The sequence below is a fragment of the Aythya marila genome (assembly GCF_965140915.1).
Source record: "Aythya marila genome assembly, chromosome: 5".
In the NCBI taxonomy this organism is placed as follows: Eukaryota; Metazoa; Chordata; class Aves; order Anseriformes; family Anatidae; genus Aythya; species Aythya marila.
Window position 1 is genome coordinate 6,575,661 of NC_139046.1, and position 473,561 is coordinate 7,049,221.

Here is a 473,561-nt window from a genome sequence, read left to right on the forward strand (position 1 = left end):
GGGGGGTTGTTGCTTTTTTGGTTTATTTCTCCTTGCAGTGTTGAGTATCTGTGAAATGAAGAAGGCTTTGCAGCAGCTCCCCTTTATACCAGAGCTCCCGTAATTCTTCCTATTGACAGTTCGAATTAGTCATTGCTAATATTGATACAGGCTGGCCTTGTGCTCCCGGTCTTTCTCATGTAAATACCACTGCCCTTTCAGTCACTGTCTTAAACCCTTGTTACTTTTAGAAGGGGCTGAGAAGACTGAATTTCCAGAAGTACTTCCATTCCTTGGGAATCTGGCCATGCACTTAGCTCTCCATTGGCGTTGGACCTGGAGCCCAGTGCTCTGCCAGCCTCCATCCACATGGATGCTGACGGCCATTCTCTGCTTCTGTGGGGCTCCTGGAGAGGAGGGAGGCCATGGGGCGATCAGAGGCTGACCTGGTTTCTGGGAGTGCTTGGGCACTTGCACATCCTCCCTGTGCAAGTTTCCTGACACATTTTCTAAGGTAATCCATCTCCTTTTGATTCTCTTGTCTGGAATCCCCTAAGAGCTCGTTTGAATTTTCTTCTCTTGGGGAGTGGTGGAAAAAAAAAGCTCCCAAACCCACAAAACCATTGTGTGGGAAGGAGCTAACAGCACTGGCATAAGCCCAGAGCGCTGTGGGCAAGTGCTCTGGGTACATCTCTATACCTCCAGCAGCATCATTTGGCTAGCTGCAGTCTGCTCCCTCCTTGGTCTCTCTCCAGCCAGCACGCCCCTGTCCTGCTCGGCACTCTGCTGTTATTTTACATTTTGTTTTGTTTTTAATGTGTATCGACAGCAGAGCAGAGTGATCTCACCGCGTTTGTATTCTCTGCAGTAATGCTGACTTTCAACTGATGCCCGCAGAAATGAGAACCTCTTTTAGCCCGCGGCGCTGCAGCGACAACTAACTGAAGTGCCCCTTTGTAAAGCCTTCCTCTGGGCTGTCTGCTGGGCCGTCTGATGAGCCTGGGTTTCCTTTCTGCCGCTGTCTTTAATTACTTGGGCCCTGCTGTGTCCTGCTCGCTCCGGCTTGCCTGCGTTTCCCTCGCGGGGTGGCGCGGGGTGCGCGGTTCCTGGGGCGCGCGGACAATGCCTGCGGGTATTTTTAGCGGCTGCAGATCCCGAGGAGTTGCCGGGTGCTTTACATAATCGACTGATCTTCAATTGTGAACGTCTTCAGATGTTCTTGGACTCGCAGAGCCAGGGGCTGCCAGCTGCTATTGATCATTTCTCCAGCACAAAGCCGACGGCGGCAGCCTGGCAGAGGAGCAGGCGCTTCCTCTGGTGGTGGTTCGCTTTCTCCTTCGGCTGGCGCTGACCTTGCAGCTAGCATGCCTGCAGAGCTTTCCTTCCACTCCCAAATTTATCATCGTCTTTAATCTGTGTGATCGCTGCATTTCATCTCTCGGCTGCCTCCTGCCCTCTGCCACAAAGGTGGACGTGGAGGCCAAGCAAAGCCTACGGCCTGCCGCGGGGCATGGCGGCGGGGCGAGCAGCTGCCTGAGGGACCATGCTGGAGGTAGGCCGCTGGTGTCCGGCTGGTCTTCTTCAGCAATAAACACACCCAGATGCTGGCAGGTCTTAGAGCCTGGAGTTCAGTGTGGCTGATTTAAGTGTTTATTTGGGATCTGGTGCGGATTTAGCAGGCACGACGTGGAAGAAGTTGTGCAAGAAGTGAAAACCCCCAGCAGTGGCCAGGACAGGGGGAGGGAAGGCTGGGTGCTTGCGCTGCTGCAGACCTGTGGGTTTGGTATTTCTCACCACAACCCCTTAGCCCCAGAGCTGCTGAAGGCATACACAAGGCATACAGCTTTTTTTTTTTTTCCCCTCCTCCTCCTGCCCAGAGTGAGCGCGTGTCTTCCCGCAGCCTGCGCTGTGGGCCTTAAGAAATGAAAGTGTAAATATTTTGTCTCTCACAGCAGCCCAAGGTCATCTTTCTGGAACAGCAAACAGGCACCGAATCCAAAGAAGATCAGTCCGTCATGTGAGTAAGGTTAGCATCTGCACTTACAAATGACAAAGGCTATTAATCCTCATGCTGTAATCCCCAAGCTGTTTGCCAGCTGGCAGCAGGAAGATGTTCCTGCTCAACCCACGCAGCTATCCGTGTTTTTTCACCTTTATGAAGCAGATATAGGTCAATACTGGATAGCCTGGATAACAAACTTGGTAGCTACCATTCATCTCTTCTAGTGTTAAAATTCATCTCCTCTAGCGTTACAATCCCTCTCTTCTCCACGCAAACCACCCCTACGGAAGAGGGTGCAGCAGGAGAGCTGCAGGCTGTGCATCCTCTGCTCCCCAAATCAGATGGCTGAAGGCCAGGTTGCTTCCCTCTGCTCCCCCAATTCTCAAGGGAAGGAAAATCAGGGAAAACAGCATCTGGATACGGCAGGTAAAAGGCCACTTGAGATGTGTTCGATCATCATTTGGGCCTGGGCCCAGTTGAGGGGACGCAGATGGGGCCAGAGGGAGCGATGCAGGTGGTTGTGGTGCTCAGTGCTGTCTTGCACAGCACACAGCCACGTGTCCCCCCCATCACCAGCACGGAGCAGTGGGCAGCTGAGACTGGAAAAAGTTCAAGAGGAGACCCAAGAGCCAGATGGGAACCATGGAGATCCAATGATGCTCATCTCTTCAGAAAATTTGAGAGCAGAGTCTTGGGCCGTGCTCATCAAAAGTATGGTTTAACAGGAATCTCAGCTCCCAGGGGAGCTGCAGGTGTGAGGAGGTGAGGACGTGGTGACCTCCCAGCCCCTGCTGACTGTGGCAGACCAGCACCACGGGGGTACCAAATGCTCTGGAGGAGCCCCTGTAACTTTGTACACATTGTGGGTGGATCTGAACTAGAGGAGTGAGACCAAAAGCTGTTCTGGCCATGGGTGAAGAACGAGAAGGAATCAGACACAAACTGAATTCTTTGCTGAGTCCCACGACCATTAATTACCCTTCACCTCCAGGGAAGGCATCTTACCGTGCCAAATGATTCCCTCTCCCTTCATTTCTCAGACTTGCGAGAACATTGCAAACTTCTCTTCTCATTAACAGCTGGGAAAAATCATATAATTTTGCCAGTTTTCCTCATCCCTGTTGTGTCTTGTTAACACTTTCCAGGTGCTTTCCTTCACACCACCTCCACCGTGCCATCTCCCAGCCTTTCATTAATATCAGTAGAGATTTGCTCCAAGTCAGGGCCGTGCCTGGCAGCAATATTTTACATTCATGGTGCTCAGGATAAAACCTGTTCTCCGATCTCCTGCTGTCACTATGTGGCATCTCAAGCACAAGGTTTCCAATTAATCCAGTCCCACATCCCTCCTGTTGGCCTCTGCTGGCGCGGCTGTGTTTTTTGTCTTGCTGGGCTCTATTCCCTGTTGTAACTCCATCGACTCTTTCCCAGCAGAGAGTTTTGCCTCCTGCTTGTCATGAAGAGTAAGTGGAGTAATCATTTGGTAGACTTAGCATTTAAATATTGCGTGGCATTTATACATGTGTATATAAAAACGTTCTTTATGGTAGAGTGCCCCCGGGCATTTGCATGAAGCACATTTCAATGTACGTTCGACTGTTGATTTAAGCACACTGTACATAATAAGTCATTTTTAGTGCATATTGGCTTCTTTCTCTATTGGAACAATGCACTTTTCTGGCAGGGATGGGTCTTCGTAGCCCCTTGGCTGCATTTACTGCTGGCCTTGGTGGATTCTCTGGCCAAGGTGTGCATGGCCTCTCTTGTACATGCCCTGGGATGTGATAGTGTTTCATCTCCAGCTGCTTGGCAGGTGGATGCCAGAGCTTTTGGGGTGCCTTGGCATCAGGCAGCACAGCGAGCTCAGTCCCTGCACCTCCCTCTGGTGCTTGGAATAATCCCCTGGGTGATTTTCCTTCCTTCTCTGCCGTCATGTCCTTGGGCTGGTTGGTACACCAAGAAATGCGGAGTGACCTGTGGCTGAGTGTGCGTCAGGAGTTACACAGGTCTTAGCTCTCCTTTCCCAGGAAACACGATGTATCCTCTATAAATCGATCACTTAACATCACATCAATATGGACAAATTAATACAAATGCCAGCTCTCTAACTCCTGTCTCTATAAAAGCAGGTCTTGTAGAGCTTGGATTTATTGCCGATTTATAAATATGTCTATAAAAGGAGAACTGCTCTGCTCTGAAGGTTACACGGAACAAATTCATGTACCCTTTTAGTTTTCATAAAGTTCAAAGATTGCACTGAAAATTGTACCTCCTTTCTAGCTAGTGGATGACTGGTGCTGACTGGTGAGGCCACGGGAATGGTATGAGCATCGTTTCACTTGCTACGTGTGGGACTGGAAGAGATAAGCTGAAGTGCAAAACTGTGATAAAAAAAAAAAAAAAGAAAGATGAAAAATACGATGAAAAGATGTTTGGATATTCAACAGGAAGAGTGATATGGGTTTATTCTTAGCTTTTCATGTACTTGACAATGAAACATTTTTATTCTACTTAAGTGTTAACGTGCATGATCATACAATATATTGCCTCTCGCTAATTATATGCTGTGTTAGGAATACTAATGTCTAGATGATATCTGACTGGGGAGAAAGAAAAAAAAAAAAAAGCATTAAACTCAGTTTCTGCAGAATTCTGGGCTGAAATTACCCCCACACACACACAACCATCCACACCTCACCAGCACTCCTGTTTTGTTTCGGTGAGCAATGCCGCTCCAGGTTTTTATCAATAAACTGGAGGCAGATGGCTCATGTAGACATGCAAGAACCAGCGCGGCGTTCTTGTTGTGGCAGATCCGAGTGAATATGCATCTAGGAGAGGCGCACGCATTGTGTTCAGAACAAAGATGCAGGTGGCCGGTGCATAATGCATGGCTGGGGGGAATGGGAATGTGCCCCCTCTGTCCCCCTGTCTGTCTGCACGGATGGACAGGGGGATAGGGGGGGCTCTGGGTGCCCCCTGTGGCCGGGGTGGCCAAGGGGAGGATGTGTTTTGCTTTGGAAATGGAGCCAGGAGCTTGAAAGTTGTCTTTCCCATGAGAGCTGCTCCTGGTTAGCCGTGTCTTCTGCATTTGCTCGGTCCCTTGTTCTGGACCATGGTGGTTGGGCTGACACGAGGCCGGGCACAGCACTGTGGTGGTGGGAGACCTGTCCCTGTCTGGTGGCCATATGGCCTGCAAATACCCTCAATCATGCTTTGCTTGCTTGCAGTATGCTTCTGTCAGGTAGCAGATGTAATCCACGGCCGTGTTAAGCTAGGAAAAGACGAAAGTTAAATAATAATTCAGAATCAATGATTCTGAACTGGGGGTGATTTTGAAGGAGAGCACCAAGAGCGGTGGTTTATTAGGAGGAACCAGGACTTCTGAATCCCTGCTGGCACCTGTGGGGCTGGCTCTCCAGGGCCGGCCCAGAAATAGCTCCTTCTCCTGGTGGCTTCTCCCTCCAGATGCCCCAGCAGTGGCTGCACGAGCCCAGCCAGGGCGTGCGGCAAACCCAGCCCAAAAAAACCCACCCTGCTGGTGCAAATCTGGGCTGGCTGACAGCACACCGTTTCCCCATGCATTTTTCTGCAACGCATTTACAATTCATGCTGCCCGTCTCCCACCCTTGATTCCCTGCAAACGCCAGGCTCTGTTTTGTTTTGTTGTGTTCCCATTATTCTGCTCTTCCTCCAGCTGCATGTTAATCCACCGCTCGGAGCTGCTTCGTTCCTTGGCAAAGCACCAAGTGCTGTTTTGCCAAGATAGCCCTGATGTCATCCCCATTCTGGCCAGGTGGAGAAGTCACATTTTTAATGTCGGGAAGCCGAGTCTTGAATTTCAACGAAAGAGTGATATCATTTTGCATGAGAGGGCGAAAGCATTCCCACGTCTCCATCAGCTCGGTTTGGGCTGGGGAAGCTGAGCTGTCTGCCATCTGTCTCCTCGCCAGTCTCTCCCCCATCGTCACCGTTTCTGAACGGTTTGGCCAATTTCAAGCACAGCTGAGGGAAGGGTGAACGTCTTGAAGCCAATTACGTGTCTATGACTTGCGTTACCTGGCAGAGGCCATGGGGTGCAGCCCCGGCCCCGCTCCGTGTGCTGCCCCTGGTGGGGCTGGAGGTGGCCGAGGGGCTGCGGTGGGATTTGGGGAAAGAGTGGAAACGTGTATAAGAAAGGTGTTCATTTGCTCTGTTGCTCCCCAGCTGGCTTCTGTTGTCTCACTATTGATTTTTTAAATGTAAACAGGGCGACGAAACAAAACAGCCCCCAGCAGATCCCAAAATACCAACAGAAAAGGGTAGAAAGGCAGAGTTCTAAGGCTGGAAAAGCCAAAAGGACCTGGCCTTGCAGGCTGCGGGCAGGGCTGGGCCCAGGCTGCTCAGACCCTCCGTGGTGGGCCAGCAGCTGCAGGGCTCTGGCAGCTGGATCTGCACGTCCCGATGTGCTGGGACGAGGGGAAGATTTGGGGGATTTTGTGGGCTGGGGCAGCCGAACGGGCCAGGCCAGGGGGAGAAACCGGAGCAAGGCACACCAGGTACACTGCTGGTGGACACTGCTCGGCGTGTCGGGTGTGGACGTCAAGCGTTTCAGGTACATTTTATCATTTTAAAACACTTTCTGCATGCCTAAAGCTTTGTGCCAGCGGAGCTCGGGCTGTGTTCAGACACACGGCGTGTCTGCAGGTGCCCGGCGCCTGGCAGGGCTGCTGCTCCTGCACCCGTCCTTTGGGTGCGTGGTGCTTCAGGTCAGACAGCACATTCATTTCGTGCACTGGCCCTCAACAGCTGGCTGGAGGAGATGTAACTCTTTGGAGATGAAGAAACCAATCTTCTCTAATTCTGTGAGGCAGTTGGAGTAAAGTAAATGCTAATGGTTTTGTTTGTTTTTCATTTTTCTTTCTTTTTATGTTCCCAATTGCCCTAAACCATTTTAAAATATGTTTATTATTTTATTACAGCGCTGACTGTGCTAGGCAATCTTGCTTTCCAAAGAATTAAAAAAAAAAAAAAAAAAAAAAAAAGCTACTCTTCTATTGTCTGCTTGCCCGGGTTTTATCTCGTGCAGTGCGCATTTGAAGTCTTATCTTTTCAAATAATATCACTGTCAATAGAGACTTTGGTCCCAGTTCACGGGTCTGTTTAATTTCCACTGCACGAAAACAACGTGCGCTTCAGCTGGGCAGTGACTCCTGAGCGGGCATCCCTGGCAGGGGGGGAAAGCTCCTTCCCCTGGGAGAGGGGGGCTGCTCACATCCCATGGCAATGCAGGGGATGGGATGGGGTGGGGTGGGGTGGGGTGGGATGGGATGGGATGGGATGGGATGGGATGGGATGGGATGGGATGGGATGGGATGGGATGGGATGGGATGGGATGGGATGGGATGGAGCAGCTGCTGTGCATCTCCCTTCAGGTCGTGTGACCACTGCTTTGTCTTAGCAGGGACTCTGTTTCCCTGTGCTCTCTGCCCCCTCAGAAAGGGGTCAAAGAACAGCAGCGAGGTTTGGATTTTGGAAGAATTTGCTCTGGGCTTCTCAGGGGATGGCAACTCTTCTTGGAGCCAGCTGGGGGAAGATGAGCTGACCTCTCGGCTGCGAGTTACTGCCAGCTAGTAAGTCCCACTTGTTTGCTGACAGGAGAGGGGAAGACGTGCCTTTGCAGCAGAAATTGTGTTGAATGTTAAAAAAAAATCACAGTCAGTTTCGGGAACACTGGAGTAACGCACTCTGTCATTCGCTTGGCTCCTAGATGCAGAGTAGGTGCTGCCGTGTCTTCCTTTTCTATCTCCGTATCCAGAAGTGATATTACTGAATTAATTATGACATCTTTGTGAAGAGCTGAAGCATCGCTCAAGTCCTCTATTCAGCAGCAGAGAAATGTCAAATTCATCTCACAGTAAATTTAAAATTACACCAACCTGAACTATCGCTACTGGCAGCATAATAATAAGGCAGGTAATCAAAATCAATTAAATTCCAGTGCCTTCCTATTGTCCTGGAAAATTCAAATTTGAAATTAGTTTGAGTTCGTTTGACTTTTCAATAAAAGGAGCAGAACTTGAGAGATAATTGAAGTAAGTATGTGGCCGTGACTGATCTTTTCTCAAGCTGCAAGGACCAGAGATGTGTGCACGCACCGCGTATCGGTGCAACCAGATGCCCAAAGATGAGGGAGTGGCTGGTTTGAGGCTGCTCTTAACTGGGACTTGAGCCTGCCACGAAGACAGGGCTGCTCTTCATGGCACCCTTCCCAAGGAGCACCCTTCTCCTCGGGAAGGGTGCTGACCAGATCCCAGGGTGCTGGGCTGATCTAAGAGGCGGTTTGGGCTGTCTTTCTGTGTGGTGTCTGCTCATGCAGCAGCCCATATTCCTGCCCATGGCATTTCAGGGTGCTGTGGGGGAGCTCTTTTTGGGGTCACTAGTGTGTGTGTCAAAGCAGGGTGCCGTGATGGGGCATCCCAAAGGCCAGTGTGCCCAGAGGGGATGGTGGGCATGGGGGAGGAGGAAAGAGGAGTGTGACCCAGAAGGACAGCAGCAGAGCTCGGCTCCCAGCTCATACTGCTAGCAGCCCCAAATTGGAACCTCCACTTCCTCAGCTCCTTCCAGCTTACTTTTCTCCCCATTTTTCCCTCTCCCCATCCTGGGGCAGACACCCAGCACCCTTTTCCTTTTCCCCTGCAGCTGCCTCTCTGCTCCATACATCCTCCATCCTGCCCAGACGGGACACTTTCTGCCTTTCCACCCCTGAAGCCTGGAGCAGAGCTGTCCCCTCCTAGCTCTGGCATTTCTCATCCCCATCCTCTGCTCTGCCACGATGTCCCGGGCAGCTCCTCACCCCTTTTTCCAGCTCTGAGTTGTGGCATCCCACCCCATCCCATAGAATAGAATCATAGAATATCCCAAGTTGGAAGGGACCCACAAGGATCATCCAGTCCAACTCCTGGCACCACACAGGTCTACCCAAAAATTCAGACCGTATGACCAAGAGCACAGTCCAAAGGCTTCTTCAACTCCAACAGGCCAGGTGCCATGACTCCGTCACTGCGGAGCCTGTTCCAGTGTGCGGCCACCCTCTTGGTGAAGAACCTCTTCCTGATGTCCAGCCACAGCTTGACTCCATTCCCTTGGGTCCTATTGCAGGTCACTAAAACGAATAGATCAGTGCTTACCCCATTCCACCCTGTTCCATCCCATCCCCATGTCCCATCCCATCCCATCCCATCCCATCCCATCCCATCCCATCCTCTTCCATCCCATCCCCAAGTCCTGTCCCATCCCATCCCATCCCCATGTCCCATCTCATCCCACCTCGTTCCACCCCATCCCCTCGTCCCATCCCACCCCATCCACTCTCCATGTCCCATCCCTTCCCATCCCATCCCCATGTCCCATCCCATCCCATCCCATCCTGTTCCATCCCATTCCCATGTCCCATCCCATCCCATCCCATGTGCCATCCCATCCCATCCTCTTCCATCCCATCCCCATGTCCTGTCCCATCCCACCCCATCCCATCCCACCTTGTTCCACCCCATCCCCACGTCCCATCCCACCCCATCTGCTTCCCATATCCCATCTCATCCCATCCTGTTCCATCCCATCCCCATATTCCATCCCTTCCCATCCCATCTCCATGTCCCATCCTATCCCATCCCATCCCATCCCCATGTCCCGTCCCATCCCATCCCTATGTCCCGTTCCATCCCATCCCATCCCATCCCCATGTTCTGTCCCGTCCCGTCCCGTCCCGTCCCGTCCCGTCCCGTCCCGTCCCGTCCCATTCCATCCCATCCCATCTTGTTCCACCCCATCCCATCCCCATCCCCATGTCCCGTCCCACCCCGTCCCACCCCATCCCATCCCATCCCATCCCATCCCATCCCCATGTCCTGTCCCATCCCATTCCATTTTGTCCCATCCCATCCCATCCTGTACCCTCCCATCCCACCACGTTCCACCCCATCCCATCCCATCCTATCCCCATGTCCTGTCCCATCCCATCCCCATCCCATCCCCGCACCCCCGCGCCCCGCCAGTGATGGGCAGAGCGTCACGGTCTCCTAGCAACGCCCCTAGCAACGCCCCTAGCAACGCCCCTAGCAACGCCCCTAGCGACGGCCCCGCACCTGCTCCCGCTGGACCAATCGGCGCGGGGCGCAGCTGGGCCCCGTCTCGGCGCTGCGGCCGGGGGTGATGCTGGGCTCAGTGCTGCGGGGACCCGGGAGCTGCCAGCACCGCCAGCACCGCCAGCACCGCCAGCAGGAGCAGCCGGCGGCTCGCAGGGGCCAGGGGAGGACGGGGAGCAGCCCTCCTGCTGCAGCCGGGCGGGTGAGTGGCCGTGGAGGAGCGTGTGGTGGAGGGGAGGAGCGGGGTTTTGCTGGTTCTGCTTCCCCGGTGGGGTGTCGGCACGGAGGAGGTTTGTGGGGTGAGAGCTGGGATCTGCTGAGCCTCGGCAAGGGGTGAGGAGCCCAGCGGGAGGCTCGGCTGGTCGTCCTGCAGAGGTGTCTGCGGCTCGGCCGGGCTGCGTGGGGCTCTGGGGAAGGTGGCTGGCATCCGAGGCACCTCGGCGTAGCCAAAGCAGGACTCTGGGAAGTGTCCGTGGCTGCTCGTTTGGTGCCTGTTAGCTGAGTGTCATCTCCTGGGATGAGGCAACCATCCAAATTTAGACGTCTTGCAGCTGCGAGACAGGCACGCACGCACACGCTCCGCTTTTCTCTCTCTCTTTCGCAGGGGTTCGAGCTGTTTGTTTTTCATTCACACACCTAAAAGTGTGAGTGGCTGCACACGCACGTGAGCGTGCAGAGCTGGGGACGCACGCACAGAGCTGTTTATGCTCCCCACCCGGAGCAGGAGGTGCTCTCACTGCCCCTTGCTAAATGCTCCCCCCAGGAGGAGAGGCATCGGCTGGGTGCTGCTGCGTCTCCTTGCAGCCCAGGAACTGGCCGGTGCACAAGGCAAACACTGAAACGTGCGCGCTGCAATCGCTCTGTTGAATAAAGCTGGTAATCTGCCTTCCCCCGAGCCGTGCGACTCTGCAGGAGTGTGGGTGTGCGCGCGTATGGGATAGGAAATCAGCGCTACTACTCGAAACGATGCTGTGGTTTTAATAGCCTCCCTTCAGCTCTCCTCCCAGGCTGACAAGAGCTGAGTGAGGAAATAACGCGCAGTTTTAAAGGGCAGGGATCAAGGCAGCGATCGCGCTCTAGCTGAGGAAACTTCCGGATATTCAGGGAGCAAGCTGTATTTTTGCAGCGTTTGTTCTGGGAGGATTGCAGCCATACCACCGAGAGACCGAAGCAAATTTCCTTAATGTTTGATTTCACTTTCCTGACGCTCGAGAGGGTGTCTAGGCAGCGAGGTCAGAGTCAGAGCGCTGGATGTGACACCAGAGCTCTGCTTGCCCTGCTAGCGAGCCCCGCGGGGCTCCTGAGATAGCGCTCCCCTCTCTTGCAGCCCAGCTTCGTGCCGCGTACGTCCCGGCTTTGCCACCTGAGCCATTTGTGTTTCTCCTTGCTCCCCCGTGGCAGGTACCGTTCAGCAGTGCCGTGCTGCCAGAAATGCTCGCTGAGCCCGTGCGAGGAGGAAATCTCACCGGAGCTGCTGGCGTTACCCCAGAAAGACCCTCTGCAGACTGACTCCACGGCCTCAGGTAACCACCAAGTTTGCAGACTCCAGCCGGTCGGGCTTGCCTTCGGGGTGAGGGGAATGGTTTGGATGAATGCTCACAGGAGATCGAGCTGGGGATGGGGTTTTATTCTTTGCTGCATGTGGCCTGAGCTTTAGCCAGCCCCTTAGTCAGAGGGGTGCAGGCAGCGGGACTGCAAGGACAGGGAGAGGAGAAGTCCCCCGGTTTTCCTGCACTCGTCAGAGCTATTCGGATGCTTGTGCCTTGCCCAGAAATGAGTTAGGGAGCTCTGCAAAGCAATCAGCAAACTAAAAGGAAGGCAGGTTTAACGTGCAAAGCCAGCAGCTCCCGCCAGCAGACAGCAGCAAGGCTTTTACCTGCCCACAGGTGAATTAAAGGGGCTTTCTCTGCCTGAGCAAGGAGTAGGAAATCTGTCCCTGTTTGGAAGAGCTGCAATCGATCGGCAGTCTGTGTGAAATCCTGGGGCTGGCATGTGTTTTCGATCCACATGTTCGCCTGCCTGTGGCTTGGTAGCTTTGAGTTATCAACCGGAAAGCCCCCGGTGGGACCAGCTGCTTGTCCTGCCAGTGGCGGAGGAGAAACGCAGCGGCATGGCACGCGAAATCAGAGCAGGGTTTCAGCCGAGCTCTCCTTAATTGCGAGCGCTGCTAAGGTTAGAGACGGGGGAATTTATCACTGCAGTTTGACGGCGGTTGCAAGGACGTTACGGTATTTCCAGCCATGTCAAAGTCACAGCTCCTGCTGGTAATAAATGCCCGGTTCTGCGTGCTCAGAAGCCTCCCTCGGGTTTTCTATTTGTGCGTGCGAGAGATGCTCAGAAACGGTTTCCACCTCGCACATTGATCATCTTCTCCCGTGTTAGGAAACCCCGCAGGGCACGGGCACATTTTACCAACCACCTTCCACGTGCAGTGTCGGCAGCTCTGGCTCGGCCAGCGAGCCCCTCTACTTGCCCCCTGCAGACATCTGCATCGACGTGCTGATAGTAGCAGCTCCTACAGCCCTGACACTGCAGCACCATGAGGCAGGGATGGGTTTTCCTCCAAGGAAAGGAGGAGATACTGTGTAGAAGCTCTCCCCAGCTCTCGCATACAATGTCTGGGGCAGAGCTGGGTTTGACAGGTCCCTCTCCCTTGCCCCAGGTGGGGAGGCACGAGCTTTGCCTTCTCCTGGCTGTTTGTTTTCATTCATTAAGCCCCACTTTGCCCCCTCTCCCGTTTGACTTGCAGCCCTCTCGAAATCACCCAGCACTAATTCATACCGCAGAGGGGCTCCAGTCGCTGGGTGATGGGGGAGCCCGGGGCCAGATGAAGACAATTTCTTGCAATTTGCAGCTAGACCACGAAGTTGCCGTGTTATAAATCGATTTCCATTTCAATTTAGATAAGATAGCCCTCTGCCCAAACACGCCTAATAACTCTGCGGGTCCACGCAGCGCTGTAATTATTCCCAGAGAAATGAATAGGAACGGGCAGATTTTTGCTCTTTTTTTTTTTTTTTTTTTGAAAGCGCAATTAAAGGCCTCGCGAAGCTGCGCTGGAGTGATGCAGGCTGGAGAGACGGAGGCGTCTATTCCCTCGCTGCCGCGCGTGGGATTTATGCTCCGAACTTCCATTAGTGCTAATGGCAGCCGGAGCCGCCGCGCTCCTGTGTGCCGCGCATGCCGAGCAGGCGGCGGTGGCGGGCGGGTGGCGGGGGGCTCAACGCGCTTCCCGAGGTCTGTTCCAGGCTGGGAGGACAAATATCAGGCTCAGGACCCACCGGTTAGCCCCTGGAGGGGGAAACTTGGCTCTGTGCCGTTGTGGTGTGGCGCTGAAGAAATGTAATGTGATTAAGATGTATCTGTCTCCGAGCTTGAGTGAGGCGGAGGCAGTGACTCATACCACCTTGCTGTAACTGTCAAAACACTTGGCTGGCGAGAATAGCCTTCTACACAAAAAGCACTGATTCAATATGTTTATATTTAAACAAAACGCTGAGGGGCTGATTCACTGCGGCATTACTACCGCCGTGCGTGCCTGCAGCTCCGGCCAAGCAGCCCCGAGGCACGCACAGAGGCCGTCCGCTCTGACTTTCAGAGAAGGATTAGAGCAAGGCTGGCAGCTCGCGAGCCTCCTGCCCTGGAGTTTCTGGGCTTTGCCAGCAGCGAGCATCGCGGTGAGCAGCTTGTGTCTGCTTTGCTCTCTGTGTCTTTTGAGTGGCTTTGCGCTTTCAAGTGGGAACGCGTCCTCTTAACATCAGCCTCGCAGCCCAGAGGTGCGTTTGGTGTTCAGCTGCTGGTTGCTGCCCTTCCTTGCTCCTAAAGCAAGTGCTGGGGGTTGTGATAGCTCCACTGCTTTGCCTGATGTTGTGAGGTCTTTGGAAACTGACTGCGGTTCACACCCGAGGGCTACGTCCTGAGCTGGTGCTGTCCGTACCCTGCAGACTTGGCAGGCAGAGGGCTGGTGCCAGCTGGATGCTCGCCCAACCCACTGCCAGGACGGTGATTTGCATCCCTCTCAGGACACAATCCTCTCCCTCTGAGAGCAGCCCGGGGACCAGTGGGGACAGGGCAGCGTGGTGGGGACAGCTGCAGGCTCTCCTGCACCGTGGCTCACCCTCATGCAAGACAATTATGTCTGGAAGGGGCCTGGGTCCCAGGAAACTGCATCTGCCACAGCCACTCCAAGCTGTTTGCCAGTTTTTCTTCAGGACCACGCATGCGAGGGGCAATGACTGTCCCACTGTCACCCTCCATCTCTGGGGGAAGAGACATTCCTGCTGCCAGTGACAGCAAAGGAGAGGTTTGCATGGAGCTGAAGGAGACCGAGGGCTCTGCACAGAGCAGCAGCGATGCTCTGCATGCTGTGCTTGTCTATCCTGCCTCTGCTCATTTTGTGCTTGCAGAGCACACAGGCAGAGCTGGGTCTGTGCTTCTGCCTTTTCGCTGAAAACCACCAGGGAGCGAGTTTTAGCATTTAGAAGCCCGGTTTGAAGGAGAACAACGAGCCCCTGGTTGGCTCATCAGCCTGTACGCTGAGTTTGGCTCCTTTCCCATCCCTGATGGCCCGGGTGGCCATGGGAACGCCACTTCGTCTTTCATACCTCTGTCCTCAGAGTAGTCTGAGGAAAAACGTAATGTTCTCCTACCCCACAGCGCAGGGAGGGTAAATGCTTTGGGACTGCACTCAGAAAACACAGAGAGGGGCTTTAACCTAGGAGAATCTACTACCAGAGTAGTTAAGTGCTCAGGGTGCCCGGTCTCCAGCGTAATTCAAATACTAGGATAAAACCTGCCAGCACCGAAGGCTGCTGCACGTGTGTTTGAATGAGTGTTTGTGGCTGCCCAGAGATTACTGCAGCTGTGTCCTGGTGCAGGGAGCATCTCTGGTGTGTGCAGTGGGTCCAGTGTGACTAAAACACGGCGTTGTCCTGTTGCAAGGGTGGCAGACCCCTTCTGATACGTCTGTGGTGGGAACGGTGCTGCTTTGTGGGATCCACGTCAGGCCAGTCCCAGGGCTGGGGGACTTGGCTCCAAATCAGGTGCTAAGCCATCAGTCAAGGGTTTTCTGCCCCGGTTTGTAATGTTCTTTTACAGCAAACATCCATCCTTGCTGACTTGAAATTCAGGGAGAAAACACAAGAAGAACCTCCTGTGGGGGGGTCTGTCCTCTGTGGCCACCTCTGTGGGGTTTTGGTGCAGAGGGAGGATGGCGGAGCACATCGCCTCCTCCCCTGCAAGACCTGCACCAATATCCTTTCCCTCCCACCTGCAGCGAGGACTCCAGGAGCTCCCCAAGCCCACCCTGTACGATGAGGTCTGGTTTGGCTGCCATGCTATGCGGTAGAGATGCGGCCCAGAACCAAACCCTTTATTGCCTCAGAAAGCCGGGTTTTACATGCCCCTGTAAAGGATCTCAGCGTGGGAAAGAAATGTATGCCCTAAGACCTGAGTGCCTCCAGATCCTAACTTTTGGGGACTGCCTTTAAAATCCACCACAGCAAGATCTCAAAAATGTGCCCATTTAAACGCAAACCACGGCAATCAGAGCGGGTTTTGGTGCCCCACAGGCACACGCCTCCCGGGATCGCGTCACGAACCGGGCACCACAACCGGGCCCTGGTTCTCCCGGGGGTCCTGAGCTGCCCAGCACCAGATTTATGGTCTCGACGAGGTGCTTTAACCCCACATCTCCCCCCCGGAGGAGCACAGCTGGGAGCAGGGCGAGCAGAAAGCCCCGACCCCAAAGGGGGGGCACCGAGCCCAGGCCCCCGAACCCCCCACACTGCGGTAACCGCCGCAGCTCCACCGGCCGGGCCCGGCGGCTCCTCCGGGCCAACACCACCCCCTAGCGGGGCCGTGCCGTGACAGGGGGGCCTCAGGAGCTGCCTGGGTAATGGTGACCCCCAGCCGGCCTCTCCCCTCCCCAGAGACCCCCCTCTGTAACGAGGGGACCCTTCTGCAGCCCCCCGAGCCCCCCAGCTACGCCCCATTAGCCCGCGGGGGCAGCGCTGCCAGGGCAGGGTCTGCGGGGCTGGAGGGCTGCAGGCTTGGAGACCCCCCCTCAGGTTTTGCCTTTGGGGTGTGGAGAGGGGGCTGTGGGGTCGGGGGGAGCGCGGTGCCGTCTCTGGACCCCCTGTGCTGCCACAGGCATGGCGGCAGCGTGACCGAGCCTCTTCTCCTTCTTGTTTTGCGCAGAGCTGATCTCATCGGGGCCTACCAAACACATTAACGACGTCGAAAGTAGCCTACTTTAAGAGGAAATATGCAGAAGAAGAACATTTACATCAAGATTGCCATGAGTATTGTCCAAAAGTGAGTAGCTTTCTCCTTCCAGCTCCCGTCCTCCCTCGGTGTCATTCCTCCGTACTAAAGACCCCTTTGATGCTCTTTGCTCCCCAGCACCTGATACTACCCGAGGACCGGACTTGTATTCTAAAACTTTCTCTCCAGAAACTCCGATTCCTGGAAGACCCTGAAGCCTACCTCCGTAGGTCTGTATTAATTAACAATCTGTTGAGGAAGATTCACCTAGAGACAGAGAGGGAGAGCTATGAATACTTTAAGGAGGCTCCGTGTTATAGGACTGCTTACTCTGACGCACGAAAACGGCTGAAGTTTATGGTACACGAGTGCTGTTCCCAGTCGCTCTATTATGAAGAGCTGCATTCGTATCGTATCGTGCCTTATTCTGCAGAGAACGCCGTTTACGGAATGGGCTACACAAGCAGCCACTTGGAGCAAAATTCTCAACTGCTTATTTATAAAATGAATTAAAGTAGCTGTTAGACCCACCTATGTTTGTTTCTGAATGCTTGAACTGCTTATTGAGGTGTTGAGATGAGGCAGTAATTGCAGAGATACTTAATGATCAAGCCGGGTGCGGTAGGAGCTGAGCGGGTGGCACTTTGAAACCCACTCGGCAGCCCCGGTGTTAACCCCGTGGCTATGAAGTACCTTGGCACACACACAGAGCTGGTGCAATACACAGGTCCTTACCCGCCGAGGCTGTGTGCAGCGTGTTGTGTAGAAGCAAAGCCGCATTTGAGTTCTCTGTGTGTAGATACAGACATTGAAAATCACTTTGCAGTTAAATTCTGCCATCCCTGGCGGAAGGGGAGCCCCCAAAGTATCAGAATAGTCTAACAGTGAGGAGTAAAAAGCAAGTTATTTACATAAAGGCATAGATAGAAAGTTTCTTTGAGGAAATGTTTGGAATATGAAGGAGTCAGTGCCAAAGGAAACAGCCTTTTGCTTAGGATTTTCAGAGACTAACTCGCCTGCTACTTACAAGACACTCTATACTGAGATCTACAAGGTTTTTTTTTTTTTTTTAGAATAATTGCATTCACCTTTTTACATATTATTATCTCTTAGCTGGTATCTATTTTGCTATTTTAATGCAGAACAGAATGACTCACAGGAAAAATTGTTTCTTCAGCCCGCCATCAGTGTTTCCTTAGCTTCATTTGATTCTTCCCCTAGTTGTTTCCCTGATACTTTTCTGCATGCTAATTTGCTGTTTGGCCGGAGGTTCACATTGGTGCTAGGGAATAGACAGTCATTTATTTTTACGTGGAATAAACAAGGCAGAAAAACAACCATAACTCCTATCGATAGAGAATGAATGTACGTGACAGATGCTAGTAAAGCCTCAGAGATTCTCCTGATGAAGCTACTCAGCATTCGTAATAGTGTTTCAGGTCAAGTGAAATGTCTAATTTCAATCTGGGAATTAACCTTAGGATGTGTAAATATATATTTCGCAAGCTATGAAATGACATGAGAGGCGTTCAGCAAATCGATGACTACAAGTGGAAAGTTTTATAGCTGCCAAAGCTATATCATGAAAATACCAAAGAGTAATATAAGGGAAAAGATGATGCTCCAGCAATGGGGTCAAAAGCAAAGATTGCACTATAACCTGTGGAAATGTGATTGATGAGTCTGTAAATTATCAGTTACTGATACACCTGCTGTTCACCGGAGGGTGGCTCGCAACCCAGAATCACTGAACAAATACGCAAAATGGGCCAAAGCCTGTCCTAGAGGGCTGTTGGTTTCCAGTGAAGAAATTGGCTTTGCCTGGCTGGCTATCACCCCCGCAGCTTTAAAGCAAAGTAGGTAACAGCACACACTCAGCTGGAGGCAGATATGTATCTAAGAACCTGATTTTTTTTATTTTTATTATTATTTTGAAAGGCTTGTCTCATGCAGGTCTGGCCGATGCTATTTCTGAGGCATTATGGAGTACGAACAAATACCATTGCTCGACAGGGATGTGTTTAGTGTAGGATTCCTCCTGTAACCCTGCCCGGAGCATCTTAGTTGTGTGTGTTGCACATATCATCACAGCTGTCAGGCACGTGTTCATAGCGCAGGAAAGAAGGATAGGAAGGCAAGAGCAGAAGGTGTGAAGAGCAAAGTCAACTCCTACATCAGCAATTGGAAGCAGGACAGGTTTAGGGGATAGAAAGGAGCAGTTAAACACAACTTTTTAATGAGAAAAAAATGCAACAGCTTATTTCAAAACGAGGATAACCAGCAAACTGGGGAACACGAACAGCACAGGTATTGCAGTGAGGCTGGAAAAACAGGGCAGTGCTGGTTTTGGGAGGTTGTTACGAATGTTCAGGCTGTGAGAAGCAGCTTTTGTTTTTGTGTTGAGGCAGGGTGTATTTCTTTGCCTCTTCCAAAAGGTGTCGTCAGCCCCTTGCTGTGCAGCACAGGGGGCTATGCCTCCCTCCCAAAAAACTCATGCTGGGCCCTGTTCAGGGAGTCTCCAGCTACGAGGGTCTGTGTCCAGCTCGACAGGGGCCAGCTGAGAGAGGCTGGATAATTGCTAATTGCCAGCTGGGTGCAGCAGCCCTGGTACCACAAGCAGAAGCTGGAAGCCAACCCCATGCTGCACAGGAGGGGGCTGGTGGGTGCCATGAGAGGTGCTGTGAGTCTCTGGGGAGCTCCTGGCCCCTGGGATCCTCCTGGGGACACAGAGGCCAGGCCTGCTGGGTGTTACAGGGCAACTATTCCTCTTGTCTGGTGTTTCAAAATACGTAACTTGCTGCTCTGAAGTGATGCAACTTATACACTTCCTTGTTCTTTGTGTGCTTCTGCCTGAACTCATAATGATCTAGCTACTACGTGAAATGCTAAAATGCTTTTGTTTTACCTCTGACTTAATTTATTATATTCATACGATAGTCCTGGCCTGAAAAACAAACTTTTTACATAAAAATTGTTGCAATGGAGTAAAAAAGCTCAGTAGGGTTAAAGCCTTTAAACCTCACCTGAAAAAAAACAGCAGTGCCCCTGTCAGATTCAGCTCTGAATGCTGATTTCCTTGCCCACTGAAAGGGGCAGGTACTTTCTTGCCTAGGGAAAGCTTCTCTGATAACGTGCTGTCTACTGAACAGGTACAACAGATGCAGATCTGGATCAGATAACAAAACTGCTTGGGCTACCCATGAAAGAGGGTAATGTTTTACTCGTGTTTCTCTCACGTGTTGTTTTCTTGAACAAAATACATTGTCTGATTTTTAATTTTATTTATTTCTACTTGCTCTAGGAGCTGTTAAAAGAGATAATTTATTTCTAGAAAACTCTGGTTGACTTTTTGATATGAAATTGAGTTAAAGGTCCACAATTCTAACTTATTTTGAGTCTACACAAGTTTTTGTTGCCTTCTGCTTCACCCGGTGATTTGTGCTGTTGAAAAGTGGTTCTGAAACATTCAACTTCAGTGCTTAAGAAACATAATTTTCGGAGTGATAAAGAAGTAGAAAGGTGCAGTAACATTGCAAGTTGCTCCCGAAATATTTAATTTGACACTTTTTTGAATTATGTGCTGATTTTATCATTTAGTTGCCAAGCTACCAGGTACCGGCGTTTTTAATACAGCTTCCTACAGTGATTTTCCTGTTCTGGGGTTTGTAGCTGCAATTCAGCTCTTCTAGCTTCTGATGTGTGAATCTGTCTGTAGGTGGTCAAATTTCGGTGATAGATATATTTATATATTCTACTATGACTGCGGTAGGAGCTCCCACACACGGGCTATGTTTGCACTGGATGTAAAGAAAAGTCCTTCCTTCCCTTCGACTCAGTTGCCTTGGAGATAGCGCGTTCATCAGAGACGATGCGGGGCGACGCAGACAGAGCTGGTAACAGAGAGCTGGTAACTTTGCCAAGGACTGGCTTAGGACAACCCCTTGTCATCTCGGAACAGCAGCACACCTGGCTGTAAGTAGCGTTTCAAAGAGTTTCAAAGAGCTTTCTCTGTGCCGCTTTCCCCAACCTGGCTGGGAATGCCGGACCCGAGCAGCGCCGGTGCCGCCCGGAGCAGCAGCAGCTGTGGCAGGAGGCAGCCTGGCCCAGCAGGAAATCAGCTTTGGTGCAGACATCCCAGGATATTAGGCCCTTGATCCTGCAAACACTTCGGGTCTTGCCCGAGTGTCTCGGCGCGCATCCTCTGGCTGCAGCCAGGGAGGCTCCTCGTGTGCTCAACGCTCAGCATGTGTACGGGCGAGCGGGGCTGGGGCTGCCCTGCACCACAGACGTGCTCCTCAGTTGCCTAATTATCAGTGAAAAGTGATTATAGAGCTGCCGCTTGAGTTCTTGGATACGTTTATATTGCACTGTAAATGGAACTTTTGTTTTCGATGAATGTGTTGAGTATACATACGGACTATCGTGCCTTAAAGTCCCATCCTCATACGAGCCTTTGTACATGTCCTGTAAAAACCGCAGCCCGTGTTTAGCTGATAACTCTGTGCACTCCATGCAGATCTGGCTCCATACTCAGCAGGGCCTTGGGAAGCACGACCCTGACCCCAAAGTTTGCCATGAACACAGAGGGCGTTTGGCAATTCCCTCTTCTCGTCTTTTTTTTTTTTTTTAGACTGCATTCCTCCTCGTGGTTCACGAATTTTCTCCTTTTCCAGTTTCTGCCATAACCGGGTTCTGCGTTACCTGCAATGCCAGCGCCCCTCCCGCGAACTCAAAAAGTTGTAAAAAAAAAAAAAAAAAAAAAAAAAAAGTTGTCTCCAGCTTTTCAATGCCATCTGTACAGCGCTCTCTCAGCAGGGAATCAGAAATGCAGATAATGATGTTGTCAAGTATATCGTCGTATATTTGACATGGTTAACAAAGCAGGAAAGGGAACACCTATTTCTGCTAGAATGCATGAGCCTGCATTATGGTAAATACATGGTGATTATACACCACTTAATTGGAATAATACCGACTGGTTCTATGATTAAAAATGGCTTTTTAATGTTTAAAATTACTTGGGACCTGACTAAAGGTTTTTATGAAATTGTTTTCTAAAGTGAATAGTAGAAAAATGTAAATGTATTTTAAATATACATATAATGTGCATGTTATTAATAAAGATCTATTTCTATTGAATCAGATGGGCTCTCATTGAATATATGCTCTTTGGTTTACAGGAAAACATGCAGAATTACTAAAGAACTAACACCATTCTAACACCGTCAACACCCTGAAAGTTTTTAAACCTACATATGCCTTGAGGGACCTGCATGCCAGCTTGCCCATGGGCTGGAGAGACCCTTCTCATTATCTTTATTTACTTTATTTAAAAATGTGCAAGGACCCATTTTTCTAATAACATTCTACAGGATGCTGACTGCTGCTGAAGAAGGGTCAAAGATAAGATAGGCAGCTATTGGAGCAGTTCAGGAATAAGGGCTTTTTTAACTAAAAATCCTGATTATAAAGGAAAGATCCCCTCTCCCTCGTCCTCCCAGATTTTCTTTGGGATTTTCTTTTCCCCTGAAGAAGCTGAAACAAAATTCTGGAACTATTTTAGTGTTACTGATAAGGAGAAATGTTTATAAAAGGATGAACTTTCCTCCTGTGCAGGATGGGAGCCTGCGAGGAGCCCCTCGAAGCAGCTGCAGGGCTGGGTGCTTCAGCCAGGGCTTGGGTACCGTTGGGGGCTGGCATTTTTTTGGGACCTGAGCATTGCAACCACTGGCCTTAGGCACAGCTGTAAATCATCCTCCTGCTCCAGCTGTGCTGCCTGAGGAGCCAGCAGCTACAGCTGCGTGTTGTCAGCCTGGTGACTGCCCTGAAACCACCTGTGCCGAGCCCCCTGCACTTGTTTGAGCTGGATGCTACCAGAGGGAAGCAGCAACCACCCAGAACATGGGGTTTTCTTTATCATCGTTACATCCAGGGCTCTGTGCATTTCAGGGCTTAATTAATTCAGGCCCTAAGATCAGCAGCTCCATTCCTCAGGCTAGGTGATGCTTTGAGCTCTTGGCTGGGGCCTGCTCCAGAGCATCCTCCTGGTTTTTGGGGCACAGCGGGCCAGTCCTCACTGCCTACAGGCTGCTGTGCTGCTGATGGCTGATTATCCCCAGCTGGGCTGAGTGGTGCCAAATCGCAGCTCTTAGCAGGGCAGGGAGACCGTGCCGAAACAAACTGCTTGGTGGAAATCGTTGCCATTTCGCAGCAAGAAGGGCTGCGTGTAACATCTGCTGGTGGGGAAGAGGAGGGAGGAGAAGACCCTGTAAGGTTCCAGTGTCCCCAGCAGGACAGCTGCTTTCCCCCTCCCTCACTCTCATCTTTTTGTGATGCTGATGGGAGCTATGGGGTTTTTTGGCATGTCCCCAGATGCTGCTGGGGTCACCGGTACTGTACCAGAGAGCATTCCCAAAGGAGGCTGCGCCCTGCCCCACGTGGATGGGGTTTATCCCAAATTCAGCAGCACAGAGAGGGGCTGCAGTCCCCTGTTGATAATAGGGCCAGAGTGGTCTCAGCTCCACAACCTTCCCCCAGAGCCTCTGTGTGATCCAGGCACAGGTGGAAAAATGTGTAATTTCAGAGGAAAGCCATATCATGATCATGTCAATGCTGAGACCGCCAAGGGGGATGCAGTCAGGACAGGGACATCAGCTCCTGCCCGGGCAGAGGTGAGGGAAATGCCCGGCCCTGGGTTTGGGGGCGAGCACAACCCCCGTGAGCGCCACGATGACTTAGGTGTCCTGCATGGCACGGTGTGCGTCACTGCAAGTCCTGCGTGGCCAGGTCCAGAGAGCAATACCATTTGCATTAAAAACAAAACAAAACAAAACAAAACAAAACAACAAAAAAAAACAACTTTTAATTTCAGGCTTTTTGCCTGAAGATGGCACTGCTGCTTTGAAGGATGGCAGGAAAGTTGCTGTAATCTCCCTGTGCCAAGCTAGAGCCAGCCTGCTGGCTCCTGCCCCGGTTTGGGGGCAGCCACGGGGGCTGTCAGCCTTGGCTTGAAGGACCCCCAAATCCATGGACAGACAGCCCCAAACCCAGACTGCTTTTGGAGCAAGCTCTTTCTGTTTCCCTAGCTTTTGGACCCAGTGCCCAAACTTTGTTATTTCTTTCCAAGCTCTTTCTCCTTGATTTCTTATGGAGGTATGTTGAATAGGTGATGCTGAACACTGTAACAAAACGCAAGGAGCTGCTCCAATTTATCTACACCTTCATGTGCTAGCAGTAAAAGGCTGGATGGGAACATGCCCCAGGTACATTTTGATGCTCTGCCCAGGCGTTCACATGGTTTAAAACAGGGTGGCCAGAGCCACAGGGACTGAATGAAGATGACTGTCCTGTGCCCTGTCCCCCCACCCTCCTCCTCCTCTCTCTTCTTGAAGGACCTGAAGTAGCAGCAAATAATCCCTGTGCTGTGCAGAAAGGAATTGGTCTATTCTGGGGTAAAAAGCCCCTCGCTGGCCAAAATGTCGTAGGTCTGTTTGAGCATCATTGCTGGCTCCTCTTCAGTGCAGGGGCGATGGGAGAACAACTGCAAGCACAGCACGTGAAATGGTGGGGACGGGGACTGAGCAGGGACATGCAAAAGGAAAAAAAAGGAAAAAAAAAAAAAAAAAGGAAAAAAAAAAGGAAAAAAAAAAAAAGGAAAAAGCAAGGGAAAAAAAAAAAAAAGAGGAAAAAAAAGCATAGCTGCTTGTGTATATTTTCACCACTGGAGGGCTGCATCTACCTACAGACTTTAAGTAGGTTACATCAAACCCAGGGCACCTGTCACCTCCTGAACTGTGTTGTACAAATGTAACTGGGGAGGGCTAAAAAGCAGGACCCGTTTTCTTCGGGGAGCAGCCTGGTTGTGACCTTTGTCATGTTGTGGTGAAAGAGGTCCTCTCCCTGCTGGAAGCTTTGGGGTTAGCTTTCAGAAAGGCGGTGGGTTGGGAGGGAAGGAGAGAAATTGTTTCAGGATAGTGGGGCTGTGAAAATTAGGAGCTTTAGAGTATTTGGGGCTGTGCTCCCTCGGTCATACATAATCCTGGGCCCATCAGAGGCAGAGTCCCGGCTCTCCTGAGACAGACACATATTTATGTGCTGTGCCCATGCGAGCAGCTCTGGGTTGGCAAAGGAAATGTCATATCTGCAGATGCTTTAAGGTATGCTAAACAGCTGGGCCTCCCCGGGGTCCCTGCTCAGGTTGCTTTGTTTTTTTATTTCAGCCTCACACATCCTTTGCAGATTTCTATTTCAGCCCTCAGTTCCTCAGGCTGACTAACGAGAGCTCTGCTTGGACTGCAGAGGGCAGCAAGTTGCTCTGAACGAAGCAGCCTTCATCCCGAGCTGGTTTTAGCAGGTGCAGGGGTGCTGGGGAGGTGTGCTGGGAGCAGGCACAGCTCTGCAGGGCAAGGAGCGAGCAGCAGGCAGAGCTGCGGGCAAGCTGGGGCTGGCAGGCTGATTTTCATCCTCGGTAAAGCCTCCAGCAGTGGGTTGCAAGTGCCTGCAAGCCCTCTGCACCTGCATGTTCGATGTTCCTGCCTAGGTGTTGGGTAGGAAGCCGTGCAACTGTTTCCATAAAAGCTTTTGGGGACTTCTTAAAGGAATCTTTCATAGAACTTCACATTTTGGAAAAGGCCATTTTAGATCAGAGCTTTTTGTGCTGTGCACTTCGTCTCTCTCTCCCTCCCCTCCCAAATGACCGTGTTGCCTTTAAGCTCCTTTGAAAATTGCAGCTTTGATAAATAAATCAGACAGCACCGCACTTCAGCATCACTAATGGGACCTGCTGCAGGTCAGCGAACACAGCGCTTCCTTTGAAACCTTGGCAGAAAGGGAACCAGTTATGTTATGTGCCTCGCGTCTTGGTGGCATTTATATTTTTGAATAAACTTCTTTTTTTATTTTTTTTTTTTCTCTTTCTGGGAATTCATGGAATTATTTTCTTCTGCATACGCAGAAGCTGGGTGTGTATGTGCTAGGAGAAGCAGCCTTGCAGCTCTGTTGGTTTCTCCTAAACCTCTTCTGGATCTTCTAGAGCTTCTCCAGTCCTGTTACTGGTGGTAGCGTCTCTCTGTGTACCAAGTAATGACTGACACTGGTAGGAAGGAGGCCAGTAGCGCTTGCTGTTTAACACAGGTTCACTGCACAAACTACTGAAGCCCAGGTAGACTTGGACTGGAATAGCAGAGCAGCGTGATTGCCAGGAAAGTTTATTTCATCCTTTTTATGTGATTATTCTGGGGGCTTAACTAAGCTCAGCAGGAGCTGCTGGGTGAGATGTTTTGGTAAATTCCTGATGGGTTTCCCTCGTTGGCACCATGTCAGGGGGGAATGCAGGACACCTTCCAGAAAGCATCCAGTCTTGGTGTGGAGGCTCTGCCCTTTCCAAGTCTGTCCCAGTGGCCACCACCACTGGTATGGGTGCTTTTTTTTTTTTTTTTCTTTTCTTTAAATCTCTTTAAGTGTCTCGTTTCTAATTGGAACTGGTCTGGACTCAGCTTCTAGCCACAGGCATTTTGTTAAACCTTTCTTCTAGATTAAGAATCCCTTTTAAGTGCCTGTTATCTCCCCCATGTGAAGACAGTGTAATCAAGTTGCCTCCCAGTCTCTGCCTTTTGAGACTAAACAGATTGAGCTCCCCGTCTGTGGCTAAAAGGCCTTTTCTAAACCTTCCATCAGAGCTTCACTTGGGCATCTGGGGCTGAAATGGGACTGTAATCACTAAGTGAGTCTTAGGCTAAAGTGATTTTCTAAAGCATGACACGAAGCATTAAGGATTTCATGGCCAATACAGAGTGAAGTCTCCTTTATCCAGTTTCTTTACTCTTGTCTTTTTATGTTTGCCTCAGTGTTTTAGACGCTAAGATGCAAAATTGGTTCTGGATCCATCACCCTACAACACCAGGCGACAGGTGTGTTGGCTGGGGCTCTGGATCCCTTCGTCAAGACCAGAATATTAAATGTTCTCACAAATTTCAGGCCACACTGGAGAAAAGAGATGAAGACAGATATGCCTGCTGGTAGGGGTGGGGAGGCAGCAAGTTCAGCTTTGAACTCAGGAAAGCCTAGTGCTCAGCCTGGCTGCTGCAAGCCAGAGTGATTGCTACAGGGCAGAAGGTATTAGACAGAAGGTTATATCGGTTCCCTACTGGGGATAACAGTGCCTTTCTCATTGCCTTACCTCCGCGAAGAAAACAGTATCCTGTACTCTGACATGAAATTCTCCATTGGCAAGATATGTTTTTTTTTTTTTTTTCCCTATCCCAAGGGTATAGAAAAATACTGCATATTTACAACAACAACAACAAAGCATCCAACCTTTTAAAGAAAATTGAGAGGAGAAATATCCCACCTTGTGAGCTGCTCAAGCCATTGCATGTAAGCCACCCCTGTGTATTGAGAGCTCTGGAGCTCTGTGGATTGTGCCAACTCGTGGTGCCTCAGTTCTTGCAGCCTGTGCAGGGCTCTTCCAGGCAGCAATGGTGTTGGGCACCAGCATTAATCAGGAAATCCTAAACCTGGGATATTGTACCCTGCCCCTGTAATCTGAACTTCAGAAACTCTGAACCCTTCTGTCATCAATGTCAGAAGCTGCCACTGCAGAGCAAGAACAGGAGAAATAGTTAAATCAAGACTAGATTAATATTTGTAGTGCTGTAACTGACGAGGAGGTGATCTGCCTTCACACTGATACTGAAAACCCATCCTGATCCCTGTCACAGAGGCTGGATCTGCTCCCCTGCAACACCCTGCTTTACAACAACACTGTCCAGAACACACCTTCACTACAAAATTCCCATGTTGTAAAACTCCTGCACGTAAAATTCAGATGACTTCAAGTGGTCACTAAGGCGTGTTGGATCCTTCTTTTGAAGCAAACTTCTGCTGGCTCAGTGCAGGCTTAAAAGTTTGTGCAATGTGATGGGGATTGGGAAGGGAGGAGTAAATTAAGACCAGGAATGTTGGAGTGGTGACTTGTCACACAAGTGAGTTTGTGCAGGTGGCATTGCTACTGGCTGACTCGTTCCTGGGGATGAAGGAGAAATGCAGAGAGGAAGTAAAAGCAAAATATTGCCCCGTGAAATAAGAATTACAGTGGTATTACTGTATGTCTAGTTATGCTCTCAACAGCATCTAAGTGTGCAAAGAAGCATATCTCATATCCTCCTATTACCAGTAGCTCCTTTCCCATCCTGGTTAGTTGCTGGCTTATATTCCTGTGTATCTTTTATCAAACATGGTAAGAATAAATCTCCAAGATCATTAATTACTGTATCAAGAATATAACAGGCAAATTCTCTTTTTACCTAGTAGCTCCCCTGCCTTCCTTTCCCTGCCTTGGGAAAAACAAAACCAAACAAACAAAAAAAATATACAAGCTCTCAAGCTTTCCTTGTTTGTGAGTTAAAAAACATCCAACTCTCTGTTGTTGCCAAATTATTTTTCTAGCTCCAAATTAAAGAGAGGCCTAGGACTGAAGAACAAGACCCAGAAATATGATGACTGTAAACGAAGCCAAAGGTAAAGCTTTGGGTCTGGCTTTTTGAGGGGGAAGGAAGAATATATGCTCACCAATTTAGAAGAATAAAGTCAGGCATACTTCACCTCTCTGACAGGGTCAATGAAATAGAGAGTTTTCTTTCTGGAGACCATTAAAGTGATGCAAATTATGAAACAGAAGAGAGCACTTCAGAAATACACGTGTAAATATCACTGTCTACAATTCTAACTCATTGTCTGTTTTGGTGAGTTATATTAATTAGCAAGCTTTGATTTCCTAGCGATAGCTCTTCTAATGAGAATACCTTGCAGCTTCCTGGTGGGCAACTGCAGTCAAACATTTATAACAAGCAAATGTGTTGGCCATTGCATGTCACAGTTAGCATGTGGCCATGACTGTTTTGCAAAACAAAATGTCCCTTAACGACTCATTAAGTATTATTTTCTACTTTCTGTCTGATTCTCATTAATTTGTCAGCTTGAGACTTTTCTCTTTCCACTTTGTGTTCTTGCTCTCTCTGAGAATCTTCTTCCTACCTGTCTAATCTCAGCCAGCAGAAAAACCTTTGCCAGAAAGCTGTGAGCCTTGAAATCCTCCCGTGACAGTGAAAGGATGAGCTGGTTACTCATATCCCAGCTGGAATCATCACCGGAGGCAAATTTCCAGGTGTGAAAATTTGCTTCACCCTGATGATGCTGAACACTCCCGGTATGTTCTGCTCCCAGACACGACTGTGGCAGTGACTGTGCTGTGGAGCTGCTGGGTGACTGTCCAAGAGCCAACAGGGCCCAGGACACAACGTAAAAACTGCCTGACCTAAAGGTGAAACCTTCAGCCTCTTTGGAGTAGGCTGGGGAAAACACAGATGGATTGCATTTGGGAAAAATTGGCTCCTGCCATTCATGGGAATAAAATCTTCTCCAGGGTGTCTGGTGTGTGACGGTGAGCAGGGTGACCCTTGTCTTACTAAGCAATATTACAAGCTGGATTTTTTAATTTTAATTGATTTAGTGTTCGCCTATTTTTGGAGCACTTTACAGCTATGCATTTCTGTTTCAATTCTTCTGCCTAATCTGAGGAACCACCGTGGTAATAAATTCACAGATAACTTCAGCTTGAGGCCGAGCGAACTTTTTGGGAAGAATGAAACAAAACAGAGAATTAAGTGGTAGAAACCTACAGGGTCTGTTTATTATATTTTTGGTGAAGGAACTAAGTGCATAAAAGTGCTCCTTGCTTTGGGTTGTGTCTCCAGTGCTGTGTTATACACAGGAGCCCTACAACTGCAATATGTCATTCGTCTGTAGTTTGTGCATGGTCCGATTTTAATCCTCCTTGTCCTGCAGCCTGCGATGTGTTCCTGTTGGGTCCAGCTCCAGATAGGAACAACCCCAGGGTCTCCCAGTGAGCTTCTGTGCAAAGGAGCTGTGTGCAGAACCTGCATTTGGGCAGGAGAAGCCACTTCTGGGAGCTAACCTGAGGGTTACTGATGAAGATTTGATGGTGGAATAAAGCAATTATACAGCCATCTGTGCTTAAATGGGGGTGTCAGGAGTGATGTTCATTACCTCAAGCCATGCTCTGGCTGGGTTCAGGGCACTGTGCTGCTCCAGCATCCCAGTGCCAGCCTGGGTCAGCCCTGCCCCTCTGACGGACCCCTGATCCCTCTGTCATGGGGACCGATGCTTCCCCTGGCTGGTGGCAGGGTGCAGACCTTGGAAGGGATGTCCCTGTGAGCACCAGCGATACAAGGATAGACGCCACCACTCTGAAACAACAGTGTGCAGGAGCACATGCAAAACGTGCTGCTTTCCGCTAAGGGAGAGGAACAACTTCCACAAAATGAGAGTGGAACAGCGCTGAACTCGAGCAAAGAGCTGAATTAATCCCAGCTCCATCAGGGCGCTGGGAGGATTGAGCAGACGAAGGAAAATGAACTCCTGCTGTGAGCTGAGCCAGCACCCGGCTGAGGAGGTGCTCTCCTCTCTTCCGAGAGACTGGCAAAAGGATTTTTCTCCCCCTTGGAAGTAAGGTGGCTTTTCAAACGCGAGGAGGAAGATGACAGTAAACATATGTTCTGCTCTCTGCTAGCTGCTGTCTGAGGTTTCGCTCCTCCTGTGTGCGACTGCTTCTTGATTTGTTTCCACACTTCTCTTGCTGTGCCCAAAAGCAGGAACAAAAGGGCAGAGGAACAGAAAAGATGTGAAGACCAAGAACTGCATTCACCACCCACAGGCCTTCCTTTTTTTTTGTTTTATTTTTTTGCTAATATTTTTATGCTGGGCAGGGCTGCATGTGATGAGAGGATTTATTGATCTAACTCCTTGTTCCTACTTAGTCACCATATCCTTTGGTTTCCTGCTTCTCCAAAAAGTATCTCACAGGCTCATTTCAGCCATCACCTGGAACCCTTCAGTCTCCAGGTTGGAGCTGCTTCTGCCCATGCTACATTTGTTAGTAAAAAGATAGATTTCTGGACCAGACACCTTGTTGCTTTCAGAGCTTTTGGCTTTCCATGCAACTGGCCCACAAAGGGAGTAGGTAGTAATTTAGGCAACCCCTGTGTAATCAGAGACGTTTTGAACTCCTTGCTGCAGTACATCCTACAGAAGAATTATCTCTTGGCTGGCAAAGGAGATGCCAAGGAGTTTGCAGAAAGGCTGATGCAATGCTATTCTTCTCTGAAATGTAGCTGCTCCAGTGAAGTCTAAGAGGTTTCAAAATCCATGTGAGTTCTGGATCCTTCGTGGGCAGACTTGGGCTTAGGGATCAGGTTTTAAATTGTGCCTCTGGGAGGTACAAGGGAAGAGAAAGAAGAGAGCTTGTTTTACAATCCTCTGTCTTTGTAGGGCTCAGAATCTCTTTGGTCTTGGTCAATCTTCCTGAGCCCTTAGTACAGCTTAGAGGTAGGAGCAGTCCCAAATGGATATAAAAACACTTCTGCAGGATAGTAAACACTGCTGAAATGTGGCTCTGGACTGTTATGAAATACAGCTCTTGGGAACGGTATGTGGGACTCTACACATCTAATCTAATCTAATCCCTTATCTTGGGCTCAACAGCATTTGACTCATTGTTCATGCAGAAGGTGGAGGCTCCACTGCGTTCTCCAGGTGGTGTATCCCAGTGCCTTCATTTTCCTGAGCACATGAAAGCTGTCCCTAGGGAGGCCTGCATTAGGCCTTAATGCACTTTAAGCCTATTAGTCTATTCCCAGTAGATAGAAGAGTTTTACAATCTTCATTTTCCTATTATCTTTCACATGTTGGAAAGCTCTTCCCTCCCCCTCTTTCCATCTTTGTTATTCTCTCCAGACTGCAGAAGCCGGAGCTGTAAATCTGTTTCTCAGCAGGCAGGCCTCAGACCTTGGAAAGGTCTCCTTCACTCCCTCTGGCTCTTACAGAACCCCTGCTCAGGGGAAATTCAGCCTAAATGGAGTTTACCTACGCTTAATTGAACTGAATTACCACTTGCACTGGAGGAGCTCCAGCACTACTCGTTGGCACCTCAGCAGTGTTGAAGCTCTGGCCGTCCCTGCTCTGGTGGCACTGGCAGGATGCACACAGGGTGGGCACACTGCCTGCTTTTTGAGAGGCTGTGCTTTACCTCCAAGGCTCTCTGAGGCCTGGAGGGGCCAAACCACCCTGGAGCAGTTCCTTGTAGCCTGCAGGTAGAGGCCCAACCCCCTGAGTATTTTCCCTGCATCTCCCATCACAGACTCCTGTGGCTCCCCAAGGGAGAAGGACACGTGTCCTGCAAAACAGTGTCAGAACACATTTGGATTCGTTTCCCTCACTCCCCTGTGTTATAAAACCATAATGTAGAGAAAATCCTGTAAACTTGGGTCACCTGAAGTCTTTACCATGTCACAGCCTGGGCTGTGATATCAGTGATACGACGTCCCTCTTGTCTCCTCAAGGACAAGGGGAGGCAGACTCAGGGCAGCATTTGTTCAGTTTCTGCCTGCTCCTCAATCACATGCATCTGCCTGAATATTTTATTTGGTGGATACTAAGGCTGTTTCTACCCCAAGCTGAGTTAAAATGTGTCACGATGTGTCACGTCTGTGAGCAGCAGCAGGACCCAAGTTCTCTTCAGCAGAAATGTCACCTTCTTTCTCCCAGCTTACTCTTGCAAAACCACCCAGTTTGCCTCTTTGTCTGATGCTTTAACTTTTTTGGACTGCTTCTCCAACTCATCACGTGCTCCTCCATGGTCCCTGTACCAGAGCTGCAGGGCTGCCATATATAGCAGTATTGGTGTGCTGGAGCAGGACTAAACACGAGAGCAGTCAGATTTATTTATTTCCTCTGACTGTAGCATTTGCCTTCTGGGCAAGCACTGGAGACCTGCCGTGTAAGCAGTTACCAGTTGAGCTCGAGAGCCAAAGTTCTGCAGTTGGAGATATAAACAGCCTCTTATCTCTGCGCTGGACACAGGGAGTGACCTATTTAACACGTTTACCACCCTGTTTTAAAATAGTTTTAAAAATTGCAAGTGCATGATGTAAAGATGTGCAGAGACAGTTCAAACAAATTTGGCTTCTACAGCTTCTGCTAAAATCAGTCTTTTTTTTTTTTTCTTTTTTTTTTTTTTTTTTCCCCTCCCAAAAATGGTCGTCTTGGCTTGTTACTTGCCTGAAGGGTTAGTGCCAGATGGAATTTAATAGCAGGTACATAATATCCTGCTGTTTAAGGGTTTTTAATTTTTCCCTTTTTTTTTTTTTTTTAACAAAAATCCAAAAACACCTCTTCTCCCTGTTCTTACTTTTTAGAAGGGTCACATCTATGAATAGTTGGGAGCTCAAATTGTGCCATATTCTGCTAATTTGTGGTGGTTAAAAATGGCCCTACCCTTTTCTCAGATGCTGTATTTTTTTTTGCTTGAGTTTCACTTCTCTTTGCAACAAGAAAAGTGAAAGTCCCAAGTCCTCCCAAGAATTTTACAGTTATCTTCCTACCATTACAGCTAAGTTAGTGGTGTTGCAAGTATAATGACCAAAAATCACCCAGTACTGAAGAAGAGCTACATTTGCTCTGCCCAGCAAGAATACAACTGCAGTATACACCTAATGTGTTAACTCCCTCAAATGAGTCACTAAAATCCTGACTCCCAGCATAAATTCTCTAATCCTAACCATCTTTTTTTTGTATGTAACTTAATGTTGATTTGGCATTTACAGATTGTGCATGTTTGTTGAGGGAATAAGAGACAGAGAGAGATTTTAGGAAGTATTTTAGGATACAAAGGAAAAGTGGCCCAGTCTCCTGTCCCTGATGAAGTTATCGGTTAGTCAAGGGCTGGGGTAGACAGAGGGGCATGTACATGTATATATATATATATGTAAACTAAGACTTCAGGAAAGCTTCTTTCTGCTACCTACAGGACCATCTTATGGAAAAACAGAATATGGCCTGGACAATTCTTCCTTTAGGTGAGGAATTGCTCTTAGATGTGATAGGAATGCACAGAAACTCAGCATCTTGCAAACAAACAAACGAATAAAACTAGTTTTGTGCTCATCTTCCTCCTCTGCCACTCCAGATCAGAGAATAATTGTGTTAGGGACAGCTGAATCACCAACGTGTTTGCCTGTAAAGCTGTTTTTGCACAGACGTGCAGGTCAGCCTATTTAAGTGGTGCAGTGATCAAAGGCACAATGCACAGATTCAGTGTTGCTGCGTGCTGCATAGAAAGGCTGTGAGTAATTTGGGTCAACTAAAGTTAGAAACCGTCCCCCAGCTCACGAGACAGATGTGAGCTTTGAAGCCAGGGAGACTATCAGCAAGACAATCCAATAGAGCCAGCTTCCCCCAAATCCAATTTCTAATTTGCTGACTTGCTCCTGTTACTGGATGAGAAGGGTGGTCTGCGCAGTGCTGTGATCTGCCATCAACAGAGGCCAAAAACCAATACCAGAAGATGTAAAACACTTGAGTGAGTGATGTTGCAGTGTATTTCTGGGAACCTGTCCTTCCTGACTGAAGGAGTTTATGTTCAATTTAGAAGATCAAAGAAATGTAGGGCCCTTATATTTGCCTGCTCCATCTGATGTGGACTGTATGTATAACCATAGCTCTGTAGGGACTGGCCTCTTCTGTTTAATAAGTAGACTATACTTTGGCTTGTGACACCTTTTGGGACTGGTGGCAGGATTTTTTTTTTCAATACAGCCATCCCATACAGCTCAAGGAGTCCTTTTCATGGAATAAATTGTCTTCTACATGAAGACGTTTATCTCTGCCTTGCACCGCAGATGGATGATGCTTTGTTTGTGAACACTGCTCTGTCCCCTGGATGTCCCCCTCACCTCCCTTAGCTCTTCAGAGGTGGTGGCAGTGGTTAAAGAGCACAGAAGAGGCCTGAGGAAATCCAGATCCCCGGGAAACTGGAAGGCACGGCTTTAATGAAGCTGCAGTTTTGAACCTGTGCATGCACATTAACTCTGTGTCACTTTTTTTCCTGCCTGGGAGAAGATATTCAGCTCGGCTCCTTTGTGCTGTTTTGATGAGTAATCCTATTATTGGGGAAATCCCTGACGTATAGGTCTGGCTTTTCAGACTACTCCCTTCTGCAGACTCATAACTTCTAAGTGATAAGACAACTGCACCGCAGTCTGTAATCCACGTTATCAGTGAAACAGCCTCTGTGCTACAGATATTATCTTACCTTTCCGAATAGTCTCGTGGCAACACTCGCTTACAAGTCTCAGCCTAATGGATCACACTAGCAGCTTGGGCTCTTCTCTCTTTGCAAGTATTTTGTGCACCGACATGGACACAAGCCAAGCACAGCCTGAAACAGAATCACCAGGCAGTGTGGATCCATATTCTGCCATGCCCAAATTTCTGTTACAGTCCAGCAAATGCCTTGCTCCTGCTCCTGGAGTATTGATTCGGGCAAGTCAAGAAGTGAAACTCCTTCAGAGTGTCTAATTTGGGCTCGTACTGTGGTTTCTGGACCTGGAGGCTAACCCATGCAGAGGAGGCTTACTGCTGTGGATCATCTCCTGATATTCATGCCTTCCACATCCATGTGGCAGGAGGTGGCATTGACCTGATGGGTTGCCTTGGCCTGCACAGACAACACTTCATTCCTGCCATGCTGTGCCAGCAGGACAGCACTTACGTGAGGCATGGGTACTGATACAAGCATGAAACATCTGCTTGTGTCTTCTTCACTATTCTTCCACAGGTGAAAGGGGATAGCAACTGACAAAATAAGGCAAGAGAGGTTGGAAGAAGGAACTGTGAGGCACTTTTTCCCTTCACTTCTATGTCACTTTGCATTGAAAGAGGAGGAGGTGCTTCCTCTTCCTCCAGCATGCACAGGTCCAGCAGGGAGTTGCCAGGAGGTCTACCCAAGAACAGGTCATTGGGATATTGTAGCAGATGAAATGCCCAAAATCACAAATGTGGATCTTCACGTAGTGATGCAAAGAACACACTTATGGAGAAAGATGGCTGCTTTCTAGTTGCTGACATCCCCCAGCATGGGTGTGCTAGAGGTCTTCAAATAAAAGCTTAATCCTACACAAACACACCTCAGATCTGGCACCAAAGACCAAGCCAATATCATTGCAGTTTTTGTTTTATTTTATTTTATTTTATTTTATTTTATTTTATTTTATTTTATTTTATTTTATTTTATTTTATTTTATTTTATTCTCACCCCATGAAAGCCACTAACATGCCTGACTTTAAATGCTCTCCAAAGATGCCTCCTGAAGTAGCCATGTAAATACTTAGCACAAACACTCAACGTTAAACTGTATAATAGAAAGTGTTAGGCATGCTTAATACCAAGCAGTGTTGTAAATCAGGTCTATAATCTGAGCAGATCTGGTATATAATTAATCTCTGGGGACGCTCTGGGTAGCAACTTGCCGGTTGTTAGTCAGTGAACTCCCACAGGTCTCCATGGCTTGGGGATTAAGCTTTGTGTGTGAATAATCACCTAATTAATCACCTCAGGCAGGGGATTTAGAGACCTTGAGTCCTTGCTCTTGGAGCAGGTGCCAGGTGTGAACAGGATATGCCAAGGTTTCATTATATAGCTCAGTGCTTTCCAGGCTCTCTCTTTTGGAGGCCAGCTCCAGGTGGGTGTGCTCAGACTGTGTTTTGTTAGCACTGGGGAAATGCAAAACTGATTACCAACAAGGGAGTGCTTTCTGTGTGCTTTGTGCTGCTGTCCTGTGCAGAAAGGGTGGCAGTGCTGGGAGGAATAAATCCTGGTTTCTTGTCATGGGTATGGTCCTAAAGCAACAAGCTAACAGGGGTCAGGAGGAGTGCAGAGACAAGAAGGGTTTCATCTCAGGTGATGCAGGAGGATTTGGAATTCTCGTTTATTACAGAAGCAAGTCCTTGTCAGCCATGAAAGGAGCCCAGACATCCCTGTCTCTTGAGAACGATAAAACAACAGAGCCTTCTTCTAGCTTAATTTACAGGAAACTCTAAGGCAAAGGCCATGGCCCTGCAGCCTTACAGATACCTGAAGCTCTTTCTGACACAAGTTATCTGTATCTGAGAAATACTCTGCTAGAATTGATGTTGCCTTTTCAGGTCAAAGCATGGTTGTGAGATAAATGTGCTTCAGCCCCCTTTTTGGGCAATTTCACCTCTTGCCAAGGAGATGCAGCCTATGTATTAAGTGCATTAAGGCCAGAAGTGTTTTTTCATTGGAGTTTTCTCCTGAATGCAAGGTGAGAGATGTCTCCTGGAGCTGAGGCACATCTCAATGGGTTTTCCTCCCTCACCTGTGTGAGCAGAGAGAATGCTCCTGACACCCTGATGAGGGCAATGCTCAGCCCTGTAACCATAGTCTGTAATTGCTGCTCATGGCAAAGTCAAGACTTAGCATAATTTGGAAAAGTTTCACCTCCTTCACCAGAGAAGGCTCTCTGGTAACAACGTCCACCTGGAGTACAGCTCAGACTCAGACATGGCTGCATGCAAGTGCTTATGGAAGCCTCTGTTTTCTTGGTAAACAATCTGTGGAGAGCTGTTCTGTCTTCTGTAACTTTGGCTGTTGTCTTAAATTAGAAAAAAAATAGTGATGGAATCCCTTAAATACAAGATTTCAGACAAAGAAACTACAGTGTCTTTGAAACTTTTCAGTAGATAAACTTTAGAAGAAGTGTTTTCTAAAAATCACTCCCTGGAAGGGAACCATTGGCCAGTTTCTGCTCGTTCACTCTGCTGCAGCTTACTAAGTATTTTTAATGCACTTACAATGATGTAAGAAAGAAAAAATATATTAAAAAATATATGTATATAATGGAAGCAAGTATCTGTTTCAATGGTACTTTTTACCATGATAAGGCCATGGATTTCATAGGCTTTTATTGTATTATCAATACAATGCTACAGCATTGATCCACAGCTATGGACAACAAACCAATTACTGTTCAACTGACTCAAAGCAATTAGTTGGCTTAGGCTAAGAGGTAATAAGACCAGCTGAAAATGTTCAACAATCAGGCTTGTAGAGAGCTGAAATTCACCTTTTCTTTCTGTTTGACTTTTTAGATGACTCAAAGGTATCATCCTATCTAATGAATTAGAATAAAGCAGCAACTCAAAATCTGGTGAAAACTTCAGAAGTCTTTTGAAGTCTGCGACCAAGGTAATGATAGTTTGTAAATGATGGCAGATTATTTTGGAGATGTACAGACTCAAATTCCTCTCTGTATTTTATCTTCCTTTAGTTGGAACTAAATTGCTAAAACACATTCAGACTGGTCTTCAGACTTTGATGCTTATTTTCACTATTAAATTCTTGAAAAAAATTAAAAGCAATTATGAACATTTATTGTCAGATCTGAGGTATAAGGAACTAAGTGTTTGATGAAGTGATGGTGGATTTGGCTGTAAATTTGGGATCTTTTGGGGTTGGCTAAGCAAAAACTTCTTTAATTGAAGCTTTTCCTGTAAATTTTGTACACTTGTGTTGAGGTTGCTAATGTTTTAAAGATTTTCTTTAAGCCATTTTTTTGAAGTGCAACTGCATTCTAGTGATTATGTTGCCTGCGTTAGGTAAAAGATGAAAGGATTCCTACTACAACATTACAGTGAAGTATCCTGTGCTCTTCCTTGTAGTTTAATGATCTTTTGAAGGCAGAATTATTACAACCAAAGCATTAAAGACCAGTAGGCTTACTTTTAGTAAGCCTTTACTTTTAGTTAGCTGGAAGAGTAGTTGATACATAACTGGTCTGACTTTTCTTTTGGGAGTGTTATGCTACTTTTGACCTCACTTGGGATTATTGCTGTTCAGACTAATGTCATGCAGCATCCAAATGATCTTGTTTTTAGCTGAAAGAATTGGAAGGGAAGGGGGCTTAATATTTTTGCGGACAGTTGCCTACAAAACTTGAATAAAAGAATTTCTACCTGAAGATGATATGCTAATGTATACTTTCTGTTAACCTGCTTCAGTATCCTAAAATAATTGACTGAATGGTGTACTCGAGTTTTGTGATGGAGAACAGCAAATGTGTTGCTACTACATAAGAGCTGAAAAAAAATGTGGTTTGAATAGTTAAACTCTGGAGATCCTAAGATGACACAGGTGTTCTTCAGACTTGGCCTGCTGAAAGTCTCTGGGACTTGATTCTATTATGTTGAGAAAAGTCAGAAGATAATTTGATTGGTTTCAAAGGCTTTCACGTAATCTGGGTTAGAGCAATACAGGCCCAGGAGAGGTTGTAGTGTTACATAGATGTGATTCCTTCCATACTCTAGTAATGGAAATACTGCCCTTAGGCCAACAACTTTTGAACTCAGCTCATCACTTGGCAAGGAGATTATATCACAGCACCCTCAAGGACGTGGCCACAAGCTGAAACTGCTCTGACCTATAAACTTCGGTTGGAAATGAAGGGGTGGATTTCTCTGAATTAAGTCAAAATGTAGAAATAATGTGCATGCTGGGGTTTCTTGAAGGTTGAAATAAAATTGGGTCATGGCAGTTCTTTTGGAATTCACACTTTTGCCTGTCTTTGAGATGTTGTCTGGAGCATGTACTGCTGACGGTTCTTGAGATAGACAGGAACCTCATCTGGAACTGCTTTTTGTGCAACTCATTCAACTCTTTAAAGGTAGCTCAGGTGTCTACCGAAGTGAGAGTGTCCAGGTAAAGGAGAGTGTTTTTTTTGTTTTTGTTTTTTTTTTTGTTTGTTTTGTTTTGTTTTGGTCTAATTAACAGATTGAAGGCACTGATGTGCAGGGGAAGAGCTTGGGCTAACTGGCTAACTTCCAAACTAAGGTATTGCTCTGTAGTGTTAGTGCTAAAAAAAAAAAAAAAAAAAAGCTTAATAAACCCTTATCCTACACCTTCACACCAAAATGGATTTATGGGATGGAGAAGGTGGAAAATGGAACAGAAGAGACCTCGAGGTGTCTCCCCCAGGATATCCCACTACAACATCAGATGTTATGCATTACAGCATCACCATAGCTGGGTCTGGCTGTGGTGTTCTACTGAAGGGAGAAAACGTCATTATCCTTGGAAATTCTGAAGTGAATGCAGTCTTTAAGTGTGAAAAAAGGCTTTTTCTTGCTTTTTAGGTTATCTTCAGACTTCTTCTGAGTTCAGCACATTTGGGTTCATGCATTCCAAGAAATTTAGCTCTATAGTTGTAGGAAACTGTTGTAATGCTAGGTTAGAAATATTTGGAGAAGACATTAAAATAGCATTCTAGAGGGTTTACGACACACTGTGCCATTATGTAGTGCTGTATGAAAGTTGAATAAGAAATCAGTTGAATGAGCTGCACTATTCACTTACAGCTAGCTAATGTATGAATAATGTGATCACCCCAGACACAAGCATTGCAAAGGTTTTATAAGTATTGTTAGGATATTTTATCTGTATTTGCATGGCTTAAAAGGAAGAAAAAAAATTACTAAGGTTGAAGAGTCAGCCTTTCAGAGCTAAAGAATTTGGCTCTGGGTCCTGAAATTCTTTTTTTGTGTGTGTGTTTGGATTCATGTGGTATAAAATGGTGAGTTTTCCTTTAGGAGAGACCAAAGAAATAGGTAAAAATCTTTGATTTCACCTTTTCCCTGGGTGAGTCTTCCTATGTTGCATGGAGCCATTAAACACCTGCAGTGTGTGAGCACCATGAAAGGAATCTGTCAATTTCTCAATGCAGTGCCCACCTGCCCAGCCACCTCTCTCCTTTCCAGTTATGAGGTGTGTTTCTCAATGTCTTTCTTTCAGAAGAGCTTTCACAGAGCAGGTGCCAGGGCAGCAAGCAGCATGGCTTGTGGGGACCCAAACAACAGGTTCTTTGCAGGACATCCATCAACATTGACTTTTTGACGATGCTTTACCTGCTGTGCTTGTGAATGGCTGTGGTTACTCGATTCTATTTGATGCAACTTCCATTTTGACAGCATCTTTCCAATCCACTGTGCAATGGCATTTAATAGGTAAAAGCATATTCCCTCCCCAGCAGAGAGTACCTAATTTTTCTATGGTAGCAAAACTGACTTGGCCCTGTTGCTGGTCAGTTTGTTCCCCTGCTAGCACAGCTGGGGTTGGAGGAAGCTGGGCTCTGACCAGATCTCTGAGCTGAAGAAGACTGCACAGTGAATGCTTCAGCCATATTTCAGCACAGTTGAGGGAATTAGGAACTTTGGGATGTGGATAGGGCTGTGAATCCACATGTAAGTGAAAGGACAGACTTTCTGTCCATTCATCTTAGAAGAGATGATAGGAGCTACTACTTTGTGTTAAAATTATTTTTTATTGACTTTGCCAGTAGTCTCTGCTCAGGTGGAATTTGTACAATTCCTTTCCTGTGATCTTCTGCAGGGTTGTCTGGAGTCAGGCAAAAGGGTTTGGCAAGAAGAGTTATGTGGACTGTCTGAAGTCCTCTCCTTCTGTCCTTTGATCTCCACCTTTTAGATAAGGCACTGCATGATACAATGAGCTTAGGCAATGTAGCACTCAGTTAAATGAGTGGAAAGAAGCAGGAGCATGGATCATTGATGTGTAGAGTATGTTACTCAGCCTCTGGACAAAACCGCTGCTGCTTATTCACCTCTGTGATTGATCACTACTGTATTACGTTCTTTTATTTTGTGAGTCACTTACCAGATAGGACAGCCCTTCTCTGTCTACCAAACATTGCACAAAGGTTGCTAATAGAGTGACTCACTGCAGTGTATCATTTTTAATGTCAGCACTTCTTTCTAATTTATCCAAGTCTCACTTCGGATGGGGTTACCAATGCTGTGGAACACCTAAGCATTTGATTACAGTGGAAAATCTTAAAGTTATGATTCACAAAGCTGGTCTAGTAACCAAAGCACAGGCATTTCTAACGTGAGAAAGCCCCTTCTGTTTATCCTGAGAGCTATGTTGTTTCCTATCAGATTGCTTCCTGCTTTGTTTTATCTGTTAAATTATGAAATAACTTGGTGTGTGTTTGTGTTGTGCAGATTGCCAAGCTGGGCAGAACTGGGGAGCCCTGGAAGGCACCGGAGTCAGTCCAATCCTGCTGTCCAACAGGTCACTCACATATCTCATGTCCCGGGGGTTCTGGTGCTCATGTGCACGGAGCTGTGAGAAGGTGGTGCTGAGAAAAGAGGCAGCAAACATTACCATGGCTAGGTTGTTGGATGTGGTCCAGCTACTCTTTTCTGGGGGGGAAAAAAAAAAGATAACTTTTTCTTCTTCAGTGGCTGTGGTTCTGCTTTATGATCTTATACTTGAAAACTGCTTTATGACCATTATTTGGTGCAACATGGTGTGCAGAGCCTGGGGATTCAGAGACAGGTGGTACATCTATGCTGCAGAGCACAGAGCTAGGCGAGTAAACGGCAGGGGTCCTGGAGGCAGAAAATTGTCTGTTAGGCATTTATTTGCTGCTGTTCATATAATAGTGCTGGTGTGTCTACATGTTGTTCTGGAACTGGTCCTGTTCATCTCACATCCTAGAGATTGGGCAGGCCCTTGTCTGAGGGATTACTCTGCAAACTTACTAAGTGCTTTTTCTTCCTCCTTGCCTCATCCCAGTCTCATAAATGTGAGTCATTAAAGATGCTCAAGCCTTGAATGCTATGGGGAGAAAAGTCTAGAGCTGTATGGAAATGGATTGTGAGGACACGGAAATAATCTCCTTCACAGCATCTCTGCTGTCACCACATCTCTTGGGGATTCCCTTTCCCATCCGTGGTTCACTGAGTGTATGCCATCTGCTAGGGGATGTTCTGGGGAAGCTCCTGGTGCCCAAGGTTGTGCTGTGCTCCTGCAACACGGTGGGAGTTAGTATTTTTAGTTGTGTTTCTTGGTTGAGAAATCGCTGATGGGAAGAACATGCACTGGTTACAAGCAATACATGCTGAAAAGTAAGGATTATGAAGGATCTCAAATTGCTTAAAACTGTTCGTGTGTGTGTGTGTATATATATATATATATATTTCAGATACATGCTTCATGATGTCCCTGGATTCCTGGTCAGTGTCTCTGAGATAATTGTCTGGTCTTTGCTACCCCTGTTTTAGCATGACATCAGGCAGCGAAATAGAGCAGTTGGAGACCTTTCTCTGTTGCCTGACAGTTTGACACCTGGACACACTGAGCTCCTGGAAGAGTTCTGTGCTTGGAGACTGGGTCTGAGCAAAGAGACCTCTCTGATCTTTCTTAAGATGAAGAGACCTTGTATATGTGCATGAAATGGGAAGTACACAAAGCTCAGAATTGTGTCAATTATTTTTAATGAATTCCAGTTAATGCACGTGCAATTGGGTCTAAACCTGGAATATAGGCATGAGCCTATATGTGTGTGTTCAAGCATGGTGGCATTGGTCAAAACTCTGTGGTTCCTGACTACCAGGCTTAGTTGTAGCCAGCTGAGCTCCAGCCCAGCTCCAGTTGCACATAGCCTGCATTTCTGAGCACAGGAAATCCAAAGATGGAACAAGACCTTTACATTGAAGTCCTCCAGCACCTGTGGGAGTAAATGGAGAAGGCTGTCTCCTAGCACAGTCCAGATGCATTGCAAGCCACGAAATAGTCCTGTCTCTTGAAATTTCCAGCCTGATCTGGAGACTGGTGCCTCCCTGATGTAATGGTAGTGACAGTCACCAGCAGCTGTATGCTTGGATGTCCACTCGCATCAAATGCTACACCTAGATTGCATTCTGGCAGGCAGTCTTTAACAGCACTGAGATGGGCTGTGATAACAAGGCTTTAACAGATTTGTAAAACTGCTGCCCTATTCATAACTGCCATACAGTCTTAGAATGCCAGGTATTTCTTCTTGTAAGGTACTGTTTTCCCAGTCCTCATATGTGCCCTTGTACAGATGTGTGGCCTATCTGAATACACTACTTCAGGACTAATCGTTATTGGTGTGTGTGTGTGTTCTCTCTTTGTTTTCTATCACAGGGCCTTCAAGGCATCCCTTTGATCTAATAGGTAATCTTTTTGTAAAGGGGAGAGGACAGCTGTGGCCAGAGGACACTGCTTCACATCCGTTCAGGTTCACCTGTAGGTTGCCCACAGAGGGTATTTCTTATTGTATGCAAGCAGTGTACCTGCACTATTCTCTACAGACCCAAGTGAGTTCTATTCATCTCAGATGATTTCCAGAAGGCTGGTTGTGCTTATCTGGACTTCTGATGTCAGGAAAGGAGAAAACAAAGTTAAGCCTTTAAACAGGAGCAAAACAAATTTATGACTCCTCTGAAACTCTGTAAGAAAGAGGAGATGAGGGGAAGGAACAATGATTAAAGTAAATTTGCAGTCTCATTTAATAAGTTATTACTGGGTTGGGGAAAAGCTGACAGAATAACATTTCTGAAGCCTTTAAAACAATTCCAGCTTGATGGGAAAACCTCTGAGCCTTCCAGGAATAAATCCTGTGCTAACAAGGATGCTATATTTTATTTCCTTCTGGTAATATCTATGGACAAATCAAGAACAGAGCCCCAGTGTGCTGTGTGCTGTACAGACTCGAGGTGGCTCAGAAGAGTCCCCCAGGGAAGGAGACAGTGAAGGGGTGAGATGAGATAAGCAGAAAGCATGTAGGAGACAAGGAGGAAAATGAGTAGCATCGGTAACTCTGTAAAGAAAGCTAAAGTAACCCAAAAGTTGGCTTTGCAAGTTCCCACTGTCTGCCATGTCAATATGTTCTGCCTTTGCAAGTTCCCACTGTCTGCCATGTCAATATGTTCTGCCTTTATAAATGCTCTATTAAAAATGATCTATTTCAGATGGTATTAATCCCCTCATCTTCTGTAATTTGACAGCTTTGAAAGTTTATCAGCTTCTTATGGCCAAAGATCCTTGGACAAGAGAGTTGTCATCTTAGGACAATCATATGCTATTGCTAAATACATATCTATATTCTTACATCGCTCTCTTTGACAATGACCTCTTCCCAAAGAGTACTTCATCCTGTCTAACAACAAACTGGCATTTAGAGGAGTAAGGCAGTTTGCCTGTGTGATGAGTCAGGTTCTCTCCATTGCCTGGTTCCTGAAATGTACGTCTTTATAAAAGGAAGGATAGCAGGATGGGTTGTAATTTCTATCAAGGAAGCCTACTTTACATTTGATGAAAGAGAATCTATCTCAGCATGTAACTGATATTTCGTTGCTGAAGGAACCTGTAGCACAAAGCCAAATATAAGAAATAGAAATATTTTAAATGGGGGGAGAGCAAATCTTTTGCTTTCCTTATTTTTTTTTCCAATTAATTAGGGATATAGGGGAAAAGAGTGTTCTATGACTGCTTCCTTGTGTTATTGCCTTGGAAATGCATTGGGTTTGGCTAGCTGGGGTGTGTGTGTAAGAGGTACTGGTGCAATGACCACAGCTCTTGGGGGCTAAAATTGTTTTGCTCTGACCATTATACCTCACTGCATACCTAAGCATGCAAAAAATCTGGCAGTGTACTGCCTGTCATGTCTTATTGCTTAATGATGTAGCCAGAGGCAGAGCTGACATTAAGGACATTCTTTCCTCCCAGTTGGTAGCACATCTTTAATCCCATCAGAGCAGACACATTTAGAAACTGCAAAGGGAGCTTGCTCAAAACTGTCACTTTGTTACCTTAATGAGCCCATTCTTCAATCAAGGTACCAAGGTAGTTTATTCTCTGGGAGCTCGATGCCAGCATTAGAATACTGGGTATTTATAGTGGCAGTCGCAGGCTCTTAACAGGATAATGGCTGATGGCACACATCTCTGCTGCTTAAGCTGGGGAAGGGGAGAGGTGGGTAGGATGGAGGGGATCAGCTGAGCTTTGCAATTTAGCCTGTCTCAAAAAAAAAAAAAAAAAAAAAAAAACTGAAAAGATGAAACCTCATTAATTCTCCTTCTGGGCAGGACACTGCTTTACAAATCAGGCCAGGTGATGAGGGGGGAAGGAAAAAGGAAAAATTAGTGCAAGCCTAGCACTTACTCTTAGAACACAGACTGAAGCACAGCATTGCGCTGACAGTGCTGGGATTCACCTGCCTCTGTCAGCACTGCTGCCAGCTCTGTTTGCTTTGCTTGGCTTGGCTTTGCTTGGCTTGGCTTCTCTGGACTGCTCCTTTACAGTAATGGGACTTGGCTGTGCAGAAGTGCTGGATGGGTGGCATGTGGTGTTTGAGGAAAATCTCTTCTATGGCCGTATATTTTTTTTCCCTTCTTCTCTAATCCTCCTATTACTTAGACTTCCCAGTTTCCAGGAATTAGTCATTACCAGATGAACTAGTAATTGGATGTGTGCTTATACTACATATTGAGCCCAGACTGGAGTTGTTGTGTCAAGGCTTTGTGTGTTTCTGTCAATACTGTTAGGATCTGAAGTGGTACAGTAGGCCCCCAGACCCAGGCCTTGCCACTCACAGATTTCTCTTAGGTCAGCACGGAGAGAAGAGGTTATTAGTATTTTTTAATGTCTTTAAGCCATTGAAAACACACTTGTCCTGGCCCCTGGGTTTCCAGAGCTCCCTTCCAAGGTTGCTCAGGCTGCTTGATCTTGCCAGGAGAGCATGGCCAGCAGCATCTCTGTAACACTTGGCTCTCAGCCCAACTTTCTCAGTCACCCGCTATTTCACAAGTTGTAAAATGCCTGCCTGTGTACTAGGAAAAGACTGCTGTACATCTTTTAGATAAAATATTAATGGGTGGCTGAAAATGATCTGTTAGTCTGACCACAGCTATGCAAAGAGGAGAGTCAGAGCTTTACCAATGCTCAGCCTTTCTAACCAGGGAAAAGCTCTGCCAGTTGCCCTTCCTGCCACCAGCAGCACTATGAAATCAGGGAGCAGCTGTTAACATGGCTGTTGGTTGGAAAGCAGGCAGCGAGGCTGGCAAAATACCAGCGGTGCTTATTAAGTGATCTTGTGGATATTGCTAATCCCCTCTTGTCATGGAGCAGACTTGTGCTTTTCTCCTTTGGTATGCTAGCTGCAAATACAACGTGGGTGCGAAAGCTGCTTGCCATTCTTGTAATTGTCACATCTCACATGGCTGAAGTCCCTTTGTGTTATAACCAAAAGGGAAATCCTGTACCTTTTTTGTGTGCTGGTTGGTGAATGTCCAAAACTGCAGCTTTCCATGCAGGCAGAGCTCCTTCTTACATGTTTTGGAGAAAGGACTTGAGGCTCAGAAGTTTGTTCCTCCACCCCTCAGCTGTCAGTTGATCTACAAACGGAGTCTGACTGTTCAGCCTTGCACAGCAGGTAGCTTGGAGGAGCCTGCCCTCTTCTCAGTGAAATCATCGCATGGTCACAATGCAGGTAACTTTGGGTGTTTTTGGAGGAAGGTCATTGGCTCAGTAACAGTTTCCCCTGGGATATTCATGGGCAAGTGCATGAGGAAAATGTGTTGTGCATGTTCTTGCTTTGTGTGCTTATTGCTTCTTTCATGCAGGTATATGGGCACTTTTAAAAAATACACTTCCATAGACCTTCTTTTCTCAAGAAAGGCTTAACACTCCAGAATTGTTTGACAAAGCATCATAGCAAAATTTTGTTGCTGCGACAGGCTCATGCTTCAGTTGCTTTCCTCTCCCTGGTTTGAGAGATTTGCTGTTGCTCATGCTATTTTCATGAAGACCCTCAAATATATGACTCATAGGGGAAAATATAGCTAAACCTAAACAATATTTTTTTCCTAAATGAAACAAGACTGTATGGAAGCTTTGAATCACCACTGATATTGCAAATGAACCTTATAATAAACAAATAACCTGTTGATGTTTCTGTGCCAATGAAGGAAACATTCAGGAGGACAGCATAAAGTAAGCACCACCTGTGTCTATTCCTACATTGGAGGAATTACTTTAGAGTCTCAGTGTCTTGTTTGCAGTGGTTGGAGCCCTGAATTTCCTTCCTCAAAGTGTTTGTACAAAGGTATCCTGCCCTCTTTGAGTCAGATGGTGGCACATCTTCCCCCATAGCTTTCTGACAGGGATAAGAAGCATGTAAATGCTGGGGAAATTAAAACAGTTTTCTTTGCCAGATACCTGAACTAACTTTGCTTTCTGTGTTTGGTGGCTCTTGATAAATACAGCACAGAGTGGTTCCTTCTCTGCATCACAGAGGCAGACACAAAACCTACAATACACATTCTCTGCACAGTGTTTTTCCTCAAGAAGTTCTGGGTAGGAGGTAACGCTGCCTCAAAGAGACTGACCTTTCCATGCACGAATTTGTGTAAGTGGCTGCCTGGAGCTGCTTCATCTGGTATCTGCTATTATGTTAGAAAAGATGGGAAACAATTACTCACTGGTTGGCACAGAGGAGATAGTCCTGAAATTTGAGTAGAAATTGTCTCTGAGCACACATTCCCCACAGCCTGTGTATTTTGGGGTTTCCAGTGCCAGATGCCTTAAGCAAAAGGTCAGACTAAATCTAGTCCCTAAGAAGTTAATGGTTGTGTCCTATGAAAGACCACACCATTTCAAGGCCCAGCAAGTGAGTTGCCCCTTGCTAATTAGAATCAAGGGAGGAGAAACTATCACATCAAAAGGTTAAGTCCAAGTCTTTATGCATTTATTTACTATTGTTCTGCTAGCTCTTAAACCATTTGCTAGTACTCATCCCAAATTCATGAAGTACTATAAATACTCACTGAAAAATTTCATTATTTTTTCATAAAGGACAAGAAATGTAGTTGGGGAAATTCAGTTTAGTATTCATGCTTCCAAAAAACTGAGGGCTCACTGGGTTCCCATTAAAAGCTTGTCAGATGGTGCCTATGCTTTGAGAGCTGGGTGGGCTATTCCAACTGCAAAATGGAAAAGTTAAACATTTCTAAGTAGACGTATTCCCATATGTGACACAATCACCCTCTGATGATGTATTTCATAAATTCTCTAAAGACTATGGGGAATGCTTTCTGACTATTACCACCTGCCAAGCTGTATGCTTGATTTTTTTTATTTTTTCCCCCAGATGTTCTTTTAGGTCTCTTTATGCTGCCAAATGAAATGGTTTTGGTACAAGTAGGAACTCAACTCTGCCCATTTGCTAATCATAGGAAATGGCTGCTTAAGGTCCTTATCTCCCATGATTAGCAAATAGCTATCAAGCGCATCCTCCTGCCCCAAGACATAAGCAATGCTACTTTTGCCATCCCTGACATGTTGATTCCCTGATGCTGTGCTTGAACTCCTTTCACAAGGGGATCCCCAAAACTTCCTCCCTATCCCATCTGTTGCTTATCTGTTCTGAGCCTTAGAAATGTTAAAGCCACTCCAATCTGCATTTTCCCCTGCTACAACTTATGCTTACTCCTCCTTGCCCTCCACATCCAGGATGTGGAGAAAGGCTTATTTCCACTCTCCTTTCAGCTGCCCTCATATACGTGAAGATAACTTCTCTCTTTTCAAGGCTAAGCTGTTTCTGTGTTTCTTCAGACATTTTCTAGACGTTTGCATCTACACGCTGTGGTATCTTCTAGCCCCTTGTCATCCAGGTGACATCCTGAATGTATTATAGTGCTACAGATGGAAAAATGCTGCCTGGGCTTTGTCACTGGTGAATGGTTTGGGAAGTGTCAGTGAGGTGCAACTGATCTCCATTTCTTTTATAGCTGGAAATGGAGTCTTCTACACTAAAGTAATTTGTGTTGACTCTTCCACCTCCTCCTCCCAAGTGGTGCAGGGGGATGGGGGAATGGGGGTTATGGTCAGTCTATAGCGCTTCTTCTCTGCCTCTCCTTCTCGGTCACTCCCGTCCACTGTGCTGTGGGGTCCCTCCCACAGGATGCAGTCCTTGATGAACTGATCCGGCATGGGCTTCCCACAGGCAGCAGCTCTTCCAGAGCTGCTCCAGATATGGGTCTGTACCACGGGGTCCATCCCTCAGGAGAAAACTGCTCCAACCTGGCTCCCCCACGGGCAGCAGCTCCTGCCAGGTCACCTGCTCCTGCGTGGGCTCCTCTCCACGGGCTACAGGTCTGGCCTGGAATCTGCTCCGGCAGGGGTCTTCCACAGGCGGCAGCCTCCGTCGGTGCAGGGCCACCTGCTCCACCGTGGTCTCCTCCACGGGCTGCAGCGAGGAACCCTGCTCCACTGTGGTACTCCATGGGCTGCAGGGGGACAGCCTGCTTCACCATGGGCCTCACCACAGGCCGCAGGGGACTTCTGCTCCGGCGCCTGGAGCACCTCTCCCCCTCCTTCTTCACTGACCTTGGCACCTGCAAGGCTGTTCCTCACTCCTCTCACTCTCCCACCTGCTGTGTGGTGCAGCATTTTTTTCCCTGTCTTAAATATGCTCTCACAGAGGCGCAAAACAACATCGCTTATTGGCTTGGCTCTGAAAGAACCTATCTTTGTGAGGCAATCAGCACCCCTGCCCCTGTTCCGTTGGCCTGTTTTGTTGACCTGCCCCTGTTCGGGTGCCATTTGTGGCGAAATGACCACACAGACACCAAGGTAAGTTCAGGGTTCAATAACATCCTCAACCTTATTGAGGACAGGCTCCCTTATACCATTAGCTCTACAGGCGGTACTTTCCCACTAGCTATTCATTGGTTACCAACAACTGGCCCAGCACCAGCAAACACCCAGCAACTTCCATCTCTTAACGGTTGGAGAACAAGCGGTTGGAGACAGCAAAGCATCTCGTGGATCACCACTTTTGTTCCTTCTAACTAGTTTACATTTGTCATAGCTTCATTATCAGTCTGATGTTATCACCAACCAGTTGGCTTGTTGATCCCCATGGCATTAATCCCACAAGAAACAGGTGCTTTTTGTTTTTTTTTTCTTCATGGTGACATGGTGGAAGACCTGTTGCAGTGATGGGGGAAACTGCTGTTGTCCTTAGTAGACTTTTACCTCAGACATAATCTACCTCAATTTTTCAACTGCCATTTTTTTGTTACTGTACTTATATCCTCCTTAAATGGTGTTCTAAACTTTTCTGAGTCATGCAGTAGATTTTCTTCCCTCCCACCCATTTGTAATATTTTCTAGATATTCACTCCTCATTAATTTATGTTCCAAAATTAATAATCTCCTGATAAAATACTCCAGTTTAAATTACTCTTTAGGATGAAAATAAATGTTACGTGTGAGTCATAATATATTCCTACCACTTTCAGAGGAATACTGTTCATAATGTCGCATCCAGAAGCATTAAATTACCTGCTGACTATTTAGACACGAGTGTATATTTGGTAACTAGAAAGAATAGATATAAGTGAGTGTCCTGAAAAGCTATTATTGTAGAGATACTTGTTAGAAAGGTGTTTTTAGTTGCTGGCTGCAATGTAGTAGTTTAAAATGATCTGAATTATTTTCAAAAGTCAAATGAATAATACACACTTACAGCAATGCTTGTAAACATTTTCTAAATTAATTTTCTGGCGTGCTGGAAAAACACGGATATATCCCTCAGTCCTCTCTTATACAGCTTGGCCTGTACTAAGCTTGGCTTCAGTACTAAGCAGCTTGGGATAGAAATAAATGTGCTTCTCAGTCACTATCCTACTAGCAGTTCTCAGGATAAGTCTCAAAATGTATTGGCTTGTCTAGGCAGTCTTTATTCCAAACTGTTGTATGTCCTTTATTTCTTTATCAGGTTTAATGTTTAGTCTGTGCAGTGCTGGGTATCAGCTCTGGGTTACAGAGCAGGCTCTGTATTTTGTGCACCCTGTTTTCATGCATCCCTGGACTTAGAGGTGAGGGGACTTGTACAACATAATCTGATCACCCTCAGAAAAGCACAAGATGTGGGCAGAGTGAAACACTTAGTAATAAAGTTGTTTAGGTTGAACTTCTATAAAGTCAATTAAAAAACCCTAAATACGAACAAACATGCCAGGCTTGGTTTTATTAGCTGGTGTAGTGAAGCAACAGACTGGAATGCATCTATAAGGCTATGGTGTAATCTTAATGCTGTTTCCCTATGTTACCAGTAAACGTATGCTGACAAACATCTCTGTTTTTTAGCTTTTGTGGTCAGTCTGTTACATTTCCTCTTGGGAGGAGCAGAAGCAAGAGATTGCTGGCCCGTGCCCGAATCCTGAAAAGAGGCACCTTTAGTGCCCTGCTCACTCAGCACACATCCCACAGGCACAGAGAGGGAAAGACAGTGCTGGATTGTGGCCAGTTGATCCTACAATCAAACTGACATGTTAGTTTCTGCTTGTGCAAAACTCCATCTGCAGGTTTATAGGCTGCAATATCTGAATACAGATTGGCACCGAAAGTCAAGTGGTGCCCCTGCCAAAGAGCTGACAGTTGGAGAGTGTTAGCAGCATCCCCCAAATGTGCCAATGTCTTGAAATTAAAACCAGTTTTACCTAAAGCTGCAATCCAGAGCCTGAAGTGTTCATGTCTCCTTCTGGGGATGTCACCCTTCCAAGTTGGCACTGGGACCAAGAGGGTGGTGAACTTGGCTTGTAACTCTCAGTTAATGTGTAAAAGACTCTCAGTGCTAGAGGTGCTCGAGTGTGGATCATAAAAGAACACACCAGAACTGTCAGGATCAGTGAAGTGTGTTGGCATGGTGGGAAACATGCAAGTGTTAACAGGGTGCTGATGCCCCGTGGGGCACATCATCAGGGCAACAGCAGAATAGGATTTAACGCAAAAGACCTTGTCTTCTTGGGATGAACGAATGAGACTGTTGGATACCTGAAGCCTTTCCACTCCACTTGGCCTCCTCTGGGAGTCCTGGGTGTGGGCACTGACCTTCAAGAGGGATGTGGTTGGTGAGAGACGGCCTCGGTGGGAAGTGTGGTGCTGAGCATGGAGCTGGAAAATGGACTTGTTACGTGGGAAGATAGCAGGAGTGGTGTCTCCTGAAAAGAGAAGGCTAAAGAAGGAAAACTCTCCTCAGTGTTAGGGGTGTAAGTGGCTTAAAAGAGCAGTGGAATAATCTGTTCAAGTACATGGTGGGTAGAGTCAGTAATAATGAATTTAAATTAAAACAAGGGAGGTTTAAATTAGCATAAGAATTTTGACTCTAAGAATAGCAAAAAACTGGAATAGAAGGTGGAGCCTCTGTTATTCAACCTGTCCTTAAATAATTTAAGCAGAAATCAGTTGAGGATGGCTTAGGCAGAGTAACTTTTTCTCCCCAACCTTATTTTTTGCTGGGGGCTTGTAGGACAGAAGCAAGCTATTTTTATCTGTTTTTTTTTTTTTTTTTTTTCTTTCCTTTTGAAGAGTGAGATTCGGTTTTGCTACCTTGTACATGCTCAAATCATCTCTAATTTAGGTGGGGTTGTGCTCTGAAATGACAGCCTTCGATGGAAAAAAAGGGTTATTTATTTAGGGAGAAACTGTAAATTTAGGGTCTTCCTTTCATTTTGGCAGCCAGTATTTAAAACTTCCTTATAATAAATGGGAAAAAAAAAAAAAAAGATTACCTTATATTTAATGAACACATGAAACTAGTTCTTGATTCTGCTGCAGGCTTCCTATGTTATCTTGAGTAACTCTAATATGCATTAAAACATGAAGGTAAGGACAGTAAACCTTACCCTTTAGAGAAAAGAGCAGAAGGGAGCCTGTGAAGTTGTACTTTCATAGTGGCAAGGGCTATTTCTTCTCTGTACAACCCCTAATACTCACAGTCATGCTTGACAACTTGGTGCTGGTGCAACAGGCAGCAATATTCCTTTTTCAAGACCTGGGATCGCCAATGTCATTCAAATACCAAAGGCTCCCAGACAGCACTTCCCAGATGAAATACAGTAATAATGGTAATAATGTGGTTAAAGAGCTCGGAAAAAAATGAACAGAGCAAACTGAACTAACAGAAATAAGGCACAGAGGTGCACTCACGTGAGCCCAAGGTTTTGTGCCACCTAGGTGCTTGCTGAGGAGAGCTTGTTAGGCGTAGGCATACAGCAGGCTGTACAGTGTGTTTGCCTTCCAGTGCAGTGTTTTTGAGCTGTTAGCAGCTGAGTGACTTTGTTTTGGGAAGTGCTGTCCCCTGAATGGGGCATGGCATCACTGCAGGGATCTCTGTGCTGGAGCAAACCTGCACTCCTCTGACAGACACACCTTCCTCTGCTGGTGTTTATGATGGCATCAGTCATCACAGACTCTGCAGGTAGGACATCCATGGCAATGACGTGCTAGGTGTGCAGATGCCTCATGAGCTAGGCAGGCTGTCTGATGGGGGGGATGTATTGCTCTTTAGAATGGCAGATACCTGACCTTGCTTGATTTCTATCTTTGGGTGTGTCCTTAGTTATTTTTTTCCTTCTCACGTGGTGTTTTTTTGTCCTTGAGTTACTGTTACCATCTCAACAAAATCACTTCTGTCCTGTCCCTTCCTCTTCCCCCCCCCCCCCCCCCACCCCTTCCCTTGCATGATATTAGCTTACAAACTACTGCAGCTCATCAACAGTTTTCTAGGGAAAGAGTCAATTATTTTTTGCACAGCTGTACTGTGCAAAATGAGCACAGGGCAGGCAGCTGAACCCTGGGCTGGAATTATTCCCCAATGTAGCTTATGCATAGACCAATACAGCCAGTCTTGTTAATCTGTGTTAAAGATGCTCACAGTAATTTTTTACAGTAAAACAGTAGTTTATACTTGAATTTCTGGCATTCTATTCATTTCCACCTGATAGTCCGTAGAATCCCCTGTCAGGGACTGAAAGCTCCAAGCAATGCTCTGTTATTATTACTACCCTTTTTAGCCCAGTACCACTGCTGAGCAAAAGTACAGACCCAGGGACATGCTGTGTCAAGAGCTTTCAGACCCTGAAGTACTGAAGTAGAAGGTACCTCTTAAAAACACACACACACGTTATCCTTGATTCAGAATTCTACCTAGGGACATGTGGGTTATCTTGGAAAGTAGCAATAGGAAGAGCTGTCTAGCCTGGAGAAGTGTTGGTCTGATCCTGAATTTGTAATGTCAGTCTGTTTGTGGTATTAGCATCTATTTTCCCTGGCACTGAAGCTTTGAGCAATGATGAAGCTGAGATGTGGAGTGCACACAAAGCTGGATGGGCTGAGCCCCTACAAACAAGTGCTGAAGTATTTCCTTTCTTAGTTGGTCTGTCATTGTGCAAATCCATGAATTCCCATGACATTTCTATAAGCTTAGGTACAGTTTTTTTTTTCTTTTCAGAATATGACGACACCCTGTGACTCCTTTGTTTCAGTCTATTCCCCATCAACAAGAAAATCCTCAGAACCTTTCTCAAGGCACTTTTAGAGGACAACAATTCTGACTTTACCTTTTTAAAGCCGAACACTAGAATGAAAACTACTGCTACAGGGAAAAAACTTGGCACTAACAGAGAAGTGAGATTCTGTATGGAGGGCAGGCAGCAGTCAGGGGAGATACCATCCTGAGGAAATACAACATCCTTAGGACCTCCTGACTCCTGGGATCAGTCGACGGGCTGAGCCTCTCTTCCCCCTGCATTGGATGCCTTTGGGTGAGATCTGAATACTTGCTTATAAATCTCTCTAGAATCTTTGATCCTTTTAATGCGTTTGTTTCTAGGCTGCACACCTGCAACACCTGTAACACCTGTGTATTTCATGCATGCTAGCTTGCTTTTGCAGACAGTCACTATCGTCAGCAATCCAAAGAACCTGGTTATCTGTTGCTGTAATAAACCATACTTGACTGCATTGTTATAGCTCTCATTAAGTGCAACTAGGGTAAGGGTGGTTATCCGTGACCATGATAGTTCAGTGTTCTGAATCCAACCAGACCCCAGATGGTTAATGTGTTATTGGTGAATCTGACTGGACCCCAGACGGTTAATACATTATTGGTGAATATCCGATCGGACCCCCAGACGGATAATCTGTTACTGGTGAATGTCCGACTGGACCCCTAGACGGTTAATGCATTATTGGTGAATCTGACTGGACCCCAGACGATTAATGCGTTATTGGTGAAATCTGTGATTGTGACTGGACCCCAGACGGTTAATCCGTTACTGGTGAATTTCTGCCCGGACCCCAGACGGTTAAACGCATTATTGGTGTATCCGACTGGTTCAGTACCCTGAATCCGACCAGTCCCATAATGGTTAATCAGCTACACCCCTTAACGCGACAGATCACCTGCTGTCAGTTGAGTGCCCCGTATGTGCATGAAAACCTCTTTTACTGTCCATAGATCATCAGTCTTGTAAGCCGATAGCGCAGCTCCTGGAGCTCTTCCAGCATGCGGGTGTAAGCATATGTGTCCTCCTCCAGGTATTCAAAAAGGTTGACTGGGCCAGAAAATTGGAAGGCTGGTGGCAGGACAATCACGTTGGGTATCATCTCATTGCCAAAGAAGAAGTGGTTAAGGCGTTTCTCTTCCAGGCAGCATTGCAGGTACTGAACGATATCATCCAGCCGCAGAAGAAAATCATCCCTGTGCCACATTTCTAAGGGGATGATGGTCAGGAGGTGCATGATAGCAGTCTTGATGAAATAAGTGGAAATGCTTGTGCCCACCAGCATACGGGCAAAGACCTGCATGCACTTGAGGTGTAAGCTGTGGAACCAGGCTTCGATGGTTATGTGCTGGATGAACTTCATTTCTGCAACAGCACAGGTCTGTGGCCATGTTGTGCTGGGGGTCAAGATGGCCTCCGTCCTCTGGCTGCTCAAGAAGATGTCTGAATCGCCTTGCTGAACCCCAAATATTATCTCAATGGTGATGTTTCTCTTGGTAGTGCTTGTCATCTGGAACTTGCAGGAGCGGGTGGAAGGTAGCACTTTTACATTGTAAAACTGCGACCGAGGCATAAGCACCCAGGCTGTTTTCACGAAGTTCTGGAACCACTTTGCAGTCTTCTCTGCATCTAGGTAGGAGCCAGTGCAGAGGGTGTCTAGGAGGCTCGGCTCCTGCTTTTCCAGTTCCTCTTCAGAATGATGGAGGAAGCACATCATGTCCTCAGAGGCCTGCTTCATCCCACACGTGCACTCCAGCTCGACACGGATAGAGGAGTTCCTCGCCAGCAGATCACCTTCATTGCCCAGCTCTATGTGGAAGGAGTGCCCAGGGGGGGCTGTCATGGGAATAAGTAAGCAGTAGACAATGTTTTCCTCATGGGGACTCCAACCTTCAAAGGCACTGCCCACCCCGATGGCTGACTGCAGCTCCGGAAAGAAAGTCTTTCGAAAGATCGAGCCATAAATATTCAGGAGGCCTTCTACCACCTCTAACACCTGATGGCGTATGATGGTTGGGTTTGGAAGTGGCCAGTAGATGCGCTGAGCTACATAATCAGCCAGACTGTTTGCATCATTGGGGTCTGGTAGTGCTCTTCCTTGGTTGTCATCATCACTACTGGAGCTGTCACTGCTAGAGCTTTCCTCATCACTACTGCTGTCAGGCTCTTGGATGCTTTTAAGAACCCGCCACAGGTACCAAAAGAAAAAGACAAGAATGCCAATGCAGAACCAGAACTGCCAGCGCAGCAACACAGATAAGAGCACAGTTTGTATGCTGCTGTGCCAGGGGCGCTCCTGGTCCCTCTTCTCAATTTCCAACAGGAACGGCGTCATGCGCTCCTGCAGCATCTCCACACGCTGCCGCGTGCGCTCCTTTGTATCTGCATCTAATTTGACCTTCTGCAGGCCAAAACCCAGGAACGTCAGGACGAAAAGAAGTGCCAAAGCCATAGTCTGAAAGAGGTGAGAGAGAAACAGGTCAGCGGGGCTGGATGGGAGCTACAGCAGGAGCCACAGACCCCTAGGGTCTGGTAGGAAAGGGGCGAAGGAGCTGGGAGGAGGCAGCAGGGGCTGTGGGCAGTGCTGATGGCGACAGCCGTGAGCCCTGCCCTGAGCAGCTGGGCCCTGGCTGCAGGCTTAGCAAGCCCTCGTGGGGCCAGCTTTTGTGCCCCAGCCCTGGCCCAGCCCAGTCTTCCCCCCTGGGTACTGCACTCACCGATGGCTGAGGCCAAAGTGAAGCAGCACTGCCCGCAGCTGCTGTTAAAGCCTCCCCCATATTGTGACGCGTCCTCTGATGTCACCATGATGACATGTCACAGGACCCCCGCCCTGCCCTCAGTCCCCACTGTGGCACAGTGACTCCCAGCTGTCCTGGGCAGCCCAGGCCCTGGTGTCACCTGAATGCAGAGGTACGTAGCTGGAAAGTGTTCAATGGGCTCTTTTTGCACAGCTCATGGGAGCCCTCAGGGCCACCTGCAGAAAGAAATTTGGGTGATGTAGCCCATGGAGGCTGTGCTCCTCATGTGCCATTCCACGTTAAATTCTGGAAAAGTAACCCATAGACAATCACTGGAACAGGAGGGCTTGGAGTGGGAGGCAAGGAGAGACGGGTCCTCTGCTCCCACTGGGTCAGATCTCAAAGTTTGTTCTTGTAGCTCGTCAAAGTTATACTGGTCCCCCAAGGCTGTGTGATTTATTGTAGTGGCTGAAGTTTGGACCCATCAGGGAATTAGCCTGGCCCAGAGAAGAGCGGGGCAAAGACCAGGCTGTCATGGGTCCTGCCAAATGCCTGGGCAGCAGCTCTTGCATTGAGCCAGGCAGGAATTCATTCACGTGTTGAAATACATGTAATTACATGAAATAATAAAAAAAAATATATATATAAAAAAATGTATGTTTATAGCTCCATTATTTCCCACAGCACTCTCCTCAAGAAACTGGCTGCTCTTCACTTGGACTGGTGTACGCTTCGTTGGGTTAGAAACTGTCTGGGTAGCCAGGCCCAAAGAGTTGTGGTGGAGTCAAATCCAGTTGGAGGCCGGTCACTACTGGAGTCTAACAGGGCTCAGTACTGGGGCCAGTCCTCTTTAATATCTTTATAGATGATCTGGATGAGGGGATTGAATGCACCCTCAGTAAGCTTGCAGATGACACCAAGTTAGGTGCGTGTGTCGATCGCTCGAGGGCAGGAAGGCTCTGCAGGAGGATCTGGATAGGCTGCACCGATGGGCTGAGGCCAACTGCATGAAGTTCAACAAGGCCAAGTGCCGGGTCCTGCACCTGGGGCGCAATAACCCCAAGCAGAGCTACAGGCTGGGAGATGAGTGGTTGGAAAGCTGCCTGGCGGAGAAGGACCTGGGAGTGATGGTTGATAGTTGGCTTAATATGAGCCAGCAGTGTGCTCAGGTGGCCAAGAAGGCCAACAGCATCCTGGCTTGTATAAGAAGCAGTGTGGCCAACAGGGTTAGGGAAGTGATCGTCCCCCTGTACTCAGCTCTGGTGAGGCCGCACCTCGAGTACTGTGTTCAGTTTTGGGTCCCTCCCTACAAGAAGGACATGGAGGTGCTTGAGCGGGTCCAGAGAAGGGCGACGAAGCTGGTGAGGGGCCTGGAGAACAAGTCCTATGAGGAGCGGCTGAGGGAGCTGGGGTTGTTCAGCCTGGAGAAGAGGAGGCTCACCTTGCATTGGTGTGCTTGCTCTGGTCTTCCATCTCAGGGAATGGCACAGTGTGCATCCTGTAGCCTGAGGGCTGGTTGGTTGTGTGAGCTGCCTGATGCTCCATCTGGATGGCTGTGTCGGTCTGACTGGGTGTGCTGGAGGAACAGCAGTGTGTACTGGGTCTGGCTGGAATGTTAACTTTCCTGGCAGCAGCCCATACAGTGCCGTACTCTGTACTTGTAGCTGGAACAGCAGTGTTATCACACCAGTGTTGTGTCTACTGCTGAGCAGCAGTGGCACAGCATCGGGCCTTTCTCTAACCCTCCTAGGGGGTGGGCAAAAAGTGAGGAGAGAAACATCACTAGGGCAGCTGACCTAAACCAATCAAAGGGATATTCCATACCATGTGGTGTCACACTCAGCAATAAAAGGTGGAAACAGGAAGAAGAGGGGAGGGGTGGGCTCTCGTTGAGAAGACGTCGGCCCTCCTCTCGAACACCAGCTGCGTGCGTTGAGGCCTTGCTTCAAGGACATGGTCAATCATCGCTCATTTGTGGGAAGTAGAGAGTAATTTCTTTCCTCTGCACTTCCATATAGCTTTCATTTATTTTGTTTGTTTGTTTTCCTCCCTTCTTTTTATTTTTTTCCTTTTTCCCCTCCCTTTTTCCCCTTTCCCTTTTATTTCCCCTTAGTTAAATTGTTTAGTTCATGGTAGTCTTTATTTAATTATTATAATTATTTCCCTTTAATTAAATTATCCTTATCTCAACCCATGAGTTGTTCTTTGCTTTACTTCTCCCCCTCCTCATCTAAAGGAGGGGGAGTGAGAGAGCAGTTGTGGGGTTTAGCTGCTCAGCACGGTAAAACCACCACACAGTGGAGGGGATGGCTTTCTGACGAACGGTTCCCAAGCCTGTGCCTTCTTGCTTCCACACACTTGACGGAATGCACGTTGCCGTTGGGGCTGTGGCCTAAGCCTGTTGGTGAGCCAGAACAGTCCAGGCCACCCACTGACGGCCCCTCTCGTGCTGTGGGTGTGTGCTGGTTGCGCCTCCCCCTGCACCCACTCCCTGCTTGCACTCCCGCTCCCTCAGGCACGTTTCTGTGGCCTCCTGCTGCTCAAGCTGGCCACATGCTCAGTCCACATCACCTTGTGGTGTCCCAGCCCCAGCCCCCCTTGGTTGCACACTGGAGCAGGCTCCTCAGGGACGTAGTCACCGCACCAAGCCTGTCTGAATTTAAAAAGATCAGAGGTTGGAGTAGATGATCATGGAGGTCTCTTCCAACCTAGATAATTCTGTGATCCTGTGAAAGGATAAACTGCAATTCCCAAACCTGATATTGAAATAATGTTGAGAATGAGCATGGTGTTGCAGGAAGAAAAATAACCGTGAAACTACACCAGGTAAAGATGAAGGGACAAATGCTGTTTCAAAAGGAAAATCTTATGGTATCTAACCTGTTGTTTTTTTTTTTTTTTTTTTTTTTTTAAACATAAGATATAAAGCCTCCAGAAGAAAAGTTATCAGTTACACACAAAGTGCTTTGTAGTGCTGAAATGCTATGTGAAAAGTTAGATCTCAAGTCCAGTTCTATTCATGTCAGTTTCTCAGCATCTGATATCAAGCTGCTTTTTGCTGATGGCTCTGTCTCTGTCAGCCTCTGGTGTTCTTAAGGTGCACTCTCCCGAAGGCTCTCTGGATAGAGCTAAGCTGGAAGCATTGTGCCTGAAAATGAAGATTATGATGCTTGAGATCTCTCAGTTTGGAATGGGAGGTGCAAGGACACAGAAGTTGACAGAAGGATATGAAAGTCTTACTAAATACCAGTGAATATTCCAGAATCTGAATCAAAATGTAATCTCTTGCTGAAGTGAATCTTTCTGCAACACATTTTGAAAATTTAGATAAAGATTTTTCTTTGGAGAAAAAAAGTCTGAAACCAAGAAGGAAAACACTAGCTCCTGAAATGTGTGGGTGACAAGGAATTTACAGTTAAAATACTTAGATAACTAAATCATGAAAAACAAAACTTATAATTTCATGCTGTAGTAAGAAAACTGTCAGAAAGTGACTTTGATTCCGATGTGGAATCAGAAAGTTCCTAGTGAAAAAAAGTCATTTTTTACTAATGAAAATAAAATTCAAAAAAAGGTATTAAATATCCCAAAGGAGAGGCTTCAACTTAAATGAGGAGCCCTAAACTAGTGCTCATTTGTGGAAGGAAGAAAAGTAAAATTGGAAAGTCTTCAGATGAAGATTAAAATGCTTAAATTCCAGAAGCCAACGTTTGGAATCTCTCTGATGCTGAAGTCTGGAGAAGCCTCAGGTAGGCAATCCTTTTTGCCAAAACAGAAACTGGAAAAATATTCCTGAATACACCTTTCCATTGCCATATGCAGCCACTGAAATTTCTGAAATTTCACTTTCACTGAAATTCAAAATGGAGGGGTTCCAAAGTTAGGAGAATGTGTGAAGAGTTCTGACATGAGCTTGCCAAATTTAGGAGGAGATATTTTATTATCTGTGGAGAGAACGGGGAGTAGAGTGAATTTTCCCAGACATGAAACCTGTGTAGACTTAAACATGTTGCTAAAGGATAAAAATGCATATTTCAGAATATATAGAGTCTTCAGCATCATTGCCTAAAACAGAAATAAGTGCTTTAAAAACTACCAAACAGCTCACCAAATAAGGCCCCTGCACTTGCTTGGACTCCTCAAGAGCACAAAGTCAAATCATAGGATACAGATGTCTGCAAAGTAGAAAGCACCACTGAGTTAGAGACTTCAGGAGTAGTTTAAACCATCATCAAATGAGAATACTGGGTGTGGAAAGCATTAAAAAATAGATGTTAGTCTTCCAAAGAAAGGCATACACATTCAAAGTAAAGAGCCAGCAACTAAACCAGGAAAGATTACAGGTGGGTTGAAAATTATGGAAGAAGATGGGCAAGGATGCCAATTCAAAAGATCTAGTTGTGAATGATCATAGAATCATAGAACGGCTTAGGTTGGAAGGGACCTTAGAGATCAACTAGTTCCAACCCCCCTGCCTTAAGCAGGGATTCCACCCGTTAGATCAGGTTGCCCAAGGCCCCATCCAGCTTGAACACCTCCAGGGATGGGGCATCCATCACTTTTCTGGGCAGCTTGTTCCAGTGCCTCACTACCCTTACAGTGAAGAATTCCTTCCTAATGTCTAATTTAATCTCTCATCTCTTAGTTTAAGACCATTCCCCCTTGTCTTATCGTTTACCCAAGTAAAGAGTCTTTCTCTGTTCTTTTTCTAAGACCAAGTATTGAAAGGCTGCAATGAAGTCTTCCTGGAGCCTTCTCTTCTCCAGGCTGAACATCCCCAGATCTCTCAGCCTTTCTTCACAGCAGAGGTTCTCCAGCCTTCTGATCTGTACCAGGGATTAGAAAACGATGCCTCTGCAGCTAAGCTGAAAGATCCAAAGGTAGAAATTTCAGGACTGAAAATGGATGTGAAAAGTGCTAGAGCAGCTCCCAAAATAGAATTTCAAGTGGAAAGTGTTGAAAAGGACATGTCTGCAGGAGTCGAAGTGTGTATAGAAGAGAGAGCACAATAAATCTTATTACCTAAAGAAAAAACAAAGTGAAAAGTTTGAGGTTGATGAGGCCTTGTCTGATGTTCCAGTTAATTAAACTTTCATTATGTTCTCAGCAAGAACTGAACTAATCTTGTTGGAGGAAGAGAAAGGTAGTTAATCAAGTATTCCTGGAGATACAGCCAAATGAGTATTTTCCCAGTCTCCAGTGAAAGTAAAATAATAACATATCAATGCAGAAATAAAAAGTCTGTGTTCTTAATTTTCCAAGAACTGATAATGAAACAAAACTGGAACCTGATATCTAGGAAAACACTTTGTTGAAAACACTTTGTTGGTATGGAATTTACCTAATAGCTATATTGATTAGTTCATATCTGCCCAAAAGGAAACAAGCCAATACTACTATCTGGTGAAAAGTCCACCTAATGACAGCACAGCTTCTAGATATGGTGGTAAAGCTTAGAAAGAGAACCGAGACTTTTGACCTACTTCAAACTTGAATTTTTTGTGTGTGCACGTGCAGTCATACTGCCTTATTGTAATTTTGCATCCTTTTTGTTCTTAACACAGGGAAGGTAGATAATGCAAAACACTGAGAAATTGGTTTGTAAAAGACGTGTATTTGATTATCACACCATCTTTAATTTAATATGTTGTAGTGGGTTTAGGTGGCAAGGTTTTGGTAGCAGGGGGCCATAGGGGTGGTTTCTGTGAGAAGGATCTAGAAGCTGCTCCATGTTTGGTAAGGGCCCCACTGCTGACCAGAGCCGAGCCAATAAGCTATGTTGTTTTGCGTCTCTGTGAGAGCATATTTAAGACAGGGAAAAAACGCTGTGATATACACAGCAGCTGGGAGAGTGAGAGGAGTGAGGAACAGCCTTGCAGGCGCCAAGGTCAGTGAAGAAGGAGGGGGAGAGGTGCTCCAGGAGCCGGAGCAGAAGTCCCCTGCGGCCTGTGGTGAGGCCCATGGTGAAGCAGGCTGTCCCCCTGCAGCCCATGGAGTACCATGGTGGAGCAGGGTTCCTTGCTGCAGCCCGTGGAGGAGACCACGGTGGAGCAGGTGGCCCTGCACCGACGGAGGCTGCCGCCTGTGGAAGACCCCTGCCGGAGCAGATCCCGGGCTGGACCTGTAGCCCGTGGAGAGGAGCCCACGCAGGAGCAGGTGACCTGGCAGGAGCTGCTGCCCGTGGGGGAGCCAGGTTGGAGCAGTACCTCACTTGGAGCGAATACAAATTTAAAGTGTGCATTAAGATACCTGAATGGAAGAAGTAGAAAAACAGTTTGTTTCTGAGGTCAGGTTTGTAAGAGAGGTGAGTCGTTTTCTCAGCTGATGGTGTGACATCATCCCCGATGGATTTAAGGAATAGTTACTACTGTCAGGTTGATGTTAGTGTGTCTTCAAATGCAAAGCTTCTTCTAGAAATTGAATTTTCCTCTGAAACCTCTGAGTAGCACAAGTTGGACCAATCATAGTTATGTTGAAAAATGCCTACAGATGCCTGAAAACCTTACTGGAGATGATTTATGGTCTTGGAAAAGAACGATATATGGGGAAAAAAGAAAAAAATATTGAGTGGTCCCTTCTCTGTTCAGGAGCAATACTTTAAAAAAGGAAGATCTTAATAGGCAAGAGAAAAAATGTTAATTAGATGAGGTGACACTATGCTTATTTTTGATGCTTCAGTGAAAATATACTAAATAAACCATGTATTCTGAACCTGTGCTACTGAGCATTGTACATTCACTCTCCTAAAGGCTACTGAATGCCATGTGAAATCCAGAAGTAATGAGGCTGACAGGAGTCCGTGTCCCTTTCTGGATGACTTCCCTTCATTAAGCCACACCAGAACTGGCACTCTTACCATGAAAGCAATAGTTGCACATCTGAGAGTCTGTATCAAGAAGGAAGAAATGGGGGTTGCTTTGGCTTGCAGATTAACCCTGTCTTTATCTGGAGACGGAAGGGGAGTAAAAGCACTGGAGCAGTTACTGTCTTTGGCCTTGCTGGCATCTTTTAGTTGTTTTGCTTTTGCTTATGTGCAAACAGAGATTCTCATAAATGGGAGGGAACTGGACTGGAAGGGGCTGGGCTTACCCTGCCCTAAGGCAGGTTCAGGTATGTGTTTCTCAGCCTGACAGGACTGGCACACGTGTGCTTTGGGAAACACAACTGATAATAATGATCTACATCACTGCCAGCAGTACTTGCTGTGGCTGTTCTCTTGCTGGTTTGTATTATGTTTTTTCCACACTGACGTCAGTCCCAGCTCTTCAGAGAGTGGGGGCCTGACCATGCTGTTGCCATGAGCCCAGGGTACAATGACCAAAATGAAGCATGACCAGAGTCATGCTTAAATGCCATGTCCCCAGATGGTTTCTGCCATTGTCTATCTCAGTGGGGACTGGAAAGCTTTACAAAGCCTGCCCCGTTCCTCCAGCTCTCCTGCTTGCTTGAAAAGATATTTCAAGTTGAAAGGGAAGAGTGATTTCTATCCCCTGCTTCCATGCAGTTACACAGCTTAAGCCACAATTTGCCTGTCTTTCAAAATTCAGTTTGTAGAGATTAATATTAGAATACTTAACATCAACATGAGTGAGGACCTGTCTGTGTCCTGTTCTAATTTCCACTCCCCATCACCTACAACATCGCTGATAAAAGTCTTTTCCCCTGGAAATAATGGCAAGATCTGTGTGGGGTCTGGCTCAATGTGGGGAAGAAAAGCCCCAATTCCCATTTAATGTCAGTGGAAGTTGTTAGAGGTCATAGTAGTCACCATTGTTATGTTGAATATGAGCGTTACTACCTCTCTTGCAGCAATAAATATTAATGTTTGTAATACCACAGGTTGTGTCATTCGTGAATTTTAATGTACCCAGCAGAGCTCCCTAAAGGTGAATTACTCTGCAGAATCCATAACAGTCTAAAGCCTTTTCTCTCTGATAGTTTAGAAGAATAATCTTGTGCTGCTGCTGAAGCTGTTGGTTTTCAAGGCTTTCATTACCTACAGAGAAATCATGTTTGACACAATACCATAGTTATTGAGAACATTGGCTGTATTACACAGCACACCTAATATATCAAACTCCGTATATTCCTGGATGCAGACAAGATAATGTCTTAATCTTTTTCTGAGTCATGCTGGACAGCTACATCATTTGTAGAGACCACCAGAATTACAGTGGATAGGGCAAAAATATAACAGAACTTGTTTATATATCAAGTCTTCCTTTCTTTCTCTGGTTATTCTAAGACTTCAGCACTGTTGCATTGACTGTTGAACCAGCTGGTACTTGCCATTAGTAGCAACAGGATGCTGGAAGAAATAATCCTCTAGTTTTGGTCCGGTTTTCTCTTATTCCTAAAAATATTCTTCTTGGAAATAAACATATGCTGCATTGTGGCTGTTACTGTCACATGTGGACCTTTGTAGTGGCAGCTCTGCTCTTTAGGGGACAAGCATACTTTAAGTGGAAGTGTGCAAGAAGACAAGCATGAGGACTGTTATTAATGGTGACTTAATTCACACTACCGCGGCCATGCTCCTAATTGCTCCGACTCTCATTCCTACCTTTTAGGAGATAGGGCAATAATTTGTTACTTATTAAAGGTTCCTTGCCCATGAGAAAATCGTTTGCATCAAAATGGTAGATTTTACCAAAGAAGGCTGCTGCTGGAGTGAAGCAAACTCTGTTACCTGTTCGCCAGGCTAAACTTCATGTGGGAATTTGTTGGGATGAGGGTGGCCTTGGGTGGGGGATGGTTCATGGTCTGAATGAGGCTTAAGGAGAATAGGACTGCTGTGTTTTTTTTTTGTTTTTTTTTTTTTTTTCCTTTTTTTTCTTTCCTTAGGAGACTGAGTTCCTCACCAAGAAATACAGTGTGTATCTAATAAGTTAAAGATTTATTAAGAATCCCCCTAAGAATATTCAGAATGTGATGAAAATTAATTAATTATTCATTAGTAAAACTGTTTAGATTTGGGAAGTGTTTGTGGTTGGGATTAATGGGCAAAGTTATTGAAATAGCACTCTTGGTTAAGCAATCTGCTAAACTGCTGCAGTAAGGAGATCGTCATCTGCCTGCGTGCAGTTTTCTCCTGTTATTTGGAGGTAATTGCACCCCAGCTGTTCTGAGTTCTTTGCTGATATCTTATGTTTTAAGCAGTCTGTATGGTATTTTTCCTCAAAGAACAATGTCTCCTTTCTGCTTTACCAGTTTGCTCGCACAAAGCAAACACATGTGATAGTGGTTAACATTTGAGAGTGATGACTTTGTTTTCGTTGGAGTTCATAAGTGCACAAGGCAACTCCTTGCTGAGACTTTTATGCTGTGTAAGGCACCTCCCATGGTGCTTGAAGCATCTGATGCCTGGTGTAAATGCTATCCTTCATAACATCCCTGTATGCAGCCTTATGCCTAGGACCATTCCCTGTCCCTGGTCCCCACTTCCACTGTGGTTTGTATCTCACTGAACTAGTATTGTCTACTTGTTGAAGTTATACTGGTCTAAGCTTGCTGAGATATATTCCTTGGTTTTGAAGCCCTCTTTCTGGGGCTTATATTATCATCACTTGGGAATTTTGCTCCTATAGATTCAGGGTCTTCTTTTTTCCCTTTCCTGAGTGAAATGCTTCCAACGTTTCACCATTTCTGGACAAAAAGGCTTCAGTTTTCAGGAAACCTTGGAAATCCCCAGCATCCTTACTCCAACCCTCATGATTTGACAGTGGAGAGAGATTATTTTAACCCAACACTTGCTCATTCGGATTTCCAGTGCCTGTATTTCCCAGAATTTGTCATTGCCTCAGTGCTATTGTTTTGGTCTCTCCTGGTTTCCTGACTTTCTCTCAGGGTTTAATAAAACTTAGAGCTTAATATTTTCTCAACTCCTTGGATGCCCTTAACAATGCATTTTAAGGCATAAAGATACACTAATCATTTTCAATTCTATTTTGTTCCTTTTATATCCTTCAAGCAGAAAATGGATATGGTCTTTTAAGAATGTTTATATGGAATTGGAAAGTTTATTGAAATGTATTTCAACTCAAAACTAAAATATCCTTTGCTGGATATGCATCTCCCAGGCTATGCGAGTACTTGCTCTCTCTTATGCCTAAATTCTGCAAGCATTTATGCATGTGTTTAATTTTACTAATTGATTTCACTGGGACAATCCCTGCATAAGCATTTGAGGAGTCAAAGTGTTAATCAGATTTCTGATGTTGTGTCCTTCCTTTTATGCAATTTCTTTCTACTACAAGGTCTAGTAAAGTCTTTGTGGAGAGCAGTGCAGCCCTTGCAGCTGTTTAAAGTGTGCTACAGAACAGGCATCTGAAAAGACTCTCTCTTGAGGTCTCTGAGGAGCAGAGGTGGGCCTTTTGGCTTTCTAGGTGGCCACATGGGAATGTGAGACTTTGTGACATGTTTGTGACATGTGGGACTTTGTGATGTGTCTCCTCCAAGGAGGAGACCCCACAGCCTCTCTGGGCAACCTGTGCCAGTGCTCTGTCACACACACAGTAAGGACCTGCTTTCTGATGGCTAGATGGACCCTCTTGTGTTCCAGTTTGTGCCCATTGCCTCTTGTCCTGGCACTGGGCACCACTGATAAAAGCACAGCTTTTTGTACCCTCCTTTCAGACGTGGATAAGATCCCCCCAAGCCTCCTCTTCTCCAGGCTGACCAGTCCTAGATGTCTCAGCCTTTCCCCATAGGAAAGGTGTTCAACTCCATTCAGTATCTTGTGGTCCTCCGTTGGACACTTTCTAATAATTCAAGAGGAAAGAGGTCTGAGCAGGCTGTGGTTACATGTTCTCCTGTTTGTTCTAGCCCAAAGAGACACTAGTGTGCAATGCTCTTGCTCAGGAGAGCTGAAAGTTATTTATTTCCTTATTTTACACATAGAAGGAGATATCAGTTGCTTTCTGTTTTACTATATGAGTGACAACCTAGTTCCTTGATCACCTGGACAGAGTTAAGCTCTCCATCCTTGAGAAAGAGCAATGAGTGAAGAATCTGGCCCACATGTCTCTGTCATCTTCTGGCCTCAAGATGACTATATAGGTCTGCTTTTTTTTTTTCCCCTCTTTATTTTTATTATTATTTTTCCAAAGGGAAATGCATGAGTGCATGATAAAACAGGAGAAAGAAAATATTAGTGCTTTCCAAACACAAACCTCCAAACATAGGCTTGGAACAAGTTAAGTGGTACTTGTATAGTAAAAATAGCGCTTGGATTTCTCCTCGTTCCTTTGCAAGCTGTGTCTGTGTACACATGCACGGCTATTGCAAGCCTAGTGCTAAAGTGGATCACTTTAAAGACGAAAAGATTCTTTTCTGAATTAAATCAATCATAAAAATATGGCATCTTCTGGGGATGCTTTCAGCCATCCCTCAGCATCAAAATCCTGAATTCAGCAAGTTTTTTCAAGTGTGCAAGTAATTCCGTTTCTTTTTTGGAAGCTGTTTAAAGTGGGTGCTTAACTTCTGCAGCATGGGAGTAGTCTTGTCTCATTAATTTTTAGCCCACTTCTACTTCACACACACACAAAAAGGGGTTATAGAAAAGTGATGAATAGCTTGCTTTCTCAGAATACATCCCTTGAGTTTATGGAGCTGTTCATTTCTGTACCAGTGATAGATCTTGAGTTCTTGCTTTCTGTGTTATAAGTAGAATTATTAATATGGGAAAATGACAGTAACTGATGAATGGGTAACTTTATCAAGATTGTTTTCATCATGCCTCTATGAAGAGTAATCTGTAATTAGAGAGCTGTGTTGAAGGCTTTAGTCTGGAATCATTCCACATCTTCTTTGACAGGCAGGCTTGTTAATATCTTAATTTTAGCTTTGTGATTGCCCCTTGCTAAATCCATGCCTTACAGTGCAGTTGTGAGTCTGATCATTTTCTTTTTCTGTTCTCCTTGTCAATTAGGAGATGACCAAAGATAAGCGCGTGAGTTCAATAAACTTCAGAATCCTGAAAAGGTTAAAATCTTTAATCTCAATATAGATACATTTTGGAAATCCTTTGGAAAATAAGAAATAAGAGTGTTTGTTTCCCCCCCCCCCCCCCAGAAATACTTGAAATTTGACAAGTGCTGTAAAAAAAAAAAAAAAAAAAAAAAAAAAAGCTGGCTACAGTTTATTGGCTATTGCAGGTTTATTGGCTATTTCATCAGCAGCAGTGAAAGATCTAAATGGATTTTAGCAGCTAAAATGTCACTATCAGCTTTTCCCCTTTATAGACTTCAAATTTACTTAGGCAATTATTTGAGGCTGTTTGCAAGATTAGAAAAGCGATGCTTTTTTCTTGGCTTGCATGAAAATTAGTTTTCTAAATTTTTCCTTTTTTTAAAATGACATCTAAAAACTGTTTTTTCCTAGATAGGTCCTGGAGTAGAGCTCCACTGAAGGCCACAGCAGTGCTGAGAAGCAAAGTGGTACCTGGCACTTGCTCCTCCACGTGTTTGAGATGGGCTCCTGGCAGTCCTGCTGGGTGGCAGATTCTTCTTCTGTTGCATTGCTTCCTTGTGCTCTCTTTCCACTCTCCAACAGTAGATGGGGATGCTCCATTGGCAGAACAGATCGTCTCTACTGTCTCAAAATACCACGAAGAAGTAATTCTACTGTTATTTAATTCAGACTTTGGACACAAATGTAAGCCCCCATCCCAAAGAATCTGATGCTTATCAAGTATTGTCCCAACTTATATGAAGCTCTGCTGTGTGTGCTTTGAGACAGAAACAAGGCAATTTAGAAATCACAGCCCAGAGTAGCACTTTTTTTTTCCCCTTTCCCCTTTCCCCTTTCCCCTTTTGTTCATCCATCCATCCATCCATCCATCTATCTATCTATCTATATCTATCTATCTATCTATCCATCCATCCATCTATCTATCTATCCTCTATTCTGAGTGAAGGAATTGTGTGATGGGTGGTGGCTGCTGCAGCTGGCTGTGGGTGTCAGGAAGCTGCACTTCTCCCAAGGAGTGTCACCATACTTTCTTCAATACCACCCTTCACATTTGCCACAGTGGTGGCTGTCTCATTGCTGAATATCCTGGAGGACAGAGCGATTGACATCACACACCAAGTCCTTTTCCCAAATTAGACATAAAAAACTCATGTTGGGGGTGACAGGCAGTGCTAGGGTTGTGCTTACTTACTTTAAATGGTCAGATGTGGTAGGGAGTGAGGGTTTACGTCTTGGAGATGTTTCTGGTGAAGTCGATGCTGATGGGAACGTGTGGCCGTGAGACCACTTCTAGTGAAAAATGGACTAGCTTTGCAACAGCCAGCCTGGTCATCAAGAAGAACTCGGTTTGGTAGGCTTGAGTTTGCCATCTGTGCTGGGGTTTGCCCCAGCCCCTCCAGCCCTGTGTTACTTGATTGCTTTGCACCTACACTGAAGCCTGAGGCTCTGCACCAGAACAGCAGCGTGTTTGGTCTTTGCTGATACTGAAAGTCATTTATCTTCTTGCGCCTTGCTGTGCAGAGCAATAAGGGTTTCAAGCAGGCAGGGCTCCTGGTTTCTGGAAAATAAGCTAACAAACTCCACTTTGGAAGATTACCATTTCCTCTTACTATTTTTGGAAGTGTTTATTTTATAGCCATGAAATTAATCTCAGGAATGCCAAGCAACACTTTAAAGGAGAAGGGGTGATGGGGCCTGGGGAGGAGGGAACTAGAGAAGAGCTTATGTCACGGTGTTTTCTTCATGTAATTTTTTTTTTCTTTAATCACAGTAAAAAACAAATAGACAGTCATCTGGATCTGAAATAACTGCCATTGCAGCGCACCCTCCTCTCTTCTGATTTCTGCCATTTTTGGCAAATAGTGCATACAGTCCAAAGGCCCTTGCAGAGTTATTAATCACGTTTGGCAGCCAGGCTGCACTAATCTATTGTCTGGAAGTAAGGAAAAGTACTATCTTCGTCTGTTTTAAGATGTAGTGATTAAAGCTCTTGATAACCTTTCTTGCTGCAATGAGAAGTGCAGGAAAAAATGGAAAAAGCAGAACTCCTCAGCTCTTCCCCCATCCCCTCCCCTAGTGAATACTGTGCTCGACCGTAGATGGGGCCAAATTTGCCCTGGTTTTCAGGGTATAGCTGGCAGCAAAGCATTGGGGAGGTAGAGGAGGTAGTAGCTGTGTCAATGTAATGCACTTCTGCATACCGCATGGCTGAGAAGGACACTTTCAATACCTTGCCTAAGGGTATTAATGATTTAAGAACAGGGAAGGATTCAAAACAGTGGAAGAAGACTTGTTGGTGAAGGGATTAAAGCCCCTTTCTTTCCGTCTGGGCCAGTGGCAACACAATTCATGCCTTTATCTGCAATGCATGGAAAAGTGATGTCAGTAAGTCAGAACTTGTAGCTAGCAAAAAGTGGCTGCATGTGTGCACGTTCTTCCATCAATCAGATCTTCACAAATGCCAGGCTAAGAGTTCACTTCCAAATAAAGTCATTGCTTTGGATCTGAACACCTTCAAGCTTCGGGTATACCTGAAGTTCAAACGCAGACGTACATTAACCCTTCTGTGTTTGACCGATTGTTCCTTTATAGGAAGGAGAAGCTGACTGCCAGCTCTGAAAAGACTTGAAAACCCACAGCATCTCAAATCTGGCTGCAGATTTTTGGTGTAATTACGTGGTACAGCATGCTGGGAATAGAAGCCAGATCTGTGATTACAAAAGATCAGATTGCTTGTGGTGGAAGGACCTGTAGTGATTTTTCACTTCATTGATGGCCAGCACATAAATGCTGTGTCGGGTACGTGGAGCACTACAGTGGTACAGTATGCTCTTGGACAGGCATTGTATGATCTATCCACCAGCTCTGTTAATTTCAGTTACTCCTTTTTTAGGGACACTGTATGTATACAGTGCTGAAGGTCTCCTGCCAGGAACTTCCTCAGCAAGTGCATTTTAGAGGAAGTTTTCAATTTGCCAAATAATTGAAATGAAAGCTAATGGTTTGTATCACTTCTCGTTTAGTGGAAAAAGTGGTCTGGGTAAAGGTACTTCTAACTGAGAGTGTTTGGCTTTTTACCAAAGGTAAACAGTTTCTTAAAGTGTTTGCAGTGTGTTCAAGGTCTCCCTAATCTGCTTCCAAGAGAGTTAATGCACTTTTTTTTTTTTTTTAATTATTTTTTGAATTCAATACTTACTATGAAAGCAATAAGTCAATATGAGCCTCTTATTTTACATCACATAGAGAAACTGAGAGTTTTGGAAGAAAACAGTAAGATATGAATACGTCTTGTCCCAGCAGAAATATTGTTCTTTCTCCTGGATGAAAATTTGTGGATGCTAAGGTTCAGATTCCTATGGTTAAAGAAGGCCAGCACCACTAACACTCCAAGATTACATTGCCTTTCTGTAGTATGTAGTGACAAGGGCAATTACCATTACAGGAGGAGCTTGGTTCTGCAGTACTCCTGGACACCAAATACATAAGAGGTTTTGTGAAAGAGAAGTCCAATAGGGGTTAGGAAGGATTTCAGTGATCTGTGACCAAATCCCGCATGGATGAATCTCAGGTAGAGATAGCAAGTGATGAGTGTCCTGTGCTAAGATCTCTTACTCTTAATCTGTCAAGAAAAACAAAACAAAACAATAAAAAACAACGTAATTGTATTGGCTTAAGATGGGATTAGGGACTTGTTGAAATTACAAAGAGTACCCGAACCATCCAGCCTCATCATTCTGTGGCCCTGTGGTTCTGTAACATCAGCAGAAGTGACTTACACAGTATATTAAACCATCTGTTTGATCATAAACATGGAAATGCCACTGAAAACTCAGAAGCTAAGCATGCAACTACGGCTTAAAGAAATCTGATGTTTTCTTTTTCTTCTTCTTCTTTTTTTTTTTTTTCCTTTCTCCAGTCTTAGCTGTTTTTCCATACAGTTGCCTTTTGAGATTTTTCCAATACAGTAAGAAATGACATAGGCAACTGACATGTTTTCTTGGACTTCATATATAATGACTTTAAATTGCATTAATTCAGTGCCACGAAAACCTAACAGAGAAGTAATGACTTAGTGATCTGCAGTGGAAATCGAAAGAGATTAATTTCCCCTTTGTTGCTGTACAGAATGACATTGCTTGTTGCATCATGCAACACAGAAATAGGTCTAAGATTCTGCTTGAATTTGGCGTTATACACTAGAGAGAGACAGAGAAGTCCAGTCTTACTCTGAAGAGCTGACAAGCCTCCTTGGGAACAGCCGAACTTTTAAATAACAAAACATTTTTCAGTGAGAACTTTTTTCTTGAGAAACAGAGCCTTTCCTTCAAGTTTAATGGGATAGGAGGAAAAAAAAAAAAACAAAACAAAATGTAGAGAACAGAAAATGGCAGCATAAGACAGAGACTACAAGAAACCTAGAATAAAATATAAACCAATCCCAGAAAAATCTCATAAATATCACTTAAATAGGTGGCAAATCTTATCAGGAATTGTGAGGAGGAAAATGAAAACCAGAATAATTTATGAAATCACATAGTCCATCAATATATGGGGTGAACTGTCTCCAGACAGCCTTGCCAACTTGCTCTGAATTTTAAGATGAAATTGTGGAGTCATCTCTAAACATTGAAGTATGTGTTTGTGAGTATTTTGTCGAAGAAAATGTGAGTGTTCATTAAGTCCATTATCATGAAATGCAAGAGATGAGAGGGCCTAAAGTGTTTTAAATGCCCTGTGCTTCGTCCTTTCTGGTAGCAAACTGCAGGCCTTTCACAAAGTTCAGGAAGAAAAATGTGGTTTGGTTCCCTAGAAAACTGTGTTTTTGACTGGTGGGGTGATTATGTTTGGGGGTGGGTGAGAGAGGGAAACAAGTTGTTCAGAAAGTCCTCAGTTAAAAGTCTGACCAAGTGAACCTCTTGGAGTTAAAGGTGTGAGGGCCTTGTAACCACAGTGCAAAATTAAATTTTGTCTCTGCTTCCTGAATCGAACAAACCAGATTAATTCCAGAAGATGAGCAGGAAGCATAGGTGATACAGAAATTTCTCACTCTAACGAGGGGGTGATTTTCATGCTAAATCCCATTTTTTGCTGTCCTGAGTCTCTGGTATTCATTTAGTATTTTGTACAGCTGCTGTACTTTTATGACAGCATTTCTTAAACTACAGTCATGTGCTGTTAAATTCTTTTAGCCAACATACGTGTATATTTCATATTACAGACTTTATTTTAACATGCTGAAGTAGTAATAACTGTTAATTCACCGTTAACTTCACTGTTCTGAAGCTTCTGAGCTCAAGAAGATAAAGCTCATAGTTGGGATTCCCTCATGAGGAGTCTGCTTTGAAAAAAGGCAAAGTGACTGGAAAGATTCTTCTCAGTTTGGATAAATCTGAGTCTTTACACAATGATATATACTGAGCTGTTTGGTGTGGAGTTCCATGTGGAAAGAGAAAGTCTTCTGGCTAAAATAATTTCAGAATGATAATTTATAGATGTGTTTGCCCTGCTGAGGTTCCCTAGAGAGGGAAGATGGTGCAGATGGGTAACTGGGATGATTTTACTTAATTTGTGGTTGAAACAATTCCGGTGCCACTGTACACAGGAAGAGTGTGGATCTGGGGGTGTTGTGTTCAGTTAGTGTTGAATTTTGATATGTATCTTAATGTCCCTCCCAGCCAGCTTGTTTGTTGAAATAACAGAAGCATTTACAATTGCTTTTGAAGTCTACTAATATCTTTGGTCCTATGTCTTTATCTACAAGCATTAGCTTTCACATGCAAATCAGATCATTGCCTGAGCAAATAATGACTAAGATTCCTAATTCTCTTGTTTGCACAAATATCACTTGGCATGTCAAAAATTTGGAGCTGTATAATGTACACCAAGCCTTGTCTCCCCAGGCACTCTGCTGGCAGAAGTCAGTTTCTGTGAGGCACCATCATGTAGAAAGTGATTTTTAGTTTCCAGTGTGACTCACTCTAATATCCTCCATGAAGATCTTTCTTGTCTGCTAAATTAACATATGGGTGATGAGCATTAAGTCATGGAATCTCAAATATTCTGCATCTGTCTTTCAAGGGAAACTAATTTTAGCCTAGACACTTGTGAACACTGGCCTTTAGGGTCATCAGACCTTTCCTGCTTCCTTTCTGAAGAAAACCAAAATTTGTCTTGGAAGAAGTTAGAATTTCCCTTTGCCTCTGTTCTCTCTCTCTCTCTCTCTTTTTTTTTTTTTTTTTTTTTTTTTTTTTAGCACATTGAGTATATCTTTATCATAACACAATCACAGAAGAGAGCTGGAAAGTACATTTTCAAGGTGTTGCATTTAATTGTCAGTTTATTTTGCATGTAAATTCCAGTACTCCAAGGAGTGCAATTAAATATTCTGACTATCATTTAAAATATTTACAATTCTGTTAGTCAGATAAGACACAATATTTTTAGTTGAAGATATTCCCTAGACATCTGCTTTTTTCCAGCCCATATGGTAGAATGTGTGCCACATCTCATCTGCACATTATGCCATATAATTACTGCCAAAAAGGATTCTAAGTTACTATCTAAAGCGGAGCAATTCAGTAATCTGGCAAAAATCCTTCCCAGAACTCTCTTGTTTTTAGCATTCTCTGAGCATGTGAACATCAGCATCATATTCCTCCGTTTGTTTTGAAATAGGTCCTATGGAAACTAAGGAGATCCAGCATATATGTTTAAATACAGAATCTAGTTTCCTAAGTATTGTTCAGCTGGTTGGAAGTATCTGTCTCTATTGTGAAAGTATAACGTGTCACCATGGTGCCCTGCACCCAAAAGTTCTTAGGGTGTTTATTATTAATCAGCATCGCTCAGTGAAGTGTCTGTTGAGCCATAGCTTCAGCCAGATACTTCCTCGACACTACACTCCCTGACACAGTCCCTCCCCAGCTGTCCTTTAGGCCCTGGCAGGCCGCTGTAAGGTCTCCCCGGAGCCTTCCCTTCTCCAGGCTGAACACCCCCAGCTCCCTCAGCCTGTCCCCACAGCAGAGGGGCTCCAGCCTCTGGACATCCTCGTGGCCTCCTCTGGACTGGCTCCAGCAGGTCCCTGCCCTTGTGCTGGGGCCCCAGAGCTGGGTGCAGGGCTCCAGGTGGGGTCTCAGGAGAGCAGAGCAGAGGGGGACAATCCCCTCCCTCGCCCTGCTGCCCACGTTGCTGCTGGTGCAGCTCAGGACACGGGTGGCTTTCTGGGCTGCAGGCACACATTGCCAGCTCATGTCAAGCATCTCATCTACCTCCACCCCCAGGCCCTTCTCCTCAGGGCTGCTCTTAATCCATTCTCTGCCCAGTCTGTGGGTTTGGGATTGCCCCGGCCCAGGTGCAGCACCTTGCACTTGGCCTTGTTGAGCCTCATGAGGTTCGCACAGGTCCAGCTCTCAGGCCTGCCCAGGCCCCTCTGGATGGCAGCCCTGCCCACAGCTTGGTGTCACCAGCAAATGGGCTGAGGGTGCATTTGATCCCACTCATACTTAGGCCCAGTGAGTAATACAAGAAAAACGTGAACAGAAAGCAAATTCTTTTACTTTGGGAAGTAAAAGAATCATTAGTGATGTACTAGTTTAGCCCATGGGTTTTTTAAACAGGAGCAGCGGAGTTACTCAGAACTGCAGCTGACCTATAATTTTTCTGCTGAGGCCCCATAACTTTTGGCTTTTTTATCCCTGTTTTTCTCATCAGTGTAATCCAAAAGTTGCAGTGAATATCTCTGGGTAACTAACTGGAGATTGTCTAACAGCAGAAATATGTGCTGCTGCTTTGTTGCAAACTTCGTTCTAGATTTAAAATTGCTCTGCAATATTTGGGGCCAAGTTGTATTGGCTTAGGCTATTCTTCAATTAAACCATGAGCTATAAATTGTGTTCTGTTATTTCAAGAAGACTAAAATGCTGGAGCTCGTCGTGTATAGGTTTGTCAGCAAGGAATTAGGCAATTTATTCAGAAATTTGATTAGAGCAATTTGACATCCCAGGTTCATATTCTAAGGGTTGATTTCCTTTTGCTCACACCTGAGGTATGGGAATGAACGCACCTTTCAATGACAGCTTCAATAGCTCAAGGCGTTGTGCTTTAGAACTACTGGAGTATATGGTCTGCTCTGCAACACCAGGAGTCCCTGAAACACTTACAGTGGCTGTGTTACCTCTCCTTGCTCTCTGAAATGTCTTGAGCAGCTATATACTGTTCACATCAATTAAGGTGGTTCTACATTTATACCAATATATATTATTCATTAATTAAACCTGGTGTATGCATATGGTTGGGTTTGAAGTAACTGCTGAAATGTTCTGTACCTAGTTCGGAGGATATCTTCTTATAAATATCTTCCTTTCTGATTGATGCTGGCTTCCTCACTATCCCTGTGCAGCCAGCTGCACTTACTGGACAATTCATGTAGAAAGACATGTGTAGGATATCAGTTCACTAAAACTATTCTTGCTGTGTTGCTTATTGGCTAGGGTCTACTTAGTTTCGTGCATTTATGCTGTAGGCAAAAGATGTTAGCATGCAATCCTCTTACTCTATGATATTTTCCTGTTCTCGTGCCTAGCTCTAACATGGTATCTGCTGCGGAAATATTGCAGGGAGGATGTATTATGCTCATTAACAGGGTGAGGAATATAGGGGATTCTCTCTGTTTTCTTGTCCTGATCTTGAAAGAAGTGAAATATAAATACCACCAACCTGCTAAAAATCCATCCCAGTTTTTGCCCAGCTTAACCCTTTCCAGCTATTTGTCAGGAGCTGCCTGTCCATTTCCTATGGCTGAGGGAGAGGTGTGAAATGCCCCTGGACTTTGCCTGAGTCCTGCAATTAAATGCTGTTGCTGTATCCTCTTAGTTCAGTTGTTCAGTGTTGGAGGACCTTACAGAGAATTTCTCAGTTGCTGTCCCTGTTACCCATCTGTGACATTTACTTTCTCTTGCTTGTGATTTTTGTCCCTTCCCACCCTCAGCAGAGGTGGGTGGTGGGGAATAATTGCACCCCTTCTTACTTAGATTTTGGTTCTTTTCACTAGAACTTTTATAGGCCTCTTGATCTGCTGTGAGGACCTGTCTGCCTTTCCCAAGTGTATAATTATTATTGTTATCTTTAATTAATACGTGCACCTAGGTATGCCGAATTACTTAATTTTCTTTCCTTCCCTTATTACAGCTTTTCAGTAGGGGCAGTTCTGTTATTCTTTCTCAGATGAGGTTCCTGGGAGTACTTGTATAGCCTTTACTGCATGAAGACTATAAACATAACCTTAATGCTGACTTTTCTTATTGGTGCATCAAGAAATAAGGTGGTTTAGGAACAGCACAACATATATTTTACATTCATCCTACTACCTGTTTTCCCATTGGCACGGAATGGAGTGGGTTCATTCACAGAATAATTGAGGTTGGAAAAGACCTCCAAGATCATCTGGTCCAACCATCAAATATATTTGGGGCCTCTCTATTCTTGCTTGAGAAAGAGATGAAAATAACCTGGACATTAATCAAATACACAGCTTGTGCTGTGATGTGGGTTTGCTACTTTTGGTAGTGCCATCATCCCTACTCAAGCATGGTCAGGTGGTAGTTTGCAATGGGTCATGGATATTCTGAAAGCTTACTAAGATAATGAAGTGAAATAGTGTAGTTTCAACTTTTTCTTTCTTATGTTTGACAATGTTAGTTAACTACACTTACATGTGTTCATCAGTCTGACCTATAATTAAAGTGCAATATGCGAAGACCTCTAGTGTTGGACAAAGCATGTATGACAAAACATATATTTATATGTATGTGTGTGTATATATATATGTATATGTATGTATTAATGCCCCAGCTTTTGAGAGGCATTTGTGGTGCTAAGCTTTAAGGAGCAGTACAAAGGGTATGTTGAACTGGGGTGTACCGAGCGTGGTCAAATGTGACAATAAAATGTAGAAGTCAGGGCTTACTAACAATTAAAATAATGAGGACTTCAGGAATGCATGTGTTCTTTTTTTTTTTTTTTTTTTTTTTTGGTGAGGGGCTTCTTGGCAGACACAGGAGCTGGATTACAAAATTTTGCTGTTTCAAAATATTTTATATATTTTATATATATATACATTGTATTTTTTATTATATATTTTTCCCCTTTAAATTTCTCCACAGGGTGTCAGGAAAGCCGCTGGTGCCAGAGCTCAAAGTGCCATTGTTGCTGGGCTAGGGGGTCCTCCTTTCCTTTTCCTAACCTGCAGAGATGCAGCCAGCAGTTGCCTGTGGGCAAAGGGACTGACCAGAAGGGAGCAAACCCAGCTTGGCTAACGAGCACCAATTAAAAACCTGACCTGGAATAACCTAGCACAGGGAGGAATGGTAGAAACTACGGGTGAGGAGCAAAAGGAGGAAGGCTTTTGAAGTAGCCTCTTATGCAAACAATGCAAAAAGCCTTTTACTTGCCTATATTAATCTTGAGAAATTAGCATTTAATTTCTGTAATTAGCCTTTCATGTGCTCCAAGGAAACAAGTGTACACTTATACACTCGTTCTCATTTCTTTTAAATCTTGGAGGCTTGTTGTTCGGTTGCCAAGGGGAAGAAAAGATTTTAGTTGGAGATGAAGAAAGCAGAACTTGCTCCCAGGTGTTGGTGAATCATTGGGGAATGGAGCATTTTTTATAGTGTCTGGAGTTGGGGGGGGGGGGAAGGGGAGAAGTACAGGGGTGCAAATTCAGTTTTCCTGAAAGGTGCTGAGCCTGACAGCCCAGGGACTGCAATCCAGTGAGTACAGAGGACTGTTGGGGACAAGGCTGGCTGCTGCCTACCTGTCCTATCCCATTCCTGAGCCATTTCCAGGGCAGGATGGTTCTGAGGGTCACACCAGCATCCTGGCTGCTCATTTGGGAAACTGCCAGCACAGCTTGTAACGTAGATGCTTATCCACAGGCAGATGGACTAAAACAGCTAATGTGATGCTCGTTAATGAGATGCTGTGCCCTTTGGAAATATGGCCCAGTGCAAAGGACCAACCAAGGCAAATGAGTGCTGGGCAATGAGTGTGTCTTACAGGCAAAGCAGCTTCCCATGGAGGAGGTGGCCTGGAGGGAGGCTGTTTAGCACTGAGAAGAGAGAGTGTTTTAAGAAAGAAGAACAGCGCAAGAAGACATGAAGTCGTAAATCATAAGAAAATTGACCAAGTTTACCTATTTCCTTAATTTCTAAAAAAGGGAGATGGTAGGTGGAGCAGAAAGCTAATGAATAAAAATTAAAAAAAATGAGAACTAGAATGAATTCTCTCATGTAAGTTACTGATCTTTAATAACTGAGTCCAAGGAGTAGACCCAGGGACTTTTATGCCACAATTTTCAAAAGTTATTACTGTTTCTTAAATGTTTACTGCACTTTTTCAATATTTGCACCATAAATCTGATCTTGAGAGTTGCAATTTTAGTCCTAGGGCTAAAATTGCCCTGCCAGCAATTGATGCAGATCAAATTTTTGAACTTCAGATTATGTGCAGCACTCCACAGATCAAAGATTATGCATGGGAATCTTCACAAACACACCCAGAATAAAATGAAATATATATATATATATATTCTGCTTGTAGGTAGCTTGCAAAGAAGAAAAGCAGAGGGATGGAGAATGACTCAAACAGTTTACTACGAAGGATCCACTGGGATGTAGTGTGTTGTCTGTGGCTGAACATTATGAAAGACTGCTGCAGCTATGCCTATAAAATACAGATAGCCAAGAATGAATTGCCACCCAGCTGGAGCTTTATCAAAAATTGGATATAATTATTTAGAGTCCTTAGTCTTTGGGCCTTGATCGTGTCAACAAAGACATCCCACGGTTATTAGGTGCTGACTGATCTGTGCTGCCTCTCTGTAAGTGGTTCACACTTGTCTGGTGTTCTCTTAGCAGCTTCTGCCATGAGACTGAGACGTGTTGGATCCTTTTCTTCCAGACTGGGCTGGTTTGACTTGAACTGTTGATGGGCATTGGATAAGCCTTGTAGGCTGTGTTCAGCCAGCATTGCAGCCTCTTGCTTGATGCCTGGGAATGGTCAATTAGCATAACCTGACCTCAGGTGTTGCTCAAAGTCAACTTGTCAAGATAAAGTGCTATGAGCAACTGAGGAACTTTTAGGTCTGTCCTCTCCTTCTCAACCCGCTAAGGAAAAAAATGTTGATAGCCTGAACTCTGTTTGCCTGTGCCAGACCATCACTAGGAGATGGACATGGTGTCCTTTTGTCTAGTAGGAACTAAAAGAATTAAACACTCCAGTAGCCAAATGTCAGCTTCGTTAGTCAATAAGATTTCTTCTGACTCTCCCGATGCTCAAATACTGCAGAACTTTGCTGAGGAGATTATTTTCTGCCCCTGTTTGTTTGGAGATTTTAGAGTCCTGTTCTTTCACTTGCACGCAGTGAATGACCTTGTCTTTGTCCTTCTGTTCTGTAGTGGATAAACTTCACAGTTTTTAATACCTCTTAGGGTTTTAGTGTGGAGTGCAGGCTTTCCTCTTGTGGTATGGCTGCTATAAAAACTGTCTCCCATTTTGAAATATTCTGTAAGATAGAGATTTTAAAGCCAGAAATTCACATCCCTTGTTTGTTTGTGTTTGATAGTGTTTTTGTTGTTGTTGTTGTGTTTTTTTTTTTAAAGTATAATTTCCAAAACCCACCCCTCCTCTTGTGTCCACCTAATCCAGACTACACTAAACGTTACCAGCATTTCATCTTGGTTCTGTGAGGATCACTACTAGATGGTATGTATGCTCCAGAAGGTTGTTGACTGTTTTTTTTGCTGTCCTGAAGCTCATCAATGCACTGCCTCACTTGGAGCTGGAACTGGAGCCATTCTCAGGCTGACAAAAACTTCAGGGGGGGTTGGAGCAGAATTGCTCCTCCACCTCTTAGTATCTGAGCTGAGGAGCAGCTTGTGTTGCTTGCTCCCACGCCTAATGGTCTTGCATAGCTAGAGACAGTAAGCAATTTAGGACTAGAAATGTCACCTGTTAATTCCATCGGGAATCAATGAGGGAGATTAAAACAGTATAGTTCGGAAACAGTGGAAACACAAGGAAAGCACTGCAAAGTTACTGGTGCTTGATGTTTTTATTATTCCCTGCAAATAAACACAAAACCTGATAATTCAGTTTGTCTACGTTTTCAGAGAAATATATTGGAGATCAGAGAGTGAAAACAGCATTACTGTGCTGTGCAAAGCCCACAGAAGGCTCACACACCTACTGGGGCACCTAAGCAGGTGAAACCTAAGCAAAAGCTCAAACACATTAGATGAATTTCATTTGTTCAAAACCAAAACAAGTGAATTCAATAATAGATTTTAATGATAAACTCCTCAATAAAAAAAAGGAGTTTATAACCAGTCATTTTATTCACATTAGTTTGTAACTTGTCCTCTAATCTCTTCTCAATAGAGAAAGTGCCTGGTATATTGCTTGTTTCTTTCTTCTTTTGCCTTTTAAAAGAAGAGCATGTGGGAGTGCGAGAAGAATACCTTCCAGCTTCTGAAGCATTATTTCCCATAAGATTATTATGACAATACCTTGGCAGTGTTTTTATGTATGTATATAAGCACCTTGAAACAAAAATCCCAATAAAAACAACAGTCAGGAACTAAGACTGGAATCTGAAAATCTGGGCAATTGTTAGACTTGAGCTCAATTCGCTGAAGGCTGGTGCTGGTGAGGGCCATAGCAAAGCCCTTCCCGGAGGGGAGGGGAGGGGAGGGGAGGCAGTGCAGCCACTTCCAGCAGTTGTTCCCAACCCAGCAGGGCTGAGGAATGGGTCTGAAACAGGAGTCCAGAGCACACTGAGCTATTTGCTCTCTGGCAGGAAGGGGCAGGATGAGGTTTGAATTAGAGGAGACTGCAGCCTTGCTTGGCTCTTTTGTTGTTGTTTAGCAAAAAGGAAGTAGACTATTTCTGAGCACATATGCGATATATGAATGAGAAGCTCAGGGAATTTTGACTATTTATCTTCAGGACCCAGCTCTGAGACAGATCAAGGTTTTTGCTTGGATGATTGACCTTGTGCTTTATGGCTAGCCCCTGACTGTGAACATGGAAAATCTTCTTCAAAGGCATCCCCAGGCAGAAGAGCTCCATAAGTAGAAGCATAAAGATCCACCACCTGCCGGCAATGTGTGCTCTTGTTGCAGCCTGTAGCAGTCATGGGGCCTCACAGCAATAATGTGGGTGAATTTATTGTCTTGGATTACTTCTCAAGGGAGTTGGCTGCCTTACTTAATTCTGTGTAAGTTAGAGAAGGCTTCTCGCAGTGTTGCTCTAAGAAGGCAATATGGGTTGCCTAATGCATTGCTGCTGAATGAAAATACTAAGTAGATAGCTATGACTTGCTAAAAGCCCTCTCTTCAGACTTGGATGCTTAGATATGCCAGCAAAAGGCCTTCTTGGATCTTTTCCTGCCAAAATGGTATATGTGTGAAGACAGCTAATTTAATTAGAATCTAAGCCATGTAAACTTTCATATCAGGTGTTAGTGTACAGGTTCATGTAGAAAAAAAAAGAACTGATTCTCATCTTGTTCTGAAATTCAGATCAGCCAAAATTAAGTGCTGGTCACATTCTTCTAATTTTTTTTTTTTATTTTTTTTTTTTTACTTTTTTTTTTTTTCTCCCCTAGCTACAACTGAGCAAAAATAGCAATTGTCTATGCTGTATTCTCCAACATTTGAAGTAGAACTATTGGGACTGTAATTTTTTCTGAATGTTGTGTGTTAAATAAAAGCCTGATGGTTATCATATGAGTGATTGGATGAACTTCTATGGGGTGTCATCCAGGTGGCTAAGCTGAAGGGTCGGTCTTTGCTTTATCTGGATGGAGCTCTATCCAAGGTCTAATTAGAACCAATTTCTCATTCTCTCTCTCTGCTCTAAGTCAGCAGTGGTTTTGTAAATCTGCAAGGCTAGAAAGCACAATTACTGGCCATCTATTCTGACTTGCTCTTTAATTAAGTCCATAATGCTTCCCAATCTGCGTACATGAAATAAAGGAAACCATTATTTAAAACAACAATAACAATACTACAGTCTTGAGTTAAGAATTACTTAAAATGGTGAATCCAGCAATTTTGTTTATAGGTAGGGCTTGGAAGATAAGTAGGCAGTTCCAAATTTTAACAACCTTGGGATTAAACAGGATTTTTGAAGTTACCTCATACAAGCCTACTTTAAGGTTTGATAGAAAAAACCTGCAACTCCCACCATGAAGTTCTGCTAGACTTACTATCTACTTTCAGTCTTCAAAGCACGTGTGGGTGGTGATTGATGTAGATGTATTGCAGACTGAATATAAATGCCAAAAAATATTAAAGCTCTTCAAGTTTTGTATTTCTATAGAAAAATGTATCCATTCCCTTTCTTTGCCATAAAATGCTGAGGTTGGTATTCAAATGTGTTGTTCCTGGAGGCTAAGAATCAATGCATGGTATTTTGTTTGGTTTGGGTTTGATCCCTGCATTAAACACCTTGTAATTCATCCAGAATTTGAATATAGTGCTCCTCATTGGAAGCAAATGTATATTCACAGTTTGTTCATATCTATAATGTGATGTATATGTGCATTTCTTACACACCATTTGTATTTGTATTTTTAATGTAATAACTGTAATATGTAATAACTTTAGGGATATGGTTTAGTGGGGACTGTTAGCATTAGGTCAGAGGTCGGACTCGATGATCTTGAGGTCTCTTCCAACCTAGAAATTCTGTGATTCTGTGATAACTGCTTTATATTTAAAATATACTGTTACTACTAATTCTCCATGAGAAAACTTTATGCTTTTTTTTTTTTTTTTTAATGGGACTTTAAATGATCGCCATGATTTTCCCTTATAGTAAGTTCTTATACTCTACAAAACATCAGTATCTGACACTTCATTTGAGATGCTGTACCATCTTGTCACCCACTGTTCTGGATACTAAGGCTTAGAGCCTTGTTTTTGGTAGGTGCTGCACAGACACCTCCCAGGGCTGTGGTCTCTGCCCTGATACAAGACAGAACCAGTGCAGAGTGAGGCTGCTTCTCTCCAGTCATGGAGGAGATCGAGAACAGAGCTAGGAACAGGAGGTGGGTATCCTGCCAGTCCAGGTCAGGCTGTGTTTCTTCTTGTGCTGTTTGTCTGAGACTCTCCAGCCGGCTGGAGAGTATTCTACTACCAACAGAGCTTTGCTGGCAAAGCAATAAAGCAGGTGGTCTCCAAGGGTGGCAGCTAATAAACCATGTTACAATAATTAATTACTCTTCCAAGTGCAAGAAGGAATCTTTAAATAACATTGCTGTGACTGTTTAAATGCTGACCTTTCAGCAATGACTCTGGTAGTTCAGAGTCTGAAGGTAGAACAAGGTCCATTATCTGGAGAGTTGGCTGGCTGATCAGTGGTGATTATTTCTCTTGCAAATGTGTGCATACATATGTGAAAGAGAGAATATTGCTTGCAGAAAATTGGGAAAAACATATTGTCTGATTTCTCTCTATATTATAGGAAACGTTGCAAATCATGTAACTTCTGCCAAAGCATTAGACTCATCCCTGCTTCTTTTTCACAAACTTGTGTGGGGAGTTAACAATTAGAATAAGGATGGGCTCCACCTGTGGTTAATTCTGCAGCTTATTTCCCTGAAGGGAGGCTGATGAGCTTGGAAGAGCAGCATCATTTTGGTGTCCTTTATTTTGACCAAAATGAGAGTATGTAACTAATCAGTTTATTATTATAAAGTCACAGATAGAAAGCAAATCCCTTATCATGAAATACATCCTTTTTAAGCAAGGTAAAAAATTCATGCTTTACTTGAAGCAGGCAGGAAGCAGTATACAAATTTAGAGAACTAATAAGTACCTTGCCCTATCGGGTTATAATTGGCTAGAAAATGGAAGATTTCAATAAACTAGGGATACTAGAATTCAGATGAAAGTTGCAAAAGAAAAAACTAGATAGGCAATGCTAGAGATGGCAGGTTCTGGAGAAAAGAAGTAGTAAGGACCATAGACTTTGGGGAACAGAAATTGCTTAAATGTTAGATTTGACCTTGTATATTAAGCTGTAGAGGTGAAGGAAAGAGCTAGACTTCTGAATTTAAAAGACACATTTTCCACAGAATGAAGGAAAAGATGGGCATAGATAATTGGATGCTGTTACTGTGGGGTCATGGTGGAGGCAGGAAGGTTAGCATGAAGGTAAGACTGCAACTAATAATGGCTCAGCAGAACCTGTTCTTTCTGGAAATAAATATTTAAAGGGGCTGAAATGACTGTGCCTCGTAAATAAATTATGCATGCAAATTATGAAGGAAAACAGGGTTTATAATGGGTTTGGGAGGGCTACTAAATATGAAGATAGACTGCAGTCACAAAAAAAGTGACTTAAAAGAGTGAGGAAAAAAGAAAGTTTTGTATACAATCTGTAAAATCCTTTTTAGAATCTTTCTGATAGCATTCTGAAAAACTGGTGTAAAGTGATGCTTTGTAGATTGGTTACTGAATATTTATATGTAGGTCAAAATACGTTGGCTACAATACTTACTAGAGGGTTCTTTGAAACAGAGAGATAGGGAAGTCATGAATTTTTCTTTTGCTTGCTTGCAAGGACCCCAGCAAAATGATTATATATTCGCATCACAACATCTTAGAGGTGTGTGGAAGATACCGTGCTGAAGATACACCAGCTTACTATAAGGGTCTTATGTCGTGTCTTCAACAGAGTTCCCACAAACAAGGTAAGGTTACGCTTTGTGGCTTCTTTGAAGCGTCTTCTCTCTTTCTCCACTTTTGATTTGACCATTTTTTAATGATTCTTCTTGGACTTTGGTGTTTGCCACAATATAGTTTTGTTAAGAGTGCTTCAATTTCATTTTTGTTCGCTATACAGTAACAGACTCTCATAAAGTGTCATTGGAATTGTGTGTTCTCACTAAGTGTCACAGTCTGTTAAACCTGTTTTTTGTTATGTTCTTGAGCCAAATATGTATTTTATTTTATTTTTTTTTGGGGGGGTGGAGAGTTGTAGGGATAGACTTTGAAAGAACCTTAAATCATGTTTTAATGACTGTTGAAACTTGTAGAGCCCTGTCTACATGGTCCTTTCACTTCTGTATATCTCCAAGGATGGAGACTTCAGCTAGAGCAGCTCATTTCAGACTATAGCATTGGTCTATGTATGTGTTTATTTAAAAAAGAATAAAGCAAATATAGCATGTGTGGGGAAAATTGGCCTTTCAAATGCATTGGTGAATGTACCTAAGTGGGAAGCAATTTTCCTTCACCTTTATTGAGATATCAAGTTATTTTACCTATTTTAAATTGGGTCAGTCTTAGTTTTGCAAAATAACCTAGTATTTTCTAGACTTAAATCATTCCAATTTCAAGTCAATAACTTTGAAAGGCCTATTTAAAGTTCCTTTGAGAAAAAAAGTGACTATATAGTATCTGCTATATGTTGGCATACGATTTCAATGCACTTGTAGCGTAGGTTGTTAATTATGCTAATGTAGTGTTCATAACTACATAATTTAGATGTACCAAGCCCTAAGTGTAGATATGAACTTATTTAAATTATATTTTAATTTACAATTAACGCCCTGAAAAACTTGAAGGATATGGTGTTTTTTTTCTTTCCTTAAAATCACTTTCTCCTCCCCTTCCACTCATTTGAAGCTTGATAAAAGTAGGGTATTTGCAGCCAGCTTCTGAGAGAAGATGCAGGACATGAGATACATGTTTGGAAAAATCCCAAGAGAGATTACAGGTGAAGAATTACCTACAGGGAGGTGTTAGAGGGAGCATAAGGCAGGGAAATAGCAGCTTTGTGGGAAATTGTGTGTACTTGGATGCATTCACGGTGGAACTGACTGCGGAGATAAATTGAGGAGGTCACTCTGGTAAGTGGTACTGATGACTGCAATTTGAGAAAGTGTTATGTTGTGTATCTGGAGTACTTTGAGTTAAGCAAGCAATTATCTGGTGTTAATAGATTATTATTCGTTTTTTTTTTTTTTTTTTTTTTTTTTTTTTTTTTTTTTTTTTTAAACAAAACAAACCAAAGTATTCGTTCATATCTCAAAAAGGAGAAAACAAACAATTCATTCTTAGCTCTAGCAAATCTAGAGGCAAAAGATGTGGGAGGAAACATACTTTGGCTTTTGAACAATGACCTTGCTGGAATTGCTTTCCATGCAAAAACACCAATTCAATGAAATCTCAATGGTTTGGGGAACAGGGATGCAGTTGCTAAGAGAGGACTCATGGGTGAAGCCTCCCAGCCGCTTAGCATCCATAGGTGTTTCTGGAAGTAAAACAAGTCTCCATCTGAGTGAGTAAATTAGATCTGCTCTTTCAAAATCTTTGAAATTTTTTACCCCTTCTTTCTGAAGTTGCTGAAGCAACAGCGCTAATAGCAAAGCCCCGTCCTCCTTTAATTTGTTCTGCTTTTGTTCTTGAATAGAAACAAGGGAGATGAAACTACAAATACCCCATTGTGGCAGCTGAAGTATGAGATAGATATCAAGAAAATCAGGCAAGAGAGTGTCAGTTCTGTTCAGTTCCAACCTGTACAGATGGTTTTTACTACTTGTGCCCTCTTTTTCTTTGCACAGTAACATGACAGAATACTGTGGTGGTGTTACTGATTTGCAGTCTTAACGTTCAACCTCACAGCTTTAGTGTGGTTAGGCCTTTCCCTCGGTGCTCTCTAAACGTGATCTTGAAGCTGAATTTATTAAGGAGTTCAGTATATTGCAACTGGCTGGGAAAATCTACCTGAGATGAGCTATGTTTAGATTCACGTCCTTGGTGGTTGAAGCTGTGCTAATCACAAGATGAGGGGACCTGGGACGATCCAAAGTTGCTTGAACTTGTACTAAGTTAAAAACTTTGGTGTCAATAATTTGATTTGTAGCCCTTTTTGAGCAGACTCTTGTAAGCTGATTGTCAACAAATTTTTTCTTAAAGTCTGCTGTGGTGAACGACCCCTTTGTGACAGGAATCTTCTGATTTCTGAAATGTTTCCTTTTCCCTTGGGGAGAGGGAAGCTATGCCTCAAAGAAAACAGACATCATCAAGCCTTTAAAAGTGGTGCTCTTGCAAGTTCCTCTTCAGGCTGTCCCAGTGAAAGAATTGTATTGAGCCTGAGCTATTCACATCATTATAAGCACTTAATGATGAACAACACAATTGGCTACAACCTGACAAGGCTTAATTCAGCGAAGCTGCTTTGTGAAACAACATTGCACCAGCTGAGGATGTAATCAAGTCATTTCATACTTTAACCTAGAAGCCTCCTTGTTAGTACAGCAGCAAATGTACTCATTGTAATTAAAATTACTTCTCTTTCTCAGGTAAACATATGCTGAGCTTTGTAGTTTATCACTTTGAGATAGGATTTCCCCAACTTTGCTAATTAGCAATGTTGCCCGAATGGAAGGAAACATATGGCTTGTGCCATGCTGACTTGAAATCTTTAGAGTCCCACTGGAGAATAATTAAAGTGATTTTGACTTACTGGTATGATGAAGTACAAGCCATTCTCACTTGGCCTTATGTCTAGAAGCTCTGAGACAGTAAGGTACCTTAGCAGGATAGCTGTAATAATTACCATTAGCCAGATCGTTGTTATTCAGATAGCTTTATTGCTGTTAACAATCACTTGTAGTTATAAAGTGACTTTATATAATCCATGCAAGATCTGAATTTTACCTCTGGAACTGCATTGTTAGTTGGGCTAAGTGAAGACTGAACAGTTAAGAGATTCCAGGATTTCAGTTCCTTTAGAAACCACATAGGCTATTATAATGAAAAAAAATCCCTCCTGTCAAATAGAACTTTTTTTTTTTTTTTTTACTGATAATATCAAGGAACATGCTGTCCGGTGCAATTTTTCAGAGGCAGATATTTATCTTTGTTTTTCCCTTTTGGAAACAGTTGATGAAAACATATGCATTGAAAGTGCAGATTTCTTCTTCAAACAAATCGAAAACTTTTTAAAATGAAAGCATCAAAGTTTTGACTAAAATATACAATGACAGCTCAACATTTTCTCTGGAAAACAGACAATAATAAGTGTTCATAAGAGTGAAAACTCTGCTTCCTACTAGGAAAAAGTTTAGGCAGAATTGTTACCCAGCATGGATAATTCACTCTGCTCTCCTGATGCTCATCATGAACTGGAAATAACAGAGCCTGTTTGTACATCACTGTAGATTTTACTCCACACATGGGTGTTTAACAAAGGCATGCATTGTCTCCTGCAGGTTACTGAATGTAAACATGAATGCTGCTGAATAAATGGAAATTACACTCTGTAATGGAGGCAGTAGATGTCATAAATACACACTGCTTAGAAAATGCAGAATAAATAACCAATGTAAAAACCTCTGCTTAAAGGGAAACTGTACAAAGGGCTTTACTTCTTGATTAAGAGTCCTGACAGCTAATTTTCAAAACAGGATTCTCTGCCTTCTATATAGGATTCTCTGTCTTCTGTTTTAAGTATGCTTTTAATGTTTCTCCAAGGTAACAGTACTTGTATCTGCATAAGTTTAAAGCCAAACCAGGTTTGGTTAGAGAGAGGTTGAAAACTTAAGTGCTTGCGATGCTCTGGATCAAGCTCAGAAAGGGGACAGGATGCCTGGGATATCAGTCATACCCATGAGCTATTGATTGGTTACAGTCTTGTGGGAATGGCTCCTTTAAACTTTTCTTTTTAGTGAATAGTGGAAGCTTACTGGACTTCAGATAGCAAAACTTTTAACTTGGTGTGCAAATCTTGCCTTAAGCAGAAATTGATGTTGGCACTGTAAATTACTGAATATTCAATTCAGGAAATAGTTGGAAAAGTGCACTTTGTGAGTTTTCCTTTTTCCTTTAAAAACAAAACAAAAGAAAAAAAAAAAAAAACTTATGTTGCTCGTGTTTTGCTTGTTTTGCATTACCAGGGTCCAACTGTGTGTTGCAAGGTGGTCCTTATGCTTTGCTTGGTCCATTTACTATGGACCAGGTCATAGACCTCAGGACAATAATTTCTTTCCTCTTCATGCTGGAAGCTTCAGGAGACAGGTTTCTTAAACGCAAGACAAACAAAACAGGGTTTTATTGGTGTGTGATTTTTTTTCTTGCATATTTGAGGAGACATTGCACAGCATCTGTGCCTAAATAATCAAGTAGCCTTATTTTATATTGAATTCACCATGCATCTCTCTCTACTAGTGGAGGTTACCGTATGCATTGGTGCATAATTAAACTATTTAGAATTAGTCTAAAACTGTTTTATTTCATTACTAATATATGGCTAGTCAAACTGCAAAACTGGACTGAGTTCTATCCTAAATGTGAATCTCTGCCTCTCTCAAAAAACACATCTCTCTTTCAAAAGTGTAACGCTGCCTGTGACGCAGGAGTTGCCATGGAAAAATACATTGAGCCAATCATTCATGATTTATTTATAGCAATTAGAATGCACATCTTAAGATCCAATAGTAACTTTGATTTAGGGAAAAAAAAAAAAAATCAGACAAAGGATTGATGCAGATAAATCTTTGAGAACATCTGAGGGTCTGTATGGTCAATATATTATTTAAATAAATGACTATGTATGTTTCTGGACAGATACTTGAAGTATCAATGCTGATGGTATTTGCTTCCATATTTCTGCTGCAGATAATGTTATTACTGCCACTGTATACTTACCATCTGTTCAGTGACTATAGCAGACATAGTAAATATCAATTGAAAGTGAGATTTTTCTTTTAATCATCTTTTTTTTTTTTCAAAACTGTGCAAAAGTGAATGCTTTGAAGAAATCTGTACACCTGCATCTTTCTGGGAATGCGGTGTCTAGGGTGTTTAGTGCTGGGTGCACTTGCCTGTGGAGCTTAAACTACATCAGGCAGGGGGTGAGTTTCTTCAGTTTTATGGCATTAAATTTCATTCAGGCAGAAATCCTTTATTTACTTTGATTAACATTAACTGTACTTCAGTTGTTGATCTCTTGTAGGTAACTGCTGAAGCAACAGAACCTTTGTTCCGTATCCCATGTGCCCTTCATCTTTGGGCAATAATGAAAATCAAGCAAGCAAATATACAGGTCTTCAGTTTAAATATTTATATTTATTGGTTTAATGGGTGGGTAACATGTGGGATTTGTTCTCTTCTCCAGGGAGGTGCCTTATGAAAACGTCAACTCTGTTAGAGGCTAACTAACTCCTCTGGAGTTTATTGTCCTTGTCCTTCCATCATTACGTGGCTTGCTGAGTTTCATTTCAATTTGGCAGTGAGTTGGGAGTGTCAGCTTTCTTTGATGTATAGATCCCTCAGAGGTTAAATCAATAGTGTTTTAAGCATATCACTTTCTTTCAATGAGACCATTGCTGGGGGAATTCTTGCAGTTTTTCAGCTTTCATATTTTGCATTGGAAATGTAGTGTTAAGGAACAAAATCACGTAACAAAAATCCAAAAGCAACTGTTGCATAGTTGATTTTAATTACCTGGTATTGATATGTGAGCTAAAAAAAAATATGTCTGATTGCATTGAAGCTGGGTTTGTAAGAGATTTTTTGGAATACAGCTTGAACCTTATCCCACTCTCTGGTGGTTCATGGAATAGCTGGAGACCTTTCCATGGGCTGGTTTTGTATTCATCTCTTGAGACCTGTTGATTTTCTGAAGTCTTTGTGTGGGGCAGGAGGGAAAAATAGGCTTTACCTGATTGTGAGCATGTGTGGTGACCATTCAGCAGACCACCTCCTATTTCTAAGGGGGCTGTAGGGCTCCATTGAAAGTGTGTAAGGGGAGGGGTATGGTAGGGAATGAGAGGGGCTCTGAGAATTATGCTGGCCAAGAGGCATGAGACAGTGTCTTCAAGGCTTGTGTGTCCTAAAGCATCCACTCTGAGCACTGCTGTTCTAGACCACATGATGCATTTGGCCAGATGAGGATGTCATCCCTCAACTGTCTCTCACATCCTTGCTTGATTTGGTAGCAGACTAATAGAAGCTGCCCCTTGTTGGGTTTTACTGTGTTGGTCATGCCTGCAATAGAAAGTTTCTCACTTGTGTAGGGTTTTCTTTGGAGCATGTAATAATTTTGCCACCCTAGAGGACTTAAAGTAATCATAGTGTTCTTCTAGAAGCAGCAGCAAATACTTATTTTTTTTTAAACAAAAGCAGAACAACAGTGCTGAGGCTGAGCAAACGTCCATCTTACCGTATGTCTTGTCTGCAAAACCACAACTCTTAAGCTTCACAAGGAAACAAGCCACCAACTGTGAGATTGCTTTACCTGCTTTGTTACTAGAAATTACAACTGCTATTGACCGGAAGCTTCCTTTGTCTGTAAGTGAAACAAATACCTCATCTCTCCCAGTTTGATTAATACAGCTTTTACCACCAGTACTGTAGAAGAGTGCCTGGGGCTGGGGTGACATTCTGAGCTGGGATTCATCTTCTTCAATGAGTAGACATCTGCACTGCAAGCGGCCCATCTGACATCTTGTCTGGGCTCTCTTCAAAGTTGATGGAGAGAAATGGCTTTTCTTAAGATGTGATTTATTTCATGCCATGACAGCTCTCCAAAATCAGTCAGATGTACTGAAACTTAGAAGTCTCTGTTTCTTCATCGGTTAGAAATGAACCCAGGCAGCTAACTTGGTTTGTCTGCTTATATTTTGTCTGCTAGAATTCCAACTCTGGGATCCCAAGTTTGTATTCTCTGTTTTCTAAGCAATATTTTGGTTCAAAGGATGTTAACACCTGGCAGTAGGGTCACCACTCTCCCTCATCACTATTGGCACAAAACTGGCTGTGGATTCTTGCTCTGAAACAGTTGCCCTTTATTTTTCTGGTTCTACAGGCACATGGTCTTGCCTGTGAATACTTGCATAGGTCAGCTGGGCTCCTGAAAGCCCCTTTGAGATTGCTATGAGAATTAAGTGTCCAAACGCTTTAAGAAACTTTGGAAAATCTCAGCCATGGCAAGTTTTAGTGTTTTGCACCAAACAGTGTGCTTTTCTTACCAAATAACTCAGAGAAGACAAAGATATAGCTCACTTCTCAAACCTTTTGCTTCCCTCAGAAACTCTGAGATACTGGATTGCCTCTAGCCCCAGGAGGGTGGGTGGGTGGGTGGGCTGCCTGGGCTGGCACTGTCTGCAGGAGGGCCCTGGGTAGCTGGAACTGATGACAAAGCTACCTGCCAAAAGACGAGTGGCATCAATGTTTTGCTGTGCAACACTCTTGATCCTTCTGTAGGAGTGCTTTTTCTGGCAAATCTCTTCCATCCAAAAATCTCCGGCCACTTCTGGCAGATAGTGAGAGATCCCACATACTAATGAGTTGTGCGTGAACTGAATTGTGCTTGCTGAGCTCTCTGGAGAACGTTCTACATGCTCATTGCATTAAAGAGGGTGAATGTGCAGAGGGAAAACATCCTACACATCTGCCAAGATGGATAATTGAGCTTTACATCCTTCAGTCAGTTTCTCTTGTATTTCTGATCTCAGTTTGGCTCTTTGTTCAAGCACCTTGTGTTTCTCCATCTCCAGTGCCCAGGGTGCTACACAGAATTGTATTGAATAGCCACCTGCAGACCAGAGATGTGTTGTGTGGGTGGTGGGAACTCCTAGCTGATATCTGCAGCTTTGTCAACTACTTATGGGTGGTGGTGTAAGGGGGGAGTGTTAAGGTCCGTTTAATTGAATGTATCACTAGCTGATAATTTAGCAGTATTTTAGATAAACATTAGCATGCCTGTGAAAAATCAATGACTCATTCTCTATTAAATGCCTGCCTTGAAGCCTTAGAGCACCCAAAGGACAGGGCAAGTAGGAGAAATGAGTAGTCTCTGCTCTCAGCGACTTGTGGGAAGACAAAACAGGGTGCTGTTTTGTGTTTTTTTTTTTGGTTGTTTTTTTTTTTTTTTTCTTCTCCATCCTTTAGTGAGGCTTATTGCAAGCGAAACCTTGAAAAATTAGGAGGTTTCCCTCAACTATGAGTGAGAATAGGAACTTTATTCTAAAGTCTCAATTCAATCCTGCCTTTAGGACTCTTCTTTGGAGCATGGGATGCTGTGGTGCTTTGCTCTTGCTGCTTTGTGCAGCAAACCAAAAAAAAAAAGTGCCCTCCCCACCACCTTTGATAAGGTGGGCAAGCTTTTTTCATGCCTCAATATGAGCCCTGGTATTTGGACACCACAGTGTTTTTTTATTGGTCTCTTGTTTCCATGTGGTGCTAACATCATTACAATTCTTAGTCTTTAGTTTTATTTCAGCCAGTTTTACAGTGCTTGCTATGCTTGAAATAGGAAAGTACTCCTCCTAATGTTTTACTCTCCTTGAATGGATCTCTTATACCTCCAGGACCTTTATTGAAGCTATGCTTAGAAATAGCTGTGAGAAGCTAGATGTCTTGTGGCAGGCACTTCTTTCAGCAGAAATCGATTATATGACTCAGTTACAACCCTGAGATGGATTATCTTAGTACTTATATACAGGCATGGTATCTTTGGATTTTCAGCTTGCTGACATTAACAGCCAGGTAAAACCTGGCTGGCGGCTCAAAGAAATATTTAGAAGTGATCTTTAATATTAAATGTATTTAGATTGGTTTTTAATGGTGGTGAATAGAAATACCATTCTTCTGCCAAACAAGTATACAGATGGAGGATGCTTATGGAAGTTGAATACAGTTTTTCTAGTCTGGCTCTTCCTGGGAGGACTGAAGTTGCTGGAAATAATTTTGCTCTAAAAATCAGGTGAAAACTATCACTGCAGGCTCTTAGGATGTTGGCTGTGAGGATGGAGACAACTTAAGACCTTCTTGTCTCTCTCTTGTGTAGCTTTTTCCCATTCCATTAGCTCCAAAAGACCATACTGGCATGACTATGCTGTATTACAGAAATGATCCAGGTAAAAATATCTTTCTAGAAAGGGAAAGACAGAGTTATTTTTAATCTGACTTAACCTTCAGCATTATTTTTTGTACAAAATGTGGATATTTCTTAGAAATTAGCCACTGAGGAAATAAAAAACTACAAGAATCTTCTTCACAAAGTGAAGTGTGCATGGGAGAGGACACTTTGCCGTAAGTCTTGGACTTGAAGGATTGAAAGCTGCAGATGTGATCTGTATTGGAGCAAACACCAAGACAACACTGCTGTAAATGTGAATGTAGAAGGTTACAGGCAAGAGGTTAATTATGCTACCCTTAGAGCTTGTTTAAAAAAAAAAATCCATTAAAAAGGATTTTGACAGCAAATGAGTTTTTATTAAATGGAGGTTATTCTGCAGAATGCTGCCCCTTCCCCTTCATTATTTTAATAAAATGGGGGAAAGAAGGGCTGGGGAGAGGGAGATGGGGAAGACCACCACACATTCAACTTCTTGCCCAGAGACTCTGATCCGGCACTTGCAGAAATATCAATCAGTTATAAGAAGAGTTGGGGCAGAAGAGGCTGTAGTTCATGTATTTTGAGTGTAGCTGAAGAGTCCAGTCCATGTAGGAACGTGAATCAGAGGGTTATGAAGGATCCAAAATGCACTTCCCATGAGACACAGAGGGAAAGAGCTGGACTGCAGTTTCCTAGACAAAAGCTGTCAGGCTTTTGTGCAATTATTCTGTCCTGGAGTCTAGTTTTCCAAGGTAGAGCTGTCAGTTCTCTGCTACAGCTGAAGAGGCAGGAAATGTGTTGACCCAACCATAGCACAGGCCTCACCTGCATGCCCAAAGGCTGTCTCCACATCAGCTCTAAGGGTAAGTGGGCTCCCATCTCTTTTTTTGTTTGTTTAAGCTCTGTTTGCTTCATGTGTCTTTCCAGTCATACTTATGCTCAGGGCTAAAACTAGTAAATACGAATATAAGCCAATAGCTGGGGTGCGTGTTCCCATGTGAGGGAATGTGCTCCTGCTCTGAATATCTGTGACACTGGCAGCATTCACGTGCTGCTTGCTTGCCATGGGGAGAGCAAAATGTGTAGGGTGTGCCCAGAGCAGCAGAGAGCTGCAGCCAGCACCTCGGAGGTGGTTGTGTTTCTCTGCTGCTAGGCATGGGCAAAAGAACAAAAGCACATCATTTTAGGTTGCATTTATGGTGACAAAAGACAGCTCAGATGTTTGGTCTGGTGTAATTTCCAACTCAGTTTGGCCTGCAGCCACATACAGCTGAGAGAGATGTGATGGAGAGGGACTGTTTATTTCCTGGCAGGATTAGCAAAATGCTGCTCAGCACTAGAGATGTGCCTATCCCAAGGTATGTATTAGTGTCCATTGAATGATTGCTGAGGATGCCTTTATCCCTCTGCAAGGCTCAGCTGACAGCAGTCAGGCTTACATCCTCTGAATCTTCCCTTTATTCATTTGCTCCCTCTCTCCAAGACCAGCTCTCCTTGACAAGGGAAGACTGGAGCCTTCCTGTCTGTCCCAAATCAGTTTGTACTGATGGGATCTGGAACATGAAAAGAGTTTCTATATTGCAAATGATGCAAAGTGTGTGCTCATTAGTAACGTTCCCTTTTTTTCCCCCCAAATGTGTTGCTTGGAAAGATGCTGGGATGTGAATGGTGAAAGCACTTTTACTTTGCATGGGAGGACTGTGCATGCAGTAAGCAAGCACTTGAATATTTCATGAAGGGTTCATCTCCTAATGGCAGGAGTGTTTCCAAACCTGAGGCTATCACGGGGTGGCAGTGTTGGTGAGAACTAGCAGAATTATAACCCTCCCTACCACCTCTCCCTTCTTCCACCCCCCTGCTCACTGCCAAACAGGGAATCATCAGAAATGAAGGCAGGAGTCTCACAAAAGCTGATGTGGGAGGCAGAAATAAAGCTGCTTCAGGAACACAGCTCACACAACTTTGTGTCTGCTGTGAGCTCTCTCCTGGTGGGCTGTGGTTAAACAGTAATAGACCTATGCCAACCTCACATCTTCCAGGGAATGTGCCATATAACAGTCTTTCGTTGGCATTCAGATCAAGAATTTACATTTAACCAAAAACGTGATTTCATATGTGATTCTGCTGTTCCCATATCTGTTAGAAGATAGTTATTATGGAACTTGGTTGATATGGATTTAGAAGTGTTATTGAGCCTGATATTTGCATCTCTATGTGTGGGTTGAATGATCTGTGCCCTTGTGTTGAGAAGGGCTACTGACTGCATGCCGGGGCTGTCTGACATCTGTCCTGCCTGTGCCAGCCCCCAGAGAGTGTGGTTCAGATCCTTCAAGTAGGGAGATGTGATTAGGCCATAATTCTTGGGTACTGGAGTTTCTATTCAATACTGGGGTGACTTGTGTTCTACTTACTGATTTGTACTCCTTTCCTGGTTACCAGTTTTTAAGATTTGGAGACAGACTGTGAGAGGGTTCCTTTCTGCTTTTTGTTGCTTCTCACTGCTTGAAGCCATCCCAGGTCCTTCCTGGTGGCTGTTTGTGAGCACTTCTCTATCAGCCTGGGTCTGCTTCCTCTTCTTCCTGCAGCTGGAGGCATCTAATTTCACCTCTTTCCTCCAGCAGCATTGTGGTAGTGGAAGAGCAGTGATGAATGCTGCTCTTGCTATGTGCAGGGAACTCTTCTGGTGACCAGAAAGAGAGTAAGCGAACTGCTCCAGGGAAACAGCTGTTTGGCATGGCATGGATGTTCTCCAGAATCACGCAGCAGAGAGATGTAATGCTTCATTTGATGGTCTCTCAGATGGACTTGCAATTTTCAAGTAGTTCAAGCATTTCAGGATGGGGGGAGCCAAAGCCTTGATTGCCTAAATTAAGATATCAAATAACTCATCTAGCTCTTGTATGTTTACCTGGATCCAGGAGATGTGAGGAAAAAGCTGGAAGTCCAACCCAGAGGTCTACTTTGTTTATAGAGTAGCAGCTCGTGGATCTTGTTTTGTGACTCAACTTTGTTTTATTCTAGACAAATCCCCAAGTCTCTGCTTCTCTTCTTTTCAGCCACATAAGCCATGTGTAATACTTTTGAGATAAAAGACGCACCAGGAAAAAAACACCTCACTACATGCTAGGTCACCCTGAAATCCATCCCAATCCTGCATGGGAAAGCTATGTGAGCTTTTCTCTTCTACACCATAAAGTTCAACAAACTAGGTGCTAGGCTTGGAAAATGTGTGGGGGGCGAAGTTAGAGCAGGTGTTAGGGGCCACTTTTTATTTGGTGAGTGAGGCAGCACTTTCTCCTTAGGAACCCAATATCAACTCACCTGAATGTGGATGTGCACCTTGGGATTTCCCAAATGCCAGAACTTTTGTCAAGTTTATAACATAAGTAGTATAAATTGCAAGCTAGTGCACAGCTGTCTGCTGGAGCAGTAACTTTTAGTCTGAGATGCTTTTGAAACATTTTTTGGGACAGACAGGCTGAGTCATCAGTTGATGTATCGAGAAAACTTGTGCAAAGCATATGTATGTTCTCTTGCTAAACATGCTGCAAATTACAGAAAATGCTTTTGTCTGCAAGTATAAACTTCGTATATGTTGCTTTACTGCGTAGTGAGGGGGTGAAAAAAGCTCATTACCAGACTTGGGTAAGCACCAAACAACAGCACGGCTCACTCTTTACTATGACATGGAGAAAAAAGAACATTCCTTCCTCAAAATCTCTGCGAACTGAGCTGAGACACTGAATGGGTACAGACAGACAAGGCTGTAGGTGCTTGTTGCAGTCTTCTGTGACCCTGTCTAGGTGATGGAGCATGGAGAAAGAGCAATTCTTTGGCACACACATAGCTTTGGTGGTGTGGGAGGGAGCATGGTGGAGGACTTAAGGTTTAGTGAGACACAGAAGAGCTGGTGATCTCGTTCTAAACTTACCCCTTTACATTTTTGCTCTTAAAATTGATATGATGATCCTTTTCTCTTGCCCATCTTTTACCTGCCTTTATTTTAAATGTTTAATGTCAAAAAGACCTCATATATTAATTTCCACTTAGCATAATGGAGCATGCATCACAGTTGCATTTCTCATTGGTGCTGGAAATTCCAGGAGTGTATTGCTTGTGGAGCCTTTTTTGATTCTATATCATTATAGAAAAAATCAATGAAGCAATAATTAAGACCTTAAAAGAAATGTAGGCTAGTACCTTAATCTTATATCAATTTGCTTTTATTTCATAATAGCATAAAAATTTATCTGTCAAGAGCATTATTAGCTAGTTCAGATTTTGGCCATCTAGATATAATATTTAAGAAAGAGTGCAATGCAATTATTTATTTCACATTCAGCCTGAAACAAGCTTTATTAAGGGAGAGGACTTGAAGACACGGTTTGTATTAAATGAGGGAAAAAAAGGCCCTAGCTACAAAAGAAATCTGCTTCTAAAGTTCTCTTGCCACTGTGGAAATCTAAAGAACATGTACTATTGGTATGCATTTTTGCTCAGGAATGTTATAAATATTTGAGCAAGATCAAACAGAACAGCAAAGGAGCACTGTTTTAGATGTGGAACTTTTTAGAAAAAGAAAACAGATCCATATCCAGCGAATATGGACTGGCGTCAAGCACAGCTCAGTGCTGGTGGTATTTAGTCTGGGATGTTCTGTTAAGCTGCATTATGAAAACATGCTTTTGAATACAGAAATCCATTAGGTAACTTCTTCCCTGTAGATGACCCCCCATATCCTGTCTTCTGGTTTGGGGAGGCATGGGCATTCACGAGGAATGGAAGCCAGAGGACAGGGCTTCTCATAAGCAGCACAGCCCTTATCCAAGGCTGTTCAGTCAAGTGATCTGACAGGAAAACTTCTGAGAGCTGAGCTTGGTAGTGTGGAGGAGAGGCGGTAGTTTGCCAAGTGAATTTTACTGTCTGGATCTAACTGACACTCAATACCTGGAATCACAAGACATTCATTTGTCTTTTTTTCTTAGTTAGGCTTTGTCTTAGCAGAGCAATTATCACTGAGAGGGGGAGGCTGCTTATTGAAAGGCCAGGAGGCTATCGTAGAGAAAGCAAGGCCGTGCCTCATGCTGACACAGGAACAGTGAGCATCTCAGGGTCCTATTGGCTCACGTTAACACAGTTTGGCCCTACAAAGTAAGCACCTTGCATCCTGTCAAAACTTGGACATGAGTCAACAGGGACATCTGTGGGGACTCTGCTGCATGCATGGCCATGTCAGTACATCAAACCTAAGCTGGAATAGCGTTATAGCAGAGCACCCTCCAGGAATTGGCACCTTCCAGTGAACATTTTGGCCATGTCTTGGTGTTTGTGCTGCCATTAGTTGGGTACGGCTGCAGTGTTGCACCAGGCCCTGCCAGTGACGATAGCTGCAGCCAGGCTGCCTGCCCCTCTCTGTCCTGGCAGTTTCTGTGGTCTTTTGTTGCTTTGTCAAGACAAACTTTCTGCCTTTTCCTGCTCCTTCCTGCCTGTTTTAGCTTTGCAAACTTCATGTTAAAGCTTTGACGTTTTCTTTCACTGACTTATGGCCAGAGTAGCAATTAATCCAGTGGGAGATAGGAGCAATGCTATTTTTTATTCAGGCTGCTGATGGAATAGCGCAGAGCAGGTTATGAGCCTAGATGGACTGAAAATACCATTCTTTGACAGAAGGCACCACCCAGCTGCTTGCTTACATCAGAGGAGCTCACTGTGGTTTGTGAAGATTACTAACACATAGCAAAATCAGCGGTCAGGACTGACGTGTGGAAAGGTATTTGGGCACTTCATTTCTGCTGATTGCTTGTAGGGGGCCACCTTTAAAACCCAGGCCTAAATTCCCCGTCAGGGCTCGAGGCCCTGGCTGTGATGGCTAACTTTTGGATGTCCTGTTGCCTAGCAACATCAGCAGCTGAGGCAGGTACCTGAGCTCTTATTCCCATTTACTCCATACCCAGTTTAGGAAAAGAATCAGAAAATTAACAGTGAAGGCCAGGAAAAGAACAGAAGAGTGGCTGTGCTGGACCAAAGTCACATCATGCTGCCTCTGGCAGCAAGTGCTCAGGAGAAAGGGCCCCTGTGTGCTTGCTGGCCCTTAGCCATCAGTGATGTCTTCATCTTTAACAGCCCAGGATGGATTTCCCTCCCGTGAAACTGTCTAGTGGCTTTTTGAACTCTGCATCTTTCTGATGTCTGCAGCTCCAGGGGCAGGGCATTATGCAGCTTAATTTTAAGCTGTGTTGAGAACTGCTTCTGTCTGTTTGCCTCTGAGCCTAATGCTGGTGAGGTCCCTTTGATGCCCTTCGGCTCTGAGATTGGGAGTGGTGGTGAGCAGTGCTTGCCTTCTGTGCTCCTTGTTGTTGGGCAGAGCGTGTGGTCTGAAGCAAAGCACATCGCCCTTCTTAGTGCTTCCTGCCACTTCACTGCCCTTGGGAAGGCCAGGGCTTTACTCTAGGTTGCAAAGAAACACCAGTCTCTCTTCAGAAGTCAACAAGTCAAATGTGGAGTGAGGGTCAGTAAGAACAAAAGCACTTTTCTTCTGGATGTGTGGATGCGTTGATAGAAGCAGTCCTACCTCTTCAAATAGGCCTGGGTTTGGAACGTGTCCAGGAGGTGCTCACCTTTGCTTTCTTTACGTCTCTTGCTGAAGACAAGTTTAGACCTGGTTCTTCAAAGTATCATGAAGGTAATGGGCCTTTTAAAATTAGTTTTCTTACTGGCTTCTAGTGAATTTATCCCCATCTGTGCAGAATTACCTTTCAATTGTCCAAGTCCTACATTACCTGTGGTCTCAGGGAGGTCTGGGCACCAGCGTTTTATTTTGCTTAGGTTACTGTGCCTGCACACCTGGGTGGTATCAGAATGGAGAAAACATCAGAGGTTCACAACAGACAGACAAACAATCGTCTCTTCATTTAGGTTATGATTTAACAGTGGAGAAGCTCTGGACTTTAGGACTGCCATTTGGCAAGACTGAACCCAGCTGGTCAAACCACAGATAGTGATGATTGTATTGATGTTTTCCAGAAGCTGAACTTTCACCTGTGTTGATCTTTGCATACCTGTTTGATTCATCAGTGTATTTAGTGACTTTTGTCAGAGTTGATGAATTTCTGGTGTGGATAAAGTATTACAGGAAAAGAGCCACAATAGTAAGGAAAGAAAGGGATTGACTTCCAGTGGACAGTTATCTGGCTCCCTCCTCATCCCCTGTGGCTATACCTTAATGCCTGCTGTCTTATGGGGATTGCTTTGGTGGCTAACAGTGTGAAAAGCAAGTGAAATGTTTCATATGTTAGGAAACATTCCTGATATTCCCTGAACTCAGAGGGTCTCTGTCAGTTCTCTGGTGTCTAATAAGAAGGCGGTACTATTTTGGGGTCTTTCTTCTATATTCAGCCATGTCATGATTGAAACTGTAGGTGTCTTAGTGCCTTTTTTTGAGACCTCTTAATCCTGTGACAAGTTGGCCAAGGGGCTCAAAGCTTTTTTGAGATTTATGTATGTATTCATGCTGCCAGGTGGCATCTGCTGTGTAAGTTTAATTCTGATTGGAAGGCAAAAATGGCAGTGGAGGCTGAGAAAAAGATTGAATGATAGGGCTTAAATTTGAAATATGAAAATCAAAATCACTGCTGGGGTGCAGAAGACTTTGCTGTCAAAAGCATATGCTTTGGGACCATGTCAAGAGAAAAAATGGCACTTTTGTGAATCCCTGCCTCGTGTTAACTAATCCAGTCTCATAGGTGAATTGAACTTCTTTACAGGCTATGCTTTAGGAATAACAAAAACTCTGAGACTGGAGAAGGAATGGCACAGGACCCTAGCTTGTTCACAGCCAGAAAGTTCAGGTGTGTCCCCCTCCACTGTGTGCCATCTGGCATATTTACTAATATTTGCTAATTTACTAACATTTACTAATAACCTTCATTGCTATGTTGTCAGTGTCACACTGTTGGAAAAGCAGAGGATTAGAAAAATCAGCTGTGCTGTTGCCTGGTTCTGCATTTCTTTATTACAACCAATATGCTACAGTCTCTATAAGTAATAGAAAGCTTCCTGTTAGCTTCAAAAGGCAGAGGATTGCATTTAGTGATTAATACAATACTCTACACATAGATCCCTTCCGGGAGCTGGGGGTGGTGTAGGGGGGAGAGATGTATTAATTCACCTGTTATCTTGCCTGAGCATGGGAGGATCTGAGCTTAAATTCGGTTTTCAAAAGCTAAGAATATTGTTTTCCCAAAAATCTGCTCAGCATCTGACCTGAGCTTCCAACCATAGCTTAGGGCTGGAGTTGTGTAACACTCTGGGGACTGCTCTATATGGTTCATGTAATACCACAGCCATGTAAAGCTTCCTCCTGGAATCTGCCAGACAAAAATGCCATGCTTTTTCGTAGTAACTTCCTGTGGTATAAATGATGGTTTGTGTATTTGAAAAGTAGTTTTAGAAGGCTGCTGTCTCCAGCTCAGCTTCGGGGTGCTGGGATCAGAGTTGTTTTTAAAATTTATAGTCCACTTTGACTTCACTACGCTTCTGGAATGGCCTTTCTGGCATCACTCTACATGGGAATGACAGAAATTAAACATCCTTTTGTTTCCCCCCACAGATTTCAAATGCTTTAGAACTACTGACTGCAGCACAGCCCGAACAGCAGGCATTTCTTCTGCGTGTTGCTCTTATGCAAGGCTTAGATTAAAGGCACAAAGAGAAGAGAGCAGCGCACACAGGTACAACGAGCAGAAGTTTACACATGCTTCTCTGCTAAGGTGGCAGGCAGTTTTGTGTCTTTAACTGGTTCCTGGTAGCAGAACCTGGTATAGAACCAACAGGGAAATATGTATATTTCATTAAATGAAAAAAAAAAAATCTCTAATTTGGATGTTTGCATTTGATTGCTATCTTGGTTAGCTCCAAACTCTTCATGTTCCTGGAATGTACGTGGAATCATCTTACTGCTAAAGCATGAAGGAAAAAGTCTCATTTCCTGTACTGTTGTTCTGCTCAGAGTCTCCTGAGAAAGTCAGTACTGGTGGTACCAAGGGCATGTCAGGTGTGACTTGAAGGAGCAGCAGCTCCTGGAGCAGGCCAAAGCACTGGCAGTGGGAGTGTAGGTGGATTCAAGGGAGGGGAAGGGAGAGATTTCTGGAGTACCCAGGAGACCTGACAGGCCACAGATCTACTCTTGGGTCTTCTGGATCCTCTTTGTTCACCTGTGCTAGCTCTGAGTCATGTGGATTCATGGTCTGGCACTGCAGGCCTTGAATCCACATGACTTTTGGCAATTGCATGCAATTACCATCCCCTGGGGCTATGTGATCTGGGTTATCACTCAGGGCTGTCTGTATGGCTTGAGAAGCAGGGAAGGGTGATGTTACTGGCAGAAGTACGTGAAGGATGGGACCTCTGGGTGAAGAGAAACAGCAGAGAGATTTCTTCTGTGAGATGCCCCAGTCCTGTCATCTCCTGTGTGTTGGACTCCTGTCTTCTCTTTGTGCATATTGCTTGCCCAAGCTGGCAGACAGGACCACAGCTCCATTTGCTGTGATGTGCTTGTTCAGTAGTTTTCTTCAGCCACCTGAAAAGCCCTTCAGCAAACCTTGGGGGTATGTGCTGCTGTCTGAAGAGGCTGCCCTATTTCTATAAGCCCTACATAGAAAGTGGGTTGCTGAAGGACATTTCTTGCTCTCAGTTATCTACGCAAGACTAATCCAGAAAAGGATGGTTTTGTTGAGACTCTAGTATTTCTGAGGGAAGGGGTACATATTCATGTGTGAGGAGTAAAAAAAGAAACATTATCACGTTCTGATGGAGTCACGTCCCCATTTAACATAATGACAGACACCCACTGACTTCACAGGGGTCAAGCTTTCAGTACCCTGTATGCGGGGGATCTGTCAGTAACGTTATCCTTGTTATAGCAATAGCTGAACTCCTGTTAACATAACAAGCTACGGGGATCTGCCAGTTAGCAGCTCTGTCACTTGTTCTCTCTAATTTGGATGTTTGCATTTGATTGCTATCTTGGTTAGCTCCAAACTCTTCATGTTCCTGGAATGTACATTGAATCATCTTACTGCTAAAGCATGAAGGAAGACTTTTCTCAGGCTGGTCAACTGAAGTCCAATGTCCTTGTCTTGGGTCTCATCTCACAGGAAGATGATTTTGTGTCTGCTGCCTTAACTCTCCCCAAGATCCTACATGTACAGAGCCACCTCTGAGTCTACTTTTGCACTCCAATGCTTCCTGAGCTTGGCTTTGTTTTACAGGTAAACCTCCTGGCCTCTAGTCTATTAAAGAGAAGTAAAGACAGGCAGATGAATTAATAGCATGACCCTTGGGGAAGAATGATTGTGATGGCAATGGCAGTGTAACACTGACTTCATTCCTGAAGAATCAAAACTCTAGAGTTGGAAAGACCTGCTGGACAACAAACCTTGGTCAAACCATTCTCTGCAGAAGTCTGTCCAACCTCTTCAGGCAAACCCTCTAATGGGGAAGATGTCACCTGTGCACAGGTGCTGTATTAACGTGAAGCTCTTTGGAGCTTGGCTGGTTCAGTCCTTCTGGGACCTTCTTTGTGCTTGGTCTCATGCTGACAAAAAGCTTCTCTCTGGGTTTTCAGTAGGAACTAATTCATCCTTCAAATAACTAGATAGTAAAGTGTGCTTGAGGCATTGCATACACTGTAGAAATGTTAATTCCTTCAGCAGTGGCTGTCTGCATCTGGATGTGTTTGGCTGAAGGTTCAGTGTCAGCACTGGAAACAATAAAATCTTTTATGTTTGTGTTCTCAGATACCTGATTGTTGCATTTCTTTCCCAATCTATTTGCAACATGACAGCTGATTCCCTGGGACAATTTGCATCTGTCTTCTATTTGTCTCACTTGCTGGTCCATGTCTTGATAAATTTCCAGCTGATGCAATGCATTTTGATGCATTTTGAGATGCAAAGCTTTTTTTTTTTTTTTTTTTTTTTAACTTCTTCCCTGCTTGTAGGGAATCTCTTGACTAAATATTTCTGGCACCACAAGCTTGAAGGGGACTGGATCTTCATATTCTCTGTCCTTCTCCAACTTCTGACATTGGTAAAATTCTCCTCATTGTACAACTTCAGAGAATTGCCAATGAAAAAGTAGTGATCTGAGCCTGAAATAACATTTTGGAAAGTGGTGTTTTTCTTCAGTTACTAATATACATATTAGTTGTTTATGTTGTAACTGCTGTTCTACTCTACAAATCCTTTTAAACCTGGAAAAATTGGAAGCTTTTCAGACAGTGCTTTTAGGATCTTGTACAGGGCAAGTTTTTTGTCTCTTATTTTCTTACTTCTGCATTTTCCATAATGCTATTTTAATTGACTTTGTATGCATGGCAATACCCCATTGCCATCTCCAGCTTTGCCAAACGTGTTATGCAAGTGTTGCAAAGGTTTCTCACCTTTTGTTGAAGTTTCAGGTTTGTTGTCTGCAGAACATGCAGACATGACTAGATACAAAAAACAGGGAGTGACTTTAATTGAAACATGACCTGTCTAAGCCCGGGGGGCTGATTTTACACTCTCCACTCTAAAATCGAAAACAGACATAGGCGCCTTGCTTCCAGAGAGCAATCCAGATATTTTTACACTCTGGAGATACCTTCACGGTATTGTCATCTGTGCGTGTGTAATATTGGGGTTTCTTTTTTTGTTTGCCTGGTTTTCTTTCTGCTTATCCTTTGTGTTGTTTCCATGAGTACAAATTATAAATACTGGGGAAAATCACATAGCAGTATTTTAGGCAGAATAGAACTGAAATTTGGGAGCATCTGGATTTTTCTCTTATCGAGAGGAAATCAAAGGCTGAGCTTATAGTTGTAGCTTCAGGTTGATGTGTGGGTAATGCATGAAGAAGGGATTGTTTATGAAAATTTCAGAAGGCTAGCCTTCCCCACTGGAGGCTGAGAAATCTAATTTAAAAATGGAAAATCGTTTGAGTTGTAAGTATTTCTTATAGCTTACGGGTGAGAAATAGGAAGTTAGCCATGGATTACTGGCTTTAACCCCCCAATCTTTAAAGTCTAAAGCAAAGCAGAGACCTAATGTTGGTGTGACATAGAATACATGGGAAAAGGATGTTACCATTGACATGGCTAATGTTTGTTAATATATGTCTGAGTTATTAATTAGGGAATAGAAGAAAAGAGACTATGAAGTGATAAGTCTGGAATGCAGATAAATTTTACAATGGACAAGTGTTTTTAAACTAGTCCATTTTAATAGATAAAGGACCGTGGTAATGTACACACTATTGTGAAATGTTTTTATTGTAGAATATTGCCATAATTCATCAAATATAATGCAATGCTATTGTGATGCTAACTAGTGCACTTATCTTTACCAATTAACTATTCAATATTTGTCAGATTATATGCATAATACATAGTTAATAAGAATACACAAAAATGAAAAAGGGCTTTTGGGACTGTTTGTAAAGATGATGTGGCATCTTGCCTGCTACTAATCTTGTTTCTAACACACTGTGGATTAGGTTGAACCTAGTTTAAACAAAATTCTTGTGGCGGTGATTAGCTCAGTCTGTTTGGTTTTATGTTAACACACTTCTCTATTACAGCTTTGGTCCCTCCTAACAGTCAAAGGGTTATCAGTCTGAGAAATAAGCTAATAAACTGAAGAAATAATTAGAAGTTACTAATCAGATAGATGACAGGATCATGTCCTTTGATACTAAGGATGCCAAAGAGCTTGTCTATTTCTTCCAGTTAGATTGTTTAGTCTAATAATAAACAAAACAAAACCCTGTGAGCCTTGTTCTTTCATCCATAGACAGTCTTTGCTATAGCAACACTTGTGTCATGATGTAAAGCTTGACTAAGGAGATACTAAACACAAGCCCAACAGAATAATAGTGGGTTATTAAAAATTATATGTATAAACCATATATTTTTTTTTTCTGGGTCGTGACAACTCCCTTCAAAAACTAAGCCATTGAAGGTCATCATTCTTAGAACACAGGTCTGGTATTGGGTGGCAAGGAAGAGAATATAGAGTGATTGAGTAAATGTGAGCTGCTAGAATAACAGCTAAATACATTTGCATTTGTACTGGATGTGAGTACGCCAAGGTCATATGGAGACATGAGTTGGAGGGTGCTATAGGAAACTTCAGAAACAGCACAACCATCAGAGGAGATGATGTGAAGATTCATGGTCTCTTTTACTGTAAGGAGAGATTCAAGTGCAAAATGGGTGGGAAAGCTCTAAACAGTGCCAAAGAAGTAATGCCTTTTTTTTTTTCCTTTGGTAAATGGAGGTACTATATTGGTCTTTGAAATGGGATGTTGGACACTTGCTTGTATTCAGGTTGCAAGTCCTTGCCAGCAAGGCAATGGCCAGAAGAAGGGCTAGTGTGGAAAAAGCATTCACCAATGGAGGAATGAGGCACTATTGCTTTTTGGATGTCTGCTGAAGGAGAGGTGACATGGTGCTGAGAGTTGTCTTTGCTTTGATAGTAGACTATAAGCTAGACCAACGTGGCAGGGGATGGGGTGGAAGGAACCACAAGCAACCACCACCGTCCCCCCTCCACAACTGTGGGACAAGAGTCCAAAAACATTGTTTGCAGAATTAGAGGATAGAACAATAACACCTAGCTACCAAATCCCCCAGAGTAATCTTGGTCTTTAGGTGCAGTTCAGAGGAGGGGAGTGTAAGTCAGCCATTAAGAAAAGAACATAAGAACATTTAGTCCTTCACAACTGCCATTAAAATATAAGGAGTTATGTTCCACGTGAGTTTGGAAAGCTTCAAGTGCTGATAGATGTACAGTCATATGATGATAGATATTTACATACCGAACTCTGCCTGCTTACAGTCTTTAAGTTGTGCTTTGCTCTCTGTGTAGTGGGAAATCCCTCATTACAGAACCACTTTTCAAAACCTTCCATCGTTAAAGTAATTCCCTGCTCACTTCTGAAGTGTTCTATAATGGTTGTAAAGAAGAGAAAATATTTTAAGAAAGATTTTTTTCTTACTAACTCAAAAGACTTTGAGTTGAGTATTGTGATTCCTGCTTTGGCTTAATTTTGCTAATCCTGTTTCAGACTGGGTATAATGGGCTTGCTTTATGCCTTATCTGTGTAGATTCAGGAAGCAATCTGGCTCAAGACTCAGTCTTTTGTTTTACAAGAAGTTCAGTTATTGGATTTCATAAGTCTCACGGTCTACTTATAAAGTATGGGAAATGGAATTTCTAATTTTTTTGATCACTACTGCTTTATGGAAAATGATTATATGTCAATGGATTTCATACAGTTCATCACAATGTCTCACTATACCAGGTTTTCAAATAATAGTGAAGATAATAACAGATATTTCAGATATCTTCAGGTATCCGAAGATACCAGGTTTTCAAATAACAGTGAAGATCCTAAAATGCTACAGCAGGTTCAGAGCAATGTATCTTCTCTTTTGGGGATGGTGACCTCTAGTCATCATTAAGAGTTGATGGAGAGAGACAGGATCCTCTGAGGCTAAATAAGAACACCTGAATAAAGTTTCTAGACTGAATCTTCCTCTCTAGGAGAAACTATTTCTTTTTACTGACTACGCAGGAATCTTGGGACACTTGTCTCCCTTTGTTAACATGAGCCTTTAAATAACTGCTGAAGACGTTATAACCTTTTTCTCTTAATGAGTTGCATTAGTGTAATTTAAATCTCATTAAGTTAATTGTACTCTGTTACAGACTTCACACCTCTGAAAATATGTTTAGAAAACATGAGGGATGTTTAACGCAGTAATGTGCTATACAAAGTTCTCAGTTAACATTTGGGTAAATTTTCCTCACAGTTGTGCTTCTACCTGGAATAGCTAGGCAAACTGAAAGGATATTCCACATAAAGTATCAGTAATTATTATGAAGCAATTGTCTTTTTCTATTTAATATATCAGTATACTTCCTAAATATCCAATGCTTTAAGCGATGGATCTATGAGCATTTGATCTTTCCATACCCTGAATTAAAATATATGTTTGAGCTTTGCCATCTATACCTGCCATTTAAAGTAGAAGACAAAGTACTCTTGTTTCTGGGATCCCTCCCAGGTGTGTTGGGATAAATGCTGTTGCCTTTCTGCAAAGGAGTGCCTACCATATCCTCTTAAGGTTTCATTTATTTGAGAGGTCTTCCAAAAGGGAGGCAAAACAACCCCCCTGCCCAACCTCGGGAAAATCTTGGCTACTGTTTGAGGCTATAAGACAGAAATAGCAGCATCTGCTCTCCTGTGTTAGCTTGCTGACACACTTGTGTTACTGCAAAAGCTTCTCAAAGTTTTGTTTCCCCAAAGAAACGTCAGGTTCCAGCCTTGAGTGAATGTCTGCTTGCAAAGATAGGCTTTGCTTGCTGCAGGTGCTTAGAACAGACACAGGACCTATTTCTGATGCTGGGGAAGAAAGGCTCACAAAGTTGTGGGGCCCTTTGGAGACTCTTGCCAGCAACATGTTGTTCTGGCAAGGCAAACCCAACCAGCTCTGCTGTGCTTTGGGGGGAGAAAAAGCAGTCTCTCGGATCCTATTTCTTGGAGGTTTTGGTAGGACAAGAACTTATTTCTGGACCCTTTCAAAAGGTGTGGTTCTGAATGGGGAAGTACTGGAAGGTTGCCAGGCACAGACTACCCAGTGAGTGAGTAGGAGTCCTCCTTCACCTTTGATTTCCAGCACCTATCTGTGGCCTGGTCCACGGGCACCACCACATAAAGTAGCACAGTCTCAGCTTGGCAGTGGGTAGATTTCAGGCTAAGGAGAAGCAAAAATAAGAATGTATCTTTAGATCCTGATTATTAACAGGAAGCCTTAATTTTTTTTTTTCTTTTTTCTTTTTTTTTTTTCTGCCTAAGCTATCACTTTGCCACATTCCAGCTATCTCCCACATTGCTATTAAAACCTCCATGAGCGTTCATGGGGATCTCAAATATTAACAAAAGAAGATGCATCTTCCTTTCTTTCCTCTGTGAACTGTAGTTGCTCAGCTTCCCAGACTTGATTCTTGGTCAACTTCACAAATCTTCCTTGGGCCTGTACCCTACAGGGTTGGTGAAGTCTGTGATGGATGGAAGTGATGAGTTACGGTGAAAGCTTTGTTATGCAAGAGAGAACTGTGAGAAGCCTGTACTAAGTAGTAAAACTTGTGATAAAAATAAGTAAGGGATGGAAAAGGAGAGGAAAAAAAGGTTGCTGCAGCAACAACAGCTGTGCAGGTGTTAAACATACTGATTATAATTTTGAACTCCCTGGAGAAAGGATTTGGTAATGGCTTTTTGCTGACAAAGTGTTTTAGAAGGACAGCTGAAGCATTGCATGTTTGGGTATGCAGTAGTATTACTTGTCTTTTCAAAGTTGCTTTCAAAGGAAAGCTGCTGTCAGTCATAATGCAGCCAACACTACTTTCATCTTTAAGGTTCCCTCTATTCCAAAAAGAAGGATTTGTTGTTGTTCTTCTCTAAAATAAGATATTTCTTGAATTATGGTGGGAGGAAGAGGAGAAAATAAGCTATCAACAGTGTTAGTTAGCTTACTTGGTGTAATACCAGAAAGCATCAACAATGAACTCCAACAAAGGAAAAAGCAAAGAGGAGAATCACCATCAGTAGAACTCCCCAACTGGAGTGCAGGTCTGAGGAGAAACACCCTAAAAAGAGAGGAGAAACATCAAAGCAGTCCTGAGCTGGGAAAACTGCAGGCAAATAGCAAACAGGAAATTTGCACAGAACATTAAGAACTTGCCAGGAGGTGAGGCAAGCAACGCATTGAGGGGCTTGTGGTGTGTGTTTGTTTGTTTGTTTTTCTTCTCTTGGTGTTTTGTCAAAGAGATCTTCAAACAGGAGAAAAATGGCATTGGTCAATTCAGGGGAGAACAGACTCACAAAAGAACATTCTTTGTGAACTCTGAGAAAACGCTGAAGGTAAAAAAAAAAAAAAAAAAAAAAAAGGCATTGAAATGTTTCTTACGATTCAGTCTGGCATATCTTTGAGGAGCTGTAACATTTCCCCCAAGGAGGTAGAACTTGGTATGCAGATTCCTGTTATCTTTTGACTCCCTGGTATCTACCGAACAACAACTGAGCCATTTGTCTCTTTGCTGTTCTTCTAACCTTACAACTCACAGGTTCTTGGCTGCAGGAGGACTTTGGTATTTAACCTGCATACTGTTGTACAGAAGTCAGAAATCAGAATGGACATGCAAGCCACTAAGTTCAGAAGGCTTCAGCCTCAATTTTGATTTCCCTTATGCTTTCTTCTGCAATCCCAGAACACAGACCTATGTCCAAGAGGGTGGCAGTTTGAGACATGTCCTGTTGACTTCTGAGTGTCACTTATTCAGCATACTGAAGTGTGAATTCTTGTGCAATGTGTAACAAAGTAGTGCGATTTTTACTCTTTGAACAAAATGTCTAGTTTTCACATGCTGGAGACCTTGATATAATGCCTGTGTCCTTTTGGGTTCTGGCCTCAAAATGCTAGGACTCTGCAATGTTTGAGTTCAGCTAGGATGTTTAAGGCTTTTGAAATTGTGACTAGGATTCACTCTGAAAAAATCCTCTGCATTTTTCTCCCAGAGAAAAGTTCTAAAGATAAATGTATCTTTTAGAAAAGATACCTGATCTTGACTGAACTATTTCAAAAGAATAGAGGGTAGCACCTGGCACACTTCATCGTGGGCTATGATTTAACATGCCTCACACTTTGCTCTTTTCTCTTTCCCTGAATATATTTGAACATCAGCTTCCAGTCTCTGACTCTTGTTATGCTGCTTTGTTCCAGTCCTGAACTAAACTGTATCTGAAATCTTGTCCCCAGTTATGTTGCGACAGGTAAGGGGTGCCAGTCTTCTAAAGCAGACGCTACGTAATGTGGTAAAATACAATGAGCAGCCATTATTAAAAAGAGATGTACGTATGCATCCCACTGTCTGACTTGAACATCCAGATGATAAAAGGAAGCAGCACAATGAGGATGCCATTTTGTTCATCCATTCCCGTACTTCAATAATCTGCGAACTTGAAAGGCATAAATATGCGATGAAATCTTTATTTTTTTTTCAGTTCTTTTTATATCACAATGCATGATAAGAAAAGAGACTCTAGATGAGGTATTTTAATATTGGCCCTTTTTCAATTGTTGACAACTGAAAAACATACAGCAACAATAAGCTGTACAACCTGACCATGAGGCAGCTTCTAAATAATTACTAGGCACAAGCTTGTCAATGCTTTAATAAAACGTTATTAAAGGTAGGGGAATAAAATCAAAAAGAGCTGTTTATCAGCTTGCTTTTGTATCTGGAACAAGTTGGAGCAGACGGGTAAGAGGTTTCTACAGAATGTGAGGAAAATGCTACAGCTAATTCATTGGGTGGATTGACCTTTGGTACTATTGTTTCAGCAGCATTTTGCAAATTTTTCCCTTCTTCAGTGTGTCTCCTTTACCCAATTACAAAGGCAAAAAGGGGGAGGCTTGCATAAAAAATAACTGGAAGTTGCTTTCTGGTGGGACTTAAACCTCAAAACTTCGAAATAACAGCTTTTTGCAAATGTAACTCCTCACATCTTCCCCCCAAAAATAAGGAAAAAAATATAGGCTAGACCTTTGACTACAAGAGCCCAAGTTAAATGTATATGGAAACAAAGAAAGTTCACCAGGAGGGCCAGGAAATATTAAGGCAAAATTCAGTGGTGTTTTGAAAATATCTTATTTGTTTTGAAAGATCTTATTCAGGTTTGGAAATCCAAAGCACATTTAATATATCTGAACATATAATTCAAGCAATTCAAAATTGAAGTAAAGGAAAAAGTAGGCAGCATGTCTTGTATGAGGGGAATTTGAGAGGTGAGACTTAGTCTGGAGAAGAGAAGGCTCAAAAGGAACTTATCAATGTATATGAATGCTTTATAGGGTGGTGTAGAGAAGATGGAGCTACACTCTTCTCATGGGTGGCAAAAGGCTATGGGCACAAATGGGCAGAAAATTCCACTTAAACAAGTGAAAATACTTTATTTTATTATCTAATTTTACCATGAAAGCGGTCAAAGAGTGAAACAGGTTTCCCACAGAGGTTGTAAAGTCTCCATACTTGGAGCTGCTCAAAACCCAGCTGGCCACAGTCCTGAACAACCTGCTCTCACTGCCCTTGCTGTGAGCAGACATTGGACATGGCCATCTCCAGCTGTGCCTTCCAGCCTCAGCCATTCTGCTGTCAGAAGCCTTCCCAGCCCAGGCAGGGCCAGTCCACTGTGTGTGACCGGTACCAGCCAGGTGGAGTGGCATGAGCCTGAGCACGCACAGATAACTGCCATAGATATGATGTTAAGCATCATTTTCTGCCAGACTTTTGGATCTGCTCTTTAACCAGCACATCTGGGCCCCACCTCCCAGCACACCAGTATGTTCCATCTAGTGCTTTATGAAGGTCTTATCTAAAACCAGCAAAAGTCAATGTGTTACTTCCCACTGACTTTTGCAGACAGGGCTTCAGTTCCTAATCTAGCTTTGTTCTCTGCTGGTGGCAAAGGTGGATCATTAAAGAGAAGGCATTTTCCTGGCTAGTGGCAAAGGATGTAATGCTGCCACCTGGGCTACCCTAGAGCAGGATTGGGTGCGAACTGCTGTAGGACCTAAATCTCCCCAGTACTGGGGTAGCTGGTGGTGTTGCTTGGGGTGCACATTAATCCCCATCCAGAGTGGCTTGTCTGCAAAAACTACTGCTGTGCTGTCATGGAAAGCTTCCCCACTGCATGTGCATGCATGCACGCACATTCCTGCCAGCCCATCATCTCTGACTGGCAGCTATTTTTAAAAAGCTGCCTTCTGTTTTGTCTCCTGCTTTCCTGCTCATGTGAATCTCTTGCTGATGCCATCTCTCCCTTTCATACTTTCATAGTCAGGAAGATTTTCCCCCCCCTATAAAACTGCTTTGCGTTTAATCCCACTCCACCATCCTCACCATCACGGGCAGCTCTTTGCCCTTCCATTTCAAAGACAGACTTCCAGTTTATGTTGTCACCAGCCAATTTCTTTAATACATAACCAAGCGCAACATGCTGTTCCTTTCCAACAGCGATTTGTTTTGCAGCAGCCTTTGTCTTGCAGACACCTGCAAACTCCTTATTGATTTGTCCTGTTGGCTCTCCCTGCTCGGTATCTGCACTGTCAGGGGCTCTGGCTGTTCACTTCCTGCAGCTTTTCTCTTCTTGTAAAGGTGCAGGTGGATGCACCTGCGAGGCCTCTATTGTCAGCAAAAATGGTGGGCAAAGGCAGAGTTTTGTAATTTTATTAGGGAATGGCCACCCCCACTTAAAATACAGTGGACTTCCAGTGGGGCCAGAAGAATAAATAACTTCCATGCAGTCTCATCCAAACTTATATATTTAAACAAAGCCCTTTTATCTGTCTCTGCACCCATAGAAAGTGCAAAAGGCTCCACTACAGTGCTTTCTGTGGCTTTATAAATACTTTTCTTTTCCTTTCCCTGCTTTCTTGTTGCAGCTGAATGAATACAGTCCAGGGTAGCGAGTGCCCCCACATCCCAGTAGACTTGGCATTAAAAAGAAAACAAAGAAGAAGGGGTTTGATGTAAAATGACCATTTGCTTCAAAAGAGCATTGATTGAATAATAGATCAAGCTCCACTTTGGTGCGGTGTTTTTAATGAAAGATGGGCCTTCGCCTGCATGCTTCTGCACAGTATTAACTTGAGAGACTGAAATGTATTGAGTATTCTCTCTAATTTAATAAAACAGTGGTTAATTCTCCTCTGGCTGCTTCTGGTTGCGTTCATTGGCCTCTAAAAATACAAAGGTGAGATTTAAATCGAGCTCAGCCTTCTAAAGCTTTGATCAGCAGACTATATTGGTTTTATGTAGCATGAACTAATAGGCATTGGGGTTTGGATTCCCAGCTAGAGTGAAACAGAAGGCTCCTGTGGTGCCTGGAGCAAGGCTGGCTTGCTCTGATGGAGAGCTGATCCTGCTGGTTGGGGGTAGGGCTGATTCAGTCCCACTGAATTATAACACCCAGAATGGCTCATGCTGTCTAGAGGGTTTGCCAGTGGTTTAATATAGAGAATTTGGGATTGTACATCTTGACCCCAGTCTCATTTCACCACAGGAGAAGTATCCTTCTCCGGTCCACCTTGTAGTTCAGTGCTGTTCCTCCTGTCAATCTGCACAGTACTGCTTTTCTTTATCTCCTGCTTGACAAGACTCCTGTTCAGAATTCTTCCTTCCACCCTCTGCACAAGTCTTCCTGAAATGCCCACATGTGCTTCTCATCGCCATCTCCTCTGTCTGCCACTGCAGCCACAAAAAAAAAAAAAAAAAAAAGGCCAAGTTTACTACTTCTCCCAGTTGCTGTCTATGGAAATCTTGCCATTTACATGAATGGCCATAAAACCAGGGCATAATTATTACCATAAGCAGAACTTGCAGCGTTGCTTTAGCCCAAATTCTAATCACTTGCTGTTATCATGAGCAGTAAGCTGGCTTTGATAAATTCCTTTCTCAATGTTATTTTATTATAATTATTTGCTGTTCTGCTTTGAATCTGCAAATTATCTCATACAGTTATATTTACATATGCAATAAAAACTGGGTACATAATCTATTGTCTTGCCAACAGAAAAATAAATAATTTATGAAAGATTATTCCTGAATTTTGGCACAGCTGTAAAAAATAAAAAGTAAATCAACTCTGCAGATGATGGGTTCTTAAAAGGTGTAAGTATGAAACAAGTTTGAAGCACAACTCAACACATTCACTGCTGTAGAAGTTTTGTCTGAAGGCTAATTCTAAAGCCACATTCGGATTAGAAATGAGATTGTAATAGATTTTTCATTTTAAACCATGTGCTAACAGAATATCTCCCTGTAAAAAAAACCTCAGTCTTTGAATTTGAGCATTTGTAGTTTAGTCTATAAACCTGTCTAAATGAAACAGTGAATAGCAGTACATCAATCACATTTTATGATTATGATAGCAACATGGCAAAAATGTAATGTACCAAATAAGTGTTAAAATTGATGGCTGTACCCTTTATAGGTTATAAAAAATAAAGGCTTTTGAGGTGTATGTATTTTGCAGTATTGTTGGAAAATTACTTTCATATTTTGGATTCAAATACAACAAAATCAGATGTAGAATTATTGCCATCCATTTTTATTTCTAAGCATATATACAATTGCTGATTGACAAGGACTACCAATCACATCTACAGTAGAAACCCACATAAAGGAATATTTCAGCGAATGTGTCTTGGAGCTTGCTCCTGTCGTTTTTACAAACCTTGTAATTAATTTTCTATATTTACTGATAAACCAGACCTTTTGGTTAAGAACAAAGTAGCTAACTATCTGAAAGTCTCATGTGGAAGTTTTTAGGTAAAAGATCATGCAATGAATTTGACTTGCCTTTCGTTTTGTAATTGACCCATGAACCTCCGCATCACCACCTAGATTTGGTGACAAATCAGCACGCTATGTACTGAACAGTAAATAATTCATGAGCAGCCTTCACCCTGACAGAAGTTGAGAAAGACTGTTGTAGAACTGTAAAAGAAAAAGTGATTTGTGAAATAGAAATGGGTCAAAATAAACAAATTAAATATTTCTTCTGAATGACTCACCCAGCTTTAATACTTATAGTGGAGTACAGTCTGAAGCAAAGAATTGGAACAACTGTTTTTCTCCCTCCATCAAGCTGAAATACAAACTATCCAAAGTACTGCTAGGACAGAAGTGGTATGACTTAATGTCTCTCCAAAATTTGTCCAGATTCTCTTCAGTTCCACCACACTGAGTGGTTTTCAGGTTAGCAACACCTTTGCTATTTCTTCATGTTCTCAGTTTTCCATACCCAAGCAGAATTGAACTTGCACCCTGGGAGCCTTGGGTGAAAAACTGTGGTTAACCCAGAAAGCTCTGTTGAAACAGGTAATGCATCTCCTCACTGAGTTACTGCTCTAGGAACGGCATCCCTGTGGTCAGCATGTTCCTGAAGATGTCAAGGACCAAAGGAGGTGGCAAACCCATAACCATAAAAATGTTGCTCTACATGCTTCTAGATGTTGTCTCAGGCAGTCTGAAGGTGACCCAGTTTGGTTAACACATCTTGCTGATTCCATCAGATGCAGCCAGTCACACCACACCGTGGTAGCTGGCAGGACCTTATTCATCTGCTCAGAGATCACGGAGCTGAGTTTGTGGGACTCCTACCTGCATTAGGAAGCCCAGCTATGATGCATGACTTATTAGTGCTGTTGTAGTGATTTGCTACCGTCTTTAGACTACTTCCATCCTGGAGCTGCATTGCAGCTCAGTGGGTGAGGGGATCTTGCCTATGATGGACCGTGCTTTGCTGTCTAAGTATGCCTTCATTTTTCTCAGTACATTTCTTCCAAGTCTTCAGTTTGATGTAAAACTCCTCACTTTCTGTTAAATTCATACAGTGCTGTGTATGCCCTGCAGGCGTCGGTGTTTCAACATGAGTGAGCAATTCTTGGGTACCTAAAATACTTGTTGGGTGTGCATTTTCTTCTGTTTTCTGTTCTGCTAACCATCTTTTGATCTTTCAGGATAGGAAGCCTTATTCTGTAGTAAGTCAAGGTTTGTTTATCATGCTGAAGAAACATTAAAGACAACAAGGAGTTCTTGGCTTGAGGAAGAAAGGACTAGCCGTGACCCTGGCCTACTATATATGCAATGACTGATCAGTTAGTCTGTCAGGAATCTACACAGGCTTATTGCGCTTGCATACAGAAGTGAGAGAAACAGGGCTGAATTATTGAACACAGCAAAACCCAAAGTTGTTTATCAGGTGGATCAATTCAAGGGGGAGCTGCAGCTCTCAGTTCCATGTTTTGTTTTGTTTTAAGTCTATCCTTGTGTGCAGATGGCTGCACTTCACTGTCTTCTTCTTAACCTGCAATACTTAAAAATTAATTTAGATTTCTTGTAAATCATCACTCATAACAGCCACTGAGGTACTCTGCTGGTCTCTGTACATGGTATTGAAAGTAATCAACTCCATGTAGAAGTAATATACATGGAATTCAATGTTCCTTTGGGGAGTAATTCATCTTCACATGCTGTCTTGCCCATGCCCTTCAGGTATATTTTCTTTAGCTGTGATTGCTTTGCAAATAAGGATATTGGCTTTCATATTGCTGCATAAATGCTGCTGTGTATTATGTGCCTGGGGTGGCAGCTCTTCCAGGTTTTGGTCTGAAAGAATGTTTCATTGCTAAAGCAATCTATTGGAATAAGTCCTCCTGTCCTTTACCTGTACTCAAGAATATGGAAAAAGATTGGAGAGTATGACCTGTTTGCACAGGATGCTGTTTTACTTTACCTTGTACATGAGGTGTGCAGGGATGTCTCTCTTAATTTAGAAATGCATTTGCTACTGTGAAGAGCTCCTTGTGCCCAGGCTTGCACATGTACTTCTGAAAGACATCCTTGATTATCATATCTTTCCATAAATACCTAGAGACCTTTTCAGAAACAAGAATGGGCAGGGGCAAACTGCACTGTGTGTACTCAAATGCTCTTGCTAGCTCTTCATAGGAGTTGAGAGGTCCATCTGTCTAGAGGCTTCTTTGGCCCTCATTTGCCTGGTAGCACCTTGCACGCTTCTGTGGAGTTCAGCTTTGCAATGTCCTGCAAGGAAGAGAAGTGGAGTGATTGCCTTCAATTCCAATCAGGGAAGCCAAGATCCCAGTCGGATCCAGACAATTTCTGTGAGTTTGTGCAGCCCATCCACAGCTGAACTGTGATTTGAACTAGACCTCCAAAAGTGTTTGGTTCTCTTGACACCAGTGAAGTCTTTCATAGTTCAAGAATCTTTTATAATGCAGAGAACAGCTACCATGCTGAAAGCTGTTGTCCTGGACTGGACACATCTGTTTCCAGGTTTATATGATCTTCACTTGCCAGAATACAGAGCACTTTCCACCTGCCACCTCTGTGCTCTAGACCTTTCTCCAACTGAAATTCAGGCTGTGGAAGTTCAGACGAAGCACAACTTTTACCTGTGCCAAACAGCATAGCATCACTGCATGATCTTGAGCTGACCTTTTTCATGCTCCCCTGTCTGCTCTGCATGGCACTCCTCCTTTCCTGTTTTGTTAGGTGCTCATTCTCCTACTGAGTCATGGCCTCATCAGGGCTGCTTGCTTGCTCTCCCAGCCTTTGAATGGGTGAGCCTTGAGCAGTGACAGGTGAAGTCTTGGCTGCCATTGCTCAATGTGATAATTTGCGATGCTCTGCACATCAACAGGGCGTGAAATCTGGAGTGAGGTAATGACTCCAAGGTTCAATGTGTTTTCTGCCACGTTTCTGAAGGGACAGAACCTGAGGGTGTTTCTTACATGAGGCTTGTTAATGCATAACAGCATATCCCAGAGCTGCTACTCTGTCCAACCTTTAATAAAACGTCCTGGAGTCTAACTGTATAGAATAACATGGGTGACTTGATAGCTGTTTCACTCTGCAAAGCTGAAGCATGAGTTAATCTGTGAATATGAGTAATAGTACTCATAAAAAGGCAGGGGAAGTAAATTTCAGTCTCTGCACTGAAGAACCAATAGTAGGGCTGAGTAATGGCAATTAATTATGTCCTGGAGTCTTGCATCAGAACCCCTTACAATTATTTTTCATTTTTTTTATACTGTGGCAAAGAATGTATCGTGCTTTCAGTGTACTGTGCACTTTGAATGAATTCAGGGGAGATTGGCTCAGATTTCAAGGTAAAGAAATATGGGTTCTGCTTTTTAGATTAAGTCCCAATGGATTTGAAAATCTTTCCTTGGTTTAAAAGGTTTTATCTTTCTAGTTCCTCAGTATCTTGCCTGCACACAAGACATTCAAACCTTCCTGTGAGGATACCCAAATTCCACTGGCATGCTTGGACATTCCCTTTTTCTAGGCAAGTTTCACAATGCATAAACAAACTAAAAGCACCTGGAAATGTAAAGTGTGAGCTGTGAAAATGGACAAATGGACTCAGTAGCAGCTCATCTGGAAAATGCACCCACTCCCAAAAGCCATTTAAATGCTGTCTGTCAGATGCTGGAAAGGCACCAAAATGCTAATTCAGCAGGGATGGGATATCTGTAACCAAAATGTTGAGTCAAAGGCTTTACAAACTGGAAATCTAGGCTTCTTAGTAATATAGACAGCCTTCTAGGACCTCTCTTGCCTTGAAAATGTTTATAGGTTTTCAGGGAAATGGCTTTATTTCTCCACGATAGGGAAAATCAACTTAGGATTTTCCCTAATGTCTGGATGTGGAATGAAGCAGTGCTGAATACAGACACCAAGGAGTCAGGGCAGTAGAGGCAGGAGATTTCAGCATGGAAACTGTGCATCTTTTGTCACCTAAATAGCAGAAGCTATTCATTAAGCAGAAATACCATAGCAGACTACTGCTATAACTTCCAGCAACTCGCAAGCTTATTAAAGCAATGCACAGGTGTTCTGGCCTCTGTGCACACACTGCGTGTTTGTTGTGGTTTTATTGTGCATCTCCTGAATTATAATAAAGGTTGATTGAGTTGCACTACCCTCTCTTGGAAGTCATCTGATTCAGTGTACTATAAAACTAATATAACTCTGTAAACCTATTTAACTTTCCCATTTGGGAACACATTTCATTGGATATAGCAGCTTGATGTTCATTAAAATTAAAGACAGAAAATAGCATTAGGTAATGCAGTGCTTCCCCCCTGGCAATGGAGGGCTGGCACCTCCTTTGTGTACCAGTGTGACCCTCTATGCTGTTATGCAAAGCAGTAATTTGTTTTCACATGCTATTGGGATGTTTTCTCCGATAGCTCCCTGTGATTCTTGTACACAGTCGTCACTCAGCATCTCTTTCCTCATTCCTTTGGGAGCATGGATTACCTACATAAATAGTTTTATACCTATTGATCTTCCACCTAGCATATAACAATAGTCAATTCAGAGTATTGGACTCAATTATTTAACTCCATATACTAAGCCAAAGAAAGGAGAGGTAGCTGTCAAGGTACAAATAGATATTTCTTACATGGTAAACATCGCTGTGGCTGTTTAAGTCTAAAATAATGTCAGTGACACTCATTTTGTAAAAACCATGTCTGTGAAAGCTGCAGAAGTCTGTTTCCAGTATTGTGCATAGGGACTGGCTGGATCAGTAACTACATTTTTTTTCAACCCAGCACAAGTCTGATGTACCTGAGGTTCTGAACTGCGCTGATTTCAGTTGAAAAGGAAGAACTGGAAATCAGTAGCGGTCTTAGAAAAGTTGAATGTGGAAAATAGTGTTTATGAAGCTGTAGCCCCAGGGCTAGAACAGGCACAGATGCAGAGAGGCAGTACTTAAATACTGACATGTAGAGACTTTACAGAACATCAGGATTAACATGGACCAAACGCGCCCTGGGTGTTAAGCTGGCTGATGCTGGGGTTGCACCAGAGATGCATCTGATGCATAACATGAAAGAGAAAAAATGCATTTTTTTTTCCTCTTTCTTTCTGGAGATTTGTTGCTAAGCAATTGAGGAAACAGTGAGGCAAAAGATATGAGAGCATAATTCACTTTGTAAACAATGAAAATCTTTACAATTTTGGAAACTGCAGCAATAATACATAACATCAGAAAGGAGAAACTCTACAGAACATCAATAGAACATTACGCAGGCTTTTTTTTTTTTTTTTTTTTTTTTTTTTTTTTTTTTTTTTTTTAAAAGAGCACCAAAAGACTGACGACTATGCAGATGCAGAATTGAGTTACCATCACTGGTATCAATCATTTCCCCACCATGGCATGCAGGACCTATAACCAGAATAAAGTGAGAGAGGTGAACGCATGCACTCTCACAGCACAGATTTATTTCATCTGTGTAAGTTTATCACATCAAAACTGGTGATAAGGTCTTACAATTTGCAGGGGGGATATTTCTCTTAATTTAGTTTCTATGAAGTTAGTTCTTTGCAGGATGGCTTTTTTTCTTTTTTTCTTTTCTTTTCTTTTTTTTTTTTTTTTTAAAGAGTGCTGATAAACATGTATGTTGTGGTGGGTTCTGCCTTTGAATTAGCATAGCCAGTACTGTTTTTTCAAGGACAGCAGAAAATTAGTTACTGCTTGTCCCTACAGACGAATAGATCTGAGAGAAGAAAATAGTCACAGCTATTCTTTCCCAAGCATAGCAATAGCAATTTCTTGTTTATGACTTTTCCAAATGGTGTTGACACCCCGCTGGGGCAATTCCAGCTAAGCACCTACCTAGGGGACCTGCAGCATTCTGCTCGGTACCAATCTTTGTCCGATTAGAGTGACATTGCTCTTTTGAAATCAATGAAATGAAGGCATTTTACACTGCCTGAGGAATGGTCCTAATGCAGAAATACTTCCTGTGCCATCAGCTCTGCAAGTTTCAGTGGGGTTTTCATCTAGCTTGGAGCTGCGCCTGAAGACTGTAGTAAACTTATGTCTTTTACATCGACTAACAGTACATAAAGAAAGGGTGTCAGAATGTGTTCTATTATCTTTACAAATATGATCTAATCCTTTCCTTTGAAACTTACAATGTTGGGAGTTCAGATGTTCTCACTGCTGCTGTGTACTTTCAGGCAGGTTGCTCAGGGAAGACCATTCATGTTTCATACCCGGAGATATGGGAAGAACACACCTGGATATATGAAAATGGTTGCACAGAAACTTCTTTCTACTTATGCTTGTGTTCAACTGTATTTCACCATGAACTGTTCTTCTTAAGTAGATAAGTGTATTTAAAAAGTATATAAGTAGATATAAAAAAGTATAAGGGAGAAAACCCTAACCCCTCTCTTTAAGTGTAGACTGCGGCACAAGAAAGAGCTATTTTATTTTAGATCAAAAACTTCTCTTGCTCACTTTTTCACAGCCAGGTCCTTTGGCCAATTTAGAAAACCTTTTCAGCAAACTGTATTAAGCCTTTTTAGCTGCCAAGAGAGTGGAAAGTTTTTGAGTTAACATTTTATCCTGCTTGCCAGCATCTCTCATTTGCACTTAGCTGGGGGGGGGGGGAACACATCCCAAAGCCACTCTCTAATCCTCCTGTGACACCTCTGGATTGCTGCCAGCTGATGCTGGCAAGTGCAGTGTACCACAGCTTATCAGGTCTGTTGTCCATGTTATGAAAGCAAACAGCTTGTGCTCAGCACGCAGTGCCTCACCTGAGCAAGCCCACTTTGCTGCAGCTTTTTTCCTTTGCTCTGTTTCTGCATCAGCTTGCTCCAACCATCTGCCGCACCTCGGTGGGGTGGGATGTTAGAGCTTGCTGATCTGGGCTGTCCTGGCATCTTCAGGAGATCTTTTGCCTTCACAACAGCAGAAAGGAGAAGTGCAAACATGGTTGTAAATCCTTAGGCGAGCTGCAGCTTTCAGCGTCTGCCTTGAGCAATGGGACCTCTGGTACTAAGCCCCTAATTAAAGGTCTGAAATGAAAATTTAACAAGTTGCCAAGAAGCCTTGTGATCCTTTGAAATCAGTGGCCTGAATCTTGTTGATTGCAGTGGATCTGGGCTTTGACCTAAGGTCCTTTTGCTTCATTTGCGTTCTCAGAAATGCTAAGGACTCCACGGTGTTCTGTCCTCTGGTTTAAAAGCACTGCAAGTTCACAGGGACATGCCTAAAAACATAGTGGGCATTTGACCTTCTGCAGAAAATATGAATGTTTGTTTATTTATTTATTTATTTATTTATTACAGTTTTGCTTTGGGTTTTTTATTTTCATTAAACTGCAGCAATTTGGATTTTATTTCCCGTGCAAGTCTGGTAATATAAAGAGCCTGCTTGATACGTAGGTGAACTCGTCCATGACAAATTACATGGAAACTATGGAAACACTCTGCTTAATGGAGAGCAAGGTCAGGCTGTCTAATGCTAAAAAATTAATAATTCCTCTGCTTTTTTTGCATAGGGTTTCTTGGGAGATGAGGGAAAGAGATCCAGATTAGTAGGACTCTGGAAGACTAAATAATGGAATTGTTTGGAGTTAGTTGAATTAATCATTGAGAGCAAATTACCTGACAAATTTAATCTTTTCTTTTTTAATTGCTTCCCCTTATGCAAGAGGAAGTGTTCATTTCTGTACGTGTTGATCAAATGATTTACCCAAACTGAAACATACTGTTTTTTACTACGCTACAAGCATTAAGCTGGGGTTACTTCTTTCTGTTCTGATGCTGGTGTATACCAGCAGCCCCAGTTGTTCTTTCCAAATCTGCATGCTTCAGATACCAGCCCTGAAAATGCATTTACCTTACTGGATTACTGCAGGAGAGGTCAGATTCTGTTCAACAGCCAGAAAGGTGTATAGATATACTGACAGGATCTGGACCTATTAAATTAAAATGTACATAGTGGGTGCTTGGATTTATTCTTACAATGAAATTTTGTGTTTGCCTTCATGACAGCAATTAGCTTGTCTTCTCCAGGTAGACCTGCTCACACCATCCAACATGTCTATATCCAGCTGGTGTCCTGGAATCATTGTTAGTTCTCAGTGGAACAAAGATAGTTTTTGGCAGATCTTACCTTTGGGGATTTGATGAGACTTCTAGTTATTCCCTCTCTCCCCTTCCCATAGTACATTTCAGATTCTGATAAAAGTAAAAGGACGTTCACTATTTTAAAACTGAGATAATCCAAATGTTTGTTATATAACCTAGCATAATAACATACATTTGAACTCATATCATATGAAAATTATGTCTACCTTCTCTGTCATTCTTGCTTGGTCTTTTTCTTGAGCAAAATGTGAAAAGTCATATCTGTTTAAAAGCATGAATCCTGAATGCTGAATGGGGAAGTGTTTTACAGATTTCAGAAAGAGGAGAAATGAGTTGCCACACGTATAAGCTTGTCACCCTTAGTCTAATTTTATTTAATGCAAATACTTAAGGTATTTCATGCAACAGTGTAGGCTGTACTGAGTAGTTTGACCTCAATAGGATTTCAGCATCTACTTGAACGTTATGCTGATTTGAAGTTCACAAATAGAGTTAATTTTGAACATTTTGATTAAATGGTATGTCTTCATAACTACAGCATACCATGGAGGTGAGTTATTTATAATGATATTTTCTTCTGAGAGGCAGAAAGGGAAGGAAGGACTAAGACTCCACAAAGAGTAGTTGGGACTCTGGCTGGGCTGGAAGGGACCAGGTCTGTGCTCTATCTGAATCAGAGATCTCTGATGGGAGAAGCTTGGCTGAGAACCAGGTGGACTCAGAGTGTTGAACCTCGGTATTTTTTCATCCTTGATTGAGAAGGATAAATAAGCAAACCTGTATTTCTGTGGCTACACTTGCATTCGGAAAAATTCCCCCATGGGTCTGTCTTTATAATTGTCTTTTATCCATGAAGATGAGTGACACAGCTTCCAGCACAGGCCCAGGTGCCACCTTAGTGGCTCCGTGAAGTGCCAGGACAGAAGATGTGTTCATAACTATTTCATGGCTCATTGAAGTTTCTGTATGGGTAGAAGCAGAGCTCAACTTGAAACAAGAATTGCTCTGTTCCTAAACATGCAAGGAGCAGAGTCTGATGGAATGGGGTTTGGTCTGTGTATTATGTCTCTCTGAATTGTCAGCTTGGTTGCCATCTGGAGGGAGGCAATAAATAAATAAAACTTTTCATTTTTTTGCTTTCCCTTTTTCACCATGTAGGAAAGATTGTGGCAGGCCCACCTGAGGCTTCTGTCACAACACTGCTAAGTTCTTGTCTGGGAATTGTCATTTTTTTATAATGCTGAATGTCCTGCAGCTCCACAATGGTTCATTGTTGTTGTTTTTGTTATCGTTGATGTTTTTCTGACACTAATATATTAGTTTTGTATTAGAACACTAATATTCCATTGAATATTTTGGACAGTCATTGGAAACATCACTTTCTCCATCGGTTGCTTCTGTGAATTTGGCTTCCTCTTCACCCTGCTCTTGTTTCTGCATGGTCTGTAATTGTGCATTCCTCAAGCTTATGTTATATTTGGTATTCTCTGAGTGCTGACTGTCTGGAGGCTATTGCTGTAAGGCCAGAAAATTTACAAAGATGTGATTCTTACTAGCCTTCCCCTTTTGGGTTATAGATGCAAGGGTGTTTGATGCTATTCTCTCTGACACTGCTTATACTGGGATGAATGATGCATACAGGGAAGGAATAACTTCAACCTGGGAATGAATCTTTGGTTGCAATTCAGATTCCTACAATTAGACCCTCTGGCAGGAATACCTAGAAAGAGCATGAGTCATCTACTTTAGGCTTTTTGTAGCTGAAATTCACTTCCCTGCAGCTTTATTCAATATTTCCATAGCCTTGTGAGGCAAGGCAAACGCTAACTTCCTGAGAGTGAGTTTACCCACCTTTTGTTCAATGAAAGCAAGCTCATATTGAGTGGCATTAATAACTTCCCTCTGCTGGATGAGAAGTGGGTCCACACTCACCCTACTCTCAAACTAAACCAAAAGTCTTTCTGCAATACACCACAAACTTGTTCTCCTTCTGCCACCTCCTTTACCTCCATCTCAGCAACCTCCTTCTCCAGGCAGATGGTTGCCACCCCCTCTCAGCTCCCCTTGACACCCTGCCAACACCATGCCCAATCACCCTTGTCATCCGTCTCTAGTCTCTAACCCAGTTCCCCAAGATATGACAGACTACGGTCTCCTCCTTTTCCCTAAAAAGAAACACTGAACCAGTATGCCAGTACCCAGCAAATCTGGTCAAACAAATATGGTCAGGGATCAGAGAGGGGGCGGAAGGGTTCCCTATGGAAGATTTTTGACTTTTCAGACAATAACACTAGAAACTGTCAATTCTGGGGCTATTTTTTTAAATTTCTGTCCAAAAAAAGCAACCACACCCTGCACACTTTCTTCCCAACTCCCCCAGTCTGGTGAGAAATGCTGCTGAGCCACAATGTGGGAGCTCTAGTTCAATGCCTTGTGCATCATCCCCCCTCTTTCCAAAGTCCCCCTCCCCGAGCCTCCCTAATCCTGCCTCCGTACTTCCCATAGGAAATATGGCCCAAAGAAATGGAGAGAGCATGTGGCATTTTAACACCTTGCCAGTCACATGTCATTTTTTTGGCTGAAATCTTAGAACTTTTCAGAATACTAGTGCTTTGGTTTTCTATTTTCTCCAAAAAGTGGAAATTTTTCAAGGAAAGCAGATCATCTCTTTTTAAGACATCCTCTCTCCCTAGATTTCTGCTGAAAAAGGTTTTGATCAGCTTCAGTAAAAAGCTGTCTGCTGTAGTGTGTAAGGTAGCCGTGAAAAGCAATTTTTCTTAAGACATCTCTCTAAGAGCTGCTCACTCCAAACTCAGCAGATGTTTTATCTTTGGTGAAACTGAAGTCATCTGATCATAGTACTCTGGTCAGGTTTTCTTTGCGTATTAAAGAACATTGTGTTCTCATCTCCCAACGTTAGGTTTGCACATAAACCTTTGTAAATTGGCCCCAGAAGAGTCTGGAGAATTTATAATGGGGATCATACCATATCTTCAGTAAAGCATCTTCAGATAAGATTTCACGTGTGAATGAAGTTAGACACGTGACTTTCTGATGTGGGGATCAAAATGGGATCATATCAGCTCTCAAGCTATTTGGCAACACCTTGTCCTTTCTCTGTGCTGATGCCTTGTTTAATGTATTTTGCATTTCTTGCCACTATAGTAATGTTGTTTCTAGGCTGTGTTTGGGTAAATGATTCTGGAGGTGACATATTTAAGAAAAACTTCTGATTTTACTTACATTTTTAACATCTCATTTTATATATGGAACTTCTGTCAATAAGATAGGGATAGTATTACTAAAGAAGCACTTCAGAAACCGTTGGAGATTTCTCTGATCTTAGTTATCATATATATACGGCACAGCTCCAGATAAGGGAACATAAGAAATCAAGGCAAAGAATGCTATAACACGTCAGCATGGATGTATGTTTTATGTGAATAAATACCTGTATCTTGAACTCATGACAGTGAATTTGGATGTAGAGCACTGCATGGGGATGCTGACTTCATAAGTCAGAGTTTATTAGTTTAGGCACACCACTACAGTCAGTATGGGCTTGTTGCTGCCTGGGGCTTTTATGTGGCCAAGTAGAGCATGAGCAGAGAAGCTGTGGTGTGCTTGTACCTGAGTGCCACCAAACCATTTGCCCTAGCTCATCTGAGGATTCACAGAAACCAGAATCTAGGTCTCTTGGAAGACATATAAGTACTTGTTGGATATTTTCTTGCATGTAAGACAAACTGAGAAAATAATCTCAGGCATTTTTGCTTTCCTTTTTGGTTTTAATGTTTCAGAGAGACAAGGCCTGAAAAAGGATGCTAAAACTAGAAGCTACTGCTGCAGACAGCCAAGTCAATGTGGCAAAACAGTCTGAAATGGTGGCATCTTTGTGCAGTGATGCTTGGGTTGATGTAGTTGTGGGGTGACAGTTGGTGTGGAGGGCAATAGAAAGCTTCCTGCTTCTGCACAAATGTGTCTCATTTATGTGTTACAAAACAAAGCTAGTGGAAAGTTGCATCTTCCCACTATTTGATTCTAACTGCACTTCTCCACTTGTATTCTTGCCATACTCCTCAGTGTTATGGTGTCTGTGGTGATGGCTGTTCTCTGAGTTTTCATTTTGCTTGACTTTTATATAATTTGCACAGAGCTTTCAATGAGAAACACTTTTAGTGATGAGTCTGTGGTAACTTTTGAAAACTTCACTAATTCCATTTAAAAGCTTAACAGAGGTCTTAGAAGTGGTCATGCAAACTGAGCGAGTTGCTTTCTTCTGAGACAACAAGCTGTTATCAAAGAGTCTGTATGGCTAGAAATCCCTTTGTGTAACAACACCAACATGTACTGTATGACTTTTGAAAGCAGCTTGGTGTCCTGGATGACAGCTGACACATTGAAAATTAGTGCGACTTTTGCTCTTAGGTCATTTAGGTAAAAACTTCCCTCCTGTATTTCATTTGACGATAAAACTATGATAAGCAAGATCATGAATGTGAGAAGTGAGTCATGAAGACAGTACTGTTGCTGCCATGAAGCTGAAGCAATGATCAGCTAGGCTGGGTTCCCACTTTCTCTAGAACCACTGAAGGTCTGGAGGAGAGCACTTCATGAAAGGTCTTAAAACATTTGCCTTTTTCTAATTCATCCAGGAAGACTTTCAAAATGTTTCTGTCTTCTGATGATTTTTACCACTAATTTTGGTTTTGCATTTGTTTCAGCCTGGATAATGGAAATTTCATTGATCTGTTTCTAGCAATAGAAGATTTTTGGTTATCAGGATGCAGCCTAGCAATACCAGTGGGAATTCAGAAGAAATTTTTAATTTACAGGACTTGATAAATCTGAGTAAACAGAACTGCTTGTGTTTCATATTTCAGTTGCCTGAAGGAGCACAAATCTGTCCTCCTTAGCTTTAACAAAAAATGTGTTAAGCATATTTCTTTCTTAACATAGGTGTAAAATCCAGAAAAAAAAAAGAAAAAAGAGAGAGAGAAGAAAAAGAAAATGGTATCTGTGGTCAGGGTCTTTATCTTCCCTGAACCTCTTTTCTGAAGAGTTAAGTATATAATGCTATTATAAAACAGGTGAATAAATAAGCACTATCTTTCAGCAGCAGCTTCTTCTGGGATGCAATCTAACCAGCTTTGTTTAGAAAGTTTCAGGCTCCGTGATGTAATTTTAGTGACATTTAAATTAAGCATTCATATTGCAGAACAAAGAGAGTTGCCCCTGTGCAGCAAGGTTTCCTGTCTCCATGCAGGGGTGAAGTCAATAAGCATTCTGCTCATGGCACCAAGGATCGTGCCAGGAAGACAGTCGTGACTGGAAGTGAAAACAAGTCCCTGCTCACCACCCTGTCATTAAATAAATATTTGGCTAATTAAAAAGTGCTCATTATTTTAAGCAGTTAGGTTAGAATAAAAATAGGAGAATAGAAATCAATTTGTGCTTGCTGGGAAAGCAAACCCGATGACCTCCCGAGTGCAATAAACAGCAAGGGCTGAAGAGGGAACACACATTCACACTCATCCTCAAAGAGTGCAAGTGTCCCTGAACCCATGTGGATAAAATATTCATTATTGTTCCACTGAGGACCCAGGGGGGCAAGAATTCAATGGGGATCAAGATTTAGATAGTCTGTGGAGCTGGGGCCTGGTAAAGGGGTGACAGAGTGGCCTGAGGGCAGGGGAACAGGCACCTGGGGCCTGTGGAGATGTGCTCCAGAGAGGTGGCTGTGGAGTTGCAGGCCACCATGGTGACTCTGACCCTTGGTATCGGTGGCATTAGTGAGATTGTCACTGCAATGTTCAGTTCTGGTGGCTGTCCTAAAAACAAGATAGGAAAACTTGGAAAAGAGCTGCAGAAAAGGGCCTAGGCCTGGGAAATGTGCTCTAGAGAGACCGAACTTGAAGGAGGCTTCAGTGTAGCAGCTCTGTAAATGGGTCATCTCTGAAATTGAGGGGATGGTCTTCAAATTAGCAGAGACAAAATGTGATCAAATGGGTGGAATGGGGAAATTCAGCCAAGGCTGTGCTAGAAAAAAGAGCATGATTTTAGCAGTGAGGATAATTCCCTACTGAAACCTCTTATGAGGAGATATATGAGATCTTATGAGATTTTCTCTGCCCTAGACTTAATGAAACAGCCTTCTAAAACAGGCACAAGAATTCCAAAAAACTGGGTTTGGTGTTGGCATTGGGGTGTAGGACCGCTGCTCCACAAGCTGTAAGATGGTACAAGGCTGTGAACAATTCTGTGCCCTTCCTTAGAAGGGGGACTTTGGCCACAATATTTTTTCTTTATTTTTACTTTTTTTTTTCCTCTTTATCTTGAACTGAATAAAATTTTAATCTTCATGTTATGCTGTTTTTCATTTAAGATTGCAACGTTTGAGAGTTTTTCTTTTCTCCTTAGAAACTTCTTCCCTTTCTCTGTTTTTATGGCCTGGAGGTTTTTTCTCTATTTTTTATTTATCATCTCATATTACTGTGGTTTGAAGATATATAGCAATGACGCAGGCTGCTGTTGAGTTTTGGTTCTTTGACTGTTTTCTATTTTTAGATTGTTCTTAGTTGAACTGAAAACAAGGAGCAGCAACTGTATTGGCCCCAATATACAACACGTGTTTTGTGTTGATTTTTTTTTTTTTTTTTGTCAGGAGATACAATGTGAATAAAATAACTTGCCCTATATTTGGGGACTATGCAGAACATGAGCCTTTTAAGGAACATACTCTACCTGTATAAGTAATAGGTCTTGCTGTGACTGCCCAGATCTTCCCTGGATGATTGAAATCAGACTAAATAACCTTGTCTCAGTGTCCTCAGCAAGATACGGTGCTGTGGCCAGCTGCAGCATGAGCACCCTACAGAGGGTGGTGAACTATAGCTCTTCTGCTGTTTGGCCATGAAACACTTAAAAGGGGCTGGAGCACAAATGTCCCATTTCGCAGGTAGATGCCCTACCCAGCCCAGGGGATCAGTCTCCTTGTCTCTTCTGCCCAAAGTTTGCTTGAAAAGTGGAACGTCTCCTCCAAGACAGACATGAATAGTCTGGCACTTAGATCTTCAAAGAAATCAGAGGTGACAAGAACCAGGGTAACTGCTTCAGTCTGAGTTGGCAGAGCAGTGCTTGTCACTCAGCCCCCTCCCACCCCTCCCACCCCGAGCACAGCTGAGCATCCCTTGTGCAATTAATTGCAGTCTCTCTTCTTTGCCATAGGGAAAAACGTTGAACATGAATTTTCTCCCAGGATATGTTGGCAACACTCAATAGATCCCAAAATTTCCATAGGTCAGAATTAAATAAAAATAAATCCTTATTACAACTTTTTATCAATGTTTGTACTTTAAAGGAATCAGGAATTCCAAGTTCTACCCTTTCATGCAGCCAACTCATCTACCTCAAACTCTATATAGAAAAAAAACTCCATTTAGAACAAATAAAAGGAAGTATTTTTGTTTGCAGTTTCTTGTAAGAATAGTCTGTGAAAGACTTGTTAAAGTTTATTTTTATGATATGTGATTTGCTTTTTTTTAGCTTGAGTTTCCTCTGAGGTATTGTCTCTCTAATTTTGCCTGGATTACATGAAGTATGAAAGTTTTAGCTGAGCTGCTTTTGAAGAAGGAACACTGCTATTCACAAAGAAAGAGTCTGTGCGAGATTGTCATTTCTACCATTAAAAAATATTACTCAATTTTGCATTATAAAATCTTAACTGTGGTGTGCTGTTCAACTAGATTAGAAAAGATGCCTTTTCCCAGTTAGTGTGAAAGCATTAATCATGCCTAGCATTCAATACTAAGGCACAATCCATTAACTATATAAAATTGCTTCAGGTAGGGTAAAACTCTTGTACAGGCTACGTTTTTTTTCTCTTATTTTCATTTGATTCCTTTTCCCAGATGTGTTCCCCGATCTTGCCTTTATAATGTGGATATTTTGACCAGTGAGTCCCACTGAGCAGACCCAGCTTTATTCACACCACATGGAAAAATCAGATACAGTCCAGGCAGTGAACTTGAGTGTCTGTCGCTAGCAGGTATCTTGATAACTGTCTGGTTTAAGTCAAACCTACTTAAATCTGGCAAGATCCAACTATGAGCTTAGCATTTTCGTAGAGCGTGGCTCCTGATATGTTTTATCCCACTTAACATGCTGGTTTTATCACTCTTTCGCCATCACAGACCAAGCCAACGGGCAGATATATGCAAGGCAGAACCTTACTGTCTTATTTTCCATCTCAAATCAGGTCTTGTGAATATTTGCTTTGTGATTATTCTCAAGTATTTCTGTCTAGCATCTGATTTAAAAATATCTTAGTCAAAGTCAAGCTTCGTGTAAGATCATCTGTTCAAGGCAACACCTAAGCTGAACTGTAACTGTACACCCAGTACTCCTGCGTGGTTCTGAGGAGGAGTGTGTCTGATCCAGGAATGGAAGGATTTCTGCACCTTCCATATCCATTGCTCTACACTTTTAGCTTAGGATGTTTTCTTGACTTATCCTTGGAAAAACACGAGCCCTCTTTAATTCTCCACCCGTTTGCAGTTTTCTTTATTAATTGCTCCTTTTTGTTGCCCATCTTGAAATCAAAACACTAAAGGTTGTGGTTTTGAAGCCCATGCTTTGGTGAGCCCCAAGAAGAAATTCTAAGTACCTGGAATTTCATGGAGAATCACATCAGTCTGCATCAGCTTGAATTGTTCATTTGATTTTTTTTTTTTTCTTTTTTCCTCATATGCTTTCACATGCGTCACTAGTAGATGAACTTGATCCTGAAGTCAAGGACATGTTTTACTCTCTCCTGCCTGTGACCCCATTCCATAAAGTTTTGAAGCTCCAGGGGAATCATCTGTTACCTGGAACAGGCACCATATGGGGTTAGGTATAGTAGTACCTTGGTAATCATTGAATAGTTTGGGTTGAAGGGGACCTCTGGAGGTCTTCTGTTCTGAAAATGGACCCAGCACAGTCTTACAGATGCTGAATACAGGGGAAGGGTGATTTTCTTTAGCTTGTTGGCTATACTTAGCTGGTCTTTGCTGCAGGGAAAAACTGATGATAAGCTATGGCCAAATGCGATAAGAGGCTTACAAATAGCCCGAAAGGGTGAGGCAAACTGATGCAAATGGTACTGAGACCTAAGTGTTTGCATTGCTCATGCACCCACTGCCCCCGTGGATCTGAGCAGTCTGTGCATCCTGTGGTTCCCACAGAGACAACTGCATCCTCTCAGGCAGAGCTTGTGGGATTTACTGCACTGTTACAGAGAAATTCCCAAGCAGATGTTAAAAGCACAGATGAGAGTGGGAAGTACTTGTATACTGACGATGTACCAGACTGCAAATGAGTGCACAGCACAGAGTTTCTTCCCAGCAAAGGCAAGACGTGCCTTCTTAGCATGTCCTCATATAAGCATACCTCCTTTTTCTTGGCGTGTCATGTGAATCTCCCTTTCTTCTTTCCTAAGAAGCTTTTTTTGTTTGACCTTGCACTATGCAGGTACTCAAGGTCTGCTTGTATCACCCCTTATTTTGTCTTAGACCTGGGTTTAGTGCCTACCTTCTGTGTTGGTCACGTCAGCTTCTGAGACGTGAAGGTTTGGGGCAGACACCCCAAGGGAGTGTGAGTGTGCAAAGAAAAGCATCAGCATTTCTTCCTTCTCCAGTGCTTGCACTGTTGTGCAGAGCCACAAATGGCCAGGATGGGGTGTGAATGCAACCATGCTGAAGTAGTTTATTTAATGCTTCCCCAGCCATAGGCTGGAGCTGTGGATCCAACAGAACACCCCAGAACGGGGTAAAAGGTCAAAGCCTGTTCATCCTCCCCGGAGGCCACATCCCTTGAGTCCTCCCATGCTCAGGGAGACGAGGTTTGCACTGCCCTGCACAGGAAGGCAGTGGACCAGAAAGCCATAATTTAAGTCCAGAAGAGGCTGTTTATAATACTCCATTCTCAGCTCCTGACTAACACGGGCCAGAGAGTTCTTCCCAGTAATTCCTGCTTTGTGTGCTGCATCCCAGCCTGTGTTTGAGCTAGAACAGATCTCTCAGATATGGGCATTTAGTCTTGTTTTAACAACACTGAGATGCAGTATTTGCTGCTTTCCTTGGTAATCTTTTTAGTCTAACCATGCCCTTGAGTGGGAGAATAGGCCTCAGTCTGCTCCCTAATAAACTAGGAGTTTAAATCCTTTTATAAATTTTCCTGATTTTTTTTTTTTAATAGATTTTCTAACTACTAGGAGCTCAATCTTACAATTCTTCATCTGGATTTTTATTATTATTATTTTTTTTTAACTTCAGAAGCAGACCTGGCAGGCACTGTAAGTCCATTTCATTTCAGCTTTTTCCTCTGGATAGCGAAGGAATACTATTACTTATTACTGCACTATATTAACATTATTCTTGCAGCCATTAGCTTTTCCAGTAATGCAAATATGTGACTGGTGTTGATGCTGTTAATTAATCATATTTATTATTTTTATCTTCTTCGGTAACATAGAGTCCAGCTGCTTATGCAGATGCCAGTCAGTCAGGCAATAAACCCCCTGGCCCCACAAGACAAATTGATGATGGATGGCTCTGTCTCGCTGCGCTTATTGCGTATGCATTTGCTGATAAATCCACTGCTTTTTCTGCATCGTTGACCAGCAGCTTGAGACTCCTGTTCTTTTTCATCAGTAGCTTGTAAAATGCCATTTCGACATTGCTTCTTCAACGTGGCCTGTGAGCTGGGTGAGGCTTTGGCTGTCCGGGCAAAATAAATGACTGCCCTGAAATTTGGGAGCAGTTATAGAAGGGAGTTGAAATGCTGATAATGTCTTCCTGGGCCTGTCTGCCCAGCCACAGGATACTCTTCAGGGCTGTGTGAGGTATGAACACGTTCAGCCCCAGCCACATCAACCAGCTCCCATTTTGGGTCCAAGAATTTCTCTTCTTGGCTCCCCTGAGAGCAAGGTCTGGACAGGTCAGGGGATCTCTGAATGAGTGAATGTGGCTATCAGGTCCTGTTGGTTATCAGGGTAACCTTGGTAAGCTCTGAACCTTGGGGATAATGTGCTGAAATTCCCTCTGCCTTCAAGAGAAGCAGTATGGGGTTGAGGAGGTAGTAATTCATCAGTCCCAAGCAGCAGCAGCAATTACAAATATCCTGGTGAAGGAGTTTCCTGAGAAGCTGTTGAGCTGAGGGGACAGGGTTAAGTCTGTTAGAAGGATTTTGTGAGCCTTGCCCAAATTTAGAGATCCTTTACTGGTCCAGACGTACAGTAAATGTGATGATGCTGTTCTGTGTGTGTAGAGTTCAGCTGCATGGCGTGTGAATGCTGGCCTCGGGGTGCTCCTGTGATTTATCTGTGCACCCACGGAAATCAATCTCTGATCTCTTCCTATCTGAGGGCCAAAGGTCTGAGGTCTGACTGTGGCACAGAGCAGCACTGAGCCGGGCACAAGAACTCAGCAGTGCTTGAACTGCATAAGCAAGCAGAAGGCAAGGGGTGGGAGGAAATTTTTGCACCCACATATTGCCCAGAGCCAGAGAAACCAGGGTTACTGCTCTTTTGTAGAGCTTATTAAGTCCTCTGTAGTGTTTCAATCCCATGGCTGGTTTTTCATCGTAAACTCTGCTACATGCTGGCTCAAAGCTGTTTTCTGTGAGCAGAGGGCTGGCTGCATCACCCCCACCATTGCACTGGGGAGCATGATGTGCACACCTACAAGAGTCTTTCCACTTGAGCTAACTGTATCACTGTAAACTTCTGACCTCACATCTGGGAATTGCTCACGCCAAATTAAGATGTGGCTTGCAAGACTGTTGATGAGATCACAGCTGAAAAGCAGTGAATGTTCGCTTCTGGGGATAAGAGTGGGATCTGAGATGATACCAGGATCTCTGCAGTATCTATTTCCTAGTGTAAACTATGATGGTGATAGCAATTGCATCTCTGAGCAATTATTTTTTCCACCTATTTTTAGAAACACAAATTTTTAGTATTTTTTCCAGCACAGCCAAGCCGTGTACCTGCTTACAGAGTATACCCTTGAATTACGATACCTGAAGTATTTACAAGCAATGCCACAAGTGTTTCCCAGAGCCTCTGTCACTCCTGTAAGCCTGCATATCTCTCCAGCTTTTTTACAGTAAAATAACCCTCCCCAGGAACACTTCTTAAAAACACATGCAGTGAATTTAGGGGGAAGCAGTTTAATCAAGTAACGTTTATACCTGACCTCCCCTTCCCAGTGACTTGTTCTGGGAGCTGCCGGATGGTCCCATGGCTGTTTCTGGTGCAAGGCCATGTCTGGTGCCACACGTCCTGCACGTCTGCCTGGGAAGGGGGAAGACGAAAGTTCCAGCTCAGAAATCACTTCTGCAGGGTCTAACTTGTTTTGCGGCAGTAGCATGCTGTGCAAGTCTTAGAGCAACCTCTAAACTTCATTGTGAGTCTGGTTCAGAGCAAACCCTCCAAAATTTTTATACCTGCTCATCTGTTAACCCAGAAGTGACATTCCACTCCCAGCACCAAATTCACTCAAGATGAGTCCCATGCTCTCCAGTATGCAAAACTGATCCAGCAAAGAGCATTTCCCATCAACAGGTAGTATACATATCCTGACAACGCATATATCCTGCTGTGACATCTCACTGAGTTTAAGCCATTGTAATTATCTGCTTTGGTGGTCTTCACAGAGAAGCTTATCCTTCTTGGAGCCAGATACTTTATGATTGAAATAGAGTATACATTTTCATAAAACATATAATCTTCACTTACAAAGGTCAGATAGATAATGGTACACCGTATTACCCTCTCCTTCACATTCTGCTCCAATGCTTAGTTATTTTTACCATTCAAAATATCTTATTCTATATTTGGACTTTGTGGACTTAAGCATCCAAGCATTGGAAATTATCTTTGTTGGTTTAGAGGGTCTTTTGCACAGGGTGTGTTTTCACTCTTCCTGTCTCTTGCTTTCATTTAAATCACATTTTAAGTTTCCCTTGGATGAAGGAAATAGCACAAATGGAAATCAGAATTGCTGTTCCATAAAAGATAATGGATTGTGACATTTATTTTAATTGGGTCAGAGAACATCCTCAATTAAACTGTATTGCAAAATGCAGGTAACATGTTGGAGTCACCTCAGAATGGAAAGTAATGATATGAGTCAAATACTTAAGTCTGTGTGTTTTTGAGAGAAGTTTCATTTAAAGTGACAATTCTGTGTTGAAAGCTTTCTTTATTATGGAAGGATAGTTTTGGATTTTGGATGATGCTCTTCTCTCAGTCTCTTTTCTTTCAAGATATGTCTGTAAGACATGCAGTTGGCCAATACCTTTTCAGAATCATCATCGTTGCCTCGGAAAGTTCATTATTCCACAAGCAGAGGAGACATAAACAGAGTGTATGAGACCTCTTTATAAATATGTATAAGGATATTTTAGGAGTTTTTATCTTAATGTTTTTCTTCTGTTACTTTACTTTCTTGCTCCACCTTCCTTTTCAATAGTTTCCCTTATTATTTTGGTCAGTTACACAAACAATTTGTTAAGAAGAAAGACATTTACTCTCTCCTCATGTCATTGCTGTGCATAGCTGGTCTTGATTAGCTGTGCCATGCTACTTTTCTTTGAATCTTTCTTCCAAATGCAACAGTAATCTACTTTTAATAAATGCAGTTTAGTGGTCTTATTGTTGTCAATTTTATTAGATGATAAATCACCTCACAACTAGTTGTTGCCTTCAACTTCCTAATATGATCCACTTGGGAACCAAATTACTACTTCTTAATAAACTCTTATTTCTTTTACAAAACATAGACATCTGTATTTTCTGTATACTAGTATACATCCACAAAGATCAGACCATTCACTCAGCATGGAGCTGCTGAGAACTTTGTCCCAGATAAGTTCTCCCCTAAACTTTGTACACTTCCATTTCTACTTTTCTGGCTTTAACAATGATTCCCTCCTGAAAATGTTCAGGAAAAATTTATTTTCTTGCTAACTCGCTGTTAAGCCTCCCTGTGGATGGAAATCTGCAGGGGATGATTCCAGTAGGAATTATCAGACATGGATGTCAGGAAAGATGAGGTCTGTGCAGACCAGGGAGTATTGAAGTGTTCTTTGCCCACCAATCTCATACGTAGACTTTGGGAAGCTGAGGTGCATGCCACATCATCGTGGTCTTCTTGTCGTGTCCCTCTGTTCTTGCGGTGGTTCTGCTGCCATGAGAGGCCCTAGAGCCAAATATGCCCTGTAAATAGGTGTTACTGTGGCATCTTTTGTAGGAAAACCTTGAAATTCCATTTGATAGTCATGTTTGCCTTTATTATTGTATTTATGACCCAGGGGCAGAGGCTAAGGGCTAAGACTGTTCCACCCTACTGGGGCTGTGATCCTTGTTCTCTGCTGTTTTACATTCCAGATAAGATTCATGTGTACCTCGTGGATAAAAACAAACAAACAAACAAAAAATACCTCAGTTCCTTGGGAAATCAAAATGTTTTGATTTGCAATTGCAGATGATAACTGTGAAGTGCCCAATCAGAAGGGAAAAGGACTCGGGATACTCAGGATAAAGCCATGACTATGAGACAACATTCAGACCAAGAGCTTTTCCTGCTCCAGAGTGTATTTCTCTCTCTAGATTTATTCCTCAGTTGAATTTATTCAATTTCTAAATGACAAATGTCTACATCTGGGTGGTTATTAGTTTCTTTTACATCCTTGCTCTTTCAGTGACATATAAACTTCAGTTTATAGCAGAGTAAACTATTCCTTGTTCTTAGAGGTGAGTGCCCTCCCTAAATGTCAGTCTGTAGAACTGCTGCCTTCCCCACTGCTCTTCATTTACAATGCAGAAGGGAAGAGCTTCAGCAGAAGTTATGTAGAAAAGAGATGGACTGTCGCAGTGACCCCAGTACTGGATTGTACGGGTATCTGCCTAGATTGTGGGACATCTGGGTTGAAAATCTTTACCAGTATTTAATACACCTGTAACCGGCATAGTCCTGTTTGGGAATACTGCTCTTATTAACAGCCCCTTTCCTATTTGGCTTGGGTGAAACACTGTGTCCCTTTTGAGTCATTAGTTCTGTTCTGATTTTTATAAATGTTGTCTGACCAAGGTTGCCATCAAAATGTGTATGTGTCCCTGAAAGGGTTTGCTTTCATTGAATCAGCAGTTTTTGATGGTCACATAAACTATTTTGTTCCCTTCTCCCACCCCCGAAAAAAAACAAACAAAAAACCCACACTTTTTTAATAGCTTTTTTTTTGAAAGCTATTTGAAATCTATTTCAAAAAAGAGGCAAGCATACTAATTATAAGTTCAGCAAAAAATTAGAAATATGGTTAAATATGCAATAATAGCAGACAAGCTCAGAAACTCTGAAAGCTCCTCTGTTCACCCAAGTATCAGGATGTATAGACAGGGGTATTGTATATGTTCATAGGTTCTTGGTTCCAGAGAGCCTAAAATAGATAGAAACATATCAAAAACTATATGTTAGCAAAATCGTCTCCAAGCATATTTCAGAATTTTCCAACAGGGGATCTTTGACCTAAGCTCGGAAAATATATTCTGCTTTTCATTATGTTTCTTAGTCACAGAATGACACTTCAGGTTCGTTTCAGCAGCCAATGCCATCAGACTGAGGCGTGAGTTCTCCTGTGACAGCATTAGATCAATCATGTTTTAAAGAATGCAAGTAATTGCTCCTACTCCTTTTTCCTAGACACTCCAAAACTGACACTTTGGGTTCATGGCAACCTGAGTTGCTAACACGGGTTGAAAGGTGAGAGAAAAGTATCTCAAACTTGCTTTTCGATATTCTTTTTTAAAACAAGTTGTTTTCAAATAAAAAAAAAAAATAATATTTTGAAAAATGTTACAAAGCTTGGGGACTTGATTGAACTCAGAGCACGGTTGGTCCTTATTGAACATACACCGAGGTTACAATTTGAACAGGTAGGTCATGTTATATGAAGTTCAGATGTCTGTAATAACCTCTGTGAGCCAGGTCTGTTAAGGGACCTTTCCTACACTGATAGACCTAAATAAGCAGTAGAAAATGCCATGTAGGTGTGCCACCTTGGTAAATTCCTCATGAAGGGCCAGTATGCGTACTCTGTGAAAGAAATGGGTTACAAACCCAGTGAATGAGCTTTTTTACATGCTGTAGGTGTTCCTGAAGGCAATCATGCTAAACTTTGCTAAACTTGCACTTCCTCTTCATAATCTTGTACACAGGCACTGGAAATTCAAGCCAAGCTAAATCCAGACTAGAAACAGTCTGTGTGTTTTTCATAGTGATGGCAAGTAATCACCGGAGCAAATGTGAGGAGTTCTTGTCAGCTGTCTGTTGCTGGCATCTCTTAAACTGAGATTAGACATTTTTTTTTTCTAAAACAGAACTGCAGTTGAAATGGGGTGAAGTCCCAGGAAGTCCTAGGTTCTGCATTACACAGAAAGTCACACTAGATAATAGCAATGTTTCCTCCTGACCCTGTAGCCTCAAGATATATTATTGACCACATGGTAAAGCTGCACCACCAGAGAAGAAAGGCTGTGGGACAGTGGGAATTAAGACATTTTGTGCTATCAGTATGCACTCAGAGAGCATCCTCTCTAGCTTTACTGCTGCTGTCCTGCTAAGAGGAATGTCCTACACATTTCTTCTTCTCCTCCAGTGTTCCTCAAGAAGCCCTGATGAATGAGAAGGCCCTCTGAGGGCATCCTGTGGTGGCACCTCCTGAAGGCTTAGCTGAATGCTCATGTAGGTGAAGGGGGATAGGAGATGATAGGACAGCCGTTCCTTTCCTCTCCTTTACCTCGTGCCCAGATGAAGTTTATTGCTGACATTTTGTTCAGGTGGCAGGAAGGTGGACATTGAAAGCAGTAGGGATTAAATCTTCTCCCTTCTTTGGATTTCTTGCAGGTAGCAAGTCAGGATGGGCCAGCACAAATCCCACCAGACAGAGATAGACACACAAAAGGTGAGGGAGTGGTACAAGCACTGAACTTTCTCCCTCCCACTTGAAAATGCTCCAACTAGCCCATCGCAGGCTTCATCCACAGGTAAAGACTGGTAATTGGTAGTCACTGTGTGTGATTAGCTCATGAGTGTAAGGTTTGCTACAAGGCTGGAGGTAAGGAAGATGTACCAGGACAGTTCTGTCTCTTTTCTGTGCCTGAAACCCTGCAGTGCTCTATAGAGAAATGAGAAGCGAAAGGTTATATTGATAAACTTAATCATCTGAATCTGTTTTTCATGTGCCCTTGATACTGTAAAATCAAAGCACCGCACCCCTGCCAGGCATTAAAATGCCAGATTTGAGGGTCATTAAAAGCAGCAGCATGCTTAATCAGGAGCCCTTACAGAGCAGCACAAAGCTGCTCCTCCCTTTCTATACATGATTTATTTTTTAATAAGGGCGACCAAGATGGCAGCCCGTGCAATGCTCTGTGCTGCACAAGCTGCTCGGCAGCAGGTTGTGATGATTTGCAAACTCTCTTTGCAGCATTAGTGTCTATGTGAACAACTTGGAGGAAGCAGTGCCTTCTTATTGCTTTAAATGCTTCCTCCTATTATATGGGACTTTTGCATTCTCGGTTAAGAAGGGAGTTGCAGGACTCATTATGTGGATATGAATTTTTAAATGTTATATGATTATTACCTTCTGGTTTCCTCCACAGACTCCCAAGTACCCAAGGTACAAAAGCTCATTCCCTTGGTCTTTGCATTGCTGTCTGGCCATCATCAGTGGGTGCTAGCTGTCCATTATGGTAGGTCTGAATTATTAGCTTCATTCTTGATTGTCAATGAGATTGGGTGTGAAGATAAATCTTCAGCTGAGTTCTTAGGAAAAAAATGCAATTCGTTGGAGGCAGCAGAAAGTTGAGCTGTTGTCCCAGCTCAGTGTAGCACCAGGAGTCCCCTAGGGTGGAATTCAGCTCTCAGGTAAAGTCTGGAGCCTTCTGGACAGGTGCTCTGGACCTCACAGTGTCAGTGTATTCAGAGAGATTTAACAGTTAGCCCCACACACCAGCCATTCACATGTTTTATACGGGAAAAGATGGCTTAACGTGTTCCCACCTGAAAAAAGAAAAAAAAAAAAAAAAAAAAGAAAGAAAGAAAGAAAAAAAAAAGCCAAGCAACCAACCTACCTTGTGTGACTTGGTAGTGGCCCTTCATCCTTTCAGACAAGACTCACCATTCCCATCCTCACCACCACAGTCTACTTGCTTAGTGACTCTCTCCTCCCCAGTTCTGCTAGCTCCATGTAGAGCATTCAGCATTCAGCTGGGGCTGCAGCCAGCAGAGCCCCAGTGGAGGGGGACCAGTGGTTGGCAGCACACAGCCCTCATAAGGGTGTACACCAAAACTATTTCTTCCTGCAGCAGAAAATTTGCATTTAGACCAAGCAGCTCAGGGCATAGACCTGTCACAGGTCAGGCTGGGATATGGCTGTGTACCGGAGGACTGCAGGTCTTCTGTCCTCCCACTTCTTCTCCTTTGGGATACAAGGCTATTATGCTAACCTTTAAGGAAAGGTGAGGTTTTAAAGTAGGAGAGGACAACCACAGGGAAGGCAGGCAACAATGTGTGAACAACACACGAGCGAGGAAGGCACCTGCTGTCTTGAAGCATTTTCAAATGTTAAGAAAATATAATTGGGGGCACAAGTTGAAAGAGTGCACAGGGAGCTTTTAAAGTGGAGGGCTGGTGCTTACATGGAGGATTGCCTTTTTGTCTCTCTGATCTTGGCAGCCTCCAGGAGCTGTCGTATTCAAATGGCTGAAGGATTAGGAAAAGAAGTTCCATGCGGTGGACAAAATAAGGATCACATTTACCCTTTCCTTTCAAGTCGTCATCTGTCATTCCGAGTCTTTGCTAAATAAACAAATCCTCACAATGTGAGCTACCATTTATTTGTCTGCGTTTCAGACATAAACCTGCCTCTTTAATGCTCTATTTTGTGAGCTAGGGAGACCATTCTGAAACCCTGGGGAAATGCAATTGTGCATCTAATTTCCAACGTGGAGAAGGCAAAGGTTTTCAAACAGATCTGATGACTGTGGGCAACTACTTTGTGAGAAACATAAAGGGAACCTGCAACTCAGAAAATGCTGAGCCCTTTGAAAGCTGTCTGCTTAGACAGAACTTGATGGAGGGGAAAAAAATAAAGGTTTGCTTGTTTTTTCCTTTTTTAAGCTCGCAGATGGAGCCCAGCTCTTATGAGAGCAAGGGATGAGTAGCGTGGATATGAGCCAGACGTAGGACTGGTAGGCTGTGTTGCGACTGCCCCAGATAGATGTGTTGATCCCTTGGCGTGAAGCATCCTCTGCTGTTCCCATCCCAAGCAGCTCCTCATCACGGGCTTGCGGTGGAGCTGTGGTGTTGATTATCCTAACACACAGGGAAGGTTATAAAGGAGCCTGGTTTTCATCAAAGATTGAACTGGGAGAGTTCATTTCCCAGTAGTCAAGCCAAAGTTTTCAGACCAGTTGGGTGTGTTTTCCTGATGCCCTTTTACAAACTCACCCCACTTGTGTGGCCTTAAGATTGAAATATTTGAAGCTTGCCCTGTGTTTTGCTAAGAGTGCATGAGCTGGTTCAAGGAGCAATGAAGACAGAAGCCTCAGATTCCTCTGTTTCTTGTGCTGAAGGATTGAAAGGCATTTCCCAAGTTATAAATGCACTCCACCACTGAAATGCTACCATTTTTAGGATGCTACATGAATGTCCCGAGGGATGGAAAAAGCTAGGAATGAGATGTATTGCGTAGCTTTGGGTACTGAGGTAAGTAGCCTAAGGTACATGTTCTTATGACAAGATGTTCTATGAACACCTGAATGACCATGTGGCATAAGCAGCATTTAGCTCTCATCTGAGGGACCGAAGTATTCCTTCTCTGTGTTTAGTAATACTGAAAGGCTCAACAGACCCTGCAAGGGTTTGAACTGTTGCCTAGAAGACACTGATAAATTTCAAATGTGAAGTTTTACAAGATACAAGGTATTTTGCTGTATGTGACCTTGTGTAGTTAGAAAACAAATTTCATGTTTCTATCACTGTGGTAGTTCTTTCCCTGCTTCATCTCCTTTTTTTTAATTTATTTATTTATTTATTTATTTATTTATTTATTTATTTATTTATTTATTTTTAAATAAACCAATCTTGTTCCAAAATCAAGCCCAACAGACAGCACTGGCCATAGCATATGAAAAGCCTACAAGGGAAATATTTTGAAAGTGTTGCAATTTGTTATCAAAAAAAAAAAACTAAAAGAAGAAAAAGAAAAAAAGAATATTCACTGTGCTTCAGCCAAGACTGGCTTGGCTTGGCTGTACTTCTCCTTTGTATGCTGATCCAAAGCTCAGAAAGGAAATTGAGACCCGACAACCCAAGCCAGCAGTTCCCCATGCTCCCAGACATCACCTGGCCCACCGCAGGGACAATCTGGGGACAAGGAGGCTGATGGCATAGAGGGTCAGGAATGAGAGTCCTTTTCTGGTCCCATCACCAGCTTACCACAATACTTTTGGCATGCAGCTCTACTGGCATATTGCACTACTAATGCAATGCAGGCAATAACCTGCAGGTTGCTTGTGAAGTGCTCTGAGCTCGGTTTATCTCATTATGAATGTGGTAAATGTGATTGTTTTCTCCCATGGAAAAGATGAAGCTCAAGGTTCATCTCAAGGCAGTGACATTACAAGGGGTGGTGTAGCAGATACAAGCTGTGTCTTGCTTTGATAGCCTCTCCTTGAGGAACACATGAAGAGGGCAGCCACTTTTTTTATCTGTTGAGAGAGTTTTTTTGGAAGGCTTGAGGGTGCTTTCTTCTCCTTCTCTCTGAGACCATTAATTTCTCTGTTTTTTCTAAATTCTGTATTGTCTGGCATCATTTATATTACAAACCTGTTTGAGTGTGCGTTTTATAGCATAAGAAAAAAAGGGCAGATTGATAATGTTGAGTAAAATAATTCAAATGCTTTCAAAAGGATTTTTGACTGTGGTGAAGGTGGAAAATTTTAATTTTGTTTGGAATGATCTTTGCATTTCATTAACTTATTCTGGACCTTCCCTTTATTGGCAATGCAAACATAAGCCAAAGAACATGGATACAACTACAGAAGAGTTTTTCTTTGAATTAGTGCTGTTGCATGGCCTGAAACAGCACCAGCTTTATGCTTAAGACACAAAGCACCAGTGGGGATACAAACAGAACTCAGTTTGCTCTAATGGACACAGAGGATATGCATATTCCCTGGAAGAAAATCTCCCAGCAAGGTCTGGCTCTGTATAACATGTTCTGACTGTTCAAATAGCTTTTCATTATTTCCCAGATTTTTTTTTTCCCCTTACAATATTGCTGTTTCTTAAAGAGCCTTCTGTTGTGCTGCTGAGACCCTCCCAAATATGTACACATTGGCGCTAGCTGGCCCGTTTGATGTATATTCACAATTAATGAATATGCCATCATTTGTATTCACTCAGCTGTCCGCTAGTATGGTGGCACCCGAGTGGGTACAGAGGTTTTAAATGTGAAGGGCTGATTAAGAAGAGAAGGGAAGGCAAATTTCACACTTGGGTTAGTGCTTCCGAGTCAGTCCCTCTGCTGCAGATTGCCTAACACAATCAGCTGCTCCCTACAGCTGCTGTGAACACGAGAAGCAATCCAGCTTGCCCCGAAGTCTCTGGTTAACAGCAAAGGTCATGGGAAAGCAATATTGTGGTATTTGACAAGTTAACACTGCAATTAAAGAGAGGCTAGGAAATAAAATCCTGCTGATGGTTGGCTTATAAACACTGGATCTCTGCATTCTGGGTGATATTCAGGACAGATGCCTATGAAAAGCAAATGAAATCCATCCCTCTTGCCCAGCCTGCAGAAGGAGTGAGTTTTCACACCAGGAAGGGCCAAGACAGGATCCAGCACTGTTCAGCTGCTTGCCTCCAAAGTGGCACTTGGACATTTGTTCTTTTCCTCCATCTCCAGGTTCACCCTTTTGGCCTCTTTCAGACCATCCAACTTCACGTCTCCCATTTCCTACCAGCGTCAGCTCAGTTGTAACTCATCAAGGAGACGGAAAGCACAGGAGGTTTTGCTGCCAGTGGCAGGGTCTGCAGAGGGACAGGTTGCTCCTTGCTGCATGGAAGTGTGCAGGGTACGGAGACTACCGATCCAAGATTATTTTCTTATGGTGCTCAGTAGCTGGAATGGAACAACAGATCCTGGTGCTGCCCCAGTGCAGAGCTATGCATCAGGGCCTCTGCATGTGCATGCCTCCTTCTCCCCCTTCTCTTAGGAAAATGTCCTTGAAAAAAATTTCAAGCAGTGTGTGATGCTCATCCCTGGAACCCTCTGTGTTATTCCCTGCTGAAAGTCCACACTCCTGAGATGTGACATTTATCAGGAAAAGGAAAAAAATAAAAAGAAAAAATAAAAGAAAAAAGAAAGAGACGTTTGAATGTCCTCAGATTGTGCAAGCCTTCGAGCATGTTGGAGAGAAGCAATTCCTCAGATAAAGCCCTCTGTGGAAATACCCCAGGGTGCTTCATCTGTCTTGCTCCCACCACCCAGGTGAGGGTGGAAAGCTTGTGCAGGCCAGAAGGGACTACAGAAATACCTGGTCTGGTCTGATCTCTGCAGAAAAATGCTTTCAAATTGCCTTCCCATAGGGACCAGGAGCATAATGCTGAGCCTCTGAGAAAAGCAGCATCTGCTTAGGGAAGAAATGTGCACTGAGTAGGTGGGTGAAGGGGGTGCCTCTACACACAGACTAAAATTCCAAGGGGTGTCTCTTACCTCTCCTGCTCAGACACAAATCACTTTTTTTCCCTCTTTTTCTTTCTTTTTTTTTTTTTTTTTCCTCCTCTCTTTTTGTCTTTCATTTTGAATTAGTGGAAGGTATGAGACGAAGTTACTTAAGTTACCAAGCACGGGGACTAAACATCCGTGACCCATTCTGTCTCTGCAAATTTTGCGTGAGACCCACTGAAGCCTGCAGTGGGTAAATGGATTCCCATAACTCTATTTCCTCTCCCTTTCTTCCCTTCTGCTGCTCTCTGAAATAGCTTTCCTTTCCTTTGGTTTATTAGATTTGCCCGAACCTGGCTTTGTAACATTTTGAAGTGGCCAAGACCTCTCCTGACCATTATTGCGGGCTGATGTGCTGTGTGCAGCTCACTGCTGCTGCCCACAAAATACTCCTGAGTGCTTGCAGTGTGGTTTTTGTAAGGAAAAAGGCCAGGAGAAAACTGGAGCAGTGCCCCATAGAGGTCTGTGACAATAGGTCCATTGTACTCCTTCATATTAGATTTCAAATGCTATTATTGAAGATGGCTGGTCAGAAAATGGAATTTTCATTCTGTGGAAAAATCACAATTTTAGTTTTCAACCTGGCTCAAGAAGTCAAAATTAAATACTAGCTGAAGTTGAGAAATTTTTTGTTCCTGAAAAATTGAAATAGCTTTCTTGAAATGCTTTGTAATAGTGATTTAGAACATTCTGCTCTTATTTCTACTGTCATAATAGTAGCTAAAATTATTCTATTGAAACAAAATGATTTGAATGTATCACAATGAAATGTAATTTCCCAGTGAAAGCACTGATGGAATTTGATACTTTCCTGGAAAACTTCCCAATTTTGTCAAGAAAACCACCACTTACTCTTGTAAAACCAAATAAGCATCCTTTTCGGACTTGTTTTTATTCCATTGTCATTTGAGATATTTTGTATAAAAACAGCAAAAAATCAAAGCCAAAGAACAGAAAGTCAGATTTGGATGTTTTTACTACAGATAACTAATGTGGAGAAAAGGGATCATAGTTGGTTTTTGGTCTGGGTTGCCTCTGACTTTTTGATCAGGTGCCCTAACAATTTAGTCACACTCAGTTTTCTTGCTCCTTAGAGGTACTTGTCTAATCATGGAGACATCAGTCCAGCACCTGATGACAAGAAAATCCATTAAAACTTTACGATGACCATCTTCTTTCTCTTTTTCCTTCTTGAATGGAAGATGCTGCCTTAGTGCAGCACCAGGCTGTGGTACCAAACCTGAGAAGTCATCCTCCCTTGGTCTCTGTTGGACAGACAGCCACATGTGCTGCACGCAGAGCAGTTGGCAGTGCCTCACATCTGCATCTGCACAGGACTCCTCCAGTCCCTCTCTGCAACATGCTTAGTGTATGCTGGATGCTCTCTGGTACAAGCTGTGACTTTATTTAATTTTGGAGCAGAGCTCGAAGGCTGTGATGGCTAGACAGGGATGTGTGTGGGGTGCATGAGATGATCAGTATTAGATGTTGTCTCCCAAACTGCTTCTCTTTCCGGATAAACACCTTCCCATCTGTGTTTTTTGAAGGCCAGTCATCCTTTGCACCACTTAGGGACTATAAATGACAGTCTTTTGCATCATGTATGCAGAGGGGCACTGTTAATGCTTACAGGGTTTCTTGGGTGGGAAGATCCCACCCACACCGAGTAATTCACGGCACGGCAGCTCTCTGTAACACCAATGCTCCCATTGCTTCTAACATATCAGCTTTTAGGCAGGGGCATAAAGCCCACATTATTAGCATCCAAGACACATTTCTATTAATAGCTGTTCACTGGTTCTAAATTAGATCAGCATATATTAAAGCTATGTAGCTGAATTAAACTAGACTGAATATAGACCTACTGTCAGAATTTCCACATTTTTAACTGGATTTTTCGTTGTCTTCTTGTCTTTATAACTACAACAAAATTTTCCTTAGGATGCTGCCTTGACAAAATACCGGGCTCTTACAGAGAGATAATAAATAACCTGGCATACATTTCCCCCCCACACCCCACTCCCTGCTGCATGATTGAATTTTTCAGCACCTAATAACAGTTCTTGCCAGCACAGCAATATCATTTCTAAATCTCAACACACAGGAAAAAAAAAAAAAAAAAAAAAAAAAAAAAGGTAGGTTTAGACAATATTGAAGTGAAGGAACTAAAAGTTGGAATTGAATTCTTGGCACCGAGTGTGAAGTCTGCCATTTATTCAACTTCTAAAACAGCCCAGGCTCCATTTCAGAACAGGCTATTGTGGATATTTTAATTCAACGTCTGAGGACTTTGTGACTTCATTCCAGGCTTTTAAAAAGTCTATTAAATGTTCCAGTTGCTTTTGCAGAAATCACAATTGTCCTCTATGACTGACTGCTTTTTTGTTATTGGGTGTGTGTGTTTTTATTCTCCAGCCTCAATAATTCAGACCTGACTATAATAATTCAGCTGACTATTTTTTTTTCAGTGTCTTGAAGACGTAACACCAGCACTGAAATTTCAGCCAGGTTCTGTAGCTAACCCTTCCTCACTATGAAAATTCATAGGATTTCCAAAAGACCCATCTTGTTCCCACTCACAATGCAGCTGTGCCAACTGATTCTAACACTTTTGACAAAGATACGGTGATTGGTGAAGGCAGGCGAGGGAGAATAATGTATCACCAGAGTATAGGATCAGTCAGCTTTAGCAGCAACAATGAAATCCAGCAAAGCTGTCCTCAAACTGAAATAGAAAGTAATGTTTTCAGAAGTAGCCACTCACTCCTCCAGTGGGAGTCACTTGCTCAGGACATCATGCGCTCGCAGGTCCATGTACCTGATAGGGTTATCACAATATAACCTATATAGCCAACAGGTGCTTCTATAGCACCCACTGCTATCTATAGTACCCACAGCCCTCTATAACACCCATGGCCCTCTGTAGCACTATCTGCTGCTGGAAAATCCTGCAGAAATATCTGCATGGCCATCAGTTCTACTTGGGCCAAGAGATTTTATTTGCTTTTCTTACTCACACTGGTTATTGAATTCACCTGAATGTGCCAAATCGGAAATACTGAAGAAAGTTTTCTTCTTGTCTCTTTGAGAGGTGCCCGCACTGAGCTGGGGATGGGAGGTTAGTGAGGAGGTTTGATGTGTCATTTACGTTAACGAGAGGAAATGAATAATGAAGTGACTCGATGCCTGTGCTGTTAAAGTTAAATGCTGTGACCAGAAATGGAGAGTGTTGGAAGTGAAAACACAGTTCAGGAAATGGTCAAATACATGAAAAGAAAACTTGTCATTTGTTTGGAGGTATTGATTTTGGAAAAGGTTGGGTAGGTGGAGGTATGGTAGCCATTCTAGTGACAGATCATTAGACACGTAAAAGCAGTTCACCTAGTACCAAGTATTTTAGTCATCTTCAATTAAATGCGCTACTATTCCTCTTGCATATCCTTAATAATAAGGTTATTTGGATTTCACAGTGCTGAATAGAGGACTGTCCTTGTGCAGCTAGCAAATGGAAGAGAGAGATGGGGCTTGTATTGTTCAGCAGCCCAGCAGCAGACCTGAAACTAGACAGCAGATCTGCTGTTTCCCTAACCACAACAAACTGGTGCTTTTTTTTTTTTTTTTTTTTTAATTTTTGCTATTTTATGAGATTTACAACCTAAAACACTAAGAAATTATGCCATAATAAATGTACAAGTTGGTTTATTATATGATAATACACAATGAATATTTTAAGACAACAATGTTGATCATAAATAACTTAATATTATGAAGAAGCTCAATTGCTCATGGACTCTCAGTTGTTTTAGTGCCAATCTGGGTTAATTAACCATATGAGAGGTTTTGTCTCAAATTTATTGTGATGTAATTAAGCTTGATTGTTGTCCATTAATGCTGAATTCTTGCCTGAGTCTGCAGTGTTTGAAATACAGACTTTTACTCTGAAGTGGACCACTGTATGCTACTCTTGGTACAGCTCTAGCAATGTACCAAAAATCAGGGTAAGTCTAGCTGGTATGTGTTACTTTCTGAACAAGAAGGTACAAAACTTGGAGCTGTGGTCTTGGTTGTTAGTTGTGAATTTGTTCCTAGCCTGGTGAAAAGAAAATAGCTGGGGTTGGCTGCCCACTCAGTCTCTCTTTGTGGACAGCTAACAAATGCTGTTCTCCTTCAGCACATGTTCTTCAAACTTGGAGGGAATGTGCAGTAGTGGAAAAGAGCATCTATAATTACAGTCCCAATTTCTTTTCTTCAGCAAGTGCATGGCCCAGTAGAACACCCTTGTCTAATGGGATCCTATCGGCTTGAGAGCATTTTGGTTTTCTTTGAGAAGGATCTGAATCTGAATATTACTCAGCATTGTACGTAACAGTGATGTGGGTGTAGTGAGTGCTCATTCAGACACATTGAGGGTGGGATTTTTTTTTTATTTTTATTTTTTTAAATCCTAATGAATATGTGCCTGTTTAAATTGGGATCAGTTCAAGAAAAATTTGATACTGGTCTATGCAAGGACTCAAACGTTTGGATGTATAACATGATGTATTAGCCTCTCAGCTTTAAGCCCTTTAGATCCTGGGAATTCATAGCAAAGCATTGCGATACATGGAGAAGAACTAGATGTTTGCTAGAGTAATCCATACAGTACTGAGGCTACCACTGATTTTCTGCTTGTAGTAAAATAAAAGGTTCTGCAGGTGTAATTTTACTGGGATGAGCAACAAGCTCACCCCAACAAGCAACCTGCTCGGAGGATAGAAGGCTGCTGGTGAGGATTGCTGAAGTTTCTTAATTTCTTCTCTCCTGGTCTTTGATTAACAGACTGTCAAGGCTGTTCTTCATTTACAGCACTGCAGCAGTGGCAGGTATAAGCAAGACAAATGTTGCTTTGATTGAACTTGACTGGGACAATGCAGTCAATCGTGACCCCAAGAACTTATTGGATGTGTCATTGTCAACGTGTTTTCTCAGAGCATGAGCACTTCAATCCATCAGGGTGGTAACCCAGATCTAATGGAGGCAGAAGACCAAGTAGTGCCTTGCTACAGGATATTTTCAAAGACTGGAGCCCAAATGTTTTTAGGTTCTGTTCATTCTGGCTTGTGACTAATAGCCCTTGAAAACACACGTGCAGAAAACAAACCCCTTGCTGACCACAAGGTCAGCTGGTTGAACCATTTTCTGGAGTGTTTCTCAGCCCTTCAGCTGGCATCTTTAGTCATTTTTTAAATGAACAATTAATGAACTGTGGTCAGACTGGACTGTCTGCTCCCAGGGCAGCCCTGGCACAGCCAGTGGTCCACAGAGGACGAGCAATAGCACACACTGTTGGGACTGGTTTTTGGTTGTGTCGTTTGGTTTGTCATTTCCACAGAGCTCAGTACTGTAGGTGGGAAAGGCAAGGGCTGAGCAAGGCAAAGAAAGGCAGAGCTCTGCTAGATGCAGTCCCTGGAGAATGCCCAAGCACAAGAATATACACCTGATTCAAGGCCTTTATTTTGTGACTGAAGGATGTAAGTCACATCTTTGATACTACTTAAGTTGTATGGCATATATTTAATGGAGATGACATATATCCTGCCACTAATATTCCAATATTATAACTACGTACTTTTCATGGATATTTATGTTTCCAGAGCATTAATATTTTATTTTCTACAGAGTTCAGACATTTGGAAAGATTCAGATACTTGCTGGATTGTGTATAATTCAGCACCCTGTAACTATTCCCAATGCCTATTAACAAATCAATCCACCATGTTGGAGAATAGCTTCAAAATCAATTACTACAATATCTCAAGTCATCAAGGACATTTTCTTTAAAAACTTTCAGCTAAAATATAGTGATATAGTTAAGGAATTATTTAAAAGAAAATGTGTTAGTGTCCTATGTGTGTGCATGTAAGAAAGTTTGTTCTACTATCTATGACATTACTTTATCGTTAATTAGCAGTTCTAGGAAGATTCCAGTTATGGATCAATGGATCATAGATGATTCTCCTAGGCACTGGAGAAAGCATAGCAGAAAAGAGTTTTAGAAGATGGTTGTTACCATGATGAGCTACTCAGTATATGTGTATTGGAGTGTCACTACACCCACACACTGACCTTGTAGATGCAGTATGTATCCATACATGAAAGAGAAGCAAATGGAAATGTATCAGACTAGAAAGCCAACACTCTCACTGCACCGTTTTTAAGTGCAAAATAAGCGAGATATTTTTCCATGCAATAGTTGTTCTTGTTTTCGGTGGCTGAAACTGAATTGCCTATAAAGCGCATTATGTAAACTGGCATTGCAACATTAGCCATTGCTCTAGAGAATCTGCAAGGTAGGAGGTGGTAATCAGGAAGAGTGGGAAATAGTCCTCACCGTTGCTCCTAAAAGTGGCTCTTTAGCCACATGGTTTAAATGCTGCATGAAATTGCTCTTATACTAGGGGAAGCCTGATGCTGCTAGCATGTCCTGAGACAAATGGTATCTGGACATTGTTAGCTAAGGTTTTGTCCTCCTCCTCTCTCAACCCCCTGAGAATTCATGGGTTCACGGCACTGTCAGAAGAGAATGATCACAGGAAAAGCCTAGATATTACAGAGCATTTTTGTAATGCACAGGGCACAGTTTTTAAGCAGGCTCACTTGATGTTCTAGAATAGAAAGGTTCATGTATAGCTTCAGACTGATAATTGAGCTGTGAATATTTTTTTTGCATTTAATGAAGGATGAATGAAATAAAATCTTTGTCTTGGGAGTGGTCATCCAAGGCATTGAATGCATACATTTGCAAGAGCAGGATATCTAGCAGTAGGCAGCTGGCTGAGAAAAGCCCACAGAACAGCTACTGTTCACACCTACAAGTACTATAACATGTCCCATTTATGATCAATGTAAGACCTGAAGTAAATGAACATATGCCACAAGCGTATGACAAAAAGAGGGCAGAAGATGTTGAGGGAATCACCAACATCATACATCCCTGTGATGCCAGAACAATAAGTAAACAGATTTCCCTGAAGACTGTGGAAAAGAGAGAAGGTGAGTGATAGAGACAAGCCAGCAAAGCCTCAAAATTTCCTGCCGGTCTGGCCTGGATGGAAAATTCCCTCCTAGCCCCAAACCTGGCAGTTGAGTGCAAGCACTGCACACTTCAGAGAGCAGAATGTCATTATGAGTGTCAGAAAAGCAGTCTCCCTCATGTGTTCAAATTCAGTTGAAAAAAAAAAAATCAACCAGATAGAAATATTCTGCATTGAAGGAAGGAAGAAATATGAAATCCTTGCTGTCCATAGCGTGCAAGCAGCAGCAGCCCTGAAATATGAGATTTGTGTCATGTGGCTAAAAAAGAAGTCACCAGTCATCCTCTCTCCTTATGAACCTGCTCAGATGTATTAACAAATCAGACAAAATGCTTTATGCTCAGGGACATTCCAGGATGATGAAAACAGAGCACAAGGTAGTGCCTTAAGGAGGTATAAGGCAGAGACGTTCTGGTTACTGTTTCAAGAATGGTTCTGCAAAACGTTGCTGGTTCTGCTTTTTGTTAAGACAATCAAGTAATTGTCGTAATTACTTTTAATTTTATCAAGACTAACTTTCTCAGTGTAACTGTAATTAAGTAGTTGTTCTGCTACCTGATTAGGACTGCTGTTCTGTATTTTCCCCCTTTAATGGGGAATGTTATGGGCCGTGCTGCAAGTCCAAGAAATTTGCCTGCTGGAGCTACTCCTTCCAAAAATAATTAATGGAAGATTGGTTACAGTCAGCCATAGCTTCTGAAAAAAATCCCCTCAAATTGAATAGGAGCCTTCACATTTCTGCTTAGAGGTTTTAATCCCAGCATAAGGTTTTGAACCTGCATTTGTGACTTCAACCACCAAATACTGCAAAAGTCCAGTCAGACTCCCTGGGGCTGAGGTCTGCTTTCAGCTGCACTACAAGAAGCACTTTTTCTCCTTGCCTTTTACAAATAAGAGTGAGATTCAATGTGGAAAACAGCGTTGCAGTATACGTCCTCTGGAAATACAATTTTCCTTTCATACTTGAATAATAAAACTGCAACAGGGCTTCTTTCCAAGACAGGTTGTCCCACTCCTCCGGCAACCACACTGCAGACAACAGCTTCATTTTCTCACAGCTGTCATCTTTTAACCTCCTTGGTAATAAGGTCTGTACCAAGCACCTGCTCCGTTAGCAGCTCCTGTCAGTGGGCTTCAGGCAGAGCCAGGGGTACATCTGCCTGCCTTCCAAATTTGCAGATAAATTGGCAGCAACTGTATCAGCTGGTCCTTGGATTTTGGGATAGATACCAATAACCCTGGCTTTCTTCTGATCTTCCCATTTGTAACAGACCTGCTTGAAGCCATGTTTGATATGGTCAGCTGTTTTTCTTTTGGGTAACTGAAATCCCTAATGCTTCCTTTGGGCAGCACAGGGCAAGAAGTGATTGACTATATTACATCGTTTAGAGCCAAGGCACTTGGCAGGTGCTTGTGTCTTCAGTACCTTCACTCTTTTGGTGGTCTGTGTTGGATAACTTCAGGCTCTCAGCAGCCCCATAGTTGATTTATCAGGGGAGCTTCCTCAGCACCCAGCTCCTTGTTTTCCTGCAGGGGCTATGTGGGGATACCAATGAAGAATGGCATTGCTTCTGCCATCTTTGCCTGAAAGAAATTAGCTAAAATGGGGCAAGATCATGCCATTGGGGTGACTGCAGAAGTGGTGTGGCCTTTGCTCTACCCATGTCAGAGTTGGCAGATGGGAGGCTGAGGGCCACTCCTGGGAGAGCAGCTATTGGACTCAGAGAGGCTTCAAACAAACGTCAGAGGTGTTCAGTGCCCTCTTGCCCAACACCCATCCACTGTGTGGGCTGCACAGTTACTTCACCTAGCAAGGTAAAGCTGTTAGGCTTGTCCTCAGACATCCAGCTCAATAAAGGCTGGGTTGGAACCTGGAGGAGTCTTCAGTTTAGGACATAGCCCAAGCAAACCCTGCCTTCCATGGCAAGTGTTTGATAGCCCCAAGGGGCAAGATTTTAGTGTAACTTAGTTTTAGCCACAGCTGTGAACTATGGCAAAAGTACAGGAGAGTGAGTAATGCTCAAGGTGAAACAAGACTGAGTGGCTGAAGCAGCAGGGCATGGCACAAGCTGATGCACTGAATGGTGAACTTTCCAAACCTCGATTGAAAAATCTGAAAAATTTAATATATAAAACTTAGCCCTAGGATTTTTTATTTTTTTTTTCTTCTGGTCTAGGATTAATCCCTGTTAAAATAGCCTTCTCATTTGAAAATGAAAAATACACTTGCTGGTGTCACCTTATAAAAATTGCATTGGAAAAGGCATAGATCCAATTTAGAGGCCTCTGGCTGAATTCATCAGTACCCAGCCTGACTGTATGGCCAATACAGGCAGGGAGCCAAAGCAATATAAGATGTCTATCCTCTTTGTTTGTCCTGGACTTGGAAGGGGCATGCAAAAAGACATTGAATCCGGGACCCTCAAACTACTTTCATATGAGCAGATTTGGCCTTTTGGTGGTGCTCCTACATGTATTTCACTTCCTTTCCCTCTTTCTCCCCCTACCTCCATGCCCTTTGCTGTGAAATCTCACCTCCTCCTGCTGTCTCACTGGTGTCATAACATACTCTCATTATTTAGGCTGAGCATCCAAAAGTGGCTGCTAAGTGGCTGCAGGATCACAAGCTTGCTTTCAAGGTGGATCTCTGAAAGAGAAGACAGTAGCTGAATGGTAGAGGAACTGGCCCCATCTCCCCCTCACTGAGAAATGGATTTTCTTTAATGAAAATCTGACTCCTTTGTGCTAAGAATTTTAAATATGTTTTCCATTTACATAACCAATAGGCTAAATCTGAAAAGTTAACGATTTTTCTAAAAGGGAGAAGAATCAGCAGCTAAAGTTTGGAAACCAAGCCAGACAGCTTGGTTATGGGGAGAGGGATGACTGGTAAATGATTAGGAGGAAAGTGAGGCATCAGGACTTGGAAGTTCAACACCCAGATCTGATTCAGTTGGTAATGTGTGAAAAGTCGCTTAACCTCTTTATGCTTAGGTTACCATAATGGTACACCATAGTACTTAGTTATCTTCTGGGCATTTGAAAGATTTATGAATATGAGGCTTGAAAAGTACATTGCCATCAGAAGATGAGGAATATCACTATCTACAGATGCCAAGAAGTACTTGTAGTCTCAGCACTTCTGTTAAAAGCTGAACAGGGGAAGTGTTCAAAAATAACAACAGCAGAAAAAGGAAGCTGTTAGACTTCCCCAAATCTCCAGCAACACGTGGTGCTCATCCTTGTAGAATTTGTTTTACTGCTGCTGGAGAACAACCATGTATTATTATCTCTTGTTATATGCCATGTACAGTGCAGTCGCTGTGCACAGAAATGCAGCACGTGGTGAGGTGCCGTGCAAATCCCATCGGAGCCCCTGGAACAAGAGATGGGGGAGCAGCACTACTTGCCTCACAAGACAAGCTTGACCCTCAGCAACCTGAGCTAAAGAATTACAGGCTCGAGTCTAAAAGTCTTTAAATGAAAAACCATCCCTTTAAAGCTTAGAATTTTAGGCTCTAATTTTAGGTTTGACTGACTGTAGTCAGTACAATGCTCCAATTTTAGGTACTGCAGATATTGTAAGTCCTATACTCTTCTAACACCCTGTTGCTAGGAAAAGCTGCATTTGATTTCTTTTCAGACAGTTCAGATAGCAGTGAACAAAGTCAAGCAAGGACCAAATGCTTACAAAGCAGAACTTAACTGAGAAACGTTTCCTGAGTCGAACTTGTGCTCTCTGTCCTTTTTTGACTCACAGAAGTGGGGAACAAGCCCAGCTCGGGCTGCAATGGGAGAGTGAAGTAACAAAGAGCAACGTGTGGCTTTGATTACTGCTGGCTGAACAGTACGGATGTTCAGGCCTGACTGTCTGCGCAGCAGCAGGCTGATACTGCAATACGAACAGTTTCTCCTCCAAAGCGAGCAGGTGGAGAAACACACAGACCTGCAGGCAGGCAGGTGTGCAAGAACAGACCCACTGCTGTAATGGTCCTGCAGCTGTAGGCTACCAAACAAGCTCAGGAAGGCAGGACTGCCTCCCAGTTCCCATGGAGGGATTTCTCTGGATGCAGGTAGGCAGCCCAGGTGGTGGAGCAGACCACAGCCTGGCACGCAGAATTCGTGCTGTACGAGCTAAGTGAGCATGGTGGAAATTCTGCTGATGTTAACAATGTAATGCAGTATTAAGGGAAGCTTTTGGCATACTCCTCCCCATAGGTAGACACCAGAGACATAGAAATAAAAACACACGGAAAAGTCAGAAATTGCTTGTTGCTTTAGACTTATTTTAATTTATTTCTTGGTAAGGGATGTAACAGCCTTCCATTTTTCTGGTGTAACTAAAATTATTAGTTCCTCAGCTTTGTGTTTTTGTTGTTGTTGTTGTTTGTTTGTTTGTTGTCTGTTTTTTAGTTGTTGTTTGTTTGTTTGTGTGGTGGCTCTGGGGCTGAGGAACTTAAAATAATGAATGTGCCATCTGTTAGCAAGTTTAGCTACTATTATTTAGATTATAAACAGGAGTGCATGTGACAAAATGAAATAGTCTTCCTAAAAAGGAAGGGGTAGAAGGGGTGGAAAAGTTGAGCAGTGCAACAAAAAGAAATAGGACACAGAGGTTGCAGATCCTCTGAGCAAGGGGAGATGCTAAAGCTTTTAAACAAAGATGAGTGTTTGCTTCCTGCATTTACCATGGTGCAAGGCATGTGTCCCAGCAGGCTGCTTGTGAAGGGATTTTTTCCATCACACAAACTTACGTGGAGCCTGCATGTCCATCATGTAAGTTGATACTCATCGTGCACCAGAAGACAGTCTTCTCCTTTCCCTCCCTTGGGACAAGTCAGCCTCAGAGCCCACTAATCCTCTCTTACCCCATACTGAGAAAACAAATAGAATGAGAGGGGGGAGAGAGGGATAATCTTAAGTCTTGCTTCAGAAATCCAGGAACAGATACCGTGTTATGAAGAATGTGTTTGTGAACAGGCACGTCACCAAATCCCTATACATGCCACTTATCAGATCTCAGTTTTTCTCCCTATTTCAACCTGTCAGCTCCACCATTCCCAGAGGTGAACTCTCACCGTGCTGTGTCAGACAGTGATCCAGTAGTCACCCAGCAGCTCTGGCTTTTGGTCCTCTGGAAATGCTAGACAAATGTTCACGGTGTGCACACAGCAGAAATCCTACAAGCAAGGGAAGGTTGGTGCTTTGGGCTCTCTTCTCATGGCACAAAGCCAACCTGTGCAGAGCAGCAAGTGGGGCTAAACCAGCAGCATCTGCAGAGGTGGTCAGCAGCACAAATGCCAGCAAATCTGGCATTCCTCATGGCCAACGTGCTACTTACAAGCTTCTCCAGTAGCATCAACTGGCTAAATCAATTAGTGTCCAGCTAAATCAACATCTTCTAGTGCTTCTCTTTTCAGTTTGTGCAGTGAAAATCACAGTCTGTATTTCTTCTTCATATCCTTAGACAGCAAATTGCTTTATGCGTTGTAATTGCAGAGCACCTCTGGCTGAGTAGCAGAATATTGAGGGTGATTTGCTACAGAGCTGGGGCTGTCAGTTCAGGCTTTACACCAGACTGGGTGGTCATTCTAGGTAGGAAGCCAAAAGTGGTTTGGTTATCATGCAACCTATTCCCCTCTCTCATGTCCCATCAGCTTCAGGACACAAGAGACATAACTGCACTATTATGATGGACTGGTTCAAAGTGATCTTGGTGGGTCATTCAGAAGAAAAAAAAAAGAAAAGAAAAAAAAAAAAAAGGTGGGGGAAGCTGGGGAAGCAGGGGCTTGATGAGCTGGTATCCAGATCAGTAACTGATAGTTTGGGACCACAATCCCATCTGTTTTTTCCACCAGGCCAAAGAGCTTGGTCAACATGTTTGCAATGGGGAAAGGTGACTTGACTTTGATGCAGTGCCATTTCTCTGATGTTGTTTTACCTTCTGTAATTCTGGAGAGTGAAACATCTCATCTGGGTGCTGTGCCCCACACTTAAACGTCTCCCTGAGAGACCTCATTCCTCAGATTCAGGAACGTGTGTCTGGAATCAGAAACAAGACAAACCCAAGGGCTAGTTTGGGCCTCTGGCTTGCTGGAAACCAGGCCCAGGCTTGTCATCTCTGCTGCATATCTTCTTGATTTGTAGAAGGAAAGATCAGCCTTAGGTGCACGCTTGTCTGTTTATTCCTTGACAAAGCCTTTCTCAAGTGCCCATACGTTTTGTATTTGGTGTGTTTGTGCATTTCCAGCACACTCTCCCTGGCTTCTCTTGTCTGGAACAGGGTTTTCAAATTCCTCTTCTCCTGCAGTCATCTTTTAGAGTAAACACGAGTTTTGTGTTAATGTCATGCACTAGGCAAATAGTGCACAACTTACATGCTCCCTTCCTGCCTCTGGTGGTGGACATCTCTTCATGGGCTCCTTTCCTATACTACTGGGGGCCACAAGCACCCAGCCTGCTTCCCAAGAAGGTACTACAGCTGGAAGCGGTTTAACCACATCAGGATGATGCTTCAAGGACTGGGACTTGTTGGCTGGGAACTGATGATGTGCCAGTGCAGCTCCTAGCTGACACCCATGCAGTGCTGCCCCGTGACTGTGGCATTGCAAGTCCCCTGTGCTACTCTGCCTGGTGACTGCACTGGCTCTTCGCACAGTGGGGTCTCACCCTGGGCAGCAGACCACAGTGCTGCTGACTCTCTCCAGGCCTAGATAATGAACACATTTTCAGAGCAACTTTGGCTTCAGACAGTGTCTACCATCTACAGGTGTAACAAAGCCTCTGGGCTAGGTGTCCTCACTCTGTCCATCCCTGCATCACGTCAGCTCCCACAAATCTCCTTCCCTCCCCATCCTATTATGTCTCTCAGAACATCCTCAGTCCTGCAAGGGTATTGAAGCACATTAGGAATACTGGAGCTGAAAAAACACCAGGGATTGGAAAAAGAGCATAAGGTATCTTATTTGTATCTCATTATTGATTTATGCTGTCAATTCGACAGAGACTTTTTTTTTCTTTCACTGATCCACTTATTTTAGTGGTGCTGGGAAGCCATAAAATAAAATTAATTCAGTTTAATGTATTTGATGCATTTGTTAGAAAACCCGTCACTGAGTTTTTGAATAATTAGAAATAATTCATTTTATCACCTCTTTCAGGTCTTGACTCTATTGATATGAGTCGATTATAGAAATCTAAAGGTAAAGTTTAAGCCAGTATTGGGCTATATTCTTGTTGGAGCCAAAGCTTGGTGATAAATTGTTCATAAACTGCATCACAGAAGACTGCTTATTATGTCTTTTAGTTACATCACTGTCTCCCTAATTGGCTTTGATATTGCTGTGCTTATTTTAGGACACTTCTGATGAGTGAAGAATATTCTTTCTTCCACTTTGATACAAATGTTCTATCCAAAGATCTTTTTGCACTCTGTTCAAATTTTATTCTGATGCTGCATAGGACATTAAACCAATTTCATTGCATTAATTTTTGCCTGTTGGATTGCTGCCCCATTTATGTGGGCATGAGGCAAAGAGTCAAGAGTAAACTGAATAAATTTAACTTACGTGTTAAAACATTTGCTGAAAATAAACATCAGGATTGTACAGCTATTTTGCCCTCATCTGGTTCAGTGGACTCAGCTCCCCTGGATAGTGAGGTTTGGCCTGGCACCAGCTGAAGATGTGGTTCAGCTGTCAGCTCTGACACAAAGCCCTCATGGACTGGGTTAAACGCAGCCAGGAGAAGATTTGACTTGATTGTTTCCAGACCACACACATCCGAGTGCCTGCACTGGGAAGTTGCAGGCTCTTTCCCTCCAAGGTACTCCTTGGCTGCTCTGTCATTCCTCTGCTCCTGGCTACAGAATGTCCCAGGAAGGGCACCCAAGTGTCCCCACAAACTCACCCCACTCAGTGACCCCATCCCACGGTAGCCAGGTGGCTCTGGGGCTCTTTACAGGCAGCTGAGAAGGACTGAAAGCCCTTCAAGCAAAGACCTACGCTTGAGGTTATTTCAGGTAAAGTCCTCTGGCTGTTAGGCTGTTATGTTATAAAGGAAGTGACAACTGTCCTACTGTGAGTGTGTCTTTCACTGAGCATAAAAGTCTGAACCCCTGCAAGCCCAGACATGATGGTTTAGCCAAGAAAGTGTTGCCTTTTCCTGTGGAAGCCCAAGGAACTCTCTGGTCACCTCAGAAGACACCAATTTAAGGACTGAGCAGTGCTGGAGAGCAGACAAACTACATCAGTACTGGGACCTGAGCCTGGCTGTCACCTGGAGGATCTGATTAAGGAGATAAAAGAAGTGGCTCCCCATCCATCTCCATCTCTTCCAGGAGCAAATGCCTTCCACTGGGTCATGGGAGGCGACGACTGAAGTCTCACTCTACTTCAGAGTATTTGGGGATTGAGTCATCGCATGGCAAAGAGATAAAATGTTCAAAACTGAACATAGTGAGTCCTAAGAAACATAAAATAATATTGAAACTACTGCAGCCAACAAGACAGCTGCAGCCAACAACTCCTTAAAAGTTATGGGAAAGTAAGAAAATCCTTCTTGTGTCTGGCTGAAAGTGAGGATGTCCTGGAGAGAACTCAGCCTGCTGAGCTTTAGCAAACAGCAGAGACCAAGGAGGGAGCAAGGAGGCAGGAAACCCATGGGTGCCTGAGTTCAATAAGAATCTCCTCTGTCCTGTTGCTTTTGTCATTGTTTTCTATGGTTGATGGAGAGCGTGGCTGCCTAAGCCTTTAGTCTGTAGTGCCCCCTGTCCTCACTCTTTCACCTGCTGATTCACTGCAGGGTTTTACATTTGCTTTACATCTTTTAAGGCAATTTGAATTCCTAAATATTGAAAGCAGTCCTATTCTCCTGAGCCTATTTGGCTCAAATGGTTTGGACAGCCTGGTCTGATGGAAGGTGTCCCTGACCACAGGAGGTGGGTTGGAGTTAGGTGATCTAAGGAGTTAGGTCTCTTCCAACCCAAACCATTCTGTGATTCTGTGGTTCTATGTGATGCTTTGTGAAAGGACAGGAGCAGGCTCCTGCACTGTTTCCAGCTACTGTTAATGTCCCTGCACTGCAGATGCTGCAGCCTATGAAGGACTGAAGAGATGCTAAGTCCAGTAGTCCACCAAAGGGACAAATGTGGCCATACCTTGCATCAAGCAAGGTCAATGAAACATGAGCAGTTTTTAGAGTCCAAAAAAGAGTGGTCACTTGGGTAAGTCAGAAGCAAAGCGGGGCAAAAGATAATTCTCCAGAGGGCCAGGAATAATATTTCTCTTGGCTCTCTAGAAGAGTAGCATGTCTCTTATGTTCATAGTGCTTTTCTTCATTAAACTGGTATCCTGGCTTCCAAACACCCTCTGTAAATTGAATCTGTGCTGATGTGTGCCCTAGGAAAGCACTTGGGATAATAAATAGGTGGTTTTCAGTGCATTCTTCCTTGTAAATACGGACATCCTGCATTTTCCTTCTGAAAATGATATAGAGTTCAATAGTTCAAATGAATCACAGTGACACTCGCAAATTATTTCTTTCAGCGATGTGAGATGAGCTTGACACAAGATATTAATTACTGAGATCTATCTTTATGTCAAACACATAATCAACAAAGAAATCTGACAAGGGAAAAATGGAAACCATTTCTGGACTGCCTCTCCTCAAGCTACCTCCCATGGTGGTTTATGGATGTCGTTTCCAGCCTGCATTTCTCACAGCCTCCAAAACTTTCTGGTCAAAAATTCTTGATTATAAGGAGAGTTTAGTTAGGGACAATCCCAACCCATCACCCTTTTTGGGGAGTGGTGTCTCAGTGAGGATGTAAGACACTTTGGGATACAGAAGTGTGTTGAGAGCCATGGCCATTTCAGGGAGGATCTCAGCCTTCTCTCTGCATTTTAAGATGTACAGAACATTGCAGCAATGCCTGTGTCATCCACTCTTTCATAAATGTAACATACGACTACTTATTGCAGGAGTTATTCCATGAAGATGTTGTACAGGTCACCTCTTGAGCTACAGAGACGGGAAGAAGAATGAGAGAAGCTGGTTTCATTATGCTCAGGCTTCTAGCTTTGAGGGAGCACTTCAGTAAGCTATTTATTTTAGTTTTCTTTTTCGCACTGCCATGTCACTAGAGAGACAGCCAACAGACCCTTAGATTAGCTCCTGGTGAAGTTTGTGTTACAGCTGAGAGCTGTTAGCTTGTGGCACGCTGGAGGTCTGCTCTGTGTCATCGCAGAGTGATTAACGCACCTCTTGGGCACCTCCTGTTCTGAAATTCTGGTGGAGATTTGCTTGGAGAGGGGGAATCTCACGGACCAAAATGTGGTTACTTTTGATCAATGCCAGGTAGGACTCTGGATGGCATTTCCTGCTCTCTGTCTCCAATAATTGGCTATGCATGCTGAAAGGAAGTTTTAGCAAGGATTTTGATGTGAGAAGTTATAACATAAACGTTTGCAGGGGAGTTGTCACACATCCTGGACTCTAATGAAATACCTGTGTGCCTTCCTGATGCCTCTGGGTGGAAAACTGGAGCGTATCGAGTAAATAAATTACTTTCCACAATTGCCTTCAAGTCTGTCTCCTTTAAATGAGCATGGACAAGAAACACAGCTGTGAACCTATGCCACAATATTTTCTTTTTAATTTGTGATATAATCCAAAGCAATAGTCTTCTGGAAGCTGACTTCATCACTGTTCAAAGGTGTTCAATGGAACATTAGCTCTTGCTAGTGTAACTTGTCAGGTTTTCAGCTTGCTGGGAGAGCTGCCTGTTGCTGTTTTGCATTCAGGGCTGCTCAGGCTCATTCCACTTCCTCCAAGATTCATATTTAAGTGGGATGATCTCTCAGGAGGAATGTGAAGTTGACTTGCTGAAAAAAGCAAAGAGATTTCTTTTGTTAGAATGAATTGCAAGTCTCCTTCTATCTCAGCTGTTACACCAGGTGGACACCTGATTTACGACTCACTGAGATCAGATTTAGCCCAAAGACTTTCTTGAGTTAAAGCAAGTGGAAACAGCTAAAAAAAAGACAGTGGAAAGGGAAGTGCAGTGGAAGGTTGCTAATGAGAGGAGTAATTGAGGGTAACTGTCAATTCAGGACACGACATGAATGAAGTAAAACATTGACATTTAGGTTTGCTAGGAGGTGCACAAAGGTACAGCAAAGAGAGAGGGGATGTACCCACCTCCAGGTGTGTGCTGTGTTGTCTGCTACAAGCTGAGATCCATGAAAACAGGTTGTCCTTTTGTAGTGTCATGAAAAATTTGACAGTCAAGTACAAACACACCTCCCTTCGTGTTGGTAACCTGGTGAGAGAAAGGGAAATTCCATAGTTCCGAAGTTGGGCAATTCTTGCCTTTCTTTGTTGCTTAAGATTACAGTGAATTGGCCCTAAAACCATGAGGATGGGATTCTCAGATTAAGCAAATACATACACTTAAAACACTTTTTTGTCAAATTTTACTTAACAAAGTCTTCTGCAAATATGTTTTTCTATGAGAACAGATGGTTTCATCTTTCCTGCTTCTGCAAAATGTTTTGTTTTAGTAAGATATAGTCATTATCTTAGTTGTTTGTGTTTTTTTTTGTTGTTGTTGTTGTTGTTGTTGTTGTTTTTTTTTCTTTTAAGCTTTTGCTTTATGTCTGTTTTCACCATTACCAAATCTCTGGGTGCATTAGAACCCAGCTTTGTAACTGCAATAAGGAGAAAGCAGCTTTACCAATTATTTTCATAATTTCTTAAAGTAATTGTTTTTCCTTCCAATTTGGAAAAAATATCACAATTTTCTGTCCCTAGAACTTCTAGTCAACTTTAATTTTAAATTGAGAGGGCAAGGGACACAGTTTAAAGTGCTAGATGAATAACATGTATGTACTGCATGCACTGAAAGAAGCTGGATTTCATGTAGTTCCCTTTCTTACCTTTCTCTTGTAGACCATCTTGTTTGATGGACAGCCAAGCAAAGGCTGAAATGTGTTATGATAGGCTTCAACAGCTTTTTTTTTTTCTTTTTTTTTTTTTTTCCCCTCCTTCCTGACCAGTGGGATTTAACTTGCAATGTTTAGCATGGAACTATACAGTCTGGTGCAAATTCAACAGCACAATAATTACAGAAATAAATCACCAATATCTGCTCAGTGCTTGTAGAAATTAAGATTATAAAGCACTAGAGAGCTCTAAGTACTAGCTGCTGGAGAAGACAGTGCTGGAAAGTAGTTTGTCTCTAAAGTTACCTCCCTAAGGAAGAAAGTTAATTATCTTAATAATATTCCTATTCTTTGGGAACCAGAACCTAGGGAATGTGTCTGAACTGAGGTATAGGTAGAGAAATCAAGATATGTGCCCAAATATCAAAACTGCAGTATTCAAGGCATTGCCTTCCAAAGAGAAGAAGAGATACTCTTCCAACATATCTCAGTCACCTTTGAATCTTGTTCTTCAAAAAAAATTCCAGCTTTTGGCTTTTATGGAAAGCATCTTGGCTCTATGGTAAGCTTATTATGGAAAGTTTCTGTATCTTGCGGGATGCAGAAACCTGCAAGTGTGACCAAGAAGTCTTCAATGCTGTCAGTCCTCAATGCTGGAAATGTCTGAGCACAGTTCTTTGACCCGCTTGCCTGTCCTTTTCTTTTGCAAGGGTGCGATGACATCCCTCCACCCATGGGCTTTCTGGTCTAGTTGAACATTCTGCCCTTTGGGACTGCCTGGCTGCTCCCACCACCTGTGAAGAGTAAGATCCACAATAAGATCCTGTGTCAGGCAGAGTCTCCAGAGATTAGCAAAAACCAAACCTACCTTGCTCTGCTTCTTCAAGCGCTGAGGCTATGGCAAGACACAGAGTTAAATACGTCCTTGTCCTCTTCCCAACCCTCTTTATCTTGTCCCAGATATAGGCATGGCAATACTCAATATTGCAGCAACACACATTTGTGTACACTGTCCCCCATGTTGCGGCTCCATACTGTGCATAAACAAAGAGCTTTGCAAAAAAAGACTTTCTAATGTGTACACAGACACTGAAGCATTGGTTAGTTTGTTTGGTTGTTTTTTTGTTTGTTTGTTTTTGTTTGGTTGTTTTTTGGCTCAACATGAACTAAAGCAAGCAGGAGCCCATCTATTGAAGAGAGGCAAGTTTGTTACAGACGGTTGTTGAGTTCAAGTGCATCACTTCATCAAGCTTGAAGGCTTTTGGAACAGATCCACATTTCCCCACCATTTCTTGGAAGAGTCCTCCCAAAAGGATGAACCACAGATCCTGCCAGCCCCTGTATGTGGACTGACCTCAGTGCTGACCAAGAACTGAGGGTCAGGGGAGGAAGAGTGATAGCTGATAAGGCACAATCAGAAATGAGATACCTGGGGAGTTTTTAAGCAGTTCTTGAGAGTAAGAATTAAGTTTCTGCAGCGTTCAGCTGACTTACACCATATGAGTAGTGCAAATGTCTTATTGATATTGATTTAGATTATTTTGCTAAGGAAAAGCTTCTTACCTAGGTGGAAGCCTATATTCTGCAAGTAAAACATTTCATAAGTGAGAGCAACTATCTAACATTTATATTACCAGGCTGGCTGCTTTTTTCTGTGCTAAATGCCAACGTTGAAAAGAAACGAGAAGCAGAGTCCTTTCCATTCTTCACAATTTTGCGTAATAGGGATTCCAAACCATTTAAATTTGGAACCAGTGAAATGCTAAAAAAAAAAAAAAAAAAAAAAAGAAACCACCCATGATCAAAAACAATACAAAATACTTTATAAATATCCTTCAACACCACTCATTCATTTTGCTTTGATTAAAGCAAGAACAAATCATTTCTGACATTTTCAAAACAAAATGGGACAACCTGAATAAGTCATTTATATTTTTTTTTTCTATCTAATAATAGTTTGAAAAAGGTATCCAGAGAAACATTTCACATTCAGTGAAACTTCAAGGAAGTTATCTTCTGGCTAAAACAGTTCCATCTGCTCTGGGATTTAGAATATCCTGGGTTAACATTTATTTTACAGACAGATCTATTTCCTGGCAAGACCACCTGGATGGTGATTACCAGAGACTAAAACCAACATACACAAGTCTCAGGATAAAGGTTTCTGTCACAAATAAATCAGTGTCCCAGCAGTACATAAGCGGAAAGTAGGAGAGGAGAGACTGTAAGGCTGTGATCATGTGAATTTATTAGAATTCAGGTCATACTGATGTATGAAAAATGCTGTCAGGGAACAGTAATTCACTTTACTTTGGACTAGATAGATTTGGAAATGTGGCATCTTGCCTTCATTTTCAGAGCTGGTAACTCATATGCATGGGAAATGTGAAATTCACTATTGGTGAGGAATGAATCTGTAGTGGAGAGAAAATCTGAGGCTTAGCCAAAACTTTCAAAGTGACTAATGACACCAGATTACTTAATGGAGTCTTATTTTTGGAACAGTAATCTGGAAACATCTGTATCTGTTTGATGTCTCTTCAAACCTGGACTGAGAAACACAAGCTAATTTAATAAATCTTGGTCTTAGTGATTAATTTTAGACTCTCTCTGGAAAAGAGAACTGGTACCAATATTTCTGTGGACAAAAAGAATTGTGTATTTGTAAGTAATTTAACAGTTGTCAACACTGGTTTACAAGAATTGTAGACAAACCTCAAAAAATTAAATATGATCTTTTCATAGGACATTTTAGCATCTTGGTTTCCCATTTTCAGTCACCTTATTTTAAGAACATTTGTTTATTGCCCAGAAGTGGGCTTGATGAAGTTTATTAGTATGGTGTCAAGTGACATCAAGTGGTCATTTGAAGAAATCATTTGTATCTTTCCATCAGAGCAGTGGCCATAAAGAGTTCTGCAAACCCCAAAGGGCTGAGGTGCACAGACCTGTAGTAAGAGCTCAATATTGGTCCATGCTGCTGTATGAAAAACATCAATAAATGTGTCATTGTCATCTCTGAGCAATCACCTTATGCAATCCATGAAAGACTAATATCTTCCCATGATGCTACTGAATCAAATATTTGAGAAACTAAAGCTTGAAAACTACTTTTTCAATCAGCTGTATCTGCTGGTATCAGCCAATGCATTCCTTAAATGTACTGAAACAGAGCTAGTTTCAATAAATGTTGTATTTGAACCTTAACAAATGCATGGTCCTTACCATCAATGTTCATCTCATAAGCATCAGAGAACTCTTATAAAATGCAGGTGGGCCATGTTCTGGGAGAATGGATGAGTGGAGAGCAGTAGGTATCTCTCATTGCATTAGGAGACACACCTGGAGCAGATCAAAGCAGGTAGGTGATCCTTACCCTCTGCTCAGGACTGGTGAGACACGTCTGGAGTTCTGGCTCCAGCTCAGTGCACACCAACACGACAGAAACATGGATGTACTGGTGCAAGTCCAATGAAGGACTACAAAAATATTAAAGGACTGGTGCATCTGTAATGTGAGGAAAGGCTGGGACTCAGCCTGCAGAAGAGAAGGCTCACTGGGATCTTACCAATGTTTCTAAATACACCGTGAGTAGGAGTAAAGATGGAGCCATTTTTTTTCTCTGGTTCTCAGTAAAGAGACAAGAAGCAATGGGTACAAACTGAAACACAGGAAGTCCCATTAAAACATAAGATGGATTTATTTGTTTATTACTGCAAATGTTGTCAAACACTGGAACAGGCTGGCTGGAGTTCTTGTGGAGTCTCCGTCTTAGGGGATATTCAAAACCCAATTGGAAATGGCCCTGAGTAACCTGCTGTAGTGGACTCTGCTTTAGCATGAGCAAGGACCAGATGGGTAGGACCGGATGATCTCCAGGGGTCCCTTCCAGCCTCATCCATTCTGTAAGCCTGCAACTCTCTTTGATTGCACCAATATTGAAATACTTGGTTTGAAAACACTTTCGTCTGTTGTTTTGTTTTAGTTTGGTTTGTGTTGTTTGTTTGTTTTCCCTCAGTTTGAAGGAGAAGAAGTCCCAGTCTTCTAGGATGTCATTTTCTAGTCCAAAGCCAATCTTTCACAAAACTTTCAATTGGCTGTAGTTCCCAGAGTTGCTGTGTGGAAAAAATAAAAAAAATCCAAATCCATAATTATCAGCTTGGCTTTGGGGGCAGAAACACCAGTATTTTAAACCTTTTAGTCTAGACTTGTTCTAGATTCCTACCAGGTCTGATGTATTGCTAATAGATGCACAGATTATGTACAACACAAGTGCTATAAATTCAGCTCAGTTATTATTTATGCAGGTTGCTGCAGCCTCGAAGTCTCAGAGTTCTGTTGATATTTAACTACAGAAACTTTAAAATTTTCATCATCCACTTCTCTGGCTAGCCATGTGATGTTCTACTGGAATTACGCAGCTTCAATCTTTTCTGTTGCTAAGGCTGTATTGATAAATATTGTTCACAGAAGTGAACAATGTACTAAATGTATTTTAAAGAAGTTATAAATCAAGATCACTTATAGTACCTGTTGTATGCCTGATCTGTTCAAAGTGATTTGTTTTTCCTCAGCATTTCAGTTAAGTGTACTGAAATCTTTTTAGTTATAGCTATTAGACAAGAAACATCTCTCTCCCTTTAGGGGTATTTGCATACAGAGAAAGAGAGAAAAATCTGTTTTCCTAAGCAGGAATATTGACACATTCAGACAGCATTTGTTACTTCATAATGTCCATTTTTATGTGCTTCATAATTTAAAAGAAATTAAGGCAGAAATTTCCCCCAAATTTGGAAAAAAAATGTGACAGGGTTTAGTGCTCTGTGATGATGGGATGGCATTAGTTCCATCATAAAAAAGCATTTCTAACTTTCTATTGGACCTTGCTTCCAGACCCTGTGAGAGGGACTCACAAGTGTGAGAGGCTAGAGACAAGTCATAATGCTTTTATAATTGCCCATGATTCTGTTTCCACTGTGTAGCCATTAGTCTCTTTCCATCGTACCAATGTATTCCTCAATGGTACTATCCTATACTGATGATCAAGATCATCAGGGGAAGAAAGGGGAAGAAAGAGCTTAATTCCCTCCTTGTAGCAGTTAGCTATGGCAACTCCCCAGTTACTGTCTTGTTCCAGAAAGGAAAAAAAAAAAAAAAAAAAAAAAAAGGGAGAAAGAGAAGGAGAAGGAGAAGGAGAAAGAAGCCCTGAAAAATGAGATTGCTTTTTTAAAAGAAAGAAAAAAAAAAGGCCAGAGAATGGCTTGGGTTGGAAGGCACATTAAAGATTGTCTTGTTCCAGCCCCCCTGCCATAGACAGGGATGCCACCCACTAGATCAGGTTGCTCAGGGCCTCATCTAACCTGGCTTTGAGCACCTCCAGGGATGGGGCATCCACAACCTCTCTGGGCAACCACCCAGTGAAGAAGCCACACCTGGAAGTGTGCTCTGAACACAGCAAATCTTTCTGGAGAAAGTCACTACACCCACCTAATTTCAAGATACCTCAGTCTTTGGTAGGATTGAGAAGTCCAGTAGTGGGAAGAGTAGTTTTGGTACTGGGCAGAAGAAGTGTCAGAAGGTACCTGGAAGAAGTTGACAGCATGGGGTTGCTGCTGAGCAGAATTTTTCTGACTTCTAATTTTCACTTTGGTGCAGCTTTGAATTTATCTCCTGCTCTGTTCACCGTCTTTAAAGGCTACCTGAAAATTAGCAAACTTACTCGAGAAAAATCCTTCTTTTATACCATGCAGATTCAGACTGTGGGAATCTTTGGGTCTGTCCCAATGCTAAAGTATGTTTTCATACATGTATATCAGTACTTTTATTGCATCTCATCCCGTTTCAATGTGGGTAACCAGCTACTGAATCAAAACTCCATAATGTTCCAGCAGTCCTTCCTGTCCTGGTGTACACATATTTTCCTGTAAAATTATATTTGTATCAGCCATTGAAAACCCAAAGTATCATTGTCATTTAACATTTTAACGTGTTTTCTCTCCTGTGTATTTTCCCTTCCCATCTTGCTCAGACATTAATTCAATGAATTCTTTAGAGGTGTGAAAGGTTCCAGACCTTTCAATCTCTTTAAAACCTTTGTTTTTACAGGAGTGGTAGTGCTTTTCCCTACAGGTAAAACTATTGCTATTCTTAGAATGTATTTGCCAAGGAGTTAATAACTACATCCTAAAAGTCAAACGACCTAGAGCTTTCTGAAAAGCAATGGAAACTTCTTCATCAGTGACAATGTGTCAGTATTTTGATTAAATGCAAAATAATATTCATTACATCTAACAATGCAAGTAGAAGAGGTTTACATTTTATCCAAATAAATGAGCAAACAGACCAAGCTCTGAAAGCAACAGAATGAAATGGAATTAAGCTGCCTGCAAAGGTTTCTCCCCTAAAATAATCATTCCTGGCTACTGTATCACAGGTGCTTCCGTTTTTCAATTTATTTCTTAATTACATTTTCCTATCAGAATTTTCTTTCTCACTTCAAGTGCCATAATTCATCTATCTCTTTTCCTTCCTTTCTAAAAGTTACCTTCGATTCAGTCAGAAATGAAAATGGAGGAGCAAACTGGAACACTGATTGAAATGGAAAATAACATCATTTTACTAAGGTCCAGAATAACAAATGAAAAAGTTTCCAAAAGGTAAAGAAAAACAAAGCTAAAACCCATCCATGTAAAAAAAAAAAAAAAAAAAAAAAAAAAAAAAAAAAGCCATCCAAATACCCATGGTTGAGAAAATTTTGTCCTATACTTTAAAATATTTCTACAGAAGGGTCACCAAAAGGGCTGGCACATGAAGGGGGGCTGACATGCTTTCAAAGCACAAGGGGATGGATGACAAAGCGCTGCTGCATGGGACTGGTGAGCTGCCAGTGTCTGACCATGGTCATAGAGCAGCTCCAGGGACTGCTGTGGACACCACTGGTGGGCTGGCTGTGCATGTGTTTGTAGGAAAGTGATCACAAGGTTTCTCTACATCAGCAACAGACTTCTGCAAGTTGGTTGTGTTTGGGCCAGTTGGAGGAAAGCAGAGTTTCCGAGCAGTCCGTCATAATGTGTTAGTGCCCCTGCTGTCTTGTTGGCATCCCATAGGCGCTGTGCTCTATTAAGCTGTGTTTTTGCTAACAAATTCTGAAAGCCTATTAGGAGTGAGTTTTGTGTCTTTATCAGCAAAAATGCAGATTTAATCTGATATGAAAACTACTAATCCACCAGGACTTGGACATTTCATTAGCATGGAGAGAAGCTTTTATTGCCTGCTCAAGCTCATAAACTTGTCTCTAAATGGAAGGGAATGGCATGTATTCTGAAATCCCAGAGTTGGGTAGTACTTGTACTGAGGTGCCAAGTCAATCTTGCTTGCCCCAGGGGATGCTTGCAGCAGTTAAAGTCTATGCTTAAAGGTTGCATGAGGAGAGGCTGCTGCTCATCATGTGGCTCTGCAGGCAGTAGCTTTGCCTCTGCAGTCACTGTGCTGGGAGCTGAGAGGTTTCTTGGTAAAGTGCTGCTTGAATAGGGATAGTCATTAAGCTACTGGCCAGCTAGCCAAGTTATCCCTGTGAACATCTGACAGAGCAAAGCAAGGAAAGGAAAACTCATTTATCGAGAGTCATGGGTGAGGACTTGTATGGGATTTCCACTCAACAGCATCAGTTCCTGACTTAGATTAAATAGTGAATGACTCACTGGAAGATGTTCTGCATCCTTTCTTCCCAGTGTCACTCTGTAGTATTTCACCATGCAATTCCTATGCTCATGGTCCCTTTGGCCCCATATTATAGCTCTATCAGAGCTCTATCTCTCTGTCTTCTCCTTTCCCCTTCTCTCTCTGCCTCTGTATATACCTAACTGGACTTTCCTACTCCACTGCTCTTCTTACATGGTTCAGCTAGGCTGGTCCTCCCTTTCCTTTTTCCCAGGCTTAGGAAGAGTCCTTCAGTGCTAGCTCTTCTTCAAAAGCTGTCAACAGCATAGATTTGAGCCTTGAATGATGGCATCTCTTCAAAATACTCCTGGAGGGGACAAGAACATTTCAGGATGACTCTAGTCCTGAAAACAAAAGTTCAGTCTTCTGTTTTCTTCCCCTGAACCTGAAATTTCACTCAACATTAGAAAAGACTGTACACAGGCTATTACAGTCAAGAACATGGTGTAGATCTGCTGCAGGAAAAATGTTGCATAGTATAGGTATAAAGTAGCAAGAAGCGATCATTTCTGCATCTTCTTCTACTATTACTCATGTGATGGAACTGCATTTACAGGCTGGCAGAGGAAATTTTATGAATATTGCTGCAAACCCACCCCATCAAAATCTAAATATTTATACTCTAAGAGCCCCGAGGATGAAAGGTTATTCTGAGCACCATGCATTGAGACCCTAGATTTGAAGTCCTGTCCCTTGTATTGCCAGTATCCCTGTACTTCCAATGAAGAGACATTGCCTCCCCTTGAGAGAAATCCACGGAGCTGATGTTACCCCTATAGACCTGCCAACCCCACTTACTGCCAGAATGCAAAGTGAGAGTTGTCTGTTGTCTCTCAGCCTCGTAATTGCCTGCCTCATAAATTGAACTTTTAACTTATCTGCCGAACAATCTGATAGCTGAAATATGTCACTGAAATAAAACTCGGTAACCTGATACAGCAAAAAGCGGTCCTGGTCCACAGTATATGATTCATTAGAAGAAAAGCAAAATAATCGGTGTGTTTATCTGACCACTTCAGCTGTTACACAATAGCTGTTTGCAAATCCAGGGTTATGTCTCACAGCTGGCACAGCCTGGCTTAGATAAATATAAAACTTGCTGTAAGGGAATAGCTCGTAATTGGGTTATGCACAATGTTTTAATTAGATTTACGTAAATGCATACAATGCATTGCAGAAATCAATAGCTTGAAGAGCTTCTTTGCTTTTATTGTTTCATTCAGCAACATCAAGTCAGCTGAATTTAATAGTGTGTTTACACTTACCCCAACCCTCCAAAATCTGCACTCCTGGTATGACTGATAGTATGCTTGAAATGCTCAGTGCTGTCCTCACAATCAGCTCCATGGAACAGGTCCATTGCACGGTGCCTTTTTTTTTCTTTTTTAACCAGTCTGGGCACTTGCAGGCAGTACCTCTCCAGTACAAAGGGAGGAGGTAGGAAATGCTTTAAATCTAGGAGGAATTTATGAATTAAATAAAAACTGTGTCATGTAAAACAGTACAGGTTAGCAGTAATTCATCTGACTGGTTTGCCTGACATGGGCTTGCCAGGTATTGAAGCCATGAGCATCTCTGCAAACGGTAGCAGTGGTGGAGAATGAAGCCAGGCTTTTTGTTGTGACTAGAAGAGTCTGTGAGCTACATACGTGTCATGCTCCATGCCAGTTATATGTAAGAGGGATCACACACCTCAGAGATAGTGCATTCTTCTGACACTGAAGCTGCAGCCTTCAACAAAGTCAGAAAAATCCACTAAATTGGGTATTATAACTTGGTGGATATCACAGCAACAGGAAATGGCAGAGAAGAGGTCACCCCTTCATTGAACTCTAATATGCTTGTAGTTTCTACGAAGACTAAGCAAAAAAAAACAAAACTCAAAGGGTTGCCAATATTACTTTAAGACAGCAAAGGAAAATATGTTTCCTGTACTCTTTTATCCTTGTTTAGGAGTTATAAACCTTGTTCCCAAATGGTTTTGACCAAAAAAAAAAAAAAAAGAGAGAGAGAGAAAGAAAAGATGAAGCAGCCTAGGCAATCCCTGCCTCATATGAATTCTCAGAATGGAAAAATTTAGTTATAGTGTGGCAAAGCTATAAACAATTGAAAATATGTTCTTTTAAAGGAAGTGTTGTTTATCAGGTCTTGGGTGCCTGCACACACGTATCCTAAATGACTCTGAGAGTATCTTGCTTTCAGTAAGTAAGCAATGGAACTTCATGTTGATAAATGTATACTGTTAACTGAATTCAAAAAACAAAACCATGTGTATCCTGAACAATTTTGGGTGCTAACACTGGTTTGTACCATCATAAACATTAACTTAGAAATTGGTGTAAGGATAGAAACCGTCATTATCGAGGGCTAAAGCTTTCGTTCTGTCAGGAGTGTATTTAGAGGGACAGCAGTGGCACATCTATCCTTACACAGCCTGACAAATGGACTATAAAAGGTCTGTGAAAGAAGCACTTGTCAATAGAAATAAAACCTTTTGACCAGCTAATTTGTGAGTTTTCATGCTTTCTGTTTATTTCAGTTCATTTTTTTTTGTTGTTCTTTTACCTTCATTTCCCTTGTCCTTCATCTGGTAGTGCTATCCACAGCAGCACTGTAGTTCCAGAAAAAAATGGAGTGGTCTGACAGATCTGGTGTGACCTGTCTTCATGTGAAACTTGGGTAAGAGGACCAACACCAGAGCCAAAAGGATCCAAGTAAATACTGTTTTCAGATAAAAAAATCCCATTATAAAAACAGTAATAGAGTTCTGTCCTTGAGCATCTTCATCAGCCATACCCTGAAAATTATCTTGGTTGTTTCCATGGATTAAGAACTGGTGGCCAAAAGCTGTTTTCCAGCAAGGAAGGTTTAAGGTGCCATTTATACCATTGCACAATCCTGTGCTAACAAAAAAAACCTACAGTCACTAGGGCTGTGTAGATCACACTTTAAACCTTTTTCAATTAATCAGATTTAAATCAAGGGAGGCATAATTAAAATGCATGCAGTCACTTTGGCTCTATAGTGAGGACTTGGATCATGACCTGGCCATAGATGGAGAATTTGCATATAACAAGAAACACGCATAAATGCTAATAAAATATTTAAAATGAAATCGAAAACCACTAGGATTTAAAATAATAATAATTCAGTCTCTGAACTGTAATGCCCAAAATAAACTGGTTCGATATTTGCCAGACAGGGAATGAGGAAGAAAAGCTGAATCTTCAATAAAAGCATTGCTTGTATTCACAAGAGTGATACAAGCCAGAGTAAGGTAGTTTGAAACTTCACAAAGGAACAAACAGGAAGATGAAGCAAAAGACAGTCAAAACCACAAGACATGATAAATAAGGGTCACTGCTGTGTGGACTTGACAGATCCCTTGAACAAACAAAAAAAGAAAAAAAAATTGGTTCTGCAGGGCAACTAGGAGCCAGTGAATGGTAAGGACAAGAGACTGCAGAAAAGGTCAGAATAAAGAAGGTCCTTGCACAAAAGAAGGGATGCTGGACAGCGTTGCCTACCTATAGCTTTGTTTACTTGCAGTATCTGGCAATCATACGTACTGTGTCCTGTTACCCTTAAAAATAAAGTCATGTGTTGGGTGACTGGTCAGCCTGGTGTATGACCCTTTTTGTGATTAGTTTCACGGTAAGAACAACTATACACACTGCTGGTGAGGTTTCACTAGCCCGCCTCCTTTGAGCCATGGCTGATGTGTAGACACAGAATCACATAATTGTTAGGGTCAGGAGATCATCGGGTCCAACCAAAATGTTCTTTCAACTGACCAGTGTCGGAGGGGAGGGTGAGGTTTCCCTCCAGCTGGCCAGAGAGCTGTAGAGGCCCTAAATTGCAGTGGTACATCACGGGCTGAGCTATCCAAATCTTTTACCCTTCTACTCTCCTTTTCATAGTTCATTATTCAGCCCTGGCTCCTTCCAGCTGAAAACTGTTCTGACTGTATCATAGGGCTAGATTTTTCTGTTACATATCTCGTGGAAATTCAAAAGGCAGAATTTTCAGAAGAAATGCTACTGGCTTCTAAATTAGACTCTTGAGACTCAAAATGAATCTGAGGACAATACTTTTCTTACGAAATGTTGCCGAGAAAGGAGCCCACATTTCAGTGCTTTTTTTTTTGTTGTTGTTGTTCTATTTTAAGAACTCACATAGAAAGTGTTATCAGGCTTTGTGCAGTCATCTGGGTCTGATGGGTTATTCTCGATGCTGGTCGTGTCAGCTAAGAATGCCCTCAGGAGATGTCTTCTTCCAGGTTTCCAGTGCCATGGAAACAGAGGCTGCAGGTAACGCTGTGGCCAGTGTGACTCTTCCCAGGTGTTTGCTGTAGGAGTTGCATTCACGTAGGCTGTCAGATGAACCCAGACTTGGGAGAATTCATTCATGGGAAAGGGTGACCACATATCCAGGGCTGGAAGCGCCCCTTTGCAAGAGGGAGTCTGCCACCCTTTATTCCAAGGTTTGGTATTAAACCTTTTATTTAATGCCAGTTATTTCAGTGAAACTATCTGCACAGTAAGGTACTCCTAAATGTTCAGAAAAGTGATGGAATCCAGCTCTACCTCATTATCACGGCTGTAGTGAAATGGTAAAGGCGGAATAAATTGCCGGGTATAATTATGTATATGCCAGATGTTCTTAATCATTCCACTTCAAGCCTCCTTTGCTAACTGCAATTTTGCGCCTTTTCCGAATCTATAGGAATTGGTAAACATGCATAATTAAGAAGAAATTAAATGGATTTTAGAAGTGAATTACTGTAGTTCCTGCAGTATTATATAATATAATTGGCACCTCTAAGATCAATCTGGGCTCTAACATGGGCTTTATGTGGCACAATGGCTGTTTCTTTGTGACTTGCACTGAAAATACAGTCATTTTGTCAGTGTGGTTAAACATCTCAACAGAACCATACGAGACAAGGAGAAATTCATTCTTACAGCAGATTTATTAAAATAGAAACAGAAAGCCATATCTCAGCTGGTGTAAATCACAATATTTGCACTGACTGTTGCATGCTGAACATGCACCAGCTGAGCCTGTGGCCCGTCCACCATTTGGATTCATGCAAGTGAAGGTCCGTTCCTAGCCCTATTCATAATAAATGATTTTTGGCTCTGTAGCTAGAACTCCTCCTTCAAATGAGGCAATGTTCCTGTAGCTGAAAGCAGAAGATACCCTATTATTAGTTTTGTTTGTTTGTTTGTTTGTTTTTAATTATGTTGATATTTTTTCTTTTGCTTTCCAAAATTCTGAGCATATGAAGGAAACAGCACACCTGTAGCACCTGAGAAAATAGATTTTAATACAAGGGCTGCACATTTCTCATCAGAGTTTCCTTAGAGCCTCAATAACACCTGTGCTTTGTCAGCACATGTGACAAAACCTACATTTATCTGGGATAATATGGGTATTACTGACAGAGGAATTAGGTAGGCATGGGAGATCTGTTGGAGGAATCACAGGCATAGCAGTGTTGGTTGGGAAGGACACCTGGAGGTCTGTAGACCAATCTGCTGGTCACCTATGGGTTTGGCTAGCTGTGTCCTGAAAACCTCCAAGGATGGAGATTATCAGGGAGATAGCATCTCCCTGAGCAGTCTGCTCTAGAGTTTCAGCACCCTCCTGATAAAAAAAAAACTTCACTTGAACTTCCCAAAAGACGATGTAATTGTTTTTGTTTGCTTGTTTGTTTGTTTTGTTTTGTTTTGTTTTGTTTTCCCTTGTAATATTCCCTAGAAAGTTTGGCTCTGTAACTTTTGTAACTACCCTTCAGGTAGTTGTAGGGTGCCATTTGATCATGCCGTAGCCTGCTATCTGCTAGATTAAACAAGCCCAGCCCTCTCACCATCTTATCCTAGGTCATATGCACCTTTAACTCATATTAAACCTGGTGTTCAACATAACCCTTCCATCCCCTTCACCAGGACTACTGCTCATTCAGGCAGATCCAAACCTGCACCAGTGAGTGGGATTAATTCCAAATGCAGAACTCTGCATGCCTGTTGATCTCCAAGAGGCTTCTGTTGTCCCATTGACGTTTCTCAAGTTTCCTCTGAACTGAAGAGAAGCATCAAAAGAGGTAAAAATTATTTTCTGTATATTTTGTACTAAATACAAGGCGCAATCCTTGATTTATTTCCAGCAAATTTTTTGCTTGTACTTAATATCTTCATCCCCAACTATAGACTATTTATCACAAACTGTGAAGGAAACAAGAGTATTTTTATTGTTAAATACACAAGATTTATCAGAAGCTAGGGTAAACGCCTAGTTTGCAGAGACCTTTAGGTATAGATAAGCTTGGCAATTATTGTGTCTGCTACCTGCCTTCTGTCACAGATAAAAAATGGGTATTTGTCTCCTTTCAACAGGTTGAAAGGGGACTGCTTCTCTCCAAACACGATGGACCAAATCTGCTGCTACTAAATTGCCTTTCACGACATTGAAGATATGGAGTTATGCCAGCTGACGACATAGCCAGAGCAAGAGCATTTTAATGGGTTTTGCCTTATTTAAATATTGCCTTTTGTTACAGGATTGTTCATTTGGTGCAGTGTAAAGTACAATTATTTTTGTTGGGTTTTCAGCTTTTCTCTCTTGTTAGAGGAAGGTTCCACTTTCAAATAAATATTAGAAGAACCTTAAAGTCTTAGCTATCCCTAATCTTTACGGCTTCATTGGAGTTTTAAATGTAGCTTTTGGTTTATCCTATGAGCTGGGAGCTATCTGTTTGAGGGACTTAGGCCGAAGATACAGTATAAGCAGATAGTTTGGTTAAGCTGATTTTTGCAATTCAAGTGGGTCTAATGCATATCATGCCTGGGATTATCTTTATACTTCTGGTTAAATTGACAGAATTTGAGCATTCTCTGTGTATTGCAAAGAACAGCTGGGAAAATAAAAGGGAGCCAGGTTAGTGGCTCATATGTAAAGGAGCATTTGAACTTTGCATAGATCATCTAAATTTTTATTCTTTTGTACATCACTCAGGGAGAAGGCAAATATTTTGGCAGCTTGGATCATGTGAAAGGGAAACAAGAGACCTCATTAATTCAGATATTTCAGATTCAACAACAGCAGAGAGGAGGGATTATGACTGCCCAATTTGAACCAACTGGAAAAATCTAAATCTAGACCAAGGTCAGGTACCTCACAAATGATGGAACAATATAAAGTGTATTTAATTTCCTGAGAGCTGTGATAAAATTAAGATAGAATTCCTCAGAAAATACTCTAATATATCACTCAGCCCTATCAAGCCTGACATGTTTACTAGGTGTGTCATAGCTAATTTTAAAAGATGATCTCCAAAAAAAAAACCTTCATCATTTTCTCTTTTTCATTCTTTTAAGTGTTCTTGTCTTCTTCAGTAGCAGTGTTCCTAGAGCCAAATGGTATTCAATTGTGCAAAATTGTTTACCAGAAGTGTTTGTACTCTTCATTGGTAAATGGGGACAGGACCACGTTTTCATTTCTTTAGTCATTGCAAAATTCTGCCGTAAGCTGTGCTTTCCCTCCCATGCGTTTGCAAACCACTGCACTGCAATGGGCTTTCCCATCTCAGATTTGACATTTGCCCTTCACAGAGCAGAGCTGCTCACAGCAGAGGAGACCCTTCTCGTCAGACAAGCAGGGTTATGGAGTTGGCTTTCAACACTGATGCTGAGAAACATTTCCTTCAGCTTGGTTTGCTCCACAGAGGACAGAAAGGGGAGAGCAGCACAAGCCAGGGGAGTAACAAAGGCAGTGGAAACATTACCTCTTTACACTGTCATCTTGGTGTTTTTTTCAAAGAACAGCTTTTGCTTCAGTGCATGAAAACGTGCCATCTTCCTCTTTTTTTTTTTTTTTTTTTTTTTTTTTTTTTTTATTCTCTCGTCTGTCCATCTCTTTAATAATTTTTTTATGCACATGAGAACATGTATGTGTGCGTGAGGTTGCATGTGTATATATATATTCTTATATAGGGGTGTGTGTATTCTGTGATTTGTACTGAATTGTTATGGTTCTCTCTCTACAAGGTTCTGTTCTAAACAGTAAGTGTCATGCACTCGCTCCTGCTTGAAAATAACACACAGCATTTTCTTAGCCCTTATTAAATCAGATCTAGGTAACACTGGGAAGGAATTTAAATTGTCCCCCACGCCAATTTCTCTTTCCCAATTTCACAAAGGTTAGGCAAGTCTCTGAAAGCTGCTCATTGTGTTCTGCCCACTTTTTTGTTCTCTTCACCCAGGTAATGAAAAATCTGCTGTCCCCATCCAAAGACCACTCGGTAGCAGCTGGCTCTTCAGCTCAAGTAACCACAGTCAAGAGCAGAAGCATTTGTGGCTGAGAGCACAATTGATGAAAGGGGAGAATGGCAAAATACCTGCAGGCCACTGAACATTTCCCAGCAACTCAGCTATGGCCAGCTGTGAGTGCTAATTAGAGACACTGCATAGTTGACTTGCTATTAAAGGAATGGAAATGGGCGTATTTCCCTTTGTTGTATTTATCATACAATCACGGAAGCATTAAGGTTGGAAAAGACCCCCAAGATCATCAGGTCCAAGCATCCCCCTAATGCTACTGTCACCCACTAGACCATGTCCCCAGACACCACGTCTAACCTTTCCTTGAACACCCCCAGGTTCAGTAACTCCACCACCTCCCCGGGCAACCGGTCCCAATTGCCTGAATGCTTTTTTTGAGAAGAAATTTCTCCTTTTTTTGAGAAGAAATTTCTCCTCTCTGTGATTCTGTGATTCTGTGATTCTGTGATTCTTATTTATTTCAGCTTACTAAAGGAGTGACTGCCTCTCTGGGGCAAGAGAGGCATCCTGGCTTTCCAGCATTTTGCATGTTTGATGCTGCACCCAGAGTGTGGCTCTGGCAGCAAGTGAGGACGCAGCATTGCCAGAGAGCAATGAGGCATCAACAGTGAGCTGATAACTCAGCTGGACTTTGAGAACACAGCCTATGTTGCAATATAAATGTAGTCAGAGTCCCTCTCACACACACATACATACCATAACCAGACTAAATCCATGTTTAAAAAGCAATGAAGTCCAAGGTGTTCACAGAACACCAGGTTTGGTCTCACTGCTCAGCAGCCAGCAGCGTTAACACTGCCTGGTCAGAAATCATGAGCCAGGTTTGCCCTGCAGTCCTTGCAGGTACAAAGGAGGAACACGCAGCAGTTTGATATTGTAACGTCATGTGCAAGTTGGCATGTTATTCTCAAGGGTTGGTGAGCCACACAATTGCAATAAAAAGATATAAGTGATGGCTCTGATATGTTCCTATGGCTGTAGGGTCTAATGGTCTTACATCTGCCAGGTGTCAAGAAATTTTACATAATAATAGTCATAGTAATACAAAATTATTAGTTTCTGTAACCCTCAGCCTCAGCAGTTCTTTGGGCTAGATTAAGCCCCATCTCTCCTCTTTATTCCTGTGTGTCAAAAGCTGGTTCCAAGGTGTGGAATTTAAATTTAAAATCTTCAATTATCTTGCCTATTTTTTCACCCCAAAAGCTGTTCCCTTTCCCCTTCCTCTGCTCTCAGGCATCAGCATAATTTAGAGCAATCATTTCTCATCTCATGTCATCAACAGAGACACCCTGGCTGGTTCGTCTCACCCTAATACCAACCCCTCAAATGGATCAGAAGATGAGGTGGTGCCATTGTGGCTCTCAAAGCTGAGGGATCAGCAAACAGAGACAAGATGTAAGAATTATATTTTCAGATTAAAAAACCACCAACAACAACAACAAAAACAGACGAACACAAGATGCTTTTTGAGCCAGACTCCAGATAATTTCATGTTAGTAATATTGATTTAGCTTCTTTTGGGGGTTGCGTTTGAGGTCACTCTCCATCTTGTCCCTTTGTTTGGGTGGTGCACACTTCTCTTTTCCCATTACCTTGGTTCTTTGGATTCAAATGAGCAAGACCAGTGTTATGAGCAGTGCTGGACATTAGGTTAGGGCTGATGAGCCTGAGGTGGAGTAGGACATGGCCTGAAACAGAAATGGGAGCCCTGGGGAGCCTTTTGGGATAAAGCCCCAGCTCAGCAGGTTGTGGGGATGATAGCACTGGCAGCACGATGGATGTAGGTACTGGCCCCTCTTTGTGACTCCAGCCCAGAGCTTGACATCGATTTTTTAAGTATTTGAAAGCACTGAAAGGTTCTCTGCACCTTGCTGTTAATGAGATTTCAATGTAAGATAAAAGGAACCATGTCTAACCCAGATTAAACTCACTCCTGAGTTATTTTTAGCTTGCCTAAACTCTTTCAACCCTTTTGGTAAAACTCATCAAAATTCATCTGTACTAAAAGGATGTAACTTCAAAGAAGTCATATGCATTAAATGTCAACATACTTTACTCATTATAAATTACAGTATCATTAAATCTAACATGAGTTAAAATGAGAAAGATTTAATTTCATCATCTTTAAAATGAATGCTTTTTAGCAAGGGAACAAACTTTGCTTTTGAAATGATTTTTAAAGTAAAAGTTGGTACAGAAGCTTTATTTTACATTGCATCATATTTGTATATAATAACAAAGGCAAAACTGTAACCCTCTACTCTTCTTAAGAAGATGTGGGAATAGTAGCTTACTTCTGCTCATTTTACAATCCTCCTTTTTGATGCACTTCTAATTTAAACTGTGGAAACTGAAAAGGTTCCTTTAAAACTGGTTGTCATGGTTATAAAATCCCGAAAGAAATGATGTGCGTCTGCACCTGCTGAGGGAAACATTTATGGTATGATTTAGCAGGAAAAAAAAATAATAAAAAGCTACCACCCACCACAACCCATTTTCAGGCTTGCTTATTACATTACTTGGTAATAATTCATCACCCTCCCCAAAAAGCGACATAAAACATTCTTACACATTTTTCACTGCATGGAGTTCATGGAGCAAATACCATAGGGTGAGGGGTTAGTTCTGTCAAGTTCTAACAGGTTGGGATTTTTTTTTTGTTTTCTTTTGTTTTCATTGTTTTAAACAAGCTTATCTGGAAATACAGAGTGTGCTAGACTACTAGTGTATATTTACTGTCACGATCGATACTGATACCTTGGGTTCCCTCTTTTTTTTTTTTTTTTTTTTTTTCCTCTTTCTGATACAGTTAGAAATGCATCTGGCCAAAATGAAAAGCGAACCTCGAAACTGCGGGTCAAACAGGCCAGAACAAAGGACTGCATTTCTTGATGGAGCTCAAAGTATAAAGAAAAGGAAAAGGGAAAAAGAAAAAAAGAAAAAAAAAAGAAAAAAGAAAAAAGAAAAAAGGGAAAGGGAAAGGGAAAGGGAAAGGGAAAGGGAAAGGGAAAGGGAAAGGGAAAGGGAAAGGGAAAGGAAGAGAGGAAGAAAAGAGAAAGGGAAAAGGGAAGGTAGAGGAACATCAGCCTACTAAGGAAAAATCGAGTCTGTAAAGCTGTAACACCTTCATTCACTCCCTGGATGAAATTTCCCTACCTTTTAAAGCTGTAGGTTTGTTAGGAATGGGTCTACACTGGGCCAGTCCTTTTCTCTTACTGGAATGCAGAAGATGGCACATGTCTTGGAAAAATTTTTCATTTTTCACTCAGAAAAGCTGATTATATTTGCAGTTAAAAAATTACACTGCAAGACTGGGGTAGCATTTTTTTAATCTTTAGAAAGAAGGGGAAAGACAACGGGCGGGTGATCTATTGGCTGGAGGAAACCACTGCAGCTCCTGGCTCTGCTTCACAAAGTAAATAGAAGATAAGGAGGATGGGGGCATTTCAGATAAATGAAATGTTTCTGTGTTATCAGATCGTCAACCAGAAATGGGATTCAAAGTGTCTGCTTATACCCATTGATCCCAGGATCCCAGTCCAAAAAACTGCTGCTGGAGAAGGAAGTTTGGTGTCCTGAGCACGAAGCAGAGCCCTTCTGAGAAAGTTTGGAAAATCACAGCAGGCTGAGCTACTTCTGAGAGGCTGTGGATTTTTCCAAACCCTTTGACCTTCCCCCACCAATGAAACCTTGGGATGACATTTTTCACTGTTCTGTTTCAGTGGAAAATTATTTCTAATGAATATTCTCTGCAATCCCAAGAGAATCCAGTAATTTATAATATCTGAATGGAAGAATATAAGAAACTGGATGACAAGGACGGAATTATGCTTCTTCAATTCCCATCTCAGCAAATGGATGGAATAAATGTGGTAAAAGCGGCCAGGCAGCGGTGCTGTGTCCATCCAGCTCTCCACAGCAGGTCCCACGGGTACCTTCTGTCTCTGCTGCAGGGTGCTGCCAAGTTGTGGCGTGGCGGAGCTGCATTTTTGGGTGTTACAACACATAAATACCTGAAAAGCAGACAAATGCTGTGAAATTCTCCTCCTGTGTGGAATAGCCTCTGTGCTGCAGCCATAGATCTTGCACACCGGTGTGCTGCTCTTCGAGTAGTGTCTGTGTCACTGATTAGCACTGTCAGCCTGATGTCTGCTTTCAAGCAGATGGCAAGATTGATTAATCCATCGAGTCTGTCCATCCACTTCTCATCTCCCTTTGTTTCTTGCCCACACTTTATTTACCTATCTGGCAATAACTTGATTCAGTTTATCTCCTTCCCCATCCTTTCCTCATTCCCTGTTAATTTATAGCAGACCTGGTGGCCTCTCAGAGGGTTCCCGTGCCATGGGGCAGTGCTCTCCCCTGCTGTCTGCTGGGCTGCACCATCGCCCTCCTCCTCCACTGCCAGCGAAGCCCTGCTCTCTCCAGGGGCTGGCGACAGGCCACTCCACTGCAATCAGATTAATTTGGAAGCACGTTACTTTCCTGGAGAAAATGTCACAGAATTACAGAGGCGAGAGATGGAAGAGGTTTATTAAAGCGGCCAGTCCATCTTCCTGCCAATCAACGGCAGCTCCCACAGAGCACACACCAGGCTTTGCTCCAGAGATGTTTCAAAAATGCCTGGTGATGTGCTGCCCGCCCCTGCCCTTGAGGGCTCTTCACGTGCCCTTGTGGTGGTTTTACTCAGGTGGGACACGCTTTGCTGGTTATCAGGAAGGGCACCTTGATGGCTCAGTGGCCAGTTTCCAGCTGATGCAGCCGTGCTTTCTACCACGCCACTAGGAAAGGCGACATGCAGACCCTTTGCTGCAATGTTTAGCCTGCCACAGACTTTACTTTCTAACCCTTTCAGGGGAAATGTATTTTAAAATAACAATTTAAGTTGGGCTGGTCTAATGAGAAACAAAGCTTTCATGTGCTCCGCATAAACTGCCAGTTCCCTACAGATATCTATGCCACGTGGGAAGCTTTCAAAGTTAGTGAGAGTTGGGTACTTATCTGCCCTTTTGGGAACGTCATTTACAATAGATGCAGGTTGTTACTAGTCCTGGCTTTCCCAGCCAGACCAGTTCATCTCTAGTACCGAGCAACCAGTCTTATGCAAATTGCCTGGATTTGGGTTTATGTGAATACACAGCTGTTTGTAACACCCGAAATGCCTGAAATCACTGCCAACACTTTGTTTTGGCTAGTGCAGTGGGAAAGAGCTCCTAAAAGAGAACATGTTCGGATACTCTGAATCACCACTGAGTTTATTCAGAGCAGTTAGAGTAGAAGCAATCTCTGTCTCCATAAGGCCTCCTTGGCTTATCCAGGCCATCTGAACAGAAAAAAAGCCAGTGGACTGGGACTTGCTGTGCCACCCTTCTGGGAACAGGCAGCTGGGGGTGGTACGGAGCTAACTGGGTACCACCAGCATCAGTCCAAATGTGATCTGGACAGAACAGGCAGCTCTGCAGCTAAATTAAGGGGCATTGCCAAGAACCAGGACGTGCTACTTCCAGCACAGCACCAGGCTAACATGGCCAGCTTTGGCCTGAGCTGAGCATAGGTCTATTTGATGGTGGGTTTCTGTGAGCTGCTCCATAAATTGTTGGTGTCTCCTAAGGTTGCTTTTCCTTCCTGCGAGCAAGAGATGAGCCTTCCTGAAGCAGCAGTCTGCCTGGTTTCAGGTACCGTCATCCTTATTTTAGACCCTCTGAAAATCTGAAGCAATCAGATTTCTCGAGAGAGTTCAGGTTTGGGATCTCTTTAAATATCTGTCTCTTATGGATATTTAAAAGTCCTGCTGTCAGTGGTGGGAGCTGTTCGGAGGGAGCCGAGCCTGCAGGAGCCTGGATGGAGATAATATATATATATTCTCTATATATAATGTATGTATATATATATATAGTGTGTGTATGTGTATATATATATATATATAGTGGATATGTTGCTCTTGAGGGACCTGTGTGATGTCTCTTAACTACTTTCCATTTCACCTGCAGGATTCTGCATGTCCATTTTTGATGGCATAGAAGTTATTATTGCAGATATTTTGCTAGTGTCTTTATTTACTAATTCTTTATATAGCACAATTTATTGATGTTTAATTCCATAAGTATATATTTCTACTTGCTTGTTTGGCAGCCTTCAAAGAGAAGTGGTTATGAATAGAAGTCATTGATGAGTGGTTTGAAAAGCAAAGCTCCATCTCCCACATCTGGGCTGGGCAATCAGGACTTTTCTCTGTCTTTCTGCCTAACCAAGGGCAGAAGGGCACCTCCAGAAAGTCGTGGCAGAGGCTGCTGAGCAGCTGCTGGTGCTGGCAGTGAAAAGCACTCAGCAGTGCTGCCACAGAGGTGTTTGCAGAGGCTTATTGCTCTGTGCAAGCTCAGTGTGGCTTTTTCAACATCTTTGCCCCACGTTGCCCAAATGCTTTGCACGCTCCACCTGCAAGCAGTCATTGAGCTGGCCTCCACAGTAGCTGACATCAGTGGCATACCTCTCTTTATCCATTTTCTAAGCTTCCACTTAACACACTCGGATAGCTTTTGAAGCCTGGCACAATTTGTGCTCTGAAGGGAGCAGATGTTTTATTTCCATGCAGCAAAGTTAGCCGCTGAAGGATTTCCAGCATTAAAGAGCTTGCTCACTCTGTCTTCATTACTTTGCCTAATCAGAGGTGTAAGACAATCATTTTAGCCTCGGTCCCTTCCACATAACATCACAGTGGACAAATTATAGCAGAAGATTTGTAAGAAGCCAAGTGTGTGCTGGTGTGTGCTGATGGAGCCAGGCTGCGCTGAGCCTCGATCCCTGCCCTGTGCTCCTGGCCCCTGTTGCTTGCACGCATTTTTTATAGCTGGATCCTAAATTACTGGGAACAACAGCCCTGGAGAATAAATCTTCAGCCCAGTGTGCTGAATGGTGCGTGCGCAAAGCAAATGAGATGTGCATATATATTAACTTGTTTCCCTGGCTCCCAGGGCTCGTTTTGGCAGAGGTAATAAGCACAGGTAAATCAATCTGCTAAGCGACTTGGGTGCTTCATCTCCCCTGGGTCTCAGCAGTGCTGGGGACTGAGCCCAGGTCTAATCCTGCATCCTTGCTGCTTGTAGGGTTTACACTGAGCCCTGTCTGGGGTGCAAGGAGACTGGAATGCTGGTGAGGACCAGCCCCAGAGATAAGGACAGAAGCTGCCTGCCCAGGCACAGCTGCATGAGCAACCAGTGCCGTCAGACAAACAAACAAGCTCCTGCAAAGACATCAGCTCTCCCCTCATCTCCTGGCAGCTCCCCGTTCCTGGGGCTGGGAAGCACGCCCTCGACACAGTCCCAAACACCCACTTGGAAATGCCACTGCTCTGCCGCTGCCAGCTTCCCATCTGGTGAGAGCCAGCCCTAATTACAACAAAAGACGAGCAGCGGGAGCGGGTTCCATCATTTTTCAGCGAAGAAAATTATGGCCTCTCCCACAGAGCCTGCCATGGAGGTCGCAGGCTGTCCTCTCTCTCTTATGCTGAGCTTTGGTCTTGTTGGCACAGCTGAGAATGCTCAGACTAAGCTCAGCGTGTCAAGGAAAAGAGAAAAGGTCAGCGACGGGTGTTTTTCATCATAAAGAAGAACCATTTTCTCCCCAGAGAGATTGTTCATATGGACGACAAAACCTGTGGACAGCTAGACTTGGATGCTTTACCCTCAGACTGAATCCCTTCCACTGTCTGTCACAGCCAAAATCTCCCCTCTCACACCCTGGTATTGTCCCTGGCTGAGGCAAAGCCTGTAGGATCTGGGTCAAAGCCATTGCAGGGAACAGAAAAAAAATCTCCACTGATTTCCACTTGCCTCATTCTCCAGGCTGAAGAGTGCCAAAGCAGCCGTGGTTTCAAGAACACATGAGCAATGCTGTGTCAGAACTATCCCTGGCACCTTGTCACAAGTGGCCCTACGGGGACCACCACTTGTGACAAAGCTGATGAGGTAAGAAACACAGAGATGTGTTTCTTATTCTTCGGATGTCTCCGAAGTCCTTGGAACATGCCATTTCCAAGAGAAACACTGCCTCTATCCTTTCCTCCCTACCTCCATTTTTCATTTGGCATGGAGTTAACATAGCAAAGTTATGCATTTACCCTAATCTTAATGGGATATTTTATGAGCAAAAGGCTACAAGAAAATAGTTGTTATCCATCTAGATAAAGTATTCACTCTTCCTCCCAGTTTGCTATGGTGGTGGGGGAAGAATTAAATGCTACAAAATTTTACGGATGAGATCTGTGCCCAGCTCAGTTTGATTTATTTCCTATTGCCTTCAGTCTAGTGAGGAGGAAGGCCAAGCATTGTACCTCTTGTTCCATACTCAAACTCTCTTTTAACAGATCTATGTGTCACCCCCTCCACCCCCAAGCCTCCTAAAAATAAGATTGCATTTTGCTCATTAACCCCAACAAACCACGTTCTGCTTTGGTCAGGAAAACTGGAGCTCTTGCTTTTGTGGTGCCAGAGCCCATGAGAAGCAGCAACACAAGAAGACAAGGTCAATAAAATGCACTTTTTATTCTGTATCAATGAAAATATAGCCACATGTAAATAAAGACGTGTGGAAAAAAAAAAATCAAAGTTGATCCTCCCTGAAGAAGTACAGTTCATTGTGCTAAAACCCATAATCCTTTGGGTTAGAAACAGTTGTCTGCCAATGCTTTTAAAGTGACCCACGTTTTCCTTGACGTTGAAATTCGGCAAAACAGAAAAGTGCAACGAGAAACTTGCTGCGGCTTCACCCAGTTTGGCCGACTGCCCATGGCGGTGCTGGGGCAGCCACGTCCCACACCTTCCTCCTCAGGCAGGGCAGCATCCGCTCCGTGTGGGCTGATGTGAGGTGTCCAGCAGGGAGGGAGATGGGCCTTCTTCCTTCATGCTGCTCGTGATCACTGCACGGGTTTCAGATATGGTAGCAGAGGTGCATTCATTTTACAGCTATTCAGTTTCAGGTGCTTTAATATTTTTTTTTTTTCTCTAGGTTTTTATAAGCTTTCTGCTGTCAAAATACAGTTCTTAATTGCTTTTGTAGAAATAATCCTGAAAGGCAGAGGCATTTAAAATCCCCCCAAATCCTCAGTATATTAACAACAGCAAAAAAGAGAGCTGGGCTGTTCAAAAGTCTCGTCGGTAACATGAATGCTGTTTGCATTGGCTAGTGTACAAAGAGCAGCAAGTAGTAACAACAACAACAACAAAAAAACAAATAATAATAATTATCCGAGCAATAACCTTTTCCCCCGATTTCTCCCTTGCAAAAAAAAAGGAAGAGTTTTCCCAAAATATTTCTCCCCTCAGTCCAGTGTCTGTGAATCACATACATTCAAAAGCTGCAGTTGCTCTGTAAAAGGAGGTTTTAAAGCCCGTGATGCCCCTCTGACTAATCCTCACTCAGAAGAAAGTCCTGTTAACTTGAATGGAGGCATTCACACAAACCAGGGATTAGCATTGAAGGATGGCCCTGCTGGGTGCCCAGGGGTGCTGAGCGAGCCAGTGAGCACTGGGCTGGCAATGCACAGCTCCCAGGGACAGGAAAAAAAAACACATCTTGGCCATGTGGCTGCATTTCAGCACAGGAGGAGATGGGGAAGGCAGGTTTTGGCTGGGATGGGCACTCAGCAGGGACCATGGGGTGCCTGGCGAGGCTGGGCTGGGATGGTTTTTGGGTTCTGCCTTTTTCCCCATGCAGGTGCGTGGTGTAGCAGCTCCTGGCTCAGTTTAGTTCTCAGCTGTCATCCAAGGGGAGGGGGGAAGCCTACAGGGAAAGAAGCTAGAAAGAGAGTACAGTGTCTTGATGGTAGTGAGGTCCTCTGTGATGACAGTGGTTAGTTAGAAAAGTCTCCACCTGCCACCAAAGGGGAGAACAGCCTGAGCAAGCCTTAACGTGGATGCTGTCGCCAGACACCATTTGGGAGCTGGGGGTGTGCAGAGACAAAGAAACGTGCCCACCCCTTGTCCCCCTCTCCTCCCAGTACCTGTTCCCCAGATCTTTCTTCCTTTAAGAGCCTAGTATGACTAGTTGCCTAAATATGAGTGGGAACTCATAAGCATTTCAAAAGGATGGAGGAGGCAGGGGAGGAATCCTAAAATCTGTGCCAAAACTCCCGTGGCATCTCCTGGAACCAGGAATTCACCTTTCAAAGCCTGGTTTGGGGAGGGGGCCACACTTCATGAGGTCCTACCCCTCCCTTGCATGATGCTCTGCTCCACTCCAGATGTGGCTAGACACGAGGAAACACACCAGGACCCAAAAATTGAGCACTTTGGACCACTTTGAGCCAGCAGCGCTGGATACAAAGGGGGCTGGGCAGGATTCAAAGCCTCCCAGCACCTGGTGAACAACCTCCTGCCTTTGTCATCGTCCCCCTCTGTGGCAGAAATAATAACTTTATTTTTATCTGGGCTTCTCCCCAGAGAGAGTTTGCACAGCTGATCTACATACCTGGCATGTGCGAGGCTATTTTAGACAGTCATGAATTTTGAGCAGTTAATTTGGATGGAGATTACTGACAGTTCAGACATCGAGAATTTGTATTCAAATATGAATTAATTAAAAAGTGCCCTCTCCCTGATCGGTTCAGCTGATTTTATGGCAATTTACCTAGCTGTCCCAAGCTTCAAACACATCCTCGCCACTTCTGCCTGCATTTGGCATGCAGCATTTTGTAGGGCATGGAAACTTGGACCTATTTCCATTTAGCAATGGCCTGAAATTAAAATTCTGGTACCAGCAGTTCTTGGTTTTCGGAAAACTCAGCCCACACCACAACTCCCCGCCTCGGTGCTTCAAACCTGGCTTGGAGTTAGAGAAAGTAACAGAAAGATTTCCGTTGACCTTAATAAGAATTCTTACACGGGATGCTTGAAGCCTCAAAATATTTACCTCCCAAACGAGGAGCACCATTTAGAACAGCTGCTGAGGCCACTTTGCTGAGCCACTGGGCCACCGGCTGGTATTTAAGCAGGACATTAACACATCAGCCCTGACTGCAGCTCCTATTAGCACATTATTTCTTCTGAACACAAATAGCAAAACAGATAATTATCTCATTAAATCTGCTGGGGCAGCATAACTTATTCAATCTTCTCATTGCTACAAGTTGACAGATAGCCCTATAATCAAGGCAAGAAAAAAAAAAAGAAAAGGGTCAAGGTAGGGAGGAGGGAAAAAGAAAGAAAGAAATAGAAAAAAAAGGAGAGCACGAGCAATATTTTTACTACTGGGATGTTTTCCTTAAAAATGTGGTGAATCCTCATCTCCACTGCACCCCTGCGAGCTGCAGGTTTCCTGTTGGCTCCCACCTCCCTTACGGGGCCCCAGATTTCTAGAAGAACAAATAATCGACCACCAGTGACAAGCGAGGAAGGGAACAAACCTGCCTACAAGAACCACCACGGTACCATCTGCAGGAACAGCTCTGAATCACTGTCAGACTAGTGGCAGGGGAAGTAGGTTGAGGTTATTTGTGGAATTTGTCTACGCTAGTAAAACAGGGCTAACTACTCCATTTGGGGAGTCATTCTGTGTGCGAAATTTTCTGGGAAAGCTGATTAGCAGATTCTGCACGGCACAGCAACAAAGCCTCAGCTCCCCTCATCTGAGTACAGGGATTTTATTGGGACAGTTGAAAGGTACATTTACAGAGTTGCTCTGCACTTTAACGCTAATGAGCTTTTTCATTGGTATCAATAAATTCTCCCGCTCGCGTGTTTAGCGTTCCTTTGGCATGCTTTGCCAGATAAATCCTTTATTGTCTTTCTGGTAGCTTGCCCAATTCCCACAAGGCAGATTTTTGAAGCCCAAAACATGCCTTATTGTGAGCTGCTGCCTCTCCCCCTCGATAAAATGAATTTACCACTTGATAGAATTATGCAGTTGGTGGCACTCGGCCCTTCTCTTAAGTCAAAAAACAAGGCTGGGGACCTACAGAGCATCCACCAGCAGTAGCAAGAGCTGGAAGGAGCCTTCGCATCCTTGCACCCACAGTCCTTTCCTAAGAGCCACATCACGGAAGAACAAAAATACAAAAATACACTTTTGCTCTTGGTTTCAGAAGGACTTTAACACATTCACAGCATTTCAAACACTGATGTGCTGGTGATCCCAAAGCCATGAGATTTGAACATGCAGTGGTGTTTTTGGTATTCAAAGGACAGGTGTAAGCTACCCATTTAGGTGAGGTTTCAGATCTGTAATTTTTAGGTACCACCAAACAGAGCTTGTTTTAATGCCTGGTCTCCTAATTATACCAAAAAAAAAAAAAAAAAAAAAAAAAAAGGAAGAAAAGAAAAAAGCAAAAAGAAGCTGTGTCCAAACAACATTTGATGATACAAGTGAAGGCGGCAGTAATTAATCCTGCAGGGACACCAGAGGACTAATTAAAAGCAGAGCACAAATTTTGTTTTGCTTTAGAGAAAATAAAATAAATAAATAAAAAAAAAAAACACAACACAAAAACAAACACATTTTCCATGAGAGCTTGGGTAATACACCCAATTTACTAACTGAACTGTGACCCCGGATTAATGGTCCTGACAGCAGCCTCGAATGCTGCTGGATTCCCAGATATCATCCCAAAAGCACAGCGTATGGCACCACCACTCTTCTCCCCCACCAGCTGGAGGAGCTGGATGCCAGCACAACTTTTTATTTATTTTTTTTTCTCTAGGAAAACCAAATGATGGCAGACAGATGAGGTGCAACAACTCGGGAAATTCTTCTGAAACAGAGCCCAGGACAGGAAAGCGCCTGAGTGTCCTGGTGTAACACATATGGAAACGTTGAGCAGAGCCCTTGGGTCTGCTGCGGTAAATGAAGAAGACTCTTACTAGTGCTACGGGGCACCAGTTCCAAGTGCCACTGGTGCTGAACTTCACCTAAGGTGTAATTGGAGGAAGAAAACAGAAAACAGTCACACATGGCAGATGCTGGATTGACTCTGCAGCTAATGTCTCATTTGAGTTTCTCTTATAATTAACAGGACTCAATAAAAAACACAAATGTTCTAGTCCTTGCTATCCTTATGGGACACTACAATATTCAGGATAGCACAGAAGAGCCAAAAATATATACATTAAAAAAAAAAAAAAAAAAAAAAAAAGGTTTCTTTAATAAAATAATGCACTGAGACTGGTAGAAGGCTTGCCCTGGTATTCCTGATTTATTTGGGGATTTGCTAACAAGCCACCATTTGGAAAGAATTTTTTGAGTAACCCTGTGAGCCATCATGGACATGCAGGAGGTTAGAGTCTAAAAAATAGTTTTCCAGTTAAATCTAACAGGGCCAGGAGTAAACCTTGGAATGTGGCTGTAATATTACCCTAGGAAAACAAGGGATGAGTCTGGGAGTGGGGCTGGAGCAGACTGCAGGGATGTGCATGGGCCAAAGATGCACCCAGACCCTGCGGACAAACCCAGCCTGTTTGAGCAATGGTGTCCACACCCTGACAGTGAGAGGAGCAGGCTGAACCCGGAGGGGTAAGAATAACCCCCAGATCCAGCTGCTTAGGAGAACCCCCTTGCCACTGCCCTTCACACGTTCGCTATAACCTTGGGTGTGCATCTCTGCCAGTGCAACACTGAAAACCAGCTCAAATGCTATTGATTTTTATGGCATTGTCAGACACCGTAATCACCTTTCTCTGGGCTGGGGAAGAGGCTGGAAGAGGGAGTGGGTGTTGCTGATGTGTCTGTGTTAGCCCACCGCTTCCAGAAACTGCATGGTCACCGAGACATTTTTCTCAGCCTTTGGCACCGAGTGTGGATGTTAGCTGATACCAGTGAAGGGCTTAATTCATTTATCTGCCACAGTTTTAGGCTATGCCAAATTTCTCTGGTGTTTGCTTGATGAGCATCAGCTCTTACAAACATTCTTTAGCTTGAAAATTGTTAACACATTCCTCAGTATTTAAATTGAAAACCAGAAAATAACGAGACGTAACTAAGAACCTTCACATTTCACCTCCTGTTTGTGCGATTAAAACCTCCAGAAGCACCAAACGATACAACACCACAGCTCAGAAGAGACTTTTTGGCAATCCTGTGGTCCAAGCCCCTGCTCAAAGCAAGGCCAACGTCAAGGACAGGTCCATTCACTGTGATGCTGCACAGTCCAGACAATGTTTGCCCCCTTCCAACAGGGCTCTGGCAAGCCTCCCCTGAATCCTCCGCTTTCCCCTACTGTCATCTCTCTCTATATCCACATATAAACAAATTATGAACCACAAATGGCAACTGTACAGAGACTAGTAAATACTGACTTCAGTGGAATTTTGCTACCTATTTTGGACCCTCGTTCTTCATGTCCTTTCTTCTCCCCTCCCGCTGCCCAGCTCAGAGCCAGGGCTCTGCTGCAGTCTGGGCAATCACCTGATGGCTGGTCATTCTCCACCTTGGAAGCTCTCTGCTAAAACTTTGGAAGATCTCCACCACATTTTTCCCTTCATTGGACATTGCCAAGCCTTGGCCTCTTTCCACAGCATGACACAGCTCAGCTATGAGACTCCTGACATCCTTGATGTCCCATAAAAGCCAAACATCCCAAATAGGTGGCAGCCTTTCACTGTCCAGAAGGTGAGGGGTGATTCCTGTCCATGCCTTGCCATTGTGCAAGAGCATCATGGTTGCCATATACTTGTGAAAGCGGGGCACCCTGGACTACCATGCCATGGCATTGGGGTAAAAAGTTAAAAATCTGGTCATCACAGGCCAAGAACTGAGCATCTCAGTGTCCTTAGGGAGCTGTCTTAAGCAGTTTAGGAGTTGCATACTTTGTTTCGGGCTTCATGCTGAGAAATTTCAATCTTCCCCATGCTGGTCACACCTGTAGAAAGTGCTCTTGTGCTGGGAAGATGGTAAGTGGTCCTTTTTCAGGGCACCTTTTTATACAAACAGGATCAGGCTTGAGTTATGGGTTGGATTCACTTCACTTACGCTCCAGCAGTCTACAAATCAAGTGTCTAATCTAAAGTCGTTAGTCTACAATAAATGATGAGAGACTGACACATCCGGAGCACAATTTATCCCATCTGCCCAAAACACCTGTCTTGAATGAGACAACTCTGAGTCCCCATTCCAAACGAGCAGGTACATACACACAAGATGTGTGTACACATCCTTCGCAGGCAGGCAGAAATATGTAGTCTGCCACTACTTGGTCTGAATTGAATCTGCTCTGGGCCTGATAACATACTGTCATGTCACTGGGGTGGCTGAGCCCAACCTAATACAAAGTCCTTTTTATAGGGCTTTTAATTATGGCTAATTGACATATTCATGGAGGACAGCCAGATGCAGAGTTGGTGTACACCAACAGTCTCAGACTGTGGGCCAAGCAAGCTTACATCTCCAAGCAGAAAATCATGAAACACACTTATCTTTACAGATAATGGATAGAAAAGTTTGTGAGAATATTGCCCCAGATGCCTGGCTTCACCTGCCTTGCAACAAAAGGCTGATTAACATAACATAATAAATTAATTTAATATATTTATTGTGGCCTGGGCAAGCCCTTTTTGAATGGCTGCATCATTTGAGTGTTCAAAATCAATATCTGCCTTCTTGTCCCACAGTGAAACACAAGGTCAATTTTCTGTACGACTAAATGCACCCTCAGTAAGGATGATTTTATTTTGTTTGTCATTTGTTAAGTATCACAAAGCTGATCTTTATACAATATCTTGATGTCAGTAAAAAAATGCCTTGCTTTTCTGCCAAAAGTAATGTGGACTTCTTGTCTCCATCCAGCAATCTGCTTTAAGAATTAACTTCATTTTGAAATACACTATAGCATATTAAAAACAGTGAAAACATTTAGAGGTACTGTTAGCTGCTTGAAAAAATGGAGGGGGAAATCAGAAAGACTGTTGTCAGATGTGGAAATCCAGCCTGATCAAACCTTTCTTCCCCGTGGGCTCCACAGGAATGTGCTGGTCTGGCAGCACAGACACAGGTGAAGGACTGGGGCGATCTAGGAAAACTGACAGTGTCAACTTTTCTATTTCCATCCTTAAAGTTCCTGAAGAAAATCAGTGTAGATGCAGAAGTGCCAAGAAAAATGTAAACTGCTGCTGTTTGATACCCACAGCTCTGGTTGCAGCTCAGGATTGGAGAGTCATGGAGCGCAGGCTACCACGAAGAGATGCTTTTCTCCAAAGGAACCCCAGTTCTCTAACAAGTATGTCAGCAGCAAGACTATAAAGCACTACAGATCCTATAGACCTGAAGATATGTGTACACAGAGATGCTCTTGTTACCAAAAAAAAAAAAAAAAAAAAAAAAAAGAGTTGAATAAAGCCTTTAGATACAGCCTGTTAAAAACTATGATAACATCTGTTAAAACTCTCTTCTCTAGCAAAATGCAAAATGGCATTTGAATGCATTTTTGTTTTAAACAGGTATCACTTTGATGCCACCTCGCTTAAAAAAAAATATTTATTCTAACAAACAATCATCTGTCCAGTTCTGACATCCAAAAAGATAGGTTTGGGTTTTCTAAATGCTCAAAATCCAAGTAAAAAAGCATCAAGTCACCATGATATATCCCACATCCTCCTCCTCACTCACAAATTGCATATGAAAACTTTGGCTTTTTTTTTTTTTTCCCTTCAGTTCAGGATGTCTTTTCCCCCAAAAGCCTCCAAGCTATTTTGTAATCACAGTATCTGTTTTCTGACCCGTGCAAATGATGATGTCTGCTTAGTGGTCTCAGTTACTTCCAGAGTGACTGCCCGTGGCTTGCAAATAGTGCAACATTATTTCTGCAGCTGCCAGTTCTCTAAAATTGTCCTGGAATCCAAAATACACCTTAAGGTCCAATATGTTCATCAGATCCAAGCTTCAGTTCACACCTGTGTAATAGGGTTGCCTTCTGCACGGTGGTAAAATGAGGACTGAATTTGGAGCTAGCAATGAGCCCAAACTTCAGTGCCAGTAGCACCACGTCCCTACAGTTGTGCTACTTCTGCAGAACAGGGGAAAGAAAAGTTGGCAAAGCTTAAGTTTGTCACTTCCAAAGTCAGCTCTGCTCTAACCCCTGTCCCGTGGCAAAGACAGAAAGATGGAAAACAGGACTTAAAAATGCAAAATCAGAAGAACTGAGGGATATTTCCCTTCTATATCTTCACTAAAATAGTTATTTTTTTCAGCTATTATCCTGAAGTGCTGTTCTATCTCACATAGGTAATATTACACAAAAATGCTATTCAAGGTACTCTAGTTCGCTTGCTCCGGAAAGTGTTTAATTTTATGTACACATTTTATTTCTATCTGTATCTTGTCCAGAAAGATAAAATCCACTTGTGTGTGGGTAAAATGCTTTGAACACACGGTGCACAAGGTAAGTGCTACAACCACGTTACCAGAGGTGGCAGGAACATCTGTCATGGCACGCAGCTCCTAAGGGAAAGGGAAGCATGCAGCCGAGAGCTCCGTCCACGCGGCACATAGCTGCTTCAGTGCTGGCTCAGCTGGAAGAGGTGCATTTCTTCCCCTACTGCACTTACAGCTGTGGGTGGTTGCTTTCAGTCAAGCCTGAACCGCACCACGAGGACTCCTGCTTCTTTGGCAGAGAAGGATTGCCCCAGCCGGCAGCACGCTTGATCGCATCATGCACAGCCACGAGGACAGGGGAAAGCTGTGAGTGCCCTGGCAACAACTCCATGAAACAACGTGTAATGAAATTTTGGAGGCAAAGCGCTTCAGAATTGTACAAGCCAAATTTTCAGAGCAGTAGCCACCAGAGTTGATCGTGCAAATTGGGCCTCCAGCTGCACCCCCAGCACACAGAGGCAAGGGGAGCCCATCTGCAGTGCAATTTCATTGTGTTTGTTTGCAAGACACCATCCCAGTGATCCCACTGCTGCCTGGTGCCAGGCCCCAGCTGGTCCCACTGACCTTGCGAGAGACAACACCAGCATCAAAGCAGCACCAGGACCAGCAAGCCTGGAAATGCTGTGTTTGTTTCATGAACTTGCTATTTTACATTATTTAGAGCTTTTAGCCAGTACGCATTTTAACCAGTACAGTTGCACTTGAACCGCAATAAATGTTCTGGACTTGAATAATTTTCCAGCTCAGATGAATCCTGTTACATGTTCTCACATTGTAAGGTGGCACAAAGTTACACCTGACTGGCAAGGTGAAGCTAAACAGAGATCCCTTTGCATGCCATGCAGTTCTATCTAGAATTAACATCAGTCACAGAGAAAGAAATAAAGAAAGTCCTTCACAAAGGCAGAGGAATGCCATTAAGGCTAAAACTGTCTAACAGTCACCCCACCACCCCCCTGGCTCTTTTGCAGCACCACCTCATGGCACAGTCCTGCACCAAGGAACTTCACCAACCCCAGCCCAGAGAGCCTGCAGGGCTCAGCAATTGACTGGGCAGAGGGTTGAGCTGCTAGTGTCTGAGCCAGCGACCCGAGACAGGCAAGAACAGTCAAATCTTCAAAACTTGGCACTTAATTTATACCCACAAGGTCCGTGCATACTCCAGCAGCCTGCAGCAACCCTGCGACTCCTTAACCCTGCAACCTCCGACTCTTTCAGAGACCCTGGGTAGGGTTTAGAGCAGGACCCCGAAGGTTTTGCTGTTCTGCAGTTGTCCCTGTAGACCACAGCAGGGCTGTGTGCTTGCAGATTTGTATTCCTGTCAGAAGAACAGCTGCAAAGCACAGCTGCCTAATTTGACAGTGGCAACTGCAGCTGCAGAAAGCTATAATGAGCAGGCAGCCTCACCACCCGTCTTTGGGAAGAGTTGTCCCTTTTGGTGACTTTTATTCTTATTTTTTCGCCTATAATTTCCTGGAGAAAGGGACTGGAAGAAAGGCAGAAATGGGCCCAAAAGGAACAGCAAATTGGAAAGATCACTGTTTTCCCTCCACGAACTGACAGAACAGAAGCAATGACTTCTTTGGCTTTCTTGTGATCTTTTGGGAGTTTAGGGGATTGGATTTCACAGTAGGCGATACAATCACCCTAAGATGCAGGTTACTAATTGCCACTACTACAGACGTTGCTGTTTTTGTTGTTTGATTTTTATTTTTATTTTTTGGTTTCTCAGGAATTTATTTAGTGTAGCTTAGTTTCCTAATATGAAGTGAAATGTCTGGCATTGATGTCTGGTAAAGATGCCCACTAATTATAAACATCTGTTCTGTTTACCTGATTGATAGCAATGCCTTGTTGTACAAATATGTTTTACTCGAGGCACTTTTGAAGACATGGGACCTTGATGCCAGAGGCCACTGAAGTGTGGTGGGGATATCCTTCTCCGTAGGAGCCATTGAACTCTGCTGTGCCAGCCTCCAGCTGTACCAGCATTGACTCTGAAGCCACAATGGCCATTTCTGCCATGAGAAATGTGTGCCTGGATTCTCACTCACTGCAAATGGAGAAGTAAATAACCCACCACACTCAAGTGCAGGCCCAGGCAGAGTCCAAAATCTCAGCTTCCAAGAACAGAAGAATCAGGGGCCTATGCAAAAGCCCATCTTGCTGCAGTCCTGCACAGCCATCGTGAGGGGTGATGCACCAGCCTAGCTGGTGGAAATAGGACCACGGTTCAGGAGGGGGAGATGCTGATGGGAGCCAGCCAAGAAGAGGACCAGAGCACCCAACACAGACCTCATGTTCCCAACAACTGGTTGTGTGGGCACTGCAAGCTGGCACTTGGATCACAACACCCCAGCCACTAAAACCTTCAAATGCCATGGCAAGAGCAGCAGGCAGCACCCGAGGAAGGACTTCATCTCCACAAAACACTCTCCCACCCAAACATCGCCGTCGAATGCCTCAGGCTAAAGGGAAATTCACCATCACCAACTTCACATCCTGACTGGTAATTTTCTCTTTCTCAAAGGTAGTTTCAGACTGATAAACAGCCTCAGAAAAGAGTGGAGGGGGATTAACTGCAGCCTTTTAACTTCAGGCTTCCAAATCTGCTCACACAGCTCCTGAGGAGCTGAAGCACAATTGCTCTCTCCCTTGCTCAGATCTCGTGCAAAGTTTTTCTGCCAGGGGCAATGGGGGGGACAGCCAGAGAGCAACCTCAGCTCTGCAAAAAACGGGACATCCTAATGAAGATACTGACAGAAGCGGACACTGTCGCTAAGTGCTGCAAAGAGATTCTGCATAATGTCACGCTAACAGTTCAGTAAAAATATCATCCATAAAAAGGAGGCTTTCGAGAAAGGCATTACCCCCAAATACACAGCACGTGCAGCTGAGAGATGTTCTGTTTGTTTCATTTCCTTACATAAATCACTGCTACTATGTCTTACTTACGATGTTAAAAGAGCAGGAGGATACTCAAAAGAAAAGGCTGTGCATGCACACACCCACACGAATCAATTCCAGTGATCTACCCCAGCACCCAACACGGTGCCCTTCCCTGGCGACTGAGCTGAGCCCTCCCTTCAAGAGGAGTAGGGGAATTTATCACCAAATATACAGTATATTGTAATGGAATGATACGAGGAAACAGTATGACTTGGAGTCTGAACGTGTTGGCCACGTTGTGTTAACCTACTGTCTAACTCGGCAGAAAAGACAGTGAGGAAGTAAAAGCTCAATTCACCCAGCCTGAGATCAAAACTGTCATGGCAATATTGGCAGGTTAGACCCTGATTCTTTAAATAGTACATTGCCTTTGTTAAACAAAAGTCATTCTTTTATTACATAATAGAGATTATAAATAAATGTAAAGTGTGCATGCAGTCAACTGCATATTATACAAGCAATATCTATGTTAATAATTGTTTTCTTTGGCAGGCCAGAATCCAGCTGGACATGCAAATATTTACATATCAAAATCCTTGGTGTGTTCAAGTCATATTGGATGCAAGTGAAAATATATATGTATATATATTTACCTTATACACACACATATATATGTATAAAGGTATATATACACCTCTGCATATATACTGTATACATATATACACATAGGTATATGCTAAAAGTGGATTTCATCTTTTTCTGATTCAGGTGATGCAGGCCTTGAAACGCTAAAAATATCCTGGCAGGGTATCTGGGGGGGCCGCTGGGGTGATAAATGAGACTTGGGGGAAGAGACCTGGGGTACGTTCTTTTCAGACAATATTTTTAAAATTTCTGCCACCTGCTTCTCGAGGGCAGCCATCCTGCTGCTTAGCAGCTGGATATCTTCTTTGAGTTCGTGCTTGACTTCCTGCAGCGTGGTTTGTAAGGCCTGCTCAGGAATAGGGTAGAAAGGATGCCTAGCATCAGCCTGAATGGGGCTGTGCTCCAGGGGGCTGCGAGTCTCACCGGCTTTATCCAAGCGAAGGTCACTTTTTGTTATTCCACTGTCACAAGAGTCTGTTTTCCTCAGTGGGTTTTTATTTACACCGTTTTCCGAGTCGTTGCACTTGGGGTCCTCCGAGAGCAGCCCCATCGACTCAGCCTTTGTGACGTTGTTCCAGTCTTCCTTCTTCTCCTCATGGGTCCCCATCGTGTTCTTCAGCCGAAGCCACCCTTTCCCATTCCCGTTTTTCATCCGCATGGGGCTGTTCACTTTGAGACATTTCTGGTCTCCATTTCCATTGGGCTTGAGCTCCATTGCATCCCTGTTGTTCTGCTTCACAGCCTCGCTGGTTTTCACATAAGCCAGGGACGTCTGGATGGGGGTGATCTGAGACACGGTGACCACACTGGTGCCCGTGATGGAGGCCCCGTTCTGCACACTCCGGCTTTCCACTTGAAGCTGGTTCCTTTCTGGATCGATGTGGGTTGAGCCTTGATTACGCATCTCCTTTTGCTGTTTGAACTTCTGGAAGAGTTTCCGCACGGGGTGGTCCACAGGGATGCTCAGCGTCACCTCGTTCTTCTGGCGCAGGCGCTCCTCTTCCTCCTTCTTGACATCGCTGATTTTCCGGAAGATGATCTAAGGGGGATAAATCCAAAACAGTCAATCACAGGACATCAAATACAACAGTATGGCAAATGTTATTGAAGATGGGGAAACAGAAAAGTTCCTAAGGGTAATCAGGCATTTTTCCTTCCTCCCTGTCTCAGTTTCTTACAGTGAATTCAAATGGAGCTGATCAAAGCACTGTGACCTCTGCCACTGCATAGATGGTGTACATACATACATACATACACACACTTTCTTAAAGGTATAGATTTAAAGTGTTTTTTACCTGTGTTTTTGATGCAGAAGAGATAGCCCTGAAGAACTAAAATTACCCCGACAATGCCAGAAAGAAAGAAACTGAACAAGGAGAAGAAAGCAAGCAAGCAAGAACTCAAATACAGTGATACACACCAATACGCACCTACCCATTACTCACACTCATAGCTGCTCCTTTGCTGTCTTTAGTACAGATCAAAATGAAACAGCAATTCAGCAGAGACTGCATGGCTGTAAATTTAACTCAATGCACGCACCCTTCCAGAGGCGGAAAATCCAAATGTGTGGACTACTTTTTAGCTCTGCTTATTGTTGTAGCGGTGGCTGGAGGGTGCAATTACGTTCCCCATGTGCCGTATCGTGTGCCTTCACACGGCAGCACAACAGCTTTTATGTCTAATATGTGGAGGAAGGCACTTGGTGCTGCTTCTATTTCACCCTTCAAAATCTCTCTGTAGCAAAAGGAAAAAAGGAATCCGAGCCTCGAGCTGTGGAAGGATCTGCAGAATTAAAACCTTTCTGTTGATTTTATGCATGTTACTCCCAAATAATCTTTGGTCCTTTTTTACAAAAAGTTTTTTCCGTTTTCTTAAATGTGGGACTGAGGCAGGATAGGGAAACTCTCTGTCTCTCTGGCTGATGGTACTAAATTGAAAAGGAGCACGTGATAAGATGCAAATATGGGCTGTGTAGGGACAGTGTTGGTACAAAAGTAAAAGAAAGCCACTGCGATACACAAACAAAATACTGTGACAGTGAGGTGTGGATTTTGAAGTATCCGTTTGAGTACCCATATTTCAGTATCGATTTTCTTTAAGAGAGGCTTCTCACACCTGTCCACATTTGCAAAGAAATAGTTGCTTTCAAGTCTCACATCTTCAGAAGCTGGCAGAGGACTGTAGCTACATCTCCTTCCCCACATGAATCTGGGATGAGCTGGACTTCAAAGCTTCATTAGAGAGCTTTCAAATGCCCTAAGTAATATTTTTGTGTGCTGCTGATAGATTCAGCTGCTTATAATAATTTTGAAAGTTAACATGTTTATTAGAAGCCCAGTTTAAAAAAAAAAAAAAGCAGGGAAACATGGAAGATACTTTCATCTGACTCTCTGACCTAGATGCAGCAACACATACACTCATTTGGCAGCTCCTCTTCATTAGTGCCTACCCTCATGGAGCAGCTCTCTCAGGCAAGCCACAGGGGACAACGAAGAAATGCAAGAGAAGTTGCCCTTAATTTGAAAAAGTAAGTAATTAGATTGTGTTGAAGCCACATTTTCTAAATGAAGGGTTGGAAGGTGGGTTGCGTTGCTTTTTTGTGCCTTTCTCTCCCTGGCGGGCAGTGTGGCACCTCTGGCAAGTGACAAGGCTGTGTCCCCAAGCTGTGTCCTGGGGAAGATGCTTGGTTCCCCTACTGGTCTCCCATCCCACTGTGCTCCTCTGTGCCAGGCCAACATGCTTGGGGCCTTGGAAACATCTGGGGTGGGAAAAAACATCCTCTACGCAATTTTTCCCTGCTCTTAGGCCGTGGCCGTGATTCATACTTTGAGCAACCTCCTCTCCCCAGACAGCTTGTGCCCAGCTGGAGGTGGCCGGGGATGCAGCAGGGCTGGTGGCTGCCTGCAGCCTGGCCATGCTCCCATGTCCCACACAGCAGTGAATACGTGGTCAGGAGAGCATTGAGGTAACTCCAACAACTACCCTGCCAGCTGTCTGTAAAGACCAGATTGATAACAACAAAACCCACAGCAGTGGTTTTTAATTTTCCTCTCCAAACACCTGCATTTCACTGAAAACCATCCTCATCTCCCTTTCTTTTCCCTCAGCCTACTCTTGTTTTTTTTTATTTCTCCCTTTTCTCCTCTCTGTTCAAAATGTCTCTATCCAGAGGCTATCTCCCTGCACAGAATATAATTGCCCGTGACTGCTGCTGCTGCCTTCTGCAAAGGAAAAGCCAAGGCTTTGCTAATTTGACACGGTCTGTACTTCACACTCCTGAAGTGGGCCCTGCTGAAAGCCAGGAAATTACTGCGTTTTTCTGTGCTAGAGCCTCACCCCAGAACCACTGAGCTGGATGTCACTCAGATTAGCTGAGCCCAGAGGCATTGGGGTCCGCAGCCTGGAGCTGCAACCCCTCAGCATGGGGGAAGCAAAATACATTTGTGTCGTGGGGACAGGTGGCCGAGGTGACACCTGGCTGTCACCTCCTTTGGCCTCTTTTAGGACCAAGGGGGGAGCCTGGCAGAGCTCTTTAGTAAATCTTTTCTTCTTTCTCTGCTTGTAATAGCAAGTGCTACACCCTGGAATGATACCAGCAGCCCCTCTGAAGAAGCAAGCCTGCTGAACTCTGCAGCAGCACAGGGACTGGGTGATCCTGGGGTTCGCTGGGACTCATGAGCTCAGGACTGAGCTTGCTGGAGCTGTATTTCCAATGCAGACATCTTTTAAAGGCCGCAGTTGCTGGTGGATTCACAGCACCCAGCTCCCCCTCAGCTTTCTGATAAAAACTGGACGTGTTCATAGGCAATTGCTATGTGCTTTTTCACTCTGAAATGCATTAACAGGCAGACCATATCTCTCCGTATTTGGACTGGCTATAAGGCAGACAGTTTTTACAGTGAGGGTGGTGAGACCCTGGAACAGGTCACCCAGAGAAGCTGTGGATGCCCCATCAGTGAAAGAGCTCAGTCAGGTAGGACGGGGCTTTGAGCAACCCAATCTAGGGAAAGATGTCCCTGCTCAAGCTGAGGGTACTGGACTAGATGATCTTTAAGGGTCCCTCGCACCCCAAACCATCCCATAATTCTATGACTCCACGGTCCCAGCAGACAGTGAGAGATTGCAGCACGTTGGTGACCAGGGACTTGGTCCTCTTCCATTTGCTGATCCACTCTATCACCAGGAGGAAACCATTTCACTCCTGAGTCACCCCATGGAGACTGTCCCTATTCCAGGATGTCCACCCCTACTGAAGGGATTGCCAAGCCTAGCACAGCAGAAATCCAGCCTTAGTCAGGACTACTCGATATCAATATCATTAGAATATGTACAAGTAAAAGAAAAGAAAGTTCTGCTTACACAGGCAAAGAACTGGGAAAAAAGCTAGGATCTGAATTCTAGCAGTGATAGTTATTCTGCACTACATTTTTCCATATTGATGAATGTTTTCTTGTGGTTGGATTAATCCACTTCCACAGTGGTTTAACTGAAGCCAAATTAGGATTAAATGTGTCTACACAGAGACTTAATTATATTAATTGTCTAATAACTATTGGTGGCTATTTTTCTCTATAAATAAACCCAGAAAAACACCTCCTGCAATCTGACATTTCTCAGTGATTTGAGTGAGACTTATTCTCAAATCTTTAATTGGATGAGCTATTTCAGTTGTCCCTGACCCTTTTCAGCGAGGTTACACATAGGCCTGTCGAAACATATAACCTGGGAACAGACACAAACCCCAAAGGAATTAATCAGAATAAACTGAATTAACTGTGAGCAGAGCACATCTCAAGGAGTAAAAAGCCACACTCGGGTCTCCTGGCAAGGGCTAAATTCATTAATGTGACCGGGATTCAGTGTAAGACTTCATTTCCTTTACGGATGGGATTGCGAAAGACCGTCCCAATGCATCACAAATCCTGTCCCATAAGACCAGGTTCCTGTTTTTCTTTCTTTTAATGTATTTTTCTGAGGAGGAAGGGTAATGGGGATTTCATTACTTATCGAGCTGTCAAAGGTTAAGTAAAAGTTAACTAATGGTCGGCCCTGGGAACTGCAGTGGTTGAGGTACCTATGAGGCAGGCAGAGAGGAGACAACGGTGACCTGAGATTCTCGGTTTGATCTTAACCCCAATCTCCCTTCCCTGCACACCACAATGAGAAGTAACTCACCGTGTTGGTGACCCCAGCCCATCGTCAGTTCCAAGGGGGCACCTTAACAGATGTCAGAAAGTTGAAGCAATGGGCATGTTCCCGCTGGAGCTGTTCCCATGGGGTGCCAATTTGTATACATGCAGAGGTGGGCAGCAGCAATGAGAGGCTGGGCAGCCAGCTTAATGCTGAGATGTGCACAAGTCCTCTCATCCCCATCTACTGCAGAATTAATTGGTAAACCTGTGTCTTTTTCAGATGTTTTGAAAGGCACCCGTCTTCAGTTGCCTTTTTTGTACCACTAATTCAAAAATCCTCCCTCTACAACCTTGTTCAATTTGCAAAGACCTCTTAGTAAGTCAGCCCAAGGACAAATTAATTAAAGTACGTGAATTAATTAATGTTGAAGAATCACAGTAAGTTCATAAAAGTAGCACATGTTTGAGTACAGATCATTGTGTCCCATTCCTAGAAGGTCCCACTGCTGCTGTTAATGGTGTACATACACTCGTCCTCATAGAAACCTGCATGAAAAGGCACAGAGTTGTGATGGCGATGAACATAGCCGGTGTGCACTGAGGGAAGAAGAGGGGAAGCCACACGAAGCTACCAATGTAAAGATGTTCCCAGTGACTAATAAACACTGGGTGCCCAGACTGATGCATCCTACAAAGGTACCTGATTGGGAAGAGAGGTCAAAGTCCTGCAGCAAGGGGACACCTTGTCCCATGAGAACTGGCCTGACTTGGCTCCAGAAACTGAAACTCAAAGAAGACACCACATTTCAGCACCCCACAGCTACATATGGACATGAAAAGCAGGATCGAGAGCCCCGCCATTCGGCTGCATTGGTGCTGCAGTCATTAATGTGCAGGATGAGGTGGGTGCTGGTCACCACTGAAATATCTCTTCCAGAGTTAACTATCCTGTCTTTATTTAATGTCTTGTAGAAGTCCTCCCATCTGGTTACTCACAACCCAATGTGTTTATCTAGAACACTCTGATTTTATTCTTATTTAACACAAGAGCAACCTGGAAGGCACTTTAATTCAATATTGTGGCCCTGGAGACAATTCACTGTGCCCCTCCTCTGCAGCACTGAAAATCAGATCAGTGAAATGATCCAGGTTAATAAATTAGAAGTAATAAATGGGGTTCTTTGTAACCTGGACCATGCCAGCAATCCACCTGACAGCACAGCTCCAGAGCTGAACTGGAAAATGCAGCAGCAGAGGGAACGTGTGGTGTGAGTGAGAGGAAACTTTCCAAGATAGCTTCAGCAATGCAGCCTGTATTACAGAAAAACACCCATTTTTTGACCACACTGAAGAGCTCAAGGCTTGCTTGCAGCTGGCTCGAGATAATTCAGAAGTCCCCATTTCCCACTCTGTGTCCCCCTTCCTCTCCTCCAGAACATGGTAGCTACAAGACCAAAGCTTGGCAGTGAGCAGGGTGCCTCACCCTTCTTTCTGAGATGGTCAGCTCAAAAACTGAAGGTAAAATCATGGAAGGTGGTTACAAGACAATACTACTCCTTCCTTCAGAATTGTATTCGTATTTTATATTACTTTCCCAACACGGAAACATGTATTTCTGTGTATTAACAGCCAAACTAAGATATCCGTGCAACACAGTAAAGCCTGTTTTAAAACGTATATCACCTGCCCTTTCTATATGCAAGCACCACAATAAGCCCTGTGCCCTCCCACAGGGCGATCCCACTTGGCAGGAGCTGCGTGCTGAGATCATACAGGAATGCGAGCACGGCCAGGTGATCCCCACTGACCAGCCACTCCTGAACACACCACAGAACAGCTGAGATCTGCTTGATTTTTCCTTAATGGAAGCAGTAATTTAGATCTCTTCTTCTTTACCCAGCAACCAATTTTTTTTAGGAATTTAATTATCCTTGAGATTTCCTCCATCTCACAAGCTTAGCTGAAGCGGGCAAATGGAATTGAAAGTTCTTGATGATACAACCAACAACAGACAAATACCGCAATCACGTATACCTCATTTTCTTTGGGAACAACGGGAAAAAAAAAAAAGGCAACAAATACAATTGAAAATAATACAAATGAATGCTTAATTCATGCCTAAGCTGATCAACTAAAACAAACTTTTGCAAAGATGTTTGAAAAAAAAAAAAAAAACACTACTAATTTTCACATCTTGGCGTGCGTCGTAGAACAGTAATTGCCATTTTTTCTCATGCTAACAAGGGAGGCGAATTTGTGTCAGCCCTAGGATTTGGACATGGGATAGCCTAATCCATGCTGTGCTCAGACAACTGTGCTATTTTCCTGCTTCTAAGAACAAAGCACAAAACACACCCAGCTTCCAGAGCACAGACCCTCAGACCAGGGTTCACCTAACAAAGCCAGTGTCTGCGACTGAACTCATCCTCCGGCAGCCACGCACAGCCTAGGGAAAGAAAACTTGGAGGCTGTGAGTCATTTCACCTGCAGCTTGCTGCTAAAACAGGTCAGACACGCTGTACCCTGAAATGCCTGTTTGTCTTCTGTGTCTAAAAAGGGAGCTTTGTCCAAGTCACTTGGATCCAGACACCTTCCATGTGATGCTGGGTAAGAAGTATCTGAACCCCTGCCTCTAGCAGTGCAAATGTCAGGGTTCAGAGCAGGCTTTTCAGAAAGCTTTCCCTTAAAGCTTTTGTGTGTGTGTGTGTGTGTGTGCGTGTGTGCATTTTACCCTTCATCTGATGCTATTTTTATTCCCTCCAGCATGCTGGGGTATTGCCAGTTCCCAGCCGGGATGCATTCCCCACCCAGCCCCAGCCACCAGCCAGTCCTTCCAGATAAGCACCATTATTTTAAAAGCTGCAGAAGGAGGATGAGCGATGACTGCACAGAGGACCATGCCAGGCTGGCAGGTCAAAAAGCAAAGTTTTTTAAACCTTGGCAGGTCATAGAGAACACGATACACTGTTGATACTTACAGGGTAAAAATTTCTTAAAATTATTTTTTCAGAAATTAAATATTTTTTTTAATGTAACTTTTTAAGAAGTTATTTTTTTTTCCTTTTATTTTACATGAACTTACATTTTAAAAGTTTAACTCTTGAAAGAAGGGAAAGATATGAATACACATGAAATAACCTAGCGTGAGTCTTTCTGTTTGTAATTCAACAGAAACCGGACCCCTGGGCTAGCAGAGCTGTGAAATGCAGCTGTGTGATAGAAGACCATGGGCCTTCTGTGTTTGTCCTTCATCTGAAAGTCTGGCCTGTGAGCCTCAGATCAAGCCAAAGAAACCCAAACAGGCAGTGTCAATTCAATCCTTCCTTTGGGAAGGATGCAAAAACTGCTGGAACGCACTGTGAATGGATTCACTTTCCGGTCTGGTTCTCTGCCTTGAAAACCTATTTCATTGCAGGCTTCCTACCTTTCCAAAATGGAGAGGTCAATGGTAGCATTGCCCACAAGATGCATTTTTGGCTCTTAACACCAGGGTAGACTTTGGAGCAATGCCTCCTCCTAGGTCAAGGCAAAGCAAGGAGGTTTGAGCAGACAGCTCTGATGGGAAGACCGAGCCAGCAAGGCCAGCTAACACCAGCAAAGAGCCAGCAAGGAGCACTGGCACCAACCCATCTTCCATCAACAGCTTTTGGGTATGGCTTGTGCATGAGAGCAGCCTCTGACCGTGGTGTCCTGTGCTGGCCAGACTCTCTGCAACCAAGAAGCATGGTCAGAAACTCTCTGCTAAGGCTGACAGTGATGAGAAACCTGGCAGAAAGGGAGGGCAGCAGAAGCTGGAATAAGCGAGAGCAAGCAGAGATCAAAGCCAGAGCACCTCTTTCTAAATGTAAACTGCATTTAGGATGCTTCACCTAATTTACTCCTGTAAATCTCTCTGTCCTCTTAGCTCACTTTATTAATCTGTACTCCAACCGAGGCTGCAGAATGGATGGCCTGAAATGATGGCTTTATTGTTCTGCTCTATACACTCCTCAGACAGATAGCTTTACTTTGATGTGAAACTCAGCCTCAAAAACAAATTGCTCTAACAACGGTTTTAATTGCTATGCAGTAAATTCTCCTTAATCCTCCTGTCCCAGGAACTGCTTTTTGTTAAACCACTGCTCCATCTGCATGTGGGAAAGGAATCACTGTCCTTGGCTGTGCAGTGAAAATGACTGACTGCTGAGCAATTAGTTAATCTCTGGGATAGAAATGTCTCACTAAACAGTCTTTCATGCTGGATTTTGGAGGAAAAGAAGATTTCTGTAGGTTGGTCTACTGGCTGCTTGAAAGAAACAGTAAATAATAACCCTTCTGCAAATTTCTATTGATCTTGACTTCAGAGATACAGCAGCATGCAAAAGCAAAAGCTTGCTACCAAGCACATTTTAATTTTCCTATGGAGAAACTGAATTCTCGTTTCCTCATAACTGATTATTGAATTGACTTGTAAGAGAGGTGAATATTTCCAATACAAATGACAAAGTGATGTCATTTCAGGGCAAGAAGAATTATTTCTGTGAAGCTGAAAAAACCCTTTCAAGGGAAATTTAATCACATTTTATGGGCAAGAAAAAGGTTGATCCTTTCATCATTACTTAATATAGATCTGTGTTCCCCAAGCTGCTGATCTGAAAAAAAAAAAAAAAAAAAGCTGGGCATGTAGCAAGGGAGAGACTCTTCAGAAGAACCCCAAAACAGCCATTTAGCAATTTCCCGGAGCCCAGAACCTCCATCCCCTCGCTACTGCTTGCTCCATGCTTTAGAGATTGAATATTGTAGGTCAAATTTTAATCTGGTTCCATTTTGTGTTCGCAATCAATTTGCATGGCACCCAACTACTCTTGCAGAGAGACATCTGTACATGCTGACAGTCAATTAGGCTGATCTGCATTTGCAAATGAGCATGCATATTAAAAAGAGAGTGGTTGAGAGTTCGCCCCATCTATTTCATATGGATCTGAAGTCATCCAGCTTTACTTCACAAGTCTGGATTGAAGAAGGAAGAGGAGAGAAGCAGGAAGAGATCCAAGTCCCATTTGTCACCTCCCAAGAACATCATGGCCCGACACATACAGCACTAGACTGGGATTCAGGAGAATGGATTATTCCGCTGGTCCGGCCTTTGGCCAAGTGGGAGGTCTTGTGCAAACCACACTGTCACTTTGTGTATCCATCCCTCCCAGCATAAGAGAGGATAATGATACTGCCATCATTTCTGCAGTTAATTGGAAATCCATACATCACTGCTAACTATTTACAACCGAGAGACTAGAATTCATAGCTGGTAACAGAGCGAGGCCAATGTTTTGTCTTAATGCCAAAGTTGAGGCAGTTCATTAATAAGAGAAGCCATAAAAACAAACAAAACAAACAAACAAACAAAAAAAAAAAACAGACATTGGTGTTCCTAGGATTTCAGTTCAGGAAGAAGAACTTAAGTCTGCTGTGCTGAGGCATCCAAGGCAGTGCACAACAAATCTGCAACGGTACATGAGGGCCTTTCCAATGCCCTGATAGATCTGTCAGACCTTGTTTCAGGGTAGCACTGACACCTGCTCAGCAAGGAAAGATCAGGCAAGTCACACAGCTTGGGTGATGGGCACTGATTCTGCAAAATGATGTGATTACACATTTAACTAAGTGTATACTGAGCTTTGAGGCTAAGGAGTCAGATTTCCAAAAGAAACATCAAAGCTCCTTATTCCGTTTGCACAACCACATACATTCACAACGTCCATAAAGCACTTTCTGAGAACAGGTGAGCCTCCTGGATCAGGAGCCTGTCGAGTCACCCAGAACCTGAGCACTTTCTGTCCATACTTTTGGCACTTATGGAGGCCCCCCTTTCTCTGCGCACTGGGGGAAAACAATGCATGGATTTTCTGCTGCTGCAGGCACAGATCTGATGCCTGCTGGGTTCTGTTTTCCTGCTAGGAAAAGGATGCTGAAGAAGGGCACTGAGCACCTTTGGATATGGGCAGCTTTGCCACAGGTTTTAAACAAGGCGCTAGAATTGAAAATAATCACTTTTTTTCTTGCTTTGCCCTCACTGTTTTCTGTTTTCATTGCTGTAACCAAACAGCAGATGTCTTAGCATGTTGCAGAACAGCCAGACTCAGATCTATTTCTCCAAAGACAGCAAAATGCCTCTTCCACATACAGACAGTTATTTTAAACAATGAACCAGCAAGACTGCTTTATTTATGCATTAAGGCATACTTCTACTAGGACCTACTGCAGGCATAATTTAGGGTCAGTCCATTGCAGAAACGAATAAGGGTCTGTGCTGCCTCTGAAGAGACTTACCTGTGACTGTGACCCAAAGAGGCACAGTTCCTTCTATGGGGTTCTCATCACAACTGGGGAGCAAAAAAACCCTGCTTTAGCTTCTCAATTCCTTTCCAGGACCTTAAACCTTAGACTGAACTCAGCATGAAAACTAAATACCAAAGAGCTGAAATATTCTGTTGAACCAGGACCTAGTTCATTTTCTGAATAAAATACAGCAGGCTTAGTGCTTAGCTCTTCCACTGGATCTGGAGGAGAACCGCAGCAAAGACCACCCCACACCAAAACCCTCCCACAACTTTTTGGACTCCACATTGATGTAAATAACTGGTGACACATATCACCAAGTGGAGCACCATGACCACGTTGCTACCACCAATCCTGCCACCACACCACCAGCAGGAACCCCAGGGCTCAGGAGCTGAAGGGAGCTTCCCATTGCCTCCCAGCCTGGTTGTGGTGTGATGCACTCACCGGCAGGCAGTGCCTCTTCAAGAGGACAGTTTCCAACGAGATCAGGCAGACCTGGTCCTCACAAACTTATACTGGCCACTGGATCAATACCTGCTATTGGCAACGACCTAGTGAAATGTCAGCATGCAGCACTGTCAATTGATTCAGGCTTTGCTGCGCTGCGGATGAGTTATGGTCTGTGCTTTTTATTAGAGATGATTACAGAAAGAAACTCCTCAAAGAAAGCAGCTTTCCCTTTGCCCAGCACAGTATCTCCTAAGAGTGATATGCTTCTGAGCATGAACAGGGAAAGATAGTTCAAAGCCTTTGGATGACAGCAGGGTGGTTTGAGCTCGGGGCGGACTGCAGAAATGGTTCTCTCTGGGACAGGGAAAAGTGCCAAAAGACTTTTCAAGCTGCTCTTCAGCCTGATTTAGCTTGGAACAGAAAATCAATCATCAATAATAATATGCAGTACTAATCCACCACTCTTCTTTCCCTATATGGGAGAGGATTTGTGGTGCTGTATCTTTTGCCAGATGCCAAAACCAGGGCACAGGGAGGTCATACCACTTGCCCAGGGTCATTGAGCTCCTTGGTGGATGTGAGAGAGAGGGAGCAGAGGTTGGCAGCCCAGACCCCCATAATAGAAAAATCCATGCTTCAAAAAGATTAAATACACAAATATACAAATATAAGGGTCCATATTGTCAATATTATATAAATATTCTATTTAGTTTCAACAACAGACTTTCTTTTCACTGCTGTCCAGTTTGGGAATTACAGACCTAGATTTCAAATAGCTGAGAGTTGGAAGGGGTTAACTTTAATTGCAGTTAAATCCAGTCCAGGACAACTTTACTGCTGTTCAGCATTGTGTTGGAAGCAGGAAGGGGGGCAGGCAGCACTATCTCTGTTGCTTTAGTGAACGTTTTCTGAAGGTCTTGCTTCTATTACAATGAAAAAATGTCAAAATCTTACTGTTTGGCTTCTGGCCAACCTTACTTGTGACAGACCCGGTGTTCCTGCATATTTCTAGCACAAAGCCACACAGAATATGGGCTCCTAGCATTTGCAGAATTCATATTTTTTTCTGTGTTTTTGCCTTTTACTGTTTTCTGTCTGAAGACCAGTCTCAATAAGTGCCTATGAGACCCTCCATTCATAAAGTAACGCATCAGCAAAAGAAGAGCTTTTGCTTCCTTCCACTTTAAGTGGAAATTTAAATTAATTGGAATCATTATTTTTTCCCCTAAATATTACTTCAACAGACTAGAAAGTGCCTGAAATTTAATCTGAAGTCTTCAGACCTGAAAAAGGGATTTGCAACTGAAAGCTTGTAGATTTTTTCAGCTACGCCAATTGGTCTAAAAAAATTAAACCATCCCTCCCTATCAGCCTTGTTTCTGACAGTGAAGACATTCTAATTGGCTTTCAGAAACTCTGGTTTTATAGGGAATGTACTACTAGCTGCCCTATCCATTCACTTCATCATTTTCAAGGTTTTGTTAATTTATTGAAAAGCTTTTACAGTGGGAGCTTCAATTAAAACAATGTGTTTCCAATGGCATGCATTGTAGAACACCATCAGTTTTGTTTGGAAACGATGAGTCAGAAATGAAGAAATAATTTTAAAGGGCAGAACATATGAACAACAGACCCGAATGAAAAGGACAATGGGAAGCCTATGTACCTCAAAAAGCCAGGGCATCAGACCTTATTGCATCTATCCATATTACGAAACAGAGACATCAAATGTGCTGCTTTGTCACTGTTAGACATTCCTCACCTGAAGCAGATCCAATAGTGGAGACTATTGCAATAGTAAAAATAATACTATTAGTAGATTTGTGGGGAGAGCCACTGATTCCAGATTCAAGCTAATTCACAGACGTGGCAATATTCTTGAGTGGAGCAGATGTAGGCTGGTAGATGGGCAATCATTTGCTTGTTTCTATTTTGCTTCTAGAACCCAATCAAGGACCTGATCTTTTAAACACTTGTAGGGTTGAAGGGAGAGTAACTCTATGACACACAACAGAGAAGGGTACAAAGATCCCTGGTGTCACATAGTAGTTAGTATCTGTCCTGCAGAAGGGCAGGATAAATTAGCTTTGCTGCAGATCTGCTCTAATCTGCTTTCAGGTCCAAACCTCATGGTGGTTCTGCTTTCAGACAGCCAGAAATTACTTTTTTTCCTTCTTGACCCATAAATACAGCCTATTGCTCTACCAGAGATGACTGAATCTGCCAGTCAACCAAGTCTAGCTTTTGGGTAGTGGAAGGTAAATGGTGCCAGTGATCACCCCCTTTCCACAGATCTTTTGGATGAAGCCCAAGCTCAAATGACTGCTGGACATATCCCCATGCTGACCTTCCCATGGGACACCCTGCAAATGAAGCCACAGGGACACTGCAAGGGAGAATGAGTCGGGCAATTCACCAGCCCATTCTTCTGCTTCTCCGTTCAGAGATGCCAGGACAAAACAAAACACACCGCCAGTGTGACCTGGCAATTCTTCTAAGCTGAAATCAAGACTCAGCAAAGATGAACACCTCTGGCAGATCATTCACTAACTGAAAGACAGGGTCAGCCCACTGCATAACAGACACAAAATAACTCAGTTAAGCCACTAAGAAATCTCAATTTAACAGAAGAAAAAAAAAAAAAAAAAGAGAGAGACCAAGAGGTTATTTAAACTTTTAATATATACCTCGTTTAACTACAAAATGCTCTCTGAAATAACCTTAACAAGTATCCCTGGGATTCTTCAAGTGAAACATCTCACTCAGCAAGAGCTAAAATTTTCCCAGCTGAGAGCTCTCAGTTGGCAGCATGTGAGTAAGGAGTGCTGGTTGTTGAAACATGCTGTAATTGCCTTTAATATGCTCCCAGCTAGTGCTTCAGTGGGGAGGAATCTCTTGGGGAGAAAAAAAGACCCAAGACATAAGCACACAAACATTGAAAAGTATCCAGCCAAGGAGAAATATTCTGTGAGGAGAATGTGCAACCCACACCAAGGATAAAATCTCCCTTTAGCCAAAAGTGGTTGGTGTTGAGCTGCCACTGAAAGTGTTTTAGCTCAAGAGATTAAAGGAAACAGTTTTTCAGAGACATCTGTAACCATCAGCAGACCAGGGGCCTTCAATTTATGGTATAATCAAATAAAAACTTTTTTAAAGAGCAAAGACTACATTTCAATGATATTGGTAATGTTTCCTGGTACCTGAATCTGAACAAGTGAACAGCTCCTCTTTTCTTGGGCAGAAAGTCAAGGGAAACCACCCACAGCCAGAAGAGCCTGGAGGAGAGCTATCCACCAACTGGAGAGGTACCTCCAATGGCACAGAAATACCACGGTGGCCATGACAAACCTCAACACAGAGAGAAGAGTCCTGTTCCCCAAAGGCTATTTGCACAGAAATGAAGTTGTTGATGACACTCATATCAGAGCTTCTTGCAGGCAAACACAATGGGTTGCCTACATGACAAACACCCAGGGAGGACTGAATGTGTCGACTATCCCCAAAGGGACCATTTCTAACCTCAGAAGATGTGACTGAGGAACACAACAAGTGGTGACTCTTGTGAGCTTTGCATTTATTTCTGAACATTATCACCAAAAGGAAGAGACAGCACAAAAGAGTTAACTAGTGGGGGTATGGGGATGGGATAAACAGATGGTGTGGTGAAGAGCCATTTCCTTCCCATTTACATGCTGACTGCATTAAATCAATCCCTGGGCTTTCATGTCAGTAAGCTAAGGCTCTGCTGGGGAGGATTTTAGTGATCTGGCTATATCCTACTTGTGGGTATCATTCTATTGTGTCCCAGCATTTAGCTTATTCTCAGGGAAAAGTTCCTTCAAATTTCTTCGTGTGATTCTTGGTGATCTTCCCTAATACCAACATCACAGTCACTGCCTCTTTTCTAGATGTGGATCTCTGCAAAGCTCATCAACACTGTTTTACACTCCTATCCATGCATTTAGACACTAACACAGGATGCTCCTTAGGGGCTGAGCCTGCTGTTTTTGCAGCCTTAGCTTATCTCATTGCTCCAGACCCAAACAAATTAGTTTATAATCCTCAGTATTGTATACTTTGGCAAATCTGGCTTTAAAAGTGATCAGAAATGACCTCCTCCTGTAAAATTGGAGTCAGTCCAGTTGATTTGTCCCCTACCCATGCCTGGGACTAGTTAAAAAAAAAAAAAAAAAAAAAAAAAAAAAAAAAGACAACTGTACTTGGACAAATAACAGGTCTTTGCAATCAATAACATTGATGATTCTGTAGTTCCCCATTAGTGACTATGCTGCACCCTGTTTACACACTGTTTGTATCCTTTCTACCACTCCCTGTGCACACACAATTAACAAAACACCAGCTGCTACACGATAAATGGTGCTGCAATGATGCAGAGCGACACCAGACAGAAGTACAGATCTCTGGCTGTGTTACCTTTTCATCTCAGATGCTGCATTCATTTCCCAGCGCGCCTTGTGACCTCTGGGACCTTGGCTAAAGCATCCTCTCTGTTTTCCTCTGAGTTGAAAATTTTCTGGTGCCTGAAAAATGCAGCTATCCCCTAACTTCCCACAGTAGACACCATTTCTTCAGTCACCTTCTTCCAGGAAGATCTTGCTCAGACACTACTAGGAGGCTGAATCTTCTCAGCGGGGTCTGGCACCTACCCTTAGGTGCTGGAGAATACCTAAAGATGTGCAGCTGTGCCAGATATTCCACCCACGGCTGATCCATGGGACAAGAGCATCTGCCCACAAGCAGGTTATAACAATGTTAAACAAAGCTGTTGGGGATTTTGCAAGGTCAATCTGTGTCTCAACAGAGTCCTTACCTATTAGCAACTGCAGACATTGGACTGAATTTGAGCATAACTGGTCTGAGAGGAAGCTCTTCAAAGGGACACATTACTGATGGACCACAGGGCCTTGGTTCAAACTTTCTGACAAATGCTTTAAGCTACAGCTTATGGTTCATGTTGATCAGCCAGGCATCTGTTTGGTATATTAATGCATGGCTGGGTTGTGCTTGTAAATTATTATTCACGTACTTTTGTAGAACATCTCTAAGTTATTGGCTACGACTTTTTATAAATGGAAACAGGAATAATTAATAACACATGAAAAGCATGCATGATTCAGTTCCTCCATTTACCTTTCTACTGCAGCCTTCTTTGGCAGGAGGGCTAATACAGCCTGGGAGAGGGATGGAGGTCATTCATAATTGAGCTGCTCTGAACTACCAACAACTGTTCCATTTAAAAATGGATTTGCCTTAGACACATGATGGAGATGGAAATTCATTACAATGGCAGGAGTTGAGGAAGGCAGAATCGGTACAAATGGTGAGCTAGACCTAGAAATGAAGTGCTGAGAAGCCAGGATGCTCTGATAAGGAACATGGAGATGGAAACCTGCATGCCCACGCACCAAGGGGCAAGCGATTGGTACAAATGGGAAAGCAAGGCTTGTCTTGATAAAAATGCTACACTACAGCTGACCAATAGAAATATCCCATTTAGAAAGTCTTATGGGCTGTCAGACAAAGCCAAGGCCTACTCCTCTGGGAACAGGAGCATCCTCCATAGAAAAAACACAAAAACAAAGCAGAGGCCAACAGACTATTTCCAAGAGGGCTGTGTATTCAGAGTGCAGAAAAGTAAGCTGCCTGCCCCAGATATACAGTAGACCAATAGAAATATTTAGGTAGGAAGCTCTATACAAAATCTTTCCATCAACTGAAATGTCTTCTGCCGAATACCAATAAAACAATCTAACCATCAGCTGAAAGCCCAAGGGGAGGCCTGAAGTTTAAGGATCACTGACAGTTTAATTAATAGAGTTAAAAGAAACAGAGTTTAATCACTGAGTATGCTATGCTCTAACAGTACCTTACATCCGAAAACTGTATTCTGTTTTGTTACCTTTAAGAAGGGAAACAAATTAAGACCAGGGGCTGTGGAAACTGAAAAGTGAAAATAGGAGGAAAAAACATGGATTAGGAATAAGTGTTCTTTCCTAATTTAACTAATTTTTTTTTTTTTTTTTTTTTTTTTTTTTTTTTTTTTTTGCCTTTCAGCAAATTGCTCAGAAGTGCAATAACAGGGGACTTGGCTTATTTCAGGTTCTTCCCAGAATACCCCTGTCCCTACTGACAACCATTCCCACCTCTGGCATATATGTAAATCAGCTCCTCAAAAAATCGCTCTTCCACACTTCCTTTTCACAAGACCTAAACCAAGGCAGCTTGCTAATCACAGCGACTGGCTGACAATTAGAAAAGGCAAAGTCAATCAACTATCATTAAGTTGGATGTGACAGGCTGGGGGTTATTTTTAACTAAAACAAGTTGGATTAATAATTCTCCACCAAGTTCCTCTTGCCCTTTGTGTACAATTTAACTCTTACCTACAGGCAAAGTTTCCTTGCCCTCAAAGGTAGCCCCAAAATAGCACTAAAAGCAAGGTAAATCTAGGAATTGCAGTACTGCAATGATTATCACATGCTGAGCCAGCATGTTTGGGTATTATCGCATTTCTGAAGTGTTTGCTGGAAAACAATAGATGGATGGATTTATAATTGCACAGAAAAGAAAGACCTTATGCAGGGAGTTTTATTTAGCATTTCACAGCATTTCAGGGGCTTCGTGGGGAGCCTTTTTGTGCAAGCCAAGACAAAAACCTGTCTGGAGAAGGGGAGGCAAAAATAAAATTAGTGCTATCTCCAGTGCAAAACAGCTGTGACATCATTACTGTTATTTCTAGACTGGACAAAACTGATCCCTTTTTGGGCTAGGAGAGGAAACTCCCTCTTAGGTGAGTGCTAAAGCTCTGCCTGCTCCCTGTGAAGCCTATGGGCATCCATTCATATGATCCCAACGAACTGGCAGAAGTTCTCTCTCCCCAGCTATGGCTTTGGGTGCTTTGCAGCTGGCATTCCCAGTCTTATGGAAGAAAGGTGTAAGGGAGTGAGAATTCAGGTGCAGAAACTCATTTTTATATTTGAAAGTCATGCTGAGTTACTGAAACTGGCAGTCAACTCCAGCAAGCAATGATGGAAGCCAGCAGAGAACTGGGTGTTCAACATCTCAGCTTTGTAATGTTTCACCCTTTTTCTTCAGTTGTGTTGGAGAAGTTGTAGATCTATGTGGTAATTAATCTCAGCAACTCACGCAAGAAATCCATTGGTCAGAGTGAGCTGTCTGGAAGGTGTGTGAGGTATCACAACAGACCTCTGTCCCCACTTTCTGTGCAAATCCCACTTGCTAGAGGTTACCTGCAGAGGCTACCTGCAGCAGCAACAGCTCCCAGGACACACCGAGGACATCACGGAATAAACTGTCTACTCTCAGCAGTACCACAAATATAATACTCCCTGTCAGCCCATGGCTGGCCTCATAGTTTATTAGGCACCAGGGGAACCATACAAAACCATGGGGAGAGCAGCTTCATTAGGACACCTGCCCAAGACAGCCTGCCGCAGAGCTAAGCCTGGCAAAGTAACTGCCCACAAGGGAAACTCAGGCACACAGGGACGGTGATCAACTCGGGTCTGCTGCGGGCTGAGCTCCCGTGCCTATGTTCATCACATCAAAGCTCAGAGGGGCTGATGATAAAAACTTTCCTAACTGGCAATTGAAAATGACACAGCAATGCTGCTTCTTGTTGCACCATGCGCATTCCCTCCCTTTCTTTAGTGCCTGGAAGAGATTAGAAGCATCAAATTTAATCAATGAAGGGATGTGAACACAAAATATTTATTTTTTAGTATTTACAAGATTAAAAATAGCAAACCTTTGATTTATTTTTATCATCATTCAAGTCCTGTGCAAGCAACACTACCCTGAATCAATATTAACAGACAGCCTGCAGAAAGCTTTCTGAGTGAACTAAGGAGAGTCTCTTAATTATGGCAGCTTTCTAAACAAGAAAATGGTATTAATCCACAAAGAGCACATTAGTAAATCACTCTCAGTCTGGATCTTCCCTCTAACATAGCCGTTTTACACTTTTGTTTTCCTACGGATGCTGCCCATCCCTGACATTTCCTGATGAACGATCTGTCCGCACACAAATAAATCACTCCGTCTGCATTTCCCTGGCTGCACGAAGAAGAGATGCCTGTACATTTAGCTGGGGTAAATCAGCAGAGTGCCTTGTGTAACAGCTGCTGAGTCTCTGTACAGAAAGCAGCACATCAGCACATACAATTTTCTTCTGCAGCCGTACCGTACTGTTCAAAGATCCTTGAACGAAAAGTATACTAAATTGCCTTGCATTTCCCAACAAAAAACAACAGTAAAATAATGGCCTTACAAATGAGATCAAAGCTATTTTGATTTAGATTTAGACGGAGAAAGAAGCTGCATGCCCATGAAAAAATAATTCTACCTCTGTAATGCCAAAGGATTATTAGGATTGGGCTCAATCCCACTTCTAACAGAGTTGGTGGTGCTTTGCCTCTTGCTCTTTACAGAAGCACAACCAGGACCTCAGAAAAAGGTACTTAACTTAGAGATTATATTCAAAATAGAATAGGGGTCTACTGGTACCTTGTAGGATTAACGTGTCTCTGAAACACTATTAAAGATAACAGTGCATTGGTTAATCTCTGCAACTGCCTTCAGTTTGAAGGCAAAATACACTAATCCAGGCTGTGCCATAAATCTGCACTACCCCAGACATCCCAGAGACCCCAGGTGATACACAGTGCCCTATTTTCAGGTATTTAAATGCTCACTCAGACACGCAAGCCCTTGAGGTGGTAAGGAGAGGAGAGATTTTAGGTTTATTATCTACTCCCCCACCATCTACAAACACAGTTGCAGCCACAGGAGGATGCAGAGAAGACCCCTGTGCTACCTCTGTGCCTGCAGGGAAGGGCTCAGCAGTGCAGTTGCTCCCACACCCCCAATTCCCCCCTGTCTGCATGACCCAAGCTGAGCCCAGGAGCAAGGGCTGTAAGAGAGATGATGAAGTGGCAAAAAGGAAAGGGAGGGGAGTGAGGCACACAGGCAAGTCAGGTTCACAGCTACCAAGAAAAGTGAGAGAGCAAACCCCCTGACAGCTTTTATACAGCAATCTCTCTGCTCAGGGACAGCCATCCCATGCTGGCTGGCAGAGAGGCACGGAGGGGTGACGCTAATGCTGCTGCAGCTTTCTCTCTGAATTTTTACGCTGCTTTTCTACCTAGCAAAGTCATGCACGGCTCTCCAAGGACTGACTTCCCTGCTGTGACTGCTTCAAATTCAAATCCCTGTGCCCCTGAAGAGGAGACCAAGGAATGACTCGGGAGCAGGAGACAGGAGCAAGGAGCAGCAGAAAAAGTCTGAAGCTGAGGTCTGGTATTCCCGCACCCATGGGAGCACGTGGACTTCCCTGCAGCACGAGGGGCAGCATGGGTGCACTGCTGAGGCCGTATTGGGTCCCATGCACATCCAATATACACCTGGACACCTCCAGAGGTGGTGCCAAATCTACATCACTGAAACAGTCCTTTAGGAAGTATAGCAAGGGAATAATAGCATACCTGGAGATAACTGAATACAATAAGGTCAAACAATAAAAAATAATTGTGTTACGTGAAAGCTTCTTAGAGCATAATGGAGGCTGCAAGGTCTGCTAAGATGCCAACAAAATGAAACCGTATTGATTTTGGAGGGTGTAACTTATTTGGTCTGTGATCGTGCTAAACTGTAGCTACAGCTAAACTATAGCTATAGGACTTCGTTTTCTGGAACAACACACTTACATAAAAAGAAGAAAAAATACAAATAACAAAAGACCAAAGAGGGTCTGCAGATGCTTTGAGTCCCCTGGAAGGACACGGAAAAGAAACATACCATATGCTTTGCCATCAAGAAGTGGATCAAATTAATTTCCAATAAGCTTGAGCAAGCCACTGAGTTGCAAACAAAACTCTGAGTTAACAGCCATGCCAAAAGCCTGCTGGCTATATAAGCTGTAATAGAAATTGATCTGTTGGATCTGCCCTTCCAGAGGCTTGATCGTGATCTCACTGGGACCCTTGCCACTGGCTTGAACCAGCAGAGGAATAAACTCCACATGCAGAAGAAAAGTACCAGAAGTGAGAGGTGGATGAGGCCTGGCAGTAAGCACTTTCCCCAGCACAGGACAGGGGCCCAGGGCCCCACTAGAGCCCCCCCAGCTGATTTCCATACTAGTCACAGCTGCTCTGTAAGCACCACATTCCTCTTCCTGCTTCTCTTCAGCAATAATGACAGAAAAACTTGTTTTGCCCAGATAGGTTTTGTCACCCCTGCTGTCTGCTGTCCCCACATGGGGGAAGATCCCAGTGACAATGGAAAAAGGGGTGGCAATGGATGATGAACCTGCCAGTGCAGATGGACAAGGGGCACAGGAGGTACCCTGCATCCTCTGCTTCGCTGTTACCCCCTAGTTTTGTTTGTCAGTGTTACCCAAAGACCATGGTCTGATCCCTTCCTATGTGAGCAAGTCAGGACTGAGAAGGAACACCAGCTGGCAAAGTGCAAACAGCTCTGAGCAAAGCTGCCTTTATTGGAAATAGCTTTCAGAGCTCAAAACTGGCGAAAATCTGCAAGTTCACCAGCACAAGTGCAACCTGCAGGAGCAGGGGCCAGTGCACAGAGCAACACCTTCTGCCTCTGACATTGCTTCTGCATCAGGACACTTGCTAATGTAGCACGACATCCAAGGAGTCTTAAAGGTGACAAAGGGGATCCCGAATGAGCCCTGGTACAACCTTCACTTCTAGGAGACATGAACGCAGAACTCAAATTGAAATAAAGCTTTTTCAAAAATTACGTGACACAGAAATGATGTGTGATTCACTCAAGAAACAACACATGATTCATTAAAACCTCAAGCAAAAACAGAAAGCCAATTTAAAAAGAACTTATTCTGACCTGAAATAGAAAGACAAACAGGACATTTGTATTAAGAGAGTGTAATGGCTTCACCTGCTTTTTCACCTCAGAGCTTCACACTGTGCTGGAGGAATTAGATAACATCAGTCAGTCACAGTGTTGTCCCTGGCTTTAAGAATATCACTGGGAAGAGAACTAAACCTCTCCAGAGGGTATTTCACTGCCTTAAAGGCACTTGTTTCTCTTCACATTTCCTTGGCTCATTCCTAGCACACCTTCCAGGAGCAAATGTGCCAGAGACCCTCTATGGCCAATTGTCCCCATCCCTGGCCGCTCCAGGTTCGTTTAACACAGCTCATTTTGCTCACAGTAGTATGTGACCATATGAGGGGAAAATGCTTACTTTACTTAAGCAAAAGAGAATTTCAGCTTGGATTTCAGAAGGGTGAAATTTCGGTTTGATTTTTTTTCCTGCACTTCCACAGACTGCAGTGGTCCAGCAGTTAGCTGGAGATGGTGCATTAGTTGGTGTAAATGGAAGAAATGATGAGAAAAGGGAAAAAAAAAAAAAAAAAAAAAAAACTTTAAAAATATCTCAGCTGAAGACTTGTTTTCTGTGGAAACACAACTGGTAGCACAATGCAGGCTTTCCTTCCTGATTTTGACCATCAATATAATATACATATATCTGTACGGGTTTGGGTCTCTTGGAAATCTGTCTTAGCTCCCCTTCCTTAGGCCAAGCTCCATGGCTTAAGCTTGTAGAGGCCCTCACTCCAGTTGCGTGAAATCTTGAAAGGCACTTAATGAATTAGGCATTATTAATATTCTTTTCCAACATCAGAAGGCAGTAATTAACTCTTTGAAGACTCATCCCAAACTCTGCTTTATTAATTCCAGTCTTCAGTGGCAGCTATGTAATCTCATTGTGATTTTACAGAATAATTTACCAGATTAATTATTTTCCCTATCTGAAAAAAAAAGTTCAAAGTCCTGGTTCTGCCTTGGAGTGTACATTAGTGATGTTAGATGTGCCATAAAGATTTCAGAGCACGAAACAAGATACCCTGTAACATTCTGCAATTACAGATTAAAAGTCACTTCGTCACCCTGAGCAGGAGAGAGGACTGCGGGCTGAAAAGCTAGCAAGCATGCTCACTTTATGGGCTCATAAATGCAGCGTGATGGCTGAGCTACCTAATGCACAGAAAAAGAAAACAAAAATCCAGAGTTGATAATAGCATGCTGAGCAGATGCCTTAAGTAGGTCATTCAACATGCCAAGCCTCTAAATGTTATTTGGGAGTGAGAAAACATTATTTTCCCACTTTAGTGTGACTTTCTCTTCCCTGTCATGTGGAACTAACCTTTTCTGCTCAGTACTATTATTAATTTATTAGCCTTTTGAACGTTTAAATTGTTTCACAGTCTATAGACCACATCTAAGTGCTTGTTGAGGGACAATGCAACACAAATACGCGTGTGTATGCACCCACACGCACGCATGCATATTTAGAAGAGCAGACCTGATGAAAGAGCAATTCTCTCTGTCTATATATTTTTGACAGTGAGAACAAACAGCCACTTTCTTGAGCACAGAACTGCAAGGAGGGTATTTTTGCTATAATTAAATGTCAAACCTTACAAGTGATGACTATGTAGAAAAAGCGTTAAGTATATTTCTATTGAAATCAATTAAAGGAGACAATGATTTTCTTTTCATTTAGATTACGTGACTTCAGCACAAATTGCTGCAGTACAGTGCAGCTCTGTCAGCCCGCTCTCACTGCTTTCTCTTTGCCTGATGAAACTGTCCTGGATGGCATGGCTTTTCTTAAAAGATGAACTCACAGGCAAACCCTTCCGAGCCCAACAAGGAATAACATATAGTTTCAGTAGATATAACATTTGAAACAATCTCACTAATAATTTTATGTAACAGGACTTGGATTGTGTCCCTGGTGTTGAAAGTGGTATAATCTATTTTGTATCTATAAACAACACCCAAAATTTCTGCAAAGCAGACTCTGGCTCAGCACAACTTACTGCAATACTGGGAGTAAGACTTTTCCTGAAATAGCTCTTGAGCAACACTGTAGGAGATATCATAGGTGAAGTTCATCTGTTGTACCCTAGGTATTTAAAAGTTAGCAATCAAGGACTCCCTCAACACTCAACAGAAAGGAGATGATCCCAAAGTAGGGATCATCACTGAAGAGGAAACAGATGATTGCCCTCTAAAAGAACCACTCCACATGGGCTATTAAAGGTGATGTGATTACCTTGAATCACTGCCAGCATGGCACAATCCATGTATCCAACACTGAGTTATGCACTGGGGATCTGAACTCCCTGAGTGTTTTTCCACTTGTGTGACTCTCTCTTCCAGGACCCTGCAGGAAACCAAATTGCCCAAAACAAGGAGCATAGTAGAGAAGAAAATCCATGGAAAAACAGCCAGGCAATTATGCCCTAGATGCATGCCAGGACTGTAGAGTTGGACTCCAGCACATTGCCCTGTCAGGAAAAGCTATCTATGTGTTTTTAGCTGTGCACAACCTTGTCATGCTAATGGGGGCAGGGGATTCCCAGGAAGTTAGCTGAAGTGACAGGTTCATAGTTTTAAGAAAGAAAGAATACATTCTGGCAGCGTATGTGGCATTGTCTTGTCCCATGAAATCACAGTCAGGAAGGTCTGAGCAGAATTGTCATCTTGGGACTGGAGCTGGTGGCTTGTCACAGTTAGGTGAGATGGCAAGGGAAGGATGCTGAAGTCACAGCCTGGACAACATCTTATCAACAGAGAAGCGAAAAGCTAGAAACCCCAAACAAGCTTTCAAGCCCCAAAGCCCTTCCTCAGGTCTGAAGTGGAGTTAACAAGCTTCAAGTCAGAGGTAAGCTGACAAGCTGGAACCAAACCTGATTATAATTCAGCTCTTTCAGACTCCTGCACAGGCAGAGTAGGACCATAATCCCATTGCATCTGCTTTTTGCCAAGGGTATTTCGTGCCATACTTGGTATATTAATGAGCACAAGGAATGCACCAAAAATTGAATCTCCTTTGAAAGAAACATTTGTAAGATGCTCCAGTGACCATGGAGAAACTATACCCAGAAAAGTACAATTCTAGTTCTGTTCAATTCCTGTTGCTTCAGAGGCTGAAATTATCTTGTAAAATACCAAGGTAGCCTCAGTACATTATTAGGTGAGATGCCCTTAGGTACAGCTGTAGAAAAATGTTTCAGCAGCTAGAGGGTCTCAGTTAATGCTCAATAATCTATAAATCATTGTTATGAGATTTCTCTATGCAAATGAAATTTATATAACACTCTTCAATCTTAAAAAAAAAACATCATAAAGATTAAATTTTGCAGCCGCAATGCGAATTAAAGAATCCCTTAACCTGTTTTCAAGATACGTCCTTATAGCTAATTAATTTTTAGATGGAGTGCTCTTTGAAAGGACTAATGGATAGTGAGCATTGCTGATTGATTATAAAATGAGCAGGAGGATTTAAAAAGTGAGCTGTGAATGTAAAATTGCTACCAAGCTTTATTAACCTTGCCATATTAAAATTTTCAACTATGCAAGTGCGGGAAGCAGGTATTAAAATAATACTTTTGCTGAGTACATTTTATTTATTTAACATCAATAAATTTCTCTTAGTTGGTCTGCACCATGCAGATCCATCAGGCTGTTCTCTTCTGACCTATATCTTGGCGGGTGAGAGACTGAACCTCACCTCTGAGGAATCTAGAATCTAGATTCGCTCATACTGTAACATATAACTTCATACATTATGTAACAGAAAGTAAAAAAAAATGAAAAGAAAAGAAAAAAGAAAAGAAATTGAAAAGAAAGAGTAATTCATGTCACGCTGCCTGGACTGCTTCTCAGGGCTGCAAATCTATGGCTAACTTTTATTGAGCCATCATTAACAAAGAGCTACAGCATTTATTGAAAGGCCAGTTAATCTGCAATGACCTGAAAACATCAAGAGTAAATTGGGGGTTGTTCAGCACTGCATACAGTCTGCAGGAGTGTGCAATCTCTTGGTGAAAGAAATGGGAAAACAAGAGCAGCTGCCTTACCCGCTTCCTCAAATTGCAGGTGAGTGTGAGATTCCTCGAGAATGAATTTGCAAAAGCAGTATAAAAGTCCAACACTTTAAGCAAGGCTTCTCGTTTAATAATATGTAAATCGCAGTATGTCAGAGCCCGCACATTGGCACACGCATGGGCCAGACTGGTTTCCTTCCAGAAGATATCGCCAAACACATCGCCTTTACCTGAAAAACAGCAGCACAAATTTGTTAAAAGGTAACAGCTACATGGTGTTGTTCAGCATATGCATGATTTCTTCCTGAACTCTTATGCTTTTGATTAAGCTAACATCAGCTCCCAGCTGTGAAAACTAATAAAAGTTTTAAAAATATCTGAGGTACTTGAGCATCCTTAGCAATAGCCCCAGGTTTTTAATGTATTTATAGACTGCCCTGAGAAGTGTCACAAAGCATAAAAGCCAGATTGTAAAGGTCTTGGTGTAGCTGAAGATGCTGGTAATGGATTTTCCAAAAGTTCCTGAACTTAGAGGTACTTAACTAATGGTCAGGTTACTAAATATTTCTGAGGATCTTTCCTAAATTATATAGGAGCTCCAGTCTCACTGAAAGCTGATGCCATTTAGTGTTTTTTTTTTTTTTTTTTTTTTTTTTTTAATCACCATGGCTTTGCAGTGCTGTATAAAAGCCAGCTTCCAGGGACTGAGGATCACATTTTAAAGACAGTTTAAACACTTCTACTTCAGCGTGAAAGGCAACGTTCCTTCAGAAAATGCACCCAAAGTTTCCTGAGACTTTTAACCTCTAAATACCTGGCTCTAAATCTTGAGCAGTTTCAAAAGCCTGTTTCTAAATACAAACACATCAACTTAAGTAGAGGGTTATGCTTATGTCTGTATTTAAATATTTGCTGGCTATGAAAGGGTTTGACCCCTTGGACACCTGCACATTTAAATAGCTACAACCACATGGGAGATGAGGCCCTGGGCGAGGGCCACAACGTGTGGTAGGTGGCTGGCACCTCAAATTCTGAAGCGTGGTACATGGAAAGCCATTTGCTTCAGTTCCCAATGATTTTCAAGCTCTTTATTTCAGTAGTTATTAAGAGAAAATGAGAATCAATTGGTCAGTGGTATTATCTTTATTGATTTCGGGTACCTCAAGCAGCCCCTTGGTGAAGGTTAGAGATTTTACAGTCTGGGGATAGGAAAGGTAATATACATTTTCATACTTCTTCCTTTAAGGGCTTGCAACTTTCACTCTGCTCTATTTTGGGAACACAGGCTGGAGTTAAAATTTATCCAACTTATTGCTCTTTGGGGTCAGAGACTATTTCCCTATTTTGGCCTCACATATCATATTCAGTTAAACAGGACCAACATTTCTCATGTAGAGTAAAATGTGACCTACGAGTCCCTGTCTTCATTCCCTTGTTTTCATTTTGTAACAGAAGTCTGTATGGCAGAATCATCCCTCAGAAAGGTTATAGCATTTTCATTGAATTGCTTTTGAATAATTCTACATATTTAGATGTAATTAAAATTAACTGCAATATATAATATTGCTGTTAAAATGTATAAAACAAGTTGCCTTAAAATGCTTTCCTTCTCACAGAGCATTTCGTACTAACATATAATTTATCTAATGTAATGTTTTGAAACCCTTTGCTATTAATTGTCCTTGTCTATACGCATAGTTCAAAACCTGGTTTACAGGCATACTCAGCACAGTTACATAATTTACAGAAAACAGACCATTTCTGAAGTGCACAAAAATTGCTTAATGGATTTGCTCTCTGAGGTGGACACAGGACGGAATTTAGTCCTGCTTTCAGCAGCTGCAGACTACAGTTAAAAAGACAGAATTCAATAACAGGGACTAGTATAATTTTTCCACTGAAATGTGAGCAAAATACTTGTTTTCCTTCTAAATTTAAAGTAATATATAACTAATTTAAGAGAAGAAGCTGGAAGCAGTGGATGCTGACTCAGAAACTCTGTAGGATGTTGTGCTACAGAATATACCCAAATCACATACAGATGAAATCACCATTCATAAAACTGAAATCTCCTCATCTTCCGCAGTTCAGTGAGGCAGGAATGATACTGGGTTTCTCTAAAAGAATCTGAGTTGAGATAAACTGAACCTCTTTGCTCTTTCATGGGTCATCACTCAGTGGACTTGAGTGGTGAAACAGTTACCTGAAGAGACGACTTAAAAGGTAAAGCTGGTATTTTGTCTGCTGCCAATGCTCATTGATTCACAGGAGGTGACTATAAGAGGCCCATAAGCTCCCTTTATGTTGCAGTTTATTCTCTTCAGTGAGTATAAAATCTTGGAAGCACTCGAGGCTTTCTGAATTTGATGTTTCCCCACACACTTCCAAGTCTCATTTGCCTGCTATAAATGTGCTAAGGAACGTCCTGAATGAAAACAAAACCAACCAGATTCTCCAAAACAATGCACGTTTCCTCATAAATACAGAGATTAATGTACTATACTTCGTCCGGATGAGCTGTAGCTCACTGTGTGGAGAGCAGTAATTATTCATTCAAGTTTTATTTAACACAGTGCAACTAACTGGAAAAAAAAAAATCTTAAAATTATAATAAAAAATGTACCTGGCATGACTTAAACCCCAGCCACTCGGAGGCATGCCAGCACAATGCGCACACACCTCCGGGGACAGCCTGGGGTTGGGCTGCTGATGCAGAGACACTTGGGACTGATGCATCCCACAGCCTTCTCAAAGTCTCTCTCTTGAGATTTTTCAAGACCCAGCATATTACCTCCCAAATTTGCACTGCCCCAAGTCCTGAGCAGTCCCAATACTCCTCCTGAACTGAAGCAAAGCTCTAGGAAGTCCCCTTGTGCCATTGCTCTTGCAGTGCCTGAAGCATTGCTAAAACAGGGAGTGCTGCAAAGTTAAAGTGGGAGCCTTTTGTGTACGCTTTGCACTTGGTGTAAAGAATTACACAGAGGAAAGGCAATGAGAGTCAGGGTGTAGATGTTGCTGGCTTAAAGGTGACAGAAGCCTGGATGGAAGGATCCAAAAAAAACACAGAAACCAGGAAGATGTGTGCAGGGTGTTGATGATGAACTTAATTTTTGCTGAAATAGCTCTACTGGTATCACCCTAAAGACAGACTAAAATTTTCACTTGTCTAATGCATATATGCCTGTACATAAAAACATACATATGCATGTACGTATGTATATATTTAGAGAGAATTATACAGCATGTAATTATATAATATATAATTATGTTTCTATATATTATTCTGATTTTTTTATTCTGGATAACTCCCACACAGAAGTCGGGGGGAGGGGGCTGATGTTCTACACAGCCTTGCACCATGGACTGAGTTGCCAATTTGTGAAACTGCAGCTCATGGTTGGACCTCTCAGGCAGAAAAAAATCTTAAGGGACTTACGAAACTCCCCAGGGGCTCAAAATGGGAATGAAAAAGTCCTTGGATTCACAGGGAGGAAACACCCTTGTAAAACAGAACCCCTGAAGAACCTATATTTATCTATGAAAAGAAACATGTATATATGTATCTTTCTCCAGATAGGGAAAGAAACAGCTAAAAAATATCCTAGTAGACATGATAATTTGAGAGGGCTTTTGGAGAAGGTTTGGGCAGGCAATGAGAGAATGAATTCCAGGTGGAAAACACTACTAGGAAGAAAAACATATAAAAGGGGCCCAGGCTTCTTCTTAAGGTGATAGCTCTTGTGGATGGGAGCGAATTTGGAAAATATATTCTGTGCAGTCTTAGCAAATAGGCCAGCTAACCTACCTCCCATTTTAAAACATCTCCCAGGACCCATCAGTCACACTAGCAAAAGCCAGACACAATGAATAATGTAGGCTTTCCATCAGGATACGCTTAAATCTTCAGTTGCTCAGGAAAGACAGAGGCAGTACAAAACAATTTTGTTGCAGAATCAGTAAAACTGTATTACACACAGAAAATGTTCACCTAATTTGCCCAGGTACAAATGGCCATGAAGGATGCACAGACGTGGAGGTCAGGAACCAAATATCAAGTTCCTGTAGCCATAATTACATTGCTACTGGTACAAGAATTCATACACATACATTTGTGCGTATACATCTGCAGTGAAAGCTCTGGCTGCCAGGCAGATGAATCTTGGGCTGATGTAGATCTCTAATGAGCAAGGAGGGAACCTGCTCCGGTTACTCACAGCAGCCTACAGCTCTGTATTGGTTTGGCAAATAGGCCAGCTCTGCAACTCCTTGCCACAGGACATCAGGGCTGCAGAGGTTTACAAAATAACAGCATGGATTCGTGCAGTAAAACCCACCTGTGGCTACTAAACACAAGAATTTCCCTTTGAGTGAGGGACATCTTGAAGCACAATCTAATGGACGGTTGGAGAACACTGGTTGCTTCATCTTCCTACTTTCTCCTGCACATCTGCTATTGCCCAGTTTTGCAGACAGGGTACTGGGCTGGCTGGAGTTGTGGATTTAGCTGATCCAGCTACCTGTGCCCAATGAAGGGGTCTGGAGTGATGCAAGCTCACCAGCTGTCTCCTGCCCTCTGGGACATCACTGTTGCCTGTTAGCACAACCTACCAGACCAAGAGAGAGAGCTCCTTGCTTCTGTGGAGGTTTTAGCCAAAACTTCAGCCTTCCCTAGGGCATCCCAAGGAGCCAGAACTCCCTTGAAAACCACTTAACACCTGTCAGACATCCAGCCTGACAGTACAGTAACATGTGAAGGGGTAGAATGAGCAGAGAAAACAGCATTTTTAGTATCTGAAAGACTATCAAAATAGCCAGCAAATAAACAATAACAAGAGACTGTGCCAGAGATTCAAGTCCATGCTTGCAAAAGCACTTTGCATTATTAAATACAGTGCAACCTTCCCCATCTGCACCTAAAAACTGGAAATAAATTTACCTTTCTTCCAGCACTCAGGACTGCTGCAAGAAGAGGGAAAGATCTGTAGAGATATTCTCCTGTTAGTGAAAGCTTAACGGTGCCCATCTCTCACACTTGAAGCACAAGTCTCCTAGTACTTCATATTTTTCTAGAAGCCCCAGCTCCTCATGATTGGAAACCTCAGTTTTGATTTGATACAAAAAGAAGTATCCATTCTTCCCGACCAAGGGAATAAATATGAAAGCATGACCATTCCCACCATCTTCAACATTCGTAAGGCAAATCAGATTGCCTCAAACTGTTAGCCTGATTTGAAAGAAATATATCACATTATTTTAAAATATTTTTTCTTTTCTTGCACTGCCAACACTTTTGAGCTCCTGGGTTTGGCAGTGAAGCATGCAGGTCTAATTCAAAACCATTTCAATTCAGTGGAAGGAATGTTTCTGACATTGGAGGCTGCAGATCACATCTATAACACACCAGCTGGCACTAAATTAAGATTGATGCTTCTTATTATAGCTAACCATGGTGCAGATAGAGACAGAAATATTTTAAACTTACAAAATAATGTGAAAAAATGAACATTCCCTTTAATTCTGTCAGTAAGAGCTAAAAACACCTTTGAACACACATCAGTAGGACTAAATTTTACATGGTGCTATGCACGTTAACTCCAACCTGTAAGACAGGACACATTCCAAGAACATGTTTAGGGGTACTGCACATTGCAAAGCTGCATGTCACTGGGTATCTGATCAGTACTCTGAGTATTTTGGAAAATACTTTGAGATGCAGCACTTCAAAAACAGCCTACATCACCTTAATTATTGCAGTCCTGTTAACTGAAAAAAGAGCTTTCCTTTACGAATCATTTCCCTGCAAGTTAATTTGGAGCTTTAACTCACTGCAACAAAGGGGACTTTTCCTACAGATGTAACAGGACCCGGGCTGTTCTGCAAATTCCTGCCAGGTACATGCTACTAAGCTGGGGAAACTCTCACAGCTACTTTGCCTTGGTTTACTTCACATGAAAAACAAACAAAAAAAGTTCACTATACAATATCACGCTGATTTTATGTGAAGTCAAATTCTGCCACCTTTCTTCTGCTTGAGAAGTGACCCAAGCTGCAATTACGTTAATTAAAATCAAGGAATGAGGTACTATCACTATGAGATGGAATTGGACTGCCAGTTTTTCACATCACGCAGTGCACCACACATGGTCAGTCGTACCCTGCACAAAGCACACGTCCACATGGGTACCACCATGGGAATTCAAAGTGTTGAGGAATGGATCCCAAATACCAAATTACAAATACCCATGGATGAGAGCAATGGAGCCTGGGATTCTGCTCACCTAAACAGGAGCTGCTTTTTGCTCAGCTCATAAAGAACTTTTCCCTGTGTGATTTGGTAGGAGACTTAAACTTTTGACCTCCAAACACATGTAAAATTTAGGAGTAGAAAGAGACTCATCCTTGTTTTCATTTGAATTACCAAATTAGAGAAGACACGCCACTTGTGCTCCCGCTTTCCTTAACTCCTCTGTCACAGTGTAATGCTCTCTTCACAGCCCAAGTCTTTAGAAACAAACTCATGAAGCAGACCATTAATAAGTGAAACTCTGGCTTGCCTAAGAACAATAAATCCAATAAACAACATCATTGCACTGGGACTATATGCAGAACATGCTGAGAATTAACGTGCAACACATAAAGACAAAGAACAACTTAATTGAATACATATGGGATCAAGACCCTAAGTGTGGCTGAAACACAAGCTATTAAATCTATATTCAGCCTGGCTTGACTATCAAAATTGAATTCGTTCAGCAGCAGCCCCCCACTAGGAATTCACTGCTCAATATATTTTTATCGCTACACAGTTTGAGCAATATTTTTGATCAATTCCTACAATCAACATTTGAACACAGCGAGTCATTCGTTTTCTGCTGGCAAAAAGACTTTGCTCAGCCTTGCTAATCAATCTGCCTGGTTTAAGTTACTGTACAACTCCCGTGGTCAGCTGTGCTAATTGCAAGAGCTGCAAAGCAGCTTCCCCAGACACTGGGTCAGCATCGCCCCTCACACAAAACTCCTTGCCAGGAGCAAAATTCGAGCTAATTGTGGCAGGGTGAGTCGGTAGGTGTCCTCTGCTAGCGGATGACTCCTTGTGTTACCCCCGAGGATTTCATGTCCCCAGTGTTTCCTAAGACATCTGCACTGATAGTGCCTCCACATGCAGAGCAGTGGCAGAGTGTTTACTCCTGCTTGAGGTGGTGGAAAATTACTGATGTGCCTTCTGAGGGTCACCTCCCTCCTGAAGAAAGTTTTGATAATTAGAGAGAAGACAGTTTGCCCTTCCCCATTATCCTGGCAACTGCATATGAGCTACATTAAAATGGCCAGAGCTTGTTTTTCCCTTCACACCAACTCTGAGTGCACTGCGTGCTCTGCTAGAGTTGGCACCTGCGAAAGGGGGAAGGTTATCCCCGAGAAATGAAGACACCTAATGAGGGGAACATAACGGGGCAGCTGGGTACCTTCATTAATGAGTCCTATAAACTGCAGCTCTCTGGGCTCAATTCGATTCATTCTCTTACTGTACCAATTTCTGTAATGCTGATTACTGCAGCAGATGTGCATTTAATAACACACAAATGAGAACAAAACCAAACCAGGGGAGAACAAAAACGTCATGGCGTGGTGAGTTGCCCTGTCAGTCACTGGGTTTCGCCTGTTTTCAAGCACAAGAAAAGCCAAGGCTGGAGTCTTTGTGCCAGCAAAAACTGCTGCTATGCAAAAACTTGTTTTTTCTCCCCAGTGTAGCCCATGGAGAGCAGCTGAGTGGGATGTCCAAGCTCCTGACACACTATTTCATCAGACAGGGAGGCTGGCCACACCAACCTGCTCTGGCTGCAAGGGAGAGAGATGTGGTTAGGGAAGACAGAGACAGAAAGAGCCGCAACACCACAGAGCACTTCACACTGGGACCTGAGGGAGGATGAAGCCCTGCCCTTTGGACAAGCATGAATGCGAGGAAGATGCATTCTCTTAACCCATTTTGGTGTCCCTTCCTGCTTTTTTTGTCAACAATTCTCCACTTGGAAAAAAAAAAAATAAAAATCCTTCTTTCTCTCTCTGCAATGCAAATAACACTACACTTGGATGAAAAACACTATTAAAATATTAACTGCAAAATACCAAGCTTAGGAAACAGATAACTCTGCAAGGAGCTAAGGCTGGCAGACAGTGTATCCTGCTATCCTCCTGCTCCCACAGCAGCAGTTAATGAGGACCAGTTCCAAATGATGCTTATCCCATTTCCACTCCAGATTACAGCTGGGGGAGGGGAGGATGGACAGACTGGCCCTGTAAGTCAAATTTTCCTAGGAAAAACAGTGTGAGGGCAGATGTTTGAAGTATTTAAAGTAGTATATATGGGTTTTCACGTCTGGAAGAAGTTTTTAAACCTGGTCTCCACCTTATGCTGAATCATTTTCCTTGTGCTTGAACTTATTATGGCAGAACAGGTTGATGAAAATGATGCTCTCCACCACCTGATATGCAGTTGGTATTTCAGGGGCAATACCTGTCACTATAAATGTCTCTGCAACAACCAAATCCAACAGAGATTTCCTTCCACAAGTGAATTTTTAGGATACGACATCTCATAATTACTCAGTTCATTATTCTGTTAAATAACCTGTCAGAACATGAGAAAACTCCTCAGTGTGCCTATGACTAAAAGAAGCAGTTTATCTCACTCCAAGTCAGCTTTACACATTCTGCCAGTCCCTGTAATACACAGTGAACATCCTTCCTAGCCCCTGAATCGCCTGTCAACAGCCACGGCAGAATCAAAGTCACTTCTGGTAATTCATTTTAACTAGATATGGTTAAGGGTCTCTCTAGCCAAATGGAGAATAACATACACGTAGGTACTGGGTTTACAGTATATACAAGTTAGAAACAAAAAGTTCTCACTGTTATTCCAAATACAATATTCATTAGTAAATACAATAAAGTTAAGCATGTAATCCACTTAGTGATGTTTTGCAGTTTAGTGAATTACATATTTATTGTTTTTTTCCTTGTAGTACCCTGAAAAACATTTATTTGGTTAAATGCTGCTATTTTTAAAGCTTTTCTTATTTTTAAATAGCTGTAAGCAAACATAAGATATCCTTTAGTCACTGAGATTAATAGTAAAAACAAAATGGCCCAGTGAGCTGAAGTACAAGGAGGATTTTGCTATGGAAATTACAGATTTAGGAGCTTTCACCGCAATGGTTTCTCATCTGAATATGAAAACAGATTCATTCTTACATTAAATCTCCTTTGTTAAAAACCTTAATGTATTCCAGAGTACCAAAAGCTGCAGAAGGTAGCTTGAAAGAGCTGCAAGAGGTAGCTTGAAAGATGTGCATAGCCCAAGTACACACACTCCAGCTGGGAGCACTTGAGTTATGCCCTCAGAAAGCCTCCCCCAGCAGTCCCATACACACCTGGACAGGCATCCAGTCCCTCCCCAGGGCAGTGTACATGTACAGACTGTAAAGCAACACGTCAGGTGTCTCCTTCAGCTACACGCTTGTCCTAATTTCTCCTCCCTCTCACTTCCAGCTGGGAAGGAGTCGAAGCACCGAAGCACAACCAGTAGTGACTCCCCATATCTGCCCTGTTCCTGCATGCTGGCACAATTCCCAAGTGCAGTCATGACCCTCATTTCTCAACAATCGTCCTCATGAGGCACAAGAGGGGCCCAGGGAGCCCCCTGGACTTGCCCTTACAGGAACGTAGTACAGAGGTTCAGTGACATGAATGGCCATCTAGGACAGGGCCAGAACCCATGTCTGCCTTCAGAGCCTCACCTCCAGTTTAAGAGAAGGCAAATACCTGTGAAACCAGAGAAGAATTCTACAATTGACAGGTCTATTATAAACAGGCATGATGGGTTCTGAATGATTTTCAAGGAGAGCCACCCATTTTTCATTTATATTGTCTCACTTTTGAGGATGCTTCCTGCCTCAGCACTAGTACCGACCACTCAGTCCCACCATCTGCTACACAATTCCCAAACCCACACAAGTTGGTGAGGGGTCTGCATGAAGCTCCTTCCCACCTACTGCTGGCAAACCAGACACAACAGCAGGGTGGTGATGGGATCAACCTGGATCTCCCCCAGTACTCAGATTTCTTATGACTCAGGCTGGAATAAATGGTGTATCACTTCACGTACTCAGATTGAACCATTTATTTTCTGTAGAGAAACTTCACCAAAAGCAACAGTTTTGCTTCCTTGAAGACACTGTTTGCAGGTATTCTGGGATAGAATACAGACAAAAAACTCAGAGCAAAGGTTAATGTTGAAATCCTCCTGAGAGACAGATATAAAACAATGGGCATTTCTTCTAGCAGACTATTTAAAAGATGTCAAGCTCACATTCTCTTCTGCTCAGGGACAATGGAACCATAACCAGTGAACCATACTAGGCAGAAAGAGCATTCTCAATGGAATAAAAGATGAAGGGTTTGCTCCTAGAGTGATATCTCTGGAGAGGTGACATCCTCATCTTATGACAACCACTAGCCTCTTGTAGTCCCATCTGATATTAAGCAAGACTAGTTAATATTCAAACCTCCGCAGAAGGCAAATATATCCCAAGCACCACCATTTCAACAGAGATCACAGTACCTAAAATAGCCACCACCTCGTCGTCCTGGATGACTTCTAGGGATCCTGAGACCACAAAGCAAAGCGCATCAACGCTTTCCCCAGCATGATAGATGAGGTCCCCCGGGGCACAATGGATCGTCTGAAACTCCACAGCCAGAGCTCGCAGGCAGCCGTCGCTGGCCAGCCGGAAGGCAGGGTGCTCATTAAAAACTTTCCGGTTTAGGTGCACACAAATATCTGCTCTCATGTCCTTTGGGCAAATTGAGAGAACCTGAAGGAAAGAAAGACGAAAAATAATCAGCTAGGAACGTGACACTGCGGCAGTGCGCGCTCTTATGAAATAAGTGAATGGGTGGTTTCGCCTGGGTGCATCTCAAGGTTCTGGTGGGAGTTTTATCTTGAAATGGGGTAGTATTATTTTTCTACCCATCTATCATTTTGAGAACAGGTGAAAGGGTGATGCAGAAGAGAGGGACTATTCTGCTACTCTTTCACACTTGCATTCCAGAATTGTAGCTGGCACTACCGCGTCCCGTTTGTGGGTATCCCTCCAGACTCGGTGCCCAGACCATCCGCCCACTGCTATGCTCGGTCCCTGCAGGAGCACAGGATGGACACTCAGAGCTGAAGAAGCTTGAAGACATGCAAAGGCAGACTGCTCACAATCAAAACCACCAGATTTAGTCCCATCTGGAAACCTAGTCTTCAGAAGCGTTGATGTAGGTGACCACTTACCAACGCGTATCCGAACACACCTAGGGTTTAGCTTCAGCACTGTACAGACAAACAATAAGTAACCTGCCCTGGAGGGCTTACAGACTAGAAAATCCAAAGAGCTTGAGATTAGAGTAAAAAGAAAGTACTAGGAAACCGTACGAAACGCAAAGTAAAGGTGAGTGAAAACTGCCCTGTGAAGGTGAATATGTCTTTACCACAGATCAATTAAATAAGGCCTTTAATTCTTACCTTAAATAGCTTTCCCTATTAAAACAGTAACGCAAATACACCTGAAGAAAGAAAGTGAAAACCTGTGGATCTTATTAGACATATAAAATGAGCGTTTAATATTTGCACACCAACCTAAACACCGTAGTGTCCTTATAATCCTAGAACGCATGTCCCTCGCTGTATAGTAGCTCATTTCACTGAGAAACGTATAAAACCCTGTAAAGTTTTGCTAAGATAAATAATGGAAAAAGGAATAAGATGAAGAGCACTCTGGAAGATTCACGTAAAGAAGAATGCAGATCAATCATACTGATTAATTTCTCACTGTATGGAATTAATCTGGCAGCTTGCTTTGCAGACAGTGTGGAAGAAAGGGACATTGGGTCAAGGCACTGGCTACCACTGAATATTAGCACGTAGAGGGAGACTCTTGAAACCCTGAATAAGCTTTGAGGCAAATAGTTATATTAACCCAGAAGTAAAGCCATGACTTTCATTTCTGTTTAATGCAGAAGAGGTATAAAACATATTATGGTAATGTATTACTAAAAGATCTGAAAGCATAGAATGAGAAAATAATAAACAATTTCTAGTTTAATTAATAACCTTTAGTCTTTCTTATCTCCATAGATCAAAGTTGTTTCACTGTCAAGCACATATTGAATGTAAAAGGCTAAAAGAGAAGTTCATTCCCCGATCCTCTGCTCTATGACAGCCCAAGTACCTGTTTGCACATAGACGAGCAGATTCCCAGGCTAGAAGGGGTTACTGCAACTATCTGTACTAAGCTCTTGCATTATGGGTCAAATCAGATTTTTCATATCAATCCCAGAATACCTGGTAAAATTATAGCCTAGAAAGCCTTGATTTAATGCCTTCAAATTATATAGGTTAGTTGTTCCAATGGAGAGCTACCCTCTCTTTTCAAACGTGCTATTTCTGAACTGATTTTTTTTTCATCTAACAGCCTGAGGACCATATCATTGTGTCCTGATAAAAGGCTTGCAAACACCAGAAATCTTTTCCACATTGTTGTTTATAGAATACGGCCAAGTTATCTCAAAACCTTATATTGAATAAAGAAGAGAGACGATGCTTCCTCTGTCTAACACTGTGAAGCACAGTATCTCTTTGGAAACTTCTCCATAGCATGAGGTTTTCTGACTTAAAACAGCCTTCAAAGATCTAACAGCTAATTAGTTTGCATTTGCTTTGATAGAGACTAGGTTAATTTTGCTTAATGCTTTTTCTGTAACCAAATGGTGTAAAGAACAAGTTCAAATACCCTGCCTACATCTGTTTTATCATAAAAATTAGTAATAAATACATCTGACAAGACATATTCTCCATAAACTATTATTTGCGTTAGTAATAATGTCTTGTCTGAGTCACTGGTGACCATATCCCTTATCATCTTTTCCGTAATATTATTAGGGGCAAATGTCAGTTTTACAAGCTTATACTTACCTGAGTCATTCCATTTACCATGAGAAATATGGTGGCACCTTAGTTTTTTCAGTTAAAACAAATATTTTGGATACTTCTGAATCAAACAGAAAGTTTATCTTTGTTTTAAAATAGAAAAATGCCACCTTTCTTCTTAATAATAATTGCATGAAAAATTGTGCTTTCTTTGGCATAATGATGGATGATTTTTAACATTTTTATCTACTGTTGGGCCTAAATCATTTTCAGGAATGTTTTCATTAATGTAACTGCTTTTGACTTAACAAGGCCACGGGCTGTGAATTTTCAAACATTGCTCTTAGGAAAAAATATGTGTATTTGATTTCCAAATTCTGTCTTTTAAGCCTCCAGATCGCAGGAATGATAGTTGAAAATTTTCTTAAATGCATCCAAAATTGATTAACTGCTGTGGAGGATGTTACTGTAAAGTCCAGACATGTTCCAGGACCCTTTGTTTTTTTAAGTGTAAATTAACTGTGTCCCTGAGGAATAAAAGCCACTTGGATGCGAAGTAGAATATTGTTTCCTCACAAATACAGAGGTAAGTACAGGGAACTAGAAGTGAGCACTCAAAGCATTACTCTTTTTGTAGCTACAACAAACATATCCATCATCACATCTTGTAATAGGACGAGTCAGGAAAAATAACCCATTGCACAGAAAAAAACAGTCTTAGCATACTTCAGGAATTCACTGACGTGATGATGAAGTGATTCTCCTAATGACTTATTACTGTATGGAGATATATGGAGATATCACTCATCAACAAGTACAACAGTAAATGAGGAATGACCCAAGAGTTATCCACAGATGAATAGTCTTTATTTCAGTTTTATTGTCTGCTACTCTGTTAGTACCGAGATGTGAGAATGAAATGGATGACAACTAAAGAAATATTTAATATTGAAAGACTTGGCAAAGGGGCTTTGACTGATCAAGACAAATGTAGATATACACGGGAGGCAGGGAAGCAGGGCAAAGAAAGACAATCTCAATATTAAGTTATGTGTTTTCTGTATGCTCCAAGGACAGGACTTCATGAGCTCCAACCTGACTTTGCAGCACTACTTTTTGTGTTTACAAATACCAACATTCATGAATTCAGGAGAATACTCACAGATGCCATCAGCTTCTCTGATATGACTATTAGTGATACTGTAAAAAGGGATCGTGGGTGACACAGATTAGGAGTAATTTTCTTGCTTCCATACAAGACATAATGTAATACAGGATCACAGAGAAGCATTTGGAAGCTAATGATAAACATTCCAAAGATCCTAAGAGCAGAAAATGATAAAATGAGCACCTCAATTTCAGATAAACACTCTTCTGAAAATGATCCTTTATTGGTAATACAAGAATTAGACATTCCTCTTTTGAAATGCTTACTGAGATCTCAGCATTTTTAAGGCAGCATGCAGCTAAAAAGACACAAATATCAACGTGGTTGTATGTGAGTCTATATGGTCATACAAATGCAACACAGGGGTATATAGAGAAATTCAGTTTAAGGGATAAGATAAACTGTAATGCCCAATTGATCATTTCACTAATAGGGAAATGCCTCTGGCATTTATGTTAGCTGAGTTAAAGTTCAGCTGGGACATTTGCTCAAGTCTGTGTATTCTTTCAGCAGCATACCAAGAAACCACCAAGACAAGTTTCTGAAGAGGAAATTTCCTTAGAGGCTTCAAGACCTTTCTCAGTGAAAGCTGTAGTTTATAAGTAAGGAAGGATATGAAGGTTGCTGACTGCAATGCTTTTACTAACTGATGGTTTTGGAGCACACGACTTGGAGCAGGCTGCCTGCAGGGACCAGATGCTTGTGCTGCTACAGAAATCGCTCCATAATAAATCTGTAGCCACAGACTTTGCAGTCAGCTTTCCCATATGCACCCAACCATCATAAAAGAATAGAACCTGCTATGTTTTGATGCAAAATTAGAGGAGAAAGCTGAAGCCTCCCCAGAGGAATACCTTCTCTGCCTGCATAAGCTGCATTTCTAACTGAAAAGGAGTCAGGGTCCATGCCACAAGTGAACAGTGCACACGTATCCACAAAGATCTGAACCGTTATAAAGCTGAGAGCGGAGAAAGCAAAGCACAGAATAACAATTATTACATCCCTTATCTGTGTAGAAAATTAAGCCTACTCAAAGTCAGCATAAAACAATTGCTGAGCTCTGCCACCAGCACTCTCCTGTCTTACACCCAGTTGACACAAACCCAGCACAAGGGCACCCTGTGAGGAGATTCAGCACTAGCACCATCTCCAGAGCCCCCTATGGAGTATGTATAATGCTGGTGGTGAGTGAAAAGCTTGTGGTTGATGCAAGAGATGGGGAAAAGCAGTAACCAGCTCTGGAAGACTCAAGGGAATTGGCACAAAATGTCTCACTATCTTTTCTACTTAAGATCTGGAAGGGGGTGGGGTGTTAAAATTCCAAAGGAAGTTCAATCTGATTTTTTCCCTCTCCCATCCATTTCCCCAGCATGCTCAGGCAGTTTAAGATAAGCCCCTTGAACAGTTCAAAGAACTCTACGGGGAGCAGAGATTATGAAGAACTCAAAGAAAAGAAAATGAATCGAAACAAAAACTGTACAGATTAAGAATGTGGCCACATAATAGCTTTTAGGAAGGGTTTGAGGTTTTTTTTATTTTTTTTTTTTAATCTTCCCCAGCTAGAAAACACTATGGGATGGCTTAAACAAATATTACAGAATCTGTTAAGACTTGTTAACAAAGAGGACAGAGGCCAGTGAATCATATCTATTTGCAATTCTCTTTCAGCACACAAAATTCTCACTTTCTCAGGGTTGTAGCTAGGGGATATATTGACTGATGTTCAAATGAATAGTTTAGGCAGTCTTAGCAGAAGAATAACAAGGACCATTTCTTAAATGAGTAAGAGTAGCAAGTATTGGAGACATTTAACAACGTCAACTTCAATAATAAACTCTTCTGACTTCTAACCTACTACATAGTCCACAGATATCTCTTTTTATTTTGTGGAGAATGGCCATTCTGGGTTGTCAGACATATTCAGCACTTATAATCAAGATCAGATCTTTAAGAAAAAAAGAAAAAAAAAAAAAAAAAAGAAGAAGATAGCACCATTTTCTAGGCACCTGAGCAAACTATTCAGATTTTTAGAAGGTTTTGGCTCATTTGAGTGTTGAATTCTTTTGCAGACCTGGATAAAAGTGTTACATTTGGCACTGGACTGGTGCCAAAGAGACAAAGGTAAGAAAGCAGCTGAGAGCAAATCACATAACATTTTCACAGAACATTTTCCTGTAATAATCAAATAATTTTGGAAGTAGATCAAAGGTGATGTATGCAACTGAGCAGTTATTAACCCTGCATGCATTAGGGTAATCTTTAATACATCATTGAATATCTTGGCACTAAGAATTGAATCTAAGCAGCAATGGTGTGTTCCATTTTCAATGCACTGCCTAACATCCAAGGTCACTTGGATTTAACTGCTCAGATCTGAAAATCAACCCTAGTAAGCAAAGTTCCACTTGCTTTTCTTATTAATGGAAGGATACATGACCTGAACCAGTGATCAAAATGCTTAGATTTAGTAATACAGTAATAAAATTAACCACATTTTAACTGAGTAAAAAGTTAAAGACATTCAAAAAGTCCTGGAAACCGCTCTAGATCATGTTAAATTCAATACTGTCAACACAGATGGAATCTGGCTAAAGGTCTGGCTAAGGTCTGAAAAAATGTGGAAGGATGAAGAGCAGCACAATGTGTTTTAAGAACAGTACCTGTTGGTTTGTCTAATGCACTAAGAAATATAGCAAGAAGCACACTAAAAACATCCGTTGATAACACAGTAGCAGAACCCAGGTTGTGTAAGTTTCAGAACAGTTAAAGGATTTATTGTGTTCAGTTTTGCTGTAACACAATCGTTACACGACCTTCTGATGGGAGAAGGGTAGCAGACTACAGGGCTTTAACATTACACATATGCTTTTTGGATAACAGGAAGCAAAATAAACATCAAAAAGAATATGGCTTGCATCAAAGCATCTCTCAAGATCTTCAAGATTGTTTGGATTGACAACTTTTGGCACAAAGGTCACCCTTGGAAGAACGGAGTTGATCAATGGGTTTTATTTCATGCTTTTGCTGACAGTGGCTTAATTTTTTTAACATGCAGCATTATGTAAAGGTATCATTCAAGAGTGAAAGCATTAAGGAAACAGATTAGAAGAAGACAGAATCACAGAATGGTTGAGGTTGGAAGGGACCTCTGGAGGTCCCTTAGATGTGGTCATTCCCTTAAGATGTGGTCTCTGGAACTGACAGCCCCTCTGTCAGCTCCATCCCCTTGGTGGCCGTGCTTAGGAAAACACCAGACCCATCCATGCAGGAACTTCTTCTCCCAGGCAAAAAGTTCATGAGCTGCTCTACAGCCATGGTTTATAGACTTGGTATTTCCTCAAGTATGAGAGGTTCATAGATTAATCTCTGTCAACCCAAACTCAACACATCCAAGAGGTAGAGATAATTGTGGATAATCTTTCCTGGCTCTGCACAGTGCATGCTCAATGTAAATGATCCATACCATCCATTAAGGTGAAACAGAAAGCCCCACTGGTGCACAGGCCCTGCACTTGGACCTGTGTGAAGGACAGTGAGACCCTGACCATCTCTCCTGCAGCCCGCTCTCCAAAGAATTGTGGATTGCAACTGTACCTGGTCCTAGCTCAGCTCTGTGAGGTGAAGGGAGACTTCTTGTTCACCTCGTCCCGATCTGCAAGGAACGACCAACAACCCCGCCTCTACAACGAAACAAAAATACTTGTCCAAATGGTTTTTACCTTCCCTCTTCAGCAGGGGATTGTATGTAGCTGTCACACCTAATATTGTAGAAGTTCTCTTTGGCCATGAAGCTTGGAAGCCTTCTACCCCGGTCATCCAGGAGAAAATCCAGCCAGCACTTACAGACACCTCTATGTGATGGGGCACTCTAGGAATGGCAGCCTCATTCCACTATTTTTCTCAGGGTAATGCTAATTCTTACTACAGCTCTTGAAGATCCTATTAACAGCAAACACAGCAAAACTGCACTGTACTTTTGTAGATTAAATGTTTAATAAAGTTACAACCTGCATCTATTTACCATAAACCTATCCCTCCTGAATGAAAGCTTAGTGGGCCAGCAATGAATAGTTTTAACACTGTGTTATTTTCCCATGATTTCTATTTCAGTCATTTCAATGTGGAATTGGCTCTCATTTGAATCGACATTGATGCTTAGGTTCAAACTAAAAAGAACCTTTTTTTTTTTTTTTTTTTTTTTTTAATTTCAACCTATGGCTTTTCCGAACAAATTGACTGTTAAAACATGACAGACATTTATTTAATTGCTTTCTGAGCAAATCCTAAGCCATACAACAGCATGGAGGTCAAGAAGGGAAAATCTTTGGGTTTTACTGACATTTCAGAACATTATCAATAGATGAGACCTTGAGACATCTGCATGTAAGTTAATGGTTGTTCTGCTTTCATGTATAATGACCTATTTCTCACAGAAGAGCTAATACCTATAAATTTTTCATTTGCTGCCTAGTAGATTTCAATAAAAACTTAAGAGGTTTGAATTCAGTGTGTGTTTCATAGATTATTACTGTGAAGAATTTTTTCCTGCTAAAAACTGGCCATATGCAGAGAATACACTGGTTCCTTTTATAACTGACTCTCAAAAAGCATATTCTGCTGTATGATAAATATTGTTTAAGTATATAAAGGCATCTTAGTTTTCTCATGTACTTAGTTCAGCTCATTATTAGATGAATAACCCTGAAACCTGTAGCATTAAACATAAAAATAAATTCCATCTTGCCTGAGCCACTGTTACTCCAGGAGATAGAGTCCATGTGCATGTACTACATATATCATCCCAGCTGTCACAGGAGGGCTCTAATGTTTAAGTGATTTAAGATTATGGATCATAGGCCACTTGCTTCCTCTTAAGTAATAATAATAAATACACTAATGCTTTTAGTGTCATTGTTAATTCCTTATTTGTGAACACTCAGAGACACGCTGAAGTGCTGTGGTTTGAAGATGGGATTTGAAGATGAGCTGTTCCCAAGGGGAACAGGGAAGCCTATGCTTAAGGCACCATTGCTCCAGTGTGGGAGAACAAGACCTCTTCCCCATAACGATAACCAACGGGGGCTTTAAAAAAAACTTTTGCTTGGGACAGCCTGTTCTCACACGCAGCGAGGACTAGATCCTCATTAAACTTCCTCCACGTGTAACTTCTGCTTTGCCTTCAGTGCATATCTGATAAAGGATTCATCCTTCCTGGTTTTAGCCAAGGTCATCTTTGGGGACTACACACTGAAAGTGTCATTCAAAGATAGATATTTGAGTTCTGACGCAAGAAATCTACACATGTTAAATGGTAGTAATTCCAATTAAGCTATGAACTATATTTTAATTTCAAGCATATGAATTTAAAATCTTTAGTTATCAAAGAAACATATACATGTATCTATTTTTAGTCCTTCAAATTGCTAGGATGGTTCATCACCATAGGAACCTACTGTAACACTCGTACAAGAAATTTCATTCTTGCGTATGTTAATCTTCTTGTCCTTTGAATTTGGATTTCAAAACAAAGCCATTTCAACATGCTGAGTGACTGAATGAAATGTATTATAAATTTGTGGCAAACGATGTTGCAAAACACCTTCCATTGTGACAATGCAGATATATTTGGAACAATTTAGGATGTAATAATGTATGTTAGGTTGAAAAACATCCATTGATGGTGGAAACTGTCTGAGCTGTCTGATGGAAGCTGAAAAGTTTAGAAATTCCTCACTAATTACCATGTGTCATGAGCACACATGTTTTGCAGCATAATACGAAGCTTATTGAAAGGTTCGTAAAAATTAAGGAGAATGGGAAATCATTTGATGCAAAAATATCCAGACAACAGACTGGTCAGAATCTCATTACTGCAGCTTTGAAATCCAGACTGGAAGGAGCCCTAAGGTCGTGTACAGGCTGTCAGACAAAGCAGTGCAGAGAAGCTAGTCAAGACCTGGGGCAGTAATCCCCTTTTCTAAAATACATTGAAGCACTGTCTGGATTTAGCAGCTGAGCTGCAGGTACAGTGTAGTACTGCTAAGCCCCACTGTGTCTACGGAAATAAACCTGACTCTATGCCTGTGTACCCTGGGGGTCCCTATAGTGTGTTCCCATCCCCTTGCTGCTCTAGGGATCATACAGATGGATTCAACTTAAATGCAGAGGGTTTTACAACAGGCTTGAAGGGCTAATGAGGGAACTAATGTGAGAGGAAGGATCCACTCTATGTGACTAGTCTCTGGAACTGTATCAATGTTCCCATAATTTCTCAGCTAGGATTTACAATATTTTCTACTTTGTTTTGGTGAAGCACTTCAGAACACTGTCCTGAGTGGAGATAAACATAGGAAAGCTGCCCTATTACATAACAGCCTTCTTTCTACCCTTATCCTAAAACAAATCCTCAATTTGACTAATGTTCTGCAGTCAAAAGCAAACTGCTACACTTGTACAGACTTGGGGATGCTCAGTGCAGGCACTAAAGGCTGCTGGTGCTGTTGCTTTTGCAGACTTGCAGGCTGTAGAGGATACAAAATACCAACATATTCAAACCGGTGCTCAAGTTCTTACGTTTATCTTGTCTCTGTTCTTCTGTAACACTGGCTTTTCTGGGAAGTTCGATTAGATGCAACTATTGATGTCCAGATGCAGAAGTTCCTGAAATCCTTCAACTGTTATAAATAGGTTTTGGATCCATGCCTAAGCTTAGGCAAGTCTTTACCAAGGGAAAATTGTTAAAAACCTAAGTCACAGATTTTACAGCCATATTAATTATCTAGCTAAGCAGCCATTACTATCTTACAGACCAGAGAACACTGCTTACCACAAGCTGAAGATTATGGCTCTAACTGCATTTTTATAATCTATAAAACCGGACATGCGGAAACTATGGAAGGAAATTTCAGTAATTAAAGCATAGGTTTTCCTCATTAACTGCAAAGCATCATTAAAATCTAATGAAACTGTAGCAGAATAATACAGTATACCGGCTCAACTGCAAGGAGATAAATGCAAATGAGAGTTCAATTTTCACATGTTTTTGAGTTTACACAAAAAGGCTGAATGCATTTACAGTAGTTTACAACAGAAAAGCTCACTATTAACATTGTATGAATCAGCATTTGGAAGTTAGGGTATTAGTGTATAAGAAATTAACATATTAAAGAATGTGGCACACTGAAGTACAAGAACCAAAGAAATCAAAATCTGTGTTGCTTAACATTTTTATATTTGCGATGGTAAACTGAATTTCATTGCAGAAAATGAGTATGATAACTGTCGTTGCATCAATATGATGTAAGACTAAATTTGTAAGTGTAGCAACTTATCTTGGCATATCTGAACAAGCTGCATCATCATCCCATATTATACAAGAAATTCGGCCAAAGCAAGAACTTCAAAGCTTTGTGAACACTATACATTTTAGGACGTTAATGTGCTATGACACTTCCTTGCTCTCCCTTGGAATATTGCCTTCTAAGTTCTCAGATGTTAAATCTTCATGGAAACTGGAGCCTGAGTGCCTGCTTTCAGCTGATGAGTACTAACTCCATGGAAGTCAAAGGAGCATCCTCAATCTCCACTGACCAAAAAGCTAGACTTAGAACTGTCATATCTTACCTACATTCAAGGTATTGCAGGTAAAAACCCTCCCATCTGACTTCAGCTCTCTAAAATATCCAGTCCAAGGCTAGACAGACTCCACTACACATGTGTTGGAGACAGAGGCCCTGAGGACAGTTCACTTGGGTCTGTCCTGGAACAGAATGGATGAATCACTCTGAAGACAACCTTTCCTTTACTTGATTTTCGATAACACCTAAATGACCAGTCCTTTCTGAAGGCTAAAGTCAAGTAGAACCCAGCACAGATGTCAGCAGTAACACATTTTCTGTATCTCCCTGCCAAAGGCCTTAAGTTCTAGGTGAGAGATTTCAGCTCAAGAAGATCAATCACTACTGCCATTAAATCCTATACTAATTAGGTTGATGACGATGTCCTGGGCATCAGCAACAGGTCCAAGCCAATCAAACATTTCATTGCAACTCACAGATACCAATACTTTTCAGAATAATACTGATGTAGGTTTGACATTAAATTATGCCCTCAGACTAATTTGAAGACCAATTTCCTGTTGATTTCAATAGTTAAGTACATTAAAATTGTTTAGTATTTTGGTAAAGTCAAACTAGAAGACAGAAAACATTTACCATAATGAAAAATAAAGGCGTATTTCCAAAGCAGCACAACTTTTTAAAAAAACATCCAGTTTTTGATCCAATGACAACCACAATAATGGAGTAGCATGCAGTTATGACTTTGTTAGTAAGTTATATGCTGTTACACAGTTCTGTTTCTAAGCAAGTACACAATGGACACAAACTCTTGCTATCCAAATTGTGTCATGTTACCTCATGTACTCATACCTTCTCTGTGTCAATTCCTTTAGACATGGACCAGGTTGAGACAATATAATCCATGACTCTTTCACTAAGGCCTTTTGGGACTTGATATAATTTCAGGAAATCTCGCACATTGTTCAGCATCTCATGGTATCGGTTGGTGTTGGCATACATCTGCTGGAAAATGGTTGTGACATTTCCAAAAATAGTTGCATAAAGAAGAGCTGAAAAAAAAAACAAACACAAAGATCATTAACAATAAATATGCATGCTCCAATAAATGCTACTCATAATTAAAGAATAATTTCAAATAAATTGATGCATGGTTACAAATTAGTGCAAATGTATAGGAGTGAAGGTGTAAACTGAAAGTTTCAGTTTATGGACAGTCTCACATGTGTATACATACAGAGCTATTTACTGAACCTACCCATAGAACTCATATAGCCAAAGCATGTTAACTTACAAAATCAATCACAAGAAATGTCAACATAAGGGGTTATTCAAAACAGCTAGCACATTTTAACTCTATACCCTGTACTAATCCAAACTGATTTTCAAGTGTAGCTGCAGCCTGCCAATAACCTTGATGGCATCATCCAATCAACGTGGCTCTCATGTGAGATCAACTAGCACATGCCACGTGTGGAGTAGCCACAGTTCCAAAAAAAAAATAAGTGAAATGGAGGAGATATCAACCTGGGAAGCCTTGCAATGGGATGCTTATAGAAACAGGCCTTCTGTCAATGGCCAAGGGACAGACTCAGAGTTGCACTTCCTAGTCCAATTTTACAGCCAGCCCTAAGCAGATGACTTGGGTATGTCATGTCAACTCCAGATGTCAGACAATAATTATTTCAAAAGGAGAAAAACGAGATTAGCAAACAATGGGAAGTCCCACGTGTACCTCATTGCCACTAAGGCAGGAGGAGGACACAGTAGAGTAGGAAGCACTACTTCAAACCCGCTCCTGGCACTGCCTCTGCTGGTTTGATTCTCCCTTTTCTAACTGTGCCACCATAACTGTCAAGCTCAGCCAGCCAAGCTGTGCAACACCGAAGAATGACATGCCATATTCAAGAAAACCACACGTTTTGAGTAAGCCTTTCCAACGGATACGGCATTGTACTCCGTATCCCATCACAAGTGTGATGCACTGAAACCCTGTTTGATGTAGAATGGTTAATTTCTGAAACCTAAATTCGACAAAGCATTCAAGCAAAAATTTAAATGTACACCTTTGCTTGTACCGTGGTGAATTGAATAGTGGTGAATTGAAAAGCATTCTTAAAACCAAGCAGGTTTAAAGTTTCTTTTTGAGTCACAATATAATTACCCTTGCAAGAAAGCCCAAAATGACATTCTTCCATTAGGTAATAAAAGTTTTGCAAAAAAGAGAATTATTCTGATTTCTCATAATGCCAATGCATGGCACTTTATTTCTGCTCTTGACATTATCAAATACAAAGAAGTCTGCCTGTCATTTTTAATAATCCTTGCTCAGAGGTACTGTATAGTAGAATGCAGCTATGTATTTCCATATTGCTTTTTTAAAAAACAACCTCAGCCTACAAATGGCAAGAAATAACCCGCTGTGAAAGGAAAAATGCCTTCTCTCTCTCAGCACATAATGTCTTCCTTCCCTCTACACAACACATTTTTGCTTCATTCCAGAAAACTCACTGTTTCATACTCATTTAGTATTGTTTATCACCCCTATTTGAGAGGTGACATTTTTAAAGAAACATGTTGCTTTCCCAAAACCTATCTAATAGAAAAATTGTACTTCCATTTCTCACTGTGCTTTTTACTATGTCAATATAAAAATTAGATGATAGGGTTCATCAGAAATATAACGTTCATTGTTTCATCAAAGTCAAAAGTTTTTTTTCATCTCAACAGACAAGATTGTATCAAATAAAGTCACACAGCGTGAAGTACAGATGAACATGAGGCTTCAGTTTTAGAGAGCACAGCAGATTAATACTCTATTTGATGACCAAAAATAAAGCTCTTTGCAAGGGTTTGGTTCTTCCCCCCCAGCCCCTTTGCTTTACTGATTGTTGTATCATATCTGCTAGCCACTAAGAGGTTTTCTGTACCTCTGTGCCCACTTGGATATATAGCAACACTCATGTAGAGAATAAAAACTTAAGGATTATAAAAAGTGTAGATGAATGAATGCCACATGACTTTTTTTTTTTTTCTCCTCCAAGCTTTCTCTGCTCCTTTGGACTTTATAGGAAGACATTCTTGATGTAGTGTCACTTCTGTTAAGTCTGACATCCCTCATCCTTCTGAAGAACGCTCGGTGATTTATCTCAAACTCAGCTCAACAGATGTGTGAGTGCAGAGCATCTCCCTTCTTGCCCTCTGATGTCAGATACAACCTGAAAACAACTGTGACTACAAAGGAAAAGAGAGGTCAGGACTAGCCCCACAACTCTGCCTTTCTGCATGAGTAAAATGTATTCAATCCTGTAACTACAACTGAACTGCATATGCAATTGCTGTGCACACAACCCAACTGGACATGCAAACCTACACAGGCTGATTGAAAATGTAACATAGTGGCCTGCCAATTGGGGGAAAAAAAGAGATTCACCTCTCACACTTGCCAGATTGGAAACAGCTAAGAATGCCATGGCAAAAATAGCTTGTTCTGAAGCAACCAGCATACATTTCCTCCTCTACAAACAAACAAAACAAAATGACAACAAAAATTCATTGGCAGAGACAATATGTAGAAAATACTCATCCAGAAGACAAATTCTGTCTCTGTGTCTCTTAATATAGAGATTTATGTCTGTTCAGGAAATTAAGAATAGAGTAAATCATCGGATCAAGATTACAAAATTGTTGGAAACATTACCCCGCAGTACCTCAGTAAGCCAGAACTCACAAGCCTACACGCTGCAGTCTGCATAGACAAAACTGGCATTATCCCTCTGTTGGAAATCAAAGCTTTCCACCAACTGCTACTGGAAATAGTAAAGACACACAGCTGAGTTCATCTAAATATCCTGCTTCTCTTACAGATACTGCAAGGCAGAGCAGTGGTGAACATGTAAGAGGAACCTATTTAGATCTTCAGAGCTTTGAAGCTGTGCCTCAAAGAGTCCTTGCTCATGGTGCTTCCCTATGCCAGTGCTGACCACTGCTGGGGTGAGTTTGCTGAGTTTTGGGGGAGAGCACATTTTTCATAATTTGGTACAAATAATCCACCTCTCTCTGGAAAGCAGCTCCCCATCTCCTTATGATACCTTAAAAAAAGAGGGGGGGCACAACACACACGACATTTAAGTAGCTAATATTTATATTTTAGCAGGTCTCAGTGTGCAACAAAATAACTTTTTGCTGATAAAGAAAGCATTTTCACTGTGTTTGTTAAACCTGCTGGGGCATTATCCTCCACAGAGAAAAGCCTGCTTGTCAGGGTCTAACAGGGCAAGGTTAATTCCCCCTAAAAACAAAAGTTACCTGCCTTTGGTCTTCTGCACCCAACTTCTTTAGGCTGGGGTGGTTGCATCAGCAGCAAACACAACAGGGACAGGCCAGAACAGGGAGATGAGCTGGGCCAGCTCCTCAGCTGGCAGAAATGACCCCGCTCAGAAGCCTTAGGGACTCTGGCACCCTATGGATTCCCCTGCGCAGAGATGCACACCTGTGGGCCTCTCTAACAGGCAGCTAATGCTGCCTTCCCTTCTCAGCCTGTGAGGGTTTAAGGCATCCTCAGTACCTGTAATTAACAAATGAAGATTTCTCTGAGCACCCTTACTTAATGAGCAAACACCACAGTGCCAGGTGTGAACCTCACTCCTCACCTTTCAAAAACAAAGGCAGAGGAGCACTACCAAGGACCTTTCTTTTCTTGCTGGATTTTAATTACTTTTGGCAGGGGGAACTTACAGTAAAGATCATTTACAAAAGGTTTTGAAGATTATGAAAATACTGTGCCTCTCTTCATGGCAAGAGGATTTAAACAATCTGTAAAGAAATCTCTAGAAATATACACATACCTCAACAGTTTTAATTTAGTCTCTCCTTTTACAAGAAGCTCAGGGGAAACAAGAGAAATGGTGCTACACAGGCTGAAGGGGAAATTACTTTACCCAATTTCTTGAAACGACTGGTTAGGTCAGACTACATTTATTCATCTTCTATTTAATGAATCGCACATCTCCAGATTTTTTTTCTGTTTCCTACAGTCATGCAATGCTCACCTAATTGTCCTGTGTGTGTAAATCTCATTCTTCACTAGATTTCATGGTGATCAATTTAAAATAATGATGTAGAAATATTTCTTCTCTGTCCCAAAACTGGTTCAACTGCTATTTTAATTTCTATTTTTACTCTTCAGTGTTTAAAATAAAAACTCCCCTAAATCAAATATAAGGATCTAAGGGGTATATATTTTTATATCTAAAATACGTGTTGCTATACCATATTTGTACATACCTAAAATATTTTTGAACCATTTAGCATAAAATACTTTGAATGATTTAAATAAACCCTTAGGCCTGTTTAAAAACAAGGAATTTTCTTTAAAAAGACTCAGAGCTACCTAAATTATCCCAAAGCATTTCACATCTCATATTATCCCAACTGCATGCTAAATAGGTCCAAATAGGGACATCTGCCTTTAGGAACTGAAAGCTTGATTGAGAGATCTAATTTTCCCTACAGTCTGCTCCATCCTAGAGTATTATTTAATCTAAGCGTATGCAATATACCTTTAAACTAATTGTAAAGAAGAAGATGAGGCCTTGATCCTGGAAAAATACAGATACTTAGTTTTGCATGCTGAAGCTACCTGCACCTTCTTCAACAAATTTCTGGAATTAGGCATGCCTGTAATATTTGATTAATGTTCTTCAAGCTACATCTTTCAATAGAGAAATTAGATATAAATCCAGCTATGTAGATAGAAGATAAAATTAGATATACGCTCAAAATGCAAATGTGTGATTTATTTCAAGTCTGAGCAGTTTTCTGTTATACTTTTCCATGTCACCTTCATGCACTGGATCATACTGCAAGATGGCTGCAGGTGCTATTCGATACAATACCTGGCAGCACAGTGAAACATCCACCTCCCAGCTGAGCGTGCCTCTGCTATCATAAACACCTTTAAATCTATCAGCATTACTCAACGAAGTTTGTTACATGGAGAAGAAAAATCCTTCTAAGCCCCCCTCTTTCACTATTCCCACCACCTTATGGCAGTTTTCGGCTGCCTGCTCCAACTCCACCCCGTGTCTATGCTCCTGCCAGCCAGTTCTGGCAGTGAAGGCACCGACACAGACCCATGGTTCTTCCAGTCTGCAAAATGCCAAAATTGATTTTGTATCCTTGGCCCTTATAAAAATGATGCTGTTAAAATACACTCCCCCATTCCTGCCATGCTGATGCCAGTTTTACAGCAGTATTCAATCAGTGTCCTAAACGCAATTGCTTCTGCTTTACAGGGAAGAGACATCAACATCAGAGCATACTGCCTTTCAAATTTTATTCCCAAAATAACCTAGTCCAAAGTAAATAAATATATAAATAAATCTTTCCTCCTATTACACCTGTAGCCATATCATTGCAATTTCTCATGCCACATAATCCAATATATTTATCCTCTTATAAGCCCCACCAAAGCACTGTCACCTCCAGTAACATCATAATTACTGCACTAGCCTGAATCCATCAGCCCTATAGCCCATACGCTCTACATGCATCCAGATGCATGTCCCGCATTGCCAATGCAGGGAGGTGGTGGCCCTCCAACATACCTCTAGCCCACGCTGCAGTCACAGAAGACCCGCAGCTCCTCTGCAGTGCCAGGTGATGTTTACTCCTGTTTTTCCAACTCAACATCTTCTGGATACAGTAGTCATGCAAACTCTAAACTCAGAGGATAATGATAACAATAGATCTGTGAAATCCCTGTTCACACTGATGGGATATTTATTTGAAGAAAATTAAATAATTATGTAATTACAAGGATCATCAGTAGTAAACTATAGGAACTGACACTCGCTGTTCTTCCCTTTATAGGGGATACTGTTTGCACAGCAGAGTGGAACAGCTGCTTTGGATGCAGTTATGCATTCTGCATACTTTATGCACAAATCCTTATAAAAATAAGGGATTTCAACTGCACTTGTACAGTCACTAATTTTTAAATAGTGAAACTGGGAGCATTTTTGTTTATAAGAGCACTTAGAAAAAGGAAAATATTTACTTTAGAGCTCTGATGCCTCTTCACCATGCAAATGTGATGAGCTATAATTTGGCACACAGTTACAATCCAAGATTGCCCAAATTGGTACAAAACACAGTACCATGCTCTTACCAGGTCTTAAATGAAGGCTACCATTGTCCGTAGCTATCAGTATGCTCATCTTCCAGCCCTGAGGAAGCGATGGACATTAGTAGAAGTTGGCTAACGTTACTTGGCAGCAAAGACAAAAAACTCCTGAGGATAAGAGGCCAAGAGCTGCCTGGGTATGATGATGCAGATGCCTAACCAGCTTGAAGTCACAGCTCACAGACAACATCTTCCGTGCTCAACATCCCCTACCACAGCCACCCCACGCTATTAGACCACTTTGTGCTGGACATCAGACACACGGCCTTGCACAGGTTCAGTGTTCTTCTCTTGGCATTTATACACAATTTCTTGCATTTTCTCTCATCTGGAAAGTGTTATCTGTCTTGGGTCTGCTTCTCCCTCACTGTATTATTCAAGGGTGGTAAGTGCCACATGGGCAGGCACAGCCTGAAAAACAGCTGTGGTTACGCTGCAACAGACAACAGGGCAAACAGCATTACCCTTTGTTAACTGAGTGGAAAAGCCTCACATTGCCTGAAAAATCCATGTCTTGTAGTGAAGGGGCCTTAATTGTGGAAGATTCTTCCTTGAAAGCTCTAGTGTAAGAGGCTGAGAGTTAAGCTTTTTCTACATATTTGATACGCGATGGAAGTTGTGTCTAGTGGGTCATAGCCTTTGGTGATGATAAACAAAGGTTGTGACAAGTTTCCATTTATAATAAGAGTATGACATAAATACAGAGAAGAATTATTAAAACAAACCAGACCATTTCTTATACTAATGCTTCACTATTCTTATTTCCCCAGAAATTCATCACCTACACACCAAAAAGCACATCTAGCATTTGACATGCTGGATAAAGTCCTTTGCCATGGTAAATGTTAGTCGCAATGGAATTGCTTCCCTAAAGGCATTACAGTAGGTGCAGAAGGGGAGGAGAGAGGAAGATGATGACCAAAATTCATGAGAATTACGTTCACCATGAATGCTACCGACTCTGTGCCTCCAGCACTTTGCCCCCTTCCTTATTTATGATTTTATTTATATTGAATATTATTAACATTGCCTCATTTCCACGCAAATCTCTTCAGTATTTCTAAAAAAAATCTCAGTTGTGTCTGTCAAACAATCACCTACCCATCACAGAAATTTTTCTCATTCCTTTCTCCATCAAAGAAAGAAAGAAGCTTCTTTTCCAGAGTGATTGGTCCTTAGTGTTAGTACTAGCCTGCGCTGACACCTGTGGATCAAAACCACCCTATGTGCCCTCCTCTGCGTGCCTTGCTGTGTCAAATCTGTCACCAAGAACAAGCATAAGATACACACAGTCTCCCACACTACTGCATGGAAGCATGGGGACCAACAGCATCTCAGAAACGATCATTTCTAGAAAAAAAAAGTTCTCTAAGTAGGCAGCTGTCAGTATTACCATCTGAAACAAACTGACAGCTTGTTGCTAGATTGGGCCTTTTTTTTCTTGCTTTTTTTTTTTTTTTTTTTTTTTTTTCATTTCTTGAACATTTTTAAGGGAATTTTTTAGTGGGACACCAAGTTCTTGTCACATTAAGATGAACTCAGGATAGCAATGTTGCCGGAGGCACGATGCCAGAACATCACTTGTGCACTGAGGAACAGCACCTAAATTGCCTGTCTTGTTAAAATATAATAGGAAATTTGTAAACACACCTTCAAAGTATTGGACTGTACTGGAAGATGTTTCTAGCTCTTTCCTCCCAGGCTCTTTTTCTTCCCCCATGTGTCAATGTAAAAATTTGTACTGTATAGACATGTTGATGTATATTAGAGACTCACAAAGACAAATACATATCTACTTGTACAAATACGTATGCACAGCTACACCTATATGCAAAAATAAGGTGAACACACAATATGAATGGGCTCAGACTTTCCGCAGCTGTTAATTTTCCTTTCAGTCTTCTAATTTGCTCATTCTTTCTACTTCTCCCAAATCTAACTTTGTTTATTCATTTAATTAGATGTTCAATTTTATCTCAACACAATTAATAAGAATGGGTTTGGAACAATTAGACAAGTAATCTCAGCTATAAAACACAGACCATGCACAGCCTTGAGAGGTAAGGAAAACACAGCTGTTAGCATAACAAGAGTATCGCTTACACAATATCTACCTGAAAACACTAATGAGACAGAGTTCAGGTAAAGCAGTGCAGCTCTATGCTGCAGTTCCCTCTTTCTGTTTTAATTCATCAGCCTGAACTCTGTGAGGATAGATTCTGTATGTAATTATAGGGTATTTTTAGAAGGAACAAAATAAAGCACTTAATACCGTTAATATTAAAGGCCTCCAATTTGGAGATGACGCTTACATCCCATTATTTTCAGAATAATTCTGCTCTGCAAAATGACCACAAAACTGACTTAATTGAACCAAATTATGTTTCTCACTTGTGCAAGTCATCTGCAAATACTCCTTCCCTCAAATTTTCCCTCCTGCAAATTCTATGTCTGCACAGAAACAAGCAAAATTTTGTTTCCAACATTTTCTATGGTGACGCTGAAAGTCTGTCCCAAATTAAATGTGCCTTCCCTGAAAAACGCAAGAGAGAAGAAAAAAAGAAACTCACAAACAGTTTAAATAATTCACCTTCAGATTTTACAATGCTAAAATAACATATAAAAACATGTTTCCTCCTGTCTTTTTGATTTGAAAATCTGAAAATGGAAGAAAATTCCATTTTGATGCAAAAAATGTGTTAAGAGCATAAGAAAAAATAGAGCATTCACTACCATCGTCACCCCCTCCCAAAACTTATATTATAGAATCATAGAATATCCTGAGTTGGAAAAGACCGATAAGGTCATCGAGTCTAACTCCTAGCACCACACAGGTCTACCCAAAAATTCAGACCATATGACTAAGAGCACAGTCCAAACACTTCTTAAACTTTGACAGGCTTGGTACTGTGACCACATCCCTGGGGAACAATGTAATTATCATGTAATATTTTCCACAAAATGCAAACCATGAGCTCATAGCCCACTGTTGCCTATCACGGGCAAAACCAAACCCTTTCTCCTGTAGGTTTCCACTTCATCAAAAGATTTGTGCCCAAGACTGACATGACACCTGCTCCTTGCTTCCACTAAGGCCATGCCTGCAGAGGCCGCAGAGCAGGGCTATGCCTCAGCATCACTCCAGATTTGCTGGAATCATTCTGGTTCTGTCCAAAATTTTCACACTAAAGTTTGCAGGCTGTAAAGGTGAATTCTCTTTGGTATGCTTTGATGATCCACTTTGGGAACCTGTCCTTTATTGGAGTATCGATTTTGCTGTGGCACAAGCTGAACTGTCCCTGGGCCCGACAGCTTCTTCGGGGCCTCTCTGCTGGTTGGAAAGCCATCAATAGCCCAGTGAAGCCTAGCTGCAAAAATGCGCATGTTTTACCCTTTTGTAGTCTACACTGCCCTTTTCCAGTGCCACAAATGGTTCCACTAAAGAATAACGGCATGGTAAAATGGTAGACAATACCCTGAACATATTTTTCTATTTTCCATCAGCAGAACACAAAGCCAGACAATAACATATATGCAGAAGTGGACATCAGCACTCCAAAGGTCACTAACAGATCTGTTCTCAGACAAAGCAAAAGCTGTCTAAACACTACATCAAGCACATTTTCTCCACCTTTTTCCAGCAGTCCACCAGCTCTCCAGAGCTCCTTTTCTCCATGATACCAAGCAAATTGACACTGCTGGAAATACTAGTAGCCATTGATACCATCCTGGTACAAGAGTTTTACAAATATTCAATGGAACAGCAAGAGATTGCATACACTAGCCAACCAAAAGAAATAAACAAGTCTGGCTTTTCACTTCAGCCACTGTGCACAAATTGCCAAACTCTGCATGACTATGTGAGACGGGAAAAGTGCCTGTATTTCCTGGCAGCCTCTCCTGGAGCGCTCCTCTTCCCTGCTCAGCTCCTTCTGATCAGCACTTGTTTCTATCTGATTACCTCTCTCTGTTTTCTTGCTCGCTATTCCAGGAAGGAGATGCTGGAATTAAATTTGCTGCATTTCCATTCCAACATTAACACTAATTTCACTGAAGTCAATGAAATTACATTGACGTCTGGAGAGTATCAGAAAGGAATAATTGAGTGTATTTTATCACTTTCCTTTGACTTTTTTGTGGCTGTTTCATAGCATTTTAAAATGTCCCATTTCACTAAAACCCATTGCTCTTGGATCCTGCAATAAAGTTACCCTCTTTGGGACAATGGTGTGCTCACTGTAAAGCTCCATAAGCTGTGTGAAAGATGCTTGAGATGCATATGGCCCAAGGAGCTGTATACAGAGACAGGAATGACACATAGCATTGTACCAATTGCCCACTGAGGCCAAAATCCTCCTCCTGACTGCAGCCCCTTATGGATACTTAGGGTAAAACCACAAGAAAGAAGGTGTGCAGGATATTTCCTTGATTTCCATGAACCCAGAGTCCAGGGACTTTCTAAACTGCCCATTACATCCAAACTCAGTATTTAATAGCCACTGACCAGACTTTTCCACTGAAAATACCTAATTCCTTTCCAAATATCTTTTTTTCTTATTTTTTTTCCTCTCACCAAAACGTTACATGATAAGGTATTTTGTCGTGCCATTCTGCAAGTACTGCTGCCCCAGCCTTGACATCAGCCAACCTGAGCTCCTCTTGCAAGAAACAGGGAGCAATTGCTCCTCTGCACATTTTGTGCACCCCTCCTGGTTTATGTAAGCCTTTCCCTGCTTTGTTTTTTTTTTTTTTTTCCCCATCACGAAGAGCCCTCATCTACTTGATCTGTCCTTCTGAGGAAGTCATTCCATGTTTCATTCTTGCCACCTTTTAGATACCTTTTTCAGTCTTACAAAATCTTGTTGCAGAACAGCGCAGTGTGATGCAGTGTTTTCCACTTCCATTGCAGTTACTTGCCTAGAAAGCTTATTTGCCTTTTTTTTGACCAGTACTGAATATTCCACTAATATTTTCAAGGAACTATCTGCAGTAACAGATTTCTTTCCCGAGTAGCAATTGCTAATTTAGAAACCATTATTACATAGGTATAGCTAGCTATTTTTTGCCTACATGTATTAATTTGCATACATTGACATTGAATTTCATCTGTCCTTTTCACAATTGCTTCTGTGGTGGAATTTATATATCAAAAGGGAAACCCTAATTTCAGGATTAAGCAGAAAAAAGACCTGCTGCACAAGAGAGAAAAGCTGCACTTTAGTAAAACTATGAGGGAAAGAATAAAAAAAAAGAAATCAGTAAAATTTAAATTGTTTCTTAGATTTTATTTTTAGGTTTATACTAGTATCATGGCTTAGATCCCACTAGTTAGGAAGATTTTATCATCTTTCTACTACAAGCAGTATTTACTATTTCCCAGATCCGGGCAAATGCAAGTAAAGCTGTTTTTTTTTTGTTTGTTTGTTTGTTTTTTGTTTTTTTTTTTTTTTTGACTTTTATCCAACAGTGACTAAGCCAATCCTAAAAGTCCATTGAAAATAAAGGAGAGATTTGACAGAATAAAAACATCAAGACGTGACCTAAGCATTTAACAGCTAGAGGATGTGTCTTGAACATTAACTCTTTAGCAGCAAGTAAGCCATTCGCTTCTAAAATATATGTTCAACCCTCCAGTTTGGCAGTCCCAGTTTCACACCACTTTACCTCCTATTAAAGAAAGATGCTAAATAGCCATATATTCAAGTAGAAATTAGATTAGTTACGAATGCAATGGATTAATTTAAGTAATCTTGATGCTTTCAATAGTTTTGTTCATATGGCGATGAAATATTTATTACTTCAGGGTCTCTTCTCATGCATTTTTTGCCAATACATGTAGTATTCTCAGTTACTTCTCACTATTACAGGGCACTAATACCTGGGCACATATTCTATTAGACTCCTTTTTAGGGGCAATGACATTTTGAATTACATATAAAATATGGAATATATTTGAAATGGACAGTTTGACAGTATTTTGAGGAGTGTTTTTATTTTTTGTCCCTCTGTGTTAATGACCAAGTCCTGCTAGTGCTACTAACACCTGCAGGTACCGTTTATGTTCAGTTCTCCCTCCCACAAACTACTTCTGTGAAGAAGAAGTTGCCATAAGCCTTGCGGAATGAAGTCTACAAACCCAATGAATTAAAAATTCAACAATCCATTTATTAGAGCAACTTCTCAGGCCTTCCAGCCTGCTTGTTCCCAAGTCTTTGTAGAATGGTACATCAATTTTATACTGAACTATTAATTGTAGTTGACTTTGCAAAGCTGTTTTCTTTACATTTTTATTCAGTTTTGCAAAACCAATCCCAACTGAGTTAATGTTATTCCCCAGTTTCTTTGATCAAATTGCAAATATTTCCTTTAATCTTTTAAGACATAGAAATTTATTATCTAAGGAGAAGAGCCTCCTCATTTCCTGTAGTGATGGCTTGGGAGAAACAATCTTTCATATATTACTCATTTTATGCAAGTGATTATTCCTGTAAGTACATATTAGTAAGCATAACATTAAAACACATTAACCTAACCTAAATAAAAACACTTTGAACCAAATTTGCAAGATAACCTGCCTTGGTTCTTAATTATATTAATCTGAACACATTTTTCCCAGATGTCATGATCCAAAATTCACTGAGGTCAATAGAAAATATGGGCTGATGTTTGTGAGCTTTAGGGTTGGCAATAAACACATACATTTATCTTTTCCTTCAAGAAACTGTATGAGAAATTTCCCAAAGGCAGGACGAAAGGCCTTTGGGAAACTATTTGATTTTTTTTTTTTTTTAGCATCTACTCACAGTAAATACACTGCAATGTGGACACTGTGCATAAAGAAGGATAGATATCATTACTAAAGAAAGAGGGAACGCAAAATAAGAATTACGTCTCCTCAAAATGATGTTAATGTGGTGGCTGTGACATTATATTTGACATTTATACTAATATTTTACAAAGAAAGATAAATGATTTAATTTGTTCCAAATCTGTCATTTACTACAGGTCTCCCTGTTCAGAATTGAATGTTCAGAATTGAACAGGGAGAATTCAGAATGAAATATCACATAGTATTGAGACATTTACTCTTTTTAAAATTATCCCATTTTATTATTCAGCTTTTTAAAATTGTGATATAGGGTAATGTTTAGCAAAATAACAGAAAATAACATCTTTGGGTTTTCTTAATCTGAATTTGTAGTAGTAGGTCTTTTAAAGTGAAAGTAGTACAAACCTAATATCTTTTTTCTTTGTTCTAATTCTTCCACCGTAAAAGTGAAAAGTTTTTTAAAAATCAAAGTAGCATTTCCACTCATTCTTAAAACCTTTTGAACAGAAAACAAAGGGAAGGATTTTTCTGCAGTATATTTCTAGTGTAAGAAGGGAGCTGAAAAGGAGCAAAAGAGAATGAGCAAGAGAGAACTCTTCTGCTATCTTGGAAACAAAGACATACGCAGTTGGAAAGTAAAATAAACAAACAAACCCCAACAACTTATGTATATTAATCCTTTTCTTTTTTTTTTTTTTTTTTTTTTTTCAAAATCTATGTCAATAAAAACACGTTTTTCAACAAAACTCAGGTTTTGCCTAAATACTTTCCATGTTATCTGAATAAGTTTCCACCATAAGCTTTTTTTTTTTTTTCACATTATCTTGTTAATTCCTTCCATTTTCTTCTCTCCTCAAAATCTCCTTTCAGCCTCTGCTGAAGTCTTCCAGAAGTCAAACAGCATATTATTTTGCTGAGCTTAGCTGCCTCCCACCCGACATTCTTGTTTTTCTTCACTTTACTAACTGTTGTTCCTAATTATTTAATGTAATTGATAAGATGCCACCTCTGGGTAGAGCTGGTTGCCATGACACTGTAAGAAATCACTCCGTGCTTCTCCATCCCTGGATCTTGCTAAAGAATTTATATAGAATATCTTTCACCAACTTCCAAGCTTCTCTCACATCTGTAAAAAAAATAATTAACAATCTAACCCTTGCAGCCAGGTTTTATCAGAGTAATGGGGATAAAAATGTTTCTTCCATAAATAAAGTTTGCTTTTTTTCTGCTAAAACTGGCTGAGATCCCTCAGCTGTAACTCTCTGCTGTAGCACCGCATACCTTTGACATACAAAGTGCCATCAGTTCACCTGCCAAATGGCAAGCTGTCATCACTGGGGCCTTGTTCCACCAAAGTAGCCATAATTAACAGCCTTGTCAGCTTCTGTCCTGTGACTCCTGCTAGAGTTTCTTGGCTTTGGTCTAAGATGTGGGACTTGAAGCATCACTCACAGAGCACCTGAGGGTATTAGCCCAGCTGCTACAAAACACACACAGACAACTTGCATGCACACACACACACCACCTGCATCTTTCTCCTCAAATTCAGACAAAACTCACCGTTATCTACCATCATCTTCCACCTGCAACCACCATCACATGTCCAGTGGAGCAGAATGGACTGCTCCCGTGGGACGAGAGCTGTAACTGCCCAAATGCTACCCCGACTTCTGCCAAAGCTGTGTTTACACCTGTGCTGCAACATCAGAGTAGCGTGCTGCAAGGCATAGGCACTCTTTGTCCAAAACCTTTCAGACAACAAAAACTCAAGGAATCAACACAACAGCAATGACTAACCCAATACACTGTTTTTACCTAGCAGCATGTTTTGAAGGCCAAGAAGAAGGTAAGTTCCCAGGTGTTCTTCTAGTACATTTGTGACCATGTGTAAACCTCAAAACACATAGAACAACATAAGGAATCTTCAAACAGAAGGACCAGCATGGAAGGTGGTACTTCTCTGAAAATGTAACCAATGGCTGCTACAGGTAGAGGTACAAGCTGCTCGGAGTAGGACCATCCTGACAGCAGCGGGCTCCTGCTAGTAGGGTACATGCAATGTAACAATGCATTCTGTGGAAATCAACAAACAGCAGGGTGGGATCAGACTCGAGCTGTTGACACTCCTATCACTGACTTACATCAAGTCAATGTCTGGAGAGATGGAGCCTATCCCTGAAGTTTCAGGCAGTCTTCTAATTACAGCAACATGTTTTGAGACAATGAATTATGGAACAGATGCTAATAGCTTGCGATGTTTTAGGAGTCTTGCAACTCATCAAGAGCTTTACAGTCACAGAAAAAGCAGTGTATTGAGGGAACTTTTGGAGGAAGAGAACTTCACTACGGAAGAGCTCATACTATTTCAGACATGAGCTCTGGAGGCACTTTCTGTGCCATTGAATACAAGTGACCAAGCAGCTGGTCTAGATCAATCCATCAAGTCTAGATGGAAATGCACATGGGGAAAGTATAAAAAGTGGAAAACACTCTTATTTGCACTGGCCAGAAGTGCCTAGGAGCAGCCAGAGGATATTAAAAACATATGCTCCTGGACTGAGGCTCTCTTCTTCCTCTATTTTTTAAGCACCTAGCGCACAAGGTCTCGCATGGATTTTTTTCATGATATAAAAATCAGTTATGTTATGCTACCAAATAATTTAAAATTTTACAGCTTGTTTTCTAGAGTGCTGGAAAAGGTGAGCCAATTAGGCATCTATGACCTGCGAGGTCTGAAAATAAACTCTTCCCAGAGGACTGCTCCCACCAAAATTAATGAATGTTCCCAGTGATACCACAGGAAAATGCTGAGCACTGAGGGAAGCATACCCTAGCTCTGGTTTGCACTTGCAAGCACCTCTTATGGACATTCTAAGGAACTCTGGAGGAAGCTGAGATCCATCTCAGGAGAGCAGTCCTTGCTAGAAGTCCCCATTCATCTTTGGGGACCCCAATCCCTCCTACCTGACCCCTAATTCACCCCAAACCTCAACCTCAATTTCCTCACCACCTCCCCTGCTCATAGCCCTGAGCTCCCCCATCCAGACAAAGGTCTGAAAACATGGAATAAAGTCAAATTGTGTTAAATATACAGCAAGCAGGATTAATGGCTTGATCTCTACAGCCTGTTTTGGACCAGTTTTAGACAACAATCACACTGTTTATATTACATTACCGTGGACAATTAGAAACAATTTAGAGGACCACCCTTCATACCTAATGCAGTCTGAAATGCATGCCACAGACAACCCACACAGTGCATTTGTCTCTGTAAATGTTATTATTTACACAGTATTAGCCCCATCAGTTATTTTTATTTATACAGACTACCAGAACTGCCTTGCTCTTTAAAACTGTGCATTTAATATTGCAGAACTGGTAAAGACTGAGAATAGCCAAGCTTTGTATCCTAAGAAAACATTAATTTATTTTCATTTTTACACTATTAACGAATTTGTTGTGTAAAACCTGCTTTTCTTGTTGGCAATAATTCACTACCAAGGTGAGGATAACAATGGTGGAAGAAGCTAATGAAATCTTAACTAATGAGTTAGATACAACAACTTTGCTGCCGAAGTCCTTGATGGTATCTCTATTTCACACTTCAGAGGCATAAGGCTATTATTAAACTTCAATGTTTTTATTAATATTTTGGGCAGCTCATGCCAAATTCAAGGACTGATTTATGTACTTGATATAATTGTTTTAATTTGCAAAAGACATTTCCAAGTTCTTTAACCAAAATAACAACATGTAAAATTCTCAAAAGCTATGCTGTTCCAATTATAATTAATCAGAACTTGCCCATCTCCCATCTCATTTACACAAAATGAATGTACAGTTCACTTCTCAGGTTCATCCTCTACAAGCAATCAGCAAACTCTGATGCTTTACAGAACATATACTGAGAGGGACTGAGTAGAGGATGAGAAATGATCCTTTCAACCCTCCACAGAGCCCACAGACAATTTCCCTTAAACCCAGGATACTTAATGACAACAGTGATATGTCAGTTTGCCCTATACCAAACTTAGGACATGATGGAAGGAAAAGAACACACAGTGCTAACAAATTTTTAAAGGATGTTTTGGTAAGATCAGTTAAATGCTTCCCCTTTGACAAACGAGAATCTTCTACTGAAATAACGTTCTACTTTTAAAAAATTAAGTAGCTTTAACAATATACCAACTTACTTGCTAATAAAGGATTTCTACAACATGCCATTGGTATTTACATTCAAGACATTCAGTCTTAAAAGGGCAACATTGAATACACTCATATTGAAATTCATGAGGATGTTCAGACAAGCCACTGTGGTGACACAATCTAGTACTAGATTATTACAAAGGATTTTTAAGTAATTGTTCATACGATGTCTTGATTTTGCTTAGTTATTGGAAGAAAATTCTTTCATTTTTGATCTCATTATCTTCACATAGGCTGAGATGACATTTGGGGAAAGCTATTGTACACATCTACATGGGATCCTTCCACATGATGTATTTCATTTTCCTTCAGAGAAAAAATAAAAATAGTATTCGAGTAAAAAAAAATAGGGAAAAAATATTTACTTTCATATATATATATACACATGTATATATATATATATATATATATATATATATATATATATATATATACACGTGTACATATATATATCACTGTCCTTCAGAAGCAGGTTTCTTTCTCACTGCTGTATTTCACCTATTGTAGTTCAAATAGAAACTGAATCATTCAAATTCCCTTTTGTTAAAATCATGACAAGGGCAGTACACCCTGCCTTTGGGTGGAGAAGCAGTAAATTTTCCTTTGCATGGAACTAAAATATGACTTAATGCCATACTGTTGCCAATAAACTAGTGGCTCTCTAGGCTGTTCACTAGGTCTTTGACCATAACTTTTTCAGGATAGACCAGCAATTTTTCAGGATAGACCAAGATCCATGGGAAGTTGCAAGGTAGGGCTAGGACATGCTAGACCTTCCAGACAGTTTTCCAAGCCAAGGTAGGTGGGGACTAGTAAAGAAATAAGGATCTGTTCCAGAAGAAAATGAAATATTTTCCATGAAAGCAACCTAACTGTATTTGTGCACAGCTGTGTAAACCCCTTTTGTATTTTGCATTATTTAATAACACAATGAGGCTTTTGTGATGAATTCTCCTGTAAGCCTATAGCACAACCACAAGCTAAGTAACAGCAAAAATTGTCAGAATTTTAATTAGTCTGGCAATATGCACCTCACATAATTTGCAATAGAAAGCCCTTGAGGGGAAAAAAAAAAAAAAAAAAGTACTTCAGAAAATGTTATCTTCATACAATGAGAAAGGAGAAGAGAGAAAAAAAGAACATTACCCAGCACTTTATTTTCCTAACTAAAAAATAAAAAAATAAAAAGTTAACAGGTTCTAAATTTATAGGTAGTGTATTTGAATGACAAAAAGATAAAGAGAATCTATATTAGATGCACTGTCTTCTATTTAGAGAAAAGTGACAATAGATGTGCTGGAGATGTACGTTATATAAAGCTGCTATCAGAAAAATCAAGTTCCAGCTATTGCAAGAGTCAGCCCCTATAAGCTGACTGAACTTCTTTTCAACAGTCTATTGAAAAGGCAGAAAGAAAAGGAAAGGTAGACAAAAGATGAGTAACAAGAACCGAGGTTTAATTGGCAATATATAATTTTTCCAGTTGTTGGTAAAGCAATGCTGTTTTGGAATCCCTTTATCTTCATTACATAAACATTTCATGATCCATTTGTAATCAATACAGAAAAGCTGCTACCTATTTCGAGAAACAGAAAACTGTCTAAATTGGGCCATTCCACATTATCTGGCATTACTGGAGGTGCTGAATTAACATTGTTCTGACAGCAGACCTGCAGACTGATTCCTTTGCCTCAAGCAACTTCAGAGACATATTTTGGAGATGGGTATTGATTTGAGCACCGGCAGAGGTAAATAGGGAACGACAGGGAAAACCAAAAGAATTTAAGCAATGGTTTGCTTTGTTACCCTAACACTATTTTTGACTGAGAAAGATTCAAAGTGGGGTGATGTTAGATTCAGGAGTGTGGACGGTAGCCTAACCCAAACACCACATCTCAGCCACAGACCCACTGCAAAAACGTCAACAGTTCCCTCGCTGCAGATCGCTGTAGGGGTAACCAAAATAAAGGATCTACTTTCTGTCCTCTGCCTTAATACAAAAAGAAAATGAAACAAACAAATGCTCCCTAAATCATTTAGAAAGGAAACATGATTACCAATGTAGGAATGCCCTCTCATTTCTCCATAAAATTGATGGTGCTTTTAAGAAGTCAGTTGCACCAGGATGGGAAATGCAAGTGCAACCTCCTCCTCTTCTCCCAGATCCCCAGTAACTACCCAAGACCTGCTTATTTTCAGATTCTCTTCTCAAAAAACTGTAGCTGCTCCTTTTCCCACTTAAGTATCAATTAGCTTACAGTGGAAACCATTTGAGAAATAAAAGCCTATTACATATGCTAAAAATTATACCTTTTCTAAATACAAAATATTCTCATCATTATCTCCTCTCTGCATAAGGAATACAAAATGGCTAAGTTTCAGATTTTTATAATTACACGTTAATGTACTCAACAGTTTTTGCAAAAGTGAAAAAAAATCCAAAGTAGCAAGCATTCACACAAATAATACAATTTTGATTATTTGAATTTTTCAAGAAACAAGACATACAAAATACCAATTTTGGAAGGAACATTCCATTTTAAAATGTACTTTTCCTCATAATTTGATTATGTAATTATGTTAAATGCTCTTAGTCATGAAGATTTTTGGGAAAAAAAAAAAAAAAAAAAAAAAGACCGCAGGAGAAAGTACTGCAGACGAAACTGGTCTGTACACACTTTGTACACACAGTTTCACTTTGCTGCCAGAGTATTTCAGCATAAACATTCAGAAAGGAGAATTTCACTTGGTTGAGTGCTTTGAAAAGTGAAAAATTGATCATTGTTAGGTTCTTTGGAAATCACGGAACATGTCCACAGAAGAAGCACTTCAGATGCCTTCATCCTTGTGTTGCAATGAGAACTAACCCTGGCATTCCACAATATGGTGTGTTGCTTCTCTTTTTATCTAAATATTCCTAAGTCACCTTCAGTGCTGCTTTTCTGCTTGCCCAGAAGTGAAGAGTTTCTTATAATGCGGCAGTAGACTTCCCACCCCAGCTGTACAGGGACCTAGAAGCACGTCTGGGTACTCATCGGCTGCCAACAGACCACCAGATATGGCAATGATGAAGGAGGGATAGGGCAGAAGCAACTGCAAGCAACAGAGGTTGCTGAACTAGGAGGATGTGGGGAATAATTAAGGATGGACAGGCTTGGTCAAAGGAGATAAGCGAGACCATTTTCTCCTCAAATGCTCAGGTGAGGGCAGCCACCCTGCCACGGTGAACCTCTGTCAGCTCCTTTCAGAGAGTAACTAACTACTGGTTCCCAAGTGCATTGGTGGTGGTGGGTCTCAGATGTGCAAAGGACCTCGGTAGCCAGCCTGCCTTATAACCATCTGTTATGGGATTTCCAACACTTGGATACCTGTGGTGTTCAACAAGCATCCCACTAGACTATAGCCAACTCATTTGGCAATTTCCATTGCTCCTCTCCTGCACTCCCACTCAGGATGCAGGTAAAAAGCATCTAGAATTGATAAGGAGCTTTGTAGCTTCAGCTACTGCTTTGAAGATTTGTTATGAGTGGTGGGGCATTTTTGTAACCTCTGGTGTTCACCACCCAAAGCAAACCCTAGCAGAAGTACCTGTGGATCCACTTGAGCAGAGCATGTTTCCTCATACTTGTAACAGAAAAATGGTTATTTATTTCTGTCTTCAGACAACACTTTAAAGTGGGTTTCCTTTTACTAATACACATTTATTAAATTTCTCTGCTAATTAAAGAAACCAAAACAATAGCTAAGGAATTGGAAAGTGCTCTAATGGAATTACTACTTTGAGGTGGCTTGAATGTCATCATTCCCTTCTCCAACATAGCAAAATCTTGACAATTACATTAAAGATAAAAAGCTAGAATAAATGCTGCTGGCTTTTTCAAAGGAAACATCATTATGGATATTAACACCTTCTGTGTTAACAGTAATACATAGATTAAATATAGCAGCTTGAGTGACTGAAATGCCTATAAAGCATCTGCCACAAGATAAAGCGTTAAGAAAACTCAGAGGTGAGAAACACCCTGGAGAAATAGAATTAAAACAAGATCTCAAGCATATGCATACTATGACTTCCATCAGACCACAAATACAGTCCATTTCAATTTACCTCCATATTTAACCAATTATCTAAGCTATTTTGACATGAGGCTATGCAGCATTTATGGCTTTGTCATCATATCACAGCTCTCACTATAACATCCCTAGGCTCCAGAGACACAGGCTTTCCATTTCCTCTTGTCCTGTTCCAGGAGAGAGGTTAAGTGTTCTCTCTGCTCTTCACAGTGGAAAAACTTCCCCCCAGGCCAGGGAACATGTGGAAAGAGCCAGCCTCCCCACACATGTACAGAGAGCATCAGTATAAGCACTACATACAGCGTCAAATGCATACATCATATATTATTTTATGAAAGATACATATATGTCCTTCCCTACCAGTAAATACAGCTCCTCCTACAAGCCTAGAGCACATGGTCATGCAACACATCCTTAATCCAGGACAGCCACAGTGTCAGCATGGGGCATACAAACAGCACCAGTTTCCCACGAACCTCAAACATCTTTTAAGCATCATTTTCCCCATTCCAGCTTTTGCATACACACAAAGCCTCCCCAGGCTCAGTTTCTTCCCAACCCTTCTCCCAATGCACATAATACTCTTCTCCTGCTCAAGCCTTCTCCATGCAGCAACTTCAAAACTGGCAAACAAATCAAGCACCCACAAGGTGCAACTTTGCCAAAGATCTCTACAACACAGTAGAACTATCGGTATTTGCTTGCCACATAATAAGAGCATGAGACTTCTTCAAGGAGCTCACTGTGCTTGCAGTAACATAAGGAACATGTGGACAGTTTGTCAGCAAATGAGACCTCTGACTTTTTTTTTTTTTTTTTTAAATCTCTGACACCATTGCTGCTTTGGCATTTAACAGATGAAACACAATTAAGATTAAGACCAAAACACTGGAAGCACTAACATCCCTGATTTTGGCTAGCTCTTCCAAGGCTTTTTGCATTACAGCTGTTTCAATGCATCATCTTAGAACTTTAATATTTAAATTGCTGAGACTGTTGAGAGGATCCAGAGTTGACATTTAATTTTTAAAAAAGAGAGGAAAAAAGGAGAGGCGGAGGCACAGCAGACAGAATCTGCCTTTTAATTAAATGGTGTTATTTAAATAATAATGGTAATGATAATTTCCACTGATAAGTTTTTACTTAGGATGGGTGAGGTAGCTACTTGGGAATTGAGTCATTGGAAGAGAGCAGACAGGAAGGAGAAGATGTTCAGAAACAATTTCAGCAATGTATTTCTTCCTGTCTTTTGTCCTGTACTCCTTATGACCTTTTTGCCAGTCTTTTCACCATGTAGCTCTATTGCTTATGAACAACTGGGATAAACAAACAGAAGAGCAGTAAAGCAGTCATCTGTGGTTTTTCAGACAAAATGAGCGTACAAAATCAACCAGCATTTCAAAAATACCTTCCTGCTACCTACAGGAGTAATTGCTTAGCAGAAGTTGAGATCAAACCCCACATTTACTCACAATAATCTTTTTCCTCTACATCGTATCCACATGGTGGAACATGAGCTTGATAATTAAAGGGCGTAGTAAACATGGTTCAGCAAAGCCCTTAGCTCAAGGCTACCCTGAAAACCATCTCTAAGCCACAGCTGCACAACTGCACATCACTGCAACCCTGCTCGTGGACACTGGGATTCAGCACCATTCCCAGCTGCCTGTGCTCATCTCTGCCCTTGGTAAATCAAATCTTAATGTCAAGTGCACAAGACAAAATAGGCATGCCTACATGCCTTATTGTGGCAGCCAGTCAAAAGGACTTGCCACAGACAAAAGCAAGCAACTTTCAAGCAAACTTCCCAAATAACACGATCATTTCGGCCGAGTAGCTCACAGAAAGGCACAAGAATAAAGAAAGGGAGTGAGCACAAAGTGACAAAAGGTAAGCAGCAGATGGTTTTACATAACTGGCAAAGTGGAAAAAGTAAGGGAAAAAATCCTTTCATGAAAGGGGCTAAAATGTTGTAGATTGAAGTCTCAGTTTAAAAATTAATGCACTGTGGGATGCTGAATAGTTCAAAAGAAAAGTGACGGGATGCAAATCTTTCATCTCCCCATCCTTGGCCTGTGCAAAGTGCCGGTCAGTAACTCTACATTCCTGGCTGGGTTCATATCCAAGCAAAGTGCACTCAAACCCTCCTCTTGCTCTGTGAGCCTGCAGACACTTCAACATCCACCCATTCCCAAAACCTTTCATCCTCCCAGAGGACCTAATTACAATGATATGGTAATCAAGCTCACAAGACTCATCTTAGAGTAGTTTAATGTTCATCTAAGAAGCTGATACCTCCATCAACATAACTTGCAACTGTTTGCCTACTTTTCCAACCCTAATTATCCCACAGTTTGGGGTCATAAATAACTGACTGTCCTTCATAATATATATGGCTATGTGCTTAAGGAGCATCATATAAATTCTCTTTCCACCACTACAGCCTTTAACCAGAAACAAGGCAAGAAGGGCCAATAACAGAGGTCCACTGCTGATTTTAAAGTGCCAGATTCAAAGATATGCTTATGCAACCCCCCCACACACACACACTCAATGCTCAGGAGTAGAATTAGCAAAAGGATTAGAACCAGGAGGTCAAGGAATAAAATTTGTGATGGGATTAGAACCAAGAGGTCAAGGAATAAAATTCTCAAGGAGATTAGCAGTATGAGGTCAAAGAACCAAAGAATTACTGAAGGGATTAAGATCACTCCCTAGTTATTGCTATAGATGCTTCTTCCCCAAAGCATTTTCTCTTCCGCACTTCAAAATAACACTGCTACAAAGAAAGCAGGAAGCTAGAAAATCTGATCAGTGGCACTAGCAATCACAAAGCAGCATATTCTCCTTACCCCAGGTGGTTTCTTCACCTACCAAGATGCTGAGAATATGCTTAAATACCCGTGGTGGTTTTTTTGTTGTTGTTGTTGGTTTTGTTTTGTTTTTTACGCTTTAGAGAAACAGATTTTACTTTTTTTTTTTTTTTTTTTGCAGTGAGCATTATGACAAACCCAGTGTCTGGATCTCAATGAAATCTGGGGAATGCCTGAAATGATTAAACTGTCCTCAAAGTGACCACAGATAATGCAGCTCCTGAACAAAATGAAAAGGTCAGTTGCTGTCTGGTTCCTGTCTTCTTGTTCTCCACAAAGATCTTTAGCTCCAACTGTTTACAACAGATTTAATTAGAAAGAGAAAAAATGATTCCATATTGTACTGAAATCACGTTTTACTGTACATTCAAATTTTCAAGAAGCGATCAAATTACTTTGCAGTAATTGATTTTCCTAATGACCTCATTTCTCTGCTTAGTTCTGTTGAACAAACAAACTTTTCAACATGCTACAGCATCTGTGCATTACTTTACGTAAGTCAAACTTTATAGCAAAGAGATTTGGCAACTGCCCTTCCTTTCACCACAAACATTTGTAAAAAAATAATCATAAAATTCTTCAAAGTCTGTGCATGACCACTTAACGCACTATGAAGCACTCTCCTTACGTATTCTGGAGACTCAAGCACTACACATTTGAAACATCATTATTCTGAAGCAAAATAGCACGTTACTTCAATCAACTGCTCCTCCAATGGAGAAAGTCAAGTGGAGGAGGCAGGAGATGTCCCACGTGGGCACCAGCCACCAAGACAGTGCGGTAGTAGCACCGTATGCCATGGTGAGGAGTTCCTCTCATACACATTACCTTCAGGCAGCAGCAAGCGTCAAGTGGCAACACTTTCCAAAAGCTATTTTTGCTTATTCCCATAAGGATTCAGCTGATCATTTTTCCATATTGCATCTCAGCACATGAGGGGAAAAAGGGGGACCAAAAAAAAAAAAAAAAGAGATCCAATGCCTCAGTGGGTGGGTAATGCAGTATGGAGGCCATCTGTCCAAGGCAGACTCTTGCCATATCTCCAGTAGCAGAGCACCGTTATGATCTGATTACACATTTCAGGTATCTCTTCTTTCAAAGACCTAGAATTTCCTGTGTTGCAAAGCACAGCAATAATCCTTCATTTTTATGATTGACAGGTATTTATCAGAAAATTCTTGAAATTACAGAAAAGGTTAGGTGCTTAGAAGAAGTGAAACTGCAGTAACATAAGTCTCCTGAATCTATTTTTATTTGTGCTCCTTTTTTTTTTTTTTTTTTTTTTTTTTTTGATTCTTTGTCAAGCACATTTGGTCTTGGCAGGCTGAAAAATGAGTCGGCGGTAAGGAAGTACTTGTGTACTCAGTCTGTTATATGCTGGATAACCAAAAAAGTCACGTTTTCTATTTGAAAATTTTATTGCTATTGAAAAATATGCAAACATTTGCAGGGAACTACCTATAACACTTGTACAAATAAGTGGTGTTTTATGTTTATTGCTGCAATGCAATACAACATGCCGGATAATATGGTGCAATGTGAATAATGGTATTCAAATAAGAAAAACTTAATTATATTTTTATAGGGGAACAAAGCATATAAAATACTAGAAAAGTGACCTACATTGTTTGGCATTTCACAGCTCAATTCATACTGGAAAAGAATGTTTTTAATTTTATTTGAAAACAAGCAGGCTTTTCTGGATTATGATTACATTGATCGTGCCTTCTGAAGGTGCAGCCCAGAGCACAAACCACAGGTATTGCCTCCGCAAGTGGTGAAACACAATTACTCAGAAAGGTCCTTATTGCAGGTTTCATGCCTCCACTCTCCACCCTTTGGAGTGTATTTATATAACAGTTTAAATCAAACACTTCCATACTTCGGTAATTTTAAACTAGTCTCCAGCTCTTTCCTCTCACTCCCCGTGATCTAACAGCCTGTATGGGAGACTGACTGGGACCATTACAGGCATTATAGGAACCCGGCTAATAAGCTCTAACAAAGCCATGCTACCACAAGCGTGACAACATTGACATCAAGTGCCACATATATACAAGCTATCCCACAACCCAGAGAGCTAAATACTGTTTAAAGGAGATAAACCCACCAGCCAGTGCATGAACAAGCCACAGGTGGTTAAGTCACGTAAGGTAACGCTCCCCAGAACTGATAAAGCTCATGGGGTTTGGGAGCAGCGTGATTTGAGGGGACTCCACTGAACTGAAAGGATAGTTATCAATTCTGCATTCGCTCTCAAGGTACTTATCGACTCCTCCATAAGCTGTTCTCCTCCCAACTACATGGCAGTGCCGACTGCCCCATTTGCCTTCAGGTATTAGGCTGCTGGTTATTGTGCAAGGCAGCACACTCAGCGCTCAGTCATATTTACCATTTCTTAGGAGATTACCAAGTAACAAAGGAAAACATGGGCAAGGCAGGAATTTATCACCATTCTGCAAATCTTCTAAGGGAGCTCAGCTGCAGCTCTTAATTTCTGTGCCTGCTTTCTGTGATCTGGCTAAAACGAAGCTATTGATTACAAAGGTGCTATCCGCGGGCTGCACTGCGCAACTCGGTGCATCCTTTCAAGCACGGATAAAATACAGTAGGTTTCCAGCGACAAACTACTTCAATTTTCAGGTTTTTGAATGCTCAGAGTAATCTTTCTGAATCATGATTTTATAACAAATGAACATAATCCAACTCAAAAGTGTTGCACTGGTACATACAGAGTAAGCACGTTTCAGACGTGGCTGAGGGGACTTGCTTTTGCTCATAGTTTAGACAATTTTAGGCAAAGTGCTTTCATAAGGGAAAGCACAACCACAGCAATTAATACAGCCCACTTGTGGGGATGGACTGCACATAAATACACAGAATGGAAAAAGAAAGATTTGCCTACGATTGAAGGAATGATAAAAGCACAGCAATTATAAAAACAAAGCATCCAGACATGCACGCCAAGTTTATATATAAATTCACACCCACCCACATGCACTCAATATACATACAAAGAGAAACAGTCCTTTTTGCTTTCTCCTCCTTCCTTTTCCACAAAAATACACTGTTTCAGTTCCACAAACTTTTATGACAAAATATTTACTGGCAACGTGCAAACTCCCATGCTTCATGAAATGCTTTTATCTAAGCACAGCTGCGTAGTACTTACAAAGCTGCATCCATGTTTCTAAGAAAACATGGGATACAGATATCTACATTTAAGGTATTTTTACAATCCAACTCTTTAAGTCACATCTCATTTTAAAGTCCAGATGCCTACAATGGGCCAGATATATTGTGCCCTTAAAGCACCCATTTCTTCTAAATTAGTCTAAAATAAAGCTAAAGGGGCCTAGGAAAATCAGTAATTTTTTATATCGTACATATTCTCAGTTAGGCGAGATGAATTCTAGCCACAGGGACCACTTTTAAAACATTCTGCACAACCCACTAAAATTAATACTTTCTTATAAGGAACAACGTGCTTTTTTAAGATGACAGAGAATCCAAGTTTACATCCCCCCATGATACTGCTTTTTACTAGGAAAGCATGCAACCTGATGGCTGTTAAAATAAGAAAAGTCCCACAGCACACTGAAAAACTACAGCCTGAAGTCAAAAAAGAAAATCACATAACTTTAATTAAAAAAGATTATTGCTAAATCACTGAATTATGGATGTACTTTGAGCCTCAAGGGATAGACTCACTTCCTACCTCCACCTAAACCCGTCCTTATATGACATCCATAAGTTAAGTAACCGAGTCCTGAATTAGCAGAAAAACCACCAGTGGGATAAAACAGAAGCACTAATAGGGCATATTTTTAGGGCACAGACCAAAATGAAGGTCAAGTTTTGCGCTGACAGTAGAAATGATTGTCTACAGCTATTACCATAATATATCAGAAACTTGTTGTTGTTGTTGTTCAGTTTATTAGCTATTAAGAAAAAGAGGTTTCTCATTAAGGGCAACTTAGAAACAGCAGTGTGGCTTCCACTACATGGCTTAATCAGTTCTCTGAATCCCTGGGAAAAATAATCAGACATCCATATTGGTTTGGGTAAATTTGGCTCTAAAATTAAGAAAAGAAAAAAGGCGGCAGGATTAAAGTCCAGAATCATTTTCTTCTGTTATTCTATACAGAGCTACTGACCATAGGGGCCTTCAAACTCCCCTCTTGCATGCTCCAAGCAGAGAATTCTCTCCTCTCTTCTACAAGTACCCCTCCTCCCCCAGTTTTTTCAGGCCAAGAAAGGAACTGACAGAATAAAAACTCAGGTATAGCGTTTCCATCTGACTATATTGCTTGTTTCACTTCACAGAATTTCTCCAAGACCTAAAATAAATAAGAGTGCCCTGTCTTCTGTGCAGACATTTCCACTGCAACCATGCCCCTAGCACAGAACAACTGCTCCACGCTTCACCCCAAGTTTTAACATGAACCCACGTTCCTCATGACATCCCCAAAGCCATGCCCTTCTTCCTCCACAAGGTCTGGATGCGAAGAGCCACATGTCTGCCATTTCACCCCCAGACTATCTCTGCCTCCAGTTTTGCTCATGTAGCCTTTCCAAGGCAGCCTTGAGAGTCTTTACAGAGATGGAGCCTCTGGGATCCACGCAAAGCACACAGATATGGGCTCTGCTGATGCAGTCCCCAAGAGGAAGAGGCAAGCTGGGTCTTCCTCCTCGGAGGATTTAGTGCAGAGATTTAGCATTTCTGGTGTTGCCTTAATCCTTAGAGATTTGTCAAACGGGACACCTTGCATTTTTGGAATAACTTTGCTGCACTCTCTGCTAAGTGCTTGATTAATGGACAGCCACGTAGGTACTGATTGTGAAAAGGTTGGAGTCTCTCCTTTCCTTGGAAGCATGCATCACATTTTCCAGTGAAAAATGGGAAAGATTAAATCAGAAGCAAACAAAATAAATGCTATGAAATTGGCTCAAAGTGCTTTTTGAATATATTTTTAAATGTCTGCAATATTCTGTACTTAAAGACTTTGACAACATAATTCTGCACAAAAGCTTATCTATCCTGCAGAAAGAACACAGAGCACTAACCTCCCAAAGGAAAGAAAATGCTTATGCCTATTGTGGTGATAAATGTTTCAGAAGACAGCAGAAAATCTCTTTTCTAGTAGCACGAAGAAACACAGGGATCAAACCTTGCCGCCAGCCCATAGCCCAGCCCTTTATATACCCCGGGTTGGAAAACAGGCAGCAGAATTCCTGACTATAATTAATTTCAACCTTTTCTAATTTCAGCATGATCCATGCTTATAAATATTTTCATTAACCAGCCCATACAACACTTGGCTACATACTTAGCCTAATTAGATTATGAAAATGTTTTTAAATCAGGAAGGTTTAATTAGCAGCAATTATTTCACACACTATTTCTACTATGTTATGGGATGGCATAGATAATTTCGTAATGAAACTATAAAAACATTTTTCTTACAATTTCACATCCTACTGTGATGCACAACACCGGCTTCATATTCTGCACATACAAATTGATGCTACCAACAGGCACAAAAAAACCTGAGCTGATATATACTCACTTTCATGTCTCAGTGGCATAACTACACCCTAACTCAAGCCAGCTTGGCTTTAACATTAAAAAGAAAGAAAAGAGAAAAAAAAAAAAAAAGAAAAAAAAAAAAAGAGAGAGATTGGGGCTGAAGTTTTCCCTGCTTTAATGAAAAGATGCCACATATCCTCCAAGATATTGTGCTCCACACTATCTTGTCACAAAGAGTGAGCTGAAATTAGCATCAGCAAGACATTGCATGGTTGAGCCTATGGATCCTGCAGGTCTCCCTTCGCTGTCAAAACAGCGGGGGTAAAATTCTGGTTGCATGGAAATAAGCAGAAAAATGATGTCAGGAGTTTACCCTGGGACAACTTAGATGGCCTTATTCCAATTATAGCTGCAAGTAACTAACTAGCTGTATGCCAGGTCAACAGAGTTGTGCCACTTCAGCAATCTTTCAGGGGAAGACTGGGAAAAATAATACATTACCATCTTCATGGAAACTGTTTCAAAAAAAAAAAAATATGAGGATAGAGTCCCTGAGGATAACAACGGGGTAATTGTCCAAACATCTTTATCCAACATATCAGATATCCAGACTGCCTAAACACAATTTAGGGAAGTGTGTTGTTTTATACTTGCTTTAAAAAAGAAGTAATAGGATCAAACCCTAAGAAACTGATTTCTCAAAAACTACCCCTGTCCTAATTTTGTGACATTTTTCCAAGGGTATACTCTGCCTAGGACATTAACTTCCTTGGTATTTTTAGTTAGTTTTTTCTTTTTTGAATGTGAAGCAAAGGAATAAAACAAAGGAAAGAGAATATTACAAATATAAAACCTATCATAAAATTTTATTTGGGGCAGGAAATGGAAGTAAGGTAATACTGCGTCTCACAAATGTATATTCAATGGGTTTTTGCCAAAATAAGGAAATTTAGTTTAAAGTAAGAAAGGGAGTTAAAATGTTTTTGCAGAGTGAGCAGTGCATTCCCCAGCCAAAATGGAGTTTCACCTCCTACTTTAAACTTCCTTCCTTTCCTTAGTCTAATTTGCCTTGGCCTGATATTTTTCAGCCTCAAGGTGAATGTTTTTAGGAAACTGGAGGGAAAGCGAGTTCAGCTGTTTTTCATTTGTTGTGCTTGTGAAAAATACATTCTTTTTCATTAAATTCTGGAAGTACATGTAAGAGTAACAGCAGTTACAGTCAGAAGTGTCAAATTCAATGTAATTATTGATGACATTAGGAAAAAGCATACATACAGACTTCAAAAATATTCTTTCACTATTAAAAGCAATCAATACATTTTTTTATTTATGGTTGAGTTCAATTAATTATGCTTTTGTCTTAGGTTACTCCAAAATGTTGTAGACAGAAACAGCTTGCAAGAACAAACATGCAATGAGGTACAGTGCAGAAAGTTCAAACTGAGAATAAGCCATCAAAATTTTAATTAAAAAAAAATACTAAGTAGTTTTAATTGGTTGATTGTGGGTTTTTGTTTGTTTGTTTTGGGGGGAGGGAGCAAAAAGTAGATATATATAATATTAATCTACTCTTAAGATTTAGTTTTTAAATGGCAATCAGGGAACTAAAATAGTACTCAGGGAATTCAACATACGGGATTAATGGTTTACCTTTACCTTGCCTGTTTCTTAAGCAGTTTTTACCTCAGATCTCCTGTTATAATTAGTATTTGGGGGTTTTGGAGGGGAGGGTGAAAGGGAGCAGATCCTAAGCTAGTTTAAAATGTCATATGTTGTTTGAACAGAAATGGTGTTCAAGATAAAAAACATGCTGCAAGAAATTGTCATGCCAGCAATGTAAGTCTCAACATTCTTCTTTAGAGTATTGTCCTGCCTTTAACATGGTAGACTTATGCCTACATACGTTCATCACATCCTTACCAGAAACACAATAATTTCAGTACAGTTCTGACCTTTTTCCACGTGCCCTTGCTATGTTAATCCTGGAACTATTTACCATTGAACATATTGCTAACGGTAAAAAGAACTGCCTCCTGCCCTAGTTGGTAGGCTGCATCCCCCAGCTTAAAAGAATATATATTTTAATTCAGAATGAACTACGAGGTTCATCTGATTTCTTCCCACCTATGCTGTGGGTCAGATCCACATGAACTTTTGGCTATCCTGAAATATCCTGCCTGCAGGCTATTAGTGCAGAGGACAGTGTGTTGCATTTACCTCTGCCTTCACCTGAGCTTTTAAAATGTAGATTGATAAAAATTAAATGCCTCCTGCACTCTCTGAATTTGACCTGAGGTCTGAACAGTCCACCAGTTACATAAACTGGAGTCCACCCCTGGAATTCAGACTAATTCAGTGCAGACTTTTTTTTTCCCCCTTTTGTGATTCCTGGAACATTTTCCTTTGTTTTTGTTGGCTCCCTCTAACTTGGAATGTGCTTTGGTAGCTATTGCCCAAAAACACGGGGAGTTCCTGCCCCAGACCATTTAACATTTAAACCAATAAATCAGGTGTAGGTTTGGAGGCAAAAAAAAGAACCACAAAACTTATCGAACGCCAAAGCTCATGATTCTACGAAATGTCAGACCTGGAAGTGAAACTAAAGGTTTCATATTCCTAGATGAGAGCCCTAACCTTTTGATATCTCTACCCAGTAGCTCTTGTTCCTCTGTTAAATGCTACCAGTTAAAAGAGAGCACAACCAACTCCTTCTCCTTTTCATCTATAGATGAAAGCACATTAGTTAACAACCTCCACATGCTGCCATTACATTGGTATGCAAAGTTGCTTTGTTTCTACAATTATAACCTGAAAGACAATAAAATATGAGAAAGTCTGATTCATTCTGACATTCTTATTGTAGTAACATAAAACCCATTAAAATGTCAGGCCACTGCACAGATATCTGTGTCATATTGACACAATAACGTGCCTTTATCCACAACATAAATTTGGTTAGAAATATTTGTGCAGCACACAAAGGAGAAAAGGAATAAATATCTGGTACAGAGATAAAGAACACAGGACTCTGTTCCCTTTGAATTTATAATCACAAAGTGATATATTTCAGCAAACATCCTCTTTGTTGCTTTCTCAGCTGGCTGAAAATGGATTATAAGGTGAGGATGCATAACTTCTCTACGGTCCATTATTTCTTATTATCATCCAGATGGAGCTTGGCTATTAGAGCACCACTAAGAACTCTAATGAAGTGAAGTGTTTTAGATTACTAATTCTTCAACAGTGTGTTTGTGTATCAATAACAGACCGTAAAAACAACAACAACCTGACTAATTAAGCTAGATCAAATCTGTTCAACTCTGCTTCCCACTCCCCCTATTCTGTGTGTTCACGGGGTGTTCGCTACTCATGAGGTTTCCATCTTCCAAACCCTCTAACCACTCTTTACAATCCTCCAAACATTTAGAATTTAATAGCTTCTGTTGCGTATTTGAGGTGTTTAAACAAAAACACATCTATGTTTAATCCATATGAATACTTTTCTAGTTATTGTCTGTAATGCAGGGGAGTTTAAATCTCTTTCTCCCCTAAGCTGGCTAGAGAGTATTTTACTTGGGAAGACTCCAGTATTCATCATTAAGGCCTCAGTTTAGCAAAGCACTTTAGGATCTCATTCATTAACACTTTATGATATTCCTCTGTGGGTTTTTTGTTTGTTTGTTTATTATTCCCAACAGGTTACACAGAAACTTAATTTAAGCACTTGCTTTCCTGGATTGCTCCAGGAATACTGGTTACAGAATACGTAATCCACCTGCAGCATCGGGCCTCACTCTGAAGCTTGGAAAAATACATATATAATTTCAAAAACAGCCAAAGCAGGCTGCGGGATCTATGAAGTCACTAGCTTCCTAAAACTGTAATCCTGCTCCAAAGCCTGTTAACCTAGCATAGATAATGTGCATCTGCTACAATCCCTGAAAAATATTAAAGAAGTGCTGCCAATGAAAATTTATTATTTTGAAATGAAGACTAATGCTTCAGATAAATCTCCCTAACTCAGCCATATAAAATCGCATTTAACAGAAATGCTACCCCTCAGCTTCCCAGAAGAGTCAGCAGAGGAACCCCTAATATCAGTGCAACCATGGACACCTGCCTGTTCCTACCCTAGGAACAGAAAGGGGATGCAGAGCTCAGTGGCACCAATGCCACCAGGTCCCACAGGACATCAGGAGGGTCACCTGTGTTTCACTTCTCAGCAGAAGCAGTTTTCAGCCCGTGCTAAAGTGAAACCTCAGCAACCTGTCACTCATGCTCAAGCACATGCACAGTCCTGCACGTCACCAAACAGACCTCTTCTGCTAAAATGATATAGTGCATGGGGAAAAGGGGGGTTGGCCAAGGTCAGCCAAAGTCCTCCAAGGGTTGTTACCATACCACTAGTGCTACATGCATCTTATATACTTGTTTTCCTCCTCAGTCTTCCTTCTCCTCATTCATCTTCAGACAATGAGGCTTAATTACAAGCTTTCTTGCATGACCAATCTTCACCCGTATTTAATCATCCACATCCTCCAGCTCTTTCAATATTTCCTGACATGGCACTGATGCCAACAGCTCATTCTGCACTTCTTACCTTATTGACTTGCTTTGTTGCCCTTTTTTTTTCCCCTTCCAAGCGTTAATGCAGAAAGATTGTGTTTGATTAACTAGAAAGTTACATTTCCTTTAGGTAAGGTGGGCTATCAATTTGGGCAGGAAATGTCTGCATTAATGAATCACAGTAGTAAGCTTCTTCATGCCTTAATTTCCTATTCAGAAATAATGGAGTGGAAGCATCCATCTGATTTTGTGCTTTAAAATGTTTCTGGTCAAGAAAAAGGGGCAAACAAAGCCAGTCTCTTCACTGTATAAAGAAATGACAGTGCTCCCAGCTCTTCCAAATAAGTGATCATTTTAACATGTCATGTAACAAATAATTTTCATACGTGGGACCTGGCAGAGATGGATGGTGACAGTTTACAATGTGCCTACATGAATTTTAGGTTCAAGTCCTAGTGACCTTCAGACAGGACTTAGGCTCTTAATTCCCTCTCAACTAGATTTGGAAGTTCAACCCATAAATGTTAAATACCGGAAATGGTCCTTTCATTATGGCTTGCAGCCAAAAAAACACTTAAAAGGTAAGCTCGCATTAAGCAACAATGAGGTCAGTGGGACTATTTGTGTGCTTAAAACACATCACGTGTTTAAGGTCCCAGTTCAGGAAAGCACTGGAGGACCTGACTGAATGTTTTTACAAGAACATTTAGCTGAACACCATACTTCAGTAACAAAAACTTTTAAAGCAAAAAAGTCAAACTCCTCTACCGGAATTTATTTTTCCTCTGTTTCCTGCAGAAAGACTTGATTCAGACCAGAGGTTCTTCTTCCAAAAATAATTGAATCAAGATTTGTCAGCTCAAAATGATACCTTCCAAAACCATTAGAGAATATGAACACTAATGCACAGCCCTTGTACTCAGGAAAAAAAAAATCTACTAAAACATTGTTTTAGTGTTTGACACCCTCATTCACCTTTCAATGCCTTGCACAATTTGGACAACAACAGCATTTGTGATTTCCAGGGACAACTGCACACCAGTGCCTGCATGCACTCTTGATAGTTCCGATGTGATATAGTGCGAATGTCAAGTGCAAACATATAGTCTCTACATCACTGACCATTAAACTTCAGTAAGTGTTAAAAGATGGTCAACTACTTAGAGAAACTGAGTTTTGCCTTGCTTAACACGTAGCAGAGATTCTCAGCTGTAGGTTATTCTCACTGCAGCGTAAGCATGCCTGGAGCAAGCCTGAGAGATACTTGTCAATTAAGTAGAGTCTACCAAATTCAGTGGTGGCTTTGCCAGGGTCTGAAACTTCCAACAACTGGAAAATTTTGCCCCATTCACAAAACTAGTCTTTCTGTCCTAACTGACCTGATTATCCCCCAGAAAACACAAGGGAACAACCATTTTTCCCTTTCAAGTGCATCCTTTCCATGGTAGGAGTCAATTTTCATGTTTCCCTTCAGCTTCCATCAACTTAAACCAAGCAAATAGTTCCCTCAACTGTTCCCCTGAGATCCTGTCTTGTAACAGATTTTTATTGATCTCCTCTATCTCCAGATGGCCTACAGCTTTCTTAAAACCCCATATCAAAAAGATACCTCACCAGCCCTAATCCCAGGAGAATAAAATCTTTCCTCAGCTTGCCTATTACACTGCTCCTGATGCTTCCCTGAAAAAGATTTACCAGCTGTGGCCCAGTGCTGTGTGCAGGTGCCTAACACTCTCCTCTATCCTTATCCTCCAAGATCCTCTCCAGCCTCACAGCAGCAGAGCCAGTTATTTCCTGTACTCTGCTTACGCATTCGATTTGCCCTCCTTACACACAGTGTATTGCTCTTGCCTTGACTGACATTCACCTTGCTGCTTTCATGATGCCTCCCCCATTTATTGGGATCATTATGGATTCTGATGCTGTCATGTAAGTCACTTGCAACCCTTCCCATAACTCTCCCGATGTACTCTCTCTGTTCTGCCACTCAACTCTGCTAATGAAAGCACTGATTTAAAAATCACACACGGGGCAAAGACATCCCTGGCAATTCCTTCTGGGTTTGACAGTGAAGCCCTTGATTACTTTTGAGAAAGGTTTTTCAATCAGTTGTTGCTGACTTTGCTATGATTGTGTTGAGATCATCTTTCGCTCATTTACTATGAGACTGCCATGCAAAAAAAGTGTCAAAAGCCTCTTAAAATGCTCAGGTGCATCTTATCTACTAGATCCTTCTTATTCAATAGGCAGTTATCTTGTCAGAAAGAGAAATCATATTAACTTGCCATGAACTGAACTCTTCTTGACAAATACATGCTGGCTGCTGGCCAGCAGAGAACTATTTTTAGTCATTCGTGACCAAAATATTCCTATTGGAGCACAGCAGTATTTTTTGACTCAGCATGGGGTGGAAGGGGAACACACAGCAGGTACCCGGGGGAGAGGGGCCATTTGGGATGCTATCCTGTCCTTCCTCCAAATCACAGTGAAAACGGTAAATGTCTTTAAGGAGGAACCTGCAGTCATACTCCCACGTTGGGTATGCTTCATCCAGTGGGAAAATTCTTCCTGATTCTAACAACGTTCTTGCCAAAATAGCTGCAGGAAAGATGAATGAAGAAGAAAGATGTGCTGGCTCAGCCTCAGTGCTCTTAGTATTTTTGAGAGAAACATGACATCGTACTACTTCAGACTACGGAAATGAAGCAATGAGAAACCAACCACTAGTATCTGTCATCTTTTATACAATTATCTGACATCTCTTAGTACCACCAAACATGTTACATTACCACAAGCAGCAGTGCAATAATGAAATCTCCTAGAAATCTGGGCTTTTTATTTTTCTTGTAAAAAAAAAAGTAAAGAAAGAAAAATAACAGCTCTTTCAGCCTCTCTGGACATGAAATTTCATCACCTTTTTCAGTTCTGAAATTCAACACGAGAAAATTTGGACAAGAAAATCTTTTGACTGAGATTAAAAATAATTGGATTTTCAGGCCTGATTCACTGACATGATTTAATTCTTCCATAGTGGGACATTTCCTAAAATGACTTATCTCCTCAGTCAGTCCACCTCCCTTCCCAACAACTTTCTGTACCCTCTGGTTAATAAACCACAGGTGGTTAACAAACCACTGTGACTCAAGCTGGCCAATATTAAGGAGATTTAACTGCAACCACCTGCTTTACCCACTGAAACGCAGTGCCCACCAAGAAGCAGAGCTCCACTGAAATCAATGGACAAGGTCTGCTTGGATCAGTGGCCTGAGCCCTTGCAGAAGAGCATTTACACACATTGCAGAGAGCATTTATGCAGCTCTTCCTTTTGAACACCAATCACACCCCCATGAGTACAAAATCAAGCCCCACAGATTTCCAAGGATCCCAGTGAGGACACAGGTCTAGATCATTTGGCTTTCTGAAATTTAGAACACAATCACTCCAGCCTCCTCCATCCAAGTGGTGTCATACCTTGGGGGTTATGTTTTATCTCAGATTTGTTTACCCCTCTAGCATGATGTGCTACAAAGCTGTGCTATGTTATGATTGACTTGGATGCATTTGCTGATCTAGTTGGATTAATTAAGACTTTGCTTCCTGAGAAATACAGATATTATAAGTAATCTGGGACAATTTGATAATTCCCCTGAGAAAATCTCAGGTGGTTGCTTGCACTATGTGAGAACAAAAGCACAGTGAAAAGGTTGGTTTTACCACGTTTAAGTATTTAATTTATATAATAGCAATTTTCAATTTTAAATAACATAGTTTAATAGCACTAAATAACATTTCTTCAGACTTACCTCTCCCACTCACTGCCCCTTCTCTCTTGATACCATAAATTCACTAAATATATAAAGCCAACAATAATAAAAGTGAAGTTTATATAAACACGTGCTAGATATAACCTTGCAAAAATTCCCATAAAGCTTCCCAATGAGGTTGTTTAACAGTTTTAAAGCTGTTTATATAAGACAGTCTTACCATAAACTGAGTATCTTAAAATCTTACTGCTATGTCAGAGTTAAAGCAAAATAAGGCACCTATGCCCCTCACGGTGCTTCTGTCAATTAAACTCTTTGTATCTACCATAACCTACCTCTTTGCATCTACCAAACTCTTCATGAAAAAGTATGTGTTGCTACATCTTTTACTATCTAGTTGTTTCTTTATTCCCCCCCCTTTTTTTCCCCCTATAGGCTACTGATACATTTATAGTATAAGCCTTTTCTATGCAGCTGCTTAGAGAAAAGGAAGATTGCCAAGTTTGGATGCTGAGACCATTACCCTGCCCTGGAAATCCTCTGCCTGCTCCTGCTGTGAGAAACCACTGAGACTGCAAATAATTAAAAAAGATCACACAAAAACCTTGATATTTTTGCTTTGTAGAGCTAATAGTGTTTGGACGGTGGTCCAGCAGTCCAAAAATGCCAAAAAGATTTTTCACTGGCACTCAAAAGGGCAGATTTCCATTGAAAGTCAACTTAATTTTACTTTGTGTCACTTCCTTCTTTGTGCACTGATGTGCAACTGTGGATAAACAATTTTACTTTCTTCTGATCCCAAAGTTAAAGAATTTATCACCTTTCTCATTGCCTCATCTGAAACAGCAGACAAGTGAATTTAACCCAATGTCCACACCGTATTGCTGACTTAGCTGTGCAGAAAGCCTTTCCCATGGTCTTGTAGGTGACCTGCAGCCTTTAGAAAACCTTCCCTCAAGCTCTGAAACATCAAGATATGCTCACTTCAAAGACAAGGGGTAGTGGGGAAGCACAGCATTACTGCTGGCATTTCATCCAGTGGGATAAAGGTGATGAGGCCAAATGCCAACCTGCCCAGAAGGAGACAGAAATAATCCAACTGAATCCTTCTGAGGAAAATCTTTGGCACCCAGTCTCAGTGAAGAATTGGGAGGGGACTCCTTTGCTGTCAAGGAACTTGATATGTTTTATTTTACAGAGTTTCTAGTACCATAGTATTAGATGCAAACACACCACAGTATCATCTGCTTAAAACCATGCAGGATCAAGCACTCCTTTACTGCAAGGCACATCAACACCTCCTCCTTCATTAGCCCCAAGTCTCTTACAAGGCCAATTAGAAACTGATGATTTCTTCTAGACAACCTCCGCTGCCTCTAACAAAACGCTGTCTTTGAGCTGTGGTTGTTAATGCACAATTGAGTTTGCAGCTTTCTGGGTGGGTGCACGCTTATACAGAAGAACAGGACAGAAGAAGTCACACAGAAGAGCTCCTCATTTGGAAGCATCCTCGTGCTCTCCTCTGAGTGAACCTTGATATGGACACATTTTGCCAAACCATGTAGTAAGTGCAGGTTGTACAATATGAAAGATCATGAAGGTGTGAGAAGCTGTTTCATCCCTCCTTCACTGGGCCAAATTCTGTAGAACACTCAAAACTTTGCTGAGACAACCCTGGCAACAACCTGCAAGCAATTCCCTCCCAGTGGTGCAGGCTGTGCACCCCACCTCACTGCTGTGGCAGCATCCTGCATCCACCTCTGGTTTGGGGGGTTACATCTGTAGGCAGTCAAAGCAACTAGAGCTCACTAGCAGGGCTGTGCTGTTGTTTAAAAACATGTTTCCCCTCACTGGCTCTCATTTTATGAAACTGTAAGGAGCAAGCTCAAAAATCAACACAGGTCCTCTACTTCCAAGAAAGATGAACCCTCCTGCGGCTCCTAGGTGGGTGGTGCAGGGCTGCATCCCTCCCATGTCAGACATCCCTGCAAGAGAAGAAAACACCCTCACACAGCACTGACTTGTAGGCCGCCTTTAGAGCACAGCTGGATTTCAGTCAAACACCCAAGACGATGAATTCCTACAGATGTAAATAAAGGCTTCTCACATTACTATCTTCTGCTGTGCAAACTGTGATTTCATCTACACTACTGGTAACGATTTTTGCTAGAAGGTGCTGTCTTACACATACATTTTTCCTCGGGATCAAAAATTAAATCCTATGGACCCTTGGGATTGTTTTGCCTGAAGGTCTGCCAGATAAGCGCTTTCCTGCAATTATACACCATTGTGTCAGTGTGTGGGTTTAGCCACTGCTTAACAAATTTACTAGATAAACCTCCATGACTCATACAAACAGCACTCAAATGGCTAACTGCCACATATTGGCAGGGAACTGACTAATGTTACTTGAACAATGAAAGAAACCATTTGAATAATGAATCGGGTTTTGGCAATCAATGGAGAGATGACTGACAGTCCATGTCACCACTCCAAAACAAAAGCTGAGCAACAGCAAAGGCAGTGCCATGAGCACTCAGCAGCCTTTCACTCACCTGTTGCTCACTTTGGGAGGGTTTGGCAACACCAGGTGCACCTGATCTCAGCAGGAATGAGCATGTCCTGCTCTCTCCATTTAGTAAAATTAAAAGAGCCGAGCAGGGTCTCAAGAGGAACTCACCCATGCTCTCCTTCATCAGCTCTCCCCTGAACAACAACAGCTCGGGGTCAAAGCTATGGCAGTCACGTCTGTTTTCTTTTCCAACCTGCAAATTGCTATCAAGAGTACCTTTAAGATGAAAACAAGAAGTCAGCATTTCAAGTCATGAAATTAGCAACCGAGTTTTGGAACAAGCTGCCTGGAAATTGTTCCAATAGCTGGCAGGAAGGACCAATTTTCCAGAGAAGGTATCCTGTACAACCACAATAACAAATTCTTCTGCTCATACACAAAACCCATTTGTATTAACAAACCTGTCTTCACATAATTTAAAACCAGTCATTGAAAAATAACAACTCTTCCCAAACCACCCCCACATAAATCTGAAAGTAAACAGAAGCCAAAGCAAGCTATGTATATAATAGATTTCAGTATCTCCCTAAAGCAAGAACAACAAAGCACCATTCCTGAGCTCTTCTGGGGATGGACAAATGACTAAGAGATTTTTCTGGGATTTTCACATCCTGAGAAACAGTGAAGTATACAATGTTCATCGCTGTTTTTGCCTTCGTTATCTTGTTCTGACCTTCCCATACAGAGAGAATCAGCACAGCACTTTAACCACTGCGGAGTGGAATATACTGCATTTCTGTTGTTGCTGAGAAGAAATGTGTTGTGGGGTTGGGCACACTCAGCTGGACAAACAACCTCATGTAAATGTCATATTTATGGAGCAAGACTGGTTGTGCAATCCACACTATGTCTTTTGGAGCTATTTCATTATATTGTTGCACATGGTCAGGGCCAAACTTATTGCTCTAGGTTACACAAGAAGCACAAAGTTATCTGTGACCTTTGGAGTTGCAAGCTGGAAATCTGGCCACTTTTCTCCAACTGGAACCACATGAGGGAACAAGGCATATAGCAGTACACAGACTCCTATAGCTTAAACATTCACATTGGTTTCTTCAGAAAAATCTCATCTCTCCCAAGATTTCATCCTGCCACATTACCACCTTCCCCAAGATAACTGTTACCTTTTACAGACTTTCTGCCCACTGAAGTGCTTTGTGCTGTATTGTGAGACAGTAATGGTCTATGAACCAAAAGATTTTTTTCTAGCTTCTTCCATAATACATTCCTTTTTTGTGAAAGGCACAAAAACAGTTTCACATCTACATCTATGGGTGTGTTGCAGAAGCCTAAAGCCTGCCTGTGAACTGAGCTAGAGCAAAATGCAACAGAAGAGACTGGCTGACTTTCTTCCTAGAGATGGTGAGCTGACAGAAGCTAATGGGAGATTTACAATAAAGGTCCTTCCTGAATGATAAATGATTCCTTGGCCATTCAAAGGATCTGACTGACCTACCCATTTCTTCTGTTCTGTGCAGCAGAGGGGATGAAATGACCTATATCAACACAAAAGCTACAACAAATCAGATTCTCAATGCATGTTCAGCAACTCTAAGCAACAAATGCAGAATAGGTATTTAAACAGTAACCCTCACCATGGGATGCTTTATGTTTATTTTTAGCTTTTCAAAGTGCTGAAAAGCAACAGAAAAAATACTGAATAGCACTGCATGCTGAGAAATGGAAGGTAGGGTGAAAAGAAAGCTGAAATAAGCTCCACAGGATGAGGTCAAGTTACTCAAAGCCCTCTTTCCTGTAAGACACAAGGTGATATATCGCGGTCTAAATATCCCACCTGGTTCTGTCCTCAATGAACACCCAAGTAACAAAATGCCTATCAAACAGAAGAGCATCCGCATTCATCTTGGTTTCCCCTACCACCACCCTGCATCGTGAAATGCTGTATCAGCAGCTATAGAGTCCTAATCTGTCTCTTTTTAACAAGCATGCAGCCCTACCCACCAGAAGGATTTGCAAATCTCTCCAAACCCTACTCCCAAGTCCCGATAGCTTTGCCAGTGTGAATAGGAAACTGCTGGCATGCAGAACAAGCCACCGCTAGCTGACAACGCAGCAAAGAATTTCCTTCATATCAGAAGTTTGCATGAGTAGGCAGCTGGGACCATGATGAATTACTATCTCTGATTCCAGTGCTAAGTATTAGACATTTATTTGGCAGAGTCTGTTAGGAAAGACACTGCCAATATCAACTACTGGTATTAGTAAACTTCTTCAGGAAAGCTACCAAAGGTGCTTCACAGTCTCTCACTCTCTCTGAACGGCTTACAAAAGCAGTTCAGGGACCAGTGTTTTTTCACTGATTGAACTGTAATTGAATTTTGCTGAATTCTTAAAAAGAAAAAAAAAAAAAAAAAAAAAACCTTTCAAAAGAAGAATGAACTTTTTTTTTCCCCCCTGAAAACAACTCAAAGGAATCATTTTCCATTCTTATTTACATCTTTTCTTGGGGCCAAAACCTCTTCCCAGTCCCACTGGCCACTTTGCCTGAGAAATAGCATTTTCAGTCAGTTATTGCTTGTGTTTTCCTGTCCTGTTTTGGTGTTATACTGTCATGTTTTCAGCAACTGGCACTGCAAAGCATGTTTACACAATCCTGCAGGTCTGATTTCTCTGCAGAAATATTCCAAGTAAAATGGTATAATGGTATCCATCTGGAAGTTGGCTTATTTTCTAACCAACCAAACAACTAACTCTGCAGTCAATTCATACATATCACTATGATGAAAACCTTCATATCTTCATTTATATAGTCATGAAAGATTCAACCACTTGATCACAAGTGGACATTTTTACACTTTTAAATAATCTAAAACAACAAAAAAAAAAAAGCAAAAAAAGGCTTCTTTTGCTTGTACCGTTCCTGCATGCCTCAAATAAGTATTTTGATGGCATAATTTATGTGCAATAAGTGAACTCAGTTTAGTCCTTAACTGTCCTTTTGCCCCACTTCTTGTATTTTAGACTCTAATCTTGACTTTGCCCAGATGCTTATAATCTTACTCATTATTTTCCATCCACTAGCCTTACAAGTACTGTATATAAAGTGGACATGTCTGTGGGCTAATAGATTTGCAGGTAACACAGGAAATCTATTAAAATCAACCAGTGGCTTTAATAATGGTTGCTGTCAATGTCAACTTTGATACTGCCATGTAATTTGGGATCGAGTGCACCCTCAGCATATTTGCTGATGACACCAAGCTGTGGGCAGGGCTGCCATCCAGAGGGGCCTGGGCAGGCCTGAGAGCTGGGCCTGTGAAAACCTCATGAGGTTCAACAAGGCCAAGTGCAAGATCCTGCACCTGGGCCGGGGCAATCCCAAACCCAAACACACGCTGGGCAGAGAATGGATTGAGAGTAGCCCTGAGGAGAAGGACTGGGATGAGATGAGAAGCTCGACACGAGTTGGCAATGTACGCCTACAGCCCAGAAAGCCACCCGTGCCCTGGGCTGCACCAAAAACTGCGTGCGGCTGGAGCACCTCTACTGCAGAAACAGGCTGAGGATGTTGGGGGTGTTCAGCCTGGAGAAGAGAAGGCTCCAGGCAGACCTTACAGCAGCCTTCTCATAGCTACAGAATGTTACAGGAAAGCTGGGGAGGGACCCTTTGTCAGAGAGTAGAGTGATAGGGCAAGAGATAACATTTTTAAACTGAAAGAGATTTCGATTAGAATTTAGGAAGACTTTATTTATTCAACAGGGCGGTGAGGCCCTGGCATAGGCTGCCCCGAGGAGCTGTGGCTGCCCCATCCCTGGCAGTGCCCACGGCCAGGCTGGATGGGGCTGGGGGCAGCCTGGGCTGGCAGGAGGGGTCCCTGCCCATGGTAGGGGCTGGGATTCAATGGGCTGTAAGGTTCCTTCAAAACCAAACCATCCTGTGATTCTGATTCTATTCCACATCTTTGGCATGTGCTTCAGAGACAAAAAAAAAGATACGAGAACACAACACAGAGCAAATACAAAGCAGGTTACAAGCTTCATTTCCCTTCACTTACTGATGCCATGTTACTATTTTGTTATTACTACAACACTATTATTATTAATTATCTTATGGCTCTCACCTCACCCTAAATCATTTACCACTGCTGTTGGGACACTCCTCTGCAGGGCAACAGAAGTATCCCCGAAAGCCAGAGGAAGAGAGATCACCACATGTAAAATGTTCTAAATGCATCGTATTCTCCAAATCCCCAGACTTTTGTGAATACCACCAACCACTTTCAACAAATACCCAATCAGCACCTACAGGTTTTCCATAGCCCAGCTGCCATAGCTCATTAACAATCTAGCTTGGGTATTTGTTTTTTTTTTTTTTTTTTTTTTAATGGACTTTGTAATGTTTTGAAGCACATCAAACCATCATGTAACGATGCTGTTCAGCACAAATTTCATTGCACCACACCACAAGCAGAGTCCTAAAACCACAACCTTGTTTTTAAATAAGTATTTAAAAATTGCAAAATAAACAGCTTCAATCTTCTGAAGATCTAGAAAGACTTCAGTAAGAAAACTTCCTTTTTATGGTTCAGTATTTCTCTGAGATGAGCTCAGAGTGTTAGCGGAGATAATTATCAGAGAGATTATGCAGATCTTATTTTCAAAAGGTTTTGTTTGCTCTCTTGTTACATAATTGCTAAGTACTCGTATGAAGCTTAGAAAACCGAAAGCATCAGAGAAACACCAAGCATTATTTATTTAAAAGAAAAATATTTTTCCCAAACAACGTTAACATTTTTGTCATTCTTTGCTATATTTTGAAATGTTCTGTTAACCTCTATAGCTGCTCAGTCATCCAACCTTGGCAACACTGAAAATCAGAAACGTGCCTTACCACTACTGGTTTTGGACTATTTCAGAAGAGCTGAGAAACAGAAGGAAGCAGGGGAAAGGTGCAACATAGCATCTTGTGAGTTCTTTCACTTCTAGCCTTGCTGGTGACAAAGGTCACCACAGCGTGGAGACAAAAATGGGTCTTGTTTTAAGTCAAACCAGTGTAATAAAGTACACAGTCACCGTGGAATCACTAAATGTTTTTTTTTGAGAAATGGATGAATCCACTTCAAGCACTTCCAAGCCTGTTCAAGTCTATAAGCAAAACTCAGTCAGACTGAATGAATTTGAGCATTGTAACTCTTAATCAAGTTCCAGTCAAGATCTTTTCAATGTGATAGAAACCATCTTTAAATTATATAGAAGAAGCCCTGTGGTGAAGTAGCTCTTTCTCCAGTTTAGCCACAGTTCAAGATTAACATTACATCATCCCTCTATTGTCAATAGGCAATGGGCATACCAGGTGAGTACGAACAGGCACTCCCTGATCACATCTCAGACCTTATGGCCTGGATCATAGCCCAGTCTGAGAAGTACCAGAACTGTACATTCTGGAAGATACCGTAACAGCACAGTTCATATAAATACAAGTATTGCCGTATCTGAATTGTAGCCAGGATGGAAATGTACTGATTCATAGTTGACTGTCTCACAGAACCACAAATAACGGTCCTGAGAGAAGAGCCCCTTAGGCTTTCTGGGATTGCAGCGGGCTGAGACCCAGTGACTCCCCCTGAGCTGGGACACCTTGAAGACAAACTTCTCGTGGTACATGATCACCCACTGATTAATGCCAACACATAAAGGGTAATTCACCAAGGGGAAAAATCCTTAGGCATACAATTCACTGCACTAAGTTTCATGTGAACCTTGCCATTCTCGAATCTTTAATTAAGTTGCTGTTTTAATCATAACTAATTTTTGTTAAATTGCTATATCATATCAATAAACCTTAAGAGCTCTTAGACATCACATAAATCCAATTTATACCACTATATTAAATTGGCAAATCATTAAGTGCTGTTAAAATTCGCAAAATCTAATCTCATGATTTATTAACAAATCCTACTTCCTGTTAAGTTCGAGTTTGTCTAAATTAATTCACAACAGGCCCTAAATTTAATATACAATTACCATTGGACACGTTTTTGTACCTACTACACTTAGTCTTGCAAACAAGTTAAAAGCTATAGCAACCACATAGTTTCAACTTCTGTTTTTAATGATAATTCCAAGTTCATTCCACGATTATTTACAGTTACTTCATTTTTTCTAGGGTGTCAAAAAAGGTTACCACATGTATTCTTATCAACCATCATACTGCGTATGCAATTATCTTCACCTTAAGCACAATAAAATCAAATTCTACTTACAGCCAACCATCATCATGGCCACCGAAAAAATCTTCTCTCCATCAGTGGTTGGTGCTATGTTTCCAAATCCTATCGTTGTAAGGCTTGTCATGGTAAAGTAGAGAGAGGATATGTACAAGGAGTCTTTACTGGGTCCTCCTTCCCACTGCCCTGAGCCAGTGGTGTTGTATCGATATGGTGTCCCGATACTCAGTGCCAACTGGTAGAGCCAGCTGTCTGTTTTGATTGTATTAGTAACTTCATCTATAACTTCATAGTCCCCAATGCTGTACCATATGCAGGCTAGCCAATGGGCCACCAGTCCAAACACACACACCAACAGTACCAGTACAGCAGCACCATATTCCAGATAATGGTCCAACTTCCTGGCAACTCGACCAAGTCGGAGAAGACGCACCACTTTTAAGGAACTGAAGAGGCTACTGATCCCCTAGAAAAGAATAAAAATAATTAATTCATCAGAAATATCCTGGTGGTTAATAGAGAAAGCTGTGCAGAGATTTCTGCAGCTGCTATAAACCTTTCTGCATAATTTTTTAGCATCCCAGATGACAGATAAGAACAAACTGCTCTCCCCCTCCAGTACTTTTGGCCTCATCAGGGTAAATCGCGTTTGGCATTCAATAGGTGAATAAATTACTTAGATCAAGCTCAGTCTTTCAAAGCAACAAAAGAATCCTGTGAAATCCAAAGTGAGAAATGGCATGTTTGTTACAAAAAGGAGAGATATACTTTGCCAATTTGAAGTAAATGGTAAATTCTGCTTTGACCTCAAAGAGGTCAAATGCAGTAGAGGAGCAGTCACAGATAGAACACCATCCAAGTGGGGTTTTCTCCAGACTTCTCAGAAAACAACAGCCATATATTAAAATTAAAGCCAAGGAGAGGATTGCCACCCTAACCAAAATGAGAGTCCACCTACTTCAACAGCCTGCAGCATTATCCAATGCTCAGCTGAAATCTCAGCAAATAATTATAAGTGGTAAAGAGAGAAACGTGCATACTGCTCTTCTCAGCTATCAGAGAAAAGCTGGGTAATGTCGTCTGGTCCAATGGTCTCCATCTCAGTGTGCTTCACTACAGCTAACATAACTGGAAATTTTGTTATTCATAGAGATATCTCACTGACTGAACATCGACCTAACATCTGTAGGCACATCACCTCTCTGACTGAGCATAATGTAGACCAAACAGCACTGGCAAGAAAGCTGCATGCCTTTGCATATAGAATTAATTTCTTTGCCTATCAAGAGACATAGTAGATATTTTCCTAAAGCAAGTATTTGAGCATTTTTTTTTCATGCAAGATAAATGAAGTACAAATAAGTGGAAGCACAAATATTTAGGGAATAGAAGCACAGGGACCATCAAAAAGTTAATGGAAACATCTGAGAGGGACCAAGAAATATGTATGTCCTCCTCAGCGCACAAACCATTGGCAATGTATTTTAATAGAGTGTATAGATGCAGAAAGAGAAGAAAAATGTTCCTGATCTATTGCAATCCCATGATATACCTAACTTGTGCATTAAATTAATTAGTGACTCAAAATAGAAACTTTGGAAAAGAAGGTTTCTAATATAAAACATTCAGAAGCTGAAGACATTTAATTTAAAGTAGAAATTAAGACATAGAAAGCAATGAGGCAAACATTCCTAGTTACTGTGCCAAGATTAAATTGCCCTTTTCTATGCATCATTATCAAATCAGTCTAGTCAAAACACTAGCTAATTATATTATCAAACAGTAAAAGACTGGAGTTTCTGGAGTTTTCCATACCAGGAAAACATTTCTCGCTTTTGCACCTGTTTCTTTTCACAACTAACGTTTGAAGGGTAACGTGCATCTGATATTTTTAGATGTAATCTGTTCAACAAAGTTCTTGTATGCTTTTCAAATCCTGTTGGAATTTGTTTCAGATCCCCAAATCCTTAATAAATTGAAGTTCTATATTTGCATTGAAGCTGTCATGATGACTAATACCATGGAGGGAAGTGGAATTTTCCCATTTTGATTTCTGTATTTTGCATTTACACATGATGTGGGTCTTGTTTATTGTTCTTATTTTCATCTAAATGTATACCTACTTAATTGGTTTGGGATATATGTTTGTGAGCTACTCTGCATAACCCACTTGTCCAATAACTTAGGAAGTTCCTTTTAGGGTTCATTATGCAACAGATTGGGTCCAGTAGACTACAGCATGAATCAGAAACAGTATCTACATTAAAAACAATTAAAAAACAACTATAGAGTAGCTTAATGATCTATTAAACTAAAATAATCTGCAATGTGTTTCAGTGAATGTACCTGAATTCTGAAAGTTAACAAAAATTTTCTGGGAAATCAGAAGGAGAAAAAAGGGCTTTTTTTTTGTTTGTTTGTTTGTTTGTTTTAGGAGGATCAGGTCCTCTTGTTTTGGTCTAGGAGATAAGCATTCTTTCCACTTTACTTAGAGATACACTGGTCATTATCAGGAGTATGGGTGGGGAAGGTGTTAGAGATCTGGAATCTAAACTTGGGAGTTTTTACACCCGGTAGTTTACATTCAACCCAGTGGTAAGGCTTACTTACACTGCGCTTTCTACTGTACAAACCCAAGCCAAGAATCAATCCCTGACCAGGAGAGTTTATAACCTGACACTCCGTTCTCCATCCTTATTACATCTTCTCTCCCTAAATTACACGAGCAGTTTTGCAGTTGTATAAGTAATATAAAAATACAGCTTTTATTTCAGACTCTGGGAGAAAGTTCATGCTGTTATTATTATTTTTTTTCTAAGCACAGATAACAGTCATATATCTTATGTATAAAACAAAGAGAACATTTCAGCTGACATTCAAGCTTATTTTTTCCAAAAAGTAATTGAGTAAAACTTACTTAAAAGTCCTGTATGTCTTAAAGCCTGTTCAGTCTGACCCACTGCTTTATGGCTGAATAATCAGAGATGTACTTACTGAGCATTCACATTTCATATCTAATCTTGCAAAATATAAAGGCAATGTTGGGAGCTTTAAAAGCCTATTCCATAAAACACTACCAAGGAAAGAGCAATTAAACACATACTAAATGAACACATGATGCATTGCACTATTATCTACTGGCTGCCTAAAGCCGGTACTTTTATACTTAAAATATATTTTAAACAATAAAGCCTCAACTGTTAAATACACAAAGTTCTTCCCAAGATTCAGCAGCACTCTCTTTGGTTGAAATTATACTAAAGACTAACTGCTTTGAATTAAATCTCAGCTATTAAGAAACTCAGTGTTTTGAATTCATCTGATTACTGTCTGCCTTTAATTTCATTTTTCTTTTAACTGTATTTATGCTTTACAGGGAATATTTTTGAAACATTTCTAATAAAAAGTGATCGTCTGTGGTAAATAAAGTAACCTCAGCACTCAAGGAACAGAGAGGTTATTAGAAACCCGAAATGGAACGTGTAATCTGTTTCAGTGCTAGCATCATTTAAGTAATGCATGATTTTGCTACTGAAAATCCAACCTATCCAAACCTGCCCCTGAGGTTTTGGCCAATGTACGGGATCACGTCTTAAGCAAATGAGGACATTCATCCAGCTTACCCTTCAATCATCTCAGTCGCAGAAATCTTATAAGTGGAAAAACAGAAAACTCCAGAACTACATTTTGTGTCAAGTTTGGAATCTGAAGTCCCAAAACAAATTCCTATCTGATACACACCATCAAGTTAGAAGTGTGAGTCATACATCACTGCAGTCAATAGAGACTTTCCCTGTGATTTCTGAAGCCACTGGATCAGGAGAGGACACAAGCAATAGCTGTGAACCAGCCGTCTTTAAACTACCATTTCTATTTAGCAGACAGCTGAAGCCACTGCAGAGGAAGTGAACAATGTCACATTTACCCAGAAGGATACTTGTGGGGAAAGGATGTTTGGCTTTGCAATTAGATTTTCCATTCATGATTAAACAAAGCCCAAGTTTATCGACTTATGCATCTTGCAAAGCCTGTTTTCTCAATTTTCTTTATATACTAGGAAAGAAAATTCAGTTTGATAGTGGGGGCACAAGCGGGGATAACACTCAGTTTGAAATGCAGAGGGGCCCACTCCTTCCTGATAAAGTTTCCTGAACCTTACCATTTCAGATTCTAAATGTCCACATTGTCAAACTCCAGTCTTCCAGGATAAAAGATATCTCTAAGCTGTTCAGCTGCTTCTGGCTTAACTTTTTTTTTCTAACCAAAAACTGAGCAAAACATTTTTTGGAATTGCAATATGGGCAGTGGGAACAGACCTCTGGACCTTGAGCAAGAACAGGGAACTAAAGTTCTCCTGCACTTAATGAATCCCTGATAAGCCAGGCAATAGGAAGGATAAAGCTTTCAAAGTCACATTATACAGAGGTCACGATTCAGACATGCAAGAGGATAAAGGGAACACTGTCACCGAAGGAAAATGCAGGTCAACAAGTGCAGGAAATCATTCAAGTTAGCATTAGCGCCAGAGATGTCCTCCTAAACTAGAAAACAGAGTGGTAGAGTCTATTGTACGTTAAAGGAGAAATTCTCAGCATAGCAGAGCTGCATCTTTGCAAAAGATAGAAAAGATTTAATTAGCTGGTTACTTGTTAATCTAATAAATCTTTTCTGCAGTAGGAAATTATTGCATAAATGTTTTAAAATGTAAAATAAAAGCATAAGTAGTCATTAGTTTCTATCCTCTAAGTATACTAAGATCTGCTCAAACCACAAAATTAAATCCCAGTATACTGAAATGGTAAATTCATGCATAATTGTTTTTTTCCCCCTATTAGGAAACAATGTGTTTTTAACTCTAGGCACTTTTTTGATTAGATTTCACTCCATGATTTTTTATTTATATGTTGTTAGCTGTGTATATATATGCAACAGCAGCAAAAAAAAAAAAAAAAAAAGAAACATTAAATGTGTTCCAAAACTGAAATCCTTCCGGCTCTGAAATTTGGGATCAGTACTGCATCATTTAACAGAAAACACTGTCTTAGAAAAGGCCAAAAAAAAAAAAAAAAAAAAGGAAGACTTTTCACTATGCTTTGATGTTCAGCACATTGTGATTTAGAAGAATTTATGGAGTGGCCAATAACCAGAGCTGAGAGCCCTTCTATGAAATGTTTTAGGGCATCTCATCACTGCAAAGGTGTGACCACAGCACATGCAGACCTTAAGCTAAATTTAAGCTAATAAGCTTAGAGTTGCTGGATGCAAAGCAATTACAGCAACCTGCATTCAGCAAAACTAGCTATTAAAGCATGATTGAATCCTCCGAGGAGTCTGCAGCCCAGGCTGAGCTCTTTATCTCCATGCAAGAGCAAAATGGTTTCATGGAAGTTGAGCTTGGGTATGCCCGCAAAAGCCACAGCCACACTGTGACCAAGCTCTAAGCAGCCTCCTGGGGTAGAATCCACCTCCTGTAATGCTGCAACCTTGCGGCCGCCACCCAGTCAATGTGAATCGTCCAGCTTCCCTCCCGGGTGTGTGAGGAGAGGCATGTCAGAAGAGTGATTCACCCAATCCATCTCAGGCTGCCAGCAGCGGGATGAATCACCTCCTGGAGCTGCCTCTCTCCCCTCCTACCAAATACAAAGAGGCTGAAGCCTATCACTTACACAGCTTATGGGAGGAGAAATTAAACCCATCCTTAGAAATCTGGATAGCCCAGATCTGGGCAGCATCCAAACCTGTATTATGTTATTACAGAGATGGATATTACAGAGCATTGCCTCACAATGTGAGATTTAACTTTCTCAATATGAGCTTGGAGAATAAATGCTATTAATAACAGTAGGACGAGATTTTCTGCAGATGCAGTAGCATGCTTATTTCTTCACTGAATGGCCAATTACTCCACGGAAAGTGATGCTACACTACATTTGGTTCTGATAGGATTTTGCAAAAGTCCCCATTGGCTTGAAAAGAGGAATTGAATCAGTTCATAAAAAATGAACAATCACAAAGTAAACTGGACTAGGGTTCTTGATTTCCAAAGTGCAATAGCTGATAAATTATAAATGATTTTATATTGAATTGCAGACAATAACAAGTGAAGGTAACTGGAGTGGGAGAGATAGGGGAGTCAGACACCTGGCAGCAGGGGACACTTGGAGGGTCCTTACATCAAAAAGTACCAAAGGTACAAAAATATCCAGAAGTTGCTTCTCAAAGCAGAGGAAAAACTTGTAGAATTTGGCATCAGTTCTAAACATGGAAATCATTGTCCCAAAGAAGAAAAGAGTAATATAGAACTGACAATATATGATATAAAAAAAAAAATGATGAACAGAAAATTACATCTTAGTGGATAAAATGAATGAAGTGAGAATTGCCAAATGTCAGGTCGAACCTTTTCTTGCAAAGAACATTAAAACAAATATCCAAAGATTCTTCAAACTCATAAATGAAGAAAAAAAAAAAAAGGCAACAAAAAAGATATCAGGCTACAATGAAGTAAAAATAATCCCAACCTGGGCTAAAAATTAAATTATTTCTTAACTTTAATTTTCAAAGATGATGTTAATGTTTTCCAGAAAACCTAATGCATCAAGAAGGAAACAAACAGATACATTAACTGAACAAATGTTAAGGGAAAGGGTAATTAGAAACATTGAGATAAATCAAAATGCAATCAATGCAGCAGTGCAGGTTTGCTAAGCTTAGGTTAGCTGGGGTCCTGCCAAGTTTGCCTGATAGCTTTCCCTGATAACAAACTTGGTCTTCTAAAGAAAAGACATGCAGTATTTCAGTAAGGCAAGGGGTGAAAATGTTAGGAAACAGAGAAACAAGACTAAAAGAGGAATTGTAAGGTGGCTGAGGAACTTGGGAAAAGGATGGCAAAATGGAGAATGCTCAAAAGAAGATATAGTAAGGGCTACAAGCCAAAACTCTTGGTGATTTTTTTGTTTTCTTTCTTGATGCAAGCAGAAACATTATGTGCTCATGAAATCTGCTGGAGGCACAACTTCGGAAGACGCTGCCAGTATGAAGAAGGAGGTGAATAAAACAAAAATGATAAAGCTAAACAATGCAGAGACTAAGAGAATCCATTACAGGGAAAATTCATCTAAATTCCTGTTACTAAGATGTTCTTCAGATGAAAATGACAGAGAAAGAAATGTTTATGTACCCCAGTTAAACACACAGTGATTCAGAGCAATCAGTGGGTTGTGCACTCCCAAAAAAGGGTTAATTTAGTTCCAGGATGTATCTGGCTAGCGTTTCAACAGGCAAGAGGAAAAGCCAAACCCCATTACATGGCAGTGATGGATCCCCCAATTAATACATACAGCTCTGCTCTAAAGAGATGCATTCAAACTTAACATCACGCAGGAAAAACCTCATAAAACCTCCCTCATAAAGAAAAAAAAAAAAAAAAAAGGAAAATTGATGTGTGTGCAGGAGGGTGACTGTTCTTTCTATGCATATCAAGGAGATAAACATGAGGGAAAAAGAATAAATATTTAAAGTAACCAAGAAGACTGGCACAGGGACAAATAAGCAGGCTGCAAATTAAGACAGATCTGCAGATAACATGAGTTAAGGCAGATTTTGATCAGTTTATGGGAAGTACAATACGATGAACCTTCCTACCAAAGTCACAACTCAGTGATTAAAAAGATCTCTGTGATTTTTACCCCCCCCCCCTATTTTTTTCCATTTGCTTTTGTTTTTATACTTTGAGCAGATGAATCGAGGCGAATACAGTCCCAAGAGCAGGCTGCATCTTATCTCAATGTTAAGTACACCATGGAGGAGTTCACATCAGAACACGTCATGCTAGTGTGTCATTACTAACAATGGTAAGAAATAGGCATTTTAGGGCAGGGTGACTCTTCAGGTCTACTTTGAAGACATGTTGTTAGGACATTAAGAATCATACCCTGGAAGTGCTGTTATATCCTTGTGGAGTGTACCTGGCTCCGGATTTCACAGCAAAACATTCATTACCTTTCTCTCACCTGATGTAACTGCACACAAGAAAAAATTCGCTCAAACCAACCACTTACTTGATTCTGTAAAGTCAGAGTATAGCTCGAGATTTGCCACGGAAGCAGTAAAGAATGCATCGTTTTTGTAAACCTTAGGCAACCTTCATCGAGCAGTCGTTACAAGAAGACAAAATGCCTACAGATTTGGGGAACAAGTGAAATGGTGAGCTCTTGTCTACACGAGCAGGTGAGCCTGCAGGCACATCTCCAGAAGTTATGGCTCTGTGTAGCACAGAGGACTACCCAGAAGGACACACAGGCTGTTTGAAATTTAACCAGCAAATCATTCCCAAAAGAAATGTTCAAGCTGAGCTACTTAAATAAAGCTTAGCTCTAAAATCTCCTTAATGCTTCTTTACTGGAGTTAATGTTAAAATAAATCTTCCAACATATCTCAGAAACTTTTTTTTTTCTTTAAGGTAATCAATTAATGCAATAACGTTGCATACGTACGAATCAAAATGCTGGAATGAGAAAAATAAAAAAGTAATTTTTCTGATTTATCACCACTTTAAGAACTGTATTTAGGGTTGGATTCAATTATGCAAATCCACACAGGAGTAAGGGACATTGCTTCTGAAAAAGCTATCTAGTTCATGGGTCCAGGTAGAGGCAGAGTCCGTTTAATGCCTGATCTTGCACCACTAACAGCAGTGGGAGTAGTGACTGCAGCGAGCAGAAAATTGAGCCCTTACAGCACAATGAAATGCAATGAAAGCAAGCAGGTTTTCTCATGCAGTCTCTGAAAGCACCTCAAAATTTACACTCAAGACTTCATTTTTCCATGAGGATGGGGAGCTTTTGCTGTGTTGTCATGTCCCCCCCCCCCCCCCCCCAATAAGCTCAATAAACTAGAACTTTATAAACAGACTTCCAGGTAATTGATGGAAATCGTTTATGGCACAGCCATACAGTGCAATACATAACAAACAATAAAGGAGATTACAAAAAGAAGGAAGATTTCAGAATATTTTAGATGTTATTTGATGGGTATGTGATGGGTATGGGTTTTGTACTTCTGTGCTGTGTTTTGTTTTGTTTTGTTTTTTTTTGTGTGTGTGTTTTTTTAAGTATTGCAGGGTGCCTAACTGGGGAATGATATCATAAAATACAATGATACCAAAAAATACAGTAATTTTCACTTAGGGAAGGTGGATGGAGGATGAAATGGGAGGGAGAGGAAGGTATGTCCCATTGCTCAGGACAGAATCTGAGGAGGATACTGAACTCAGATGATAGTTTAATGCCAGCAGCAAGCTACACATTTTCTATTCCAAATATAGAAAGGAAAAGAGAAGAAATATCTGGATAGAGTAACCTGAGCTATAATGTTTCTGCAAGTACTTCTGGATCTATACATAGCCTTGATGCTGATGGATATGTGCAACACAGTCTTCAGGATTTAACAAAATGAAGACACACTGGGTTACAAGGCTCTCTCTCTCTCTAGGAAAACATGGGTAATGCTGCTATTAGCCATGCATTTGGTTTCTCCAAGGCTGTATCTGGGATCCATTTTATACAGAGCAACTGCCTGCACCCCTAAGTCTGTGACTCTTCCTTCAACCCGTGCATTCAGCAATCTCAATGATGTGGATTTGTTCTATTCTCATCAGCATTATTTAATTCAGTATCTGACCGGATTACTTCATTTGCCTCGTCTCCTTCCTAAGCCTCTCCTCCTCTGCAAGAGAAAGCATCTACAGGACACAAAGCTTCCCTTGAAAGTACTCTACATTCAACTTGCCTCGATTAGATTCTTCATTACTTAGTACGGCTCTGACTAAAAATTTGAGTTAAATGGCTTGTACCCAACATCTGCTTCCCAGTGTCATATTAAAAAAAAAACAAAAACACACCACACTGAGACATATAATTAAAAGTTTAGTATTCCACAGATCACAGACTCCCAGACCACATCCAGCTGGTGAGATAACTCTGTCTGCCCTCTCACCACCCTTGGGTTCAGGGATTTCCTATCACAAGTTTCCCTGCACATCAAGATCACCCTTATGCATTTCTAGTGAGGAACCTATAGAAATATACCAAAACTGCCATCATCTTATAGCTGCTACAAAGTTAAGAATTAAAGAATGGCAGAACTTGAATAAAACTATAGCTTGAATAAAAACTAAAGACAAATGGTGCAATTTTGCACCTAAGTGCAAGAACATAATTGACAGTGGTGAATATGGTTAACCATCTGTATATTATGCATGCCTAGTGTGGCTAAATTTATATTTGGACATCCTAACCAAGACACATTATTATATTGCAGTGACAGTGTTCTTCATATTTAATTGTCTTCCCACTGCATTACAAAGGGGAAAATGCCAGGTCTCAGGCTTAGCACGTCTGTCATTATGTTGCTAGGAGTTTTCATCATAGTTTTACACTTGGCTGCATCAGGGATTTAGTTCTGGGAATTATATTCTCCACGTCAGCCACTGAGATTCAGGAAAGGCAGCTAGCAATAGACTATATTTCAGAGCCAAAGCTACGTTCTTGCAACTTGCCGATTCATCTCCGCTTTGCTTATACCACTCCGACTGGGGTCCATAAACCCTTCTTCAAATAGCTTTGGGAAAAAGGAATGTTTCCAGAAAAGCACTGCAGGTCTGAATATGGCTAAACTGATTGTCCTAGCTTGCAGTTGCTTTCATTTAACAGACATTGCTGTTTTAGCTAATAGCAGAGCAAAAGTTTCTGCCACAGCCGAACAGATCAATAATAGTAATTAAAAGTAGATTACACTTACAAGGATTCCATGCCTTAATATGTCCTGCACAGATCACTAAATTTTAAAGGCCACTGGGTCATGTAGTCTTACATTATTAAACAACAGATAGGATTTCAGAGTTTTAGCTCATTTAAGTTTGTCTGCTTTCACTTCCAGCCAGTGGCTCATGAGAATTAATTTTTGCAGGAAGGATGATCTTTTATACAACTCATTTGAAAACCATCTGTTTGGCTATCTGTATGTATCATCCCAACATCCCATCCCATTCTTTGCAATACTTGCCATGTCATCCTAGGGCCATATCTTTGGCAGAGATGAGCTAAAAGTTCTGGGTTTTCTTTCATTATGAACCTATAAATTCATGAAAATAGGGGAAAATTGCCCGGAAAAGAAAAAAAAAAAAATACAGTGCACCAATATTTTCCAAATATCAAAATGGGAAATTCGAGGAAGCAGTTTCCACTCAGCCAAGAGCCTGCCCATCCACCTAGTCTTGGAACTACTTAAGCTGTGCACTAAGTTTCAGAAGCTCAAATGCAGCCCTCGGCAGCACTATATTGGTGTGCCCTTATCTGAGTGGTAGCACCTGGGGTTCTCCCAGCTCCGAGGCACTCTCCTAATAGCATAGCTTCATGTGGGACTAAGAGCCAAACACCTGCACAGTATCCTCATTTCCCTGGGAAGTAAATCCACACATCGGTTCCCAAAGGGAATTGTAACATGGCTTGACCACATCTGAACATACAAAAGGGTCCAGCGTCATTGGGCACACTGTAAATCCAATCATTGCAAATTGAGCCCAGCCTGACTCTAATATTGTGGCTTGTATGGAATGAGTGGTTGCCCACACTGTAACCAACCTTTTGGTAGCCCAGACCAAGAGAGGCTGGATATTTATCTCTCTCAAATAAGCAGACCACACAAAAAGGCTAAGCTTCCAGGTAACTTCATCCTCTAGCTTCAGAAGAAGGAAGTCATGAGTTTAGTGACTGTACACACACCAATGGAAAGAATTGGTACATACAGTTAGGTACTCAGGAAAAAACAACAGCATTCCTTCATATGACATAGAACTCCAAGCACTTGGACCAGACTTCCAATTTGACAGGCTTTATTTAAATAAGCGTTACAACAATTGGGATTTCACATGACCAAAATCTTGGAATCTGAATGCCTTATCTCCCCCATTAATGAAAACTCCTCCCCTACCCTTTCTTTTTTTCCTTACATAAAAGGAGAGATGGACAGATAAGAACCTTCAAACTAAACCTGAAATTTCACACAACTCTTTTTCTTCCAAAAAGAAGAAAAAACACAGCCTAGTTTCAGAGACTCTGAGCAAACACACCTCATTCTGGTTCATATATTGGAAATTGGCTGGGTTCCTCAGCATGCCTGATTGCGTCCCTTCCTCTACCTCTGTATACGAGAAGTTTTCTGTATGGCTTTGCTTTAGCCAGCACGTATTTCCGTGCAAGTAATGTTTCCCAATTAGAAAAAATACCATGCATTTTTCAGATTTCTAGGACTATCTCATCCTACCGATTTTCTTAAATAAGGCACGTATCCCACTAAGGCTTTCACTTTCCTCTCTCTTAGCTTATTTTTCTCCGACCTATTCTACCTTGTTTTCCTACCCTCTCAATACCACTTAGCCACTTAATTCCTTACCCATCACATCAATTTATATCACTCTAAGCTGTGTAAAATATCTCTCTCTCTCTCTCTCTCTCTCATTACCTTACCTTTTCCCTTCCTTGTCATGCATCTAAATCCCTCAGAGCAGAATATAACAGCCTGGCCCTGTAGCTCTAGTCATGGGAACCTACACTTCTAATTCCACATCAAATCAACATAATTCCCATGATTCTCAATGTGCGTATCATAATCCTTTCCGCTATACCCACCTACTATGTCCACTCAACAGCAAAATAACTTTGTTTTGCAGTCATGCTTACCTCAGGTGGAAATTTCACAAGACTCCAGCTTTGGCCTAATGTTCATGATGGGAATGACACTGCTCCTACTCCAGCCAAGACTGCATTTGGAGAACTCCAACCCTCAAGCAAGGAAACTCACTTTTTTTTTTCCCCCACTTTCATTTGTTTAAACTTTCTATTTCTTACCTTAATTCTGACTTCATAAAATAGCACTTGGGTACATAAGGCATCTTTCACAACAACCCAGCCACTGCCCAAGTAACTTCAAGCACCGATACACAAGCACAGGCTAGCAAACACAGACACTGAAGTAGCTGATGCTGAACTAGCAGCTTATGTTTTATTACATCTGGGCCAAAGCCAAATCCACATGTGCTATGAACTGAGAGAGAGCTCCAACAGAGAGCCACAAACCTCAACATCCTTGCTGTATCTTTCCTTATGCGTTACAGACCCACTTATAAGGAAGAGAAGCAGCTGACCACAGTGATAGCCCCCTACCCAGCTGGTCCCTTAACAACTCACACAAGTGCATTTGATGTCTTATATGAAAAAACAGGAGGGGCTGGAGGTGGGACACACAAGTGGAGCAAATCTGAAAAGTCATCTTTCTGGCTTTTAGGGCAAATCACACTGATTTGGGGCCATCCTTCACCACCAAACCAGAAGCTCAAAGACCACCAGAACCTGTCCACAAGCTCTGATTTTCTATTAATTTTTTGAAAAGCCACAACCACCAACTTTAATGCTGAAGACAAGTTCCCTTATCCAGCACGCAGTGCCAAGATAAAGTGCAAAAATCCACCGGAATCAAGAGCTAAAAACTTCTCTATCTGACTTGCCTTGAGGAGGAAACACTCACCTTCTAATGAGAAACACTCCACTTTTAATCAATTAGAATATTTCTTCCCAATTAATCTCATCAGTTTACTTATTCTCTGAATAGAAAGCACATTGTTGCTAGCAGGCCAAGAATTTAAGTCCCACAAAAGAAGTAACAGTTAAAATAAATGGTAAAAGCTGTGCAAAGATAAAGAGCATAACAACTACAACCATCCAGAGTGCACCAACCAGCTTAAAGGACTTAAATGTCACAGATGAAGACATACCACCATAAAAACCTGCTCTGGACAAAAACAAACAAACAAAAAAGGCAAAATGTAGAACAAGGAAGAAAGACTGGCTGTTTACATACCTGTTTTCAAAATCACTTCTTTTCAGGTGCTAGGGAAAATCTGGGCTGAAGGGCATTGAAATCAAAGATATGAGCAGTTAGGCTCCAGTGTCTGGTGTCTGCTAGAGACCCCAGGGCCATAATGCACCATTTCAGAAGAGAGAAATGTTGCTGGTGGCTCTCTTATTAAAAATGAGCTGATATTTCATTTTTTGAAGGTAAAATCATAGCAGCTCCAGGATCACCTTTTTATTGTTACTACATTTTGGTTAAAGTTTGCCACTTGAAGTGTGCCTCGATTATACTCTGCAATGCCAATGATTCTTTGCTGCCACAATTCTCACAGATGGTTTACCTCCCATGGATGTCAGAGAAAGAGTTTAAGTTTGTCATTTAAATCTGTACTGCTTGGGCACAGAAAATTTTTGTTTTACGTATTAAAACATGAAAATCTGGAGGTAACACTGCATTTTTATAAAAATCAGGTTCCTCTTCACGTGGAACTTAAAAAGGTATCTTAAAAAGCTGTATTATTACAACCTTGATAATACCACCTCCTTACAATCCTGACTGTACAACTTGATTCCAGACGGGCAGCCCTCATATGATCTTGAATTTAAGCTGCAAGTATTATCACTTCTGTCATATTTGCTATAAATAAAACGGAACAATGTCAAAAGAAGGTACTCGGGGCACAGACAGGGATGGAATTTTAAGAGCTCTACAAAACCTGCACCAAAGTTTGTATTAAAAAGTACCAGTGTGGATTTTATAAAGCAAGGATACATAACTGCAGATATATATTTTTAAAGAATTTAAAAACAGTATTCTAAGAAAAAAAAAATGTTAAAAATGTTTAAAAAAAATGAACAAAGGCTTTTTCATCTGTTTATGGCCCTAAAGATAAAAGGCTCTAGAGAAAAATTAAAACAAGCTCTAATGCCATTATACTTGCATTTTAATAATGAATTTTCTCTGCAGTGACTTGTGCCTATATTATTTGTCCTAGTTATTGCTTGTTTCCTCTATTATCTTAGGCTGCAAGCCCAATTTATTAAACATTTATATATTTAGCAGTTAAAAAGCATTAATTCAGTGTCCCTTTAAGATGTGTTTGTCTCTCCTCAAACAGTTTCTAAAATTCCAGCACTAACTCAAGACTGTTTAAAAAATGGAGATAAGCCTCCCTCTCAATCAGACATTTAAAAACACAACACAAGAAAATTACAGGATGCTTCAAAAAATAATCCTAGGACAGGATTTTAAAAATGCTCATTCAGAGGCATTCTCTAATTCTGTACAAGTCAGTGGCAAATTTGTCACCCGCTTCAGCCAGAGCAGAGACAGGGTTTTGATTATTTACGTAAAGCCGCTTCAGGCTGTCCTGCAATGGATTAGGAGTGCTTAGAGGCAATCCCTGGGTCTGAGCTGGAAAGGGAGGCTTGGCGGGGGGACACCCCAACTGATTCAGCCCATTGGGAAGTGGATGGGGGATGACGCTTTTGGAGGAAAAGGAAGTGACTGTGAAAACCATGTTTATTAATGTACATCGCTGAATGCAACACTGAAATCTTAGGACACCTCTTCTTCTTTAACATGGGAACATCACATAGGTAAAGCCCAGCTGCCTAATGGCATTCCCACATTTGCGCAGGGCTTCTATTGCCTGTTGTTGCTGTCAGGTGTCTGGAAGCACACTCCTAAATTAATTCCTAATTAAAACAACACTTCTCAGGTGGACTACAATAGCTTACCTCATCCACATTCTCAAAGGCATTGATGATGTCATACGGTAAACAGGACAGAAGATCAATCACAAACCACGTTTTCAGGTAGTTCATCCTTATGAGTTTGGGATCAGATATAACCTCTCCACCAGGGCCAACAAAGGTTGTATGAAAGTTCAAAACAATGTCAACAAGAAAAATAACGTCCACGACACTGTCCAGCACAAGCCAGGCAATGTTGTTCTGTTTCGTCTTGAAGGAGACATTATATGGAACCATAATTGCTGTGTAGAAGGTTAGAATTAAGATGACCCAGTCCCAAGTGGTCTTAAAAGCACAATAATGTAGTATAATGTGTGGTGGAGTCTTTGGGGCTTCTTGCTTGTACTGAGGAAGAATATCAGATCCCAGCTGGAGAACCTACAACAGACAGAAAAGCAAATGTTACTGGTTTCAATTAACATGAAACAATTAGGGGGTCTCACAGATCTCTGTAAGGAGAATCAAAAAGATGGGACTGTATTCATTGGATATTCCAAGTCAACCCACAGTTTCTCAATTATTTGGTTTATTAAGCCAGTGAACTCACCGGCATGTAAGTCACATAAGAAAGAGTGGAGATAGATATAAGGAGAGCATACAAAGATAATCTTGCATAAAGGCAGATCTTTGCAGATGTACTCAGGGGAATCCATGCCCATGGTGAGAGCAGAAAGGCTCCATACCAACAGGTTATGGGTACTGCTGCACTGTCTCATTCCCTGCAGTTATGAACATGAATATTCATTCACATTTGGAAGTTTTACAAGGTTAATTTCATGCTCGATCCCCATTTTAAACTGTTGTTTAGCCAAAGCAATACCTATCAAACCAGTCTTCAGCCTTGCTGGCTGACCTCCTTCTAAAACGAAGTATTACGTGCACAACTTCTGCCCCAACTCCTTGGCAATACCATGCTTCCTTTCCATTTACTTCTAAATGCTGTTGCCCTTACAAGCTCAGTATCACCAGTGGGTTCTCTTTTTTTTCCTTTTAATTACTTTTTTTTTTTTTTTTTTTTTTTTTTGCATATGACTGTAATCTCCTGCACGCGCACTTTTGTAAAATGTGGAACTGGAAATGCTGCAAAGGAACCAAGCCAAATTCATTCAAGACATTCTTCCCAGCCAATCTAATTACCTCTTATCTCCGTCCACCACAAGAAACAAAAGCACAAAGGAACACACAGCACGGTAATATATTGCACTGACAACTGAAAGATTCATGTGCATTTTCAAACTAATAACACCTTTAAAATTTGGGGATTGAAGTACATAGAGAATAAAATAACTAATTTCAGCAACTTTAAAACTCATTTCAGCCCTATGATTGCCCCATACTGAAGCTGATGCACCATATTTGCAGTACAGTTAGATTGTAAAGAGCAACCCTTTACATGCAAAGACAAACAAAAGCAGAATGCTTGCTCAATGAAGAGGAGTGAATGGCTGAATAAATAGCACAACAACTAAGAATACGAACTGAAGGATCACAGATATAGATTCTCCCTTAATTCTTTACAGTCTTATTTTTAAGATGAGAAAGCTGTTACTGAGATCAGACAGTAAAAGTCTGGCTCTACTGGAAGTCAAAGTCTGTTATTCAGAAATCACCAAGGGACAACAACAGCAGCCTCTCTCAGTCACTCCATGCTGGAGGATGTGGTTCCCACTACGTCTGCTCTGGCTCAGTGTCATTCCGCAACCTGATGTAACACAAACCTGCTTGTGCCTACCTGTTCCCATCCTCCCTAATGTCAGATTTAACAATCACACGCTGTAAGGAAAACGAGTTAAGCTGATACAATGAAAAATTAACTCATCCTTACATTAGTTAGCCATTTGTTTTCTATAGAATCGGCTCAGTTGAAGGTCAGAAAGCCACTCAACAAAATACCTGAGAAGCAGTGAAAGCTCAACAGAAACCTCCAGGAGACCATGGCTGTCCCCTTTTCCAGCAGCTTTGTCATAACACAAAGCCATGTACTGAACCCTGGCTGACCACCAATGCCCACTGAGCAGCCTGGTCCCAGTGGCACTCACCAGAAACCATTACAGACACCGAACTCCTGGTGAGACCCCAAAAGGTGTCATCCTCCAGGTGTTCCTTCCCCAGTGCCCGGGACAATACCCACATACAGCATTCCTGTAACTACCCAAGAGGCAAGGTTCAAATGGCCATTGTGGCACACTGAACTTGCTCACGGATCAACGTGTCCTTCCCAGAATAAATTAAAAAAAAAAAAATGCCCAAAACATTTGTTTCCTTTTCACAGTGGTCTCCTATGTGCAAGCCCATGAAACTTCTTCCAATGCCAAAATTATCCCCTGCATTTAACACACCATTTTGATTTTGAGACATAATCTGGTGAATATCTCCACTCATCTCTTCTTTTTGCACTCATCTGTGGACAAGACAGTTCTACACCTCACTGGCATGATACACCAGGACAGGATCTTCCATTCTTGGTATCTCCAGGTCTATTTTTTCCCTGTCCTGTTCACTGGGGCAGGAGCTAGAAACAGCCTCACAATAGCTGGAGTAATAAGTTTCTTAGGGCTCAAGCCGAATGCGATGAACATATGCTTGATAGTTCCCTACGCCTCTGGTGGTGAAGTGCTGAGGTGATCCCATGGTACTGTAAAGGCATAATTATTATTCTTAACATAATATCATGCTGAGTTTGACATGGTGTGTGGGTGGCAAATGGCTGTGGAGACCACTGAACTATAATGATTATTTCTTTCATGCTGCATGAATTTTTAATTTTAAACCACTAAAGAATACACAATATCTTGTTAGTCAGCTGCATTCATCACAGACCCTCTGAATTACTCTTGTATACAACTAACAGGCATGGCTAACAGTGGGTAAGTCTGGTAAAGCCGAGTGGTTTGTTCTGGCAGGGATGAGCTGGGATGAAGATGCTCCTCCTCAGACACAGGCGCATGGAAAATGGGCCTGGATGGAAATGGCACATGACCACCTCAGAAATGTACCCTACTCTGAATTCCTGACAGCACTTTGTCTCTGAAGCACTTTGCAGCTGTAAACAACTTGTAAGAGAGGAGATTGCATGCTCCCCAAAGAATCTGTCCCCAGCTACAACCTTATACTTCATCTGAGTTTGTCCTGCAGCCCAACCCACATCTTCCTTGCAGTGACTGAATTTCACTAGTTTTTTCCTCTAGCTACAGAGGAGATGGTAAACAATTTCCTTCCTCTTTCTGTGCAGCTGCTTTAGATATGATTGAATATTGCTGCCCTATCTTCTCCAGTCTTCTCTTCTCTAGACTAAACCATTAATGGATATAACTGGATTTACAGAACACTGAAATGCCATGAATCAGAAAAGCAAGAAGTGAGAGTAATTCAACAGTCAGCCAAGCTACTGGTATGGGATAATTCATGGAAAATGCCACAGTGCCAACACATGAAAACTGCAAGCTTCCATTCTGATTTCATTTTAAGTGGAGCTTATATTATAGATTGCCACTAAAACAAGAAAGGAAACAAAACAACAACAAAAACATTTAAAACTGCTGCCAGTTCTCAGCATCAGACTCAGGACAAGCTCTCTGGCACAAGGTAGCTAGGGTTGTCATTTCTAGGAGCCTGTGTATAGTGACCATATACTTTTGACCCGTATATTATTCATTACCCATGGACATGAAGATGAAAGCAGTACCTCTGTTTCATCAGTTAACCTGAAGGCATTCACTTGTTGCACCATCTGCACTGTTAAGGAGATGTTTGCAACCTGCCAAAGAGTTTATTCCATCAGTTCTGAAGAAGAAAATGATGAGCAAAACACTTCAGGAATGACTTTTGCGAGGATGTGGAGGTTAAGGTCTATGTGTAGTCATTGTGCCTGTACAGCCCCAGGGACCCAGGCAGGGATACTTCTAAAGACGAGCACCTGGCTTCTCAAAAAACTCATCCATGATCTCAGCAACCATCCACAGGGCTCAGAACATCAAGCCTGGTTCCAGGTCTCTATGAGACAGCAGGTAGAGGAGCAAACCAGGCACCCCAAGTTAAGCAGCAATGAGAAAACTGAGACTTGCATGCACAAATGGGGCCACGTAAGTGACCGTTTCCATGACTGAAAGAGCATGGCCTGTCCTGGAAACATGTTTTTGGCACACAGTGCTTATTAAGAAAGAGCTAAGGAGAGGTTGAAAAGGTCAGAAAATAGGCAACATGTCACCCTAAAAATAATATTTATTGATGTGAAGGTTGGTGTTTCCCACCCCCCCCCCCCCATCTCTTTGTGCCTTACCAAGGGCTGGTGCCTGTCCCACTTACCTCGGCCAGGCGGGAGTGCTTGTGCACCACCTCGGCTTTGTTCATTGGCGTCAGCTGCTGCAGGACGCTCCGGCTGTTCGTCAGGGCCCGTGTCAGCCGCGCAAACTTCGTCCAACCTGTAGGGAAGGAGGAAACCACATCAGAAGCACTTACGGCCCATTCACCGCCAGTAAATCTCTTTCATGTTCACTGGTATTAAGTCTCAGGCTTGAGTCGTTTCTCCAAATTACTGCACAGAACAAGTTCTGGCTCCAGGCTCAAAGGTGTTGCAATAGAGGAAAAATACCACTGCTTTAAGGCAACCAGCAGCAAATCGGAGTAAAATCAAAATGCTCTGGCTTGTCTTTTCTTCTGGCTTTGGGAGACATTGTGTTAGAGGTATCGCATTGCGCTTTCAGCCTCCTGGGGAGATACTCTGATGCTAAAAAGTAATTCTGAACCACTGAAGTTAACACAAAGGCGTCCCATGTCTACAAACCCTCCTGAAGTGAAATCCTGGCCAGCTACAGAAAGGCTCTGGCTGATTCAGCACTGCTGGAGCAGGCCCGAAAGTCAGATCCTTAAGTTTTTACTGCTCCTTGCTCTAACTACAATTCAGGGAAATAGAAACTAAAAAAAAAAAAAAAAAGAAAGAAAGAAAAAAAGAAAAATCAGCAAAACACATCAACAACCATGTTTCAAACTAAAATAATCGGAAGACTTTACAGACAGATTAAGCACTGGATTTTAAATGGCATTAAGCAATACATTCAGCTGTTAAACTAATGACCGACAGCTGCCCACATGGTAGCTTGAGACCCACACTCTTGGCCAGCCCTGGGGAATGCTTCTTTGCAGCATTCAGAAAGGAGCAGTCAGGATTTTGATGGTGACAGCAGTGCAGAGCCGGGAATGTGACACTAAGCCACTGCTTTTGGAACAATGCCCATAGGTGACAGCTGGTACGGCTGCATCATGGGATGAGGTAGAGCAGAGGTAGCAAAGAAAAAGCGAGGGTATTCACCGGGGTAGCACCACAAAGGAAGAGAATTAAAAATTCAAATGTTTGCAGGAAAGAAACACCTCCACTTGAGCACTGAAGTAGATTTGACTTCACGTCTTTAATCCTTGTTGTGACATAACTTTGTTTTATTGTGGCACTGCCCACAATCCCACCTGCTCAATGTTCAGTTCAGCCAGGTATAGCCTGCTATTTTACTATAGAGGTGTGCATAAAATATCAAACGAGTCATGGACAGGAAATGTGTTCAGGTGCACGTTATATTTTTACCTAACTTGAATGCTGAAAAGGTGAAAAAATAGAACAAATGTCACATCTGAGAAAGGAAACACAACATTTCTACGTTAGCTTGGTTTATTTTTAAATACATGTTGTCTGATAGGAGTCGGAGACTTGAAAAGCTAAAGGAAGCCCTGAGGCAGATAAAATAAAGAGCAAAGACCAGTCCAGGCAATAAAACTTCAAGAAAAAAAAAAAATCACTTACCGCTTGGCCTGGCAATACACCACTTGTATATCACATTCACCCAAATGTAAATCCATTGTTCATCATTTAGCAATCAGTACGGATCTCAATATCCCAATACACTACCAGCACAGCACAAACCACATGTGCCTGGTTATTTATGTATGACCTCAAAAATACACATAAAAATGCACTGCGAAAAGATAAAATATAGAAGCGTTTTTATTAACTTTTCAAATCTAAACCTTAAATGGGAACTTCAGCTTTGTCTCATCCATCTCAAGCTTACAGGAATATTCAACTAGGAATATGCACTTTCTGTATTAAATGATATCAAGAGACTACAGTGATCCAAGTAGGAACTATTAACTTCTAGACATTTTTTCCTAGTTATCTATAAAGCCACATCAGGGTGAAGTTCCAAACACTTTCAGCATCCTGAAAAAAAGAGCACCCAGAAAAAAAAATAAACTCTCCTCCAGGAAGCGCTCATCCGCCTCCAAACCCTGGGCAGGTGCCTCAAAACACAGCATCCTCTTTCCCTAGTAAGAGGCTTCTCTGAGGTCCATGGGGGTGATTAAATCCAGTCTCTGAGCTTCTGTTTGTCACTCTGCACCACACAGCTGATATAAGAAGGATGGAAAGGCGCTCAGCAAAGCCAAAACCACCACAGCCAAGATGTTGGAGTCAGTCCCAAACACCCTTCTTTGTCACATCAAATTCACTCTTCTGACCTTCCTGATGGCAGACAGCTAATGAGGTTTACTTTATTTTCTGAGGTTAGGGTATTGATCAATGCAGTGATTAGATGAGGATTAGAAGAGTCTGGGGCTGGCAATGATAGGAGATGATCCTTCTTACTGTCTTGCTTCCCTTTCCCATGGCACTTTAAAGGCTTAGAGATTTCATTCATAAAAACATGGATGTTTAAAATGCTTCTCCTGTTATAAAAGCAAAAATAGTAAGAAAGCCCTTGTCATCATCTTAGGTAAGAAGAATACCTTTCTGACATTTACCACAAGCATAGAAATCCAGGGAAAGTTGCGAAAGATGTTGAAGACACAACATGTTGAAGAAGCAAAGTAAGACGGGCAGCACACAACAGTGACCCGTCTGCTGTAAAAATAAAAAGCAAGGATGAACTGTGACTTTTTCAAATACTTCTTTTCCACCTTGGTGAGATCACACGAAAGAAGAGAGCCACATAATTTAGCATTCAGGTTTATCACTCCGGTTATTCGGCCTGACCTCTTCTTTTAAGGGCAAAAACTATTTCATTGTGTCCTTGCTCCACCAAGAGCAAAGCTTTGCATTGAACTAGCTCACACCTTTCACAAAAACCCTTGCAGCCTCATTTAGAGGCTTCACATTTTTACATTTCTTTCTGTCCTGTGAAGGCCATGATACTGGAAATTATAAGTGCATAATACATTAACATTACTTTTTTTTTTCTGTTAAAAAAAAAAAAAGGGCCTTTGTCCTTCAGCACAAAGTCCATCATTATTCTACCCTATCTAACCAATTCGTCTGCAATAGTGTGAAAAAGTAGCAAGTTCTTTTGTTTCCTATTTACAACCCAACAGAAAAACAAAGCAACAGCAAGATGCTAGGGTATGAGTGGGAAGGTGAAAATGTATACAGGCTGCCTTGTGTCTGAAATAATTCGTAGAGGGTACATTTCTGCATTCCTTGACCTTGTTATAGACTTGCTAAAATCAGAATTATATTTAAAACCTATTTGTATGTTTAAATAGACCAGGCAAAATTTGCACTGCTGCCTAATGCTGTCAATGTTTCTTCAAATGATTCCTTCTCTTCTTTTCCTCTATAAATGCTTAAAATGAATGATAATTCTACCATGTGTATTAGTGACCTCCTGTCCTCACAGGTATTTTCAGTCTGGAAGGAGTAAAGGAATGGCACAAACAGCAGGTGTAAGATGGAAGAAAACCTACTTGCAACAAAAAGCAACACTTCTGATGCTCTCTTCAGCTCATCTGGACTGTGTCTTTCTTCTGTGGTTCCACTTGAAAAATAGTACCCTGAACTTGCACTGTCGCTCTCAAGTTCTCAGGAACAAAGGCAACATGGCACCAGATCCCACCAGCAGCTGCTTTCAAAGAAGCCAAACTGGGTATTTCAGAGGAAGACGTGAACTGCCAAGATGGCAAATGCTGGAATAATGTATACAAAAAATGATTGTTTCCCCTGGTTCTCTTTGATTAATTGACAAAAACAGAACTTTTATTCCTGCTTATAAGGAACCTCATGATCTCCATTCATTCTTATGATTCAAAACAAAGGTCAGTTCTTAAATGGAAACCTACCAAAATAATTCACCAGTCCTACCCGTTACTAACATTGAAATTCTTGCATTCTCAAGAATGCAAAGATTCAGGTTTAACACCTCTATACAGTTATTAAAACAGGACGTGAGCAAGACAAGCATGCTGATAAACAAGAACTAAACTAGTCTCTGCCTTTGCCCTGCTGTAGTGTTGCTCTTCCAAGCATGTAACTTTCTTTCCTCCTCCCTGGTTTTAGTCACAATTCAATGTTTTACATCAGCAAAATATTCTCCATGTCTTTTGCTCTAATTAGGACCACTAATTTGACAGTCCTCTGAGTGTGGAGCTAAATACAGCAGGGATGGTTTGTTGTTGTCCCTCAGATAACGGCTGAGCCAAAGGTTTCTCAGAAGGGAAAAAAAAAAGAACTTTTTTTTAATTGGTATTTCTTTTTAATCTTAGCTACTGTGACAGAAACTGACACTGTTAATACTGTGCCAGGATGCTTGAGAGAGAGCAGGACCACATGAGGGGGTAGGCACTAGTCAAGCAAGGCAGAGAACCCAAGCACCTCCTGGCCTTGGAGGGCAAAAAGCTTTCCAGACAGGTCCAGGATGCTCACTTGGCCACTCATGTACATAGATGCATACACTACTTCAGAACTGATGTAGAGACTAAGTGGGAAATGGTATTTCAGGCCTTCTTGTTACCAACCCCATAAGCAAGGATGATACCTTGGAGAGAGGTAATGTAAGGTTATCACCTTAGAACTTGAGCCCATGGCCCTTCCACAGCTGGAAACTCCAAACTATCTTAACTGAAACTTCTTACTAGTTATAGCACGTGCCATTCCATCAGCTACTACTCCAACAAGAGTAGTATTATGCTTACACATCTTTCTTCCTGAGATCCTGAATCAATCTTTTTTTTTTTTTTTTTGACAGCTGGGATGGGAACAGCTCTTTGGCCGCTGCCCTTGTGGCAGCTCTACTACACAGCCATACTCACTGCTTAATCTGCATTCAGGGACATTCTGTGAACTGCACCCTCGCACTGCCGTAGGGACCTCTATTCCTGCCCTTTTGGTCACCAATCTTCTTCCCATTAGCGGACCACCCAGATGCATCCAGTATACAAATATTCTCCTCCATCTGCAACACCTGCTCCTCTTTTCTGCTGCCTTCTCTGAGTCAGAAGAAACATCATACAGGTTGAAGATGCTGTTGCAACATACAGCAAAGCAAAAAAAAAGGACCAGGATAAAAGCTGTCCAAAGAGAGCACAATAAGGGAGGCTTCCCATTCTCCTTTCAAACAACATGCCTCCTGAGAGAAGCACCAGCCTTCCTTTTAGACATTTCTTCAGAAGCGATGGGATACAATCACCATTTCCTAATGGCTATCCGGAGACCAAACCTTTAAATCTCTGATTCCTCCCAAGGCCACAAAGCAGGCAGAGAATTGCCTACATCCCACCACAAACTGTGAGCCACCTGCCTGCCAGCGCACCCCAAGGAATAGCTCCTGGTTCCCATCACACATGGACACTCCTATCAAGGGGCTGGACAAAGCTCAGGCAGGTCCCTCCACCAGCGTGGGATCCCCCTGCAGGAGAGGGCTAAGGAGCAAAGATGGATTTGGCTCTCCTGCCCCACTAGTGGTTAAACCACCAGCGAGTTTGTGGAGTCTCCTTCTTTTGGAGATATTCAAAACCCACCTGGATGCCATCCTGTGTAGCATGCGCTAGGTGACCCTGCTCAAGCATGGGGGTTGGACTGGGTGATCTCTGGAGGTCCCTTCCAACCTCAACCATTCCATGATTCTGCTCAGATCTCGGCAACCAATAGGCTTACCCACTGCCTTCAAAGATGACAGCAAGTATTTACAAATATAAGTATCTGCAAGTGAGAAAGCCCTTCCAATTCTCCTCCTAATTTAATTACGAGTCAACAATTTGCAATATGTGACTGGATTTGTGTACAGGTCCAAATATTGGTTCAGCCACCCATCTCAGATGCACTGAAAAAATATATAATCTCTAGTTCATAAATTGCATTATGTTATTTTAAAGCTAAATTTGTACATTGGAGATTATGAAAACTAAAAATTTCAAGGGAATATGTTAACGTTGTCTATTGTGCACTTGCTCTGAAAAATCTAGACATGACTATTTTCCCCTAATAAAACATTAGCGTAGCTCTACTGGGTTGCAATTAACCTTTTTGTCAAGGTTTGTCTGATCTTAAAAGGAACAGAAATAATGAAGGCTTTTAAATCAGTGTTTCAGGAAACTACTCAATATTTTAGACTTCAGTGAAAACACCTGCGTTAACAATGATATTCTGTGTTTAAAAAAAAAAAAAAAGTGTAATTACAGCAACACTCATGTAGATTTCTGCCTGCAGGAGTGTATGTAACACCTCCAGACCATGGAAAGGTCATTCTTCTCTTGCTGTGGAGCATGAAACAGTTAACAAAGAATGTTTAAATAATATATACGCTATGCCTTACCCACAAAGCAAAGAGCGAGCATTGCTGTTAGGCAATCTGGATGTCAATTGATAATATCGATCGTCCTTGTACATCAACAGTTAGCATCTACAAATCCCAACTATTTATAGACATTCAGACTGTAAGATCACAGCAATGGCTGTATGTCTGCTCCTTATTGAAGGTAAAATGTGGCTGGAAGAGCTCATTCTCTCTTCAGAAAACTTAATCATCCTGCTGTTGCTTTGCTAGAGACAGAGGGATAAATGGGATTCCTGAATAAATAGCATAATAGTCAAACAAACCTAAATCACTCCCATGATACAGTAAAACTATTCATGAACTGAAGAACCACACTACCCATGCAAATGTAATTCAAAATACTAGGATAAATTTCCCTACTTGAAATTCTGTGCCTTCCATTGTCTGCCATTTCACTGCACTCTTGGGATAATTTTCACACCTGACCTCTGTTCTCGCTCAATTTTGCGCTCTCGGTTAGCATCCACCCACCGCAACTACTGGGGAGATCAAAATGTATGAATTGCCACCAGGTAATCTTGTGCATATCACTTCAGCTTTCTGAGCTTGTTTCCTCTCCATAAAACTGAGATAATGCTAATGACCTACTTTGCAAGCCATTTTGAGATCTACGGAGGAGAATTGGTAAGATTTATAAACCACTAAGCTACATTTGGTACACAATGTATTTTTAAATTTAATTCTGACATAGCTATAAATTCACAGTGCACAACTACTTAAATTTCATGTTTCTGCAACTAAAACTGAACTTTTTACACATACACATAGGGCCACCAGGGACTTATTTCCCATAACTACATAAAAACAAATGTAATTTTAGGAAAAAAAGCCTGAATACTGTAAATGTCAGTTATCTGGCTTTTAGGAGTTCATCAGATAGCAAAATGTCACCATTCAATGGTCAAGGAAAAGGACTACACCAGACAAAGGCTTGGGGTCAAAAGGAAGGCAGCGGCTAGAAATGGAAAGGCAACATACAGTAAAGCACACAGTGATAGGAAGAAAGAGGGAACAATTAAGTGCGTGCATGAGAAATTATGGCTTACGAAATGGACATTGAAAGCTCAATACATATGGGAAAAAATCCTTCAATGGCTAGATTTATCACAATAATGATAAAGTTGTTAGAGAACTTCCAGAGTATGTCTTTCTGCACCCATAAGAAGAAAGGGCAGAGAGGATGATCCAGGTGCTACAGGTTGCTTAGCTTGATCTCAGTGCCAGGCAAAATGACAAAAAAGCCAAACCAACTTTAAAAACATTTAATAAAGAAGAAAATGGAAGGAACATAATGAATGGCTGTCAATATGGAATGATGTAAAATGCCCCGTAATGTATATTTCATTATCTGATAAGAGTATAAATTTTGTCCAGAAAGATGGCCAAACTCCTTAGCAGAACAAGCTGCAGGCCAAATGCAGCAGCCAGCCAGAGCCACAGCTCACGATGTATAACGGAGAGGCATGAGCCAGACCAGCTCCACGTACCAGTGCTCCCCTGCTTCAGGCTGGGCTGGACTGCAACACGGACCATTGGCTTGATGATGGCCTCAGGAGTTAATCCCTCCTGCAGCCAAGGAGCTTCCTCCCAACAGCTCCCAGATCCACACGGCCACGGCTCCCATCGTACAGCATCACGTCATCCTAGGGCTGCATCTGAATCACCCAAACATGACAGGTTTCCCAAATCCTCTTGTGTGGTAATCATTGCTGAATTGACACTGCACAACACTCTTAACAAAATGCTAAGGCTATGCAGTTCAGTAAATTAAGGGTTAAATGGATGAAGGAGATGGTACCTGTGAGATATCAAGCAAGTTGAGAGTAGTGGAAAGTAACAAAAAAATATTACTGAGAGACTTTCAGACCCCGGTGGGCAGAAAGACTAGAGGTATGTTAAAAAAGTAGTGAGGGGAGTCACACAGGATGATGTGCTTGATAACTGGGCATGTGCCAATAAAATGTTTTCTATGAAAATCAGATATGTAAGTGAAAGCAATGCAAACCATATCTACATCATGGGAGGGGGAAAATTTCCAAGCAAGAGCAGTTCCGAGAAGGATCTATAAGTCTTAGATGAGCAATCCAACATGTGGTTTGCTCTGGCAAAAAGTCACCTACTCCTGAGATATACAATAGTCAGATGTAGGCTTGGAGAATCTAAGCAACAGACAGCATTGACAAATAAGCTCTGAACCCAACTAGCTACAATACCAGTTGTAGAAATGTGTATTTGGGACCCGGTGGGCTGAAATCCATGCCACCATGGATTCATCCCTACTGCTGCTAATGAGATGGATTAAAGTGCAGCTGAAATGTTGGTATCTGCCATCACCAGACAGCCACATTCGGGCTAGACAGAGCTTTAACGAGCTCAGCTCATTTACTTTATCAAAAGGAGGTTGAGTGATGGTTTGATTACATCCGTAAGTGCCTTAACAGGACTTTTTTTTTTTTTTAGTACAGTGGAAAAAATGTGTAAGAAGATGCCAGTTCAAGAAGCTGAAGCCAGGTTAATTTAAATCTGATACTTTCTTTAAAGCCATAAAGTGTAATGAAAAATTGAGAAGAATATGAAGGGATATGGAAGATTCTCAGTCTCTGTTCAAACTTCTAAATCAGTACTGGCTGTTGGTCTGGACAGATTGGTTTAGTTAAATACAAGTTTGTGGGTTCAACAGAGGAGTAGCTTAGAGAAAAGTAATGGCCTGTGATATACAGACTAGAGTTAAACTCCCTAACTTTACTGTATTTATCGTTATTATTTTATATACAGCTTATGAGTGTTCAGTTTTCTACATAAAAAGTGTATCCATCTACAAACAGTTACTGCTTCAAAGATCACATTCCAGTTTAATTCAATCTCTCAGAAGGTTAGATTTGATTTTAGTGGATTATTTTTTTATTGCACATTAAACTCTAGAAATTTACAGACACTTCATATGTTTTCTGGGTTGCTGATGGAGCACATAGGCCTCAAAAGGCAATACCAGATTCAGAAAAGTACTTGATTTCTGGGAAGAAAACTAAGCAGTACTGGATGTGGAAATCTGCTGTTCTTCATCACAGCAGGTCTCTGACAGTGGCATGCAAGAACAGGGGGCAGAAGTAAGTCTTGAGAGCATCACAAGTAGGAGTGAATTTAAAATTGTTAAACTCTAAAAACCTGTGACTTCTCAACCTTTGCACTGTCTGCTAAGATTGCCACTGACATGTCACCAAAGGCAATAATGGGGATGCCTGTCCCACACAAACAGGAACAAGGGCACCTCAGGAGGTCTTCCTGCTTACTAGCAGGCAGTGTCCTTCTGAAATGGATGGTTTCAAACACCAAGAGACTGTATCATAGCACCACTCCCTTGAGTTGTCTACTCTTCCCACCAGAAGCCTACCCGGTGTTCAGGCAAATAAACACTTCTCCCATTACCCCACACAAAGTCTTTCTCAAGGGCCGGGTGTCCCTGGATGCTGCAGGGTGGACCCAGGGGAAAACAGAGAGATGGAAGTGATTTCCTGAGTGCCTGAAGGCATTTGGAGGATGCAACTCTTGTTTCCCATTGCTCTTGATCAAAGCAATGGCAAACAGCACCACAACAAAGCTGTAACCACGTCTCTGTAGCACCAAACCCCTTGTTATTACAGCCATGGGGAAGTGCAATGAAAACACGGGAAGGATATCCAAATTGTGACCTATTAAATTACTGTTACGGATTACTGTCAAGGCGATGTATTCAACAGGGTACACTGTGCTTCAGCTAAAGGTAGAAACCTCATTTTCATGCTCTAATCCCTCCACCCACTTCTTCTATTATCACCAGGATTGATACCCCCTCAAGGAAAAAAGTTCCCATGTGCAACTAGTTATATATGCCTAATAACTTGCACTTATTAAAGATAAAAAGGATCAGAATTATAGGCTTAGCAAGGATTAGCAAGCATAAGTGCATATTTCGGCAACTACCACACTTTTTATAGCCCTGTCACACTCCAAGATAGAGTTGTATCATTATATAGAGTTATATAACCATAAAGAGTTATATCACTGGAAGCAGTACAGCATTGTCCCAGACAGTCTTGATTATCAAAGTCTGGCTGTACCAAGTGAAGAAAAACCTTTAGGATACTGCTGTGCTGTCTCCTGGTCCCATCTGTTAACAGCACACTGTCCTGAGTTGTAGAAACCTCAATAGCACATCGTTGCATCCTAATCCAGTCTGCCACCACTATTCACAGGAACTTCCCAACTACTTCCAGCTGCAGAAAAGTCTGATACTTCACCCCAAAGAGATTCAAGACAACCAGTGAGAATCCCAGGCAAATAAACTTTCAAGTTTACCTGGAGGCCAGATTTTTTTCTTCACTGGTGATAACAAAGGAAATAAAACCATTGTATAACTGGGTGCTGTTTCACTATTATCCCTAAAATGCCAGTCTTTTTTCCATCCTTAAGCTTTCAGTTTAGTATAATCTACAGCACTCTTGGCTTCAAATGGTGTTAAAATTTTAAGTGGCCCAGTTTGCCCTCCTAATAGTTAGGGCCCAGAAAAGCGGCTTCATTTCTTTTCTGACAAATAAACATAAGATTATTACCACTGTGTGTCTTTGGAGGGACTGAATGCCTCCAGATGCTTTTGAGACAGAATAAAAGCACAGCGAGCTGATAAAAGCATCCAACTGTGACCCTACAATGGTGCAAACATAAAAGAGAAGATTCTTTGGGCTTTATTCTCTGGAAGAAAATACCTTCATGTGCTTGTAACAGCCTTCCACCTCTGCTGTGTAAGGCATTCAGGCAGGACACCTGGAGAGCTGGCCCTCCACCACCACAGGTACGACCTGGTACCAAATCCAGGTCAGACAAGTGTTTGTGTCACCAAATAGAACAGGAAAAGGAAAGAAAGACCAGATAAAACACAGCACGGCTCCTTCAGTGGAAAATAAGGCTTTGTCCCAGTGACCACCAGGTGCATCCAGCAGCTCCTGCAACACCTCCTGCTCCACCACTGGCTCTCAATTTCTCCTTCCACACCAGCCTGCTAGAAACCATAAAGCAAATCAACAGAGGGATGTTCTCCCTTTACTCTGCACCTGCACAACTGTTGGTGGCATCTCCATCCAGGCACATACCAAGCACGTGGCCGATGTCTCCTTCCATCATCGTGGCTTACACTGCTTCTGCCCGAGACGCTGGTTTTGCAGACTTGCATGGTTAGACACTTTCAAAGAACTTTTACAGTTAAGAGGATACAACAGCACTTCTTAGTCACTTTAACTGCTTGTTACAACCAAGCTAGCACATTGCTTGGGTATTTGAGTCTTGTTTGCACTTCTTGTACCTCTCCAGAGCTGTATGCAGACTGTTGGCAAGGTGGGGGGAAGAGTCAGGAGGAATCCATGGCACTTAACAGCTCTATATCAATGGGATTAACAGAATAACAAATAAAATTCTCTGTCTTTTACAGCAATACATCATAGGTTTCCTGCACATCACTCAGCAATAACAGATACCAGCACAGGTAACAAGAAAACATGTCTGTCAGATCTTCAGTGTCACCCTGCCTATCCCCTCCCTGAACACAAGGTTTTTGTATGATCTCTGACAGTGTATTTTATCTGAGGAGGATAAATATCCCTTTTATCTATTTTTTCTTTGTAAGCTCCAACAGCCTTCTGGACTAAAACAAAATCACAGCCTCCTGGGTGACCTGGGAAAATTTTTCACCGCTTTTGCTCCCTCCTGGTAACAAAGCCCCCTCCGCCTGCTTTCTGACAGCATTAATGCAGCTGACGGTGAGCACACAGGTAAGCAAATACATCCACCATCTGTCACAGAGCCCCCGCCCTCTCTAGCTCCCCTCGCTCCCACAGGGCCAGTCCCCGTGATGCCAACTAGATTTTTGGTACCGAGCCTCCCAGCAAGCATGTTTCTGAGCCTGTGTTGGGCAAAAATCCCACTCCTCCCTTGCAATGTGCTTTGCAGTAGGATATTTATTTATTTATTTATTTATTTATTTATTTATTTATTTTTAATGCCCTCTTTTCACACATGTGACAAGCTCCCCAACACTTCTGAGCAGATCTGAGTCCCCTGTGCAAAGCCAGCACAAGATGCCAACACCTTTGCAGCCACCTCAAGTGGGTCCAGCAAACACAACCATTTCATTACAGAAGCCAGGACACACAGACATCCTGCAGCATCACTACACCCATCGTTATGATTTAAATACCAAACCCTTGTACCTCGTAGGAGCGTGATATACAGCAGCTTCACAACAAAGCTGCGTACTTTTGAACAGTGCAGAGTACATCAGTATGGAGAGATTATTGCATAATGGCATCAATATTTTATTTCTGCTGAATTTTTTATCTCAAATTTACTGCTCCCATAAGTAATACACAGTAACTCATCTACACCATAGTTACTTATGTATTATGTATTGCATGGGCCTGGCAGAATTTCTGAAGAAAAAAATCTTTTTTTTTTTTCTTTTTTAAATAGCCCTTTCAATGACAAATCCCACACTCAACAGCACTATTTTACTGAAATGCCTTTTACAAAAGTTTAAAAATTCTCTCCTAAATTCTAATATATATGTTTACCAATCTCATAATTCAAGAGGCAAGTGGCCTGACAGCTTCTAAGCACATTGTAATGTTATCTGCAAGGACAATGAATTATGCATGTCTCATAGCACTACGTCTGACAAAACACTGCTCTGATCCCAGTGCAGTGGGATCCTGCAGATCCACCCAGTTGAGATGCAGAGAATAATGCAACAGTGCTGTTCTTCCATCCTTGTAGTAAATTGCTGCTAGTATTTGGTTATGTGTTTTGTTTTTCCTTACTATATTATCAATATAAAAAACCAAACTCAGATTTACACAAAAGGAAAAGGAAAAAATCAGATCAATGGTTTGTAATTATGGAGCTTGCTGGATGTATTGATCAATGTTAATCCATGCTCTAATCAAAGCATCCTGAGGAAATTCTTAAGACTCCAGTCATATGCCTTGAAGAGAGATGTGGCTGTTTTTTTTGTTGTTTGTTTGTTTGTTTTTGTTTTGTTTTGTTTTTTTGCTTTAAGTATGACTTTGACAGAAGTAAGTGCTCCTTAAACATGCAGTCAAACCTCTCTCGGCTGCTGACAACAATATTTTGCAGTGTTCACAGTTAATACTTGGCATTGTAACTAACGGTTCCCTTCACTGCAGGACAGCAGTACATGCATTACTCACTTTGCAGCTGTTGCTCTTTCACATAGGAACATGTATTGTTCCTATAATGGATGTCAGAAGGATCCTGCTCCTCCTCAGATGGGTTGAGGGCGAGCTCAGCTCCCCCAGCACATCCCTCCATCCCCAAAGAACTCATCTCCCAGGCTGGGAATCCAAAGGAACATTTGCAGGACACCAGGTGAATTGTAGAGGCAAAGAGGCTTACGGTGACTGAGAAGGTTCTCCTACATCAGGATCTTACAACTTTACAGATAATACTCTGGAGGCAAAAAAATCTCATATCATGTCAGCCCAAAGAGAGGCCTTTCATTTTATTTGAAATCTGCCTTTATAAATCTACTTGTCATTTATCCAAGCACATAAGTGTTATCTATATCATCAGAAAGTAGTTTAAATCCTGTTTGCATTCAAATGACACAGGATTTTATTCTACACAAGATGGCTTAGAGGGCACATTGCTCTCAGTGACAAATCAAGCCTTCTCCAAGCAGGAACGGAAAACAGAACAAGGAATTAATTACCAGAAGGGAACTTCCTGGAGAAGATGCATATGGATCCTCTGCCTTTCTTTATGGAAACATGCATTATTTTACCCAGAGCAATACACATATGAACCTGACACCAAACACATCCTACAAAGGCAAGGATGCTGCTAGATCCTTTCCCTACAAATTCTCCCTGTGAAGCACAGGTCATCAGGTGATGAGAGCATTGCACACCTCAGCAAACATCACCAGCAGCAGCTGTTAAATACCAGGCAGAACACCCACTGCCACGCAGACATCACTGCTGTCCAGCAAGAAAAGACCCAACTGGGCTGTTCTTTCCCATCTCATCTCCAAGAAAGAGAAATGGAGTAAAGACCAACATCTCAGCACAAAGGAGCTGAAATTAGTTTTGATAAATAAGACACCAGTCCTGCAGAAGAAAGGTCTCCCAATATAACACAGTATTATAATGACTGAAAACCATGCTATTTTTAGCAAATATCAGCTGTAGTGAAGAAGTAGTGATATTACAAAGGAAAACGAAGGCTTGTTGCTCTGGACAAAGTATTGTAAGGGAATATTCCACTCACAATTCTGTAGTTTTTTAATCAATAATTTGGAAAAGTGGCATCAAAATTTGGACAAAACATTTCCTGATAGCAAGATCACAGCCACAACATCTTCCTGTCACTGGACTCAGCTTGAATATACAATTCATAATTTACAAAAAAAAAAAAAAAATAGTATATTTCATATTTACCTTTTGTTGAATCATCTTCAATTGGTTGCTTGAACAAAGTGATATCCTTAAAAGTGCACAGGAACAAAACCACTTTTTCATGCTCATTTCTTATAGGAGCAATTTGCATGTAGAACCAAACTGGGGTTCCTGAAGCAGAGAAAAAGGTGAAGCTGGAGTGTGGTGCAGCACAACCCTTCCCCAGCCCGTACACAGAATACTTCATACATCATATGATACACACATTGTTTAGGATCACAATGAGGTATTTCTACATGTCCCGGACCTTTAATTTTACCTCCTCCACAGAAAACAACACATTCTTATTTTTTACAGATTCATTAAAATGGGGAAAAGCTACCAAACTGAGAAGCTGATAGTCAGAGATAACCAGAGATAACCAGAGTAATCAGAGATAGAACACCCTGAGATAAATGTATGACTCTTTCCCTCTTGCTCTTGGTTTTACCATCATGTCTCATAAACCCGATATCTGCAGGGTAGTCAGGTGAGAAAAAAAATAGACTGAGGATATCTTTGAATCCTTCTTCACATAATATGGAGCTATCAAAACCAAAACTGCTAGACTATACTGTAAAATGCTCCAAATTTGATGTTGCTCTGTTATTTGAGAGGGTCTGAACTAATTCAGACATAAAATTAAAATGGTCTATCTGGACAAATATGGAGATAGGATTTCCTTTTGTGTTTCAGGTCATACCCTCCATCTCCCCGTTGTCTCAATGAGTGGAGCAAACTTGCAGTGCATTTATCTATACCTGAGTTTTGAACTAAATAGAAAATAATTTTCAGGTAATACCATTCATCAAACGAACAGCCAGAAAACTGCTTACCGTGTCGGAGTGGTTAGAATGGTTTTGTGGTAAAGCCTCACTGCCCACAGAGGGTTCCTGCAGGTGCTCAGGAGCTAAAAACTGGGCTTTCAACTGAGATGTTGAAACAAGCTGCTCGCCCACTGCTATCCCAGGGCACAGCTGGCCCCTCCGAATCTCCTCTAACGCACCACATCTGGGAGTTGTGCCAGGGATGGATACCCAGAGGGCAACAAAACCCATTTGGAGCAGGGCTACTGTAGGGAAGGTCAAAATCCACAGGGGCTCATGGCAAAACTCAGCACTGCTCTGTTGGGATTAAAGCAGTAACTCACTGAAAGTGAACTGGAGAGGCTGGGGAGACGGGGGACTGCTTTCAGAGGTAATTCCAGAGCCATTATGCTGATCACTTGATTATCTCAACTCCCAGTTGCTAACCCAAGATAAAAGGCTCTTTTCATAACTTCTAAGAAAGAGTGCTGCAGCTCTCAAGAGTGATACTGTGCTTTCACTTGTACCTGGCAACTCATCAGCACCCTTTGAAAAGCTCCACAAGTAGGCAAAATAACTTGTACAACAGCCCTGATAAAAATCAAAGAGAGAGAGAGGCAAGGTGGATACTGCTGTAGAAACAGCAACCTGAACGGGGGCTCAAAAGCAGGCAACGTTTCCTGAGTATTACCCACACATATATGCATGTCTACGTGGGTGCTAAATAGCTGGGTGGGTAGAGCTGAGGACGTATGTAATGCAGTAAAGCAGCAGAAATTCGTAGGGAACTTGCAGGTCTGATCCTGAAATTGGCTAACTGGGTTAGAATGCCAAGGGAGCATGTGAAGCCAGCAGCCATATGGATGCTGCCTGAGAACAACAGCTCTTAAACACCACCCCTGTGCCAAAAGGAAGGAGAATGGGAAAGCAGCCTGAAAATCTCAAGATCTCCCTTTGCTGAAAGCATGAAGGATTGACTGAGAAAGAAAAATTTGTGATAAAATAACAACAATACCCACAACCTCTGGAGCTACAGTTTGAAGATGTGGGTGGAGGGCTGCTCGGCAAGCACTGCAAGCTCCACACAGGAGAGAAGCAGTATGCAGGGTGATAAACACTAGCCTTTCTACAGAATAGCTCCACATTTTTCACAAGTATGTTCATACCAACAGACACTACTCTTCATTTCCTTATCTGCTCCAATATTCAGCCTGGATGATAAGCATGCAGTTTCTTGAAGAAGCTTCTATCACAAGTACCAGTGTATGACAAATGGAAGCAAACCCAAGGCAAAGCACTTGCTGAACTGAAGCCAAAAGGTGAGGCTGTCAGTGTTAGCAAGAGACGGTAGTGCTGGGCTTCAGGTGATGGAGATGAAGGCTGGCAACATGTTATGGATGGGAATTGGCTCAAGACGGAAAAGAAAAATGAGTACTTTTCCATGAAGTCCTTCTGTAATCCTGAGTATCTTACAGAAAGTACAGGATTGGAGATCTGGGCAAAGGTGAAGATTTTATTAAGGCAACTGCAGCTCAATAAATCTCTGAAACACCATCAAGCTCAAGCGGCCAATCCACAGCCCAAAGCAAAAAAAAAAGTAACTGGCTAGTTACAGAACAGTGACAAAGATTTCCTGCTTTCCTCTTCTTAATATTTAAATAAAATGGAAAGGAATTTATTTTAGTACTGGCTCATGCCAAGCATGAGCTACCGGCCCAGTTAAAAAGGGAAGCCAGGGTAGGGAAAATCCCTGAGTCTCTGGGATCTTCTGCAACCATATGGACATCGGGGGGTGCTGAGCACCACCACCTGCAAAGATACAGAACAAAAGTCTGTCCCAGGAAGCCTACCCCCTGTGAGGGGAGGTGACCTGAACAGGAACAGGGGAGAGAGGCAGGAAATCAGAGAACATCCATGTGCTGAGGGACCAAAAGGAGATGATCTGAAGGGCTATCACAGGCACCTGCAGGAACAGCTGGACTTCAGAGGCACTCTTGCTTCTCTTTTACCGTGCATATATATATATTTTTTTAATTAGTTTACCAAAATGCTTTGAAGCAGGCAGAACTGGAGAAATCTGAAGACAATTCCTATTGTTTAAGTGCACATAAGGGAAAATTTAGGCTAGAAAGGGGAAGTAGAAATAAAGCATAAGTGCATGAGTACTCTTCTAGAAGCTGAGGTATCCTGACTGCTCTCTTCAATGTCATGAAGGGTTTATGTGAATTTGCAGTGAAAAGGGGCAGTCAGGCATACTCAGCTTTTCCCTCAGCGCTCACCAGTGCTTTCTGCAGGCACACATTGCTGCCACTGGGAGCAACCACTTGCAAATCAGGGTGTGGGTTCTCACCTGCAGACATGTTTCCTGAGGGGAAATTTAATTTAGAATTTCTTTTCACTTAACCCAGTCAAGATTCCCTTCAGGAATACAACTCCTCAAAATCATTATTTTTTGGAAGGATGGATTGTGACCTGAGACACCAGGAAACACATACTAGCTTTGGCAATCTGTACACTTGTCCTGAAACATAAGCTCTTTTCTTGATCATTGGCGAGCAAAATACCTTTTTCTTCTACAAAATTTGCTCCAAAATTTACCCATATGTCAAAATGAACATCTTAGTCTATTAAATACTTTATATATAGAATCATTAAGGTTGCAAAAAACCTCCAAAATTATCTGGTCCAACCATCCCCCTACCACCAATGTCACCCACTAAACCATGTCCCTAAGCACAACATCCAACCTTTCCTTCATCACCCCCAGGAACAGTGACTCCAGCACCTCCCTGGGCAACCCGTCCCAGTGCCTGACTGCTCTTTCAGGGAAAAAAATTCTCCTAATTTCCAACCTGAAATATATAATATATATATATACACACACACACCTATATACATAGAGTTATAATAACACATGTATATTACATTTAATACATATAGTATAATAAAACACATAATATATAATATGGTAGAATACATAATATGTATATACACTATATATAATGCTTATAGCATACTATAATACATAATAAATATGCATTATCACTACCAACATCATAAACTAATATATACATACTGTTTTTCTTGTAGAGGAGAATTTCAAAGCAATTTGACTCGTAGTTGTCGAAAGTCTGTCTGACTTTTTCAATGGTCTTCTTGTCTGTCAGTTCACCATACATAAAACTGAAAAAGAAAAAAAAAAAAAAAAAAAAAACATTTTTCTCTTTTTGCTAGACAAGCAACAGCTTGTTACAGTCACCTTAGACTGCATAACCATTGGGGATGCTATTCACAGTCATTTACCAAAGTTTAACTATGATTTACACTTCATTTAAATATTCTGAATGTCACAAGGCTGTTATGAAACCTACAATAGTAATAACCATGGCTGCCTTTTTTCTGTAAAGTAGATGTATTTGCTGTCATCTAACGTTTCATTAAGTGCTTTTCTGAACATATCTTTAAGGGCATATTGTTGGAAAAAGAGCTGATATCCTATAAAGCCATTATTGCCACAGCTGCAGGCCATGAGAATATTGCTGTGAAAACGGAGAATATTAAGCAAAACCTTCAAAACCTCACAAATTTCGTTCAATCCTCCTGAAAACGCTGTAGAAGGAAGAACAGAACTTGCTACAGGTAAGGGCTGTTGGCTGAATCAATGGATGCAAATCTAATCTTGCCAAGATGCATCTGACACAAGATATTCTGAATCCTTCTTCTCAAAAAGCAATTAGAATTGAGGTAGGATTTAACCACTGAGAACTAATGACTGGAATTCTCTGAAAAATAACACAGAAAGCAAGTGAATAAGTTGGCCCACAGTGTTTGCACTACCAGCAAATATAACCAAATTCACCCTCAGTTTCCTTATTGTATGTCACATTTCTTTGACACCTTGCTGAAAATATGGAAAGCGTTAAAACACTTTTGAAGACTCGTCCCTTTCCAGACAGAGATTACAAAAGTCTATTTTAACTCCACTATTTCTCACCACTTGACCATTTCATCACCTTTGCACTTTTTTCCAGGTCAGATTTTCAGCTGATGCAAGCGAACCCAACACCCCGACCTTATTTTTGAAAGCCTATGTAAGAAAACAGCCAGGCTTTTCCTGTCATTCTTCCCTGGATTAAAAATAGGTGAAGACTGCCCTGTGCAAATTCCCAATTATAGAACCGAAGGAAAATGGAGCAAGGGATAAAAGCTTTCAGATGCTTGGATGAATACACTTTTAATTGATCAGGCTTCTCCCCCACCCCGTTATATTTGTTCACGAACAGTTTGAGCTCCGGCTGAAACCTACAACAGACAACCCTGAGAATATGAAAGAGAAAAAGAAAAGCTATCAGTGCCTCCGTGGTTTAAATCCAGCTTCTCTTTTATCGATCCACAGACCTCCAAAGGTTCAATAAACATTTATTTTACGTCTACTGTTCTGAAAGAAACAATAAAACAGCACAGTGGTTAGTGACTTGGCAAGCATTAAAATACCCAATGAAGGCTGGGCGGTGAATCTTTCCTTTACACAAGTGACCGAGGGAGGCGATGGGGCTGCTCCCAAAATAAGGTGCTGGCCAAGCAGACACAGGCCATGGGACCAGCCACAGTGCTTGTATGTCTCATCGGGCACCCTGCTGCTCACTTTCAAATGGCCTGCCCTTCCTTCCCGATAGCCTTTCCTACATTTACATGGGAGCTGACAACAAACAAAGTTTGAATGCTTTTTTTTTTTTTTAATCTAACCCTTTTTTAGTGCACTGATGAGGTAAAGCAGACTGCTCAAGTCTGCAAGACAAAATAAGAACTGGTGTTTTAGTTATTCAATTCAACTGAACACTCTTTTTGTGGTCCTGAGACTTAAAAACAATGCTTCTCTTAGTCCTGAAGGAAAAAATAACTAAAATTTGTTAAAGTGCATGACTTTACATGGCTTATAATACAGAAAGTCATTAATTAGCATTAAAATGACAAACCATACTCAACAGTGGTTGACGATAGCAGTTAGCTCTGCTGAATGCAATCAATAAGCTTTACGTTTTAAAGTCAGCTTATTAGTGCAGTAAACCTGTAAAACTCAAATCTTGCGTTATTTTCACATATAAACAGACATTTTAAAGGCTTGTGGAATGATACAAATGTTTTTCAGGTGATTTTTACTACCAGGCACCAAAGGGACCCCCACGCCACTCACTGTGTAAGTTATATAAGATCTCTGCTTATCACAGATTTAATTTAATTTAGTCTGTCCTATTTTGTACACATGGAGGGACTCCTACTTCTTCAGTCAATCACTCTGTCTTTTTCTGCCTCATGTTTTTGTTATTTATTGCTTGTCAAGTGCCTTCAGTGCAAACTGTACAAGACATAAATATCAAAACCAGCCTGCTACTGGGGATCTTACTACCTAGAAAATAGACTTATCAAAGAGAAACAAGACTTACTGAAACACGCAGAGAAAGGCACAATCTTAGATAATTTCCCCATCCCTGCAACAAACCATTCGTCATTTCAGACGCCTATGCTCCTGCCTCCTTCTGAAAGCACTTCTTGGCACAGAGAAGCCACGTTGAAAGCTTTGCATTGCACTCTCCTGTCCTTCATCAAGATCCAAAAAAGCACCACCACAGAAGCTTCGGGTCTGCGGAATGTGCCTGAGAGATTTTTGTGGCTGTTTGTGAGGCTTTTGCCAGGTGGTTAGGGGGCAGACAAAGCATGGAAGGCATACAATCCCACATCCAGTTAACAGCTCTGTTTATCCAAAAGCATTGGATGAAAAGGCATCAGTCACAACTGACCAACTACCCAGGAGGAAAAGCAAATACTGATCTATGTGTCAGCAGCTCCAAAACTTTGCAAGCCCAGCAGCAGGCACCCCTCCAAGGCAGCACCGGGCAGCTCCCTGGGTCCCACTGGCATGCAACAAGGTTTCTTTGCTCAGCTTTGGCAGTACAAGGGGCAAGTGCTGTCTTCTCCTACAGAAAACACGGTCACAGAGTTAACATCCTGGTACCAAATTTATCAGAACAAGGGAGAAAGAGATGCTGAGCGGCACACTGCAACTGTTTCAGTGGAAACACAACCTGTACACAGCTTCAGCCAGTGGATCTAATTCCCTCCCTCTGTACAGCTGGAAGGCAACACATCAACAGGGCCTCAAAGCAGGTTTCCTCTTTAAAAACAAAACTAGCACCCAGCTACTCCCAGCCTGGTGCAAGGAAGGGTACGGAGAGCATAGCCTGGAGCAAACAGCAAGTGCAAAATGCCAGCGTAGGTCTACTACCAAGCCACCAAAGGGTGCCTGCTCTGTTGAGGGCTTCCCAAGAAGCCTGAACTTACTGATAAGCAACAATTTCAAACAACGCTGATATTATTTGCAACATTAAACAGGGTTTTAATGGTTTGGAGACGTTTATTCTTTCAGTGTATTCATCAAGACAAATTGCCACGACTGTGGGCAACTGGGCATGAAACAAGAGTTTTTCCTAGGCGTTGGTTAATCTATCGGTTCACCTCCAGGCAGGGGCTTTTGCACGGTTAATTGAATGTCAGAGGTGCAGCAATTGCAGATGCCCTCCCTGCTCACTCTGTACTGTCAGCTCATTTTCATTTGGCACAGCAATGCTGCACAAGCATGCAAGTTCTTCCACCTAAAAATCTTGTGCATTTTAGCACTCACTTGTGCCACTTACTCTGTGGATCGGCCCCAGCTACAAGTGCAACTTTTGGTGTCATGCACACCTACATTTTTTGTTCCACACACCAACATTTTCCCTCCCACACAGCTGCAAAGCTCTTCATTACAGAGCAGCCCCTAAGACACTTCTCCAGAAGGGTACATCAGACCACGCTGAGCACCTCTCCAGCTCTGTTCTAACCTGTGAAGACCAGGGTGAGCCCTAAGAGGCATCAAATATCACACAGCAAAAATAACTCCACCAGCTAAGATCTACACACAAAACAAGTGCTAGCCATGCTTTCAATGGAGAGAGGTATCTCAAAAATTCAGATATGGATATGTAGAATGAAGATAAATAAATAAATCTTTGCTACCGGCCTCACTTTCCACAATAACTCCTCCTAAGATTTGCATCCCTATGATTCACTTGAATGTGGTCAAAATGGGATGCTTACAAGTATCAACCAAAGCCCATCACATTCATTAAAGACACTCTGATGGACTAAACCTTTTGGTCCTCTCAGTATTTGAGGCACAAGGGAATTATTAACAGAGCGGTATTGCTAAACCTTCATTTCCCCAACATTTTCCTACAATCCCATTCTGTTTATGTAATGACTTAAACATGTACAGACCATAAAAGTGCTGGCTCACAGGGAAATGGATCCAATTCAACATACAGGACAGCAGACAGCAAAGGGGGAAGCGTGTAAGCATATTTGGGAAGCCTTAGATAACGCTGTTTCTTTCAGCCCCACCAAGTACTTTGACTTTGTTGTTACCATGTGAGTTAATATTTCATGTCAGCTGCATGTGCCCATCTCATTTCCACTGCCGATCAGAGGACATCTGGCTGCACAGAGCAACCTCAGACCTCCAAGACTTTCCCCTTTCGGCAGACAAGAGCAGCAACCACACATCAGCGTTTCAGTCCTGTAGGTGTGCAGCCCTGGAGTTGGTCACTGCCTAATTGCATGAAGGGAAAACTTACACAGACTTGTATCTTGGTCATTTCTTGTTGCCCTCATCCCTGGTTTACTTTGCTCACACACCCACACATGCATTAGGGATTTAGTCTCTCCCCACAGCATCTCCTTTTAAAGGATGCAGCAGAGCAGGCACAGATGAACATCTAACCATAAATCACAGCTGCCCGCTCCTGAAAGACCACCAGCAAAAGGAAAAAGCCATAAAGCTGCAATGCTCAGAGTAAATACATCATCAGCCTAATCACCTTCTTGGGAATAAAGATGCATTTTGCACATTACTGTGCTGTGCGTGTGTGTAAGAACAGGGACCAATATGGGCTTCAGGATAGCACGCTGCAGACCTCCTGGCATGGTAAACAGGAGAATTCATGGAAATCTATTTAAAAAAAAAAAAAAAAAAAAAAAGCTTTTGAAACATATCACCTAAATATCCTGCTTTCTTTATTGAATTGTTAGAGCACATTCATACTGATAGGAAGAGGGATAATTTTCAAATGAGAGAATAACAAATAAACCCTCAAAATATTTACACACACACACCATACCACTCTTTGGGAGCATCTCTAGTTCATCTTCATTCACTATTAAAATGTTTTAATATTTTTTTTCCATTGAACAGTCTTTATTCCTGAAATGCTCATTGTATTTATGCAATTACCAGAGGACAACAGGAATTTCAAAACCAGGCTTGCTTTCAAAAAACATTTGAGTGAAATATATTGAATTTGTACACGTTCTAAATAAAAACCCCAAAACAGACAATAAGTCTGGAATTTAGCTTTATGTTATTTAGGATTAAATCTTGCATGACTTTAAGGGCTACCCCAGATTTAGCAAAGGACTTAAAATTAAGTATCTGAATAGTCTATTAATCCTGGTGGAACTAACCATTAATGCTACTGGATGCTAATCAGCAATGTGCTGAACTGAATGTACATGGGTAAGTGCTTTACCATGTCCTAGGTAAGTTTCTGGTTTCATTCACTTAAAGCCTGCTTTAATACTTTAATTTCTACTAAACAATTATTTTCTTATATCAATCCTTTTTTTAAAACCTAATTTTTCTTGCCAGCAAATTGTAATTTTGGAAGTGCATCAAGTGGCAATGAAGAGACAGTCGACCTACCTGCAAGTGCTACTTTTCTGCATGACGTCAGCGCGATGATATCCAGAGAGTTTACAAAAACCGTCATTACTATAAACTACAGGCCAGTCCACAATCTGGGCATTTCCCAACAAAAAACTGGATTCTAAAAAAGAAAAAGAGAAGAGAGAGAAAGAGCTGCTGTCAGAGGTGAAGTACATTTACATCCTTCATGTTACACAACAGATGTAGAGTGTTACACACAATGGTAACTTCCATCGTCAAATTTCAGAGAGCACTGAAATCAAAATGGCCATCAGAAAGGAAATCATGATGAAACTGGAGAGCTTTAGAAAAACAACATACTGATATAAGCACCAACTAGATCACAATTTAGAAAGGATTCATTTATTCGCAACATCTGGACAAGCTATCATGTTTGATATTCATTTTCATTTAATGTGCATATAAACATATATATCTTGAAACCAACCTTAAATTAACTTAAAAATTGAGCTTTAAATGATGAGCCATATGTTTCTGCAAGACTGTTGATGACACTATTGTATCAGATGAGCAAAATTGTCCTGCTGGCAGGTCCCTGCACGTTCTGCAGGATGCAGCCAGCATCCCTGGGATGAGGGACAGCCAGCGCCAGGAACTGGGCAGGGGCAAGATGTCCCACTGCACCCGGTGGTACACCATGAGCGATGTTACACCCAGGAGGGTAGGTATGAGGCGACCCATGCAGAATTTGGTACCAGAAGTGATGAATGCCAAAGGGACTTACATGTTCAAGTTACGCAAAATGCATCAAACTTCAGTTAGGGTCTACATCAAAATGCAAAAAGGTGGCTTTGGTTCATCCCACTAACATTTTTCTGTACCAATTGCCGTAAACACACAAATATGGGCAGGGTGTATTTTTAGGAGGCTGAACTCAGGCTTAAATACTGCTTCAATCATATGTTCTTTCAGTCAGTGCCTACAGTTTATACGCATGGACTGGCACCAACATGTTACGAGTTAGTCCTAAAATAGTTTTATTCGCTAGTTTGGAAGGATTCTTCCATCCCTGATTTTAGTAAGGCTTTTCTGAGGAAGGAAATACCAATTTTGCTCAAACATGTTGTGGGGTTTTATCTTCATCAACACTGTGAACGTTCCTAATGTTGTTTCAAAAATAATATTCTCACTTAGTATATTGCTTAGTAAAGGTTCTCAAGCTGTAGTCTGTGATGATCTTCAGAGCTTTTTTATTTTACTTTGCTTACTTATAATTTTCAGTTTATTTTGATGGTAGCTGTGGAGCTAACTGGTAACACGATGATAAAAAGCCACCACAACTATATAAAATACTATTAAAATCACTGCTGTATAGAAATGATAGTAAAGGTTCCTTTCAGCACTTTTCATGGGCAAAAAAAAGAGAGAGATTTTTTGCAAATTCTCCTCATAATAGCTGAAGAATTATTAGGTTATGCCAATTACTTGAGACATACACTCAGGTGCACACATAATTTTTACATAAATGTGACAGTGGGTTTCTATGAGCTATACGTGCCCTTTGCAGGATATTTATAATCATGACTGCAATATATATTACTCAAACATTATGCTACTGAACAAGAAAAGTGTACTGAAAAAAAAAAAGTATTTTCCAAACTTTTTTTCTTTATAAGCCTGAATTTGGAAAATAATAATCTGTAAATTAATAGATTTTCTGCAGAAAAGCAGATTGAAAAATATTTTAAAGCCACCCAATGTGAGATATAGTTTAGATTTTGTGAGGTCTTAGGCTTATAAGCTCAAAGAACTTATTTGAATTCATCACAAACAGTCTTAAACCTACATGCCAACTTTAAAAATTTGTTTTTCTGCCCAAAGGGAGATTCAGTCACTACAACCAGCAGCAGACATGGATTACAGCATCTGCTGGAAACAACCACTGTTAGTCCTTTGGTCAAAGCAAGGTTTGATTTGGAAAGTGACTTCTTTATAGGGTTATTTTTCACCACAGTTTTGCTCGCATACCCAGGTAAGCTGGGCACAACGTGGGTGCTTACAGGCAGCAGATATCCAAGCTCACACATGGATGTTGTGCACATCTGGGTGCTCCCAGAGGACTACAGCTTATAAGCAGGTTTTGAAACCTCTCTGTCCAACATAATTATCTTGATTGTGTATCCCCATTGCAGAACTCTGTTTCAGGACACAGAGTACACTGCAGAAGATAAACAATGGGGCCACCAGCAGACATTCAGCATTTATTGGTCATCATCTATGGATTTTTTACTTCCTTACACCCAAGGGTCTCAAAATAATTGCTAAGGCATTCATTAAGCTGATCAAATCCAAGACACTGGGAGGAAACATAACAAAGCCGAACTACTGATCTTTAAGAAAAAAAATAAATCATCATAAAGTAAGAAAAAAAGATACTAGAAGTATGTTGATAAATACTAGTACTTATAAAGTTAGATCATATATATATGTACATATATTTTTATACACACATAGCATATGTACTAGTAAATTGACCAAATGTTAGAACATGCTTTCATGTGTCCCCACGAATACTCTTACTTTTTTTTTTCACTTGCCTTCTAAGCAAATAAGGCTTATTCATCCATGCTCAGCATGTGAATACGAACGTTTGTGTCCTGTTTCAACTGAACAAAAATCTTGAATCATTGTTTGCATCTTGTTAGAGACCAATGAATCTAACTGCAGCCACAAAGCCATAGGAATCCATGTTTCATTAATGCCTCTGTTCAGTGAGCAGCTTGATAAAATTTAAGGATGAACAGGTCAGTGTCTAACCCTGGAATTTTATTGTGTGCCCAAGTCTCAGCATCTGCAGGACTCTGTGCCTACCCTACATTTTATCAGTAGTCATGTTATTTTCCCCAGGACATGTACTATTTTTTCCCTATTTCTAAAATTTGTCAAGATCAAAACTACAGACAACTTAACTTCACAGTAGTCACTCTATACCCAGAATCCTCTTCTGTGACTCCTTGTATAGTCTCTAATATGTCCCCATTTTGGAGTCTAATTTTGGTCAACAACAGTAGAGAAGAACTTTCATGAGTTTGGGGTAGTTTGAGGAGAGACTGCCTTATAGCACATCATCACCAGTTACCACTTGTGAAAGACCATTTCTGCAGTCACTTCTACTAGAGTTGGGCCCTAACAGCCAGTCCTGGGCTAAAACAATTGTCATGCCCAACTTCCATACTTCTATAACCCACTTACATGGTTTCTTTGTTAAAAAAGTTCAATTATAGTTGTGTCTCAAAGTAAGATTTCCGTTAATTTGACTATGATGAATTCCATTCCATCAGATTTGCTCACAGGGTACACCTCCATCATCAAACCCCAGGCTCCCTCCCATTCTTCCACTTGCTCCAGTGACCCTCACTCTGCAATGGTTCGTTGGCACCAAAGCTCTTGTTTGGAGTGTGCCAAAAGACTTCTCCACAGCCAGTTTTTTCTAGGATATGGGCACGAGCCTTTCATCACAGAATACTGAGGACTGCCTTCTGCAAGGTAGGCCCAGGCTCAGCCTCCCTCCATGGGAGAGGCAAGCGGTCAACCCACTCAGGCCTTCCACAGAGCAGACTGGTGTTCTGCGCCTTTTTCAGAAGGAAGAGACAAAAAGGAGCCAACAAAAGGTCTGACAATTGCAGATGCAAGGACACCAGCACTGGGATGTCCACAGATGGGCATCCTGTTAGATTCAATATGTAAGAGCTGTATTTCAAATGCTACGTTTTTTTAAGATTATATTGGAGGTATTCTCAAGGATAAGTCTGTACAGAGTTTAGCTAGTAACTGGACAACAGAGAATTGAGCCAATATGTCTACACCTGGAGAGATGAATTTCCTCACTTTTTAAGTATACCACGACTTCCCTGAAAGACTAGTGTCACACAAAGGACTGTCCAGTACAGCTGAAATTACGGATGGCAGTGCATAAACGCAGCTCAAATTCCACATCCAGTAAGATATGAGCAACTGAAACTTGTGCAGTGTCAGTGCTGCAGCCCAGAAAGGAAGAGCTTCTCCCTCCACGTACAGCAGCACCCGATCTCACAAATACTTCATGGTGGAGGCTGGGAACTTCTCCCCAGCCCGCCAGGTACCGGCCACTGCCGAAAGCAGGACAGTGAATCTGATAGACCAACAGTCTGATTCGATGTATGAAACAGTATGAACCTGTAAGCCAAATTATCGTGTGGTAATATATCACACTCTGAGAAGATTAATACATGGCTAACTTCAAAACTTCCATAATAAGGGTTAGCCTGAAATGTCTAGTAATACATTCATTCTTGGATTTCTTCAATGCACTGAAAATGCATTTCTACTTTCCATTTGCTTTGAGATAAAAGTCATTTTTTTAATTATTATTATTATTTCTACGCTTGTCTTGATGTCACTGCCTCCATCCATCATTTTCTCCACCCCATCCCCGTTTCCGATGTATCGCAGGGAGCACAAATCCGTAGGGCGCGTGCATTCTTTTACTAGACCCATCTAAACACCAGTGTCTGTCTGCAAGAGAGCAGGGAAGCAGGGCTCAGAGAGCTGACATGCCCTTCTCAAAGCTGCTAGATTCCTCTTAGGAAGTCAGCGGGCTTTTTATTAGCTAATATCACTCTCCTATTTAGAAAGTTAAATAGAGATGGCAAAGAATTGAGATGTTAAAGTCATACAGTTAGCAGAATTTCAGATTTGGAAAACACAACTGAGGTAAACAATTGTTACAGGCACTATATTTGCCATTCCTGTGCTTCTACTTTGCAAAAAGACTCTGTCGTACAAAGGCAGCCTGTGCTGCTGTACAGCAGCAAGCCTTTAATCTTAGTCTATCTTGCACTAGCTAATACTCAACACAGCACTGAGCCTTGTTTTGCTGTTTAAAAAAAAATGACCACTGTGTGCAAGCAATTTTTTCTTAACCAGTGAAATGCCCAAAGCAGTGTAAAATTCATGTTATGCAATCACAGGAGAGCAAGAACAGCTAAATCATTCCAGGAGATATGTTTAGCCAAGTGAGAAACGTTGTCTGTAATCATCTTTCCTCAAGAATGCTTGGGTACCACTTGTAAACAAAATTGCTTAAATCACCATTTCAGAATTCCATCCCTTCCCAAGAAAATATGCAACTAATCATTTTACAAAAGTCACCATTGAAAACATGCTTAAAAAAATGAAGCAGTAGCAGAACACAAATAATAATAAGAAGCAGCAGTGTTTCCAACTTAGAATAAATTCCTAACTCAAGCAATTTCACACAGAGCTGTCCTTCAGAATTACTGCCCTTCCTACGCGGAGCAAGTGCAGCACAGACCAGACAGGCTCTGTGAAAAGCCTGGAATTCGCCTTTTTTTTTCCCCCCGTCTCTTTTTTTTTGCTAATGCTGTCTTTTAAAAGCCCCAAACCACTTGAACTGCTGTCAGCCTGCTCTCCTTATAGAGATTCTGTAGTTGCACAGGATCAGCATATTGCTGCAATCTCGTTCAGACCACCTTGGAAAACTCGTGGGTCTCCTGGGTAGGTGCTTTGGGAAAGGGGAATTCTACAAAATATTCTTGGGTTTTGTTTCTTTTAGCTCTTCTAAGCCCCAATAATATGCATTTCCAATGACATTTGTATACAGCAAATCCAGCTACACACTCAAGACGTCCCTATAGAACACCCTAAATCCTCGGGCAGACCTGCATGGGCACTGCCCTCCGAAATCAGCCTTGGCAGGCACCAACATCCCTCCAGCTTTGGAGTCGGCTGCAGGCGGACCACTGTGCTCGAAGCAGCAACCTCTGCCAGCACTTTGTGCTCCTCACTACAAAACCACATTGCTGTTTTCTAACACAGCTATTATTTCCCTGGTGTCTTTAAAGCATGCAAAACATCGGTGTCATCCAATTTATCCAGCACATTAAGTGTTGCTTGCCTGAAAAAACTCTCAGAGGACAAACTCTTTACGTCACCTTTCTGTGCCACTGTTGTTTTTATTTAATACTTGTGTTATGAAAATGCATGGAGGACTAAACTCAGGGCAAGATACCATACTAACAATGCAAAAATGTTCTAATTCCTGCCCCAATTCACTTCCCCTCTAATAAAACAAAATGTAAGTAATCCAATCCTGGCTGAGATATTAAGTCCACGTGTAAGTCACTTAGCTAGGAGCACAGCAGCTTTCAGCAATTTAGTAAGCGAGCCCAGGAAGAAAGATTAGAGTCTGCCTCAAATTTATCTTAAAAAAATAAAAAAAATAAAAAAATAACTTTGAAACTAACTTTAATCATTCTGAATGTGAAATCCCATAGACACCCTGGTCCTTTACTGCAGCACAGCTTCACTGACCTCAGGAAGAGTTTCAGACCAATACAGACAAGAGAGCGTCCCTGTGAGCTGCCCAAGAAATGGCACTTTGTCCAGTTCTGGTCACAGGTTCTCCCCCACACATTCCCTTATCCTAGAGTTAAACCAATCTCCACCTATCCTGCTTATCTTCTGAATGCTGCCGCTGAAGATGTTCTCTATTAAAATTATGCAGAGCACAACATAGATGTAGCAAGACTGAATTTAAACTGAAGCTGTAGCTCTCACCACAGGCACACCGGCACCCTCAGGGAGCAACCAAAAAACAGACTTCTAGCTATAGACAAACAAGAGCGCTTGCTTCACACTCCCAGGTGAGAAAATCATGCTAACGATAGATGTTCAGACATGGGGGCTTGCCTTGCAAACCCACAGCCTGCAGCTAGCCATGGCTGCGGTTTCAGAGCTTGGCCAAATTTCCCCAAACCTGTTTTGGCAGAGAATTGTGCAGCACTGCATGTTCAAGCATCCAGCAAGGGACTAAAGCAAAATGTGTCAGCAGGACAGATCCCAGCCCCACAGCAAGGTGCTGCTTCAGGCTTGTAAGGGGCTATGCACAAGGCAGCGGCCAGATGCCATCAGCAACAAGCATGGGTGCAGAATTGGGTCCTGGCTATTGGGGTTGAGTAGGGCTTCTCAATCAAAACTGCCAGTCACTGGACGTGCTCAGTAAACAAGGGGTTTAGACTGACATTTTTCTGCAAAGAAGGTTATTAGGATAGCGATTCCAAAATCATCTCCTATTACCTAAATTTGACAAACCAAAAAACACTATTTTCTAGCTCACCAGGAGAATAACTTAAAATCCAGGCTAATCACCAAGCAGTATGCTGTTAAACAGGCTAATTAAATGTACTTCCACAGCTCACTTAACTTCCTGACATTAGTCTTTGGCTGCATACTCCTTCCAACAGCAATAAAAAAAATAATAATAAAAAAAATATGTTTATTCTAAAAATCAATAATTTCATTTTGCTCTTCTCTATCAGATTTCAACATTAACCTGGGAACGCCACAACACTTACACTGACCTCTTGTGGCAAGTGCTCGGCAGCGCTCAGATATCCCAGAGAACATCTCCTACCCCATCCCGCTCCCAACAAGATGCACAGAAATATTGATAACATGCAAATTTTACAAAGCTGTAAAGGAGATCAAGGAAAAGCTTGTAAAGATCCAGTTATTCCTTTAACTAATTATATGCCTTTATTCGGGGGGTCTACATTAACATGATGGTACGGAGCTGTTGTAATTAAAAAAATAATAATAATAATAATTAAAATTAAACCACCTAAATCTCCCCTGACTCCAGCAGGCATCAGATATGCCTAATTTTCAGGATTTGGCCAAGCTGACTGAAGGAGTAAACAAAACGAGGCCCTTGCGATGGAGAACTACTCAGAAATGTCATCTAGTAATGCTTCTTAGTGTAACAATCCACTTTGCATTGATTTACATATCAGCGGGTCCCCTGCAGCCACACAAATTGCAAAATCAACCTTGCACCCAAAAAAGCCCCAATAATTTAAGCTCCTTAGTCATCCCTTCACTGACTTCCCCGCAGCCAACAGAACCAGAGGATGGAAACTTTTGCCCCATGATTTTCAGCATCTTTAAGTAGAGATTTATGCAAGTGCTGAGGTCCAGATTTTTTTTTTTGCAGAGGATCCCTTATGACAGACACCCTGTAAACTTGAAGTAACTTGCTTTAAGGAGCTTTTTTTCTTTTTTTTTTCCTGCACCAGCTGTAGTTTAGGTTGGAGCAGATGAAAATGCAGCTTGTTTTAATTTGAGGGAGAGGAGTCTACATGTGTCCTGTCCAGTGAGAACAACGTTTTGTAACCCTGCCTGTAAGAAATCAGGTACGCTACATGGGGTAGTAGGAAGGATGGAAAAGAGAGCAAACACCTATTTTGTCAGTAATACCAGTCTAATAAAAATGAAGAGGTGTCTTAGTGCTATAGGTGTGATGTTCACATCCCCTCCTTCCTGGGGGACCTGCCTGGCCAACAGTCACTTGGGAACTGGGTTGATCCTTTCCCCATCAAACCCAACAGGGCATAAAGCTCTGTCTGGAGGAGATGATTTGCAGGAACATGGTGCTAAACTGTGCAAGACCTGGAATTAAATGTTAGCTTCATTAAAGCTTATGGTAAAATTCCTTACAGAGCGAAGATTTCAGCTGAAGTGTCAAACACATTTGCGAAAGACCTGAAAAATGCCTTTTTCCAAGGAAGCTTCAAAGAGTTATTGCAATAGAAACAATAACCAGTAATGATGGCTGCTATCATATTTGTCTTTCGCTAAATTATGCCCCGCTTCCACGCTGTTAGCACTTTTTATTGCATATTGCTGCAAAGTCCCAGAGTTAACCTTTTTCCAACCTCAACCAAATTACACCCAAAGCAAATTACGCTGGTAACACAAGCTTCATGCTTTTGCTGCTACAAGACATGAAAGGTGAAGGCAGATGGGCAAGACAGACACATTTCTCTGCCTCGCATCTGCGGCTCAACTTGCCAGGTTCCTTCTGCAGATGGGGCAGGAACACAAAGCCCAGCCCTGCTCCAGGGATTTGCCCAAATTCCCATTCCACCTCCGTGATGCTGAGCTGAGGTCAGTGCCAGCAGGAGCTCTGACTACACTGAAGGAGCAACCCATAATAATGATAGTAATAACAGGCACAGACTGCTGAGAACATCTTAGGAGAGAACATTGCCCTAAGGATGGGCCTTATTAAAAGCCCAAAACGGTAATGGCAGTAGAAAGCAGTCACCTTAATGCGATTTAACCCACTGCTCCCACAAAACCCTTTTTCTTTCAGCTTAGCAAAACACCTGGTGTTCTCAAGATCAGTGCACAGCCAAGGCTGAGGAGAGATCATATCAACCTGCAGCTCCCAACAAGAAGGACTTTACTCCATGCATTTTCACTGTGCTTTAAAAAAAGTAAAATGTAATTGCACAGAGTGCACTGATCACCCCAAAGATAGGCCTGTGTGCCCAGAGGGCTTGTCCCTGTAGTCCAAGGGCAGCAGTGGGGCTAAGGAGGGACCCTGCTCCTTCCTGAAGATTTTGTCTGCTGGGAGTAGAGCACAGTTGTGGGGTGGCTGGACAACTCGCAAAGCAGCTCAGAGCTTACTGTCCACCCCAAAATTATCTGGAAGCCACCTGCAAGGTGCTGCTGCCAGCCGCTGCTCTACAGCACTTGATAAGCTCCGAGGTCTGAAGTCACCTCCAAGAGGTCCCCCCAGCCTGGTGCCCGGACATCCCACCCTGCACCACAGCCACCCCGGCTCCTTCTGCACCGCTCCTCGATGTTTCGCTCACGGCTGACCCACATGGAGCATTTCCCTCACGATTTTAACCTCCTCCATAGCCAAAGCTAGGGCAAAAAGGAAACGTTCACGACGTTCCTGAACAACAAATCCCTAAATAATGCTGAAAATCACACTCTGCTCTTAACACCAGGCCGGCCATCACACTCACTGCACACACAGTTCCCACCAGATCCATTCCAACTTTCTGCACTTGAAAAATATTGCAACTTTGTCTATAAATGCTTTGTTCGGATCCATCTCTGCCAACTCTAATTTGTCTGCACCCATGTTTCATTTTTGAAATCCATCGCTTTCATTTCAGACCTGAAGAAGAGCCTATCTGTCAAAATACCTAATTTTTCCCAGCTGTACCTGTTAGCCTAACAGAAGATATTACCTCTATCTACAAGCCTTCTCCTGGTTGTTGAGAAAAGATTTATGGACAAGAAGTGTGATGGGATTGTGTAAGTGTGAGAAATCTCAAAAGAGAGTGTTCTTTAACTAGGACAGACAATGGAAAGGCTTTTTTTAAGGATGCTGAAGACGTATTTTAAAAAAATATCATCATTCTTTCCTTTATCCTGTTCCTCAATTTGACGATGAAAAATCTCTCTGAAACTGGTGAATCCAATATAAAAACAAAACCCAGCACAGGGTCAGCAGACCAAATCCTAGCCTTCTACCAAGCACTGGCAGGAGATACTTGAACCAGATTTGCTCTAGTGGATACCATTAAGTTCGGATTAAACAGTGCTGAATCCAATGAAAATTACTATTTCTATAAAGGACAAATAAGGCTATGACCTGAATGATAAAAATAAGAACTAAATTGCGTTTCAGTGTACAACACTGACCACTAACATGAGTTAAAAACAGATTCCCAATCCACTTTTTGCTTCGTTGTCCAGTGGGACAGATTTCCCTCCATAACATCACCTTTAAGCAAAGAAAAAGCAGAATGAGTGACCAGATCAGCACCATTTATACACCCAAATTAGGCCAGGTTAAAACCTGAGGGGGGCTAATGTGTTTTTAAAGTATAATGTTCAAAAGCCTGCTGAGGTTTTCTGGGTTTTGACATCTCAAAGCTTTACCGAGCTTTCACCAGGGAGGACATGTGGTTCAATCAGAGCATGACACAAAATCATGGTGCTCCCACACCACGGTCCCAGCTCTGTCCCCAGCTTGCCACAAGACCCTGGGAGAACAATTGCTATGCCCCAAGCCCCTTTTACACCAGTTTTAAGAACATGTTGGCAACACCTTTGTGTGTCTGCTTCCACAAGGAGCTGTAAAGTGTAATTAAGTTCCACTTCGAAATTATCAGAGGGAAAGTGCTATATAAAACCTTATTAATTAAGCTTGCATTTAATATTTGGGTAAATAAATATACTATTGCAGGAAATTAGCTTCTAGTGATTGTGCAGCTACAGAGCTTGACAGAGCTGATGGGGTCAATCAAAAGTTGATGTCTTAATGCAACATTTTAAATTCCAGGTCCTCAGTTGCTCACAAATTCACTAGTTGCCATCAAAACCAAACCAAGCCAGCACACCAGACTGCGTTAGTACGAACAGGAGGTAAATCCAGACTGGTGCAGTGGAAAGGTGGAAGGAAACACTTTTCAGCAACGTTTCACATCACATTAGTGTCTCGATTAATAATGCATGCAGAAACTTCTGTCCACGCTCTGTTCTGCCCACCTTTCCCGTTCCCACTCTCATGCAAGGCAGGGACAGGCTGCCCAAGAAGAAACCTTTCAGCAGATGCAAAGTTGAGGTCTTTTACCAGACTTAACTCGCAGAAACACTCATGTTTCAGTAGTTCTGTGCCAGTGCATAAACTAGCTAAAACCAGAAGGTAAGCAGCACAAAACCTGCCTAAAGCAGCATCTACATTCACACACCTATAGAGATGCCTGCAGGCACCGTAACTTTGACGGATCTGTGCACAGCACTCTTGGCCAGTGCTTTGCAAGGGGCTGGAAGGGGAAAGCAAACCCCAGCAGCAGGGAATTATTTTCTGCCCGTGTGGTTCTGAAGCAGTCCCGTAACCGCTCGCCCAGCGGAGGAGCGGCACAGCGGTGACTGCAGGCACTTCTGCCAGCTTTCTCCAGGCACAGGGTTTTACCAGCGCCCCAGCCACAGGCACTGCCTCGTCCTCTCTCCCGGCACCGTCGCCACACGCTTTAAAGTGAGACAGAATTGCAAAGACTTCGAAACGCCGAATGAGACAACGCAAACCCGAACATTGGGGAACCAACGAATGAGAAAGAGGGGAAAAAAAAACACCCGGCGAGCGGAGAGAAATGACAAGGGGTAACCCTAACTCCCAGAAGGGGCTCACACCAACACCTGCTAGAGACCCGCTGCCTGCAGCACCGACGGCGGGGTGAGAAGGGAGCGGGGGGGGACAGGGCAGGGAAAGGCTGGGGCAGGGAGCTTCAGGGATGGACGGACGGACGGACGGAAGGATGGATGGATAGACGGAGGGAAGGAAGGATGATGGACGGCCGCCTAAAAGCAGGGATGCTCCTTCTCACCGCTGGAGCGCCGGACGATGTTCTCCAGGAAGGTGTTCTGCGGTGCCACCAGCCCTCTCTTGCCCCCCGGCATCCTGCAGCGCCGGGCTCGGGGGCCGGGGGTGCGCGGCAGCGGCTGCAGCGGCGGCGGCGGCAGCAGCGGCGGGGGGGGGCCGGCGGCGGCTGCTGCGCCCGGTGCCCGTGAGTCGCGCAGGGGCGGCCGCGGCCGCTCATGGTAGTGGCGCCCCCGCGGCGGCTGCAGCGCGGACTGGGGCCGCGCCGCGCACGGCGCCGCCGAGCGCCGCCGCCCGCCCCCCGATTTCCCCCCTCCCTCCCTCGTTCGGTTGTGTGTGTCCCCCCCCCCCGCGCCTGCGCCGCCCGCCCGGGCCGCCCCGGGCCCGGTAAGGATGGGAGGAGCCGCGGCGAGATGAACCGAGCCGGGCTGAGCCGCCCCGGGATGCCCCCCGTGGGGTGTCCTCCTCCTTTTTGCGCTGGGGTGGCTCTCCAAAACCCCTCCGTCTAAGTTTTCCCCCTGAGCCAAACCCCCAAAAAATTAGCAAACCCAACACTAAATCCCCGGTTTTGCTTCTCTCACATATTTATTAAGACGGCGTTCCCATGTGTTTTGGGGGAAAAACGATCACAAAGTGCCACATCGCATAATTTGTGCGTAAATAACCACCATAAAGTGCACTGAAACGTGTTAAAACGCCAGCCTTGCGTGAAGCCATCAACCGTTTGGGGAGGATTCGTCCCTTTTTTAGGGAGAGCGGGTGTGAGGGGGAGGCAACAGGAGGTGGATTTGGGGCTGGAGCCCTCTACTCTGTCATTTTATCCAGCTCCTGTGCCGGAGCTCCGAAGGAGCTCAGCGCAGACACCGCACGCTAACTGCTGCGTAAGCTCTTCCCCACTCTTGACCCCGCCGCATTTCTCCCTCCAGCCTTTTCATTACTCACACGGCGTCTTTTCAAGATACGGACAGGAAAATCCTGGAAGGAAATTCTCCACCTCTTGCTTCTGCCTCTGCTCATTTTGCACGCAGCTACAGGCTAGCAAGAATCGTGGAAGGAAGCGAGAGCTGGAAACCTGCTGTTAGCTTGCCTAGGCAATCTCTGCACAGCGTGCCCCAGTGTGCTGCTCTCTCCCACCTGCTTCCAGCACCCCCCTTTCCCATACTTGGTCCAAAAAGTTGCACTGAGGTCTCCTGCACCCATCCACTAAGTTAAGCACACGTTGCAGAGCCAGGACTGCTGCTGCTGCCAGCCTGCCCACAGACAGCTGCTGAAAAGCAGAGCTCTGGTTCTGCTTTCATTTAAATCAATGCAAATCGGGAGCAGCTCTATTACAATCACCTCGCGAATGCTGATCTAAAACCACTTTGCGAGGTGAACTATTTGTCAAACACTGGCTCGCCCCCAGCTCTGAAATCTTCAGGGCTTTCCTTAGTGGTGTGGTTTGAAAGATGCTCCTGCTGAGCTCTGCCCCAGATCCCAGGGAACTTGGCTCCTGCTAACCGGTGGGTGGAAGCAGCACCTTCCTTTCTTTCAAGTAAGCAGGAGACATATAAAGACATCTGTTCACAGGCAAATACAGTGTGACTGACCTGCCTGGGTAGTATTTATCAGACCTCTGCTCACCAGCTCCTGCTGTTCCACCCAGTTTGAATTATTATATTCATTTTGCATCCTTGCTTTGAAACCTAGATTTCCCTTCCTGCCTCAGATACACAACATTTTATCAATGCATCGACCCCTTTCTTATTGACCCTTTCTACTAAACATCTCCATCACTTCCATGTAGGCAGTAACAAACTCCAGAGGACACCTCATTTTTTTTCCTGGAGCACTGGATGAGGCTAAAGATAACCTTGAAAACAAGAGTCTGATAAGGAAAGCAAAGTGGGAACTGCAAAGAGATTTTCATCTACTTTTTTGGCTCTTCAGACTGTGCTTGCAGACAGCATTATGCCACCACCATGCAGGAAGCTGTTGGAAAGATTTGAGGTCAGTGTAAGTAGGAAAGAAGCAGTTGAGTAATTTCTTAACCAAAAATGCCCCAGTCACAACCAGCTGTTCTTAAACACGGCAGAAAACCCACTGTGGTTCAAAATGCCTTTTTTTCTTTTAAACCCAGAATTATTTAAGTCAACACAGTTGGAGCTTTAGGGAATTAATAAGTTTTAAAAACATTTTTAGAAGTCTGACCTAAATGTAACCACACTCCTGATGGAAGATCAGCACTTCCCCCCTACCTTTCAAACTTGGTTTCTTTAAGCACAGAAACAAGCTTTCCTTTCCTAAGTGGTGCTAAAACAAAATGAGTGCGTTGCTGTACCAGGATAAAAGAGTAACCACGATTGCTTCCTTTTCTTCTTCACCATTTCTTTTCCTCTGCAATTTCAAACACCTGTTTGGTGTGCTTTATGTCTTTACTTGTACTCCTACAAGAAGCCCGATACCCCATACCTACTGAGCAGTGGGCAAACATCAACTCACACAGCGAGTGGACACAGCACACGCTGCAAAGCTCAGCTACACCTGGTGAAGAGCTGACCCTTTGAATCTAAACCTACAAAACAGGCTTATTTTACTTCAGGGAGTACTAACCATTTCAAAAATGGTTTTTCACAGAGCTGTGAATGTATTTTCCACAAATGTATGAACAAAGAATCCTCACCTTGGACTCAGGGGGCACCTAGAAGAGGAGGGAGCCATAGGCCAGCACTCACAGGTCAGACACCGTTCTCTGATGAGCCACCCCAATGCCCCAGGTCATTAAAAAATATGAGCTGCTGCTGAACCCTTCACAGCATTGCTGTTGCTGTCGGTGTTTGTATGTAACAAGGACTCGGGTTCCCTGGGAGCAGCGTGGGCATCCACCAGGAGCCACCCATGTAGGTTTCAATGCCCTGTGAGCAAGACTGAGGGATGGGATGCCCTTGGCAATGCTCAGAGCTGTTTTCTAGCCCAAGTGCACACAGAAGACTTCCCATTCTGAAAACAGTAATCATGGTGAGCACAAGTTTTAGTTGTAAGCAATGGGATTTGCACACATCAGTCTATGATCTCCAAAACTAGCAGTGGTTGGTTTCCAAGGGATTTGTGTCTTGTGACTTAGGGGTATATTGCTGAAACAGAGACTCATGTGGGAAACAGGGGAGAAGTCTGAGGCATGCTGTCTGCAAGAAAAGCAGGTAGAATTTGCTCACTGAAACCCAGAGAATCTGTACATTAGAATACAATAGAAAATACCTTTTGGTATCTGATGAGGCAGGAGTTCCTCAAAAAATCTTTCACCATGGTTAAAGCATGTCTGCTGCCACACACTAGAGTGAGACAACAGGTGGGCCCACTGTGCACCTCTCTTCTTCTCCTCAGTGGGGAGTAATATAAGATCATTCTCTTTTATTTGTTCCAAAAACCTGCCCAAGAAGCATGCATGGGACTCACTGAAAATCTGTATGAGGCAAGCATCTCTAAGCCCACCGTCCCTTCACCATTCAGGTGAAATCTGAGTTCTGAACTCACCAGGGGGGGTGCTAGAGATCATCTTCGACATATGACAGAATTACTTGTGTTTTTTTTTTTTTACTACAGACTTCAGAAAGGAGGAAATAACTCTGCACGTAGAGGTTTTAAACAGCTGACAATAACCAAGGTAATAGCTGGCAATACCAAGAATGCTTAGGAGGAAAAAAAAAAAGTGGGAAGAGGGAATACATTACAGCTTCTTTACTATTTCTTTATCTTTTGTTTCTTTTCCCTTTAGAAATTTGAAAAAGTGGTTTGACAGACAGAAAATCAATAAAAGCCCAACAAAAGTTGTTGCTTTTGATATAAAAATAAAAATTGACGGAAAATATTGATGAAAACTCAGAGCCAAAGTACTCACTGGTATCTGATTTGGCACCAGTGAGAATTCTTCCTTCTCTGTTGTGTCATACAAGTTAAGTCTCAACAACCTGACCCAGAGGTTATGGATCTCCCATCCCTTAACATATTTGGCAGACCAAGGCAAAGGGATGCAGAACTGAGATGCCCACAGCATTCAGAGAGGGTTGGGTAGCTGAGGCAAGCACACAGGAATTTGGAAGAATTAAGGCTTCCTGTGTATCGTGCATCTAGGATGCACTCAGGATAGTGCTCAGTGAACGGGTAACTCAGTGTTTCCCCTTTACATTTCTCATTCAGCGTGGCCCTGAGCCATATTGCTGGGATCCCAGCCAAACTCTGCTCAGGCATGGAGTGATTCATTTCTTCGTGGTGCTCTTCACTAATCTCCTAGTGCTTGGTAGGCACCAGTGAATTTCTGCATTTTTCCTTGTCATAGAGGGATCAGACAGGAAATGGGCACAGTGAGATTAAGGTCAAAATCAACCTGAAGTAAAAATCAACCAGTGTCCAACCTGAGACATCCAGGAGCTTATGGAAAAGACCAGAGCAGGGGGCTCTGGACACCAGGCTCAAGTTACTCTTGCAGCTTCATGGAAGAGCCCTGTAACAGATTCAAATATAGGTCTTGCTTACTTTTAGCATGAGACATTTTAAGGACCTTGCCTTATTGCTTCACACCTTTCATTTTCACTAGCATGCACACCAAAGTTGTAACAGGCCAAAGGTACAGAGACATTGCAGGCAAGTGGGAAAGATGTATATACACACACATATACAAAACTTTGTGTGGAACGTAACTGCAAACTGTGTCACAATGAACATACATAAAGGAAGAAGTAATTATCACATAGGTATAGCTTCTCTTTGGTGTACATGACTTAGAAACCCCAACTTTACTTTTCCACAAACTTTTCTTAAGCAGAATCTGAGGCTTGGGAAGAAAAGCCTGAGGAATAGTCTCATTTTATGATCATTGTTTTTCATATTTCACCTGCAAAGTCTGTGCTTCTGTTATCATCAGACCAGCTGTGCAGTCACAGGGAGCCATTAGAGCTTCCGAAATGACCTCAAGTAACTTCTAATTTAACCATGCCAAAACTTTCAAAGTCCATTATCACAGCACCAGGCAGGTTCTGCAAGGTCCAAACCAAGACGCCTGTGGAGCTTCTCGCAGGAAAGCAGGGAAGTTCCTTCTCTTCAATGGCACAGATTTCATATTTCTAATCCTGCAAGGAAAATTTTGCAGATGCTGCAGCACATTCACTGCTAGAAAAACAGGTCCCGTCCTTCAGGAGAGAAGAGGTAGGAATCTCAAACTTCTGTTTGGAAAGGTGAGGAAGACAGAGACTTCTGAGGTAACCTAAAAAAAATAAAATAGTAAGGCCAGTACCACAGGATGGCAGCTTGTAGCTGCCTAGAGTGAGGTTTGAATAGATTGGATGCAGTCACAGAAGTCAATGGTGTGAATGGCTCAGTAGGTCAAAAGGGCACATGGAATAAGGGGAGGAAACATTACTCCAGCATAAGGACAGCAAGTGTCAGCAGTGAGGTTAATCACAGGGGGCTCTTACGGGCCCACGCAATTTCCTCTTCCAGCCTTTCTTCCTGAGAAATAAAGCAATTGGAATCAATAATTTATTGTCTGACTTTGCAGAGAGAAATCACCGGATTAATTACAGAAAGCCAAGAAAAACAGACTGATGTCCTCCACTTGCCTTTTTTATTTATTTATTTTTAGGAGAAAAATATTTCTTTCCACAAATAAGTAATGCCTGAAATAACAACCTTCTGAAGATATGATTACAGAACATCCCTTTACCTTAAAAATCATACTCTGAGTTATTTCTGCCAATAGCTGAATCATCACAGAAAAGGTTCAGGTTGGGAAACAATCCACAGTTGTATCTCCACAGATATGTTTTGTACTCAAAGTAGTGTCCAGCTAAAAAACACCTCATGGGGTGGGTGTTGGACTGCTTGGACTAGCAATAAACCCCAGATGCCTCATTGATGGGAAACTCAAAAAATGTTATCCTAACAGCAAAAAAATGGAGAAATTGTCAGGCAGTAGTGGATGAAAGTCTTGGTTAAGTCTTACAGAGACCCCAAAGAGCATAATATCCGTTTTTGCACTCCCATAGGTCTCAATCCCACCTACAGGAGCTGGGGTGCTATTAAATGAATAGCTGGAAATACACCACACTCTTCTGCACCCAGGACCCCACAAAAGGGACAGGAGGAAAGCAAGCACCCTGCTGGAAGATGGAGCCATTTGCTTCATCAGAGCTAGTTTTCAGGCTTCCTGCACTCAGATGTGGATAGCTTCATAGCTATGTGACCATGTTTCCAGGCTTTTTTTTTTTTTCCCCCCCTGGGGGTACTTCCAGGTGAAAATACTTTTGTTTGTTTGTTTAAATAAGTTAAAGCTAGAATTATGTGTAATCCTATGATTCCAGGAGCTGGGGCCCTAGGTCTGATGTTGGTTCTTTTATTTGATTGAATCTTTTCTCTTTCCACACTTAGCAGCCTGCACTTATGGAAAGCCACCAGGCAAGCTGCACTGGCCAGAGGGAGGACAGAGCAAAGAGCCATAAGTACTGCTCATGGCAGGATGGCTGGAGATAGAGCTTTACTTTATTCTCCTTCTCAGAGACAACACATTTATTCCTACCTTCAACCCTTCCTTCGACCCCATCTCTGTGCAAGGACATCACATTCTGGAGCCTCTTCTGGAATAGGCAGGAGCTACATAAAAGCCTTCTCCAGAACTAGAAGTCCACGGTTTTCATCACACTCTACTTCTGTAGGAATGTCTCCAAGAGCTTAAGAGATGTGCCTCAAGTACCCTAGGAAAAAAAAAGAAGAAAAAAAAAATCAAGATTTTTTGGCAGCTGAAGCATCGACATAAATGTATGCCATTAAATTGTCCTGAAAATTATAGATTTAAAAAATAGAAATGCTTTAAACATGGCTTTTGCTTCTAATTTGGCAGTCTAAGTTAAACGTTTTATACATTTTGGGTAAAAAATGTTATTATATTAGTGACACAGTTAAGAACAATGGGTCTTTCAATTTTAAACCATTTATATAGAATTGTTTAAAAATTGTCTTTGAGAAGGAAATTACTTACACTGGGGCTTAGCTCAGCCACGGCTTTCGGTAGAAATAGTCATTAGAACTCAGCATGGGGGTAAATTTTGAATTTAAACACACTTGCTAAAATTTATATTGCTGGAAAGCCAGAAAGTTTCAGAAATGGAAGTGCTGTACCTCTATGTATGTGTTCCTAGGTGGTTCAGTTTGAGCTTGACAAGAGACGAGCAAAAAAGCATTCTTCTATAGGTAGAAAATTTAGACAGAGCATTCAGGCTAGCAATAAGTAAATAAATCAATATATAAATAAAAATCTGCCAACAATCAGACCCAAATTCTCTCACTGCCAGCCTGATGAAGGTGGAGAGAAGGATGACACCACATGCATGCTTGCACCAACACTTAGTACAAGCCCACTCTCTTCACAGGCACCAGTTTGGCATGCAGGCTTTAATTTCAGTTCATGGGTACCAGAACTAAATAACCATGGATGCATCACATAACAGAGGAACTGATCCCCATGCCAGAAGGCAGCTGAACTTTGCCCTTACCATACATGTTAGTCCTCAATTTATATCTAACTTCAATAAGAGAAAAAACAGATTAGGGAATCCCTTCTCCTGACTCCTAAGGCAAAACATCTGCAGGATAGTGACAGATTCCCCAGTAAACATCTAAATCAGCTACATAGTCTTGGACCAGGTAAGTTTTCCCCTGAACCCACAGCTAATATGGCTCACACAGTTTAGCTGCCCAGGCTTAGGATGACTGCTAGATGGCTCTCCTTTTTCTTCTTTAGATTAATTCTGTGCAAATTTTCATATTTATTTTCACAGAAATAAGTCCTTAAGTTGGTATGTTTGTGTCCTGGTTTCAGTTAAGATGTTGACTCTTCAGATAATTTGAAAAACTTAGCATGGAATTGCCTCTTTTTAGTGCAGTTAATCTCAACCCATCTCCTCCCTGGTGATGTTTTCTCGCATTAAGTTTTATTAGGGTTTGCTGCTGGCTCTGCAGAAACCATAACATGAACACAGAATCTGCTGACACACAAACCTTTCATAACAAGTGACACAGCTGCTACTCCAGCACTTCTTTGGAAAACAGTAACATCTTACATGACTAATTGATTAGCACAGAAAAGGTGTCTCTAATTTGCTGTTTTATTGGATACACAGAATAATACAGCTCTTCACTAACAGGAGCAGGTCCAACAGATGAGATGTAGTTAAACTGTAACTCATACGAAGTTATATATTGAAGGACACTAAACTGCCTTAAAGAAAGGATGTTCCAAGGCATTGACCATGAAACTTACGTATATATATATACACACACATATATATATATATATACACACACACACACACACTTCCAGATGTTCCTGTTGCTTCCCTTAAGAGTATAAACACACCAGGTAAGCAATGGAAGCTAAAACACACTTTTGTTTTTATATTGAGTGGCCAGTCTGAAGCCCACAGAGCTCATACTGCCTGCAGCACCTTTGGACTATGGAAGAGATCCTAATATGTATCATCCTTCAACCAAGTCAAGTCTCTGCAGCTGGAGGAACAACAGGGACCCATCCTGGACCAGAACTGCATCCCAGCCCTCAGGAGACCAGGGCTTCCACCACTTGGTCAGAAACTGCAGCTGCAGATGGTGCCAGGCTGTAACCATTCCTCAAGACCTTCTTACTGCTTTAGAAAGGTGCACAAGAGCAACAAAGGGCCTGCACCACACCTGGGTCTCCTTCTGGGCCTGGCACAAAGTGAGACATCAAGACCAATGCATACATACACGCACAGGGAGCTGTTCCTGGGCTTGGGCCTGAGTAACTCAAGACCATTTTTGGAAGAGACCTGCAAGCATCAAAGTGGGGTTTAATTTTGTTACTTGACTCCTGAGCTCAAGTCAGACCCATGTATTAGCCCTCTTTCACACTTTGGAAATCCCGACTAAGAACTTTAAAATGCACTAGCTAAAAAACAGACTGGGGGAACAGAAGAGGTGAGGAAAGAGAGCCTCAGATTTCTTTCTGTCAGTGAATCTGCTCCAACCCTCCCTCCCCTCAGCTAACTGCTCTCCTTTTTTCATTTACATGGTCTTCCTGTGCTGAAGGCTTGAATGGGAGACTCACCTCTGAGCATTTGGGCTTTAAAAGTAGCAAACAATCACCGTTGACCTTGAGCAGATAGTCAGATATATATGGAGATAGGAGCAGATTTCAAGGAGAAGCTATTGGAGCAATTACCTTTTAGTAACTTAACCTTTGACATCTTTAAGCACTTCATTTACTCATGAAGGCAAATCTACAATCTGATACCAGCAATTAAAACTAAGCAGCTTCTTAGAGTGCGCTGATGGGAGCCTGGCCTGGCCTTCTAATGCAGAGTTGGCACTTAAGGAACGGTTTGTGATCCCCCAAGGACCCATTTAGCAATGCAGAGCTGTCTGCTAAGATCCAAAACAAACTGTGCAAGCAGGCAAAGGTCAGAACCCCCAAGCAGCAGCAAGTTGGTCACCCAAGTGTTTGTACCTTCCTTGGGATTTCCTCCAGCCAGGGAATGCCCTGTAACCACCACTCACCTATTCTCTCATGCAGGGAACACAAATGGAGAGAAGTCCTTCTGCACCAGCACAGGATTTTCTTCCCCTCATGAAGTGGAAATAAATCAACTTCACACAGAAGAGTTGCATCAGGTCAGAGAGCAGCACAGCCCCTAAAGGTCAGTGGGGCAACATCAAAGCAACCTGGGCACTTCAGAAATGTCACCACTACAAATTTCCCACTACCAACAGAGAAGATTTGGGTTGGGCACCCTGGGGAACATACTGACTGAATGGACTTACCATCAGGGTAAAAGCTTGGGAAGTATCTGACCCTCCTTGCTTCAGGCACCATCTAAAGAGAGGTGCCACAGAAACATTCCTCCCCTTATCACCTGCAGGTTTCCAAAGTTGCATCCATTTCTCAGGCAAAAAAATATGTTTTACTTTATAAATTCACTTCATAAATTCTAACCTCTGCTACAGGACTGGCCATACTCAGTTGTATCCCTTCCACCTTTGTTCTTGCTAGATAAAAATGAACCAGACTCCTCTTGCCTTTTCTTTTATGATAGGGGTATTAAGAAGCTCAGGGGAAGGAAAATGCTGTGTGCCACTGATCCAATTAGAATTCCTCTTATCTGACCATGGGGGACCAAGATTGCTCACAGCATCCCAGATGCACTAGCAGGCAAAAGCTCTGCTACAGCTAGAGCTACTCATTTGTTTACTTCATTTCAAAACCATAACTGCTACTTCATTTTGGAAGAAATTAAAGGTATTAGGTTATTTAAGACCCATTTTAACATAAGGAAGGTAATTAAATCAACTTCTCAAAACTTAGAGCATCTGTGCATTTTTAGCCAACAATTCATTTTGATATTGCTTTATGAAAGCAATTCTCCTAGCCGTACTGCCTAATTGTGTAGCATTTGATTTCAAATGCAGCTCAGGTTAACCATAGACAGTAGAAAACACTTCACCTAAAACATCCATCTAACTGCTTGAGTGTGGCAAGAGCACAGAAAAGGCTACAGTTTTCCAAATCCACACATGAAGAGGAAAAAGTTGCTTTTTAACCAGTGCTATAAGCATCAAAAACACACATCTCCCTCAGAACATGTGTAAAGAGTCCCACATACAGGAGTATGAGTGGTTGTAGCCATCATAATTATCTCTGTAATAAATGCTACTTTCATTTTCAGCAACCACAATTTGTGTTTGTGCTGTAGCTCCTTGCTACAGCCTTTTGCATTCAGTAATCAAACAGCTCGGGGCAAGGTTTTGTCCATAATGAAGAGCAGCAGTTGACTCTGTATTGCAGAATCTAATTTCTGTCAGAAAAAAAAATATAATTGCAGCCTTACTTTACTTTATGGTTTGAAAACTGGAAGTCATCAATATAAACCAATTTGCACCAGAAACACTTATATTTTTCAAGTGCTGTTTGAGCTACAGATCATGCAAAAATCATCTGGATCTTAATTATATCAATCTCACTTATCTTCATCTCAAGTGAGACATAAGCTAGACAAAGAAAATATAATAGACTTATACAGTTACTAATTATAAATCTTCCGGAAAAACAGGGCCTAATCTTACTAATTTGCAGGATACAGGATTCCAGTCTTGCTGTTTTCAATCAAGCAAGTTTGAGATTTCTCTCTGCTAGGAGCAGAAATGCACATTTAATCAGCATAAACCTAATGCCCCCTGTTGGTTATATATAGCTAAATACATGGCATATACACGTAGGATTCCTCCAGCTCCTACTGCTAACAAATGCATTCTACGGAACATTTTAACTCTTACATTGGCAGAGGAATTATGCTTCAGGCTGACCTGAAGGCATTTCTCACATCATCTATGACAAAGGAGCCCCATCCTCCTACATGGGAAGCTTTTGGGTCTGTCCCAGTGATGGAAGCACCCTGCAACGACTTGTCCTGAGGCACAGAACCCACACATGGCAAACTGGAGCCATAGGGCGGGGGCCCTCTGGGTTACCCATTAGAGAAAGCAAAAAAAACGCTAATTTGGGGTCAGTTATTTCAAAGAAACAAACAAAATGTTATTTTCTTAAGCTTTTCTGTAACACTTTTTGATAGTTTCTGAGGAGACATTCAAGCTGAAAACTAACAGCATCTTCAGCTGGCTAACTTTTCTGTAGTCACTTTATCCTAAACATGGAATTGTCCTTTATTAAAGGAAAAAAAAAAAAAAAAAGCCACAGGAATAAATGAATAAAAGAAATTTAACTTTTTCACCAAAAATTCATTGGCCAATAGGACATTTTCTGTTGACTGAAGGTGGGGTGAAGCTCTTTGCCTGGCTCGGGACAGTACAAAATGCTGAGATGACTGCTACCTGTGATCCCAGGAGCAGCAGCAGAGATAACAACCCCAGATAATAACCCCAGAGGTGGGAATCACTTCTGCAGGTGGTTCTTTGTGCCCATCTCTGGTCCTTTGTCTTTCAGCAAGGACTCCTGCCACATGCCTACAGCTGCATGCTCCCTGTCCCTCCTAGATAACAGATGTGTCAACAGAGGACAGTGCCAGGCTGATCCCGCATGGCTAGCTGAGCATCTGTCCATTGGAAAGGCTGTATGGAAGTATCACTCAGTATGGAAGTGATAAACAGCTTACACCTACAGAGCAGAGCAAAACACAAAGACCATTGCCTTGTCTTGACCTGGAAACAGCATCAGAATTGAAGATGCACAGCAGAAATTGCCATCCTCCCACATTTTGCTGCAAATGGTGCCATCAAAGTGTGGAGTATTTGTGTATTTTTGTGCAATAAAAGCATTTGTGTGGAGTGCTGTGACATCTATTCTTCGAGCCTGTGATGCCACAGACTCCTGCTTCATCAGAAAGGTGACCCAGAGCTGGTTATCAGCAAATGACAGCCTTTTCCTGCAGACATATGTGGTCCCCACTGTGCAGATGGCTGAACTGCCCAGAGCCTCAGTGACTTTGCATTACACTGTGAAGCTACAGCAGAGCCAGGAGCAGGAGGCATAAGTCCCATTTTGTTCCTTTACCTTAGCTTCTGGAGCCACTGCCTCTCACTGGAGGAATCTTGCCTCTGTCCTCGGGTTAAAAGCATACCAGTGACATTGGGATTAGAACTCAGTAATAATCTGTTTATGAAATGACAGAATATTAAAATGCATGGGAATGCCACAGGCATTTTGTGACTGCTGGTAGCCTAGCAGAAGCCTACTGCTGAGCAATCATGGCTGTACCTTGGGCTATTCCTTCACCATTTTCAAGGAAATGGAAAGCAGTCACATATACAATCAAAACTCCCTCAGCCATGCCATGCCCAGCTGAAACCAGGACCTTTGGCTTGTCCTGTTTGAAGAACAGGAGAGTTATTTCTTGTTGGGGGTTGCCTTAACTCTCTGCAACTGGCTGGCAAAGCCACTCTTACCCCTGATGGGGGCAGCTTTTTTTCAAGCCACCCATTTCAGGTCATGTCATATTGTAAGTGGAAGCAGGTCCCTGTGGCAGCAAGTCCCCCAGGTTCCCAGGACAGGAGCCTGTGAGCCCCCCCAGGTGCCATCAGCCCCTCAGTGCCATGCAGGGCACCACATGTCACCTGAGACTGGAGGTACCAAAACTCTCCCTGACCATGAGAAGTCTCTGGAGCTGGGGCTTTCTGCACATCCGCAACAGCCATTGCCAGTGGCATGAGGATGCTCTTCTTGGGCACAAATCCCCTCAAGAGCTCATCAGGGGAATGGGACATGCAGCTGCTGTGGTGCTGGTGAAAACAGGCCAGCTTTACATGGTTTTTATTATTATCTACACAATTGACCAAGGAGGAGATTGGGCTAGTTTTCATTCAGTTACCAAGCTCTCATCCTATCTTGACAGAGGGGCATCAGGTGCAGGTTTCAATATTGCACCCTGGGAGCAAATGCCTGAGAGCAAAGCCTCAGAGTACCAAACCTTGAGTCACCTCCATCCTCTGCTGGGTTTGGCCAAAGCCAACGATCAAACTCAAAGTTCCCTTCCCGTCTCTGGCATAGATTAGCTGTGCCAGAAGTGTAGGTGATAAAGCATAGGGTTCCTCAGTTACAACAGCGCACACACACACACACAAAGGCATGGCTGAAATTAGGGTTTAAAATATGAGCAATTTAGAAACAAGCTTTAAGAATTTCTTTGAATCAAAAGTGGCAAAGAATAATCATGGATACAACTTTGAAATACCTAGCTGTTCCTTCATCAGAAGGAAGTGTAGTCTCCTCTCTGCCTTCAAGCTGAAGCAGCCTACATTAGATGGCTCTTTGGGCATTCACTATCAAAATGTATATCTTACTGTAAACCAGCATTATATGGATAGAATTAAATGTTATTTCAGGTTCCTTAATAGAGATTCATGGATCTTTTTGCTCTTCCGTGCATTTCCCTTCCCATCATTTTAAAATAAATTCAAGAAAACTCATCAGAAGAAGAAGAAAAGAGAAACATTGAGAAGAGCAACTGAATTTAAGTGATTTGCATAATCCAGAGTGACTTCATTCTGTGCTGGTGAGCCTGATGATAACCTTGTAAGTAGCCCTTTGTGACCCCTAGGACCATGAAGATAAGAAAAGCAATGCTTTTAAAATAAAAACGTGGGTTACATCTCAAAGATTCACACAAATCCTCCTTTGAGACTGGAAGGAGAATCCAGCCAAAGAGGAGCTTAAAAAGCACATGTGATGCACTACAAATCTGTGTGACTGCTTAACAAAATTGGAAGAAAGAGAGCAAAGGAACACCTGCAAAGCAGCACTGAAAGTTGTGTGTAATGCAAGCAAGCGATGGAGAAACTTCTATAGCCGTTAAGGACTTCAAGTGAAACGCAGAATGCTCAGAGTTGGCTTGCCTTGCTCTCTGCTTGATTTGAATTTCAAGCTCTGATGTACAAAAAGCTTTGTCTCAATGAAAGGTTTTGAAGTCCTGCAGGACTGCCTGCCTGGATGGTTTTGCTTTGAAGCTCTCTAAAGCCTCTCCTGTCATCGCTGTTTCACATTAAAATATATATTCTCCATTGCAGGACCTTGCAAAGAGATTTTCAGCTGTTCAATTCCCTTTCACACTCTCAGTCACATTGTTTTCTTCAGGATCTAAGAATATGCAGATTTAATGGAGAGATCTTTAAAAAATAATGCTTTCCTTACAGGAAACAATAAGCTAAAAGCCATTTGTTGTCTCCTGCTGGCAGATTTTTGCCAACAAGACAAGAAAACATAGAATGATCAGAATACTGCATGCTGGAAAGCAGAATTGTCTGCCTGTTGTAAACCACTCTTTTGTCCTGATCATATCAGGTCTCAACATTTTTTTCCATGATTTCAGCTGCCTTCCAGTCAACTCCCAAACTCAATTCCACAAACAGAGCAGAAGACAACAAAGGCAGGTGGTGGTTAGCATCACCAGGCTCTGCTGTTTCTCTGAGCCCTGTGTTTCAGAGTCCTGGCCCTCACCTGAGACCAGTGCTCTCCTTGCCAGGCTCCAACAGCCCCTGCATCCTCCTGGCTACCACAGGATAAGTTTGCCTCTGCTTTCTTTTTTGCAGCCTTTTCTTTATTTCACCACCCCATAGCACTACTCACCTCACTTTCCTTCTGCTTTCCTCCTGTTCATCACTTAAACTCCTGATCTGTTGCCTCTTAAACCTTTCTTTTTAGACGTAACAATCTCCACCTGCCTCTTCTGGCAGTTATTTTGGGATCACCTGTGACCCTAAGCTCAATTCTTCATCTTGGTCCTCTCTATAATTCTGTCTGTCAAGAGCTGCAATTTCACCCTGAAAGACCCCAAAGTGAGCAATTCCCCTATGCTGCAGTCTCTTCTCACATGGGCTATCACAGCTGTATTTCTTGTTGAGAACAAGAAATTCATGTTTAAAAAAAAAAAAAAAAAAAAAAAAACACTTCCAGAGTCAGCCGAGCCCTTCAACCTTCAAATTAACATACCCATTCCAAACAGAGGTCATTCTCTGAAGACCTATATATATATTTCTTTTCTGCTATACCCTCTTCATTTTATTTCTGGAAGCTTTGTGTTGACTTTGACATGTGTTTAAAGAACCACATTTGCAAAGGTGTGAGCAGCATGTCAAAATCACAACACACCTTTCTTAAAACAGATTCAGCAGTGCCCACATTTAGATCTATCATGGCATAGTAGAAACACTACAGCTTCATTGTCAGTAACACACACACAAGGAGGGAACGGGTCTGGTTTCTTGCTCAGCCACCTCTAAATGTGCAGCCAGAATGGCCAAGAAAGCATTTAGGTGGGTCAAGTCTTCAGTCTGGTATATGCCTGGAATCGATAGTGAAATACATTACCTGTCCTAGCAACACACTCCTTTTTCAAAGTGTAATTAACATATTTTTATTTTTTTTTCCAAAGGATATCTTCTCCTGGCCATTGAATACAAATAATGAAGAATCATAGACTCCATTTTAAGCATTAGTACAACCAATGCAAGTCAATATTAAAGAGTCAGAAGGGCATTTATATTCCTGTAAACAGATAATTCAGTTAACAGACTGGTTTTGAATTTGTTGTTTTCCTACATAATTGTTTTCTCACTTCTTTTTGTCCTAGTTTTTTGTCTATCTTTCAAGTAAATAGAGAAACAAAATGGATTCTGAAAACTGCACTACACTTGAATGAACCAGCAAACTCACCTAAGGGTATGATGTTTTTCCAAAGGAGGAAGCATTTCCCTCTTTCATGTTTTATATAATGAGTAATAGCTATCACCAATTCTAGGAAGATCTTAGGCAAAATATTATGTATTTCAGAAATGTAAATACACCACTGTGATTCATGAGTTGGCATAATCATATCAGTGAAGAGGCACACTGGGGAGGAACACCCTCTCTTTTAGAGATCAGAGCAACTTTAACCACACTAAGAGCAGGTGTGTCTCCAGTTGCTCCACTGCCTTTGTTTGTAAGGCTGAATTTCACCTGTTGTTGAAAAGTAAAGAGTGCACCTCTGCTTTTAATGAGTAAGATTTACTAATCCCACTCTGTGCAGTCCAAACAGAGACTCAATGTAGAAAGTGTTAGCTCCTTTTTTTTTTTTTTTTTTTTTTTTCAAAGCTTCTTCTCTGTTTTCCTTTACTCCACCTACTAACACACACCCATATCCTGAAGCTCCGAGTCATCTTTATGTTCTGAAGACCTGTTCAGGGCAATAACCTCCATAATTTCCTTAGATGTTCACAATGAATTACCGCATTGCAACAACCCAGCTCTGATGCATTCCCAGTTCTCTGGGGGTTTGTCACACTGGCTTCACAATCTGGTGCTTTGCCAACCCCCATGCTTGTTCACCTGTCATTCCTGCTCTATTCCTGCTCTCTGCACCTTTCACAATGCTGAAAATGCTTCTTTGTTGCTGGTTGCTGTGTATTCAAGTGCAACACTCCCTTATTCTCCTCCCCATGCTGCCAAGATGGGAGCAAGGTCTAATAAAGTTATTTTCTACTGAAGAAGGACCAGCTGCAAAATGTATTCTCTGTTTTCTCAGCATCCAAACCCAACTGTAGGCCCCCTCCTCCACCAGCCTATCTTCACATAGACCCCTGTGTGCTTCCCCATTGGTTCCAGAAATTTCCCTTCATCTTCTTTCTCTTATCCCCTCTTTAAGAAGCTATCCCTACACCTTCTTTCTCTTCATTTTGCCAAGCCCCATTTCAGCCCCATAAATCTTCCCAGGTGAAACAGGAGCTCCACTTCTTGCAGAGGACCAGAACATCACCCCAGTCCCACTTCAGTGCTGCAAAGCAACTCCCATTCCCTCTCCCCAGCACTCACGTACAACTTGCCATCCTCCTGGAGATGAAATGACCCAACTGCCTCCAGCACTTAAATCCATCCAGCAGCTTTCACTAGAAATCATTTGAGCAGCTCTGTTTTATATCCTTCTGAGGTTTCTTAAACTGCTGCCCAGCTTTGATTAACTTGTCAAGCCCCCAGATTTTCTGTATTATTCCCTATTCCCTTGCTAACACAGCTTGCTTACTGTTGTTAGCTTTTGACAGCTGCTTTGCATTGAGGAGACATTTTCACTAGGTTCACGAGGATATCTTAAGCTTTCCCCTTCAGCTAGGAGGCCCCAAATAACTCAGAACCTGTGTGCAAGGGTGACACCAGTCTATGCTGATTTTCAATTTCCTCCAGTTTTCTTAGTTTGGAGCCTCTCAAATGGCAGATTTGAGGAATTACTATGAATCTGATCCATAAATAAATTTTGCCGGAAACTCACCAAGCTCCAAGACAGATGATGTCTTCCACATTCTTGCAGGACATCTCATATTTCTTACTGCTTTCCCAGGCTCTGAGGGAGTAGCGTGTCAAAGATGGCACGCAATCCTGCCTGGGCCGTCAAAGACAGAGGCTGAGTACTGCTTCCTGCTGAGAGGATGTCTATAAAAGAACATAGAAGACCTTAATAATAATAGAAAAAGTGGTGGACTCGCTTATAAAATAGGAGGAGCCTTACTTACATCCTTCTGGGATTCCTCACGTGGATGACCTGTTCTAACTAACTTAAGACATCTGTTATGGCAACAAATCTTAAGTTGCCGTTTCCCTTTTTGAAAGGTTCTTTGATTAATTGTTTTTCTCAATTATCAAACTTCCATTTTTGAGTGCAAACTTGAGAAGAAGAAGAAGAAAAATATTAATTTTATCTAGAAATCTTGGATATTTTCCAGGTAGACTAACACAAATGTACATACACCACTCCAGTTCCACTGACATGAACAGGGCTAATACAGATAGCATCACGTAAGGGTAGGAGCCTCTCAGTGCAGGTTTACTTAGTCATCTCCAGATATGTCTTTTCCATCCTAACAACTAGCTGGGTACTTCTTCAGCCAAATCAAACCCATTTACCTGTGGAGGAGGTGTTGGTCCTGCCTGTTGCTGTACCAAAGCAACCTGATTGTACCAAGCAGGAATAACACTGACCTCTTGTTTCTGATTCCCTGACAGCAGTGAAAAATGATAATTTGGGCAACCTGATTGAGCCAGATATATGAAACTAACTTATGTTTTTCTCTCTTTGAGAACTGCTCTCACAAGGAATTTCATCAAGAGAAAGTCAAGCCACAAATGAGCTCACATGACCCAAGCCAGCCACAAATGGTTCGCTGCTCTGGTTGTTATTTAATGAAATATGTGAACCAGTATTAGGCTTTTAAAAGGATTTTCATGAGGTTTTATGACACGTCTTTTTGATTTTTAATGGTTACTTTCAAAATGTGACAGTTTCCAAACAGCTGTGGGGGGAGGGCAGCAGGGGATGAGAGGGAGGTCCCTAACTGCACTCTTCATTTCAATGCATCCTGTTCATTTTGCATTTCACATGCAACCTTTGGCAGGCAGATTACCATATCAACAAGCTAGGGAGGCAGTTTTATTTTCTCTTGTGATGTAGAGCCAACGTAGCTCCACAAATCAGATGTGTGGCTGCTAAGAAAGGTGTTAGAAGCAGAAAAGCCATTGTGTTTTTATGACATGGAATAAGAACACGAGGACAAAAAAATGAGTTACTACCTCAGATGAAAGTCCCGTTGTCCTCTTTCCAATACTGGCCAAGAACAGATATATGAGAAGGAATACAAGAAGGTAGCAGGTATATGAAAATACAGTGTCAGGTTACCCTCCAAAGCTGTTATACTTTGCAGTATAGGAGTTTCCTAAAACAGAAGTGCTTTCTTTGCACTTAGTACCCATTGACAGGTTCTTCCTCCATTACTTTGTCTAGTCGCTCTTTGAACCCTGAGCCAAATATATGAACTGAAAGCTTTGTTTGTTTGCAATAACTAATCTGAGGGTAGCAGCTGCCATCAAGACTGATTCAAAGTAGAAAAAAAAAAAAAAAAAGTATAGTAAATCTCATTATTGATACACTTGGCTTCCAGGAAAACAAAACAAAAATGAACTATGCCAAACAATAAGCATTTCTGCAAGAGGTAACTCTTATACATATAATAACAAGGTGGAAGTAGCAAGTCTTTGCTATAGCTCCTACTGGCAGTTTCCAATAATAGTTCTTGAGCTAAATGAAAAAAATAAAAATAATAAAATAATAATAAACCCACAACTGAAAACTCTAATTGCAGACAGTTTGATCTTTTTTTAGTTCCAAGAAAATAAGCATCTCATTTCAATCAGTACAACCAAGCTCTGTCTCAGAGGACAAAAATATACTATAAAAATGAAAGTCATCAGAGATATAGTGTCACTTCTTATTTCTTGGCCCTTCTTTGCTGTTTGTGAAACTTGTGTTGCCAGAATGGACAATTTTTTTCTTTGTGAGTGTGGATCCCAAACACAACCCACAACTGTCAACTCTTCCTTGGACAGCCATTGTACCAATGAAATGCAATAAAATGATTGAGGACAACTGAGCATTTGGCATGGCTGGGCTTTACATTTCTTAGCTCACAAATGCCACTTAGTCCAAACAAAGTTAATTTACGCCTGAAAATATCTCCTAATTGCTACCTGCTGCCAAAAAACATCTGATCAAGAAATCTGCATGGGGTACATTTTTTCTTGGTCTGTATTTAACCACAGTAGCATATTTCTATGGGAACATCACTATGTTTTATAGATGCATTGGTGCTGCCACAATCTTTTCTCATTATTGCTTCCAAAATCTTATGGTCAGAGCCAACCACAGCTTTCCTGTATGAAAATGATGTGTGCTCACAGCTAGTTGGAGACAGCCTTTGCGTATGGTATGGGATACATCCTTTTCAATCTGTGCATTGTTTACTTTTGTAAATGCAAGACTTCTGAAGGAATAAACAACTGGTTTCCCTCTCTTGCAGCTGTATAACTGCAAGCCTTTGCACAGATGCATCCTTTACGTCTTATTTCAATTGAGTTGGCAAACCTTGAAGGGAAATGATGCTTTTGGCATCTCTGCATCATAATGAAATACTTCTTTTATAGACATGCGGCTTTCCGATGACTTTAAATATTGTTGCAGTTCACTCTTTGATCATGCACACAGTGCAGACATAAACTTGAGGTAAGAGTTTTTGTATCAACCCCACATAAGAATAGGGGCCACCCAGAAGGGCTAGCTGAGCCCTGGACCTTGTTTCTAGAGAACAAAAGAAAGCTCTTTCATATTGTATTATATTAATTGTTTTATATCTTAATACAGGAAGGGTTATAGACTCACCTTTCACCCTCAGCTCCCTGGAACCTTTGTTTCATAAAGGATCAGGCTAGGACATACCATTTTAATGAGACTATTTTTCTTCCTATTCTAATAATGTTGCATTGTTATTCAATGCTTTCTTTAAACTCTCTAGTGTGTTAGTCACAGTGTCCTTGCTCGGAATACACTAGGTTATTGGTCCTGCTTTTGAAGCAAGACATAGCAAGGGATTTGTTTTCTCTATTATGCTATAAGCTATCTATTACCAACTGTTGCCTTTGCTGCAGAACTCTTCCTGCAGGAGTTGTGGCACAAACTTAAAGCAAGCAGCAATTGCCATAGGATTTTCATGGTCTTAAATTCACTTTCTTTTTGATTTTCATCTTTGTTGCCTTTTGTCTTGATTTCTACGCCTTCCAGTTTCTGAACAACCCCCGCAGAGAGAGATGCAATCAGATGGAGAACACCCTCCAAAATACTAAGCAGATCATTTCTGTAAATGACTGCATGAAGACGGACAGGGGGAAGTTGGTTCCCCAATGGGTTGAATGTTCATTTTTATGTAAGATCCTACCTAATGCCATCTGTGACAAGGCAGAAAACTGGTTGTTCAGCTTTCTTTCTTCAGCAAAGGTCTCCCTTTGGAAACATGTTAGCCTCTATATCTGGCAGCAGCAGGACAACAAGCTCTGCTCATGGGAGAGACCTGGAAGTGGTGCTCATCCTCCCCACTAGGTCACTTCATTTGTTAGGCAGTAAAATCTTTAGATCCTTTAGGAAGCAGGTCTTGACTACCTGAAAGGACTGTCAACATAGCCTGGGGAGGGGACAGCTTCTCAAACTGTGTTATGGTTCATCTATTCGGTCCCCTTGGAGAATTTTCCATCACATGCAGGGGGGTTGTTCTTCCCAGAAGTCCTTCTCTTTCCATGTCTGTGGCAGATAATTTTCTGCATGTCCCTCTACAGCCTTCGATCCACCCTGGAGGGGTGAGGAGTCAGCAGGACAACATCTGGTACTTTGCTGGTTCAGTGAATAATACTTAATGTCAGGCTCCCTCAAGGCTCACAGCTGGGGAAGACCTTGGGGGACGTGGCTGACCTCCCTTCACAGCATTTTCACTGGTCAGGAAGGCCACAAATAGCAATTGCCACTAGCTATGGCATGGAAATAGGCTCAGGACCTCAGCAGGGAGGTAAACAAGATACCCAGAAACAGCAAAATTTGGGGAATAGTCAGCCAGTTTGGTGCTGTTCTCCAAATCAGCCTGCTCTGAGATTTTTGTCTGCAAAATGCTTCTACCACATACCCTCACCTAAGTGCCCCAATTAAGGTATAAGTTACAGTGCTTGGCTGATTAATATATGCAAGCCAACTATGAAACAGCGTACTCAACACTGCGACTAAAGAGATTAGTTTTGAAAATTTTACCTATACAGATATAATTCTATTTCAGGATGTTCAAAAACAGCCAGGGGAAAAAAGATAAGCAAGTGTGTGTCACAGAATGTAAAAGAAAAACAAAAAAACTAACTAAACAACAGCAACAACAAATTTCATCTGAACTGCCAGTTGGGCACAAAAATTGCATCTCATCATCTTAATAAGGTTTTGTTTGGTTGTTGTTTTGTGTTTTTTTTGGGGGGGGAGGGAGAAGGGGGATATTTTCCCACAGAACCGCACTGGAGCTGTCTGTGCAGTTTTGCACAGATTCCCAGTTGGTGTAAAACAGTGTGATGTCCAATAACTCTTCTTGTGTTAATGGAGGATTTGGCCCAAGGTGCTAAAATATTTACTGCAGAGAGACTCACAGGTCTGCTATAATTATGTTTTATCTACTGATCAAACCTCTTACTGTTCCCAGTGCCTTAATTACAAAACTTGGATTTCTTCCAGGGAGGAATAAACACCAGTAGACAGACGGGGGGGGAGAGATAAAAAAAAGAATAATTTAACATTTCCCTGGAGAAAAGACAGAGAAGAAATCATCCAACAATAACCAGAATTAAGAAAAGATAAAGATGTTTAGCAGTCATTGCTCAAGCACAAAATCAGATGCACTCGGAATGGGCATGAGCCACATACCTATGTACCAGGCTGGCCACTGGCACCTGCTCACTGAGGTTCCTCTAGCCCAGGCACAAATAACTCTCTATACTGGGCTTTTGGTGCCCCTCACTCACATTGTTAGAAAGCTTGGTACAACATACATATCATTGGAATTTTTTCTTCTTTTTCCACCTGAGATTTTACCTTCTGATCATTACCTCTTGGGGTTCAAAACCTCTTGCAGTTCCACTATACCACAGGAGTTTACCAGTCTCCTTGCAATAATTTGTTCCATTTTTCAGCCAGGCTTAGAAAATAAACCAAATATAACACAGGTAACTCACATTAATCGACACTGCTTCCAAATGTTACAAAGGGCTACACCAAGCTTTCCTGGAAATTGACATCAGGAAGGCAAAAAGGCATCCAGGAATTTTGCAAAGCAGAGTTTCCACCAAAACTTTCTTTCATGGAAAGTGTGTTTGGGGTCCGTGAATGAGAGCACCAGGAAATCTGTTGAAAGTCCTTTCCTGGCTGCGTGTAACACACAGACACACACAAACTGCAAGGTGCTCAGAGAAGGATGCACTGTGTTTGCAGACACTGCATCGTGGCTGGCTGCTTCAAGCAATTTGCCGTGGGATATACTCCAGTTTACTGTTCAGGGCCCACAGATTAATTTTTACAGGGTCACAAATAGTAACAAAGAGAAATAGCATATAATTAATGCATTTAAATGTACTTTCACAAAAATATGTATATATAGGTGTATGTATGTATAGGAATCTGCATATGAAAAGTGATAAATAAATAAAAACCTGTTCTTGAAAGGCAACATGAGGACATCCCCTATCCCAGTGCAGAATCCTTAAGAAAGGAAGGAAGATGAGGGTGTGCTGCCCTGCAGGCTCATCTTTTCTGCTCACCCCTGCCCTTTCCCAGGGGAGCTATCTACCCAAACTCAGTAAGCTGAACGGAAGTTCAGCCTGAATCTTACCAAGACCTCAGGCATCAGCCAAAAAAACAATGTGCATGTAGAAAACAGAGACTGAGAAGGAAAAATCCAACTGTACGGTCATCAGTGGACAGGTGGTGTCAAGAGTTCAGTTCCTTTCTGTGAACTGTTAGCAGACTTGCCAGATAACATGCAACCCAGTGATTTCACTGCTAAAGTGAGAGCTACTTTCCACGTAAAGCAATTAATCAAATCCAGGCCCAATCCATGCACAGCACTCAAGACTGCCTCTTCCTGACTTAATTCTCATTTTGCTACTCTTGGTGCACCGTACAAAACTGTAAATCACGTTTCCTGGAAGAGCAGAAGAAACTATATACCTTGGTCACCATAAGTGACAAGACAGCCACAATTCAAGTACAGATGTTCTGAAGATGCTGCATCAGGTATTTTTATTCAGGAAATCAGAGTTAATTCCAAAACCATCTGGAACTTTAAAATGAGCACAGATTTCCTAGTTACATCATCACAATTTTTAAAATATTCCTGTACATCAGATGCAAAACAATTCACCTGCACTATTAGTCTTCATTAGTTGTATGATGAAACCATTCCTGAGTCTTAGTTGTGAACAGCAACCACCGAGAGCAGGCTCTGTACAAATAAAACAGACAATTATCTTTTGACCTGCTTTTGTCATTTATATAATTCGAGCCAAATTCATCCTAGCAAACACAAAAGAAGCCAGTGAAACAACACCCTCAGTCAGCTTAGACCTCTCCCTCAAATCTTCAATCAATGTTCATTTGTTTTCTTAGATGTGTTGCTCATTTCCCCTTTTAAAACACTTTCCCAGACACCACCCTGTTAGCACTTGAATATATCCTGGAATTTCCTTTTAAAATTTTTCCTATCCAGTGCTGCCTCTTAGTCTTCAAGTGATACCAGTGCCTTCAAATGAGCAAAAATGAAGTAAAGGCATCTTAGCCCCAGCAAGCAGCTTGTTGCTTGCCTTTGGGAGCTGTTAATGGACTCCCATCCCCTGGCAATGGAGAGATCTGAACCCTTTGTGTATGTGCAAAGCAGGGGATGAATTTTTCTAGTTTACTCTTGGGTCACCTCCCCGTGAACCAAGGTGTGTGTATTTTGCAGCTGATCTCCATCCATTTATGTACTGCACACCAGCACGCACATAGGTTTTTCCAAAGGACTTCTCTTTCTCAATACTACGAGGGATTTGGCAGACAAATCTTCTTTCAAAGCTGCTTTTTAAATGAAAAGGGGGTACCTCCATGACTGAGTTTCAGTCTCTCCTACAAGAATCCCTTATGGTGTCCCCAGTAACATACGAACTTGGCTGCAGTTAGTGTTTGACTGCAGACACTTGACTGAGAGCTCTCTGCAATGGAAATACGGAAACTGAACTTTGCAGCCATCGTATTTCTCCATCGACTTAATTTCTGCTGACAAAATACTGAAGGAATGAAGAAGAGATCTGCTTTAAATAATCGGGATATTTGACTTGGGAACATGATGCAGCTGCTTTAGTACTGAGAAAAAAAATAACTATTTTTAAATACAAAAGTCTGTAGCATGGAGAAACTTTGCAGAAATGCAGCAAAAAAAGGAAGCTAAATGCTATCACTGAAGGTTACCTAAAACTCCTGGTGTGAAGAAAAGGAGAAGACGGTGGAATTAAATGAGGGTTTTGATTAGGCAATCTTGCTTATCTCTTAGCATAGGTTTATACACTTTATTGTCCATTCATTCCCAACTTGATGTACAGCTCAACAACGTGCAGAGGTGAGCTGGCCCAACAGGCTGTGAAGTGCTCCTGCCGGTGGCTCTCAGGAGCAGAGCTGTGCATGGAGCCACTGATGTCCCCTTGTGCCTTATTAAGCTCAAAGCAGAGGCAGCACAAAGCTGGGGTGCTGGTAGTGTGGGGGGCACACAGCCCAGCTTGACGCCAAGAGGGAGGAGAGGGGCACAGGGAAGGTGGCCAAGGGAAGAGCCTGGGCTGTAGCCATCACCTTCACACAGCCTCAGCTCACCAGGCCACTTCAGACCAGCTGGGGACCTGGCCCCAAATGCACTGCTCTGCGTGATGTGGGAGGGCAGTTTTACAAGTCTTTATTAAGTGACAATAAGAACATGACCGACACAAACCATGCGCTACTTCTCCAGAAGCTATGCCAAAAAAGTAGCGTCTGTCGTGCAAAACTGTTCTGTAACCCTGCATGGCACAGCAAGTAATAGTGCTATCTAGGGAATTAGCGTGAAAGCAGGTAATATCCCCTTCCTGTTTATTGCAGTAAGTAAGAAAAAGGGAATCCTGGCTCTATTATGAGATCAAAGATTTCTTCCATGGTTGTTGTCACAGTACAGATAAAACTGATAATTAGAAGTTGCTGTATTTTCAGTGCTTTTCTTCATTTTGCAGGCTGTAATCCATCACCTTGCCATGTACTGTAGTTAACTGTGTGTACTGTAGTTAACAACGCTAGCATTACTTTTTACTCTAAAAGAATAAATTAAGTTGTTGATCCTGCAAACACTGAAATATTCCTGAAGGCAAGGGAATTCAATCATCGCTTTGTTTTCTGTACTGTACCGGCTTGTATGCCCATGCACAGGACCTAAATTTCATAGCAAGGGGCTCAGGCTGAGCCACAGTTCTGCACTGTAAAGAGAGAAACATTCTTCTCAAGTGAATGAACTCAGAAACAACCACAATACCGTCACAACGCCCGCTCAACATAAAATGAACAAATATTTCATGTGCTGTTACACATCAGCGGTGTTAGATCTGAAATTCATTACCACCAGAATGATGGAATTTCCCTGAACTTTCGTTTTCTAAGCTGTGAAAAACAGACTCTATAAACACTGATACAGTCTAGCAAAAGTACACTTGGATTTAAACATTTTGTTCTGTAAACACAAAGACAGAAAAAGGGAAAATTATGAAGTTATTTACAAGCTAGGTATCTTCTGGATTCTCTGTTCTCTTGTCTTGTGTTCTCGTGTTCTGAATAATAAAAAAGGATATAGTTATCAACAGCAAGAACAGAATAGTTTTCTTAAGGGATATTTGTGACTAACATAGCTTATTGAGAAAGTTTGCACAAACTTCATGTCCCAGTACCTAATCCCTCCAAACAGATCAACAAAGTAATGTCAAAAGGAAAAAAAAAAAAAAAAATCTTTCATATAAGATGTGTGGCAAGTTAATTATTTTTTATTAAACAACAGCATTGTTTTTTTTCTTCTTTTTTTTTTCTTTTCTTTTTTTGAACACCAGAGATTAACATGGATATGCTAGATGTCATATATTGGCCTTTTAGTTCTTTCAGACCATCAGTGCATGCTGGAAAAGGAAAGTTTAGCTTTTCCACGCTGGGAGATGGAGAGTCATGCACCAAGTCAACACTGCACTTCCAAAACACCAAAATACCCAAAGCCAAACACCCACACTGTTGGACAGCACTGATAACCCAGTATCTGCAGTGCTTGGCCTTGCCATTCTCTTTTCTTTCTGCAGCCATCCTGACCCCACCATCACTTTGTGGCACTGCTCAGCTGCGCACAACCCTCTGCAAAGGTGGGGCAGTGCTACCTGCTACATTCCAACTGTCCCCTCGCCGCCGTGGTTCCTGGTTAATCCTCACGATGACTCAGAGTCGTTGTCATAATGCAATATCATTTTGCTGCTCCTTCGTGTGAAATCGCTTGTGCCGCATACCAGGAGGGTAAACAGAGTGCTTCTCCCTCTTAAAGGTGGAAAATGAGAAGCCGGGGAACCATAAAACTGTCAGTCTGGAAAGAGACTAGAGCAAATTATTAAACAATCTTGTTATAAACACCAGGAGGAAAATAAAGAGACTAAAAAAAGCCAGAGTGGATACGTCAGGAACACATTGTACCAAACCCAAACTCATTTCCCTCGTTGACAGTATGACTGGGAAAGGGGGAGGGAGCAGATGTTGGGTATCTTGATTTCAGTCATGACAAGAGAGGAAAACATGGTTTCCATGGGCACCTGCCTGCAAAAGCACATCCCAACAAGTTGTCCTCAAACTGACGGCATGTTGGATCCTGAAGTGTCCACACTACTCATGATGGGAAGTAAAACTCCAGGAACATGCAAGTGGCCTCAACCAAGACAGCTGCATCTGCTGGGGACAGCAGGACACTAGTGTGGTGTCTGGTCAAGGAGAGGCCACAGACAAGCCAGAACCAGCTGTGACCAGGCAGGGGCCTGAAAATGGGATGCTGATGGAGAAGGGGATGCTCTCTCCTACAATGCTTATAGGGCTGTGCCAGACCAACGAGGTGTCAACAAGTACACCCACCTGTCTATGTGTCAAAGTGTAAATTAGGGTTAGCTGTCAACATAACCTAATTTGAGACTAATTAGCAACCTAGTTTGCTTTTGACTAGTTTCTCTGGCACACCCTGAAAATAAAACAACTACATAAAATAAGAATAAAAAATCAAGATATCTAACATCTGACTGTTAGTAATACCTTATTTAGCAGTCTTTATTTAAGATCTTGTCTTAGGTAAGACAATGTGTCCACAGCCCCATCTCATGCTGTTATTTATTTCAGAAAAGTCAGCAATAAAGAAGACTGAAATATATATGACTGTATGTTTAAAGAAAGCAATAGCAGCTGGTAACACTGACAAGCGAGCTCTGCTTTCCTGTTATTTATTGTTGTACAAAGGTATTGATAAGAGAGCTGGAGGGAAGATGCACATTTATTTCCATCGGCTTTATTGTACCACTGTAACATGAAAGGTCTCTGTAGAATCAAGTGGAGAAAATAATAATTATGGTTGAGACAAGGAAGAAATCCATCTTGCCCTTCTCCCATTCCAAGCTCGTGACACTTTCAGGAAGATAGTGCCTCATGGCACGTGGAGACCCTCTGCCAGACTTCTCTCACCTCCTCACCTGAGCCACAGGACAGTTTGACCCCTTATCATGGTGCTACAGGGCTTTCAGATGACCTTCCTATTTTAGGACTATATTGAAAACAACCTCACTCAGATAGACGAGGCAGTCCATGGGAACAGCCCACAGCAATAGGGACCCTATTTCTACCAGGGGAAATGTCCATCTCCTGTCCAGGGAAGCTTTTACTAACCTGGTAAAGCTCATAGTAGTTCAGTTCTCAGTTAAGAGGACTTATTTTGTCAGCTTCTTGTTCAGACTATCTGTTTGGGAGAATTACAAGAAATCTCAGAGGACAGCAGCTGTCCCACACTCACTGGGGTGTGCAGGAGGAGAAGGTCCATCAGCGAGGGCTGAAGCAGGTATCTGGGATGAGTTAGTGGAGCTGCAACTGGAGCTGCCCCTGGGTCCCCACCCAGCTGGTGGCCCTACAGCTCACCTGAGGACACACCACAAACCTCTTCCTGTGAAACTGGGAAGCACAGATTTCTTTACCCTGGGTACTGCGTTCATGCAGGAGCCTCAAGTATTTATAGGCCAAGCCACGTAAAGCCAGAATCAATTCAAATACAGACCCTTCCCCTGCATCTGATCTCTGTGATGTGAAATATGCAGGCTCTGTATGTCCTTTCCCCGAGGAGGAGGAAGGTGAATGGGATGAGCCTGGCTTCCTGAGCTGGGGCTGGCCGATATGATGGAATGCAGGATGCAGCTAAGCCCCCTGCACACAGCCCTCCTTGAATTGGTGTCCCCTCCTGAGCCCCCACCTGACTCCAGGGAAAGCAGCTCTATTTGGCTCATGTCAAGCCTCTGCATTCAGAGGAAAAAAAAAAAAAAAAAAAAACAACCTCAGCACAGGCTTAAGCTCTAGGGATTTTCTGTAGGAGTTTTCTGGGAAATTAGTCTGCTGGGGGAAAGAGCAGCTGCGTGAGCTGAGACCCCTGCTCCTGTCTATGTGCAGAACAAGAGGATTCAGCCATTGGGTTTCTTCTAGCCAGAGGGAAGGGTAACTGAGTGGCCCTGCAGAGAATTGGCCTCAGCCAGCACTTGCGATGAAACTGAAGTCTTTAATTACACATTTCAGCTTTGATTTTCCAAGTTTTCTTCACATAAATATAATTATCCTTATTTCACAGTTACTGAATAATAACACTGCACTGGAAAAGATGATGAAAGATCATCTAGCCCTGAGGCAGAGAGCCATATGTGAGTAGCCCAAAGTCACAGCAAGGTACTTTTGGGGCTGCAGGTACACCGGGTTACTCTATTTGCTCTGTTTCACGGTCTGTTCTAAAAGGAGAGTAGCAAAAAACCCACTGCTTTCCCAAACAGGATGATTTAACAGCCATGCAGGCTCCATATGAATAGTCTTAGAGAAGGGAGTGGAATGCGTTGTGTTAATACTGCAGTCACATTTTTGCCGCATATATTTTTTTCTGTGTTACTGGTAACACCTTAGGGTGCTGGAATGGGAAGAATTCAAACAACTCTGTTTGTTTTCACTACTTACTCTCTTTGCTCCCTTATTCAAATTTAGACAAGCATCAGCTTTGCTTAACATCCACATGCATTTTAATTTCACGTTCCTCTCCCCTCGCCCAATGCCGCATTGTTTGCAGAAAGAATTACCCACAGCCAGGCCAAACAAGCCGTCAAGCAATGAAGATATTTCTGCTCCTGTCACATTTAAAATTTGTTCTCACTCACCACAAAACCAACACCAGGTGAATTATGGAGAAAAGAAACATTAGTGTCCACCCCCTGATCATCTCTTACAATCATTTCCTACCATCAGTTCAGTTCCTTACCCTCCCTATATTTTGAGGAGGAGTGTATTGGAAACCAAATCCTTCTCCCTGCTTTCATCTCAGCTGGATACAATAGACAGCAACCACCTCCTCCCGGTGCTAGCATGGAAAAAAAAATCACAATGCATCACTTTTAGCAGGCTGCTAACCCCTCTGATCCAGGCTACTGCTCTGTTAGAAATCTCTCGATGACCACTAGGTGGGGAGAGACACTTATTGTCCCCCAGTCCCTGGAAGATATTGTAAGCAGCAGGGCCCTTCTCACTCCAAACCCTGCTTTTCCAACTGACCTTTTTCCCCCGGGCTGCAGATCAGTGGTAGGGGCTGTAAATTGCCTGTGACCAGAGACAAAGAAATCCTCCTGTGTAATCTGAAAGTCTCGTTTGAGACCTGCAGATTTTCTGAGCTCCGCAATCCCTGAGATACCGGATCTTAAATTTGTTGATGGTGCAGGAACGAGTTTAATATCACACATAGGAAATGCTGGGTCAAAGCAATTCTTAGGGGTAAGTTTCTTACTGAGAGATTTATTTTTCAGAGGGTTTTGGACCGCTGTTAGTTTCTTTGTTTTTTAAAGACATTGGGTTTGCAACTTCCGAGTCCCAGGAGAGACAGATCAAATGCAGAATGTTTATGAAAGATGACTAAAGACGTACAGGAAATGAATTCTCTCTCCAGGTACCTCAGAGATGCTGGTATTATCCACTTCCAAAGACCCAGTCATCTAAGCTCTCACTAGATAAGTACACTTGGGGGTGTCTGCGGTCTTTGGCGGGGTGAATCTCTGCATCCTCTATCAGCAACACAACCATACCCGCAACTCAGGCACTTATATGAACTGTATCCCACTAGTTGGCACAAATTTGGGCCCATATCTCTCCATGCTGCCATTGCTGAGTACTGTAGACCACAGAAACATTAGCTCTGGACAGCAATACAGGCAACATCAGGCTTTAACATTTTCCAGCAAAAATGGACACCCAAGCTGAGGAAGGTGCTCTACACAGCAGCTAGTCTCTACTCACACCCAGCTGGCTGTTCCACAGATAGGCTGAGTCTGTCCCTACCACTCAGTAGTCGCAGACGTGGCTACAGCACAAACATATCCTCAGAAACCCGAAGTGCTGATATTTACTTTAGAGACAGGACCAGAAGTTCTCCTTCTCACTTGCAGCCCTAGCTGAGAATTACAACAGCGCCCACAAACAACTGTGGGTGCTATAAAAATTATCTCAGCCTCTTAGTCACCTTTCAGTAGCAAATACCTTGAAAGTGTTTGGCATTGGTTACTGCAAGTTTCTCACTTCATGCCTGGTAGTAAACAACATCATCTGTCAAACTAGATGTGAAGGTTGCCATGGAGCTTCTGCGTCTTTTTGATCAAGGAAAAGTTAATGTTTCAAGGTTTCAAGTAGAACATTTTGATGAGGATTTTCTGTGTGGTCTTTTTTTTTTTTTTTTTTTTTTTTTTTTTTTTTTTTTTTTGCATTCCCTGATAGAGGGATCATTACCTATGACCAAATAAGAGGCGTACTTGGCAGCTACAGCACTCATCTGCCAAGTTCGGTGTAATGTACTTCCAAGAAGAACATCTGGCTCTGTAATTTTGTTCCTTGGCAATGCAGCTGTTGTCTACACGGCTGACTACCCCTCTCTGCTGGCAGCTGTGAAACTGCATCAGGGCATGCTTTGGACACAGATTGCACCTTTACGGTGTCTGGATGTTCTTCGCCCTTTCCTTCATCCCAAATTTGCCTATACCTAAGAATTTTATTTCTTTTTTTGCTTTGCAAATGAATGCAATGTGCAGTCCCTGAAATTATACCTCACTGCAAATGGAAGCAACCAGGGACGAACAGCAGTGTGAGCCTGTTCACCTACCCACCAGAATTAGCAGCAGGTGTTGATGCATGAGCTGAAGACCACTGCAGGACCACAACACTTGCAGTTGACAGGCACACATGATCATATATTATCCCCATCAGAAACAGGGTGTGGGAGAGAGAGGAACTTCTGTCTCAACTGCACGCTACTTTATAGAAGCCTCACTGAGCTATTAAGTGGAACTGAGATAGAAATTAATGAGTTTTTAAGAGAATTTATACAGGAGATCTGTTAAGGAATAGTAAAAATATAGGATGTGAAGATATTGAGCCACTACTGTTAAATTGGCATAGGGGTGATGCAGTGTTAAGAGCTACAATACTTCTTAAACACACACTGACCACTGGTATGGTATGTCACCTGCAAGCAAGGTTTTCAGAAAAATAAAAAAAAATAAACCTTTCAGAAAGGTTTTATTCAAGACTCAGAGGATAAACACCATGGAGCAATGGCCTGAGGCTAAAGGAATTACAGATTTACTTTCTGTTGGAAGAGAAATTCCTAGGCAGAAGAACTAAGGTATTAGCCAAGAACAGGCAAAAATGTGGATACTGTGACGGACAGCATAAAGCCAACGTTAGCAGGTGGGGGGGAGAAATGAGCCATGCATGGAATAAACTGTTTACCATTATACAAGATCCACTGTTGGACAGAGTCTCATGCTGTACAAGGCTGAGCCTCCAGACAGTACTGAAGGATGCCTTCATGTTGAATAATAGCACAACAACACATGGTATCGACTGTCTGAGGGGACTGTCAGGAACCGTCTGGAGGAGAACCCTGGACATGCTAAAAGCCCCCTCTGAAGTGATAATTCCCAGAAAACCAACAACTGGAAGAGATTTAAACAGCATTTCTATTGATATCTGTAGGCAAGGTTGCCCTCACAAAAGGAAGACAGGTAGGAAGCAGCCTGATTTCTGCCAGGAAAGAAGGTGACGTTGGTAATGTTTTCCAGTTACGTCAGAAAAAGGTGACTAACAATAAAACAAGGAAACAATAGCTGGGCCTTTGCAGAGCACTGTGTTGCACACAGAAGGGGAAACAGATGAGGGAGGTGCTTGCAAACTGGTCAACAAAGAGAAAAGATAGGAAAGGCTGTAAATGACCCAAAGGTGAAAAGCAATCTGGGGAGGACTGAGTCCCTCCTTAGAGCAACCAGATCATGTCTGGAATTTAGAGTTAAGTAAGGAGACTATCTGCAAATGCAAAACTACCTTAAACAGATCATTTAAAGTTTTCTCTTTTCAAAAAGAAAAAAGGATTTTCCCCAATTAAGACAGAGTTTCCACTGAACAAACACTGCCACCAAATTGCATTAGGATAAGGAACCCTGAGGCAAAAGACCATGTGAAAACAAGGGTATAAGTCCACAAAAAAAGTAATACCAAACCTGCATGTGTCATGGCCACCATCACACTGTCTGACCCAAGTAAAAAACATGTGAGGTGTCCAAACATTACTATGAAAGAGTCTGCTCATGTCAGAAGTAAGTACAGCAGGAGTGAAGGGATCGCAAGAGCACTGAGAAGAGTTTTTAATGGAAACAGGAGAAAAGCTCACTTCAGAATTTGAAATAATTCTCCATCAGGTAATGAATGAAACATCCCTTCATTTTAAGTTAGTTCCCAGGTACAAGGCAGCGTCCCCTCAGGAACAGGGACGTTAGTGGAACTGAGCACAGGGATGTTACAAGTCTACGTGCCTGATCCCCACAGGGTGGGAGTTTTGATAGACCATGATAACAGAGTTTGGCAGCCCAAGGTGATATAAATACTACTTTTCAATTGTTCTGTTCCCACTTCAATCCTTTAATTAATTTATTTATTTTTAAACAAAGACTTGGAGGATTCAAACTGCAGTTTGCCTCTGAGGCTCAGTACAACCTTTGGAGCATATAAACCCACCATTTTCTGTCAGGTACAGCTGAGTGCTACAGCTCCCTGGTGAGTTGCTATGAAAACTAGTGTCAAATTAATAAAAGCCCTGGCAAAAAAATGTCAGAGGGTCAGACACTGCTCCATGTTTGGGGCTGTTAATTACAGAGCAGCAGGAGAGGCCGGGATGTCACTCTGCTCAGCAGCACTCAAACCAGAGAATGCCTTTACAGCTAGACATTGAGGTCAGCTGTGGAAAGAGACAGAGAAAGAGAAGCAAATAGCTTGATAGTGTTTAAAAGCCCAAATTTTCACCCTACACCATAAAAATGAAGCTGTGTGCATCCACAGTGGGACAGCTGTGAGCAGCTGCGTACTGCAAGGGGTCAGCTCATGGCTATGTGAAGCTGCTGGCTTTATCAGCTCCGGTCTGCTCAGGCATAAACATGGTTTCTGTGCTCTGGAAGGCAGAGAGAAGACCTTCTCAGAAGTTTCAAACCCATGTTGATTCTGCTCTTCTCAAAACCATAAACTTGACAACTTCTTGGCTCCCAAACTGGCTTGTGTCAGCCAGGAGCCAAGGGACTTGCCAGCCAAGGAAATCCAGCCACAGGCAAGTGTCCAGCTCTGCACTTTGCCCCTTGGGGCAGAACGGCTGCAGCTGGTGTGAGCTGTGCAATGCAGCAAGTTCAAATCCAAATTCAAGCCTGGTTAATGAGGATGGTCTAAACATAGACAGGATGGAAGAGATGAACAAAGGAGAGGCCCCTGTGCCATCAAATTTTCCTTGTCTATATCCATACAGTCTTTGATACAGCTGAGTAGGGAAAGGGAATGTGCTTTTCCAAGACACATCTCTACTAAACATTTTCTGCTATGGAGAGGCTCAGAGGATATCCATCTTGAGCCCACAGGTTGTCTGCACTACAGCTGAGTAGCATCCAAAGGACAGTTTTAGCACCTCATGCTCAGTCCTTCCCAAATACTGAAGAGTGACAGATCCCACAGCAGGAAAATCCTGCAAACAAACAGCTTGCCTGGCCCTGGTCTTGCACTTGGAGCAACGTGCTGTAGGCACAGCACATGACTCAAAGGCATTTAACTGAGAAGATAACCACTGATTCATGAGTCAAGGGCATGGGCTGCTATTTCTAGCCATACCACTACATAACACGTGAGCTGGACAGCCCTTTCCTTTCTGGTTCCCTCCTGTCATTTGCACCTTTAGACTGCAAACACCATGGGGCTGGAGCTGCTGAGTTTCCCTGTATGCTTTTACAGTGCTTAATGTAACCTCTGTGGTCTTCTCAGCACTGCTGAATGCAAATCCTACATGCCAGCGCAAAGCCACCAGAGCAGGGACAGTAACAGGAGGACACTTAAACCAAGATACTATGCAAACTTTCAATGAAAGCACACACCAACCCTTTCCATGAGTTAAAAAGACTCAGCTAACTTTTTCCTTATTTCCACAGGCAGGCATTCACCCCAGTTCCATCAAAAGTAATGCAGGCAGTGACATGGTTGAGTGCTGAAAGGCTGTTGCTCTGCTATTCATGGCATGACAAGCTGCAGAAAGATCTGTCACATGAACCCACTCTCACACGATTTCCCAGTGGACTGTTTTCCAATGCCTGTTACCTCAGTGCAAATCTGGAAGAGAACTGAGAACTGAACCTGGTCAAAAAAGTTGGGAAGTCTCACGGGGACAGATTTTCTGAGGAGCTTAGCAGCTCTTTCTGTGGGAAAACCTACAAAGTAAGGTTTTTGGGTTTGGTTTTCACTTTTGCCAATAATTAAAATATGGCCCAAGATGGTCTAGATGAAATTGAGAGAGGCAAGAAGTGTCTGGTGGCAATCTGAGCTGCACTTCCAATCTGTTAAAAATTAATAATGCTCAAGACACTGGAGAATAAGGAAAGATGTGTAAGTACCATGCCATAATTCAGACACTTAGTGAACAGGTTTAAGTGAGACTTCTTATTTACCCAATAGCTAACACAGCAAAATTATTCTCACTGGCCATTTTGAAAGCAGATGAATCTCTGAAGATCTTATAGAGCAAAGATTAAAAATCACTGGAGCATTTCAAATTGTGTAATAGTAAGAAGCTGAAATGAAGAACCTTATTGCTGATGTTCATTTGCCACCAAAGGAGAGGGCTCTTACCTGTGACAGAGAGAAAGACATGACATTTTCCACGACTCAAGAGCTTTCCCTTCTCAGGTATAGGTGTGTGGCAGAAACAGAGAGGACAGGAAGGTTTGAAATGTTTTCTGAGGCCATCAGGTTTATTTACAATTGTGTATCTAAACAGCACGTGGGGCTCTCAGCTCAGCTCGTGACTGTGATGAAGGTTGGTGGGCTCGGGACTGAACATGGGAGCGTGATAGTATATCACAAGCTCTAAGGCCAAGGCATTAAAAATGAATTGGTCTGGAGGGTATGATTACGGAGTGGTTCCTGCAACACTGTGCTCTCAGGCTGCTTTGATGCTTGAGCTGAAAAAGAAAAAGGAAGGCTTCACAGCTGGGTCCCCTGACAACAGCCAGTGCACCATATGGTCACAGGGCTCAGATGAGCACAGCAGGCCCAGAGCTTTGGGAAAAGCATTTCCAAGAAAAAAATCCTACTGGGTGATGCCTACTGAGAGCAGGCTGTGTCTTCAGATTGCCTGCATTAGTTAAAGCACGTAATCTGGGGTTGTTCTCCTCCTGTCAATGATGAGTAAAGTCCATCAAAGAAGTCTGAAGCTTAAATTACAGATGCTTATCAGCTGCTTGCTGTTTTTAAGTTAGTTCCTCTAATGTTTTGCTTCACATGTTAAATAAACCCATTTGTTTCAAGGCGTCTGTTCATATCCACACAGCACTGATCACAGCCCTCTGGAGAAAGGATGCAGAGGCCTCTGCCCAAAAGCTGCTTCCACAGGCAAGGAAGAGAAGTTACACGTTTCCCAGAATATCTGAAAACATAGAGTTCATCCCCAACATAAGCCAAAGAGATAGGTCAGATGCTTGCCATTCAAAAATCAGAGAGACAAGACTAAAAAAGATGATGGATCCCCCTCACCACCTCCTAGACATTACTCGCTGCTGTAACAACCAGCAACCTGTATTTGACTGTTACCAAATATGTCATGAAGACAGCAAAAAAAATATGTTGAAGTCAAACTGAGTCAATAACAGTTCACTGGGAACCGATCCCCATATTACTCGCTAAAGCTGCAGTTTACAGCATATTTGTTTTGAAAGAAATGATGATAAACGCGAGAACCTAATGTCATGATTTCTTGCGTGACTGGAGGACTCTGCACAAGTTCTTGAAATATGCTGCAGTTCCAGTCCTTAGAGATGCATGTGGAGAGAGGCATACAAAATATAGGTATGTACTTCATTTTGCTTCACAACAGAGAGGAGCCTCAAGCGCGGTCTATCTGATCACAGAATCACAGACTGGGTGAGGTTGGAAGGGACCTGTGGAGGTCATCTTGTTCAACCCCTCTCCTCAAGCAGGGTCACCTACAGCCAGTTGTCCAGGTCTATGTCCAGATGTTTTTTTGAAGATCTCCAAGGATGGAGACTCCATAACCTCTCGGGTGCATTACAGGACCTTTGGCTGCAAAAAAGTCAAACCAAATTTGAAATTCTCATGAGTCACTTTTGCCTATTAAATCACCATTACAGAATACATTTTCACGAAGACAGCGTGGCTTCAAATGCTGCTGATCCGAGGAAAACAATCCACAGGGATTCCTGCCACTTAATAGCATACACCGAAAGCAAACCCAGACAGCTCTGAGATGGTGGCAAATGTGCAGCCAGGCTCATTTTATACAAATGTGCCACAGTGGGAGCACAGGGAGCAGGGAAAGGAAATTCTGGCCCTTAGGAACTTGGTACCATATTGCAGAATTTAGCAGTCACAGTTCCCCAATGACACACTATGCCTAAATTTCACAAATGGCCATCGTTGAATAAGCAGTGCTTCCTAATGAAAAATCTCAGTGCCCTCTTGGCAGAGGAATAAGCCACATGACAGTGAGAAAGAGGTGGCACAGATGGGTGAAAAAGTTTCTAAATCAGCATGAAAGAGCCAGGAACATCTACCATGGCATGTCTGCTCTGCAACCCATAGCTGTGACTGCAGCTTATGACACACACACAAGCCAAATATGTTATCACAGGTACATTGACAGCTGTATCAACTGCAGCAAAAACTCTGCCAAGCATAACAAATCCTGCATAGACCTCTTGGGAAGTACTGGGGACACACACTTTACAGAGCACAGGGACACACTGCCATGGCATGAGCTCAGGGAGCCCAGGCTGTGGCCTTCAAGCTAGGTACAATTCATACACCGTAATGTGGTCCTCATGGTGGAGAGGGACTGAGCCACCAGGACCTGCTAAGGGTGGCAGCACCTGGTGGCCCCCTCTGTGGTGAGCTCTGGGGAGTCATTCCAGCTGCTCCCCAAAGCCCTTATTTATCCCTTCCCAGCACCCCAAGGTACTTTATATGTGTCTAATGGCTTCTGGCCACAAGAAGATCTCGGTGTACAGTCCATTAGGGCAGAAAGCTTACCAGCTACTGAGCAGAACTACCAGCACCACTTCCCCCAAATGCTTTGAGACCTCTTTCCCCAAGTGGTGAGCTACCAAATACAGCTCCTGCATTTGCTGTGGCCGCAAAAACTGTCTGTGAGTAGCCAGCAGACACAGCAAATTAAGATTTTTCTCCCTCTGCCTTCCAGTATACCTTTGGGTACCTGTAGGTCCCAAGGCCTTGCTTTAATGTTCTGACCTTTGGCCTCATGCAATTTCATGCACAAGTTTCTGCAGCTTGGGTAGGATGCACGTGTTCCTCATTTGTTTTAGCAACACACCCTAATTCTGCTGGAGAAAGAGCACAATTGGGTGATACAAACCCAATTGCTACAAAAGGGAGAAAAAAAAAAAAAGTCCCCTGCTGCTGTCAGCTCTCCTCCCATCACTCTGTCACTGATGGAAAGCTGGGTTGTCCTGAGAGAGAGTTAGAGAAGTTCAGCCCACAGAAATACAACATGAAGGAAAACAACATATACCTGGAACAGTTTTTGCCTTTAACAAGCTCACTGTGAGGTCTGACCAAATGCTTTCTTGGTGACAGCCAGAAAATAGGTTGGTTTAGCTCTGCCACAGACACACACCCCTCACATGCTGCAGGAGTTGCTCTCTGCTCTGAAGGTTAGCAGTAAAAAAAACAAAACAAAACAAAACAAAACAAAACAAAACAAAAACAGGAAGCATTTCTCTTTCCTGTTTTACACATGAGGTAAGGGCATGGCTTAAATGATCCACTCCACTTATGCATGTCTGAGCGGTGGGTTTGGAAATGGGTCCCTGGATCTCATTGCAGTGCCTTTGCCACAACGCTGTGCTCAGGATAGGCTCAGTAAGGAGACACAGTGGAGAAAAAGCCCATCACAATCTTGCTAGACCTTCGTTTTCCACCTTGGTCCTTGTCCCATCTGCGTGCTCCTGAAATGTGGAGGCAGCGCCAGCCTCCTGCTAATTTTTGAGTGGAGAAAGATCCCTTGAAGCACAAAAGCATATCCCCTCCCTGGAAGCAGCCTGCTCCCTTCTTTCCAAGAGAGTAAAAACTCTGCATGAATGTTTTATGAATCAGCTGTGTGCTCATTCCGATGATAAAGCCAGCTTGGCAATCCGGCCTGAAAGGGGGAAGCTGAAAACCTACAGATTCCAACTGGCATGTTTTTAGACGTGAATGTTTTCTCCCCATTGGAAACATAACTTTCAGTCACATCTAACTTGGGGAGGTTTCTCTGCTTCTAAAGAAATTGCGGATTATGTCCCAAGCATTACTCACAAGTGAACAAAATAGATTTGTCCCTTTAATGACTTCACTGCATACACGTATGCACTCTGCTAACTGGTCGCAATTTGGGGCCCTTGGTGCAGTTTGATTTCCTGATTGCAGGCCTTTTACTTTCTCAGCAGTCCATCATATGCAGTTGCAAATGATATTTTAAGATACAGAAGAGGCATAGATGAGGTTCCTTCTTGTTTAACCTCCTGCTGTATTGCTCAACCTAAAATAAATGTAATTTAGAAAAGGATCCTCTACAGAAAACACCATAGGTAGGTAGGAAGAAAATGCCTAACATGTTTTGCTTTTGTTTTCTTGCTCTGTTGATTCCAGGCTGAACACATACTTAAGTTCAGTTCTCCCAACTGTCATATGGAGAGGAGTAAATGGATTTTTTTCAGACATCAGCTCTACTCGAGGGAGAGGGAAGGGGAGGGGAAGACTTAAAAAAGCTATATAAAATAGCCATGGAAGACAGATACTAGACAGGAGAGAAGGCAGAGGTGACAGCCAACAATTTTCTAGAAGGAAGTGAGAGAACCCTGATGCAAATGGAGGGATGCACCAGACCACCAGATGCACATATTCCACCATCCAAAGGGTACTTTCACACCTCCAAGGAAAACTGACCCCCAGGGTCCAAATATACCTATATATAAATATAGGTGTATATATATATACCTATATACCTATATATATATATATACATATGTATATATATATGTATATATACATATATATACATACATATGTATATATATATGTATATATATTTATATATATATACATATGTATACTATATATATGTATATATAGGTATATAGGTATATATATATACCTAATACATCCAAATATACCTATAAACAGAACAGCTGGAAATACAGCCACTGGACAAGTACCGTCAGCTTCATGGATGGGTAACACAGCACTATCTACAGTCAGTGATGCAGAAAGAACTGTAAATTAACAAGCTGATCATCATCTTTCCTAGCTGAAAATAATCCCTCCATCCCTCCCCTGTCATAAACCCACAAATACACCATGTTGCAGGTCTCATTAGATAGCAGCTGTTTTTTGGAAACAAGTTCGGCGATGAGGGTACTCTGATGAGCAGGACATGAATCATCCTTTGCTTGACCTCATATCCCCAAAGTCATTTGTTTTATAAGCTCCTCATTCCAAAGGGAAACCCAATGACACTAATTATATCCATGGCAGCAGCATGAAACAGGAGACTCCCTGCTGCTGGTGGTGGTGATGGTGGCAGCATGACTGATGGCGTGTGATGGCTGTAAAGAGGCCTGCTCTCACTCAACAAGCCTCAAAGCCGAACCTCAGCACCTACCCATTCAGCAAACTGCCTCTAAAAATGCTTCACGCAGAGTGCTTCCATCCCCACTGTGGTCAATGCTAAATTGTTATTTTTTCCTCCCTTTTTTACTGCTTCTGCTTTTCAACATATCAAATTCACTTGAGGTCTCAACGACCATTTCACCAGGGTGGGAGGCTGATGGATGGGGCTGCCAGCAAGAAAGGGGAACAGAGGATGGAGGGAATAAAGATAAAATGCCTTCATTTCAATTTTTCTTGCTGCATTGTGGAGGCACATCCAGACAACCCAAGAACAAAGAGGAACCACCCCAAGCCTACTCTATCTAGGACTAGGGGTCCAGGAGGCTCCCCTGAGAGTGTGGTGACTACAGGGATGCTTAAAGTCTTGATTTCATTTAACTGCAGGAGTCTGGCTTTTACCATCTCACAGTCCAGAAAAGGTGAAGAATCTGACCTGGCTTTGAACTGCACAGTGATAATTAAGCTCAGTATGGTTCTGCTATGCTCAGTCTGATACCAATACAATCCCTGTCCCCCCTCACCCCCCCCCCAAAAAAAAAAAAAAGAAAAACCCTCTGACAATCCAACAGATTGGACAAAGAAAAAGTAAAAAAAAGTGAGAAGATTTACCTGAAGTCAATTTACAGTTCAGCAGCAGTGCCAGAAACTTCATTCCCACGTCAGCACTGGTAGGTGGAAGGAGGGAGGATGGATGAGGCCGTTTCTAGCAATAAGAGGTGGGGAGAAAAGCTTTATGGTACTGCAGTCACCTTCAAAACCCCCCAGCCCATGGAGCTGCCTCCTATGGGTGAGAATGTAGGGACAGATCTGTTCTGTTTAGGCCAAGAAGGGATGATGCAGGGGAGGAATAAGGAGGGCAAGGCCTAATGAAAGATGAGATGAGGAAAATAGTTAACGGAGAAAATTCCTCTAACTTACAAGCTTTAAGCTCATAAAATTGCATAAAGAAAGATGACAGGAGGCACTGGGGAAAAATGTGGCAGTGGCAGATTTGGTTAGGGAAAGAGCTGGAAGAGCACAATACAGCTCTTTTTCTTTTTTCTTTTTCTCCCTCTGAAAGCCTGCAGAGAAATAGAGAATGGATTTAATTGGCAAACATACTGCTCACTGCAGAGCTAATTAACAAATTTGCAAGTCCTTCACCTCCCACAGATCTCACCAAAATTCCTCTCACAGGCCTTGAACTCGCTGATCCCTGAGGAAGCAGCTGCAGGGACTGTCCTGTCAGACCTGTGCTGATGAAGATGAAGCTGATGCTTCCACACAGACGTGTGGGAATTGGACATACTATGCAGTCCCAGGAACAGATCTGCAGCCAGTTAATTTGTTAATTAACAAAAGGTCAGAAGCGCTTCAACTAGAGCAGAGCTCTTTGCTTGAGAATCTTTGCTAGCTAGTGCCTCAGGTGACAGCTTTGCTCCCCCGTGCTAGTAACATCTGCCTATATCTATTATGGTCTTCTTTAGCCTCCCTTCTTGCCATGATGATCTTGGCTAGAGGCTTGTAAAATGAGTGGGATGAAAATTGGGTTGGATAGCTGAGAACCACACGGAGCAAAGCAAGCTTTCCAAGCATTCAGACTAGTTGGGCTCACTGTTTTACTTCAGGCACGTCTTGTCAAACTTCGTGGCTTGAAACCAGCCTGCTCTTATTGGATTTGTAAGATGGGAAGGACTGAGATCTTGTGAGAAAAGCTGGCCGTTTCTAACTTGATTAGTGAAAGAGCAAAAAAGCCCTGGATCCAGATTGAATCACAAGACCTGAGTTTTGCTGATCATTACCAATAACCCTATGACTTCCACTCTGGGGCTTGTAGGCAGCTCTGCAGAAGCAGTTTAAGGGTAGCTGAAAATTGCACTGCAACTGCACAAGGGTCAGGTTAACCTAAAGCACTGCCACTTGCAATTTACAGGTTAAGAAATCTCTTGTTAGACATAGCAGGATTGCCTCAAACTTTGCTAGGCTTATAGACAAGAGGACTGGGCTGTTGATTCACACAGCAAAGTCAGTGCCAACTTTGCAATATACAATCCCAGGTTGCAGAGGGGTTAATGTTGTCTCAGCCTCCTGAGAGAGAAGTATAAACCAATGTGATTATATGTTCTTGCAACTAAACCAGCTCTTAAGATGTTTTGGTCCAGCTGATCTGAATGGTGCCAAACCACGTTAAAGTAACGAGGTTAAAGAAAACATGCTTCTGGCCCCTTCTTTTATAACTTTATCATAACTCCACTAGAGCTATACATATCATCTGTGTAGGTAAGGCGAAATTGTAACACTGAATTTAAGAGCCTTATGGGCAAGATGTCAACTTTCTTTACCTTCCAGATAAACTAATTTTGTTGCCTCTCCCAGGAAAGCCATTAGGTAGAGTCTAATGAGCGGCTAGGTTTCCATTAAGCATGCTAAGGGATGTAGTTCTTTTATTGATGCATCTTACCCCACAAGGTACCTATACATAAGAACCTGGAATTGGAAGAGTCTACAAAAACCCTCCAGTTCAGCCCCTCAATACAGTAAGAACCACAAAAGCTAACCCCTTTAAGCAATTTTAAAAGACCCTTTAAAAAAAGGTGGGGAGGAAAATGAAGTTTTCCTTCATTTTTTAAGCCTCCAGAGAAACCACAAAGGAATTCCACTGTTCAGCCTCTTGCAGAAAAATGGAAGTGGACACAGTTGTGCTGAGACTGCCCAGCTTTATGGTCAAGGCAACACAACCCTGTTGAGTGTGGTGGAATGAACTGTGCGGATTTTGTTGTAGGCCTAAATCTGGCCTAACTAGCATTAAGGCTTGCCTTAGCTAAAGCCATGGTTGGTGTTGGAAAAGCTTGCAGCTAAATTATGCCTGTGTAAAATGGGAAGTGAGTTAGTTGTTTTTTTCTGTCTGATAGAGGTAATGGGGAACTGAACCATGAATTATTGGATTTTTTATTTTTTGCTTCCTCGGGCTCTGCGGTTACCTTGCAACAGCATATGCTTACTCATGGGTTTTGCAAATTTATCCAACAAGGTCAGTGGGTTGGTAAGCAAAGGCACAGAGAGCATCAGTGCACCAACCCAGCCATGTAATAACTAAACAGAGGCACAAGCTTAGAGTTTGCCCCAGCTGCAGCAGGAAGTTTAAAGATCAAAATCCTGTAACACTTGAGCCCCCCCAGGATGACCCAGATGTGCTGCTGGTGGTGGAAACGATCAATAGAGTGACTGTTTGGACAATGGGGCACTGGGTGCCTAGAGCTCACAAGTTTTGGGGGTAAACCTCAGCTTTTGGTTGTAGTTTTGAAGTTAAAAGGATGCAACCCAAACTCCTAACTGGGGGTAATCCTGCAGTGATGATTGTGACAATAGGTATGGTGCTGGGTTTAACAGTACCTCTGAAGATCCCTCTTGTCAACAGAGAGGAGGATGAGGAGAAGAAAATGAACATGGGGCAGGTTGCATAAATTACTGAATGACTAAGATGCCTGTTAAGAGCAAGCAGAGACCTGGGGCTATCCAGGTAAAGAAACAAACCTTGTTCAACCTTGTTCCCTTGTTTCATCCATTAAGCACCTCCTGGGGAAGGTGTTGAAAGCCTGGTCCATCATGCTGCCAGGTCACTGAAGAGCTCAGGGATGGGACTGGGCCTGTCCAGGCAAGACTGCGGGTGGGTCTGCTGAGCCCCCTTCACTGCAGACATTGAAGAACACAGCCTGGGGCTAAAAAGGTTCATTATTAGCATTGTGTTGGTCTTTACACTTCCAGGTGTGTGTCACTCAGCAGCTGTGCAAGCTTTGGGGCATTTCTTTCTAAGCAGGCATGAGCAAGGCAGGGGAAGCCTGTAGCGCTGGTGTGCTTCCCTGTGGAGCCCCAGCGGGGGCTTGTTTCCCCCTTTCAAAGCCTTTTAATCTTATGGAAGGGAAACGCGGCCAGCAGGATGTGCCGAGCCGCTGGACTAGGCTTTATGTCAATGCCTGGCTCGTTTCTGCTGGAAACTCCAAAATCTTTCCTGTGGAAGGAGCAGGGAGTTTGGCCCTTCATGTTGCCCACATATAGACTGCTATATATTTAAATTGAGAGAAGACAGGAGGCACGTGAAGTGCCAGAACAAAACTGAGATTGGAGGGGGGGATAGGGATCGTACAGTTCAAAGCTGTTTTTTCCACAGAATGCTATGGGGAGTTATATATATATATATATATATATATATATATATATATATATAAAAATACACACACATTTTAATTCATGTAACTTTATTTCTTTTAGCTCTCTGTGTTTACAAAGCTACGCTGGGGCAGGGGGGTGGGGAGGAGGAATCCCTCTTTTTCTTATTTGGGAAAATGAAGGGGAACATAAGGGATACTTTCTGAGTGCCCAACTTGAAAAATCAATGATTTATTATTCTGAACCAAGTTTTCTAAAGAGCTATAGACACAGAGCAAGTTCACATTCAACTCTACCTACCCTCTATACCTCCTGCCTGCTTTTCCACCTCCCCCCCTTCTCCTTCCCAATGTACGAAAATACCGACCCTGGGATCAGCAGGGATCACTCCCGGGAAGATCAGAGCCGACACCACCAAGGCAGCAGCGGGGCTCCCAGCCTCGCCATACCCTGCACAGCCACGGAGGTCCAATGCCTCTCCAAAATCCTCCTTGTCCGAATCAGTGCCGGCAGCCCGGAGAGCAGCCTGAGCGCGGGATGGAGCAGGAAGCCTAAAAACTTCGGTCTGCAGAGAGACCTCTAGTGTTTTTCTTTCTCCATGTCCTGGCAGAGTTCCTCCAAAGTACAAATACACACAGAGCTCCCATTGTTTGCAGCCCTTCACAAGCCCACTGATCCTAATATGGAATTCAGCAGGAAACCCATGATTTCCTGACACACAGCAAGCTGGAGAAAGAAAGGAAAAACTCCATTAAAACCCTCCAGACTCTCCTCCATGTTAGAAATGAAATGGAAAATGGAGTGGATTTAACAGGAATCCCTGATTCCTGCGGCCAGGCTGGAGGAAGGGAGACGCAACTCAAAGCCGCAGGCTGCTGATATTTTTTAAGTCGCAATAAATACCGAGAACTCCGGGGCAGGATGAGGATTTCCTGACTCGGATGAACAAGAAAGGACAGATTTTTGCAATATTCCTCTGCTTATATTTAATTTATTCACCTCGATGATTCTCTTGACTGCTCTGGTAATTGTTAGAAGCGGCTGTGACAGCCTGGAAACATTAGTATGATTTCCTGAGTTTGAGATTCCTCCCCCCCACACCACCACCACTACTCCAAACTCAGGAAAAGTCAATACAATCGCACTTCATTTTTCCTTCATGTGCACTTGGAAGTCCTGGGAGCAGCAAGAGCAGCGGCGGCAGCAGCAAGAATGAACTGCAAGGAAGAAGATGACAACTGCACTGACGGGAGCAGCAATAACCCCAAGAAGATGTTAAAATGCGTGGTGGTTGGGGATGGCGCGGTTGGGAAAACCTGTTTGCTGATGAGCTATGCCAACGACGCCTTCCCTGAGGAGTACGTGCCCACCGTGTTTGACCACTACGCAGGTAAGGAAGGGCTTTAAAAGGAATTTTAATGGGGAGCTGCAGGAGGGCCAGGTGGGAGGTAAGGGAAGATCAGGGATGGTTCGGAGGCGATGCACGGGTTACTTCTCATCCAGGAATGTGATCCAGGCCTGGATGGTGGCCAGAGAGCTTGGATGGTAGTTCATACAATTGGGGCAACGTGGGATTTATGCAGAGAACTTATTTGTTTGCTTCTGATTTTTAGTTTGTTTTCAGCAAGTAAGAAGCATTAGGGATGCAATTAAATGCACTGGGTTTTGGGGACAACAAATGTAATTCAGCCTCTGTCAAGTTATATTCAGCTGCTTGGTTTGGTGTTTTTTTCAATTCTGAAGTTCTGAACTTTGCAGGCTGCAGTTATGGTGAAGATTATATATATATGTATACATAAAATATACATTGTTGGTGATAAATTACATAAATTACAATATTTATGTCCTATTTAAGGAGTAATCTTTGAGAAAATCAGCATATCTCTGAGTGCTGTCAGAATATAGCTCTCAGGGAGATTTTTTTACTCCATCTATAAATAGAATTTAATATTATAACTTGACAGTGGAGAAAGCAGAAGCGGTGATTGGTTTGAGTACTTTATGCTGAGGGAATTTTTAGCGTAAGAAAAAAAAATATGAACATAACAGAGATCACAGATGATGTTGACTGCATCAGTGTGCAGAACAGACCCACAGATTAAACACAATATTCACAGGTCTCTATCTGTAGCAATTACTTTACCCAGCTGTGTCCAAAGTTACCACACAGCTGTTGTGACAGGCTAAAACTGTTGCTCAAACTCCTGCTTAAATTTTCCTATCCCAGATTCTGTTGTTTTTCTTATCTCACTGCTCCTTTGCCTTATGGTTGTTGTTGTTTTTAAGATCCCCCCTGAAAACAGACTTTAGAAGCACTGCAGAACTGCTGCTTATCTCGCAGCAGCAGTTGGAGTTTCCCTCATTCTCTCTCCACCTCCTTAAAAACTGAATTTTCATGGCGTGGCTTATCATAGATTTGGTGTTCTGTAATGGGAAAATCTCTGTTTTCATTCTGGCTTTGTGTCAGGTTTAGCAGATGAACTGGCCAAACAAGAAAGCTGTGTAATTGCAGAATCTGATCCATGGAAATGTGAAGACCTTTTCCTCCACAAGAGTGGGCAGCATCACTTCTAATGCAAGCAACACTCTCTTTTCTCTATTATTACCACCAGATAGACTGAACAACCATTTTAGAAAAAAAATCTTTACCCAAACGAGATATATGAAATAATATTTTATGGTGTAAATAAGTATTTCCGCAAGGCACAAATACTATGCAAGGCTGCACAGATTTCTGTCTTATATTGTGATAGCACCCACTTACTTTCCTGTGATAAGCTGAGGTCTGCTTGTCCCTTACAGCCTTGCTCTCCAGCAATACGCTGGCTCCAGCGCCCACCACCCTCTGCTCTCTGCCAAGCCCTGCAAATGCCTCTGCGTATGGAGAAACCCAAATGATAGCTGGCACTGGACCGCATATGTGTTGATCTGTGGGCTGAGTGGCCTTGGTGTGAGGATGAGAGCACAAGTGTGTATGCATGGGGGCTGTGCACACCCAGGTGCTGATGCCAGCCACTCAGGCTGGCACTTGGTGGGGCACCAGGCTCTTCCCTACCAGGTCACTTGCAGGGATGTCCCTTAATTCATCTCCTCTCTGTCAGAAGTGGTAGAAATTGCCCGTGGGCTCCAAAATCACTGAGGGAGAGGAGGGCTAAGAGAAGGACAGGAAGATGAAGAGTGTCACTCTATAATCCTAATTTCCTTAGGACACCAGTTAAAAGCAGTAGGCAGGCACATTTAAGCCAATCTACTTTTTCAGGCTTTGAAGATTTAGACTTGTAAAGTATCTCCAGCTATTCTTGTTTGCCTTTTAAACTATTATAGCACATAAATGTAAACTAAAAATGTTTTTAATGACAAAGTTCAGAGAGATAAGGGAAAATATAGCTCTGTACATTAACATGCTATTTTGAGACTTTGTCCCGTGCCAGTGGTCAAAACTAACACTGGTCAAAAATGGAATTTCATTTCTGGGAGAAATCCCATCATTTATTATACTTATCTCACTACAAAGCAGCACACAAAACTGAGCAATAGAAATGGCTTTTGGAGCAGAGTACCAGAAAAAAACCTTCACTCATATAACATAAAGACATTATGTGGCATAAAATATAACATAACCCACTAAAATACTTTAATATACTGTGTATACTGAGAGGAAAGAGTTCACTTAGGCTCAGACTTACCTCTAAGCTCACAGCTTTTAGGATACTCTGTGGCAATGGACCCTTCTACCCCTCCCCACGCGGCAGCCCACGGCCACAAGGAGAGGTGGCATGGTGTTAACATGGGCATGGCAGTACCACCACAGCATGCAGAAAGGTTTTGCACATAGACAGATCCTGGAGAGCAGTCAAAGCTCTGGAAAAATCACGTTGAAATTTATCTTGCCACATGGCTTGGTCTGCCCGTGCCCTTGCCCCTGTCAAAACCAACCATTTTGACCTACCCAAACAAGCTGAAACCAATTTCAGCTGGTCTGTGTTGAAAATGCTCATAAGCAATTAATTGCAGCAGGTTTTTTGCAAAGCTGCACTTTCCATTGAAGGTTTTTCACCCAGGCATTATTAGCAGCAGTGGTGTGTTAGCAAGTGCTTCGTCTTGCCTCACCAGGTCACAGCCTGGTTGTGAGTCCCAGGGCATTTACAAATTTCCTTCTTTCTAATGGAAAAAGTAGCGGGAGGGGGGAGGAAAGGCATTAAAAACTGAGGATTCCAATTGTGATCTCAGAGCAGTTTCTCACCACCGCGACTCCAGCGACTCGGGGGAGACAGTGATGCTATCCAGCCCAGAATTGGGAAGAGCTCCAGATGCACCGCTGTCATGGCCAAGGCGTTAACCGTTCACCGCCCCGCAGCACCAGCTGCATCTACTTGCCCTGCTCCATTGCATCTTGTCAGCCTCAGACCTGGGGCAGCTTTTCAACAGCACGAAGCAGATAAGCACACCAACAAGGTGTCCCTGAGGAGGCAACCAGCGTTTCAAAGGGCTGACCTCCAACTGGTATTAAATCTGCATGGTACTTAGCCTTGCGTATGAGAAACCACTTTATAAAATTTGGACTCACCCTGCCTCTAAGAAAATCAAAGGCAATGCGTGGATTTCACCCAGGGAAGGAACAGGCTTCCTGCAGACAGGCTCGGATACGGCACTGCCTGGGCCGAAAGGCTGTTGGCGTTTCACCATGTACGCAGCTGCACTGTACAAAAGTCCAAACCAGTTATTAGCTCCACACCACTAATATTCTGCCACAGATTTCACCCACAGTCCACAAAAATGAATTTGTTCAGGGCCTGTTGCCAGGGCTGGGATGTGATGGATATAGAGCAGGGTCAGAGGTAATGCCAGACAGATGGGGAAGGCGAACTTGTTATTTGGATACGAAACTGGGCTCTTTTGTTGGATGCGAGGAAGTTTATGATTCTGTTTATTTCTCTAGGCATTTTGAAGAGGTTTTGCTGGAGGCCAGAACCCTGAGTAGGTTTTCTTACCTTTGGTGAAAATCCAAGTCCCACACCAAAAGGGTTTAGCCACAAGGTAAATGGCTGTTTCTAGGGCAGGCAAACCAAAGTGCAATCCCAGTGACAAACAGGATATTACGGGCCATAGCTGTAACAATGGGGACTGTTTGGATAGTGAGTAGATGCTTTAACATGCTGCTTCCATTCTGTCCTTCCAACATCAAACGCCGTTTTTCCGTGAGCAAAGGTCTCTCAGCCAGGGTGACTTGTATTGTGTCTAACTATATGAAATTATAGATGTTTAATTAGGGCTGAGGTTGTACTAAAAAGATCCATTAATTACTAGCCAAGCTGGTTTGATAGTGCCAAAATGAACAGGGTCATTCTGTGGAAGGCAGACAGGAGATGTGTTATCTTTTTTACTTAGGCAGCCACTGAGCATCTTGTTTGATACTCATGAACTTTAAAAAGCCAGCAATTTTTAGCATGAAATGTATTCACCCCAGAATTTTTACTCAGAAGTGCATTTGTTTTTCTATATGCAAACCCTCAGTTGACTGGGGGGGCTATACCAACCCCTGAGCCTAACTCAGCCCCCTCTGCAACCAGAGGACTCACTAGGTGGTTAGTCTAGGGAGGACATCTCAAACCATCTGGTTTAGGGACTGCACACAGGTGAATGCCAGACAAATAGTTTTAGGAAACAAAGGTGTATCTTTGGCAAATGAGAGAGAGGTCAGCCCCTCTGAAGGAGGGCTGCAAACATGTGCGCTAGAGACTTGTGGATGGCATAAATATGTCCCTCCTTCCCTCATGTGTCGGCACAAACCGACAAACATTTATAAATAGTGAATCCATTTGAAAAAAATTAGCAGTGGCATGTGATCAGCTAATGAATAGCATACAGAATAGTTCAGCCATGACTGAAGCTCCGTAAATTAAAAGCAATATAGAAGAAAACAACTATTAATTACTGTTAGAAGCCAGGCTCTTTGTACTTCAGTGTGCACTCTTAAAGTAGTGGGGCTGACCGAGCACTGAATGGGGCTGAAGCGCTCACTGGTGTTGCAGAGCAGAAAACCCACCCTTGCTGACCAGCAAAGGCACATGGCAAGGGAGAGAGTTTGAGAGTTTTGCTCCAGCATTTTTACTAGCATAGGAGCAGTACTATCGCTCTTGCCCAGAAGAGTCAGCATGTGCCTATGCAAATCCACAAATCCATTATATGCTGCCCATACGCCACAGCACTGACACAAATCGCTGCTCCTGTCCTGCCGTGAAAGAGAGCAGCTTGCAGTGGGCACCCTGGGTCCTGGGGCAGGCAGGAGCACCCAAGGGAGACTGGGACCACCCTGTCACTGTGAGCAGCCTCACCCTGTAGCCTCTCCCCACGGGGGAGGAACCAGCTGCTGGGACAGAGCAGAAACCAGATGGGTGCTGGAACACCCCAAACTTCTCCAGCTGTAGGCACAACAGCACATCTGTCCATGCTTTGGATGTACTAGTTAATATTGATTGCCGATGCTCTACACGGGCACACTGGTTTCGACCTGTCTCTGTCTGTCAGGGTGTGTGAGCAATGACCTAAACCCCATCCTGTTACTTTTTTCCCCCGTTGAAACTTTACTAAACAGGATTATTAGACAGGATGAGGCTACCCAAGGAGATTTGCAGTTTCTGCATGGGTGCTGCCGTGGGAGTCTTCACACTACCACGTTCTTGAGACAGTTGTCTCCTATAAAAAGTCTTGGTAGCACATTAGATGTTTCATGTGATGTTTGGGGTCATTAAACTGAAACAGCTATAAATAGCACTGAGAGCGAGCTGTGATGTTTATTTGCATGGATGTTTGCGGTGTTTTTTTCCTTTTAATGTTCATCCAGTTTTGATCAAACAGACTTGAACATTATCGGAGACAGGAAAGCACTGACTCTCTTTTAAGATCTGGCTTTTCAGACTAACAGCCACAGAACAGATACATTCATTTTGCCTCTCAGTAGCTAAAAGGACTTCTCTGCCAATCTTCCCTGTATCATCCACAGTAAAACAAAGGTCTCAATAACACATTCAGGATTCGACACAACAGAAAGCCACCAGTGCAATCAAAGGTTTTCCTGGCTGCCTTTTTAGGAAGACAAATTTTAGAGAACCACTAATTCTTAGGCTCCACACAGAAGGTTTAATTCCATGTCCTGTGTCACATAAGCTAGAGGAGATACAATGATCATCATGGTTTTTTTCACATCCAGAAAGCCTAGACAGTCTTTATATACCCAAGAGGTGCTTTTTACCTGAATGACCGTAGTTATTGCACATTCAGATGAAACAGGCCCCGTGTACACACTCAAACATCTTAAGACATTTTCCTCCTGAAGGTGTTTTACAGCATGCGAAGAGCTGAGATGACTATCGCTCATATCTCTCTTCCTCACACACATCCCTGTATTGTCCTGAGGGTGCACAGGCCACTTGAAGCCCATGCAGGCAGAGGTGTGTGCATGCTCTGTGGTACTATTTACTGAGGGCAGATTGTTTCTGCAGCAGTGACAGAGTGGCGATGTTCCCGTTGTCCCCCGGCACTACTGAAATACAGCTGTGGCTGGGTAGGAGTGTGCAGCACCTGAGCTGCTTCCTACCTTTGCCTCTGGCTCTACCATACAGCTTCTCTTTGTGCTATTGTTATTAATGTCTTGATTTTACACCAACAAAAGCTTTATGCTACAAAGAGACACAAAAGAGCTCCATGCCCACCCCTTCCATACCCACGCACGTCTTCTTTATCACTCTGGACTGAACTTATAGCCCAGGAGCAAATAACATTTAGTTGAAATGCTGGACTAGAAAATAAACAAACTATAACACACGTCAGGAAGGATAGTGCCAGGAATTAGAGAAGTAGATGAAGCAGCCATGTTACTTTATCCAGATTTATCCAGCCCAAATTCCACCTAAACCCCTTTGTCTACCATTTCATATTAGATCTGTGGTGTTTCAAGGGCAATAGGAAACACAAAGAATACTAAGAGGGGAGTAAGTTAGACCATTGGAGGGTCTTGATGGTTCAGATGTAGAATGATAGCTTTTCTAGGGGCAGCCACAGGTGGAAATGCATTGTAAAGCTGAGAGAGTCAAATGGCATAAAAAGAAATATTTATTTTTATGGCATGTGATTAACCCAAGGAATTTATCACCACCTGAAAGCTACAGAGAGGAAATCTAACAAGGTTTCCAAAAAGGGATTTTGGACCTGATATCAGGGAGATTGAGTGCTATCATTAGCTGCTTAAAAAATAAGACTTCTGTAAGAGGTAATAAATGTGAGCTGACACCAGCCTCTGTTAGAGGTCAGGGTAAGACCTAAATGTGGTCTGATGAAAGTCAAATTATGTTAAAGCTGCTCAGTGCTACCTCAGGGACTTTTTGAAATGATTCTTCTGATATAGGCAAACAGATTTTGAAATTTTGTGAATGCAGCAATGGACTGCTGAGAGGAGACATATAAGGGATTGTCTGGAGCAGAAAAAGGGTTAACAGGGGAAGTGATGAAAAAGTGACCCTCTTCTGCACCACTGCAAAGCAGTCTTAGCCTTTTCCACCCCTTATTAAGGGTGAAACATTGCAGGGGGTGACATAAGCTGAGAAAACCAAGTCTGAAACTGTGGCCCCTGGCTCTTGAAGGAGAACTCTACAGCTTGAACTAAAAATCACATCCGCTATCTTAGGAGTCCTTAATAGTCTTTACTCAGTACACGTGACCAGCCATCCTCCAGAGGGGGCAAAACCACGTGTAGGTGGTGCCATACCTGGCTCACACTGACAGCCAGGCAGATGCTTTTCAACAGCAGATGCTCCACATGAAGGAAAAAACATGCAAACAAACTAAAAACTTAGCAAGAACACCTATATAAAGTTCCTAGACAAGTACAAACTTCTTCTTTTCTGCAGGATGTGGCAGTGTTTTTACTAAATTAGTTGCAGTTACTATGGCTTAGCTTCTTACTAAGTCCATGCAAAATGCCTTTACCAAAGCTTCCTTTTCATTATCTGTTCTCTTGATAAACCTTGATACAGATCTCTGTGCTAATGATACAAACCATTGCTACCGTGCATCATTGTGTACATTTCACCCTACAGGTAGTGCCTTTCCTATGTTCTAACTTTCCAATTGTTAGGGCCAAACCTAATGACATCATGGAAATGGCAAGGGATGAGGAAGAGCAAACATATTTCCTTCAATTGTTCTGTTCAGACAGAGTCATTAAACAATAATGACATCTCCTGTCAAATTATTATTTATCTTTACAATGAAAAAAATCCAGGTTACTGTATTTCTAGTCTTCTTTTAAGGGTGATCATCTCACTCACCAGTCTCCTGTCAGGTACAATGTTCTTGTATCTCAAGCTATGAGTCTTCTCCAGTCAAGGAATAAGATACTGAGGAATAGAAGCTTTATAAATTGTCACCTCAGGTTTTGTCCAAGAACCACTGAGATCAGAGTGAACACTAGACGTGGTGGGGTATTCATCTCTCCTTTTTTTGCCCACATAAGAGCTCAGAAAATGTGTTTTAAAATAATTTCTAATAAATAAAACCTAGAAAAAATAATAAAAAGGTGAATTTATCCTATTTATTGCCAAACACTAGTCAAATTCAGAAGTCTTTCACCCAAGACAAGCCATGCTATCATCAGCTTCAGCTGAATGCAGGGATTAGACCTCAGGTGCAACTTGTCCATGTGCTAAAATGCTCAAGTGCTGTTAATCAGCCAATGACTTTCCCATGTGCCCAGGTGGACAGGAAAGCTCTCCCAAAGCTGAGAATGAATCATTACACCTCATTGCAATCCCAAGCACCATCCATCACGTCTCAGCAGTCCCAGAGACACAGCCAGGTGAGCATAGCATGAAGGAGGACCTGATGGCACAGTCCAACTGTGTGGTTGCTATCACCTTTGGCTGAGATGGATGCAGATCTCATTATGCAGTGATGGCTTTTCCTGAATACTTGCTCTGCAGCATACATACTCATAGATTTATGACCAAAACCAATAACCTCTTCTTAAAGAGACATTGCTAAAGGCAAAGAGAGTCATTATATGAGTATTCAAGATGGCTTGGAAGGGTGCTGGGGAGATAGTGCCATCTGCAACCTGTGGCTCTTGCTGGGGAGTGGTGCCCTCAGCTACTCCCTGCAGCCACAAAGTGTTGATCCCAGGAAAGGAGAAGGCATGAGGACCGTGTGACAGCTGGCACAGTTCCCCAAACTTAGGGTAGGTCCAGCACACCAAAAAGTGAGTTGCCCCAGGGTTGCCTTTCTGCCTCAGGAGCTGGCACAGCAGTAACTCCGTAAATACACAACATGCCAACCAGCCTCAAGGGAAGAGAAGCCTGGAAAACTCATTCACCAACAGGAGAAGCACTGGGGAAAAAAGAGCTAAAACACCTCCCAAAGGAAGGAGGGAGGCAGCTGTAAAAATATTCCCAAACATAGTGGCACAATCAGGAGGGTGAAGGCTTGGGAGCAGGAGTGGGAACAGCACCGCAGTGCTGGATCCTTGCTCCTGGTTCAGGGCAGTACACAAGTGTATCGTGGAAAGAGCAGTCCCAGCAATGAGCATAGGAGCCAGCAGTTAGGCATCTGAAAGAGTTAAGAGCTGAGGGGCTGGACAGAAAGGTCCTGCCACAATGCAGGAGGATGCCTGAGATGACTCACTGAAACTCGTTTCCAACCCCTGCAATTCTGAGGGGACGGAGGCCACGTCTTTTATTAAAGACTCTCTGGCAAAGACATTCAGCTAGAACTTTGAAGTAATGATATTAACAGTATCTGCTAATGCTCGGCTTTCTGCAGACCTTGTGGAAAGGAACTGCTTCAGCAACGAGTGGGAAAAACATACATTTTCAAACATAACATGCATTTTTATCCCCTGGGAGACGGGACAAAAAGAGCATCTATTTACAATAATAACGCTGCTTTGCTGAGAACAGATCATAAGGAAAATCCCATAAGGTTGGAAAATGTGCTTTAAGTTCATAAACTGTCCCATGCTCCAGTTCCAGAGCGGGCAGCCATCCAGCTGCTGTGAGCAGCTCCATCCTCAAAGGCCAGACCCTTCCCATCTCGGACGCTCTCTATTTCTGAGCAACCTCCCGAGCTCTGTTTCAGGACTGGCTGGCTTACCTCTGTGTGTTTTCCTCCAATAACTAGGCGTAGAGTCAAGGTCCTTTTCTAACTCTGGGGCCCAGTTGCTTGAGCCCCTTTCCGTGAGCAGCACCACTGCAATGGCAACAAGCAGCAGAAATGCAGAGACCTGATTTTTCATTTAAAAGGTGAGGTGTTTCCACTGAGGAAACTCAGCCCTGGAACAAACTCTTTACACTGACATACGCCTCCTGAGACTGTCTATTTTTTTTTCTATACAATTCAAGCAATGGCTTGCAGAAGTAGGGGAAGAACCCTAGGGCTTCATGTTGTCCATTCAATCAGACAACAGCACAGCTATTGACAGGGTAGGTTCTATGATCCCAATCCCAGATTGCTACTTATGGGCACACAAACTCCAATGAGGGTTCAGGATCTGGCTACACAGATAGTTTTGTTTTTGTTTTTGTTTTTTTCAGTTTAGTGTGCTTTTTGTTCTCTGCAAATTTGCCATTAAAATTTTCAGTAAGAGCATGAACAAAATCAAGGAGGGTATTTGTATGCTGTATTTAAGCTCGTAGAAAGATTGTTGCTTTGCTTTGTTCTGCTTTTTTGTTCTGCTTGTTTTGCTTTGTGTATGTAACCAGTAAATCTCAAAAATCACGTACAGTTCCCTTCATCTCATTGCCTTTTAGTTACTGCTGTGAATATCTTAAGCCTATTCCAGGAGTACAAGGGAGTAACATCTCTCATTAAATATATATATTTATATATATGAAATACAACTTCAAGAAAGCAATTTTCCATGAATACCATCCATGAAAACAGGATCAAACTTGATATTGAAAGGGGAGTTTATATTTTGAAAAATATATTCAGCTACTCTGCCAGAAACCAGGCCTTACTGAAGAACACTCCAGATTAGCTGATGCAATTCATTATATCATTAATACAGAGAATTTCCCTTGCCATGCATAGAAATATTCTCTGATGGTGTACCACTTTGAGATCTGCTGGGAATTTACCTAAACCATTCAGTTTGGTTGAAGTCCAGAGGGGTGAGGCTGCTGTGGTTCTTGTTATTTTAATATTTTAGAGTGTTAAGTGCATTTTCCTCCCTCTACTCTCCCTCCGGGGAAACTGCTAAAATGTTGAAATAATTCATTCTTCCATTATTTGAAGCTTATTGCCCAATTAATTTCTTTTCCTGTAAAGAGCTGCTTGTAGCAATACCTTAAGTCCCTCCCAGTGCTCCCAAGGAAGTAAGAAGCAATGGGGAGCACGAATGCAGAACAAGATCCTGAATCTGAAGTGTTGTTTGACAAAGGAAATCTATGCCGAGACAATGGTAGAACAGGAATAACTTGTGCTGTCTCCATATGGTGCTCCCAACTGGGTTTCCCTCCCCCCTGTTCTCTATTTACATATACGAACACGAGACATTAAAGAACAACTCTTGGGATAATTTTGCAAGGAAAATGGTGTTTTGAGACTAGGCCTAAAAGGGTGGAAATTCCTGAGGACACAGGGGAACCTTGTCCCTGAGTGATAACATTCACACTATGTCATGGTGAGCTGCATGTGACAATTCATAACAAGACTGGAGAATCACCTGGTACCTTGTATCACATGAAATCATTCCAGCTCTTGATCCCCTTTCTGCTGTTCCCTCCATCTTTCAGAATGAATCAATGCATTTCCTTTTCTGCATATTTATTTTCCACTCTGCTTTCCTTTTCCTTTTTTCTCTTTTTCTTTTTTCTTTTTCTTTTTCTTTTTCTTTTTCTTTTTCTTTTTCTTTTTCTTTTTCTTTTTCTTTTTCTTTTTCTTTTTCTTTTTCTTTTTCTTTTCCTTTTCCTTTTTCTCTTTCTTTTTCTCTTTCTCTTTCTTTTTCTCTGAAGAATAGGGTCTTCCCACCTGAAGTGTTAGAAAAGAGGAAAGACAATTTGTTTTTCCAAAGCATGCCTATGTGCAGCACGGAGCCTGGGGCTGGCCAGAACTAGGTATAGGTCCTGCAGAGCCATCCCCGAGCCAGCTGGGTCCAAACCCAAACCACAGACATTGCACACATAGCGGCTGCCCCACAAGCACTTAGTGATAATTATTACCGTGTGGCTCTTTGGATTTCCTCAAGCACTGCTGAGCTGGTGAGGGCGGCAGCCGGCCAGGGCATAACAGCAGATGTTTCTGCCTTCTCACGGATGTCAGCTCTGCCTGATGGAAAATGCCATCTGAGAAGAATGAAAACCAAAGAGCAGCCAGACAGGGATTTGCAGGAAGGTAGTGGGACCACCCTGCAGTGACCACTATCTGTTGCAGAGACCGTCCAGCAGCCACCGCTTTCCTGGCAAATCCCTGCCACAGCATACCATAAAAAAAAATATATCTCAGCATTGCTGTTTGTGTATAACCTAGGAAAGGTCAAAAGAGCCCAGAAGCTGCATGAGAAAAAATAAAAGCCCAAGAAAATGAGAGAAAATACTGGAGGAGGGTGGGAAACAGATATACATCTTTAGAGGATGGAGGGAAAAGGTATACTTAAGAGAAGACAGTCCAGAAACAATCCGTAAACCATAAAACAAGTTATTCATAGCAACTATGTTTTGGGGTTTGAGACATGATTTTGAACTTTCAGGGTTAGCAAAAGTTCTGGCCAGAGCATTTTCGATGAACTATCCCACCAAGAAAAATGCTGATTCATGGAAGTTGAAGCATTTTTTAAATACTTGGAAGGACAAATTCTTGAGGTCCAGGGCACTCTAGTTATTTCTGACAGTGCAGCAAGAAAGACTTAAATTGAAAACATAATACGTGAAGGTTCTGTTTTCATTCCACTGTAAAATGAAAACAAATTGTAAAACCTCAGAAGTTGCAGCAGAGTTGAATTATCAGCCCCCTGGCCAGTACTAGTCGGTTGCTGTTATTATCCATTTTACAGTTATTGAATCGTAACCATTATTATCCAAAGGCAGATTTCCTCCCACTTCCTCTAAATGAAATGTTTGTGCAACAGAGACAAAAATTTCCAAGGAAAATGCCTGAAATAGTGTGAGCTCAGGTGTGGTTTTATCCTCTGTCAATATAAAGAGATGCGATGGCTGCAGGGAGATGTTGGCAATCCTTGCAAGCCTTGGCAAACATAATGACAGCACAAGGCAAGTGCTGTGGGAAAGAGAAAGCAGAACTGTTTTTCACTCACAGTGTCTTTAATCTTTCTAGTATATGCTCCCTGAAGATATTTTTTCTCTCTTCTCCTTCAATGACTTTTGTCATCACATTACTGTCTAATAAATCTACATTCTAATTAATAAGACCACACAGGTTTGATTTCCAGAAGAAGCAAGTTAGTCTAAGTGTTTTCAAAGGTTTTCAAAGCACATCTTCCTTCCTACCTTGCTCCTGTGAGTGGCACCCAGAGCTTGTGACACTGGGTCAAGGTCCTCAGTGGTGATGCCCAGTGGATGTGGGGGGAGATGTATGTAGCCATGTTTTAGTGACACTGCTTACAGATTATGCAGGAAATACAGGACCTGATTCGGAGCTTACGCCTGAATAAACTAGGAAGGACACCATCATAGTCAGTCATCACCCGAGTTATTGGGTTGTGTACAATTAGTCTGAGCTCAAAATACAACCTATATTCTGAGTTCTCTTACTGTAGGGCTACTTTCAGCATCTCCCCGTATAGCTGTACTTCTATTACCTCTCATGTTAATGAACCAAGCCACTGCTATTCAATAGAAAGGATTCACTCCATCACCCAGAAGCTAAAATGCTCTGTCCTTCCCAGGAGCTTCTCAGCAGAGGGCTCAAAATCCTGTTTCTTAGTATGAATTACATTTGACCTAAAGGAGTTCATTTTGGGTGTCTGAAGACCACTAAATTTCAGCTATCCTACCCTTTTAACATCTTCCAGCTGTGAGCTGCCAGGCAAGAGTAGAAACAGAGCCATCAGAGGCAATGAGAAGGCACTACTGACAGTGCCTAATGGATCTGCTTCTTTAGGAGAGCTGGGAACATATCCTGGAAGAGCCTGGTTTCATTTCCCAGTGGGCGTGGAGGGTGTAAGTACCTAAAATTAGATAGGCTCTGTTAGTTGTAAATATTTATGCCTATTGCTGTAATACACAGATTTTTGTCCGATGATCTTGAGTATGACGAAACTGTAGTAAACACATTTTGATATCGAATAAAGAGGAAATAATAGATTCTTAAGCAATTGTTTTTAAAGTTAGCTATGCTCACATAAACTGCTGGGTTCGTCTAGCTTTGGAAGACTCACAGAGCTGGGTCAAAGCAAATCTAAGCCAGGAAACCCCTGAAGTGAACAAATGTGTCGCAAGTAATAGAAGGCCAATAAGTAGATCGATAAAATAAGTGAAAAAAAAGCAGATAATTTCCTTAATGCATTTCTGTACAAACTGCTAAGCTTCAAGGAAATCAGAATGAAGGGATTTTTGACACACAACAGATAATTTGTCAGGAACAAGTATAAATTTTCACCTTATTTATTTGCAGGAGATGCAAGGAAATGCTCATGTATTAATAATGGTGAAAAACTATTTTTGTCAAAGACTTACCAGATTACAAAGAAGCCATGTTTGGGGACTGTTTTTTTCCTGACTTACTTTCTTTGCTATATTAATTTACAGAAGCAGTTAGAGAAGTGTCTGTAGTTTCTGCTTTAGGGTGTTTTCTTCTAAATCATTTGCAGAGATGCATGTTGCATGATGCACAAAAACAAGTCCTAAAGCCATCTCAGGGATGCAAACCCTCTTAATTACAAGGGGTAGTAAATGAGCTTCATTGCTCTCCATGTCTTTTGATAGTATGTGCAGATGTGAAAGAAGTTGGTCAGCAGAGGAACATATATGGCATGTTGGCACAGGGCAGAGGCTTGATAGCTCCATGCCTCTACACGGGACAGGGGGCAAAGAGCAACCACAAGAGGGAGGGCAGCTGCTGCTGAAAAACAGCCCAGAGGAGAGGAAGCAGGAGATAAAAGGGATAGAATGGAATAGAAAAGCAAAAAAGTTCTGCCCTTGCTTTTGTCCTGGCACTCCAGTATTGGAAAATCTCCCCTGTACCTCCTCAGACAAAGGCAACTCCACCATAAATCCCGGTAAGGGCCAGAGTTCACCAGCAACAATAGGAGAGAACACTAACAGGAACCAGAGAGTCAGGGCAGATCAGGCAAAATAAACACTGACTTGAAAATACATGCAAAGCCCAGAAAAAAAGCCGGGCCTTGGCTTTCACTCTGTACAATTGAGTTGTTTCAGAAAAATGTGGCTGGCTGGAAGACTTTCCCCCCCTTGACCGGGCACCTTGGGCTGTGACCAGACGTGGGAGGACGGAAAATGTCCTCTTTCTCACCTTCAAAACTGAAGCTGAAGATTTTGAAGGCATCTGGAGAGCCTGTTCAAATTCAATTGACGAGTTTTGAAAAATACATTGGGTTCCCTGGAAAATCCCCTGCCCCCATTTTAATTCCAAAGAGGTTCAAATCCACTCATTCAGCTTCCTGCATGCTGAAGGTTCCCAATTTCCCCATTGCTAATGGTCTTGTCGCAGCATGGCAGAGAGCCTATTCCTCAGCACCCACCCCATTAGTTTATAAAATGGCTAATTTAGATGCTCGTTAAACTTGGCTTTGGAAAGACAAGTGCTAAGCAGGAGTCTCAGTATCAGAGACTCTTAGTAACTGTAGGAGAGGATGTCAGACATAATCGCAATTTTTGTAATCACCCGTTTGTTTGGAGGGAAGACCACAAATTCCCCTAGGTCAGCAAAAGTGTATTGCAACTGGGTGATGCTCACTGACACTGGGAGTGCAAGGGATACACTCCAGATGTCTCTTCAACATCTGCTGGGATTTATAACCATCCATTGACAGATGGGAAACCTCAGTTCTGAAAAAAAGATCCATGGGCTGAGTTTACAGTAAGGTAGCCAAGACCAGAATTTCTCTCTATTTGTTTGTCATCTTGCTATTTCTAGAAATACCTCCCTCTGCCCCCTTGGAACACCAGACTGTGTATTTCCCAGACACGTAGCTGGCTTTAAAAGAAAACAGATCTTAAAGTAGGAAGACGCAAGCCTATGGAGATCAATACATCCAAAGGAACAGGGGTGGAAATAAACTCCAGAGAAAAATATTTATATGGAGGAAAGCGAATTTGCTAAAACATACTCACTGTTGCTGCAGTTTGTCATCATCCACATACCCTCAGGTAAGGAAACTGGTTCTTGGAGGTGAGCAAACCCAGAGGACAAGGCGGACATGGCCACACAGGCTGGCAAGCTGTTCAGAAGGATACAGCCCTGAGACTACTCTCTCAAAACTATTGTTTCACCTTGTTAAAGAATTACACGGGGAATTGTAAGCTTGTGATGATGAAATGATGAGTGGGATCAAATTAACTTGCCTACTGTGTTTTCCTGTGAATACAAGAGGACATACATTTCTTCTGTCAGTTTTGTCATCTTGGCTTGACCAGAGGATCTCAGCAGTGGATCCCCGTCTGTTTTCCAGAATCTGTTCCCAAACTCGAAGTCCAAAGATCCTGCTGGTAAAAAGGAATGTTGCTGTTCAGAAGGGGCAGAGATTTTGAGAAACTCCTTTGTTCTGAAATCCTCTGGATGCCAATCCAAACCAGTCCTCTCTGGTGTGGTATAAACCAGATTTCATTCTCATATCTTAGCCATTTGCTAACTGCTTTCCCAGCTGAGATGGCACCAGCTGGCCATTCTTAGTTCACACTCTGGAGGGTTCAAATGTTCACTGCTGCCACGATTCTGTGAGTTCTCATCACCAAGAGCAAGAGACTTTTCTGGGCTGTTTGGTCAAAATTCAAAATGGCGTCGAGAAAGTCACATAGCTGCAGGGCAGGATTTGAGGCCAAATCATCAGTGTCATGGACCAAAGTTTCACCCACAAGCTGCCACGCTTGACATTTCGTGTGCACACAGATTGCTCCTGCCTTTACTTTTCACCTGGAAGGGTTCAAGTTCAAGCCCTGGTTCCTTTGCCAAAACGATTCACAGTTGGCCATACAACGTGATCATTCCTCTCGGAATCTGTTCACACACAGGGAATGAAATCTGGTCTGCTGAAGGCAACGTGCCTGCTGTCATTCTGGAGAACATCGTCACAATGAGGATTTCATACCCTGCTCCAAGGCCTTCCCAGCTGACTCCACACTCACATGGGTGATCTCAGAGACTACTGAAGCCTGTCCTTAGGGAAACAGCAGAAGCACAGTATAAAGGATCACAGACCATGGCAAACATATGTGCTTTCTGCCACTAACACCCACTCTCTGCACCTACCTGCGAGGCTTTATTCAGCCCCCACGCAGGTGCAAGCACATGTTTGCCTCCATACACGTCAGGAAGCCTGACCCCTAGGAAAGGCCTTCTCATTAGTATGTTAATAGTCATCTTGGCTTAAGCGCTAATTAATGATAAGCACGCACTTACATGTTTTGCTGAAACAACCCCAGAATGAGCAAAGTCTGAATTACGCAATATGAAAATAATACTCTCTATTTATTAAGCATGTCTTGACAGTACATAAAATTCTGGAGCGTTCTTCTTGGCCAAATATTTCTCCCACTTCATACCATAGGTATGCTCCAATTATGCTGGGAGCAGAATGGCAATATTATGACTCACTTCATATTGTAGGCTGGAAGTACCATATTTTGTTCCAGAAAGAATAGATTGTAGGCATAAGATTTAAAAAGCAGCTTTTTGTAAACTACACTCCAGGCTTTTCTGTGGCACTAATGCAGTCCTTCTCCAGCTAAAGCCCTGGCTGTGCTTATTTTTAAATTTATAATTGTGCTGGGAATATAGCATGTCCAAATTAACTTAGGGCAGTGAGGGAGGGAGTTAAATGATTTTTGTGTGTTTCCTCCCAGAACAGCTCTCCTGGCAGTAACTGCTGCCACACACTTTTGCCATCAATTCAGTGTTGTGTCTGTGCTGAAGCACTCAGACACAGCTGAAATTGATGCCGTTCTTGTGTCTCATCAGGGCCCATTAAAGCCATCCAAAGCTTTTTGTTTGTCAGCCTACAGAGAGTGGAAATGATCATCCTCCCACCTTGGTTCTGCATGAATTACACAGAGCCTGCCCACCAAGGCTGCTGTGGGCTGAAGGTTTAGATGTAACTGTCTCCAGTGATGGGGTAGAAGTGAAAATCAAATTAATTTCCGGTATTTAACAGATTATGCAAAATATCTATGCTATTTGATATCAGCAAGTTTCATTTTTAAGTATCTATAATTCTACCCTCTCTATAGGCTCAGACACCAGCTAGTGCCTCAGGTCCCACCAGAGACCTAGACCTAAACCTTCAGGAGGGCACCTGGCAATTCCCCAAAACATCCACAGGGTTAGAAACAAACCCTGGGAGGCAGTGCCTTGACCCACACCCTCTCTTAGTAGGACTGAAGAATTTTTATACCATGTCTCAGAAATCAAAGTTGCGGAGACTGTTGCTGATATTTAATCTAGAAATGTCCTACGTACTTGCCATGTTTTCCACTTGTGACTTGCTAAGGCCACGCAGCAGAGCTTTGCAAGCTACACCAGCCAGCTTTGCTCTCTAGGGTTTGCCTTTTAGGGACAGCATGAGTAAATTCCCCTTAAGCACACAGGAATTATTTTAAATGTTGGAGGTTCCCATATCCCAGGCCCAGCTGACAACGCTTCCTTTCTGTGATTCAGATTTGATACCTTGCATTTAGCCCCTGACCACCCTCTGCAAACCTTGACAGCAATTACTTATCAAAGGAAAGAGCTCAGGTCAGGCAGCGCTGTCAGCCTCCAGCCTGCCTGCTCTTGGCTTCTATCCTGAAATCCTTCCATCCTCATCAACCAACCCAGCCCCTTGCAAACCCCGGGCTTTACTGGGATCAGCTGCACCTGACGCTGTTGGCTCAGGGATGCATTCCTCCAGGGAACTTCGAATCCCCCGAAGGACCTGTTCCAAGCAGATTTTTTTCCCCTTAAGGAGCTAACAGTTGAGGATACAGCAGACTTCCTCCCTGGGATATACGTGCAGATGAAGCCTTAAAATCATTTCTTATGTAGAAATGGTTTCGTGACAGAGACATTTTGCTTTTGGTGGCAGTTTCCTCCAGAAACAGCACTCCCTGTCTGACTGTGTGACCTGCATACCCTGGGGCAAGCACCACGCTCACATCACCACATCACGCTGTGCACAGCCCTTGCCTGAGCATGGGAAAGGATGCTACAGAATTAAAATGACTGGGCAATACAGTAGAAATGCATGTCCTGTACAACCAGGTTGGACTTAAATCACCCTGTTTTGAATCAGCTTGGTACGGCCTTCTGCAGGATGCTCTGGAAATGGGAAATGTCCCAGAAAATCACAAAAATAATAGAATATTTAGAAAATAAGGTCTGTGGGGAAAATCTTCGAGTAGCACAAGTGTTAAGGTTGGGGATTGTGTGGAAAAAAATGATAGGGAGCAGCAGGGTAACAAGTACAGAGGGACCAGTGAGGAAAATAGGGAGCTCAGGGCAGAAAGAGCGAACATTTTTTTCAAGCGCCATATATACAGAATAGCCTAAATGGCCTGCAACTGCCCAAAATGCACAATGATTTTTTTTTTTTGTTGCTGTTGTTGGTAAAATGCATGCTGTAACCTGTGGGCCAGTTATAGAGCAGAGGTAACTGCCCTGTGAAACTCACGTGGCACAGGCATCACAGAGGCAAGGCTCAGAGCAAGACTGGGCAGGGAGCGAAAGCTCATTGACATGACCCAACAGCACTTCTTTACCTCCAGAATTCACCCTATCCGTTTTCATTCTGTTTATCTGGACAAATAAGAATCTGCAATAATACCACCAAAAAATAAAAAGATTTACACCCTCAATGTGCTGTGATGGTTGGAGAGTGTGCAGGCACAGCAAAACACCCTTCACAGCATCCCTCCAGCCTGAATTCAGTGAAAAGAGCAAGTAGAAGGGCATGCCTTTGATATCCCATTTGCTGTTGTTATAGTCTCTGGTTTTAAGATTTAAACCTTCTAATAGTGTAATAATGAGCTTTCCATTTCTTTGCTGACGTGGCTGGTGCCTGCAGGCTATTGAGTTTAAAAGCCAAAACACACAGACATAGAAAATTTGCCTCAGGGTTGAAAAAATATATATCCTTTTGGAAGGGTGGGATTTAATTAGCCTTTGTTCTCCCAAATCTCACATAAACAAGCACTCTCATATATCTCCCAGTACAAGGCAAGCAAAATCAAGAGTGCCTGTTCTAACTGGAATCTTACAAGTCCCTGGTGGGTGGTAGGAACATATGTGCAAGCTACAAGGTTTGAAATTTAGGACTTTGCTTCACAAAACGTCCACGTGGATGAGATGAGGGATTGCCACTTACTGAAAGAAATGCTGTGTACCGGGCCAGATCCTGATGGTCGTTTGGGCTCGCATTTGCCTGTCCCGGGACTGCAGTTGTGATCACAGTCAGTAAGTGCAGTGGAACTGGCGTAGGGTTGTTTTTGTCTTCAGTTGTATTATTTCCTAGGGAGTTGTTCCCAACAAATAGGCAATGATGACCTGTAGTAATTGATGAAAAACAAACAAAAAGCAAAACAAAGCAAACAACAGCAACAAACAAGTAATTTCCAAATCGTGTAGCAGATAATGCTTTATGATCCATGAAATAGCTGTAATACAAAAGAAAAAGAGAGGATTTTATTTATAATGGCCGTAATTATCCATATCACTACATTGTAAGCCTGTAATTATACATTGAAACTCATATTCCGCTTTTGTGAAATTTCTGGTGTCATTTCCCAGCCATTGAAAGCACCCGTTAAATAAAACTAGGCGATAGTCCACACTGCCTGCTGTACTGCCTGCCTCCTCCCCCTCCGCCTTTGTGTTTTCTTCTCTGCTTCTCTTCCTCCTCCCAATCAATTTTAAAAGTATAAAATATCACTGTCTGCCTCAAACTGTGGAAACCGGGAGCAATTCCACCAAAGTCAGAGCTGGAGGAGGTGGATCTCTTTGGACTGAGAGCAGCAGAGGTGTCAAAGCTAGCTTGGGACAACCATCTTTGTGACCAAGGCCAATGATGGCAAAAAGCATGGGAAAATGCTGTTAATGATGGTTATGATTTAAGAGGAAATGTAACAGGCATTCATATCTTCTCAAGATGTAAAGTATTTAGACACTGAATTACCTGCACACCTGGCAATACAAATGCCCCTTCCTGTGCTCTCTGTCTTTTTCCTGTTTCCAATGGCTTGCTTTACGCTAGCACGTAAAAATGCAGTCAGGAGACTTCCTGGGACCCTGTTTATACCCTACCCCTTCTCATAGACTTGCCTAAAGTTATCTTCCAGCCTCACATCATTCTCTTTACACTCTCATTGCGTGAGCTGAGGGCTTTCTCACTGCAGCTCCAAAGGCGTCTGCATTTTTTAAAGGTTGTTTTCAAAGGAACAAGGACAAAGGATCATAATTAAATCTAAAGAGACAGGAAGGAGAGAGAGACGAAGACAAGTAAACTATGAATCCTTTACAAAGCCCTGTTGGAACATCTTCCATCCCTTCTTGTAATATTATCTGCAGATCTCTTCTGTGAAAAATAATTTTCATCTAAATACATAGGGCCAGATGGATATGGTAGCTCAGCGCCACTTAAGTCACAGGATCATTCAAAAAATATTATTAAAACAGGCCCTTCCCAAGTTATCCAAGGACTGGTTTCTGATTCTGGTGTTTGTTTTAAATGATGCTATGTTTTGCTTGATAATAGAGAATCAAAAGCACAACCAAGTTTCCAGAGCAGCACTGACCATTTATCCAAAATAATGGAAATTTTTCAAAAAATGACAAGAGAGCAAAGGGAAGTCCATCACAATGCTTTTTCTGTCATAGCTCGCTCTGTTTTCCCGGGGACGGCTGATCAAGGGCTGTTCCACTGGAGGTGGAATTTCAATGAAGGACTTAACATTTTAATAAGCAGGGACTGTAAGAAAAACCTTGTGGAAGCAAGGCAGCCACACTGACCATAGTTATGAATTTGCATTCAGGCTGTGCAGGAAAAGTACAATGCAGTCTTTTTGTATTAAAGATGGAAAGCTGGGTACAACAGAGCCATTTTCCTCAGTACGTTTTATACAGTGGAGGCTTTGGCTGTTTTTCACGTTCTGCAAAGTTTGGTCTTGCTGCTCTCAGCAGACGGAGTCCCCGTTGCATCCCAGATGCAGGACGCGCACATCTGTGTGCAGCCTACAGAGTAGAATCCCCTTTTCTGAAGTGAAAACGAGTCTTCACTTCTCCCAGCACTTCTTACTTGTGAAGGGTTATTCCTGCAGCATTTTATTTCCTTTCCCCTACTTTCCTCAGCCATGTATAAGCTGAGCGACATCTCTTGCACCGGGGTTGATGCCAAGACGGCGCACAAACAAGCCAATGGGATTAGCAGCAACCTTCTTTGTTCATCCTTACGTGCAGCTCGTGAGCTCGCCTTCAGAGCAAGGGCAAATTCAGCCCTGGTGATCTGAGAGCTCAAAACAACGCCCTGCACTTGGCTGTCACTTGGTGTTGGGTCACACTAGCCATACGCTGCTGGAGAGGTGTTTTCCAGATAGCCACAGAAGGGGTGTCAGCTAATAGCAGGCTGGTACCTAACGAGCGTAAAGATGCCATAATTTATTAACAGAACTCCCAGCAAGCACTATCTGCTTGTTTGGCTGACCTCGAAGGCTGGTTGAGACTCTGACAAAGCTTATCGCTCCTTTTTGTATTCAAAGTGGCAGCTCTCAAACCTTCTGTGCAAAGTGTCATTGCTACCCTGAGGACCTCTGAAAGCAGAGCACAACGGTGTACAGAGGGGACAGACACACAAATACACTAATTTCCCGTGGAAGGGTAAAAGTTAACCCTCCGTACTAGGCTACTATTACCCTTCTGGTTGCATATGTTGTGAATTACAGGCAGTGTCAAGTTCGGACTAGAAGGAGTCTTAACAGCCCCTTCCTGCTTCCAGTCCAGCAACAGGACTTTTCCATTGACTCAGTGGGATTCAGCCCAAGAGAGACATAAGAAATGCTGCAACAGCAAGGAACAGAAAGCATAACCTGAGTGATAGGCAGGCAGCTCTGGGTGTGTATGCAGAAGTCACTACTCTGGAAGAGCAGGCAGGATAACAATAGGTTTGGTAGCAAGCTGATGGAATTTCTTTCCATTTTTAAGCTTACACAGCAAGAAAAAAGAAAAAGACAATCTATTTAGACCCTGAATGTGCTTAACAGATTGCCCCACTGTTTGCTGACATTTAGGATTTTCAAGTCTCATGTTGAAGCATGACCTTGGAAGGCCTGGAAGGGAAGGGATCTTTCAGGAACAGACGTCTCTTGAGAGCACAGCTCCTACATGTGGCACTTGTGGAAGAACCAACAGTCTTTCTAGCAGGAGAAACTTTTGCAGCATTTTCTAGCAGCATTGTGTTTAAGACAGCCGTAGTTTGTTCTCACTGAAAAATCTTGGAGATACTGTCACAAACCTTATAGGAACTGTATTCACTAAGTTCTCACTACTGGCAAGAAAAAAAATTGGGTGCACACACACGGGTCCCAGCCTCTGAAATTAAGTGTTCAACTGGTATTTTAATGTCTGTGTTGCTATTAAAAAATTTTAATGCAATTCAAGATTTAGTTAAAAATACATACGTATTTTAGATGACTTATTCAATTTTGGATTCTCCAAGATTTGCTGCACATAAAACACAGTGAGGCCTATGCAAATCTCACAGATTTCTATGTGTTTTCATGCTTATTCTTGATCTGTCTGGTGTCCAGCTGGTTGAAGATGGGGTTTCACATGAATAGTTGGGGGCAAAATTTGGACTCCAAATATAGGTTACAAGATAGAATATAGTGTGAATGGTTGGAAAAAAAATAACCAATACTTTTTAAATAGTAAAGCAAATACAGAGTTTCAAAGGAGCCTAAGTCACTTATGAATTACAGTTCCTGGTGAGAATTGATGGACATGTAGACTAAAATCATTTAGCTGCCTTTCAAAACCCCACACTAAGACCCTATCCAGCAAAACACTTGAGACAAATAGCTGACTTACAATCCTGAGTGTGCTCTCGCTGCACTCAGGCTCTGCAGGAACAAAAGCATCTGCCCACACACATCCACCCACAAGATTAAGGCCAAAGTGCATATCAGTGGAACCTTACCAGAATTTTTTTTAGATCTGTTTGCATTAATGTCAACATTGGCTTCTAAGCATTTCCATGATTTGATAGTAAGTGGCATTTGAAGGGACAGAAGATCTTTTTGCAGGCCACACAGCCAGGCGTGCATCCACAAAGGCGGCACCATAACCACGTGAGAGCAGAGATGCAAGCACTGCATCCATTTTGACAAATGCTTTCTCTTCTTAGTCTTGTGCAAGGAAAGAGCATGCCTGTCAGATACGTTTCGTCATCTTTTAGCTCTCCTGTCAGCACAAGTGTCAGCTGTTTGCAAGTCCCCGTGTGTAACTAACCTTCCCGTGAGCAGTTTTGAAGTTTATGCGTGCAGAAGCAGTTTGCAGATGAACTCGGTTCAGACAGCATCTGCAGCCTGCGTCACAGGAGGAGGACATCGTACATCTTCCATCCAGGACCAAAGGATGCTCTGCTTCCTTCTGTGGCCTAGATCAAAGAAACTGTGCTAGCAGCAACACACAACACAATCGCTTTAGACCAGGCTTTAGTGTTTTTTTTTTTTCCTATAATTTTGATGCAGTATTTCCTCGTCTACCTAAAATGTCTATCAATGCTTCCTTTGTCTTTTCTCTAAAGAGTAAGGGAGCTAGTTTCACCTTTCAAATACAACATCTTCTTCTGCACACTTTAGTTTAAATGGAAATTTCTTCTGAAATTATCTTTCCATTAAAAGCACCTGTTATACAAATCCAGCGTCAAATGCAGGGAAAGATTTTTTCAGCCTTCATCAGCAAAGCAAGTTTTGGCACTCCGGGCACCTCCTCGGCGGGAGGGATGTCAGAAGGCACTTTGCCAGGGGTGGGCAGTGTGAGACCAAGCTGTAAGCACATTGCCCACCTCCCTGTTGCACACGAGGAAGCCGGGCAATTGTTCAGCGCGCTTTGACCGCGAGCTGCATGACAAACAGCAAATCTGACTCATTGTTGATGTGCCTCTGTTACGGAGCGCGTCTAATGAGCTGATATTTTATGGGGATTTCCTAAACTCTGTAATATGAGTCCCACAGATCCCCCGGGCGGGAAGTCAGCCTGCTGTTCCCTAAATGTGCAGCATGCAGACAGGTGCGGCACGGTGGACTTGGGCAGGGCTGGTGCTTGCAGAGCACACGGCAGGCAGGATGGAGCACAAAGGGATGTGGTGTGTGAGCAGAGCCCGTTTCTCCCCCCAGCCCCGTGGCCAGGCTGACTCAGACAAGGATGGGGAGCAGCGCAGGTCAGGGCAGAACAAACCGCACAAGCAAGATTAATGCTGATGACAAGCCCGTGGGGAATTTGACAGGGGGAAATGAGACAGCAGCGACTGAAGAGAAACCTCCCCAGCAGGGATTTATCGGGGTTTTTACTGGTAATGTTTTGAACTGGGAATAAACCCAGTGGAAGTGTCCCCTCCCCTCCTCTGTGTCCAAATCATGAGAGCAGTCCCTATAAGCAAGGACCCCGGAGCAGCGGTGGGATTGAGGTCAGCCTCTTTCACTGGCTAGGAGAAAGATGACCTTTCAGTCACGATGCAGCAAAATTCCTGGAAGAAAAAATGCCACCGACTCAGAGAAACAATCAGCCTCTGGCCCCGGGCTGCCTCTCGCACAGACACATCACAGCTCCTCTCCGAGCAGCTGCTTTGGATTCCCTGCAAGCACCAGCTACAGTCAGAGGCCAGCAGCACAGTTCAGCTATTAAATGATGCTTTTGAATCTCCATTGACCTGCAGAGCCATGGATCTTGTAATAACTAGATTAGAAACACCTTATCTTTTTACATTAGTCAGGGGGAAAGACACCGCAGTAGAAGTTTACCAGAAATTGTGTGTGTGGAAACCAGCACGAGAATACCTTACCAGCCTGCCCAGACACAGAGACCAGCAGCAGGCTCCTGCTCTCCAGGATGACCTGTGGCAGGATTTTGGGGACAGCAGGAGGTGTAGCAATGTCTCCATATCTATTGCTAGGTGTCATTCCATCCTTCCTAGAGATAACAGGCAGCACTGCCTTGCAGATGTCTCACTGCGTGAGGACTAGGCACAGGAATAAAAACAGATAGCAAAGACAGAAGTATGGCAAGTTAAGAGGGAAACAGTTCAAGAATATGTGCCAAGTGTCAGTGTTAGCCATATGAGCCTCAGCAGCGAAGCGTGCCAGTTTGCATCAGACCAGACTCATCACTGCCCGGGCAGTCAAATTGCTAAAAATAGCTGTGTGCATCACAGCTAGCGAGACAGCTCTGTCCATGCCACTCCATGCCAGGCTGCTGTGTCACATACTTCTGCTACATACCTGCTGCCTCCATTTGCTTTGGGCAGAGGGATTTCCATCACTGCTTACGATCCGTGCTCCATCTGATGGTTTTAAAACAAAGCCACACAGAGTAGCTACGTCAGTTGGTAGGGGGAAATTCTGCCATGAGAATAGGCTGCAATCTTACCTGTGTCCTGAGCTCTCCATCCCCCTCCAAATCCCAGTTCTGATTGACAATGGATCCTGAATCTTTACATATTGTGACAATCACTTAACCAATGACCTTACACAGTCAACTCTAGCTCCAACCTATTTAAGTCAACTCCAAGGATGAAACAACCCAGGAAGCCACTCCCAGACTTGTGTCTCTGAATGCTCAGTCTCCAAGAGGTCCAGGAAGCACTTAGGTCTTGCTATTTTTACATTACACTGAAAGAGCTGCCCATTTGTTCTAGCATCCCTGCAAGAACTTTAGCAAAATGAAATTCAACCCTCTCCCTCCAGTACAAAGGTATGTTTTTCAAGCCAGAGAAGCCCTGCGCTCCATGAGTATTCTCAGAGTTATTTAATAATGCAGGTATAGCTTCCAGATATCGCAGCTTACTTTTGGCTATGATGATAAATGCTTTGAAAACAACAACAGACAAAGTGGCTGTATGCCAGAGGGGAAAGAAATGAACAGCAAATTTGGTTTGTACAGTGGGAGAGGACAGTAATTGCAGTGCATCTATTGCAGTAAAGATTTAGTACATGCAAGGCATCAAACTGCTAGAAACAGGAGCTGTACAAATATGGGGGGGAGGAAAGGGGGAGACGGGAAGGAGCTTAGGGCCGAAACCACAGTTGTTCAAACAAACTGGATAATTGTGGCCCCATTTCCACACACATGTCCAGGTGCAGACTGATCTCAGCCAGCATCTGTGGAAAATGTCACTTGGCCCAGGAGCAAGCAACACGAAAGCAAATGCTGCACACACACACATAGAGCTTGTTGTTGGCAAGCTGCACTAGGAAAGTGCCCTCTGCGGTCTGTGCTGCATGGTGGCCCTCTGGACAGGGACATGTAAACTGTTTCTTGTCCCACAGCACGTAATATTTGTCACAGCACTGGGTCAGCACGGGTACAGCAGAGCTTGTCTACCCTGCAGCCACCAGGCCACTCCAGTGACAGGTACCACTGCTGGTGCCAGAGGTCTGCAAGCATTTCCCTGACCAGCACTTTCACAGATTCTGTTTTAACCAAAATATTCAAGAACAGGATGGGATTTTGCTTGCTTTTGCATTGTTGGTGTTGGCGTTTAGGAAAACGTTTGTCTTGAGACTTACACAGTTTCTTTACCAGGTGATGGGGATGCACACAGTGGATGGGCTGTGATGCTGAGCCTGGAAGAGGTGCAGCACCATCACTGCCTTCCTGCTGCCTCATGCCACGTGGTCGAGATTGCACAGCCCCGTCCTTGCAGCAACTCCCTGCCTGGTTACATAAAGCCTTTGGCCAAAGTGTAGGCACTATTTCATGCACTGGTTTTGTTCCGTTTTCACTTTGATTGGAGATCTGGATAACCCTGAGATCAGTGAAAAAGACAGACAAAGTGCACTTGGTGAAAGCAGCTGAGTTTATTCTACCTTCTGTGTTTTGTAGAGTGGAAGTCTATCTGGCTTACCCAGCCTCCCTGTCACAGACATCAGGTTGAAACAAGAACAGAAAAATATAGAATGAAAGAAAAAAGGTGTTTTGCTCAAAGCACTAAAAATACCATCAATTAAAACAAAAAATATGCTTTTTAAATTTTCTCTCCACAATGTCTTCAGGTTCTAGGTCAAAGCTCTGCGGTCTACACTCACTTCCCCTTTCCTTCCACTTCGTTCTGCCGCAAGCCATAACGAGCACACAATGTGGTCACTAATTGCAGAGCAGAGTGCCCCACTGCTTCAGAGTGCCAGCAGACAGGCAGACAGACAGACTTACACATCCCAGACAGACAGGGTGCTTCCTTCACCCCATGCAGGCAGTATCATAGAGGATTTAAAACCAGCATCAGCCCCCCCCTTGCACTTCCCTCTCAATGTACTCAGTGGCTGTGTTCCTTGCATGTGTGGGGTTGCAAGCAGCCACAGGGATATCCTTCATAATGCCAGTCTGTGGCAGCAGCAAAGGCTTCAGAAATCAAGCCCAGGGTTGGTATAGGGGAGCCCTGGCATTGCTGTAGCCCATACAGCTTTGAGCGCCTTCCCTTGTAGCACTCCTAAAGCATTGCTCAGCTCCACAGCCACAGCACAAAGTGGCTGAACCCACCCAAAAGCCTCACGTCCTGCTTTTACCTGCCTTTTCTTACCTGCTTTTATCACGGGGACATTCAGGGGCAGATGACTGGCTGGGATAACTCAGTGCTCACCCGCTGGCATAAGGAAACAACCCTGCGTGTTTTATTTAACCTGACAGCTTGATTCTTTGTGGATGCACTTTCAGAATGAATTTCTGGAAGTTCATCAGCCACGTTGCTCTGACAGGGCAGGAACCGGGAGAAAAGGTTATCTGATGGTCCAGCCAAGAGGGTTGGGTGTGGGATGTTACAGCCCTGGATGGAGGCTCAGGAGACACCCGCTGTGCACCCACAGCAGCCACGGGCTGCCCGCTGTGGCCCTGAGGAGCTGCATCACCCCTGGGCACCTTGCTTCCCTTCCTGTGAAACAGGAAATTTTCCTTCTCCACCTTCATTGTTAGCGTGTTTGCTCTGCAGAGCCAGGCTGGTCTCTGCCCGTGTTTGCACAGGCCTGATACAATGGAGTCATGATCCAAGGTGTTGCCGTCATAAAAATAGAAACAGAGAACAATGTCTTCCTTAAAAACAAGGCTTTTAAATCTATTCACCGTGCTAGCCAGTGACTCAAATCAAAGGCACAAATTGTATCATGCTTGGTAATAATTTGCAGAAAGTAGCTATGGATTTTCTACCTGGATTAATTTCCCCTTTATTTGCAACACATTGCAATATGATTTTTCTTCAAAGTCCCTTTTTTTTTTTGTGAAGTCAGATCTGATCCCCATTAGTGTCGCTTTCATGTAACTAAAGAAGTGTGTCGACATTTTCCAATACAGATTAAAGCCCCAGAAAACAAGGCAGGGGGTGGTGGGGTGGTGTGAACTGCTTGGCTCTCAGGAGAGCAGTGTGAAATAGAAAAAAACTGCCAGGCATTATGCTGAAAACTATCTTTCAGAATGCCTGTTTTAAGAGCTCTCTATTTCAGTCAATTATTGAGAAAATACAGCCTTAAATAATGGTGGATGGAAAATAAATAATATTTCTGCCAGATGAAAGAATAATTTGCAGAGAAGCCAATTTCATATTGGCTAATATTTTGATTTTTTTTTTAATTGAGGTATACGCTGCTATGCCATGTTTTGCTGACGAGGTTCTTTTCTTGTGTAAGGGAACAAAGGAAATGTTATAAAAATAATCATTTCATCATAAATTTCTGCTCTTCTGGGACTAAAGTGACCATTGCTTCTTAAAATAAAGTCTTTTAAGAGCAATTTACATAAAAATATACACTGCTTGTTTCAAAATTCATTCGGTTATTTTTCCAAGCAGGAGACATTATGATTGATGTTCCTCCCAGCTAGAAGTCATTCCTCTGAGCTCAGCAGAGCTGCCTCTGCTGTTCGTGAGGTAGAAGAAAAGGTGAATGAAGCCTAATAATTTTTTTTCAAGAGTAAATACAGTCTAAGTGGAGTCACAGCCAACAGGGAGTGCAAGATATTCCTGGAAACTTAGTCGAATTGCAACGTATGACCTGATTCAAAAATAGCATTCAGGCGTGGAATGATTAACAGAAAGGTTAGGTGCATTAATTCTAACCTAAGAGTTAGCAGTTTAAAGAGCAGAAACCCAGTACAAATTCCTCTCTTGAAAAAGCCACACATTTCAGAATTAATTTTCAGTGTAAAACAGGATGAGAGGTTAAAAATTATAAAACATGCTAAGAGCAAACCTTCTGCAAATAAATAAGTAAGCAAGAGGATCTGCTGGAAAAGCTGAGCTCTTTCATTTCAAGACTTTTAAATCAAAGGGGTGCTCACACCAATTTGTATCAGCCTTATTTTTAATGGGTTTGCAACAACCTGCAAAATTTTGACTCAATATTTCTAGCTGAAAATTCCTGTCCAGCTCTATGCAGGAATTTAGATTTTTATTTTTTATTTTTTGTTTCTGTTCAAAGAACAAAATCCTCAGGCCCTTCAGATCCCCTTCTGCACATCCAGGGCTGGGCTGCAGCCACTACACAGCTGGGTCCTGCAAGACCCAGCCTGCACTGAAAAGGCCACCAAACATCCCACAGACACGCGAGGGTGGGAAGTACCCTTCTGAGGTTATGGGGGCTGGATCTCACTTTGTCCCATGTTCCGCTTCATGTGAGTGCAATCACACTCAAATAAAGGCCAAGGACCTCATAGGCTCAGGTTTGCACCCATCTTCTCTCATGTATGCACACACAAACATGCAGAGGGTTAAGACCAGGCATTTCATCCATCTGCATCTGTTGTTTTTCCAACATGACAATCAGTTCATTGTCCGCAGCGGCTGCCACACTGAGAAGAAAGTGGAAGACATCTCAGCAGGATATAGAGAAAGCATTACCAATATTTAAAACCTCCATGCTAGCCAAGGGAGAGGAGGAAAAAAAAAAAAAAAAGAAAAAAAAAAAAAAAAACAAAAACTTCTAACTTCAGGTTTTCCTATCGTAAAGTTTAAATATTTCCGAGATTTCTGCTTATGGTGTTTAACATTTCTGCTTCCTCAGTCATGTGTGTTTAGAACTTCTGGACAAATGTTTGGCTGATCTTAGCAAGCTGCAGGCAAACAGCAGCTGAAGTTTGGTACCTGAAGCTAAGCACAATTTTTGTTTCCCAACCTTGTTGCTGGGAATACAAAGCAGCAATTTTGTCATGGCCCTCCAAAGTCCCAGAATTAGGTACTTGATTTTCAAGCACCAAAGATGCTGTTTTTAATTATGCTGCCATAACCTGAATTGATGCCTGAGGCACCTCTTTGCTCGCTGAGCAGAACAGGTCTGATGGTGGGGGACTTGCTCAAACGCACGTGGCGATGCCTTGGGGACATCCATGTGGCTGTGTGCCCAAATTCAGCATCCAAACACACCTCAGCCCATCACAACCCACATCTTTGCATCAGGTACTGCAGCCAGCTCAAGGCAGATCTGCTCAGCTTCCCTGGCACCTGCATGTAAGCAACAGGAGACCCAGGCTCTCTGCACAGACAGCAGCCAAGCTGGTGATTGCTTCCCGGTTTGTATTCCTGCACGTCAGTCATATTTCCCCTGATATCAGGCTGTTCTGGGAAATACAGCTCCATGCACTTAATTCCTTGGCTGTTCTACCACAATTACTAATGCTGATTAATTTGGGGTGGCCCTGAGAACCAGCTTGGCCAGCACACACCAAGATGCTCCTTGGCCATTCTTAACCAGGAACTCTTCAGCACTCCTAGAAATGAAAGATCCCCAACTTGTCAGCCTCAGTCCTCAAATAATGCAACCCACTGGTGAGGATTAAAATGCCTTTGCTGAAGTCCCTCTTAGCAAGCACCTGGGATCTCTGGATTTTGTGCCCTTCCATCAGCATTAGCTCAGCTCCTGCTGCCATCTAGCAGAGACAATGGCAGATCATCACTGTTTTTAGGGAGACAGCAGTGTCTAACAGATGATGCTATTAGCGAGCTTTGTCTCTCCAGACTGCTTTTCTCTCCCTCTCAGGCAAAATAAATAAATAAATCTGGCTCTGACCCTCAAGCAGTGCAAGGAGAGAAGCAGTAGAGAGCTGCCTTGATTCCACCAACCGTGCAGACAGCCTCTGGAATTCTTTTGTGAAACAACCTGTGAATTGCCTGCGCACATTTCAGTGAGATTTGTCTCATTTTGCCACTAATCTTCCATTTATTCCAATGCGATTTATCAAGCCTCATGTTCCCTTGATAACCAGATACTTGTCATAACTTTAGAGATAGTCTTTTCCGCTGCACTCAATTGCAGTTAGAGAAATGACTTTTGCCATACACGGACAGGAGAGAGGAACTCAGCAAACACTCAAACACTCCCTTTGTTCCCACCTTCTCTCTCTGGAGAAAAATTCACACTCCTTGCTCTACTTACCATGCTCTCAGCATCACTGTTAAGAGACTCCAAATACATCCGTTGCAGAATTAGGTTTCAATAAAGAGCTCATTTAAAGAGTCTTGACTGACTTCATCTGTGTTAAAATAAATGAAAATGCCATGGCATCTGGTCTTCTGCAAGACAGGTCAGCACAGACAGCTAGAATACTAATAAGATTGTTCCAATTATCAGTAACTCTTAATTATCTCAGAGCTCTACTACAATAGCCTCTGCTATTGACTTGAGCCATAACCCCAGCTCCAGCAAAACATGTATTCCTAGACACAGTGCTATGGTAATGGAAACTTTAAAAATATTTCATAGAGCTAAAAATACAGATATAGATAATAATCTACATTCTGCCTTTCATTTTTTGGATAGGCTCACACTGCAGTCACAGCCAAAGTTTTGTTCTTTCACTCGTCTCAATGCCACAAAAACTGCATGATATCATGAAGGGCACTTCCCCTCCATCAGGGTTAAGATGACATCTAGTATTCTTCATTGTTTAGGAGTGATCATAGTATTTTTAATAATATGTTCAGGTTCTTTCTATTTATACTACTTAATGCTACATTGTTCCTCTGTCTAACATTTGCTTGGATTTAGAGCTATTACTTTAAGTAAAGAGTAAAAAGACCCTTAACTACAGTATCACCGAAGTGCACACAACGAAGTCTGCTTGCCTGCAAATTTAGTGCATTAAGTAATAACTTAAGCAGTTATTACTAGTTCACAACTCAGGAGCAGAACTGCCTTCCATGTGGACAGCTGATGATGCACAGGGAGCTGAACTACTCAGGAAGCATCTACCAGTCTGCTGCAGTGCAGAGCCCTATATTTAGACAGAATGAAACCTATCAAAACACTCTCAGACACGATGTCAGTTGTTCCTCAGTTCCCAAAACACTACAATCATGGTAGTCTTTTCCATCTAACACAGCTTTGCACAACACTGAGGTCCCAACAGCTCCCTTAGGACTGTATTACTGGAGGAACTGGGCACAGCTTTTCTTGCAGAGACTCCAAAGCCCCTTGGATTCTGCTATTGGCAAAGCTGAATTTGTTCAAAGATTGATTAGCAGAGCAATAACTTACTGAGAAGCAGGGGAAATCCTCCAGTGCTGATTTTACAAACAATGAGGTCAATGATTCCGATAAATCAACTTCATTCATGATGTCTATAAATAAGTAATGTCCCAGACTGGGAAGAAGCTGGCTCATGTTTTAGTGTTGTGCTTGTTCTGAAAGTGTTGGGAACTTCCATTTTCTTTCAACCATTTCTGGACCAGAATCACTCTGCTTGATCTTCCTAATCCACTTCCACTGCTTTTGTGTTCTTTGTCATGTAGGTTGGCTAACACTGAAATCTATCATCTCAATGCACTTTGGAAGATTTGCAGCACCTCATATCAGCTGTTTGAATTCATTCTATAATTCTATGATTCTTAATAAAAGTGATTGGTGGACCGGTACCTCTCTTCTGTTAGCTGTCTCTGCACAGCAAATACACAGCTGTGGAGAGTTGTGGGCATGTTATTAATCTACGGCCTCTTTCTTCGCAAGATGATAAAACAAAAACAACAAAATGAAGTAAATCATAAATCTTTTTGTGGGATGGCTATGTATGGATGAATCCATTCCTGTTGCAGAATGGGACAATAGAGCTGTTACTTGGTGCTGGACTGCTTTCCCAGTGCAGCTGCAATGGAGGTCAGGGTTGGGCATTTTCCCACTAATTCTACTGGAGTCCTAAAACTGATGTAGATGGCATTCAAGGAGACGGGATGCTTGTTGCACATATCCTTCTGCCTGTCTTTGCTCAACCCTAATCACGGTGGAGATGAGACAAATTAGAGCCCAAGGGGAAGAGCAATCCCTAGAGGCAGTTTAGAGTTGCCTGGAAAGGGAACTTTGAAAAACGTTTAGATATTGCATCTCAGATGCTTCCAGAAGAACCTGAAACATCCTGCTGACAAAGCTTGTCTCTGCATAGTCAAACCCAGACTTTCAAAAATCTGTAACATTGACTTCCATACCACTAGAACTTTGAAGGACTCCACATGTCTATTTGCCTCCCACCTTGTGAAGCTTCAGAGGGCATTTGAGTCATAGTCTCCAGGTTTTCCATGCACTTGCAGACTTAAAAATACTAAATAGTAATAAAAATACTAAATACTGAAAAGCCAGGAATGACTTGACTTTGGCCTTAAGAAAAGAAAAAAGAAAAAAAAAACTACTGCAAGACTTAAATAATGAGAAAATGAGAACAATCAACCAATGCAAGCTTTATGTCAGCAGTTGAGGAATGACAGGTAGAAATGGGAAAGTCATGTTACTGCTGGCTAGATCGTTAGTAAAACTCTTGCTAGACCACACTGTCTCATCCTAGTGACTGCTTGAAAAAAAGTATTTGGAATAGAGCTACAGGAATGATCTAAGAACAAGAAAATATGCCTTGTAGGAAGACACTAGATAAGCTATTTAGAGCAGAAAAAAAATGATTCTATGAATCCTATCTGGCTTTAAAATCACTAAATGTCTGTGGCCTACAGACAAAGCAAATTCTTCACCACCTCATTAGACCAACAGCTCCACTGAGTAAAATCAGCTGAATCCTGGCCCTGGAGGCCTCTCTGTGCTCTCACCTCAGGGAGCAGACTGGAAATGTTTTTCAGATATTGTAAATATCAGATGGGCAAACATCTTTGCTCAGCAGAACATAGATCTCATCCATTGATGAGGTGACAGCAAATGGTGAGGTTTACTCAGAGCCCTTCTTTTGAAAAATGCTGGCTAGCAAAGGCCTGTACAAGCCGGTAGTAGATGATTACAGGAGTAATTAAAGAAAGGCATTTAGTACAATTTACATCTAAAGTACAGTATTTAGGCCAATTACAGGGCAAAACAGCATGCTTTTGGCTTTCCTTTCAGAAAGAATATACTCAAGCTGCAGAATAAGTTTGAGTAGAAATCAGTTTTCCCGTAATCAGATCTTGTTTGTCACAAAGGAGGAAATTAGGGAACATGCCACGAGCAACGTGTGACTTGATTTCCCGGAGACAATGCACACATATGGGAGCAGAGAATGACCCAGGCTTGAGTCATGGGGCACTTGCAGGCCCAGGGTGAGCCAGGGGTCTTGTAACACTGCTTCTCGTCTGCCATGAGTGTGTTCATAGAATCACAGAAGGGTTTGGGTTGGAAGAGACCTTAAAGATCACATAGTTCTAACCCACCTGCCATGGGCAGGGACACCTCCCACTAGACCACATTGCTCAAAACACCATCCAGCCTGACCTTGAACACTTCCAAGGATGGGGCATCCACAGCTTCTCTGGGCAGCCTGTGCCACGGCCTCGCCACCCTCACAGTAAAGAATTTCTTCCTAATATCTGATCTAATCTACTATTTTTTATTTTAAAAGCATTACTCCTTGATTCATGAATGCACCTGACACACTACCCACAATGACTTTGTATTCTTGTTGAATATCCAAAATGCTATTTTTTAAAGCCTGGAACATGTAGTCCCAGTGGCTACTTAGGTGTGGGAAACAAAGGGAATTAGAGACCTAAACGTCTTTGAGGCATGTTTGGGTTTCGAACCCTAAGTGGAGCATAAAAGATCCTCACATTTCAGCCATAAAGACCCCAATTTAGGGATTATGAATTAAAATAAGAAGACAACTTACAAAGAAGTTTGGTTTACAGTAGCATTCTGAAACTGGGCACAAGCTGAAGTTGACAGTATTGTTTCCTCTTGAGCAAGGCCTCCATGAACAAGGGCCTTTGGAAGTGAAAGGAAATCTGTAAGGCATACATTGTGAAGACATCTCTATCCAGAAATGAAAATTTTGGTCAAGAGTTTACCCATCCCTTAAAACAGTAAGAACTCAAAACTTCCATCTAAATTCCACTGCAGCTGACAAAAACCTGCACTTCTGCTCTTCCATCTTACTGATTTTTACCCTCTTTCCCAGCTGGAAAAAAACACTGGGGCATTTCTACTTCCAGCAGGTCAACCTGAATTGTAGTTGTTATACTGATGTCCATTAGTCTATGTAAAGTAACATGCATCTGGTACGTATGATCATAGTAAAGAGAAAAATACACAAATTTAAATGTCAAAGCTTGAAAACAAGGGCATAAGGTGGCTCCTATGACCATTCAAGGCTTGACAGAATAATTTGCCCCAAAAAATGAGAAAGTCTTTCCATCCAGCAGTACCATACAGGTACTGCTGTCTCTGCTTGCTGTCAGGCTCCTGGCATCTCTCTCCAAAGCAGCTGGACCTTAATTTGTTGGCAGTAAGGCACTAGAATAAATAGATGACTTCTCCCATGTGCTATCACATTAGACATTGCCTAAACTATGGCATATATGCTGACTACTGGTTTCACAACCCTTTGATTCTGCAAGCATTTCAAAGGCATGGAAAAATTCCTCGTGATGTGCATGTCCACTTCCCTGTACCTAAGCAAAGGGCATCTGAACTACTGTATCCTAGTTTGGTGTCATACCAGAGACTTACTTGTTACTTCATGCCATTAATCAAGCAGAAGAGATTCTGGAAGGGTTGCAGACCATTTACATCAGTGCAGACCATGAGCATTGCTGAAGGGTTCTTCCAAAGGCATGATTCAGTCCCACAAAGTAGCAAGAGCTTTGCTGCAAGGAAATGAAACACAACAGGGAAAGAGCTTGGTAAAGACTGACAATTGACAGGTGAATCTGGAGAAACACAGGCCACAAGAACATTGAAAAAGAGGGTCAGGTTATCCCCAAACAGATCACTTACTTAAAAACAGAGCTTCCAAACTCAGACCAGTTCAGTGTCCACACACCAGACCCAGCCCAGCAACTCCATCTAGCACTACCTTTCTGCTGTGGCCTCCAAGCAGGACAGCCTGTTTAGGCCCATTAGCAAAACAAAACAAAACAAAACAAAAAAAAACAGGTACAGACCTGCAACAAAGCCCTGGAGGTGACCCAAAATTGCCACTCAAACTCCAGTAGGCAATACCTAGCCAAGTTATGATTCAACAAACATTTTTAAAGCATTGTTTTGCCCATCCTGCACTTGGTTAAAACCACCAAGTGAAAGGAGGAAAATGTCTGCACTGTTGTGTAGTCTGACACCACACAAACTGGAGCTAAAGCAGAACCAGGGCTGCTGAAGTATTTGGCCATGTTTTATTGCTGACCCCACTGTACTTGCTGTTAAAGGCCATGCCATTTAAGTGCAATACAACCAAAATGCTGTAAGATTGTCTTCCAGGTTTGTAATCCTAAGAATATACACTCTGATTCATCAATCTGTTTAAATCAGAACAGCCGGTAAATGGCGAGAAGAGTTCATATTTATCGGGTTACTCCAAGACTACTCATAAAACTTAGATCACAAGCCTGTAAATGAGCCCATGTTACCCCCATGACCGCAAAAGAATTCACTGTTGGCTTCCTATAGGCCTGGCCACTGGAGAACAGGAAACGATAGTGACAGGGTAAGTAAGAGTAAACCAAGATAAAGCCAAAAGCAAGACCTACGGATCTAGCAGAAAAATTTCAGCTAATAAATATGACCTACCGAGTGGACATGCTGAATGGTCTTCTGCCTGACAAAGACAGACAGATAAACTTTTAGTATAAAAATACCATGATGCTTTCACAGGCAAAACCCATTTATTTTGGCATCCGTTTTGCTGTGGTAGAAATTTCAGCACTAATACGTTAATCTAGACAACACTGTTGGAAGAGCCAGAAATTACTTGACTTGTCAGTGTGGGCCATTTGGTCGCCTCTGCATTTGGAGCCAGGGATCCAAATACAGCAGTTTGCTGTTGCTGAAGTTATGCCAGCAAAACTGTTCTGCTGGGGTCGTAGCTGTGAACTTAGAGAGGTGATGTGCATAGGTGGGATATCCTCCAGTGATGAGATAGATTAGAACAAGGAACAAGAAAATACAAAGATGAATGGGGAAAAAAGGAAAAAGAAATGTGTGTTGCCATCTAGAAATTCACAGCAGGATGCTCTAAGGAGAATTAAAAATGATGTGCAAGCTGGGTAGACTTGTGGTGTATTTTTCTGAAATTTCTTAGCCCTTGTGTAGGTGCAAAGTAGTGACCTCTTAATTCCACCTCAGCCATTCCAGAATACCACCAAGAGCCAAACGGAGGTGTGCAAACTATCAGCAACTGTTCAGTGTGACTTCACAGACCCACTGTGAAATATTCACCATGATTTCATGGACCACAGAGCACAGAAAATAACCTAGGAACCGTTGCAGCACATCCTTATGGATATGCCACGTATCAGAGATGTCTTGGACTGCTATCCAAAGGGTTAGTCTCCAAGCCATAGCAACTCCCGCAGCAAGGGAGCAATTTGCATCTGCACTGGGGCTTTTTGCCAGTGTAGCTCTGTTGGTCAGAAGGCATCAAGAGATGGGCCAGCAAAACTTCACATCAGCCTGAGTGAATTTCAGTGTAACTTCTCAGTGTTTAAAACACTGAAGATCTGAGTTGATCTGCAAGCAGAACCCAGCTCACTCTGCCTATGTTCAGGGCTAGCCAGCATCAGAAACAAAGCTGGTAACATTAGGCCACCTGCACCTCCACACAGCTGCCACATGAACGTGGAGGTGGGCTTTGGTACATGGAGGTGCTTTGGAGGTGGTCTGCAGACTCCATACAAATTCAACCAAGGACTGACAGTGCGACTGATGCTCGCTTGCAGTCCTAAACACCACCAAAAATTACAGTCCTGGGCTCTTCCACCCATGGCATGGACCTCATGCCCTCATGCATTTGTGGTAGCTCCATGGTCAACACCTAGACCAGTTTCAAGTTCCCAATAGGAGTTGCACTGCATACAAGCAACCTCACAAAGCAAGGAGCTGAAGGAGAATTCTTGGACCCTTTTCTATCTTCTCGTTCTCCTCTTTCCAATTACAAGGCAGACCCCATAGTGGCCTGTTGTGCTCTCATCAGCAAGTCTGGTCCTTGCTGAGCCTTTGTACGTTCAGGATGTCAGTTTTACTCTGTATATGTGCTTGCAAAATTACCACATCGCTTTGCAAGCAAGTAAAGCTGCTGAATAATCGGTCTGTCCGACACACACTGACAGAGACTTCAAGTCTAGGAGATTTCAAGCAGGACTTTGTTTGCCAGTCTAGGAGCTATTACATTCTAAAAACTGGTAGGTGCTTTTCTCTTACAAAGCTCTCACCACTTTAAAAAAAAATAATAATTAAAAAAAAAAAAAATCTGACATTTTCAAACCTCCTCTTTGGCAAAAGTAACTACAAATCTTTCCTAGCCCACATTAAGTTGTGATCAGACAATGATGCCAGTCTTGGCCTCCCCTAAGTTGTAACTCTATGTTCCTCATGCTTTAAAACAAGTAACAGTCCATGGGCTGTGAGAGTCACATTATTTTGAGCAACTGTCCTAATGAATGCTTAACATCTTCCACTGGTTAATGGGTGGAACCAGATTCCCCCCTTCTTTCCTGTTGAGTAGTAACGACTTAAGGAGATTCACTGTTTAACTGGTTAACTGGTTAAAGATTCAATGGTCATTAATACATATCATACCCGTGACACAAAATAACCCTGATTACAGAGATCAGCTAATAACAGGGTTCATTCAGAAACAATAACAAAACATTTTCATCCATGCTGATGGGCTCAGAATGAAGTCCAACATGATTTCAGCTGAAGGAGTAAACATCCTGAGGGTGATCACTAAACCAAGCCATGCTTCTCTTCAACTGCAACAGAATCTGTTCAACATCCCTGCAAACATTAGTGCTCCTCTTCCTCTCTGTCCTTCAAAGCATCCATCACACATCTCCATGTTAAGCACTAACATTTTAACTGTAATTGCATGACACAGGACAGGCATTGCACCTCCAAAACCAACTGAGCATCACCCCTTTCTGAATGCTTCACTGCGTCACAGCCTGGAATGAACAAAAGAATAAAAACCACTTTGAACAAACCATGACAAACCTACCAAACACACACAGCAGTGAGGTGAATCCTTTGCTTTTAAGTCCTAGCACCATGGGGGCATCATCTGGTGGCTGCAGACACAGCAGCAAATAATTTTGCAAAAGCATTTGCTTTAGTTGTGACTTTAGGTGCCCTTCGATTTGGGTTGAATCTATACGTTTGGTTTAGGGTGCATACCGCAAGACACACATCAATGTCTACCACAGGGGTGTATGGGCATTTTAGGATTAAAAGGTCACAAAACCGAGTCCACTGCCTTGTGCATAAACAGCATCTCTCTGGTTCTCTCTTTCAGTAACTGTGACTGTGGGAGGACAGCAGCACTTGCTGGGACTTTACGACACTGCAGGGCAGGTAAACTACTACAGATCATCTATGTTTCCTGTCCCATGATTTGTTTGTTACTGTCGCATATTGGGTTTTGCTGCTTGTGCTGTTGTGCTTTTGTGTTTTTTGTTTGCTTGTTTAACAAATATTTGCCTGCTTAACAGATATTAATAATTTAAATTTGTTAAAATTTATTTCAACATTAACAATATATATTAAAAATGTAAAGCTGTAATGGTTGAACTGCTGACCTACTTTTTATTATTTTACACGTAGGTTTCGTTCTGGTTCAGCAGTAAAACATACACACATCCCCAAGATGGAATTTTGTCTAGGCAAAAAACAAAGCCTGATGAGGCTGTTCAGCCTCCCATATACCTATCCCCTACAGCAGGTACAGCGTTTTGCAAAAGTCAGTATTTTCTTCCACTTACCACATGGTGGCATTGGAGATACAGAGAAGAATTACAGTTTCCAACACCAGAAAACTAACATAACATAGCACCAGGCTATTGGTCACCAGCTATCAACTTTTTAAATGTTAACCCAGGCAGCTCGGCACCCATCCCAGCATCCCAACACCCAGGCCAAGGATATCCATTACAGGAGAGCCTGTACCCCGTGCTAACTTGCAGATGTGATGTTTTTACTGCTTCCACTGCCTGTGCTGTGGTGCAGCGTGGGTGCACTGTGAGGCTGAAGAAGAGCCCTGGTCTGGGGGCTGCGTTCACCCCCTGGATATATGGGGGCAGAATTTCTCACTGCCTTGCTCTGCCAGGAGAAGGGCAAGGGAAGGTACCAGGAGCACCACATGTTCACAATGAAATTTTCCTCTCCTACCTCCAAAATGCCAGCAAGGGAGAGAGGGAGGGGGTCATGGGTCCTTCCCAGACAGGGAATGTCCACCAGCTCCTCCTGTCAGAGCTGTCACTGGAGGCAGCAGGAGAGGAAAGCAGATATGGGAGGTTGCAACTGGGACAGAGCAGCTCAGGGTGCTGGGCTCTGCATTCAGGAGCACTCCTTATCTGCATGCTTTTGTCCACGACTGCTATGAAATTCATAAACCATGCAGAAGGAGACTCTCCTGTCAGCCAAAGGCCACTCGTTACAGGCTGTACTTCACAGCAGTATGCAGAGGTCAAAAACTGCATCACAACAGACTATCACTTCCAGAAAAAGCTGTACTCAGCAGAGCTCAGGACTTTATGCTCTGCGTTTCACATTGTTTTATTCCTATCATGTGTCTGTAGGCAGCAGAGGTCACTTCATGCCTAGCTCCATGCTAGTTACAGTCCACTCACCCCTTCTGTTTTCAAGGTGCAAACAGACAATCCAAAAGCCAGACCCAAAATAAGAACGAAGTCCTTGTCCTGCATCAGAAATTTGAGAAGTGCTTGTGCAACTTTCTTTTCTGCACTCACAAACGAGGAGCTCTGAGACTGTCTGTCATGATCTGGCAGCTCTGCAAGCCCCTGCAAATGAGACTGGAGTTATATTCAGATCTCAATCAGATTTTACCCAGTGCCTTAATATTTCTGTGTGTTTTGAAGGGCTGACAGTTCCACCTGCCACCCATTTCCTCAGCAACACATCCTCTTATTTGTCCTTCTGAGCCAAAAAAAAACATAAATCCATTTGGCTGACAAACCTCACCCCTCCCTCCGTCCCTCCACAGTCATCTTGCCATCTCCTGCTTCAAACTAGCCAGAGCACCACCTGCCTCCAGGCGACATTTCCAGCTCCTCAGGATTGTTTCCATCTCAGACTTGGGTCCAGCAGACGTGGCCATCTAGTCAAAACTTGGAGTGTGAATCACTTCTCGATGACTAGATTGTATCTGCGTGGAGGCTGGAGGGATGATGCTTCCCACATGCTCAAGCTATAACGACAGATCATCTGGGTTGTTTCCTCCCTCCTTCTCCTTGTGCTGTGTGGCTTTCCAAAGGCATTGGTGTGAAGTCATAGCCAAAAATAGCACTTGCCGTTACAATGCTATAAAACACATGCTAATGAAATAACAATTGGAGAATGTACTCCTGCAGCAGGACCCTCCGTCAGCCTGGAGGGAGAGCTGGCAGGGACCCCAGATCTGGGGTATCTGGTTTTCTGCTTCCCTGGCACAAAAGTCCTAGGAAGAAAAAAAAAAAATTACTTTTCTATTTCTTTTTTTTTTCTACAAGCTGGACTCAGGTGTGGAATGCTTTAATGACAGTAAGTGTATGCAGGGGGATCAAATAAACAAACAAAAACAACAGCAATTTTTTTAAAAAAAAAAACAGTGGGGGGGGGAAAAAGTAAAAAATAAATAAATAAAATACAAGTTTTGCTGAACTTTCTCAGGCACAGCAAGCCACAGGAACCTAAGAGCAAGGCCAGGCCTGGCGCTGGCCTTTCCATGCCAAACCAGTAGCCAGGCAGTGTGGCTGGAAGCCCTGCATTCTCCAAACAACAGCCAGAAAAATGCAAGCATGAGCCAGCGAAACGAATTAATGATCAGCTACAGCCCACGTGCATGAAGACTCACATCCCTTCCCAAACATCACTATCACTAGCTGCAACACCTCCAGATATGCCCCGAATCCAGGCAAACATCCAGTGCCTTTTTTACATTGGTTGACTTCAACAACAAACTGTCTCTGAATGAGAAATGGTCCTGATGTGCTTTATTTCATAAAGGTCTGTTGCACGGTTTTGCAGCCTTCCCCTGTAGCAGAGTGAGCAGGAAGAGAGACAGGGTCCTCACCTGATGTGCTCTGGAGGCTTCTGCAGCTTAGAGACGGGGATGCATGGGGTCAACTCATACTCATGACATCTGTGCTTGTGCATTAGCACATCCATAAGAGCTCTGGTGTGCCCTGACCTCCGCTATGTGACAGGTGGCTGTCCCTCCTTATGGCTTATACAGGGCTCTGTGCTGCTAGCACAAATCAGGAAGGTTTATCAGGAATAAGGAATATCCTTTCCTCCTGAAAAATAATATTTTGGGGGCTCTGGAGGAACAAGCAAACTCCAGTTAAATGCACACTTCTGTAGCTGCCACCGCTAGGCAGAGCACTCGTGGCTTTTAGTTCATTATTTTAATGGTACAGTAAGTCCCGGCCCCTCTAATTAGACACGTATGGAATATGGAAACTGCTTACCTTTAGCCAATTTCTTTCCCAAAAAAATTTTGAATCAAGATTCCTCGAGGGCTTGCTGCCACCACGTGGCTATTTCAGGAGGCTGATTTGCAGTGATTAAACTGAAAGCACACAGGAAAGGCCTTTGCCAGGCACTGAGCATCAGCCCACACTAACATAACAAACTTCATAGCCTCAGTCTCCAGTGGTCCCACCAGTGTTTCTGATTTTCCTTTCCTGACATTCCCTGTACATTGGTACCCAGCCTGTCTTGGCTGATACATCCAAGCACCTCCTCTTACCATGTAAATCCTTCAAACCAAGCCTTTCTGTGACGCTGGTGAGACAGGTCATTCAACAAACACTCTGGCTTGAAGAAAGCAGCAGGTTATCTCCATCACCTGACTTCCCCAGTGCACCAAGGGAGCATCCTCACTGAAGGACAGAGGTCTCAGATGAAGTATTCTGATTTCAAACAGCTCCAGAAAACAAAAACAACAACAACAACAAAAAAAAAACCTTCTCCTTCCCCTTGGTTGGGTCAAAGGGAGGATGACTTTAAACTAAATCCAGTCAGAAACGTGCTGTCCCTTGAAGTGTGCAGAGCACAGCAGGGAATTCACAGCCAGGGCTGTAAACCAGGGCTGCCCCCATCCACAGTTATCCCCCATCCCATAACACACTTCCCATTCTCCCCTGGCAGGAGGACTACAACCAGCTGAGGCCCCTGTCATACCCCAACACGGACGTGTTCTTGATCTGCTTTTCGGTGGTGAACCCTGCCTCGTACCACAATGTCCAGGAGGAGTGGGTCCCCGAGCTGAAAGTCTGCATGCCCAATGTGCCTTACGTCCTCATAGGAACACAGGTAATGCTTCTTTGGGGCACTGCCAGCTGTCGCAGGGGTCCTCACAACCTCTGAGCCAGGGGGTGGAGGCTGAGCTCTCTGGAAAGGCTTCCTATTTAACTTCTTCTGTGAAAGTCAGGCAGCCTTCAGCATTAGAAGAAAACTCAAGGACTGAGAATAGAATCCAAAATGCAGATGTCCTTTTGTGCTAGTCACAACTGGCAAAACTCATCCTATCTCTTTATTCACATCTATGTTAATGTGGTCTCAATGTATAAATACCTATATGGAGACAAGATTTCTGGCAGGGGAAAAAGAACACAACACACACACATCAAAATCTATAGTTGGAAGCTGAAGCTAAACTTTAAACTAAATTTAAAGAAAGGGAATAATTAGCCAAACAACTTACTTGGAGACAAGGGATGGAAACAGCCTCCCTCATGCCTTACATCAACACTATAATTACTGACTCATTGTCCCTCTTGTGCTTTAGTGGATGTTAGACTGAATTATCAGAACACTCTATTTCAGCCTTAAAACCTATGAACCTATCAGTCAAATGAAAATGCCTTAAACATGGGTTTGGAGCAGGTATACTACAGCCTGGAAAATGTCCAAACATTGGAGAGTAACCTAAGCCAAATCAAAGAAAGAGATCAAACTCTGGGCAAAACCAAAATCTTCATGCCATAGCAAAGTCCAGTTATTCAAACACTGGCTTAGTTTTCAAACTGTTTCAAACACTGGACTAATCTAAAACACCAATTTTAAAATATTAGTATTATCCTTTGGAACACATGTTCTAGCAATGGATGGGTCTGAAATGCCAGAACATTTCACTTTGATATTTTCCATGGAAATAAAGGATTTTGTTTCAAGTCAGCCAGCCAGAGCTGTGTGTGTCTGGTCTGTCACGGTGTTTTACAGGTGATGCAGTGCAGGATCACAGCAGCCTCCCTTTCTAACGTGGCTCAGGCTTCTACCACCCCTTCCAAGACAAATAGTGAAAGCCACTGAGAAATGCATCTTTCCTGTACTGCACCTGAGCTGTGCCCTGATAACTGGCCAGTGAGAACTAGTTCATGTAAAACAGAAAATTTAAAGAGAAAAATAAAAGGAAAAAAAAATTTAATTCATTTTTAATTACCATGTGAGGCTGAGAAGACATGATGGGTTTGTAAATCTATAGATATCTCTTTCAAGAATTACAGCAAGGTGCTACAGAGCATGGGGTTTGTGTATTTTCTGCTAGATTGATCTTCGAGATGATCCCAAAACTTTGGCTCGGCTGCTTTACATGAAGGAGAAACCACTCACCTACGAGCACGGAGTGAAGCTGGCTAAGGAGGTAACACATTTTTCTGGGGTCCCAGGAAATTGATCGATCACAGCTTTCCACTGGGTGTCTTTCATTCAAGGCAAGCTCCCCTGTGTTTGTTGGTTGGTCCCAGCCAGAGATCCAGTGCTCTGGAACTTGCATTTCCCCACACTTGGTAGCAACAACACGCAGACAGAGCAGGTCTTTTTCACACTGACAAATTAGACTACACTTGGTAGATGCTATTAAGACAGCACCTCCTCAAGACCCCCTGCTGCACAGTTGGGAAGCCAAGCCCCTGGTCCAGAAGTTCAGCAGGAGGACACAGGTGCAGCCCCCTCCATCTCTGGAGGGCCCTGCAGGGCATTTCCATGCTCCTTTAACCCCCTGTGAGATACAGGTGTTCCTAATCATCCCTGCTCTTGCTCAGGATGAGCACTGAGTTTTTCCTTCAATCCCACAGGCAACCAGATATAAACCTAGCAAGAATCTCACCTCCCTTTCTGATGTTTAGGACACGTGGACATACAAAGATGCTGGAACGGGGTCACTCTGTTTCTCCCAACAGTGGGTGCTCACTTCTTCTCTCTCCTCTTTCAGATCGGAGCACAATGCTACCTGGAGTGCTCAGCGCTCACACAGAAAGGCCTTAAGACTGTCTTCGATGAAGCAATCCTGACCATTTTCCATCCCAAGAAGAAGAAGAAGCGTTGTGCAAAGTGCCACCGCTGCTGCACCATTTTGTGAAGCCACTTGGAAAGAAAAGTGAGATGAGTTCAGTGAAACCAAGCAGGTTAGAAAGGCAATGAAAGTCACATGCAACTGAAATGGGGAACATGACCAGAAAAGGGTCCTTTTTACCAAAAGAGGAGCCCTCCATTCTGTGAAACCTCCAAGCTGTATCACGCTAGGCCATCTCATGTCTATGTGCTTTCCTAAACCTCCAGAGCCGTACGCAGCCTGTTCCCACTGCTGCGGACTGCACTGAGCCAACAGAAACCAAGATGCCTGCTCCTGCTCGATTCTTCTTCACCTTAGGGATAAGGGGAAGGTGTTTGGAAAACAAGCAAACAAACAAACAAGGAATTAAAGGTGGTAAAAGAAACTGGAGAAATTCCATTTGTGGCCTTAAGCAAGTATTGATCAAAATTAGGAATTTACAGTACATAGGAATTGAATCTGAACTGACTGAAAGCACATGGAGATCTGTAGAAATCTAATATGTAAGATGTACACTATAGCTAGGAAGTACTTTTAAATTACTTTTTCTTTTTTAAAGCTCGCTAGGTCAGGATATACTTCAGTTTGTTCAAACTACATGGAAGCAAAGGTGGAGTGATTCAGTTTATTTTCATTTAATGGTGAAACTTCACAGCGTCCATATGTTGCTGCACCCAAGCTATCAAAATGGATCAACATTTACCTCCAGACTTAAGGAATGTTCTTACAACTTAAAAATGCAAATAACTGTATTTTTACAGGGGAATGTTCAGGCTGAGCCACGTTTCCATAAGCTGGGAAAGGAAGAACAGAGTTGTAGCATTTATGTACTGAAACAAAGATGTTCTGCCACCAAAGAGTATTGCCCTAGACATGAAATCCCAGCATGCGACAATCGCCTCTCCAAAGTGAGAACATCAAAGAGACACGTTGCCATGGCAACTGAAAAATCACCTTATAGATCAGCTGGATTTCCGCATCTCACCCAGCAGATGAAAATAGCAAAAACCAAAAAGCCAAAGGTCATGTTGATCTCAAGTGTTTTAAGGTGATCCAAGTGCCTTAAGATTTTTTTAGAGTATCTCATGTAAAAAAAACTTACCAAAGCGGAGTTATAAACACAGTGATTTACTGTAGTTCCCCCTCCTCTCACTCATTACTTCTTTCCTTGCTCCCACTTTCCGTTCTCCTTATGGTAAGTGCTGGTCAAGTCACAGTCCTCAGGAGCAGACTCTCCGGCAGGCTGCGGATGATGGGCTGCAGCCCACAGCACAGAGGTGGGAAGTGCAGACCTGGAGGGAGCACAAGCTGCCTGTAAGCTCCCTGTGCTGTTGAAAAAAAGTGTGCTTTACTCTAAAGCCTTTCCAGGGAGCCTGTACGTTTGCACTTCACAGCAACATAGATGCTCAGAGGCAAACTCGAAGGGGATCTGCCTTCGGGTACCCTGGCAGTTCCATGAGACTATTTTGTTGTGGATTTCATTTGCCAAGCAGAAAATCACAGTGCCAGCAAATGCAGATTTCGAGACCTCAAATGTAACTCCTTGCAAAAGCAGCACCTGCAGTTAGTGATCCCAGAAGTGCTCAGAGTAAGCAGCTAACAGAAGAGTACCCCCCGGCGTGTACTGGGCCCCCTTGCCCCGCTCCTCTCCAGAGGCACTGTGATGTGGCTGAGCGCACACAGGCAACCAGAAAACCCTTGTCATCAGTGCTGAATTATAGACCCAGTGTTAATCTGAGGAATCAATGACTTCAGCAGGATCATAGGAACTTCACCATTGGTGCAGAGAAGCATGCTGCAGTGCCCAGTCCTCCAGCCATTGAAGATTATGGATCCAAACTCCTGCTTTCACTCTAGCATGAATTTTATTTGACATGGACACCGACAGAAACCAGATCAGACACCTCAAAACATTTCTAAGTGGAGATCAATGTTTTTCAGTGAAAAGAGCAATCAAATCTGGGCTAAGTGCCTTGCTGCTCTCACCCAGCTGGCTTTCACTCACCACTCTTCCTTGCTGCACACAAGTGTGGATGAAAACAAAGTTGCACTAATTCAAAGCTATACAAAAAAAAAAAAAAAAAGATTTCCTTACCACTGGCCTTAACCCTACATACATTACATTTGATTCTATTATGTCCCAGACACTTGCTTCCAATGTACTGCCTGATACAACACAGCTCAGAGCGAGGACAGAGCTGAAGCCTGGTGAAGGAGCTCATGTCATGCCGCAGAGGCTGTGCTGCTGTCCCAACACGTGTAGCAGTGAGCAATCACACAGCTGGGACACCAGCAATCAGCTCAACTATAAGGTGCAAAAAGGTATTGGAAGACTATTACGAAACTAGGAGTGACTAAAAGTCCACTGGGGAAGAAAAAAAAAAAAAAAAAGGTTTCAACAGATATCAAAGAAAACAATTAGAGCTTCCAGTGTGCTGCTCTTTGCTTCAGTGGAAATTAAATAGGTGATGATTTTGTTACAGCTGATGTAGGCTGCTGTAGAGCACTAGCCTGTACACAAGTCTCGGGTTGAAGTAAGTGAAGTCTGCTGTAGCTGAAGTGCAATGCAAACACTCAGGTTGGAGCTGCCAGATATTCTTAGAGCTTCACAAAATACAGAGGAAACAAAAATCCAGACTGACAGCTGAGCTTATCGCAAAATAATGAGCACACTGGCAAAGTGCAATATAGCATTCCCGGCATGCATCAGAGAAAGCCACAATACTGAAATGATATTTCTGTGTGTCGCCTAGTATCAGGGCTGCCTATTAGTGGATGGCATAGGATAGCCACATAAAATCAAAAATCAAATAGGAAGTTGTTGCGCCAATGTAACTACAGTGGTTTGAGGAAAATTGACTAAAAAATCGTATGGTGATATAGAAGCTAAAATGCTCCTATCCTAATGTATTAAACAGTAGCAACCTGCACAAATCATCACATAACTGTGAAAGCAGATACATGTAAAAATATTAACACTAACCAGGGTTTTATTCATATTTATAAAATGAAGTGCATAAGTTTGTGAAGCAGTACAGTTATAAGTTTTTCAAGCTGATTGTAACCAAAATTTGACATTTGGGAGCTCGAAATGAGGGAGGGTGGTCACAATCCACTAAGAAATCACCTCTGTCCTCCTTTTATTTTTAATTTCACTTCCAACAAAAATAATTGTTTTTTAAAATAGACACGGCTAACGCAGGTCCCATAAACATTAGGCCTGTGTTATGTACACACATTTATCCATGCAAATGTGACATTTTTTCAAGGATCTGCCCTGATATCCTTCTGTTTTTGGGAGGATGGAATAACATAGGGCAACAGGCTTCAGAAAGGCATTGTAGACAGATGCCAGGAGACTCATTGACTATCTGGCAAGTCATACCTAATACCTTTCCTAAAAGCCAACAGATGGTGTGTGAACAGGCAGCAAAGCCTATTTTCAGAAATATCAAAACACCAGGCACAGTGCAAGCACAGGCATAAGGCAGCAGATATAAACTTCAAGTTATTTTCAAGCACCATTAGTAACAAGAAAAGAAAATCAATAAATGATTGCCAGCTGAAAGGAGATAGGTTTTCTCATTGTAAGACAAGCTGGAAATCAGACCCTGATTTCACCTTCAGAGGAGCAGAAGCAGGGCAGTATAAAGGCTATAAACCATCCCAAGAACCTATTTGACAGTGTCCTTTTAATGCAAACAATGTCAAAGCCTTTCCTGACGGAGCTGCCCCTGCTAATAGTCTGCTGCCATTCCTAATGCACTCACAACTTAAAAGAAGTCTGCTAGATCCTAGAAAACCCATCTCCTTTGGCCTCTTCTGAAACCTTGATGTTCTATCGGGAGTTGTTAACCTGAATTTCTCTGACAAAGAAAGATGTGGAAACAAAGCTCCAACACTACGCAGTGCAATACAAGAGCATTTGTTCAGCCAGATGTAAGCCCTGTGTGCTTATATCCTCCAGGAACGGAGGGGAGCAGTTCCCAAGCTGAGCTCCCCCTGACTGTCCTGCGTGCCAAACACTCCCAGACCTTCCCTCCCTGCCCTGCGAAAACCTCCTGTCACAGCAGTGTGTAGCTCACAAAGAACAATCAATTGCATCAGACTGAGAAATAAAAAGATTTTGTCTCATGCTGCCTCGAATTAGGCTCAATTAGTGCCAAAGGCACAATGTGGGCCTTTCCCTTGACTTCGACACCCGCTGGACCTGCCACTAATCTTCTCCACCATCAATACACCGGGAGAGTGCCTGACACAAAGGGTCGGTGTAGGCAAGAAAGGAAGCCTCTCGTGCTAAGTGGGAGCTGCAGCATTCACACAGAGTCCAGCAGGACCACTGAAACAATCATTTCAGCAGCTGTCACTGATACTTCTCACCCTTCTTCTCTTTTAAAGCACTGCTTCAGTTCAAAACAAACACAGCTGTCGAGATCTCATCCAAGATACTGTCCCAAGACTCTGGAGACCCAAAGTGAGAGCCCTTTACAGGAGCTTGGAAAACGTTGTAGAAGTTCTTGCAAACAATTTCTACCACTGCCTCCCTTCATCACACCCAGTGTTGTACACAGCAAGGGACACATTGGCCAATTACACCGAGAGTATGTGTCTAGCAGATGTATTTTCACCACGGGAGCTGGCACTTCCTTACAAAAACATCCCTCTAATTCAGATATGAAAGCTTACTTGTAGTCCATGACCTTTTCTTCAGCTTTTTTTTTTTTTTCCCAGCAGCACAGCAAATACCTCCTGATTCACAGCACTGAAACCTCCTCCAGATTAAAAATAAATTGCAATGGCATCAGTCTCAAGGCAGGTTGGTCTGAAACACAAACACAAATGGAGAAGGCAAATGTGCCTTCTCCGCCGCAGCAATACAACATATGTTCATTTAAGCCCAGGAACCATTTGTTTAATGAACAGGTTGAATGCAGGGATCTGGCTGCATATGCATTGCTCCTGTATTTTCCTTTTGCCTAAAGAGTATGTGTGATTTGTTTCATCCTGCTTCCATATTTATCTGGAAAATATAGAATATTTTCTTGGTTCACATCTCTACAGGACTAGAGGAGTTTTCACTGTGCCAGGAGGTGAGCATGGAGCAACCTATGTCAGATAATTTCCGGACACAGTTGTGCTCTGTGTAAAAATGAAAACAAGCCTCTACTATAAATGCCTATTTTCCTCTTAGTGAATAAAGACCCTCTGAGGGCAGGAAAAAGCCTCCCACTGACTTCAATAGTGCCTTGTGATCTCAGCTCTCCTCACCTATCAAAACAAAACACAAATAGCTGCAAAATCAGGGTCCGGAGTAACTGTCGGCTTGATCCTGAAATGTAAATTTCATTTTAAGATATTAAGGGGGTGCCCATAACAAGGACGATTTTTTTTTTTTTCATTCTACTTTCTTTGTTTCAGTTAAAGCTTTCAGAAACTTGTGAACAAGAATTTATTTTTTCCCAGGTAGTTACAGGAGCTCCAACAGAACAACAAAGAGAGTCAGAACCTCACTGCAAGAGCAAAATGAGCTCACAAACCCACATAACGCAGAGGGACAAGCTCATATGAACTGCTATCAATGGTGAAAGGTCTCTTTGACTTTGAAAACACGTGCTAATAAAAATAATTTTGAGCATGATCCCCCCTCCGCTCCTTCCAGAACATTCAGACCGTAATGCCATAGTGGTTGGCTGACTCTCTTAACTATAATTTCAGGATGGGATTTTCAAAGGTGCTGTGTTTCAGCTTCATTTCTCATGAAGACAATGGAAAATTTCAGTGGGGTCTACACATGACTAACATGGAAAGCATCTGAGCATCTTCTCGTTTCCTTTTTGTCTGCCCTATTACTGTGGCTGCCCAAGCTTTGAGCACACAGATACACTGAGCCGGGTCCAAGAATCTGCTATATTTTTTGGCTGCTGGTTGTTGACTCCCTAAAGAAGTTAGGCATCTGGAGACTTTGATCTGATCTGATCTTAAGCTCAAGCTCTGGAGACTGGATTTGTAACTCCTGCTTTCAACCATTACTGCAGCCAAAGATGAAAATGATTACATTAGCAGTGTAATATCAAGACAAATAGGTATCTTTGCTGAGTTTGACACTGCACTCATTGCTGTCATTAAATTTCATCTCATCCCAGTGGAGTGGTAGCATTCAGCACGCCAGATTGAATTTTGCATTTGGTTGTGCCAAAGATCACTTTGAGCTCTCGCTGATAGCAGCTCTGGCAAATTCTGACTTTGATCAGAGGCTAATGAATTCACAGCAAACAGTTGTCGCCAGTCTACAGTTTCCAGATCGTCCAGCACAACAGTTATTTGTACTGATAGCGTGTAGAAATTTTTGTCTGATGTCTGTCAGAGTAGTTTGGACGTAAGCCATGTCCACAGTGTGACTGTCGTACCGTCTCTCCCAGCACACTTCCCCAAAACAGGCAGCTGCTCTAACAACGTTACTGAACCGGCAGGCACCGAACCACCCTGTCGATATGGAGTAAACGAGCCCAAACTTTCCCCAAACCTGTAAATATTAACCCTTTAACAAGCATTAACGTAAAGCTTTGTGAGAGAGGAAAGACACTGCCGCAGTCATCTCCACTCCTCAGCAGCAGTGACCTGAGGTGGCGAGCCCAGGCTGCCGGGTGGGATGTGCCACAGAGCAGGGCATGGCACAGCAGCCCTGCTGCCCCAGCCCCAAGCCTCCCCCTTGTGAAAAGGAGGGCTTCAAAGAGGAAGGCTGCAGAGAGGAAGAGCAGGGAGACAGACCTGGACTGTCCTCGAGTGCAAGGATAACTGAATCCAGTCGAACCTGTCATGATGTTGACGCACTTGTTACGTACAGGCATTTCGCTGCAAAGAGATTCTCTGCTTCCCTGAGAACACAATGACAAGAACATTTTCTTTCCTTTCTTTTAGCATAGTACTTCAGCAATACTTACAGATACAGTGCAACAAGTTATTCTCATTGATTTTTTTCATGAAGCAAATGCAATGACCTCAGCCCAAATCAGAGCCTAACACATCACCCATCAGCTCTTAGCCAGTTAAGAAAGAGCATCATTTACTTGATGTGAGCAACTGAAGTTTCCTCTCTTAAAAGTTGCTACGTGCAATATCTCTGGAGTATGGGTCTGGTAAAACCAAAGGATGTTATGTCTGACTTCTGAGTGCCATATCTCTTTCTAAAGATGAACCAAGTCTTCAAAATTCAAGTCAAAGCAATACAGTTTTCCAGCAATTGTTTTGCATATTTTAAAAATCATGTAAACAGTATTAGTTTCCTATTTACTGCACATGATTCTGTACTCTTTTGCTTATCCTCTTTTAAACATGTAATTATTGTATATTGTAACTGCATATTAATAGCCTCTATTGTACATAGTTTATTTTAACAAAATAAATGTATTACTAAGTATTTTGACAGCATCATTCGAAGAAGGTAGTGTCGCACTGCATATTTTCCCAAATGCTAATCACTTACATTCAGCATGACATTTTAGGCAGGAAAAATATGCACTGATATATAGGATTGATTGCTTTTGGGTGGTCCAAGAACCACCTGCACCTTCCAGTGACCCCTCCAGCAACACAAAAAGTGAAACAGGAGGTGATACTAGGCTTGCTAGGTCTCAAGCATGTCCCTTTGGGCAAACTGCTGCCTAACCAACCCCCCTGCAGCCTGGACACAAGGGACGGTGGAGATGTGGGACCTGCAGGTCTGGCTTCCTGCTGGCCCCCAGCCTTCAGCTTACTCCAGTCCCTGCATATCCCACAAGGACTGGCCTGGAAATATTTATTCTCCCATCCTCAAACAATATTGAGGTGCTTGGTTTGTTGTTTGTTTAGGTATTACTTCCCCCCTGGCCTGTAGATAAGGGGTTCTTGGTATTACTGTCTGCGGTCTCCACTGAGATATCATGGCACCATAAAAGGATTATTTTCTCCCCTGAGTGAATATTTATAGTGTTTTGGAGAGAAGCCAGCATGCAGCAGCCTTGCAAACATAGGAGCTCTCTCGGTAAAACAGCTAGGGAAAGCATCAGTCCGAGAGTTTTGAGGGGAGTTTGTTACCCCCTGGCAAACCTAACACAAGGATAACAAAACCCTCCAACAAACCCTTAGCGGGGGTAAGGAAGATGATGAGTTGTGTAACATTTGGCCCAACAGACAGGACGAGGAGAGGAAAGAAGGAAAGTGAAACGGTTAAAGGGCTGAAGAAATTAGGTGAGGAAAGACAGCCCTTAAATGCTGGGCTAAAATCAAGAATATGACTGCCTGCCACTGGAGGAAGCTGCCATTAGTCACCAGTCCTGCTGTGGCCAGGCCATACCCAGGAAGAAGCAGCGTGGAGGACGTGTACTGCCTTTAACACCAAGGTGCTGAATGCATCCTCCAGAGCAGAAACTTCCCAAACTGCTGCCTGGATGTACCCAGGGAAGGATACTGCTATACAGCCCAATGCTTATACCGAGCATCCGCTCCTGGCTAGGGTCAGAGGCAGGATATCGGGTGAGACAGCCCTTAGCTCGGGTGCAGGGCAGTGGTTCCTGTTTTCCTGTGAGCACAATGAGAGCAGGAGAGAGCTGCCTATCCCATCCTACAAAGAGAAAGCCAGTCAGTGCAGGAAACACGCACCCAAGGTCGCATCCTGCCCTCCCTTTCGCTGTAACTCAGGTTTGAAGATGGGGTAAAATATATTCCTGACTGATTTCTGATGGGGTCGGTCCTGCTGGACATGCCAACTGCTGCATGTAAACAAGGGGAGCTGAGCCTCAAGACAGTGGTTGTCTTGACAATACTCTGAAAGTATTGTCAAAAATGAAAGCACAGCGTGACTGCGACTATTGCTGTTCACATCAGAAGAGTGACAACAAATCCATGAAACAGAGAGCTGTGCAGGATGCAGACATGAGTCACCAGAGACCTACAGCCTGCTCCAAAATGCACTAGGGAGAAAAAACTGGCTGTATTGTCACTCCCAGTGCCCAGGAGGGAAACCAAGGCACAAAGAAATCCACTGTTTTGCCCAAGATCACCTGGCATGCTTATGGCAGAGCCAAGTCCAGACTCAGAGCTATGGAGTTATGCCTTCTCCACACCTGCACCTTCTCCTTTCTGAGCAGGTAGATGCAACCACCTCCCTTCCTTCAGAAAGTCACTGCAGCAGGCATTTTGAGGATTTTTGCCTGGTGCTGGTGCTCAGTGTCCAGGTGAAAGTGACAACAAATGTGCTGGTTGTGCTCCACTGCTGAGAAAAGATGTGGGATGTGATGGCCTCTGTGACAAACTCTCCTTTGCAAACTTGCACAGCAAAGACAGAAGGGCTGTTTAACTGCTTTGGACAGGTGGGAAGGTGAGATACAAATTTATGGCTTTAAGGAGCATTAAAAAGCCCCCAAGGAAAAGGCAGCAGCCTGGGAAGAAGATCCTCATATTCTGAACTGCGTGGGCTATTTTGCCTGCCTGCAAATTCTGGGCAGGACATGAACTCCCATCTGCAGCATAAAGGAAGTGAAAGCCAAAAGACCTGTTTCCAAGTATTAAAATTGGTGAATATTTAACATGCTGAAGACCTAGGAGCATACAAACTTCTTTAAAAAAAAAAAAAAAAAAAAAAAAAAAGATGAGGAATAGGAATCAAGCTGGCTCCTTGAAACTCATTGTGGTGTGCCCCACTTGTGGGAGCCCAGCAGAGCTAGAAAATAAGTGCTCCTGCAGCAAGTTTGCAGATGACACCAAGCTGATTGGTGCAATTGATAACAAAAGAATGAAGGGCTGCCGGCTGCCATCCGTAGGGACCTGGACAGGCTTGAGAAATGGGCACGTGAACCTCATGAGGTTCAACAAAGCCAAGTGCAAGGTCCTGCACCTGGGTTGGGACAATCCCAAACATGAGGACAGACTGGGGGATGAGCAAATTGAGAGCACTCCTGTGGAAGACTTGGGTGTACTGGTAGATGAAAACACACACATGAGCTGTCAGTGTGCACCTGCAGTCAAGAAAGCCAACGAAATCATCCCTTGGCTGCACCATCAGCAGCGTGGACAGCAGGGCAAGGGAGGGGATTGTTTCCCTCTGTTCTGCTCTCCTGAGACCCCACCTGGAGCCCTGCACCCAGCTCTGGGCCCCAGCATAAGGACAGGGACCTGCTGGAGTGAGTCCAGAGGAGGCCACAAGGATTTTCAGAGGAGGGAGCCCCTCTGCTGTGGGGACAGGCTGAGGGAGCTGGGGGTGTTCAGCCTGGAGAGGAGAAGGCTCCAGGGAGACCTCACAGCGGCCTGCCAGGACAGATGGGGATGGGCTCTGTGTCAGGGAATGTAGTGACAGGATAAGGGGTAATGGCTTTAAACTAAAAAAAGGGTAGATTTAGATTAGATAAAAGGAAGAAATTCTTCACTCTGAGGGTGGTGAGGCCCTGGCCCAGGCTGCCCAGAGGAGCTGTGGCTGCCTTAACCCTGGCAGTGCCCAAGGTCAGGCTGGATGGGGCTTTGAGCAATGTGGTCTGGTGGGAGGTATCCTGCCCATGGCAGGTGGTTGGGTGGAATTAGATGGGCTTCTTCCAACCCAGACCATTCTGAGATTCTAAGAAAAAGGGATGTGCAGGTCAAATGGGTTGCTGGGATCTGTATTTCTGTATTCACTGTATTTTTGTCACCCACAGTAAAACCACAGCAACTCCATTCATTTTGGCTCTTCTCCTTAAAAGACCATCTAGAAGTGTTAGCTTGGTTTCAGTCAATACATTCTTCCCACTCCTCCTCTTCTGCCTCCCAAGTCTGGCTGCTACTATGTCAGTCAAAACCTTCCTTCACAGCCTGCAGTGTTTTCTTCTAAAACCTCATTTGGGTTTCTACTGCCTCACCATCTCTGGGTACTGCCTGTATTTCTCGTTGTCTGCAAAGGATGTTTGCCACTTTCTAACCCTACTTTTAATCCTGAGATTATAGCACAGCCAGACTCCGTGAGAGAAATCCAACGAAGGAAATGACTTCACATCAGCATGGAGGAGATGTTTTGCAGGTGTTCACAACTCTGGCAAAGACTTTATAGGAGCTTACACATGTTCTATACGAGAAACCTCTATGCATAAATAAAGAAGGACACGTTGCTTTAAATCGCATTCATACTACAATTTGGGGGTTTATTAAGGACACAAAATATTTTGTAGGTTTCCCATAGTAGTTGTGATGCTGGTTAGAACAATAACAAGCTTGGAGAGATTGAGAAATGCAATTTGTAAGAAAACACAAGGACTTTTTAAGGCAGTTAAACTCACTATCACCAGAAAACCACTCCTGCTGCTGTTTGATATAGCAGTCTATATTCCGAATTACCGAGGGCAGATGATAAAATTACCTCCTTCCTACTCAGCCACAGTGCATCTTTCACGATTCCAGACAAAACATGACACCAACTAATAAATTACAGGTTAAATTAAAAAGAAAAAAAAATCTGTCTCAGTGAGGAGAGGACACCTGGGGAAATTTTAGGCATGCATCCCTAGAAATGAAGTCAACTGTATCCAGAAGACAATTAATTGGAGAGGAAGTCAGGTGCTGATATTTCTCTCAGCAGCAATTCTCTCCTAATGGCTATCTGAGAAGTCATCTTTGTTTTGTAAACTCCTGTGAGCCCACTGCATTTGCCAAAATCTTCATGCTTTTACATCATGTCCAATTTTGTTCAGGGGAGAAATGAGATGAACATGCATCTGTCCTCTTCCAGGTGGGAACCAGAGGACAAAGGCACTTATGGAGCTGTGGTCACTGAGGGGGCTGCTGCAGCAGCTCCTACATGTGCCCTGGTTTGTAAATAGTGGGTTTGAAGAGGTGTGAACCAACCTTTGACATGTCTGCTGTCTTCCTCGGCCTGGGCCTATTCCACCCTTGGTGGCCATGTTATTGGGTATCAGACAACGCCACACCTCTCCTGTGAGCACTTCTGGCTACCCTCTGGCTCTGTGTGCACGTCCTTCTTGAGAAGCAGGTCTCCAAGGAGCTCAGCAGTGCAAGGAAGTGTGGGAACACCCTTCATGGCCCCCTCCTTCCCATCACCTCAGCCAGGGCTCACTGAAACCAAACCATCATCGCCGTGTTTTGGCTTGGTCCGTCTAACTCTGGAAATTGTCAAGGGAGGTGCCTTGGGCTGTGCAGAGCCTCTCTGATTTTATATGAGGTCAGCTCTGCTCCAGGACAATCCTGGAAACATCAGGATGGGAAGAAATGCATCTTTGTGTTTTTTACAGATTTAACGTGCTTCTTTCCATTTTTTTTAAGGAATAGTCCCTTGTGAGGCAACATTTTTTTCAACAGAGTAGCTCCAATTAAGCAAATTACTGTAACACGTGCTTAACTTCAAGTCCCCTGATATTAAGCAAAGCACTTAATCATGAGCTTAAGTACTTTGCTGAGCCAGGGCTAAGGATGCATTCACCCTAAGTTCAAGGTGGTGATTTGGATACCCATTTCCATTTAATTGGCCTGACGGCCTTTTCTTTGACAGTTATTCCTGATAGACTTCAGTGTAAGAAGAACAGGGGGGCGAGAAGGGGGGAATGCTGGTAATTACATTTACATTACTGGGAAGGCGCTAAAACCTGAAATGAATAAAGAGGCTGTTCCACCAGCTGTAATGCCTTCACGGCCTGTTTCCAACTGCTCTGTGACTATTTAGTCCATGTGCATTTTGTGCATGAAGAAAGGTCACATACTGTGAAAAGCCTGTGAAGAAGGGAAACAGCATCCTTTTTTTCTTTTCCATAGGATTTGCTATTGTAAGGCTCTGCATTACGTTTCTACAGTTATAGTGCTTTAAACAGCATGGGGAGAAGGGATTAAGCCTCATCTGCCTAGGAAAGTCAATGATTAGGAACATTAGATGGTAAAATCAAACTCTGGACTGACTCACACCCTCCGTAAGCCTGGAGATACCAGGGGTGCAGAGCCAGGGAAGAATCTGGCCCTCCCTCACCTGCCCTGGGGAAGGAGAGCTCAGGCAGTCTCACACTCAGTGGTGGCTGTGGAGCAGATGTCGCAGTCGCAGCGGATGGCCACGGGATACGTGTAGAAGGGATCCACGCCTGGGGCACACTTCGGCAGCATCACCGTCACCAGCTTGGTCTCGTTGTAGGTGCACACGCGGTGGTAAGACTCGATGTAAGGCGGTTCCAGAATTGGCCTCTGTGGGGGACACATGGTGGCATCAGGCAAGATGTAAAACAAATATTTGGGGTCCCAGTTTCCTCAAGGGGACTTGGTGTAGATAGAGAAACCACTGGATCAAGATGGAAGGGGCCACAGAAATAATTTTTAGGTTACAACCTGCCCCTTGGGTCCAGCCATGAAGGGGAATGGGCATATGTGCATGTGTGTGAGAGCCTGAAGCACTAAGTTCCAATTAAAGCTGCCTGAAGGAAGACAAAAGCCTACTCAAAAAAGCTGTTTTTCAGCAGAATACTAGTGTTTCAACCAAATTCTGGTTTGCCAAAAGCAGCTGCCTTCTTCCAGAAGCGGATTTTCCATCAGAGAAAGCACACGCTGCAGGAAACCCTTCTTTGTGCACAAGGTGCCTGAGAACAGAGGTGCACATGGGTGCCATGCAGTTGGCTCTGTCTCAGCCAGACCAGTCCCCCCAGTCATGCTGCATGTCCTACAGATCCTAGCCCCCCCATATGGGCTGCACCCATGAGATGTTCCTCATGAGATGAACAGCTTGGCCAGAGACCTCAACCAGAAAGAGACAGGAGCCTGAAGGCCCTGAACCCCGCACTCCCACGTGGAATGATAGTGGCATAAATTTTGCTGAAAAGTAAGTTTTTCCTCAACAGAAGCACGCGCTTTCCAGAGACTCCAAGAAGGGGCAGCACAGACAGGAGCGGGGGGAGCCCACTGTAATCCTTTTCATCACACAGATGTGAAAAAGCATAAAGCAACGCAGCCAGAAGACATTTTAGCATTTTCTTTCTCTCCCTCTGTGCTTTGGAAAGAGCCTGCACTAGGAACCAAGAATGATGGCATGGAAAAGAACAGATGCAATGTTTCATCGAGAAGATATCCAGACACCCTCCCTATAACCAACCTCCCCCATCCAGGGGTCTTTCTAGAAACTGCTGAGCCTACAGCCAGATCCATTCAGCTGAACTACATCCCCATGGTACTGCAGTGCAGTATGAGAGCCTAAAAAGTCTGTGCTACCAGAGGTGCTCACTACGTCCCTTGAAGGAACCTTATTCCACTGGAGAAATCCAGGAGCTGGTGGCCTTTCCCTTGTCCCACCAAGCAGGGCAGGTGGGCTGTCAGAGCCCACATGTTCCTGCTTTGCTCAGTTATACAGAGCCCTTGTCTTTACGTGGACAAAACCCCTCTGGGGCTTCCTTGAATAAGGTCTAGGGCCTGGGTCTGGCCCCTTGAGCCGCTCGGTGGCAGAAAGGCAACGAGTCAGAAACTTGCTCTCTGAAGTGTGTGCAGACTTGTGTTCTCTTTCCCTACACCCCCAAAACATAGCTACTTCACATTTACACAGGGCTGTGATTTAAAACACAGCCAAATTAGAAACTGACGTTATCTTTGAGATGTGTCTTTTGGAACACAATATATTACCTCATAACTGGGAGCTCCATCTTGATCTCAAAGGAATATTCTTTAAGTAAAGTAATAAAGGCCTCCTCTCCTTAAGTTTTTAAGCCACAAGAGGCTTTCGAAATTCCAAGACGCAAGCGTTACTCAAGTGTTTTGTTAATATCATCACATAATGATGCATATTGCCCCTTGAGACCCTGCAAGGAGGCGGGGAACCACCTGCAGCAAGGCACTGACACCGACAGCAAGGGGCTCATGGAGCTGGACACAGCCCTTGTCTGCCCTGTAGGCAACCACAAGCTATTTAATGCTTTTCTTTTGAGGGCTTTTCTTGGGAGGGGGTAAAAGCCTGGAGTCTCACCTCCCAGGTCTCGCAGCGTCCCCAGCATGCATCCGTCGTGATCCGCAGCGCCTTGCAGCCGGGCTTCTTGGCCAGGAAGGTGAACTCGCGCACGGCGCAGCCGATGAAGGTGCGCAGGTCGATGGCGGAGCTCTCGGGCTTGCCACCGCGGCCTGCTGGCAGCAGGAAGAGCAGAGTGGCCAGGATGATGCACTGGAGCTTCATGCTGTGGCAGAAGGGAGAGGAGTGAAGGGTTGGGAGAGCCAGGACAGTGGCACAGTCCTGGAAGCGAGAAGTCCAAGTCCATAGGTTCAGCACAAGAGCCAGGACGACTCTTCCTCCCCTCTTTCCCTTCCTAACTCAGCCTACAAGAAGGTGGGCAGATGAGGGGTCACCTGCTCCCATAATGGAAATCTTATTGCCACGGTCTGTGTCAGAAAGCAGCAGCCTGCAGGCTTTCACAGAATCACAGAATTTTCTAGGTTGGAAGAGACCTCAAGGTCATCGAGTCCAACCTCCAACCTAACGCTAACAGCCCTCCACTAAACCATATCCCTAAGCTCTACATCTAAACGTCTTTTGAAGACTTCCAAGGATGGTGACTCCACCACTTCCCTGGGCAGCCTGTTCCAATGCCTCACAACCCTTTCAGTGAAGAAGTTCTTCCTAACATCTAGCCTAAAACTCCCCTGGCTCAACTTAAACCCATTCCCCCTCGTCCTGTCACCAGGCACGTGGGAGAACAGGCCAACCCCCACCTCGCTACAGCCTCCCTTGAGGTACCTAAAAAGAGCGATAAGGTCGCCCCTGAGCCTCCTCTTCTCCAGGCTGAACAAGCCCAGCTCCCTCAGCCGCTCCTCGTAGGACTTGTTCTCCAGGCCCCTCACCAGCTTCGTCGCCCTTCTCTGCACCCGCTCAAGCACCTCGATGTCCTTCTTGTAGCGAGGGGCCCAAAACTGAACACAGTACTCGAGGTGCGGCCTCACCAGAGCTGAGTACAGGGGGACGATCACCTCCCTAGCCCTGCTGGTCACGCTGTTCCTAATACAAGCCAGGATGCCGTTGGCCTTCTTGGCCACCTGAGCACACTGCTGGCTCATATTCAGCCGACTGTCCACCATCACTCCCAGGTCCTTCTCTGCCTGGCAGCTTTCCAACCATTCCTCTCCCAGCCTGTAGCTCTGCTTGGGGTTATTGCGCCCCAGGTGCAGGACCCGGCACTTGGCCTTGTTAAACTTCATGCAGTTGACCTCAGCCCATCGGTCCAGCCTATCCAGATCCTCCTGCAGAGCTTTCCTACCCTCAAGCAGATCGACACACGCACCTAACTTGGTGTCATCTGCGAACTTACTGAGGGTGCACTCGATGCCCTCGTCCAGACCATCGATGAAGATATTAAAGAGGACCGGCCCCAGCACCGAGCCCTGGGGGACGCCACTAGTGACTGGCCTCCAACTGGACTTGGCTCCATTCACCACGACTCTTTGGGCCCGGCTATCCAGCCAGTTTCTAGAAAATAGCCACCTGCCAGTGCCTCAGACCCACTGAAATCCCCATATCTCAAGTTTACAATGCAGCAAATGCCTTCCTTCCACCCCTGATGGTGCCCTTGCACCAGGCCAACAGGCAGACAGGCCTTTGGTCGCCCTCTCAGGGCACACTCACAGCAGTACCAGCCCTGGCAGGGACAGTCTGTCAGGGCTGTGTCTGTCTGTCTGTCTGCTATGCATGCTTACAAGAGGTAGCAGGATGGCTGTAGCTCCCTGCGTTCAGCAGGGTTAGGCCTGCAGAGCACACTGGCATTTTGCTGAGGGCACCTGCTCCTGGGTTTATCTTACTTACCCTTCAGCCTCAGTCAGGAGCCAAGCATCCCTGAGCGTGTGCTATAGCCTCTGGAGAGAGACCAGCACCTCCCAAAAGCAGCACTGCTGTTACCATTACCAAGACCCTGAGCATTCATCTGGCACTGGGTCACTCCGTGGGCTGCCACCAGAGAGGTGGATGCAACCCTTGTTTCTCCCTAATGAATGCTGCCCTAGCAGCCAGCTGAAACCCAATCAAGGCTGCCAAGCTGGTGAGCAGAGCTGGTTAGACAGGAGGGACATGGCCAAGGTGACCAGAGGAGGCTTGGACTCCTCATGCCTCCACACAGCCTGCCATAGGCCAAGTCCCTCTAGTACTTGCTGCCTTTCTATCTCAAACCTTTGGTGAAGAGAGCAACCAGTCTCTCTGGAAAACTGTCAGAAAGAGAAAGAAATGGAAAGTAACTCGAGCTCTAAGCCACAATATCCACTTTATACCTCCCATACTTGCATTGCATTTAAAAACATCCACCTAGAAACCCCAGACTTGACATTTAACTTTGAGAGAGAAGGTCAGGGGCTGAATACGGCGCAGAGATTTGAGTGCATTGGGCTGTGTCCACAGCTGGATACATTTCAGGAAAATGAGCTCTGCCTGCCTTTTGCCTGACTGAAGCTGAGTCTCTAGGCTTCCATTAAACCAAATGCTTTAAATTTGCTAAACCAGAGTTTTAGATCAGCACATGGAGTTTGCTACAGTGAACCCTTCACTTATGTGGCCATGCATATGCTGTTATTAATGCACATGTGATTAAATGAACATATATTTATATATAAGCTTCAACAGAGTTAAAAGAAAAAAATCTATTTTTCCTTATTTTTAATAGCAGGCATCTGAGGGCAAAAGAGACAAACTTCAGAACAAATTGAACATCTATTCTTTGCCACCTTAGCAAAACTCGCTGCTTTATTCATGAGTCAGAGCCATGATGGAACAAACACAGAAGCACACTCACCTAACTTTTTGGAGTCAGATCTCCCTCAGCAGGTTTAAATTGCAGACGGTGTTTCAGAGTGTCAGAGTGAGCAGCAGGAGACCTGCACAGCAATCTTTGTCAGGTTTGTGCTCACTAGATCTCCTTAGCAGCTGCTACTGGGCTGCTTAATTGCTCCAATTTATAGAAAGGGTCTTGTCAATCAAGGCAAGACTGAGGCAGATCCTTACATGAACTACCCAAGGCATCGAAGTCATTGACTGTAAAAGTAAGCCTCTCCTTTCCAACAGCAATTAGCTTACAGCATATTGTTTCATAACTCCAGCCCCAAAACAAAAGGATTTTCTTGGTGAGTGACATCGTGCCTTCAAAGTAATGAGCACGCACTGGGGCAAAAGGGATTTTTTTATTATTTTTTTCCATAGAAGAGTTGCAATACCTTTGCAAAGAGGTTGTAGGCTGCTTCTGAAATAATCATTACCCCCTGCACTCAGCAAGTCCTGAGTAAACAACCTGAAGAAAGAATTTGCAAATATTCGTGCTAACAAAACCCTGATTTTTTGCCAACAGGATAAGACCTATTTATTTGATTGTTCTGCACAAGCAAGGGCAATGGATTGGGGGAGGATGAGCAGCTGTCACACAGGTAAGCAACACTATGCAAAGGAAACATGGAAATGTGTCCACTGCCTTCACCATGCAAATACAATTTCAGCTATTTATAGGACAGAAGGAAGCTGAGGAACATAAGTAGTAAACATAAGTAATGAAAGAAGTGCAAGTGAAAAAGTGATTTCTGTGAGTACAAGTATGAAATGTATTCATCTGGTGGGTTGCATTTCAGCCTTCTGTTGTATGACATGGAAACCAGCAACTAGCTGTTGAGTAAATGTGCTATCTAAGCACACAGGAACAAACAAGATATATTACATAGGTGCTCTAGGTGTTTTAGGGTGACTAAAACAAAATGGTTCAGGGTCCTGGCTTCACTTCCAAGGTCAACAGTATAAATTTGGAGCAGGACTTGGACTCAGTCAAACACCTCCTGGGAACCCACAGAGCTCTTACTTCACTTTACTTTTCAGCTTGGAGCAGCCACTGCCTGGCTGTTTTTCTTGCTGCTCTGTGGCCCTGCTACTTCCCTGGTCAGTAAATTATACTGAGTACATGCACACAAACTGACTTGTAAAAGGCTTGTTATTTGCCTCTTAAATTTGCCATTTCTGTCTAAATTAGGAAATGGTGATTGGTAGGACTGAAAGGGGGAAGCAATTCTGTTGTCTGCAGTCTCATGCTGACCTCAGGACGTTTTGCATAGCTAAGAGCCGCTGTTTGTTCTACAACCATCATCCTAATCTTTCTCCTTCCACCTTCTCCCTCCCCAAAGTTACTCTTGTTTTATGCATTTTTAATGCAGCAGCACATGAGGTCCCTCTCAGGTCTCAGGTTTTATCAGCCATCCAAAAGATCTGCCCAGAGTCTGCAGTAAGAGAGGCTGAGCCTTGCACATGGAGATCTTGGGAGTAAACTGGGTACGGACAATTCTCATACCATGAGTCTCCAGGAGTGACAGCTAGCAGCAAAGGACTCCAGCTTCAAGTCAAGACCCATCACGTTAGATGATGAAGGAGGAATACTGGAGAGGTATTGCAATGGACTCCACAGACCTCATCACCAGACATGTCCTGGGCACCTTTTCTGTCAGTGAAACCAATAGCATATTGGAAAAGCAGGAGATCCAAAGCCACATCAGATCACAGGGAGGTCAAGAGAAACAGCCAAAGTCTTGCCACTGATCTAAAAATATCAGCAATTTTCCATTTAAAAAATCTCTGATTTTCTGCTTGTTTCTTTGCCATTGTGGACCAAAAATAAAGCTATTAAAAGAAACCTTTAGAAACTTGAAAAAAAAAATACTGTTTAGAAGTTCCTACTTGCAGAGAAACCAGGTAAAAAATAAAAATATTGGTTGCAAATTTTCATCTGATTCTGAAAATGTGCTAGTAAAAATCATCCCAAGATTACACACAGATACAGGAAATACATTCCAGATGGCATATCAACCAGCTTTGACAGATTCCTCTTCTTCTATGGACTAGAAAAACAAGGGCTGGACTTTTGGTTTGTGTAATCCAGTTTGTTTCACTGACTTCTGCTGAGATTCTGTTCTCCTGTCTTCACTTGTACTGAAAAGCCTCATGAAGCAAAATGAGACAAATGGCAAACTGACCCTTCTTATTTATTTCCTCTCATGAAAGTCCTGTCTATTCATGGGACAGACACTGATTTCTGAAGGATTTGCATCATGTCTCATGAAAAGTATGAGTGTTGGCTTTTTTCCAGGTACTGTTTTGCTGGCTTATTTTTTTTGTTTAAGCTAATTAACAAATATACTGAGTACTTGTACACTTGGCCTTCAGGGTACATCAGAAATTTAAAGGCTGTGTATTTTTATTTTCCCCACATATTTCAAAATTATTTGAAATAAAGTGTGACATGCTCATCTTTAATAGCTGCATCTTTATGACTACCATTGGCCTTCTCGTTCCTTTTCTGAGACACACAGAACAAGATAGAAAGAGACTGACCAAGGGAGAACCTCTGCTGAGGATTGTGTATCCACTCATCCATTCAGGCTTGTGTGGCTTTTCCTCTAAATTCTGGATGGGCAGAACACAGAAATCAATGTGCTGTTCAAGGTGTCAGGGTTATCAGCACCGGTAACTCACAGTGTTGTATGCTCATCACTCAAGCTCAGGTGAATCTCACAGGCTTTGCACAACAACTGCTGTGGAAGCACACAGCAACCCTCCACAATGTGTAACCGCTGAGGTTATAAAGTATTTGTGGGCTTAATTCAACCAGTTCCTAGAAAAATCTGGAAGGGTTTTGCCCATTTTGGCCTCCCAATGACTACACTTTCCTTTGGCAAAACAGCACAACTCCCAAATGCAGTCCTGGGAGGTTTTGTCAGCAGGGAGGATGCTTTGCTCCTGATTTAGCCCCTCACTGACCTGTCATTGGCAGAGGTCCCACTATGCAGCTTGATATACAGCCTGTGCCCTCCAAGAGGCTTTCTGAAAAACAGTCACTCTTGTTCAAAAGAATTCTGGACTTTCAGTCTCAAACACGGGGAACTCCATTGCTGCAAGAGAGCTTGGATGTGTGTAGGCTCTTCACTGCCTTCTGGATGTGATTTCATGCTCAGTCTTTCCCTATCCCATGCACAGAAATAAAGTGAATAGCACCTGGTATTGCTCTAACACCACATAAAACACCAAAATTAAAATTATCCAAAGAGATTAACATTAACACCCTTATTCTTAGCCACACAGGAAATTTTTAATTCCATCCGTGTTCCTCAGTGATGAGCCTCTCAACTTCAAACATGCCCTAATGTATTTTTTCCCAGTATTAAAAACCTTTACAGATTATTTCTATTTTGACCAGTCTCGAGATATCCCACTCTATGAGCAATCTGTCTGTATCCTGATTAATTCACAATTCAGAAAGAGAGAGAGAAACAAAGAGTGAGGGAGGAAAGTGAGAGCTTATACACAAGCAAAGTACTGACAATGACTGTGTTAGTATTTTGTGTAACATTTGGAGTAGGTTAAAAAAAAAAAAGTTATCAACACTACTCTAACAAAAAAAAAAATAGGTTTTCCAATGAAAAATTATAATTTTTCACATCAGATGTCAAACTCCTGGTTTCAGACAACATGGATTTTCTC

The 473,561-nt window shown here is 42.6% G+C and overlaps 4 protein-coding genes and 2 long non-coding RNA genes across 8 annotated transcripts; 2 read left to right on the forward strand and 4 right to left on the reverse strand.

The window, feature by feature from the left end:
* Positions 1 to 10,920: 10,920 nt before the first annotated feature.
* On the forward strand, positions 10,921 to 16,834 carry LOC309878375. The gene is made up of 4 exons (XR_014317529.1): positions 10,921 to 10,983; positions 11,509 to 11,630; positions 16,306 to 16,422; positions 16,510 to 16,834. It is a non-coding gene; the product is annotated as an uncharacterized lncRNA (long non-coding RNA).
* Positions 16,835 to 55,417: 38,583 nt separating this feature from the next.
* LOC309879239 (inositol 1,4,5-trisphosphate receptor-interacting protein-like 1) lies at positions 55,418 to 56,929 on the reverse strand (the record flags this gene model as incomplete). The annotated part of the gene is made up of 1 exon (XM_082762776.1): positions 55,418 to 56,929. The coding sequence occupies one exon, from the start codon at positions 56,927 to 56,929 to the stop codon at positions 55,418 to 55,420; it is 1,512 nt and encodes a 503-aa protein (XP_082618902.1).
* Positions 56,930 to 205,574: 148,645 nt separating this feature from the next.
* KCNH5 (potassium voltage-gated channel subfamily H member 5) lies at positions 205,575 to 358,450 on the reverse strand (the record flags this gene model as incomplete). The annotated part of the gene is made up of 11 exons (XM_082761191.1): positions 358,363 to 358,450; positions 346,148 to 346,271; positions 340,430 to 340,536; positions 336,551 to 336,679; positions 321,784 to 321,899; positions 317,464 to 317,856; positions 301,850 to 302,279; positions 254,878 to 255,077; positions 242,929 to 243,181; positions 232,344 to 232,540; positions 205,575 to 206,522 (listed from the first exon to the last, which is right to left on the reverse strand). The coding sequence occupies exons 1-11, from the start codon at positions 358,433 to 358,435 to the stop codon at positions 205,575 to 205,577; spliced, it is 2,970 nt and encodes a 989-aa protein (XP_082617317.1). The 5' UTR covers positions 358,436 to 358,450.
* Positions 358,451 to 364,997: 6,547 nt separating this feature from the next.
* Positions 364,998 to 416,949, reverse strand: LOC309878731. 2 transcript variants are annotated; one of them, XR_014317614.1, is made up of 8 exons: positions 416,694 to 416,949; positions 403,346 to 403,530; positions 400,442 to 400,535; positions 385,702 to 385,901; positions 385,063 to 385,113; positions 382,659 to 382,739; positions 376,166 to 376,326; positions 364,998 to 365,080 (listed from the first exon to the last, which is right to left on the reverse strand). It is a non-coding gene; the product is annotated as an uncharacterized lncRNA (long non-coding RNA). The 2 variants fall into 2 exon arrangements; XR_014317615.1 differs by lacking the exon at positions 416,694 to 416,949 and adding an exon at positions 404,346 to 404,479.
* RHOJ (ras homolog family member J) lies at positions 404,676 to 459,527 on the forward strand. 2 transcript variants are annotated; one of them, XM_082761608.1, is made up of 5 exons: positions 404,706 to 405,368; positions 446,072 to 446,130; positions 449,926 to 450,090; positions 451,325 to 451,420; positions 451,991 to 459,527. In XM_082761608.1, the coding sequence occupies exons 1-5, from the start codon at positions 405,191 to 405,193 to the stop codon at positions 452,135 to 452,137; spliced, it is 645 nt and encodes a 214-aa protein (XP_082617734.1). In that variant the 5' UTR covers positions 404,706 to 405,190; the 3' UTR covers positions 452,138 to 459,527. The 2 variants fall into 2 exon arrangements, with proteins under 2 accessions (XP_082617735.1, XP_082617734.1); XM_082761609.1 differs by lacking the exon at positions 451,325 to 451,420 and having other exon boundaries at positions 404,676 to 405,368.
* Positions 459,528 to 465,054: 5,527 nt separating this feature from the next.
* On the reverse strand, positions 465,055 to 467,255 carry GPHB5 (glycoprotein hormone subunit beta 5; the record flags this gene model as incomplete). The annotated part of the gene is made up of 2 exons (XM_082760572.1): positions 465,055 to 465,292; positions 467,052 to 467,255. 2 exons carry the CDS (start codon positions 467,253 to 467,255, stop codon positions 465,104 to 465,106), a joined length of 393 nt encoding a protein of 130 aa, XP_082616698.1. The 3' UTR covers positions 465,055 to 465,103.
* Positions 467,256 to 473,561: the final 6,306 nt, after the last annotated feature.

Coding starts and splice junctions, on each gene's coding strand:
- RHOJ (XM_082761608.1), top strand. CDS start 405,191: ATGAACTGCAAGGAAGAAGATGACAACTGCACTGACGGGAGCAGCAAT. Junction 446,131..449,925: donor TTTACGACACTGCAGGGCAG/GTAAACTACTAC, acceptor CTCCCCTGGCAG/GAGGACTACAACCAGCTGAG. Junction 451,421..451,990: donor GAGTGAAGCTGGCTAAGGAG/GTAACACATTTT, acceptor CTCCTCTTTCAG/ATCGGAGCACAATGCTACCT.